The 576716-nt window shown below is 39.7% G+C and overlaps 2 protein-coding genes and 1 long non-coding RNA gene across 15 annotated transcripts in view; all 3 read right to left on the bottom strand.

The window, feature by feature from the left end:
- The window catches only part of LOC307192705, a 796377-nt gene extending 670258 nt beyond the window's left edge, over nucleotides 1–126119 (bottom strand). Inside the window, exons 1-3 of the long non-coding RNA XR_013830162.1 lie at nucleotides 125876–126119; nucleotides 96601–96690; nucleotides 7734–7815 (exon numbers count right to left, since the gene is read on the bottom strand). This is a non-coding gene — a long non-coding RNA (uncharacterized lncRNA). The remainder of the gene's footprint in view (nucleotides 1–7733; nucleotides 7816–96600; nucleotides 96691–125875) is intronic.
- Nucleotides 126120–179292: 53173 nt separating this feature from the next.
- Nucleotides 179293–525562, bottom strand: MITF (melanocyte inducing transcription factor). Of its 13 annotated transcripts, XM_079934786.1 has the most exons (14): nucleotides 525355–525562; nucleotides 467011–467225; nucleotides 456813–457165; nucleotides 451624–451744; nucleotides 279218–279302; nucleotides 267133–267382; nucleotides 210754–210981; nucleotides 209629–209712; nucleotides 207420–207515; nucleotides 199888–200005; nucleotides 197109–197165; nucleotides 191525–191600; nucleotides 187828–187975; nucleotides 179293–182863 (listed from the first exon to the last, which is right to left on the bottom strand). In XM_079934786.1, exons 4-14 carry the CDS (start codon nucleotides 451694–451696, stop codon nucleotides 182462–182464), a joined length of 1617 nt encoding a protein of 538 aa, XP_079790912.1. In that variant the 5' UTR covers nucleotides 451697–451744; nucleotides 456813–457165; nucleotides 467011–467225; nucleotides 525355–525562; the 3' UTR covers nucleotides 179293–182461. The 13 variants fall into 13 exon arrangements, with proteins under 13 accessions (XP_079790912.1, XP_079790913.1, XP_079790914.1 ...); XM_079934787.1 differs by lacking the exons at nucleotides 279218–279302; nucleotides 451624–451744 and having other exon boundaries at nucleotides 197109–197183; XM_079934788.1 differs by lacking the exons at nucleotides 279218–279302; nucleotides 451624–451744; nucleotides 467011–467225 and having other exon boundaries at nucleotides 197109–197183.
- On the bottom strand, nucleotides 431480–432300 carry LOC307193430 (WASH complex subunit 3-like). Its single transcript, XM_079935356.1, has one exon. The coding sequence runs from the start codon at nucleotides 432165–432167 to the stop codon at nucleotides 431664–431666; it is 504 nt and encodes a 167-aa protein (XP_079791482.1). The 5' UTR covers nucleotides 432168–432300; the 3' UTR covers nucleotides 431480–431663.
- Nucleotides 525563–576716: the final 51154 nt, after the last annotated feature.

Below are 576716 nucleotides of genomic sequence, written 5' to 3'. Positions count from 1 at the left end.
TGCTATGGTCCGATAACTGGGGGGAGAAAAGACAGAATGGACACTCACAGCTACAGCTGAGCACCTGTATGAAAGCTTCAGGTGAACACTCCAGCACACGGAAGGGATGTTCTGAGCCTTTTTATTATGATGCCTGAGGTTAGATGTGACCATGGATGAAATTTTAATACGGCCCTTCCTTGTGTGGGAAAATCCAATTAAGGCTTTCTTTGGAATGGAGGTAAATTCACGTTTTCTGTTGAAAGGGGCTCCACACAAGAGAGGACCCTGGAAGTGTATGTTTCATTAGCTTCAAGATAAAAATTGCTTCTGTCTGGGACCCAATAGAATAAGTGTTTCTGCAATCTACGATGGAGGTCTAGACATCAACAGGGCAAGCAACTTCACACCTAATGGGAAAGGGCCTCAGCAGGGGATGTGCATACGCTAGCATTCTCTTTGGGTATAGACAGTCCTTTCTTACAGGAAAAGGGCAAAGCAAACCACCCATCATGCTTCAGCTCAGTACACAATGCATTAGTCTCACCTGACAACTTGAGAAGTAAAATACAGTGTGCCAAGAGGCACCCGGGGCTCCATTTCAGGATTCTTCCCAAGGATTCCCCATAAAGGTGACATAAACACACATAGTTATTCCAGCAAGGGCTTGCAGCTAAACTATTCAGTGACAGCCAAGACTCCAAATTTCAGTTCTGACTTACCCTACTGCTTTCACTTCTTCTTTTACATCTTCAATTTATGGTTGTCAAAAATCTAATTAGTTATTAATCCTTAGGAATTATGTGCTCCAAGCATGATAAGAAACCAAAAAGGACTAAAGAGAGGGAGAAGGAAGACTTAACTGTGAAAAACTCATTCACAATGAATGTCTAGGTAGATGGGGGCTTAGCCTCAATTACCCTAAAAATGAAAAAGTCAGACCCTTCTTTAGCGAAGTGACAGTATCCCAGCATTTCCTAAGGCTGTCGGGCACCACAGTAGTTTCAAGCAGATACTTTGTGGAATAAGCATTCTAAGATCAAGGGGTATATTACTCCTTCTTGGAGACTCATAGGGCAGATTGAAGGCTCTGAGAAGTCCTGCAGTTAAAACACCTATATATATGTGTTGAACTCAGCATTTCCCAAACATATATTAGCCAAAGAATCATGTCTATTAATAAGGGCAAATAGATTTGAGCCACTGGTTGAAGCCTTTATTTAACACTTTTAAAAGCATCATGGATGGTGCACTTCATGGGGTATTATAATTCTTTTAGATAGCTGCACAAGACAGTTCTTCAGAGAAAATCAAATGACCCACCCCATCTTTGTAACCACACTGCTTCAAACAGGAATCTGCACCAACATGGAATATCCATCTGCTTTACAGAACTGAGATTTGGGATTCTTTTCAACATGACATCCAAAAGAAGATTTTGATTCTGCCACGGGGAAGCAGTGACACACTCTCTCTTATCTTTCTCTTTGTTTCATGGTATGCGATGTGCTCTCTCCTTCTCTGTCTAACCATCCCTCTAAATAGATATCCATGCTCTTATTATTTATTTTTCTTTACCTGCTCTCAGTTTGATAACTGGGAAAACACTCCTTTATTTATTGATGTCGTTCATAAGAACAGGATAGAATCACAATATCGGGGGCCCTGATTCACATTAGGCCATGTATGTGATGACTAGCTTATTTCAAGAAGGGTCTACCTTTTTGTCACAATTCTGGCACCCCAGGGGACATTGGGTATCTGCTGGATTTTAGAGAAAGCTGCTCCCAAAATAATAAAGAAACTGTAACTTCCAGATTAACTAATTAGTTAACTCGGAGACTCAGCTGCATACTCCATGATTCCTCTGTTTGAGAAAGAAGTGTCTTGACCTCTGAGAAACTCCCTGCTCCTGCAGTATTGGATTTTTCTTTAACTCCATGCCAGGGTAAGTCATTTCACACAAGCCATTGACAATAGCGAAGTGGGTGCAACATTTATTCTGGGAATATTTTGTTCGTCATAGTTACTGAAAACTTTTTAAAAGGACCAGACAAATAAGTCCATAATGTACATTCATAGTCATTTCTTTGGGCAAGTCACTTAAAGTTCCTATGCCTCAGTTTCCTCACCTAGAACAGGGAGATCAAACTTAGACCTCAGAGTGAAGATATAGTGAAAAAGTGCATTACCTGTCTTTAGGAGAGTGGCTGACACAGCAAGTATTCAACAAAGAATAGTTAACGTAAATCTAAAGGTCTGAGGAGGATGCAAACGCCTACTTTTCCCTAAATTGTTAAGTAAGAGGGACTTTTTATGTTCAAATTTCACTTTGGATTAACCCTCCTGTTGGAGTCTTTTTCTTTTGCATCGTTAATATATAGTGACCAAAAATCTAATTAGTTATTAATCCTTTGAAATCATGAGCCATAAGCATGGTAAGGAGGCAAAAAAGGCTACAGAGAAGGAGAAAGACGAATCGTTAACTAGTAAACGTTCATTCATAATGAACTTGTATGTAGGTGGGAGCGAAGCCACAGTTGCCCTAAATTAGCGAGAAATTTACATCCCTAAGAACGATTCTGCCATCTCCATTACTTGGAACTATTAGATTCATGTTTGGGTAAAATTGAGCTAAACTGGGCTCAAGTCACATTTGGGGGGCCTCCCTATAAATTAGCCCGTGAAATCCCTGTGATTGAGGTGAAATTTCCAAAAGCTTAGTCTTCTCTGGGAAAATGAACAGACCAACGGTTCCTGGGCGTTAGCTCCACCCCACTTCAATCTGTTAGTTTTACGTCCAACGTCAAAGGCGAGCTCTCCTCATTCCAACTGTACCCTGAACGCTCTCCCCCATTAAATACAGTTTAAAGGCCAGCTGCAGTGTGGAGCCTTTTCTCGGAGCCTACAGTTTCAAACAAACGACTGGGCAGAAGCCAGGATCTATATGGGCTCACGAAGACTGTAAAACATTTGGTGCGGAGTGGAAAAAGACGCCTGAGAGCTCTGCCAGGCGTTTTCAGCTTTCTTGCACCTGTGCCAAGTGTTTTGCAGCTCCCCTACCCCTTTCTTTGGAAGGGGGGCTGGTGGAATGGGGCGGGGTTGGGGAGATAAGCAAGCTTTCGGAGGGCATATGCCATGGGAATTGAAAAACTTGTTACCACCATTGGATACTTGTTTCCTGCCCAGTCCCTTCTCTGAAGGCAAAATGAGGACCTCCAGCCAATCTTAGTACTGGAATTCTGAGCATTTGAGCCTACTTGACATTTATTTCATCCTATCATATATCACCATGGACTCTGAAGACCACCTCCTCCCCAGCCCCCTCCCTGAAATCTCTCTCTTGAGCTCTCAGTTGAATCACCTCTGCCCATCACCGACACCAAATTGCCAATTATTTCAAGGAAATAATTTACACGTTGAGACAGTTTGTAATATGCAAAAATGTGTGTGGAAGAAAGTATATGTTTCTTAAAGGAAGAACACCCAAAATGTTTTCGGATGAAAGTGTGAAAATGTCTAAACATAGATGACATGATACAGATCATGAGAAAGTCAATTTGAAATTATCCTGAAACGTTGTGATAATGTTTTCAAAAGAAGGAGAATTCAGGGGAAGGGAGGTGCTTCTCGGACCCTGCACAGTAGTGTTAAAGATAAAAAGTTCCACAATGGTGTATTGATTCCCATGCATTTTTTCAGTTCATTCAACAACCCTATGAATTATTTTCCCCATTTACAGTTAAGGAAACAGAGGGTTAAGAAGATTAAGTCACCCGTCACACTCCTAGGAAGCAGGGCTTGGACTTGATCCCTGGTCTCTTTACCTCTGAGCTCTCACTGTTAGGCAGGCCACATTCCTCTGAAATAGAAGCCCTTTCAGCTTATCGAGTTGTTGATGCAAAGAAAATCACACATAGAGATTCATTCCTTTGGCTTAAACTTGGATCTCTGTTAAGATGTAAGTGTTCTCTCAAGACAAAATATACAGCTTCATCAGCCACTTGAACTTATCAGGAGTGAGAAAATTAGATCCTTTTCTCTGGGCGTGTTTTACTAGGTAGAGAGGGGCAGAAACATCACTGGGCTGCTGTAGATGGGAAAGGAGCAAGAAGAGAGCAGCCGCTGGTAGGGAGACGGTGAAGAGAAGTCTCTGAAAAATGGAATGGGAACTAAAACTTGTCACTTCCTTACTCCTCCAGTGATCTCCCACTGTTCTCTGATTAATTCCAAGCTCCCCACCACGATCCGTGCACAAAGCTTCCAGCCTTAGCGGAAAAACAGTCAGTTCCCCAACTTAAGGTGCTCTTTTCTACCTCAGGCCATTTGCGTGGGCTGACTAGCTTCAATTAGCCCTCCAGGTCACAGATTTTTACTCTTTCCCTCTGAAACCTAGATTTAAATTAGGAGGCCTTCGTTTCATCATCCCTTAGCACTTTTCTTTTCCTTCATGCTACGTAATTAAATCTGTAACTCCGCAGTAAGAACAGAAGGAGTATATCTTTTATAAACCCCTGTGCACCCCATAACTAGTATATTCCCTGGTACATGGTTGGCACGGATTTACTATTTTGTGGAAGAATGAATGGATACAGGGTAGCACAATCTACCTTGGTACTCCCTGACTGTTCTAGAAGGAAAAGCACCACTGAAAGTTCAGCCAAGGACTTGAACATGTGCTGGATTGGACACTGACACGATTAAAGGAGATTCTTGACTACGTAGGTATATAAAAGAGACCCTGGCTTTGTAAAAAGGTTTCAGGTCTTAGATATCTATTTTCTAAGGTCTAGGTGTTATATATAAATATATATTACACCCATACACGTATATGCTAGTATGTATATATACTGTATGTATATTACATGTAATATACAGGTATATTAGTAACTATCAACATGATTACTATTTTGTCATTATTATAATTTTGTTATTATTGTTATTATTAGAGTAGCTCCCACTGGCCCGACAACTTGCTATGTGGTAGATACTGGCCTAAACAATTTATATGTATTATTTAGTTCAAGCTTCATTAAAAAAACCCATAAAAAGGTATTAATACCTGCATTTTACATATGAAGAATTAGGGCTTAGAACAGTTAAGACATCTGATCAAGATTCTTTTAGAGCTAAGATTAAAAGTTAAGTTTATTCAAAGCCATTTATCCTCAAGGACAATTGACTTCCAGTTCATAATTCCATCACTCAAAAACTCAAAGAAAAAAAATCAGAACTCCCTCCCTTTTATCCATTTTTCTCTTTTTTCACACACACACAAACACACATCCCCCAAGCTTAAGTGAACAACAAAAAAACCCATCGCATGATAAGAGAAAAAAGAAACAGAGCAGGAAAACGAAGGCCACAGGACAGTTAAAACTACATGAACAACCTGCTACCACATCCATCCACCTGCTCAACAAGGACATCTTCCTTTTTTTTTTTTTTTTGACATCTTCCTTTTGAGTTGAACTTTTCCCCAAAGACTTCTGGACATAGCAAGCCTGACATAATCCAAGATCTCCCATAGAAGTTTACTGGCTCCATTCAGCTATAACAGGAAGTATCCTAACATGCAGTAGGCACTTAAGTAAACTCTAAGTTTTCTTCCAACCCCTAGACACAGTCATTCTCATCAACAAGTAAAGACCTGTTTAGAAGCAAAGCTCGGGGCTTGTCAACAAAGATCCTAGTGATACTGGCCTTCAGCAAGTAAGACTCTCAGTAAAATGAGATATTGGACACCATTAGGGGTATATTCGATATGTTGCTTTGTGGGGGGTCAATGGAGACACGGTGGCAGCTAAGAGAAGATGACTGGACAAGATGCTGGCCTGCTCTTGCCCTGCAGCCACTGTAACTCTTAGGTATTTTGGTCCTATATATGATGTCACTGACACCCATCTAACATTCATTCAACACACACCAAAAATACATTTATTGGGCTTCCCTGGTGGCGCAGTGGTTGAGAGTCCATCTGCCGATGCAGGGGACACGGGTTCGTGCCCCGGTCCGGAAGGATCCCACATGCCGCAGAGCGACTGGGCCCGTGAGCCATGGCCGCTGAGCCTGCGTGTCCGGAGCCTGTGCTCCGCAACGGGAGAGGCCACAGCGGTGAGAGGCCCGCGTACCCCCAAAAAACAAAACAAAACAAAACAAAAACAAACATTTATTGAGCACTATGCTCTAGGCAATGTTTAAGTGGCTACAAATTTCACTTCTAAAAAGTGGAGGAGCAGGCGCTTCAGAAGGGAGGAGGAGAAAGAACAAGGAAAAAAGGCAGAGAGCGCCCGCAAGCCAGAGCACCACGGCAGGCCTTCCAGCCTCGACATTCTAAGTTTCACACTCACTTAACCTCTTGTGGCTCAATTTCTCCATCTTTAAAACGGGGACAGCTACCCTGCCTCAGGCTTCATGAGATAGTTGTGCTGTATGATGTCAGAGAAAAAAAACATAAGACGAAACTGCTCTATCCATTATAAAGGTCCTATGATTGCTCCATGAGCCACAAAAAAATTCTTTTTCCTCGTGAAGCATCTCATCATTTCTCATAACCCACACGGGAAGATCCTCAGTGCCTCCCCAGCGGTATTTGCCGAGCTGCAAACGCCCCACACATGCTGGCTTCCCACTACCACACCCCAGCTGCAAAACATTCGTCCCTTCTCAGTTTAACGTATTTTCTTGCAGCAACTTGTCCACTAACAGGCAGAGGTGCATTAGTGGGAGATTTATGCTAATATCTCAGCAGTGAAAATCATGAGCCTCACTATATTCTCATTCAGTCTGAGACAAGTAGCCAGGGTATGTCCTTTAACAGGATTTCCAGGAAGGATACTGCATCTTAAGAAACGCTGATTTGTAGGCATTTATATATTCCAGGAAGAGGGCTGTCTTAAGTGTATCAGAGCCTCGAGCAGAGAATTATTTTAATGCCCCTGCCTCCCCTCCACACGTCTCCAGCATAAGAGAGGAGCAGAAAATATCCACTGGCTACAGAAATGCTGGCATTGGAGAAGAGGCTGGAACCGTTTTGAAGAGCCCTCGTAAGACAATAAGACAAGCGGCCTGGAGAATGGGGTGCTATCCATCCCCAGCAACTGCTCCTAGGATGGCCCTGCCAGCATGTGTAACGGCCAACTGGTTCATCTTGCTAACTATAACGCTCAGCATATGGGGCGGGAGTGTTTATAGATATATACATACACCATACATTTTTCACAGCAAGTACATATAGAGACCATCCAACTGTATATTTTGCAGACATACAAACACGCACATATATTGTCCATATGTTCAAACAATTTTTAAGCTATATCATGAACAAATAAAGATCTCTTTACACAAAAAGTTGCAAAAGGTACCACAGTGAACACTTTGGAGCATGTATTTTGAAGATGAAAAAAGTGGACTTGAACTCCAGTCTGACCTTTGCCAGGTATGTAACCTGACCTCTTCTATAAAATGGGAATAATACTGGGATCTTCCCCATAGGATAACCGTAAGAACTACTCGAGCTGATGCATGTAAAACACTTAGCGCATCACCCAGCATAAGGTAAATTCTCAACAAAGGTCAGCAGTATTACTTCTAGATACCAAGCCAGGTTGTGCTCACCAAACTTCTTTCAGAATCAAGAGAAGTCAAAACAAATGTCAAGATATTATACAGTGCCCATCTAGGGCCTTCAACAACTTGACGTCTCTTGTCTGTTTCTCACTATATCCCAGGCACGCGTCTGTCATTGTACTTACCCCATGGCAGCTCTCTCCCCTCACTAGCCTATGGCCATCTTGAAATCAGGAACCGTGTGTTTTTCATCTTTGTTTTCTCAGCCTGTGGAACAGAAACCAGTTCATGGTAGGTGCTCAATAAATACTGATTGAACAAACTACTATTCACAGGTGACACATCCTATGCAGAAAGATCTGCAACTGGGAAGTGTCAGATTCAGCCCATCAGGGAGATGTACAAATGTAAATTACCACAGTAAAAGCTGATCTCTTAAACAAAGAAGTCCAGATAAAGCAAAGGAGTGCTAAAAAAAAAAAACACTATTTTCTTCAGATATTTTCTTTCACTGAGAATATATGAATGTACATATTTTCTCTCATCTTTTCGGATAACGCCAAAGGACAAGTGGATGTTTGATCAAGACCTGCATCATTTTTCTTGCATATACCACCTCCTTAATGCACAGCCTAAAATTTCAGCCTTAGATCTTAAAGCGAAGATCACAGAGACTCTTTTTAAACACCTATGTGAAGAACTCTTCCAGACATTGTATCTTGTATCTTAGTAAATTTGGTGAATTCAAATTCTTATCTAACCTGTGAATCCCGAACACATGGAGATACTGTGTGTATGGTAAATTTAAGTCTTGGAGCATGGACAGAAATATCTCTGGATGAAATGTGCTCCTGAATGGCAAACAATAAAAAATTAAGTGTAATGACTATGTGGAAAGGTGTTTTGGTGGCCCAGTGGAAAGAGCAACCATGAATGGTCAGGATACCCCACCTTTCCACTAGCTTTCTCTTAGGGAGTCACAGAGCCCAACTTTTTACCATCATCAAAAGAGTTTTATTCTAAGAGTTCCTTGTTACAATGCAATACTCCTGAGAAGCTGACCAAATGAAGTTATTCTAAGCCATTATCACCTCATCAGGAATTTATTATCCAGTCATTTGGCAGAGTTTCTGGAGGAGATTGCAGAGGGAACGGGAAGGATAAATCCAAATCCTTGGATGATATCTATGAAGTCTCAATACAGATCAACATCATTATTTTCTTTTTTTTAGCACAGATTTCTGGACTGGGCTCAGCTCATACATATCCACTTCCCTAAGATGGACACTATGAATTGTCTACCCAGATCTATTCTTTCTCTCACCAAAAAAACCCCTCTAATTTTAGTCATGTACCTCCTGTCTCTCGTATAGCTCATGTAATTCATGGGACACAGGTGAAGCTTCACGGGTAGAGCCTGATGAGAATAAACGAACCTGACTGGTCCGAGGATGGCCAGGTGACCTAAACTGACCCAGTCTGATTGAAAGGAAGGACTTAAATATTAGGCTAAGGGGAGAGGTGCCCTTTGTCATTTTCATTTGGCATAAATAAGGAACTAAAGTGTCTTGGTTGCTACTGATGGCCAACTGATGGCCATGATTAAATCAATGCCATATCTACATTCATATCATTGGCAGAGAAGAGATGAAAAGAACTAAGCTCCCTAATAGTGTTAACCCACTATGACAATTAAAAAGCAAACCTGTTCAACTCTAGACCTTCTGTTAAGTATGATAAATTTTCTTATACTTAAGCCAATTAAATACCCGCTTTTGTGATATAAAAGAAGAACTACTGCATTAACTGTCCATATTGATTTTAAGATGTAGTTCAATTTGAAAACATTAAAATGTATATGGGAGTGTGAGGGGCAGTACCTATTAAAATTTTGGAGACAAGCTATAAGACAAAAATATGTTGGAATTGGCTTGATTCATGATTCTGAAATTAGAATGTCCACTTAGGATTTATGGTCTATAATTAGAAGTGGTTTCAGGCCAGTGGCTACCCTTTCATAGACAGCAGCCTAAAAAATCTTAGACCTTGTTGATATGAATTGAGTAGATAATTGAAAGGACAGAAGATTAACCTTTTCTAGATTTTTCATTTGTAGGCATACGAACACAATAAAACTAGATCCTTCAAGAAAAATACACTACTGAGAAGAGTTGAAAAGAAAATTCTTTTTAGATATCATGAATACCTCTAACTCACATAATTGTTCTTCTTATAATTAATGGTTATTTACCTAAATCTAGACTTAATAAATACCTTGGCCACTTCCAGGATCCTCTATCTCCACTATTATAGCTTGTTCAGTGCCTCTCCTCTACATGCCTTCATGTTTATTCTATTTTGGCTCAACTCTGAGCCTGAGTTTCAGACACGACCACTTCATAAAGCAACTGACACCTTTCTTTCTCTACACAGCTACTTAAGCTCTTTAAAACAGACTTAAAAAGAGATCAAAACACGATTACATGTACCATTTAGAGTTTTTCCAAAAGGTGAAACAGTAGTTTCCTAGCATAAACAATTTCTATTCTCACCATGCGCCAAACCATCTTATTAAACACTTGGGTGTAGGGGTCCTGGGTTTAAGCCTGAGAACAAATACAAACCAATACAATCATCCAAAGAATAGGAAAATCAGTCAAAAAAAGAGCACCTTATTCAGCACCTAGTTAAGGTGTAAGAAATTAAACTGGACAGGATGCCTCTTCAAAAAGACACCCAAATAACTAAAGAGAAGGTATAATTTAGAAGTCCCTACACTGAGTCACTTTCCTGGGCAGTTTGTTTTTGTTTTGTACTTTTTGTCTTTTTTTTTTTAATCAGCCATTCTGATTGCCAGCCATTCTGCATTCCCCAGATACAGAAATGTGAAACTTAACAACATGTTATGATACAGCTGGATCATTCCCCTATAAATTTCAATGTATAAAATTATTTTGATACTGAAAAGAAAATACCACTTCCAGGAGAAAATTTTACGAGTATTGGTGGGGGGTGGGTGGGAAACGCACCTTTTATTATCCTCAGAGAACAAAATTAAACAGCGAGACAGTTTTTAACCTGGCTAATGTGATTAACAAGATAGTAAAAACAAAGTAGGCAAAATTTTAAGAAGTATCAAGTTTTGTCATCTTGATGGATGGTCACTGCAAGTAATCATTTCAGAGAAAAGTATTTTTTAAAGTTTTTGCAAGAATAATCCAGTGTGAGCATATACAAATGTTAGTATTTATTAAAAGCACGTATAACAGTAGTGGTGGAGGGAGGAGTGTCAAGGATAATATAACGCCTGAACAGGTGACTTACAAGTTATGACACATACTTGCTTTTTTAGTTAAAGTGAATTTTGCTTTTTACTGCTGTGAAAAATTGGGGCAAATTTTACACCATTTCTCAAAATATTCAAAAGCCATTTTTAAAAATGGATTTTGAAAAACCACAGCAAAGAGTAGGCATTCAATAAATGTTTCTAAGAATTAAACTGAATTGATCAATGCAGTACTACACAGGCCAGGTAACAAAGAGAACAGAGGCTATTTGAAAGGTAATTCATGCTGAAAAATAAACAGTTGAAGAAACAGTAACTTGTATTACAATCTATTAAATGCATTAATACAATAGGGTAATAATATGTCTATCAGTATGAATTTAGGCCTCTTATATTTATCTGAGAAGAAAAATGCAGTAGGCTGTTGGTGGTTAAGTTTGCAAGCAATAATTCATATGTATTCCTAACCCCTGCAAAGAACTGGATCATCTTATGGGGACGGTTTCAACATCCTAGGTAGGAAAGGACCAATACGAGATTAATTTATAAAGATGCTATGAGACACACTTAACTAAGGTAGAACATTCGTAGAGAATAAAATTTCTAAAAAAGAAAAAATTTAGTTGTAAATCTCAGATGCGAACTGAAATGATGTTTATTAAACAAATAACTATTTTGGAAAATATATCTCCCTAATATTGTTCCCATTTGAAATTGAGAACTCAGATTTTGTGCCCAGCTAAAGTCCTGAATTTCCCAGCCTCACATTTAGCTGTAATGGGCCATGAGAAATCATTCGTTCAATGAGCTTTTGGGGAAAATATGGTTATCTTTAAAAGGAGCAGGTCTTACAGGTACTGCCTTTGCCCTGAACCCTCCACTGTGTTCAAGCCACTCTTTTTTGAGTTTTCTTACCTGCAGCCAAAAGCCATCCCAAACCCAAACAGGGTTCTGACATCTTAAAAGTAATTTATTATTATGAAATAGGATGTCTCTTCAAATTACATGAAAATAAACCAGCACATATAAGCAAACTAATGCAATAAACTTTTTACCCCTTTAAATAACACGAAAAAACTGGCAGTAGCAGTATCTTAATGACACAGAATTTCCAAGGACTTAAAAATGAAGCTTTGTTTTCTCTTTCTCACAGATGCAGGTGGGACCATAAACTCTTTCTAGTCTGATGCAGAGAACTCCCCTAGCCAAAACAAGACTATCACCTAAAAAAAAAAAAAAAAAAAAAGACTACACATGAAGCAAACTAACAACTTGGGGAGGTGGGGTATATGTCTGGGTTCCAATAACTAACCAGCCTGTAGGGAATTTAAAAATATTTTACCTGGCCTGTGGTTACTTATTGGATAAAGGCAAAATATGTTTAAAAATGAAACAACTGAACAAAGCTTAATAGAAAGTTTTCTGTAATGGGAAGCGTATGTCTAATGGATTAGATCAGCTGTCTAGATTAAATTATTGTCATTTAGATAGTAACTCCTTGTCAGATGACATTCCAGCAACAAAATAACTAAGTCACTGATTTCTTTTCAAATCACTTATGAGCACAACTAAATCACTTCCAACACAGCCTTAAAATACAGAAACCTGCAACTTGAGGCTTCTTCAACTTAATTCTGTATCTCTCTTTGTCTTATCTGCCAGGTGTCTTCCTGAATCCATGGTGGGCATTAGAGGATTTGTTCATTTTGAATATCCATTCATTATTATTCTGATTTTCTGGGATAATGATTACGTACTTTGAAAAAAGTAGAGAAAGTTTAAAGGACAACGGAACAAATTTCTAAACACACCACATGAGGTTACAGTAGAAGAATATAAACATACCTCATGTTTTGGGTTTTTTTTTAATGAAGATCATTCATATTTGAGTAAAAACCTGGGAGTAAAACTCTTCCAAACGACTGTGCCTTTTAACCTACACCAATGTCCGGTTTCTTGGTACTTTTTCAAAATTATTTCAGCCAAAAATAATACTCAGATTTTCCACAGGGCACATTTTGAAAATGTATTTTTATTTATAGCATTATACATAAAACCTATAAATGCTCTGAACAGTATGGGTTTGATATGTCTGAAGGTTTTTTTTTTTTAACGTATATTCACAATATCTTCCAGGAGAAATATATGGCAATGAAGTTAAACTTCAGCTAACCTTCTAGACATAACTCTTAGGTACTCCCAGATTTACTAGTGATCAATTCTGCACACTTGTGAAAAACCTAGGATAGTCTTTGACACTTTGATATACAAATTCCACTTTTAAAATTACGATGTTCATAGAGCTGCCTGTAAGAATAGACTTCTTCATTTCTGAGAAGTAGAGAAGAGAGAAAAGGTAACAAGGGAATTTTTTTTTAACATGTGTTTTCTGGACAGCAGGCAAGCAAGCAGTTATTTCTGGAACTCTTTCACTGCATTAAAATATCACAGAGCCAAATTCTGCCCTCAAATGATTTTTCTTAAACTTACTTGAGTCCATATGTTTCTAAAAGCTGAATTTGCTTCATTGCATTTCAAGGTCTAACCTTGCTGTTATTACACAGACAGAATCTCCATGAAATTGAATTTTTGTTTGTGTAAGAACAGTGTATTTGAATATTTCCCGAAGCAAGATGTGGGCAAAGACTGTGAAGAATTAGGGTTAGTAGAAAATAAACTGCAGATCATCAAAACATCTCTGAACTGGCTAATTTTTCTTACAAGATTTCTCCTTTTACTTGGAAAATGCCAGGAAGACGTCTGAGAACACAGAAAGGAATATCTAGAGAATTTTTATTTATAAGTATCTCTAAAAAACATTAACAATGTCCCTTACAATTTTCTCTAAAAATGTTTTTATCTCCATTTAGCTAGTGAATAAAATACAAATTTCTATGTAAAGCATCGTCAATGCAAAACAAGAAAAAGGAAAATCTAGACTGCAAGGGATTCTGCTTAAAACTGTTATTTTTCAGAGTATGGCTGCCAATTTAATACCAAATGGCCGTTAATTGTGTGGTATAAAGTAAAATATTATGTGCTTTTCTGTATAATTAATGAATCTTAAATTCAAGAATTTAAAAGAGGCAAAACATTATTCCACCAGATTCCATACATTCAGGAACCTCTACATAATATCACAAATCTTCTTTTAAAGTTTCTGAACATTTGTCATTTTCCTATAAAGCTATATTCATCTATCATACCAAAAGTACCTGTTTCATTTTTCAGATAATAAGGGGGAGAAAAAACCTCTCCTACATCTGCACAAAATATGTCTATCCTCATTAGATCCATTTTTTCAATTAAATTCAAGTTTCTCTGTCCAAAAGGCATAAATCTGGGTATTGATTTAACTATAAACTCATGAAACTCCCGGTAGTCTTCTAAAACCATTTTACTTGGATGAGCATATAAGCTTTTAAAATATCAAGTTATTCCAGTATTTAATACACATAACTGCTTCCAGAGGGGCTAAAGGCAATAAGGCACAGCTGCCCATTCCATCTGAAGAAAAACTAGACTGCTAGCCAGTGTCTCACTACTTTCTGTTTTTTTTTTTTTAAGCGTTTGCTTCTATTTTATTCAGCATGAGTTTGATACCTTCTGAACATGAACCATATCACCAGCAGCCAAAATCAATAACCTATCTAATCAAGGCCCTATGAACTAACAACAGACCCTCAGTGCTCTGCTCCTATAAAATGTAGTTCATTCTAAGTCTTTCCTTCCAAACCAGTCTAACGTTAAATTTATTATCCTCTTCTGACAAGGTTAGAGCATTGTCTACCTAGACTTCTAGAAAGACCCTTTTGGGGAGCAAATCAATTACCTCTTGAAAAGAAAAAAAAGAAAGAAAGAAAAGACCTCTCTAAACTCTCCTTGAAATCTTTTTATGTTGCTTCAATTTTCTTTTGAGAGCAAGGAATCTTCGCCATGAAGCTTTCATGCTGCAAGCAGCTACTTCTTTTCAAATAAAAATCATGTGTAAATATTTCACAGACATGTCTCTACTGTGAATTGCACAATATGAAAAGGAGATGTTAAAGAAATATTTCCCTAAATCAAACCAAATAAGAATACAAACATTTTCCTAAATCCACGAAGTTTTGAAGTCTAAGCCACAAATTCTCCTTGTATAAAACATCATATGTTTTTTTTTTTGATATCCTGTAAGCTGTGGCTGAATAGCCTTCACTCAATGACTTCATAGTGTATCCGATACTCATGTTTATTTTAAGCTTCTTCAAATGATATTTTCCATCTTAAAAAGTGAGAAGGATTTTTGCCTTGAAAGATTATTCATAGGTAGCAACATAAGCAAAACCAAAAGTTTATCCAAATTTTCTTTTCTCCCCCAGATCTGTGACATTAAACACATGTGTGCAAAAACCCTTTTCGTGATAGCAATTTTCCTTTTATATTTTAGTTATTTAATGAATCTTTCTCCCCAGCTAGATGCTGAGCTCTTTCTGGACGGGGCCTTGATAATCTCCACCTTGTTGTTTTAAAGTTTCCATTACTAGACCAATTCCCTTGGGACCAAGTACACACTCATTCAAGACAGCAGCTAGAGGAAGGAAGGTGATCTGTGGCTGGGAAATATTGAAGTTCACTAGTCTGTATGATGATTGAACCTGTGCCCTTGAACTTTTTAAGCCTGCTATCGAATGCTCTAACCAAGATACCCAAAGATGGAATAGGGAAGCATGAGGACAATACTCTTTGCCCTCAGTTCAGAATATATGAGTCTTTCATGGAACATAGCTTTGAGCACAGAAACAAAGCTTTATTTTTTACTACTTAAATCTGCTTCTGTAAAGGTGGTACTGTTCCCCAGGAGGGCAAAAGCCATTGTCTTTTTCACATTCATATGGAGTTCAAAATCAATAGCTTTAGCCATACTCATTACAAGCCATGCAAGTGATCCTTTGAATTCAGTGATAAGATGACATTAGCACCACCTACAATGACCACAGGCTTCTTCCAGTATGAAGTCTATCACTGCAGCCATCTCCAGCATGGCCCATTACCATGAAAGATTTAGCAGCTAGAGTGTCATAATGCAGTCAGTGCTGATGTTCATCTGGTTTTGTGATGCCCATTTGTTCCTCTGATGCTCTTTATGCTGGCAAGAAAGCTGATACATTTCGTTGACCAAATATCCAAGAGATATAGATCTCCTAGTAGGAGAAAATCCAGAGTTTCCCAAGAGGAAGTTGAAGGGAGTACACTGGCCATATTTTTCTCAGGTCAATCTCTCGGTCACCAGGTTCTTATAGGAATCTTCAAAAGACAGTGTATTGCTCACCATGTCCAAACACTGTGAAAATACAGACTCAAATGCATTTTGGAAAATCCTGTATTAAGGCATGGTCTTTATTTTCAGGTATAACATGTCACAAGGTTATCTATTAGATGATGCTAAAATTCTGCTCAAGTGTTATTTAAATGCAGAAATCAACAACTATATATTCCATACCTATTACTCTGTAGCAAATAACAAGCCATTTATGTTTCCACCAATATTCTTATTTACTATTGTTACCTAAGTACAGTTTTATATGCAAGTATATAGAACTGCACTCTCCAATACCATAGCCAATAGCCGCATGTAACTACAGAGCACTTGAAATGTGGCGGTTCCAACTTGAGATATGCTGTAAGTATAAAATACACACCAGATTTCAAAGACTAAATACAAAAACAAAGAATTTTTTTTACATGTAAATTTGATAATATTTTGGATATACTGGGTTAAATAAAATACATTATTAAAAATAATTTTATCTGCCCTTTTTTCACCTTTATAATGTAACTACTAGAAAATTTTACACTACATATATAGTTCACATTTGAGGCTCACCCTGTATTTCTGTTGGACAGGGTTTATATAGAAGATAAGGCTAGGTCAGAGATCAACTAAAGCAAGTAATATCCATAAAATACAATAATTTCTAGCCTTACTTATTTCCAATATTCTCTTTCCCTGGAGGAAAAGGAAGAGAAAATCTGTTAAGACATTTATTGTACAACCTTTAGATCTCAATGATCCAGAATTTACTAAATTTTTGCTCTAGGTGAATATTCAGTGTTGAAGATTCAAAAAGAAAATTGCCACTTCTTAAATTGCCACAGCTGATTTTGACAAGTTTGGAATGGAAGGAAACTTCCTTAACATGATAAAGGACATGTATGAAAAACTTACAATGGATATCATACCTGACTGTGAACGAATGAAGGAAATGCCCTAAGACTGGGAACAAGGTTCAAATGCCTTCTCATCACTTCTTTTACTAGACGTTCTAGCCAGTGCAATCAGTCAAGAAAAAGAAATTAAAGCCCTCCAGATTAGAAAGAAGAAGTAAAATGTCTGTATTTGCAGATGATATGCCCTGCATACAGAAAATCTGAAGGAATCCACACACAAAAACAATATTTTTAGAGCTAACAAACAGATACAGCAAGGTCACAAGATATAAGATCAATATACAAAACTTAATTATATTTCCATATACAATGAACAATCCAAAAATAAAATTAAGAATAACTTTCACAATAAATTTTATTCTTTTTGCAGCATGAAAAAGAATAAAATGCTTAGGAATAAATTTAACAAAAATAAGTTCCACAGTTATACACTAAAAATTACAAAATACTGCTGAGAGAAATCAAAGAAAATCTAAATAAATGGAAGGACATTCCATGTTCATGGACTAGGATACTCAACACTGTTAAGATGGAAATTATCCACCAAGTGATCTATAGATTCAATGCAATCACTCTCAAATTATCATCAGATTTCCAAAATCGACAAGCTGATACTAAAATCTATATGGAAATGGGAAAGATCTAGAATAGCCAAAGCATTTTGAAATAGAAAAACAAAGTTGGAGGGCTTTCACTTCACAATTTGGAAGTTTACTATAACTTGATAACTACAGTTATCAAGACAGTATGGAATTGGCATAAGGATGGACATATAGATCAAAGTAACACAGCTGAATCCAGAAATGAATCTTTATATTTATGGATAATGGATACTCATCAAACATACCAAGGAAGTGCACTAGAGAAATAATAGCCTTTTAAACAAATGGTGCTAGTACAATAAACTATCCACCTACAAAAAGGGGGGGGGGCAGAGAACGCAGACCTTTTATTTCATGACATATACAAAAATTAACTTGAAATGTCCAAATGTATCAGAAACTTTAAGAGCTAAAACAATACAATTTTTAGAAGAAAAGAGAGTATCTTCAAGACCTTGAATTAGGCAAAAATTCTTAGATACGACATCAGAAGCATAATCTGTAAAACAAAAAAAATGATACACTGGACTTCACCAAAATTCAAAATTTTTGCATTTCATGAGATTTCATTAAGAAAATGAAAAGACAAGCAACAGACTGGGATAAAGTATTTGCAAAATACATATCTGACCAAGGACTTATATCTGGAACATATTTATACAAAGAACTCTTGAACTCAAAAATAAGACAATTCTATCAAAAGTGGGCAAAAGATTTAAATAGGCATTTCACCAAAGAAGATATAGAGATGGCTAATAAGCACATGAAAAAATGCTCAACATTATTAGTCATTAGAAAAACACAAATAGAAACCATAATGAGATACAATTCTAGATACTCACTAGAATGGCCATAATAAAAATAGACAATAGGGCTTCCCTGGTGGCACAGTGGTTGAGAGTCCTCCTGCTGATGCAGGGGACACGGGTTCGTGCCCCCGTCCGGGAAGATCCCACGTGCCGTAGAGCGGCTGGGCCCGTGAGCCATGGCTGCTGAGCCTGCGCATACGGAGCCTGTGCTCCACAGCAGGAGAAGCCACAACAGTGAGAGGCCCGCGTACCGCAAAAATAAAATAGACAATAATAAACACTGGCAAAAGTGTGGAGAAGCTGGAACCTTCATACACTGCTGACATAAATGTAAAATGGTACAGTCACTTTGGAAAACAGTTTAGAACTTCCTCAATATGGCAACATAGAGTTACCCGATAACCCAGCAATTCCACTCCTAAGTATATACCCAAGAGAAATGACAACAACATATATCCACACAAAAGCTTATACATGAAAGTTCTCAGCAGCATTATTCCTAATAGGCAAAACTTGGAAATAACCTAAATGTTCATCAACTGGTGAATAAATAAGCAAAATGTGGTTTATCCTTACAATGGAAAACGATTCAGCAATAGAAAGGAATGAACCATGGAAACAAGTCACAACACTGACAAACCTCAAAAACATTACGCTCAATCAAAGAAATCTGCTACAAAAGGCCACATATTATAGAATATGATTAAATTATATGATGTCATTTATGTGAAATGCCCAGAAAAGACAAAAGTATAAAAACAGAAAGTAGATTAGTGGTCCCTAGGGATGGGAGGGGGAGCAGAGAGGAGGAATTAACAGTAAATGCACATGAGTGACCATACAGGGATACTAACACATGTTCTAAACCTGGTTTAGAACAGTGATGGTTGCACAATTTTACTAAAAATTTTTGGAATAGTACCCTGGAAAAAGGTGAACTATCTGATATGCTTCAAATCTGACTCTACCACTTACCAGCTGTGTGACTTGAGTGAGCGATTTCACCTCTCTGAGACTTACACTTTTCGTCTATAAAACAGAATTAATAATGGTGTCTCCCTGTGAGATCATGGTGACCATTAGAGGCAAGGCATGCAAAGCACTGAGCAAAGTTAGGCACAGAATAAGTGCTCACCGATTGGTAGCTAGAATTATTAGCTACCTCTCCAAATTACTTCCAGGCTCTTCCAAAATGAGCTCGGCTTCACACTCCTTTGGTTAAGGAACTGTCCCTACGCATTCCTAATTTGGCATATCGCACTATTATCATTGTCTTCACCAAAGGTCGCTAACCCCCCTGCCCCCCAAAAGTACCTATTCTTCTAGCTCCACTAATCCCTGTAGAGCATTCCATTCCACTAGGGATGCTTCTCTCTTAAACTCCTCTCTCTTTATATATATATATGTATCTCCTCTGTCTATATTACTACGTACATATCACTCACGTGATTCAGAAGCACACAATCACATGACTGCCACCTACCATTTCTTGAGTGTATAATTTCACTCCTGTGCTACCATACTCCCCCGCTGCCTGAGGCCATGGAGATGATCAAATCATGGGACTCTTGCCTGGCAAGTTGAGATGTAATGTCAATCCTTCTTTACCACCATTCCAGATAGCCAGAGTGGAATGCTGTCTGATATTATTTCCTATCCTTGCATCTCGATTAAATCTTTACGAGAATACATTTGCACCAAGAAATGCTCAATGATTGCAGAATAAATAAATACATTTAACAAAAGATAAAAGTCCTACAAAATACATTCCAAAAATTTAACTAGGTTATTGTTCTATCTTCTTTGGCTGCTAGACAGAGACCCAAGCCTCTTTCTTCCTACCCTGCTCTCTAAAATGTTCAACACCCAAGAAATGAACTCAGTAGGAACAGGCAAGCACAGGAGTTTAGGTGTGTCAAATACCTAACTTATAAAGAAATGCCAAGCACTCTGTTCTCAAACTCCCTCAATATACTGCAAATATTCAGCAGCACTTTTATGAATGAAGCAATGCATGACTGCCATCACAATTAGTCTCCCTTATTAACAACTTAGCAACTCTTGATTTCCAAAAATAGAAACATACATTGTAGAAAATTTTCCCCTTATTTTACCTCCTATAGTTCTTTGAAACAAAAAAAATCAGACATTTTCCAGGAATTTAGACATCACAATTTCAACCAAAAGACCTGTCTTTATCAAAGGAAATAACAGCTCTTGCTAAGATTTTTATTCTTCAGACGATTTCTAAATTGCCCCCTTCCTTTTTTAAAAATACATTAGAACAGATAACAACCTACATCATTCCATTTTTTGTCACTTTTGATGGGATCTTCTCTTTTCTGCTTCATTTGTTTCTGCTTCATCTTGTCTCTATCAAAATATCACTTATTGAAATTTTTGGTGAAACTTCCTGGTTGCATTAGTTGGAGGTTGGGAGCAGCCTCCTGGCCTTGCATCAACACTGACCATGAATGTGACCTGAGGTGAGAGCCTCTCAAAAACACGTGGAGATCAAAATACCTAACCCACTTACCTCAAAGGCATGTGGAGCAAATAAGTGAGACCACAAGTGTGAAAACACTTCAGTGATTTGGGATAAAATTCAAAATCATCATTAAGCTCCTTACATTTCTTCCTTGGCTCTGAATGGGTGGACCCACCAAAGACAAATCCCCAGCTGTCCCCTGAAATTCAAAGGAACTGCTGAGTTCGTAGATCTCATCTTTTCTTTTATTCATTAAGTAGGGGAAAAAAACATTCTATAAAAAAAAAGTAGGGGAACGGCATTCATAAACTTGGATCTTTCTGTTTGGAAGGAGGCATAGATTTGGGGCAAAGTGTTTATTTTGAATCTTGGATCCAATACTTAAAGCTGTGAGCAAATCACTGGAACTCTGGTCAGTGCCCTCATCTGCAAAATGGGAGTGAGTATCAAAGGTCATAAAACCCTTGAGTGATACTCAGATGTAAATGCTTATTAAATATTTAGCAACTATTTCAAAAAGATGCATGTTCAATATTTAAGGAGCTCTAACACCTATCAGCTTTATTGTTTGTTCCACTGTGTAGTTCTCAATAAGCTTTCCCCTGCGCTCTATCCTGAGCAAGAAGTGAATTTTCAAAACAGATTAGTTTTGCAGGAACACAGATTTACAAATACACCAAAATTGAAATGTGATTTCTTTTTTCTTTTTACTTTTTATTGGAGTATAGTTGATTTACAATGTTGTGTTAGTTTCAGGTGTACAGCAAAGTGAATCAGTTATACATATATCAATACATATATGCACTCTTTTTTTTTAGATTCTTTTCCCATATAGGCCATTACAGAGTATTGAGTTGAGCTCCCCGTGCTACACAGCAGGTTCTTATTAGTTATCTATTTTATATATAGTAGTGTGGATATGTCAGTCCCAATCTCCCAATTTATCCCTCCCCCCCAACCCAAAATGCAATTTCTTTTTTTTTTTTTTTTTTTTTTTTTTTTGCGGTACGCGGGCCTCTCACTGTTGTGGCCTCTCCCGTTGCGGAGCACAGGCTCCGGACGCGCAGGCTCAGCAGCCATGTCTCATGGGCCCAGCCGCTCCACGGTATGTGGGATCTTCCCGGACCGGGGCACGAACCCGTGTCCCCTGCATCGGCAGGCGGACTCTCAACCACTGCGCCACCAGGGAAGCCCAAAATGCGATTTTTTGAATAACTTGTCTGTTATCATAACAGAGTATGGGATAAAGGAGTAAAAAGAAAGCTTCATTACTGCCCAGACCAATTTGACTCTTACAAAGCTAATTAAACATGTCTTGAGTATATAAAATATATCATTCCCAGATAAAAGCATACTGTTAAGTTCTTCATCTTATTAAGAGCTTGCATTAATGCTTCTTCAACATAAATTTTATATCAAGACAGGTACTATTTGAGAAGCCTCACAATAGGAATGACCTAAATTAGGGTGACAGAGGCACAAGATGGATCACCAGGGCCTGTCTCAACAAGAAGAGGAATGAGGATTCCGTCTTCCGTTATTGTCCGATTCTAATGTGCTAACATTATCTTCTGGAAAAAGCTTCCTTCCTCAAGCCGTTGGCCCCTCTGGAGCTCCGCATCAAGCTAAGGGATTTCACAACCCAGAGGACTAGACCCCAAACCCCAGAGTCATAAAGTCAATGATGAAAGGCCCTTAGAGGTCCTTGAAACTTTATACTTTGCAAATGAGGAAAAAGAGGCCCTGATAGGTGACATGTCTGAGATTATAGATACCGATACGTAGTATAGCATTTCTTGAGAGAAAAGAAAGCTAATACAAGACAGTCACCAGAACGTGTTTGAGCACTAAAATTATATAAAAATAAAGTTTTAAAAATTAATCAATGAATTCCATCAACTGATCCGATGGGTCCATGCCGCCTACTTTCTATTACCTCCTTGACTATTCTAAAGCACCATTCTGGCTCAGGTGTGAGCCCTAGTCTTTGGATACAGTCTCTTCAATTGTTCCTTCCAGCCTATATTTAAAAACTCCTTTTTCAGTGTGAACTTTCCCCCTTTGGGGTGCTCCCTCTCCAAGAACCTAAACTGAAGCCAAAGTTAAGAACAGCAGCGTGACTTACCATCAGGTGCGAAAAGGCAAGCGGGCTTCCCTGGTGGCGCAGTGGCTAAGGGTCCGCCTGCCGATGCAGGGAACACAGGTTCGTGCCCCGGTCCGGGAGGATCCCACATGGCACGGAGCGGCTGGGCCCGTGAGCCATGGCCGCTGGGCCTGCGCATCCGGAGCCTGTGCTCCGCAACGGGAGGGGCCACAACAGTGAGAGGCCCGCGTACCGCAAAAACAAACAAACAAACAAAAAGATAACCGGCAACCAAGAACTTTACCAGATGAAGGTTCTTAAAACAAGCTCTGCTCGCATTACTCCCCTGTGAAGTACTCCTTCGCTGCTAACTAAATCAAGGTCCAACTTCTTCATGGACGCGGATGTTCAAGGCCATTTACTCAGATACCATGGCTCATTTCCTATTATTTCCCTATGCTCTAGTTCAGGTATTCTCAACTTGACTATGTATGGAAATCATTTGAGAAGCTTTAAAACGCTGTAAGTGACCAGACCCTCCCTCAGACCAATTCAACTATAGTCTCTTGTTGGTGGGAGGGGTGCATGAGAGGACACATAATACAGTGACTGAGAGCACAGCCTCTGACAAGCTGAGCTAAAAACTAGGCAACGCTACTTAACTGTTATATGATCACCGGCAAGTTACCCGGCCTTCCTGTGCCTCAGTTTACTCTCTACTAAATGAGGAAAATAATAGACCACTTCTGTAGGGATACTGTAAGAAATAAATAAGCAAACATATGCAGAGCTCATAGAATTATGCCTAGCACAAAGAAAGCCCTAAGTAGTGATGCTATTTTTTATTATACTTGAACATGTAGGACAGTGATTTGTCTATAGGAATTACTGAATGTTTCTGATTTAAATTTAATTGAATGTTGCCATAAATAGCCCCTAAAACTGTGATGGAAAAAAATCAGTTTCAAGGACTGTTTTGCTATCACAAAAGCTTCACCATTTAATACTGAGAACATCTTGAAAAAAATCGCAGGATGGATAAACCCTCAAGATGTTATGCTGAATGAAATCAGACAGATACTAAAGTAAAAATACTACATGATTCCACTTACACCTAGAGCAGTTAAATTCATAAAGACAGAAAGGAGAAACTTGGGACTGGGGGGAAGGGTACAATGGGGGATTGTGGTTTATGGATACAGAGTTTCAGTTGGGGAGGATGAAAAAACTTTTAAGATGGATGATGGTGGTTGCACAACAATATGAAGTACTTAATGCTACCAAACTTAAAATTGTCAAAATAGTAAATTTTATGTTATGGTATTTTACTACAGTAAAAAATGTCAAAAGAGTAAAAAAAAAAAAAAGTCACAGGAATATAGAATGGACATTGTTTTCCCTGATTATAATATTACCTTCAATCTATTAAAAATCCTTTTATATTCTTTCTTCTCTTTCATGTTCCCCAGATGAAGGCTATATTTCAATAACTTTTTTTTAATGTATGACTTCACTTTTAATAGGTACAATCAGAAACTGACCCAACCACAGAAATCTTCCTCAGTGATCTCCGTGCAGTGAATTGGAGCCATAGTGAATGCCCTGTGACCTGCACGGCTTCCTCAAACAGAAAATCCTGCGTATTGATGGGTAAATTTTCACTGACATGGTAAAGTTTCTGTAGAGTTGACATCTGATTGATGCTGTGACAGCTATTTGGTTGCTGTCAGTGCAACCATATTAGAAACTGCTCTTGACTTTGTGAAGTCATTTTTTAAAAGTTGGGGGGTGAGGATTAAAAAATACTTCATTGACATCCGAAGGGCACTTATATACTGACGGAATAATGGTCCTCACTGAGGGATCATTGCCTTGAAAGAAATAATATGTGTGTATATGTATACATATGTACATACATATATTTGTATATAGACATACACACACACACACCCCTTAGGGACAAATGCAAATCTAGGGAATATGCAACTCCTTCAGATTCATTAAAGGGCCAATGAGACGATGATACTGCATACATTTATGCTCTGTGTGAGACACTTCTACTGAAATTCAATTGTGACTGTGAATGCTTCAGACCAGATACAATTTCAACATTTTCTGCTACTGGAGTGGGAAGACCAAATAGTTATTTCAAATTCACATTTCCCTTTTCCAATTGATCGTGGCACTCCCCTTGGAACATCCCTATGCTACAACAGCTCTAACTTTCCATTTCATTTTCACTGAAAAAATCTAAACATGAAGCAATACCTTCTACTCTACCAGTCACTGAGGTTCCCCTAAGGGTATTTTTGTGTTGAAGCAAGCCACTGAGTAACAGACGGATAGCTTTTTGTCTTCTGAAGCTCATTGACTAAGAAAACAATACACATAAAGGCAGCCTATTCCAACAATATCCCGAGGGGAAAGTAGTCCATTGCCACCCACTTTTAGTGATGGGGATAGAGAGGGTTAGACAGTAAAACACCTTGGGGGTCTACAGAAGATAACATGCCAATACTCTATGCTTTGATGAAAAAAGTAAAAAAAAACAAAATTGATGAAAACTGTGCCTCTTTAGGAGATACAGGAGAAGGTATTCACTGTCAGTTCTGATTAGAAGAGAGTGGAAAAAAGATCCATCAGTAATAGATATGTCACTGAATTTGTACATTGCTTTACTAAATGAAAATCCAAAAACCAAAGGGGCATCAAATGACACTTTGTTATTCAGAGAACATAAGCTATCCACACCTCCAGGGACTGCCAGTGCTCAAAACCATACACTTGAAATGGTGACTTTAAATCCTTTTGTCTGAAGGCATTTCAGACAAATTGTCTGAAGACATTTTTTTCTTAAGGGTACTTCCAACCAAGTGTTCAATTTCAATACAGAAATATAAAATAGGAAGGATAAACATATTTCTGCATCAGGTGCCATAACCATATCTTATTTTATAAATATTTGCACTTTTACCTGCTTAAAAGCAGTATAATTAGGAAAAAGGCTCAAGCAGCATGGAATTATGTTTCTATTTACAATTTTATAAACACAGCTATACTTTCCTTTCAGTGCTGTGACCTGCAGCTGTAAAACATCCTTAACACTATTTGTTAATAATCTGATTTGACTTAAAAATGCTTCCTTCCTTCTCTATATCTGTTTCTTGAAAAAAAATTATTTGTATCTATTTTAGAGAAACCGAAAAATAGTTCACTCGTGTCCTCCAAGACAAAGTTTCTGGGCTTTGAGTTTAAAATGATAATAATATCAGGAGGTATATGAACCAATGAGTATGTGAAGAAAAAAAAGAAATCAGTTACTTGATTATATGATGGGAGTATAAGCAATTTTGTCTTAGATTTCTCTTATTTTAATATCATATTTTAAAGTAAAGTAATGCTTTAAAAAGAACAATCACAATATTCTAAATTTACTTGGTGTTTCATTATTGACCAAGTGTTTTGATATTTTTTTATTTTCCGAAGACACCATCAAGACAGGCAGAGTAAAGACTATTGGTCCCATTTTATGGATGAGGACAATGAAGTTCTTAGAAACTGAGACAAAGGAAGGAGTTAACACATCCATATAACATCTCAACTCACAGGACAAATACCCATAAACGGTTTCAGTGGGAATCCTGATTGGACCGTAACTCAGATGAATGCGGTTCTTCACCCTGACAGCAGCAATTATCTCCAGCATCCAGCTTCTTTCCATACTCCCAGAACCAGCCTCACAGGACAGCACTCAGAGGTACCAGCACCTCAAACAGTCCCACCCTTCCTCAGGCCCCTTCAGTCCCAAGACATCCCTCCTCCAAGCTTCTGAATTTGAGAATCTCAGCTTCCCTTTGTTCCTCCAGCCTTAGGGGTGACAGCTGCTCCCTGTACTTAGCTCTGCATCATCAAAGTCTTCCCATGTTGCTCTAGGAGTCCTCTCATACCTGCTTAACCAGTTTCCTTTCTGAAAGTCTCTCTGTTGCAATACAGAAAGTGGTTCTGTTTTCCTGACTGGACCCTGACTAATACAGACATGTTAACCACAAATAAAAAGTACTGATTTGTACATTTCTGTCACTCCGATAACACAGAAGGTCTTATTTTCAAGTCTAGCCTGACTCAAGAAAGTAAGTGTTCATTCACATCATTCTGTGATTTTGGGCTCTTGGAGATTTGCTATGTGTAGCCTTCAGGGGGACAGCAGATGCACACCCGGTTTCCTTCGATTAAAGTTCCAGGGCTAAATGGGCAGAGAGCTTCTCCTCTCGTGGACATTTTAGTAAAGGAGGCCTCCCCATCACTGAAACGAAAACACCAACACTACATGTAGCTTACTTTCCCTCGCATCCTTTATAATTACCTCCAAAATCACACGTGTGATTGCACCCAGGGGTACAATGCAAATAGTCATATTTTGCTACGACAGTGAAAAGAATCTTGCTAATCCAATATACTTTTAAGCATAAGGCATTTGGGGTCAAGTTCAGAAACAAAGCCAAATATGGTTCAACTTTACTAAGTTTCAGCTTAGTTCATATTTTGTAGTGTTTTACTAACATCCTATCTCTAAGGATTTTAAGAGGTACGTGACACTTGGACAAGAACTAGTTCTAGCAAAAATAATATTCCGATGAGTTAAGTGTAAATGAATCAGAATCATACGAACTATATTTCCCTTGAAACACACAGGGACTTAAAAGTTAATGGGAAAAGTGCTGGCAACCCACATTTAGAGTTTTTACTGAAATCAGGATGTTTGAATAAACATTAGACATTCAAATAACTCAAACTGAAATGGGGTTCACCAATCCGTAATTATAACAGTGCTTTAAATGATGAGGAAACATGTCACATTCACATTTCAAACTTAAAGCTTTACTTGGCAGACACGCTTCTGGTTCAGCAAACCTCTGCAGTCATGTTACGGCAACCACTTGAGATATTAAGACAGACAGTGAAGTTTTAAACTCAATTTGGCAAGCACCATGAGAAAATAACTAGCAAGTGAAAATTTTTTTCAAAAAGAGCGTCTGGAGTGTAATAACGAGGTTTTGAAAGGACGTTCGAGCTGGACACGTAATTTAGAAAGAATATGCCTTCTTAAATGGGCTAATAATGAGCTAATCCCGTAAGAAACTAGAGAGTGGTACGTGTTTTGGTTCCTCCTTTCTGTTCTGGGGATTTTAATTGGAAGCTGCAAATCAAATTGGCTTGTAAGGAGGAAACGGACAGACGTGTGATGGAATTTTAATTTCTCTGTTGCCTAATGCTTGAATTAAGCTAGCAGTTGGCTCAGTGGACTTTCTGTGACCCGGTGGTCAGCTTGTGACCGTATAATGTGAATTCCCAATGGATTGAATATCACCCCTGGGGTTCTTCAGAGCCCTGCTTGAAAGCAGTCAGAAGCAAAACTAACTATATCAAAGATGCCAAACCTTAGTATGCATCAGACAGACTTTAGCTTGTATCAGAATCACCTGGAAGGCCTGCTAAAACACAGAAATATTGGAACCCATCCTAAGAGTTTCTGATTCAGTAGGTCTAGGTGGAGTCCTACAATTTACATTTTTAACAAGCTCCCAGGTGAAGCTGAGGCTGTTGGTCTGGGCCATGCTCAGAAAGCCTCCAAATCATACATGACGGCTTAGGACTGTTCTAAGCCACCACTCACCGTGGCAGTGAGTTTACAAGTGCTCACTCAAGCACTTTCCATTACCATCCTAGAAAAGGGTTTCAGGCCTCTCCCTCTACTTTATCCCTTAGAGAGACCAGAGCTGCTTAAGGAATTTGCTGGGATATAAATAGAGGAACATTTTACAACAAAATCATAAATGTTTTCAAATGAGACAGGCACACCTACAAAAAAAGATTTTAAAAATAAACTGAGAGTAATTCTTTCCATCCCACTTGACCTTCTATTGGAGGCAAATTTTTCAGACATTCACATTCGTCTGATAGTTCAGGGTCCCAAACTGATTACTCTCTGAAATTATTGTGACTGCACCTGTTCTTTGTGAGAGACAAACTGATGCACAGTTTAGCCAATCCTCATTATTCCTCACCTTGCCAACAACAGATGGTTTGTCGTCCTCTGGCTCCTGGTTATGTCTCAGAATTGCAAATGAATTGACCTCAAAAATCTAATGGAACATCTCACTTTCTGCAGAAATCACTTCTATAAGCTCTTGGGCAAGAGTTTCCACCCTTTGCTTGGATGTCTCCAAGAATAAGAAACCAACCACCATTCATGGAAAAACACCCTTTCCTTTTTAGGATGGAAGAGCATGATGGAGACCCAATACCAGACTTCTGCCTCAATGTGAAACATATAACTTTTACTCCTGGCAAAGGCCTCTTTCTCATCCCTTGCATCAAATGGGTCTCGAGGGCCTTTTGTTGGTCTAACTGCTTTAATAGCCACTACCTTTGCACACATCTCCAATGTTGTCCCCATCTCCATGCTGATTTGCTTAATTCATCTGCAGGAAAACTGACATTTTTGGTGTACACTTCTATGAATTTTAACACAAGCAGAGATTTACGTAACTACCACCACAGTCAAGATACAGAACAGAATCAAAACCACAAAGAACTCCCTCGTGTTATTGCTTTGTAATCACATCACTTCCTTACCCCTAACTTCTAATCTCTTCTCCATCACTATAGCTTTGTCTGGTCAAGCATATTATAAATGAAATCACAGAGTATGTGAATTGAGACTGACTTTTTTCACTTGGCATAATGCTACTGAGATTCATGCAAACTGTCATGTGTATCAATAGTTTGTACTTTTCATGGCTGAGGAGTATTCCAGTGTATGGATTTAACACAGTTTGTTTATCCATCACCTGCAGAAGAACATTTAGATTTTTCCAGTTTTGGGTGATCATGAATAGATCTGCTATAAAAGCTCACGTATAGCTTTTTGTGTGAAACTTTTTCCCTATTATGAATTATCTTTTGGTGTCATGTCTAAGAATTCTTTTGGTGTCATGTCTAAGAACCCTTTGCCTAACCCCAGTTAGGGGTGTCATGTCTAAGAACTCTTTGCCTAACCCCAGTTCAAAAAGTTTTCTGCTAAAAGTTTCATAATTTTACATTTAAATCTATGATCCATTTTGAGTTAACATTTGTATAAGACATGAAGTTCAGGTCAAGGTTTACGTTTTTGCATATGAATGTTTCATTGTTCCAATACCCTTTGTTAAAAAGACTATCCTTTCCCCAAAGAATGGCTTTTACACCTTTAAAAAAAAAATCAACTGGCATACTTGCAGGGATTTATTTCTGGCTCTATCTTATTTATCTATATGTGATCCATTAGACAATAACATACATGATTACTGCAACTCTACAGAAAGTTCTAATTGGGTAGAGTGATTCTTCCAGCTTTATTCTTTTTTCAAAATTGTTTCTGTCTATTCTAGATCCTTTGCCTTTCCATAAAAATTATAGAATCACTATATAAAAATTATAGAATCCCTGGTGGCACAGTGGTTGAGAGTCCGCCTGCTGATGCATGGGACACGGGTTCGTGCCCTGGTCTGGGAGGATCCCACATGCCGCGGAGCGGCTAGGCCCGTGAGCCATGGCCGCTGAGCCTGCGCGTCCGGAGCCTGTGCTCCGCAACGGGAGAGGCCACAACAGTGAGAGGCCCGTGTTCAGCAAAAAAAAAAAGAATGTTATCTGTTGTTTTTTGACATACTGTTGTATGAATGCCAATTAGATTCCAGATGGTTAACGGTGTTGTTCAGTCCTTCTACAACCTTGCTGATTTTCTGTCTCCTAGTTTTATCAATTACTAAGAAAAGAGTGTTGAAGTCTCCAACCGTAACTGTGGATTTTTCTGTATCACTTTTCATTTCTGTCAGTTTTTACTTCAGAAAAACTGAAGCTTTGTTGAAGCTTTGTTGTTAGGTGTATTCAGCATGTGAAAGCACACAAAAGGGGGTAATTGCACGCTGTTCTCAGTGATCAGGACTCACGGCCACAGGAATACTGTATAAGAAGGGAGAAGAAGGGAGAAAAGGAAGAGGTAATGGGACAAAGGTGGGAAACAGATTACAAATATATGCCAGTAAGAGGTAGTTGGTGGGCAATGGGGAGTAACTGAAGAGAAAGCAGAAAATAACATAATCAGATTGTTCTTTTCTTAGTATAGCTTGGAAAACGCTATGGATAAAGTACGTAATTCCTTAGAGGGAAATGTGAATGCCGATTAAATAAATAAAAGTTAAATTCTAACTAATAGACTTGGGAATCCAAAGATAGTAGGATTAGAAGGGGTGTGATTTATTAATTTAGGTCAGAAAGTTCTTCAGAAAAAAATGGACCCTGTATACACACAACAGTTCTGCAGCCTACTATAGTTTTTTCAGTTATGGGTACAAAGGGGAAAGAGAATTATTTCATATATAGCAGTTTGTCCTATTCATTATAAATTTAACATTAAAAGTTTAATGTAAAGGCCAATTTGCCAATTCGCTGCCTGTCCCTGGGAATGGCCTTATTAATAAATACTGCATATTGTTTAATGAGAAAAATGATGGGCAAGGTAAAAATGTAAAACACTTTAATGGGATGCCTTTACAAAAGGTCATTGCCCTTTCTAAATATTTTTTGATGATTTCTTCTACCCAGGAAAGCTGTTTTTAAATGCACACACTTAACAGCATACAATTACTCCAGCAGCTTAAGAATATCTAAGTGTACTTGGAAAGAAATCCAAAGTTGTCTCCAAAACTGCTTAGCAAGAGGCATAATTACAGTCCACTACTTATACACTTACAAAGCTCTGTGAATAAGGACACTAAAAAATTACTTCTCATGAAAAAACAAAAAAAATATATATATAAGGCAATGTCCTGGCAGGACAGCAGAAAACACTTACCACATCAAAGGAATGTTGAAATGGATTTGGGAAAAATTATTTACAAAGATGTGGGTAAGGGTCAGGGAAGTTAACAAGTAATGGTGAAGCCAGCAACAGCAGAGAGCTCCCTGTGACCTAAAGGATTAAGGGGAATGAGTGATTTCCAAACATTTCCCCCAAGAGTACCTATAGGTGAAGGAGAGGACTCCTTTTACCACCATCTGTACCACCCAGCCAGGTGTTAACTTACTTTCCCAGCCCTTACCCCCTGCCATTGGCCAAACCCAACACAGTGTGATTTGATTCACAAAGGTCAGGCTCCCAGGGCCCAGAACTGGGTAAAAAAACAGTACAGAGTGGATTGGAGACGGGGTGGGGGAGAAAGTATGGGAACTGAAAGCATTAATAACCACATGAAATAAAATATTTCTGTTGGGCATCTTAAAATTAAAATAAATCTACCTCCACCACCAATTTTATAGACATAGACACACACACACACACACACACACACACACTCACACACATTGTACATTCATTTACTGGTTCTACTCATTGAGAAGATACTTCTGGGTCTCACATGTATAATTTCTTGCACTAGAATTCAAGCCTTTGACACTCCTAGTTCCAGTTGAAAGATGGATGTTGCATATTAGAATTCCAAGCCGAGATGTTTCATCACATGGAGAAATTATGTCACTTTCTAGCACAGTACAACAACTATACTTGCACTTTGCCTGTCATCTTAACAGATTGGGCTTGGAGTTGGGGCAGTAAACGGTCAAGCAACAAGTCTAAATATCTGAAGTTCCTTAAGTGCATCAGATCATGAAACTCTGAAAGGAGCTAAATGTCTCAGTGATTTAAAGTGCTTGAGGCTTTAAGTGGTTCATTCAGAAGGCACACGGAGATAATTCTGAGTCCTTGTGTGTTTTTTTATCATCACTTGATCACAATCCCTCTAATGAGATGAAGGGCTTTTGCTCAGTGAAATAGGGACTCAAGCATGCTTAAAGCAATTGAATTATCTTTCTTTTGTACAGGTGCTTCACAGATTTGCTACCTATTATATCCCTCAGGCTTTGACTAGGGCAGGAACCCACTGGTCTTTTTCACTGCTGAAGCTCTAGGACCTCACATAGGGCTTGGTATATAGTCAAAGTCCAGGGGATATTTTTGAATAAATTAACAAATGAACTAAACAGGCAAAATGGTACTAGGAAGAACACTGAACTCTGATCCAGGACTTATTCTAAGTCCTAGCTTTAACTTTTTAGCTGTGTGGTGTCATCAGGGAGATCATTTAACTTCTCTAAGTCTCAATCACATCAGCCATAAAATAGGGATAAAACCCATTCTACATGGAGTTGCCAAAACACCATGGGAACTACTGTTTGAAACTGTTTGGAAATTGCAAGACATTCTAAAATATACACTATTTTTACTACTGAACTTGGTTACCAACCCAAAACACTATGAGGATTTCATTCTAATACAGATTTTAAGGTGCCAACAAAAATATTCTTTTTCTTCTGGGAAGAACATTGGGAGAAAACAACACAAAACAAAAACTTTTCATGATGATCTACAACCCACATGCTTTTATGTTTGAACTTCACTGCAAAACCAAATTCTTGTACCTATTAAAATTAATGGTGCCCATGTCTTTGACTCTTTGACTTCTGGTACTCTGTATCCTATAGAAACGAATATGTATAAGGACAGCTATGTTTATAATGACAAAAAAAACAACTGGAAACAACCTGAATATCTATCAGCAAGCTATACGTAAAGTATGGTTTACCTACACTATAGAACTATACTGTCCAATACAGCAGTCATTAGCCACATGTGGCTATTAAGTCCTTGAACTGTGGCCAGTTCAAGTCAATGTGTGCTGTAAGTGCGAAGTAGACACTGGATATCCAAGAATTAGTATGCAAAATAAGCACGTAACATGTCTCAATAATAATTTATTATATTAATGCAATGCTGAAATGATACCTTAGATGTAATGCATTAACTAAAATATAATATTATTAAATTTTCCTTTATCTTTTTTACCTTTTTAAAGCGTGGCCACTAAGTAAGTTTTAATCACCTTTGTGGCTTGCGTTGTATTCCTACTGGACGGTGTGCCATAGATCAGGAATTGGCAAATTCTTTCTATAAAGAGCCAGGGAGTAAATACTTTAGGTTTTGTTGGCCATAAAGTTTCTGTTGCAACTACTCAGCTCAGTGGAGACACTATATAAACAAATGAGCAAAACTGGGTCACAATCAGACCTTATTTATGGACACTGAAATTTAAATTTCAAATAATTTTTACATATCAGGAAATACTCTTCTTGATTGTTTCCGACCAAACTTAAAATGTAAAAAACATTCTTAGCTCACAGGTGGCAGGACAAATTTAGCCCACAAGCCATAGTTTGCCAACCACTGCTTTAGACTATTAAGCAGTATTGAAAAGAATGGACTAGATCTGTCTGTACAATATGTACTTTCTCTAAAACAGCCTACTGCAGAACAATACATAGAACGAGACTTCATACATGTAACACAGAAAAAATATTTGTTTATATATTTACATAATTTTAAATGACCAGAGGGCTATGGAAGGATGAATATATACCAATCTGTTTATCTAACCTGTTACCATTGGACATAAGATTGGAGGGAAAGAGGAAGACATTTGTCTATGTCAAGTTTCCCTAATCAATGTAATTGATTATGACTCAATTAAAATCCTGATAAAATAAAATGTATTAATACCTAAATTTCAAAAAAAAACCCCACAAAAGGTCCACCCTATAGCCACAAGGACTTTATCACTGAAATGTTGATATCCATGCTTGTTTCCTCTGAACAAGTTTTCTGTTTAGCCTAACTATAAAAACTGGGAGAAAAACTTAGATCAGAACCAAAACGAATGGCAGAAAATATTTTTAAATCAAAATACAATTTCCATTCTTTGCATTGCCTTCCCATTTGTGCATGTAGTTTGCCTCAAATTCTACCCTTTATATTAGTAATACAACTAAATTTTAATTTAAATTAGTAACTACAACTAAGTAAAATACTTAGACGTTATCTGGGCTCTTGATAAAGCTACAATGTCCTCATAAGCTCTTATTTGTTCAGAGCATAAACAAAGTTGGTTTAGCACACACCTTTGTGTTCAGTTTGTACTAGTGATCTATTGCTGCATAGCAAATTACTGCCCGAATCTTAGGGGCCTAAAGCAAAAATAAAATGTGCTCCCTCACAGTTTTTGTACATCAAGAATTCAGAAGAAGCTAAGGGGCTGGTTCTGGCTTAGTCCCTCAAGAGGCTGTCAGGGAAGCTGTCAGCCAGGGCTGCAGTCATCGGAAGGCCTGACTGGGGCTGGAAGATTCATTTCCAAGATGATTCACTCAGATGACTATTGGCAGAAGCCCTTGACCCATGGACCCCTCCATAAGGCTACTTAATATCATCCTAGCATGGTGGCTGGCTTCCCCTAGAAGGAGTGATACAAAAGAGGAAAGTGGAAGCTGCAATGCCTTTTCTGGCCTAGCCTTGAAGTCACACAGACACAGTTTCCTAAGGACATACAGGTCAGTTCTACTTAAATGTAGGAGGAAACTACACAGAGCATGAATACCAAGCAGCAAGAGTCACTGGGCACCAATTTACAAACTGGCTAACACACAGATGTTCAAAAACATTTCTAAAGATAGCCAGGAGCATGGCTTAAATCTAGCTGTTGACCATTTACAAATGGAAATCTGATTTTAAAATATTTTAATTTTGTTGGTAGGAAAAAAAATCATTGTTATATTAAAAGCGTACTTAACTATAACTTGTCAAATACAGGACAACCAACAAATCAGTGCTTTTAAAACACTTAGAGAACACAGGGTATTTTATACAAGCAAATTACCTATCTACATAAGCCACATGCGCAAGTGAATAAATACAAGAAGGCATCAGTGGAGAAAAATTATGTTGTAAAAATTGCCTGCTTTATCTCATTATTTTCTTGACAAAGTGGCATAGCATTAAAAAGTACCAAAAATCATTTGGTAAAAAATCAGGTTATTATCCAATATATAGAATATATTTTTGGAGAAAAAATATTTATGCAAAGAAAAAAGACTGGAAGGATATACGGTGACATTAACAGTAGTCTCTGAGTGTTTGGATTGGACATGACTTTTTTCCTTTTGCTTGTATGTTTTTATTTAGGACGTCCACAGAGAACACGCATCAATTACTTTTATAATGAGAAAAGACTCATGTAAAAATGTTCATAGTCTATTTTTCTGGCTGGCATTAAGGTACTTCTGTTCCTTAAACTGCCTTCTGAAGAACTGTATTCGAGACCCATAAATTATTCTTACAGACCAAGAAAGGATAAGTCTAACATTTACTCCTGAGGCTACTGGAAGCTAATTGCCAACAGGTGAAATAAGAAGCAAATTTACATGACCTTACTTTTAAGCTCAATAAGGTCAAAAGTAAAGGTTTTGTATCTTTCTGGTCCATAAAATATGGATTACTATTTTCAAAATACATCAACAGTGGTAATAGCTATTCCCATTAGTCAGTCCTATAATCTTATGAAATACTGACATGATAAAACAATGCAACTGAGAAAAAACCAATAGAGCACACATTTTATTGACAAATAAATGCAGAGGCTTAAATTGACTCTCACCAGCTTTATACCTGATTGACACATTATCAGAAAAATAAAGATTTAAACTAGCCAAGATCAATGACTTCAAAATGATTCTTTAATGCTCCATCAGATAAAAATACAAATTCAATCCAATCATAATTCATATTTGAGTTCACGCCACTTTAACAGTTACATTTTATGGCAAAGTGTACTTTAATTTTATATTCAAAACTTTTCCCAGCTTTTCTTAGAGAATTCACTTTTTAATTTATGATACTTCCTTGCTCAAGTCAAGCTTCATTCACTTTTAGATACTTTGGAAAGATAAATAACTGACATACTCTGCCATTCATGAGTAATGTACTGCCTGTAACTTAAGAAAATAAAATAGGCGGCCAAAGATATATATTTGTTTTAGAAATAAATATGTATCATATGCATAAGTAATAAAATAAAAATAAATTAGAAATATGTCATAAAAGTGCTTTCCTATTTTACTGAATTTAATTTATATACTGTGGTATATTGTTAGGTCATAAACATCTTAAGAATGAAATACCTTAGTCGTGGCTTATGCTGAATATATAACTACATTGACTGTAAAGCGTGGAAGTTAAGCCATATGTTTACATATTATTACAGACTGCTATTTCCAGTATATATCCATTAAAAAATATTTTTTCTTTCTTTTTTTTTTGGTGAAATACTATGTGTAATCACAACGCTAATCAACAAAAAACTTGAAAAGCAAGGATTCCTCCACGTAGCACTTTAACTTTTCTCCACTTCCTAGCTCATGATATAATGAGTACTCTTTATAAAAAACAATGACAATAATCATTTATTAGTGTTTTCTATGTGTCAGGAACACTACACATACATTATTATTTCATTTAATCTCGTAACCTCCTGTCAAGGTGAAAACTATTATCTCCACTTTATAGATGAGGAAACTCACACTGGTCTGTACCCAAAGCCTGGATTCTGAACACACTTCCTTAAATATAGACCCTTAAGCATACTCCTCTCCATCTTAAGACCTGTGAGCTAAGGAGGCAAGTTATCTACCCCGATACATCCAATATTCAGTGGTGGGACAAACACAGAATAACTGCTAAAGATGGTCCCTATTCATAAAGGTGGGACATGGGAGACTCACTGTCATCACTGTTCCACTGCAGTTCTAAAATTAAAACATCTGGGCTTCCCTGGTGATGCAGTGGTTAAGAATCCACCTGCCAATGCAGGGGACACAGGTTCGAGCCCTAGTCTGGGAAGATCCCACATGCTGCGGAGCAACTAAGCCCACGCACCACAACTACTGAGCCTGTGCTCCAGACCCCGTGAGCCACAACTACTGAAGCCCACACACATACAGCCTGTGCTCCGCAACAAGAGAAGCCACCGCAATAAGAAGCCCGCACACCACAACGAAGACTAGCCCCCGCTTGCCGCAACTAGAGAAAGCCCATGCGCAGCAACAAAGACCCAACTCAGCCAAAAATAAATAAAAATAAAATAAATAAATTTATTTTTTAAAAATCCTTTGATTGGACCTTAGTCCTGGGAATTTTTTTACCATATCCCTTAGTTCCAGCCTCTGGGTCCGATTTCTTTTTCCATAAAATGGAGCCCACGTTAGCAGGAAGGAAGCCTGCTTCCTTCCCATAGAGTCTTTTTCACTTTTATTATCTCTATCCCTTTGTACTTGTCTCTATCCCTTTTTCACTTTGCACTGTGTCTATCCCTTTCACTACAGACTGATAAAACGCTTTTAAAATTTTTGTGTATTTTTACGAATCAATTTATAATCCACCCTGTTAGACAAAAGTTGTCATACTCACAAATCTCTCAAGATGAACCATTCTCTACATTGGGTTTCCTGTAAGGCTGGTATGAGATAACACCTTTAAGAAACTTAAAATCCCTACTGTCTTAATAAAAGGTTTTTATAGTCACACTCTTGGTTTTTACATTTATAAATTTTTTTTTACATTATCCTGAATTTGATTTCCACCTGGAAAACAGCTCCTAGTCTGACAATTGTAGAGAGTCTGGAATAAGAAACAGTTTTACGTTTAAACTTAGCAAAGCCTTGCTCCTTTATGTTTCCCCTAAGTTTCACTTGAAAACTAAACAAGTTCATTAGGTACTTTTCCCATTTATCACATTACTACAGGTGAAGTGTTGATAAACTTTCCACCATGACGTAACAAGAGCTCTTGACTTTCAGCTTCCAGTATCATTTTCTTTACTTTTCTTAAGACTTCACTAATAGCCTCTTTGAGGGTCCTAAGATTTTAGTTACCCATATACCACTCTCAAGATTCTCCTCGAGACCCATCATGTCTCCACGAAGAGTGTCTTCATGGCCCTTCCAACTCTATTACTGAGTCCCAAAGCCACTTGCACACATTTGAGATTTTTCTTATGTTTCTCTTCACTTCAGTACAAAATATATTCCTATTACTATGATTAAACGCTTATTTACCCCAAAACTTACTGACATAAAACAATCAGTTATTGTGCTCATGGAATTGTGACAGGACACTGCAAAGATGGCCTGCCGCTGCTCCATGGTTTCCTAGACATCAGAAGGAAGACTCCAAGGCTGGAGGGAATAGTCACTGAAGGCTCAGAAGTCTTAACTGTTGTTTAAGAGTTAATCTTGAGGTTTCCCTGGTGGCGCAGTGGTTGAGAGTCCGCCTGCCAATGCAAGGGACACAGGTTCGTGCCCTGGTCCGGGAAGATCCCACATGCCGCGGAGCGGCTGGCCCCGTGAGCCATGGCCACTAGGCCTGTGCGTCCGGAGCCTGTGCTCCGCAACGGGAGAGGCCACAACAGTAAGAGGCCCATGTACCGCAAAAAAAAAAAAAGAGTTAATCTTGGGCTATTACCAAGGACACCAGCACATGGCTCTTCCACATGTCTTGTACTTCCTCACAACATGTTTCATGGATTCTCGAGAAAGAGCAAGGCCAGGCAGAAGCCACATGCCCTTTAATGAATGAGTCCTTTTATGGAAGTAGACTCAATGCCATGTCTGCCATTATCTATTGGTTGAATTACAGAAGTCCACGCAGGTTAAAGGTGAGAGAAGAAAGACATCACCCATGATGGAATGGTGTCTGTCTCATACTGTAAAAATAGCACGTGGGATGGAAAATACGGAGACGTGGCCACTATGGAAAGTCCAATCTGTTACAGCAAGCTTGGAGATCTGTTTGATTAGGAACAATTTTATGTCTATAGACTGTAATCTATAAAAATCTATAAAATTTTTTTTTTTTTTTTTTTCTGTACGTAAACCTCTCACTGTTGTGGCCTCTCCCATTGTGGAGCACAGGCTCCAGACGCGCAGGCTCAGCAGCCATGGCTCACGGGCCCAGCCGCTCCGCGGCATGTGGGATCTTCCCAGACCGGGTCATGAACCCGTGTCCCCCGCATCAGCAGGCGGACCCTCAACCACTGCGCCACCAGGGAAGCCCTATAAAATTATTGAATGAGATGCACTGGCTGGATTAAAGACCTGAGTCTGACCACTAGCTGGGTCATCCGGAACAAGATTGTATTCCTTTGTAGGTCTCAGTATCATTACTTATTAAAAAATAGTATTATTATTTATAAAAGAGATTTTTAAAAATAATTGATCTCTAAGGTTCTTTCCACATCGGGCTTCCCTGGTGGCTCAGTGGTTAAAAATCCACCTACCAATGCAGGGGACATGGTCCGGGAAGATCCCACATACCATGGAACACCTAAACCCGTGCTCCACAACTACTGAGCCTGTGCTCTAGAGCCCACGAGCCACAACTACTGAGCCTGCGTGCCAAAACTACTGAAGCCCACACACCTAGAGCCTGTGCTCCGCAACAAGAGAAGCCACTGTAATGGGAAGACCACGCACCGCAACAAAGAGTAGCCCCCGCTCGCAGCAATTAGAGAAAGCCCACACGCAGCAACAAAGACCCAATGCAGCCAAAAAATAAATAAGTTCTTACCATGTCAAATATTCTATAACTCATCTATTTTAAAAGATGCACAAATGTTTTCCATCAGTTGCTATCTGTGTGATTTTTGTTACTTAACTTTGTTTAAACATCAGTATCCTCATCTGTGAAATAATTATAATACAGTTTCCCTCTTAAGGTCGTTATGGGAATGAAATTATATAATACATATAGAAAAGCTTAGAGTAAAACGTAAAATATAGTAAGTACTCAATATATATTGCCTATTATTTAATAGAGTATGAAGTCACCATACTAGTTTGGGAAACAAATAAGTTACAAAAGAGGCGACTTCTATTAAAATATTAACTGAGATATGTATAAATCCAATCTCAAATGTGAATAGAAATTATTTATTTTTCTCATTTTTAATAGAAAATTTTTATTGATATCAAGTCTGGTGTTAAAGATTTACACACATTTTATGCTTACATAAACAGTGTAAGGCAGTTTTTAGAATTTAAAAATTACTACCTTTACCTACCCTGTGAAATATTACTTTCCACACTGCTATATATTCTCCATATTTTTAATACATTTCACTTTCTTGCACTACCAGATATATTAGGCAAGAGTGTTTAAGAGATACTGAGGGTTATTAATAGACATCATTAGTAATAAACCACAATGTTAATTTCATGCCCCAAATGCCTCTTATCTTGCTCCTGATTGAAAAGAATTCCTTGTCTGGCCCTCTCAGCCTTATGTCACCCCAGAGCGTAGCCAAGGATTGGTTCCCTTTCTTAAAGTGTTAGACAATCCAAAGGAGAGTAGGAAAGGGCAACCTTTCAAATGAGGGTTTCTAAAACACGAGAAAAGATTACTAAAAGGAGAGGGACAAAGAAAAATCTCCTAATCATATGATATCCTTATTCCAATCCTTGTCTTTTTCATTACCAAGCTACTTTTTTCCCTTTATAAAAAAATTAAAGTAAGATTAGTATATAATGTTATATAAGTTTCAAGTCTACAACACTGTAATTCAACATCTGTATACACTACAAAGTGATCACCACCAAAGGTATAGTTACCAACCATCACCATACATTTGACCCCCTTCACCACTGTGGAAAACAGTATGGAGATTCACCAAGCTACTTTTTAAAAATATGAAACGGTTGAATGGGCATCATCAGAAAATCTACAAACAACAAATGCTGGAGAGGGTGTGGAGAAAAGGGAACCCTCTTGCACTGTTGGTGGGAATGTAAATTGATACAGCCACTATGGAGAACAGTATGGAGGTTCCTTAAAAAACTAAAAATAGAATTACCATTATGACCTAGCAATCCCACTCCTGGGCATATACCCAGAGAAAACCATAATTCAAAAAGACACATGCACCCCAGTGTTCACTGTAGCACTATTTACAATAGCCAGGTCATGGAAGTAACCTAAATGCCTATCGACAGACGAATGGATAAAGAAGATGTGGTACATATATACAATGGAATATTACTCAGCCATAAAAAGAACAAAACTGAGTCATTTGGTGAGACGTGGATGCACCTAGAGACTGTCATACAGAGTTAAGTAAGTCAGAAAGAGAAACACAAATATCGTATATTAAAGCACGTATGTGGAACCTAGAAAAATGGTACAGATGAACCAGTTTGCAGGGCAGAAGTTGAGACACAGATGTAGAGAACAAACGTATGGACACCAAGTGGGGGAAACCGTGGTGGGGTGGGGATGGTGGTGTACTGAATTGGGCGATTGGGATTGACATGTATACACTGATGTGTATAAAATTGATGACTAATAAGAACCTGCTGTATAAAAAAACAAACAAACAAAAAAACCCCAACTAATCCTAAACTTTCTTTGGGTTATTTGTATGGAAATATGTTAATATAAATGTTTCAGATATTACATGAAATTTCTAAAAATCTTAAAAATATATATATATATATGAAATGGTTTAAAAAATTAAATTGGTTTCTTACCACAGTACTTTTCAGAGCTAACATTTGAGAATCTCCAAGCAGGGTTCATGAAGAATACCCAAGTATATTTAACATTGAAATTCATTTTTATTTTTCTTTCTGGACTAGTATTCATTGGAATACTAGCATTCATTCACGGAGTGTTGGAGTGGACTTAACAATAATTCACACAGTGGTGTCAGCTGATCAGATGGAGAAATGGTAGTTTTGATTTGGAAAGAGAGTAAGGGGCATGGAGGCACTTCTGTGGTAGACAGTCCCAGGTAGGGCGGTAACCGGAAGTACTCCCAACATCAGTATCCGCAGGAAGACAATAACGCCTGGAAACGGGGAACAGGAAGAGCAAAGGTCCCCCAAATAAGTTTATCTCACTTTACACTATTTTCTTTAATCCTACAAACTTCTCCAGGCCATTCAATTTATTCAACAAGTGAATTCTAAAACTGCCTGATCCAAAATGATCCTTGTACTCAAGAGTACGAACTATCACCAAAAAATGTGGGGCACAGACTAATTCAAGGTCAAGTAGGTTTTTATCCCAACTTGTCTATGCTAAACTATCATAGGTGCTTCCATTCCTTTTTGTTAATAATAATTTTTTTAAAAGATGTTGAAACCCTCTATCTCACCTGTGGTATGTTGGGAAGTGGAGCCACTATCAACCACCCAGATCTGCCTTTGGTTCAGGTGGAGGAAATGACAACATATGGCCTTCCTAGCTACCATCCTGCACTAGGGGTTCATGAAGTTCTGACTGTTTACGATGCCGAGCCTAATAAACCCACCGTGGGCTCTTCTCTGGATTCTGTCCCAAGTCTCCCTTAGAAGGAGGAACGTAATGAGAGGAGTCTGAAAGTTAAAAATAATAAGAGTGACAATAAAGCTTTGGCTATAAACAATTTATTCTTCCTTTCTGAATAAAAATAAATGACATATTATTTGTGAAATTTTGGATTAGATACTAAATTCTCAGAGACATAGAAGCTCACTCCCTTCAGGGTGGATAGTCTTGGTCATTATTTAAAACAATCACTGACATAAGGATAACAGACACTGTCTATCTTTGACATTTTAAACTGTTCCACTTAATTTTACTTGATTAAAATTGTCACTTTTTTAAGCCTTGCTCAGCTTTCCGCAATTGATCTTGCCATACATATCTGTGAGTGCAAAGAACAGAGAGAAATTTTTCAATCCAAAAAAATTATATGAAACTTCCTTTTCCTAGATAATTTTTATAGTAAAATGTACTTAATGAGATGTCTACTATACTTACTTTTAGGCAAATTTCATAGAGAACCGGACCCTCAAATTTGGTAGGTACGGTATTTTAATAGTCTAATCATGAAAGAACGCTTATGTGTCAGATAAAAAGGTTCTCAACTTACGTTAGAAGGCTTAGGACGTTTTAATATATGTATGGGATTCTGCAAACACCTACTGAATGAACTTTTCAAAAAAATATATGTTTCTTCCCCAAACGGTGTAAATCTGTGATTAGTCACACCTCTAACTTAGCAGGTCTATTCATTAGCTCATTCACCACATATTTACAGAATATCCATTCTGAGCCAACTACTTGGATATTGATTGGAATTGAAGAGAAATACATTCATTAACTTCATTCATTCATTCAACACATCTTACGAGCTAGGCTCCATGCTACATGCTAGAGATACAAGGGTGAATGAGACAAGATACAGTCTGGGGAGATCGACAATCAAATAATCACAGTCATGAATCCAAGAAATGAGAAAAAGTTCAAGCAACTGAAACCGGGACAGTTAGTGACTTGACCACGGCATTAAGTTAGTTGGTAAACCAGCTCCCCAGTCATATCTCCTGATCCTGTTTGGAGGTAACAATACTGATAATGGCTCCCACTGAGTGCCAGGTGCTGTGATGTGTGCCCATTTCATTCCCACAGATAATGATTCCATTTCACTCTGACCATGTCTCAAAACTATTTTAGAAAGGAAATCTTCAGAGGTCCTCCAAAGCCTCCAGGTTTTAACCTTTCTGTTCCTACCCTCCCCCCCCCCCCCCGCCCCACAAACCTGGTGGCACCTTAGAGGTTTCCAACCCCTGGCTCAGATCCCTAACCAGGTGACATGTGAGTAGTTAATGTCCTATGGAACTATCACCAGAATGCTGGTTTCCAAGTCTGGCTGAACACCAAAATCACCTGAGAGTGCTTAAAAACTGAAGTTTCCCAGAAAACCATGATCTAGGATAGCTGTTACCAAAATATGGTCCCCAGTCCAGCATCATCATCATCATCTAAGAACTTAACAGAAATGCATAATCTTATAATTCAAAAAGATACACCCCTATGTTCATAGCAGCACTATTCACAATAGCCAAGACATGGAAATAACCTGAATGTCCATCAACAGATGAATGGATAAAGAAGATGTGGTACATATACACAATGGAATACTACTCAGCCATAAAAAGAATGAAATAATGCCATTTGCAGCAACATGGCTGGACCTAGAGATGATCATACTAAGTGAAGTAAGTCAGAAAGAAAAAACAAACACCATATGACATCACTTTTAGGTGGAATCTAAAATAAGACACAAATGAACCTACCTATAAAACAGAAACAGAATCACGGACATAGAGAACAGAGGTTGCCAAGGGGGAGGGGGATGAGGAAGAGATAGAGTGTGAGGTTGGGGACTGCAGATGTAAGCTTTTACATATAGAATGGATAAACAACAAGGTCCTACTGTATAGCACAGAGAACTATATTCAATATCCTACGATAAACCATAATGGAAATGAATATTAAAAAAAGAATGTATATGTGTGTGTGTGTGTGTATATATATATATATATGTATAACTGAATCACTTTGCTGTACAGCAGGAATGAACACAACATTGTAAATCAACTTCACCTCAATTAAAAAAAAGAAACACAGAATCTTGGGCCCCACCCCAGATGCACTGAATCAGAAAATCAGTGGGTACAGCCTAGTGATATGTGCTCTAACGAGCACTCTGGACAATTCTGAGGCAATAACCAGTTGATCTTGAATTTACGGGGTAGGTGCTAGGAATTATTTTTTAGCACCCCAGCTAATTTTGAAGACGAATGAGTTTGGGAACAAAAAGGAGAGTATTCCTCACAGCTCAAAACACCATTTGGAATGCCCCAGAAAGGTGAGATAAACAATGTACCCAACAAAATAATGGATAAAACCTTGAGGAAGAAGAAGAGTAGAGAGATTTGCCAGAGAATTCACAAATTGACGGGTACTGCTAGCAACTGCAGTACATTCAAAAGTTACACTATAGGGACTTTCCTGGTGGAATGGTGGTTAAGAATCCGCCTGCCAATGCAGGGGACAGGGGTTCGAGCCCTGGTCTGGGAAGATCCCACATGCCACGGAGCAACTAAGCCTGTGTGCCACAACTACTGAGCCTGCGCTCTAGACCCGCAAGCCACAACTACTGAAGCCCACGCGCCTAGAGCCCGTGCTCTGCAACAAGAGAAGCCACTGCAATGAGAAGCCCGTGCACCATAACAAAGAGTAGCCCCTGCTCGCCACAACTAGAGAAAGCCCACGCACAGCAACAAAGACCCAACACAGCCCCCCCTCAAATAATAAATAAATAAATAATTTTTTAAAGTTACACTATAGGATTTTTTTTAAAAACACATTTATTTTGCAAAATGATCCTATTTTGAGACCTATACACTTAACCTTTTAAAGTTATCTATTCTAAAGCCATGATTTTTAAAAGAAAACAATTTAAAGAATACATGCCTGAAATCAAAAAAAGTGTTCTGTTAAATAAATGTTCTGATAAAAAGCCAGAGCTTTTTATCTTGGATAAAATATATGGCGTTTTTTTTCTATTTACATTTAATGTTAGTTTAAAGTATTACTGTGTTTTAAGTGTTCATAACATGATTATCTCTGTTAATTAAGCATATCTCTCTCCTTTACGTTCTTTAATAATTGAAAATTAATAGGAAAGAGGTAATATCTAGAAAGACCATCACATTCTTGATTGCAGACTGCATATAGTACAGGTGAAAATAAAACCTTTAAAGGCTAAGACTTTTTACCCCTTGTTGACTGCAAAAGAGATGTCCCACAGAAGCATGCTAATAAGGTACACTTTGGAACCGAACAGATACTTGCTAAATCCCAGGTCTGTGGAGTCCCTGGTTAATAACATGGTCCCTCTGTGTCTTGCATGAGTTTCATGCATGTGTCTGGACTGTGTCAAGTGCTTTAAATGTATAATCCGCCCCCCCCAAAAAAAAAACCCAGTGTGAGTGTTGGATCATTAGAATACCCACCTCAGATAAGAGAACTGAACGTTAAAGAGGGGAAGCCACTCGGCTGACTCAGCTGAGCCCAGGAGCCCTGCGTGCAGCCCATGTCCCCTCCCTGTCACTACCCTGCTTCCTCAGGCCTAACATGGCACCGGGAACATGACCCGTATCAGGAATGCTCAGGAAATGCAGGGCTGTTTTGTTTGTTTGCTGTGCGTATGGCTTTTGTCTGCCCTGGCTTAAGACTTAAAGAGCCCCAAGGTATGGAAAAGATGAACGTATTTCAAATTTTAAAACCATACTCAACTATAAACTATGCCTAAGAAAGTGCAACAAAGTTCTTATTTTTCTCATGATGATTACTCTGATGCTTTGTTAAAAGATCAAATGTAAAAATTCTTTAAAATAAACATTTATTGCTTTGGCTTCCCTTGGTACACTAAAAACATACATATGGCACAATCCAGGGCTGTCCTATTTCAACCTGATTCACTGAAGAAGGGGGTAGATTTTTCCAGACATTTTCCCAACTCAGGGCTTATCCGAAGTATGGCTGGTAAGGGGAGAAGGAAGGCTGCCTTCTAGTCTATCTTTGCTTTAGCACATCCCTGACTCAGCATCCACACATCACTAGAATGTGATGTAAGAGGGAGCCAAGCGCTAGAACCTTCTCTCCTGGGATGTGAATATTCTAAAACCAATCCCGGTTTAGCTAGCTTAGTCAAAAAGATCTTGGAGTCTCACCCCCAGGACATTTGCTTAAGCATGGAAGCAGAGCCACTTTCAGTTTGAGCGTGCACGTGTGTGTGTGTGTGTGTGTGTGTGTGTGTGTGTGTGTGTGTACTCCAGCTGGCACTCGTGCAAGATACAACTCCAAATTGTGAGCATAAAGCAGGCAACTACTGTCATCATGATATGCCAAGAAGAAATCAGGCTTTGACAATAAATCGAATACAAAAACCTGTATCCAGCTCTTGGGCTTGGTTTTCTTGGGAAAATGCAGATTCCTCACTCCAGCTTAGCATTCACTGATGTGGAGTCTCTCAGTGCTTTGCCTGACCAGCTCGCCTCCTAAAACGCAAATTCCTAAATGCCATACACATCCCTGTGCTCCATTGTGAACTCCTCACCTTGTTCTGAAGCTGCCACGGGAGATGTCTTTTGTGACAAGTGTGGGGAAAATGTAGCGAAGAGTTAAAAGTGAATCTCTTACCTCTTTGAACTGTTTTCTTCGTACTTCATGTACACAGATATACTTTTGATGTGTTAACTAGAAAATCTGACTAGAAAAGAACAAAGCAGCTGTCACTGGGAGGAAGACACTGACAAAAAAAAACCACACAGCCCTTTATTGAAGAACTGTCAAGCCCATCCTACAGCACTGGGGTTGTCTGCAGTATTTATCAAAGACCTAGATCTGATGCAGGAAATTAAAAAAAATAATAATAATAAGTCTGTCCACTGGACATTTATTAAAGGAATCTGAAATTATATTACATTAAAAATAACGAAAATGGACATTTTAACAATTCAGACACAAGATTGTTTTTATTAAATATATTTATATATATATATATTTGTGTATCCATGTGCATGCTTTTCTAACCACAAATACACATGTGTATATAGAGAATACAGGTATACATGTCGATAACATGTCTACATAAAAATTAAAAGCAGGTATATTTTTTTTCACTATGAAGGAACTCTTTTAATGCATTTAAATGCTTTATCTCAAAGTTACTTTCATTTGAATATTATATATAAAATCGAATCTTTTCATTATTTCTGAAATTAACTTAAACAAGGTCCTTCCAGGCAAATAGATTTCTTCATTTCATGTTGCTCTACTGACTTACAATATTTTACTGAGTATCATTCCCAACTTTAAATAATATACATGCTTGGCTTGACTCCAGGTCTTTACATACTGATTATAAATTTGGGCTCAGTTCTAACTACTGTATTGCATGGAATTTAATTACCTTTTTCTAAGCAAAAATGCTGTATTTAATGAGTGGAGTTTTTTTGTTGTTTTTTTTTTTTACAAAATCCCAGTAGCATGAACATGAGGAAAAAAGAAATCCATTAAAGAGCGTACAGGAAATAAAATGCTCGACACAGCTAGAAACTGTCCAGGTATTCAAATGAATGTGTTTCCTTGTATTATCAGGTCACAGTGACAGATTATAAGATAGAACTTCAGGCCTGAGCCTTCAAATCTTAGCTTTATCACTCAAGAGTTGTATGACACTGGGCAGGTTATCTAACTTCCCCATCTATATAAAAGAGAAGTATCTACCTCACCAGGGTTCTTTAGACTAAAAAGACAGGGGGATGTTCTCAAGATTAAATAAGCTGGGGAAATGCAGCATGGAACAATTCATTCTACAACGAACAATGGAGAATAGAGCGCAGAACAGAATGCAGAGCTTCTCAGAGCCTTTCATAGGCTCATGTATCTTTTCAATCACAAATATAATTCAATATTTAGACATCCATAGAATTATTTGACCTGGAACCCTTTTATGATGAGTATTTCTGGAGATAAGTGTTTCCCAGAACACAGTCTGAAAGGGGGGAAGAGGTTGTAAACAGCATCTTAGGTCAAAAGAAACCCTTTTATGGTACACTTGGACTCGTGTGTATAAAGATCATGTCATAAGAACTGGGAAACTCTGGTAACTCAGGTCACTGTTGCTTCAGTTGCAAAGTGACTTCCATGGCCTGAATTGACAAGTTTACTCTTCCTGTATCCATTGAGCAGAAACTCTCTGCAGGACAAATTATTAAGTAAATACATTGTTTGGAACATTTTTAAAGTAAGATTTGAGATTCCCCGGGGTGGGAGTAGGGATGCAAAATAGGTGAAAAGGATAAAGAGATACAAATCTCCAGTTATAAAATAAATAAGACACAGGAATGTAACATACAGCATAAAAAATATGGTCAGTAATGGTGTAATAACTCTGTATGCAGACAGACGGTCATTAGACTCATTGTAATGATCATTTAATAATGTACGTAAACATCAAATCACTATGTAGTACACCTAAAAGTAACATAATATTGTATGCCAACTATATCCCAATTGAAAAAAGAATTTGAGATGCTATTTCAAGTGGCTTATATGCATTTTTGTATCTAAACATTTATCAAGTTGGACTATGGACCAAGTAAGTAACTCAATTTAGGACAAGCACTGGGTAGGATTTTGATGGCCAGTGAGATGAGTTTTACAGTCTTTTCCCCAAAAATGAAACAAAAAGGAAGATTGGGGTGGTGGGCGTGAGCTTAAGTCCATAATTTCTTGTTTACTTTCAATTCTCAAAAGCCAAAATATTGCATTGAACAAGGACTTTATCAATCTGTCTAATTTAACTTTTCCATCATTTGAAGAAAGAATCGATGATTAATTTCTCTCCTTTTTGAAAATTCTGTCCTCTGAAAATGCCAACATTTTCAAAGGATCTGATAAATAATACCAAGTTCACTGGCATTTCAAACAGACAAGACACTTATCTATTTTAAACCATTATGAATGTCATATTTCCATTCAAACTTGAGATCACATTTTCAGCTACCAACCAACTATGGAAAAATCTTTCAGACAACAATAACCTCTTAATTGAAGATTTCTCTTAAAATCATTTTTATAGAATAATGTGGGAGTTCTCCTCCTGAAAAACAAAATTACTTTTAATGAAGCAGTTCAAAACCAGGGCAGGGAAAGAGCAAAGAGTTTCCTTGAGGTTCTGGTGACAGTTTACATAAAAAGATGTTTTATTTTCTCTTTGCAGGGTGTACACCATCATTTTGTCTTATTATTCCTGACATTCAGTTCATCATATTAGCATCTTTGTGGGAAACAAGAAAGCAATTAAGGTTTTTGCTCTTTATTCTTTGGGAGACAGAGATTTGCTTTCCCTCAAAACTCTTAATGATGAGGCAGACCTGGTCAAACACCAAATGCACGGATTTTAAAATGCAATAAAGATAGAGCTTTAATAATTTTCAATTACAGTTATTCTGCAATAATGTTAGCAAATCTCATCTAAAAAGTAAATTATTCATTGAATAGGAAATGGGAAAGCCTTGGGATTGTGTGACTTTCCCATTTAAAGTTTCACTAAGATTCTCCTTGATAAGGTCCTTTTAAAAGATTACATATTTTATACTTTGTTTCTATCCTTTTTCTTCATTCATGATGCTGTTTCTACTTTTTAATATACTTTTCTAACAAAACACGGTAGTTATAGAGCGGCCATTCGGAGAGATCTATTCAGAATAAGTATTCATTCACTTGCTGCCAGAAATACTGATAATATGATATTTTTTATTTAGTTTTAAGAATACATTTTTCATTTTAAGCAAATGAGACTTAGAACCAAATAAAAAAACTGTCAATGGCTTTCATTTGAAAATTGGTAGGAAAAATTCTTTCATATTGCCTTTGCATTAGCGAATCTTCCCTTTCACGTAAATAAATAGGTCATTTATTGGAAAGTACATAGTATACAGCAAAACTACAGAATCCCAGAAAATATTTTAAATCAAAATATGATAAAATGAAAAAAGGCAACACAGACATTTTTCTTTAAAAAAAGAGAATCAATGCCTTTCTCATTAAACTTCAAAACACATCATTAACTTAGTCACTTGCTATATTCCCTTTGCAATAATTTCCAATATTTGTGCTCAGATAAATGTTAGATTCTTTATAATCTACCTCCTCACTCTCCTTTCTTTTGCCAGGAATTTAGTTACACTTGTTAATCTTCCTGTCTTAAAGTTGAAGGGGGTGTCACAAATTTAACTTGGTGATTAGCTTTGTACAAAACTCTTGCAATGAAACTCGTGACTGCAAGACTTTGTGTGCAGAATTCTAGAACATATTCCAAACTTTCACAAGATTTATGGGAAGTGTTCTTGAGTTCAATACCACATAAGTCTGAACTTTTCATCCAGTGAACATCACCAATTTATCTCACAAACCCAAGCCAACATGTTTGAGATGGCAAGCTGTAGGAAATTTGAAGGCATACATCAAATTCAGTGGTTTCTGCCGAATATTATTTTAAGTTCATGGATCTTTTGTTTGTTTATTTCAAATCTTGTTTAAGGAAAGAATTTGTTTATCCACTTTAATGGGAAACTAGATTAGGGCAAGAACTCCAGTGTCTGTAGACCCTGTTCCAACTGGAATAAGAAATCCCTTCTAACCGCCTCCATCTACTAACTTCACTCACTCCATTTTATACAATGCTACGGGTTTATTACAATGGCAAATACTTTAATGACAAAACAAAAGAAATGGAATCCACATTTTTCCTTAATGAGCATCTCTCAGCACCACCTCTCTGTACAAGACATGGTGCTTAAATCTTCACAACCTTAATTTAACTTACATACTTAATATATCTTTAAGTATGAATCAATACATAAATATTAGAGGAACAATCTTTTTCATGAAATTATTCATAAAGAATGTTTGTAGTATTAACTTTTATTTTAGAAACCTTTTTGTAAAGCTCTTTAATAACGAAAATTAGGTAGACCTAATATGGCAATTACAGTGGATGGGTCTTAGGGGTCTAAGAGACACAGGTTCAAATTCTGGCTTGACCAATTACCAGCAAGCTTTAACTTCGCATCTCTAGACTTCTGTTTCCTTTTTTTTTTTTTTGGAAATGGAGATAGCAGTCGTAGCAACCTCATGGATTACTGAAATGATTAAGGAGTATAAAGTTCTCAGACCAGTACCTGGCATACAGCAAGCACTTAATGAACAGGAGCTACTGACTAGCGAATTATTGAAATGAATAATCAGAAGTAATAAGGCATCTTTTGCAATCTTGTCAAAGTTGACCTGGGTCAACAGAAATTATGCTCTTATGTGAAATTTAGTCTCCTTCAAATCCACCATTGTATATTTGATCCCATAACTCTCCGTATGATTTGCATGGCTCTATTCTTTATTGCTCTCCCTCTCCCTATCTCTAGGAAAATATGGACACAAGTTTCATTGATATGACAAGATCATTGTTGGTGACTATAAAAATGCTCAGCAAAAAAACATGAAAGTGCTACCTGCCAACGCTAAAAGGAAGAACGTCCTAAAGTAAGCTACATCTTAAACCAAATTTGAGTATTTATATAAAATCTCCACTTGAATAATTAGTATCTTTACATAGAGTGATACCTTGAACCCTACATTGTGCTTGAATCAGTGTGGAATATTTTTTATCACAGAGATTCATTGTTCATCGTCTCTACTTGACTTTGTCAAAGATATTTTCTTAAAAATCTTTTCCCAATGTCTTGATTTATAAAATATTCTACTTTTCTCTGACTTCATTTTTTGGTTCAGAGATATGAATGAGAAAAAACTAAAGAGAGGCACCCATGAGCCCTGAAATATATTTGTGGGCATTTGGTGAAACTAAATGACTTCTACCCACTTTAGCTTTAATGAGTCTCTTGACAAATACTGTAAATACAGAAGTTACTAAAATGCCTTTGATTCATGTTCTTTGATGCCCATTTGCATAAAGAACTTATGTTTGACTACTTCCCTTTGAATTTTTATTTATATTCTGCTGTATTTACAAAAAAGTTTAGTTGGAGAAAAGAAAATTACCCAATATTTTCTACCTGAGGCCAAAAGGAACATGCAGCTAAGAATAAAGGATCTAGACATCCTATCAATTCCTCTTGAGAGTCCAATAAGGTGAGAAACACCGGGTAACCTACTCTTTGTAATGCTCAACAACATGTAAGGTAAGATTTGGTTTTAAACATTCTCATCAGGAACACACACAAGTAGACCAGCACACACCGGAGATTTAGATCCATGGGGTTCACAGGCTACTCAAGGTTCAATCCCTCTTCCCACAATCTCCTATGGTGGGTGTAAAACTGAGATGAACGAATTGGCGCTTCCAATTTGATCCATTTGTCAATTCCAACCTCATCAGGGAGCCCTGTTGTCTCAGCCAGGTTGCTATAACAAAACACCATAGACTGAGTTACTAAAACAACAGACACTTATTTCTCACAGTTCTGGAGGCTGGAAGTTCAAGACCAAGGTGCTGGCAGATTCAGCTCCTGGTGAAGATCCTCCTCCTAGTTTCACACCTTGGGCTCACAAGGCAAAGAGAGAGAAAGCTCTGATCTCCCTTCCTCTTCTAAGGACACTAATCCCATCATGGGAGCTCTACCCTCATGACTTCATCTAAACACTATTACCTCCCAAAGACCCCACATCCAAATACCACCATATAGAGGTTAGAGCTTCAACATATGAATGGGGGAGGGCCACAAACATTCAGTCCATAACACCTCTTTCAATGTATCAGTGTACCGTACCTCATTTCCAAAACTCATAGCAGGAGACACACTCGTATATATCATTTTTCATTTATGAGTGTGCTAGACCAAATCCCTTACAGCCAGCTCTTCCTTCATTAGTTGAATCAGTGGTCAAGTAAAATATAAATAATGATGTCTTGAGATAAACATTTAGCCAGACTTGATTACCTACATTTTCAAAAGCCACCTAATTTTGTCTCTGTATATGTATTGATTTTATGTGATTGTAAATTTGGTTTGTGTGCAGTTACATGAATGTAACCTGGCCTATTATTTACTCTGGCTTTTAAGAACTATGTACATGATCAAAATATCAACGGCCTAATAACATGGGAAAATTGATTTAGCGAAAACAAGAAAACAAGAGAGTATGTCATAGCATTATCACAGCTAATTAATGCCTTCATGCCTTTTAAATTTCCATTTTATCATTAATTATGGTGTGGTAAAACCTAATTAAAATAACTCTACCATATGCTGTCATATGTGTCCATTTTGTTCTGAAAGGAGATGTATACGTCCTTTCATATGCATTATTCTCAGCCATCTGTGAAAACTAATCCTGTGGCAAACACCAACCAGCAATTCTTCAATTTGATGCTATAAAATGTTAAAATACTTGGAATCCTACATCCAGCCATGTTCAGTTGCCATTATTTCTTGTTCACAGAAGGCACTCAATACTCCAGAATGTGTGTGTGTGAGTTTGAGCCAGTCTATCATGAAAAGGGAGTTTTAGTGACTTCCTTAGGACTCTCAAAGATTAAAAAGAAATCAAGCCCACTATATCAGCAGCTGCCTTTGTATTCAACAGCTGTCTTTTGAAAGACTACATCACTGGAATTTTTTAAACCAGTGTAAGTATCAGACTGTCAACTGGCAAATTGATTCATTTACACTAATTGTGCTTATGAAAATATTTGGATTTATTTCTCCCATTTTATTTCGCAAATAGAAAATATTTACCATGATTTCCCTTTGCCCCTCCCAAACCAAAAAAAGTTTTTTGAATCTTAAATTTTTACCATGCTTTCTTAACAAAGCACAGAAAATTTTTAGATATAGCCAAGAGCACTTGAACTTTGCTCATTCACATTCTGTTGTGGAACATGGCTGCTCCACACTGTTTTTTTACCCTCTACCATATTAGCCTTTTCCCCCATATCAATATCCTTTCAAGTAACTCACATCATTTCCCACATCTTGGTTCACCAATGCTTCTTCTGTTCCAGTGTTTCCTTCCTGAGCTTCGGTCTTGCTCTTCCTAAAGCCCATCTTTTGGTAACTATTAGGCAAGTTTCTATGAAAACATGCTTCATACTGTCACTTTTACTCTTGCGCATTAGATTACCTGGGTGCATAAATGTAGGTTGATAGTTATTTCCTTCAGGGCTTTGCAGATATTTTAGTGTTTTTTAAAACCTGTTACTCCTGTTAATAATTCTACTCTTAGTGAATGTACTGCTCCTTTGTAGGTAATCTATCTTTTCTCTCTACTTGTTTTCAAGGTTTTCACTTTATCTTTGGTATTTTACAATTTATTTATGATGTTTCTAGATGTCGATTTATTTTTATTTACCTTGCTTAATATTCAATGTAACTCTTCAATCTGAAGATTCATGCCTTTCATTTATACTTAAAACTGTTAACCAAATATAATATAGTTTATCTCCCAATCACTATATTATTTCCTTCCAGAAAATGCAGTAAATTTCTTGGACCCTTTCATTTTATTTTCCATGTCTTGTAATGTCATTTCCTTATTTTACAATTTTTTATCCTTCAGGACAGAAATTGGTGTAATGTCTTTCAATCTCTCTCTCTCTATCTCTCTTTCTGTCTCTCTCTCTCTCCCCGCACCCCCCCACTGCCTCCCATATATCTACCATATATCTAATCTGCTCTTTGACTTCTTGAGGTATATTTTAGGACCACATTTTTCATTTGTGTAACTCCTGATTTTGAAATCAAAATTGCCTCTTCTTTTATTCATACTGTCCCTCCTCATTCATGAAGTCTTTAAACAATTTAAACTTACTTGTATAAAACCCTCTTAGAACCTCAAGTTCATTTCAGTGTCAATCCTCCTGTTTGTATAATCAGCTTATTCTCTCTAATAATGGATCACTTCTTTGTGTGATGTGTCATTTTTTTTACTGCAAACACATCTCCAGCTGAGATTATTTTTCCATGGGAGTTCTATGCACTGAGTTATAAAAACAACTTCATGGTATAGTTTGGGGTTTTTTTTAGATGGTGGGGGTCTGATAAGTAGTCTAAGCTGTGTCTTAAGTTCCCACATCAATGATAAGAATCCAGCCTCTCGTCATTAAAGATTACACACAAATCTGCTATCCTGCTAACTACTCTGCATATAGTTCCCTCTATTTATAAATCCCCGGAACCTGGATATTTCCCCCATCATTCTTTTTAACTTAGCTATAAAATGTTTTGTCATGAATTTTATCTAGCGTATCCATGTGTTCTCATGTGGAGTCAGAAAACGCCTTCATTAACTCTGTTCCTTGTATCACAAGAGCAAGAAGTCCCCACACCACATTGTTATGTAAAGATCTAAGATTAAGGGCTTCCCTGGTGGCGCAGTGGTTGAGAATCTGCCTGCTAATGCAGGGGACATGGGTTCGAGCCCTGGTCTGGGAAGATCCCACATGCCGTGGAGTCAACGAGGCCCGTGAGTCACAACTACTGAGTCTGTGCGTCTGGAGCCTGCGCTCCGCAACAAGAGAGGCCGCGATAGTGAGAGGCCCGCGTAATGCAAAAAAAAAAAATGATCTAAGATTAATATAGCACAGTACTTGGTGAAAATCATTATTTATCAATGAGGTTAAACCAAGGGACATGACTTTGGTCAAATGAGGAGCAGAGGCCCCCAGGAAAGCCAGGCACATTGTAAGCAAATGGCTTCAGAAGGGTCTTAAATTTGATCAAAGAAAGGTTTCTTCCTGGCTACTAATTTCTTCTGTCCTGGGAGAGGTGTCCTGCCACACCCAAGAGCTTTTCTCCCAACTTTACGGGTAGGTGCCATCTCTACAGGTATCCCCCCAGTTCACAATAATTTCCGTTCTCTGGGAACTGAAAAAGGAGAAATTATTCACCACCTCTTCCCTTCTCCACAAGAACAGGTCCCAAACGGTCCTATTTTTACTGACCCAAGCTGAGCCAATCAGATACTCTCTTCTGGGAATTTAGAATTAAAACTGAGAATAGCTAAGCTAGTCTTTACATGCAGCTGAACCTACAGTACCTAAGCCTGGGAGGTGTAAAGTAGCTGGATTCCACACTATGAAGAGAGAAGAAGATAGCAGTTCTGCAAAAGAAATAGGAATGAAAAACAGAGAATTCAGACATTTTTCCAGTTTCTGATTTTAGTTTTCTCCCGGGGACCAGGTGTATTTCTACACCTGATTTCCAGGATACACCCTTTATCCTTATAATAAATTATGCATCTTCACTTAAATTCCACCAAATTGGCTGCTATGTCTTGAAACGAGAAGAGCCTTAAGACATTAGTCCTGGGGACACAATCAGAGACTGTGGCAAATAGTAAGGGAAATACACCAAGCTCTAGGACAGCCAACACGTGTCCAGAATTGACAATGTGCCAAACCCTAGCTAGTGCTGGCAAATCAGATATGGAAAAGACAGTTCCAGCCCTTGAGTATCTTACAGAGTAGAAGAGTAGAGAGAAAGACACATGAACAGGTAATGGCACTACAGATGCTTCTCCACCTCCAAGTTTTCTGGATGGTCCACCACTTCCACACCACCAACCAGACAAGGTTGGGTGCCTCTCCAATGGCACCCTGTGGCCATCTCTATCACTGTTGTGTCAGACACAGTTATCAGTATCACTCACTGGTATATCTCCTTCATAAACGTGAGTTCCTTGAAAAGAGAAACAGTACTTTTCTTCACAGTACCTCTAATAACTTGCAAGGTTCCTATCAGACAGTGGTTGTTCAAAAAATAACTGCTGAATGAATGACGACATGAAAAAATATGGGGACCTATACTGAAATAGGGCAGAGGAAAGAACAAGTTATTACTTCTATTTAGAAAGGGCTTGGAGGACCTCTCAGGTGACAGTAAAATGTGCAATACAGAAGCACTGGATTTACAGCCAGAGATCCCTGAATTCAAAGGCTGGAGCCAGCATTTATTAGCTGTGAGACATTTTCTTCCTCTGTAATATAAGGATGTTCTTGATAAATGCCCCACAGGGTTATTGTGAACGTTAAGTGTGGGAAAGAACCCAAGAGGACACACATACACTCATACTAGTTAGAGCCTGGATTCCAGGGAAAGAGAACAGGAATGGAAACTGCAGGGCATGAGAGATCAAGCTCTTCTCCTATATGTTATCCCTGTACCATAAGTGGGCTGGTGGGATTGGGGGTGCAAATTTAAGCACCTCTGTATCTGCTATTTGCCCACTTTAGCATACAGAATTCAAGGACTTGTTGAAACTGGAAAGAAGAGGCTCCATGCAGCTGGGACCTTAGGGCAATGACTGTCTGAGAGAAGAGGAGAGCCCTGAGGATGGTGAGAAATCCAATCTAGAAGAATCACTAAAGGGTCAATCAATCAACAGTACAAATTACTTTGGTGACAAGTGGACATGCACTGATGAATGTTCAGGAAATGGACCTCTTCTGGGTTTCAGTAGCATGAGTATCAATAAGGGACTCTCTGACAAGTTTCTGGTTGATAAAAGGGTGGCTCCAGGTGATTAAGGTTTGAGCTGCCACAGGAGTATGAGAACAAGATCTTACCCTAGAGAAACAGAGAGGCTAGAAAACTCTAAATTATGTGTTCATCACTGGGGGCAATATTGCCCCAAGGGAGCAAGAATTCATTCTTGGGGGTTTGAAATCTTAGATAGTATGTGGTCCTCCAAAGGGCCATCAAATATACACATATATACAGGATATCTGTGGTACTGAAATATTATAGCAGGGGAGGAGTAACAATTAGGAAAACATGTATATAAAAGACTCCTTAGGTAGGTGAGGATTGAAAAAAAACAGTTGAGGAACCTTATGCCTGCAATTCCAGAGGCTGCCACCAGGGGGATTAACAGAGTGAGGGACTAGCATGCTTTTTTAATTCTTTATGTCTATCTATCTATCTATCTACATATGTATACATATATAGATACTTGTTTTTTAATGAGAAAGAGCTCAGTTAAAACAGTCTAACACAACCACCATGGGTAAACATTAAAATGTAAAAAACGAGAGGTAAACACATTTAAATCTAAAATGATACTTCTGTTTTTAGACTAGTGTTAATTACTGTATAAATTCAATTTAAGGATAAATAAAATTGTTTCTAATATATTTTAAAAGACTTTATATGGCATAGAGTGAAATTATGATTGAATGAAACTGATGATCCAGGAAGATGAACCAGGTTTATCCTTCCCATCTTACCAACACATTGTAGGATGCCTCCAACTTAAGAGGCATAAATTCAAATATTTCCTAAGTAAAACTCTCCACATCTCTGGATTACCCCTTCATTGCAGTGTATGAGACAGAGTCACCTCTCAGAGGCCAGTACACAGAATATTTCTTCCCAGCCACCATAGCCTGTTAATTCCTAGGACAAATCTCTTCCTTTCATAATCTCTTAATTTACAGACTATCAAAAGAAATTTGAGTTATTATCTCAAATTTGAGTTATTACCACAAAGTGATAATTTTTTTTTAATTTTTAAGAAGAAAAAAGAAATTTGAGAAGAATTAAAACATCAATTTACACACACACACACACACACACACACACACAAATAACTCAAATGGAAAAGACCAAAGAAAATCTGAAAGCAGATCTGAGAATAAGTGGGTTGGGTAAGGAACAGCTCCCCAGTGACTACTAAAGTCAACCCAAACACCTTTCACTGGAATTTGAGGTCATTCCATTTGTAAACCCAGCTTTCCTTCCCAGGGATATTGTCAACCAAATCCCTGCATGAAATCTGCATTTCACCCAAAATGAAACTATTCCCAATTTATGACACATATGCTACTTTTCCTACCATCTATTTTCTCAAACTTTCCCTCCCTTTAATATATTCTCACCTCAGTCCACACCCCATAGCCTCATTTTTACATAGCCAACCCCACAGCTCAAGGCCTAGTTCAAATGCTACACTCTCTCCATAAAGATTCTCTTGGGCTCTGCCACCAGATGAGCTTTCTCTCTCTTTCCCTTGAATCTAATTAACATTTAATCTGGGTCCTTATTTTAACACCTGAATCTCCATTTTATGCTGGTTTTCAGGTACATATGCTGTGTCTCCCTGACCCCAGTCACAATGGAGTTTAAGCTTCTTGGTGGCAGATATGTGCCTTATTCAATGTCATGATTCCACACAGCCCTCAAGAGAATGCACTGCACACAACAGGAGCCAACACTTACAGAAACTGCTCTATCTGTGGCTCAGGCTATATAAGTGAGTTGTGGATGTCACTCAGATTCGAAGTAGTATTTGCAATTCAATGTGAGCTCTTAGGAAAATAGCTCTTATTAGGCAGGGATTTTTGTGAATCATTAACAGGCAGCAGCAGTACTAGGGATTAATTTTAAGAATATTTCTGTTATAAAATTCAAAGGCTACCTTTAACCAAAACATGTATATCCCAGACAAGCGCACCTGTTGATCATCACAATGACCACAGCTGAATTTTAAAACTCCTCCCTTAGTTAGAAAGATATGTAAAGCCTTGCTACTCAAGCGTGATTCAGAGACCATCAGCGTGGTTCAACCCAGGAGCTTGTTAGAAATGCAGAATCTCAGGGTACCCTCCAGACGCACTGAATCAGATCTGCATTTTAACAAACATACACAATGGAAGTTTAGAAGCTCTAGTTTAAACATTTAAATGTTTAAATGGACATTTATTAAATTTTAAATATCCATTTGTTGCCATTTATTTGGACATATATTTATGTCCAGCTATATGATGTCCATCTATTTATTAAAGGGGCACATCATAAAAGCTTGTGCAGTATATTTAGTAGGATTTAAAGTTGGGAAGGTAACTGCATGTAACATAAACATAAAATTAAAAAGGAATTAAAATACCATATCAAATCAATGTTTCTCACATTTTGCCTTCAGCCTTCCTAAAAACAGCACAGGAAAACTGTTCAGGAGTGGGGAACACCAACTATCTAGCTGTTCCTGAAATTTCTCTTCGCATGAAAAAAAGAATAAAAACACTAAATATCAACACGACAGGGTTGGAAGTTAAGCGGCGGCATCACAAGTGGGGCTCATGAAATCCAAATGGTGTGATTCAAGTCTTCAACTGAAAAAGGAGCTTGTCTCTAACCTCTGAGGAAAGACCCAGAAGACCCCTGAGAAGAGGAGAAATATGGTCTCCCCACCAGGCTGACACCCTTAATTATGGCTTTTGAGCTTTTGATGTTCTGACACGTAAATAGCTAAAAATTTGCTTTTTCATTTTGTGCACTTGCAAGTTGGAAATGTCATCAAGTTTCATCAAGATTGAAATGGGGTCCAATTTGCTAAAAATGCCTCATGCATAAGGAAGTTCTGTGCTCTCTTCCACATGGGAGTCAGCCTGCACAATGCATTATGCACCTCGAGCTGGAAAGATCTTCATATGCCAGTCAAATACTGAAACAGAGGGAGCAGTCACACTTCGGAGTCTTTGCCCTTTCAGGGGGAGGGGTGCCCCTAGCCCTCAAACATTCAATCCCCAAATAAAACAGTTCTGTATACTCACTATACAAGTACTGTGTATAAACTACACCAACAGCTTCTCCCAACTCACAACTGCTGAAACACAGACCATTATTCTGCCACAGTGCACCCCCAAACAAAGACAAGCAGCCAGGGGCAGAAAGAACTGCTGTTTTATGTCCCTTTTGCTTTCAACGAAGTATAAAACCAACAACTTCTTCTTTAACAGTGGGAAAGCAAAGTGAATTAGTCCAGGGAAAGACCACCTCCTTAGAATTTCACCTTATTTTTTTCACTGGAATTCCATTTCCCGTGATTCTGTCGAGAACCTCTGTCTGAGATTCTATGCCTAGTAACAAACTTTGATAAGTGCTTGAGTTACTCCCTGGGTAGATGTGTTTTTATTTCCTTCTCCAATATTGATTCTTTTTCCTTCTGCTCTTCCCCCAAATCTACACATAATTACTATTTTAAATACTCATCTCGTGGTTTAGGATAGAAGAACCTACAGCAAAAAGAGTTTCTGCTGCCCAGTTATTCACACTGAATGCAACAGGATCGTAAAGTTGTCAGGTTATTTCCTAATGGGACCCGCATCTGAAAAACAGGAGCCTGGAAAGCAGTGAGCCTCAAACTTTCCAACCCACCCACAGTCAAAGATGTGCACCCAAGGGGCTGGCATGCAGCTTGCTGTACTACCACAAATGCAAAATTTCTGTGAAACTCTTGTTGCATCCAGAAACTCCAACCGTTCTTCGTTTTGTTTCTCAGGCTGTTTATTTTAAAGATTTTCTAAAAATTATTAAGCTCCCTGCCACAAAGTATAATTGGCACTTGTTAAAGGTTCCCCATGCTTTCAAATACATCATGACCAACTCTTCTTACCATGGGATTGCTCATACTCTACTCTCCATACTGAATATTAAGGGTCTGGGTGACCATAATAGTTTTAAATGTTCCATTGTACCCAGCGCTTTTATGTTAATCAGCATCATCAAAATGTTGATAGCCAACATTAATTGAATACGTACTGTACGTCAAGCACTACGTAAACTCTTTACACACATACTCTCACGTAACAGTTAAAATATTCCTATAAGCAGGAACTGTTAGCCTCAATGTACAGATGTGGAAACTGAGGCTTAGCAAAGTTAAATAACTAATATTTAGTATCACAGCCAAGAAAAACAGGATTTTGATGATTCCTATGATATACTGCCTATTCGTCTTTGTTTTTCACACAACCTGGAAAGACTTTATCAGACTCTAAAATTCAAAAGAGGAAGCCAAGACTCCCAGTTTCACATCACGCAGTCAATAAACAGCAGAACTATCAATTCAAGATCCTCTGACTCTAATAAGACTATTGGGTTTTCTGTCCTATCACAGATGCTTAGATCATTTCCAATTTCACATTCCTAGAAATCATGATAGAAAAAAAGCTTAAATGAATCAGTAGAACATGATGAAACTTGGAGTCTTTATTTTCATGCAAATAGTCTCAGAATGAAGGTCAAGACATAAAGATTCAATGACCTTAATTGTTAAAGAATTAGAAATTCCATTAGTAACTATCACAATTTAATAATGCTCATTTTTTTGTAAGAATGGCTGATAGTTACAGGAAATTATAGCAACCTCTTAATTTCTACGACTTATTTTTTCAAGTGCATTTTCCTAGTTAAAGATTAGGTGCCTTTTTCAGCTGCCAGTAGCAAAGGGGTTGAGGAAAATATTTTGCCATTAAGAAGTTTCCTATCTTCTGACTGTTTAAAACAGGAGTGCACAGTGGTAAGCTCCCTGTCCCTAGGGGAATTCAAGTAGAAACTAGACAACAACTTGTCAAGGATGGAACAGAAGAGATTCACAATCTTTTAGAGTGACAGACTTTTTGAGAATGCCATAAAAGCTATGGATATTTTCCCCATAAAAACATACAGATGTGCAAAATTTTGCATACACTGGGGTAAGAAGCTTTGCTCTGCCATGTCTATATGGCAGGAGGTCATTTGGTTGGGGATGAATTTCATGCTTGTAGTTACAGACAACAATATGTAAACTGGGAAGTTTTTCCCAGTTTTGTCTCATCTCCCTCCCTCAACCTGGTTACCAAACACCTATGGAAAAAAGGAGTCGCAACCTGGCATATTTTGTTTGGCCTACATGATGATTTATTTACCTTATTTTTTTTTAATTTGTTAAATCAAGAGCTCTAACAGAAAAATTCAGATTTCTGGATTCTGATAGAATAAAATCAGAGTTTCAAGGTACCCATGGTCATTTCAGCAAGATATCAATTTGCTGAAGCTGAATGAAGAACACAGACCATGCCTTTGGATGAGGCCATGCCAGTATGCCACAGTCCACACCATTCACTATTGCCAACCTCAGCCTGATTTACTCTTGTATGTTTCCTATTTCACTATGCATTCCAGCTTGTGATCCCTGAAAGAGGACAATAGTTGTTGATCCAAAGTTTTCCAAGTTGGCTGCCAAATCAGCTGGTGTGCTTCTGTTTAGCCATAGTCTCTCTCAGTAGAGATATACACAGTACTTAAGGGAGGGGAAAGGGTGAGCTTACGGCCAAATCAAACATAAGAGCAGAGAAACCTATGATGAAAGCCTACGAAACAACCAAATACACCTATTAATTTTCAGTCTATATGCCCATTTTCTCCTGATGACTGCAAAGAGAGACCCAGTTAGCATGCTTTTAGACACCAGAGACAAGATGCAGTCCTTTCAATCAGGAGCGAACTTAGAGTTGTTCATACAGGAAGAGAGAAGGATTCACCCTCTTTTGCCCAATTCATCTTGTAGAACAGAGCCCCCATCTCATGGGTCAAAAAGGGAAGAAGGATCTGGGAAAGAGGAAGGGACCTGAAAAGGAGATGCTTCTCCAGGGGCCTTTCCACTAAAATACAAACTGGGAGTCCCAGAAAAACTCCAGGGGCACCCAGAGAAATGATTGCAGGTGGCCCTCAAATATCATAGAAATTGCACGTCAGTATGTTAGACATTGACAATTTTAACACAGGCTTGGATGCCAGATCCAATTGTTCTTACATCAACCAGTGAGCAAACATTTGCAGCCATTTCATGATGGTTCGGTTACATGTCATCTGGATAGCAGTGCATGGCGACTGATTGGAGAGTTATATTCGGAGCAGAAAAAGACGAAATGCCAATTCTAGTAACAAAACTTGTAGATCTTATCAACTTAATTCAAGTAAGACAAAGATGGAATCACTGAGCATTTCACTTCAATTGAATGCTCACTGGTCTTAAGCTGTATGTTAACTCTGAAGGCAAAGACCTAATTACAGAACATGTAGGAAATACTGAATATACATCAGAGAGAGAAACCAATGAGTGTAATTAGGAAATTGATCATTTATTTCTAACACTCCAGTATTGGAACCCTGCCAGAACTTCGTAACTTGTATCATAAACTTTCATAACTTGTAAGCAGTGGTCAACTTTTCCATTTTTTCCATTTTGCCTGCGTTTGCAGGAAGGCATTAGGTACGAAATCAGAGAATTATAATTTTAGTTTTGTTATTAATTGACTTTTCAGTTTAATTCAAGCCACATAACTGTTTCTGGTCTGTTTTCTCATCTGTCTAAAGAGGTATTCTATCACTGGGATACTGGCAGGAGAATATGAAATAGTGGATATCAAAATGCTTGGAAAAGGTAAAATACTACTCAGATACAAGGCATTAGTAATGTATGAGTGTGTTAGGTACCTAATGCTTAAAAACCTAACTCATAACCAAAATGTTACATTTTTTCACAAAGACATTTAAAAAATCAAATGACATATTTATTTTATCTCACTCTAAAATCTTCTTTTAAGATTCTTTTAAGTTCTCTTTTCATTAAAGAACGCCCCTAATATTCTCCCAGGTAAAACGATCAAGATGCAATTTAGAAAACAAGTGATTATAAACACTTAATATTCATTTACTTCTTCCATCCTGTCATTTGTTACTGTAACATTTATAGCTTTAAATATTAGGCCCGTCTTACTTAGAACAACATTGGGTAGCGCTGCTCATTTATCTATTTAAGAAAGGCAATTTGGAGGAGGGGTAGCTACAGTGACGGCAATTTGTCATTAACAGCAGTTCTAATTAAATAACCTCAACTACACATGACTGCACCATCTTGTGCATTTTCCCTAAGACTAAGTATCTTCTAAACTGTAATGATCCACCAGATCAAAAATTCAGCTGCTTATGAAAGTGAGAAAATAGTGATTTACATGTTACACTTTAAAAGCTTCATCAAAGCTGTAACAATTTTGTTGGATAAACAATGTGATTCTTGAGATTAATAAGAATTTCTAGATATGAACAATATGTACCCTGAGAAGAATATGATCTAACAAGGAACTGATAAATTATGTTGGGTAAATAATCTGCATACTAAAATATGTGTAATGGAGACAGGAAATTAAATATTGAAATGTGTAAATAATACACAGTTTGGTGCGTTGGGGTTTTTTTCCTGCTTAATTGGGTTAAATCCCAGCCTCACAATATTAGATGTCCCAGTTCAGGTCCTGGTCATCCATGCAAGAAAGAGAACAGAGTAAACTGACATGTGCCCCAAATCCAGATTCATACTGGGCAGGAAATGGGAAGTTGTTTGATGAGCTCCATTTGGAGTAGATACCTGGGAAAGAATGGCAGGAAATAGCCATGGAATTCTTTTTCTAGAACTTTCAAAAACAACATTTGGGGGCTTCCCTGGTGGCGCAGTGGTTGAGAGTCCGCCTGTCGATGCAGGGGACACAGGTTCATGCCCCGGTCCGGGAGGATCCCACATGCTGCAGAGCGGCTGGGCCCATGAGCCATGGCCGCTGAGCCTGCACGTCTGGAGCCTGTGCTCCACAACGGGAGAGGCCACAACAATGAGAGGCCCACGTACCTCAAAAAAAAAACAAAAAAAAACATTTGGGGCTTTTTTCCTCTCAAGTGAATGAGTGCCTTTGAAAATTGGAATCAACTGCACTGGTCCAAAAGACTATGATGATATGGAACTCAATGGAAATACTGCCAGGGCTAAATTAATCAGAATGTTTATACAGGACCTGGATTCTGTAGCCAAGTGTTGGCTAAAAATTTCTTCCAAAGGCCATCTCACCACCCATTCCTGGTAGCCCCTTCAGGAAGACCTCACCAGAGCTAAACGAGTAGGCGGCAAACCCATCAGACATTATTTTCTTCTTCAGGAAAGTTATTTCTGGGAGGAGAAAAGCTGAAAAGTCTTCCCAGGTCTGCACCGGGAACTGTGCAAGTACAGGTACAAGGCATGGTGGAGGGCAGCAAAAACTTTCCAAAAGATTGGGCTGTGAAAGAGTGATCAGTGTTAGCCAGGCAAGGAACAGGTAAGTGCATTCCAAGCAGAGGAAACAGCAGGAACTTGGAGGGACAAAGCATACATGCCGAAACATAAATAAGAGGTACAAAATGTTCAAAAATAAGACTAAAAGAGGAACTGAGGCTAAATTAACCATGTTTGTATTTGTCATGCTAAGAATTTTAGAAAAAGAAGAAGCAGCTAAGAATTTTAGGAAATGAAGAACAAGCTTGAAGAAAATACAAGTAATACTGGCAAAATATATAATTAACAAATGATTGGTATCCTGAATATATAAAGAACACTTACAAATCAATAAAAAGACAATCCAGTAGAAATAGGGACAGGCAATTTCCAGAACACACAGCCTAAATGACTAAAAAAAGACACTTTAAAAGATGTTTTGTTTTAGCAGTAATCAGGAAACTGGAAATTAAACATAACAAGGTAGCATTTTAAATCCATCAGACACAAAAATCTGACAATACCAAGTGTAATGAAAATATGGAGCAATCAGAACTCTCACACACAGTTAAAGTGTATAGTGGTATAACATTCTAGAGAAAAATTTAGCAATAGTCAATAAAAGTTTAAGATATCAATACCATTTGATCCAACAATTCCCCTCCTTGTACTACAGCTTAGAAATAAGTCTCATATGCATATATAAATATATGTGTGTAAGATTCTTTTTAGTAGTAGTGTTCATATTTGAAAAAATGTAAATCACTTAAACATCAATCAACAGGAAATAACCCAGAAAAGTGTGGCAGACTCATAATAAAATATTAAACTGCAATGAAAATGAACCAGAGCCACACATATCAAGGGTGAATCTCGTAAATATAATACTGAGCAGAGAAAAGAAAAAGCAAGTTGCAGAAAGATATACACCTTATGATGCCAGTCATATAAACTTTTAAAACACACAACATAATAATGTATACTGCTGGCAGCCATGTATATATGCAGTACAATATAAAGTTAGACGTGGGACGTGGGAATGATCATTGCCACACTTCAGAGAAGGGTGTTTTACGAGGTAGGGGCAAAGACCCTGAGAGTTTCTGCGTATACTGGTAATACTGTATTTCTAAAGCAGGGATATGAGAGCTCATTATAATAATTTTTGTACACATATGTGGAATCTAAAATATGATATAAATGAACTCCTACAAAACAAAAAACAGACTCACAGACATAGAGAACAGACTTGTGGTTGCCAAGGGGGAGGGGGAAGGCGGGGAGAGGTGGAGTAGGAGGTTGGGATCAGCAGATGCAAACTATTACAGAATGGATAAACAACAAGGTTCTACTGTAGAGCACGGGGAACTATATTCATTATCCTGTGATAACCCATAATGAAAAAGAATATATATGCGTGTGTGTATATATACATACATATACACATATACAAACACATGTATAATTGAATCACCTTCCTGTACACCAGAAACTCAAACACATGTATAACTGAATCACCTTCCTGTACACCAGAAACTAACACAACATTGTAAATCAACTATACTTCAGTAAAACAAGTTTTAAAAATAATAATAATATTCTTTACCCATTTTCATACATTCAAAACACTTCTAAGTCAAATGCTAAAACAGAGAGCTCACAGAGATAGCAATAAGGAGAATGAATCAAGGTGAGGGAGAAAAGGGGGGAGGGGGACAGGAAGTGGTAAGATAAGTTTTAATTGGCAGAGATTCCTGCTACTACAGCAATGACACACAAACCCTGCACTTTTCCAAGGAGGATTCATCAAGAGGCTAACTTTACCAAGACTTGAGTCTCCAAGTTAACTCTGTAAGAATCCTATATCCAAAAACATCCACAAATGGGTAGATTTGGCAAAAGGGACACACACTTAAAGGGGGAAAACAAAACAGACAACTCCACTCTAGTTCAAAAGTAATACCAAGTTCCCTACGGGGGGGGGGGGGGGAAGCTAATTTAACCTTTCATCCCCTTGCTCCATATTTATTATGTGGTGATAATAATACAGGGGATGTTGTGAGGATTAATAAATTCATTTCTCAAGCTTTGTAGATAAAAATGTGCTCCATAAGTACTTTACTTTAAGAACTATGAAACGGTTTGTTTATGCCAGTGTCCTATTCAGCCATTCCTTAAACCTTATCTCCCAGTTCCGGGTTTTGAGACGAATACGGGGTCTTTTAAATGATTGCTAGTAACCTTTGAGGATTATGCATTTTAAGCACTGGTTCACAATGAATATGTGACCAGATATGTCACACAGGAGAAAGTCAAAAATATAATCCCCATGAGGTTAATGACACAAATTGTATTTAGAGTTTCAATTTGCTGCAATAATTCCGAACACTTTCGAATAAGTGACTTTGGCCTTAGCACCCAATGTCTGCCAATACAAAGACATCCTCATTTGGTGTCTATTAGAAATAAGTTAGGGTTTTGCCTGGAAGGCAGCAAATCAAGTAGTAAAATTCAATGGAAATATATATACTATGCTCTTCACAAAGATAATTAAAGAAGTTTCTTTGAGTAGTTTTCCTAGAAGCAGGCAATGGTTTATACCAGTTCATCCATACTTTCCTGCCTAGCCTCCTTTTGGAAAAAGAGCACAAACTTGGAATAAAGCTGGCCCGCTTTCAATAAAATCAAACTTTATTTTGAACCAACAATTCTGGCCATTTTATGATAACTTCAAATGTATTCATTCATCCCACAATTACATACCAGAGGTATACTTTTTATACTTTTCTTTTAGCATCCACATTAATACCAGTGGTTAGGGTAGCAACAAAATATTCTAAGCACTTACTACATATTTTCTCATTTAATCCTCACAACAACCCCTAGGAACTATCACTGTCCACATTTTATAACTGAGTAAACTTAGGCCAAGAGAAATTGAGAGATTACCAAGGATTATTCCTAGTAATTGGCAGAACTGAGTGTTGAACCTACTTCTTAACCATGATGCTATAATCACACTAACAGATATAAAATGTACACTGTGATAAATTCTACAAAGAAAAGGTATGTGGTCTTAAGATAGACTATAAATGAGATTTAACCCAACCAGGCCATAAGAGACACTTGAGCTGAAATCTGAAAGATGACTAAGAGTTTATTCGAGAGAGACAAGCATTCCAAGGAACAAGAAGGAGGACTGAAGGCAGACAGGATGAAATGAGACCCCTGGGGTAGGCATGAGCCATTGAGGAGAGATTAGAGAGAGCAGAGATGCCAGACAACGCAGAGTGTTTGTACCGCATGAAGGAGCTTTGTCTTTCTGTTGAGATCAATAGATGCAATAGCACTGGCGGTGTTTAATGAGGATGAGATCGAACAGGAGGCTCGCATGAGCATATTCACCTTTTGAGACGATCTAAACTCTAGAACAGATTGAAAGGAGTCAAGAAAAGGTGTCTGAGGCTATTAGGTTGGTTCAGGCAAGAGATGATGCTGGTGACCTCACCAAGGAGCTGGTGGTGGGGATGGAGAGGCGCAGGCACGACTGGAGCTACTTAGGAGACGAAAAGCAACAGAGATTGGATAAAGGGAAGGGAGGGGGAGATCAACGACCCGCAACTCATAGGTTTCATTCACGCACAGCTTGAATCTTGTATAACGTGCACCAACTGCAGGCTGATGGTTACGTGATTTTCCAAGTCAAAAGCAGTGCCTCGGGAAAGTGAGCTCCCGGAGTCAGGTTTGTGGGTTTGTGGTTTCCCCATATATCACAACAGAAACTGTAGAAAACTTACTACAGAAGGTTAGGGGTTGCAAAACGTCCCCAAAAGGCACCTAAGGGCTTTGATTGAAGACTTCAATCATTCATTTAAAAATCAAATAGCTTTGGTTTTAGAAAACAGATTTTTTTCATGAATGGGGTAATCTCGTTTTGCTTCAGGCATCATTTCAAACATTCTCTGCAGAAGTATTTCTGAGTCTCAGTTTGCATCTCTAAAGAACCAATGAGATCTGTGCCCACTCCACCCCACCACATGCGCTGCGTGGAATTTCACAAACCCAACTCCTTTCTTCCACTGCTGCCCAGGGCTCTTCTCTGGGCCCTATACCCAAAATCTTCACCCCTACACCTAGTGGGCAGGACATTCCTGAATGTCACACAGAGAGGAGCCCAGCGCGCAGCCACCGTGTAAATAAGAAATGAACTTAGAGGTAGTTTCTTACATTCGGAAGACGGTTATAGCACAAGTCTAACACAGGGCAGATTATCTTGTCTCCAAGCAACTAAGCCAGTTCCTTTCTTCAGGCACAAAGATCTACAGTCTAAGCCAATGGCAATTAAGGGAGCACAATCCTCTAGAGTCTTATGGCCACTCCAGAGCATTTCTCTAGCTTCTATTTAGTTTTTGTTAGCCTCAATTTCCTGATCTGCACAATGGGTATAACAGTAGTCACCCAATGAGAACTGAAGGAAGTAACCCATCAAGGCCACAGTGTCCAAACAGAGTTATGTTCTGTATATGTTCATTATTATGGTTATGCCCCATCCACTGATACTCAGAGAAGAAGGTGAAAATACCGATGTTAGAGAAAAGACAGCCCTTAGCTATAGGAGCTTCACATTCTAGTGTAAGAGACAGGGAACAAAGGAAGGTTTGTAATGAGGAGGGTCAGTGAAGACACCTCTCCAGGCCCCTGACCCTCTCTCCCCTTGCTCCTCCCCGTGTTTTCACTGTGCCAGTCCCAGGAGAGTTTCTGGGGAGGCCTGGCACGAATCTGCAGAAGAAAATTTAAGAACACTGAGCTGGTAGAAAACAAACTAGACAATGCATCCAGAGACCCTCGCCTAAGAACTTGGTGAAGCAAATCACTAAACTTGGCTGTCTCGGGCCTCCACTCCACAAATGACAGGGTCACAATCTCACCTATACACAAAGGCACGTTTGCATTTAGGAGAGGATAAGGTGAGATGCTAAGTGAACAGGCCACTGAAAAGTAAAAGCTATTAACCCAGTGTATATTAAGCACCTACTGCCCGCTCAGCAATGTGATAAATGCAGAGCAGAATGAGTTCACGCAAGGTCCCAGCTTGGGGGCAAGAAGAATCGTTCTTCTTTGGGTGGGACAAGGAATACCACTTTTAAAGCTTAACAGTACAAGGCAGAATAAAATAAAATGATAAACTACATAGTGGAGATGACCGTCTGACAGGATTGTAGAGCAATGAGAGAATAAGGACAATGCCTTCTGTCCTTTATAAAGGACTGAGTTGGGTCAAGAAAGATGATGCAGTGGAAATTAGGGGCTGTTCCAGGATACAAACAATCTGAGTGATGACCGAAAGGTAGAAATGAGCAAGGCATATTTGTAGAAAATTGAAGTGTCTATTATGAATATTAAAAATTTATACATAGCTTTAAAGAAATTTAATCTTTGAAAACCTCATCTAATCACTCTTTTGTTTCATTGCTTAAATTTCAGAGCAGGTGTGACTCTGCATATGGGCAAACTGAGACCAAGAGAAGTTCATTTCCAAACCAAAGCCAAGCAGCACGGCGGGGACAAAGGTCAAAAGCCCAGATCTTCACTTCCTTATTTCTAGCCTCATCTTGGATATTATGGTCTGAGGCTCCATGAGTAAAAAGTGAAAAACTCCCCTCTTTTACTTCTTCCATGGACTAAAAGAAAGCAGTCAGGGGTTCAGAATGTAGGCAACTAGACTTCAGCTGAAGATTTAATCTCTCCTATGTTCCTGAGTGAATATTATACTCCTGATAACACTGCATGTACATGGTCACAGCTACCTTAAAGGTGACATCTTCCAAAGTTCAGAAGAACACAGTTTAGAGCGTCACAGGCTGCTCCAGCATCTATTAAGTACTCATCCTGAGTTTTTTGTTTCTGGTGACATCACCAAATATTTGCATATTGCCCCAATTGATGGTGTTGCCAAACCTTTCCACTAAATGACAGTCTCATGAAGGCCATGTTGCTTATTAGACGGTACTTACGTATCAGCATCCTTCAATATTGAAAGGGCTTACTTTCCAGATGCTTTCTCAACAAATTTGAAAGGTAGTTGCTCAGGTGACTAAGTGGGATTTTGTAAAGTCAGTGAATGACAGGAAGCCAATCCTTATCCATGAAGTTCCACTCCAAATTAGCAATACGCCACAAGAGTAGACAAGAATTGTTCTGGCTTTAGCTGGCAGATGTGCCCAGGTGGTACCTAATCTCTGGCCAGACCTGGCAAACCAAATGAATCCCGCCCCCCTAAAATCACTGCGGGCTTGTTTTCATTGAAAGCTCTATGGCTGAGCAGAGAGATCGGGGAAATACAAATGCATTTGTGTGAAAGGCAGCGGTGACCTATGCCTGAGGGCCTCACACACACAATCAGTTAGCATCCTCGTCTCCCAAGTGCCTTGAAATGGTTGGAAATTATGCAGGCTAAGCCATGTTGCACCCTCATCAAAAACAGACTTGCACATTTTTCCCCCTGAGGTCACATGTTAGGTCACCCAACCCAAGGAACAATGCGCAAAGCCATCCAAAGTGTCGATTCACCCCATTTGTATGTGGTCCATGATGGACGGATGAGGAAAGACTAAATGAGACCCTGTTCTCAGACGCTAACATAAGTTACAGTTCCACTTACACATCAAGCCTAAGTATAATATTAACATATACATGGATCCTGCATTTTTAGAAGAAGGGGGAAAAAAGGATTTCTAATAATATGCTACTGCATACAAAATTTATCTAAGTAAATAATTATTTTTAAACCTAAGATTTAGGCAGCTTTACTATTCCACATTATGCTAATGTTTGACAATTACTAAGTGTGGGTATCAGCCGGTGGGGTTTTTTTAAGTTTAATTTAAAGCAATTTGACACGGAAAGGTTATTACTTTAGTTGCCAATAAAAGCTGTACTTTTAACATAAGTGTACAGTAGGCCCTAGGGTATGTGACTATTATCTTTTCTGCAATTATGTGGTGTTCTACATAAATGTTTAAAAAAAACTTAGAAATATCAAAAGTACTAACTTAGATACAATATGAAAGTTGAATAGAAAGAGAACAGAAAATCCGATTATTTTAGACACAACATGGGTTGAGGTTTCCTCCTAGAGGTTATATTGGGATTAGCACCAGCTGGCTTTGAATAAATTAATTCGAACTACATCTTAAAAACACACACTTAGCAACCAGAATATCGATTTTATGAACATTCTGTCTTGAGATGCAGTTGTTCAACTGCACAAGCTAAATGCCATTAACAGTAAGAGCAAGTCTCTGAACCAATTAACCTATTTTCTGCAGTTGCTGCGCCACCAAAATAAAAAGAACATTTCTCAGATGGTATTTGTCATCCTAAGCTCTCATATGTCCCCGAGAAAAGAAAATAATTTATTGCCAGTAATCGGGTAATCTAAACTTTTTCTCTTCCCTCGATCTTTTAGCAAGATAGGACTTGAACAAAACAACATAATAATATTTTGTTCTTAAAAAGACCCAAGGCAACCTAACACTAGCTCACCTCCTTTCACCTTTTTGCATTTATCTCTGAGGTGTTCAGATTTAACTAATGGGGGAAAGTCAAGGAAAAGAGGCTAGAAAAGAATTTCATCAATAGCTCCTGTCAATTTTTCATTATTATGGGATACTCCCTTCCTATAATAGGAAACCACTCAAGAAAAATAAGGCCAGCAAAGACAGGGACATTCACCAAGCCATCTGCTTAATAGGAATATTTAATCCATCAAACGAGACCCAAGGGGGACCCCAAGAGAGAGATGAGGCTGGAGAAAGCCGAGTTGCACACTCGGGCTATGAAGATTGACCCATGGGAGCAGAAGTTGTATGTGAACGAATATTTTTTAAATCCTGTGTATACTGTGGCTATTACTATTATTATTAACATTACATTTCTTGAGAACATCCCTCTTTATAAGCCCTGACATAAATACTTTAAAAAAACATTGCCTTATCCCTTAAAATAACCCAGAGGGGTAGGTGCTATACTTACAAGCATTTTCCCTAGGACCATGCCAAGGTTCCGTGCCAAGGCCGTTCTGGGAGTCCCACCCACACGTGTCTGCCTACAAAATGCCTGGCCTTAGGACAATAATTCAGTTAGCATCAAAGGCTTTCTACACTTGAATCCTAACTTCATAATTTCCAAGCCAAATAACCTCACTGAAACTATTTCTCTGTATGACTCAGTTTCCCGATTGGGGAAGTCGGGTATAACAACTGTACCTATGTCATAAATATGCAAGGATTATATGTGCTGATGCATACAAAGCACTTAGAACCCACCTCATAGTGGAAATTCGTTAATAAATGCTACTTTAGTATATTACTATTGCCTTTCAGCACATACCTATCAGCCTTCTTTAGTAAATGTCTTCTATTCTTCTCTGGGCACTTTGAGTGACAACCCACCGCCCCCCCAAGACAAATGAGTCTTCCAGGAACAAGGGTGGATGGAATACTTGATACTGATAGGATATGTTTCCGAAGAATCCTCAATATAGTAAGCAGTTTGTTTTTTCAAGCATCCTCTTTTATTGCCCCAATTCAACCCAGGGGAGAAATCTTTTAATTTAGCAACTTCGATTTTAACTCTTTCTCAGTGACCCCAAGGATCTGTTCGTCATCTTACTGAGACAGGAACTTGGATCACATCAGAGATTTGTGAGTGAAAATAAGTCACTTGCTAATGAAGGTGTCTAGTTACCTGCCCAACATCCATCTCCCAGTTCACCGTTATCAACAGTAACTTCATCTGAGACCCAAAGGGATCACTTCTATTTCCTTATCATCTCTACTTCATTGTAAAGGAAGAATCATTTGCCACGGAGATGTTTGCAGATTTGTGACTACAAGGGACAATTATAATACCTTAAATGGTTTGACACCCTTTCCATGAATATCCCTTTTGATATTCACAACAAAACTATTACAGAGATATTATTGCACACAGCTACAAAAAAGAAGAAACCAAGGCTCAGTAACTGAACCACAACAGCCCATCGGTACCAAGTACAGCTGCTATCTTACCCTCTCTACAAAGTCTCCCAAATTAAACAGAAACGAGCCTGGTCAATGTATACATGAGACTTTCTCTCATTTTAATCTGAACTACAAGCCTTACTTTGCAACCCTAGTTACTGTCTCACTTCCATTATGGATGCACCGTGGTGAACATCTGTTGTATTTGCCTTCCTCAGCCTTCTTGTAAATATCATCCCAGTTTTCCTTTGAAACTACCTTTTCCATTCTCAGTTCATGAGACTTAGTAGGACTAACCTATTTCCAGCTACAAGATTGGGTATGGGCACCAGGTTTGGTCAATCAGAGCACATAGATCCTGGCTGAAGAGCCTGGTTCAAGGACTGGCATGCAAACCAAGCCTGACTATTATTCTATGTCCACTGGAAGCATCAGCAAAGAGAGGTTGTCTTTACCCTAGAGTTGCTTCAATTCTACACTCTAAGTCTACAACATGTGGAGATCTTCAGTGAAGAGAACTTACCTGCAAATAAAGCCAACACAGAGGAAAGCAGACCCAAAATAGGAAGAAAGCAAATTTTTCTATCAACATTTAAGTCCCTGGATTCGGCCATGCCTGAAGCAATGCTATCCCCTAGACTTTTTAGTTAGGTGAGCCAATAAAACCCCATGTTAATTTACATCCAAATGGGATGGGTTTCTTGGCCTTCTCCCTAATACTATTCATGCATCCACACATGCCTGCATCTATGAGCAGGCTGCGGTCCTTCTGAGTTGTGACCTGCCTCAGTGCGTGTCTGATACAGACGTGAGGGTTTGGAGAAGTGACGTGCCCTTGGTTCTCTTTCCATCATTCCTGGTACACTTCTCTGAGTCCTCAGGCAGTGTGGATGATAAATAACAAAGATGATGCATTGTCCAGCCCACTCCATTTCTTAAATAGGAAAAAATCATCTTTCTCTTCTCTCCTGTGCTTGACTAAGTAGGGAAACAACTCAGGTGTCATCTCTGCTAATGAGATGTCAGTAGGCTCCATGTAGAAGGGAGCCTAGTCCACAAGACTATTGAGGCAATAAAGTTGCTTCATTTCAAATTTGGGGTCTATTTTATGCCTATGTATACATACAGAGAAAAAAGTTTGAGGTTGGGACCCCTAGGATAGAAGGAATATGATTCCAAATCTCATGGCACTGGCTGCTTCTCCTATAACTTCATTTGCATATAATGGGAAAATTTCTAAGATGATTTTCCATCAGATTAAATAAACTAATGAGTTGGGAAGTGGTCACCCTGGAAGACAACTTATGGTCCAAAGCTAGGAAGTCAAGGTCAGAGGCTGGGAAGCTGGGCTTGGCCAACTCGGTGGGTACTAGCCTTTCACCAGTGGCCACTGGAACATTTCTGAGAAACAGGACATGGCAGAGATTCAAGCAAGAGGAGAACTTCAGTGTAACAAACCCTAAGAGTGCTCTAGGAGAAAAGCAAAGGCCAATTCAAGATGGCCTGAAACTTAGAGATGGAATCTTTCAGGCTCACAGAAAGCAGCTCTGTGTTGTATCAACTTCTCAGTCAGATAGCCATGGGCTTGAATCTGGCCTGAGCCACGAGCTCTGCAACCTTGGAAAAGTTACTTTACCTTTTCTAAGCCTCTTTTTTTCCCCCTCAACGAAATGGGAGGCCTCGTGGGACTGTCACGAGCATTAAATGAATGAGCAAGCCCCCTGCCATGTATGAAACACTGAGGATACTGCTTTGCATATGGGAAGTGCTCAATAAACTTGAACTCTGCTATCAGAACTAATCACAGTCACCACAAGGGATTGGAAATATATGGAAAGACTTCTTAAAGAAGGACATTTGAAAGAATTCAAGAACATTATAGCACAGGACTTGCGGACCCGAATTCACCGAATTGTAAGAAGCTATTTCCAGAAAGGACAAAAAGTCTCGCCAGAACTGGCACAACTTCAACCCAAACCTACTATGGGCTGGAAGTCTGGGCTTCTTGCTCTAACATCCAACCCAGACAGGGATGAATGTGGCAAAAGAAACTAGGGCAGGGTGCCCAGTAAGCTTTACCAGTCAAGCCAATAGGTAGCGAGACCCCATCTATTGTTTGGATAAGATTCTGGGCAGGACAAGCTTAGTTCCCTGTCTTTGTATTTATTTTCTTTCACTTTAGTTTCTGAGTAAGAGATCCTTTTGAAAACACTCAAATTTGCTTTGGGTGAAATAAGGAAAAAAGAATTTTTCAAACTTGAGACATAAGATAAGGGGAGTGGGGCACCCACAGAGGACAGCCATGAGACCACAAAGTAGAGGTGTCACGTGTAACTGTAGCATCTGGAGATATGAGAAGAGAGGGAAGGAGAGCCATGGTCCCTGAGCCAGTTTCCCAAAGGGATTTTCTTTGTCAGTACCAGAGTTTGCTTCCTTCCATGTTTTTCTTAACAGACTGAACTTTTGTTGAAATGACCAGCCATATCACATAAGAATTTCTTGGAAAGTTTCTGGAAATAATACAGCTGCCACAAAGAAACCTCTTACTTGAAAAGGGATGCTTTTAAGAACCCTAGAGTCAGTTCTTAGGCATTCATAAGCAAATCAGAGCTCTTAATATTGTTTTCTTCCTTAAGTCTAAACAGAAAGCCTGGAGCCATAGACTGTCTTTGTGGTTTTACAAGGTGATTGGATTATGACTTTTTAAAGGACTATCCCAGTCTAATATACGAGAACTTGTACAACTGCTGTGCCTCTCATATTAGTCCTTCCCTTATTTGGAAGAACTAGACCATAAAATTGATAGTAACTGCACTATGACTTTGGAAGTTGTTGATATGACATAACTCTTTGGGCTTAAATTGGGTCCATTAAAAATGGTTATGATGTGATGCTTGTTAAAATATTAACAATTATCACTTCACTCTTTAAAATTAAGAAGAAATATGGAATTTACTTAGAAAATTTAGGAGAGGCTAGAATTGGGTAAAGGGCAGATTGATCTCTTTCAGGAAGAGGTCCCCAAGAGTGAACCGAATGTAAACTCTGTAGTAGAAAATTCAATCAAGTTAGGAAACTAATCTAAATCAAGTTAGCACCACTGACCATCCTAAAATGGAAGGAATGTAACAGAAGAAGGATGCCTTGAAATTTACGAATGCTCAAGCCTCATTGGACTGTCTCCTCTACATTTGTCTCATATCCTGAGTGGCAATAAAATATTTTGGTGGGCTTCCCTGGTCGCACAGTGGTTAAGAATCTGCCTGCCAATGCAGGGGACACAGGTTTGAGCCCTGGTCCAGGAAGGGGAAGATCCCACATGCTGCAGAGCAACTAAGCTCGTGTGCCTGTGCTACTGAGCACTACTACTGATCCTGTGCTCTAGAGCCTGTGAGCCACAACTACAGAGCCCACATGCCACAACTACTGAAGCCCGTGTGCCTAGAGCCTGTGCTCTGCAACAAGAGAAGCCACTGCAATGAGAAGCCCACACACCACAATGAAGAATAGCCCCCGCTCACTGCAACTAGAGAGAGCCCATGCACAGCAATGAAGACCCAATGCAGCCAAAAATAAAAATAAGTAAATTTAAAAAAATAAAATAAAATAAAATATCTTGGTTATCAATCAAGTCATTAAGAAAGTGATGGGAAATCACGCTCTCTGACTTCAGACTATACTACAAAGCTACAGTCATCAAGACAGTATGGTACTGGCACAAGAATAGATATATACATCCATGGAAGAGGATAGAAAGCCCAGAGATAAACCCACACACCTATGGTCACCTTATCTTTGATGAAGGAGGCAAGAATATACAATGGAGAAAAGACAGCCTCTTCAATAAGTAGTGCTGGGAAAACTGGACAGCTACATGTAAAAGAATGAACTTAGAACACTCCCTAACACCATACACAAAAATAAACTCAAAATGGATTTAAGACCTAAATGTAAGGCCAGACACTATCAAACTCTTAGAGGAAAACAGGCAGAACACTCTATGACATTAATCACAGCAAGATCCTTTTTGACCCACCTCCTAGAGACATGGAAATAAGAACAAAAAAACAAATGGGACCTAATGAAACTTAAAAGCTTTTGCACAGCAGAGGAAACCATAAACAAGACAAAAAGACAACCCTCAGAATGGGAGAAAATATTTGCAAATGAAGCAACTGACAAAGGATTAATCTCCAAAATTTACAAGCAGCTCATGCAGATCAATATCAAAAAAACAAACAACCCAATCCAAAAATGGGCAGAAGACCTAAATAGATGTATCTCCAAAGAATATATACAGATTGCCAACAAACACATGAAAGAATGCTCAACATCATTAATCGTTAGAGAAATGCAAATCAAAACTACAATGAGGTATCATCTCACACCAGTCAGAATGGCCATCATCAAAAAATCTACAAACAATAAATGCTGGTGAGGGTGTGGAGAAAAGGGAAGCCTCTTGTACTGTTGGTGGGAATGTAAATTGATACAGCCACTATGGAGAACAGTATGGAGGTTCCTTAGAAAACTAAAAATAGAGCTACCATATGACCCAGCAATCCCACTACTGGGCATATACCCTGAGAAAACGGTAATTCAAAAACAGTCATATACCACAGCGTTCATTGCAGCTCTGTTTACAATAGCCAGGACATGGAAGCAACCTAAGTATCCATCAACAAATGAATGGATAAAGAGGATGTGGCACATATATACAATGGAATATTACTCAGCCATAAAAGGAAATGAAATTGAGTTATTTGTAGTGAGGTTGATGGACCTAGAGTCTGTCATACAGAGTGAAGTAAGTCAGAAAGAGACAAACAAATACCGTACGCTAACACATATATATGGAATCTAAAAACAAAATGGTCATGAAGAACCTAGGGGCAGGACGGGAATAAAGACGCAGACCTACTAGAGAATGCACTTGAGGACACGGGGAGGGGGAAGGGTAAGCTGGGACGAAGTGAGAGAGTGGCACAGACATATATACACTACCAATGTAAAATAGATAGCTAGTGGGAAGCAGCCACCTAGCACAGGGAGATCAGCTCGATGCTTTGTGACCACCTAGAGGGGTGGGATAGGGAGGGAGGGAGACGCAAGAGGGAAGAGATATAGGGATATATGTATATGTATAGCTGATTCACTTTGTTATAAAGCAGAAACTAACACACCATTGTAAAGCAATTATACTCCAATAAAGATGTTAAAAAAAGAAAGAAAGTGATGGGAAAATAGGAACCCAAGAAATAATTCTACATGGCTCTTTAAGAAGTCAGCCCTTACCAACAAGAAGGTCATTAAGCAGATAAACTATTAGGTGTTCCTTGCTATCAAAACATTTTTGGGGACTTCCCAGCAGTCGAGTGGTTAGGACTCCACCTTTCAGTGCAGGGGGCATGGGTTCGATCCCTGGTCGGGGAACGAGGATCCCACATGCCCTGGGGTGTGGCCAAAAAAAAAATTTAATAAATAAAATTGCACACCTCTATAAATAAATAAATACATTAAAAGAAAACATTTTTGAATTAGGAAGTTCGGTGAAAGTGTGGTCGTTCATTCTGAATATAAGTAATTTCAGACCAGCACATAGTTGAACACAGTACCCACTCCACAGTTTGATTTGAGAGGCCTGTGAAGCCTTCCACCTCCAAAATATGATCCCTTGATCTCTTTTTTTTTTTAGATATGGTAACTAACCCCCTTCCTTACCCCCTCACTGACCCCTCCACAAACATCACCCACCCATTTTTGAGGTAAGACATCTTATTTTCAAGAATGTACTATTACAATGCACACATTTTGTCCAGGAGGATTAATTTCTAACCCACTGCTACAGATTCCTTAGTTTATTAGTTGAATTTGTTGCTAACTCTACTATGGTTCAATTTCTATCTGTAAATTAGGGAATAATAATGGTATTTACCTATTAGAATTGCTTGCAAATTAAATAATTCATGCAATGTGTCTGGAACTCAGTAAGTGCTCAACAGATGTTGGCTCATTTTGTAATTGTCGGTATTGTTTGTAAGTGATTAAGCTGAAAGTCTCATGGTTATGACTACAGAACTGAAAAATATAGAAGTAACAGGGAAGGAAAGTTCTGTCATGCAGAGAGCAGCCCAGTTAAACCACACAGCACAGGGGACCACAGGATCAGAGGAAGTGGGGACAGGCATGAAGGCAGGGGTTCTTATACCCTTTTCTGTTCCTCTACTTCTGAACAAATCTTCTCCAATCCCAGTATATCCTCTGAGAAAGTGAGAAGGAAAATAATCTCTTCAAATTTCATTAAATGGTTCAGAGGCCACTTTTTTTTCGCTTCTAAGGAGAACAAGGCTGCATGATTTAAATGCTCCTAATGAAAGATTTTCTCAGCTCTGTTAATTAGTGTCAATTGCAATGGTGGTTTCTGTTTCAAATTCATTCTTGTTCACCACTTTACCCTTACATGATGCTACAAAAGGCTGCAGCAGGCAAGAGGTAACCCCTACTGGATAATCTTCAGGCAAAATGGTTGGGATGAATTCCTGAGGGCCCCAGTGAGGTTTGTTTATTAATTTCATAGTGAAGAACAAGACAAAAAAGTGAGAGCAAGTATGTAATGAACAACCTGACGCAGCTGTCAAGGTGGAAAGGTGTGATGGGGAATAGAAATGTGTTGAAAGTGCACGTACTGGGATATCTCATAGCAAATACCAAGGTCTGTGGTTCGGATTCCAGTTATGCCTGGATGATTGAAAAGGCTACCAGTAGGAAAGATACCTAGGTAAGCATCATTCATCTCCACTCATTCATTCATTCATTCAACCCATATTATAGAGCTCCTACTTAGGATGCAGTTCACAATTTTACTGGAAAGACAGACATCCAAATGAATCATACAAAAGAATAGATGGATGGATGGATGGATGGATGGATGGATGGATGGATGGATGGATAATAGGTAGGTAGATAGTTAATGGTACTGGGTGATAAATACAAGAAGGTTAACTAAAGATGAGATGACAGTTCACTGTAAAGGGACTGATTTATTCTTCAGGAAAGGGAGGTTATGTTCTAAAATGACATGTATAATTCAGACCTGAGGGATATGTAGCAGTGAGCCAGGGAAAGGTTTAGGGGGAAAAGGCAGTAAGAAAAGTATGAGTCTCCACTGCGCTGAAGCAGACCTCGTCCTTCATCCCCTCAACACCAAGAAGCAGTTAAGGAAACCCAGCATTGGAAGGCGGGCAGCTTATAATCGAAGATCCTGTCTTTGGAGGTTGGGCATGGTGAGATTTTTTGACTATAAGGTGGGATGAGGTGGGACAGGACAACGTCAGCCCTCGTCTCAGCGGCGAGGAGTCATGGCTGTAGGAGATGTAAAATCTGTGGATGAGAACGACCTTCTAGGGTTTTCGTTTTAGCTTAAACAAGAAGATAAATGACCCGCAACACTTGCTGTAAAGACAGGGAGCTGACATGTTAACTTTAAGCTTCAGAGTAATGATATCCCTTCAAAAGTATTTATATTACACTCACATGTGGCTTTGGAATGAAAACCAAATGGCAAGCAATAAAACTCTTCTAAGACAACCCATTCTGGCAAGTAACTGGAATCCTGAGCTCTTTAGTAAAAGCGAATGCTGCTTCTTCCAGTTAAGTCGTGTGCCCCTGATTGGTTCCACAGACCAACAAAGGCCTTCAGAGTCCTAGACTTCCCAATGGCCAAGGGGATGGCAATGAAAATTATTCCAGCTTCCTTAACTGGACGCTCACTCAGCCAGCTGCTTTACAAATCAACAGTTAGTAACTAAACATACAGACCCTAGGGCCGCAATGTCTGGAGTTGAATTTTAGCTCCAACATTTGACAGCCAATGTGATCTCGGGCAAGTGACCTAACCTTTTTAGCCTCCGTTTCTACATCTGAGAAATGGAGACAGCAACAGCACCTACCTCACAGCGATGTGAGGAAGATTAAATGATATACATCAAAATCAATACATGGGAGACGCTGGAGCACAGTTTGCCATTAGGAGGGTGATTACTAATCCTCCCCACAGCCCAGACAGAGACCTATTTAACAAATTAGGTTCAGAGAAAATAAGAAAGACGCCACAAAACATACAGCTAAGTAAGGGGCAGGGCTGAGAGTCAAACATAGGTTTGCATTGGTCCACGTCTTTCCCACTGACTATACTATGTTCCCTATAAGCAACAGCAATGAGTACATATGAAGGCAAGAAAAGGACCAGAAACCAAGGTGGTACAAGCACCATTTTCTGAAGAAGACAGGTTGAGAATTTACTAGCAATGATTCCCCGGCCAAAGCACCCTTCCCACCTATTTGTAGCCCAAGTCCTGTTTATCCTCAAACAGAGGGAATATAGCAAAGGAAGGATGCCTTGAAACTTACAAATGCTCAAGCCTCATTGGACTGTTTCCTCTACATTTGTCTCATATCCTGAGTGGCAATAAAGTATTCTTAAGAAAATGATGGAAAAGTAAGAACACAAGAAGTCCTGCATGGTTTTATAGGAAGTCTGCCCTTAACAACAAGAAGGTCATTAAGCAGATAAACTATTAGATGTTCCTTGCTATCGAAACATTTTTAAATTAGGAAGTATAGTGAAAGCGTGGTCATTCCTTCTGAATATAAGTAATTTCAGACCAGCACATAGTTGAAAGCGATACCCACTCCATGGTTTGATGTGAGAGGCCTGTGAAGCCATTCCACCTCCAAAATATGACCTCTGGCCCTGTTTATCCTGTTACCAGTTTAAAGGTCATTTTTGCAGAGATGTTCCCTACCCACTGCCCTGTGCCTCTGGCCTAGCTTAGCTCCTTCTGGTGAATGCTCTCTTTTTTTTTTTTTTTTTTTTTCTGGTGAATGCTCTTAAAGACACTGGAGCGTTCCTTACAAATAGTCATCACAACTACATTGAAATATTTGTGATGTAGTTATTTGTTTCGACTCCATTTCTTCCAGGAGAATGTAAGTTTCATGAAACAGGATGAGTCACCTTATCTAGCCTTAGATCCAATGCATGACACATAATAGGAACTCAATAAGTACCTGACGCATGAGTGGACTTTTGGTCCAAGAAAAACATTGCCAGATACTGGGGCACAACATACTTGCAATAACATAATGAACTTGTTAGCAGTGGAAGCAAAAATCACCATAAAGTCAAAAGCTAAATCACTAATTTTTTCCAATATCAAAATAAGGTCACATGAATTATTTACTAAACATGACTTTGCTATTAGGTGAAGAAGGAATCAGAAGGTTTGTGTGTATTTCAGTGAGCAATATTTATTTTGATACTGTTTTATAAATACCAAACTAGTCAACCAATAGATTGAGGCTGTCTGCCCAGAGAGTTAAGTTACCTCAGTTATCTGGAAAGAGTACAAGGGTCCCCATGTTTCGATTTTGGAGTCTTGAATTCTAATTTAATTCTCAGTGCATCTATAACAATCGGTTATAGATTGAGCATTTTTCAATTAAATCTTAAGCAGGTGCTCATAACATTAACAGATAGAAGCAGCACTGTTCTCATTTAAGCCAGGATGAGTCTCCTAAGATACACCTGTCTTGTCCACTAGATGCTCTGCAAACAATACAACTATGCAGCCTTTAAGCATGGCTCTTAGGAACCCTCCAGGGTTCCAAGGAACCCAGTTTGAAAACACAGCCAACACTAGCAGAGATTTGACTGATACCTTCAATGCCAGTTACCTGCTCCTGTGCTGAGATTACAGTCAAACGAGGCTCTTACAGCATTACACACAGCAAAGCAACTCTGAGGTGGACTCATCTCTGAGTCAATCCATAAAGCTATGTGAGTGTCACACTGATCATTGTAGCTATAATCCCTACCTTAAATACATTCTTCTCCTCAGTATTTGAATATACCCAGAGAAAATGATTTGTGATATACTGCATTTAACCTTAATAAATAAAGTAAAATCTATTTTCAATTTTAGATGTGGCATGGTTTCTATATTTTTCACCTAAGAACTAATTTCGGGAAAAAAGACCCATGAATATACATTTGCACTTTGTAGAAAAGTACAAGATTTATCCAGCTCAAATAAGAAAAGCTCCTGGCCTCATGGAAAACAGGCTGGTAAATTCCTTTAAGTGACTTCATTCATTCACTCATTGTAATAATATTTCTTTTTTTATTGAAGTCTAATTGACTTAAAATATTAGTTTCAGGTGTACAACATATTGATTCAATATTTTTATACATTATGAAACGATCACCATGATAAGTCTAGTTACCATCCATCACCATACAAAGTTATTACAATATTATTGACTATATTCCCTATGCTGTACATTACATCCCAGTGACTTATTTTATAACTGGAAGTTTGTACTTCTTGATCCCCTTCACCTGTTCCACCCATCCCCCACCCTAAAAATATTTCTTGAGCCTGCACTATGCCACTGTAGCCTTAGAAAGTCTACACAGCTCATTTGTTCCATCAATCATGGCAGCATATATTCATTGTGTGACTGCCACATGCCAAGAGCCTGCCTTCGTGGAACTCAGAGTCTTGCCAGTGAGAAAGATTCCTTTCAGTAAACAAATCAACTAGAAAATTATAAGTAGTGATGAGACTATGAATAAATGAAACAGAGTCCTGAGATCGACCATGACAGTCTACATATAAAATATAGCTAAAACATTTCTGGAGCCCTACCGATCTAGCAATTGAAACCTGTTGAAAGTGTAAGAAACAACTTTTGGGCTTCCCTGGTGGCGCAGTGGTTGACAGTGCGCCTGCCGATGCAGGGGACGCGGGTTCGTGCCCTGGTCTGGGAGGATCCCACGTGCCGCGGAGCGGCTGGGCCCGTGAGCCACGGCCGCTGAGCCTGCGCGTCCGGAGCCTGTGCTCCACAACGGGAGAGGCCACAGCAGTGAGAAGCCCGTGTACCGCAAAAAAAAAAAAAAAAAAAAAAAAAGAAACAACTTTTATAGGCAATGCCAACAACCTATATTCAAACAGCCCCTAGAGCTCACAGCCCCTCTTTGAGCTCTAGGTGACTCTTAGATTTCAGTGCTTAGTAGGAAGCACAAGAACTTCATTTCTAAAGTCAGCTATTTTTTTTAAACTGCTGTTCAGGATAATTTTTGCACTATCATTGTATCAGTTTTCTCATGTCTATCCATCTATTCAAGTAAGTTATCACATAGATAACAAGTTCTAGAACAGAGACAGTGAAAAGGAAAAGAAAAATTCCTTTGGCAGAAAAAAACAATGGAGTCAAGGAATTGGAAAATTGTGTGATTTAATTTAGAGTGAGGACACAGGATTTAGAAAGCTCCAACTAGTAATGGTGTTATAGATAAAACTGTTCTTGGGGAGATAAAAGTGCCATTTAGATAGGGAAAGAGAAGCAGACGAAGCATTTCAGATGGGGAGAAGAGTTTACATAAACAAAAGTTGCATAATCTATCTTTCTATCTATGTGTTTGTCTAGCCACCCATTATGGTTCCAGTCGCCATGCTAAGTAAGTGCTTTCCATACCTCATCTCATTTAGTCCTTAAAACATAATAGGTAATAAAAAATTCATTATTACTCTCATTTGTTTTAGATTGTGTTTCTTATACATAGAGCCTGAAGTACGAATTCAGGTGCATGTGACTTACTGGGACAAGCAGGACCCAGACAGGGTGAGGAAAGTGAGGCATCTTAAAACACAATTTTAGGAGGCAGTCCTTCTCAGGGTTGTGCAACTTGCATGACCTGGCCAGTGAACATCTCCGTAAACTCTGCCCTCTAGATGCTTCACTCTCCTCACCCTAGTCCGAACCCTTGGGCGAGCGCTTTAGAACAAACTTGTAATGAATGGGGTTAGGCAGGAGAGTGAAGGTGAGAGAGCAGGTGAAGAATGTGGTCCTAGGAGAAGTCTAGCCATGGGCTGACCCACAGCAGGAGTGGCCTGGTGCCTAAGTGGCCCCAAAGAATGGTGCACGGGAGCTGGCCTTCTGTACCCGCTGTATCAACAGGTCACTGACGGCCCCTGGGGAGGGCAAAGGTATAAGATGTTAGCTGCAGCAGCTGGGGGCTGGGTGCAGTGGTAGTTAATGAGAACCTGCACGGGTTAAATTGCATCCAGTACATCATTTTGAATAAGCAGAATCTAATACTTACAGAGGCAGCAAATCTTTAATTGCTGGTCTTCAGGGAAGCCCTGATGTATAGCATTTGCCAACTGTCCTGGTGTAAATCCTCCCACCAAGGCTGATTTCAAGCTACCAACACGATCTGTGAATGCGGAGTTGGCAAGACGTGTGGCCAGTCTCCAGCAACAATGCATGGGGCTCAGGCAGTTTAGCGGTCAGAGGAGAACCAAAATTTGATCTCAGGTTGCCTGACACATCAAGGCATATCCACAGTGCCAGAGAGCATGAGGCAGCAAACTCTGCCTGTCAAGAGCCAGGTAGGAAATATATTCTGCTTTGTGGTCTCTGTCACAATGAGTCAATTCTGCTGTTGTCGTGTGAAAGCAGCCACAGGCGATACGTAAATGAAGGATATGGCTTTGTTCCAATAAAATTTTATTTACAAAAACAGGCAGTGGGTCGTGTTGGGTCCATGGGTTGTACTTTGCCAACATCAGCTGTAGATGTTATTTAGTATTTTTATAATAAATCACATCTGCTATTTACTTACTGAGCAGGTCCAACACTAAAGTGATGGAAGAGAGGCACCTAGAACACAAAATTTGCCTCACCCTAGGTCTGGTCCTGTTATTGAGCCACCTGAACCAGATTTACAGGTGTATTGATCAGGGCTCATTTGTTCAAATCTGAATCACTTTAGCAGAAGAGGATATAACACAGGGAATTAAGAGCTTGCAAAATTACTGGAAGGGCTAAGGAAGCAGGTGAGGCAAGGCAAGCAGCCTACCAGGGAAGCTTCTACATCTGCCTCCCTCAAGAATGTGGGCAATCAGGAGGCTGCCCATGGAACTGCTGAGTTCAAAGACACAGTCACACAAGCATGGTCCAGGATCAAGGCCACCGCCACTGCCATTCAACCCCCAGGAACTTAGTGAACGGTACTAGGACACTGCTGCAAACAAAACCAATGTCTACAGGCTCATGCCTGCCAGCAACAACAGCTGAAGTCACAGGAAAGTGCCCCTGCCTCGCGTCCATCTTCCCAATACCAGCTGCATGCACCTCTGGGGACCTAATTTTCTTCCAGAACCCTAGCTGCAAGAGAGTCAGAGAACTGTGTATTTTAGCTACTCAACTGGTGACACTAGAAGAGAGATGAAACCAATGCTGAGTGACACTTGACTGCATTCACCATAGTAGGCCTCCTGGCAAAGGCTTTATTTTCTGAGAACTTAAGGGTACCTGTCCAACAAGCAAAAGACTTCCCTGGGACAAAGCCGGTTCCAATCAGAAGTTCCTGCTGGTAAAGGAAACACCATTCGTGCCAATACACACACACACACACACACACACACACACACACACACACACACACACACACACACACACACACCCCTAGAGTGTATGATGGCACACACACACACACACACACACACACACACACACACCCCTAGAGTGTATGATGGCACACACACACACACACACACACACACACACACACACACACCCCTAGAGTGTACGATGGCACACACACACACACACACACACACACACACACACACACACACCCCTAGAGTGTATGATGGCACTGGTGGTAGGGATCAGAAATGTCTAGCTGAGGGATAGAGGGTAAGAGTACAAGATACTAGAGAAGATTTGCTTCAGGCATAAGGAACTGGGTCAAGGAATGCCAGGCATGGTAGTCGTCAAAAGTAGTGAAATTAGGAGCCCTATAGGATAGGAGAAGGCTGGCAGTTGCTAAGGGGTGAATGCAAAGGGAAAGCTGAGGAAATGCCCTACACAGGTCATTTGCCTTAAGGGAACCATCTCTTTATGACTGCCATACGGGGTGCAGTTAAGTAATACTAAGCATGTTATAAATACACCAAGCTCTACCAACTGCGATTCGTCATCATTTCCATGAAAAAAGAAAATGTATAAGTCAATACGGTGGAGCTATTTCCTTTAAAAATGTTTTGTGTTACAATATATGACATATACAAACGTACGTTCCATAGGTGTGATTATAGATTAAAATAATGAAATACTCTTGTATCTGCCATGTAACTTAAGAATTTTACAGCTGAAGCTACCTGTGTATTTTCCCTGATATTTCTGACTCATTCTCTTTCATTATCCCAAAGTTTATAATTTTTATTCCCTTGCTTTAAAAAATATAGCTGATCACATATACTTGCAGTCTGAAATTATTTCAAGTTTGCACACCTCAAGTTATTTCTAACTGATAGAAATTAATACTATTGCTAACGAACGTTTGTCAAAACCTATTTATCAGAATTAGAAAACGAACAGAAGTCTTGTGTGTTTCCAAAAAGGATGGAAAAAAGAAAGGCAGATATCTTCCATGAATGCTTAATTCACCTTGTAATTTGAGCAAGTTTTCATTTAAAAAAAATAGTTTAATCATAAAATGCTTTTAGACATGCCAGCCGGCTAAAACAGTGCCTAATTTCAACTGTTTTTCACAATGGTGAGCAAGTCGCAGAGTTAATGAAATTAAGCTTCCTTCATTTCCCTCAAACTCCCCCCACAAAGAAGAGCTGTAACGTACAAAATGCTGCCTTAAGTGCGTGGCCCTGCTGGTTTCCAGGACTGGAGCCATCACTGATTTGTCACACGGTCCTCTTAACAACATATTTGTATTTTGCAAAATGTATAATTTTTTGTAGCCCCTGAACAAATATATTTACATAACTGTGTCTAACGAGAAATTACATTTAACTTCTCAGAAATGACAATAACTAAAACCTGAACTGCCAATTCCACTTCATTAGTGTGGTAGAAATGCATTCCAAATGTTAATAAAAATTCCAACATGCTGATAAATTAGAGCTTCTAAGGAGCATGTGACACCTTGGTTAATATATTCAACCTCAATTATATTTCTCTTCAGCACCCTGTTATCTGGAACCTTTGCTGGCAATCAGAGGTGCTGTTTTTCAGCGGCCAATTTTCTAGATAATGTAGCTTATCAACACTGTGGGTAAACTTGCCAATGGAATCAGGCTGCACTGAACCACACACACGCTAATTGCATCCCTTTTTTATGCATATTTACAGACTGTCACTTCAAAGAAATCAGTGGCCCATTGAGGCACCCAGTTAGCTGGAAGAATTGCCTCTTGCAAATGAAAATTAGCAAACAAGCTAGTGATAAATATGAAATGAACAAAGTATAAAAATACTGTTTTGTTCCGAAACTTCCTTGTCATCCCAATTTATACTCGCAAATGGAAGGAGTTTGGAACCTAGGATGTGCCTTTTGTTTCAAACGAAGACAGAAAGAATTCTTCCTTAAACCCACTAACTAGGTAAAAGCCTATTAGCTTTTCCCTCTTCTCCCACGCCATCCCCACCCCAAATTTCTATTCTCATAAACAGGTTATTAAATCCCGTATTAGATTTGGTTTGGAGTTTGAATAGACAAATGACATGTTAACACTTCAGAAACAATTAACCCTGGGAACTTAATTAAGTTCTTCTGACTTTAAGGAAGCACATTGCCAAATGTTTCTCAACTCTCTCAATTTGTTCAGGAATAGCAATGCTTTCCTTCTCTCAAGTCTTCCTAGGTTCAACAGCAGAAAGCTTTCGCTGGCTATATATGGATAAAGGTTATGGTGTCAGGAGCCTGCTGTAATCTGACTAACTCAGAGCGAGTATAAAAAAAGACAGGTACCAAAAAATAACAATAATTTAAAAAAAAATTTCCAAAAGCCCCAAACACTGGCCATATATAAAAGAGAAAACGATCTTATAATTATGTCCTGGGAACTGCACACACACAAAAATACTGAGACCTGGGCTGTGTGTTTGTCTGAAATCCTTTCCCTTGCTTTTTACAATAACATTTTGAAATCTTTCACCACGAGGACAATGTTTTGAAGGCAATATTAGGTTTTGGAAAACATGTCATTTTAATATAAGCAGGTCATTTTAATATAAGTTAAAATAAACCACATACCAATTAAACTATAAATACTTTTAAAGGTCTTGTGCCAGAGTGAGCAATTTAGAGTCGCAAAACTCAACAAATAAATGGCACTTAAAGTCTTAGCTTACAGCTCAGGTTCAATGATACTTTATTTGGTTTGGAGAACCGAGCATCACGCCTGCTGTATTTCACAGTTTCAACAGACTCCTAAATTCCTCATCACTAACATTAGATATACAATGTCATTTGAGAGTTTTTTTTCTTTTTAAGAGCACAAGCAATAACATAAATATTGATACAAACACCGGGGGAAACATTGCTATTTTAAGAAACACACTACACCTACATGCCTACTGCTCCTTTCTTACATGAGAAAACAGGGTCCTTTAGTAAATTAGTGCTCATCTGTGTGCACTAATTTAGACAATTATTTTATATCACTTTCCAAGCTGACATACCATGGTGTGTTTATATGTCTGTCTCCCTGCCCAGACTGGGAACTCCTTGAAGACATGAATCTAGTTTTGTGCAAAGATGAATAAAACAGAGACCCCACCATTGAGGAGTTCAAGGTGTATGGGGGGCAGGGAAAGACACTTACTTATGCAGCTATCCGCTACAAGGGAGAGGAACAAAGTGCTACGAGATCCTAAGATAAGACCTGTTGGTTCTGCCCAGGGGTCTGGGAAAAAAAAATCACACAATCGATGACATTAGAATCAGATCTTAAGAGATAAGTAACACTTCAATCTGGGAGGGAAGGGCATTTCAGGCGCATTGAACCACACAGGCAAAACAGAAGGCTGAAAGGTAAATGGACGAGTCACGGGAGAGATTTTTGGCGATGCTAAATCTTAGGCTGGGGGAGGGGGAGGTGGGCAGGAGCATCCACAGTATACACAGAGAGAAAGACCTGAATTCTGTCTATGGCTACGTCACCTTTACCTTTCCTATCTTTTGCTGGGGGAAGACAAAACGTGGGGAAGGCTATGTGAGCACTTGCGAAAGAGAAAAATTCTCATGAAGACTGACCAAAAGACACCCTGACTTTTAAAAATGTATAACAATTTTCATTTTTAAAGTTCACCTGCAGTGCTATCAAATTATAAATACATATTCACCCAGCACCTCTACAGGGTCTGTCTATAATACAGTAACACTGATTTCACAAGACACAAGAAGATCTTATCCTATTCCTCTATATGGACACACTGAAGAATGTGTCTCAATCACTCTTGATTCAAATATTAATAAATTTCCCTGTCTCTTAAAGGGGCTCATTGAAATTTGGCTCAATCTTTCGTCTTCAGAACGTCTGGAGGAAAAGACAGCAATCCCGGCTAATCTGGCAGAGCCTTTAAGGGTTTATCCAAAAACCTACTTTATTGAAGATGGTTTTGAACTTTAACATTCCGAAAACCTGCTTTTGTGAATGGGCAAAAAAACCTAACAAAAGGAATTACGTAATATCAAAGCTAGTTGGTTGGTTTCAGAGAAAATTTTTCAATTGATTAATACATCATTCGCTATTAGCTATTTTATAATATAGACACTGCTCCTAGAACATAAAAGGCAAAATAATAATGGTAATAGTAATACTAAAATAGCAGCAGCTTACAATTTTAGCCCACTCACTATCCGTCAGGAACTAAGCCAGTGACTTTACTTACAGTATGCCATCTAATCTCTAGAACATTCCCTTGAAGGAAGTATCTTCAGCCCTGTGTTTTATAAAAGAAGATACTGAGGCCATTTCTGTTGGACAAGGCTGCGAACTAGTTAACGGCAGAGCCAGGATTCCAATCGGGGACACAGCCTTCCAAGCCTGGGATGGTAACCACTGTAAGATGCTGCCTCTTTCTAAATAATGTGAGATTGTTTCTCTTTTTCAACTTGAGCTTGGCTAAATTGTTTGGGGGGGGCAAAAAAAAAGCTTGAGCAGGGAGAAGAAGAACAAAGAGGGAACAAAAAGAGGGAGAAGAGAGAAGAAGGAGAAACAGAGGGCAGGGAGGAAAAGAGGGCCGAAAAAAAGAGAGAGAGAGAGAGGGAGGGAGGGAGGGAGGGGATGGAAGAAATGGAAGAAAAGCCAGTGAAAGCAAGAATCTCATTTTTCAGGATGCTCCCATAACACTCGCTACTCCCCATTCTCCACACTTTTTTTTTTAATTGAAGTACAACTGATATAAAATATGGTGTTACTTTCAGGTGTACAGCAAAGTGATCTGGTTACATACACTATTTTTTCAGGTTATTTCCCATTATAGGCTATTACAAGATACTGAATATTGTTCACCGTGTTGTACAGTAAATCCTTGCCCATTCTCCACACTTCCTTACTACTTTTTTCCCTGGTCCATCTCTCTGGTAGAATATAAGGTCCATGAGGGCAGGAACTGTATCTGTCTTGGCCGGTATCCCCTACGACTAGCACAAAACCAGCAAAGAGTGGGCACTCACTAAATGAAGAAATAAAATAAATTTTATTTCCTTCCCTTCATGGTTTGAATACTTCACTTGTCAACTAGCTGTTTTCTTGTTCTCTATAGCCTCAAAAAGAAATGTATCAATGCCTAAGACTACAAGGATAGAACAATTCCATTCTATTGTACCCATACATTTGCGATCGCAAATTATTTAGGTCTAAAGAGTGCCCTTTTGTTGTTACCATTAGTGTGCTCCTCCTAAGTAGGACCACTGGGCTCCTGTACTCTAATGCTCTCCTAATTTTTTATTCATCTTTGACTGAACACTGGAAGAATGTAAATCAAAGAGTAGAGTTCCTCTGCCTTCTAACTTTTGAAAAATTCCCTATAAGGCAGTTGGAGGATAATTCCATAACCAGAAATTTCACTGCTCTCAACATTCCACAGAGGTCAAAGATCGTTTTAACCATTTTTGTAACCAAAAAAATGAATACTTAACCCAATGAAGAATGGTTTTCAACTGGAGTGTTACCCCACTTTATACTATCAATCAAAACAAAATCATAGGTTTCAATATATAAACATTTGTTCTACATTCAAATTTGTAGAAATACATATTTGCTTCATAAATGAAAATAACCCAGCAGTTAAAACGTGTGTCAAGGATGTGCCCTTATCTTGCTGAGTTTCTTATTGTTTATTTTGCTTACGCTTCATCAGACACCTGTTTTGTACTGAAATCTTCATTAAAAGGTTTTCCTTTTTTTTTTTTTCCCCCTCCTTTTCTCTCTTTTCCCAAGCCCCTTGCTTTTTGGATTAAAGCTACAATTTTTAATCTGTCTTCCCAGACTCCCCTTTCACTGGTCAGAAGGAGACTTTTCCTTTGTGTTAGAATTATTCACAGGACCCATGGAATGAAGGCTGAGCACAAAATAAACTCAGCTCACAGAAGAAAAAAAAAAAAGTGTTGCTTGAAGAGGATGGCTTTGGAACATTCGCCAAGCTCAGGACGAAATAAACAAAACTAGAACTAACTTGGGAGCAAGAATATTCTCAGAACAAGCAGCCAAGCTGGGAGCCAGAGCAAAACAGAGCGTCCTGAACATCTGTTTTGTTTTCATTTCAGGAACGAAGAACACCTTAGTCCTCACTGATTGTTTTGCTCTGAGCAGTCCCTTTGGACTTTTGCTAAACCCAGAGAAAACCTGGGACAACTTGGACAAAATGTGAAAATGCAAAGCGTTTACTTAATATTTAAAAGAAAGAACAGAGAGAAAGAGAGAGAGAGAAAAGAGAGAGGTACCTTTGAAAGTTTTAAAAACTCAGGTAAAATACAATTTATTCTGACTATTTTTGACACAAATCACCCTGTAATTGCCATTTCTGCAGGTGTCTCAATTACGAGAGTACGGTGTGGTTGTTTAAATGCCTATACATTTGTCTGAAGAAGAGAAAAAGCCACAACATTGTCTATTAAATGTCAAAAAGCCTTTTCTTTAACTATAGAGGGCTTGGACAGAACTCAGGAAATACTTCAACTGGAAAAGAAATGTTAAAAGCTACCCTTCAAGCTATTGGAAAACCTATTATCAAATGTTAAAACCTTAAAAAAAAATCCATGAGTATCCCGAGCTGGATTACAGATCTTTGTTTAGCAAAGGTTCATCATCAATGATAACCAAAGACAAAGTAACAATGGATGCAATCTACCTGCTCATTAGGAATCACGATGCTTAAATTAAGAAACTCAAGAACAGGTATCTGATGACGTGTGTTCTCTGGATGCAGGAACCACAGTTACTTACAGAAAATGCCGACGGTGTTTCTCTTTATCACATCTCTAAGTCATCATGTCAGCACTTTGGACGCTGCTAGCTGTCACTGTGTGTGAGAACCTAAGGAGAAGGGGGGAAGAAATGGACATAACTTTCCCTCAGAAAAAAACCATGTGGAAGAATATACATCATGTACATGCATAGGCAGACAACCTTTCACTTCTTTTTCTCCGTTCATAGGACATAATGAGAATTAATTAGCACATTCCTAAATCATGTGCCCCAATTTCCTCTCTAATGTGTGTATCTATGCATAAGTGAAGATTTTGTAAAGAAAGGAGACAGAAATCAGAAAGCTGAGGTCAGAGACAGAAGCACAGATGTACATATAAATGGATGTTCTGGGATTGTGTCTCTTTGTGATGCAGAATTACAAATGATTTTAATTCAACCCCTTCAACATGAGCTATCCTTTTTTTCTGTTCTAAACACAGTACCTACAAGCCCCCCAAATTCATCTCTTACAGACTTGGAAGATTTGAAAATTTCTCCAAAATGCCACATGTCAGTCAAAAAAGAAAATGATTGGCTTTTAAAATTATAATTTAAAGCACAGTGATGAGAGGGTATGTTTTCATTAAAATTTAACCCCTTTTTAAGCTCTTGTGTCTGGGGCTTTGGGGAACACACTGAAAACCTGGGGGCTTTGCCTGCATATCCTTCTGAGGAAAAAAAGCTACAAAACAAAAAGCACAGAATTACAATGAACTGTAGCCTGTGTTAAAATAAGGCCATGTCCTTCAGTATGTACCTCAGTACAGGATTTACTGCTCATTGTTTGAAATATACAGAAAAATCAAAGGTCTGTCACTTCCATTTACAAATGTTTAGAAATTAAATCTAACAGGTAAGGATTAATCCATACGTGTTCCTGAACCTTATTTTTTTTAATGGTATCATTTTCATATCCTCTGAGGGGAATCAATTTCTGTAAAGTGTAACCTTTTTGTAGTAGGAATAATCATTTTTGCATCATGGTAATATTCAATTCAAACAAATTATTTTAAAAGAGTATTCGACAAAGTAACCCCTAAACATAACAATATCATACAAAAACAATTGAGGGTTCAAAACATTTTATTGTCCTGTTTCTTTAGTCCAGCATTAAAAAGCATTACCTCAGCAATTACACAAATCTATACATGTGATAAAATCTCACAGAACTGTACAAAACAATAGTGCACATCGAAAAACCAACAAAATCACATAAGGTCTACAGTCTAGTTAAGAGTATTTTGTGAAAGTCAGTTTCTCACTTTTGATATGTACTATGGTTATGTAAAAGGTTACCATTAGGGGAAGCTGGGTCAAGGGTATGTGCTACCTCTCTGCTGTTTTTTACCACTTCTTATGTATCTACAATTATTTCAAAAGAAAAAAAATTACCTCCACACAAGTTTTATAAGTCTGAATTCCCAGACATCATGTTAGAGTTTCACAATGCAAGGAATCAAATAGATTCTCACTAAAATTTAGATCTACAACGTTCAAAGAAATTTCAGAAAGGTTGAAAAATACATCCTTCATACACCACTATGTATAAAATAGATAACTAATGAGAACTTACTGTACAGCACAGGGAACTCTACTCAGTGTTCTGTGGTGACCTAAATGAGAAGGAAAACTAAAAAAGAGGGGATATATATATACACATATAATTGATTCACTTTGCTGTACAGCAGAAACTAACACAACATTGTAAAGCAACTATACTCCAATAAGAATTAAACAAAGAATATATCTTTCAATTGACTCAGATTTGAGGAATGCTGGGTTAACTCTCATCATCTTCCAAGTCCTAATGAAGAGCAGGTCTCTAACTTTCTCTGACCACCTTATACCTTGTTTGCTCCAATCTCTGTCCCTATCCACCACCCCAGGCAGAAACAATGTCTCCCTCTATTCCAGAGCAGTTAGGTTTAGGGGTTAAGAGCCTATAGTCAGATTGCTTCTCTGATACTACCTGCTCCACCGTAGTCAAATTGCTTAACCTATCAAAGCCTCTGTTGGCTAATCTGTAAAAAGGGGATAATACAGTATCTACTGCATAGGGTTGTTGTGAGGTTTACACGAAGCAATGGATGAAAAGAGCCTGACGTGTAGAAAGCACTACATCAAGGTCAGCGGTGACCTAGGGTAGTGCTTCGTCCATGCTTCTACTGTAGTGAGTGAGTGAAGGATAACAGGAAACCAGAGCCACACTGAGCTTCCTTTAAATGCTGGCCCCTCCTCTTGTTAACTACAGGATCTGCCCTCTCTCCAAGCCACAGCTCCCTTGTCTGAAAAACAGAATAATGATGCAGCGCCAGGCGCACAGTAAGCGTCCAGCACCAGGCGTTTTTGTTAGCGTTGCATCTACTACGTTATAAATATTTCTTTGGACTCTCTGTTTTGCTGCACTATGAGATCCTCATAGGCAAAGGTCAGCTACTATTCCAGCTTTCTGTCTCCTGCCCAGTGTCGCCACAAAGGAGATGCTCCGTAAATGTTTGTTAAATTGCAATTTTTAAAAAGCTCAGGATGGAAAAATGAAACTTTAAAACTAACCACTTGAAACACATCACAAAGAACCCCAGGAGTGAAAAGACATTTACAGGACCACTCTGGTTGCCGAAGACTTTTTCTTTTTATGGTAATGGCACCTCTTTTAAGTTTTCAGAAACCGAATTTGTAAAAGTAAGCCTCAAGGAGAGCTGTAAGTTCTGGGTTCCAAAGCAGAGGAGGCATTGGCCAACAATCCTTGCTTTAAACCCTCAGGTCCCAGAGTAGTTAAGTAGGTGCAAGTTACACCTACAGAGGACACCACAAATCAATGGGAATGCCTTCCCTGTCTTTATTAACATACTCCCATGTGCTGTCTTAAGTAATACTCTTGAAAATTTAAGAAACGCCCACAATAATGGCCTGGGATGCTACAGTTTCCTGTAACAACGTTTATTCCTGTGCTCTCACCTCTTCATCACAAAGCAGTCTTGCCATCATCCTGAAGTCATTTAAAGGACTGGAAAATCAGCTTCAGGAAATAGTCGGTTTTCTGTCCTAAGTCCTTATGGACTGTGACTTGAGAAACCCTCCTGCAGATAAATCTAACACCCTAATAATTCAATATTTTTCTCCAAAACAAAACCATTAGCATTTTATTAGAAGAAATATTTCACCCCTCTCTCTCTCTCTATTTAAACACGCCACAGATGTAGCACTCTGTGTGGGTTGTTAGAAAGTCAAAGAATATAATTTCTTGATTAATTGCCATACACAGGATCCGAGTTATGCACAATTCTGGTAGTTAACCCCACCACCTCCCGTAAGCAGTCTTGCTAAACCTTCCAAATAAGCACATTTCTGATAAATCACTTGCAGCTATTTAAATGGATCAGGCTTTATTCCTTGGGATAGATAGATCATGTCATTCTCAAAGTGCAAGAACTACAGGAGAGAAATTCCACAGTAAACCTCTGCTGTGGTACCTTCGTTTCCCTTGCAGGCTTCAGGGAGTCTCAGTTAATATTTCTTAGCTTACTTTTAACTATCTTGTGGTCTCAGAAATGGTTGGTGATTCAGAAATTACATCAGGAGTCTAAAGATAGACTTCAATAAATGCAGCAGTTCTCGATCAGGAAAAGAAAATGCCTGTTGGTTTAAAGACTATTGGGAATCAAAGAGCTATTCTTAGTTGGGCCAGTTACAGTCGATCCCTCCAAAAGCAAGTTACCTTCTCTCCTCAACCATCCATCTACTTAACTGGGTTGCATGAATATAAATCACAGGGATCCCTAGATATTGGTAGAGTGCTCAATTCTGAGCTATGGGTAACTTTTTATGTACTTTTTTTCCCCACCACAGGCGGAAAAAGAAGTTTTGGGGCACAGTTTGCATATTGGTTACTTCACCAATGGAATGACTGATTTACCCAAGACAACAGGGCTGACAGCAGTAAAAGCAGAGGGAAAAGGTCGGGTCCCAGGTGTATCTGGGGGATGCTCCTTTATGCCACCCGACCTCAAGGAGTTACTATGCCACATTTTTTTTTTTTTTTTTTTGCAGTACGCGGGCCTCTCACTGATGGGGCCCCTCCCATCGCGGAGCGCAGACGCAGGGGCCATGGCTGACGGGCACAGCCGCTCCGAGGCATGTGGGATCCTCCCGGACTGGGGCACGAACCCGTGTCCCCTGCATCAGCAGGCGGACTCTCAACCACTGCGCCACCAGGGAAGCCCTATGCCACATTTTTATCACACAACCTCTGGCATGAAAATTCTTTGCAGGGGATCCTACATCCCTCAATTATGCTCTTCTTTTTCCAGTACAAGCATAACGATAAAAAGCATCTCAGTTCAAACAGGATTGGTCAACCAATACCTAAACAGCAAGCAACTGGCCCCTCTCGCCTTCACGGCCAATAAAGACCCTCAGACATCTCCTCCACTTCTCTGAAAATTTATCTTCTTTAACACTGGAGGTATGTTTCCCTAAATCTGAATTTATTTGGGATTCATCCAGACAACCCTCCCTTCTTTAGTTCAAAAAGTGTGCGGGGATACCCAGAATTCTGGAATGGATGAGAGTCAATTAATTGTGACATTCTAGTAAAGAAAAAACACCCACTGGTACCGTCTTCTTGAATCTCACATCCTTGTAAATCAGGGTCAATATATGTTCATTTAAAATAAAGAAAATGATTCGTTTTTAATATTCTTTTTAGTTTATATTACCTAAATGTCCCATAGTAAGCATACTCCACTTCTGCAAATAAAAATGTTCTTTGAAATGCATTTGACAGGGCTTCCCTGGTGGCGCAGTGGTTGAGAGTCCGCCTGCCTATGCAGGGGACACGGGTTCGTGCCCCGGTCGGGGAAGATCCCACATGCCGCAGAGCGGCTGGGCCCGTGAGCCATGGCCGCTGAGCCTGTGCGTCCGGAGCCTGTGCTCCACAACGGGAGAGGCCACAGCAGTGAGAGGCCCGCGTACAGAAAAAAAAAAAAAAAAAAAATGCATTTTACAAAATTTTATATACATATCAATACCATGTCGAAAATACCATAAGGAAGTCTCCCTGAAGCTCGTGCCAAGTTTTGTTTGCTTTGTTGTTGTGGTTGTTTAGTCTTGTTTTTGCTTTTTAAGTTTCCCTGACCATTCCAGTTTACCTCATTATTAGACTACAAGCCATTCAATAATTGACTACTAAAAAGTGTTTTACCGAATCCATAAAATGAGAATGAAGGGGAAAAAAAGAAAAAAAACATGAACAAAAATGTCCTCTAAGTTTTCCTACACATATCCTATAATTTTCCAGTTGGCTTAACCACTCAACATATTTAAATAACCAACCAACATATTTATTTAACATTCGGCAGATGGACATGATAGAAACATCATGATTTTCAGATGTACTTTTATAACTGCAAGGTTTTCTTCATGCCAGGATCACAACAGGTTCTTAAGGTAAAGCTGCCCCTACCTGCTGTTTCTTTGATGTTAGAACAACTCTCAACCTCAACATGTCCTCTCAGATTAATTTAAAGCAGTGGAAATCAAATCATTCTCTTCAATCTATTTTTTACCCACAGCATAAAAGAGACTATTTTACATGTTAATAGTAATCTGATGTGGTTGTATAAATCTGATATAAATATGATACTCTGTTTGGAAATGATGCTAATTTAGTTTAAAATGGAGATTACATTTCAACTTGTAAAAGAGCAGGATGGAATATTAGCATTCATGGCTGTTATATAATTTCCCTTTACACTACACAAGTGTTACTCAAAATCTTTTCTGAGCCTCTTTGTCCAAAGATTTCCCATTCTTCCTATAAGAAAAAGGACTTCTCTATTTAACTATAAGTTAAACAGGTGGTACAGACCCTTGAAAAAAGATTAACAACAACATTATAAATGCATTTTTGAAGAAACATTTAAAGTTACAGTGTAATAAACTGAACAGAATGTCATAAGAATGTCAAACTGGGCACAGTAAAAATAAATGTTATTCCCAAGGAAAATAAAAAGTCTGCATATTTATGTAACATTCAGCAGATGGACGTGATATTAATATAGGGTTTTCAGTTGTACTTTTATAGCTACTAGATTTTCTTGCCTAACTTGGCAACCCGAGGCACCATTTGAGTTTTGGATTTGGACAACACTGCAACAGATGTCCAGACCAATAAAATAAATTCCTTAAGGGCTCTGCTTAATTTGTGTAATTGATCAATTTTGGTTACATAGGCCTCAGCTCACCAGCATGTAACTGCCTTCCACAAAAGCTTTGCAGTGGGGATTTCATTCCATATGTTACTAGGGTTTATGGCCCCTCTCTTTGACAATGCTGCAGATAGAACAGGGCCTGGGGTGACACCTGTTGGCAACCAGTGGTGAAAAACAACCACTGATAGCAGCGGATGGTTCTGGGGCAGTTTCTCTCAAACTCAGCACCACTGACATTTTGGCCCAATTCTTCGTCTGGAGGCTGTCCTGTGCATTGCAGGATATTTAGCAGCAACCCTGGCCTCTCTCACTAGATGAACCTAAAATGTCTCTAGACAGCGCCAAATGGCCCTGGGGTGACAACACCACCCCAGGTGAGAACTGTTGCAGTAATGTGGATGCTTCTAGAATGGCTTAAGATTTCTCACAGTTTTTTTTTTTTGTTGTTGTTGTTGTTTTCTGTGGTACGTGGGTCTCTCACTGCTGCGGCCTCTCCCGTTGAGGAGCAGCACAGGCTCCGGACGTGCAGACCCAGCGGCCATGGCTCACAGGCCCAGCCGCTCCGCGGCATGTGGGATCTTCCCGGACCGGGGCACGAACCCGCGTCCCCTGCATCGGCAGGCGGACTGTCAACCACTGCGCCACCAGGGAAGCCCTCACACAGTTTTTTAAAACAAAACACAAGACACTCTTCCCTTGCCTTGAAGTCTTTCGATCTAATCATAGTTTTAGAGTTGTCTGTTGTTGGCCTGATAGAAGGTAACTGTAATATCGCTTCATCACTGCACTTAGGCGGGTGGTAATTAAGACATGGATTTTGAAACCCAACGTGAAATGTTCATCACTCACCTATTAAACCTGCCAGAGTTGCTATGTTAATTATCTCCCCATATCCCTGATTTAGCATAAGATGGCCTGCAGCCTGTGACAGAAATCAAAGGAAAGACCAGTGACCTCTTTTGTGACTGCACAAATAACTACATGATAATAAATTAGTTTTCAATTTTCAGAAGACTTTACATGGTTAAAAAAAAAATGGAGCAAGTATGATACACAAACTTGATAGATGGCTGATCAGCACCAACTTTGAGGCTTCATTTTAAATTTGCTTCCAATCAATGCAAATAGGAAACTGAAGCAAACTGCACGATTATTTACCTGGCTGGGTACATTACTGAATATAATAATAATAATGAGAAGATGATGTCAGTTTATATTTTATATTGGGTATTACAGCAATAAAAGCGGGCTCATCTGACGTTTTCAGAGGTGGAGAAAAACTTGACACATACACACGGTACACACAGCACACATCCAGACACTCACACAAAAGGTTTCTGCAGTCAGAATGACCTGAAGGATTCATACTAATATCAGAAAAACAGTATGCAAAGTGGAATGACTTACTTAACGGTAAAGAAGTACCATGACTTCCTGGCATGTTTTGTGCCTTTCTTACATCTGCTCCTGCCTCTAACAGCTTTCTTCCTCTGGCTGACAAAACACAAATAAGAACGTACAGAAGCAGAGCCCCACTCTGATGTACGATAATACTTGGCTAATTAGAAGAATCCTCCCGGTCATTATGTTAGGCAGTAGGAAGTAAGAAACTACATGAAAGCATGACACTTGCTAAGCCCTAGGACGATGTCACAGCTGAACTGGCCTCACTTTCTTCTGTTTCTTTTAGATTTGGTTGGATTGCAAGTTCATTCCTTTAAAATCAGGGTTTTGACTTTCAGAGGGAATGATTCCTTGAACACTGCACCATCTTCTGGCCAAACGCTGAACTACAAGTTCTTATTTAAAGTGTGAAGTCCCAATTTCCTAAGAATGTCTGCTGGATGAGAACCCGATATACTTTACTATTCCTATTTTCAGCACAATAGATCGAAGAGAAACAGGAAACATTCTCCTTCTAATTAAATGAAAAGAACTCTGTTTTAAGACAGTTTTGTGCTTCACAGTCTTAAACAACTTTTGATCCCACAAATGCTCATGGGTACTCACTGGCATTTAGAATACGCTGATTGGGGCCCAAAGAGGTATGCAACATGGTTCTGGGCCTCTGAGAGCTCTGAAAGCTCATTTTACAGTTCTTTATTGTATAGTCATACAATTGTAAACTATATACAATATGACTATTGTATAGTCATACAATAAAGAACTGTAAAATGGGTGAATTCTGAAGAACCCGAACAAGAAGGGCAGTAGGAATTTGAGGGGAAACCTGAAGACTGACCTCGGTGGAAAAGATTTACTATAGACAGTGGTCCTTGAATCATGATGAAGAATGATGATGTAGCCACTAATGATGCTCAAAATATGCCAGGCACTGAGCTAACTTCTTACAAACACTACCTTAATTAATCCTCAAAACAACGTCATCTTGCTAACGAGCGTCCCACCCATGGGGTACAAGAGGTTAAGACTCAAACTCAGGTCAGCCCCGTTCCACAGCCCACCCTCTTAACCACCTTGCTGTGCCATCTCCCATGACAAGGATGAGAGGCCCAGAAAGGATGACACAGGGGTTTCTGGAGGAATGAGATGAGCTCAGCAAAAGGGCAGAGGGAGGGATGTGCAGCTGCAGCTCTAGAATTTCCCTCTAGAAGGGACTTAGGATGGAAATCTTTCTGGAGGGAAGGGACAGCTCTGAGACGTACCTGTTTGAAGCTGTGTTCACGGAGGAGGCATACAGATACCGCCCAGAGAAAGTAAGAGGAGCTGGTGGGAATCATGGGAAGGACTGACCTCCAGGACACCCACAGCTGCTGTCAATGAGAGCACGGGCTGCATACTCAAAGAAGAACTAGAAAACCAGCGGGAGTAAATAGCTACGTAGTTCAGAAGGCAACCAGAGGAAACCGGATTCGAAAAGCAGGTTGGAAAAAGACAACCATGTTCAGAAAGTTAACCAGAATATCAGGGTTCCAAAGGAAAGAAGAGTAAGTAGCAGATTCATTCACTCATGTAAGCATTCATGCATTCACCAAAATGATTGGGTTCAAGGGCAAAGGATTTGGGGAGGTGGGAAGAGCAGGTGAGGATTTTGCCAGTTAGGGGAGGCTTGTGCATATGCAAAGCAGAAGAAAGAAAGTCTAGAGAGAGTGACGGGAGATGCTGTAGAAATAAGACACAGCGGAGGTAGTAAAGGTGGGAGGAATGTGGTAATGGGCAGAGGTTGAGGGCGCCAGTCTCCAGAAAGGTTCCTTTCAAAGATACGTAGGTAATTCAGCCATAACCTAAACAAGGACTGCAAACTCAGTTTTGAGGCAGGCAGTAAATGCACACAGTGGGCCAGCCAGCTGCAATGAACAGGGAGTGGTGGATGGAGGAAACCTGGAGACATTGTGCCCCGTCTAAAAAGGACAGCTGAGCCGCAGTTCAGGCTGCTGCCATGCTGAAACCAGAACTCAGAATTGCCAGATGCTCTGATATTTCAAGACAAGCTAAAAAGATGGATTTCTATATGCAGTTTCTCAATGTATATGTTGTTAGAAATTTTAAAGAATTTTAAAACACTATGCGGGCCAAACAAAACACATCTGCAGTGCAGGTGGGACCTGCGGGTTGCCAGTTCAGAACCCCTGGCTTGGAAGAAAGATGTGGCTTACCGAAGGTTACGTAAAGGAAAGAGGGAACGCCACATCCTCAAGTCCTGTCCTCTGCAGCGACTTGACATCCATCCTTCTTTCTGACCCACCTCCATCGTCATCATCAGTGGAAGCTCTCATGACTTCTGAGATAATCGCCCACCTCCACTCGCTCCTTGTTCCTCTTATGCTACACCTGTCACTGGACTCATCTTTCTAAAATATAGTTCTTTTGTGCCACCCACTTCAGCCTCAGCCCAGAAACTTGAAATGACTTTCCTCACTGCTTATTAAAATCAGAACTTCAGCTCACCTGCATCCATTATTCTTCATGATAAAGGATCATTACGCCTTCACAATAGCCTAACATTTCTTTCCAACTGAAATGCCCTTCCAAATCTGTACATATCCTAAGCTTTCGCCAGTGAGAACTACCCAATTTCCCAAACGCAGCCTAAGTTTCCATATACGTAGATCAGAGTTTTTCAGTGTCAGAACTATTGACATTTGGGGCTGGAAAATTCTTTTCTGGGGGGGAGTGGGGTCCTGTGCATCGTGGAACATGTAGTAGCATCCGCGGCTTCTATGGACTGGATATTAGTAGCTCCTCCCTTGAGTTATGACTACCCAAGAGGACAAGATGGAAACAACTGAGCCCTCATAATATTCTCTCAGGAAAACCTTCAAATTAAGTGGAATTCTCTAAATCTTCACCAACAGGTAGCAGAAAAGTTTGCTCAGAAACAGCCAGAGGGGCAGAGGAAGGTTGGCCACTGATTAAAAGTTACTGTGTATGAATTACAGACTCAGCAAGTCTCTTGACTTTTTCATCTCTTATCAAAGAAAAGAGGGGCTTCCCTGGTGGCTCAGTGGTTAAGAATCCGCCTGCCAATGCAGGGGACACGGGTTCGAGCCCTGGTCCAGGAAGATCCCACATGCCATGGAGCAACTAAGCCCATGCACCACAACTACTGAGCCTGTGCTCTAGAATCTGCGAGCCACAACTACTGAAGCCCCTGTGCCTAGAGCCCGTGCTCCGCAATGAGAAGCCACCACAATGAGAAGCCTGTGCACAACAAAGAGTAGTTCCCACTGGCCGCAACTAGAGAAAAGCCCGTGTGCAGCAACGAAGACCCCAAAACAGCCAATAAATAAATAATAAATTCTTAAAAAAAAAAAAAGAAAAGAACACTTCCCCTGGGAGGTTTTGCCTCCCTGATTCCCATGCTAGGCCACATTCCCTTGCCCTGGGCTCTCACAGCACCGACGTCCTAATAATCCCTTGTTTAATGTTGGTTTCTCCTCTGGGCTGTACAATCCATGAGGGCACAGACGGTGTGTCACCGTCACAGCTGTATCCCCAGCTCCTAGGACAGTGCCTGGCATGGAGAGGGCACTTACTTCTCTGGTAATGAGTCATAAACCTTACAATAATAGAGTGATTTCCCCTTCATCTAATTCTTAGCAAATCCCAATTCTCTTATTCCTTTCAGATGCAGCTCAAGATAAATGATCTCCATGAAGACATCCTTGACTAATACCAACTGACAATGATCTCTCTTTTCCTATAAATCCATACAGCATTTCACAGGGCTTGTTACTCGTGGTTTTCCACATAGATCTTTCTCACCAATGAAATTCAAGATCTTCAAGAGAGTCTACATCTTCCAGTTTTTTATTATCACCTTTAACAATAAGTATACAGGTGACAGATCTAAATACCTGCAGGTGCAATGAATAAATGATTATGTTTTTCACTAAAACAGCTAAAAAGCCCACCATCACCAAACTGAACCTTAGAAACCAAATTTTGAATTTATGATCGTGTCTAAAATGCTTACCTAATGTCTTCTTCCTGTATCTTAAAATAAAATTTCTATTGATTCAAGTTCAATTATTATTTATTCATACCATAAACATGTCACTTTACAAATAATACATACAAAAACCTTCTTGCCAGCACACATTTTTCTCATCCCCAAGTCTGTGGTCTGGTGGAATGAGTTCTTTGTTAGAAAAAAATAGAGAGCTGTGACTTTAAGCTGGTCAATTAACCTTCCTTGTTTCCTCAATCCATAAAATGGGTACATTAATATCTGCCTACTGGCAAGGGTAGTAATAATTCCTGTAGGCTTAGGGTTTGGAGTCCTACAGACCAGATTCAAATCTGTATTCTATCTCATGATAGCTGTGTGCTATCATTAGTCAATTTAATCTCTCGGTCTTGGTTTAAATGTAAAACGAGATTAAAAATAAAACCTACCTATTGTGAGATATATATGATGATGTATACAGTTGCTAGTAAGTAGCAAGTGCTCAGTGAATGCAGGCCCTCTATTACTAGAGAGAAAAGAATGAGACAATGACATTAGAAAAGAACTTTGGACAAGAATAGTTTCTAGGGATGACCTCATTTGGTGATTATTGGAAAGTTCAATGATAAAATCAGTTACCTAATATTCCAAGAATTTTTTAAAAAAATGCTTAATTCTCAGTCGTATGGTCACAAAAGTCAGCCCTGGGTTTTTATGGACTGAGACTCAACCTGGGCCCAGGACAGGCATTATAGTTTAAAATGTATAAAATCTGTCATTTTCCCCATTGTTCTTAGAATTTTAAGAGACTGTTGCTTTAAATCTGGTGATTCTGTCCAGCGTCTTTTCTGAGTTAGTTGGATTTTCACTGCACCAAAACTGAGGCAAACTAGAACTTCAGATGCAAAGTAAAGTCGAGCAGAAATGCAGCTTCATGCTATGGAGTTCAACGTCCATTCAGCTCCATGCTGGTGAGACCCTGTTACATCCCGTCAAACGGGTTGGGGGAACTGGGCTCCTGCACTCATCTCTCTTGCTATCCCTGTGCAGTGCCAGCCTCGACTACCTCCGTTTAGGTCTGTACATCTGCCTTTCTTCATCCACTCTCTTGAGGCTGCATGAAATTCAACTAAATTCAGAGGTTAGATGGCATTTTTCTCAAAAGGAAAACAAATAAGGAGATATCTTGACCAATTCAGATCCAAAATCTTTTCTATATGGATATTTCATTCACTCAACCAATACTTTTCAAGTGAAATAGCACATAAATGTCTGAGATTTCCCTTTCACTCTGGCTCTGAGGACCTGGATTTTGTTTGCCCTTGAACAAGATTTTACTCTCAAATTTCCCATCAATAAAGCAGAGATAATGACAGTATTTGCCCACTGCATGGGGGAATTGTAAAATTTAATTAATTAAAATCTTAGATGAAGTGTCCTAGCAACACCAACATTCTGCATTACTTCCTGACCTGGATGTGAATGAGTGTTAATTTCAAAAGACAAATTCTCCAATTTATAGCATGATTGTAGAGTGGAGTTTTACATACACACACACACACACACACACACGCACACACACACACACACGCTCATCCATATACATATGTATATGCATATGTATAGCTTGGCATTTATACGAATGTGTGATTTCAGCGGCAAATCAGCCAAAGGAAAAATTAGCTACAGTTTTTTCCAAGGGAAATAATTTTCTGTTCATGTTCTGTTATTTTCAAAAGACTCTAATGCTGTTATTTCAAAACTAAATGTCCTCAAACAAGGCAAAGACAATTCTTCGTTGAATTATGCTTGCAGATGCCAAAGTTTCAGTGTTGTGTTAAAGTCCTACAAGAATAATCCAAAATTTTTAAAATGTATATGGAAACATTCTTTTAAAGTGAATTAAAAATATTCCACCCCTTTAGGATCAAATAACCTTAAAAAGAAGATAAATAAACATTCCACAAGAGAGAGGGAAGGAAGGAGGGAAGAGAGAAAAGAAGGGCATGAAGAAATGACTGTTATCGCTTCCCCTCCCCAAGAGAAAGTTACAAATCATCCATGAAGTTTATTCTGCACTTTGCTTGACTAAAGTTGGGCAGGGTCATTTTGTGACAACAGAAGGGAAAGGAAGAGCTCTGATGTAATTGAGTAGGAGTATTAAGAAGCTATGTCTTTTTCTCTTGGCACTCATCTCTGGCTATCACATCCGTAAATTCCTGCCTGCCTTTTTTTGGGACACAAACAGATTAGCTATTTCTTAACAGATAAATGTTTTCTCTGGATGCAGCTACTTTCATAGCTGATTAGTTGACTAAAAGCCATAGTATTTTTAAACTAGCTCGTTTATATAGATAAGGCTTTTTTTTTTTTTTTTCAAGATAGCACCAGTTAACTTTGGCATCAAAATATGGCCTCCTGTCATAGGAAAAGTACATGTAACTGATAAGGATTGAACGCGGCCTAATACTCACAGTGGGAAGAATATACTGCTTAGGGCTGTTTATATTCTAGCATGAATGAGAATCTTTTGTTAATTTCAATAACACTCTATCTTAACACCTAAAGAAGTGTTAGATGTGAGATATAAACATTTTTATTGATATGCTATGAATTTTAATATTATTTAACTTTATTTTATTAAATTTTTTTCTACGTAGGCAGTATATATCCATTAACATTTTTAATGAAGAGAGAGAGAGACCATATGTAAAACATCAAACAAGTCTTAAAACAAAGGAAAAGAAGGAAGAGTTCTCTCTAAACATCCAGAAACGAAACAAAACTAGAAAATCTGAAAGGCATCATACTTGTTGATGAACAGATACAGCTTTTAAGAAGCTACCAAATCCTTCTTCGCATTGTGGAAACCCAGTTTTTATTCACCTTCCTCAGTAATTGAAGGCAGGGATTTTTGTTTGTTTTGTTTACTACTAGACCCTCACAGTCTAGAACAGTGCCTGACATATAGTAGGTGCTCGAAAAAATCTCTACTAAATAAAGGAACAAAGGAAGACAGCTTGTCAAGGCAGGATATAAAACCTGAGATTGGTAAAAAGCAATAGGGATTCCAAGAAGCCTTTCATCTGTCACTTTGAGGTTTGCTAAGAAGAAGAAGAATGATCAAAACTAACCAGCAAATGAGGCTATGGATCAGTCTATATAGAACCTGAGATAAGAAAACAGAAAGGACCAAAGGATAATTGGAATATTATGCTCCTCTTTCACAAGAGTAAGACTACCTCACTTTCAGCAAAAAAAGAAGTGGAATTGAAGTAGCGAGAAGAAATAAGATGAAAAAATTGCCACAGAGTAAGGGGCTCAATAAATATCTCTGAATAAATGACAGGCCGTCCACCCACATGGGCATTGGCTCAGCACTGGGATGTGAACCATAATGGTCCTCAGAAAGCTCACGTTCCAAAGAGGGGGGAATAAACAGGCAGATTCCAATCCTGATAGAAAAGAAAATAAAAATAGGTAAGAAAGGTGACAAAATTAAAAGGAAAACTGACCCTCCTTTTTCCAACCTAGGACACATTTGGAACTTGGGCAAAATCACATGTGCCTTAGAAAAGACACAATGCATCACAAGAGGTAAGTTCCACGAAAATCCTCTGAAAAGCTTGTTAATAAATTTGAGAACTTTCCCATGAGGAGAGAATAACAAAGAGCTAAAAGTCTTCTGGAATGATGAAAGCTCAAGGGAGTATGATTGGAGGTTCAAAAATTTACAAAATAAATGAGATGAATAAGCACTTGTACAAAAAAGCTCAAGAACTGTGGAATGAGAGACAGCTCACACAGCATTAGATTGGTACATTTACGATAAAGTTTAAAAAATACCATAACCAAACATAGTACAGATTGAAAACATAAGTAGACTGGGACATGTATAGAAAAAGTCACGATCAAAGACAACTCTCGTAGCCTGAGGTAAAATCTAGACTGTGGCCACGGTTTTTTGTTTTTGTTTTTTGTTTATTGAACTCTTTATTAGGGAAACTTCAAACACGTACAAATTTAAATACGTGTGTATTCATCCATCACGCAGTTTCAGTAACTATCAATCCATGGTCAATGTCATTTCATTTTTACCCCTTGTTTCATTTATTTCCACTTCCCCACCCTAACCCCTGGATCATTATGAAACAAATCTCAAACACTGCATCACGCATCTGTAAAGAGTTCAGTGAATATTTTTAAATATAAGGACAGTTTAAAAAACACAACTATCATACCAACAGCCTGCCCCAAAAGTTAACACTAATCCCTCCACATTATCAAATATCCAGGCAAATTTCAAAATTCTCTGATATGCAGTAGCTTTTTTTTTTTTTTTTTTTTTGCTGTACGCCGGCCTCTCACTGCTGTGGCCTCTCCCGCTGTGGAGCACAGGCTCCGGACGCGCAGCCCCAGCGGCCATGGCTCACGGGCCCAGCCGCTCCACGGCGTGTGGGATCTTCCCAGACCGGGGCACGAATCCGGGTCCCCTGCATCAGCAGGCAGACTCTCAACCACTGCGCCACTAGGGAAGCCCTACAATAGCATTTTTAAAACTTAGGAATTTATTGTCACATCTGAAAATAGAGTATAGCACAGGGAACTATGCTCAATAGTTTATAACAACCTATAAGGGAAAAGAATCTGAAAAAGAATATATACATATGTATAACTGAATCACTGTGCTATGATATTGTAAGTCAACTATACTTCAATTAAAAATTTTAATTTAATTAAAAAAAAGAAAATGGCAATATTTCAACCAAGTCTAGATTTCTGACTTCTCTCTTAACAAAAATATCTGGCAACTCTGGGTACATATTCCTGAACAGCAACATTGAGCAGAAATGACAGAGCCACTTCCCCTTTTATGCAGGTCTTACACGCTCCAGCTCATCACACTCCTCACCACTCCCTATAGTCCTGCCCCCCTGCACACGCCACACATCTACATCACCTGTCTGGCTCTTGGACACAACTGAGTCTACAATCCTAAATCTAAGCTAACAGAAATGCTGGATGACTGGAACCCCTCCTAGAGCTTTCGGGTAAATGATGTCCTAAGTGGTAACCAGAGTCATGCTTTAGCTTTACAGGCTTGAAAAAGTCACAGACAGAACAGAAAGGAACAACCCAGAAAACAAATGCTCACATTTTAGGGTCAAACCACGGGCAGAACAAGAGAAGATGCAAAGTCAACAGACAAGGAAGCCAAGAGGGGGAATGGTGGAGTTATGAGGCACAGATTGATTTGATTAGTTCAAGAATTATTTGGAGAACCAAATTATGTGCTGGGCTTTCCTCTCTGCAAGGCATTCCAAGATCCAGAGATGGGTTATGTTGCTTTTAAAGGAGTTACGCCAAGTCCAACACTACATAAAGCCTTCCCTCCTTCCCCATTCATTTGTCAGTTCTGAAATGTGAGAATGCAAGCCCAGGAGGTTAAATTAAAAGTGTAGTCACTGGGGCGACGTATTAATGCTCTTAAAATTGAAACGAAAATTAAAATCTAAAATAAGATCTCTTACACTCACCTATATCTATATGTTGACTCCTTTTCAGAGAGGCTGGAATGCTCAGGACTCAATGTAAGAAAATAAAATGGTGTGTGTTTGACAACCAGATGCTATTCAAAATTAAAAGAGCTTAATTTTAAAACTGGTGCAAGAAAAGACATATAATTTGCTCGCTATGCACACAGTAAATTAAAAACTAAAAAGAGACAATGAGTGTGAAATATTAAATATTTACTTCTCAGGGTATTTTTGTGCACTCTGATATTAATGGGTAATAATAATTACTGTGCCTTATCCAAGACACACCTAGACTGGGAAATTAAATTCCCAGCAAATGGGAGATATATCAGTCAATGCACATGCTTAATTCCCATTATATTAATACAACCAGAGGAAATGCACCCATGGAAAACAAGAGATCCCCAGAAACTTAATATAATGGGAAATCTGGAAGGGTCTTTTCCCTTGGAAGTAGGGGAATTAATTCCATTTAAATTTCTCAAAATAAATATGTATCCAGGACAGAAAAGCTGAGTACGTAAATGATTTCATAGAAAACAACTCACAAATGACACTTGTCAGTCTCCTTTGTATATTAAAAACTTGAAGATGGAAGTAATGGTAATCATAAATAGTAGATTTTAAATGGTTTTACATGGCAATATAAAAGCTGGTAACCCTAAAAACCTTGAACATGGCTTGGGACCCTAGGAGGAAGCTCAGTCAAGGAAATCATTCATCCATCTGAGACCCCACGTCTTTAATAGGAGATGCCTTGCCCTTCTGTTCTCTTCTATTTGTTAATTCTAATTCCCCATTAAAGAGTCTATTTGACCACAGGGATACGAAGCCCAGTAGATATCAGAGCCATGCCTCCATGTCACACATGGAAAAGGGGATCAGCCCCGGAGCAGTGGTTAAGGTAATTCACAAGTCAAGAGGCTGGAGCTCTAGTGCAAAGCTCTGCTCTTTAACCACCTGGATGACCTTGATCTTGACCTCAGTATTTATATCCGTAAAGAAGGATGGTAATAATCCCTATCCACCTACTTCACAAAACTGAAAGTCCAAAAGAATGATATGTATGTGTGAAGGTAACTGCAAAGGTAATTGCAAAGCACTCTACAACTGCAAGGACCATAAGTAATTTAGGGCTGAATGTCCTGCTTTTCAGAGCTTTGATGCATTTATTATGAATTTTTTGTCTTTTGGCCTTTTTTTGAGTATTAGAGTCATACACATCAGTATAAACAAATTAAAACGAGAGAAGCAGACAGAAGAGGAGATATTATTCATGTTCTCACCACCCCAAAATAACACCCATGAACACTGTACGTATATCAATCTCAGCCAGGGCTGTCTCCCCACCCCAGGGGACATTTGGCCATTTCTGGAGACATTTTTGGTTATTCACCGTTCAGAAAGAGGTAGATGAGGGGTGCTACTGGAATCTAGTGAGTACAGGCCCTGGATGCCACTAAACATCCTACAGTGTACAGTACAGCCCTCTACAATAAAGAATTATTCAACCCCAAATGTCAATGGTGCCAAGAATGAGAAACCCTGATCTAATATATATGCATGTATGTGTGTGTAGCATCACATGTGGCATTAATGCCAGAAGGCCATTCTACACTGTCTTTCACCAAATTAAGCTAGGTGGAAGGGCAATTCCAGAATCTCACATTTAACCAATGTTTGCTGCTACAATAACAACATACAGGCAATAAAAGAAATTTAACACAGAAATTATAAAATATTTCTCCACATACGTTAAATGGAGGCAGTGTTTATGATAATATAACACCATTTACTCTCCCAGCTTCTTCAATAACTGCAGGAAGCTGCTGAAGTGATGAGTGAAGAGAGATAGGATGGCTTCTGCTCAAGCAGATTTAGGGGTGAAAAAATATTCTCGTGGGTAATTTTTTTTTTTTGGTTTTCTTATGAATAAGTAGTTAGAGTTAAGAAAATAAATAAGTTTTCTATTTTAAATTCTCTTTACTAAAAGTAAATATTACTTTTGACACAGCTAAGAAATCAAGCACTAAAACTCGACCAAAACAAATTGAATAATTAAGTTAATAGAAATGGAAAGATCTCAAATAGGAAAGACGTTCCACAACTTCTTCTTAAAGAACACTGTAGAAAAAGATACCAGTTAAATGAGCTCATCATCATAATCAAAATCAGAACTACCATCTTATTTTTCTCTTAGTAACATACAGTATACATCTTGTTATATTTCATATATATGTATATATATACACATATACATGTATATACATATGTATATATACATATATATACACAGCACAAAAATACTTCATTGTTTGTGTGTACATAATTTACTTAGTCAATACCTCACTGCAAATATTTTATTTCCAATCTTTCATTAAAGTAAACAATGCTACTCTGAACATCTTCATTGTTAAGTCCTAGGTACATCTTGAATTATGTTGTTAAATTGGTAGAAGAGGAATTGGAAGTCAAAGTGTAGTTCATATAGTCGTTGCCCTCCAAGAGATTTTTACTGGAAGGCAAAATTCAAGTTCACCTTTACACTTGCTCTTTTACCTTCTCTAACAACCTGATTCTACTCCTGAAAGTCATGCCCACTGCCATTTCTGGTGAGCAGGATTGTTTTCAATGACAGCAATTACTTTATGCACAGGAGATATGCCACAGACTGTCCAAAACATCCTATATTAAAGAGACTGCCAGGTTTTGATTCAACCAACTGAGTACTGATCACTGAATTACCATTCACGTAAAAGTTCACAGAGACAGACCCATAGCAAATCTGATTCAGCCACGAGAGGAGCCCTAATTAGCAGTTTGTCATTCCTTCAAACTAACCTCCTAACCTCATCCAACTGTCTATGTGTCAATTCAATTTACATAAGTAATTAATTTGTTAAATGTTGTCCCAAAGCACCACGTTCAGGTCTCCTCTTTCTGATGGGTTCTCAGCAAACACTCATGGAGATGGACATTATTTGAAGTTTCCGACCTTTCTTTTGTTGTCCCTATTGTCAAGAATTTGGTCTTTATTTTTCTTCTGAGAACTGCTCGGCTGAACTAGAAGATATCGGAAGTGGTTTCGCCAACCTGATCCAAGACACATGAGGGTCCCAACGGGGGAAAATTCAGAAATAACTACACTGTGTTTCTTAAAAGTCATTACAGCAGACTATGTTTGTGCCTGGGAATATATGCCATTTATACAAAATATTTCTAATCAAGTGAAAAGGGTTCCGCAAATGTGAAAAGCGCCCCATAGTTCAATAATCTGGACCATGATATCACAGTGCTGCAGTTCTTCTCTCTGGCCACTAGGGTGTCATTTTTCTGCTCCAAAAGGCAATTGGCTAGATGGGGCCTCTAGCCTATAATACCCCCCTCCAAGTGTGAATTTATTCTTTCCCGCCTTGCTAGCAATTTTTACTTTTCCAGCTTGTCACGTAGAATCTTGCAAGTCTCCCTGGAAGGTGACTCATATTTAAATATGAACGGGGCAGCTGGCTTCTGTTATCTTAAAGGGTTACATTATGTCATTGCACATTTTCAGCTGGGGTAAAAACAAACTGTGCTCTTTCCACATATCATTCCAGTAATATATATTTGTATAAGATCACAGGGACTTATAAGCTGTCTGAAATTTTTCCAGCTCTAAAAATTAAGACCAAGGTACTCGGTTTCTTAAGAATTCAGCAACAACAACTAAAAACCTCCGTTTATTACTCGTCGCGCTGTTTAGGATTATTTCTTAAAAGAAAATGATGATGATGATGACGATGACAACTATGATATCGACAAGAACAATGGTAATAAAGGTTAACTTGTGTTGATATTCACCACACACCTGGTGCTGTGCCAACAGCCTTCCCTGTAGTCTTCACTACACTCCAAAGAAAGAGATACTCTGAGTGTTCCCAACTTTCAGATAACGACTCTAAGGGCTTAATGGGAAAAGGTCAAAGAATTAGAAAATGGAAGAGGCAGGCTGTGAAAGTAGCCAATTTTAACTCCAAAGCTTGTATTCTTAACCATTAAGACATGCATTCATCCTCATGTCTTAGTAAATAATCTTCTAAGGTTCTGGTAAGCAAATCTTAAATTTTCCTCAGGATGTACATCCTCCAGGAAACCTTTCCCGGCCACCCAAGGCTAGACGGGATGTCCTGAACTCTCCTACCACATGCACAGGCCTCTATGAGACCAGGCAGCACACTGTGTTTACCAACCTGTCACTCCTGCCCCCACAATGGAGTGAAAAGTCCTTGGGGACACCAACTTCATCTCTTCTAAGGGCACCCAGTACTGGTAGGCACTTGGTAGGTGTTTGGTCGAAGAATGAGCATATCAGCAAATGAATTCTACCTCCTTTATCATAGAGCAGCCAAGTGGAATTTCAGCCCTACATTCCTCTAATATTTTCCAATCATCCTCCATGAAATTTATCTCACTGGAAAGTTATCCCCAAACCTGCTTCCTTCCAAAGAATGGCAGGCACTGGAGCTGGACTACCTGGGTTAGAGTACGAGGCCATCACTCCCTTGATGTAGAGCTAAGGTTTAACCCTCTTGGGTCTGTATCCTTAGCAGTGAAATGGGTTCTAAAACAGCACCTAATCTACACTACAGAGCCGGGAGGTGGTTTAAACATCAAAACACAGGTACTGTGATTAGAATACTGACCGACACAGAGCAAAAACTTAGTATACGCTAAGTACAGTAGTAACAGCAATAGTATTACTAGCTGTAGTTGTAGGTATAGGAGCACTAGTATTAGCAGGAAAAGTACTCCCTGAAAAAACTGAGCATGAGGAATCAAGGAGGAAAGATGAGGACACAGCCTCACTTTTTAAAAGTTTATATGCTATGTGGTGCTTTCCCTGTAAAGGACATAGCTATCTCATCAAAAACGTATCTTCTGGGCTTCCCTGGTGGTGCAGTGGTTGAGAGTCCGCCTGCCGATGCAGGGGACGCACGTTCGTGCCCTGGTCCGAGAAGATCCCACATGCCGCGGAGCTGGGCTCGTGAGGCATGGCCGCTGAGCCTGCGCATCCGGAGCCTGTGCTCCGCAGCGGGACAGGCCACAGCAGTGAGAGTCCCGTGTACCGCAAAACAAAAACAAAAACAAAACAAAACAAAAGTATCTTCTTTAAACATTCCCCCAAACCAGTTACAAAATAATAATTCTTATGTGCCAACGACTATGTTAAACATGTATGTGCGTTACGTAATTTAATCTCCATAACAACGTTTCAAGGTAAGTCCTGTTAACCTCAGTTACAGATGAGGAAGTAAAGATTCAGAGAAGTAACAGTCATCTGCCCAGAACCACACAGCTGGTAAGTTATCACACCAGGAATATGAGTTTGAATTTCTTTATTTACGTGACGGCCTGTCCCTTCCACTAGACTGAAAGCACTATGGGGCAACAGACCACAACTTCTGTTCATTGTTATAGTCACAGCCCATTGCATAATAGCAATAGGGCATTTTGGGATGTGTGGGGGGAAAAAAAAATGAATGAATAAATGGATGAATAAATCCAGAGCCTAAACTCTTAACCAAAGTGTGCCTCTTAGTTATCTGAGATGAATGACATTTTTGTACAACACATTACTAGCAAAATTAGAGGCTGGCCCAGAAATTTTATAATAATGATAATAATAATAATGCTTATTGAGTACCTACTATATTCATTGTTCCTTTGCTAAAGGCCTTGTAAAGGTCTTGCTAATCCTTACAGCAATCCACAAGGTAGATATTATTATCTCTATTTTACCGATATTTGATTACCCAGTTATGCAGGAATTTAAAGCAGGTCTTTTCCTGAAGCCCAAGGCTTTCCACTTTGGGATCTCAACTCTGAAACAGGAACAAAGACAGGTGTGTGCTCTGTTTACTCTCAAAGAGACACACGAGATTCAAGCCAGCCAAACCCCAGTAGTTAAAAGAAGCTTCATAACTCCATTGACTGTGCCCGAGAAGAATCGTCCATGATGCCAGATCACTCTAGGTGGCCTGTGTGTGCAGAACTTTATTTTGTCCCCTACTAGTATATTTCACAGGGTTGAAGGCACACTCAGAGTTGTGGACCTTCTGCTGTCTGCGTCCTTCAGGGAACAGGTATACAGATTTGTACTTTGACTTCTGACCACTAGCAGTGACTTTATTCCAGCACCTGATGCTCAGTTTTAAGTTCCTGTAGCCTCATGCCTCTGCCAAATGTTACACCAAGCAATGGATTTGCTTATACATATCAATAAATTCCTGCAAAACCTTTCCACTTCTCTGCTACTGACCAAACCTGAAGTGCCTTCTCACTTCTGCTACACGCTCCAAATAATACCATCTGATGAATAAAGACAAGAATCAATGAATCCATTCATTCACTTTCTTAACAACTACTCACTGAGTGCCTACTGTGCATCATGCATGGTCATTTTTGTAAAAAGCCAAAGGAGGCACCAAATAAAATCAATGGCAATGACTGCTATTGCTGTTGACTCTCTTCATCCTTCTTTTGCATATTGACAGAATAATGGTCCCCCAAAGATGTCTACATCCAAATCCTCAGAACCTGTGAATATATTACCTAGCCTGAGAAAAGGGACTTTGCAGATGTTAATCACCTTGAGGTGGGGTATGAGCTTGAATCATCCGGAGGAGCCCAACCTAGTCACATGAGTCAACAGAGCCCTTTCCTGCTAAGGCGACAGGCAGAGGAAGATGTGACTATGGAAGAAAAGGCAGAGGGATGCAACATGGCTGGCTTTGACGATGGAAGAAGGGACCATGAGTCAAGGAATGCCAGCGAGAGGCCTCTAGAAGCTGGAAAAGCCAAGGAAACAAATGACCAGCTACAGCCTGCCAACACCTTCATTTTAGCTCAGTGAGACCTAGAATGGTAACATAATAAATTTATATTGTTTGTATGTGATACTTCGTTACAAAAAGCAATAGGAAACTGATACACACAGCAACCGAAAAAGAAACAGCTCTCCTAGGCTTCCAAATAGCAGGGAAACCTGCTGTACAGCACAGGGAGCTCAGCTCAGTGCTCTGTGATGACCTAGATGGGTGGGACGTGGTGGGGGGGGAGGTCCAATAGGGAGGGGATATATGTATACCTATAGATGATCCACTTCATTGTACAGCAGAAACTGACACAACATTGTAAAGTGATTATACTCCAATAAAAAAAATTTTTTTAAGTATATCAAGGGTAAATATCAACTTTTGTGCCTAAAAGCTGTAAAGTACAAGAACGTAATGAATAATAAAATAAATATTAGCACTGGATATACTTGATACCAGCTGCAAAAATTCCTATTGCACGTATCACATTGCAAATCTTCCAAAATCAATACGCAACATTAGTGGATTAAAATGTGCTCTCTCACCAACTGGGTTAGATGGTCATTCCTTATACCCAGTCAGCAGAACTCCAAACTGCTCACCAAAAAGATATGCAGCAATCACTTGATTTTCATTTTTTCACTTCAAATATTTTCATTGGTTACATTCACCTGTAAATCTGTTCTTTCCAAAAAAAAAAAAAAAAAGTGTTTTCCACTCAGATCATTTCATCCACCAGAAGAGGAAAGGAAAAAAGGATTGGAGCTGTGCCAAAGAACAAAAAAGTTAATTTTCTTGCCAGTGGAGGATCTTGTTAAAATGAAACATCTTTCCCATGAAATGGATGCTAACACAACACAACATAATACTAATAAAGCCTTTTCATAATATTTTTCCTAAAGATTACTTGCATTTTAAAAATTGCCTTTTCTATCGCCCCCAAGTGATGCTTAAAAAGATACATCACTTCTGAACAAGTGTTACTTTTTCCTTGCATTTCTGGTTAACTTACATATGCTTTTGTGAAGTTATCTTTCATCAAAAAAACTTACCAAAAGAAAAGATCCTTTAGAGCTAAAAGGAATAATTTGTAGGATTTAAAGAAGGGCTAATGAAGCCCCACATTTTTCCAAGATAACACACATGCATGGCAGACCCATACTTGTGCTTAACAACTGGGGATAAAAAGGACTTGTGTTTAACATTTCACAAACAATATATTCATTTTATGTGTATTTAATACCTGCAATTTTAAACGCAGGCTTCTAAATATTCACTAGTCACTTCATAATGAAAATTGAATGCATCATGCTTTTGGATCTTGGGGGTGGAGGGATGTATAAATTTTTAAGGAAATATGTATCTGCTCTTTCCTCCCTCAAGAAAAAGGAGGGTGGATAAAGAAAGCATTGATGGTGTCAGGGTGTGGAACCGCTGGTGAGCAGGTGTGTGCTGTTGAAGAGGCCTCTGGTGAATTGAAAGCTTTTAAAAGAGATTGATTCTCTTGCCTAACTAGTTATTTCAAACATGCTTTTAAAGGTATTAATTACTTTACGGAAAAGAGTCTCCATTTGCTTCTAAATTGTTTCTTTGGGTGATTCTTTGCTGGCAAAAATGTCTGGGGTAGAAGTTAACAATCTGTCACCATAATTTGCAGTATAACATTTAAATGTTATACTTAAAATTACAGAAAATATTTGTGTCATTCAAATTATATGTAAAATATATTTATAATATATTCAAAATATATTTAAAATTTTATAAAATATTTAAAATTATTTGTTTTATATGAAAAATTATAGATTTATATGTAAAACAGTTACATGTATTATTCTATACATACATAAATATATGTAAATGCTAGATGAACATCTCTTAAAAGAACTTCGGTTTTTGTTTTATTCATACATAGATGCATATTCTACATAAGTCTATGAAAACTTCTACTACTTAGTTTATCTTGCAAGATTCTGTAAATTAAAATAAGACATTAACTGGCATTTTCGCTACCTTCAGTACCTGTCCCCAGTGCTACAAAGTTGTTTATTCAAGGATTTTTCAGTTTAATCTGCTGAAGGTATTTAAGTCTGCATCAAAACAGCATCTTTGGCCCCAAATATTTTAAAATGCATCGAATCTAGTACCACAAGGGTAGACACCACTGTAATTAAGTCCTCAGGAGGTTAAGCATGATTCCATACCTCCTTGTGACTTAACTCTTAGGTTTTAGCAGCCTGGGGCATCCAGGTTCGCATGAAAAATATTTTTGCAGCCCCTCAGGTACATTATATTCTCCAAGTGCAAAAGGAAACTTTCCAGTGACAAGAGGCCATTTTGCCAATTTGCTGCCCAGAACACAGACTAATGAGTCACAGACAGCAGAGAAAAGAAATTTAACACTCCTGGCATTAATGAGTCGGGTAGGGATTAGTCATTTTAAACGATCCTTAGTAATGCCATAAAGCAACAAAATAACACTTTGAAAAAAAAAACCCGCAGGCTCCTTGATGTTTGAGCAACTTTAACCCAGCACCTACCAAAATTTGTAGAAATATATTCCCTATGCCATGATTTCTATACCTTTTTCCACGTAAACATTTTGAAACCAAAAAAGAATACTAAAGAAAGTAACCCTATCAATTGTGTTCACTCCTCTTAGATTTTTAATAATACTAACAGAAATTCACCATCACCTATCCAGAGTCTGAAAAGCTTCACTGCTAATGTGAAATATATAGATAAGTGAAACACGGAAGGAAAAAAATCGACATCAAAAATGCATATTTCATTGGCCCAAAATACATTTCAAGACACTGAATGAATATCTAATTGTTAAAACCAACACAAAAGACTGAAGCTTTCCTCTCAATGTTCCCAACAGGATAATGCAGTGTAACAGTTTATAAACACAAGCCAGGAATTAAAATTTAAAACTACCCCAGGTCAGAAATGAGACCACTTTATAATTAGAGAAAAAACTACTGGTCCCCAGTGGAGATTAAGAAGGAGATGGTTTCTGAAAATGTACATAAGAGCGACAAAAATAAACAACTTCCACAGTCTGGTGGCACAATTCTGTTCCCTTGTGATGGAAACACAAAAAGGAGTCTCTAACAAGCTCCAAAAATATGTGGATGTGTATTTTAAGGAAAATTTAGCTTTCCAGACAACTATGTTTTTCTGCTGGAAATAATTAACTAACATAAAAATGATACACGGGTGTGTGTTAAAAGGACATTTAAGTGAAACAGGTTGAAGGGCTTCATAAATTTACCAAAGATTAAACTAAAGCTGGATGTGTAAGAGGCAGTGATAAAACAATCTGGGGCGGCTCCTTCTTGAAGCAAAGATGGTTTGGGCTTTAGCAGGAGCCAGGCTTGCATAGCTAATCAGTGGCATGACCAGCCCAGACTCCAAAGTAGGAGTCCCGGTCAGCCCCTTGCAATCCATATACGCTCAAAACTCGTTACGTTGGATATGCCTTGTTCTTGACCTAAATGCAATAGAAATTCTTCCTTGGGGTGCATGATATACATGAAAAAGTACAACTTCTTTTTAAAACACCATTAGAATATTTCATTGTGTGTGGACATACACTCTCGTTACTCCTAAATGCTATTCTATTGAGTACAGTTTATATTCACTGGCAAAGCGAAATCTCCAGGGAAGCCAGAGAGGGGAATGCAATTTCTGGTAATAACAGCTCACAACAGTGAATACTATCCACTTATCCCCACAATTTCCAGCTATTTTGGACTCCTTTCTGAATTAACCTTTCATATCAAAAGGAGCAATTCTGCACACAAGAGACTCCGGTACAATTTCATGCATAATTTATTCACTCAGTTCAACATTAAACGCACAGTCCTTGACTTTGTCAAGGTGGATTCTGTTGGCAGACTTCACAAGCAGCAAAACAGGAGAAATGAGATCTACAGCTCAACCTCTTCACCTATGCTGTCTGGTGAGAGATGGGGGGTGGGGACACGGGAAAGAGAAAAAGAAGGCAGGACTGTAACAGGCTGCGTTGTCATCTGGAGAATCACCGGCAAGCACACAGTATTTTCACATCAGTCAGCTCTCAAAGGTTTTGTTTTTTTTTTTAAGTCCAGAAAAATTGAAACAAGTTTGAATTCTATTTCACCCACAGAAGTCTAGGGCAATTTGTTAACCTTCCCGACAATTCTACCATTCAAGGGAAACAATACTTTTGTCCTGAGTTGCTTAGTAGGCCTGTTGGAAGAAATGACTCAAAGCTGTTATTCAAACAAACCCACACATTAGCTTGAGGTCATATTAGGAGGGCTCGTTTTAGAAATTTAAATAACACAGACTTTCCAATGAGATCCCAAATCCCAGATGTGCACGCCCAAACTGGCCTTCGTTTTCTCTCTTCAACTACCCATTTGAACCCTCAAATGAGGGACGCGTGCAACCAGTTGTAAAAACCGAACCCTGATCCTCCATGAAACTGTTCCTTGGCCTTTTTAGTGTCAGCTGACGCTGAGGAGACAGAACATTCATTTGCTTTCCTTGAAAAGGCCCCTTCATTCAGAGCCATCCAACTACCGTCCGGATTAAAACCCACCGACTGCTCTAGTTCCCAGTCTCACGGATGACAAACTATTTTGTTCATCCTGTAACAGAGGGTTTTTCCCTGTCCCATGATTACTGTATTAGGACTTAACACATACCGGCAACTTTGCTATCATTATTGAATTTACTCCAACGAACGTCACCGCGAGATGGTGTTATTAACATCCACGAGTTGCAGAAACAGAAACTGAGGCTGAGATTCCGATCACTATGCGAACCACTTCCCCTGCAGGCCTCCCTTTGCCTCGAAAGGCAAACTGTGAAGCTAAAGCAATGACTGAATTTTAACACTGAAACAAACTAAGCGATTTCCCCAAATACGCTAGACGAAGTGAACTGCTCCCTAACTTCAGCACTTGCCCTTTAAAATGTGACGTCCCAGCAGCCAAGGCCCACTTTCCAAACCTGTGGATAATACGAGGCCTAGGAGTATACGAGACGCCCTTAGAAACTCCACAGAACGCTGGAAATTTTCACGCAGGACACTTGGCAAAAGTCTTTAAATTTCAACGTTCTTAGCCAGCTTCCCCCACAGGCTACTTTGAAGAAGCGCAAAGCACATAAATTGGAACCTTACCAAAACTGAGCCTTACTTTTCTAATTTCCCTTTAAGTTTATTGCGAGACCATGAAAATTAAATACCTCTGGTACCGTCAAAGTAGCTCGCTGAGAGTTTAGCCGTGTTTCTCGGTTACCATTCAGCAGCCTTTTTATTGTCTCGAGATAGTTTCTGTATTGGAACCAAATCACTGAAATCTGTAAAAAATTCTGAGGTGCGGCAGGTTTTCTGTTTATGACCTTTTCCACCCCTGAGATGTTCGTGGATTCGCGTCCCGCCGAGAAGCTTAGAGGCGCCATTTTGCCATGGATTCCACTGACCCGCCTCCCCAAGCCACCCGTGCAATTTGAGATGATTGGCAGGTGGGTGGGAATAGGCGGAGCCACGCCCAACGCTTTCCGCCCAACGCTTTCCACCCAACGTGAGAACGCAGCGGCTGGAGTCCCCGGTATTCCCGCCGCTCATCACCCTTGCTGCGCATGCCCAAGGGAATGTAATTTCCCTGTAATCTCAGATCCCTGGAACAGGACCTCATGCTTCCACGACAGCCAAGCCTCAAAGCTTCTAGAATTCGATTTATTAGCAGCCACACAGAGCTTTATCTCCTGATAGACACTCAGAAGAATGTCCGCTCCTTTGCTTCCCAGCCTCGTGACCTGAGGCACGTGTCTTAACCCTTCTTCACCTCAGTTTCCACATTAGGAAACCAGTGGAATAAAAGCTACTTTAGAGAACTGCTGTAGGAACTTAACCTGAAAATGATTTTAAGTTGCTTAACCCACTGCTTGGTACAAAAGTGTTCAGTGTTCATGGGTGAGATTTATTTGCTCTCCATGCATGATAACAATTTTTAATTTTAACCTTCACAACACATCTGGGAGGTAGTTGTTGTAATATCTGTCATACGCCTGTGGAATCAAAAGCCAGGAGTTAAGTTACATGTGTCAGTCAGTGTTGCTCAGCGGGTAAGTGGGGAGCTGGAATGTGACCATGTAGCTCTTTGACTTCAAGGCCCCAAAAGCTGAAATCACCATACTATGGTGCCACACTAATAAATATTGCTAAAAGGAGCTTTGCAAGAACTGACAAAGTACCAAGGAGGGACTTATAAATGGTCATAAATTTAACTTGCAACTAAATAAATGTAATTTACTACTCTTTATTCTTGCATCATTTTTTGAAGCACCCCATAAAAGGGATGTCCAAAATCAGGCTCCTGGAAGGAGGCTGGTGCTTCACCAAGATCCCCTTTCTCAGCTGGTGCATGTGGCCACCAGCTGCTGGGAGGTCCACTGCAAAGGGCTATTTTGTGGCCTCTGCAAAAGAATCACCTTTGGCAGATGGAAGTCACTTCCCCCGAGACAGAGACTTACAGGAGGTGTTTTAGTCAGGATTCTCTGGAAAAGTAGAACAAATAGGCTGTGTGGTGTATGGAAGAAATTTATTACAAGGCATTGGCTCACACTGTTATAGAGTTAGCAAGTCCAGATCTGGAGTGTGAGCTGGAAGCCTGGAGACCCAGGAGAGCTGATGGTGCACATGAAGTCAAAGGCAGTCTGGTGGAGAATTCCTTCTCGCTTGGGAGTCCTTCAACTGATTGGACAAGGCCCACCCACAGTATGGAGGGCAATCTGCTTTACTCAAAATTCAGGGATTTAAATGTTAATCTCATCCAAAAACATTCTTGACCCATAAAATTAACCACTGCAGGAGGTTACCCCCAGGCCCTCCACTTTCAGATGGCCAGTGAGTGATATAGGATTCAAAGAGCCCAGGTAGGACATCTTTATGGACCAGACTGAGGCTAGATTTTACATGAGATCATATTCTTGCTTGGACTTCCCCCTTCCCTATTCAGCTTCCATCTCTCTCTCACAGGTTTGTCATAAGAAGATGTCCTTCAATAATCACATACAGGGGCTTCCCTGGTGGCACAGTGGTTGAGAGTCCGCCTGCCGATGCAGGGGACACGGGTTCGTGCCCTGGTCCGGGAAGATCCCACATGCCGCGGAGCGGCTAGGCCCGTGAGCCACGGCCGCTGAGCCTGCGCGTCAGGAGCCTGTGCTCCGCAATGGGAGAGGCCACAACAGTGAGAGGCCCGCGTACCGCAAAAAAAAAAAAAAAAAAAAAAAAAAAATCACATACAACATAACCAAATCCCTGTCTCAGGCTTTGCTTCTGGGGAAACCATGCCAAGACAATCCCTATTAGCCCCTGATTAGCTCCTGAATCACTCCACACTTTTTCAGTTTTACTCAACTCCTCTGCTTGCGTTTGTCTCACTCCACGTGTTCTCCTATTATGAATTGCATTATTCTGACTCCACCTTCACCTGTCTGTTTGACAAATTGCCCCTACTCACTCAACCCCTTCACAAAATCTTCATCTCACTGTGGGGCCCCATGAATCCAAACTGAAAACCAGGGCTTAAGGAAATTTCATTTACTTATAAATTTCCATCACAGGTTTTTGGCATGTATTGCAACTGCAGTCATAATGAATGACAGTTACCTGGACCTTTGTTCTACAGCTGTATTTGAGGTCCAGGATGCCAGAATGCCTTTTGGTATAAACTACCTTATGCTAAGACCCTAAGAAGTTTTTAAACTCCCCTTGATTGAGGTTAACAAGAAATTACCACAGATAAGAAACTTACCATATACCCATGATATATTGCCACTCAATAGCAAATTGGATTAGTATTTTAAACTGGCTAACTCATATCCTCTGACCTTTTTTCTCAACTGTAATAACCCTCAATACAGAGTGCCAGGTTATATAATCAAGCATCTTAATATGATAGTCAAATCCCTCCACACTTTGAGCTCCACAACTTTATTAACTTTACCTGACAAACCATCCTTCCACATCAAGATGGTGTCTTAATCTGTTTGGGCTGCTATAACAAAAATAATATAGATTGGGTGGCTTAAACATCGTTTATTTCTTGTAGTTCTGGAGCTGGGAATTCTGAGATCAAGTCACCAGCTGATTCAGTGTCTGGTGAGGACCAGTTTCTGGTTCCCAGGCAGCCATCTCCTCACTGTGTCTTCACATGGTGGAAGGGCTAGAGAGCTCTCTGGGGCACTAATAAGGGCACTAATACCATTCACAAGAGCTCCACCCACATGACCTAATCATCTCCCAAAGACCCCACTTTCAAATACTATCACATTGGGGCTTAGTTTTCAACATATAGAAGCATCATCATCCACCTGACCTAGCTAAAAAGCAGGGTGAAAACTTCAACTTCATCCTCTCCTTCAGCCTCCATGGAGTCACCAAGTCCCTTGAGTGAAGTGCTCTCACATCCTTCCAATCCGTCCCCTCTTGCTCATTCACATCAGAGTCTCCCTTATTCATCCTCTTTCATTTTGACAGTTACAAGCATCTCCTAGCTGGTCTCCCTGCCTCCTGCCTCTCACCTCTGATCATTGTATCCCTGGAGATCATGTTCTCTGAGGTCATTTACAAGACTGAATCCCTCCTATGTATCAGAAGGCTTTTCATGAGTGATCCCAGCATACCTCTCTAGCCTCTCCCTGTTCCCAGAGTCCTCAGCCCCCATACTCTGACCTTCCCATCGTTCCCACACATCCTGCCACCTTCAGGCCCTCCAAGAATCACTCCAGGTCCTTGGTGATTTTACACCAGCTGCTCAATGTGCCCAGAAGGTAACTTGCCTCTTGGCCCACAGTCACCCTCAACAAACTTCTACTCACATCATTCAACTCCCAGTCACATTCTGTCTTCATTTGGGTTCTAAAAGCAGAGCCTGAATTGAGCACTTGTATGCAGGTGATTTACTTGGAAATTATTCACAGAAAGCAGGAGAGCAGAGAGGGAAGACTGAGGAAGCAAAGGAAGCAAGGTTAATTAAGCTGCAGTATCAAGGTGGTTGCTATTGGCAATCTCAGGACTATTGAAAACCACAATGAATCCTTCTTAGAATTGTTCCTTTATTAAAGGTGGGGAGACTGGGGCTTTGATCTACTGGTTTTCCTTTCCCCAACAGTGGGAGGTGGCCACTGGGAACGTTAACTACCTGGGCACTTCTGCACTCTACTTCCAGGTCCTGATGCTTCAGAAAAAAAAAAAAAAAAAAAACCTCAGGCAGCAAAGCTGGCCGGCACAGCTCACACCCTCAATGTGTGGGAACTCTCCACTGCCTGAGCAACGGAATCAGAGGTGGACAGAGGGGATAAAAGGCCCCCAGAGCATCTGCTACATCTTTTTTGCAAAGCTTTCCCCCGCTCCTCCAACGACAGGAATTCTTCAAAAGCCCTCTGTGTTTAGTCCTCACTGCAACACTTCTGGAGTTTATTGTGACTGGTTACTGCTCACTATCTTGCCCCCGTTAGGCTGTGAGCTCCCAGAGGGTATGTTCTCCTAGTAGAGAAGTTGCTCCATTCTAGAATTCCTCAAACATTTGTTAAATGAATCAATAACTAAAGCTTCTCCTAAGCCATTCCATGATCCTAAATGTCTAATTCTACATATTTTGAACACAGATAAAAAGATAAGCTACCACCTCATTAATAGGAAGTTTAAGATCTACAGCCCTGCTGTCAAACTATGACCAAATACTTTAGATTCAATTCAAAATGCTACAGTAAAGTTGTTTTCTTCCGGGCTTTTGTCATTTTAAAAGTAATAAGTAAAAGAGACAGAGAGCAAAATCCTCCAGGCTGAAGAAATTTAAAAATTTTATATAGATACTTTTTAAGTCACTAGTCAATACATCTTTATTATATTTTTAAATGTTGTTGCTATAAACTTAATCAATACCAAGTTGCCTTTAAAATAATTTAAGCAAGTAGCTATATTTTTTTCTATTCCAGGCTCATTCAAATGAACTCGAATGACTTTTTTTTCTGTACCCTTCTCCTCCTGTTTGCTTGATGCGCCCTGACATAAATTCAATACAAATATGGGTGGTTGTTCAGAGGGGCAGCCTAGAAATGTTAATAGGCTGATCACAATAACAGTCTCATCCTAATTCTGGGCAGCTCTCATCCCTAAAAGAATCATGCTCTCAAATTCCTATAAATTTAAAATAGAATTCCAGTGCCTTTGATTGAGCGTGCCAGTTTGCATTATTTTTCCATTTTATAAAACACATGGCTGGGGAAAATGTGCATTGCACCCAAAAATGTTCAATACACAACTCATAAATAATCCTTAAAAGTTGAATTATGATGTTGCTGTTGGCTTTTGGTAAAGTTAAACTTACCATTCAATACCTACTTGCTTAGCACATCCCATGCACTGGCATTGGGCTGGTAGATGTATTTATTATTAGGGACACAGAGCCATCCTGCCATGTCAAGCTCCAAAAGTCCACGGTGTTTTAATAGCTCATCATCAAACTCTCTTGGAACGTCAAGTAGGTTCCACTTAGCAAAGCTAACTGATATCCCACTAACAATGTGGGATACATTACATAACTCATTAATAGGAGGTTTAAGATCTACAGCCCTGCTGTCAAACTATTACATAACTAATACACCTAAAATAATTTTTTTCCCTTCAAAAATGTTTACCATCTGTTAAACCTGATAGCCACTACAATTTTAACCAAACTCTACACTTCGACTTACATTTCAGTTCTCACCTAGTCTTTTTTTTTTCCCGGAAGTATTTTACCCACTTCTGCATACGTATATACATATATATGTATATAGAATATACATATACAAAATATATATGTATGTATAAAATATGCATAACATAAAATTTATAATTTTAGCAATTTTAAGTGCACACTTCAGTGGTATTACGTACATTCACAATGTTGAGCAGTCATCACCTCTATTTCCAGAATTTTTCCATCACCCCAAACAGAAACTCTGTACCCATTAAACAAAAACTATGCATTCCTGTCTCCCCTGGCCCCCGGTAACCTCTGTTCTATATACTTTCTGTGTCTATGGGTTTGCCTATTCCAGGTACCTCAGATAAATGGAATCACACAGTATTTGTCCTTTTGTATCTAGCTTATTTCACTTAGCGTAATGTTTTCAAGGTTTATCTACATTATAGTATGTGACAGAATTGCTTTTGGGGGCTGAATAATATTGCATTTATGCATATGCTATATTTTGTTTATCCATTCATGTGTTGACAGATACTTGGGATGTATCCACCTTTTGGCTATTGGAACTAACACTGCTATGAGCACTGGTGTGTAGGTACCTTTTTGAGTTCCTGCTTTCAAGTCCTTTAGGTATACACCTAGGAGTGTAATTACTGGATCACATGGTACTTCTAGGCTAACCTTTTTGGAACTGCCAAATGTTTTCCATAGCAGCTGCACTATTTTACACTCTTACCATGAATGTTCTTGTTGCTGAGTTGTAGGAGTTCTTTATATAGTCAATATATTAATCCTTTATTAGATATATGATTTGCATATATATTTTGTGGATTGTCTTTTCACTCTCTTGATAATGTCCTTTGATGTTGAAAAGTTTTTAATCATGAAGGCCAACATATCTGTTTTCTTTTGTTGTAAGTGCTTCTGGGGTCACATCCAAGAAGTCATTGCCAAACACAAAGTCATGAAGACTTTCCCCTCTGTTTTCTTCTAAGAGTTTTATAGTTTTGGCTTTTAAATTTAGGTCTTTGATCCATTTTAAGTTAATTCTCGTATATGGTTTAAGGTAAGAGTCCAACACTTCATTCTTTTGCATTTGGATATCATTTTCCCAGCACCATATGAGAAAAGACCATCCTTCGTCACTGAATGACTTTGTATCCTTGTCGAAAATCAATTAACCATATATGTGAGGGGGTCTCTTAAATGTAGTTTCAGTGAGTCAGTTGTGAATAATAACCACTGGAGAGCAATAATTCAATTAATTTCACACTCTGTAAAGAGCAACGATCTTCAACACTGCACAAAATGTGAGATTTTTAGTATAGCATTTTCCAACATTGCTTAGATTCCTTATTTTGAAAAAGTCAGAGACGATATACAAATACAATTATTATGTAGCTCCAGGTCTAAATATTTCATGCCACACACGAGCAAGAAAGGAGCATTTCCTCGCACTTTCACTTCAACGTAAGGACAGGTTTCACTGGATTCACCTGGTGCAGTGATCTCCCTCTCACAATGACTCAGGAATGAAGGTCTCAGTAGGAAGGTCTTTTAACCATACTGGATAATTTCACTAATGAACAAACCTGTTCTAGAATCTGTGGCTAGAAGTTACAAATGGCATTATCTTTCAAAAAGATGGGTCCTCACTTCTGCATTCATTGATAGCTGACTCTATAGCCCAGATGAATCCAATCCATCACTAATTAGCCAAGGGATTCTGTAAACATGCGCAGGTTCAGATTAAGTCATGCAATTCCCTGGACCCAGAATTAAAATTAGAAAAGAAATGAAAGCATTTCAGCTATCTCAAATTTCATATTGAATATGGTGTTTTCCTTTGATCACCGTATCTGGCAACAAATATATGAACGAACAAAAACCATAAAAAGAAAAATTGTTATGAAAAGCAAAGAAAATAATCGAAGTAGTTCATGGCCAGGATTTCCTTAAGTGAAGAGACTATGAAGCCTGTGGCTCAAACAGGTACATGAAAAGATGCTCAACATTACCAATCATCAGGGAAATACAAATCAAAACCACAATAAGATACCACCACACATCTATTAAAATGGCTATTACCAAAGAGACAAGAGATCTGCATTGGTAAGGATTAAAGAAAAGGGAATCCTTGTGCAGGGTTGGTGAGAATATAAATTGGTAGCACCACTATGGAAATCATGTGGAGGTTCCCCCAAAACCAACAATAGAGCTACCAAAGGATCCAGCAATCCCACTTCTGGGTATACATTATAAGGAAATGAAATTACTAAATCAAAAAGATAGCTGCACTCTCATGTTTATTGCAGCACTATTCACAATAGCCCGACGTGGAAAGAAACTAAGTGTCCATCAGCAGATGAGGGGATAAAGAAAATGAGATATATATATATAAAAGAAGGAAATCCTGCCATTTGTGACAACAGGTATACACCTTGGGGGCATAATGCTATGTGAAATGAAAAAGCTGAACTCATGGAAACAGAAAGTAGAATGGTGGTTGCCAAGGCCTGGAGGTAGGGGAAATGGACAAATGTTGGTCAAAGGAAACAAACTTCCAATGATAAGAGGAATAAGTTCTGGGAATCTAATGTAGCACATGATGAATATAGTCAATAATACTGTATTATATACTTGAAAGTCGCTAATAGAGTAGATTTAAATGTTCTTACCACATACAAAAAATAATGTGAGGTGATGGAGACAATAACTAACCTCATGGTGGTAATCATTTTGCAATGTATTCCTGTATCAAATCATCAGGCTATACACCTTAAACTTACACAATGTAATATGTCAATGATATCTCAGTTATGCTGGGGTTGTGGGGGGAGAGAGAGAGAGAGAGAGAGAGAGAAAACAGCTCTTTAATAGTGCTTTGTGATTTGCTAGTGATTTGCTGGGGGAAGAGATACCAGGATGCCAAGTGTGGGTGGTAGGCGTAGAAAGCATGAAAAAAAGACTTTATTGTTTCTTTATAACATTTTTTTGCAATACTCTTATATGACCAACATCAACACATTAAAAAATTTTTAACTTTAATGCACTGACTGAAAACGTTTTTATTAAACATTTAAAACGTTTTATTAATAAAATGTTTAAAACATCATAAATGTAATAAAACATTTTTATTAAATGTGCATTGCAAAACAAAAGAAAAAATGAATAGAGTTTGTGCCATTATCCTTAGCTGACGTTTCTGAAACATATCTAAGAAGTTGGTAATACTGAGAAATATCATCGAGGGTTTTGGCATTAGACAAACACATGTTTGCTAGTCTATGGAGCCTACATAAAATACCCAATTATTAGTTTCCTTGTTTGTAAAATGATGTTATTAATAACCACTTCATAGTAGTATTGTAAGAGGTAAATGAGGTAATAATGTAGAATCAGTAGAATGTGTAGCATGTGGTTAGAACTGAACAAATGTCGTTGCATTCTGAAAATATTAGTTATCTATCCTTAGGGAAATGGTGAGGCTATATATATATCTTCTCTGGTTATTCTGTAGAAAGTGTAGCAAATAATCACCCATCAGAACTAGCTGCTTTATACAGTCTCTGAAGGTGGCCGGCAGTATCCTTCCACCTTAAAAGAAATTGATAAAGACGGAAGCTAAAGTTAGAGGCTGGTTCCCAGTCCCTCAATCACTTAAGCTCCAAAAAGGAAAATCTTTTTTTTTTTTTTTTTTTTTTGCGGTACGCGGGCCTCTCACTGTTGTGGCCTCTCCCGTTGCGGAGCACAGGCTCCGGACGCGCAGGCTCAGCGGCCATGGCTCACAGGCCCAGCCGCTCCGCGGCATGTGGGATCTTCCCGGACCGGGGCACGAACCCGTGTCCCCTTCATGGGCAGGCGGACTCCCAACCACTGTGCCACCAGGGAAGCCCCCAAAAGGAAAATCTTATTAGGACCATAAATAAATAATGTATTAAATGTAAAAAGAAAAGTTTGTAAAACACTTGACTCAGTATCTAAAACTAAGCACTCATAAGTAGTAATTTTTTTGTCTTATTCACATCTGTTCAAATTCATTGGCAAAAATATCAAATAAAACTATATTGTCATCCCATATCCCCTCTTACTGGCACTCACACAAGATAAATATTCTGTAGAGTATGAACCAAAATTAAGCTCATTTTAAAAGATTACTAAAATTGGGCTTCCCTGGTGGCGCAGTGGTTGAGAGTCCGCCTGCCCATGCAAGGGATGCGGGTTCGTGCCCCGGTCCGGGAGGATCCCACATGCCGCGGAGCGGCTGGGCCCGTGAGCCATGGCCGCTGAGCCTGCGCATCCGGAGCCTGTGCTCCGCAACCCAAGAGGTCACAGCAGAGAGAGGCCCGCGTACCGCAAAAAAAAAAAGAAAAAAAAGGAAACTCTGTCGTGTGGATGATATTTGGACCTACATTTCTTTCCTTGGAAAAATATTAGATAGCCTTATTTTGGATATGCCTAAAGAAGGACAATGATACTATCTAGAGAGGTTTCATTTCCAAGTATGGAGAAATGATTTGGTCACAGTTTTTGCTGTCTTTAGTACAAACAACACCACACTGACCAAAGGAATGACTTCTACCAAAACATTCCATTAAATCTTTCATCTTGCCTGCTCAAATTTAGGGTTGTTCCTTTCCCAACTAATGAATAACCAGACAATTTCTGGGCATGGGTGTGACACAACTCTGTGGCACACACAGGAATTTGTCACCCACCCACATATCTTTGGCCAGAACAGGAATCTGCCAGCCACAAATTCTGCCAGTTAATCCCTCCCTCTGGCTGCAACCGTGGGAAAAACAGTCTTGGGAACACATCTCCTGCTCAAAATAAAGAGCTCAGAGTAAACACTACCTATACAAAAAGCACAAGACACATCATACCCACAAAGAGAGAGAGAGACAACTTCAGGTGAGAGATGTCAAAAAAAATTTTTTTAATTAAAAAATAAAAAAGCTTAACTCCCATGAAGGAAAGCATTAAATGGGTTTTAACTGAAAATGCAAAGCCATTTACATTTGCTTTGATATTGCCTAACTGTCTGCTGCAAAGGCCTTGAAATACCACCTATTTCAATATTACCTCCAAGTGAAAATGGTTTTAAGATGTCCTCTGTATTCTTTGCTGGGGACTGGAAAGAAATCACTGCATTACCTTGCATTTGCTCGGATAGTCATTAGCCTCAGACAGCACCATCATTTAAGAAATTTATCATCAGTGCTGTCCTTCGCACAATGTATTAGTGCAATACATTATAAAAGCACCTCACTCTGATGATGTATGGCTCCAAAGATGGCAACATCTGGAGACGAATGGGTCTAAGAATAGATTTGGTCTAAGAGAATAAATGTATAGATCCACCTTGGTAGTGTCAGTCTGAAATAAACCAGTATTTGTTGTTCCCAACCAACCCCTCAAACACTCATAACAATCTTTATAACTTCCCTGATTTTAAAAAAACAATTATTCATGACATTAAATTGATTTTTCATGACAAAGAAGGAAGGCTTCTAAAATTAGTGGGTTGGTACATTGAGGGATAACCTAGCCCAAGCTTGATGATAAATTTCATTCATGGCTTTCAGGAAAACTCGAATTTAGCCACCTCTCACTCACTTAAATTTTTCAGTAGATTCTCCAAAGGAGAGAGGGGAGATTAACGTCTGATGTCCTCAAGGGTATGAGAACAAAAATTGAGTTACAATTAATTTGTCTATACCAAATTCTAGCTTTCTACGTGGCTGATGATACATTTTTTTCAAAGCTCAATTCTCCCGTTTCCATTCCTCAAAGTCCAGAATGCTGTCCCCTCCATTACTCTGCCTAAATAGGACGCAAATATTTTAGCTAACTGCTGAAATAAATCATTATGAACATTCAAACTCAAAGAAAACGATGGCAAATGAAAATACCTAAATGGCTCAATCCACGCCTGCTAGAGTAACCTGCAAGGCCACAGACTTCTTTGTTAAAACGTGTTCGAAGTGCCCACTTTAAAAACTTCCCAGCACAGTTTGGAAACTGGTCCTGTTTGCCCATTTGAAGCACTGTGCCTCCAGGAATCAGTGTTAAAGCGATGCCCCAATCCAACTTGCTACTGAATCCCATCATTCAGTGATGCTTCCTTAACTGGAGTTCATCCATACTCCCTATGCTAAGAGAAAAAGAAAAGACTGAGAGGATACAGTTCCATGCATGTGGGCTCCCTGGTGGTGCAGTGATTAAGAATCCTCCTGCCAATGCAGGGGACACGGGTTCGATCCCTGCCCCGGGAAGATCCCACATGCCGCGGAGAAACTAAGCCCGTGCGCCACAACTACTGAGCATGCGCTCTAGAGCCCGAAACAAGAGAAGCCACGACAATGAGAAGCCTGTGCACCGCAACGAAGAGCAGCCCTCCGCTCGCCGCAACTAGAGAAAGCCCGCACGCAAAGACGAAGACCCAATGCAGCCGAAAATACACAGACAAATTAATTAATTTTTTAAAAAGTTCCATGTATGCACCATCTCACCATTATGTTCAATTAGTGTATTTCCTCCAACTATGTTAACATGCCAACCAGTTCAGAATCTTAGTGTGATTAACTTGGAAGAGTCCAGCTCCTTTGACTCCACGCCCAGCAACATGAATCTCGAAAGAGGGTCTCTCCACGTCTCTCAGCCTGCTGTAAGACTGTCTTATTAACTGGCCTTAACAAGCAAACTATTTTCCTCCTACAGGAAGGTGTCGGGGGGAGAAAAAACCTTAGTGTAGACCACTTGCCTGTGGTGATCAGGGACTTGATATGTTTTCAATGCTCCTGCACTCTGTCATCTTTTGTCTCTGCCAAGGCAATACCCTATGTTATTTCTGACAGATTTACTAAATCACCAGGAAATCTTGATTTTGGTGGGAAAGAAAAAGGCAAAAAGAAATACAGACAATTCAGAGAGACTAGAGAGAGAGTGGCAGAAGGGAAGAAGAAATGGATAAAAGCAATAAATTGCTCTGCCTCAAATTGGTTTATATTTAATGAGCTAACACCTATCTTAAATCAGAAGTCCTATTCTTAGAAGTTAAAAGAGAATCTATTCAATGCCTCGAGAGCAGCACTGAATATCATCTTCCAGTGACATTATTTCCTTTCGTGAAAGAGAGAACCTTGGCAAAATAAAATAGTTAATTAAGGAACATATCACTGTGTCACTGAATACTTTTCCAAAACTATTTCCTCCTTTTTCACTTTGATGAATTACTAAACTTTCACTGTTTGTCGTTTCCATTATACTAGTTTGTTCTCCTCTCTGTTTCCTGTTTTCTAAGTTCTTTTTGAGAACAGGATTTCTGATTCAAGACGGCTGTTAGCTTATTAAATACAAAAACAACTGAAGGCTCAGTATTAACATAAAACTCCATATTTATTCCAAGATCCCTTTCCTCCAGACCCTTTGAAGCAAGTATGCCTCAAAACCTTACGATGCCCACCAACCCTCAAAAACTATGGAGTTCAGCTGATTTTATTTTAAAATAACACGTCTCCTGCACCTAAGTGTAGATATTAGTCCATGATGTCCTCTGTGGGAAGCTCAAGGCCTGTTCCAGCCCCTCCTTCATCCCCTTCACCAAGAATGGGACAAGTTCATGACCACAAAAGACTTCAGGCCATCTTTCTCAAACCTCTGCCCACAACTGATCAAGCAAACCTGAGTCGTCAGATGTTCTTGAATTTATTGCCTCTGTTGCTCCTTTTCCTCTATATCTTTCTTTCTTTGCCATCAACGTTAAGATCCAAGATTTGCATGACATAGGGCAAAGCAGATGATTTGATTTAGGCTCTCATCTCTGGAAAACAAAACAGCCTGCCACTGGGACCAGTCTAAATGGCAAAGTTCTACACTGAGGTTTGGAGTCAAAGTCCCAGCCAACAAAAGAGCATTCTGATGCTTTCCTTTACCTCTTCCCCACATATATCTCTTGGGGACCTTGTGGAGAACAAGAGATTAGGACAAAGTAAAATTCAGCTGGGAGTGTAATGGCTGAGTGGTCCTCTGGCATCTGAGGCTTTACTGCTTTCTAGCTCTGTGCCTTTGGGCTAACATCCTATTTTCTCCTTTTTCCATTTCATTTGGTGGTATATGATAACTTGTGGATGAATATTTGCTAATTTTACTATTATTCTTGGGATGCTGGCCTAATATTTTCTAGCTTCTATTCTAATCAGAAAGGATAAGTCTGCCTCATTTTTAATTTGAGGCAAATAGAGGTGGCTTTGAAAAACAAAGAGGATAAATCATTAAAACAATACAGCAAACTATTGTGCTTTGACCATGGTATATCAGTGAAAGTTGGACAATCATGCATTGTTTCCCTTAATCAGATACTTGTTTAATATTAAGCACCTAGTACATGTCTAAACTTTGCCAGTCACTGTCGGAATACGAAAGAGGTATGGGACCTGATTCGTTGAGTCAAAGAGCTGCAAATCTGGTGGAGGAAACAAGACAGACATAGAATAATGGAATTTGGACCTGTCAGTGATTGAAGCACATTTGAAACAAGGGACAGACTAGTGTGGGTGACAACAATTGGGAAGAGGATAGAAAAAAGGAGTTCGAACCAAGCCTGAATGGGAAGGTCAGACTGAGACAGGCAGAAGGAAAAAGTGTGGCATCCTAGAAGGAGGCCTCAATGTGAGTGGAGAGACAGAGACAGAACTGAGAATGGTGACAGCTGGAAATGGGGAGGAGACCTTGCTTCAAAAGACTGGAAATTATTTGGTAGTTTCCACTGAAATTAATAACATTTAAGGAGCCAGTTTCAGGAGAGAGATTACGAAATGAGTTGAGATTTTGCAAGTCTGATGTCATAGAGGATGTTTTAGATCCTAGTTGAATGCCACATTAAAAAGAGTTTGGATTCCTCCCCCCATTTTCTTAATCCAAGGCAATCATATGAAGATATCAGCCCAGCTTTTTCTTCACAAGAAATGTATCCATGCAATCTTTCCTCCATCTCCAGAATAAAAAATAAAGACTATTTTAAAATGACAGAAGCTATTCCATTTGAAAATGATGGTAGCTACCATTATGCTTAAAGATGAGAAAGTTAAACCAAGCTGAACTTTAAAACTCTTATAAGTCCTTTAACTGTGCACGAGATCACTCAGCATCCATGAATTCTTTAACGATATTATTGAGAAACACCCTGGGAAGACAAAGTGAAATGGTGAGATGCTGAAGTCCAAAGGGTACTTACTTCATCTGGTCAATTAGAATTCCCTTTGGAATTTATGCTGCAAGCCAGAGTACTACATAGATTTTGCAGTAAGAAATGAAATTAGTCTCATAAATGTTCCCAACTGAAAGACCAAAAATACAAAACAAAAAATGAAGACTATTGGAAATAACCAGTCGTCTATCTTCTGAGCTGGCTGTCTCACCACAGAGTTCCTTACTGAAATCGAATTATGTACATTTGGGGGCCAGTGGGGGACATCATGCTGTCATTTGAATCCTCTGAGTTTCTGTAGAGAATCGGTTTTGCAGAAAGCTTCGTATATTCCAGCCTCAACTCAAGGACAACAGATGACTGGAGGAACAGAATCTTTAAGGTTGGCAGAAACAAATGGCCCTTCTTGTTAATGTGTTGCTTTCCAGCAAGCACCACTTCTCAGTGGGCGACCTGAGACTCTGTCACCTACCATGATGGCTAAACATGTTTAGATCTCAAAGTCTTTCTTCTTGAGAGGGACTTCTTCCTTAAAAATGTTGATGAAGATTTCACAGGTTTCTTTAAAAATAATGATTAAAAAAGAAATACCTCCCAGGCTTTAACTATGCAGAGCAATAAGCCTCAGCTACAAGCAAGTTTTTGTTTTTGTTTTGTTTTGTTTTTTTGCAGCACGCGGGCCTCTCCCATTGCAGAGCACAGGCTCCGGACGCGCAGGCTCAGCGGCCATGGCTCACGGGCCCAGCCGCTCCGTGGCATGTGAGATCTTCCCGGACCGGGGCACGAACCCGTGTCCCCTGTATCGGCAGGCGGACTCTCAACCACTGCACCACCAGGGAAGCCCCAAGCAAGTTTTTTAGGTCAAGATTTCTGCTTCCAAAAAAAACAGATTCGTAGAAATACATTTAAAAATCATATTTATTGAAGCAGGCTACAGGCCAATTACTCCAGTGGCTTGAAAACAATTCCAAAATAATGAAATATACAATAATGCTGATTTGTCCCCTGTTAATATCACCACAATCTGAGAAATCCTTTGAGACACTGCACCAAAAGTGATTTGCATCTTTAATGACAATTAATTACAGAAAATCAAAGGGAGGTTTTGAAAAGTAAAGAAAATATAATCAGGAATAGTATATATTCATTTGGCATTATTTAAATAAGCTATGTTTTTCTTAACAGCTCTTTTTTTTCTGGTTCTTTTAGTATTTTGCCACCTCTTTATTTTGTCACAGATGTTTTATTTTTTAAGTGGATAAATTTCATAGTTTTCATAGACTAACAATTTTAAATATAAGATAAACAAAAAGGCTACCTACTAAATGGGAGGAGATATTTGCAAATGCTATATCTGATAAGGAGTTAATATCCAAAATATACAAGAACTCATACAATATCAAAAAAAAAAACCCACCCGGTTAGAAAATGGGCAGTGGATCTGAATAGACATTTTCCAAGGAAGATATACAGATGGCCAACAGGCACATGAAAAGACGCTCAACATCACTAATCATCAGGGAAATGCAAATCAAACTCACAATGAGGTACCACCTCACACCTGTTAGGACTGGTATCACTAAAAAGACAGCAATTAACAAGAGTTGGTAAGAATATGAAGAAAAGAGAAACCTTGTGCACTGTTGGTGAGATTGTTAATTAGTGCAGCCACTACAGAAAACAGTATAGAGAGTCCTTAAAAAACTCAAAATAGAACTACCATATGATCCAGCAATCCCACTTCTGGGTATTTATCTGAAGAAAACAAAAACACTAATTCGAAATATGTATCTCTATGTTCATTGCAGCGTTATTTACAATAGCCAAATTATGGAAGCAACCCAAGTGCCTGTCAATAGATGAATAGATTTTAAAATGTGATATATATATGTATACATTATATACACTACATATATTATATATATATAACGGAATATTACTCAAACACACACACACACAAGAAATCTTGTCGTTTGTAACAACATGGATGAACCTGGAGGGTATTACGCTAAGTGAACTACGTCAGACATAGGAAGACAAATACTGTATGATTTCACTTATATGTGGAATCTAAAAAACAAAAGAAATGAACAAACATAACAAAAGAGAAATATATTTATAGATACAGCAAATAAACAGGTGCGTACCAGAGGGAAAGAGGGTGGAAAGAGGAAAGAAATAGGTGAAGGAGATTAATAAGAGGTACAAACTTCCAGTTACAAAATCAATTACAGGTATGAAATGTACAGTGTAGGGAACAGAGTCAATAACTATATAATATTGTTTATGGTGACATATAGCAACTGGTGACATATAGCAACATAGAGCACCACAACTGTCGTTGTGGTGATCATTTCAAAGTGTGTAGAAATTCCAAACCACTATGTTGTGAAACAGCAACTAACATAGTGTTGTAAGTCAATTATACTTCAAAAAACAAACAAACAAACTTATAGAAAAAGAGATCAGATATGTGGTTACCAGAGCTGGGGGCTGAGTTGAGGGGAGAATAGGAAGAAGGCGGTCAAAAAGTACAGACTTCCAATTACAAGATCAATAAGTACTAGGGATGTAATGTACAACATGATAAATATAATTAACACTTCTGTATATTATATTTGAAAATTGTTAAGAGAGTTAATCCCGAGAGTTCTCACCACAAGAAAAAAAAATATTTTCTATTCCTTTTGTTTTGTACCTATATGAGATGATGATGTTCACTAAACTCACTGTGATAGTCATTTCAGGATGTAAGTCAAATCATTAGGCTATATACCTTAAACTTATACAGTGCAGTATGTCAACTATATCTCAATAAAACTGAAAGAAAAAAGGTAAACAACTATAAAAAGAGCAAAAGATTCACAAGGCTGAAAGACAGAGGATATGCTAGCTTCTTTCTTGAAAAGTAAACATATCAAACAGAAGTAAATGAAAATTTAATACAAAAAATGCACATTTCGAACTGAAAACAAAAACTCACTATACTAACTATAAAAGCAGGAAATGTGTTTAGGTAGCCTCTTACTGAGTAAAGATTCCTCACATCCTTCCTTCCCTTCCCATCACTCCCCCCCCCCCCGCCCCACACCACACACACACACACACAGGCAATTCTTTCCATGAACCGAAGATGCGGTGAAGAGAAAGGTCACTAGTCATTTCCCATGAAAAACAAAATTCCCACTTTTAGCTCCCTCCTCGAAGCTAAGGCATCAGAATCTCCAGAATGCCCATGCTAAAATACAGATATTACCGCTGGGAGGGTAGAACACTTCACTCACCATTAACAACTCTTTCATAACTTGGTTCTGCTATTGTCTCCCTCTGTGGAACTGAGAAATTTCCATAAATGTTCTAAATCTGAATCCCTTCATTGGTAAACAATGGATATTTACACAACAATGCATGTTCCATATAGTCACTGGGGAGGTGATATGAAATGATGTCTGTAAAGGGTTTACTTTGCATCATGCCTCCTGAATTGTACAAGGGGCCCAGTAAACAGAAGCTGCTACTTCTCTGATGATTATGATTATTCCCATTAGCCAATGGGAAGGAGGGAGTCCCAAGCTGGCTCAGTCAGAGACATCGTTAGAAGGTGGAGAGAAATGCAAAGATGAAAGCAGTGGAAGAAGGGCAGTTTGAGGGCTCTCGGTTCCCCCACTACAGTGGGGGAAGGAAAAAGTCTAAGATAAACACCTCTTCCTGGTCAAGTTTGCCTGTAGACAGGCCTGACTGTTGACTCATTTGCCATCCCCACAGACGCCACAGTCTCCAGACCGGTGGGCAGGTGTCCTAGTCTGTTTGGGGTGCTAACAGAAATACAAGAGGCTGGGTGGCCTATAGCAACGAAAATTTATTTTTCACAGTCCTGGAGGCTGGGAAGTCCAAGATCAAGGTGCTGGAAGATTCAGTGACTGATGAAAACCCACTTCCTGGTTCACAGACCTCCTTCTAGCTGTATCTTCAAATGGTGGAAAGGGCAAGGGCGCTCTTCTGGGGTCTCTTTTGTAAGTGCACCAATCCCATTCACGAGGGCTCTACCCTCATGATCCAAGCACCTCCCAAAGGCCCTACCTCCTCATACCACCATCTTGAGAATTAGGTTTAAACATAGGGATTTGTGGGGCACATAAACATCAGTCTAGAGCAGTGGAGCTATAGTAAAAGGAGACCAGTACAAATACAGAGCATCTGGACAATTTCAACTCCTTGGGCCATTTCCTGTGACATGTTAAAGTTGTACTCTTTCACCCAGGGTGCCGTTGAATCACCCTATTCCTGTTGAATTTTGTTTGCCTTTTTAATCTTTTAGCTCTTGATGGGAAAAAGAGTTGAGGGGACAGGAAGAAAGAGAAGGATAAAAAAGAATGAAGACAACTTTTAGACCCAAATGTTTTGTGCTTAGTGTTCACTTTTTCAAGATTCACCCAGGGATTCATCCCAGACTCACAGCTGGTGTTCAGCCCGGTACCTTGTGCTCCGCAGAAACGCCAGCCTTTGGCTGTGATGGACAGAGTGCACTTTTGACTCTACCGTTACATAAAGTCTTTGGATACTCTTTGCTTATAATCGAGGGGCCAAGTAAGAACTTCCTGACTTCCAGTTCCTGGACTTGAGGCAGCATTTCTTCACTGAGAGTGTTCCAAACTTTAATAATCATTATACAAGCTGTCAATCAGGGTAAGAAAGGCTACATCAAACAAAGCCAAACAGGTCCCTTACGGCAAGACTGCTTAGAGCCTTTAAAGTGCTCACAGAGAACAGAAATTCCCCAGAGAGGTACTTCCTTGAACGTTCAACACTTTTTGCACAGAGCATTTCACGGAATTAGCAGTCTCCTAAACATTTGGGGAAATGCTTGCAGAAGTCCCAAGATGGTTTTACATCCTGATTTGCGCTTTTTGTCTTAAATTACTTAGATTTGGTAACGCAACTTCATATTATCTACTTACAGGAGGAATTTAGAAACCCTATAATCATTCTTATATGATTAAGAATGCTGGTATGATGTTTAGGATGCAGGGCTCCAGATCTAAAGCCACAAGTCCTTGAGAGATACAGAGAGATGGACAACTCATACAAAATCATGCATTTCTGTGAAAGTCTTTTTCACAAACTCCACTGTAGACCCTTGAAGATTAAGGCCAGAAGTTACACTGGGACTTGGAAGAAAGTTAGGGTGATTGGTTCTGTCCCTAAACATATTCTCCCGAAGTGGTACCTTTCCAGACTCTGTGGAGAAGGTGATCACAGGTGGGTACCACTTCTGTGTGTTCTTTCCCACCACTATCCCACAGAGCAGAACTGATGCATCTAGATTTGGCTGGAAGGTGTGGGCTCAGGGAAAAGTTGTGGCTTTGCCTAGGTTGCTGGCTAACATATCAAAGAATAGAATAAATTTATGTCCTGAGGAATCAGGGAGCATGGTTCCCAGATGCAAGCAATTTCTCCAAAGTCTCCTCATGGTGGACAAGGGTTGATTTTGCCCACAATCCTCTCCTTCTTCAGTTATAAGAACGTGTTTTCTTTTCCTTTTAGATACCTCTGTATCTTGGGGGACAAGACACTCTAACACTATTGGAAAGCAGGTTACTTTAGCCAATATAGATTTCCTCTGTCCTGTGGATAAAATCTGGGGTCCCAGCCAACACGGGGACCTAAGAGTGGGAAGCTCTCCCTCCCCTCTGGAAAGAGTAGATGCCATGGGCCATAAGCCTGGGGAAAAGACCATCATTGCCATCAGAGCAGAGATGGCCTTCTTGCAACTGAAGCCAACACAGAGGAAAACAGACTTGGAAGATGAAAAAGTAATGATTCCTGATGACAATGTTAGGCCCCTTGGATGCAGCTATATCGCTGAAATATGGCCCCCTAAAGTTTCAGATTACAGAAGCAATAATGTCTCTTCTGCTTAAGCTAGTTTGAGTTGAGTTTCTAAAGCTTCAATAAGAAAGTGACTGAGTAATCCACTCCTATTCTTAAAAATTCATGCAGAATTTGCATTCTCCTTCATAATACATCATGTTTATTTTATTTTTTTTATAAATTTATTTATTTAATTTTGGCTGCATCGGGTCTTCGTTGCTGCACGTGGGCTTTCTCTAGTTGCAGCGAGCGGGGGCTACTCTTCATTGAGGTGTGCGGGCTTCTCATCGTGGTGGCTTCTCTTGTTGCAGAGCACGGGCTCTAGGCGTGCGGGCTCAGTAGTTGTGGCTCGCAGGCTCTAGAGCGCAGGCTCAGTAGTTGTGGCGCACGGGCTTAGTTGCTCCGCAGCATGTGGGATCTTCCCGGACCAGGGCTCGAACCCGTGTCCCCTGCATTGCCAGGCGGACTCTCAACCACTGCACCACCAGGGAAGGCCCATCATGTTTATTTTAAAAGAAAAATATGTTAAATTATTTACCTTTGAGTAAAGTTGACTTTCCCAGAAGATGCGCCATGTTTATACAGTGTCTTCTTACCCCCTGGCCCACTGCTGAGGACCCCAGTTTTGGGTTGCCTGGTTGCGGAACAAGAACGCAGTAGTGCCTCCTTAGTTCTTTCAGTCTTAACTATCCTGAAGGCAAAGAAAGGAAAAGTCAAAGAAGATGAAGTATTACATCCTAGGGAGGCTTAAGCATTGACTCCCAGCCTCCTTTGCCTGAAACTCCACTGACTGCAATATGGCAGAAGTTTACTGAGCCCTTACTGTGTGCCACATGCTTTATATGTATTATCTTAGTTCTCATAACATTTGAGGTGGTTACAATTATTATCTCTAGTTTATAAATGAAAAAGTACTGAGATTCACTCAGGTTTAAAAACACTGTACAAGATTACAAACCTAAGAATGGAGCCAGAATCAAAACCTGGACAAATCTTCATCACCATCATCATCATCATCATATTATGTTCCAGGCACTGTTCAAGGGTTTGACAAAAATAACTCATCATTTAGATACTATTATCCTTTAATTAAAAATGGAGAGATGAAAGTTAACTGATTTGCTTAAAAAGTCACAGTGAATATGTTCCAAAACCAGATGGTCTTGCTCCAGAGTCTGCAGATTTGCCCAATGTACTATCTTCGTTACTTGGCCTGGATGAAAAGGAACAACAGTGCTTCCTTCCAAGGTAGGAGGCTCCAAGACCCTCATGCCATCTCACCCATGTAAGAAGCCAGAACTTCTAAGAAACCAAAACGATCATAACTTCCCATTGAAAACTAAAGGTGAGAAGCAGAAAACTTGCTACGCAAAACCCCAGCTGTCCCTATATCACACTCAAAGTTGTACCTTCTAAACTGTGGCCCGATACAGGCCTCTGAATTGACGGAGGCATAGCAAGCTCCTCTTGTGGGTAGAGTGGAAAGGGGGAAGGAGGTGTACTTGTTCCCAATTGCTTCTGTAACAAATTATCACTAACTTAGTGGCTTAAAACTACTCACATTTATTATCTCATAGTTCTGGAAGTCAGACATCTAAAATGGGTCAGTATGGCTGTGCTCCTTCTGGAGACTCTAGGCCAGAATCTATCTCCTTGCCTTTTCCAGCTTCTAGAGGCTGCCCGCATTCCTCGGCTTGCAGTCCCTTCCTCCATTTTCAAAGCCAGCGGTGTAGAATCTTCGAGTCACCTTGATTCACCTGCCTCTCACTTTCACTTGTAAAGACCCTTGTAATTACATTGGACCCACCTGGAGAATCCAGGCTAACATCTCAAGGTTCTTCATCACATTTGCTATGTAAGGGATCATATCCACAGGTTCCGGGGATTAGGACCTGGTTACCACAGTAGGCAGAGGAGGTTTCAGCATCCCCAGAGGCCAACAGACACTGCTTCTAGAAAATAATTTCAACTTCATGATGTCGGTGTTCAATCTAATCTCTCTACTCCAACTCTGCATTTGGGGTGGAACCAGCAGGCCCTGTGCTCAGTCTGGGAGGGAACTAAGACAAAGGGGTGGAGACAGTTCGCACAATGATCCCTGTCTCTTCTAGGCCAAAAGTCACATTGCCTTTTAACCCAGAGCATTGCCACTTACGGTTGCCAGGATGCAATCAGCTGCGGGAATTAAGTTCATCTGCTACATCCAGAATAAGTTTCCACAGGTCTCCCTTTAATAACTGTGTTTTTAAAGCACTATATGAATAGTGATTATTTCCTTGCTTAGGTCGGAGATCACTGTGCTTTCCACGCTTCATAATAGTAAGTGATTTATTTATTTGCTTGCTTTCTTGGATTCCCTCCCAGGTCATGTTGAAATGGGCATTATCAGATTTTCCCAGTCTTTGTTTTCTTTGCTATTAGAGAAATGGAACAGAAATACCCAGTTTTCTTTTCAGACACTTCTTAACCAATTGACTTCACTCCTATAATAAAAAAAAAAAATTAAATCTATGTTCATTTCAGTCTTGCATACAATTCTGAGATCTTTTCCCTCCCTTGAATTTTGGATTAAATGAAAGCATTCATGGGCCAATTTAGGCTTTTGTTAAGATTACAGACAAATTATATACATTCTGAATGACTAACAGGAAAAAAAAACAAAAACCAAAAAACTCTCCCTACCAATACATTGGGCTGGGGAGAAGAAAAACCCTACATTTAAGAATGCCATTGGGGCTTCCCTGGTGGCGCAGTGGTTGAGAGTCCACCTGCCGATGCAGGGGACACGGGTTCGTGCCCTGCTCCGGGAAGATCCCACATGCCGTGGAGCAGCTGGGCCTGTGAGCCATGGCCGCTAGGCCTGCGCATCCGGAGCCTGTGCTCCGCAGCAGGAGAGGCCACAACAGTGAGAGGCCCGCGTACCGCAAAAAAAAAAAAAAAAAAAAGAATGCCATTGGTTAGGGACTTCCTTGGTGGCGCAGTGGTTAAGAATCTGCCTGCCACTGCAGGGGACACTGGTTCGAGCCCTGCTTGGGGAAGATCCTACATGCCGCGGAACAACTAAGCCCGTGTGCCATAGCTACTGAGCCTGCGCGCTAGAGCCTGCGAGCCACAACTACTGAAGCCTGAGTGCCTAGACCCTGTGCTCCGCGACGAGAAGCCACCGCAAGTGAGAAGCCCACGCACCACAAAGAAAAGTAGCCCCCGCTCACTGCAACTAGAGAAAGCCCACGAGCAGCAACGAAGACCCAACGCAGACAAATAAATACATAAATAAATTAATTAATTAAATAAATTTTAAAAAAAAGAATGCCATTGGTTAGACCCTAACTGAAGGCACTTTTAAAACTTTGGTCAAATGCTTAGGTATTCAAAGGAAATCTGGAATGGAGTTTGCACGGAGAGCAAGGGAGAAGTGGGTTGCTCTTCCCATAAGAGAATGGGAGACTTGTTGGTTTTATTTTTTACCTTCTCAGAAAGCAGCTGTAGACAAGACATAAACAAATGAAAATAATGGTCTTTAAAGAAACTTTACAAAAACAGGTAATGGGCCCAAGTTAGCCTATGGGTCATAGTTTGCTAACCTCTGATCTAGTTCTTAAAGCCAATAAATTCACCCCCACTCCTGACATGTTTTTTTTCTTTTTCACTTGAGCTAACTCAAGTTGGGGTACTAAGTTAAACTGTATTTCGGTAAAGTTGGTTTCCTTTGTATTGCAATTAGAAACATTAATGTGAGGTGTCTTCGTCACACCTTCAAGGGATCTGAAACACAAAAATGGTTAAGAACCTCTGAGCAACACTTCAAAGTATAAAAACCAGTGCTCTGTATATACACCTCTCAGGAACCAGTTATTCCTGAGAGATTATATATGATGAAATTATAAATAGGTTATTAAAAGTTGGGAAGGTTTAACAGAAGCCATAAGACATGAGAATGACATCAATGAGGAAAGCATCCATCCTCTCCTTGGCGCTATGGTGAGGACATCAATAGAATCGGATGGGCCCAGAGCTGACCCCAAGTGGCACTTTTCATGATAAGGTACGATTTTATTCTAGTTGAGAGTCAGCGTGGGAGCAGGAACTCACATGGACCTTGTGAAGCACCGATGGGCTTGAATCCCACGCCCATCTCTAGGTAGCTCTGGGTCCTTGGACTACTTACTTGATCTCTGTGAGTGTCAGTTTCCATCTCTGTCAAACTGTATAGGGCTCGTAAGGATAACAAAAGAGAAAATGCAGTGGAGGAAGGGCAGGCACTCATTTGACGTCCTCTTGCTCCTCCTTTTGCTGTGTTTATTGGTTTCCTTTGGGTGACTATTTAAAGCGAGAGCCTGAAGCATTCCACGAAGGGGTAAGAGCACAGCTGCTCATTTCGCACTTCAGGTTTTTATTAAGCAAACAGATAAGACATTCTGTAATTGGCACATGTTCTTCTTTTTGCCTAATGACACTAATCTGTTTTTATCTTAGTCATTTAACTGAGTTTCATGATTAGCACAGGCAAGGTTTTAGGGATTTAAATCATTTGTTTGATGTTTTCGCTTTTAGGCATGTTTGATTATTTATTAAAATCGATAAAATCAGCGGTGTCAACTAGTTATTAAAAGTATAATTCTTTTATTGGCTAATACCAGGAGGGCTGAAGCAAATGAAAAACTAAAGCATTACATGAATTCTTTATTATAAAGCCAAGCTTCTATAGGGGTGGCCTACATACTTTGCATTAACTGCAGCCTGTTTAGAACAAGTCTGTTCTATCTTTAGTCCATAAGGAAAGGACCAAGTGGGTAAGCATATGTGCAACTCGTGTTCTAATTTATGCTTTAAAATAAATACAAGTTTGAAAGAAGCAATGTGTTCTGGTCTTCAGAAAAGAAATATGAAATACTTGCCAAGGGAGAGTGGTGAATAGTATCCAAAGATGGCTCCCATCAATTCCTTCTCCCCGCATGCAGGCCATGTCACTCCAACCATCAAGAGGTGGATTCCATTTCCCCTCCCCTGAATCTGTACCTACCCTGTGATCTGCTTTGACCACTGGAATATGGTGGAAGTGACTCTTGCCAAGCTTTGTTCAAGGTCTTCAAGAGACCTTTAAGAGCCTCCACCTTTGATGTAGGAAGCCAGATGCCAAGCTCTAAAGATGCTGAGGCCAGAATACTAAATGATGAGACACCACATGGAGAGAGAAAGGACACATGCAGAAGCACAGAGAGGCAATGCCAGACGAGGAAGCAACATCTTCTTGTACCTTTTGGCCCAGTCCACCCCATATGGAAGAGAAGAATTGCTCAGATGAGCTCTACCAGAATTCCTGATGCAAATATTGCAAAACGTAATTAATCATAATTGTTTTAAGCCACTAAGTTCTGAGTTACTCAGTTACCCAAAAATAGATAACTTAAATGAAGGCAGCAGGGATAAGGGAATGAATACAACTTTTGATGTAAGTGCTCAAAATAAAATATCTGGTTGAATGAGTGAGTTTCTGCTTACCTAGGATTATCTCAACCCTTGAAAGCTATTTCAAAAGGAAGAGCTCCTCTTCTGAAACATTGCTGGGAAGGGAGAGAAATGCCCAAAGTGTCACACAGTTGAGGAAAAGATGTCGGCCCAGGAGTTTGTTATCTGAAATCAGAATGACTGGCAAGAATGGTTGGTGGTATTAATAACGTGCTTGTCCATATAAAGAGTTAATTTATTAGTCATAGGCACCACTTAGATGGGTTTCTGTTTCTTTGTACGTGAACAGGAAGCAGATAAGTTACCCTAAGCATACGTCATACTTTAACCTCCGTTATGTGAATAATGCATCTCTTCATCTCCAGAAAAAAGAAAAAGGTGCTCCTAACCTTGTAAGAAATTAAGTACCTAAGAAAAGAAAGAGAAAGGTAGTAAATATATAAAATATATGCAAATTAAAGCAATGTAATACTGTTATCACCTGTCAAACTGGCAAATTAAAAAAAAGTAATTCCCGATGAAGGCAAAATAAAGGCATTTTTATTCTAAAACACTAAAAGAATTTGTCACCAGCAGATACTCACTAAAGAATATATTAAAGAGGGTTCTTTAAATAGAAGAAAGATTATCCCAGATGAAACAACAAGATGGAGAAAAGAGTGAAAAGCAACAAAAACAGTAAATATGTGGATATGTCAAAATGGATATTAAATGTACAAAATAACACTAATGTTTCATTTGCTTTTGCAGCATATAAAATTAAAGCACACGATGTTACATTACTCAGGAGTGGATAAATAGCAGTAAAGTAGCTAACATTAAAGTCCTCAGATTATCCATAAAGAGGTTAAAAATACTAATATTTGACTTCGATAAGTAAAGGATGGATGTAACAACCATATAAATAATGAAAGAATATGAGTAAAACCTTCAAACTCCTAGAGAAAAATATGAGACATTCAAGAACTCTTTAGTTCAATTCATCCAAAGTAATACCAAAAAATAAAGGAAAAAGAAGAAAAAACAGGTTGGACAATAGAAAACATTCTGTAATATATCAGTAACTATATTAAATATAAATGTACTAAATGTTCCACTTAAATGACAAAGATCACTCAACTGGATTAAAAAACAAAATTGATTCCAAGCTGTTTACAAGGTATAAATATAATGGCTTGAAAGCAAAAGATTTTAAGGGAAAGAAAACGTTAGGCCATACAAACTAACAGAAAGGAAGCTATGAAATAACACAAAATAGATTTTAAGTAAAAAACCCTACTAGAGCTGAGGGGGGACAATTTAAATAATAAATATTTAACTCACCTGGAAAATATAACAATTCTAAATCACTATGTAACTGATGGGGCTTGGGGCAAGTTGCCTCAAAATATACCAAGGTGGCATATTGATTATTTTGAAATAAAGTTACTTAAGAAACAGCTGGTATAAGAAGAACCCTCTGACCCTCCTTTGTTCCCCTGAAAGCAGGAAACCAAGCTTCCATGGGAAGGTATCTTCCCTATTCTGGGAGGATGGAGGGCATCCTCATTGTCCTAGATGGGGAATTCAAGGCCAAGAAAGCTGTATAAACAGACTTTGTTAATTCTTCATTATTTTGCTATCTCAATCAAAAACCCCTTTGTTTTCACAAATCCTCACAAAACTTTGATTCTTGGTCTAAAAAGGTATACAGCCAGCCTGCTTCGGTCTTAGGTCCTATACCTATCAGGCCTCTGTACCTACAAAATTAAATTTGCTTTTCTCCTGTTAATCTATCTTACACAAACTTGATTATTATATCAGCTGAAAGAACCTAGAAGGGTAGAGGAACATTTCTGCTCTCCTACATACCCAACAACTGAACTTCAAAATATATGAAGCTAAAACTGACAGAATTATGAGAAGAAATAAACAAACCCATAATCATCACAGGAAATTTTAACGTGTCTTTCTCTGTTAACTCACAGATCAAGTAAACAAAATCAGTAAGCATGTAGAAGGTTTGAACAGCACAATTAGCAAACTCAGTTTAAAGCAAGTACAAAGAATACTGCCCAAAACTAGAGAAGACATTCTTCAAAGACACACATAAATGTAACCACAATCAATCATGTACTGGTCCTTGAGACAAGTCCCAGCAAATTTCAAAGGGTTGAAACTACACAGAGTATGTTCTCTCACTACTTGCAATTAAAATAGAAATCAAAAACACAAAAAGTTAAGTAGAAAATCTCATATATTTGGAATTTAAGAAATATATTCAGTGGCCTCTATTTGCAGCTGGGATGGAATTGCTTGTTGAGAATAATCCTCTTCAAAAAACATCCCTAAAACCTGGGTAAAGAAATAATGATGAGTAAATGTAATTCTACCACCATAGGTGAGAAAATTATAAATGACTTGCTAGCTGGCTTTTCTTTGTTTATATTTATTTTCCCAGTTTCATAAATTCAGCAAGAATAACTTTTTCTAAATTCAATAAGAATTACCTTTTCACTTAGCAACCATAGAGAGTAATTACAAATAGAGTGTCACTACAGTTTTTCCATTATTTACATTCTCAATCAGTAGTTACAATAGAACAATTATTCTCATATGAGGGCCTTAGACGCTGTTTGATGTTATTAAAAGCGTACATATCCTTTGACCCAGCAGTTTCACTTACAGAAATTTATCTCCCAAAGCATATTCACACATCTGTCTAAACACAGATATACAAGAATATATATTGTGTATAGATGTATATTCTGAAGTATTTGTTGATGGAACACTAGAAATAATGTCCACTAACAGGGGATGGTCAAATAAATGGTGATGCATGGATATAAAAAAACATCTTTCAGGAATTAACAAAGAACGAGACAGGTCTATATATGCTGATGGACTGTATGCCTTGGATTAAAACTCTTTGGTTCAAGCAGCAGAAGTCAATTCTGGAGTACTCGAGCAAAAATGAAATGAACTGGAACATTAGGAGGTGGTCCACAGAATGGCCAGGAGGCTGGAGAACAGAAGAGGAACTGGCAACCCCAGACTACTCAGCACATCAGGTATCACTCCATCATCCTCTCTGGATGTTGGCAGTACCCTTCAAATAGTTTAATCCTTCAGTCACTCTGGTTGAGATTCACTCTAAAGAGAGAGAGAGAGCATGAGAGCATGGGTTGCATACCTCACCCTTGGCTACCAGAGGACAAAGGACTTCATTTACATTCCCACAAGGAGTGTGCCAAATGAGAAAGAGGTGATTCCACAAAATAAGGTCAGGGAGTTATTTGTAAGGGAGAAAGAATACTGTACAGTAAAAAAAAAAAAGTGTCCTCTACATAATATTATAGGAATACAACAAAACATAAAAGTGTATGTATAGTAAGTCACCATTTGTATTTTTAAAAATGAGAGAATATATATTACATGTATATGTATAGAAGGTATTCTTAAAAACAAGCAAATGAACAAAACTAAAAACTTACTAGAAACAGCATAACACCTTTATCTTTCATTAGGCCTTCAGTTCCCTGAGAATAAGAACTGTGTCTGTCCCAGGCTGTATTTTCAACAACAAACATACGGGAGGCTCACAATAAAAAGTTGCAGAGTGAATAAAAGAATGTAGTTCTAAGGAAGAGAAGAGGAGACATAGGGGGAGAAAGAGAGAGAGACTGACTCTTCATACATTAATTTTTAAAAATCAAGTACCTGTAATCCTTTTACAATTAGAAAAGAGGGTAAAGAGAATTAGTAATTACTATATATATATATAATCTTTTTATTTGAAAATTCCTTATTCTAGGAAGTTTGGGAATTATTGTAATAAATGATCGGCCTCACCCCCTCTCCCCTGCACCATGTCATTGTGTGTGTGCCCAGAGAGACAGTCAAGCAGAAAAGGCTGCATTGTCCAGTGGAACAAACCAGCTTCAGCAGGGGAAGCTCCCTCGCGGCATGGCACACACTGCAACTCAGCTACTCCTGGGCCTCAGGAAAGAATGACTGTGGAAAGATAAATAGTCAAGGGTTATTTGGTCATCACACTGGAGCTCCAGCTCTTTAGAAGTCTGCACTGATAGCAAAAACATTGCTGAGTGTCTAAATAATTTGAATGATATTAGGAGGGAGACCCTGAAAAGAGGAAAACAATGGCTTGATGACAGCAAGCTGACAATGGAACAGAATTTTGTGGGCTGAGATGATTGTAGAGGCAAACAATGGTGATATTGTCCTTCTGGTGTTATTGTTGTGTGATGCTGTAATTTATGGATGAAGTGGGATTTCAAACAAAATAAACAGACTTGAATTTGTTAACTAATACAGTAAGCATAGAACATTCTGTTATGTGAGAAGAGAAATGGGAATGTTTTCTATACCCCTGCTATCTGCTAAACAGAAATATGTTTATATTTGGCATAAACTCTTGCTTTCCATTGTTTTTGCTAGCTTTTTGAGAATATCCTTTTTCATTTACTCCTGAAAACAGATATAAAGAGTGGGTGAAAGAGGAGTATGGTCAATATGTATCATTATACAATTATTTTTATCGTTCTAGAAGTTAAAAAAAGAGAGTATATTTCACCAGCCACAGAAAGCTCTTCTGTGAAAGTGTCAACTAATTTACTCTTTTCTTTGAAAATGTGATGCTTCTCTAATCGCAGATACTAAGGTGATGTGATGGCAATAACAACAATAACTATTTCTCTATCACAAATAGTTTATGATGTTCTGTTAAACAATTTAGTTCCGGTTACACATATAAAAGAGGAACCACTTCTCTCTAAACTATAAAAAGCAGGTTTATATCTCAGTAAGCATTGTCAGTGATACATTACTACTATTTGTGAAATTCTTGGATTAACCTTAGTAAACTGGACAGAGGGCAAATTATGCATCTTACACCTCAATGCTGGGAATAGTGCCTGACATGTAGTAAGGGGTAGATATTTGTTGAATGAGTAAATATTTGATTTTCCATGAGTAGGGTATTGCTCTAAGCTGGGGATACATCCCTCAAAGACAAAACTGAGCCTGAGACAAAATTCACAAAGATTATTTATTTATAAACTTGCAAGGGAACCTATCGGCTGTCACTTTCATTTCAGCAGGGATTCAAGGGTGTTAGAAAGGAGAGGAAGTTTTATAGCGCGAGAAAGGAAAGGCTAGGAGCCTCTGATGGGCAATGGTTCTACTAAGATGGGATTTTGGAAGCCAGGATGACTTTCTATATGTACATTTGGCAGCCCTGGGTTGGCCACCATGGGGCAAGCAAGCAAACTGGGGGTGCTCTTGAAATGGATGCTAGCAGCGGAGGATATTCCATGACAGTAATTTTCTGGAAACTGTGGTATTCAAAGGGGTGCACCGTTTACAGTAAAAATGATCACGATGGTCCTTTATGAGAAGCTGCCTGGGTCTTCTCTCTCTCATACACATAAAGAAACAAATTCTGTCTCTAAATTGGCAAAAACAAAAAACTCCTAAAAGATATAAAAATAAATAAGATGTCAAGTTCAAAATGGAAAATGCCACTACCGCCCCCAAATTCTAAACGCAATAAAAGTAAGAGTAATATCACTTCAACTGTTCCTGATAATTCATCTGATGTAAGCAAACTTGCATTTTTACTCAAGCCTTATTCAATCATAGATATGGTCTCAGGACAAAGATAAACAAATTTAATGTTTCACTGAAATCTGGATTATATCAGTGAAACATTTTCCTGCAGACTGTAGAGCCTGGTTTCTGTAGGTGTTACCATGTTTACCGTGTAAAATAACCAAACATTATTTAGAAGTTAACTGCAAGGATTCACAACCTCTCAAATGGCTATGTCTTTATTAATTTATGAAACTGCCATCGGTGGGGACAGTACTAGTGACCATGTGAAATTTTAAGAAATTAAATAGACCTCTGGCTTGGTGCCCCCCCAAATGTCAGTCCCTGCACATTAAACCAGGCAAAAGATAAAAAGGATTCCATTATATCTATAATACAATCTTCTTATGGCTTTAGTACAAGTTTCTTCTCTGCTAACAGAAGTCCCTGCAGAAGGTTTAAACAATCCCAACAATTTCATTATGTGAGCATAGCTAAATCCAATAAAGTAAAAGGGCCTACAGAGCCTTCCCATATGCTCAATTCCAGACCCTTTCCTTCTCAGGGAGTCAGAGAACTCGGCTGGCTGGAAACTGATTCTATTCTGACTGCCCAGAGCACAAATCTTGCTTTGTTGACATCAATGCGAGCTCTCCTGAGGACACACAAAGAAGAGAGGAAGCTATTAGAATTTCTCGTGACCCTGCTCGGAGCCAAATCCAGCTTTGCTTAAATGAATGAAAATGCTTGTTACGTGGCCCAAGAAGCTACTTTGTCCATTTGAAAATTAATTAGACTGTAGCTAGATGAACAACCGTAAGATGCTTTCACAATGTTCGTAGATGGATGACCTTGGCTGAGTTCCCAATTTTAACAAGTTTACCCTAAAGCAAAAACACGGCCTTCTGGCTGAGCTAGTGCCTAGTTATAATGCTTTCCTGAGTGGTAGCACAATCCCACCAGGAAAGGAAGTTAAGAAGAAAGCAGTTAAAACTTTTACATGCAATTGGAATAGAAGATGTTCTTGAAGGAAATTTTTTGTCTCCAGGGGCCAATTTAGTTGCCCATGTCACAGCTGGACTGGGAGAAAATGTCAAAATCTTGTATATGTCATGATCCATTCTTGATTAAGACTCCTCAAGGGCACAGATTCTGTTGTTCCTTGTAGTGCTTTAAGTATAGAGGGACCACGGGGTTGGTAGAGTGACTGAAAGAATAAAACACAGACCCACATATTAATCTGTTTTTCAAGTGTCAAGCTGATGGTGTTCCTGGATGGCTACGGATCACCTTTGGGTGTAAGATCCTGAGCCACTACACTCACAAAAAGACTAATAGTTACTTTAAAAAGTAACCTGCACATGCTACATAGAAGCAGGTCCTTAATAAATATTAGGTATGACAATATAACTGATACTTAACTATCTGTAACATGGAGTTTAGGGCAGAGGTAATAGGAGTTGGACAGACTGTGTGGAAATAAAATTCCCCAATGTTCACAGCAGCACTATTTACAATAGCCAAGACATGGAAGCAACCCATCTGCCCATCAACAAGATTGGATTAAGAAGATATGACATATACACACACACACACACACACACACACACACACACACACACACTGGAATATTACTCAGCCATAAAAAGAATGAAATACTGTCATTTGCAGCAACATGGATAGACCTAGAGAAAACTATGCTCAGTGAAATAAGTCAGACAGAAAAAGGCAAATACTATATGATATCACTTACATGTGGAATCTAAAAAATAATACAAATGAATGTATACACAAAACAGTAACAGACTCAAAGACACAGAAAACAAACTTGTGTTTACCAAAGGGGAGGGGGTAAAATGGAGGGACAAACTACAGGTATGGGACTAACAGATACAAACTACTATATATAAAATAGACAAGCAACAAGGACAGAATGCATAGCACAGGGAATTATACCCATTATCTTGCAATAACCTATAATGGAATATCATCTGCAAAAATACTGAATTGATATGCTATACATGTGAAACTAACACAACACTGTAAATCAACTATACTTCAATTTTTAAAAAATTCCAGAGACTACCAAAAGTAGAGAAATTTTGAAAAGGTTTCCCAAACCTCCATTTCTTTCTTGATAAAAAGTCTCAAAAGCTGACCCTGCTCCCATGATAGCCGACTGAGGCAAGGATAGACATCTGACTCCATTGCAGCCAGTTCATTGGTTGATGCTGACCAATTACATTCTTCCTCTGTCCTCACTTCAATCTCTTCTGCGTCTGCTTCCTCTTCCTGTGGCAAACAGTGGAGCATTCAAAGTCAGTAGAAGGAAAGAAATCATAAAGATCAGAGCAGAAATAAATGAAATAGAAACGAAGAAAACAATAGCAAAGATCAATACAACTAAAAGCTGGTTCTTTGAGAAGATAAACAAAATTGATAAACGCTTAGCCAGGCTCTTCAAAGAAAAAAGGGAGAGGACGCAAATCAATAAAACTAGAAATGAAAAAGCAGAAATCACAACTGATGCTGCAGAAATACAGAGGATTATAAGAGATTACTAGAAACAACTATATGCCAATAAAATGGACAACCACGAAGAAATGGACAAATTCTTGGAAAGGTACAATTTTCCAAGATTGAACCAGGAAGAATTAGAAAATATAAACAGACCTATCACAAGTAATGAAGTTAAAACCATAATTAAAAATCTTCCAACAAACAAAAGTCCAGGACCAGACGGCTTCACAGGCAAATTCTATCACACATTTAGAGAAGAGCTAACACCGATCTTTCTCAAACTCTTCCAAAAAATTGCAGAGGGAGAAACACTCCCAAATTCATTCTACAAAATTAGGTATCACCCTGATACCAAAACCAGAAAAAGATACCACAAAAAAAGAAAATTATACACCAATATCACTGATGAACATAGATGCAAAAATCCTCAATAAAATACTAGCAAACAGAATCCAACAGCACATTAAAAGAATCATACACCGTGATCAAGTGGGATTTATGCCAGGGATGCAAGGATTCTTCAGTATACACAAATCAATCAATGTGATACACCACATTAACAAATTAAGGAATAAAAACCATATGATCATCTCAATAGATGCAGAGAAAGCTTTTGACAAAATTCAACACCCATTTATGATAAAAACTCTCCAGAAAGTGGGTATAGAGGGAACCTACCTCAACATAATAAAGGCCATATATGACAAACCCACAGCAAGCCTCATACTTAATGGTGAAAAACTAAAATCATTTCCACTAAGATCAGGAAAAAGACAAGGATGTCCACTCTCACCACTCCTATTCAACATAGGTTTGGAAGTCCTAGCCATACCAATCAGAGAAGAAAAAGAAATAAAAGGAATACAAATTGGAAAAGAAGTAAAACTGTCACTGTTTGCTGATGACATGATACTATACGTAGAAAATCCTAAAGATGCCACCAGAAAACTACTAGAACTAATCAATGAATTTGGTAAGGTTGCAGGATACAAAATTAATGTACAGAACTTTCTGGCATTTCTATACACCAACAATGAAAAATCAGAAAGAGAAATTAAGGAAACACTCCTATTTACCATTGCAACAAAAAGAATACAATACCTAGGAATAAACCTGCCTAAGGAGGCAAAAGACTTGTACTCAGAAAACTATAAAACACTGATGAAAGAAATCAAAGATGACATAAACAGGTGGAGAAATATACCATGTTCTTGGATTGGAAGAATCAATATTGTGAAAATGACTATACTACCCAAAGCAATCTACAGATTCAACACAATCCCTATCAAACTACCAATGGCATTCTTCACAGACATAGAACAAAAAATTTTACAGTTTGTATGGAAACACAAAAGACCCTGAACAGCCAAAGCAATCTTGAGAAAGAAAAATGGGGCTGGAGGAATCAGGCTCCCCGACTTCAAACTATACCACAAAGCTACAGTAATCAAGACAGTATGGTACTGGCACAAAAACAGAAATATAGATCAATGGTACAGGATAGAATGCCCAGAGATAAACCTACACACATATGGGCACCTAATTTATGACAAAGGAGGCAAGAACATACAATGGAGAAAAGACAGCCTCTTCAATAAGTGGTGCTGGGAAAACTGGACAGCTACATGTAAAAGAATGAAATTAGAATACTACCTAACACCATGCACAAAAATAAACTCCAAATGGATTAAAGACTTAAATGTAAGCCCAGACACTATAGAATCTTAGAGGAAAAGATAGGAAAAACACTCTTTGACATAAATCACAGCAAGATCTTTTTTGAACCACCACTTAGGGTAATGGAAATAAAAGCAAAAATAAACAAATGGGACTTAATTAAACTTAAAAGCTTTTGCACAGCAAAGGAAACCATAAACAAGACAAAAAGACAATTCTCCCTCAGAATGGGAGAAAATATGTGCAAATGAAACAACAGACAAAGGATTAATCTCCAAAATATACATACAGCTCATAGAGCTCAATACCAAAAAAACAAACAATCCAGTTTAAAAATGGGCAGAAGACCTAAATAGACATTTCACCAAGGAAGACATACAGATGGCCAAGAGGCACATGAAAAGATGCTCAACATCACTAATTATTAGAGAAATGCAAATCAAAACTACAATGAGGTATCACCTCAGGTCGGTCAGAATGGCCATTATCAAAAAAGCTAGAAACAATAAATGCTGGAAAGAGTGTGGTGAAAAGGGAAGCCTCCTGCACTGTTGGTGGGAATGTAAATTGACACAACCACTATGAAGAACAGTATGGAGGTTCCTTAAAAAACTAAAAATAGAACTACCATATGACCCAGCAATCCCACTACTGGGCATATACCCTGAGGAAACCATAATTCAAAAAGAGACATGTACCCCAGTGTTCACTGCAGCACTGTTTACAGTAGCCAGGACATGGAACCAATCTAAATGTCCATCGACAGATGAAAGGATAAAGAAGATGTGGCACATGTATACAATGGAATATTACTCAGCCATAAAAAGAAACAAAATTGAGTTATTTGTAGTGAGGTGGATAGATGTAGAGTCTGTTGTACAGAGTGAACTAAGTCAGAAAGAGAAAAACAAATACTGTATGCTAATGCATATATAGGGAATCTAAAAAAAAAAAAAAAAAAACCAAATGGTACTGATGAACTTAGTTGCAGGTCAGGAATAAAGATGTAGACATAGAGAATGGACTTGAGGACACGGGGTGGGAGGGGGAAGCTGGGCGAAGTGAGAGTAGCATTGACATATATATACTACCGAATGAAAAATAGTTGGCTGGTGGGAAGCAGCCGCATAGCACAAGGAGATCAGCTTGGTGCTTTGCGATGACCTAGAGGAGTGGGATAGGGAGGATGGGAGGGAGACGCAAGAGGGAGGGGATATGGGGACATGTGCATGCATAGGGCTGTTTCACTTTGTTTTGCAACAGAAACTAACACGGTATTGTGAAGCAATTATACTCCAATAACTATCTATTAAAAAAAGACTCTTTCCTGAAGCAAGTTATTATCTAATCAATGTTTGTGTATAAAATAAAGATACTGATTTATCCTTTAAAAAAAAAAAAAAGGGTGACTAAACAGAGACAGGAGTTAGCCTGGGTGGAGGAGAAGAACTGTTTAGGTGTTGAGAGAAAGAGACAAGAGATCATGCTGCCAGCTTTAATTTCTTAAGATGTAGGAAAATTATAAAAACCTAAGAAGAAAAACAATGAAACAGGCCACCAGAACACTTAAGGAATCTTTCCTCTTGCCCACTCCCACCAAGAATTTATATAGTTTAAGTGTAGAGACATCTGCATATAAATGCACTTTTTGGGTTTTCCTAATGTAGCTAATTGTTTTAGGACAACTCTTCCTGCCTCCCCTAACTCCAGATCTCTTCTATGTCTTATATGACCTAATAGTTATCCATCATCATCCCTCCATACACTCCTCCCAAAAGAAAGTTATGTAGGTCTGGGCTCTGGAAAATCTAATACAGTCAGACATCTTTTGGTGGTGCAGTTCCATGGATGTCAGGGAATGGGTGACTCTGGTAAAGAGGGACATTAAATAACTCCTCTCAGTGCTGCATATGGAGGGAAAGGACTTGTGTTATCTCTACAAACCTGGTCAACAGGTTATCCATTGAATAGAGTTAGAGACATCACATTGTTTCCTCCCATGGAGTCACTTGGCTTCTCCAAGATGAAATATTTCCCAAGTTACATGACAGCACTGGCCACTTTTAGGTTATCTGGAACTCACAGGAGGTCACCCCTGCTAGCAAGGAGAGTAACTTGGTTTCCTTAAGGCTGGCTACTCTGGATTTGCCAAGATATCCTCTATCATTTCAATAAACTCCTCTGATAGGCTCACGTGTGTCAGATTCCATCCCCATGCTTTTTGCCAATAGTTTGAGTGTTTTTACCCTCCACCCAAACAACCAGAACTTTCACAGAATATCCAGCAAGTATCTAGAACTGTAGATGGCTTCAAGACCCTATGTTCTGTCTTTACTCTTCCATTTAGAGGAGAAATGACAGAAGGGATCATTTTCAGAAGGTGGATTGACCAACAAAGAACTCTGAGGAGACAACACAGAGCCCCCCAGGATGGCTAAAATGGGTCCTGTAATAAGCATGGGAGATTAAACAGAAAGCCTGATCTGACAAATATGCAAACAGACCCATCACAGGCAAATTTAAATGTTGAATATAAAAACACAAATCAATAGTAGTAATAATAGCAATTTGTATTTTCCCACGATGCTTTATAGTTTTCAAAGCACTTGCAAATACCTTATCATAGTTGAATCTCACAACAGGCAGTTTGCTATTACCACACCCAGACTGCAGATGAACAAACCGATCCTCCAAGAGTTTAAGGGACTTTGCTAGAAGAACAAAGCATAACTGTGGGTAAGAGCACACACTATAGAGGCAAAGAGACTTGAGTTGGAATTTTGATTCCCACTTTTTATTGGGTACATGGGAACTTGGACAAGTTGTTTAATCTCTGCATACCTCGATTTATTTATCTGTAAAATTGGAGCAATTTATAAATACAACAACTAAGCACTGTTCTAAAAGCTACAGATACATCAAATATTCTTCCAAAACTCCTGCAAGATAGAACCCCCATTTTACCGATAAGAAAACTGAGGCAAGTAAAGATTAAATCACTGGCCAGTGGGACTTCCCTGGAGGCACAGTGGTTAAGAATCCACCTGCCAATTCAGGGGACACAGGTTCCATCTCTGGTCCAGGAAGATCCCACATGCCGCAGAACAACTAAGCGCACGAGCCACAACTACTGAGCCCGCGCACCACAGCTACTGAAGCCCTCATGCCTAGAGCCCGTGCTCTGCAACAAGAGAAACCACTGCGATGAGAAGCCCGCGCACTGCAACGAAGAGTAGCCCCCGCTCGCTGCAACTAGAGAAAGCCTGTGCACAGTAACGAAGACCCAATGCAGCCAAAAATATAAATAAACAAATAAATAAATAAATTCATTCGTTCATTAAAAAAAAAAAGATTACACAACCAGCAAGCTGCAGAGGTGGGAATCACGCCCAGGCATGGCATCTCCTACCCATGCACCACCCTATCTATCCTCTGAACCTCTCTCATTAGCTGAGTGAAGAGTTAATGGCCTCACAAGACTATGCTGTGTCTGGTGTAGCAAGAGTTCAAAACGTGGCAGCCATTCATTCCTTTTCTTAAAAGAGCTTCTCTTGTTTATTGGCTGTCTTTCACCATAGAATGGAGGATCTCCAAGGGCAGAGGTGTCCATTTTGTCCATCGTGGTGGCCCCAGAACATAGAACAGTGCCTGGCACAAGATAGCGGCTCAGAAATTACTTGTTGAGTGAATGAACGAATAAACAATTGAAGGAATAAGGATCCCATTCAGAGGTCTTTGGGGGAGTTGAAGGAGGAAGGGGTCAGAGCCGAGCATGGGTTATTCCCTCTGAGCCTATTTTCAAAAGTGGGTGCATTCTCAACAACTTTAAAGAAATACTGTTAATATGAAAGTTAAGACTGATGAAAAGGCATCTCTGGAAGCAGAGAACAGTACACAGTTGAAACTTCAGAGGTCATACCTTGAGACAGATAGACAGGTAGGAGAGGGCTGTTTGGGGTACGTGTGCCCTTGGCACCTGCCGGTGGTACAAACTCTGCATCCCTCTGCCTGCCCCCTCCTCCAGGCTTATACACACCCCCAGCCCAGCCACTATTCTCCAGAGTTCCAGTGGACCAGTTTGGGAGCTGAATGGAACCTAAGCCTCCTGACTCCTATCTCAGTTTTTATCACCCCTCGTGACCTCAAACGCCCCCGAAGGATTCCACAAATGGATGAGGATCCAAATGAAAGAACTAGATTGAACTTAGGCAGGAAAGTGAAAGTGTCCTTTAAATGCCAATAGGCACTGCCTTTGGCATAACAAAGGAGTTAAAACATAATTAAGATCTGAAGACTGATTACGGGAATGTGTATGATTATTTTTATTATTTTTCCTCTTTCTATCTTTGTGATAGGATGTGATCAACCTCGGCCATGCCCCGTTGCTTAGTAGCAGACAGTCAGAGTTTTAATTATATACTAAAATAAGCTAAAGAACAGAAGACTGCTTTATGTCTAATACGTATATATCAAGAAAGGCATATGACAGCATCTAAATTGCTTTAGTGCCTGATAAAGAGTGCCTCTGGTAGGGTTGTCATCAAAAGATCACGAATGGAGTAGGAAAGGATTATTAATAAAGCTGCTACTCTATTTATATGTCCTCCATTGTTTGTGATTCCTTGTTAGAAGCTAGAAATGAATTTTTATCTACCACTAATTTCATCATGGTTTTTTTTTTCAGAGTCAGAGGGAAAAAAAAAAAAACTTTTGTCAATTGCACTGCCAACCCTAGTCCTCCAAATAGAATTCTTTTCACTCCTCCAGATCTGCAATTCCCAAAATATTATATCTCACAATAAAAAATTAAAGAATTAGTCCATTCATTCTTTCAACATTCAACAAAGTCATGTACCAGCAGCAAACCCCAGAGGCATTCTCTGCCCTCATAGAGATTTAAGGTAAGGGAAAGATGATAAATAAGTAAAACAATGAAAAAATAATCACAGACTATAACAAGGGTTATAAAAGAAATAAAGTACATTACTTAGGATTATGTTTAGCTGCAAGTGACAGAAGATTCAAAATCATTTGGCTTTAACCAAGGCTGTGATTCAGCCCAGTAGGTACTGAGGTAGTTACAACATTTTTTTAAATTGGCATCTATTCTGACTGATCAGTGCCTGATTCTCTTTGGTTGGTTCAGATTCATATGCTGGACAAGTTGTATATATGTTGAATATTGATTATGGTTTAAAAAGTTTATTTCTCTCTGTCACATTAAGGAATGTTCTTCATAACGGTTAAGGCAGCTTCATGAATTCACCAAGGACCTAGATTTGTTTTGTTTTGTTTTTAAACTTTTTTTTTTTTTTAGTAATTTGAGAAATGGCAATTTTTAAAATTAATTAATTAATTAATTGATGGCTGCATTGGGTCTTCGTTGCTACCTGTGGGCTTTCTCTAGTTGTGGCGAGCAGGGACTACTCTTCATTGTGGTGAGCGGGCTTCTCATTGCAATGGCTTCTCATTGCAGAGCACGGGCTCTAGGCGTGCGGACTTCAGTAGTTGTGGCACGCGGGCTCAGCAGTTGTGGTTCGCAGTCTCTAGAGCGCAGGCTCAGTAGTTATGGCAGACGGTCTTAGTTGCTCCACAACATGTGGGATCTTCCCAGGCCACGGATTGAACTCGTGTCCCCTGCATTGGCATGTGGATTCTTAACCACTGCACCACCAGGAAAGTCCAAGGACCTAGATTTGTTGTTCACCATGGCTTCCAACTCATGATCCAAGATGACTGCTTGGGTTCCAGCCATAACATCTACATGAAGAACCAAGGTAAAAAGAGAGCCATACCTCTGCCACTTGAGGATAATTTAATGTTTATCCTAATAACCAGAATATAGTCCATGGCTGCAAGGGGAGCTAGAACAGGTAGCCTTCATTCTAGGTGGTCAAATGCCCACCTGGAAATTAGGCAGTAATTCTATTACTAAAAAACCAGGGAGAGCAGATAAAGATAGATAGTAGACATTGCCACAACGGGTGATGTGACACAGAGTAACTGATACAGAGGGGGCTGCTTTAAACAGGGTAGTCAAAGAGGGTACTCAGGAGGTAACAGCTGAGGTAAAGCCGAAAGCATGCAAGTGACTTGCCATGTACACAGGAGGAAAAGGCCTTCAGGCAACAAGAATGTCTTATTTCAAAACAGATTGACTTCTGTTCAGAGAATGATTTTGACTTCATTTTATAAGTAATATTCTGCAACTATAAAGTTCTCCTGAGCTGTCTGATAATCCGTTTTCGTCCCTAATTCTTAGTTGTCCAAATCTCAAAGCATGTTACGTTATGGGAATTCTGAGCTTATTGCAACAGACAACCACTGTCACCTGTAATTGTGAACCTGGTAGGAAGATAGCTGAGAACATATTTAGTAGCAAAATACTACTTGATATATTATTTAGGGGGGTGTCTACCAGGGTGGGGATGAGGTAGCCAAGCCGAATAAGTGTGCAGCTAGTATGTCTTAGAAACCACCACGAGTGATGTAAATAACATGTTAGATTCAGACAAAACCACTTGCAAATTAGGGTATTAAATCACAACTCACATTACAATAATGTGATTTGGTTTGGTGTTCACTGGAATAGAACTGATAGTATGGAACTAATGTGATGTTTTGTGCGAGTGTCACCTTCGTTATGCATTTGTTACATGATTTCCATGCGTGCCAGAATGTAATTCATTGGAATAAACAGAAGAGCCTCGTGGCATGAAAGCCTAAAGCTATAAAGGGGAATATGCCTTCCCATCCTGTAATTAAGGTAACATCACACCCAGTGCATTTTCTTAATGAATATCTTACACTGACATCAAACAGAAAAAAGGAATCGGTAATACTATTTATTTCTGTAGATTTCATGTGAACAAAGATCATTATAAAGCCAGTGAAGTTTGCCTAAATATATCTTTCAATGGCATCATGCCCTACTACACAATACAGAGATGGTGTGTGTGTATACGTGTGTTTTAAGCCTTCTTCTTGAGTCTGCTGACCAAACCACAGAAGAGGGGAATTGCCGTGGAGACCATTATCACACGTTTGGAAGAAGAAGCTCTAAATTGACCAGATTCCCTACACGTCTTAATGTGTCTAGCTATGAACATAAGACCTAGTCTACAGCACCAAGAAGTCATGTCTGTTCCAAAGCTGTTAGAATGTGAGCCTCATTTTCAAGTGCAAAACGATGTCCTTTTTACCTCTGTAACTTCAACACCTAACACGATGTTTGACATATAGCAGCTGCTCAGTAAGGTTTAAATGAATGAATGGTAACTCTCATTCACAACCATTTCCACTTACTCAACAGCTCGCTTAAGTCCTTACGAACGTGTCTGACAGAAACCCAGTATATAATAACATTCCAAGACCCCAGAAATTAGAATCGATTATCGAGAAACCAATACCATATGGTATTCTATTGTATACATCCCCCTGCCTCTGCAAACCTATCTCAATATGAAACGTTACATGTACGCAGCGACCGTGGATTGCAGTACACACATTTAGGTGTGCAAAAAAAAACAACTTGTTTTATTTTTCTAAAATTAGACTTCATTTCTAATTGGAGTCTACCACCTCTTATTAAGGAGGTGGAAGACTAATCTTTGAAACTGGAGGTTCTCTTGCTTCGTCCATGGGATTTGGCTTCAATTTCAGGGTAGTCTGTAGAAAAGAGGCATTAGGGGAAGCAAGGCTTCAGGTCCCCAATGTCACCGTCTCTGGTCCTTGGCGATGGGCCCATCTGGGCTACTGATGAGTCTTCCTTCATTCTTCTCTGCAAGGTCCTTCCACGACTGGGTGTTTCCACCTCTAATTCCAGGTCTTTCTAGTGAGTGATCATACTGCCTAAGGCTCCATCCTACCTAAATACACCAGGAGTCATTTTTTCCGCTAGATATTGCTGCCTCTCCAGGAACTTATCTGGGGAGACCTTCCTGTCCTCTCTGCTCTCAGATCCCACAAAACTACCTGAGATTTTTGCCACCTCCCCAGGCTGTGGCCTAAGTAACAGTGTGGAGGGCCTATTTCTCTGGTGCCCGTCAACACCTCTGCTCTCATTACCCTCCCTCCGACCTTCTCTTCACCCCTAACTCTGAATCTTTTCAGAGTCTGTTAAGGAAACTTTTGTATCCAAGTATTTGTCCTATGCTGTGAGTCTTTTCTATTTCACTATGAAGAGCCTCCACTGTTTTCCACTTTCTGAAGTAACATCCCTTTTCTGGGTTTATGAGCATAGAATAAACTAACTTCATAAAGTTGTAGAGAGACCAAGGGAGCAAAGAAAGGAGGTGAGAGGCAGGGTGGGGGAGTGGGCAGTGACAGGGAATGCTGTCTGGGCTGTGGAAGGGGCAAGTGAAGGTTAACAGAGGGATGCTCTAGGGTACAAATTCTAGGGGTCAGGATTAGTCAAAGGTACACAGCCATTGAGGAAGACCAGGGACCAGTAGCCAGAAGAACTTGGGTAACAAGGGCTTAACGATGAAACTGAGCCAAATTTATAAGAAGAAAGTTTTTTTTAAAAAAGGAAAAAGACCTCAAGGATTTGACATTTCTCCCATCTAGAAGGGAGTCCATGTCCCCTCCTCTGCAATCAGAGAGGGCTGGTGATTGCTCTGATCAGTACAGCAGTGGAAGTAATGCTTTAGGACTTGTGAGGCCAGGTCATAAAAAGCCATGCAGGTGCCATCCGGGTTTTTTGAAACAGTCACTCTTGGCTTCCTCCCTCTCAGAAACCAGCCACCATGGTGAGAGAAACCCAAGCCACATGGAAAGGCCACGTGTGGGCACGGTGGTCAACAGCTGGGCCAAGTCTTTGAGTCATCCCAGCCTAGGTGCCAGACTTGTGAGCGAAGGAGCCTCCCGACGCGTCCAGCCCTCGGCTGCTCAGTCATGGCCAGCTGTCGGCGTCCTCCCAGCTGCGGCCCCAGACACCACAGAGCAGAGATAACACAAGCCATCCCAGCTAGGCCCTGTCCAAATTCCTGGTCCACAGAATCCATAAGCATAATAAGATGCCTTTTGTTTTCTGCCATGATTTCAGGCTGGTTTGTTACGCAGCAAGAGGTAAGTAGAAGAGCTGGGAAACAGAAACAAGACAAAACAGAAACAAGACAAGAAACAAGGCAGTGAGCTGCAGCTGCCCATCGCTAGACTGGAAGGCTGGTCCAAGAAAAAAAAAAAAAAACAGCCTCTAGGGCACAGAAAGAGCTGACATTTGAATGTTAGTCTATGACAAGGTTCTCTGACATGTATTCATTCATTTAGCCTTGCAACTGTCTGAGGTAAGGAATACTAGTTATTGACACTTTACAAAAGAAGAAAGAGAGGTAGAGAGATGTTAGGGTTCTTGCCTGAGGTTATACAATTGTAAGTGGAGGGCACTGAATTCAAACCCATTCTGCCTCTGGCATCCACGTTCTGCACGACATCGTAGAGCTTGGTGTGGCCCAGAACTTGTGTGGATCCTGCAGACCGATCTGTACACCTATCTGAGAAGATCCTATCAGCATTTTTAATAAAAGAGAAGCAACGATTGGTCTTTTCTCTCAAGGAAGTCTACTTAAAAGATAACACACAAAAAAGAAGTTTGATGTCTTTTACTACTTCAAACACCATCCATGGCCAAATGCAGTTTGGGCTTTATAGACACTAAGATATGTTGGCTAATAACAGAGTTACCTTATATGGAGAAAAGACAGCTATTGTTTGAAACAAAACACTGTGGTATAAACACAACTGGAGAGAAAACTATTTGCCCAAGAAGTTATCACATATGCCATATCTTTAAAAAATGATGAGAAAAATGCCATTTTAGGCTTCTTTCCCCACAGTGCATCATAGCACAGACAATAGCATTTGCACTAGTTTCATTGTGTCTTGTATCATTTTTCAATCTTTGGCATTGTGTATATATATAAAACAGTCTCTATTCAGCAGTTCCTCATCTCAAACTAGGTATGATTAAAGAAAAAGTTTAGCTGACAACAGAGGGAAATAAATACTCAAGGCTGTTATCTAGTCTTTTATAATAATCCCAATAAAGAGATAAAATCTGGGGTTTCCCTGGTGGTGCTGTGGTTGAGAGTCCGCCTGCCGATGCAGGGGACACGGGTTCGTGCCCCGGTCTGGGAAGATCTCACATGCCGCAGAGCAGCTGGGCCTGTGAGCCATGGCCGCTGAGGCTGCGTGTCCGGAGCCTGTTGCTCTGCAACAGGAGAGGCCACAACAGTGAGAGGCCCGTGTACCGCAAAAAAAAAGAATAAATAAATAAATAAATTGAAAAAGAGATAAAATCTGCGAAATAGTTTTCACTAACCAAAGTAAGATACACCTCTCACGTTTTGGTTTGCTTTTTTTTTTTTTTCCTTCCTATTATTACAAAAGAACAGCTACATCTCATAAGCCTTGTTTAGGAAACATACAAAAATACTGAGATAGCTTTTAAATTCTAATTCAACTATTCTCATCCAAGCTATAAAGAGGAATTTAATCTGCTTTTGCTTAAGCAGAAAAAATGCATTGATTTAGATTATTTGAGTAGCAGGCCAGTAAGAAACAGTGAAAATCCTCAAATAACATCATTGAAGAAAAGGATAAAGAGGAGGAACAGGAAAAAGAGGAGAAGGAAGACGAGGAGAAAACATTTCTTCCCATAGGTTTGCAAGCATAGTTAAGTTGTAACAGAAGACTTCAGACTACAGACTTTAAATGAATTTCTTTCTTTTTCACATACGGTCTGGAGAGGAGAGGTGCAGGGCTGGCGGGCAGCTGTGCCACAGTCAACGTCGGGCATCTGTCTCTGGGTTCCAAGTGGCTGCTTCAGCTCTGTTTTCCAGCCCGTAGAAAGTAAGAAATACAGGGCTGCTCACATCCTATTATCCAGAATTTAATGACATGATCTCACCTAGCTGCAAGGGAGGCTGGAAAAGAAGGAAGTGAGCAATGTGCCGAGCTAAAATTCAGAGCATTCTATTATTAACAGGAAGAAGAGAAAATAGGGACAATTATCCATCTATGCCATAGTCCAGAAGTTGGAAAATTATGGCCCAAATATGATCTGTCCCCTGCTTCTGAACAGCCTGTGAGTTGACTTTTACAAATGAACATTTACAATCGATTTAATCAACATTTACAATCAGGTTAGTGTTAGGAAACACTAACTTCAAACCCCAGCTAAGCCAAATGTTATTCCCCTCAAAAATAATTCCCTTCTTTTCATGAGTAGATCTGAGTTACAAACATGGTGCTCAATTATTATTATTATACTTTGAATTTCACCAATGAAAAATTTGTGGAAGTTTGTTTTCTCTCTTGTTATACAAGTACTGATATAATTTCCTTGATTTTGCCTCTTGACCTGCAAAGTCCACAGTATGAAATACCAGGCCCTTTACAGAGAAGTTTGTTGACCCCAGTCTGAGCTGAACTAAATTAGTGAAATTCCTGCAAAGCAAAGAAAGAAGAATGGCTTACAAGTGGCATAGCAAAACAGAACCCCATGACCCCAAGGAGTCTGGCCTGTGTTTCTAATCATAGCAAAACCTCTTTAACTAGGTCACAAACCCAGCAACTTCTATGAGCCAAAGTCCAGTGAAAAAAACAGGAAACTAGGGGAGAAAAAAGTTTCTGTACAGCCCACATCAAAGCACTAAAGTTCATGCACTGCACGTGAGGAGAACACCCAGATCTTCACACAGGCCAGATTTTCCTCTTACAAGACGCAATTCTGTTAACTGTTAATGACTTAACTGGATTAGCAGTTTGCCCAAACCCACAGCAGAGCCGTAGCTGTAAATCTGAAGGGGTTGAGGAGGAAAGGAGATGGGGTAAGAGCACTGCTCTCTAAGTTCTCTTAAGATAAGGACCTCAACCTCCATTCCATCTCTGAAGCCCCCAAGGACACCACTGCACCACAGCTCAATGAAGTGATGGTCCTGTACCATCAAGCACAGATAAAATTATATTCTTTATATTCTGTTTCAAGAGGCAGAGAATAATACACTTGAGAAAGTCTATCATCAAAAACAGGGAAGAGAAACTTTTGGCCATTTAGAGAGATAAATTATTCATAATTGAATTCATCTCCCAAGAACTCATGTAAATAAGATGTGATAACATGTGCTTGTAAACAGATATTTCCACAGTCCTAGCAAACAGATTCTTTTAACCTACAACTTTTTTTCCAATGTTATCTATGTTTTTTTGTTTGTTTTAAACAAGACTGTATTTTTATTGACAATATTGTGGCAAAACTTGCCAGTCTTGGTCTACTGGTCACAGATATGATTATTTTTTACACAAGTGGCAGGAAACTAGCTCAATTTGATTTAAGAAGGGAAAGGGGAGGAGAGGAGGGAGAGGGGCAAGGACAGGGGAAGAGGGATAAGCAGTAGAAGAGGAAGAAAAAATGGGGTATGAAGGAAATAAGATGGTGTGTTAAGAAAACAGAAGTGGAGCTTCCTTTCTGTTAGGTGGTCAGTGCCCTCTTCTCTGAGGAGGTAAATTTTAATCTGAAATGTAAATAGGGAGCCAACTGTTGGAAGAGCAAAAGTTAGACATTCACCAGCAGAAAGGACATCTAACAAGGACCATGGGAGGACCACCTTCCAGCTTGCAAGGCTGCCCCTTTCCCCTCCAGAAGGACTGAGTCCACCTGGCTCAAGGTGGAAATATGATTGGGCGTGGCCTGTCTATGCCCCGCCCCTGCCAACAGTGATTGGTCCAGGAGTAAGCCTACCAGCCAATTCAGGCCAAGGATACTCTGCAAGGACAGAAACACGTTTTCCAGGCTGGTTGATAAACAGTAAGGGTGGTTTGGGGCCATCGGCCATTTTGCCACCTCACAGAGAGAGTCTGGCTAAGAATGAAGCCCACAAAGAGGAGAGCAGAGCAAAGAAAGAGAGGCACAGATTCAGGAAGTGTCCTTTGAACACTCCAACTCTCAATCCTGGAGTTTTTCTATGTGAATCAGTAAATCCCCCCTTTCAGTTTAAGCCGAATGGAGTTTCGCCTCTGTCCTGTAACTGAAAACATCCTGACTACTCAGTGGGCTTTGGAAATGACAGAAGAGTCCATGTGTATTTAGAGGAACGTGTGCTTAGTGAATTCTCTAAACATCTTACTGAGAAGCTTGGGTCTTAGGATCTCCATCTGGGAGAGGATTATGTTGGGGTGCAGGGGTAAGAGTTGGAAAATAATTTATGAAAACCTAGCCATGAATGATAAGGAGGAAGGGGATACAGATGTAGGGATTTAATACCTTCTTGCCCTCCCTTTCCATCATCCTGTGGTTAAGGTAGAGGAAAGAAAAATCCTAAACGGATGCATCTGGGAGTAGCAAGAGATTGGAAAAGGTAGAACTTGCCCAGTCTTCTCCAAAGGTACAGAGATGAGTATCTGTTGTTCTGCTTTCCTGAAGTCCTCACCTCCCTGTTTTCAGAGCAGCATCACCCTTTGGAGTCTGGGTGAATCTCACCTCCCTTTCTCTTGGTCCACATAGCTTAGGTGCTGATCACTGAATCTACCGGAGTGGACCACGTGACCCAGACCTGGCCAATTGGCATGTTCCATCTTTGGGCCATGGTGGTCATGCTCAAGTTGGCCTGATCAGAACTAATACAGGGACTTGGTATTAGCAAGAGAGAAGAGGTGCTGGCTTTCAACTGGACCTTGAAACTGCCAGAGGAGTTCTCATGGAGAAGACTCACATGCAGAGAGGAGGGCAGAGTCAAGAAAACTACAGAGAGGCAGAGAGAACACCTCGTTGAAGCCCTTGAATTCAGGCACACAGGAAGTTACATTCACCATTTAGACTGTATGGTAATATGAGCCAATAAATTCCTCTTTCCCATTGTAGAGAAGTTCCTCTGTTCACCATTTATTTCCAAGCAAAGAGTGGGAACTGAACAATATGAATGAAAGAAATCTCTGATCTCATTTGTAAGGAGTGCAAAAGATGTGTTAATGTGTTTTCCCTCCGACTTTGCAATACTGGGTACTTCCATTCTAGAGCAGTCTTAATAAGTACTATAATATACTTCAGGTACATGATGATTAGCATAGCTTTTCTGGGTTGGTCTACAACCAATTAGTAACTGAACTTTTGAGATTTAAACTGCTCCTTCAGTTAGGATTTGCCTGCATTAAAAAAAGAAATCATTGACAAGACTCTCTAAATTCTGAACCTCATGCAATTCTTCCTAACTTCCTTCCACCAAAACACCAACGAGCAGGACCTAAAGTTATAAACCAATTGTATTGTGCCCAAGACCTCCACCCGACTTCCCAAATATCAGGTGTCCAGAGGCTTTTTCTTTTTTACCACTTACAGAAAAGGTACACTGAATATGAGCATAATCAGAATTTATATGTTCACTAAAAATCGAAACACAAATTACTTTTTGAATTCAGGAATAATGATCTTTTAGTGGCAACAGTTTCCTTAACCAGAGTTTTATATTTTCATTGGAAATGAAAAGCTAAGCTAAAATGCTTATTCATGAATAATGTTTTAATGACTTCATTTTCTTCCTACAGAACAATAAACAAATGTAAGCACACTTACCTTAGGAAAACAGAAGGAATTATCTTTATCAACTATATAATTTCTGAAAAATCTCCAGAATTTTCCAAACTATGTTCTGTGGAACCATTAACAGGTATTTTATACACACACACACACACACACACGCACGCACACACGTACGCACGCACTCCTGTGGTCAAAAAGACTGGGAAACATTACATACTATTCCCAGTCCCGAAAACTCTCAATGCACACTCGCATATTTTAGAATGTGAAAAGTCTTGCAGTAGATACCTGTTTAAGTTGGATTAACCCAGTATTTCCCAAAGTTAACTCTCTGAAAATTAACTACAGCATTTTGCTTCCTACCCCAACTTCCAAAACCCCCATTCCCCAAAGCAACTTTTGGAACAGCTTGTGGAACTAGTTCCACAAAGCAAAGTTTGGGAAACAGTAGTTTAGTGGCTTCTATCTACACAGATTTTGCTGTCTGAATAATATGTAAGGAACTTTGAGTGACAATTGCACCCATTTGGATATAACTTCAGCTGACTCCATAATTAGAAATCTAAAATGCAAATTTTTCAAAAGCAAACTGCCTTTACCATTCAGACATGTTGCTGAGATTTATTTGGATTTGGGTACAGTCGTATTACTTTCCAGTATATCTGGTATAGGTAATAGGCTCCAAGGACCTATAAATATTGAACACAAATAAGATTAGCCATGCCTAAATTTTATATACAAACAAGTCTGACAATTTTAATATGGCAAATGTACTCTGTATTTGGAGGGGGTGGGGTGGGTAACGTTCCTCTTGGGAAAACTGGGAATGGAACGGAAACTTCTTCATTTATATTCTGCATAAGCTGTATATTACAGATTCATGTTAGTATGGGTGAGGACATGAAACCATTGCTATTGAGCTTCAGATGTGGCAGCAAAGAATTAAGAGATCATCACCATCTCTCTCTAAATATAATGAAAATCTAACTTTACAACACTCCTCTTAAATGAGCTTTCCTCGTGCTACTTGGCTATGCATTAAATCTTGGCATACACAAAAAAATAAAAACAGGGTAGTTCTAAAGGTTCATTTATACTGGCTGGATTATGAAGATTAACTCCTCAGATGGTGTTCTAAAGAAGTCATCAAATGTAAGTCTAACTGAAAATAAAAACCTGAAAAACATTTAAATATTGATAGAAAAGTGAACGGATAGGATATAGTCAAGACACCACTCTTTAGATACATAACATCAATGTATATCATAAAGGATTACAAAATTTAACTCTCTAAGGAATATAATAGAGATTTCAGCTACAGCAAGACAAATTTTCTGGAAATAATATAATAGTTCTCATGGCAGAGGCATACATGCAGAGTATAAAGGTTTAAAACAATTTAACTTTTAGGTCATTTGTGCTGAAGATGTTTTTACAATGTAAATTGGATTTATTACTAATTCTTTAAAAGATTTTAATCCTGGATCCTAGAGACAATGATGCCCTCTTCTCCAAAGTAGCCTGTGGCTTCTGTCACCTTGCCAATTCACACAGACGTTAGTCATATACTAAAATGCAGTGTTTCTCAACACGTGCACGCTTCTGTTGATACATATGATGGTTTTAGGTGGCCCAGGGAACATTCTTCTTTTTTAATAATGAAAGTGTTTATGATGATAATATACAAATAGCTACACTTACTGAGGATTTATTATGTGCTGTCAAGCAAAAATCCTAGTGTATTAATTTGAATAGTCTTCACAGGACCACTCTGTGGTAGCTGCTCTTATTATTTCCAATGAACAGAAAGAAAATGGAGACACAGAGAAGCTAAGTAAATTGCTCAAAATCACACAGCTGGAAACGGGCAGAGATGAGATTCAAAATCAGTAACTTTAGCTGAAAGTCCATGCTTTGCCATTCAGGGATATGTATGTTTGTTTTTTAAGTGGGTTTGCTTAATAAAAAATTTAAGAAAGGTAAGTCTGTGGATATGAAATACAATCATCTAAGCTGTAGGCCAATGTCTGATGTTCAGGTAACAGTTTGGTGGGGCGGGGAGCTAGAGATTAAAGATCCTTATAGACTGTGAAGTGAATGTTTATTAACAGGTCAGAAACCTGGGTTAAAGTCCTGGTACAGACCCCCTGAGGTGAAAAGCCCCAACTTTCAACTTACCCGCTTTCAGTGTGGCCCAGAAAATTCTCTTGTTCAGATACGAAATCTTCCTACTTGTACACGTTTTTAAGACATCACACAATCACATGTCTATGGGAAATATAAATGATTCAACTAACTCTGAAAAAGAAAAGGCTCAATTATTGTATATTACAATTTAAGGGGGAAAAAAATCATGCTTAAGAAAAAGCTGACAATCAGAACAGAAATGTTACGGGAAGTTTCTCGCTCATTTTCTCCAGAGGTTAAACCAGATGATTTTTTTTTTTTTAAGGGCAGAAGTTTAAGGTCTAGCTAGGGAATAAAGACATGTTTTGTCTGACACTTCCCAATTCAAATCCAACATTTATCAAATGATTCTTAAGTACTGTATTTAAAAAAAATTTTAAAAAAAACAGCCAGAAGCTGGCAACCTGGGTATATTAAGCTTTCATTATCACAAATTTGTATTTTAAAAACCCAGTACCTTTTTCGTAAATATGCAAGAGTTTCTCTGACAATTTCTCTCTTTGTAAAGCCACCTCTCACTGAAACATTTAAAATAAAATTCCTATATCTAAAATGAATTCTTGGCATTTGGGACTTTTAAAACTCCCTAAATTCAGAGGGGGGGGAAAAGCTGCATAATTATAGTTCATCTCAGTGCAAGTCATAAAGTAATCAAAAATCTTTAAAACCAAAAAGTAGTATCTTAGAGTGGCATTTAAAACAAAAAAAGTACTTACTGGCATTTAAATTTTTTTCATGCAATTTGTTATTCATTAAGTCAGAAGAAAATGTGTGCTCCTATTTTTTGATAAAGCAAAAAATATTCAAAATTGGCATTAACTAAACACAATTGGCCACCACTATGTGAAAAACCAAATGCTTTAATGAGGCTATCAAGAACAACAGTTCAGTTATTTCATTGGATACATTAATATCGATCCATAATATACAGTGCTATGGACCATACAGAAATTATTGCTGCATCCAACAGCAGGTGACTAGTATTAACATTACAGTACCAAGCGTCCGCAAGAGACAGTCATTTGTCATTTTTTTTCAAGAAATAGGGATGTTTTTATATACTGTTATCAACATCAACGTTTCCCCAGTGCATTTAAAAAAAATATTAGTAAGTGCATTCCTTTGTGCTTTATTTTATATCTTTTAACTTCCTATGTATTTTATTTGTTCTTATTGCTTTAGTATTTTAAAACAACCAGAAAGAACTTTGTCATCCTATGTATGACCAGGTTGGTTGTATGGTTTTTGGCAAAGTCAGAAGGTTTGGTATTTCCATTGCCATACCCAGAGGCAGATGGACAAGTTTGGCATTTTGGTCACTCCATATGGAGGCCCAACCCCAAGTCACAATTCTGCACCCAGGAATGGGGGGAGTGGTGTGGACCATTCTCCTTGTCACAAACAGTGAGCTCAAACCACCGCCTCTTGGCTTAGCTAGTCTCTAAGACGCATCCACACTCTAGTTGGCAAAAAAGAAATAAATAAAACCACCCCAGAGATTGCAGCATTCTCCTGAGCTTGCTCACCTTCCCCCTCCCAGAAATTGTGTTAAGAAGGGGATGGAGAAGCAGGCAATGGTGAGCTCAGGAGCTGCGAGCGTCAGGGCAGTGGTACGAGAAGCCATGCTTTCTTTCCACAAAGCCTTCTATAAGGTGGCTTAACCCTGGCCAAATTCCCTGGGCCATGGGTGAGTCAAACTTGCTCTATTTTTAAGAACTCTCTAAATCAGCTAAGGAAAACTAGCATCATATCATCGCGATCTTCGACTTTTGCGCCCAGCTCCCCTCCCCCTATATAAATATGAAGAGAAAAAGAGACACTGCTATGATTGTATCAATGAACACTATGGTACAATTAGCTGTTCATGCAGATTTGCATCACTATTCTAGGAAAAGAGCTGTACAATTAAGGGGGTTGAAAGAATGGGAACTAATTTTCCCTACCCCCTTAAGTCATAAAGCTGTAAAACTGATAGCATCATCAATGTTTCCAAGGATTCTCATGGCCCACCGTGCATGGTAACTATGCGGTTGATTATTTTCACGTAAGCCATCCATTCATACATCTGACAGTCCTTCTGTCTGAACCCTCCAATATCCATCACCAATTCACAGTTGACATTTAAACTGTTTTTCTTTAAAAACACACACACACACACACACACACACACACAAATACCTCCTGAATAAGGTTTCCTGATGAAAGAAGTTGGCACTCTGTCACTAAAATATATTTCATATTAAAAATATATGAAGGAAAATTGGAAGCTCTTATATTGTCTACATAGGCACCATGCTACACGTTCCTCTTTATTATAGATACCATCTTGAGACTTTCTCCTACATTACAGTTCAGTCAGTGCTAGAGACTACTCTGCTATATTTAAGGCACTTCATTCTGAATGGATATGCTTTATACCACTTGCTATTCAACTGTAGGCTGCTACTGAGAAACTCCATTCAACAGCCTGCCTCTTAACACCATTTGTCATCTGTATAGAACATCTAGGCCTGATAGAATATATGTAACACTACTGTTATTGCATAGGACTATACAAGTAGATAATGCACTGAAACTAACTTTACAACATTGCTGTTTGTTAAAACATTGTTATCAAGTAACAGTAATTGGCCAATACAGTATTTCTCTCTTTAAAAACCATTCAGCAGGTCTGCTGAAATAAACCCCAATTTAAACGACCATAACGGGCATATTAACGCTATGGTATCATTCTCCAAGGATATTGCTAGTTTTATGTCACTAAAAATAAATATGTAAGTTGTTTCTCTCTAGAAAGCCGGTTTTAGCCTATTTATACTACAGCTTAAATGTGTGGAAAATAGTTCTGAGTGAGACTGTAATATACAAAATATTCACAAAGCTCTCTTTAAACGCAAGACCTTGCATAAAAGTTTTCTTTCATGTGTGTACAAAGAATGCCGAAAACCACCAGTGAGTTGTAAAAATATTGAAAACTTGCCATTTTAAGATGCGTATTCTTACAAATTAATACAAACATATTGAAAAGAACAATGATAATAAAGAATCTGTACAAATCAAATGAACAGTAAAACATAATTTAAAAATAAAAATAGTAAAGCCAATTAGAAATGTGCCCAGTTTGGTTTTCTTATCAAAAGCGAAATTGAAGAGGAAAAAAAAAAAGGAGGAAAACTTTCAGTGCTCCTCAACATTTTACTTTGAGAGGACGTTAATTTCCATTTCAAAATAAAATATATCTTATGAAAAACTGAATCACACTCACTGATGAGGAAAACTGTAACAGAGCACAGAATGAATGAGAACAAGATGAGACCCCATGTTTCAGAGCCTTGGTCTATATCTCCCTTCAATTTCAGTTGCACCTAAGGTATCAGTTACATTTTCTAACCAGACAATACACGTGAAAATGGTTGCATTTTTTTTCTTTTATGGAATATAGTATTTCTTTAAATAGTTTGCAGTATAAAGACTAAATGATGCTAAAAGGGTACTGTATCTTTAAGGCAGTACCAATGAATCAATACATTTACAAAATGGAAAAGTGTTAGTATGGATTTCTTTTTCTTCTTCTCTTCCCCACCCTCCTCCTCTCTCTCTTTCTCTTTCTTTTCCTTGCTTTACATTCTTTCAATTAAACTTTACATTTCATTTCCAAGGAAGTCACAGGCATGCAAATAGCAAACCAAGTTTCCCCTGAATAAAAATGGACAGCAATTTCTCTGATGCAAAAATCCTCTTGCTCTGAAAGCCAAAATCTGGGGTGAATTCAGTTCACAGATACTGTACACTACCATACAGTACTTTGGAGGCATTTGTAGTTGTAAAATAGAATATACAAGTCTGTTTCACAAAATTCTAAAAATAAAATATATCCTTGGCTATTGATAAAGCATGAAAAAAAAATTTTCATATTAAAGGAAAATGATCAAGAAAACCCCTTCAGGTAAATTATTAAATCTGCTAATCAAGAAAGGAAGCAGTCTGTGGGAATGCAGAGCAGGGGGAATTTGCTAGCAAGCGTGCTCGGTTTCTTCCATGCTCATACTGCTCCTTCGGCTGCTGGTTTTGGATGCCCCAGGGGACACCGAGGAAAGAAGTGGATCAGTTATGCCAACAGGAGAAAGAGTATCGTCCATGAGGATGTCTTCCAGTTTGGATCCCATTTTCGTGGGAACGCTATAGGCTTGGCTGCTCTCGGTCCCAGCTCCAAAGTTGTTGTTGAAGGTGATGGTGCCGTCTGTGAGATCCAGGGTGGTTGTACAGGTTAGGTCTGCGTGTTGTTGGAGGAGGTCTTGGCTGCAGTTCTCAAGAGCGGGTTCCTGCTTGATGATCCGACTCACCAAATCTGGAGAGCAGAGACCCGTGGATGGAATAAGGGAAAGTCCATGAGCTCGAGCCTGCATTTCAAGTTCCTAAAAGTAAAATAAAAATCAGAAACTTAAAGAGGTGGTGCACAGAGGATTTTAAGACAGTGAAACTACTGTACGATACATGATACTATAATGACGGTTACATGTTGTTATGCATTCGTCCAAACCCAAATGGTGTGCAACGCCAACAGTGAACCCTAATGCCAAGTAGGGACTTTGGGTTATAATGATGTCTCACTATAGGTTCATCTAGTGTTGAAATGCCCCACTCTGGTGGGGATATTAATATTGGGGGAGGCTATATACTTGTGGGAGCAGGAGGTATATGGGAACTCTCCACACCTTCGGCTCAATTTTGCTCTGAACCTAAAATTGCTTTAAAAAGTATTTTTAAAAAATCAGGGACTTCCCTGGTGGCGCAGTGGTTAGGAATCCGCCTGCCAATGCAGGGGACACAGGTTCGATCCCTGGTCCGGGAAGATACCACATGCCGCGGGGCAACTAAGCCTGTGTGCCACAGCTACTGAGTCTGCGCTCTAGAGCCCGTGAGCCACAACCACTGAGCCCGTGTGCTGCAACTACTGAAGCTCGTGCACCTACAGCCCATGCTCTGCAACAAGAGAAGCCACCGCAAGGAGCAGCCCGCACACCGCAACTAGAGAAAGCCCACACGCAGCAACAATGACCCAACACAGCCAAACATAAATAATAAATTAATTAATTTAAAAAAATCATACTTTTGCAAAAAAATAAATTGTTAAAATAAAAATGTTTTGCTCTTTCAAATTAATAAACACCATTTTCCTTAAAGTACATAGAGTATCACTGGTAATACAGTAAATGATTTTTAGGTTGTATATGGATTTTATTATGTATGAAATACAGAGACAGTTTCTCATAGATGTTAATGTTAACAGGGAGGAGAAGTTAAAAAATGTAAAAATAAAATGTCAAAATGTGAGCTGATTGAAGGAAAATAATCAGTAAACAGTACAGGTCTACGCTCCCTACACTGTGCAGAGATATCTACGGGTACTATAATGAACTCCCAGTATTAGATTGTGTTACATTGTTTCCATCACATCATATCAACACAAAGCCGGGTCTCAGGTAGTTGTTGTGATTAAAAAAAAAAAAAAATGAAAAAAAGAAAAAAACAACTCCTGCATGAAAATCAGTGTGGAATGGGAAACGAGGGCGGCAGCGTCCAATCTGACTCCAAGGTTGGAGAAGCTGTGCAGTGCCTCACAGGCACACATATCTCACTAGTAAGTAATGTGGTTACTTAAAAATAAAATTAAAATGTGATTTTTCTTTCAATTTATACGTTTTATATTTTCAAATGGCTACTAAGTTGTTAGCACCTAACAAGGAAATGGTAGGTATTTTTTTGGTCTAAGGTGCAGTGAAAAAGTAACTAAGAGATTAAGGGCACTGGGAACTAATAAAGATTGAGTAGTAACGGCCAAAGTTATGAAAATTCCATACACGTAACTGAAGTTTGGGATGCATCATTTAACCCATCTCACCAAGGCAAAGGGAGTTTTTTTGCTTTTTTAAATTCCACAAGAAAGTCCTCAATCTGTTCCTACACTTTCTTCACATCCTTCCTATTATGGACTGAATTGTGTCCCCTCCCCAAAATCCTATGTTGAAATCCTAACCTCCAGGACCTCAGAATGTGACTGTACATGGAGATAGTGTCTTTCAAGAGGTGATTAGGTTACAATGAGATCCTTAGGGTAGGTCCTCATCTAATATCGGTGAGGGGAGATGACGACACAGAGATACACATAGGAAAAGCCACAAGAATAGGAAAACACAGGGAAAAGGTGGCCTAGGAGAGAAGCCACAGAAAAACCAACCCAGCCCACACCTTGATCTTGGATTTCTAGTCTCCAGAACTAGAAGAAAATAAATCTCTGTTGTGTAAGCTGTCTAGTCTGTGGTATTTGTAATGGCAGTCCTAGGTGCCTAATTCACTTCCTGAGTGTCAGAGACTTGCCCCAGTGCCTCATTTCAAATACCTTCCAAACAAGCTCTTTTCCTTTTCCCTTTCTGAGAATGCCTAGACCACTCCCCTACAATGAACCGTAAAGACCCCAACTGATCCTGAAGAGCAATTTGCTTCTACAAGCCAATGCCATCTTCCTATGTTTGTGATACAATAAAAATAACAGAATATACATTTGAAGCAAGTCACCTTGCGTCATGAGAGGGGGAAATGTACTCTCCAACAGGACACAACCTTTCAACCTTTGCCCATGTTCCTGAAAAGTTGTGTTCAGCCTGTATTAAAGGATGTTTGATTAGCAAGGTCTTCCTCGAGATGCAGTACAAGAGATGGGAGCCTGAGATGTCACACCAGTATATGCACGTTCCTTCACACAGTCTCCAGACACACAAGTCTCCTTGGGCATCATTTCAAAGCGCTGGGCTGCTTAATAAAATTGCAGTCCCAGTGATAGTAAGGCTTCATGCTCTTCATTCTGTGAATATTTTTGCATGTATCACTTAGGGTGAAAATGAAAGGAACCCCTTAGGTCCAAGCTGAACACATGCACAACGGTAAGTCTACGCCACATAATAAGAACAGCGCTCTCACATGTGGAGTGTGTCTTAAAAAAAAAAGAGTTGGATTGAGAGAGGCATCCATCTTGCTCTAATCTTTTGTTGTTTAATTTAAAATGTTTACCAGCTGAACAAAGTGTTACTTAGATTGCTAAATAATGTGATAGATCTCACCTAGAGAACTCAGGCTCATTGCGCAGCACAGCTTTCCTAATTAATAATGCTTTCCATGATACACAGAAGTTCTAAAGGCTGCTTCACCGACATTGGAAGAAACCAAAGACATCGTCACCATGCAACTTCCAATTCACATTTTTCACGGTATTTGTATTTCACACGAATATATACGTTTGAAACCTTAAAACAAAACCTAGCCTGTCTTTCAACAGTTATTATATTTTATTATTTGTATAAAGAAATGACGCATGAGTACAAGTTGCTTTTATAAATAGGTATATATACTAAGTACAAGAGAGTAAAGACCCGCGTCTGATTACTGAAGACATGGAACATAAAACAAGCAGCAAAAGCCAAAAAAAGAGAAAGCAGGGAAGGGGGATTTTCAAATGACACATAACCTCTATTTCACTACCAAGATTCCAAAAGGCACCCCCAGAGGAGAACCACCTTCTGCCTCTCTGACCCAGGGCTGAAGATCGCTGCCATGACATGAGAGATGTGACATCTAGAAATGTCAACAGTGTTGTGGGGTATTAAGCTTGGAAATCAGAAGTAAACGACTCTGTTAAATAAGTTCATCATCGGGGAATAACCACCACCAGGCAGTCTCTGAAGTGCCGTATACTCTACACTGCCGCTCCACAACCATTGCTCTATGGCGAAACTGGGTATAAGTGGGTCCATCTACTTAAGAAGAAGATACAACGTCATCGACCCTTACGGGTTGGTTGTGTTCAAAGTCAGCAAGTAAATTAAAATAACCCTAGCCAACTCCTTTAGTCATTAGCAAGGAGTCAGTTTTTCTTTCTCTTCTTCAAGACAGTTCCAGAGGAAGTTGCATCTTTATATTCAGCATGAAAAGCCAAGTGATGACGAAGCACCAGGAGCTGATATTACAGGGATCCCCCAGCTCATGGTTACGTTGGTATGTACACTCCTTAAATTGAGTGACAGGTGAATTACATGTATAATTAAAATAGTATTTCTCCCACTAAGAGTATGTAAGCTAAAGATACATATGGTATAACTTCATTATCTGTAACTATTTCTAAAATTTATACCCTGATGATAAGATCTTCTGGGTGTCCCAGGTTCCCTATAAACATGAGCTCTGACCATGGACTGCACCCCACTCAATACTAAGGTATCTTTGTATTTAACATCTACTCTCAATTCTCAAGATTTGCAGTACTTATGGCTATGGACTGAAGTCTATGCCCCCCAAAGTTCATATGCTGAAACCTAATTCCCAATGTGATGGTATTTAGAGGTAGGGCTTTGGGAGGTGATTAGGTCACAAGCGGGGGGCCTTCATGAATAGCATGAGTGTCCTTATGAAAAGAGACCCCAGAGAGGTCTCTCACCCCTTTTGCCCTGTGAACTTGCAGCAAGAAGACAGCTATCTATGAACTAAGAAGCAGGCTCTCATCACACAACAAATCTGCCGGTACCTTGATAGATTTCCCAGCCTCCAGAACTGTGGAAAATAAATGTTTGTTGTGTAAGCCACCCAGTCTACGGTGTTTTTGTCACAGGAGCATGAATGGCCAAAGACGTGCTACAGAGTTGCTATGAACACTGAATTAGTGAATGCCGAACCATTGTTCCGGGAGGGAACAGAGGATTAGGGTCCTGCAAGCATCTGCGCACAACATTTCACCAACCAATCAACATGCAACTTTGTTTTATGTATGTTCCTGTTTGAAGTCACCTTGTTTACTACATATCATTGATTCATTCATATTAAACTCAAGGCCAACAGGACCATAACTCATGCCTGAATGAAACTTCTCTCCATAAGGCACATCACAGCCTTTCTGTGCTTAGGAAGATGTGAAAGCATTTCAGGGCCATGCTCAGAGGCCACTTTAAACAGCAAATCACCCAAAACACCCACAAAAATGTGAAAAACGTGGCACTAAATAGACAGCAAAAAAGGACACTTGTTTACAGTATGAGCTGAAACAAGAAGACAGAGCATCGCCTTGCCCAACCTTAACTAGAAGCAAATGCACCAGCCAAGTCACATTTGCCATGCTGCACATGTCTGCAAATGAGCGTGAAGTGCCACAAGTGTCGATCTGGGGGTTTCAAATAAATTGTTACGAGGAAACAAAATCACAAAGCGGAATCCACAAATAATGAGTACAGACTGTACTAGGATCACATAAATCAACTCCCTCATGGCTCATTATACTTCTCCCATCTTCAAGTCACTAACATGTAGTCACCTTCACCCTGCACACGCCTGGTACCTGTATTCTGAGTAACAAGTGCCGGTTGGCGTGCTCCAGCTTCTTCTGTCTGTTTTCAAGCTCTTTAGCACGTTGCTGTTCCCGTTGCAACTTCCGGATATAGTCCACAGACGCTTTTAAAATGGTTCCCTTGTTCCAGCGCATGTCTCTGGGATGAAAATGGAAGGAAACAGACTGTTTTAGGATTGAAGGCTCCATGAAAATTCAATATTTAGAGCATTCAGTTTCTAAAGACGAGGTAACAATTAGAAGTTGAGAATCGCTATCATTCATCGGGTGCCGGCAACTCGCTGGACACCGTCCACCCGTGACTTCTACGTTATCTTCTTTCACCCGGACAGGCGCCTAGAGTCAGAGGGACGTTGTGCACATGTTGAATCAGAGACGATTCAACTTGTCTTCGGTCCCAGAGCTACATGAAGGTGGAGTCAGGACTTAAATTTAGGTCTGCTGATGACAAAGTCAATACTCTTAAACACTATATTCAATAGTTACAGCTTTCTAGGACTATAAAAGTTAACCCACTCAGACAGAATAAGCTATGATTAAAAAAAAATTCTGTGAGATCTCACTACTTGATTGTATGTGGCATAAAAATGGCATCCTTGGGTTTTATCATGAATATTCCCATCAATATCAACCTCTCTCCGATCTCCACCTCCTCATCTACAAAACAACAATACCGGGCTTCCCTGGTGGCGCAGTGGTTGAGAGTCCACCTGCCGATGCAGGGGACATGGGTTTGTGCCCCGGTCCAGGAAGATCCCACATGCTGCGGAGCAGCTGGGCCCGTGAGCCATGGCCGCTGGGCCTGCGCGTCCAGAGCCTGTACTCCGCAACAGGAGAGGCCACAGCAGTGAGAGGCCCATGTACCGCAAAAGAAAACAAAACAAAACAAAACAAAAACAAAACAATGATACCATGCTTGTATGAGCAGCCTCATAGGTATGTTGTTAGAATCAAAGGAGGCACTTTATATGAATATGCTGGGAAAAGTTTAGAATGCAGTTCAAACAGTAGAGCAGGCACTGTGTTAAGGACTCAACGTGGTAATTACCATAGCTATCTTTAAACAGCATTTACTGCATGACAGGTACTTTTCAAAGTGCTTTGCAGCTCACTTAATCATAACAACCTTAATCGGTAGGCACTAATATTATCCCCATGTTACAGACTGGAAAACAAAGGCACAGAGAGGTTAAGTAATTTGCCCAAAGTCACACAGCCTGGAAGTGGTACAGCCGGGAAGCCTGGAGACTCTGGTGCCAGACCCCATGCCCTAAACTACTCTTCCTCTTATGTGACTGAGTGCTCAAAACAACTAGACTAGGTAGGAATATTCTGGTCCTCCTTCCCCCTTTTTCTTTTAACAGATGAGAAAAAAGAAATATGAGAATTCTTCCCCAAGTCAGACATCCAGTAGGGGACTGTTTTGGAATTCAAACCCAGGTAGCCTGAGTTTGGTGCCTTTCAGTTTTTAAACACTATAGCGCTACTGTATTCCTATATGAGGACATTAAGAATGCCATTAAAATGTAGCTAAAAGTGAGTTGAAAAGTTTAGAGCACCCCAGAAAACAATTAAGAATAGAATTATAACTAACAGTAATATTTTTATAGTGCTTTAAATTAACCTGAGCTCTCTTATAGAAAATATTCATGATGATAATGACAATGATGAAAACAAAAACAATTTAATGTATGGAAAACCTCCTACCCCATGATCTTTAGCTGCTAAAAGGAGATTGGAAGTATCAGCTGGGACATGTGAATGGAAGGCCATTAAAACAAGCCACCAAGTAATTGATCCTCATATGGGTTAGATGAAGAACAAAACAGAAGCTCTCCCATGGGATGCTGAATTACAGCCCCCAGAGAATTCCCAGGGGTTGATCCCTGGGGTCTGGGCACCAAAGATGGCAACCCAGGGAGGTGTCCTGAGATACTCGGAGTGAGCACAAAGCCAACCCGCTTAATGTTCAGGGCTAAGAAGAAAACAACAAAAACTTCAGCCGCCAGAGAGAAATAAAATTATAATGAAAGATGCCTTCACTAGGCCAGTAAAGTGAGAGACCACTACTGAAACAGGCAAGCAGCCACTCCATTTTTAAGAAGAGACTATTCCAACCAGTTTTCTTGGGTTTTACTTCCTTGTGAGACCCAATTAATCAATTATGCTTTGGGGTTTTCAAACTTTTTTTTTTTTTTTTGCAACGAGAGCGACCCTTTTTTTACACAGAAGTGTAAACAGATCCCTAATATAAAGTCAAAAAAAGCAGATCGACTCTAGGGCAGGAGAGGGTATGGGGCTGAGACCATGATCAGCTAGACTATGTCTCTATAGCAGTCCCAAAGTCTGTTCCAGAAACCTGGTATAGGAAAACCCCCATACAGACTGCAGTCCATTTCATCTTGAAACAATGCCTACAATTAAAGATTGTTATCAGTTCAGATTATAAACACACAAGTATTCTAATACAACAGAGAAAGAAGATATGCAAATAGAGGCTTTCACTGCAGCCCCATAATTTCATAATATGTTGCTAAAGAGATCCACGTGCTACAGTTTAAAAGAATATGCTAAAAAGTGAAAGCTGATAAAGAATAGGAAAATGGGAATTCAATTTCAACTATCATGCAAGACTGACTATAGGAAATGAAGGTCACAGCCCCTTCGTAGCATGCATTTGTGCTGCAGAACTGAGATTTTGAATGTTTTGAGTTTCAAAACAGCTTTCCTTGAAACCTGGGAAAGCAAAATGTTGACGATGGAGACTGCGCTTGAACATTCATCAAAACCACCTTAGAATGGGCAATGGTTTTATTTTATTTTGTCACAAATTCCCTGACAATAATGTGAATAGCAAATTTAATAAGCCTTGCATGAATAATGCTTGATTTCATCTTTACATTTTATTAGGTAGCTAAAAGGTCATATTCAAAGGCTAATTTCATAGACTGCCTGTGGGAGCCATTAAAATGTATACATCTTCGAGCCCCTCACTACAAATGGGCCAATTTCTAATGGATAAAAATTGTGTATTTGTTGTCCTATTTGCTGACATTGCTAGTAGGAAAATTATCTTTACAACCGTTATCTCTGAAAGAGCGGCATGAGAGACTGAAAGCTGAAATCCAAATTAGCTGACCTGTGCTTATAAGAGGATTAAAACTTACTCTTTTTCCTAGATTGGTAATACAAAGGGCATGTAATTTTTGGGGAAAAAATTGACCTTTTGTCTGCTGAATACTGTTAAACTTGAAATCTCCAATATCAGCTCTCCATGCCTACAGATATTGTACGAGTTTGTTGGCAAACAAATAGCTAACAAATCTTGCTTTATCAGCTACTGAAATCTCTGTCCTGCATGAACTGATAAAAAGAATTTTTTTAGTAGTTCGGTGTTTAGTTGCCAAGGATTCTCAGATTTCAGGAAGTCACTTCCTCACATCCAAAGCTGAACAGCTCGTGTCCAATAATACTTTTGAACAATCCAGTTCATTTCTCTCGAGATTTCAGATTTCAATTTCAGTTCATTTCTCTCGAAATTTCAGATTTCAAAAGAAAGGCGTAAGAAGTATTCACAAATGGAACAAAGGGAGAGGGGGTACTTCTTTAGTTTTTATAACTGTGTGCTTTTTGCAACATATGAAAAAACATTAAGGTACGAAAAAATATACAATGCAATTGTACTCACGGATCATTTGACTTGGGAATCAAAGTACCTAGTTCCTTAATGCGGTCATTTATGTTAAATCTTCTTCTTCGTTCAACTTCAAGAAAAAAGCACAGGAAAGGGCTATTAGTAATGGTGACATGTACGCATTTAGCATATCTCATTAAAGGCATGCGCATGTTAATTCTGCTGAGTCAGGACAACAGAAACGAATCTGTATTTCCTGGTTATTCTCCTAGTTTTGGTACTGAGGATAAAGCCCTTTAAAAAATGAGCTAGCTTTGTATCGAGCTTTATCATTTACGAAGCCCTGAGATTGTAAATTCTCATTTGACTCTAGTAACTCCTGGAATTGGAGTTACCATCCTCAGTTACAAATGACAAAACTACCTTGGTGATATAGGGGACCTGACAAGGACACCCAGCAATAAGTGGAGAACAGCCTGTACTCAGCCCTGATCCTCCAGACCAGGGGCAGCAAGCTTTCTGCAAAGGGCCTGATAGTGAGTACTCTGTGGGCCAAAGAGCAAAATTAAGCATGTTATTAGGTACTTACACAGCAAGAGAGAAAACAGATTTCCACAAATTTTGTGCTAAGAGAATTCAAAATGTAGTAATACTAACTAGATACAATTTTTGTATCTAGTTTACTAGCAAGAAACATTGGATGCTGAAATTTGGATTTTATATAATTCTCACATATCACAAAATATTATTCGCATTTTGATATTTTAAAGCCATTTAAAAATGTAAAAAACATTCTTAGGCTACAGGTCATACAAAAACCCCTCCTCTAGCCCAGTACTGCCCAAGAGAAATATAATGCAAGTTTCATAGGTAATTTTTAGTGTTCTAGTAGTCACATTAAATAAGGAAAAAGAGAGAGGTGTAATTTAATAGTTTTATTAAACTCAGTCTATCCAAAATATTATAATTTCTACATGTAAACTATATAAAAATTTATAAACTAGATATTTAATATTCTTTTCTTTGTACTAACTTTTCAAAATCCAGTGTCTATTTTACACTGACAGCATGCCACGATTTGGACTAGTCACATTTCAAGTGCTCAATAGGCAGACGTGTCCGGGGGCGACAGTACTGACTACGATAATCCTAGAAGTCAAGCATCTTTAACTGCACCATGCATCCTAACAGCATTCTTCTTTTATAAATCCAGCTGTATGTTCAACTAAATTATCATCTTCTCACAGGAGGGTGAAACAGTAGGCATATGAGTTAATAAATGTTTTTAATTTACCTAGCCTGACAAATAAATTCCAAATAACTTAAAGTCTAATAAATTGGATTAAAGATATTAATATTTTACTTTACACATATTAAAACCTGACATATATTTATATTTGACTCACTAATATTGTGCACACTTAGGTAAATAATATTATTCACTACTTTCTCAATATATATTGCATTTTTTCTTAGCTGAATGATTATTTCTATGATTGAATCAGTTATGTATAATACTGTCTTATTATCAGACTTTTATAAAATAGAAACAGTAAGTGATGCTAAATGGCTCTGAAGAAGAAATTTTTGGACCTCTGATCTTCTAGCTTAACTTCCCTCAAACTCTGAAGTATGCCATGTTTTCTTACTTTTTCCAAGCATATAATAATCATAAAAAAAACAAACAACACTGAAACACATGAAATGAAATAAAAATCCCCGATGATCCAGATACCACCACTGCAAAATCTGTTATATATCCTTTGTGATTATTTTTATGTTCTAAGAATAAACACACACGTGGCCTAGATGTGCGCCTAGGACACAGTTCTTAGGACTCTACTCGGTCTACATTAGGACTCTACTCGGTCTACATTCACTTCTGGGTGACCCCATTTAGTCTCATGCTTTTAAATACCACATATACACTGATGACTCCCATACTTGTATTTGCAGCCCAGTCATCTCCCTGGAACTCCAGACTCGTAAGTCTGACTACTAGATGTCTCCATATGGAGGTCCAACAGGCAGCCCCAGCATTCCAAACTTGAGCTCCTCTCCTGGTCTTTCCCACTCAAATAGCTCCACCGGGCTTCCCTGGTGGCGCAGTGGTTGAGAGTCCGCCTGCCGATGCAGGGGACACGGGTTCGTGCCCTGGTCCGGGAAGATCCCACATGCCGCGGAGCTGCTGGGCCCGTGAGCCACGGCCGCTGAGCCTGCGCGTCCGGAGCCTGTGCTCCGCAACGGGAGAGGCCACAACAGTAAGAGGCCTGCGTACCGCAAAAAAAAAAAAAAAAAAAGCTCCACCCACGGGCTTCCTCAGCTCACTTACTGTAACTCCATCCTTCCAGTTGCTTAGGCCAGAACCTTGGCATCAATTCTGTACCTCTATTTCTTTTATCAATACATCCCACACTTGATCCATCAACAAAATCTGCTCACTCTACCTTTGAAATATTGCCAGAACCTGTCCACTTCAAACCTTCACTGCTACCTGAATAGAAGTCACCACCATCTCTTGCCTGGATTATTGCAATCCTCCTGAGTGGTATCTCTGCTTCACCCATGCCCATCACTACCTACCCCCGTTAGTCTAACTACAACACAGAAGCTGTTAAAACATAAGTCAGAGCCTGTCAATCTCTTGCTGAAAACCCTCCTATCGCTTCCCCTCTCACCGAGACAAAAACCCAGTCCTCAAGGCGTCCTCCAAGGATCTGGGGGCTCCCACCTCTCTGACCTCATTTCTACTCATCTCCCACTGTGACCACACTTTCTACGGTGACTCCCCTGTGCTCTCCCCACCCTCAGCCTTATGGGCCTTGCTCTTCCTCAACCAAGCCAGACACACTCCCCACTTTAGGACCTTCTACTGCTGTTCCACCTGCCTGGAACACTCTTCCCGCAGATACGTGAATGGCTCTGCCCTCACCTCCCTCAGGTGAGATGACTCAAATTTACCCATGAGCCTTCCCTGACTACCTATTTAGGAGTGAACCACCACTTCCCATCCTGACCTCCTTGTCTGCACTATGTCTCCTCAAAGAACTTTCTGCCACCTAACATCTACATACTTCTTTCTTCCATTCATTTATAGAGCTCTATACCAACTAATATCTGCATACTTTTGTTTGTTTATTTATTTGTATGTTTATTCATTGAGGCATTCCGAGTACCTATATGAGCCTAGCACACAGTAGGCCCCCAACAACTTTGTATTGAATAAAGAATGACATTGTTAAAACAGAATTACACTAAAAACCATTCTGCATCTATCTTTTCTCACTCAGCAGCATATTGTTGACACCTTTCATCGTCAACATTTGTATGTACTGCATTTTATTTTTAATTCAGTGCCTACCCTCCCCAATTATGAAAGTGATATGAGCTTGCAAAAATTTGCAAAACATGCAAATATGTATACAGAAAAAAGTAAAAGCAAACTCTTTACACCACCCAACATTTTTTGCCTGAGGAAACTGTCAATGATAAGGCTGACTCCTAGATCTTCTTACACACACACACACACACACACACACACACACCCATACAGTGTTTTCTTTTTTACATAACTGGACTCTATACATATTATTCTGCAGTTTGCTCTCTTCACTCAGTAATACATTGTAAACAAGTAAAACAGATCAACCCCATTCTTCTTAAGAGGCACTGAGTGTCCCTCATAAGGATGTACCATGATTTATGTACAAATCCTCTACTGATGAATATTTAGACTATTTCCAATTACTCCCTCTTTTTCAAAGGTATAATGACTATTTTTGCCAATGCTCGCGTGTACTTTTTACTCCTATCACAGTACTTATCCGAAGCTGTAAAACGACCCGCGTGTATCTGACCGCTCCTCTATTCTGTCTGCCCCTGACTCTAATGTAAGCTCCTCAAGGTGGGAGACCTGTCTATCTGGTTCACTTCTGTAGAAAAGTGCCTTGTACATAATGGGGCTCAAAAAGTAGCTATGAGTGAATAAATGACTGTATTCTTTTGCCCATTTTGGCAAGGACTCTTACAAGGTAAATTCCTAGAAGAGGAAAAGCTATGCCAATGGGCAAGTGAAACTTGAGTATTAATTTCCAACAGTTCAATGAGATCTTAAGGTTGTTTTATAGCCCTCAGAGTTGATCATATTTACACTTTACGGACAACCCTGAACTTGAGAGTTTAGGTGACTAAGTAAAGGCGGATTATGTTTTTCACAACATCCAACTTAGTTTCCACATTTCAGTTAGGAGAAATTATCATTATCTCATTTCTAAGGTATTTTAAAAGAAGAAATATCTTACAGTAAAATTACTTTGAAGCCAGAGGAGACCTTAGAAATATTAGTTGAAATCTCTTGGTTAAAAGATGAGGAAAGCTTCTTCTAAGTGAAACAGGAACTGGGAAGGGCAGGATCTATTAAAAGAAGAAATGCACACACAACCTCCTTCCCCCAAGGACCTAGTGATTCCATTTCTTAGCATTTAATCTGGAGAAACAAACTCCCCTGTACACAGAGAGGCATGTCTGCAAATGTTCACTGTGGCACTGTTTATAATAGGGAGAAACTAGAAACAACATGAACACTTAGCAGTACGAGGATTATGAAATATCACAAGTTACACTGGGGAATACTACGCAACAGCTTTTTAAAAGTAGATAGATCTAGATGAATAACAGCAGAAGGTCTTCAGGACATACTGGTGACTAAAGAAGCAGGCAGTAACAGATACAGACAATGCGATACTGTTTGTGTTAAATCATACACAAAACCATTCTATTATAACCTCTGCATGCAAGTGTAAGGGTGTATGTTCTTAAATACTTGGAAAGAGGTTGGAAAGACAAACAGCAAATTGAAAAAAAACCCAACAATGATTATTTTTAGGAATCAGTGAACTCTGGCCTTATTCTATCATTTTTATAAGGACAAAGTATTTATACATAACTTATATCCTTAAAGATCAGTTTAAGAAAAAGAGGATGGGGGCAAGAGATGAGAAATTCATACACACACAAACTATTTTCTACTTCCAAGCCCAATCCCTTTTTTATTTTCAGCCTCTTTCACTTGTTTATGAAACAAAAAATCTTAACTTTTCATAGGAAAAAGCTTAAACATGTGACCAAGAGTAAATTAAGCACGTAAAAAAAAAAAATTTTAAATGTTAGAAAACCTCTTTTTTAAGTCACAGGTAAAGTCAGAAATTTAGGAGGCTTCCTCATGTCACCCAATGTCTCCCCTCCAGATGTTTAATTTTTTTCTTTTAAAGCTCACTGGAGAAGGTGATCCCATAATCCCCTTTTTTTAATAAGTTCCAGTGTGAGCAACTTATATTTGGGTAGGTGGGGATCAAGACTCCCTCTTACCAAAAAAAAAAAAACCCCCAAAAAACAAAACAACAAACTCCTCAAGATACTGGAAACGTGTGTGCGTGCGTGCGTGTGTGTGTGTGTGATTCAACTTGATCTGAGATTAAAATACAGGGAAAATTATATACTTTGGTCTCTCCAGAAAACAATTTTCTTCCATAAAAGGTACCTTTAACAGGTGAAACCAATTTTCCTCCAAAATGTCTGGAAATTTTTTGATATAACGGGAAACATGGACTCCAATATAATGAACATAAAACCAACTTACTCAAGTTGTGATTGTCCTTTTTTTGTCTCTCTTTGGCCAATGCTCTTGCTTCAGACTCTGTGGGAAAAATATGCGCTGTGCATGTGAATGAAGTCATTAGAAATTAGAATTGTTCAAGGCACACCACAGTGTAAACTACAAAACACCTATTTTCTAAAGCAATGGACACTTATATGACTTGAATAAAAATAGGGTTTTAAAATTTTTGACTTTTAAAAGGCTTGCATTTTTTTCCAAAAGCAACATATATCAAATAAATGCAAAAACTCAGCTTCTAAAGAATGGCAAAAGACCAGTAACAAAGATGTCTGACAGGCTGTAAACATACAGGTACAAATAAGAAAAAAATAAATAACTAGAAACTATGGGAATTTGCTGTTCATAGTGTATTATCAGGAGTCAAATTTTCTTTTCAGGCAATAGATCTTTTCAGTCTTTCTTTGATCTGTTACGAAGGTATGAAAACTAAGCCGAGAAGCTTCCAAATTGGATCTCTAACTGATTAATGGAAATGAACTCATTATTTAAGAACTTGGAGCCAGGTTTTGTCAGAACCTGCTAGAATGAAATGATTCAATGACTCTTAGGGGCAACTACTTACTAGTCTGAGTTTATAAAAACAAAAATAGGCATAGGGTACAGAGGCATTTAGTAGCAACTCCATTTGGAAAAGTCTATTTGCATAGCAACTCTGGTGAGATCTCTGTGATAAGGGATTACTTTCCGCCTTACAGAGAGCAAAATAAAACAAGGAAAAAAATGTTATTTCACTAATCCCGGGATTCAGGAACCTCTGTTATTTCCTTTTCAGAAGTGATATCCAAAACGTCACACTATCATTTCAGAACTTTATTTCAAAACAGAAATCTTTTCAGCATTACTTATAGCATATATTTATTATATGGCTATTATTATATGTATTTATATAGATAGATAGATAAATAATTCAGAAGCTGAATTATTTCAGTTAGGAAGATCAATCCAAATCATTTCCTTTTTTTTTACCTCTCACATAGAAGCATGACAGGCAGCTTTTATTCACACACCCTCTACTTCAGTATCTTAACTTTTTTATTGTTTTCTTTTTGCCCACCCCACCCTGTGGTTCTCTGCCTGTCACCCTCAATCCACCAACTGTGGACCAACTCTGGTCAAGGCAACCAGTGAACGCCTTTGCCATCTAGTGGCGGCAACCACATCCTTCCCACTGAGGCTGGCCTCTTGGCCTTGGGGAGGAGGGTTCTCTTCCAAGTTTGGGCACTCCCCTGCAGCCTTAGGGTATTCTTTAGTTTTTTCCTCTCTTAGTAGCTGCTTGCCTGTACTTGACTGATAATTATTTTAAAGCTTCCCTGTTCCAATCCCTGTGTGGTTTCTGCTTCCTGACTGGACCCTAATTCAGGTGGGAAAACTGGACTTCATAAAGATAATGTTTTTTCCTCTTAGGTCAGATTTGCTGACTCCCAAGTCTATTCTGTTTTGTCTACATTAGGCTACCTCCCAAACTATCAGTGGTCTGAACCTCATTTCCTGTCCCTTTTCTCCTTTTCTTGCCATTTTACCCTTGTCCAGTCTGTACTGGTCATTTTCTAAGATACCAGTGACTCTAGAAGTATATTGTCTGTTATATCTGCCTTTTAAAAAAAAATTTAATAAATGTATATCCCTTTCACCCATTTCCTCCTCCTACCCCCAGCTTCTGTTGTTTTCTTTTCTTTTTGAAGAAACAATCATATACATAATTCAAAACTCCACTTTGCACTCAGGAACTTTACACATGTCACTCTAACCATATTTTACCATTATTTAATACAGATTTCATTTAGCTATCTTTTCTAAGACTTCATTGTACTTTTCCTTCCTGTACAGTATCTACTTGTTTGTTGGCTTTTGATGGTTTTTATGTATTAATTAATCATCTTTTTTTAAACCAAATCAATGATTTTTTTAAAAAAATTCTTTCTCCTGCCATGATTTTCTGAAGTTTTTTTTTTTTTCAAGACACCCTTGAACAGAAGAGGAATTTTCTGCACCAAATCTATATTCCATAGTCTCAGTCTATTCACCCAATCCTGTAGGATGCAAGGATCAAATAACAAAAAGGGGGATGAGGTGAAGGCCACAAAACCCAGCATGTTGGAATACCAGTTCTAATACAGTTTCATCATGTTTTAATCGCCAAAGGCCTTCCCTAAAGTGTTAAACAAAAATGGAGAAATAGGTAATTTCACACTTGCCTCAAGAACAAATGATACCCATTGCTCCATGTGATGATTTATTTTTTCACTCCGTGTAATAACTCTTTTGCACATGATACAGCAAAAATAACAGGAGGCATCTGAAGATGTAAGAAATATATTCTTACCCTATCCCAACTGTGGGCTTGAATGTGTGTCAAAGGAAAATTCAGACCAGGGTTCTCAAACTCAAAGGTTTCTAGGGGCCGAGCAACTAAGGAAAACACCAGATGGGGAGAGACATCTCGTAACTGAAAATGTTGCCTGCTGCCCTCACCCCAAAGGGGACAGCAGCCATAGACACAATAATGGGTGTCATGGAGTTACAGCAGCCTGATTCCCAGTATCTCAAGAAATACTGGAAACAAAGATTTTCAAAGATACATCCTCTATCTTAAAATATGGCTCAATGTTTTAACCACTGCATAGACCTAAAAAAGTATGTCTGCGAGTTGGAAATACTTCTGGAGGTCACTATTTGGATAACTTTGCTTACCAGAAAATTAACAGAAAATCTCTAGTAAGAGATTTTGCTGGGTATTTACCTGAGAGCTCCCTTTTTATGTTGGGAAGGTTGGCTGGGCAGGAGTTGCTGATGGTGAGGCCCGGTGGTGGTAGGCCTTGATTCCCATAAAGGTCAATCAAGTTTCCAGAGACAGGTAACTAGAGAGAGAAAAAGAGTAACGGAAATGAATTGTTGAAGGATTCCTAAGTTATTCAGCTAAAACCCATATCCTATTCCAGACTTTATTTAAAAGAAATGATGTGATGTAAAAAGATATTTTTTAACATAGGAAAAGATGAGATGTTTACCTTTTCATTCATTCACAGATATATGGTCTCCTTAGGGGGTTCCCCTTAGTGACAGGAAAGGAGGCAGAATCTCACGCCCATAAAATCACTCTGCTACCCAGCTTATAGGTTTATTTTGAGCATGAAGACAAAGGATAACGTGCGAACTCATTATTTAGCACATGTAGTAGCTTATAGAAGACACCCAGTAAATATTGTCTATTATTATAGGTAGGGTTATATGTGGCATGGCTTTGTTACCAAATCACGTTTTTCATCAAAGTCAACTTTTTTCCTTCCTTCTCTTCCTCTCTCCCTTATTTCTTTCTCTCTCTTTATAAGGGAAAGCAATTAACAGTGTTTTCTTATTTGAAAAGAAATGGTTTCCTTACTGCTAAAAAGCTATTTTCCTTGAAACTGAAATCTTTCACAAAGCCACAAGAGGGAGCCCACTGGCTTTCATAAAAGAACAAAACTTTACATTTGAAAAAAAAAAAAAAAGAATGAAAGAAATATTTAGCTTTCCTAAACTATCTTATGAGTGTTTGTCTCTTGTTCTGAATTGAATATTTTCAAGTAATGAACCTGTTTTTTTCCCAACAATGAGTTCCCTTTGCAACATATGCATTTTCCTGTAACTAGTTCCCTGTCATGAGTTTGATGCACCCGTTTTTGTAGATGAAAGAGATCCAAGACATTTCCTCTTGCCACTCCCTGAAATAAAGTTCTAAATATTAATTGTTGGGAAATAGGTGGCTTCACTATTTCCACGGCAGACACTTCCCATTTCCAGCTTAACTTAAATAATTTCTGTAACTATCATTACCAGGTGAGATTTTATGTCATTCAGCCCTTCCCTTACTTGATTATACACTCCGAATCTGAGAAAAGTAAATTTAGATAACATTTAAGTATGATTAAACTGTTTAGTAATCAAGAGGTACCTGGTAAAGGCTGTACCACAATACAACACATTTCACTCTTTCAAATAACCACTAACATACAGATGAAATTACACCATGAAATATAGAATCAAATGTGTTTCCCCTCATGGGTAGCCATCAGCCATTGTATTCCTATCATGGCTTCTAAATAAATACTCTATGAACTAAACTCCTAGCTAGAGAGATGGGGGTGGGCTGTGCACAGAATAAGGTATTTTCCAACACGTTAATATGACATTTGCTCTGATATAATTGGGGTTGGGGGCGGGTAGCACAGACAGATCAGCAGGGCACATCTCTCTTCTCCACTCAGTCTTTTGCTCCTTTGTGAAGACAGCATCTAAATCCTGTACATAAAATGGATTACACATATCTTACTATACATATGCATATGAACAATGCATTGTGATAATGTAAAATGCCCTTGAACCACATTTCAAGGGCCTCTAGCTAAGGAACTGATAAAAAAAAAAGTGACTTTGATTATTAGCTGTCATTTCACTTAGTGGTTTTATACGAAATAGGTCACCTTCTCAGGGTCAGCCTTGCCCTGTGTGTGTTCAGTTTTATTCTTGTCCAACTTAATACAGCAAAGTGAAAGGTGCTCATATGTCTCAATACAGCACTGTACAGTCAGAGAGTCAAAACTTACAAAGCTGGTATGACATCTGGTAACCCTTCTAGATTCCAAAGCTTTATCCTCCCATCCTGGAATTTTAGATTTGGGAAGAAGTACCAGGTATTAATAAACCAAGAATGTGACTTCAGATTCAATGCCACAAGCTAAAAACAATTGTTTCCATAGCTCGAGAAATATAGATCATATGTATTATGCTTCATATGCAAATTGTATGCAAAGCATGTAATTGTATTATGATAATTTGTTAGAGATAAACAATAGGCAAGTGATAAATGCAACTAGCTTTTTAAAAAAAAACCCTCTAAGTCATCACTGGATCTATATTGAACAGATATCTTCTATTATAAGCTTCTCCAGGACAAGAATATATTTTCTAACCACAATGTAAAGGAAGATGTTATATGTACATATATTTAATAAATGCAGACTCACAGAAAAAGAGGGTGAAAAACTCAAAAACTAGGAAGAAGACAGAGACAAAGACACAAGGGGCAGGATGGAAACAGGAAGAGAGAGACACAAACCCAAGAGGGGGAGAGAGATGGATGGAAAAGTGGGGTGGAAGTGGGGGAAACCCAGAAGGGAATGGATTGGGAAGGGGTTAAAAACTGCAGAGAAGATTGCCTGGACTGACAGCAGTGCTGACCAAAAAGAGAGATGAATTAAAATCTCTATAACAAGATGCCTTATCGGGCACTCCACCGAGGTCAAACCTCATTACTTCCAGTTGAAAAAGCAGCTGATAACCCTCTGGAGAGTTCTCTAAAAGACTTCCTGCTTCGGCTGCTTTTCCAATACTTGCTGGTTAGGAGTGGGCAGCGGAGAGTCTGCTGGAATATTTTGCTGGGGAAAATTTAATTTTGTGGGCGCCTACTCTGAGCCAGGCACAGAAGTAGAAAGGCACTTTGTGTAGCTTATCTTGCTGACTCTACAAAAAGGAAAGTCTCGCTGTGTCTGAGTGGAGATTTTTGATAGGAGGTTCACATTGCATGTTAATTGTAGTATTTGGGGGGGCAGGATCAACCTGCTGATGATAACCAATTAGAAACTGCACTTTTCAATTAATCTCCAACTAAACCTGAGCAAATAAAAACCCAGGTGCTCACTAACCAAGTGTGGATACTCAAATTTAGAAATTCACAGTACAGTCATTTACCGCCTGGGCTTAGGAGTCAGAGACCCGGGTTAGAACCTGCCTGTCATTGACCTGCTATATGATATTAACCTCTCTGAGGTGAGACGTCCCTGTTTGAAAAGTGGCAATCATATCACCCATCTCACAGGGTTTTGTAAAATGTAAACGAGATAAAAGTAGGTGAAACAGGGCTTCCCTGGTGGTGCAGCGGTTGAGAGTCCGCCTGCCGATGCAGGGGACACGGGTTCATGCCCCGGTCCGGGAAGATCCCACATGCCGCGGAGCAGCTGGGCTCGTGAGCCATGGCCACTGAGCCTGCGCGTCCGGAGCCTGTGCTCCGCAACGGGAGAGGCCACAACAGTGAGAGATCCGCGTACCACAAAAAAAAAAAGTAGGTGAAACAGAGTACCTGCTTCTTAAGTGACTGACAAACTGCTATGTGTAGGAATATAGTTTTCCGGAAAGTACCGTATACCCAGTCTACAGTTTTTGGACAGTCAAGCTAATTTTCACTTTGATCAACAAAACTGTCTGCCATATTAATTGCCAAGCATCCCGTTGACCACTGCACCAATTTATTGGACCGCAATGCAGATCTAAGCACAGAAATAAGGGGATCTGCAGAGCTAAAGTGACCACTCACTACCCTAAATCTTCTTCATTGGGGATGATTTTGCCCCTTTCCCCAGGGGACATTCGTCAACGTCTAGAGACACTTTTGGTTGTCATAGTGGGATGGCAAGGTGCGAATGACATCCAGTGGGTAGAAGCCAGGGATTCTGCTAAACATCCTACAATGGACAGGACAGTCTCCATAACGAAGAATTATCCATCTCAAATGTCAATAGTACCAAGGTTTGAAAGACTCTGCTCTAAATGATGGCTTATGCTCTTTGTATTAATGACTGTTACTTGTTGAAGCTACTCAGAGGAAGACTGATTAAAATAATATGGCTTTCTAATTAGAAATGAGTCTCCTAGCCATGCAAATTTAAGAAATGATTCTGTGGTTCCCCGTCTGAATTAGAAAAATCCCCTCATAAACACGGTTAACATCGAAATTAGGTCAAAATAACACCTTTGGAGCTAAGGAAGAGGAAGAGGCATCTTCTGTTAACATGGATATATTGTGTCTTTGCTGAGTTTTTATCTAGCACATTAACTTGATGGACAAGATTTCACTTCCAGTGCACAAGCTACACAATGGACAGATGAAAGCCGCAACCTAATTAGGACAAATAAAGAGAAGGTAGACACACGTGGGTATGTGCCCTAAACTTGGTCTGAATCAAGTTCTTCAGTGCTCAGCTCTACCAAAATGAATATTTTTCCAAGTAAATGATAATTGTAAAATGTTATTATTTTTTCTCTCTGGATGGTCCCCTTCTCTGAATATCAATTGAGCACTGTTAGCACAAGTAAACTGGGACTTTTATTCTTTGTTTGTGATGGTACAAGAGGGCCCTTGTGCTCTCAGAATAGTTATTTCTAGACTCCAATTCCCTTAGGATAGTTTCCTCTCTAAGTGTTCCTTCCACTTTATTTTTTAAAGTAGTTTACTTGAAATAGACCATTTCAAAGAATCAAATAAAAGGAAAAATGCCCAATGTAAAGGACATTCAGTTTAAACTTCCCTGTGGGGAAAAAAAAATTAAAACATTAGTAAGTTGTAGTGGCTTTGTTATTTAATTTTGACAATTAAAACCCAAATTTATCATGAATAAGAGCTAGTAACTAACATTCAGTGAGAGCATGTCAGGCAAGACTGTCCTAAATATTTTTTTGTAGATTAACTCTTATAATTTTCACATGGTTTCTATTGTTTTCGATGCTACTGCTGTCCCCATTTTCCAGACAAGGAAAGTGAGGCAGGGAAGACAAATAACTCACTCCAGAGTATGTATTGAACTCAGATGTCTGGCTCAGAGTCTGTGTTCCAAACCTCTATGTTACAGTCTTTCTGCCCGTAGTAAAATGCTAAAATAGTTTGTTGTGGGAAAGCTCTGATGCGGGGCAACACAGAAGAGAAATGGATGCTGGGACAAAGTCAGTGACTCCTGAGCGTGGCTGCAGGTTACTCCTCTCCTGACTGGGAATTAATTAAATTCTACCTGGGGGTTCTTTCCTATCTGGGAACTCCCCTGAGATGGCCTCTCTGCTTCTGAATTATCCTTCTCCATTCAAGGTCTGAAGTGGTCTCCTTTTCTAAACTTGTAAGCCCAATGAGACCAGGAAGGAGACCTGAGCCATTTGCATCCACAGCACCTTACCCAGCACTGCTCACATATGAGGTCTTTAATAAATGCTAAATCAATCTTAAAAGGAGTTCAGGAGCAACCGGATAATGAAAGACTAGGATGTCTACTCTAATGCAGACTGACCGAGGAGACGTGGGTTATCAGCCTAAAGGTCACATCTCCAGAAGGGTTGTCACAAGGACGAGTTCTCCATGAGGCAAACTGGGACCCACATCTGGAATTCACAGAGAGACTCACTATGAGAAATATTTCCATTATCGAGTATGATATTATTCTAACGTAGAGCTTCACACATTACAGGTGCTGAGTGAATAACACCCAGAAAAAATGCTATCAAAATTATTTGAAGCTATAATAAATTACATTTAATAATTTAGATATTGTTGAGTACAAGCTATGTTTCCAACGCTAAATGCTGTACATACTTTATGAGATGACCATGTGAGGTAGAAACAGTGATCAGTCCCATTTTACAGATGGGGAAATGGAGGACTTTAAGAAGCAAAGTAATGTGCCAGGTCAGACAGTAAATGGCAGGCTCAGGATTTGAATCCAGGTCTGATCATAAATCTTCAACTCCCAACCATTGTGCTTTACTGCTTCACTTGTAAGTGAGTGCACATTTTTCACTGGAGGCTTTTAAGAAGCCAAATGCCTGATATTTTGGTGGGGAATACAAAGGATACGCAAGAGGAGGTGAACGCATTGAGTACTAGGTTGGATCAGGTGACACCCAAGGTCCTCACCTTTGGGGAAAAATTTAAAAAGGAATAATTTTTAAAAATCATGCCAATTCTACAGTCCTCCTGAGTGTGCTCAGGTATCCACTTGATGCCACTGGAAAAACGACCACCCTCATCAGCAAAGTTCTTTTGAGACAAGCGCAGTCTGCCTCACGGGATGCGCGAAAGTTGGAAGCAAGAGGGTTCCACAGAAGCCAACCAAGGGCTCAAAGAAGTTGGGAAGAGTTTGGCACGGAAACATTTGTCAGAAAGAATATTTAGCTCTTTCAAAATGAGGGGGTGAGTTTAAATGGACAGTAAATTGACAAAACTAAGGATCCCAGAAGAAGATTAGAGGTTTCGAAGGGAGTCATCCTTAACCCTCAAGACTTCAAGTAAGTGACTTAAAGGACTGGATCAAGATAGATAAGAAAACTTAACTATAAAAAATTGGTTTTCTAGGGATTTTAGTATAAAGAAGTAAGAGCTACCACATTCCCTTCCCAAGGAAATTTACTATTGGAATTTAGTCTTTAAAACTTTTTTGTGTATATGTGGGGTAAAAAACATATGACCTAAAATTTCCCATCTTAACTATTTTTATTGGGTTGGCCAAAATGTTCGTGTGGGTTTTCCGGGAAAACCTGAACAAACTTTTTGGCCAATCCAATACGTGTACAGTTCAATTGTGTTAAGTATGTTCACATTGTTGGGCAACACATCTCCAGAACTTTTTCATCTTGCAAATCTGAATCTCTATACCCATTAATAACAACTCCCTTTTACCCCCTTACCATCATGGAAGTTAGTCTTTTAAAAACTAATTACTAAAGAATATGATAGTCTCATGGCATTGCTCGTATAGAAAACAGAAAAGGATGGGACTAGGCCTTCAAAGATGTACTGAGGAGTCCTGGCCCTGACACATCCGAGATGTGTAATCTAGCGCAACACAAGCTAACTTTTCCTAACCCTAAAACGGAGGGCAATGACCCAAGGAATTCCTGCAAGGACCAAATAAGACAAAAATGGAAGGAGTGAAAGAAAATGAACTCTGCAAGCAAGGCTCCAAACTGCAGAGAGGAATAAGTAACAGAGAAGAGCAAATATGACCCCTGATTAATTAACTAAAATTGGAATAAATTTGCTGTTGAAGAAGGGTAACTTGAATGTCACTCTATCACCTGTGACTAATAAGGGATCTCCTTTAAAAAGTGCATTAACTTTTCAGGCCAACTAGAAAACCACTGTAAGTAACACAGTTCAGAGTATTTCCCTTGGCAGCAGTGTCCTAAGTTGGGCATCAGATGTCAAAGGCAACTGGAAGATCTAACGTGCTACTGAAAGTGGACTTGGAGTCCAGGGAATGCAGAGCTTCATCATGGGGTTACTGATAAACTCATGAGAAATTCTTAATTTCTGATGTCTAAGTCATTTATTTGTGATCCTGAGATACTTCTCTGCCTCATCATCAATACATTTCTCAATGAATCACTTGCAAAGATAAACTGAAAATTCAGGAGAAGGAAGAAAACACTGGAAATAATGTCACAAGATTTTCTTTTAGAAAAAAAGATCACCGATACCGTATTTGCCATTTGCAAGGCGGGATCCATCAGGCCCAGGATTTCTTCATTATAACTTGATTCTAGGCTAATGATGTCATCGATTACATCATCCATCTGAAGGAAAAAGGCAATGGAGAACAGACAGATATAAGCAAAAACTGTGCAAAGCAACCCAAAAAGAAATCCATGGTCTTTCCTGACCCAAAGCAATAACATTCTTTAGTTAGATTCTAAGAGGTAACTGTCCTCTTCCTCCTCAAATAAGAATATTATTGAAGACCATTAACACTAATGGGTGATGAGGATGACATATGCAACCAGCACTTAGTGAGTGATTACTAGGTGCCAGACACTGGGCGCAGGACTTTTTATGGGCTAGGTGATTTATCCTGACAATAACCCTATCAGGGTAGGTGCTATTATTATAGCAATTTTCCAGGTGAGATATATGAGAAGCAACTTGCCCGAAGTCACACTTCAGAGAAGGGTTAGAGCCACAGTTTGAACCATGCTCTGAACTTTTATGCAAAATTGCCTGCCTTAAACAAGAAAGATGAACCAGGAAATTTCATCTTGAATGACAGCTGCCTTTTCCTTTTCTCCTCTAAAGACTATGCCCTGTACCTTTCCCACACCCTCCTTGGAATAAAAAACCACAGATGGCAATTCAGCCCTTTGCTCCCACAGGGGTGTGTGGGGCACTGTGGCTCCCAGGCCACTGGGTATCCCTGCACTCATCTTACAAGGACTTGTAAAATAAGTTTCTCCTCGTACAGCTGCCAGCGTGCTTGGCACTCCCAGAGGAGTACACCAGGACGAGGTTATCATTACCGTCGTGGAGCTGACATTCCCTCTAGATCAATTTTATTCCTGTAGTACCAAAACATTAGTTATGATAATAAACAACAGTGATTACATGTGCATTGCAGCAGTTGCAAAGACAAGTCTGTGAAAACATTTCTTCGCAAACACCTTATATATTTGAGCTACTTGGTGTGCGTGTGCACACACGCTTGGGTCTTAATCGTGCTTCACGAGTACACAATGAAATCTCAGAACTCAGACGGATGCTCCTTTGTGTCTTTTTGCCATTTTCTAATTAAAGAAGACAGGCTCCAACATCATGGGGCTTGTCGGAATCCTGGTTCTCCCACTTTCTGGATTGGGGTAACACCCTTCATCTTTAAGAGCCTCAGTGTCCCAATCTGTAAAATGGGGGTAATAATACTCATGGCCTTATTGGATTCTTGTGAGATTTCAGGACAAACCATATAAAGTGCTCACAGTGCCAAGAATATAGTAAACATTCAAAAAATGAGTGGCATTAAGTGACCCCTGAGAATAATTGGAGGTCAGTTTTGAATAACTGTCACCACACTGTTTCCTTTCCAGGTACACCAGTTGTATCTGTTTCGTTTGCTTGTTTTTAAGAGATGATTTTCTAAATGAGTTGGTAAACTGGAAAATGGGCCAGAAGGCTTATGAGCAACCTTTCTTCGTAAATTTTTTATTTTATTTTTAGGGAAATGAACTTAGTGGGCTTGGTATGAGAGAATTTTTTCTCTTATGAAAAGAGTCATACATGTTGATAAAAGGCAGTAGAGAAAAGCAAAAAAAAATAAGAATTTTTTGTTTATTATTCTTCTTTCTCATATATGTATATACACATTAAAAATACATAAATATATTAATAAATGGGTATAGCATGATTTATATAGCCATTAAGTAGGATGTCACAGAAGAACTTTTCATTATTTGGGAAAATATCCATGATTTATCATTAAATGAATAAAATCTCAAAATATATTTTCCATGAGATTCCATTTTATAAAACAATATATAGATCTCACACACACACACATCTTGGTTTTACAAATATCCTGTCAAAGTCGCTAACCTATAAATTTGTACAACGTATTTTGATGATGGTATCTAAATGAAGTACAGCAGTTTACATTCTATTTTATTAAAATTTATGTATTTTAAGCACTGTTTAATGACTTACAGCAACTCAGGGAAAAATGCATTTCAAGTATCATTTCCCTAGTAATTTTTTAATCATGAGACATTATGAAGAAAATAGTTCTGTTCATAGCTTCCTCAATTAAAAAAAAAAAATCAATGGGGGAAAAAAAAACGCTTAAGTCATCAGGAAAGTGTGATTAGCCACAAATATAGATCCTCATTACAGAGCGTTACATCTTTGGGCTGCTGAGTCATTCAGTACCTGCATGCACGACGCTCGTAAATGCGTGTTCATACTTGGGCATTCGCTCTCCGCCCTGTTTTGTTCTTCAAACTTATAAAATCCCTGCAAAAACACAAGCAAAATCAGCCTATGATCTGGATTTGCAAACGACTTTTCAATGACATATTCACACGAGGCTGATGGCGCGGCAACAAGATGAACTAAGCTTTCTGATAAAGTGTAATCTGACCGAGAAACAAAATAATGAAGGAAGAACTTCTTCCAGCAAATCAGCTTGACAGATGACAAACATGGACAGAGAAGAATAAGATGGTTGGTTTGGGCAAAAGGGAAAAGACTTAGTCCCTCTAGAAATTAAAATCAACCAAACTTCAGAAGAGTCACCTCTGAATCACATGAACATTTCAGAGGACAAACTCCACTAAAATGAAGCTCATCATCTCATATTTGGAAATAACATATTAAATCACAACCCTCCTGTTAGGTATGCTTCAAATTTTGATGCAATAATTAGCTTGAGGTACATTTGAGTCTTGTCTCCAACCCAGCCTTTACAAAAAGCAGATTTCACCAGCAGTGGCAATTTTATTAGGAAACCGAATTCACCCAGCAAGGAAATCTTTGCTTTTCTGTTAGATTTTCATGTGCTATATTCTTCCAATCCAGCCATGCACACTCTGTGCTTTTTTTTTTCCTTTCCAACTCAGGGAGCAATAAAAATAACATCCCAGACGTTCACAGCAAGCGGAAATTCTAAACCGCCTGTCCAACACCTTTTCTATTTTTACTCTCCCTTTTCCACCTTTCCTTCTCTCCTTGCATTTTCACTGCTCTGTAAACGGAAAGGAATGGAAGAGAACACTCAGCTAACGAAGCAGAAACGGGGTGGAAGAAAAAGTGTCCTCGCGTCTGGGTTCTGCTCTGAGGGGGCCAGGTCCCCTGCCAGGAGCCATAACCCAATAACCCAGGGATGGTGACAGGGAGAAGAGGCTGGAGGGTGACAGCTAGAATGGGGAATCGGGGACAACGGCCAGCGAAGGTGGCCACGCGGACAGACTGGAGTCCACGGTCAAGTGCGGGAGGGAGATCCAACAGACAGTCATTCAGTGTAAGAAAAAGGAGAGGGGAGGAGACATGAATTACCTCTTTTTCACAGTTGGAGTTAAGTGTAAGCATAGCCATGGGGCTGTTGGGTGCGCTGCTCCCGGGCACTGGTGGCATGACATGATCGCCAGGCTGGTTTGGACATGGCAAGCTCAGGACTTGGTTGGCATGTTTATTTGCTAAAGTGGTAGAAAGGTACTGCTTTACCTGCTGCCTTTGGGCTTGCTGTATGTGGTACTTGGTGGGGTTTTCGAGGTGGGTCTGCACCTGAACATAGCCACGGAGGGAAGAGAAGAGAGCGCTGTTATTGGTGAGTTTCAGACAGCTCTTCTTTCAGGCACAAGCATGAGACGGGCCAGTCCACCAAGAGAATAGATTATTAAGCCCCTGTTAGGTACCAGGCACCGTGCTGATGGATTTTGATACTACTGAAGTTTAAAGGCTAACCCTTAGGATTTGGGGTAGTACTCTGCCCTATTTCCCTGCTAACTGGCGGTCCATCATCTCTTTAAAACCTTGTGCCCTTCTTTTCATGTCTGATGACTAAAAATTTGCCACTATCTGTAGGGCAAAAATTTCCCCAACACACCTGAAAGAGTTTGTTAAGATCAAAACAACAATCTAGAAGAAGGCGCATAACTTGATTCATTTCAGTTTTCTTTGGCAAACAGAACCGCTTTCTGTTTTAAAAAAACACAAAAAACCCTCCTTAAGGAACAACTATAAAACGGTTGTAGAACGGAAACAGAAACATTCGGATGATTAAATCAACTGGTTGTGGATCAGTTCCTCCCACTTGCATTTGGACATGACTGTTCAACATTTTAATTAAGATCTTAAACTCAACATAAAAAGCAATTCCCCATTAAGCAGTTTCTTTCAAACACATAGCACTTCTATGTATGTGTTTTTGAAGGCATGAATATTAAGCCACCAACATTATTTTTCCCTTCTTTCTTATAGACATTAATAGAGAATAAGAACTTTTTAAAAAAAATCAATGATACTCAATTTAGTCACTTTTTCCTTGATAAACACAATTTAATCTTAGAGCCATGAACAGGAGCTCATGGAGAGAGCACAGCCATGCACCAGGGGAAAAAAAATCCTACTAATATTTACTTCATTCGAAACTACATCGAATTACTGATTATGGTATCAAACAATAAACAGCATTAAACGGGAAGACATGTACTTATTGAAAACTGTGTCTACTACAATAACATGAAAAGGTGAAACGCTCAATTTATTGATTACATTTCAGAGACTAAATATAAGAATAAAGCTCACCTGATAGTGATTATATTCTAGCATTTCCAGCATAACCACGTTTTAGGTGGCCCCAATCCAACAAATAACGGTAGACTATTCGCTCCCTCTACTTTCTGCAACTCCGATTCGTAGACTGGCATAGAGAAAGTACTATAAACAAGGTATCCCGAGACACCACCGGAAACTTTATCACAGCAGCCCTGCTTATAATAACCTAAGCTAATTAGTTATGCATGTAAAAAAAAAAGTTCACACAAAGGGCTTTTTTTTTGGAAGCCCTACGAGTTTGCTCTTAAATATTGATATCAACCCCCCCGCACCCCACCCAGCTTGACGTCATACTTTTTTTCATAAATATAAAAGAACCTTTTTAAGGGATGAGCTATCAAAGTCAAACTCACTGTCAGATCAAGGCCAATTCACTATTCATCTTTAGTTCCAGTAGTATTAATAGACAATGGTATTTCTCTTTCAGCAATAGGTTAAGAGCTAGATGCCCCCTTTGGAGAACATTGCCTAAAAGCTACACATGAGACTCTTCTAATGGCCGAATAACTCAGCCCTTCCAAATGCAGAAAGAGTGTCTTTTAGTATGGGGGAGTCTCTGATGAACTTTCAAGTTCAACAGCCTCATCTTGCATCCTGGTCTCAATGTGCATCTTATTCTTAACTGGACAGATATATAAATCTCCTACTGACCTTGCATCAGGAAGAGGGGGAGCTATTCTAAATAGAAAAGGAAAAATACAGAGGCAGTTTTGGATATATATTTATGTGGAAAATAAGAAATACACATCTCCCCAATTTAATCCTCAAATAAGGAAGCATAAAATTTTTCACTAAAAAATCTTTTAATATAATTCTTGGAGCTAGAGAAGAATAAGAGTTACCATATACACAGCTGAGGTATTTATAGATTTCCTGATTCATTCCATTATTTACTGTTATTATGTGCTAAACACTGTGCAAGGCACAGAATACACATTGTGAGCAAGTAGATATAATTGCCAGGTTTATGACCCTGAGAGTCTGGGGGGAAGCAAAGGAAGATAAAAGGCAAACAAATATATATCTAAAAATTATGGTAACAGTTGATATGCACTGCTGAATTGGTGAGATACTTCAAGCACAAGAATTTGAAATTCAATAATTCCATCCAAATGCCCAGGATAATGAAGTCCTTTAGTTGACAACCTCAAATTGTTTCAATTGACTGATCTAACATGCACACAGAGGTTCACAGAGACATTTTAAGTTTCATAAAGGGTCCAGACACGATAATGATGAGGACAATAGACATTTCTAAAATAAACATAAAATGAGGGCAATGGGTGTAATGTGCTTATTTCACTATTACACTTTAAACACAAGGGGCTGCACATTTAAAAATAAACGTTAATTCACTGGCAGATCCTTATTTTTAATGAATCAGAATTTTAAGCTTCAGTAAGGAAAAAAGCAACTTGTTCTCTATTTGGCGTCAGTGAGGTCTTTACTACAACCAGGTTGGGGTAGTCAGAGTGGGATGTATTTTTGCCCTTTTACTGTCAGTGTCTTTTTAAGTAAGTTGAGAACAGATTGGCTGTAAACACTATGGAGAAGTCAGAACATCCCCAGATGTCTCCACTCCAAACACCTAAAACAGGTAACATAAGTGAGGTCATGATCTGTGGTGTGTAATAGGGAGTGGTGAGGCCTGTGGCAAACTAGAGGGTGGATATTTCATCTAAAAGGAAGAGCTAACATAATCTGCAACTGATTGTGGCCATATGGGAAAACTATTCCAGTCTAGCTAGATCTTCCAATTTTTCAATTTAGTTGGCAATCTGAACTTGTTTTTTAAATGAAATCTCCCAGATTACAAAAATGACACCAAATTGTTTGATTTTTCATATTGTAGAAGACAAATCAAACAAATCTGTTGGCTGGACTCAGCCCACAAGCCAGTAGAATGTGGTCTCTGCTCTATAATGCCCACAGGAGAATCTTCCTATCTACATTCCCTGGGGTGGGGGGTGGCCTAGGTTTTAAGAAGTTAGTTCCTCTTCTGAGAACTTAGCATCAAATCCAAGCACTCCTGGTGCTTCTCTGACAGGGATATCATGCCTGACAGCACAGTCAACAGAAGAATTAAGAAGTTGAAACCTGGGTTCAAATTCAGACTTTGCAGCTTACTACTTTTATGACCTTCTGCAAGTCATTAACCTTTCCAGGCCTTCATCACGTCATGTGCTCAATGGGAATGACAATAGAACCTGCCTCTTAGAGGTGTTTTCAGTATTAAATGAAATCACACCTCTACCAGGCTTAGCAACCTATCTCAAACAGCAATTCTCAAACTTTCTTTTTTGTCCTAGGACCCTTTTAAACTGTTTTAATTTCTTGTGTTTATGCAGGTTATATCTATCCATATTTCTCATCTTAGGAATTAAAAGTAAGAGATTTTTAAAACATAAGATTATCCACTAGCACACAGTCCACTGGCCCTTAGAACAATGACATTTTAACACATCATGTAGCCTCTGTAAAACTCTTCTGTATATAGATATCCCTCAGAATCCATGGGGATGGGTTTCAGGACCTCTTCAGATAGCAAAATCCACAGATGCTCAAGTCCCTAATGTAAAATGGCATAGTACTGTACGCGAGAGATGAGCATGAAAAAAGGAAAATAACCTCTCGGTATTATTATGAAAGTAGTTTTGACCTGACAGAACTACAGGAGTCTTGGAGACCCCCAGGGCTCTCTGAGACACTTTGAGAAGCACTGATCTGGAACAGTTAGTACTGTTGCAGTATCTCCACCCCATCCTAGCCATGCCACCCCCACTGTGTGGTGGTGGTGTGTGACACAACCTCTGTGTGTGTTGCTTCCCTCATATCCAGAAGATGCTGGAAGGAAACACTAACTGCCCTAACTTCTCATAACATTATTATGAGGCTCTATACTACAGTCCTCGGAATATTTTCAAAGCCACATAAATATAAGGTTCTGTGTTCAGCCATCCTAAACCATAGCTTTTTAGTGAGTGATTTCCCTTGCATTAATTTTTAAATAGCCAAACAAGCATGCAACTGAAAACATATGTGGTGTTAAACATCTGCATGATTTCCTAATAATTTTTTCATGTTTTTGACCTTGAAACCAACTATACCACAGAATTCGGATACCAAAAGTTGGGTATTGCTGAGCACTAGAAGCACAGACCACAAAATAAAGCTGGAATACTTCTTACTCTATCGAAATACAGTATTTTATTGACGTAACTTATATTTCACATAAATAAAGTATGTTAGCTATCTGGATCAAGGGCAAAAATCCACTGGCTTTGAAACTTTTCTTCCTTTATTGCTACTACTATCTCCTTGCCCTTTTTCCTTTCTTCATTCAGATCCTGAATTGATAGCAAAAGAACTGGAATAAATCACATTCTAATTGTCACAGTTTAGCTTCGCCACTTCCCAGGTGACACTGACAGGTTATTTTCCAGCAGTTTCATTCTAAAGAGATCCTGGAGCACATCAGTGTAAGATGGTGCCTGCAGATACTATCAAATTGGCTGACAAAAGAATTCACTGCAGGAAAAAAGATCCCCATCTGATGTTCACTGTCCTTCTATTCCCTCTACTATTTGTAAACCAGAATAAAAATAAAATTGAGCGAAGATTCCCATAATCCTTTTAGTTTATAATTGATTTTACTTTTTTAACAAGTCAACAAAGTATTTAGATTTCTCATTTTGTGTTTAGAGAGAGAATGTGTTCTTTTGCTCAGTAAGTTGAAGAAATAGTAAAAGGATTATAATTCAATCAATTGCTATCCACTACCACTCCCAAAACACTATTCTTTTCAAACGGTTTTTTAAAGGACTATGTACAGAGATGGTCAATGATGCAATCACCATCCCTGAGAAAATGGTGAAACAAAGGAAGCTAGCTTTCTGAAATAATTTGAGCAAAGTCTTGCCCAGGGTCACATCTGAGAGGTGCCAAGATTCTTTTCAGTCCCACAATTATAACACTACCACGAAAGAAAACACCAGTCCAGAACACATGTTCTCACTCAGTCGTGTTTGCTGTACAACCTGTACAAAGGTCTCCCTAACAAAAAAGAAGGACAACAAGAATACGAATCCTGACCTAAGACAGAAGAATCAAAATCATATGCAGACAAATAATAAATGCTGGAAGAGGGTGTGGAGAAAAGGAACCCTCCTATACTTTTGGTGGGAATGTAAATTGGTGTAGACACTATGGAGAACAGTATGGAGGTTTCTCAAAAAACTAACAATAGAGTTGCCGTATGACCCAGCAATCCCACCCCTGGGCATATATCCATAAAAGACGAAAACTCTAATTTGAAAAGATACATGTACCTCTATGTTCACAGCAGCACTATTTACAACTGTCAAGACATGGAAGCAACTTCAATGTCCATCAACAGATGAATGGATAAAGAAGATGTTGTATATATACACAATGGACTATTACTCAGGCATTAAAAAGAATAAAATAATGCCATAGGTAGCAACATGGATGGACCTAGAGTTGATCATACTAAGTAAAGTAAGTCAGGCAGAGAAAGACAAACACCATATGATATCACTTGTATGCGGAATCTAAAAACATGATACAAATGAGCATATTTACAAAAAAGAAAACAGACTCTCAGACATAGAAAACAAACTTATGGTTTTCCAAAGGGAAAAGCAGGGGCGGGAGGGGAAAAATTAGGAGTTTGGGATTAACAGATACACACTGCTATATATGAAACAGGTAAACAACAAGGTCCTACTGTACAGCACAGGGAACTATAGTCAATATTTTGTAATAACCTATAATGGAAAAGAATCTGAAAAAGAACAGATATATACATATGTATAATAATCACTTTGCTGTACAACTGAAACTAATACAGCATTGTAAATCAACTATACTTCAATTTTAAAAAGTCATATGCAAATAAAAGCAAAAACAATGAGTACTTAAATAAAAGAAATTCAGAAGTGACCAAGGTTGATATGCCCAGGTCCTTTTCTCTATCACAGGGATCTGCCCACCTGCCCAATCAGGCCTGTTCCCTGTTTTTGTATGGCCTAGAAACTAAGAATAGATTTTATATTTTTCAATGGTTGAAAACCATCAAAAGCAGAATGATATCTCATGATACATGAGAATTCTATGAAATCCAAATTTCAGTGTCCATAAATAAAGCTTCCTGGCACACAGCCCCGTCCATTCGTTTACATGTTGTCCACGCTGCGCCCACACTAGAGCAGCAGAGCCCACGTGGCCCCCAGAGCCTAAAATATCTACTGTTTACAGAAAATGTCAACCAGTGCTCTGTAAGAAAGTTTTACCAATCTAGAATTCAGCTTTCCTATTATGTTGAAGCTTTAGCAAGGTTTGAAGAATGAGGTGTTTTTTCTAAAGAGAAATAGTATATAGTATTGCTTTTCCATATAACTGGACATAAGAACACAGGATATGCTTATTACCTCCTACTTATGATATGTCATAAGTACCAAGATTTTTTAAAACACAGAAAACAATTAGCATTCATTCACTCAAAATTGTCTACCATGTACCTGATGCTGTGCACTTTATATGTTCACTCCTAGCTTAGGTCAATTCAAAATAAAACTATGAAATCACTTGGCTAGCCTACAAAGTATTCTTGAAAGCCTCTCCTCACAATTTTTAAAGATCATATGACGACAACTGATTGAATACAGAAGGAACTATGGACTCTGGATTTTCATAGTTTTAACCTCTTATTTTGAGTTGTTACCGTCAGAGAGTATACCCAGTCGTCCTCTTACCAAATACAAAAAGAACTAAAAACAGGATTGGGTGCGAGCCTTAATGTCTATATAAATCATCTGGGATCTTGTTAAGTGCCGTGTGAATCTGTAGGTCTGGGGTGCGGCCTAAGCTCCTGCATTTCCAATAAGCTCCCAGGGGATGCCCACCCTGCTGGTCCACAAACCACACCACACCTTGAGTGCAAGGCTTTAAGACATTTCCACCTGGACTTCTGCCCCGATCAAAAGACTTTTATCTTCACATTCATTCACCAAATACTGTCTGAGTACCAACCAGATGCCAGGCAACTGTCTTCATCTTACACAGGCTGTTTGGGGCAAGGCTCACCCAGAAGACGACATTTAAGCACAGACCTGAAGTTGGGGAAGAGAATGAGCCAGGCAGATGGTTGGCAAGAGACACCCAGCAAAGTACAAAAGTCCTCAGGTGTGAGGAAGCCTCCCAGGCTCAGGGAACTGCTAGGAGGCTCTTCACGCACATTCTTTCCTTGGCTGCTTCTTGACCGCACTCGCCCGGTTTTCTTCCTGCCTCTTTCAACATTTCTTCTCAGTGGCCTTTGCTAGTTTTCTCCTCTTCTCTCCCTCGTAAATGTCAGAACGCCTCAAGGCTCAGAGCTTGATTTCCTCTCTCTGCACGCACAGCCCTGGTGACCTAAGCCAGGCTCCTGGATTTAAACACTCTGTTTAGATGTCCTGAACTCCACACTCAGCTCCACCTGCTTACTCCATTGGGAGGACTGCAGACATCTCAAACTTAAAGTGTCCACCTTCCTCTTCCCCCTATGGTCTTCTCCATCATAGCAGATGGTACCCCCATTCTTCCATTAGCTTGAAACATATGAAATCACCAAAAAAATGACCTTCATCTCATTCAACCTTGTTGCTCATTTCCAAAACCTTGGTCATCTTTGATTCATTTCTTTCCTTCACACCCCACATCTACTCCATCAAGAAGTACTGGCTTCCTTTTCAGAATATATCCCGAATTTAACTAATTTTCACCATCTCTACTGTTACCACTTGATCCGGGCCACCATGATTTCTCACTTGGATGACTGAAAGCCTCTTGACTCTTCCACCTACTTCTGTATGTGCTCTTTTGCACCCTGTGTTCAATACACTGTGTGATTCTTGTAAAATATGTCAGATTATGTCACTCATCTGCAAAAAGAACCCCTCTGTAATGGCTCCCTATTTATGTCTGAGAGAAAACAAACTACTTACAATGGCCTACAGGTCCCTAAACCAGAACTACCTATGGGGCTTGTTAGAAATTCATATTCTTGGGCCCCATCTCAGAGCTAACGAATCAGAATCTCTGGGTGAGGATCAGAAATCTATGTTTTAACAAGTTCTCCAGGTAGATTCTTATGCACAGCAAACTTTGAAGACTCCAGCCTACTGTGCCCCCTTCCCCCTCCACCCTGGGGTCATGACCTCTCTGATCTTATCTCCCACAACCATCCTAAGAACTTAGAGACCCCAACTCCCACCCTGCCCGTGCTCTCCATCCCCATACATACCCTGCTCTACTTTGTCCAGAACATGGCCTGGCACAGAGTAGGGGCTCAGCAAATATTTGGATAATCAATGACTGAATGAAGGCAGTGTGGCTGAAATGCATGAATGAGTGGGGAGACTAGAAACTAAGGACAAAGGGTCAGATTGTGTAGGGCCTTGTACAGGTTGGAGGCCAGGATCCTGAAGCCTCTAGAAGTGTCCTGAGGAGATGGAGAAGTGGTAGACCCTCACTCTTCCTAACTAATTCAGAAATCTCTGGAGGTAATATCTCCAAGCCAGGCCGTTGATTCACAGTGCACCTCCCTAATCTGAGTTATAAAGCTTCCTTTTCTATGAGCGCAGACCCAAAGGTTGCCAACTCTTATAGCTCTCATCCACGATGCTTAGTGCCAGGACCCTGGAGATCTGTCTCCATCTCTAAACTGTAGACCCCTTGATAAGTCACAGTTAAAGCAGAATTCCTCAAGCTGGTGGCCCATGGGCACAGTCCACAGGTATGGCTTATTGCCTACAGAGTATTTAATTAAAAACTATAGAGTTATCATACTAAAATTTGGATTTCTGGTTTCTCTAGATAAAACAGAAGATCTAGCAACAATGAACCACCTTCTAGCGGGCCAGCAAGGGGCAGGGTTGAGAAGCAGCTTCCCTCTTTTGAAGGAACACTTGTTCTTCATTTTGCTACATTCCTACCACTCCTTATTCTGACACTGATAACTGGCCTGATTTACTCATTAATCTGCCTGACTCCTGAAGGCATTTAAATTGGCAAACCCTGCTTTACCTTTCCCACTCCACATTCCAGGAGGTAGTTCCAAATCTGACGGAATGATGGTGGCATAAGTGGGATCAGAATAAGCCTCACTAAATAAACAATCTCATATGATGTGAGTGAGAAAAAAAATAAATTGATATAAACTTTTAAAAGGTACATACATGTTCATCCAATAATTCACACTTTCAAGAACTTTTTCTAAGGAAATCATCAGATCTAAGGGCAAAGATTTAAGAACACAGAGGTACATCAGAGCATTGCCTAAAACAGAAGTGGACAAATTACTACCCTAGTGCCCACTGCCTATTTTTGTAAATAAAGTTTTATTGGGACACAGCCACACCCATTCATTTACATATAGTATACGACTGCTTTCAAGCTATTACAATACTAGAGCAGAGTTGAGTAATAGACCTTATAATCTCCAAAGCCTAAAATATTTACTATCTGGCTCTTTACAGAAAGTGTGCCAACCATTAATCTCTAATAACAAAATATTGGAAACAAATATCTAATAGAAAGCAATGCATTCAATTAATTATGAAGGAGCCATATAAGTTCACGGTTCCTCTATCTCAGCATGACTGACCCTATGGCCAGGTACATCTTTGTTGTGGGGTTGCATGTGTATTATAGGATATTTAGCAGCATCCTTGGTCTCTGCCCAGTAGATGCCAGTAGCACCTCCCCGCCAATGCCAGTTCTGACAACCAAAAATGTCTCCAACATTACAAATGTCCTTGGGGTGGGGAGGGGAATTGCCCCCATATAGATGGATACAATACAGTGAATGAAGTCCATATTTTATAAAACTATTAAATGAGGGGGAAAGTTCATCATGTAAGTAGGAACACAAAGCAGGTTAGAATCACTACATACACTGTGACCCTAAACTGATTTAAAAATGTTGTTTATACATATGCATACACACACACACAAAAACCAGTTACAAATCATTCATCAAAAATCTTCTCCATGACTGTCTCAGGATGATTAAATTATAGGTGGCTGCTACCTTATTGGTTCTTTTTAATATTTTCTATAATGTATATGGCACTAATTTTGTAATTTTTTTAAAAAAATCTATAAATTCCACAAAAATTAAAGTCTGTGGATCTGGACAAACAAAAATATATACAGGCAGAATTCCTCTACTGAACAATTTTGAAAACCACAAATAAACCCATGAAGTTGTTATATAATGATGAAATCTGCCTCATTTCAATTTTTTCTTTAAATATTTGATCAGATTAAGAAGACCTCTTTATTTATTAAATTTTTGGTCTAACATTCAAGCCCAGACAGTTTGAATCTGTACAATGTTTGACACATTTTTATGGTTTTATAAAGGGCTGCAATTACGTGGTTCCATGGTGCCCTTAAAATAATAGCTCATTGTAAGGACCGTCGAGTTCTCCCCCCTCCTGATGGGAGCTGCGAGTGCAGCGTTCCACGTGCTATAACTTTTTTATGTGCCCCAGTTTAGCACTGCCTCAGAATTGCAGATGCCTTTTTGTTTCAGCATCCCCCCAAAATGCCCCTATTGTTTGCAGTTTATCGGGTATTAGAGATCATTATGACACAGGCAGCAAAATCCCTTTTCATAAGGACAGACACTCTTAAGAAACTAGCAGTGGTCAAGTTTGTCAGAGATGAAAACATTGCCCTGGGCCTAAGTAAAAGGTCAGTCAGAAATGAGAGCTGAATGCTGCTGGTTTGAAGGTCAAATCCACATGAGCCGAGAACTGGCAAAAGCAGCCACCTCATAATAACACACACTTTAGGGCCTAGATCATGAGACTGAGGGGTCCTCCTGGTTCTTGAGGAAATGCATTGTCTTGGGCAATTCCTAAAACTTGTTGTATAGATTATGTGATCATGAAATTCCAGTCTGGAATTAACAACTCCAACAATAACACTAACAGCTCACAAGCACTTTCTGACTGAGAGTTTTACATGCAGGTACATCGTAACTTCCCCACTGAACAACCCAGCCATTCATTTAACCAGCATTTATGGAAGCACTGAGGATACAGCAGCCACTAAAGCAGAGTTCTTGAGCCCGCAAAAGCCATACTGAAGTTGGGGAAGCAGAGACAAACACGATGGCAACAAATCAACAAAGAAAGAACTTCATATGGTGACACAAGTGCAATGCAGAAAAGATAAGAAAGAAAGCCACTGGGAGAAAAGAAGGCTACTCTGAAGTAGGGACATTCCAGCTGAAACCCAAATGATGAGAAGAAGCCATGTGTGTTGAGAATCAGAGGAGCTTAAATCCTGAGCCGGAAGCAGGTTGGCATCTTTGAAAAACAAGAATGACATCAATAACCCAGCCAGCAGGGCTGGAGCAGTGACCAGGTCAGTGCATAAACTGAGAGATATGGTCAGGACCGGATATCATGGAGCTTTGTAGGCCACAGAAAGGAATGTGATTTTTCTTCTCTGCTGCTTATAAGAAGCCTTTGGGAGGTTTCAAGCACAGAAGTGACAAGACCTGATGAACATTTGTAAAATATCACTCTGGGATTGATGTTGATGGGAAAGAACGGTGGACACAGGAGAAACAATTAGGAGGCTCCCGTAGCTACATATCTGAGAGCTGCTGATGCCTTGGACTCAAATATTAAGATGCAGTTGGATATGAGATATATGCTGCTAGCTCTTGTCTCTGGCTCCTTCTTAGCTTCCATCAAAACTAATTTAAGAATAGCACATATGTTAAAGGACTTTCTTACACAATGCTCTGAAATGTCTCACACCAACACCAAGAACTAACTATAAATGATGCACAGTGTTGTAAAATATCCCATGTATACCTGCTTGGAACACATAAGCTAAGTGTATGGCCAACTGTCAGAGTGCAATGGAGAGAGGCAGCCTTGTCTTGTTAGTATCTGGCTAGAATTTCAGAGAGATCTGACCTCAAATCCTAAGCGAGTTGCTTAAATGCTTTGAACCTCAGTTTTTTATCTGTAAAATGGGATCATGGATACTACTTACCTAGTAGTTGCTCATCTTGTTGATTAGTTTAAGTGACAAAATGCACGAAAAGTACTTAGTATGTAGTAAATGCTCAATAAATTAATAATGTTCTCTATTATTGTTAGTCCTGGATTTTTTTGTTTTCACATCCAAGTAGGTCATTGTTACACCATTTAGCTCATCCATCTCAAAAAAAAAAAAAAAAAAAGATCACCTTGAAGGAGTGGAGAGGGCAAAAAGGAGGGGGGCAGTTCAGCCTCTTTCGGTATCCTTTTATCTTTTTCTCTTTGGCTGACTCAAATATCACAGATGGATGCCAAAGATAAGAGTAAATGGGGAGAAACAAGAATCATAGAGCATGGGACACTTGTTAGCTGGAGTATCATACAGAAGACTTTGTGAAATCTTTTTTCTCTCCCACTTCCAAAGGAGCTAGCTCAGCTACTTCTTCTTAATCTGGGCCTTAGGGAAAGTGGAAACTCCTGAAAATTGTATGCAAACTTTTGACTCTGCATTTTTCTAGGAAGAGGTCTAACATATTGAAACATTTAAAGATGAAATTACATGTAGAATTTGCAGGTAAGAGAGAGGTATATACAGGAAACAAGATGAGCCATGAGTTGATAACTGTTGAAGTTTGGTGATGAGTATATGAGGGGCTCATTATATTATTCTCTCTGATTTTATTTAAGTTTGAAACAACCTATCCACATTCATACAGTGCATAGACATTTACATTCTAGATACTTCATTTATATTCATTTTCTATCTTCTTTTTCTATAAAAAGAAAAGTCCTATGGTAGCATATTTACTAAGTAAGCACTTGGTCAATCTAATAACCTACCACAAGCATAAATGTCTGCTTTTTTGTTCACTGTTCTCGGTCTTTGCCTGAAGCTTTCCTCTAAAGGAGCTGACTTTATGTTGCATGAACTGATCGCTGTATTCAATATGCTCCAGGTCATTCCTCTGTACTGTCAGCCTGAGCGCCTCTCAGAGAAACGTTTTGTTAACAAAGTAAGTTGGATCTGCCCATGTAGTGTTCACACTGATAGAATCAGGAGTGTGTAGTTTAGCTTCAAATGAAATGTTTATTTATTTATTTTTAAAATAAATTTATTTATTTATTTGTTTTTATTTTTGGCTGTGTTGGGTCTTCATTGCTGTGCTCAGGCTTTCTCTAGTTGTGGCGAGCAAGGGCTGGGCTACTCGTCGTTGCGGTGCGCGGTCTTCTCATTGTTGTGGTTTCTCTTGTTTGGGAGCACGGGCTCTAGGCACGTGGGCTTCAGTAGTTGTGGCACATGGTCTCAGTAGTTGTGGCTCGTGGGCTCTAGAGCATAGGCTTAGTAGTTGTGGCGTATGGGTTTAGTTGCTCCGCAGCATGTGGGATCTTCCTGGGACAGGGATTGAACCCGTGTCCCCAGCGTCGGCAGGCAGATTCTTAACCACTGCACCACCAGGGAAGCCCTGAAATATTTATTAACTTGTGCAGAGGGTACAAAACTGAATTCATATGGACCTTTTTGGATCAAAATCAGGACAACCTCTTTCAGACAAAGTGGCTAATGATTTACATTTATGTCACAGAAAAAAGTACAGTCATCTGAAATTGAGCTGATGAAGACATTTAGGAGGAGTTTTGCTTTTGGTTTTCCTCACTAAAAAGAAACTGTTCATTTGCAAAAAAAAACCAGATTTATCACACTCTACAAAGCAAATTCTCAGAGGGATTTAAAATTTGCTGCAAATCTATAAAAAATGTAAAAAAGGTAGGGCACACCTATACAATATCAATATATGTAACTGAGATAGTCCCATGTGGATTTCTTTGTGTGACAAAAATAATGGATAAAATGTGTGAGGAGGAAAGGGACAAAATACTTCTTTTGAGAACACAAATGGGAACTCTGAAAGACATAAGAATATGGGAACATACTGGGGTTTCTCATAAAGAAGAAAAATAATTAAAAAGTGAAAATGAAGTAATTACTGAGAACTCATATACCAGGTAGTTTTCCTAAAAGTTTTCAATGGATTTGCTCATTTAATCTTCACTACCACCCTATGAAGTAAGGGCTGTTATTATTCCCATTTTAGGGATGAGAAATCTGAGGCTGGCTCCCAACCACTACACTAAATACTACCATGTTATGAGTTATCTGTAGAATTTATATTTCAGCATAGTATTGCTGATTGTGAAACTGTAGAGACCCTTTGTAATATGTTTTTCTCCTGAGTACTTGTTTTCACACTTTCATTATAAATAGTCTCTCCTTAATATATGATGATCGCCTGGGTGGACACTAGGCATTAATCCAAAGCATGACCCGATTCCTAAGCAAACAGAAGGAGCCCTCAGGCCAGCAGTGGGCCAATGAAGACAGAACTTTACAAAAGAGAAGTCAATGTGAACATCTGTTATGGGAAAGCTGCCTCAGGACTTTGAGTAGTTTAAGGATTGATGCTTCTTCTTACTTTCTTCCTTTTTTGGGGGGAGGCAGGGGATGTGTTGGGGGAGTGGGTGGAATCGGCAGGCAAACAGAATCTTCCTGACTCAAAAGGAATTTTTGTTAACCAAAAGCATCTATATCATGGGATTTTTAAAGGAAAGGTTAAACCATTGTACAGTATAGTAACGTCTTTTATAAGAAAGAAAATGAGCCACTGTTATCACTGAAATGCCAGTCGCCATATACCTAATGGTAAACCAATTAAAAAAAAAAGGGAAGAGGAGTGTCCAGATTACTCTTTTGTTAAGTGGCCCAATGGTTTGGAAAAAAACAAAAACAAAAGGCAGTGGTTAATCAGTCCCTAAAAGTCTTTATCTTATGTGTAGTAGATAGAAAGAGGGACCTCAGTGTGAAAGAAACCCCTCACTCCTCTCCTCAAGGAGCTTACAAATGGAGAGTTAGGATGGGGACAGAGGAAAGGGAAACTCACACAACTTTACACGTAAGATGGTCCTACACTCTAAAACAGTGATTCTCAACCACAGGCAATTTTACTCTTTGAGGAACATGTGGGAATGTCTGGAGACATTTTTAGTTGTCACCACTGGGGGTACAGTCGGGTGGCTGCTACTGGCATCTAGTGGGTAGAGACCAGGGAGGATGCCAAACATCCTACAGTGCACAGAAGAGGCACGCTCTACAAAGAATGACCCGGCCCCAATCTCGATAGTGGAGAAGCCCTACACTAAGAGATGCTGTGTCAATTCAACACCCCAAACCTCTCTGGGGGAGATTTCAGAAAAAAAGGCAACAAAACCAGTCAAGCCAAAGGAATGGCGTAGATTCCTCATCAACTCCTGATGCGCTTCCACATGTACCTGAGTTTCATAGTCAATAGTTATTTCATGCCTGGTCTTAACATGCAAAGGACACCTTTTAGTTCAATGGAAGGAGGAGGAAATGTCATCGTCACTGTGAAGAGCTTAATTCAAACTCAAAGATCTCGTATCATCTTGAGTTCTGGACAGTGATGTGGGTGGGAAACGTAAATTGAGAATTATCAGTTCTACACGATAATGATCAACTGTGCCTTAAAACTACACAGAACCAAACCAAACAATTCTAATGATTCAAAAAGCACACTGGGAACTTGCTTTGGCATCTCTGAGCGCACTGGCAACTGTGAGTGCATTGGCAATATCACTTAGAAGTCTTTTCTATCTGATAAATACTAAAGGAACATTACTGTACTTGCAAACAAAGCCAGAGTACGTCAGTTCTTAGTTTGACATTTCACATAAATCCTCCTTACTCTCACAAACTACAATAACAAAACAACAAAGTTTTCATCAATTCATTTCCTATATCTTAAAAAAGGAATTATTTTTTCAGTATATTTGAACAACTTTCAAAGCCATTAATTTATAATTTTGTATGTGACACACAGATTTTTATTTTCTAACTGCTTTAAGCAGAAGTAGAAGTGAAGCAAATGCTGATGTCTGTTAAAGCTGAATGATGGGGCTCGAGGAGGGTCACTATGCTATTCTTCCTACTTCTAAGTATCTTGCAAATTTCCCACCATAAAAGTCATAAAAAAATGTTTAAACAGTTCTTAGACATACAAACACACACACACACACACACACACACACACACACACACGAATGTTGCCTTGGGCGTTTATATAAAATAATTTAATCCTGATCATTTCATTGGCAAATTCTTTTTGGTCTTAAAGATATTAGCTCTGGCTTTATTTTGCTGTCTGCCTCCCCATCCTCTACATTTAGGGGGAAAAAAATATGTAAACACTCAAAGGAAAAACAAACAAAAAGCTAAATTGAAAGAAATTGCACTAATTAAACAATATCATCTCAAAAAGTTTTTGTCTCAAATGATGCCTGGAGTGTGGCTCTAAATGACCATAAATGGGCTCTTAGTTTTAGCAAAATGATAAGTGAATTTCAACTGCTAAACTGAAGCTTCCTTATATTCTGTGTTTTATCTAATTAGTACTCTAAAAAATTATTGCATTGCAATAACTGAATTTGAGTGTTCTCTCCCTTTAGTATTGCAATATGCAATGATGCAGTTATAACTTTACCACTGAATATGTTTACAAAATTATCCTTTGATATAAAATGAGAGAGAGAGAGAAAAAAAAAAGAAACGATTTCTTTTTCCTTAAGGAAAAGCTTGTCACGAAAAGCCAGATAATGCAGTATTTTTGGTTGGTTTTCCTTTAGATACGACAAGATTATTTACTTAACAACAAGCCATGTAATTATCCATATTCAAAATGGTCATCAGAGGGTAGGAGACTGAGTTTTAACACAAGTTTTACCCTCTCTGTTTAAAGAAAATAAAATTACAGAAGAAAATTAACTTCTATTGAGCATCTCTTCTGTATAAGGCATAGGCTCGGGCCTTTACAGATGTGAACCTTACTTGATGCTCACAGCAATAGTGAAGTGCTATCACTAGTCTGGTTTGCAGATGAGGAAACCGAAAAGAGAGGTTAAATAACTAGTCCAATGTCACTTCCCTGCTCTCACACCATCAGAGATCTAAACGCAAGTTTGCTGGGTTCCAAACGAACCAAAATACACAGGATTCATCGAGGCTTCACTTCTCAGGAGTCACCAATGTTGTGCTACAAGTGATATGGCAAACGTGCTTATTTAAAGAACTCCAAAATTGTCACCTCAAGAAGGAATGTATCAGAGAAAAACCACTGACGGACTTTTATTGAACTTATTATTGCCCTCAAGACTAGGGAGGAAACAAAAATTTTATGACCTTTATTATTAAAAGATGTAAAGTATACGGTTGGAGAAAATTTAGAAAATAAAAATGAGAAAAGGGAAGGGAAAAAAGCCACAGAAATAATTCTATACAGAGAGAGAAATCCTGACAGCATTATAGTATTTATCTTTCTACTGATCAAAGTAGAATTTTAACGTGGACACAGGCAAGGTTAGCAGGACTGGAACAAAAGTTATCTTGTTGAAAAAGACCAGGCCTCTATCTTCCCTAAAGGGGGATTTATACACATCTCTAAAACACAAAACATACTCGCCAACTGACCCACCAAGATCTTGCAAATCACATCCAATTTAATCTCTGAGAGTAGAGCTCTGATTTGGATTATTAATTTAAATTATATTTTACTTGCCCTACTCTTTAACTATATGCTGTAAGGTCCCAATTCTAGGAAATACTTGGAGCTACAAATAGCCCTGCTCCAGGTATCAAGGGAGTAGACATGGAATCATCAATAAGAAGAATACAAGGAATATGATAGAAGGAAAGACTTAATGTGGAAAAATCCTATGCTTCCTCCTAACCCTTCCAATTTCACCACACTAATGTGTTTTACATCATGCCATACATGCAACCACCCTCACCTAAGAGCAGAATTACACCCCAGACCCTGTTGAAGGGCTAATCAACAGTGGCAAAAAAAAAAAAAAAAAGAGGGCAGGAACTGTATCAAGTCAAATATCCCCAGATTTCAAAGTCAAAAATGATGAACAATACCTAACAATTTTCCAGACCTGAGTCCCCAGATCATGCACACTAACCTAAATGCCAACAACTTAAAAATGTACAAATGAGTTTTTTGGTCATTATTTCCCGAAACAGTCTATTGTGGTTTTTCAAAAGCACCTATTCACATTTCTTTCCAGACTATAAAACCACCTTCTTGATGCGAGCTCCTTGACAGCAGAACAGATGGCCTTCTTGTTCTTGTCCCCTAGTTCTTAGTACAGTGTCTGACTTAGTGCACTGTACTACGTTTCTATTTCTAATAAACAATACGTTGCATGAACCACAATCCTACAGGAGAGAGCAAGTCTTCTAAAGATGGCAATAGTAGGTTGACAGATTTACCACGGGAGCTGGCTAATAAACCATGGTATGTTCGTTTTATGATAATATCATTTAATTCTAAAAGAGTATACTTGTAAATACTGTAATTGATTCAGAACATCCACGAAGTAAGGAGAATTTCATTCCAAATTGTGTGATCTTGATAAACCGGAAATGTGTCACTTTAAATGTTAATAGTCATGTGACAGCCATAAGCTTATTATGATGTCTATCAAATTACCTAGTCTAGATACAGGATACTTACTATTTGGTCATAGATCGGTTTTCCTAATATTAAATTAAAAAGCAGTGCTATTTAGTAAATTTTTGCTTGACAAATATAGCTTGCCTACATAAAATGTTTTTAAAGGTTTAAACAGCCCCAAATTTAACTCACTCAATTATGAACCTATAAAATTTCACATCAAAAGGAGTCAGGAGTGTGTCTATGTTGAAATTAGAGAAAGGTGTAAGTTACATGTATTGATTTTTTTAACTAGAGAATGGAGAGTTAATAAGATTTCTCTCTGGGCTCTTCACACCTAAATCCAACATCTAGATGCCAAAGCTGCAGTTATGAACATATCCACCACATCATTTTTCATAATAATGAAAATGTATAAGCAATCTCCAACGTTAGAAGAATGACTAAGTACATTCATTTGTATTAAAAATGATACATATGGGACATATATAGCAATATAAAAACACATGATATTGAAAATAAAATGCAGATATGCAAGTATAAAAGCTATAATTGCACTGACAGAAAAACATGAACTTTTTTAAAACTAAGAAAATTGTATTTTAAAATACTTTTATATCAGAACAACGGAATATGATATTTTCATCTTCTCTACCTTTCAAACTTTCTGGTATGATTATAACAATTTGCCAAGTTCTTTTTGCTGCAGAGCCAGCCTTCTACTAGAGAAGTAGAGAATCATAGGTATTTCTTTTCCTGCCTCTCTTGCAGCTCAGGAGAGAACAAGTGACTTAGGATCCACCAATCGGATGTACTTGCATGGTACTGATGTGCTAGAGATAAGTAGTGGGCACCACTGAGGGTGGTCATGGTGCGGGAATACTGGGTTTCTGGTGCAGTAGGGGCAATAGAGCAGGCTTCAGTGGTTGTTCTACAGACCAGTTCTATGCTGTGGTTTGAGGTGTTTCAGCTTCATGGCTCCAAGCCTAGTTCTCTTAACTACCTAATAACTCTGCAGGTATCCCAACATCCTGTCAACAAATCTCTTTAAAATTAACCAATGTTGCTAGCTGTTAAAAATTCTGATACAGGGCTAAGGTTTGGCTACTTTTATAAATATATATGTAGATGTGTGTATATATATATATAGATAGATAGATATAGATTATAGAAATAGGTACATACCTAAATATATATGAATATGTGCATTCATGTATGCAGATATACTTATGTACATATATATAAAGGGGGTGTTCATTTATTAATTTTTAAGTATTAGGAACTTTTCACACAAACAAGAACCATATGGTATGATCCATTTTTATTATGCCTGATGGTGATGTACACTTCTTGCATTTAAACAAATACAAGCTCTGGTTTAGAAAAGAATTCTATGGTATGGAAAAACCACAAATGAATGGATTCTCGGATAATTTCTTCCCAGTGGAAACAAGTGAAATGAGCTGCTAGCATTTCTCTCTGGCTACACCTTACAATTAAATGTAGTCTGTGGAAGCGGGTAGTAAGTATCTCTATTCAACTTTGTAGAAAAGAGCAACTGATGATGTTTAAAATCCATGTTTGGATCTGTGTATTGCACAGTGATTGATCAATGGAATACAAGTGCTGTTTGTTATATAAAAAAAGGACACTTACTTTACGATGTTTCCATTCCATTAGAACCTACTAAATCAGGCTCTACATCTCCTCCTATGCTCAGTACACATTGTTCATAGCAGGTATCCAATAAATATGCAAATACTGAATGGACAGTGAACTATCCTGAACTGCTCATCATTTTTACAGGTTCAGGTCCCCTAGAGGAAGACAAGCTCAGTGTTCCTCTTCTTACTCTCTTAGTTAAAAACAACCAGGCAACTATTACAGTCCACCCCTGCAAAAAGTCTCAGCCTTTAGCAGTCACCCTTGTTCACATATTTACTCATCTGACACTGCGCAGTGATGGCACTGACCCAACACCCCATGGGGTAGGTAAGTGTCCACTACTGCCACCTCACAAGTGGATGAAGCATCCCTAAGTTGGAGGAAGTAACCATTTCTGCACAGACAGACAATAAATACAGAACAGGGTCAAGTTCATCTGCTAGAGGGTGTTCACTGCATGGTCCAGTTTAAATATCTTTTGAAATGCAAACTTGTTCTTTGAAACCAAAATTGTTCCATTCTGATAGCAAGTGTTGATGAGTATGAACTGTGTGTAAGTTTCTCTAATAAAGGAGCAGGAGAAGGGGTACCACAACAGAAACAAATGAGGAAGCCCACAAAACCAACTTCTCCCAAGAATAAGCATTTTGTTAATTCACATTTCAAAAAGAGGGAGAATTCCCCTTCTTATTTAAAATGCCAAAATCCATCGTGTCACAGTCAATAAAAAGTGCAATATCAAATCTATAATGCATTCACGAAAGCCAGTTACATCTTTCTGTCATCCTGGATATGAAAAGGCTCAGTAGGTACTAGCACCAAAACAATCCAAGGGCATGCATTTTATCATGCTATTAGCACGTTTGTTATGATGATATAAAATCACTGGCTTAGTTTACATGCTGGTGACACCTGTGGAACTGCCTGGCTCTACCGTCCTGTCCAATAAGCTGTGCTATTATTTATATCCAAGAAGAGTCGACTGCATTATCATAAATGAGATGCAGTTCATCACCACGCCTGGTGCTCAAGTATCTCAGGGGCTGAAAACTGAGTCACCTTCATGCAGACTCAACTATGTCACTGCTCCATTACCTCAGCTTCTTCTTTGGAACCTCAGAAAAACCTTACATTACAAACGTAGGGCAAATGAGAGCTCTCAAGGAAGAAGATCTCCTAAAGAAAAATAATGGCATAAAACATGAAATGCAACACACAACATGCTTCCTTCATATATTTGGACAGGAATGTCACACAAATACCAGTAACACTACTATGTTGCTCATTAAACAATGATGAAACAAGCTCATTTAAAAATCTTAAAACAAAGGAAACTACAAACAAAACAAAAAGACAACCCTCAGAATGGGAGAAAATATTTGCAAACGAATCAACGGACAAAGGATTAATCTCCAAAATATATAAACAGCTCATGCAGCTCAATATTAAAAAAACAAACAACTCAATCCAAAAATGGGCAGAAGATCTAAATAGACACCTCTCCAAAGAAGACATACAGATGGCCAAGAGGCACATGAAAAGATGCTCAACATCACTAATTATTAGAGAAATGCAAATCAAAACTACAGTGAGGTATCACCTCACACCAGTTAGAATGGGCATCATCAGAAAATCTACAAACAACAAATGTTAGAGAGGGTGTGGAGAAAAGGGAACCCTCTTGCACTGTTGATGGGAATGTAAATTGTTACAGCCACTATGAAGAACAGTATGGAGGGTCCTTAAAAAACTAAAAATAGAATTACCATATGACCCAGCAATCCCACTATTGGGCATATACCCGGAGAAAACCATAATTCAAAAAGACACATGCACCCTAACATTCACTGCTGTGCTATTTACAATAGCCAGGTCATGGAAGCAACCTAAATGCCCATCAACGGACGAATGGATAAAGAAGATGTGGTACACATATGCAATGGAATATTACTCAGCCATAACAAGGAACGAAATTGGGTCATTTGTAGAGATGTGGATGAATCTACAGACTGTCATACAGAGTGAAGTAAGTCAGGAAGAGAAAAGTCAGGAGAAAGAGAAAAACAAATATCGTATATTAACACATATATGTGGAACCTAGAAAATGGTACAGATGAACCAGTTTGCAGGGCAGAAATAGAGACACAGATGTAGAGAACAAATGTATGGACACCAAGGGGAGAAAGCTGCGGGGGGTGTGGATGGTGGTGTGATGAATTGGGTGACTGGGATTGACATGTATGCACTGACGTGTATAAAATGGATGACTAATAAGAATCTGCTGTATAAAAAAAAAATAAAATTCAAAAAAAAATCTTAAAACAATAGAGACAAACGTAAATCTAGAACACAATGCCCCATCTCATTCCTCTTTCTGAGTTCTGCTCTTTAATCAATTTTAGAGTTGACATGTACTTTTTATATTTCTAGGCTAATTCAAATAGAATTAAATAAAAATATAATCACATATATAAAATATATGCATTTATTTATTTAATTTAACATCTTTATTGGAGTATAATTGCTTTACAGTGGTGTGTTAGTTTCTGCTTTATAACAAAGTGAATCAGTTATACATATACATATGTTCCCATATCTCTTCCCTCTTGCGTCTCCTTCCCTCCCACCCTCCCTATCCCACCCCTCTAGGTGGTCACAAAGCACCGAGCTGATCTCCCTGTGCCATGCGGCTGCTTCCCACTAGCTAGCAATTTTACATTTGGTGGTGTATAATATATGCATTTAGAACAAATATTTGGTTGTGTGATGCATATGTTTTCGTAGTTTGCTTTTTAAAAAATATGTATTATTATATTATAGACAACTAGATCTATCTCCCTTTTTAAAAGCACACACCTAGTGTTCCATTCTATTAATATATTTTTCAATAATTCCCAGATTGAAGGGCATTTAGGTGGCTCCCAATTTTTACTATAGTAAGTAATACAGAATTGGATATTGTTGCATTCATGAACACATTGCACTGTTATATGATCTTTGCGGGGGCTGGAATCTTTAAGGTGGAAGATGGTTGGGCAAAGAGAGTGCCTGTTTTACATGTTGGTAGAGGCTGCTCAAACTCTCTGCCAAAAGGCTGTTCCACTTACAGTCCCACCAAAAGAGGGTCCGAGTGGCCTCTTACCCACACCCTCCCCAATGCTGACTCCAACAGGTTTGAGAAGCTTTCTATCAATTTTTACAAGCAGCTTAAAGAATGAGTGTCACCTTTTCTTTAGGAAACTTTAAGATGCTTGACTTCAAAGAAATCACAGGTAAAGCTCCTGCCTTAAAGATAATTACAGTGTAAGCGGAAATTGCAACAAGGAAGACAGCTAAAAAACACCCAAGACCGTACCCAAGGAAGCTAAGTAAGCAAAGTGATGATACGCTTCTATGATAAAGCATTTTGGTAGTCTCTTAGGTTGCGATTGACTCATTACTTTATTTTACCTTAAAGTGATCGCTCCTTTTTTGTTTTCAATTTTTAAAATTTGGCAAGAATGATATACTAATAACCATCTTCCAGCACCCAGAGTGAAAAAAATGTAAATATCGCCATGTTGGCTTTAGATTAAATACTGGAGATAATAATAAGTCCCTTAGGTTCCCTCGTCCAGTCTTAGTCCCCTTTCTCCCTCCCCAGAGGCAACTATTACACAGAATTTGTTGTGTATCCATCCAGTCCATGTTTTATGCATTTACAACATAGCACCTATAAAGCATCTGAGTTATTTTGGATGATTTTATTTAAAGAAACACAAACGTTGACCATATGTATATCTGAACCAACTTGCTTTTATCACTTGATATTACATTGCTCAGATCTATCCACAATAACATATACACATCTAATTCATATATCTTCCTGATGCTATGATGTAACCCATTCCATTACTGATAGACATTTAGTTTGATTGTGATTTGTTGCAATCAGAAGCAATGCCACAGTGAACATTCCTGTGTCTCCTTTGTAGTTTCTTTAGGACATAAACCTTGAAATGGAATTGCTAGATGGTAGGTTCTGCATATTGAAAACTTTATTAAATGTTGCCAAATTGTTCCCAAGGTATTTGAACAATCTATGGTCCCACTAACAACATATAAGGGTTTTGATTTCTCTGTTCTGTCCAAATATGATATGGTATTATCAGGCTTTCTAATTTTTGCCAATCTGGTTGTACATAAAATAGTATATGTCATCGTTTGAATTTGCAACTAATTATAAATTGGGTTGAGTTTTTGTAAATTGTCTATCTTTCTTTGCCCTTCCTCTCAACCCACTTTTTTCTTATTGATTTTTAGAACTTCTTTATATATTGTGGCTACTAATCCTATGCCTGTCATTTATGTTATTGATACTATTTTCCTATTTACTTCTTGTCTTTTAGTTTTGTTTCCATTTAACTACTTCTACCTTCCTTGAAAATGGTTCAAGAATAAAAGCCATAGGAAGAGATCTTTCATTTTCATTTGTCCCATTTGCATTTGTGCTTCATTAATTTTCCAAAGTGAAACGAAAAAGTTAAAAAAAATAAAGTATAAACTGTTTATAAAATTATTTCAGAGAAAATTATTGTTAATACTATTATTAGGGAACTAACCCATAAACATTATAGTTAAATTGTCAATCTATAACATTGGCTTCTGAAGACTGGAAAATCTTTTTTTTTTTTTTTTTTTTTTCCCAGTATGAGGGCCTCTCACTGCTGTGGCCTCTCCCGTTGCGGAGCACAGGCTCCGGACGCGCAGGCTCAGTGGCCATGGCTCACGGGCCCAGCCGCTCCGCAGCATGTGGGATCCTCCCAGACCGGGGCACGAACCCGCGTCCCCTGCATCGGCAGGCGGACTCCCAACCACTGCACCACCAGGGAAGCCCAACTTTTTTTAAAATGAAAACTTTTGTATACAAATAGATTCACTATAGTGATATTTAAATATCACTAACAATGATATTCATATTTAATACAGAAGATTAAAACCTTATATGATAACTAAGAATCACCTCTGTGGCCTTTCATGTTAAAAGTCAAATAATCACAGCATTAATGTCTCAACTTTTATAATATCATCTCCTGAAAGTGTGGTTTAAACTTAACAGAATTTTAGCAGCATGTAAAGAAAATCACCTTTTCCTATAATCATAATCACCAAAGATATACTTTAAGGACTTATATTAAATAAATTTTATCACATAAATAATCTCAACTTAAAAGCAAAACTGATAGTACAAAGGAACTAACTCTAATACAAATCTTCAGAAACTGTGTTTGCTCCTATAGGAAGAAAAGCTCTTAGATTGTTCCTAAGGAGAAAAATAAATCCTGGGTGGAATTACCAAATAAAAGAACATAAACAAAACACTAAAGCTTTTAATGCATTTTGCCAAATTTTCATCCAGAAAAACTGCACCAATTTGCATTATTATCAGCAGTGTATAAGGGTCCATTTCTCCACACACTGCAAGAGATTAAATAGCAATGTAGTAGGGGCTTCCCTGATGGCGCAGTGGTTGAGAGTCCGCCTGCCGATGCAGGGGACACGGGTTCGTGCCCCGGTCCGGGAAGATCCCACATGCCGCGGAGCAGCTGGGCCCGTGAGCCATGGCCGCTGAGCCTGCGTGTCCGGAGCCTGCGCTCCGCAACAGGAGAGGCCACAACAGTGAGAGGCCCGCGTACCGCAAAAAAAAAAAAAAAAAAAAAAATAGCAATGTAGTAAGTAAACAAACCACAACTACACAAATATCAATGTGGTAAAAAAAAAAAGTCTTACCATTATTTTATTTGGTATTATTTAATATTGCTATTTTAATATGATTTTTAACAATAATGATTTTGTTATGTTTCTTAAGGTGCAACTATTTTTTACTTGTCAAATTAAAAAAAATTCAACTACCTAGTAATGATTTTTAATGGGAAGAAGGTGATGAAGGGAAATACTGGTCAATTTTAAACTCAAGCCAAATAAATATTTACTATTTTTAAGCCTCTCCTGAGACAATTCTGAGAAACTCTTTTTGAGCCCAGAAGAAATATCTTGTTTCTTCTTTCTTTCAGACACTGTTTATTCTCAAGTTTTGGGGAGTTTGCTCTCATACATTTAAAGAGTATGTGGAGAGATGAGTGGTCTTGAGGAAAACTCAGTATTAGAAAGAACAGCCAATGGCCTAAGCTAAGGTAAAGCAGATGATCTACCCAACTAGATAGTGCTCAAAACTGACAGGGACAGAAGGCTGGGTGTCCTGTCTGAAATCAAAAGTAATTTCAGCTATAAGTTTTGTCACTGTAATCCAGGCCTTTAGACTGGGATTGGAGGAGAATACTACATCTACTTGTAGACTAATTTCATCTGTATAATCTCAGGGCTGTCCATGATGTCTCTCCCCAGTAGAATACAACCTTCATGAAAGAAAGACCTTCGTGGTTTTTTATTTGTTTTTCTGTGTGTTTCGCTGCTGTTTTCTCAGCACCTCTAACAGTGCCTGGCACATAAATACTTAACAGATTTGTGTTGAATTACTCAACGAATAAATGACCCATTTATTCATTCAAGCAGATTGACCCACAGGGCCCCATCTCATCTCATGAGCTTTTCTCATCCAATGCTTCCAAAGAGATCGTATACAGGAAAGTTTGGGACATAGAAAGTAAAAATTCCAGAGATAAACAGCCTATTTAAGTTATATGTCAAGTTTTAAATCCCTTTCATTCTTTAAGTATCAATACTACGGGTATTACAGCATAATGGTTAGCAACATAAGATTATCTGGGGACACAGGGAGAAGATCAAATACAAACTCCATCACTCCTATTTGTGTGGCATTCAATAAAGTGTTTAACTTCTTTCCAAGCAAAACAGTCATTAACAGCACGTCCCTCACACTGACAACATAAGTACCAAATGTGACAATTTATGTAAAGTACTTAGCACAGTGACCAGTATATGTTAAGTAGCCAACAAATAAAAGCTGCTGGTTTATTGTGTACTTGTGAGCAAAGAAGTAGAAAAGGCAGTGTGTTGAAAGCATCTATTCTAAATCACACCCAACAGTCTAACGGTTGCCAGTCTTCATTCTAGACCCTCTCCACTTAGGCATCTTATAAAATAAGCAAAAAGAAACTCAATCACAGTCCTCCTGGACAGATTCTGCAATCCACTTCGGAAGCTACCAGGGTTTAATCAGTCTTGTGACAAGCACTCTGAAGTCACTTCCTAAATGTTAAATAATTATATCATTAAAGACCATGAAAAATCAGACTTGGAAAAAATTGAAGATTAAACAAATGGACTTATACATAACTCACCCCTCTGCTATTTGGGAGAATTCTGAAATGCTTCAGTTAAAGAATCTTAAGAGAAAGACACCTAGCAGAATGCCAGATCATAGCATTCACTAACCAGAGTAATAAAGCAAAGTTTCAATTTTACCTCTCTAAAAACTGTCACCATATACACAACAATTAACCATTAAATTTTACTTTAAAAGATAACAACAGAAGAATAAACTAGAGGGCAGATACCACCTGACTTCAAGACTTACAAGCAGGCTTCCCTGGTGGAGCATGGTTAAGAATCCGCCTGCCAATGCAGGGGACAGGGGTTCGAGCCCTGGTCCAGGAAGATCCCACATGCCGCGGAGCAACTAAGCCCGTGCGCCACAACTACTGAACCTGCGCTCTAGAGCCCGTGAATCACAACTACTGAACCTGCGCTCTAAAGCCCGCGAACCACAGCTACTGAGCCCGTGGTCCACAACAAGAGAAGCCACCACAATGAGAAGCCCTCACACTACAAGGAAGAGTAGCCCCCGCTCGCCGCAACTAGAGAAAGCCCGTGCACAGCAACGAAACTCCAACACAGCCAAAAATAAATAAATAAATTTATTTTTTAAAAAAGACTTACTACCTACAGTAAGCAAGAAATTTTGATATTGGCGTCAAGACAGACAGATCACTGGAACTGAACAGAGAGTACAGAAGTAGACCGACATATACATGAACAACTGATTTCTGACAAAGATACAAAGGCAATGCAATGGAGTAAGGATAGTCTTTTCAACAAATGATACTGGAACAACTGGACATCCATATGTAAGAAAATGAACTTCAACCCATAACTTCCAATATATACAAAAATTTTTCAAAATGGATCATAAAACTTAAAGCTGTAAAACTTCTAGAATAAAAATTAGGAGGAAATCTTTATGATTTGGGGTTAGACAAAGAGTTCTTAGAAATGACACCAAATGACAGTAAAGGAATAAATTGGGCTGTATCAAAATTCAAAACTTTTGCTCTTCAACAGACACTATTAATAGGATGAAAAGACGAAACACACACTGGGTGAAAACCTGTGCGAAGCATATATCTGATAAAGGACCTCTAGATCCAGAAGAAATAAAGAACTCTCAAAATAAATAAGACAAACAACCCAGTTTTAAAATGAGCAAATGATTTGCACAGACACTTCACCAAAAGAAGGTATACAGATAACAAATAAGTACAGGAGAAGATGTTCTACATTGTCAGTCATAAAGGGAAATGCAAATTAAAACCACAATGAGCTAGCATTACATGTCTATCACTATACACACCTACCAGAAAATTAAAAAGACTGACCATACCAAGTATTAGAGAGAATGCAAAAAAAAAAAAATGGAGCTCTCATACATTGCTGGTGAGAATAGAAAGTGGTGAAACCACTTTGGAAAAAAAAATTGGAAGTTTCTTAAATATATGCCTATTGTATGATTCAGCTGGTCCACTCTCAGGTATTCATGTAAGAGAAAAGAAAGGATGCATTGATACAATGACTTGTATGCAAAAGTTTATAGGAGCTTTATTTTTAATATTCCAAGACTGGAAACAACCCCAAAAGTCCATTGAAGGGTAACTGGATAAACAAATTGTGGTAAATCCATGCAAAGGAATACTACATAGCAATATAAAGGAACAAGCTATTCATACATGCCACGACACTGCTGAATCTCAAATTCATTATGGTTGAAAGAAGCCAGAGCCCCTGCTCCCAAAAAAGAGTACATACTGTATAAATCCTTATTTATTAAACTCTAGAAAATGCAAACTAATCTATAATGACAGAAATCACATCAGTGGCTGCCTGGTGATGAGGGGAGAAGGGCTGAGCTGGGTGAGAAGGAGGGATGATAAAGAGGCACAAGGAAACTTTTGAGGGTAAAGGACATGTGCATTGTCTTGACGGAGGTAGTCATTTTGCAGGTGTATAATATATCAACATTTATCAAAATATATACCTTCACAATATGTGCAGTGTATCATATGTCAATTATGCCTCAATAATATGAATATGCTGTGCCAACATTCATATATATATGAATAATATTCTCACTTATCTTTACCACCCTGTAGGTAGGTATTATTTACTCCTGTTTTACAGAGCAGTGGAGAAATGTAGACTGAGATTTCTTTTTCTCTCTCAATTAACTCTGCATCATACCAACTACTTAATATGTACTCGGAACTGTCCTAAGAGCCAGGATCATGCAAAGATCTGGAGGTCATTTCCTTACTTACAGCCTATTAGGGTGAAAATAACTAATGGTAGTAGAAAGGATAAAGTGGTAATAAGTGCTGTAAGTGGAATACAAGCAAAATTCCATGAAGGAGGTGGGTGGAGAGTGGAGGAAGGGGAGGGGGAGGGGGAGGGGAGGGGAGGAAAAGTCAAAGAATGTTTTACAGAGAAGGCAGTGTTTGAGCTGGGCCTTACTGGTTGGAAAAGCAGTTGGCCAAGGACAGATGGAGGCAGAGGGCAGACCAGCAGAAGATATTATGAGCACACTGTCAGCACTTCTGCTGCTATTTCTCATGCTGGTCAATGCCTGGTGTGGGCAAATACACAAAATCTAAAATTGGTTAAGTATCTCAGCCTTTCTCTTGGTCTTCAGTATGGTTAAATGGTGGGGATGTCAAATGGCAATGAAGTGTCAAATTTTAAACTATCAGTTATGTATTGTCTCCTTTGTTCACTACAGGATTTCCAGTGCACAGTAACCCTGTTTGGCACATAGTCAGAACTAAGTCAGTATTTGTGAAATGAATAAAAATTCTAGAGGACAAAAGTGATGAACAATTATGAGCAATACTGCTTCAAATCAATCATGGCAAGTTGTCTGTAGAGTTTTTATTCAAAACTTGTGGTAATATTAACAGTAAAAATACCAGCCATTAACGTTTACTTAGCACTTACTTCTTTGCTTGCATAGGCATTATCTCATATCTCCAACAACCTTATCTTATTATTATTATTGCTTTATGGCGTTTATTAACCAGCGTGATAAAGCAAAGTTTCAGTTTTACCTCTCTAAAGACTGCCATCATATATTTCCCATTTTGCCAACGGGAAAACAGGAGCTCTCAGAAGTTAAAATTTTGCTGCCAAGAAAACACATATAGGACATGGCAGAGGCAGAATCCCATGCGATCTGATTCCAGGGCCATTTGCTCACACACTCCTGAAACACCTCCTACACCAAGGCAGAGGTAGAAGCTATGACGTCTAGAAGGGAGTTGAGTTTCTGAATTCCAACTCCAGTCAATTCTGGAAAGGACCACTGTGTCTCAACTAGTGGCAATTCAACAACACCCCTCCACTGACCATTGATCCAAAAAAAAAAAAAAAGAAAGAAGCTCCCAGAGACAAGCCTGCTTCTTGACGTGGTTATCAAAATGAGCTGTCTTCAGAGAAGAGGACCTTACCTGCCTCATCATCCGAGAGTTGGTCATGGTCAGAAGCAGGTCTCAGGTCATAGAAGAGAGTAAGTACAATCAATAGGACAATAGACAAATCATCCTCATTACCCTGAATTCATTGATCCAGTGTTCTAAACCGGACTTTGCTTATCATCAGAAACTATGAGGGAGTTTTTTAAAAAATAAAGATAGAAGGGGCACTTCCAAAGTATAGGTCTGTGTCTAGCTATGTTTGTTTTTAAAAGCTCACCAGGGTATCCCAATGATGAGCTAGTTTGCAAATCACTACATTCAATTGCAAACTAGACCCACTTCCTAGGGAAAAAACTGTTCTTATCATACACATCGAATTTTCATCTCTATGGCTTCATAATAATTGAAACTAAAACCCATGAAATGTGGTCAACTTAAAAGGGAAATCTAATTCCTAAACTCTTGGAAGACTAAGAGACCACAGCTTATAATCTCTACAAACAAAACTGGAAATGATGAAACTTCATAGAAAATACCATAACTGCATTATTTCAATTATTCTATATTTTTGTAAAACAAACAAAAAGTAATTTTAAAAACAAATCCCTTTGGATTGGGGTGGGTTTTTTTGGTGTTTTTTTTAACCTTGAAATATAAAGTACATATTAAAATGTTACAGATGCAATTCCAGCTGAATATGAACTGCCAATAACCAACTCAAAAGGCAAGATCTTTAAAGACAAAGACTTGAATGTGTTGCCATCTCAGTGTTCCAGAGGTTATAAGTGTAACAAAGACTGCACAGTAATTAGAAGTAGTATTTTTGTCAGAAGATCAAACCAGTGTGTCCTATGTTAAAAAAAGAAAAAAAAAAAAGCCTCAGGCTGGTTTTCAAAGGGGTCTATTTTATACCAGAATAACCTATGAGCTCTCTGTTTCACCCTTCATTTGGAGGAAAATATAAATCATCCTCACAAGCCCGCTGGACAGCTAGTTCACTCAAACATAAAAATCAAGGGATGAAGAGTGAGTCATGGATTAAACTGCAATTCCTTTCAATAAACATTTATTGAGCCGACAGTATATCCCAGTACTATTTTGTTTGCTGAGGCCCCAGCAATAAGCCAAGATCCATGTCCTCATGAAGTTAAAACTGAACTTTAAGAATAAATATATTAAGTATGGAAGGCTCATAAGTTTCTATAAATGGAAAGACTGAGGATGCACAAGAAATACCCTATCACTGGAGAAACAAAAGAAAAAATTAGAAAAAGGAACAACCACAAAACACGAAAGTATTTCTTCCTATTAGATATTATGACTCTGCTGTAAAAGGTTTCAATTTCACCGATGGCCACCTATCCACTTTTATTTTCACAAGCATGGGGGACAAAATCTACGAGTCTGGCCCCCTCTTCACTGCCAGCTGGATGGGGGCCACATCTCAATTTCCAATGCAAAGCAAACAGTTCTAAACCAAATGGCATTTCTACCACTTCCCCCAACCTTGCCAGACTGGCCAGGGCTCCATTTCCTTCTACTACCCCCATGCAGGCACAGAGGGGCCAACTCCAAGTCTGTAGCACGTGCATTTGCACGATAGACTCATGCTGGGATAAACAGGTCAGTTAACTGCCTACACCACGAGCTCTTAATGACATAGGATAGGAAGCTATACTCAAAACACAGTATATCTCGGAAACTCGAAGTACAGCCTAAGTTTTTCTGCAACTGTCTGAACGAGACAGGTGGGGACATGTTAAATGCCTGTTTTCACAATTTACCATCGTAATAATCAGTTTCTTCATCTGCTCACAACCTATAAAGAAGTATGGAGCAACTCATAAAATAGGACCAACTGTCCTATCTCAAAACATGGTGATTAGACCATGAGCCACTGGGAGAAAAATAATTGAGCAATAGCTAACCTCCATGGGCTCATGCACTATTCATTCTAAGTGTATGCCGACAAAGGCATTCGTAAAGAAATTTGAACTATGGGAGAGGGATGGAGGATGAATAGAAGAGTAGTTTCAATGGCATAATGGCTAAAAACTTGGGTTTGTAAACAGAAACCCATGTGCTCAAACCCATGAAATTTATCTAAACCTTGACAAAATGGAAATTGTAAAAACTGTTATAAAAACATAATTTAAAAAAAGAGCCAGAACACTTGCATTATTAATAGCAGACTATTCATATTTAGGGAAAAAATGCTCTAATTGAAGCTAAATATTACTAATTTTAACACAGAAGCAAAATATTACTGGATTTTAAAGCAAGATATACTGGATTTTAAAAAATCACTTTGATTCTCATAGCAGCATTATTTACAATTGCCAAGACACGGAAGCAACCTAAGTGTCCATCAACACATGCATTGATAAAGAGGATGTGGTTATACACACACACACACACACACACACACACACACACACACTCACACAATGGAGTACTACTTAGCCATAAAAAAGAACAAAAGTTTGCCATCTGCAGCAACATGGATGGACTTGGAGGGCACTATGCTAAGTGAAACAAGTCAGACAAAGAAAGACAAATACTGTATGATACCACTTATATCTGGAATTGAAAAAATACAACACACTAGTCAATATAACAAAAAAGAAGCAGACTCACAGATATAAAAAACAAACTAATGGTTACGGGGGTGGGCAGTAGAGGGGTAGGAAGTAGGAGGTACAAACTACTGGGTGTAAGATAGGCTCAAGGATGTATGGTACAACACAGGGAATATAGCCAATATTTTTTAATAACTGTAAATAGCGTTTAAACTTTAAAAATCATATAAAAAAGAACAAAACAAAGATTAATTGACGATAAATTTTTTTTAGATCCCTTTGGTTCATATCACTGCTAACTTAGTTAAAGAGCAATTCGTTTTATCTAGCTTATCTGGGAGTATGCTGCTTGAAATTACAATCAAAACCCAAGTTATAGACATAAAGTTACACTGTAGCAACTTCATCCATCAACACATGAATCGACTCACACAGGTCATTCCATCCTCACAAATTTTTTTTTTCCTTTTTCTTCTTCTTTTGAATTGAAACAACTTTTCTGGGGAGATGTGCAAAAGGGGACTTCCAGTGCTTAACATATGTTAAACCCACTTTTCCTATGTAGGTATTACCTTCCCAGGCAAATTCTTCTAATTTTAATAGTAACAAATACAGGACTTGCACAAAGTAATATCGCCAAAGTAGACACTGTATAATCACTTTTTATCAATCTGTCCATCTACTGCATTTTTCCCTTAGGGAGCATTGCCCCTTATCCTTTATTTGCCTTAATTATGTTACTTTTGTTCTTAAACAAATTATCTAGTCAAATATTCCCCAAATATTCACAACATAACTTCCTCTTATATTCATATAAGCTGCTTCTTCCTTAATGAAGAAAGAGCTGGTTGCATGCCTCCATCCACTCTTTATCCTCTTCTATCAGCTTTTGTCAACTTGAGCCCAAAAAGAAGGTCACTGGTCAGTGTCACCTCATGAGTCAATCAGTATAAGCACAGAGAACAAAGTTGTGGGAGGTGTTTGGATAAACAGCACCAGGAAGGATGAAAAGAAATTCAAGTAATGGTACCACACATATTATGCAAAACTGATTAAGGAGGAACTCTTGGAAAAAGAGAGCGAGAGAGACAGAAAGCGTTTAGAAACAGGAGAAGATAGGGAAGAACAAGACAGGGAGGTATTACATTTTTAAATTTTGGGGAGAAAGGTTATTTATCATTGAGGCAAATATAAACCAGGTGCAACAGGGCTGGGTGAGGTGAGCCTTAATTGGGAGCAGAGGAAGGGGCCACCCACCCACTGCGATCGGAAGGGTAGCAGAGAAAGCCCCCATCACTGCCAGCCATTATTTTCTCTGAAAATCCATCATTTCCGCCCCACCCCCACCCCGCCCCATGCCAGCAGAAGTCAAGTCCTCTTAACATACGTTTAGACTTCTTGGGGGAAATCATGTAAGTTACTCACTCTCAGCAAGGCTTTCTTGATTCATCAGATCTAAAAACAGGAGTACAGAAGTGGGCAAGTCTCTGAAAACACGTGTCTGCTTTACTGTCATGTCCCCAGGTAGACCCCAAGGAGAGATACCACCCAGAGGTAACTCAAGTCTAAATAAAGCAAGTGGCCCTTAAAGTCATTTCTGTCCAAAGTCACCTGCATTTTTTTCTTTTTGCCTGCAATTGGCTGATCCAGAAATTCAGGTGTCCTGAATTTACAAAGTCAACAAGGACATTATTCTCCTCAGGTGAATTTTCTCCAAGTGATTTCAGGAGAAACTTTCATGCTGTCAGGCCAAAGTAGCAGAGATTGTATGGGAGCTGGTGTTTCCCTGAAGAGCTTTGGTGCACACACTCTTAGAGGATGGACTGACACCCCCTTGAGATGAGAATTCTCCGCGAGATCACCCGCCCATGATGGTTCAGAAAGGAATAACAGGCTCACGCTCTCTCGACAAACAGCAGACAACACTTCCTAAAACTTAAGTCTGGTGACCCTGGCCAATACCTTTCCATGGCTTCCCACTGCTCCTGGGATAAAGACACGAATCCTAAAGATGGTCTGCACGGACCTGGGGGCTCTGGCTCCTGCCTACCTTTTAGCCTTGGACTCTACAATTCTCACTCTCACTCTCTGCCCACAACCACCTAGACTTATTTTCTTATTTCCTGGAGCTGCCAAACCCTCTGGCACTGCAGGGCCCTGGCCACATGCTTTTCTTTACACCCTGAAATGTCACCTCCCCACAGACTTCACAGAGTTAACACCTACGCTTCCTTCAGCTCCAGGATCACTTTCAGAGAATTCTTCCCTACAAAAACTCTTCCCCTGCCTTTTGCTGTACATTCCCACAGAACCTTCTTTTTTTCCTTCATAGCACACACTTGAGTTTTAAATTGTCCATTCACCTTTTGGGGGTGGTGCTGTGAAAACTGTGTGACTAAGCGTCCATCTCCCCCACTTTACAGTAAGCCTCCCCAAGTTGCCCTAAAGAGTCACAATGTCTCCTGGCCAACCAGGCTAGATCTAGCTGCCTAAATGTATTAATAGCAAAGAAGGAGTGGGTGTGTCGAGACAGGGGTCAGCCAACCATGGAAGCAAAGGGCAAGGGGTCTGGAGAGGAGAATCCTGGGGAGGAGAACAAGGTCTATGTCTGGTTTTAATCAACACTGGATCCCTCATACACAGATGCTCAATAACTATTTGTTCAATAAATGAATGAGTATGTACTCATTTCCCTTTCCTCTCTGTTCATTCATTCTACAGATCGGCAGCTCCAACTTTCCTCCTTCCTTCCCCTCAATCTACTCTTTCAAAGGTCACAGTGACCTCCCAATGGAACAATCTAATGGACACATTTCAATCCTTCACTTCTTGGACACACATGTCATGCCTACAATTGATCAGCTGTTCTTCCACCTCCAAACTTTTCTATCACATTATGTTCTCCAAGTTTTGTTCCTAGCTTTTGCATCTCTTCATAGGTTCTCAATACTTTGTCCTTCTCTAGTGGTGTGTTCCAGAGTTCTTCTCGAGGCCCACATCTTCTCTCACAACACCCTCTCTGGTGACCTCATACTCTCTCTGGATTAAAATACTATACTACTGAGGCCCAGATGTGTGGCTCAAGTTCAGACTTGGCTCTAGGAGCAGATGGATTCCCGTATCTTGATCACAAAACCTTTGCCCATCTCTCCAGTCTCACCCTCAGCATGGCCAGCCTTCTCTTTGTTCTTTGTTGCCTCTCCGCTGCCACAGGGCCTTTGCACAGGTAGTTCTCTCTGCCAAATTGAAATCTATACACTCTTCAGACTACGGGCCAGGTGAATATAGGAAAGCCTTCTCTGACTATATCAAATCCTCCCAGCTCCCATAGCACTCTGCCCTTATCTTATCTGATACCTGTCAACACCGCAGCTATACATCATTTCTGGGATGATCTGATTAGCACTTGCCTCCTCTGTTAGCAGTGAGATTGACAAGGGCCCATAAAAATCCTCACACCAAGAACAATGCCTGGACATTGCTGGCACTCAATAAAATATATGTTTTTTATATTAACTCCCGCTTAATATCTTTATAAGAATTAATACAGAATAATGGTGAATAGCACAAGCTATAAATCAAGTAGATTTGACTTTGCTAGTTTGTTCGTTCGTTTATTCATTCAATAAGAGTTTTGTTTTTTTTTTTTATGAGTGCTTACTACATATTGGATACAATGTAGAAGGCTCACCATCAGAGGTGAACAAAAGAGATACAATCCCCACTCTGGAAGATTTGAAGCCTAGGTCTACCACTTACTAACCATGTACAGAGACTAGTAGTCAGCAAACTTCTTCTAGAAAGACCCAGAGAGTTAAGTATTTTCAGCTTAGTGGGCCATGAATTCTGTTGCACTACTCGACCCTCCATCATAGTGTAAAAGCAGCCACGGACCATGTGAAAATGAGTGACCATGGCCGTATTCTAATAAAATTTTACAAAATAGGCAGTGGGCAGAACATTGGCCTGTGGACATTGCTTGCCAACGCCAGGTGTAGACTGATTTCTTAATCTCTATGTTCAATTTTCTTCTACGTAAAATGGATAGAGTATTATGCTTTATTCCTTCTCCTTTTTATCTAGTAAGCTTCCATTCACTTTACCCTTTAATTTTTTTTAACTAATGCTTTCTTATGTCTCCTAAGACTTCTAGAGTCAATTCTTTCCAAATTGATTCCCCCAATTAGTTTGACACCCTCCCTGCCTCCAATCATATTCCTCCAAAACTGATAGATCTCCCACCTCCACCAGCTCCCAGAGATATCCACCTGACCATTCCTGTCCTCCTCTAAAATGAAAATAAATGAACAAACACATGGAAACAACGACACACGTCACCAGCAGCTACCCAACACCCGCTACATTGGATCCAAGCTCCTCAGGGTCACGTACAGGCCGTTTATCACCTGGCTGCTGCTCACACGACCAGCGTCACCTCCCAACACTCCCTTGGTCTCACCTTCTACTATCTTGCGTTTCACTGCTTCACACCAGAATCTAGAACGTGCACTGTGGGCTCCTTCCTCTCCTCACGCCACGCTCCCTTCTCCTAGTCCTTCCGGAATGACCCTACTTGTTCTTCACGGTTCCACTCAACAGGAACCACTCCAGGGATACTTTCCTCACCTACTGAGGCAGAACTACAGTCCCTCTATGTGCCCACAGCACCACCCCGCAAGGCAGCCCGACTGCCTTCATCGCTGGAGAAGGAAACACTGCAGCGCTCGAAGGCTTTAAGGGCACTAGCTAATATTTGTGCAGTGCTTTCCTACTTGTCCTTCAAGACTCCACGCAAAGGCAACCACCTCAGTGGCTGTGCTGTGTACTTCACATACATTAATTCATTAGATTATCACAACTCTGAAGTGGATTCAGGTGTTTCTGCTCTAACTCCATTTATACTGTCCTGAGAAAATGTCCCGTTCTGCAGAATCACACACTATGTATAACAAGGCATACAGGAAAAGAGAAGGTTAGGGGCAACCCCTCTAGACCTCTGGATCTTTGTAACCAGAGCGTGAATAACAACTATCGGTATATTCTAATTCAACACCAGCTTGTTAAATTTCTACTGGCATTTGCAGCCAGCCTCACAGTTTTCAACCCTTAGTCTCCTGCTTCCACCCTTCAAAAGGTAGATCTTGTATGGTAAGTGCTTCTAATGTAGATCATTTCTTTAAAAGTTAAAATCTGATCCTGGATATAGCCTTCATTGTGAGTGCATTGTGTTAATTCAGAGAGAAACGTCTCTACAGCTCTTCCTCTGCACTCAAATCTTCTGCAGAAGCGGAGCACCATGGAAAGGCAAGCAGTTCTTGAAGCCTAGATGCCATTAAACCTGCAGGAGGGGTGGATGCTTTGTAGATATTTGGCTTATTGTAAAGTCTTCATCTATGGCTAAGGATTTCTCTTTAAATATCATAAATCTTGCCCTTCATTGCCTCAAACGTTTATATGCTGTGGAAAAGGAACAAAAGAGGGGCTTCCCTGGTGGCGCAGTGGTTGAGAGTCTGCCTGCCGATGCAGAGGACACGGGTTTGTGCCCCGGTCCGGGAAGATCCCATGTGCCGCGGAGCGGCTGGGCCCGTGAGCCATGGCCGCTGAGCCTGTGCGTCCGGAGCCTGTGCTCCGCAACGGGAGAGGCCCCAACAGTGAGAGGCCCGTTTACCACAAAACAAAACAAAACAAAACAAAAGGGAACAAAAGGAATTCCACGTTACAGCATGAGTTCTTTATTTGCCATTAAGATTGAAAGTGTTCACATTAAAGAAACACACTACACCAGAACAAGATGTACTGATACTATATCCATTTTATAGATGAGGAAACTAAGGTTTAGACTAGAGACTAAATTACCTGCCCAAGATTACCTAATGACAGAGCTGGGATTCAAAGGCAAGCCGTGTAATTCCAGATTTGTGCGTTGAAGGAAAGAGAGAAGGAAAGAAGGAAGGAAGGAAGGAAGGAAAGAAAGGAAGGAAGGGAGGAAGGAAACAAAGGAAGGAGGGAAGGAGGAAGGGAGGGAGGAAAGCAGGAAGCAAAGCAGGGAAGGAGACAGGGAGGGAGATTAACATCTACAAAGGTGTACTCCAAGGTGGGAAAAAAGGAAAAATTGAAGAAAAAGGAAAGCCTTTGAGAGAAAACACGTTGGTTCTCTCTCTCTCGCATTAAAATGAGTATTAGTATGTAAACTAAAGGAAAATTAACAAAAAATATATAGAAGTGAGTCATGTGCTCCTGCCTTCACACTCACTCATCAATCATAAACACCCTTAGCCTCAACCCCTTTTCTTCTTAATAAGGAAAAGAACTAAAAGCTATAGAACATTCTATGACCACAAATTATGTCAGAAATAAATTTTCCTCTTAGAGATTTAGTAAACCTGAGAATTAAATATTTAATATGGATTTTAAGATGTCTGTATAAAAAACTCATGGCAGTTTGGTCAACTTCCTCATCATCTATTCCTAATAAGTCTGTGCTCAGTCTCTGCTTAAAAGGTCTTCAGTAAAGTCTCAGAGATGCAATAAGTGATAGCCAGTATTATTATTATCATCAAAACACACAAAGACAAAATAATAAAACAACTAAATAACAATAAAAAAGGTTTTCCAAACTACCTTTTGCCACCCTCAAGGAGAAACTTAAACTACCGTGGAACTCTAAGCAATATATATGCTGGATGCTCCTTATCATGACAACTGTTCTGTGTATCTAATATTGAAAACAATCCTAACATTTCTATCAAGGGCTTCTAAAGTCCTTTGTCCTCTTTATCTTATCATGAATGAAATTTTAGTAATCTGTAGGTGGTCACCTCTCAAGGAAAAAGTAGAGACGGTTTACTAAATGTCAGTTAGGCGGGAACTCTGAGACCAGCTAGTCAGATGGGGAAACGGGGGCCCAGAAAGGCAACTTCTCCAAGGTCATACTACGGGTCCATGCCTGGGCATGGATACGATGCATGGATGCTTGATTTCAGGGCTGTAGTATCAACTGTTAAGTAGTGAACGTTGAAGGGATGTTGAAGTAGTGATAGGTTGAAGGGAATGGCCTTTTGTCTTATCTCAAGATAGTACATATCATGGAAGTAAGATAAATGGTTTAATAGAAAAAATAAGGTCAGCAAGTAGTTACCAGTGAGTACAGAATACTCAAGGTGACACGTTTCTGAAATGTAAAAACTAAAAAAAGATCAAAATTTCATATAATTTACAAGCAATAGGAGCTGGGCAGTAGGATCTTACACTAGAAAAAAAAAAAAGGGCAGATCACGTAAAGAAGTCAGGTAATCCCAGAGCATATGAGTCAAAGTACTTGCAGACTATATAAAAATAATTATATAGGGGCTTCCCTGGTGGCACAGTGGTTGAGAGTCCGCCTGCCGATGCAGGGGACACGGGTTCGTGCCCCGGTCCGGGAGGATCCCACATGCCGCAGAGCGGCTGGGCCTGTGAGCCATGGCCGCTGAGCCTGCGCATCCGGAGCCTGTGCTCTGCAACGGGAGAGGCCGCAGCACTGAAAGGCCCGCGTACCGCAAAAATAATAATAATAATAAAAAAATAATTATGCCATTTGGTTAGCGATGAAAACTTTCTGAACATAGATAATGATTCCCCATCACTTGACTGGCTCTACAAAGTGGGCCCTGGGGCTCGGCGATGAGAGGCTGTGATTAAATGCACTTTGAATCTCTAATTGCCTAAAAATAATAATGCTTACAAAAGTGAACAGCTAATAAAATTGTATATGGTCACTTGTTTTTAACCAGAGTTCCAGATCCAAAATTGTTGGCTTCCCAACCTCTAAGGTAAGGTTTAATTTCAGAATCAGAGTATTCTGACAGCCTCTGACACCTATTAATGTTTCTTGAAAATTAGCCCCAATTTTTACCATTTTCCTCAGAGTTTTCTATAGGTAGGGATTTAATTGTTGCCTAATTTGGCTGTACATCATCAAAACAAATTCTAAGAATTGTAAGTAATGGGTATAATTTGGGGAGAAGTTAAAAACCGTGGCCAAGCATCACACTCTCCAGCTCCAAAAAAAAAAAGTCACTGTTAAGGGAAACTGCATAGCCAGGTGATTTTTAAGAATAAAAATTCCTTGCTGCTGAAATGTAACTTAATAGTTATTGGTTAAATGAATCTTTACATTTTCCATACACATCTAGAGAAATTAATTCTGGATTGTATGTAGAATCAAATTCCCTCACCTTTTGCCAAAACATTAACGTTTTGATCATTTCTCAAGAACCCATCGTGTGGTTCAATCATCATGGACTTGGTGTGTGACTCTGGTTGAAATGCTGATGGCAGTGATCAACATTGGTAAGTATTGTGCTAGACACAGTGCTAAGTGCTTTGCAAGCATCATGTCACTTATTTCTCATAGTAACCCTTTGAGCTAGGGACTTTCATTATCCTTGTCATGCAGACAAGGGCACTGAGGTTCAGAAAGGATTTGGGCACTGCGCATCTTACTCTAGAGCTTATGCCCTTAAACATGTATGCTGCAACCAGAGGGCAGGTGTGACACATAATCAGACACCTAGGGGCAAGAGTTTTTTGAATGAATTTTAATTGAAAAGTGGAAACCCTAACAAAAAAGCAAAGTAGGTCTAGGAAACAAGGTTCATGATCAGTGCAGAAGTTCACAAGAGGCATCTTTTGAGTTATTTCTGATTTTCCTCTCTTACTAGGAGGGAGGTAAGAAGATAATCCATGTCTTCTGGTGGAAGAAAAGGGCACTTCATGGCTCCTATGTGAGCCATGCCTCTTCTAAGGCTGTACTTGGGTCCGCATGCTGGGTGTGCAAATTAAGGACTCCAGCATCAAAAAGAGTTGGTCTTGCCGTAGAGCTTCCAAAAATGAACATTTGTTTTATTCCAACCCGGGGGCAAGCTGGCCTCATGCACTGGATATACTGCCTTCTAGCAGAAAACTAATAATGAAAAAGAAAAAGAAAGAAAAACACTTTCTGTTGATGTCAATGCTCCAGTGTAAAAGGCCAAGCCAAGACTATGGCCACTTCATTTAAGACCTTTGATGTCAGAGACTGACCATCAAGGGTCTGCTGCTTGCAAAATGATAGATGTTAGGGTCCCTGGGACTCTGAAAAGGGCATTCTGTATTACCATTAACTAAATCCAATTTGAAAAAGAGGAAAATAGATTCTAGAAGTAGAACTGAAATAACACTTGATAGTTTAAGAAAAAGTTTCCTAAAAAGAAGTAGCTCTTAACCTTCTTTATAAGTCAAATATTTCCAGGCCCTGTTTGATTAGGATTTGTGCTTTTAGTTTTTGTTGATTAAGAAAATGTGTAAAGATAAGGAATAAAATGAAATATATGGCCTTGGTATTAATTTGTACTTTGTTCATTGCAACAGCATCAACATTTATTTGAAAAAGAGATATATATGTAAGCAAGGTGGATATTTAATTTATAAAAGTTTGCGGACAAATGGATTCATTGATCCCTCAGAGTTCCTACAAAGGCACAGTGGTTTCTGTGACTTAAAGTGGGAACTACTGTGTAAGTTTAGTTTCTTATTATTGTTTTATCCCCAACTCATCTCCCCAAGATTTGGCAGGATTAATCTATTTTTATCAACTTTGCATAAGCATCTGCATATAACGGGATGTACCAAAAGACTCTAAAGAGCTATCGGATATTTTGCAACTTCCACTGATCAATTTTACCTGAAAGCAACATTTCCTTTGCTTGCCTTCCTCATCGCCTCTCTCCTCAAACAAAGTGCCTACCAATTGTACCACTGTTGGAGATTTCCATAACTCTTTATATGTTTACTTTAGGTCTAAGAGGTTGACCTTATTTGCACTAGCATTTCCCAATTTTACTTATGTTTCTTACAAATTAACTTCCAGGTTTCTACAACACTGATTCTCAAACATGAGCCTGCATTAGAATCTTCCAGAGGGCTGGCTAGAACAAATTAATGGGCTCCAACCCCAGGGTTTCTGGCTCAGTAGGTTTGAGGTGAACCCAGGGAATTTGCATTTGTAAAGAGCTCCCAGGTAATGCAGGGGCTGCAGGCCCCAGACCACATTTTGAGAACCACTGAGCTACAGAAAACTTTCCCAGAAACACCTTTTGGAGTTAAGTTATACACACCGAAGCTTCAGGTCAAGCTGAATGAGGATTTTACATCACGTCAGTGGTCCTAAGTGTCAGTATAAATGAGCACAATGTCTCATACTCTTAACGTTGTATTATGAATTCTATCAATGTTATGCCAATTAATGAGTTGAAAAAATTCTTTAGGTATATGATTGTAATATAAATTTGGAAAGCTACTGGGAAAATTGAAATCAAGTTTACAACGGTGTGCATATTTATTAACTTATATTATTTTTAAGATGATAATAAAATAAGTAATAAACATCGAGAAAATATGTAACTCCAAACTCAGGAAATCATAAAATCTAACAATAGAAAGATTTTTCTTTCTGGAACTTATGGCATGGTTAATATTTTTACTCCCTTGCTTTTCTCGCTTGTTGTAACTGAACAAAAATGCAACTCTATAGGCTCTTAGTGTTTATATGAAGAACACATTAAATCTTTCAAACATAGTTTACTGATTCTAGTATAATCAACTCATTGTTTGCATTAAGAATGACAAGGTATCTAATAAAATATAAATGTCATTTTAGGTGTACTATTTCTGGTTTAATAAATGGTCAAAAACTAGTATAAAACAGAAAACTTGGGTGCCTGGTAAATTATCAGCTGTGCTGAAAATTCCTAAAAATGTACTGCAAGTTAACTGAGGGAAGAAATTGCCTTAGCAACATTAGCACAAATAAAAATTATATATAAAACTCCTTTAAAAAAGTAGGTTTCAATGTCCAACATGTTCGTTCAGCTACTACTGAATACACATTTAAAGAAGAACTAGGATTAACTGATCTCCTTTTCCTTCAATGTCTTTTCTGCACCACGAACATTGATGAGATGCTTATATGTTCCTGAGGCTTTAGTCATCTTTAACACGCTGCACAGGTGCTATTTAAGTGTGATATGTGTAGGTCTGAGAAGCAACTGGATTGAGAGTATGAGTAAGATGTGTGACTAACGAGTTAAGAGCTGTCACTGCTCAGGCCTGAATGGAAGTCTGTTGGCAGAGGTGGGTCCAAATGCCACATTACCAAGGGTGACTCTGCTGTGCTCTCCTGGGAAAGGGTGTTTTGACAGGAAATATTAACCATACATAAGATATGTCAACTAACCTGGGCTCCAAAGGGTTGTGACAAAGAAAATAATGACTAAAAACTTTTGGGTCTTCTTTGGTGGGGAGGAAGGCAGTAGGAAAGCAGTCGTGTTGGGTAGGTGTAATGGCAGCAAATGAAGATGGGAATTTGGATTTGATAACAATAATTACTATATTTATTTATATTTTTCATTATTAACATAATTACTATATTTACTTATATTTTTCATGATTAATATTCATATTTTTCATTATTAACAACAACAAAGCAGAATCCTTTACTGAGCACTTTCCATCAACCCAGCATTGTGCTAAATGCTTTTGATCTGTGCTAATATAGAGGCCACAGGCTACATGTGCTACTGAGCCCTGGAAATGTGGCCAGTGTGACTGAGGAAATGATCTTCTTACTTCATTTAAACTTGAATTTAAAGACTTATACTCAACTTAGTTATTGGAAATCTTTTAAATGTGTTTGAAACAATCTGATAGGTAGATATGAATCTACCTTTTCAACTGTAAATCTCATAATATCTAAACTCAGATTGAGTAATTCAACGAAAATTTAGAATCTAAATGGAGATGTTCCTATAGGTGTAAAATACATGCCTGAGTCTGAAGACTTAGTATGAAAGACTTAATATGGAAAAAACAGAGAATGCAAAAACTTGGTAATTCTTGCATTGATTACATATTGAAATGACATTTTGGATATACTGAATTAAATAAAGTACATTGTTAAAACTGATTTCGCCTGTTTCTTTTTACTGTTTTTAATGTGACTGACTAGAAAATTTAAATTTAGATATGTGGCTCACATTCTATTTCTATTGGATAGTGCTGCTTTACACGAATTATCTCATTTAACCCTCACAAAAATTCTCCAGGCCAGACACTATTACCTCCATTTCACAGATGAGGACACTGAGAACCAGAAAGAACAGGAAATGTGCCTAAGGTCACCCAGTTAAGTATTGGAGACTATCTGCTTCATACGCTCCAATTCTGAGTCATCTAATCTAATCCCAGGTTTTTCAACAAGGATGCTGATTATGGTTGCATCTCAAAGCATAATGAAGCACATCAGTTGGCATTAAGGGGAATTTGGCATCCAAAGAATAATTTAGTGCAGTGTTTGGATACCAAGGCTACAAGGCTGAAGTCATAAGGTTCTGTACTTCTCATAAATTCAATCTTTTAAGATTAACCTGGCTGTCATTAATATCACCAAACACTTAATGCAGGAGGACCAAAGGCCATCACGACAGCCTGTCTTACCAGACGAAGGATTCAAATTAAATTCCATCAAGTCACACCGAGTCAATACACTTTGACAAGCACCTCACATCCAAAACCTCCAAGAGCTTGGAATTTTTTTTTTTCTAATTTGCTCCCCCTTTTTCTTCACCAAGAGACAAAAGAAAGCCCAAGAAAATGCTGAATGGGGTAAAAGAAAATGCAACAAAGTTAATAGGGGACTATAGATGCCCTTCAGAATTTGTAAAAACGCAAAAACAAGAGGGCGCGTTTCCATCACTGCACAATATTGCTTTTGTTTAAGAGCCAAGTCTCAGTCTTGAAACGTGTTGGTAATAAATCAGCAGGAATTATTTTAAATCAACCGGTTTTATGAAATAAGCCAAGAGTTGAAAGAGGCAGGACTAATTACCAACATTCCTTGATGAATTACTTAGCGGCGTGTGCTAAGTCAATGTGCGTCTACGTCTTGATCCCCAATTTTATCCCGTACTTATTTCCCAGGAGGTAAAAAGAACATGTGGCTAATTAAGGCACCGATTTCCACAGCCAGAAGTACTCAAGGTAAGATTCCTTTTGAAAAAAAGAAAAGGTTCTTTGCCTGGTACTTATTAATCTAATTTTTACTACTTCACTAGAAAAACAGAGCTAATCTTGTCACCTTTAGGCAGTCTGAACTACCATGCAGTGTTCTGAAAAAATGTTACATATTTGTAATTTAGCCAATAAGAATTTCTTAAGCCTTTCCTAACCAGCAGGAATGTCTCTGGTTTGTCACTTCTAATTAAGTCTCAACAAAATTTCTAGCTCCTAAATTTTAATTATACGAAACTCAGGGCCAACAGGGGAGATTACAACAAAGCTATGCCTGGTGGTAAGGTAGTAGAAATCTGAATTTTGCTTTTCACATTGGGCCTCTTAACAACTTTTAAAAGTTATTCACATAAGAACCTACTGTATAAAAAAAATAATAAAATTCAAAAAAAAAGTTATTCATAACCTGGTGATTCAAATCCTTTTATTCATTTTTAATTTTCAGGACCCTTACACCTTGCTATCTTTCCTTTAAGGAAGACCATTAGACTTACATAATGTGCACACATCTAGTAAACTCACCTGATGGAAGAGTTCGGCTGCTCAAAAGAGTTACAGGTGAAAAAAACTTTGCTAAGACTCCTAATAAAATGCATTAAGAGATGCCCATTTAATTATATGAAAAATGTATGCATATGCTCTCCTGGTTAAAAAAATAAAATAAAGCCTTTGACCACCACCATCTCGAATCTCCAAACCCATTCCAGAGGTAATGAGTAAGAACAGTTTGGTATAGATTCATCTAGGTCCTTTTCTAGAATATTGTCTAGTTTTTAAAACAGTGATTACAACAGTTCTTTTTCTAGGACCATTATCTACTTTAATAACCTCCTATTTTATCTGCTCCAATTTTGATTCATCTCATTTTTGCAAAGCTATAAATTAATAGGCAAAAACATCTAACTTTATAAACGAGGTCTGAAAGACTACTGTATTGTTGGGAGCTAAATTTTCCTTAAAGTTTAGACTGATGCTCAAAGAAGTCAATAACAAGAGACATATTCAGGGCAGGAGCCAATATACTAGTACTGATTGCAGCTCTAACCTTGTGCAAAGCCACTGTACTACTTTACATATTTTTAAACACAGATCCCACCCACTTATTTTAGTAGGGCAATGTTAAAATTAGATTTTGCTTACACATGTCCACAATCTCTATTGTTCAAGAGCATACCTACAGAAGGTGGTCTTTCAAATCTAAGTTCTTCTTTTAATTGTTGGGATTATGTAGGTAACATTGTGAAGAAGATTCATGACCTTTTCATACAGTAATATAAGATTTATGACAGCTGACATTATTAACTTAGAAGCAAAGAGAAAAAGAACCAGAACTAAAGTCCCAGCTTTAACTGCTAAAATACAGCAAAAGTTATAATACATACTGCAGTGGGGCAGGGGAAGAAAAACTCTAATACAACCATAATCTCAGGAGAAAATTCATATTAAAAAATATGTGCTAAGTCTACCAAAATGAGTATTTTAAAAATCATTTACAACAATACGAATGTATTACTGAAATGTACAGAACTATAAAGCATATGAATTGTAATAGCCTAGGTCAATAGGCTTTCTAGAACATAAGTCATCTTGAGTTATGATTTTTGGATGTTGTTACAGGAACTTTCACTGTAGTGCTTTTTGACCGATAATGATGACTATAACTAAACCATAATTACCATAGTGGTCAATGTGGCTAGGCGGGCTTTTTATACAGCAAGAACGCATCCAGGTTTTCCATCTGGCATATCGTGGAGACTCAGGGATATACTTTAATTATTCAGTATGGATGGCCCCTTACTAATTTCAAATGCTTAAGATCAAGTATCCTTCCATTAAGCCTGTGAGACTCCTCTGTAGTTTCTCTTCAACCTCCCACTTTGCTCTACCATAGTCTGTTACTGGTGATTTTTTAAGAAACGTTTAGAGGCTATCCTTGAGCTATGTAGAGGAAGCAGGGTATGTGGTTATAAGTAAATAAAGTAGGCTGAGGGGTCTAACTGTGTGACTTCAGTGACTTGTCTCTCTCTATGCATCAGTTTCCTCCTGTGGAAGATCAGGCTTATCATACTTATCTCACAGGGCTTCTAGAGGGATACATAAGACAAAAGATATGAAGGGTTCAGCTTACAACCTAACACAGCCAGTAATTAATGTCTGTGCAGTCATCACCTGTCCTCCTCAAAGTTGCTTTAGGTAGTACCACAGTTATACCAGTAATTCCTATAAAAATTTTAAGCTATGGTCTGAAGATCTGTAATAAACATTTGCTACAGGTCCCAGGTTACCATGTCGGCTGAGAAACTAAACACTGCTACTTCTCCCTCCTAAAGTTTCTCAGGTCATTCACTGTAGGAGAGGAACTACCACCAATGGTTACGAAACTGGGGCCACGGAGTCCAACTGAGTGAGTTCAAATCCTGACTGTACCACTTGCTTCATCAACTTCTAATGAGCTACTTGACCCCTTCGCCTCAGTTCCCACATCTGTGAAATGGGGACATTAGTAATAACTGCCCAGTGGTGGACATGCCAACCATGACTACTATTCTAACAGTTTTCCAGGAGGTACAGACTAGCTGGAAGGCAGGTGGCACATCTGTAAGAGCCTAAGTATTCTCTAAACACAACACAAAGAGAGGAGTTAAGAAAGATTCAGCATAGAAACAGGAATGTTTCTCAAGTCTTTTTTTTTTCCATCATCACCTCCCCTAAGCAGTCTCTTTAGACCTTTTTTTTTTCCCCCTAACTACCTCTCCCCTCATCCCCAACCACAGGAAATTGTAACAGGTACATATACTATATATCTGCTTTTGTACTATGGCCCTTTAGAGGATCACAAACCATTATAACATCTTAGATTTTTTTTGGCCTTCAAGAGCCAATTTTTGTACCCCTGGGGGACAATAACCCCTGTTAAGAATGCATGTGCTATAGGTCACATGCATTCTTCAATGTGATGTTCTTTTCATCACACTGGAAAGAAATTACCATTCAAAGCCAGATAAAAACAGAGGCTCACTCCAATTTTCAGTCCTCACTCCTAGGCCCCAGACCTTAGTACTCTCCTTAACATGCTACCCTGACCTCCAGTTATAGGATTATGAGAACTGTGTAAATGAGAAGAGACTGCGCCTATCAGTATGGCTTCTTTTAACAACAGAAAAGGAGGAGATGAGCAGCTGCTCTTCATGTAAACCCATCAAGGTGACTTCAGTGATGGCAAAGTAGCTCTTTGAGAAGATAATAAAGATCCTCGTCCCTAAAGAGAATGTGACCCTCCTAAACCTGCATGGCTCAGGTGTCCACTGGGCACGGCAGACCCAATCCACTACCTGAGGAGATCACACCACCTCGATTCTATGGTACCCCTTGGCCACATAAAAATGGCCATGTGCTCATAGTGGGAGAAATCATTTCCAGTTTGTGTGCCAATATTAACAAGTGAACATGGAATTACAGCTGATGTTTCAATGTTTCCAGGAAAATGGAATTAATTCATAGGCTTAGCTATGTCAAGGTTGACTATTTTGTTTTAGATAGTTGCTCCCCACAGGGCTGCTCTCTCAAGTGGACCAGGCCTAAAAATCTAAGCAAAGATGACTTTCTTCAGCCAGCATTTCATTACTTGTCCCTAGTTACTAAAAGCAGTGCAGAAAGAAAAAGACGTCTGAAATTAATCAATGCACATTTACTGAGATGCGTGCCCTACTTAGCCTGGGTTAAGTTAGAGTTAGATTTCACCAATGTAAGCCAACTCTACGGAGTACTTTCTTGTGACAGCCCTGAGATGACTAACCCCTTACCCATGGAGGTATGCATTCCCATTTGCACGGGAAGCAAATGGGCTACCGGTTGCTGTCCAGGCAAACTGGCACACACTTGTAGCACCAGAATGATCTAAGTGTTTCCAATACACAGGGTAAGAAGTTCCCATTCTGCCTAAGGAGCAGGGAGTTTAAAGCAATATTTTCAGAAGTACAGACAACCCAGAAAGAGAAGAAACTATTTCTTTCATGGCATTTGAAAAGGTGAACAAAGAAAGATAGGGTTTACGTCCACCTGATCTAAACTGCCTAATACGTTTCTTCAGACCTAGCTCCCACAAAAGGGAACTGTAAGTTGGAAAGCAGCAGACGTCAGGAAGGCTGCACCCTAAACTGTTAACAACAGCTTCCCTCCTAGGAGCTCGAGAAAGGGAAGAGGCAGAGGAAGGGAGGAAGAGTGTCCTGCTGGATTCTCCCTCCACACTGCTTAAATCGGTCCCAAGTTAACAAGTATTGTCTATAATTTTTATTTTATTTTTTTAACTGGAGTATAGATGATTTACAATGTGTTAGTTTCAGGTGTACAGCAAAGTGAATCAGTTATACATATATCCACTCTTTTTTAGATTATTTTCCCGTATAGGTCATTACAGAGTATTGAGTGGAGTTCCAATAAAAATAAGTTTTAAAGGGAAAGAAAATTACCTTATATGTGACACTGAACACATCAAAGTAATACGACCGAGAGATTCAAAGACCCTATAGGGAAACAAGGTCTCTAGGAAGATGAAAAGATGTTTGTGGAACATGGAAATTGAATCCCTTTGTCCCCAAGAGAAGATGTTCCCTTGTAAACACTGTGTTTGATTCAAAAACAAAAGGACACCGAAGTTTATAAACAATTCTGAAATCAAAGCTCACTGAATGTTTGTGTAAGTCACACTGACTGGTAACAAAAATATATGATGGCCCATGGACTATGGGATTAGAAGAATACTCAGATGTCCTTTCTTATGGGGTCAGCACCTGAAGCAAGGTTCCTTAACTAAGGGGACCAAGGCAAGCCGATCTGAGACATGCTGCATCTGTTCTTGCTTCTTTTGGCCAATGTGATGTTATCAAGGTTCTGTATTCCTGCCTAAACCAGGAAGAAAATCAAATGCATAATGGGGTGTGGGAGCCATCCCGTCTTCTAATTTGTTACTTACCAACTCACCTGTAGCTTCACGCACCTTCTTCCTATTTCTGTATTATACCTAAAGCATAACCTACACCTTGACAATTCAACATCAGGTAGATTTCATAAATTACAGAGAAAGGCCAGCAATTCAATCACCCACCCTTTCCCTCATCAGTGAAATCTCATGGAATGTTGGTTGTCGGACATGGTGACAAGAAAACAGGACATCCAACCATCCTGACTTGTTAGAATCACCATCTAAATGGGATGCCACACCATGAGACAACCACCAAATAAATGCCAACGTAAATTTAGTTTACAATATAGAGGGCCCTGGCAAAATGTGTTTCGGTATCTGATGAACAGCAAGCATCCTTTCTCACTCTGCACTAATCTGCCTAATTCCTTGGATTACCTGAGATGATTTGGAAAAAAGGAAAAATTTAAAAATAAATTCCTTCAAACTACTTAAAAGAAAATATCCTAAAATTACCAAAAATACATAATTTTTTCTTTTAAATTCATTTAACCTTTCTCCTCAGGAGAAAGAAAAATTCAATATACAATTTACTCCAGAGAAAACACCTTGCCTTTAAATTTTTAAATTCCAAGGCGAAGAAAGGAAGGAAGGCATGTAGAGAGGGAAATCCTTTGCAATTTCCTATATATTTCTAAACAAAGAAATGTTTTCAAACTATACACTAAGGTTTTCAAGGTATACACTGTCAGAGTCCATGCAGGGGGAGGAATTCTGCTGAACCTGCCAGTCCAAGATTAGAGCAACCAGGTGTTTCTATAATCAATCAGAGCTGGAGAGGTGAGACCGTGAAAATGCATGCTTGATGGCTGTGCGGACAAAAATGCAGTGGTTACTATGTGGTGCTTCTTCAGCCACGAGACCTCACATGTGTCCACAAGGCCTTTCCCTGGTTCCTCTGCTTTTGTCTGAAAGAAGCTATAGATCAAATTGCAAACCTCAGGCTTGCAAGTCAAAAACCCACCTGTGGAAGAAACCGCTTCCATTAATGGTTCTTAATGACATACTTTGTTCATTTGCAGTTTAACATACAGAGTCTGTTCACTACTGTGGAAAATGCATCATGCACTCCAGGAACTGGTTCATTAATGACAAAGAAGCATCCTTAAATTACAATACCCAATTGAATAGGGCTGTTATTAAGAAACCTAAAGGATATCTCCAATATGTAAATACATAGCAATACGATTAATCATTCCATGTCGCCTAACATAAAAATCAATAGTATGAATAAAGCCATAAATCAATTAAATCAATGTAGAAACCAGAGGCTAATCCTGCAAAGCTTCATGAATTTATAGGCTGAACGACGACCATGTGAGGAATAAGTAATGCGAATTTCCAATCCCTATGAATTCCAAAGATTAGTCCTAAATTTACTAGAAGCTGTCAACAATTTAAAACATGTTTTATAAAGCTTCATATTTTAAGCATAACTCTACAAAAGAAAAGGGATTAACCAGAAAACACTAATTTAGCTTTTCAAAATCAGTCATTCAACCCACTGGCAGCAAAATGTTGGTAACATGAGTTTGTGTGTGTGATTTTCTATCAAGTTCTTGCAAACCAGTGGGAGAAGGAGAGATTTGCCCAGGACTCTCCAGCACACGCTAGCATGTCTGACTGTACACAGCTACCTCCACTGAGAAGCAGGTATGTTCTATTTCAGCAATTTAAATCTTTAAAAATTAAATGATGAATTTACTCAGACTATACTATTAGAAAGGATATTTATTCAAAATAATCTGTATCATCATGTATAAATTAGTACACTCAGTGTTACTCCTTGAAAATGTATATTCATAGAAAAATGGGCCAAGATAAAGCAAATTAGCTGTTTTTCTATTAACCATTTACTTCATAATAATATGCTTACGATTTAAAAACTATAAAAGAGAAAAGAAAAAAACATTTCTCTCACTTACCTTTCCGTAATAAATAATTCATAATATTTTGATACATAAAACTTTTGAAAATATGCAAAATATTTTCATAAAGTACTAAGTATTTCAAGTATTTGAAGTAATCATTTATGATACTCTCCTTTAAACTGTAATTTGAAGCTCTTAGAATGCCATCTTACACGAAATCATATATTTTTATTTGATCTTCCACCTACCTAAGGATACTAAAATCTGTCTAAATAGCTACCAAACCTATCCGCATTGCTATGCCTACACTTCTTTCTTTTCATTTATATGACACACTTCACTACTTTATATAAATGAAGTATAAAAAAGCACAAGTTAAATAGAGATTAAACTAATTCAGTATGAAATATAAATTTACCACTTGTTCATTTTTATTTAGATTAGGTCTCCCAGTTCTAACAATTGATTCATGCTTTAACTTAGGACATATTTCTGGCATAACTAAATTGAGGGTTGCAGCTAAGGCCAGTGTTACCAGGACATAGTAACATATAAGGAAACACGGGTATATTATTCAAACCAATTAGTATAGATTTAAATTTTAATCATTTCACGATTACATATTCTAAGTAATAAAAACTTTTTAAAACGATGATGTCCCTTTTAAAAATGATATGGAAATGATTTTTCAACATATTTGGGTAATTTCTCTTCCACTGGATATAACTGCCTTAATAGGAATATAGATTTCAGCTAATATATTTTAATATAATATCAAGAATTACCTTTGAATTAGACATAAACCACTACTAACACAAGTCCGTGTCATCTCTTCCAAAATTTGTCCTTCAGGTTAAAAAAACAGACTATTATAGTAAGTAAAACACACATATTTCTCCACATTTTATTTTATTATTACTTAATTCATACAAGTTTAAATAATCTAAGGTATAGGCAAAACAATTATGATTCTTGTGAACACCAGACAACTTAAATAAATCTTAGATCTGTAAAAACCTAGTGACTGTCAATTTTCACCCAAGCAGAACAGAAAGATTTAATGTAAAATCTATTTCCAAGAGAAAACCTTGCCTTTACTTGGGCGGGGAGGGGGGAGAGGGTATGCATAAAATACCTATTAATTGTGGCAATACCCAGAACTTCAATCACATTAGAGTAAAATTTTATGCTAAACCATTTGGATCTTTTTCACCCTAACAGAATTTTAACTGGTTTCTCTATGCAAGAGTTTCAGTACTTCATCACTACGTTTTAAGAGTCTCTGCAAATAAGAAAACAACTGACTTAAAATTTGTTTTTAAAGAATCCCTTTCCTACTTCCTGGTAAGAATCACAGATTGCTTCCCAATGAAAACACAGCATCCTCTCTATTTGCTTTCACAGTAAACTTTAAATAGTGGGAGATGTCCTTTTTCTGAGCACAGAAATGAATACAATGCCCAACAATCAATCACCGGCGGGTGAAGTTCACATTGTTTAATAAACAGTAATACTTGGGACACTTCCGAATGAAATACTTAGGTGATGGGGTTAAAAATATTAAAAAATAAGGAAGTCCTGTTACTTTTCTTTTAACTTTATTTGCATCAGTCACATTTAAGAGTTGGAATGTTTATCTTTTTTTTCTGTTTTTATTATTTTATTTTTCAATACTCGTTTTAAAACAAACATTTGACGTTAACATAAACATCTAAATAATGTGCTATATCTTTCTAAATTTAAATAATAAAAAATATGTACTGCCAATTTGACTTAAGACACATTTTTCTTCATTAGTAAGATTGCTCAATTTGCTTTTTTCCTCAAATTTTAATTTTTTAAATAGCACTCTGTTGAAATGATAATGAAAAATTCAATCTAACCTAATTTCTTTTTTTTTTTTTAACATCCTGGAATGTATCTTTAAACAAGGAGTAACTCCCAATGTGATGTGGAGGACCCATGTGTGAGATGGAATTCTATTCTTAGACTCCTTACAATTTCCCGTGGTAATTAGGAAGCTATATGTCCCCAGTAGAATGATGCTAACAAGCTCCTGCAGTTTCTACTCTAGCAAGAAATCAAAGGGACCCAAAACAGACAACTCACTTCAGTTAAAGGATTATGCAGTCTGGTTATTAAAGCGTAGAAAGTGTTTCTACTGTTTTATATCTGAAGAGACTTTCTAAAAGAATCAGATTCTACAGCCAAGATTATTTACTCAAGAAAGAAGAAAACTAAAGAATGGCCATGGAACGTATTTAGGGAAAAAATATATAAAAGCTATTAGAAGAAGCTCATTTCAGATAACTTGTACATTTTGAAACTTTCCCCAAGAAAGATGGGAAGATAACATAACAAACCTCTATTGCTCCTTGTAATTTCTCATGAAACATCAACACTCTTCCCCCATTTAGTGAGGGTTACTATTAAATTTACAGTTAGTTGGCATCCTTCTTTGGAAATGCAAAGCCACGTAGAAATCAATGGAGTTGACATTTATGAATATGATTCACATGGGTCAATATAACCAAATACACGATAAGATAAATAAAACACCTAGAAAATGGAAAATGTTGAAGAAGAAGAAGGCTTGGCCCAACCAACAAGAGTGACACTCACGTACCTTAAGGACTTCCATTGGCACCTGGGTGGCAGAGGGGAGGGTGGTGGGCACACTGACGTTTATGGCTGGTGTCTGACTCACGGGCACTCTCTGTTGCATGAACTGGGCCGCCTGCAGCTTCTGCTGCTGCTCCCTGCGTTCCTGTTCCTGCATCTGCTCACGCATGAGTTGCTGGCGTAGCAAGATGCGTGATGTCATACTGGAGGAGCTTATTGGAGGCTTGGAGGCCCCAGGATGCTCCTCGGAACTGCTGTGGGAAAACCAAAAAACACAAATTTAGTTCCCTAATGAAACACCTCATTTGCATTTTGGGGTATCCTAAATTGCACCACACTATGAAATGAGCCTGGGCAAATATAATCAGATCGCAGAGCAGTATTGCACCTAATTGAAAATCAAGAGCTGACAGGATTTAAGTCATTAGTAGTTGAATTAAAAGAAGTCAGCTTGATTGCATCCAGGCATTTTTATCATACACTTACTTTTCTGACATTTTATACTGCATACTACTCATCACCACCAAATATAGTGCCACCATATGAAGCGCCAAGAAGAGAGGCGTCTTAATGGCACCCAGATTTCCACATTTAAAAATAAATGGTTTGATTTCCTTTTTTATAGCCAGATCTAACCAAATAACGACTCCTACGTGCTATCTAAATTCCTTGAAGGTATCTGAAATGTTTACTAACACAGAATAGTTTAAAGAAAAGGTGAACTTTGTCATGGGGAAATTTTTCTATGATACAGGGAAGTAAAAATTATTAACGAAAGAAGCATTTGGACCAGAATGTTAACACTGAACTCGACCCCAGTCAGGAAAGAGGGCAGAAGACAAGCTAGTTTGACAACCCAATTCTTCTTTCCCTGGTTTTCTTTATACTGTCTTTTCTTCTGATTCACCTTGGCAAGCCCTATCCTACACACACTTTGTGAGTTCCCCATGAGGCCTACCTCTAATGGCAATGGTACTTATACTACCCAAAACTATTTAAAAAGCTTAAACCCTTGTTGTAAGTCAAAAAGAAAGGACGTCCTGATTTTCCTAAATATGGTTTTCTATTGCTTATCTTGCCAGCTCTATGACATCAGCAAATAATTAAACCTCTCTGCCTTAGTTACCATATCCAAAAAAGAGGAATAACAATAATTTTTTTAATTACCCATTTATTGAAATGGGAGATGTTTTTTAAATGTCTTTTGCATCATTTATACGCTAAAGCCCTACCTCTTAGGGATTTTGTGAGGATTAAATAAAATAATGAATGAAACAAGGCACACAAATCCCTTAATGAGTGCTATGTAGTACTGCCTTAATAAATGTTTGCTGTTGCAATTATTATTATCTAGAAATTTTAATTGTTTCCAGTAATATCATTTTCTTTTTTAAAAAAATCCCTATTTAGGGCAAAGAATATAAAATCTTAATTAGCACTGGAAACAGAAAAAGAGTAACATTTGCCAAAATATTCACTCCAAAATTACTCTCCAAAAGAAGTATTTGCACCTTTAAGCTTCCTTCCTTGAGTATAAATCCCAATATTGTCCTTATCTTCTAACAAAGGCAAAATAAAGCCATTAAATCACAGACCAGCCTTATAAACTCCTTAAAGATAGGAACCTTCAAACTCTACAGGTAAAAAAACATGCTAAAGGATGAAGAAATGTTTGCATTTCACCCTCACATAGTTCCAGAAAATTACATAATAAAACTTATACTAGCAGTTAACTCATTACTCAGCACAGAAAACTGGTTCAACAAACTATGGTAAGTTAATATAATATAATACTATATATACCCACTAAAAATGGTGTAGAGATATATTTATGGTTGTGAATAAAAACTACACAATATAATAAACTTAGAAAACCCAGCTGCAGTAAAGTATTCAAGATAGGATTCAACTTAAAAAAATGTTCACTACAAGAATAAGTGCAAAGATAATGCTACCCTGAGCCATTGCCGGTATACATTATCACAAACCTTTAAGAAAACAACAGTATTGGGCTTCTCTGGTGGTGCAGTGGTTAAGAATCTGCCTGCCAATGCAGGGGACACAGGTTCAAGCCCTGGTCCGGGGAAGATCCCACATGCCACAGAGCAACTAAGCTGGTGAGCCACAACTACTGAGCCTGCACTCTAGAGCCCGCGAGCCACAACTACTGAGCCCACGTGCCACAACTACTGAAGCCCGCACGCCTAGAGCCCGTGCTCCACAGCAACAGAAGCCACCACAATGAGAAGCCCGCTCAGCACAACCATGAGTAGCCCCCGCTCGCCACAACTAGAGAAAGCCCGCGTGCAGCAACAAAGACCCAAGGCAGCCAAAAGTAAATTAATTAATCAAAAAAAAGAAAATAACAGTATTATCAATTTGATGCAGAAATTTCATTGATGGATAATTTTCTTAAGAAAAAAATTCAAAATGTAGAAAACCTGACATTAACAAAGCTGTTGACAAATTGCACAATATTGTGAACCACCTAAATCTGTCCCTTAACATGAACAGTAAATTATGAGGGGAGATGTGGGTCAAAGAATACAAACTTTTAGTTATAAGATGAGTAAGTTCTGGGGATCTAGTGCACAGCACGGTGACTGTAATTAATAATACTGTATTGTACACTTGAAATTTACTAAAAGAGCAGATCTTAAGTGTCCTCACCACAAAAAAGAAAATAAATAGTAACCATGTGAGGTGATGTGTTTCACAAAGCATACATGTAAAAAATCATCACATTATACACCTTAAATAATTTTGTTAGTTATACCTCGGTAAAGTTGAGGAAACAAATAAAACCATTCAAAAGCTTTAAGAATAAAATAGGTTTAAAAAACAGTAAATTATGATACATAGATTTGATAATATACCTTTTTTTAATCGCACAACTACAAAGTGAGAAATGCATGTCCTAAGAGTAAATTAAAAAGTAGGATCAAAAGTGGATTTACATTCTAATTTAAAATAAGGAGAGAGTGTGTATGTCCACAAATACACACATGACTAGCAAGATGATCATAGTTGCCACCGTGGGAGTGGAATTATAGGTAAATTTCTTTCTCTTTACTTTTTCCCCTGCAAACCATAATAAAGCCATAGTATTTTTTCAATGGCAGAATATATGCCACTAATTGAAGAACATGAGGAACATGAACTAATTTACAAGCATGAAGAAATAACTTGAGTGATCAAAGCCACCATTTGGCTAGAAGACACTGGATCCATCACAGACAGTATTTTGACAATAGGATGGGAAAGTACTGCCTTATATCCAGCACACTTGTTCTCTTGGAAGTCTTCAGAATCCCAGAAGACTTAATCCCTCTTTCCTTTATAGTTTCCTACAGATGTACAAGACTGAACAATGTAAATACTCTGTATTATTTTTATAGCATACATTCATCCACACCATAAAAATACCTAGCCATTCCTCAAAAATACTCCATCCTTAAGTTTCTGCTAAAAGGCCATCAAAAGAAAATGCATTTTCCCACTTTTGAGTATGTGTTCAGAGCTCAAATGTACTTTCCTAAACCCAGAAAAGAAGGCTATTTTAAAATAAATAAATAAATAGATGGTCTTACTATTCAAAGCCTGTCAGGTTAAAACATTCCCAGAGAGACTGATCCTTTTGATAAAATCAGGAGCAAACCTTTGTGCCATAGCAAATGCAGCTGTGGAAAAATCGCACTAATTAGCTGCTCAAGACGAGCCATTGGCCGTGATACAGGGGGGAAAATCCTTTCAATTAACAGTAAAGCATTCTTGCGACGTCTTAAGTTAAAGTTACTAGTTATCAACCACACTAAGGCTGCAGACTTTAAAGTCAACTACAGTATCATTTAAAGCATTTACTGAAATAGCCTAACAGGAAAAAAAATACATATTTATATGGTAGACCCCTATAAATAAATTAAAATTCCACAAAAGAAAAGCTAGCAGGGCTCAGCTAATTGACATTTTAATAAATCTTCTCAGAAAAAGGAAAAAGTAGTCACTTCACTACACACACTCCCTGCGGGATATTTCCATGTTAAAGATGACTCTCAGAGTCTCAGCCTTAATCTCGATCTTTTAAACATTGCTTTCTCTTAGAAATAATTGAATGGGCAATTATCACCTTGCTGACAAAAATGAAGATACCTACACTTCAAAATGTTACCAGGTCAAATGAGCATAATGATTTAAACTCAAAGTCGAGGTTTATGTGACAATATTACAGGTGGCCAAAAGCTTATTTTTAAAATGAGGACCTGATGCTTAAACTACTAATAATAAGCAAGAAGAGTTGTCCCAATGCATTTAATTTTAAAAGCTAACTGAACTCATCCAGGGCCCAATCTGCATTAGATAATCCTAATTCCATCAGTCTGATTCCTTTTAATCAGATTATGTAAAGGTCATTTATTCAACAAATAGTTATTGAGTGTTTCCTCTGTACCAGGTGCTGGGAACACCTGGTTTCTAATCTCATAGAGTTTAAAGCCAGGGTCACATAATTTTTCTACGATGCCTTAAAATTAAGTCAATTATGTAGATTATCTGGCTCTTATCTAGTTCCACATGGGAAGGTGTACCTCTCACCACGAGAAATCACCCTTTGAAAGCCAAATGAAGAGGAGACAAATGCCTTTACTGGCACTTACCGAATCACTGAAGCCAGACATGCAACCTCCCTGACAAGTGGGAATTGCTCAATGGTGACTCAAGGAGGACGGCCATCAACTGGACGCAAGTTCTAGCTCAGTCACTGCTGAGCAATCTGATCTTTAACGAGCCACTCAATCTCTCTGAGCCTCTCCAAAACCCACCCCCTAAATGTACAGCAGTGATTGAGTGAGCTAAGTTAAAGTGCTCAACACAGCGGCTAGAATATGGACACTTACATAAATAGCCATAAATGTGACTCAAGTTCCTACCTCGATGGCTGAATTTACATTTTTAACCTTCAAAGTCAGCCTCTTCTCTGTGATGACAGAGGTATGTGGACATGTGCTCTGAATTATCTGGTATGTTCCTAAATTCAGAGTTAATTCCACTGCCTTGATCAACCACTTAAATGTATCAGAAATTCCATGAAATCCAATACCTTGCCATCCAAACAACACCTGCCTGACCACCCCTCACCTTTAACAGTGATGCCAAAACCCCCTCACCAGACTTTAGGAATCAGTCTTTGGTCTCCATATCATCGTCATCCAAGACATGAATCTGGTTGTCAGTTGAAACTTACCTTTCAGGAGGAAGGAGCTGATACACTTTCCCCTACATTTCCTCTCTTCAATTCCTCAGGCAGAGTACAGCCCTGACACTTACTAACCTGTGGCCATGGCCAAGTCAGTCAATCTCTTTGAGCTTCGGTTTTCCCTTATTTATAGACTGTTTAATATATCTGCCTCTGAGCATTGTTAGGAGGATTAAAATTTGTAATAGATGTAAAAAGCTTAGCACGATAACCAGAACATAGGTCACATAAACTGGAACAGAGCTCAAAAATTAGTAGTAAAATAATATGAAACCATGAACATGCTACTTCTTTTTTGATGCAAGGAGGTGAATTTCCATAAGCCTATATGCAAGTTTGGACCATAGCAGATCTGCCTTTTAAGGTTTAGGCGATCCCTATTTAATTCAGAGAATCTGACAAAGTTTTGCTGGAGTGGAGGGAAGATAATTTACCCTGCAGTTCTCTCACCAGATATAAAGTAAAAATCCTAACATTTTTCTCCAGGAAAAACTAATCTTCTTTATAATCATTCAGGTGATAGAGCTCAAAGCCTAGCATTTGCCTGTACTGGATACAATGTAATTATGTCCAGGAAAGCACAATGGCTAATCACATACACAGTGGAGATGCAGGAAGGCATGATAATTAACCTCATGCACAGGTAAGAAAGCTATACGGAGAACACGTTAAGCTACCAGGGTTTCCAAATGCAAAAGGCTGGCTGCCACAATATCTGCTGTCTAAAGTCAAAATGCCCAGGCTCTATACCTAGAAATTCTGACTTCAGGTTAGCTAAGGCCTAGGAGTCAATGTGTCTACAAAAACTCTGCTCCTGATTTGGATGCCATGCTTAGAAACTAGAACACCTAAGATTACCCATTTGTTTAGTAGAAGAGCTGGGACATGAACCCACATCTTTGATTCTTAGACCAGAACACTTTCTTCCATGTCTGAGGAAATGCACATTCCATTCCCCACCTCCAGTAACCTTCACAAGAGCTCTGAAGAGTCCTTCTGACACTGAACCCAACATGTTGAACGGAATGAAATGGGAAGGACTACTTACTCCTGCCAAACAGGCTATAAAATCAAACAGACAAAAACATTTGTGCAGATACTGCCAATGGATCGTCATGGTTACAACACAACTACTCTATCATAAGGAAAAAATCCACAGGTTGAATCTACAAAAATGTTGTTCTGTCAGCAAAAAGAAATTTTTAAGAGTCTTTAGAAAGTAAGTCCAAGCACATAAATCACCGAAATAAGAGTCAGTAAATGGACATATCTTTTTAAATGGCAGTCTGGGTATCTAACATTTTAGAATGATCAGCACTTCCATTATCTTAACCTTTCCATTCCTTCCAAAGTCATCGCTTTGTAAGCGTAAAGATGGCTTCTTCATTGTGAATGGTGGAAGCAAGTACCAACAAGAAAATACATTGTTACTTGTCTGCATGATATATATATGAAATATATGGTATGTCTGATATATGGTATATATGATATATATGATAAATATATATCTCACTTAAAATAGCTGAGAGTATAACTCATGTAAACATGAAAGTACCAGATTTCACAGTTTGGCTTCAAAAATTGAGATCTTGTGCACTTCAGGCATCACCAACCTTGGTTTTAGTGGTCAAGAAAAAAACATGAAAACATGCCAAACATCCAGCTTTTTCTGGTAACATTACCAGCTCAGACAATAAATACTACAGGTTTCTGGCATGGAGGAAATAAAAAGACTTGCAGAGTGTACCTTGTCTTCCTCCTCTTCTTTCCTTCAACAAATATTTGAATGCTTTGGCAAAGCATGTCCAAGGGCCGCGTTCTGCTAGACGTGAGGGTAGCATGGTGTCCAGAGTGGACAGAACACCTGTCCTCTGGAGCTCTTTACTCTCCAGGGTACAAAAGGAGGAAAGTATTATAAAAAGCAAGAACCAGCAATCATATGCAAGTTAAAAATCTAAAACTGTTACTTTTCAACACCTGTACCCCAATTAGTTTGAAAACATCGGAGTCTCTCCGTATCTACTCAGGATTAGTATTCTTTAAGCTGGACCTTTGACAGATGCCAGTAAGAGTAATTTCAATAATTGATTACATCAAAATCAAAGAGGAACATAATGAGATTCCCAATATATCAATATTCTTCAAAAGAGGGTACAAAAAAATGATACCCTGGAGTGCAGGAAGAAAAGATTAAAATTTATATAAAATTTATCCATCATTTCTATTTTTGTACATGTTGTATATTATAATATAGTATTAGTATAGTGGCACATGTATAAAATTTATAAGTAAAATAAAACACATTGAGAGAGTCTGCTTGAAAAAAAACCTTACTTTAACTAGGAGGGACGGCCAAAAATGTTTGAGACCTCTGTAATATTAGACCAATGCTCTTCTAGGCAACGTTCCTCATCAGATGTTTTTTAAGTTGATTATTTTCACCCCTCCCAAAGAGAGTTTCTCACTTCTATACACTCCAACCAAGGAGAATCTCTTACTAAAAGGTATTTTCCAACAAGGATATGAAGGTGCCATTTCCTCATTTTAAGGCCATGACTGTCCTCCATTTCCCACAGATGCCACCACGGGTTTCCATGCTCCCCTAACTTTCAATTCCCCTTGAAGAAATTATATCCGTCAGCCTACTATCAAAAAGCTATAAAGCGGATGAAGCTGAGGGTCCCACACTCACACGTCTTGTCTCTCCTATCAAGCTGCCTTTCACTAGACCATGTTGTAGAATTCTTGTTTACACTGTCCGACTATGGAATCTCATTCATATCTAGACGCCATGCTTTAAAAGGCTCTGAAAAATTCGCCTATAAGGTGTAAGTAATTGATATGGCATGACAAGATATCCCACTTAAGAGTATTTTAAAAGAAAGAACTTTTTATCCAAAACTATGACAATCTAATGACAGAATTCAGACATGAGTGTGAAAGTAATTGGAAGGATCTTTTTAAAGACAGAAAAGCCTTCTATCTCTACTCAAATAACTGCCCCAGTCAGAGGGCATGCTCTGTCCACTTGTCTAGACAACGTCACAACAGGTCAGAGAAGATTCAAAAGCCTTAATTGCTTAACAATTACTGCATGTCTAGAACATATCAACCAAGATGCAAAGTCTGCAATACTGTGTGGAAATCAAGACAAAAGTACCAATTGTGATCTCAGGAGCAGTGAATGTGTGCACCTGTCATGGTTTAAAAGCCAGCCTTACAAAGAGTGGTAATGATTTATGGTGGTCACATGGTACTTGTGCCTGCCCAGCATCCTGTCCCACTTCTTTGGCAAAGGACCCTGATTTCACCTTGAAAAATCAGTCTCCTCACTTTTCATTCCCGAGGTAGGTTATGGCGGTGCCGCCAACTCCAGACATAGAAACACAACGTAAGTTGGACCAATCAGCATACCCATCGAATGTGCTTGTGCTCTAAAATGGTCCAATAACAGTCAGCCCTATGCTGAGTAGAAATAGAAATATTGACTAGAAATACTGGGGTAAAAGACCTCTATGTATACTAATGTTTGGAAAGATGCTAGGATATAAATCTGGAACTTCCTGGACCTATGTGAAAAGAAAGCCAAACTAAATGAAACAGTGATGTGAGTTGAAAGAGGGAAAAGAAGCCTGAGAAGGCAGAATGAAGAAGGAGCCAGTGTTTAGATGACACAGAGCATCTGGATCAAACCATCCCTGAAGTCTTGATAACCCTGGACATAGGATATGGATTTACAAGGGACTCTCAATCTCCTTTTCTGTTTAAGCCAGTTGGATGTGCTCTGTTATACCATAGCTCATTTCTGTGGCATTTTAGAAAATAACAGTTATTCCAAAAAACAAAAAAAAATCAATGTTTCAGCCTAAGAGCTACAACTCAAACAATCTAGTATCCATTCTATTTTCTCCTCGTTTAGGCTGGTACACTGCCACTCACAACATTTCCCAGCTTTCCAGGAGCTAGGTTGGCTTCACGCCTAAGTTTTGCCAATGAGACTTAAGCAGAAAGGTCATGTGGTACGTCCAAAAATTCTCCCTAAAGAGATACCCATCTTTGCCATCATGTCTCCTTGAATTTAGCTGTAATGGCTGCAGGACTAGCAGCCACTCTGAACCATGAGGATGAGAACCAGACTTAAGGACAGAGCTGGAATGTTCCTGGCCCTTCATGACCAGATAGAGCCAGCACTATGAGGGCAGAGATTTCTGTTTTATTCACATATAAATTCCCCAGCACTTAAAAAATACTTAGCATATAGCAGGATGAAATAAATATCTATCCAAAGAGTAAATCTGGTGTCTCTATTCTAATACCCCACCTCCTAAAATCAGATAACACTAAAACCTTAGTGTTGGAAGACCTTTAGTCAAACCATTTGCTTGAGTCATCCAGTGGCAGAGAACACATTTTTTCCAAAAAGCTCAGTTCTAGAGACCTACTGTATTACCTTAATTCTAAGACAAACTTTCCTTCCATGTTTTAAGAGTTCTCAAGTCAGAATAGATCATACAATCATTGTATATATTCAGTAGAGTTTTCATCTCCCCTGAACAGTCACCTTATAATCAACATTGAATTGGATATAAGGAAATCCATTTGATAGACAAATACTGTGGCACTGGACTAATCATAGCCACTCAAAAGCTCAAAGGAGTTATAGTTTGGATAATCCAGAAATCTGAGCATCGGAGAAACACACTTAATTAAAAGGCAGAGGAAGAAACATCAATTCATTCAGTATCTGAAATGAGAATCCACAGAATGGAACAGAGAAAGGCACGAGACATGGGCCCAGAATACCTCTGTTGAGATCCCAGCTGTCGTTTCTCAGCTACATGACATGGGCAGGACCTTTCACCTGCCCAAACCTTAATTTTGTCATCTACAAAATGGAGGTAGGAAAAAGTACCTTTGTCACAGAGCAAGTATGAGAACTGAATGTATTAATGCAAGTAAGATTCTTAGCGTAGTGGCCAGCACACCCTGCAGACAATAAGTAATAGGCAATGGATTCTTCTGTGCTGTACTTCAATTCCTGGATTGGTACCCTCTGAGGCTCCTAGTAACTTGAAACTAGTGAAAACTGACAAGTTATTTTCTAGGAAGCCAAATCTCTTACAATGTTGCCTTCTGCTATGGTGTTTCTTTGCTTTCCTAGAGGAAAACACAAAAGAAACAATTAATTCACAGTGTGTGCCCTCCAAAAGAGCAGGCACAAAGAAGTTAATGGGCAACAGCTCAGTGAACAAGTTTTGTCAAAGATGTGTGCTAAGAATTTCATTCTGCGAGTTCATAAAGGAAGCATGTTCCTGTAGCCAGTATTTTAGTTAACCGGAAAAAAAAAAATTCAAAATCAATTAAGCAAAAGTAGTTGAAATTAAGAATTAATTTGGGTGTAAATTCAAGGATGACACCACTACTGTCCTTAAGCTGAATGGCATGTTTGATCCAATCATGATATCCATTAATTTGCTTAAAAATATTTCAAAAATTAGTACGTTTTAGGGGACGTTGTTGTGGGGTATGAATCACAAAGAATAGCCATCATCTCCCTAACTAGTATCTGATTTACAAAGCAGAAAATTATAACATTTCTAACAGCACAACATTTTAAATACACAATTATGTATACTCTGTTCATAAAATGTTCTATCATTTTAGAGAAATGAGTAAACTGTTTTAATGACATACAATGAAAAACATCTATAAAAGCAAACAATACAGCAAAATTAGCAAATGAAAAATAATTTTAAAAGCTACTGTAAAACCTTTTAAAGATTTACCTACTGAACATTAGGAACTTTTACCACAATTACATTTATGGGAATTTTATTTTTTTCAGAATCAAATTCTCAAAATAGTTCTGCTACATTTAGTATTTTTCCATTATTCTTGCCGTCTTTAAACACACCTTCACAAGCTGCTGAACATAATGCTTTTCTGACTTAATCAGAACCTCTCTCATGACCCAGGAACGTTCAGTAAATAATTATTAAGCTCCAGAGGTGGCTTTTGCTTAAGTTGATTTGCTTGAATGCTTATTCACTTAGGGACACAGCTTTTAGTATTGTTTTCAAATCTTATCGCCTAACATTTAAAGTAAATGTTGAAGGAAATGGGGGAGTGGGAGGGGAGAGCTATGATCCATTTAGCATTTCTCCATTTTAGTATTTCTTTGAAAGTGCCAATTTCAAGCTTGTTCTACATTTCTATGCCAGACAGATGATTCTGATTTTGGATGTTTTGTTTTCCTCTCAAAGAGAAAAAAAAAATCAATATGCAGAAATGCAAATGAGATGTTTATTAATGCAACTGTTACTACTCCACAGTTGGGGGGGATGGGGGGGCAGGGGGGGAGAAAGCAAAAAATCCAAAGTGTTTGCAATGGGGCAATTTTGACCAATGTCACTAAGCACGCTCGTTTTCCTGAAGAAAACCCTTTTTTATTCATCACAAAGCTGGGCTGCAGTCTACCTAGTAATCATAAATCAAGCTCTGTTCTCACTCAGATTTTTCAAGCAGTCATTTTCTGGCATGATTAATTTAAGACCAACATTCCATTTCAAAAGAGAAGGCAGAGCTAATGGGCTAGCATTTCAATCCTGCCTCCCCCCACAAATTAGTCGTTATCCTTGTCATAGCCACCTACTAGAGGTTACAGCTGAAGCCGATTAAAGCCACAGTCACAGAGTAACAGTTCCAGTATTTTTAACTCCGAATAGTACCTCCCCTTTCTCTGTCCTCCCCTTAAAAAACAAAAACAAAAAACAAAACCAGAAAACAAAACTCCTGTCAAGTGGTCCCAGGATTATTTCCAGAATAAAACTTCACTTACAGATATAAGCTTTCAAAGGAACAGGGCATGAACATCTGAACTCTAAGCGCCTCCATCTTTTTTCCTTTAAGGTGTTCTGCAAGCCCTTGGTGAAGAGTGAAAGTCAAAGTTAGTTCTGGCACTGGCTGTGTCACTAGGGGTGGCTCCTGATAAGGCCCTGGAAACTCCAATCCAAGCACAGCTCGTGCTACAACCGTGCCTGGTGTCTGTCTGAAACAGCAGACCTGTTTAATCCAGTACCTACTGTACCTGCAGGACAAAAATGCTGCCTCACCCTGCAACGGGGGCTTCGCCAGGACACAGGCACCACCAGAAATCCAACCCAGCAGCCAGGTGACACCTTGGGATGCTTACTTAGCCCTCCCAAGCACAGACAGGTACCGGTGGAGGCTTGCAGTGGCTGCGCATTACAGAGAATGGGAAACCTGAGGTAATTTCACATACCGGTGAATTTCTAACACTTAAAAGACCCACAGAATCCAGGAGGGTTGTGGGACAGCTTCTGCCCCTTCTCAACTGGGGAGACCTCTAGCATCAGCTCATCACACACCTCTAGCTGCTTTGCATCCACGCACAGGCATTTCTGGAACTGGAGCTTGATTACCGAACGTGCTCTCCTGCTGACAAGCTAGAGATCTGGACAACATTCCTTACCCTCAGATCCCAAGAATATACGGAGGGCTACCCTTGCCCAGTCCTGGTGGAAGTCAAACACAAGCTGCTTCAACTGTGGGCACTATCTTTTAGGACATCTTTAGGCCATACATCTGTGTATTCTTAGATTGTCATCTAATTAAATTCTGAACGTGCCGAAATAATAATACATGCTCTCTCAAAACATGCTTTAAAATTGTGACATGACCTCAATATTATCAAATACTGATGCAGCTCCTACAGACTCAGCACACCAAAGATGTCCTGCCCACTTATGAAAATATGTCTGTTTCTCCCTACACACAATTCAGAGGTCAGAACAAAGACATCTGACATGGACTAGCTGTGTATCCTGGGCAAGTTACTTCACCTCTCTGTGCCTAAGAGTTTGTCTCCGAAGTACATAGTTGGAAAACAATGCAGTCTCTATAAGCCATAATCCAACTTGAATTTTATAATGTAATGAAATTATCTTTCTTTAATTTCCCTTTAATAATAGCAAATATCCAGCCAGGAGTCTCCGACAAGCTATTTCTGGCTCTTTTTATTCTTTGTTCATTTTTTCTTTTGTAGAATAAATATTTATGGAACACCTACTACGTCCCAGGCACTGTGCAAACTCTTGGAGTTTACAGTCTAGTGGGACACATATTAAATAATCACCCAAATATATAATGAAATGTGGTAAATGCTACAAGGAGCTGGGAAAGCTTAAAGTGTAAGGGTCAGAAAAGGTTTCCCTTAGGCAGGGGCCTCTGGGCATAGAAGTGAGTGGGGGTATCAGTCATGAGTTACGGGTGTGGAGCGGGGCATGGGAGAAGAGTCTTCTGAGCAGTGGTAATGACATGTGCAAGAATCCTGAAGTGGGGAGTTAGAAGGAAGATTCTTTGTGGCTGGAGGACAGAGAGTAAGGGAAATCCTGGCGTCCGTGAGACTAAAGCAGTGGCTAGGACCAGACCATCAGGATCTGGGAGATCACAGAAGAGTCACTGATTTTGTTCCAAGATGAACAGGAAACCACTGAGAGGTTGGTTGTAAGCAGGGAAGTGATGGGCTCAGATCAGAGTTTTTAGAAAGGTCCCTCTGGCGGCTGCTATATCGAGAACCACCTAGAGAAGGAACAAGATTGGCTACTGCAATAGTCCTAGTAGGAGGTGATGATACTTTATGGGGGAGGGGGAGGGACAAGAGTGGAGAGAAGTGGATTAAAGTGGGTAGATTACTGGTAAAGCTAAAGACCAATAAATAGAAGGAATGGGGGTGGGGTGGGGAATCCAGGTCCCTGATGCAAATGATTGCATTCATTAACAATAGTTATTGAGGAGTTTCTACACACTTGGCATTGTGCTGGGTACTAGGGTTAACAGATGACTAAGATGCCACACTATTCCCCTTACTAACCTACTCCACACCTCACTTCTCCTGCCTCTAACACAGTTTGGCATAAAAATCAAGAACACAGGTTCTGGACTTCCCTGGCAGCGCAGTGGTTAAGAATCTGCCTGCCAATGCAGGGGACACGGGTTCAAGCCCTGGTCCAGGAAGATCCCACATGTCGCAGAGCAACTAAGCCCATGCGCCACAACTACTGAGCCTGTGCTCTAGAACCTGCGAGCCACAACTACCGAAGCCCACGTGCCTAGAGCCCATGCTCCACTACAAGAGAAGCCAATTGCAATGAGAAGCCTGTGCACTGGAACGGAGAGTAGCCCCCGCTCACCACAACTACAGAAAGCCTGCACACAGCAACGAAGACCCAACACAGCCATAAATAAATAAATTAATTAATTAATTAATTAAAAAAAAAAGAAGAACACAGGTTCTGGTGTCAACTTAACCAGGTTCAAATCCCACCACTTACTCATTCTGTGACCTTGTGCAAATTTACTAAACTTTCCATGTCCCAGTTTCTTCACTTGAGAAAGGGGAAATGATAAATGGCTATCCTGTAGGTTATTGTTAAAACGGAAGGAAACAATATATGTAACGTGTATGGCACAGTCTGACACACAGTAAGCTCTCAATTAAAAAACAGCTCTTACAATTATGATTGTAGTTGGAACTGTCTATTCTCGATGCACACTGACCAATCTACAGAACCAATGGAAATGCAACAGAGTGAAAAAAAACATAAAGAAACTGGAAGATCAAAGAAAACAGAGAGGGAAGGAAATTACCATATCAGGACCTTAAAGGGATGATTTTTTTCAAAGACCAAGCTGGACTCTCTCCCACCTTGGACACTATTTGAAGCTGCATTAAGTTACAATGCACCCGGGTAAGTTTTACAACTGAAACCCTGATTTATTACATGCTTACACACAGGGAAAATCTGTACCCTCTGTGGGCTCTCAAACGTTGATCACGAAACCAATGGAATCAATTCCAGCCATTCCAGCAGGGACAGAATGTGGTGGCAAATGCTCCCCTGGCGTGTCCCGCCAATGACATCGCCTGACATTTTGTCCTGGACAATCTACCACCCCAAGGAGGCTAACCGCTGACCATTTACATAAGTGTTCAAGTAAAATTACCTTTAAGGGGCACGTGTTCAACTTATTCATGGTACTTCAGAAATATCTATATTATGCTAATGTTCTTGGGGGATCTCCCTGAACACAGCAATGAAATACCCACTGGCAAATGGAATAAAGGTTGACTTACACATCTGACACCATCTACAAAATTCATAAAACATTACATACATTTCCACGATACTGCCCCTCAAGCAGTCATGCAATTATTCAACAAATGTCTTCTGAGGGGCAGCAACCATGTCTGTTTGGTTTACTATTGTATCCCTAGAACCTAGTAGAATAAATAGTCCATGGTTCAGAAATAAAGACGCAGACGTAGAGAATGGACTTGAGGACATAGGGAGTGGGAAGCGTAAGCTGGGACGAAGTGAGAGAGTAGCATGGATATATATACACTACCAAATGTAAAATAGCTAGCTAGTGGGAAGCAGCCGCATGGCACAGGGAGATCAGCTCGATGCTTTGTGACCACCTAGAGGGGTGGGATAGGGAGGGTGGGAGGGAGACGCAAGAGGGAGGAGATATGGGGATATACGTGTATGTATAGCTGATTCACTTTGTTATAAAGCAGAAACTAACACACCATTGTAAAGCAATTATACTCCAATAAAGATGTTTAAAAAAAAAAAGCCCATGGTTGATGTTCATACGTTTAAAATGGATTAATCTATAATGTGTAAGCAACTCTCTTGTTCACATTTGTACTATTCAGATATGTATCCTAAGTGCATATACATATATAAATCCACATGTATAAACACACACATATATACATAAATGCATATATACACTGAAACCCTAAATTTAAACACAAACTAAGAATTGGTAGCAGAGGAAAAAGAAAGATACTATTTTTTAACACGAAACGCTGAATGCAGAATAAAAATATTACCTGTACTCCAATACAATTCAAATCTTAATTACTACTCCTTGCCCCAAATTCCAGCAAATCAACTAGAGTCATCAGAATTCTTACTGACCTTTTTCAAAGACAACCTTAACTAAAATGGAACTTAAAACTATCAAACATCCAAGTGACAGCCAACTTTTCCTTTTTCTTTTTTTCTTTTTTTTTTTTGGCTACATTTGGGCCTCAATCTTTTTTGAAGGAAAAATTCAATCACTATGTTGAACATGTTAGAGAAGAGATAAGAGGTTTTACTTGTTATCCAGTCCAAAACTCAGCTGAAGAAAAGTAGAACCACTCTTTTATCACAGTCAGAATTCTTCTTGTTTTATTTGGGTATCAAATGTTTTATTGCCCCCAAAGCACATCATTTTCTTCTATCTTTCCTTCTGATAGTTATTGCTCTTTTCAGTAAACTACTTCTACTCACCACCCTCAAAATAGTTAACATTTGAGGACTTAATACATGCCAAGGACTATACTGACCCATGAACTACGCCCCTACATACAATTTAGGAAGCACCTACCCTTCATGTTTTATTGTGATCCCAGCCAATGGTTCCCAAACGTGTATCCCTATCAGAAGCACCTGGGGACATTTCTCCCCACTCCATCTCCTTAAAATCAACTCAGGAGCATTTAAAAATACAAATGTCAAGAATCTTTCCCCAAACAAATGATTGAGACTCTCCAAAGGCATCGTTTTGGATTCTATATTTTTAAAAAAATTCTCATAAAGGACTAATGTGAAGTAAGGCCTGGGAACCACTATTATACAACATAATATACATAATTATATATAATACATTCTATGTAAATTATCTCTCCAAGAGTGACAGAAAAACACCCAAGAATGTAAGTTCCCTTTATTTGTTGAATAAAGAAGTCTTTACTTGAATAGTTCGATATATTAAAGTGTTCACTCGGAGTTTCAATGAATATGCTTTGAATGTTGAGTGAAAGCCTTGATTCACGAGTATCATGAAAGTGATTACAAAACTCACAAACTACTCTCCAGAGTAACAAACACTCTTTTCCCCACATGCCATCGTGTTCACGCTCTGGAAAAAGATGCCACCGAAAGGCCCTTTTACTCAAACATTTATTGATGCACGCAGCATTTGCGAGACATCTCTCAAGTGCTGTGGGGAAGATAAACAGGAAGATGCAAGAGGCTCTGCTTCTCTGGGGTGAGCCCCAGAGAAACCCCAAACTCACGTACACAGGCCCATGGTAAGAGGGAGGAGGAAGGACAGAATGGCTGCTCCAGGGGCTCCTTCCCAGGGGGGCTCCTTCCCACCTTTCAGATGAGGTCTCACAGGTTTTCTGTTTCTTCCCTAGGGAGGGCTTCCCCTGCCCCCTATCCTACCTAAAGCAGGAACACCCACTTCTGCTATTTACTCTCCCAGTAAATGTTTTTTTTCTTTCTTTCATAGCACTTACTCCAACTTCTAATCATTTTGTTTGTCTTTCATCCTTGAGGGCAGGGTTCTTCCTTTGTATTTATTTCATTCTCGGTGCCTGGAATAAAGTAAGTGCTCAATAAATTTTTACTAGATGGATGGATGGGTGGGTGGGTGGATGGATGGATGGATGGATAAATGGATGGAAGAATGGATGGATGAGTGACAAAATGAAAAAGATCAGGTAATGAAGGAGCTATGAAATATAATTTGATGATGGCATTTAATTAATTAGGAAGTCAATAGGTATAAGTGGGACTCACAATTGTATACTTTTCATTTGGAAGCTTTTAGTTGCTGAACACAACTCACTTTTATGGATAAAGTATTAGGATACAAAGTTACAAGGAACTGGCAACCCAGCAGTTCTAATTTGAACCCCTCACAGCATGACTGAGGGAAATTTTTAATGACTACTTACCTGCAGAAATAAGTGTTCAGTACCACTCAGTAACGTTTATCTCTTTCATCCTGTTTCTTCTTTTTTTTTTTTTTTCTACTACCAGGAACAGATCTCCCTGTAACAATGATGGTACAGCACCTTCTGAAAGACGGCTCATTGTACCTGGCTCACAAAGCAGCCCTTTAAGGTTGAAAAGGAAAATGCAGACAAGACCAAGATGACCCCAGGTAAACTTAATCTAGGCTCATGTCAACATTATGAAAGAAATGTTAGATGCTTATACAAATATCCAGAAGAAAAAAATAATGCTTTTTTAAAAACTGTTCAGAAAACTCTGTCCTGAGAATACAGATATAATCTACAAAGAGACATCTCAAATGCTGTCAAAGTAAATCTTTAAGCAATTAATGAAGGGAGAAATAGATGAAATAATAGCTTGGTCTTTCATAAATAATCAATGCGAGAGATTAGTTCCTTCCCTTGAGCTCTCTGATATTATCTGTTAGAGTTCACTTCAAAACAAATACTTGCTCTGCATTAAAGGCGATTCAGGAGCTGTCTCTTTGTTCTCTATAAATGGCAGCGGGGTATTTTCAATAAGCAGACCACAATCTACAAAATAAGCCAAGTTTGTGAGACAACACAAACTTGAGGAGGGAAACACTGATTTGAGATTATGCCACTTTGATGGCATTTCCTCAAAGGAGAAATTTAGTAAAAATGCAATTACTTTCCTTATCTAGGTAAATAAATAGGAAAAGATAATGCTGTTGTCATGGGGGGGGGCACAAAGTTACTCACACTACGACTTTATAAGAAGTGAAATCTTCGCCTTCAGGACTTTTCACTTATTTAAAAAGAAAAATGTGGACTTGTCTTTTACTGTAGTAACTCCTTTTTAAAAGTAATTAAAGCCTGAAGAGCAAATAAGCACATAGGGTGTGTCTGCCATCCTCCTAACAGTGTTGAGGACATAAGCAGGAGAGTTCAACCCCATCGTCATCAACAAAGACATCAGTTTCGTTCTTCTTCCAAGCAAGAGTCAAGATATTAAAGTATTTTAAAGCAACACAATATTCAGCTATCAGAAGTGGCCTCCACAGACCACCTTAGCTGAGGTCCTGGCTACAAAGCAGGTAAATCCATCCCTCCCCAGCTTCCCTCTCCGAGACACCAAGGCATCAGCAGCTCAAAGAACCACCTAATCCTTTATTGTCCAAGGGGGAACTGGAAAAGGGATGAAAATAAAGAAGGGTACTCTGTCAGTTAGACTTTCTATTCCATTCACGTAAATCCCATATTTGTATTCCAAAAACTGAGCTGAAGGTACAGACAGACTGCTTCTCATGGAAAATCACAGTGCTATGGTGGAAGGTGCTACGACAGTGTGTCAGGTGTGAAAGCTCTCATTTGTACAACATGTGGTAAGAATCCAGGGCAGTGACTTTGGCCTGTGAGCAGCAAATCTCTGAGAGGTCCACTATTTCATAAATAAGTAAACAACTGATAAGTCTCTCTTAACAGACGTAAACTTAGCACCGTTTTTCAACTGGAGACAGCATAGTGTGGCGGTGTACTGTAGACACACACATACCCCATGCACTATGTAAGCTCAGGAAAGGTCTAGAGATACTTGTGAATAACATATTCATTCATAGTGAAGGACTAAAAGCTAAGATGTTGATGGCGATCTGAAACTTCTTCTGATAATGGACAACTTCCAATGCTTTTTTAATGACTGTCTTAGCTACAGACAAAACTGCTAGCCCAGGGAACCTTCAGCTCTGGCTCGATGTGTCAGTTATGTTTTTAATTTGTATTTTTACTATATAAACATACTCAGAAGTCAAGCAGGAAATAGTGTATTTAAATAAGCAAAAGTATAACAAATCAAACCTCTCTGTGTTCAGAAGATCACCATAGGTTAAATTTATGTCCATAATCAAGTTTCCCAAACTTCTAAAGCATCTCTATACTCACTCTTATATTAATGACATCCTGTTTCAGTTATGCTGAGCAAATAGGATTTGAAATGAGAAAAATAATATTTGCACAGAAATCCTTCCTGTCTGTTGATTAAATCTAATCAATCGTCATAAGCTTGATACACATTAGCATTCTGAATCTAATTTACACGCTAGGGAGTCCTATAATCAAAGCGTATATTTATGTTGATAGTAAAATGTTAAAGTAACCAATATTTTAAATTAATAGCCTCTGTAATTTCAAGTAATACTGCTATGCAGTAACATAAAAATGAAATCTTTGCTTGAAAAAATTAAGCTATATGTTCTTAAAAAATAAAAAATAGTGCCTAACCAAAACTACCTAATTCTCACTTTGACATTTACCAAGTATTTATTACTCGCCAGCTATTACAGATGAGGCTGGTGATGGAGCTGCAGAGAATCACCACCACTCCCATTCAAGCTTATTAAGCTCCTCGTATCAAACAATGCTGGCTCATTTTTAAAAGATATGGACAAAATCATGAGTAAAAGATAGAAAAATAGAAAGATTTTTATTAAAACTCATTCATTCAACAAATATTTATTGAGCACCTACTACTTTCCAGGCACTACTCAACATGCTTGAGGTACATCAATAATATATCATAGCCCTTAAACTCTGAAGACAGAAATGTTTTGGAGTAACTCTGAATGCTCAAATCATTTATTAATTTAAACAGACAATTTGGACGCTGCATGAATTTGCCATCTTTACGTGCCATCCACAGTGATATTCCCATTAATGCGGACATCTGCTTTCTAATACTGGATTAAGGATCGACGTGTTTTCATTTCCTAGTGTGCCAGGCAGGGAATTTGAAAATCTGAAAATCTGAAAAAATGAGATTGTGTCTCTGCCTCTTTAAAAAAAAAAAAGAGGGAGGAAGAGAAAAGACAGAGAATTCATCATATCATCACACTGATAACTGTACCTTTATTTTATCTCTTTTTATTTAAATAAAGAAACTGGGACAAGGAGTGAGGTAACTTGCCTAGAGTCAAGATGTTGATGAGCTGCAGATCTGGGGTTTGAAACTCCAGGGCCCACACACCTCTCGCTAGGGTTCTCGGTGCCAAGTTTCTGTGAGCCACTCAACAATCACAGAAGCAAACTAATTCTAAAATTAGAACCTTGCATTGGAGCCACCTCTTTAGTGGTCTGTTCCCCACACCCCACACTAGAGTCTGAATTCCATGAAGGCATAAACCATGTCTGTTTAGTTCACCTCTTCATTCTTTAACCAGGCACAATTCCAGACCCAGAGAAAGAACCCAGTAACTATTTGTCAATGGGTTAAATGATTAATGAATTGACCATGGTGCTTTTTCTGGTCACTTCTGACTGTAATCTACCTTTACAAAAAAACAAAAACAGGAATGAAGCAGGCTTCCCTGAATATTTATACCAAGCATGAGTTAAATTAATGGCCACTAGAAATGTAAAAAACACACAATGTTTGTTCTCAAATAACTTAATCTAGTTGAAAAAAAGGGGAGAAAATGTGAAATATCAGCACAATTTCTACTTTTTAATGGGAGAAGTAAGGAAGTACTCAGAAGAGAAAGAATTACTCAAAAAGGCTTTCGATGGGAAACAAGGCCTTTGGAGATTGGGGTAGCATGACAAACTTCCTTTGGCAAAGATGGTAAATCGTGAGCAAAGTTTCTCAAAGTGTGGGATACAGGATGGTCTCAAATGGAGACACACAGACTCCACATTCAATGACCATGGAATTACACAGTGAGAAAGGTCCATTCCAATGTCTTTCATCCCAGGAAAAGTGTCTTTTTGATGCTAATGTGTCTTCAATCTCGAAACACTTGCCTTTTGTAACAAAAACAGCTCAGATCTCATACTCAGGCCCTTCTAGACCACACACCTAGTCAGGATCTAAGTTTTCTTCCAATTTCATTATATTTATTTTACACATACATCCATCTGTCGTTGCCATTTACTATAGCATTTCCTTTAAATATATATTTTTAATTTATTTAAGCCTCCATATGGAATATGGGGGCAAAGGTCATGAAGTTAGTATGAGCATGGCTCAAATTTGGGAACCCTGATTGAGAGAAATGAAGAATGTGTCAGAATCCTTCAGTGGACACAAGATTAAACACAGCCCAGAAATAGTGGCTACTCTATTGCAGTGAGAAGCGAACAGCTACAAAGAATTCCAGTCTGATAAAGAAAATCATCTAGGGCTCTGAAATCATAGTACGTGGGCCTAGTCCTAATCACTTCCTAACTGTGGAAAGTGAACATGACTGACAGATATGATTCCATACAGGAAAACTAGGGGCCAGGCCAGTAGGACCGAGAATATCACAATGGAAGTGATGCCACGATTGTTGATAGTGCCTGTAAACAAGACCTCCGTCCAGAAAAAAAAAAAAGGCAAGGCTGTTAGAACAAAATGTTAGGCATGCTGTATTTCAATATATAATGACCTCTCCTCTCACACTGTGAAGGTCACTTCTGCCTGTGTTATCTCCTGGGGCACAAATATAGCTTATAGTCCAGTTTTGTTTTGGTTTGCCTTTTTTCTAATTTCATAATAAAGTACCAGAGGAGATTCCCAGTAGAGTTTTTGGGTTTTTTTTTTTTCCCCTAGCTGTATAATATTTTTATACACTAGATGGAGCCAACTTTATAATGCTTTGGGATTCACATACAGGTTTGTGCTGGACATGAAAAAAACCCATACAAAAAGTTATGGGAGAGCCATGTACCACCTAAATATATTTTAATTTAAATTTTGAAGATCAAAGTTTTAATTTTGAAGATCAAAAGGTCCCATCATTTTACCACTCTGCATATGTTCCATAACTCCTAAGCCCAAATTAATATCAAACTATCAATAATGCTGTAAAAACGTTTGAAATATGATCATCTTATAGTTCACTGGCACTTTTAACTTTGGTTTAACATGGGTTTATTATAGTGTTTTAAACTGACAATTTCAAAAAATATTTCTTTTCCTTTGCTTTGGGAGAAATGGAAGCAATTTATAAATGCAGTAAGCATGATTCTCTCATCAGACCCATGAAGTAAAGACTACCTCTAGGGTAGGTGGGATCAGAGCAAAGAGAGTGGCAGGTATAGAGAGAATACAGAAAACAGTCACCAGCATGGAGTGAAACGGCCAAGGCACTTGCAAGAGGAAATGGCTGATCTCCAGAACCAGGGAAGGTCCACTGCCCAAAGACAAGAATACACCTCTAACCTGGAGCCAGGATGGGGCAGCAGGGAAGTAAGACGAAGGTTACACTGATGATTCTCTCCTGTCAGTCATGGTAACTCAATGCCTTTTCATTGACTCCTAATCCTTTAAAATCGTGGTTCTCAAACGGCACAGTCTTGTCCTCAGAGGACATGTGACAATGTCTGGAGCCATTTCTGGTTGTTACAGACGGGGAGGCAGGTGCTACTGGCATCTACAGGCAGAGACCAGGGTGCTGTTAAATACCTTACAAGGCCTAGCACGCCCCTCACAATAAAGACTACCCAGCCCCAAATGTTTAATAGTGCTGCGTGTGAGAAACTCTATTTTAAAGTAAGCAGCTCTCCCATACAGGAGACAGAGTAGTTCTAACTCACTGTAAGTGTTAAATAAATAAGCAAAAACTTCAGTGTGTCTATCAGACAGCTTTTAAAGTCGGTGGGACACAGTACACTGGCATACTTGAGTTACATATGCCACAGTATTTTGTCAACGTGAAAAAATTATGTTGAGTGATTAAAGCCACAGCACAGAGGGTAAGGATTAAGGAGGAATAGATCCATAAATTGAAGATTATGGACACAACAGTGAAAATGAATAAACTACAGCTATATGCCTCTACATGTTTCAAATCAAAAACAATGTTAAAAAGGCAAGTCACACAGAATACTGCCATATGGCTCCACTGTTTATATTCAAAGTCTAGTTTAGACATGCAGTCATAGATAGCAACACTGAACAGTAATGAAAAGCAAGGGAGTGATTAGCATAAAATTCAGGGTGGTGGTGAACTCAGTTGGGGGTAGGATACAGAGGAGGATGTAATCAAAGGTGAGGCTTCTAGAGTACTTTATATCTCAGGATGAATACTGGGGACACGGTTATTCATCTTATTGTTCTTTACTGATAGGTTTTCGGTGCTCTTCTATGTGTATATTTCACATTTTTCATGAAGGATTAAAAAGGAGTGTAAGGAAAGTGAAGATATAGAGATAACAAGCATAGCCCACTCATTAAGGATAATTTTGACCTATCTGGCTAAGGTACCATCAGGTCAGAGGTATCTCTCACTCTGCTTTGCCCTTAACCCTCCACTGTCTGGTCACTTATCATATGTTACCTGTCAACACCACACTGCATCTCCTCTGCCCTCACAGTTATTCTGCCATGATAAAGCTCTGGCCTGGACTGCTAAGTTGCTCTGGCCTGGACTGCTAAATTGCCCTCCCCACTCCCTGCAGTACATCCTAAACCTACTACTAGATAACTCTTCCTAAAGCATGGCTTTGCTGCTTTCATGCTACTGCTTTATTTTTTTTTTTCCGTTTTTATTGGAGTATAGTTGATTTACAATGCTGTGTTAGTTTCTGCTGTACAGCAACATGAATCATTTATACATATATCCACTTTTTTAGATTCTTTTCCCCTATAGGTCATTACAGAGTATTAAGAGTTCCCTGTGCTATACAGCAGGTCCGTATTAGTTATCTATTTTATATATAGTAGTGTGTATATGTCAATCCCAAATCTCCCAATTTATCCTTCCCCCACTTTTCGCCCTGGTAACCATAAGTTTGTCTTCTACATCTGTGACTCTATTTCTGTTTTGTAAATAAGTTCATTTGTACCTTTTTTTAGATTCCACATATAAGTGATATCATAGGATATCTGTCTTTGTCTGACTTACTTCACTTAGTATGATGATCTCTAGGTTCATCCATGTTGCTGCAAGAAGCAGTGTTTCATTTTCCATGCTACTATTTTACTAAAATTAATGGTTTATCAACACAGAATGAATGAATTTCAAATGTCTTATTTAGACTGGCAATCAAGGCCAACTTATCTTTCTAGTCTCAACGATTATAACTAGTACAAACATTACAAACAACATACAGTAGTCCCCCACCTCTTATCCATGGAAGATACTTTCCAAGACCCCTAATGGATGAGTAGTACTGAACTCTCTATATATTATGCTTTTTCCTATGCATACATATCTAGGATAAAGTTCAATTTATAAATTACGCACAGTAAGAGAATATCTGAATCACCCGCATCACTATTCTTGCACTCTGGGGCCATCAGTAAGTAAAATAAGGGCTACTTGAACACGACAGTCAATCTGATAACCTAGATGGCTACTAAGTTACTAACAGACTGGATATGCTGGACAAAGGGATGATTCACGTCTGGGGCAGGACGGCACAGGACAGCGCGAGATTTCATCGCACTACGCAGAATGGTGTGCAACTGAAAACTTCTGAATTGTTTATTTCTGGAATTTTCCATTTAATATTTTTGGATGGTGGTGGACTATGGATAACTGAATCTGTGGATAACAGGGAACTACTGCACTCATTCTCTAACCCCAGCTGTATACTCTTGATTAAATTGTTCCTCTTGGGTGGAATACCTGTCATGCACTCACCATCCCTTTCTACCAAGATCCTACACATTTTCCAGTAAAATGAAACAGAGGTTCGTTACTAAATGTTGGCGAGGAATAGTGCCACTGGAACACTCAGATGCTGCTGCTGTGGGTGTAAATTGGTACAAAGACTTTGGAAACGGTTTGTAGTACTCACCAAAGCTGGACACGTGCATACTTTATAACCCAATAATTCCACTCCTTGGCACATAGCACACAGAAATGTACATGCATGTTCACCAAAAAGCATATAGCAATAATGTTCATAACAGCACCGCTCATAACAGTGCAAAACTGTAGGCAAACCAAATGCCCATCAACAGTAGAAGAGATAGTGATACAGTCATACAACAGAATATTCCATGGGAATAAACTATTGCCACATACGACAACAGGGATGAATCTCACATACATAATGTTGGGCAAAGGAATCCAGACATGGCAGTACAGGCTGTACTGTTCCATTTGTATAAAGTTAAATAACACCCAGACAGCATTAATCTATGTTAGAAGTCAGGATGGTGATTATACCTGGGGAAGGGTTGACTAGCAGAAGGTGCAAGGAGGCTAGTAATGGTCTGTCTCATAGACTGGATTACTCCATGAAAATTCATCAGGCAGTACACATAAGATGTGTATACTTTTCTATAGGAATGTTACACTTTGATTAAAAGTTTACTAAAAAATATTTTAATAATCGACCCATTCTTCAAAATTATATTAATACCTTGACAAACCTTCCTCACTTTAACAAAAATCATCCATGATCCCAGCTAGATGCCTTTTTTCCTCTGTCTAGATTTCCATGATACAAATGTAATGTTCCCTTTTATTTTTTTGTGCATGTTTACCAAAGTTGACTGTTACGCCACTGAGCATACAGACCAGTACTTTCTTTTCTGATTTCCTATAAAGCACTGACTTCTAGTAGCTAATCAAAAGATACTTATGGGGGCTTCCCTGGTGGCGCAGTGGTTGGGAGTCCGCCTGCTGATGCAGGGGACGCGGGTTCGTGCCCCGGTCCGGGAGGATCCCGCATGCCGCGGAGCGGCTGGGCCCGTGAGCCATGGCCGCTGAGCCTGCGCGTCTGGAGCCTGTGCTCCGCAACGGGAGAGGCCACAGCGGTGAGAGGCCCACGTACCGCAAAAAAAAAAAAAAAAAAAGATACTTATGGGATTTTAATGACATGCATTGCCCCTTTCAAAACAAGTCCACATTTCTCTCTCAGTGTGTTGGGTACACGCTGTCATTCTTTTTTAAAAATACTGTTCTTAATTTATATAACATTAAAATTCACCTTTTTGCTGTACAGTTCTAGAGGTTTTGAAATGCATAAATTCATGTAACCACCACCACAATCAAGATACAGAACAGTTCCATCATTTCAAACACTCCTTAGGCTGCCCCTGGGGAGTCAAAACATCACCCAAACCCATCCCCCAGAAATCACCTATTTTTCTATTCCTATAGTTTTGTCTTTTCCAGAACGTCATATAAATGGGATCATTTAATACAGAGACTTTTGAGTCTGGCTCCTTTCTCTTAGCAAGTATATTTGAGATCAATCCATGTTGCAGCAGGTATCGGTACCTATTTGCAAATTAATATTCCATTGTATAGACGAACCATGGCTTATTTATCCTTTCACCAGTGGAAGGACATTTGGGCTGTCTCCAGTTTTTGATGATGGTGATTAAAGCTGCTATACTTTTTAAAGACTTTTTTTTAAAAAAAAATAGTATTTGCAAACGACTTACTAAAGGTCATACATTTACCAGTGATGAAAAGAAACGGTATACACTCGTAAAAAACTCTGGGAAAATAGGAGTCAACAATTTTTCCCCTTATGTCAATGAACCCAGCTCACAATATATTTTCTGTAAAGAGATTTCAAACTCCCTTTTCTATATTTAGTGCACAGTAATGAGCCAGAGTTCATAACTATCCAACTAAAGCACTTTTCTAGAGGCTGCTTCTTGCCAATGTGACCCTATGGCCGCACTACTATAAATAACATGTATGCCTTGATCTGTGTACAGCTATTCATCAGTGCTACGTAAATAAGTGATTATGCGCTGCAGGCCTCTGCCTTTCATCTGACTTACTGGACTTACCTGCGATGCACAGAGGGGACAGTAAGTGACAGGCCTGGCACTCAGGGGCTCCAAGACATGCAAGGAAAAGGGCTACTTCAACGATTATGCAGAAGGGTGGCTACAGCTGCACTTTTTTTCTGTTGATTTAAACACAAAAAGCATATGTCCAAATCCTCGGGGGCAGAGTGACCATATCACAAAATTTCCATTAGCTGGCATTTCAAGGTATCCATCTATGAAGCCTGAGCCACTACACGGCCAGGGTCGAGGCCACAGGGAAAGGAAATGTCCAAGAACAACTTCTCAGGGACGTCTCTGAGCTGCACCTGCCACCTTGGCTAGAGAAAACACGTTGGTTTTAAGCTTTGAAAACTCAAAGTGGCATGATAAATCTTTTTGTAGTATCTCCATGATAGTAACTAGAAAAATCATGAGACTCTCATCCTCCAGCCTCTTTCAAAAGTTCTTACTAATAATAATAGCAGCTAATTATGGGAGGTATGCTACGCACTCCTGTGCTAAGCATTTTACATACCATACCTTGATTTATTCCTCAATAACAACCCACTAACTTAAACACTATGATGATGTCCCTTTTACCAAGGAGAAGAGTGAGGCTCTGAGAGACTGCATCACTTGCTGAAGAGTTTGCAGAGAAGGAATTCAATCCAAGGCACAGTCTGATTCTAGAGCCTGTGTTCTTAACCCACAGGCTATAGCCATGGCTCTACTTATAGAGATATTTATTTATTCATTATTTACTCAAAAATATTATAGTATTATAGCCATCTAAGGAAGTAAATTGGAATGAGATATGCTCCCCACCCCCTCTAGGTGCTCATTACTTGGAGGAGGGCAGAGAATCCTATAAATAATAATACCTTAACCTTTTTGGTCACATACTTTTCTGAGACTCATATGAAAACTACGGACTGCCTCCAGAAAAAATTCACACCGGCACAGACACACAAACCTGAATGCTTATAGCCACAGCCTAGGAATCCCTGGAATACTTAACTAGCTGACTATTAGCTGCAAAGGGTTTTGATTAAGAGAGGAGCAAAGTATTGTGAGAACTCAAAGGGGAAAGCTCAGGGTACGGAAGTGTTGAAGACGGAGATGCATTAGGCAAAGAAGGAAGGAAGGGGGCCTTCGATGAAGAGGTGCATGTTTCAGAACGCTGGTGGGAGGACAAAGGTCTAAAGAGGAAAGGGGAGGGAAGCAGGGAATTAGGTAGCAGATCATTAAAATATTCCAGACAAGAGTTTCCTATTTCTAGGAAGGATGTGATGAAAATGAGGTATGAGTCCAGGCTCTGGGGTCAGAAAGAACTGGGTTCACATCTTGTACTACATATATGTGCAATGGAATACTACTTACCCATAAAAAGATATGAAATCTTGCCATCTTCAACCACATGGATGGATATTATGGATATTATGCTAAGTAAAATAAGTCAAACAGAGAAAGACAAATACCATATGATTTCACTCATACGTGCAATTTTTTTAACGTGAACAAACCAAATCAAACAAAAACAAACATATAGATACAGAGACCAGAGCAGTGTTTACCAGAGGGGAAGGGGGCGGGGGAAGGCAAAATGGGTAAAGGGGGACAACAGTATGGTGACAGATGGAAACTAAACTTGGTGGTGAGCACACTGCAGCGTATACAGAAACCGAAATACAATATTGTACATATGAAACTTACATGTTATAAACCAATAAAAAACATATAAACACAGGCAGACCTCAGAGATATTGTGGGTTTGGTTCCAGACCATCACATGAATTTTTTGGTTTCCCACTGCGTATCAAACTTATGTTTACACTATACTACAGTCTATTAAATGCGCAATAGTACTATGTCTAAAAAAGAATACATCTTAATTTTAAAATTTTTTATTGCTAAAAAATGTTAGCCATCATCTGAAGCTTCAGTAAGTTGTAATCCTTTTGCAATAGTAACATCAAAGATCACTGATCACAGACCACCATAACAAATATAATGAAAAAGTTCAAATATTAAAAGAAATACCAAATGTAACATATAGATACAAAGTGAGCAAATGCTATTGGAAAAATGGTGCTGATAGACTTGCTCGAGGCAGGTTTGCCACAAACCTTCAATTTGTAAAAAAGGCTATATCTGCAAAATGCGATAAATCGAAGCGCAATAAAACAAGATGTGCCTATTAAGTCCCCGGCAATGAGAAAGAACGAAAGAGGGAGGGAGGGAAGGAGGAAGAGAGAGACAGGAAGGAAGGAAGGAAGGAAGGAAGGAAGGAAGGAAGGGAGGGAGGGAGGAAGGAAGGAAAGAACTGAGTTCAAATCCAAGTTCTTCCCCCCCTCATTAGCTATACAGCCAGGGGAAAATTAAACCCCTCTAAGCCTGTTTCCTTGTCTGTAAAATGGGGACAAGAGCCCCAACTTCATGGATTGTTGTAAGACAATCCATGGAATAATGCATGATACCCACTTGACACACTGAATACGTGTGAGCATTGAATACAGTGTAGCCATTATTATTAACAACTTCATCATTATCACCATCATTTTCACCCTGGCCTGATGCTAACATGGCTTCCCCAAAAGAACTCCTCTAAAACCGCACCAGAAAAGAACTCCCTGATCCATGTTTGGGCCAACCTGCTATATTCTTAGACCCATGAGGCACTGTAGAAGGATCCTTGACCAAATAAAGTCCCAGTGCAAAAAGCCACCATTAAAATACTCTCCTTGTAAACTCCTTGTACACTCACACGCAATTATTTATTCTCGTTAATCACATAAATATGTTAGAAGCACACTCTAGAGTAGGGGGAAAACAAATTAGGACAATCGTTGGGATATGGGGGGAGGGTATTTTTTTAATATCATCAGTGTCTGCTCTTCTATTATGTGAGCACAGAGATTATCAAGAGCTAGACAGACATTACACGCTATTGTCAATACTATCATGTCCATAACAAGAATCTAAAGACATAAATTCTTGCAAAGCCTTTCTGTACCCAGTTCATCTATGTCACCATTCACGGCATTACTACGTAGAAAAGGAAAATGGTACAAAATATTATACCCAGTTCTTCTTAATCACTGTGTTTTCAGTAATATTTTATTTTAGATTCTTCACGCAGTCTAGGAGCTAACATAAAAGTAACACACTGGAACCCATCCATGAATGCTCGAGGAAATGTGCACAGAGTATTTTGTTTTGATTCCTCAGCCATGGTAATAGACAGAATATTCATGAAACCCTTGTACTTAAAAATGTTCCATGGCCAGCCAATATTTGCCAGAATGATACTGCCATATAGTCAGCAATGGAAAAATAAAGTCATGAGAAAACACAACCATTCTCATCTTTCCCAGAAAGATGGCCAGGATATCTGCTTTCCTGTGCCACAGAGGCTGACACCAGCTACGAAAATCACAACGTTCCCCTCACTTGAAAGCACATACGCACGGGAAAGGAAAACAAAGGTGTTCCAATGATCTTCCCCGAACCCAACAGACTGTTAGAAATTCACCAGGCTTCTTTCACCTTTAAATTTGTTCTCCTGCAAAGGCACAGTTAGTAAATGAGTTCATGCCATCGAAAACGCAAAAAAGTAGTAGAAAACCCAACTGTCCTAGAATAATAAAGTAGAAGAAATTGTTCGTGAGTCGGGGACAGAAGGGAGGAATCGAGGCTGACAAGAGGATAACGTTGCTAGCGCATCATTAAACTCGAATGTGAGGGCGAGAGCTGATTGGCTGTGAAGCATATGGAATGGAATCACAGCACTTAGGATTTACCCATGTCTTACCAGAACGAAACAAAGATTTATGTTAGGAAATATTCCCACGTGGCTTTCAGAAAACCTGATCAATTCTCAAGAAACTGGACCAAAGCAGTCTTTGAGGCGTACATAAACTAGAGACATATAAGTTACAAATCAGACCTTTCTCTCCATCTGAAATGTGTCATATGTGAGAGAAACTTCTATCAACATTAAGGATCATCAATTACTAATGCCACAAGCACAGTCCATTTAGTGGAATTTAATTCTTTTCATACCTCTGTTTCTACACCAGCTAGTTATCCTTCTCTACAAGCAGCACACTCCAGGAGTTAAGAACACAACCCCTGGACTCAAACTTCCTGCATCTGCCATTAACTCTAATTTCTCCATCTGTAAATGAGGAACATAACTAAATGAGTTAAGGCAAGTAAGACACTCATGTTTCTGCCTGGTCTTGACACCGTTTTAATCTTTCTCATCTTCTCTAGTCCTAGTATATCTTTCTTGGGCAGAAAACAGGCAGAATGGATATCTCTGCAGAGTGATTCCAACATTGCTTTATGAAAGAAATGCAAACGTATGCCTGCTTTGATTTCATTCACTCTTTAACAAATATTCATTAAGTTTCTACTATGAGCCCACAGGTACCCTGCTAGAAGTCGGGACATACCAATGAACAACAACAGATACAGCAACCAAGACACAGTCCAGGCCCCTTTCCTCCATCACATATTCCTCAGTGGTGCTCTGTAGACGCAGCTTGCTGAGCATAAAGAATGTGGAGTCGCCATTAAGGAAAAATTCCGTGCTTCAGAGCCGGCCATGTTTACTGTCTTTAATCTGTGAACTAGTGACATACACCTAGCTAAGACCCTGCTTTTGAGATCCTTATATGCTTCTACAACACCTTATATGTCCATCTGTTAATTGCATACATATTTATTCAACACTTACCAAGAGCCAAAGGCCAGACTTGACCCTGGGTAGAGACTAGTGAGAAAGGCATGGTCCTTCTCCAATGTAGAATCTTGCATTTTAATGAGATTTTTTTTTTAATTGAAGTGTAGCTGATTTACAATACTGGTGTTAGTTTCAGGTGTACAGGATAGCAATTCATCTTTTTTTGAAGATTATAATCCATTATAGGCTATTATAAGATATTGGGTATAATTCCTGTGCTATACAGTAAATCCTTGTTGCTTATCTATTTTATGTATAGTACTTTGTGTCTGCGAATTCCATATAGAATCTTGCATTTTAGAGATGAGTGCACAGACGTGGTCCAGAGGGCAAACACAACTGACCCTAATTCATACCATTAGGAAGGGCAGCACTGAATTAAAAACCATGCCTAATGCCAAATGCAAGTACGTCCCCTCCTCAGGGATTTTACTCTTCCTGCTGTCCCCTTGGCCTATAACGCTCTTCCCCAGACAGTTGCATGGCTTACTCTTCAGTCAGTTAATTCACATCTCCATTTAAAAGGAACCTCAGAAGCGAGGTCTAACCTCTGAGCCGCAAATGAAATAGGAACTCCTCCTGGCTTTATTCCTCTTCATAGAACTTTCCACTCCTACCAGGACGTTAACTCCAATAGGGCACGTATCTTTGCCCATTTTATTCACTGCTCTATCCCCAGCACCGGGACAGCACTTGGCACAGAGTAGGTGCTCAATAAATATGTGTTGGGTGAATAAGCACAGTGTTCTTTTGACCTACCCTTAGGCACACCCATGTCACTCCTGCTGAGGAAGCTTACAACCCTGAGACTGCAGAGAAGAGGGACAATGACAAAAATTCAATTCATGAAACGTGAATGCTATGGAAAGAGCTGAGTGGCTGGGAAGCATGCGGAAGGTGACTGCGGCAGTAGGAAAATATGCCCAAGTGTGATTTATGCTAAACAGCATATGAGTTAGAGTGGTGTACCAGTGTGGCATTAAGTAACAACAGTCACATATCGAGAAATGGAGGGACACAGGGAACATGACATTCAGCCTCAATGTCATGCAGACACAGGTGGTGGGAGGGTGTGGTGAACTAGATACAAACCCATCCAAGGGCGAATGTTGGCCCATATTTGTTGAGCCTTCAGATTTTTAAAAAGAATAAGTAAATCCTGAAGAGAATATAGAAATTAATGATGCCACATTTTGATCAATTCAGAGTTGTTTTCAACACTACTCAGGCTACACTAACATCTAACAGCACCATTCAGAACAGAAGGTCCCAGACCAGCAGCAACTATTGTCTCTGACCCTGTCCCCAGGAGTCACAGCAGTGCCACATGCAGGGCACTGAACAATGTCTTCGTGGGGGTCTTTGCAACTGGCATATAAACTCTAAGAAGGTTCATGTTTTCCTAATCTTCCCTCCTAGAACTGAATGAACAAATATTCCGACTTAACTTTTCAGTTCTTCTTTTTTTAATTTTATACTGGAGTACAGTTGATTAACAATGCTGTGTTAGTTTCAGGTGTACAGCAAAGTGATTCAGTTGTACATATACCTGTACCTATTCTTTTTGAAATTCTTTTCCCATTGAGGTTATTACAGGATATTAAGCAGAGTTCCCTGTGCTGCACAGTGGGTCCTTGTTGGTTATCTATTTTAAATATAGCCATGTGTACATGTCAATCCCAGACTCCCAATCTATCCCTCCCCACCGCGACCCTTCTCCCCCGGTAACCGTAAGTTCATTCTCTAAGTCTGTGAGCAGTGTTTCTGTTTTGCAATCTAAAAATAATGATACAAATGAACTTATTTACAAAACAGAAACTTTTCAGTTCTTAATGAGAGATCATGGGATGCCAACCAATCTTAGGTACAAGACAATGTTTTCTCAGAGTCTCTATGAAGAATTACCAAAACAAAACAAAACAAAACCCCAGCAAAAAACTGCAGAGCTCTGGATAGTACTAGAATCAAGCAGACTCTAAAATAGGTCAGAGAAAGAGCTGTAATTGTTTTAAATTCTTACCAGGCAAAAAATAAAAATAAAATGATCTAAAAATCACACTCTTATTTTTCTTTTATGTATACCTTGTTTGTTCCCCCAAACAAACTTAAAGCAGCTTACGTAAAAGCACACAACACCCCAAGACGAAACAACAGAAAACTAACATGCACAGGTGAAGAAAACAGGATGAAAGACAATTCAAGAGAAAAAAGAATTAAATGACCCTAGGGATAAGATTCGTTCACAAAAGGCAAATAAGAGTCTGCACGTTTTTCTAAAGGTGAGTCACAAACTGCTTTCTAAGCCACGGGGCACAGAGTCCAAGGTCTACAAGGGCCAAGCGGTTAAAGTAAGGAGGTAAAACAAAGGGAAGAGTGCATGCTTTGTTTTAAGGAAAATGGCATTACTTTATTGGATCCCACGGTTGCCATGGAGACATGTGATCCCAGCATTGCCAGATCTGATTTTTCAATAGATGCTGGAAATTCAAACACACTTGTGCGAAATCTTCTCATTTTCCACTGTTGGCAAACTAGTTTTCTTTTGGTTTAAAAAAAAAAAAAAGTATGGGTTGAAGAAAACATGCCTGTGGCCATAAAGAGGAAGAAGACATGATCAGTTACATGACTAACTATATCCATAAAATAAAAACCCGAAGTTGAGTAGAAGTACAGTCATTTGTGGTATCAAAACCAGAGAGACACTTCTCCCAAGGATCTTCATAAAGAAGACACTGGAATATCCACAAGATAGGCACCCCATACAATCAGGATTCATGGGGCTCTATCTCATGATGACCTTCCAAGGAGACCGAGAGCATAATACTAAGTGTAATGTAATAAAACTAACTGCTGGGGTTGGGGGGAAATGGGGTGGGGGGTAGGGGCAAATTGTCAGGTTTAGAGATATCTGCTGGTCTGGATTAGTTCAGGTACAGACTTTACAGATTTCCCTTGACTATTTTTTAACCAGTGAGCACTTTTGATAAATATAAAATCCTCACGCCTTTCTTTAATGTTATTTGACAAATCAGAGTAAAAGCTACCTTGGAAAATGGTTTTTCAAATGACATTGCCTTCTGTTTCTCTGTTGTTTTTTTTCCGGAACGCGGGGCCTCTCATTGTTGCAGCCTCTCCCGTTGCGGAGCACAGGCTCCGGACGCGCAGGCTCAGCGGCCATGGCTCACGGGCCCAGCCTCTCCGCGGCATGTGGGATCTTCCCGGCCCGGGGCAAGAACCCGTGTCCCCTGCATAGGCAGGCGGACTCTCAACCACTGCGCCACCAGGGAAGCCCCGACATTGCCTTCTTTCCTCATTGCTTTACTAGAGTATTCGGAATAACAGATAAACCTTTATCCTTCAGACTGTAATCCATAAATACTGGTTTTTCTCAGCAGCATTTGAGAAGTACTGAGTAGAACCAGATGCAAGGTTAGATCCCCTGACGAGGATCTGGAGTGAGGTATTCTATGGGACCATTAAGTTCAAAGCCATTTGCTTTACTGGACAGTCCATCTAGCAGTAGGATTGAACTTTGTGGATGTTGAAGAACCTGCCATTCACCAGCCAAGGAAGGATACAAGGGTAGGACCAAATGTCTCCACAAAAAAAAAAATTCTGTATCTGTTGCAGGTCACCAACAAAAGGCCAAGCAAGCTCTAGTCCACACGGTGACACACAGTGATGATCCCTGGAATCCCTGGGGTGCTGAAAGGGTGGCTGGGTTCCAAACTGGGCTCTTGACATACCTAGAACTAGTGCAACTTTATTTCATCTGTCTCATGTAGAGTTAGTTCTAATGCTTGTTTTGAACATGCAAATCTGTTTAAAAACATGATTGACACATCAGGGGACAATTTGAGCATAACGCACAGGAACTTGAGTTTCCTTATGTATGACTTGGTCCACAAGAAACACTAGGTGAACACAGAAAACCACACCCACCTGAGTCAGGCAGTAGAGAAATACACAAAACTTAGACACCGCAAACACCTGCCCGCTACCCTCAGTTTACCATACGTGCTGCACACCACAACCACCCACAGCTTTGCTACAACTTTCCACCCAGTTTAAGACCAGCTTCCTTCCACCACCTCACCATGGTTTACAAGCTGCCACCCTCCCCTCAGCCACCTCCCCAAGCAAACACTAGGTCATTTCAAGGCAAAGCGCCAAGTTTATGTGGTACTTGTATACTGCCTAACCATTTAGCAAGTGTAAAACTCTACTGCTTTTCTAAGGTTCCTAGCTTTCCTTTTTTTATGTTCTTGATGAAGTTTTTGAGTATTGTGCCCCAGCTCCGCTTTTCCTGTAGACTCTGTGCTATCTATTGCATGATTTTCCATCATCTAGTGATTGTTTTAGAAATGCGTACGTTGTATTAGGGAAGAACGGCCAATACTGGGATACTAAATAAAATGTTATTTGAAAGAAAATGATTTCACTAGAATGTAAGTTCTCCTCAAAGCTACCATGCTGCTCCCCCAACTCCAGGGGATACCATTCACGTCATATAAGATGTGTATCATTTTCATTATAAATTAACTAACTCGGCATTTAACAAATTGTTATGCGAAGCCTCATATGTGTCATGAAAGGACTACACTTCAAAGGATGCATGTGTTCACTTTGCAAAAGTAAAGGAAAACAAAAAAATACATAAAAAAATAAAAATCATTCATCATCTTAATACACAAGCATTTTAATGTTCTTCCTTTCAGTTTTTTCTCTTTGCACATATAACACCACTATCCCTGCCATGTGCACTATTTTGCCTGGTCTATTTATCTTATCTTGGCTTTAAATTGGTCTGCCACTTCTAAATCAAATATGCTTACATTTCTTTAAGAAAAAAAAAAAAAACTGTTGTCAAATTGACCCAGTCATTTAACATTAACTGAGCACGTACTATCTGTTGAGCACCATGCTCTGTGACATGCAAATTAGAATATTCAATAGACTGGGCTTAACCACCTAGAGAATTTCTTAAAGTTTCCAAATTTGGCATAGTTACAACATTTCTTGCCCTTAAGATTAATTACTATTTTCATTCTAGTTCTAAGATTGGTTAAAAATATAAATTACATAAATAGCACATTTGGAAAAGAAAATGGACTTGTATTATCAGCCGCCTGCAAAGTACAGCTTCAAGAATTGCATTCTGCCCTTTTATCTGTCACCTTTCCAAATACTGTACCACTAAAATTAACGACACAAAACAAAGCTGCATCTGAATATTTCTAAGTAGTAAATACACACATTAAAGTGTCATGGTGCTTCCTTCGACAGTACATGTACTAAAATTGGAATAATACAGAGAAGATTAGCATGGCCCCTGCACAAGGATGACACGCAAATTCATGAAGCGTTCCATATTTTGAAGGATATATGTATAGCTGATTTACTTTTTTATAAAGCAGAAACTAACACACCATTGTAAAGCAATTATACTCCAATAAAGATGTTAAAAAAAAAAAGTATTATGAAGTCTGCCTACCAATTTTCCCTCTTTATTTGTCCAGCAAGGTTATTTTAAGATTTTATTTTGTTTGTGTGTGACTATTGATTTAAGAGTTTAGTAAATTATGTGGAAGATACAGATACACATAAATATATATAGGTGTGTGTTTATGTGTATGTGTGTGTGTGTGTGTCTCTGTGTATATCAAAGACTGGGCTCAAATATATATATTCTTGAATTTTCTTTTCTACAAAATGTGAAATATACATGTAATTCTATATATTTAAGTTAAATTGGCTAACAAGAAACCAGGTGTAGAAAGCTGTTTGGGGTTGTATCTTCTCTTGCCAGTTGATGAGATGCTGGGAAACACTAAGAAATGAGGGCAATAAGGACAAAATCAAAAGAGGTGAGATAATCTAGACACATAATAGTGTGCTCTAAAATCACTGATAAATGATTTACTCTTTTCTTTAAAAATTGTTTTAAATAAAATAAATTTCAAAAAAATTTTAACTAAGCTACTTGGCTAAGTCATTATTCAGGTTCCAAACCAGGGGACGGAGGGAACACTGGCAAAGGCCACAGGGTTACATCTTCATATGCCACTCAGGTGCCAGCCTCCACCATATTTTATGCTTCTCCCTCTCTCATTGAAAAAGACCACTGTCTTATTATGATAACAATTTCCAGGTGGAAGCTAAGCCTTCAGTCAAGATTCCTGTCCCTTTCAAAGTACCTGTGTGTGTGTGCCGTGGTAGATTAAGGTGTTCCAGCTCACCCTGGGCAATAGCTTTTCTCAAACCTCACAGCAATTCATCTTGGGTACCCATAGAGGCAGTCCTGGAACGGCTGAGTTTGAGAAGGGGTGAAAGTGCACCCCATAACTTTTCCACCAAAGCACATCTCAGCAGAGGAGCCACATCCTTGCAAGGAGCCCTGGAAGCAAGGCCTAGGAGCATGGTCTGAATTCACCGTCAGCAAGGGAGAGGTCTCCTGGCAGCCTCACGTTTCATCTCACATTCTACTCTCTAACATACCCTTGCTTTTATCAGCAGGAAACAGTTCCTAAATCACCGACCAGTTGAATTATTGAGACTTTTGCACCCCTGCCCCAAATAGTCAAGAACTATTGATGCTCTAAAAAACACACGAGTCACTTTAACCTCCAGCTTCATGCAGCCTTTGGCACAGGGCTTCAGACTTCCACTAAGAACATAAGTGTTTTGACTTTTCAAAGCCCTGATGCATGTATTTTCTTTTTTAAAAACATCAACAGCAATTCCCTTACTCCTTTTTATCTATCAGTCTTTCTTGAGGAAGGACTACATTTAGAGCAGATCAATTTTCTCCCTCATGGGTACTGCACATGAATGAACGGAAATCTTGAGGCAAGTTCCCTTCTGAGCCCAGAGAGATGCCACTGCCGCTCGGAAAAGCTACCAGCCACCGACATGCCCCGTCCTCACATCACAGTGACTCCTTCAGCTTCAGAGGAAGGGAGAAGGGCAATATATCCACAAGCACGCCTGGCAGAGATGCAATTACGCCCCTCCTGCCCCTCCAGCCCCTCCAGCCCAGGCCCCTTGGCACCCTCTTCCATTTAGAGAGCTACTCAGACCCCATCATTCACCAGAGTGTCCTAAAAAGATACAAAAAAGATAAAGTCCTCAACTGTGCTAGACACCGGAAGAAAAAAAAGCAGCCACAAAATGAAAACTGCCTTTTAGAAGTAGTTATGGGTAAACATTAAAAAAAATATATCACATGATTTTGCTCCCCATACTGTAGCTAATGAAAAGGGGCATTTAGTATCCAGTGGGAAAAGCAGTGTTTTATAATTTCATCAGCAATTACTACAAAGCTCATCTGTAAGAGCTTGGCGAATCCTCACTTTTTCTGACCTCGAGAACCAACATTCTCTGAAGTCAGAAACCAGGGACTTATTCTAATGTTGAATGTTCTCCTGAGTCCCTTTAAAAGAAAAAAAAAGAAAAATGAACTTCACATTGACTGATGCATGACATTGTTTTAATCAAAAAAAAAAAAAGTGCAAGTTGAAACCATTATAACATGTCATAAAACATCAGTAATAGCCACTCAGCAAGAACTAAACCATTTTTAAGGTCATAAACAAGCACGTACAGCGCACTACACTAATTTATTAGAAACATCCTCTTTAAAAGAAAGGGTCACAGAGGGCTCTGGCTCAATCACACTGCTCTCCACACGCCAGCCGTAGAACTTATATATGACCTTTGCAATTCCCCTTGAAAATCCCTTCAGCACTCAGACATTTCACTTTAAAAATTAGGGGGAGGTGAGGTAAAGCCATAAAAATCAGTAGCAGGCACACCAGAATATGCTGGAATAAGATAAACGTCTTTCTCATAGAAGAAATGCATGCACTATTAATGAAAAGAATCCAATGCAAAAGGCAACTAGTCACATCTCCTTGACCACTTATATTTTAAACCCAGAAAAGCAAAATCAGACTTACCCTTGGAAGCCATCCTATAGGCTGACTCAGAAACGTAGCCTGTCGACAAGCCAAAAACAGCTACAAACCAGGGCTCCAAAAACTCAGTGGGTTTAATCCTCTCATCCACCTACTAACCCCTGCTAGTACGTATGCATCTGGCTTTTGTTAAAGCACTTCTGCAAATGTACAGAGGATGAGTAATCGTTCAGACTTCGTAAAACATGCCAAACCCATCACTAATAACAGTAGTTTCATTTACTCATCACATTTTTGGGTGCCTTGATTTTATTTTTTTAAGAGAAATGAGTGTTTTTGCTGATGCAAATTCCCTGCCACTAGACCATGCACACATTATCCAAAAGGCAATAGGCTGCCTGGTGTGTGTATAACTTTTTCTGGGTCCTTGTCAGCAGTCAGAAATGTTGAACTAATATGTAAAGGCATAGCCTTCTTGATAAACTGTCTTTTAACATTAATAACACCACTATTTTCCTGAATAAACCCTCCAGCCAATTCTACTCTTTCTTTCATTGAAAAAGGCAATCATTTTATTATAATAATTAGAAATACGAATAAGAAAAATAAGAGATACTCAAGCATAAATTCACCTCTCACTGTCTCCCCATCCAATCCCTTCTCTTAGAGATATTCACTGTTGACAATTTTCAATGTATCATTCCCGAAATTTCTATGTACATAGTATGCATGTATGTATACACACACACACAAACATGCTTCAGAAAAACTCTTGGGGACTGAGGAGTCTCAGACATCAGAATTTTCTAGATTTTGTAACAATAATGAAGTATATACAGAGTGTAATAACCCTAGTGAGATCAGGGCAACAGCTCATAATCAACCATATTAATTGAATATTCATGTTTTTTGGAGGAAATATTAAGCGGGATAATAAAGACTATAAATAGCCTCGTGTCATTTCAGGGCAGGTAATTCTGCCAAGTGAGACTTTTTTTTTAAAAAGTCATTCAACATTTAGAAACTTTTGAATTTTGGAATTGTGGATAAGGGATTTTAGCCCTATCGTTTTTCTCCCAGTTACTTATCAAGTTTTGAAAACTTTTTTTTATTAAAAAGGTTCATGATAAGAAATTTTTAAAATACATATGAATAAAATTAAAGTCACCTGTAAAATCCCACCACACAGAGAATCGAGCTTTTATTCACTCGTGTTGAGTGCCTCCTGAGAGTACAGATTCAATAATCCGTGACACTAAAAATTTAAAGCAAACATAAATTCTATTTTCTTTCTTTTTTTTTTTATTGGAGTATAGTTGATTTACAGTGTTGTGTGAGTTTCAGGCATACAGCAAAGTGAATCAGTTATACATATACATATATCCACTCTTCTTTTTTTTTAGATTCTTTTCCCATTACAGAGGCCATTACAGAGTATTGAGTGGAGCTCCCTGTGCTCTGCAGCAGGTTCTTATTAGTTATCTAGTTTATGTATAGTAGTGTGGATATTTCAGTCCCAATCTCCCAATTTATCCCTCCCCACATCCCCTGGTAACCATAAGTTTGTTTTCTACATTCGTGCCTCTATTGCTGTTTTGTAAATAAGTTCATTTGTACCCTTTATTTCTTAGACTCCACATATAAGCAATATGATGTGATATTTGTCTTTCTGTGTCTGACTTACTTCATTCAGTATGACAATCTCTAGGTCCATCCACGTTGCTGCAAATGGTATTATTTTGTTCTTTTTTATGGCTGAGTAATATTCCATTGTATATATGTATCACACCTTCTTTATCCATTCCTCTGTTGATGGGCATTTAGGTTGCTTCCATGACCTGGCTATTGTAAATAGTGATGCAATGAACACTGGGGTGCATGTATCTTTTTGAATTATGGTTTTCTCTGGGTATATGCCTAGGAGTGGGATTGCTGGGTCATATGGTAGTTCCATTTTTAGTTTTTTAAGGAACCTCCATACTGTTCTCCATAGTGGTTGTACCAATTTACATTCCCACCAACAGTGTAGGAGGGTTCCCTTTTCCAAATCCTATTTTCAAACAAGGTAGAAAGTTATACCTGTTTTTAACTAATAATATCCACCTGGCAAAACTGTTCCCGAAAAAGATATGAACTCTTTCATTTACTCATTCATTGATTCAAACATTCATTGAGCTTCTATTATATGCCACACAACATGCTAAATACCAGGTATTTGGGTGGCCTGGATGTAGCATATAAAACTACCAGATATCAGATTAAATCTGAGTTTCAAATAAATCAGAAATATTTCAGTATAGTAAGTCCCACATTTGAGACATACATTTTTATGGATATAGTTTTTAAGTATTTGAGATATACTTATGCTTTTTAAATGTCCCACATTTGGGACACACTTATATTAAAATACTACTTGTTTTGATCTGAAATTCAAATTTCACTGGGTGTCCTATATTTCATTGCACAAAACAGGCAGAGTCCTTGCTGTCATGAACCCTCAGTCTAGTGCTAGGGAGCGGAGGACGGTAGGTGGACAGGTAATAAATAGGCAACCAACTACGTACACAGTGTAAATAGAAAAAAGAGCTATGAAGGTGATAAACTGAGCAATTAAGATGGAAATAAAGAAGAATATTATTTAAATACAGAGTTCTTAAGGAAAGGCTTGTCTAGGAAGCTAACTCTGAGGGAAAGAGCATGCTGAAGGAAATAAAAACCTCATAATAGTAGAGCAGCTTGCACAAGACCTAGCCCATAGTATATGCTCAATAAATGTTCATTTCATTCCTTGGCAAGGCCGGGACTTCATCTCTTGGCTCACCCTAGTCTGGCCCTGTGCCTTGGGATGGAGAAAGCTAATAAGAAGGGGTATAGTATATGTGGACACCAACGGCTTCCTCCTTCAGAAAGTCTGGCAGCCACCATCTGTCTACAACCTCATGAGAGATATTGAGCGAGAACTTCCCAGCACAGCCCTCTGGAATGCCTGACCCACAGAAACCATGATATTTTCAATCATTATGTTTTAGTATTATTTTTTAAGCAAAAATAGTAACCAAGTGTTGGCAAGAATGGGGACCACCCAGAACTCTCAGACACTGCTGGTGGAAATGTAAATTGAGGCAGCTGCTTTGGGAGACTGTTGGTGGTACCTAGGAAAGCCAGACATACATACATCCCGAGCACCAGCCCAGCTTCCATTCCCACTGGCACTGCTGCACTTCTGGTTCTCGCCATTTCCCACAACACAGCCCCTTCCTCCCTTCTCTGCTGGATTTGCAACACCTCCAGTACCAATTACACACACAGCCCCCAGACTGATCTTCCTAAAGCTCACCTTTCACGCTGCCATTTGGCTGCTCCAAAAGTCTTTCATATATAAACTTAATAAACAGTTGCTGATTGATTACTTGTAAGATTCAAATCTAGAGAGTTTGACTAACTTGGCACTGAGGAGGAAAAGACAGAAAGCAAATAACCCAGGCATTCAGAGACTTACAAGGCAGCTCCTTGAAATGCCCTCCAAAAAAATTAAACCATTGCCAGAAATCCTGATTGTTGTGAAATACATATGTGGAAATACATCTCAAGGACCTACTGCTATCCATTCAAATGGAATGTCTCCAAAAAAAAAAAAAATTGAGTACTGTTATGATGGAGACAACCAAGATCAGATTTGCATAGTGAAGAATAAATTTCAAACCTGAAAGGTCTTCCGCTGCATGGAAAGGGAAGAGTAACAGTGTATAGAAAACAAAGAGGAAGAAAAAGAGAAAAAGGAAGGGAAGGGAAGGGAGGACAACCCTTAACCTTCTCTAGAATTTTCTGTTAATGCCCTACTCTCTGATAATTGTCTGGGACCATATCATTAGTGGTGGTAATGGGAGGGAAAACCATAATAATTGTAACTACTCTGTCATTTACTCTGTGACTGCCACGTGCAGACACTATGCTGAGCCATAAGATGCTTATATTATCATCAGCGTTAATGCAACCAATATTTATGCCAGGCACTGTGCTATCTGCTTTACAAGCATCATCTTATTTCACCTTCACAGCAATCTTGCAAGATTAGATATTATTATTATTCCCATTTTACAGATGAGGAAACTGAGGGATGGAGAGGCCAGCTAACTTGCCTTAGGTTTTATCCATGAACACTTTGAGGGTCTAGGATAAAGTAAGATTCAATAAATGGTGAAAAACAATAAGAAAAAGATTAAAATGCCTCATGGGAATACTTGAAACATGGAAAGAAAAATAAAATACTGAAAATATTGGAAGTCAATTTATGGCAACATAAGAACTGACATTCATGAAACCACAACCGATGGGATGAAATACACACAGAACAACACGAGGAATCTCAGCTAAAGTGGCAGAATTTAAGCTCCATTTTGTGCACTTTGAAAGGGAGAATCAGAGCCCATATTCATTCATTTATTCATTTATTTATTCATCAAATATCTACTGAACACCTACTATGTGTCAGACACTGTTTGAAGTGCTGGGGATACAGCAGTGAACAAAGAGACAAAAATCTCTACTTCTATGGAACATTAGGGTGAGAAAGGGAATATGGACAATAAACTTAGTAAATAACTAAGCCATCTAAGGTGTTAAAGGCAGCAAGTGCTAGGGTAAAAATAAAGCACCAAGGACCAAGATAGGGGCAGGAAGGGAATGCTATTTTAAATACAGTAGTCAGGGCAAGCCCAGAGGGTGACAATGGAGCAAAGGCTTAAAGGAGGTGAGGAGAGGAGCTCTGTGGATGGTTGTAGGTCAAGCATCCCAGACGGGGCCATGCCTGGCATGCCGGAGCAAAAGCGAGGAGGCAGGTCTAGCTGCCACAGGGAAGCCCAAGGGAGAAAACAGGAGATACAACCAGATTAAACAACAGAAGCCAAACTGCAAAAGGCTCTTTGCTCACTGGATACCCATGATTCTTCAGCTTTGAGGGTCATGAATTACTCAAAGAAGCTGATGAAAGCTAGGAGCCTTCACCCCAAAAAGTGCGCACACCAAAAATGCTGTCCTAATTTCAGAGGGTTGACATCTCCCTGCTAGACTCCCAGGATCTCAACAACATCCTAGAGGAGATCATAGTCCCTCCAGCTGAACCGAAGAAACACCCTGGATCTAACTTTGTATTTAATGACATCCCAAAGGGAGACAGCAGTTCAGGACAGTGGACACCAAGATTCCTCCAGTCTCTGAGGCTTTGCTTGTTCCAACGTCCTCACCAATCAGGGAGGTCATGCTCAAACACCAACAGCCCCGAGGGAAGCCAACTACATGCGTCACCTGGGGACTCTTTGCTAGTCACAGGGTTCAGACACAAAACTACATCACTAGTGACCTTAACATCCAAAGAGTAGAGGAATGCATGCAGTCATAGCCCAAGGGGAACTGGATGCATGTGGACCCCATCTACCACCTTGCAGTTCATACGTGTGTGTGTGTGCGCGCGTATGTAGGTACACATATATTTATATATTTTAATTCTCTTCATACAAGCTAGAAGAGAGCAGAGATTGTTTTTTGTTTTGTTTCGTTTTGTTACTGCTGAATTCCCAGTGCTTAGACCAGTATCTGGCCCACAGTTAGATGCTCATTAAATAAATAATGGTTGAATGAATGAATAAATCCAAAGAATTACTTCTTTGCAAATCACTCTAGGAAATCAATGGATCAAGATGTCACAACTGAATAGACAGAATAGTTATGTTGGAAAGGTTCAAGGATATGGTTAACTAGGGATTAGAAAAGCTTGATGCAACATGAGCACAGTATTCCATGTCATAAAACATGCTTAGGGAAGATTAGAAATTATACCAGCTTTCTGCCTCAGTCACGCAAGTTTCTCACCAATGCTTCTCAAACCATTTGTAATTTGTGGTTTGCATCAGTTTGTCTGTTTTTTTTTTTTTAATTTCAAATCCAACACAGACCAATACTTTTTTTTTTGGTGGTATGCAGGCCTCTCACTGTTGTGGCCTCTCCCGTTGCGGAGCACAGGCTCCGGACGCACAGGCTCAGCAGCCATGGCTCACGGGCCCAGCCACTCCGTGCCATGTGGGATCTTCCCGGACCGGGGCACGAACCCGTGTCCCCTGCATCGGCAGGCGGACTCTCAACCACTGCGCCACCAGGGAAGCCCCAGATCAATACTTTTGTAAACATAATAAAAATGAATTCTAAGACAAATGAAATGAAAAACAAAACAGACACACAAATATGCAAGCCCAAATTTGTATTAGATTCAAGAGACCTAAAAATCACTCTGTCCAATTGTTATAAAGGTTTCTGAACACTCAATATCTGTTCATACCTCACTGCTGACCGACACATAGTTCATGAAACAGTCTAGTCCATGAATCATACTTGGAGTAGCATGACTCAGATCACACGCACACACGCACACACACACACACACACACACACACACACATACACACATATATAGGAGATTCCAGCATTCACTTCAGATGCTAATGCTTTTGCTTTCCAGCTGATAATGAGAAAAATAACGTTCTGCTTCTATTACATTTCTGTCACATACTTATTTCAACTATCTAGGAATAAAATTATCAACTCCATGATGCTCATTAATATCAAACTCCAAGAATATGTTAAAATATTGACTACACCTCACTTCAAATTATCCCAAGATTTAAACATAGAAATTAGGAACAGATTGTTCATTTTATAACAGATCCTACATTTAGTAGAATAATTATAATGAGATATATTTTAAGTATCTAAATATGATGGTGATTTTATATTACTCCATTTAAAAAATGTAGTCTTTATATATTTACCTCCTATATCTATATATCTGCAGCTTTTCAGAAATATATTTATTGTGCAAACTAGTATAAAGAGGTTTTTAAAATGCTACTAAAATGATATACGCTTGGGCCACAAGTATTTTCCTTTACCTATTCTAAGTTTGTTAACATTACCTACTTGAAAATTATCCTATATAACCTAAATAAAATTGGATTAAATATAATTTATAGACAAAACCAACATATGACTCTTCTAAGAAGTAAACAGATTATCCTTTTCTTTTTTCTTTAAATTATCCTTTATCCCAAAATACAACCTCTGAAACTATATAAACATAATCCTGAAATTTCTAGCCATTCACAAAGCTTCCTTAGGTCGGAATGAGTTAATGATTTTCCTCACAGTCCAACTAAACGTGCATTCCACAGGAAAGCCTGCTTGAGGCTGAACACAGAGTCAATACTCACTAATTCACTTCTTAGCTGGCACCCAGGCAAGTAATCCTAACTTTGGGCCAACTGTAAATAAAGGCAAAGATATTCCTGATGGTACTTATAACATGAATTTTCTAGAGGTAGAATTCAAGACTGTTGCCTTCAAGCCCCACAGAGCTTCTATCACATCATCTGGCAGAAGGAGTAAATAATATTGAATTACAGAAGGAAACTGTTGATTCCTCATTTCTTACAGGTCACTGAGGCTCAGATATACAAACCCCTTATTGCAAGGATTTTGCATCTTTGGGCAAAGCAAAGTAAAACAGCTGATTAAGGCAAAATAAGAAAAAACAATAAGCAAATGGTATTATAACGGTGCACCTATACAGCAAAAACTGAGAAGTTAACTCAAGAATGAAGTCTGGTAAAAAAAAAACAAAACTCTTCTTCAATACCTGCACCTATACCTGGATTATAATAGGCAGGTAATAAGTGCAGTATTGGAGGAAGTAAGATAAAGAAGATTCAAACAAAGCAAGTGCAAGCTCTGAAAAACATAAAAACACTGTGCACAACAACAGAATGCAGACGGTGAATTATGCTGATGCTTTGTTACAATTTAGAAAAGCTTAACTTGAAACATAATAGCAACTTCCATTCTTTGAGAACTTACTATGTATCAAGCACTGTGCAGAGCATCCATCATTCCATGCGATTTTTTCCAAAACCCTGCAAGACTGGAATTAGTACGCCCACTACAAATAAGGAGACAGGCTCAAGGATGGAAATAACTTGACTGAGATTAAAGTCAAACACATTAGATTAATGTGTTTGTCTAATTCCAAGCTTGTGCCCTTAACCTCACATCTCACTGTCTTCCAATGTCCAAACATTAAGAAATAATAATGACGATGACAAATGTTCATAGCTGCACCATTTGTAAATGCCCCAAACTAGAAAACTCCCTAAATACCCATCAACAGGAGAATGGACAAATAAATCTCAAAAAATTTATGCAATGAAATACCATATAATCATGAAAGTGAATCAGCTACAACTATCCACAGCAACACAGATGAATTCCTCAAACATAATCATGATGAATAAGTGCCAGGCACAGGTAAGTACCTATGTGTGGCTGTATGACTGAATCCATTTCTATAAAGCCCAAAACAGGCAACATTAATCTATGCTGTTAGGAGTCAGGATGGTGGCTACCATTCGGAGGGGTAATGACTAAAGGACACAGGAAGGGAGCATCTGGGGTACAGATGTCATTTGATTAATTGATCTGAGCGCTGGATAACAGGAGTCCAATTTATAAAAAACTCATCATCCTATACACTTAACAATAAGCACACTTTTCTCTACATAGATTACACTTCAATAAAATATTTTTAATCAAAAGAAGATGCACCTACTTAAGGCATTTTCTCTTTTATCCTTTTAATGTATTTAGACTCAAATATTCTTTAATAAAGCATATACTATATCTTCCCAAGCTTTACAAATCTTAAGTACAAATGTAAGAAAATAAATCATTAGAAGAATGGAATAATGCCATTTGTAGCAAAATGGATGAAGCTAGAGATTACCATCTTAAGTGAAGTAAGTCAAAGACAAATATCACATGATATCACTTATATGTAGAGTCTTAAAAAATGATACAAATGAACTTATTTACAAAAAAGAAATAGACTCACAGACATAGAAAACAAATTGATGGTTACCAAAGGAGATAGCGGGGGAAGAGGGGAGGGTAAGTTAGGAGTTTGGGATTAACATATACACACTACTATATATAAAACAGATAAACAACAAGGACCTACTGTATAGCACAGGGAACTATACTCAATATATTATTAACCTGTAATGGAAAAGAATATGAAAAAGAATATATATATATGTATACGTATAACTGAATCACTTTGCTGTACACTTGAAACTCACACAACATTGTAAATTAACTATACTTAAATAAAAAAATAATTATAAAAAATAAAAATCATTAGAGATTTTTAAATAGACTGGAGTTGGGGGAAAACAACTGACTAGGAGTCCAAAAACTCTGTCTGGGTGTATTATTCTGTTCTCTCAATGCATACTCTTGAGAGGAAGGCATTTATCCTCACCTGTGGTCAGTATCCTCATCCAAAAACTGAAGGAATCAGACCCAATAATCCTCAAGGCACCTCACAGTCTTTTTTTCTGAGCCCTACACTTGCTCGTATCACACTGCTGCAGCATTCACACAGAAAAGGGGAACAAAAGAGCAACTGCTTGCAACTCTATCACATGATACAAGGGTAGAAGGAAACAAACTTGACATGTACATTTAATCAACCTTTGATTATCAATGTAAGATATTACAGCTCTGCAGACAATCCCCAGAAACTGAATTATATCACTCACCACTGGATCTCACAGCAGCCTTGTTCACACACAAAGGTCCCACACAAAGCAGTATGGTCAAGTTGTCAGACAAAATCTTTTATGGATTTTTTACTCTAGGGTCATCAGCACCACCAACCTCCACGTTTACCACAGATAATTGCATATTTCCAGTTTTCCCTAAGATCTGGTCATTCAATCAGAAAAACGCAGAGAAATATACAATAGCTTATGTTGCAATACATTCTGATTTCATGCTCCTTTGTACAAATCCATTAGACCCTCTTACCTTCTTGCCATGCAAGAACAGAAACCTAACGCTGCTGGTGGGACCCTGTATTAGTCAGGGCCCAATCAGGAGAGAGAAGCCACACAGTAATTTGAATGGAGGAAGTTTAATATAAGGAATTATTAACTGTAACAGGGAATTAGCTTATAAGAAGTAAACAAAACTCTAAAGAATATAGGAATGGCAGATATAAGGAGCAGTCACTACCCTTAGGGCTCAGAGTCTTCCTCCCCAGGGCTGAGATCCAGGTCCTTTGAGCTCTCTGCACGGCAGGAAACTCACTGCGGTGCTGCACCTGTGGAACTTACTGGACTCCATCCTCTAGGATGCCAGGGAAGGCTATTCACAGAGAGGTGGCCCACCAGAGGCACTCCGCTCCAAATGTCCTCAAGTAAGAACGCCAGAGGAAGCTGGTGTCTACTACATGCAGCTCTGGCCACCAGTCACTACGGGAACCAGGCACTGGAGAAACACCCATCCATTCAGGGCCACGGGCACTGCAGGAAACAAACACTGACAAAACTGATTTAGAGGGAGGAAAATTCACTTTCCAAGAGGCAGACAAGTCTGACAACAGCAGGAATAAAAGAACTACTTCCAAGTCAGGTGCAGGGTTCTTGTTTCCTGGGATACATCTCAACTGTCCTCTTTTTACTTGTATGCTGAGTTGATCCCAAATCACTTTTTAGATGGTCCTTAGCATGGCACAGCTTTGCTAATACCAGTCTCCTGACAAATGATGACAGACTTTGAATATAAAGTCACTCACTGAGCCATAAATAGCGTTGCTCATATTTTGACCTTTGCTTAGCCATTCACACGAATGTGGTAACTGTTCTGTAACAGGATAATTTCAGGCCTGTGTGTGTGTCATTAGTGGTCTTTTGCCCAAGCTCTGGTCGTTCTGCTAACCAAAATGCAGGCTGGAGAGCATCTTTGGAACCAGAAAAGAAATTATATTCAACTACTTATATGCTAGGAGAGCAGGATTAATGATCAGGTAGTGTCATAAAGGATTCCAACAGCAGGAAAGATCCAAAATAAACAAGCGAACACTGGTCAATAAGTCACTTTGGTACAGATCACAAAACGCAGGCGTTCTAGAGAACATCAGATCTGGGGAAAAGACCTTGATGCTAAAAGAAATAAAATAATCATAATCCATATTTCCAGAAAAGAGGAAAAAAGCATAAAAGACTAAGGTTCAAAACCCAACTATATGGTGCATATAAGCAACTAACCTTAAGTAGAAGGACACAGAAAAACTGACTGAAAAGGTAGAATGCAAATAAACATTCCATGGGAATTCCCTGGCAGTCAGTGGTTAGGACTCTGCGCTTCCACTGCAGGAGGCACGAGTTTGATCTCTGGTTGTGGAACTAAGATCCCGGAAGCCATGCAGTGTGGCCAAAAATAAATAAATAAATAAAAATACCACTCTCTCACTTTGTCCCAGCAGCATTGACATATATACACTACCAAATGTAAAATAGACAGCTAATGGGAAGCAGCCGCGTAGCACAGGGAGATCAGCGGGGTGCTTTGTGACCACCTAGAGGGGTGGGATAGGGAGGGTGGGAGGGAGACGCAAGAGGGAGGGGATATGGGGATATATGTGTACATATAGCTGATTCACTTTGTTATACAGCAGAAACTAACACACCATTGTAAAGCAATTATATACCAATAAAGATGTTAAAAAAATAAATAAATAAAATAAAATAAAATGTTATTAAAAAAAAGAAAGAAAAGAAATATTCCTTGTGAACACCAACCTAATTTAGGACTCAATAAGCCTGAGTTGAATAATGAATGAATTTCAGTTGGGGCCAAAAGAGACTTTGGAAAAGAAATAAAATAGAAAAATAAGGAAATCACAGGGAAAAGCAAACACTGTTCTGTATTTGTGTGTGGGCGGGTGGGAGGGTGAATTTGAAATCTGGGAAATAACTTAGTCACCGTTTCACAGCACAGTCCAAGGAAGGAAGAATAGAGGGTGAGACGCACAGAACCCCCTCTGTTGCTCTCTATCTCACACTCAGCTGCTTTGTCTTCCTGGGACTTAACCTTCCAGTTTCTTATTTCCATTCGATTTGGTTAGGTTTGGTCTTTTTTTTTTTTTCCATAGGAAGCTAAGCTCTTTGAAGGCAGAAATGTCTCTCTTTTTTTTAACTTTATTTCCCCAGTATCTAGGACAGTGCTAGGAACAGAACAAATACTCAAGAAATATTTGTTGGGTGAACTAACAAAATCTAAGAAAGGAACTTTTATTTGATTATATATTGAGTATCACGTGTTACATAGCAAGCACATTCTAAACCACGGGCCGGTAAAAATTTTACGCTTGGTGGGCCCCACATGGTCTCTGTTGCATGTTTTTTTGTTTTTATTTTTACCTTAAGTGTTTGAAAACAACTATTAATTGTAAAAACCATTCTTAGTTCTATGGCTAATACACACATACATACATATATACATACACACATACACACACAATCAACTTAATCTGGCTTGTATTCTGCTTTCATGGACAGATTTTTTTTTCTTTCCTATTCTAAACAGAGTATTCAGGAGCTAATATTAGCTTTGCTGCTATCTACCTATGTGTTCTTTTAATTTCTTCAGTCTTATTTGATCCTATTGAAGGAAAACAATAAATTCAAGGGCCTGAAACAATAAAACACAAGGTAAGCAAGTTCAGAACTGCAAGACAGAAGCCACCTTGAATCCAAGCGTACAGTTTCTGCCATCTCTCCTTGCTTCCCATACGTGCTACTCACTAGATTTTAAGTTTCAGCAACCTCATTAGTTTTTCAGGCTTTATGACTCAAAGCTTAGGGGGTGGGGGGAGAGGGCAGCGACCCACAAAACAAAGACTTCAATGTCTCCAGAAGTTGAGAAAATTCCAGCATTGTCAGGACAGATGCTATTAATAACCCGTTTAATGTGTACGCTCCTGAATGCATTTTCTACGGCGAATATCTGACCTACGCTTCTGAATTCCTGGCTTCCGCAATGGTGAAGGCGGCAAGCAGCTAAAAGTCTGACGACTAAAGGGGGAAAAACAATGAACTCCGCGCTATTACTATTTTATAACATCCGCCACCATGTGACAGAATTAAAAGGTTCCTGTTTTTGACTCACCTTCGACAAGAAAGTACCTCATTGCTATAAGCTTTGAGCTTAAGTTACTGGAAAAATGTAGGGTCGGAAAATATCCTACAACAAACGCTTTAAGAGAAAAAAAAAAAAGTTATGGAAAACCCCACTTTACTTTTTTCCAGAAAAACCCACACACACAGGAATAGATGCCAAGCACTCACATTGAATGTGTGTATACATGGCCTATAACTGCAAATATATTCTATGCTTACGCTTTTCTCTATTGCACAAGAGTAGGGCTCTTCGGGAAGGAAGGTATCTTGACCTGCCTGCTGTCCAAAGGACAGCGTGCTGGGCAGCCCGGCATTGCCGCAGAACCTCTGCAGTGATGGATGACAATGGACTCTGCAAGCCCTGCACATTACCTCCATTCCATTCATGGATCCCAACCAAATTAATTTTCTCCTGTGCCAATTCTATCACATCCCCTGGGTTTACAAAGAAGTTTTACCAGGCCATCAGAACCCAAAAGGGAATGAACGTTTTCGTCCTGGCAGAAACTTAAAATAGAGCTTAAAAATAAAACAATGGGAATGAATTTTTAGCTCTGCAAAGCTCTTAGTTTCTAGAAATTTCTTGTACAACTGAAAAAATCCCACTCTTGCTTTTACTGCTCCATTTAAATGGCAAGTTATGAAGAAACTCATTTAGAAAGTTCAAGCTTTTCATTCCAGATCTGAACTGACATGTATTAAAGTAAACAGTCACGTCAAAGTATAAGTAGGACCAAGTTTCATGTAGATCCCTGGTAAAGATTCTACCCCAAACAGCACTGCCCAACAAAAATATAAAGCGAGCCACATACGTAAATTTAAATTGTCTAGTAACCATATTAAAAAAAAAATGAAGCAGGTGAAATCAATTTTATCTTATTTTACCCAGTGTGCCCAAGAGTATTTCAACATTAATCAAAATTAAAAATTATTATGAGGGCTTCCCTGGTGGCGCAGTGGTTGAGAGTCCGCCTGCCGATGCAGGGGACATGGGTTCGTGCCCCGGTCCGGGAAGATCCCACATGCCGCGCAGCGGCTGGGTCCGTGAGCCATGGCCGCTGAGCCTGCGCGTCCGGAGCCTGTGCTCCGCAACGGGAGAGGCCACAACAGTGAGAGGCCCGCATACCGGAACAAAAAAAATTATTATGAGATATTTTACATTATTTTTTTCATACAAAAACTGGTGTGCATTTTATAACTGGAGAACATCTCAACTTGGACAAGTCACACTTCAAGTGTTTAATAGCCACATGTGGCCAGGGCTACCATATTGAACAACACAGCTTAAAGGCTTCTCTTATGCTTCATTAACTTCACTCTTCCAACCCAGAAAGTTCTAGTTGGAATGACAAAGCTGTCATCGGGAAAAGAAGATATTCTGAGAAGTGTTTCAACTTCTTGGACAACTTCACACTCAGGCTCACTCTCTGAGACATCCACACTTGGGGCCATCTGTTACAACGGATCAGTGCCCACCTGAAAGAAGTTACCAGCTTCTAGAACCAGACATGCAACCGCAGCAAGAAGATTCTCCGAGCTTAAGCAGTTCCAACTGCTGAACTTCTGAACTTCATTTTTCCCAGGTGCTGCATCTGGACATTTAGCAGGGCTTAAATTAGTACCATTTTTGAGATACTGTCTTTGAAAGAGGGGAAAAAAACAAGGCTGAACCTTTTTTTAGGATGGGCCTTTGAGGAAGAAGGTTAAAGGAAACACTAGCTAACACTGGAAGAGACACTGCGCCCTTCACATGCCATTTTTTAAAAAACAAATCGTGACTCTAAAAGTCCCTTCAGTGTGAACCTTTTATTCCCATCAGAGCCTCAACTGAACAACTGTAGTTGCTTTTCTTAAAACATTATAGTCTTCTGATGTACATATCTTTTTCTTCTTGAGGGTGAATCCTACTGAAGTTTTAACCTATTAATCAGACAGGATTAGAAACAATGTAGTTGATGAATGCTGATTTTCATTTGACACACTCACTCTTCTCTGATTTTTTTCCAAACTATGTGCTCCTTGTAAGAAAATTTAAAATCAATTTAAAAGACTATGAACCTATTTTAATGCCCACAGACTCTAACATTACTTCTGACTTTAAAATATACCTTTGACTCCAAATGCTCTTAATGTTTTATGAAAATAGTCATAAAATTCCCAAATGTTTTATTAAAATCCAGTAGTTTCCATTAAAAAACTTAATATCTACTGAGAGTATGGAAGTCAAAAGCTCAAACTGTACTTCATTCACGTATTCATTCAACAAATATTTATTTAGTGCCTACATTATACCAGACGCTACACACATACTACAGAGGTGCTGGGGAAAGGAAAAGAGACATGGTCTCTCCTTAGCAGAGCTTAAAATCTAAGCTGTAAGATGAATAAGTAAGTAATAACTGTAAGAATATGAGCATTAATACTGGGGAATTGTAGAAAACAGACAGATAAGGAGAAAGAGAGAGAGAGAAGGAAAGAGGGAGGGAAGAAATGAGAGAGATAGATGATAGATACATACATACAGACAAATAAATACATACATACACACATACATATATAGGCAGGGCTGTTAAAGCTCAGATTTGATGGATGATAAGAAAGTCAGCCAAAAAAACTGAGGGAAGCAGGGAGGGAGTTATAGATGAAGGGAGAAATCAAGTGGAAACACCTGGAATGAAAACCAGCGAATGAACAGGAAACCTGAGAGGAAACAAAAAAAGAAAAAAGCAAGCAAAGTATGGCTGGATGGCAAAAAGAAAGAGTAGGTGATGTTTGGGAGGAACAACGGGGGGGACTTCATAGGTCTCCTTAAGTTGTACAGACTACGTCCTAGCAGTGAGAAGCCACCTCGGAGTTTGAAGATTTGAACGGCTCAGAAGAGAGGAAATTAGATGGAGAGCATAGACTGGCCCAGGAGAAAGTACCTGCACTCTGATTCCCAAAATTCAAACTGAGGTAGACGACCCACCAAGTTTTATCCTAATGATAAATGCTGCAAATATATATACAGATGGAGAGGTATTCCTGGTCCCGAAGCATAACTTTATATTCTGCAATTGTCCTGGAGTAAGACAATAACGAATTTTATAATCACATTCCCGGAAACATCCCCCAAAGTCTTGATATAACATGAACCAAGGCACTGAAGCAAAGAGTTTTACTTCCAACTTGAACACTTGTTATTATATTTGTTTTTAAGATATATAGCAAATATACAAAGAATATAACAAGTCCCCATGTAAGCACCTTTCAGATCTTAAGATGTTTTTCCAAATTTCTAATTCAATTTTTGTCAGAAATAAAATATCAGGGATTCAATTTAAGACTTTTTGTACCCCTGCCTGTTCTCCCTCCCATTCATTTCTCTCCTCACAAAGAAACTGCTTTCCTGAAATTGCTGTTTCTTTCCAAGCCAACTTTTTCATGCACGCACACACACACACACACACACACACACACACACACACAGTCATTACGAATACATGGCAATGTTCTACACATATTTTAAAACTTAACCTAAGTGACACCTATCCTACCCATCATACTGCAATTTGTATGTTTAATTCAATAGTTTTTTAAAACATGCACATCAGGATTATGTGAAGGGGTAAGACAGGTTTTTAAAATTATGGAACATTTCAGGGGTACCAAAAAGAACGAGGACAAATATAATAAACACATCCATCACACAGCCTAAGAAACAAAACATTAAAGATATAATCAGGTTGATTTTCAAAGGCATTTTGCACAGTCTTCAGGAGTTTTGCATCCCTAAAGTCTATATGAGTAGTTTCAGAACAAGCATCAACTCTTGGCTACCATGCCTGGAAGTCATTAGTGAATTTTTCTGTAACTTCTCTGACAGTTCTTCAAGCAGAGGAATGGAAAATGTCTATGTTCTCCTTGATCCTATCACACTTCGGGGACAATTAACTGTCACAAGAAATGTGGTACCTTGACTTTCTAACCCAACAGCACTTTCTTCCCATGTAACATCCTCACTTAATGCCGCAAATACAGCCAAATACCACCACCACCATCACTATCATTACCTTCATCGTCGTCATCATCATCAGCATCATAGAACGAGCCTTAACATGTGTCAGGAGCTACACTAAGCATTTTACTTGCACTATAAAAACTAATGCTCACAAAACCCTATGACTTAGATATTACTATGTCCATTCTGCAGATAAGGCAACTAAGTCAGAGAGACGTTAACAAACTGCCAAAGATCAAAAGATAGTAAATGCTGGACGCTAAATTTGAAGTCCACGTGTCTAAATCTCAACCTCTGATCTTAACCATTACATAAAAATTACATTAGAAAAAAATTCCACTTTCAATCATGCAGAGTAACTGGTACCACATTATCTCTCCCACTGTAATTAACTAGAAAATTAGACAAACTATATGAAACAACTGTTTTCACTCATTAAACAATAGGCATTTCAGGACGGTGATCCCTGAAGGAAGAGAAACAAATGAGATGAGCAATACAGCCACCTAAGAGTTCTGCCTAGAAGTACTTTCCAGATTGTGAGGCAGAGAGGGGCAACCTAGGCAGAGCAGAGCAATCTCAGTGAGCTGAGAAGAAAAGGTTGAAATCTGGGGAGAATGAGGTAGTTAGAATATGTAAGACAGAGTACAAGAAAGGAAGGAGTTGTGCAAAAAAATAGAAATCTGAAATCTTCCTATGGGTCTCCCTGCGCCTTTAGCTCAATAGCAATACACAAATGCAGAGGGTGAAACTCTGCAAGGCTGGGCAAAGAATAACTACCAGAGAAGAATGACTACCAGGAAGAAAACCTCTACTGGGAAGCTGTAAGCAGAACAGCTTTCAGAGCTCACAGAGCACAGGGAGACAAAGTCCAAGCTGCCTGAGACTTCATTAAACACCTGCAGCATTCAGTGGAGACCCCAGAAAGGCCATACCTACTGTTCAGAAAGGTATGACCTTTGTGGAGAGTAGGGATAAACCAGGCCTACGATAAGACTACACAAGATCCACTCTCACAAAATATAAAAACAACCTCAACAGAATCAAGCTGATCCCCAAGTAAACTAACTGCCTGCCAGGAGAAAACTCAACCTTTCTTAAAGGAAGGCGACAAAATCCAGAGACGCAACAGCATAATATTCATAATGATTATCATTTAATAAAATATTACTAGATATGTGGGCAGGAAAGACTTATTAACTCAGCAGGCCTGGGTTGCTCAAACCCTGCACATTCCAAAGGTAGGCCTGTCTTCGGGACTGACCTTCATTGGCTTCTAGGCGATAACCTCAGAGCCCTTGGGATATTCCGCTTGACAAGAGTGTTTTTGTACGTCTGAGCTCTTGAGCCACGCTGTCTTATGGTGAACATCTCTTTCTGTATGCCTAAGGCCTTGGGCCATGCTGTACCAGTTTACCAGGAAACGTTACCCTAGAAAAGTTTTCCTAACTTTTGTTACCTTTTTAAACTCTTTTCCTCACTTTTGAGATTTAGGGTGAATACCTGTTTTTGCTGGGGGGGAAAGGGCTGGGGGGAGTGGGTGCAGTCAGAGCGGCTAAGGTCAGTCACAGGGGCATGACACGACCTCCAAAGAATCTCCAGAGCAGCAAGGCTCAGATAAACATCCTCGGTCGGCAACACTTTCCATGTGTTACTACACATTGCTGCTGGAAAATTAAGTGAACCCCAATGTGACTCCACTGGAAAGAGACACCCGAAAGTGTTGCACTTGTTTCTACATGAACCAATAAATTAACAGCTGGCACATCTCTGGATATAAAGATACCAAAATTTCAGACTACAGAGAAAAATGGCCGTAAAATTGACAGGTTAAAAATACAGAATGGGGAAAGACTTACTGAATGAATCGATGAATCAATATTTCAGTTATACTTTATAAAACGTACCACAAGCCTGGGTCATCAGACACTATGAATGCATCATTTTGGGAAGATGATCAAAAGCCTGTGGAGAAGTGATTCTTTGACAGGGAAATCAAGAAGTTGCCCTTTCACACAACTACCTGATGAATGGTATGTAGCTCTGCTCCTGGTTTCTAGGAGCCAATCATACACCATTTAACCCACCGACAGAAGGTTAAATGAAACAATACTCAATCGTAATATTTATAAGCATATAATATCTTCCAGGGACACTTAAATTAAATACTTAATAGCCCTCCATTAAGTTTCTGTAGTTAATGTGTCCCTAAAAAAGAATGGATCAGCAACCCTCTTCCAGTGCCCTATTACAGAATTTTATCTGTGATCCTTAAGTATTTTCACTTTTTGTTCATAACACCAACCAACAAAAAACAAAAGCACCCTCTGAAAATTACTGATTTTCCACTGCACTTAACTCTGTAAACTTTAATCAACTTATCAGTAAGTCTTTTTTTTAAATAATTTTATTTATTTTTGGCTGCGCTGAGTCTTCGTTGCTGCGCACGGGCTCTCTCTAGTTGTGGTGAGCAGGGGCTACTCCTCGTTGCGCTGCGCGGGCTTCTCATTGTGGTGGCTTCTCTTGTTGCGGAGCACGGGCTCTAGGTGCGTGGGCTTCAGAAGTTGTGGCATGTGGGCTCAGTAGTTGCAGCACATGGGCCCTAGAGTACACAGGCTTCAGTAGTTGTGGCACGCAGGCTCTAGGGCGTACAGGCTTCAGTAGCTGTGGCGTGTGGGCTCAGTAGTTGTGGCTCGCGGGCTCTAGAGAGCAGTCTCCGTAGTTGTGGCACATGGGTTTGGTTGCTCTATGGCACGTGGGATCTTCCCGGGATCAGGGATTGAACCTGTGTTCCCTGCATTGGCAGGCGTATTCTTAACCACTGCGCCACCAAGGTAGTCCGGTCAGTAAGTTTTTACAAAGAACAGTTTTTCATGCTCCATTCATACTTCACTGGACATAATAAACTTCATACCTTTTAAAGAAATCTTAACTATCTGGCTGCTACATAACTCCATAAAAGCAGCTAATGATTCAAGAAACCCGTGGTCCAATGTCAGATCTACGAGCAGCATTTGATAATCTTCCTTTTCTGTTAAAGCAATAGAAAACAATTTGGAACACAAGGAAAAATGGCCTAGGTCTTTCCAGTGGTAAAATCTATTTTAAAAATCCTCATGCTTGTGCCTCTGATATAAACTGAATTTGTAAGTGGCTCCAAGAAAGGGAATGATATTCATGCCCCAATACATTAGGAAATATAAGAGCACTTCCAGGAGGGAAAAATTATTCCACTCGGTGTAAATAAATGCATAAATGATAGAAATGACTGTGTACACATTCTACCTACTGACCAATCAAATTTTCCTTTTATTTTACTTTATCTTTCTTAATTACCCAACTGTGTCAATGAAAAGTTACCTTGTAGAGTAACACAGAAGGATGAGAAAATCCTGTCTGAGCCAGGCTTCCAAATGCTAAGCGTGTTCACTGCTGGGCCAATTTCCCTCAGTCCTAAACTCTGGACACCCTTACGATTCCTACCATAAACGTTTCCCATTGTCTGCCCAGCCCACTGAGTGGGAGACCACAAAGTGATTTTAGGATGTGCCAACTGAGGACAAGAAGGAAACCAATGAGCTAAATCGCTTGCACTCATGACCCAATCCTTACTCTTCACTGAAGCCAAAGAAAAACAGTAACTTTATCATTAACTCATAACACACAGAATTCTGTTGATCTTACCCATATTTGCAGCAGAACTTCATGAAAAAAAGTGAACTGTATCTAAAAATATATATCAGAAAAACCCTATGAGACAATTTAGGCAACAAATAACTAGAAGTTCTAAGAATGAAATAATAACCAGTGAAAGAAAAATCAAGCTGTGAAAATTAAAAACTGACAGAAGGAAAGAAATAGTCTATTTAGAGTTAAATCAATACTTAAAAACTTGGTCCTTCAGGCATATTTTATAACTGTGCTTCTCTTCTCTACTATCTCTGTCTCTGAGAGCAAACATCTCAAAACTTGCCTTCTCCAAATACGTTAACAAGGCGAGCCCCTCACTGACATACCCTTTTACCTTTTCAAAGCATTTCTACAACTGTTATCTAATTTTTCATTACACCATCCCTATGAGATTGCACCATTCCCATTTTAGACCAGCCTGCTAGTGTCAAGCACCTTGGATAAGGTCACTGAGCTATTTTGGGACAGAGCTAAGACTCTAACTCACTATCCTCATTCTTTCCACAATATCGCACTATTTTGCTTATTCTCCTTACCCCATTTCTATTTTTATCATTGCCCCATTTGTTTCTCCAAAGTTTCTACTAACCTAATGTTCTACTCAAAGCATATGGGGTTGCAAAGGACAGAAACCCACTGAGGGGAGTACAACGAAGGAGAAATGATAAGGACACAGCAGGCCACCTCACAGTTGCCTGAGGACAGGAATTATACAGCTGGGACCCTGGGGACTGGAACTGGGATGAGGTCAAAGACAAAGCTCTCCTTGTCGTCTCTCTCATGGGTCATCTTGCTGCATTCTCATGACATCAGTGCTTCGCCTCACACACCTACCCTAGGTAGTCTCTCTTTACACAGTCGGCCTCAGTCCAGACGTGGTCCAAGGTTATCATCAAACTCTCCTACCCCTTCCTCATTCTTCCATGCTTCACAGACTGTAATAAAGTTTGTATCTTTACTCCAACTCTCTCAAGAGTGCGTTAGCTGTCTTTTGGCCAGATGACAGTCTGACAGACTGTGGTTGGATGTCCACCACTGGTTTGATTAGCTATGGGAAAGGGAGAGAACAATACAGCAGGCCAGGAAATCATCCTGGTAACAGGGTAATTCATAGACTGGGGCATTAAAATAATACATTATAACAGAGCAAAATGCTAGTACTGCCATTAACCAAATCCCTCATTTTAAAGATAAGAATTCTGAGGTCTGCATGGTAAAGTGACTTACCTAAGCTGACACAGATGCACCATGGCAGTCATACCTACAGTCCACATATCCGATTCTTTGAAGCCACATATTTTATTCTGAAACCTATCATTGAAACTGGTCAATCCATAGTTAATGATAGAGCTCCTCTCTCACATCAAGCTAAACATCCTGGTATGTCAATAGCAAATCTACCATTAACCACAATGTGTAAATACTCATGAAATATTACTACCTTTAAAGCAGTACACCTCAACCATAGATGCCCATTAAAATCACCTGAGGAGCTTCTTAAAGCTCCTCAATGGCCAGTACCCATGTCCCGCCCTAAACCAACTGTATTGGAATCCCTGAGGGCAGCCTCCTGACACTGGTACTGTAGTTTCTTAAAAGCTCCCCAGGTCATTCTAATGTGCAGTCAGAGTTCAGAATCACTGCTTTAGAATCTTAAAATTAATGTGCGGATATATCTATAGAAATTCTTTAACACCTCTAATTCAAATTCAAAATCAGGAAAATTCTCAAATAATTTAACATCTTTTAGATCACAAGTTTTAAATTTTGGACGGCAACAATTAGCACTGCCATATACTGCTCATCTATGTGCTTTACAATTATGAAGCAGATCATAAGCTCCATGAAGGTAAGGACCTCATGCTGTTCTCTGTCATATCCCAGTGTCTAGTACAGTGCTTTGTACATTGTAGATGCTTAACAAATGTTTGTTAATCAAACAAATGAATGAATATTCTTATTTATCTCTCATAATGGCTCTTGAAGGTAGGCATTATTATTTCCTTGTCACTAATGAGGATTTTTAAGCTAAGAAAAACTCTAATAAACTTAGAGTAATGCATGTGCTCCACTTATCATATAGAGAATGTTGACATTACAGAGAATTAATCAAAACTGATCTTTTGATCAAAGATCAAAACTGGTATTTTATACAGATGGCCAACAGGCACATGAAAAGATGCTCAACATCACTAATTATCAGAGAAATGCAAATCCAAACTACAATGAGGTATCACCTCACAATGGTCAGGATGGCCATTATTAAAAACCTACAAATTATAAATGCTGGAGAGGCTAAAGAGAAAAGGGGACCCTCCTACCCTGTTCGTGGGAATGTAAATTGGTGCAGTCACTATGGAATACAATATGGAGGTTCCTTAAAAAAACTAGAGTTGCCATATGATCCAGCAATCCCACTCCTCAACATATACCTGGACAAAACTATAATTCAAAAAGATACACGCACCCCAATGTGTAGCATTACCCACAATAGCCAAGACACGGAAGCAACCTAAATGTCCACCAAAAGAAGAATGGATAAAGAAGATGTGGTATATGTATGCAACGGAATATTACCCAGCCATAAAAAAGAATGAAACAATGCGTGAATGGACCTAGAGATGATCATACTAAGTGAAGTCAGACAGAGAAAGACAGATATCACATGATATCACTTAGATGTGAAATCTAAAATATGATACAAATGAACTTATTTATAAAGCAGAAACAGACTCACAGATATAGAAACCAAATTTATGGTTACCAAGGGGAAAGGGGGTGGGGGAGGATAAATCAGGAGTTTGGGATTAGCAGATACAAACTACTACATATAAAATAAACAACAGGGATTTCTCTGGTGGCGCAGTGGTTTAGAATTCGCCTGCCAATGCAGGGGACAAGGGTTCCGGCCCTGGTCCGGGAAGATCCCACATGCTGTGGAGCAACTAAGCCCGTGCGCCACAACTACTGAGCCTGCGCTCTAGAGCCCGCGAGCCACAACTACTGAAGCCTGTGCGCCTAGAGCCCGTGCTCCGCAACAAGAGAAGCCACCACAACGAGAAGCCTGTGCAGCAACGAAGACCCAACGCAGCCAAAAATACATAAATAAATAAATTTATAAAAAATAAACAACAAGGTTCTACCGTATAGTACAGGGAACTATATTCAATATCCTGTAATAGCATAATGGAAAAGAATATGAAAAAGAATCACTTTGCTATACACCAGAAACTAACACAACATTGTAAATCAATTATACTTCAATAAAGATTTTTTTAAAAAAACTGGTGTGTTAAAAAAAGTTGTTTTGAATATTAGTTCTATTATTTAATTCTAAAATCTGAGCATATTGCCACCAAATAAATCTTTGGACTGTTCAAATTCACACTGGACAGTAATCTAGGAACCCCACTTACGGCAAACACACTTTAAACTTAAGCCACATATCTAACTCAGTGTGTAGAGTTTTAAGAATTGAACGGAAAAAGTTAACCACGTTTAACCCAAAATATGACTCAAAGCTTAGTAAAGCAATGAGTTGGCAAGCAATATTCAAAGCCACCTGAATTATTTCTGAACACTGGCCTTGGTCAGTCTCAGTCTCAAATCCTTCAAGAAGCTATCAAAATCTGTACTAAGCTTTTGAAAAACAACATCCAATTCTCCTAGCTAGCCAATGCCAGGCTCAGGACCAAAGGTAGATGAGCCTGCTTAAAATACTAAGCTTTACAAATAAAAGAAAAACAAAAAGGAAGAGACAGTAGAAGAAAATGAAAATTCTCAACAACATCTTTCCTCACCTCCAGTCAAGCCAAAAAAAAAAAAAAAAAGACTGCTAATGCAAACTGGATCTCTATGTATAAACTGGGTTAGAATTTCATAATTCACCGAGATTAAAGAGCTAAAAGCAAAAGAAGTGAAGAGAAACCCATGAAAGAACCTGTGCTTCTTCTTATCTAATTGAAACAATATTTTTGGAAGAACACTTAAGAATTTCAGAATGCCATAAAACTGGTATTTAATATCTAAAGAGTAAACAGAATGTCTCTTATGTTAATATAAATGTTGGTGTTCTTAGTACAGTATCTGAGCTAAGATTGCAAGACAGCCCCAGAAACAGGCCTGGTTCAACTGGTGCTAAAAAGTACGCCCACATGTCAGCAAGAAGGCAGAATGAATGAGACATAATCCAGACTACAGGGAAAAAGCAAACTGCTACTAACATCTACTATTTCATCATCAGGCAAATACATAAATACTAATGTCGGCCTGACGTTATGGCACGTGCAAAAGCAAGTCTTCTACCCACAACACTATGTTCTACAAAGAGAGATATACTTAGTTCCCTAGTGTTTATCCACACTCACGTGACCCTGTGGGTTTTTATTTTTAATTCAAAAGTTCTATTACATCACATTTTAATATGAGCAACAGCCTTGTGAAAGAACCATGTGATAAACTAGTTGGGTCCAATGTCTAAGATGCACCCTGATCACAGATGAAGCATCTGGGCATCCTTACCTTAACCCCTTCAATGCACCAGGGTATTATTTAGAAAATTATTGTTTTAGCACCCTAAGTGAGACCTTAGTCATGCTGTCCTACAGGTTACTTGAGGAGAGATCAGGGTAAGAAAGCAATCACACAGCAATACTGGTTGGGATCATACTATAGTTCAACTCTTGCATAAGAATGTAAGGAGCTGTAGTCTCCCCCCCCGACACAGCTCATTCTTTGTGCTGTATTTCCACCACACACTACAGGGTATGCTGATGATGCCAAATAGTTAAGATGTTTTCTGAGTCTCTGACTTCTCAGGAACCATCTCCAGTCACTTCTCAGAAATCAGTGCACCTAGTTCTATCTGTTGTGTGGTTTCTGCTCAGTGCTGCTGTTTTTAATTTACGCAACAGGCTGAGTGTATACAAGAGAACTGCGTATCATCACAGGTGGGCACAAAAGAATTCCGAACACCCTTCATTCCCCACAGACCCTGTTTCCAAGTCCTTTTGAGTTTTGCTCTTAAATACCTCTCAGATCCAGTCATTTGCTCTAACTCCACCATAAGTTACCATCCTAGTTAAAGTCACCGTTGTCTCTTGGTTGGACTAACACAAAAACTATCTCACCACTCTCCCCAGATTTCCTCTTGCCCCCAGTCCTGTCTTACCCCACTCACCCCTGCTCAATCTCTTCTTCACACTGCAGCCCACACAATCTTTCAAAAACCAAACGTGCTCATGTGACCCTTCCACCTACTTGACACCCTCCCCCTTTAAATTCTATAATACCTTGCCATTTCTCTTGGGGTAAAGATCTAAATCCTTCCAGGGCAGTCAAGGCTCTGCGTGGTGTGGCTTCCTAGCCTCAGCCCGCACATGCTCTACACTGAGGGCTATGCTTGTGTCACTCCCGTCTTACTGTTTCTGGAACACATCATACTCCCTTCCCACCCTAAAACTTTTTGCATATGTTTTTTCCTTCTGAAATATTCTACCAAAAGTCAGCATAAAATTTACCTCCTTGGGAAGGCCTTCCCTAACCCCATGGCCAGGTCAAATTCCCTTATTCTATGGACTTTTATAATTTTTTTTTTTTTTTAATTGCGGTAGGCGGGCCTCTCGCTGTTGTGGCCTCTCCCGTTGCGGAGCACAGGCTCCGGACGCGCAGGCTCAGCGGCCATGGCTCACGGGCCCAGCCGCTCCACGGCATGTGGGATCTTCCTGGACCGGGGCACTAACCCGTGTCCCCTGCATCGGCAGGCGGACTTTCAACCACTGCGCCACCAGGGAAGCCCTATCTTATTATTTTTTATATATTTATTTGTTTGTTTGTTTATGTTTGGCTGTGTTGGGTCTTCATTGCTGCACACGGGCTTTCTCTAGTTGCGGCGAGCGGGGGCTACTCTTCGTTGCGGTACACGGGCTTCTCATTGCGGGGGCTTCTCTTGTTGCGGAGCATGGGCTCTAGGCGCGAGGGCTTCAGTAGTTGTGGCACACGGGCTCAGTAGTTGTGGCTCATAGGCTCTAGAGCACAGGATCCGTAGTTGTGGCGCACGGGCTTATTTGCTCCACGGCATGTGCGATCTTCCCAGACCAGGGCTCGAACCCGTGTCCCCTGCATTCGCAGGTGGATTCTTAACCACTGCACCACCAGGGAAGTCTGATTATCTGATTATTGGATTAACTTCCATCTCCTCCATTGACTACAAGCTCCATGAGGACAGAGACCCTGCCTGTGTTAATTAAAGTGACCCATTAGTCCCAATTTTCATGGAATAATCCCAGTTTACACTTGTTATCATAGAATAATTACTGAGCGTACCACCTTTGCCTTCCAAAAGGTACCGAGTTACACTAAAACCTATATGGTTCTCCTGGTTTTGATTCATCATTGAATCCTGGTAACTACTGCTAGAGCAGCTATATAAAGTAATCAATAAATACTGACTGAACTATTGATGAGTATAAAATCTAATATAATCTCGATATGTATTCATATCAAGAAATAAAAAAGATCTACCAAGTAGCTTTCCAACATACCAAACTGCTAAACAGGGAGAACCATCAAATATATAGCCAAGTCTTAATAGTCTTTGGCACTGAGAATAACTTTGCTTAGTTACTAAATACACAATACTTTAGATCAACTCTAGAGAAGCACCATTGTGTCCATATTATTCCAAAATGGGTCACTGGAAGATCAACTGCTTTGATAAGGTCAGTACCTCAAAGGCTGTATAAAGAACACTTTGACCCAAATAAAGGTATCGAAGTGGTTTATCCACCACACAGGTGCAGCAAAAAATGTTCTGCCTTAATTATTGCACTTAGTAAATGAAGGTGTTACCTGTATATATGTCATTGTAGGCAATCAAGACTCATCACATTCAACCATAGGTGAGGAACAAATTAAATTACATTTCCATTTATTAATTGGTTTTAATCAATATAAAAGGCTTTTGTAGGGACTTCCCTGGTGGCGCAGTGGTTAAGAATCTGCCTGCCAATGCAGGGGACACGGGTTCGATCCCTGGTCCAGGAAGATCCCACAGGCCATGGAGCAATTAAGCCAGTGTGCCACAACTACTGAGCCTGCGCTCTAGAGCCCACGAGTCACAACTACTGAAGCCCACGCACCTAGAGCCCGTGCTCCGCAACAAGAGAAGCCACTGCAATGAGGCGCCCGCGCACTGCAACCAAGAGTAGCCCCCACTCACCGCAACTACAGAAAGCACCCGTGCAGCAACGAAGATGCAGCCAAAAATCAATTAATTAATAAAAACCACCAGTTATAAAATATATATATATACATGGCATTTGTTGCATAACTGCTTTTGACAAGGCAAATGTAAAATTGAGCACAGTTCATGTATCTGCTTTGGGCACTAGCCAACATTTTATCATTCAATCCATCAAAGCAGTAATAGTTTAGGTGAACTATCTCCTAACTATAGCTCTGAATTCCCCATTAGACAGAGAGAAGTAAGAAATCCACTGACTGCCAAAGGCCATAAAATAACATCCAAGCATTCCTCAGGTCTGAGGTGTGCTAGGTCATCCCTAATATAGCTCCAGAACGCTACAACGGCACACAGGAATTTTAAATAAAAGAGAAATCGGGCAATAAGACCACCAACCAACACGCTCGGGGAAATCATATAAAGTTAAGAGAGAATCTGGCCCAGCTAGAAATACTTTCTTGGAGAGCTTCCCCAAGAAAAGGCAGGCCACTTCAACTGTTTTCCTTTATGATGAAAATTCTGAACAATTTAGGCATCCAAGATAAGGATCTTCAACAGAGAACTAGACAGGGATGAATGTGTAAAAACCTCTTCAAAAGGAAGCAGTGCATCAGAATTTCCTTGCATTACTCATTTTACTGGCTTGTATTTTTTCCTGTCTTAATTACACATGGAACCAATCTAACAATAACTGCGGTTTTAATTACAAGTCCATAGGCTCACAGAGTTTTAAGTAAAAAAGTTCCATCTTTAAACTCTCAGAGATTTTTTTTTTCTAACATCTTTATTGGAGTATAATTGCTTTACAATTGTCTGTTAGTTTCCGCTTTATAACAAAGTAAATCAGCTATACATATACATATATTCCTCTTGGGTCTCCCACCCTTCCTATCCCACCCCTCTAGGTGGTCACAAAGCACCGAGCTGATCATGCTGTGCTATGCAGCTTCTTCCCACTAGCTAGCTATTTTATTTGGTAGTGTGTATATGTCCATGCAACTCTCTCACTCCGTCCCAGCTTACCCTTCCCCCTCCCCATGTCCTCAGGTCCATTCTCTATGTCTGCATCTTTATTCCTGTCCTGCCCCTAGGTTCTTCAGAACTTTTTTTTTTTTTTTAGATTCCATATATATGTGTTAGCATACAGTATTTGTTTTTCTCTTTCTGACTTACTTCACTCTGTATGACAGCCTCTAGGTCCATCCACCTCACTACAAATAACTCAGTTTCGTTTCTTTTTATGGCTGAGTAATATTCCATTGTATATATGTGCCACATCTTCTTTATCCATTCATCTGTCGATGGACACTTAGGTTGCTTCCATGTCCTGGCTATTGTAAATAGAGCTGCAGTGAACACTGTGGTACATGACTTTTTTTGAATTATGGTTTTCTCAGGGTATATGCCCGGTAGTGGGATTCAGAGATTTGTTCTTTATACAAAGCTTCAGAGAGAACAGCCTGAATTCTTAGCATATGGGTTCAAGGGGCTACCTATAAAGGTCCATAAATCTTATTGTTACATGCATAAATTGAAAATGAGCTAAATATATTTTTCCAGAAAAGAATCCTTAGCTTCAAATTATAAATTGGCCCTTGACCCTCAATGTTAAGAACATTTTATTATGAAATGAATTCCTCATTTCTAAAAACACTCTCAGTTAAGACAATAGTAAAATCCCTCAGTTAAAAAAAAAATAAGTTTATTACTTCAAACAGATACCCTGAACCCCAAATTTGCTTTTGTAAGGTAGTTTTTCACATAACTAGTTCACATTAAATGGACTAAATTATAATAACTCTATATCCATTCGTCTAAAAATGCATTTATCCATTCACCAACTATTTGAGTGTCTATTATATATCATGAATGTTTTCAGTATTGAGGTATAGTGAACAAAATGGACATTCTTCTTGCCCTTATAGCATGTATTGTCTAGTGGAAAAGATGACAATAAACAAGCAAATAAGCAAATGATGAAAATACGTGCTCACGGATGTTCTTAATCACTATGAAAGAAACCAACAGGTAGCTGTGATTTAGTATAACATCAGGTAGTCAGGGAAGGCCTCACTCTTTTTCCCTCCCCCCCAGAAAAAGAGAACAAATCTTTAAATAATCAGAGCTAGTGGGGACTGTAGAGAGCTTTTGTTCTTAGCTGAAGTGCCTTTAAAATATCAAGTTATCTTCAAAATCTTAGGTAAAATAGTGAATATTTGTTAAAATATTACTTTAAAATTCTAGTTTCTATCTAACAAGAACAAAATATCTCAAATCGGGAAAAAATGGAGAGGATGTTAAGACACATGTGGCAATAGAGGAATTATTTTTCTAATTTGAACTGGTTAGCTAAGACTGCAAAAGGAAATTATCAGGTGAGAAAAAGGTACAAGACAAAATTATGTCATTTTATAGACTCAGTTTCTTGTTAGCTTAAATACAACAAGCGTGAAAGTCAGAGAGTGATTCCTGTAACATCTGTCTCTATAAGACATCCAGAAATTGGCAAGCTTTATTTAAAAACTAGATTTAGAATCACTAGCAGTACACGTGTACTACAGCTGTAAGACCTCCACATATACCCCACCGTGGTTTCACTCTTCTAATGAGTAGAACAAAATTGTTTCACAGCTTTTCAAATTCAAGGGACAAGATTTGCATGGTGAAGTCTTAGGACTACATCGTGCTGGGCTTACCACAAGACAACCAACACCCGTGGTTCTCCTTGGACTCAGAACTCCCTCCCTCAGGATGGTCTCTGCCCCTCGGGGCCCCTCTGACAGCCTTCAGAGGCTCTAGAAAAGCAGAAGAAAACGAATTCGCAAGGAAACACATTAGTGCCAAATGAAAAATCCTGCTCTCGTATACTACAAACACAAACCACATTTTGAAACTATCAACTCTTTCTCTTCTTTTTTTTTTTTTTTAATTTATTTTTGGCCGTGCTGGGTCTTCGTTGCTGTGCGCAGGCTTTCTGTAGTTGCAGTGAGCGGAGCTTCTCATTGCGGTGGCTTCTCTTGCTGCGGAGCACGGGCTCTAGGCGTGCAGGCTTCAGTAGTTGTGGCTCACGGGCCCTAGAGTGCAGGCTCAGTAGTTGTGGCATACGGGCTTGGCTGCTCCGCGGCATGTGGGATCTTCCCGGAGCAGGGCTCGAACCTGTGTCTCCTGCATTGGCAGGCGGATTCTTAACCACTGCGCCACCAGGGAAGCCCTGAAACTATCAACTCTTAAGTGCGCTTGTGTACGTAAACTTTCCAAAATTTCAGTTAAAAAATAAACACAAAAATACCAAGTGCTAATGTGTATTTTTTAAAGAGATTTAAACATAAAAAACGTTTTCAATGTTGGACATGGAAGAATCATACAGAAAAAAGGTAAGTGGTAAACAATGGGGAAAGGGTTGACGGGAGCCAGAATAAAAAGGGGGGGCCTCAACCCCGAAAGTGTGCAGAGGGTTCAGAGAGATTAATTGTTGATGTGAGGGGCAGGGGAGACAAACCAAACTGGCAAAAATTGATCAAGGAACAAAATCTAATACTATCTGTCATGACAAATGGTTACATATATTTTTAGAACTTCAGAAAGATCGTAGAGTTGGCTGTCTCATAGTAAAGAATTAAGCCTCTCAGTGCATGTGCTTTTAAACTGTTTAAACGGCTCGGACTACACAAGAGGGACCGATGAAACCGATCCGTGGTGCTGACTCAGTCCTTCCTTCTGGATAGCACAGGGTATATCTGCCTCACAAACTCGTTCTTCTATTTCAATTAGAACACAAACAAACAAACCAAAAACAAAATTAGCCTAGCTCATCCATGATGAATATACATTTTTAAGAAAGGGACTTCCCAGCATCAAGGAAACTGTTTGCCTCTTCCTCACTATGGGGAAATTTGTGGTTACTTAAAAAAAAAAAAAAAAAAGAGCTATTAGGTCAATGAAATTCATAATAACAATAATATGAGTAGTAATTCTTGCTTTTTCATGGGATAAAATTGCAAACTGTTAAGAATCAAGGCCTTTGATATACCTTTTTGGGGGGGGGGTGTGTGTGTATACGTGCACACTTGCTTTCTGTCATTAAAGGAATTTCTATCAGAATAGAGACTTTTTAAAAAAGCAGAATTGCTGTATTCCAATCCTTTTTTATAAGTCAAGCACTTTTTTTTTGAGGAAAATTAGGTATTTTGTGATACTTCCCACAAAACCCAGCAAACTCTTTCATACTAAAATAATTATTAAGAGTAAACCACAAGGCTCAGTCAATAGCCAAGGAAGATTCTTTCTTTTCCAAGCATTAACCTCATTTCAGGACTCATCTGAAACACAGACCAATATAGCCCCTGTTTCTAAAAAGATTTTTACTGGTAATGAGAATGATAAAACTGCAATTTCTTTCTGAAGGCTATATAAGGATTTATGCAAAGTCCAACAGAAGACAGATTTCCTTGAGTATACAGTACCAGGACCTAACACATTTCCCAGCAAGAGGATACCATGCATACATACATTTGAGCAGTCAACAAATAAACGAACAAAGATTAATGTGAGAATTCAAATGAGACAACTTCATAAACTGGATTTTCTTATAGTGAATCTTTTTTTTTTTTCCACTTCTTATGCTACATTTCAGAAATGTTCTCTTCCATTTCTGAGAGTTGTCTGGCTACAGGAATAGAAGTTTCATGAGAATACAGACCATTAGCACAGAGTCGGTGCTCACTAAGTGTGTGGAGAATTTACTGATCAACACATGAATTAAAACATGAAGAGCAAATCAATACATGAATGAATCAATGATGAAAGAAAAAATCACCTCAGTTTCTCTGGACTTGGTTTGTCACCCTCTCCATGAAGCCATATTTGAGTCCCAAGCCACAAGACTATCTTAAAGGGACTTGTCAAAACTTACTTTATTTCACTCCTTGGATTCTCATGAAGAAATGGAGTGGTTTCAAGGGGAAAATATAAACATATGATTGAGAAAAGTTGGTTCAAATACTACTCCTCTTCCTAGAAGGTCCAAGACTCTTGGCCAGGGTTTCCTAACCTTGGCACTACTGACCTTTTGGTCTGGATAATTCTTCGTCGTACAGGCTGTCCTGTGCATTGCAGAATGTTCTGCAGCATCCTCGGCCTCTACTCACTAGATGTCAGTATCACCGTGTACCCCAGATGTGACAACTAAAGCCATCTCTCTAGATGTTGCCAAATGTCTCTTGGGGGGTCAAAATCATCCCCAGGTGAGAACCATTGCTATAGGCAAATTTCTTGATTATTTAAGCCTCATCTTCTCATTTAAAAATGTATGTAGGGCTTCCCTGGTGGCGCAGTGGTTGAGAGTCCGCCTGCTGATGCAGGGGACACGGGTTCGTGCTGCGGTCTGGGAAGATCCCACATGCCGCGAAGCGGCTGGGCCCGTGAGCCATGGCCACTGAGCCTGCGCGTCCAGAGCCTGTGCTCCGCAACGGGAGAGGCCACAGCAGTGAGAGGCCCGTGTACCGCAAAAAAAAAGGAAAAAAAAAAAGTATGTAATACCACTTTTCATAAGTAATGGTTGTAATAAGTAAATTTAAAATAACTGTAATTACAAAAAATTCTGACAACAAGTCTATAAACATTATTTGAGTGCCCATTATGTGCCAGGCACTGAATAGAGGAGTCATTTAACTTGATTCCTTCCAATCCTTACAACACCCTTATGGATTGTGGGCACTCACCCCCATTTTCACAATAATCACACAAATGAGAGTTGTCACAGCCAAGATTCAAACTGAAGCCATCTGATTTCAAGAGCCCGAGCTCTCACCCACCATACTGTACATAATCAGTCTCCAAACACAGCTTGTCGTTCAGTAGGTCGTCAACAAATATTTGTCTCCTTCCAACATTTTTCCTAATTTTCTTTCCCTGGAAGAATCAGAGTTCAGTGTGTTTCCCTACTGCATGAAATCTGGAAATGATATCTTAAAATCCCCATGTCAATTATATCATAGTTGCCTCTTCCATCAAAGAGGAAATGCTTTACATCCATAATATCTACTGGCATCAACGTTCTCTGTATTCAACTGTAAGTTCCTAAAGATCAGAGATCAGTTTCCACACATAATAGAAGTGCTCATGACATGTTTATGGGTGATAGTGTTCATCTTATACTAGAGAGTAACAAAAATATATTGATGTTGATTTGACATGTTCAGGGTTTACAATGAAAAGCTATATAGAGAATATTAGAAAGGGTTATGACAGCTAAACTTCAACTGAAATTGAGCAATTTTATTTTTTTAAATACTAAATTATATCTAATGAACAGGAAGATAGAGTCTATAATTGTTCAAGCTTCTTAATGCTGGGCCCTTAGCCATGATGTTTCCACTTGAAACAACAGAATAAAAATGGGGTTGGCTAATGTCAACAGAGCTTTTTCTACAGGATTTAAAAGATCTTACAAGATTAGTCTATAAATGAATTTATTAATCATCATGGAAATAGCATATGACGGCCGAAAAAGTATTTAAAGTTTAAAACAAAAAAAAAGGAAAAGGAAAGAAAGGAAAGCAAAGGAAAAGAAACCAAACCATAGAGGGACACAAATTTTTATTACCAAATTTCTTTTTTAACTTTTTTTGTATAATGATAGGTTTCTATAATTTACACATGAGAATATTTACTTGAGGCTTAGTTTGGTAGAATAAGTCCTAATTTGTAGGCCATAACTTCTATTTTCTGGTCCAGTTACTTTCTCGAAGCATGTTGTTTCCCAACCATAAAGTAGTATTTCAAATACTATTCAAGATTCCCTCAGTCTTAGCAAAGGCTCATTTCAAAATCTAATAAAAATGACAAGAACAATATCCATTTTTTAAAATGAAAGAGGCAGTGGTGGAGGTGGGGGGAAGGATCGAGTCCCACCATTTAAAAAGTCAGACATAAAGACCCTTCACACACTCTAAAATGACTATAATTTTAAAAAACTGAAAATAATACGTGTTGGCAAGAATATGGAGAAACTGGGAACTAGAACCTTAGTACATTGCTAGTGGGAATGTAAAATGGTATAGCTGCTATGGAAAACAGTCTAAAAGTTCTTCAAAAGGTTTAACATCGAGTTACAATATGACCCAGCAATTCCACTTGTAGGTAACTACCTGAGAAAAATGAAAATATATTACAACACAAAAACTTACACACAAATGTTCAGAGCAGCGTTACTCGTAACAGCCACAAAGTGGAAGCAACTCAAATGTCCATCGACTGAGGAATGAATAAACAAAATGTGGAATAGCACGACAATGGAATATTACTGGGCCATAGAAAGGAATGAAGTACTGACACACGCTACAACAAAGATGAACCTTGACAACTTCATGCTAAGTGAAAGAAGCCAAACCCAAAAAAGGTCATATGTTGCATAATGCCATTTATATGAAATGTCCAGTAAGGAAATCCATAAAGACAGAAAGTAGATTAACGGTTGCCAGGGGACAGGAGAAAGGAGAGTTGCAACTAACTACTGAAAGGTACAGGGCTTCTTTTGGAGATAATGGAAGTGTTCTGGAATTAGATAATAGTGATGACTGAACAAGAAAGTCAAACTAAAAACCACTGAAGTATATACTTCAAAATGGTGAATTTGATGTTCTGTGAGTTACATCTTAATTTAACATAACGCTAGAAGAAAAGGTTAGAGACTAAAAAAGAAAAACACTCAACTTAGAGATGTGCGGTTAGTTCTTCACCCCCTGCAACCACCCAGCACCTGACAGTGGTCTCAAAGAGCTTTCTGCCCTGAAAAATCCACCACCCCCCTTCATTATGGTGACATGAACAGCTGAAATGAGATGCTGATGTTGAATCTTTAAACATTATAAATGGTAAGGGGAGCAGGGGAAGGAGATTTAAATCCATTTCAGAGTAGAGGACCACAAGAAAATAAAAGAACTTTTGACAGAAGAACTACTAAGACAGGGAAAGAAACGGACAAAGGGGAGGAAGAGTTTGTCCTAGGAAGAGAAAACAATGTGGAAGCTACATTGCCATTGTCTGTTTGCTCATTTTTGGTGTATCAGCTTGTGTAAATAAATGGACATGGCATCCTAGGAGGGAAAAAAAGAGAATACTACAAATCAGACTCAAAAAAAAAAAAAAATACCGAAGGTGTCAAATGTGTACACCAGAAAAATAAGAGCTACAGCAGAGGAAATAAATGCACAATTTTCTATCAAGTCACTTCTCAGTTATTTCCTCTTTCCAATCCTCCACAACTATTTCCTGCTAAGCTTCTTCCTTCCTCCCTGCATTTCTTCATTTGCACAGTTTCTCCTCCTGCGCAAACACACCATTCTTCCTCTGCGGCATGCCAGACCATGAGCTAATATGCCTGTTTCTGCATTCCCCAGCGATGAGCCTCACACCCCACTACCTCGTCTATTTCCTCAACTGTTACCCAGTTATTTTCTATTCCCATCTCAGTCATGCATCCAGTCATTCCCTCCCTCCCATAACAAACGAGTGTGGAGGGGAACTAAATGAAGGCCCAGTGGTGATCCGAATCTGACAGTACCTCTACTCTTTCAGAACCTATAGTCTGGGGGGTGGGGGGGCATGGAATTCATTAAGTGAGCACAAAAAAATTTAACATGACAAGTGACTTAAAGAATTAAGCACAAGGACCTATGAGGGTATTTAATAAGGGGATAGGGAGGGAAGTGAAGAAGTAGAAGGGAAAGGAAAAAGTCATCAGGCCTATTTCATGGAGTAAAAAAACAGCATATGCAAAGGCCCTGTGCAAAGAAGTAGCATAACATACTGGAAGAAATGAACAAAGTCCATGGTGGCCAAAGCACAGAAAGATTTACGGGAAAGCAATGTGAGAAAATGGGGGCGGGAGGTAGGGGGGTAGGCAAAGGACAGATCATGATCTAGGGTCTTTATCCCAACATTGAGAGAAGGGTTAAAGGGCTATTACAATAATCCAGAGAGAGATAACAGTAGCTGGGCTATGGAAATGGCAGCAGAAATTTTGCGATGTAGACACATCATCAAATAATAATAAAAATGATAATACCAAAAACCATAATGACAACAGCAACCATCATTTGCTAAAAGCTTATGACGTGCCAAGACCTAAGCTATGCACTACAAATATACTATCATTTTTCTTCACAACTGTGAATGGTAAATATTAGGATTCCTATTTTACAATCGAGGAAACTGAGACTCAGAGTCAGTTAAGTGACCTGGCCGAGATCCCATGCAGCTGATACGTGATACAACAGGAACTGAATAAAGTCTGCCTCGCTTCCACTAATACAACACAGTGTTCTTAGCATAAAAATAATAAAAGTATCAACTATTATGGAGCCAGGAACTGGGCTAGTATGTTGAAAATTAGTTGGGCTTTTAATCTTCCCAACAACTGGGTCATATGGGCAGCAGTATCCCCACTTTACAGATGGGGAAACTGAGGCAGAGCCAGGTCAACTAGAGGCATAAACTGGGCCCATTAACAGTTCCCGACTCAGTAAGTCATAGAACTGGGATTCGAATGCAATGAAGACAATAAAGTTCTGGAAGGTCTTTCCTTTTCAATCAAGATACAGATCGATTAAAAACTAAAACTATGAGTCAACACTTTACCTATAATCTGTTTAACGCCTTCTGGAAAATCTAAAATGCATGTTGCTTCTGAAATTCACTTTTGTATTTTTATTGTAATCTCTAACCCACAGCATTGGGAGTCGCAGATTTGCATCACTACATATGTCACCACACCACTGTTGCTCAGAAAGATAAAGATAACCCTGGTTATAGATGAAAAAATACTAAGTATTTCCACGAAGATGGGCAGAAGAAATGACTTTGACAATCAAGTCATCTATGGGGAATTATATTATTTTTCACAATATATATAATTAAAGTAACAGCATTTCAAAATCAAGACTGAAAATAAATGTCACTTACAGCCAGAGAGGATGATGTTAGATCATGAGAATTCATGGAAACAGAAAAGGATGAAAGAGGCTCCCTGAATTCCTAATTTCTCAACTATCATGACCTGTACCCCTTCAAATACATAAATCTGCAACAGGATTTTTTTTTCCTCCCACTGAGTCCAACAAAATAGAAAATCCTTCCTGTTTGGCCAAAAGAATTCTTTTTTTTTTTCCTATAACCTATTCACTCCCCAAAATTATGTAATGAATGATCCTTAGTATAATAGCAGATGCTATAACAAATATTCCTTTATATGATTTGTAGATATCACCACCCAGACAACAAATACCTCTGTGAATATGAGGGACTTCCCTGGTGGTCCAGTGGTAAAGAATCCACCTTCCAATGCAGGGGACGTGGGTTCGATCCCTGGTTGGGGAACTAAGATCCCACATGCCGCGAGGCAACTAAGCCCGCATGCCACAACTACTGAGCTCGGGCCCCTCAATGAGAGAGCCAATGTGCTGCAAACTACCGAGCCCACACACTCTGGAGCCCGCGCATCACAACTAGAGAGAGAAAACCCGCGCGCCACAACTAGAGAGAAGCTCACGCACTCCAACGAAGAGCCCACGAGCCGCCAACAAAAGATCCCGCATGCCTCAGCGAAGATTCTGTGTTCCGCAACTAAGAGCCGACATAGCCAAAAACTTAAATAAATAAAGGGGGAAAACATCGATGTGTTATGTTATACATTAAAAAAAAACCAAGTAAAGCCCTCTTACCATTAGTAAGAGGAAAAGCAGTAAAAATTAATGTCAAAAAAAAAAAAGAATGTGAGAACATAGGTTAAAAAAAAAACAGGCACAAAGATTGGCATTTTATGTTTCCCTGTGTCACCCTAACCTTCAGCTACTACGACAGATCTAACCCAGTTTTCATTCACATGTGGCACTAAATTGCTTTGATGAAAGCCAAATAATAAGGGGTATACCCTTTAGACCAAAATACAATGCAAATTGCTGAATATTGCAAGTAAAAATAATTTCTAAACTTAGAGTACAAGACTTTCTTTTTGCTAATGCATTTACCATATATTAGACTCAGAAAACCTACAATAAAAATCTCCTCCTAAGTGGATATTGTTTCTGCAACCTTTATCATCTAAATGTGGTCTTGGTGCTTCTGCTTTCATAGTGTAATCCCCAGGCATCAATTGCTTGTGGCATTTGCCCAAGTATTTTGAAATGTTTAGTTTTTGTCTAGGCAACAGATGTGAACTAAGTAACAAGTCAATCTGTCCCAGGATTTGTTTCACAACCACTCCAAAGAGATGTTGCTTGTCAGCTTCACAAACTACAGTGCATCCAAACGGCATTAAACGTTTTACTACCTGGAAAACTATTTCAAAAGATTCTTTACAGGCACTGAAAGAAAAAATCCTGTCAGATCATATCCCCTTTTTCCATCAAAAAGAATTACTGCCATACTCCTTGAAGGAATACCAACTAAACCCAGCCTTCAAAAATAACAACAGAAAATTAAAATTGTGTTTCAAAACAAAGGATTTTATGTGATTTATGATGTAAGGGACCCCTGTTCTATATAATTTGGTATGGTATGCACATGAGCAAAACTAAAGAGAAATCACTTCTCCAAAGAAGACGTACAGATGGCCAACAGCACATGAAAATATGCTCAACGTCGTTAATTATTAGAGACATGCAAATCAAAACTACAATGAGGTACCACCTCACACCAGTCAGAACAGCCATCATTAAAAAATCTACAAATAAATGCTGGGGAGGGTATGGAGAAAAGGGAACCCTCCTACTTTGTTGGTGGGAATGTAAATTGATACAGCCACTATAGAAAACAGTACGGAAGTTCCTTAAAAAACTAAAAATAGAGCTACCATTTGATCCAGCAATCCCACTCCTGGGCATATATCCACAAAAAACCATAATTCGAAAAGACACACGCACCCCAATGTTCACTGCAGCACTATTTACAATAAGCAAGACTTGGAAGCAACCTAAATGTCCACTGACAGATGAATGGATAAAGAAGATGTGGTACATATACAGTGCAATATTACTCAGCCATAAGAAAGAATGAAATAATGCCATTTGCAGCAACATGGATGGACCCAGAGATTGTCATACTAAGTGAAGTAAGTCAGACAGAGAAAGACAAATATCATCTGATATCACTTCTATGTGGAATCTAAAAATTGATACAAATGAACTAATTTACAAAACAGAAGTAGACTCACAGAGTTAGAAAACAAACTATGGTTACCAGGGGGAAAGGTGGTGGGGAGGATAAATTAGGAGGTTGCGATTAACAGATACACACTACTTTATATAAAATAGATAATCAACAACCTACCGTACAGCACAGGGAACTATACCCAATACTCTGTAATAACATATATGGGAAAAGAATCTGAAAAAGAATAGATATATGAATATGTATAACTAAATCACTTTGCTGTATCCCTGAAACTGACACAACACTGTAAATCAACTATACCCCAATATGAAATTTAAAATTTTTTAATAAATATAAAAAGCATACTTGATATTAAGAGAAATCACAGATAACCTAAAAATGTGTATCACATCCTTATAATTTTATGTGTATCTGAAATATGTAAGATTGATTTAACATACTTGCTATGTACATACATTTGAATTTTATGAACAGATTGATTTTTTAAACAAGAAAGGAAAATTCATTATTTTTTTTAAAACCAAAGGTGATCTTTTTATAATATGAAGGTGATTACAGAGTATTTTTTTTTAATTGAAGTGTTCTATATCAGGCTTTCTTAAGAAGAGGCAAAAGAAGAAATACAAATGATTCCATTTACATGAAGTTCAAGAATAGGTAAAACTAAGTCAGAGAGACAGAGGTCAGACTGATGGTTTTTCTTCTGGGGGGTGGTTATTGGCTGAGAAGGACACGGGAGTACCTTCCACAGTTCTGGAATCGTTCTAATTCTTGATCTGGGTAATAGCCACAAGGGTGTGTGTGGGTGTGGGCAGTTATAGGTGTGTGTATAAATAAATCACGACGCAAAGCAGTCTGGATGACATTACAACTTCTTAAAATGCACATAAATTTTAATGTTTGTCTATTACCTTGACCAAAAAAAGCTAGCACAACTAAAATGCCAACCAAGGACGAGAGAATCAAATCTCAGTCATCTTAGCTCATTACTAAGGCAAAAGAAGGGAGACGCACATGGCTTATTCTCCAGTGCACAGAAACATCAGTAATCCTCATAATCACCTATCTGAAAAAGGCACTAAGTCAAACTAACACAGGCCATCTGACTTTTTGTAAAAAAAAAAAACAAGCACACGAAAAACAATACTTCACACTAAGGGGCCACATTTCTGATTAAGGGCCTGATGCCCAGCCTTGTTCAGGTATAGTGACAGACACCCTGTTAATTAAATAAATCATCCATAAATAGTCACTTGTAAAATGGGAAGCTACTTAGAGCACTACACAATGCATCTCTTTGCAGAGAAAAATTATAGAATATGTGGGAAATAGGGAGCTCCCCCATGATCCTCCCAATTGGGGCTATTTTGCCCAAGGTGAGAAGTTAGGGAGACTCTGTAGAAGATGGACAAGGGGGGGCAGCTTGTGGTTGGCTCCATGGGTGCCACTGCCTCCTACACACTTAAAATATCTGGAAGGCCATGGGCAGGACCTTGTGCACCACAAGAAGTACCTAAATCCTACTGGAATAAAATGATGTAAGACTCAAATGGCATTCCCGTCTCGTTCCCATGCTTCCCTAATTTGAGTAGGTGTCACCCCAACCGCAGCCAAGAAATACTCAAACTATCTGATTAAGATAGCGTGGCTCATATATGCAGTGGAATATTACTAAGCCATAAAAAGAAACGAAATTGAGTTATTTGTAGTGAGGTGGATGGACCTACAGTCTGTCATACAGAGTGAAGTAAGTCAAAAGAGAAAAACAAATACCGTATGCTAACATATATATATGCAATCTTCAAAGAAAAAAAAAACGCTTCTGAAGAACCTAGGGGCAGGACAGGAATAAAGATGCAGATGTAGAGAACGGACTTGAGGACACAGGGCGGGGGAAGGGTAAGCTGGGACGAAGTGAGAGAGTGGCATGGACATATATACACAACAAATGTAAAATAGATAGTTAGTGGGAAGCAGCTGCATAGCACAGGGAGATCAGCTCGGTGCTTTGTGACCACCTAGAGGGGTGGGATAGGGAGGGTGGGAGGGAGACGCAAGAGGGAGGGGATGTGGGGTTATATGTATATGTATAGCTGATTCACTTTATTATACAGCAGAAACTAACACACCATAGTATAGCAATTATACCGCAATAAAGATGTTAAAAAAAAAAATAGCGTGGCTTACAAGCGAGGGCCCTATGTCAACGCACCACAGTACGACACCAAAATGGCATAAGCTAAAGAAGAGTCCAAGGCTGTCTTGTATACATGAGCCAACTGAGGTTCATTCCAAATTACTTGGAACCCAAGATAGAAATTAATTTCCCCTTTTTTTTTGTCCACGCCACACAGCATACGGGATCTTCCCTGACTGGGAATCGAACCCATGGCCCCTGCATTGAGAGCGCAGAGACTTAACCACTGGACCCCCACCCCCACCCCGGGAAGTCCTGAAAGTAATTTCTAACAATACTATGTAACACGAGACTCATGTTGTCAAGTACAGATGAACCTATAAGGAAAATAAAGCTCTGCCACATACTTTATATACACTCTACATTACAGCAGTGGTTCTCGCCCTGTTGCCACTTGGGGAACATTTAGCAGTGCCTGGAGGCATTTTTCACAACTTGAGAGGGGTTTGGCATGCTACTGGAATCTGAGGGGTCGAGGCCAGAGATGCTGTTAAATAGCCTATGGTGCACAGGAAGGCACCCCCAACAAAGAACTACGTGGCCCCAAATGACAAGAGTGCTGAGGGTGAGAAACTCAGCACTGTAACACAGGTAACCAAAATGCAAAGATTCTGAGAGGTAAATTAGCAAATTAGAAAAGCTGAAGACTTAAACTCATAAAACCAGATGAAGCTGTATAGAAAATAAATAGATGCACAACGAAAAATAAAAAGCCCTTTAAGCTTCCTCTTCAAATAGCACACAGCGTAAAGGCTTTTCAAAAAAATATGCAGTTAAAATAAGCAAAACTATTTGTTTTAGTGGGGGCGTGGGGAGGAATCTGTAAACAGAATCAATCAACAGGGGATTATGTGAAGAAATGATAAAATCATACTATGAAATATCTCCTCATTAAAAATAACGATTTTTAGCTTAATGTATTGATTTGGAGAGATGGCCAGAAAATAGTGTCAGGGGAATAAAGAAAGTAACAGTATACAACATGAGTCCATTTTTGTAAAAATTCGAACAAATAAATTTCTCTGTCTATAGATCTTGTTTGTGTGAGCAAGGGAGTGATTGTTGATCCAAAACAAATTATTAATATTGATTTCTTTAATAGGGCAAGACTCGGGATGGCGAGGAGGAAAATTAACAAGTTTTTCTTTATGTTATTATTCCTTTGGAATTAAAAAAATTTTTATAAAGAAAATTGAACTTAGGAAGGGAGGGAGGGCGAGAAGGATCAAAGAAAGGAAGGAGGAGGAGAAGAGAGGGGCAAGATAAAAGAGAGAATGTCACTGTAACAGCTGACAGCAAAACTTGAGTCTGTTGTTCCTGGTTTTACCAGTGAGTGCTGCTGTTGACCAATTTAATGGATAAAAGCAGCGAAACCAAATTTGGGAAAGCAACTCCAAGTGTCTGTCACTTTGTTCACTTTCAGGTCCCTTCAGCTAGCAAAGCACAGTTCAGTTCAAATGGCTTGTTTTGTTTGATTTCTCTGATCCGCTGCTCATCTTGAAAAATTCTGCACCAGATAGTGATGGGATCAACTACAGTCATATCTCATTTCAGACACCAACTTCGCTAGATGACAGCCTCAACTTCTGGCAAGTGAAGATAAGGACTCAGAGCATCAGGCTTCCCTTTAAGGAGTAACTCTCAGGGCACAGCAACTTAATTACCCAAGTCTCATTACCAGAAACTTCTCCAAATACCTCTACTCGACCAGTACTGGAAACTAAGCCCTCCTCTACTGTTGGTCACTATTATTCAATGCATGAAAATGCATTTTCCAAGTTCTACTACACAAATGAAATAGACCCATCATGAAACATACAGGCATTTCTAATAATGCCTCATACATACACACTCACACATGAATGTCATGCACTGTGTAGCTTTGAAAATGTTTTGAAACTGCTGCTTCTCCAGTATGTTGCCGCTACTTACAATGGACAGCACTAGCCCTACCTGGAAAGAGTAAATAATTAGATTTAAAAGATACAAGATAAAACATTGGGCCAGTCTGAACTTTCAAATAGCCAAGATTTTTACATTTTGCACAAGTAACTATTTTTAACTTCATATGAAGAGGCAGGCCCTGGGGTCTCTGGATTTCTTTCTATAGACAGGCATTTACTTACTGATGGCACATAAAAAAACTCAGAAAAAAATGGTTTGTTTTTGCTTGCAAAAATGATTTATCACTGTACTGTTAATCCAGCATTAGTAAAATGAACTAAGGAACATATATTTTTCTTTTCTAAGTTATGACATTCAACAAACCACCACACTGTTAAGAAGAAAAACAACTTAGGGAACTGTTCAGGGGTCAAGGAGCTTCTTTCCACCCCAGAGCTGAATCACAGTATCCAGGGTGGATTTCACAATACTCCCAGGGTCTGTAAACACTGGCACCAATCATAGCATTTGCCCTAATTAGCAAACTGGCTTCAGACCCATCAAAAACTTTCACATTTGAAATTTAACACATCTATATTTAGAACATGACTTGTAGGACATTTGCTGCAAGTGAAACAGCAAAAGAAAAAAAGAAAAAAAAGCACTGAGTCTATATTGTTCCTACAGATCAGAACTCTCAGACCTAAAAGACAATAGGCTACTTAGAGATGATAGACCCTAATTAGTTAGTATAGGACCAGCAGAGCACCCACAGGGCAATATCAGTACTAATAAGGCATTAGGAATTAAGGCGTTTAATATTTGAAACCTACAAATAGACCAGGAAGTTAGTATATGTACAGTTGACCTTTGAACAACATGGGTTTGAACTGTATGGGTTCAGTTATACGCAGATTTTTTTTCAACAGTAAATACTACTGTACTACACCATCTGTGGTTGGATGAATCCACGGATGCAGAGAGGCAGTTATATGTGGATATTCCATGGATTGAGAAGCGTGGGTTCCCCTAATCCCTGTAGTGTTCAAGGATCAACTGTACATGAGGGCCTTGGACCTGATATAAGAAAATAGGGGATGAGAGAAATGTAGTCTGTTTCATGCCCTGTCTAAAAAGAGGTTGGCTACTCCTCAGTTCCAGTCATTTGCTGACTGGACAAGGCCCAGTTTTCCAAGAGAAGCTAGAAGTAGAGATTTTTATGTGAAATTTCCTATTTTTTAAAAATGTTGACCACTAATTCATATTTTGTCAAAAAAAGATTATGAATCCATCTGAATATGTCTGTGGTCCATATTCAGCCTGTAGGCTCATGGTTTACAACTTGAAGTAAGATGTTCAAATAACTCAATTAAGTAGTTAAATTAGTACCAGGAGACAAATACAATTTTTTTTCAATTCTCGTTAAAAAAACATATGATAAAATTTACCATCTTTTAGGTGTTCAGTTCAGTGGTGTTAATTACATTCACATTGCTATGCAATCTCCAAAGCTTTTTCATCTTGCAAAACTGAAACCCAATACCCACTAAAAAATTCCCCTTCCCCCCTCCCCAGCCCCTGGCAACCACCCTTCTACTTTCTGTTTCTATGAATTTGACTACTCTAGGGACCTCATATAAGTGGAACCATATGATATTTGCCTTTTTCTGACTGGCTCACTTCACATACCACAATGTCCATTAAGGTTGTAGCATGCAACAGACTTCCTTCAGTTTTAAGGCTAAATAATATTCCATTCTATGTTTATCCATTCATCCATTAATAGATATTCGTGAGTTGCTTCCACCTCTTGGCTGTTGTGAATAAAGGGTGTGAAAATACCTCTTCGAGACCTTGCTTTCAGTTATTTTGGATACGTACCCAGAAGTGGAACTGCTGAATCATATGGTAGTTCTATTTTTAATTTTTTGAGGAACCACCATATTGTTTTCCACAGCACTTGCACCATATTACAATCCCTTCTAACAGTGCACAAGGTTTCCAATTTCTTCATATCCTTGCCAACACTCATTACTTTCTGAGTTTTTTTTTTTTTTGGCCGGGTTGGCTGGTTGGTTGGTTGTTGTTGTTTAATAATAGCCATCCTAATAGGTGAGAGGTGATATCTCATTGTGGCTTTCATTTGCATTTCTCTTATGATTCGTGATGCTGAACATCTGTTCCCATCCTTGTTGGTCATTTGTATGTCATCTTCGGAGAAATGTCTATTCAAGTCCTTTGCCCATTTTTTACAAATATTTATTAATTAATTTATTTATTTGGCTACACCGGGTCTTAGTTGCAGCATGTGGGATCTTCATTGCTGTGTGCGGGATCTTCGTTGCGGCACACAGGATCTTTAGTCGCGGCATGCAGGATCTAGTTCTTTGATCAGGGATCGAACCCAGGCCCCCTGCATTGGGAGGGCAGAGTCTTAACCACTGGACCACCAGGGAAGCCCCTGCCCATTTTTTAACTGGGTTGATTTTTTGTTGTTGAGGCGTTCTTTATGTATTCTGGATTAACCCCTATCAGATATATGATTTGCTAATATTTTCTATTATTCCACAGCTTACCTTTTCACTCTATTGATTAAGTCCTTTGATCCACAGAAGTTTTTAGGTTTGATATAGTCCCACTAGTCTATCATTCCTTTTCTTACCTGTGCTTTTGGTGTCATATTCAAGAAATCATTGCCAAGTCCAATGTCATGAAGCTTTTCCACCATGTTCCTTTAGGAGTTTTATAGTTTTGGATCTTATATTTTGATCTTAATCCATTTTGAGTTAATTTTTGTATATGGTGTAAGATAAGGGCCCAATTCATTCTTTTGTATATGGATATCTCCCAACACCATTGGTTAAAGAGACTGTCCTTTCCCCATTTTGTGGTTTTGGCACCCCTGTCAAAGATCATCTGACCATATATGTGAGGATTTACTTCTGAGCTCTCTATTCTATTCCACTGGTCTATTTCTGTGTCTTAATGTCAGTACCATACTGTTTAAATTACTGTAGCTTTGTAATACGCTTTGAAATCAGGAAGTGTGAGTCCTCCAACTCTGTCCTTTTTCAAAACTGTTCTGGCTATCAGGGAAAATGCACATTTTTCATGAAAGACTCTTAGGTCAGGTTTTTCCAAGATCCATGCTAGTAAATGCTCTTTTCCAATCCTCTACCAGTACTAGAATATAGAAGCACTAACTTCAGAAGGATTTAAAGACATGATGCAACTTCCCAGGAATTCCAAACTTAACATTAGATGGAGCAGATACATCTGAATATCCTGGATTTGATAGTGGAGGGAATAGTGATTAAGAGGACAAGACTCAAAGGGATCTGTGTTTTGGTTCCACAATTTCCTCTTTATGTGACCTTGTGTGTATTATTTAATCTCAGTTTCCCCATCTATAAAATGGAAGTAATGATAGCACCTCCCAGGGCTGTTGTGATGAAAAAACAGAACAATGCAGATAAAGCACTTAGCACAGTGCTTTCCTGTCACACAGTCAGCACTCAATCCATTTCTGACTACTACATCAATCTTGGAATTTATGCCTCTCAACATTAATGATTTTCTTTTTATCAGTGGCATAATTTTTACGGAATAAAATGTAACGCCAGGCATCTAGGACACCAATGTGGAAACAGATATCCTTTACTTAGTAAAACAGGAGTTCAATGCCAGAAGCAAGGAGCAGTCATGCTGAGATTAATACAAAGAAGAAAGTAATAAAGCTAGGGTAATTTATATTTCCTTAATGAAACCTCAGATTCACTCATCCAAAATGCATCTGGTATAGAAAACCACTGGCCAAACAGAAACTGAATTTAATGCAATTTAATAAACAAATTCAAAACTAAAACACCAACACTTTCCAACAAGCTAAAAGGAAGAAAATCCGTCAGTTTGGTCTGGTGTAGCCTGTGCTACTAAGAAAGAGAGGAGCTTGAAACTAAATCCTTTAGAAGTTAAATCTTGATCTAGGTCTTTTATTCATTAACTGGCCAGTTTTACATGTAACTGCTCACATGAGTGTATAAGAGAAAACAGTCAGGTAAATTGTGCCATGAGTCTCAAAAGTTTAAATCTGTATCCATTCTCACTTACTCTGGAAACCATCTGATTTTCCATACCTCCTTGGCAAAGCTCACGCCACCTTAGAATCTAGGAGTAGAATACGGCGCCATTGTCTACACCAATCAGCCTAAACCCATTCCCTCATCAGAGGCACTGGCTCATGAACGGGAACATGATTTAAGTCTGGCTAATAAGAAAGGTTTGATCTTCTTCCTTGCTGTTCTGAAAGAGCCTCCAGAAATATATCTAATCTCTCCATCTCTCTCACTCTCTCTCTCTGGATGTGGAAGGGACAAGTAGCCTCAGGAATATCTGGTAGACATCTGGACATGAGGTAGAACCAAAAACAGACTAAAGGTGACATGTCACCGTAAAGGCACAGTGGACGGTATCAGAAACAAGACCCATGATACTAACACCAGGCCTCTCAGTCAAAACAATCCTGAAGTTCAAACCAACCCTGAAAGGACCTGCATTCTTCATATCAAGGAACCAGTAAATCTCCTTTCTTGCTCAAGCTGGATTTTATGTCATTTACACCTGAAAGGATTTTTACCTGATATACCGATCAAACTCTAATGCTAAAGCAAAACTTTTAAAATAGTGTACACTTCCAATCATGTATGCCCAGATGTATGCATTTGGGTCTCTGGCCTCAGATATTTGTACCTCAAAAGAGTAAGACAACACAAACAATTCTATGGCTCCCACAGTCTTACAGGGAACTCAACATCAATGTTACTCAAGTGTCGTGAGCAATCATCTCCGTGCCGCCTAGAAGAGCCTGAACATTTGACTCCAGGGAGCAGTAAACATTTTCCAGATATATCTCCTTCCCTCCCCTGAGTAAGCTAACACTACTTAATCTGTGCTGCTAGGACATACATTCATTTTTCCATGTTAACCAAAATGAAGGAACCCTGCATATTTGATATGACATTACAAAGACCTTGGACTTCAATAGCTTCTTTCTTCTAAAGAGCTCAAAGAGCTTCACAGTCATTTACTGTCAACATTCCCATAAAGTAGACAGAAGCAGGTATTCATGCCCCGGGGTCAGCAAGATGGAGCCCTGATGAAGGTCACCAGACACTGGGCAGTTATAGAATGAGGCCAGACTCTCAGGGAATCTGCTCTGTTTTGAAAATAAATCATGTCTCAAACCTGCGTTTGGGGGGAAGCAAAGTCAGAATAAAATGATTCTCTTGTTCATCATTTCCCCAAGTGCACATAGGCAGATATTCTCCTGTCACTCCTCCTCCCCTCCAAAGACAGGAGAATTCTGTAGTCAAGTAAATCTGAGAAAAACAGGACAAAGATAAACAAGTGTGTTTGCTGGACATTTCAGAACCTTTAATACGTTGATGCACACCATGATGCTTGAGAAGGTTAAAAAGTAAGCATAAATAAGAACTAAGACTGGGGCCTGGCACATATATGCATGCTCAGTAGATGTCACGAAAGAGGCACTAGTAGGTAGGAGTCCAGTATCTGAGGCCATACCGCCTTGGTTAGGATCCCAGCTCTGCCACACAATAGCAAGATAACCTTTCTTCATCTGTGAAATTGGGATCAAAATAATACCTACCTTATAGCATTGGTATATATAAAGTGCTTAAGGTGCACATAGGAAGCACTCAATAAGTGTTAGGTGCTATGGGTGCTTTGGTGGTTGACGCCCTCCAATTGGATGTTAGAAGGTAGTTTACCAAATTTACTGGATTACACAACTTTTTTTTTACATAAAGCATCCTACGGCATTATTACCTGGCTGACCTCTGAACTCTAGCTCTTAAACTGTATTTAATATCCCTCTTGCTCCTCTAAGAAGATAAAAATCACCCTGGATGTGTCCACCTATCTCTTTCTCTCTTACCCAACCCTCCCAACCCTTACCCCCCCCAAAAAAAAATTCCTTTTATCCCAGCATTCAGTAAATGGACATGGTCTCAGGTTGAATGTCCATGCTCAAGCTCAGTTTCCCAAGGTTGAACTTTCTCACTCACTCAAAACCTCAACTCATGAAAAATAAGGAAGGAGAGTCTTCAGGTTCCTAGATTACTAAGTACGAATTACTTAGTAAAAACTATGATGTGATTCAAGGCGAGGAAAAAAAAAAAAAGCCGGTAACAATGTGTACTTCAGTCAGAGAGAATGTAATGTGGTTGTTAAATGCACACATGTGGGCACGCAAGAGATCAGAGTTCAAGTTCCACTTCTACTTCTTAGTAGTCTCCTGTCTTTGAGATGATTATCTGTAAAATGGAGATTAAAGATGGTGCCTAGCTGATGGGACTATTGCCAATTTAAATACGATAATGCATGGAAGGCACTTACAGTGCCTGGCACAGTGGAAGCATCAATAAATGATCAGCCAGCTACTGCTATTAAATTGTTGCTGCTGCCGCTGCTGTTATTTCAGGACACAAGTGTCCCAGCACATTACTGCCACTCAGCCAGCCAGCCTCAGCCCTCATGAAGAACGCTCAAGCCCCTCTCAGAATAACCCGAATTATACTCAGTGCCACGTCTGTCAGCCCAGCTCTGCAGCCAGGGGTTCTCTGCCAGTGCAAAGCTTTCATGGAAGAGACACAGTGGGAAGATAAGAGATTTGTACCACTCGGGGAAAAAAAAAAAAAAAAAATCCAACCACAGCACGTAGGCAAAAGTAACAGACTCTCACTTGTATTAACCAATCCAAATGAACAAAAAACGGTTAGCTGCTGGAGCCCACAATCCAGGCCAACCTTTCCAGATTGGAATATAGGACGCTTGAGATTGACCTGAGGGTCTCCAAGAGAAAACATACCTTGGATCTGACACTTCAGAAGAAATCACCACCACATGTTCTTAACTTTATAATACTTAAGTTATGATTTTCCTAGGCTAAAAAAATCCTTTTATAAAGAAGAATCTGTCTCTAAAATCATTGTCTGGACTAATATACCTTTGGAAGCATCCATCCAAGTCACCTGGAAAATTCCTAATCTCTTGAAATCCAACTAGTTACTTACCATGGATTAAAGTGGAGACAATCTTGCAAGTTCAGCTACTCAACAAAGGAATTTCTCTAATATGGGGGAGGAAGGGAGGCAATTCACCTGTCAGGAATACTTTTGTTTTAAAACTTCCTATTTCTAAAAATCCATTAAAACCTCTAGTTTTATGACTGTTTCCTATACTTAGAGACCTCAAAGTCCTCGACACTATACACTGAGGGAGTCTTCACTGCCTATTCTGAGATCCCAGAAAATCCTCGAAATGATTGCTCAAACAATTCTGATTCCCTTCACCCGCCCCAAAAAGTAGCCTCTAGAAACTTTTTAAATATCTGCCCTAAATTCTGGAATTTATAAAAAGGAAGGATCATAAGTTGCTGAAAAGCACTGATGACAATACCCACTTTTGCAAAGAAAGCCATGGTTCATCCTGAGAAAAGAACAAACAGCATGTTGTTCCTTCCTGGAGATTTGCTATGAAGAATAGTGGGTATTTAAACACACACAACACACACACACACACACACACACACACACACACACTCTTCCCCAATGGCTCCTTTTATATAGACCACAAAGGAAAAGATGTAATTGTGATATTGCTAAAATTAACAAAAGGCTTTCATGAACAATAAAAAATATATGCCATTAGAATAACTCTTGAAACAGTTTTAATATATTTGAGGGAAGGGGAGGAGGAGAAAAGACAGACAAGAGGAAAGTAAACCAAAAAGGAGAAAATTAAATTGAATCTTTATTCTCCTGTTGATACATATCAGACCATCGTTCTCAAAGGATGGTGTGGCAAAGAATCACAAAGGAGATGAGCAAAATGCAGTTTCCTGGAAACCTCGAAATCAGTAGGGCTGGAGTCCCAGGACCCAGAAATTCATATCTAATGTGCTCCCAGATGATTCTGACACAGGTGACCCTCGGACTACACTTTGCGAAACACTGCTTTTAGACACATGGGGAGACAAAACATGTTCTGGATTATTCAAAATATCCTTTATAGAACCTTACAAATAAGTATAATAAATTATCCCATAGCGTAGGGAAATCCTCAATTTTTATTGTGCTGAAAGCAACATAAGCTGACACGCCATTTTAACAAAGGCTCTATGTGGATGTGTGTGCGTGTATATATGCGCACATGTGTGTGTCTGTATACACATATATGTATGTGTTTCTGTATACATATTTGACTAAGTATACTACAGTCAAATAAAGCACCTTATCTTTCTTTTTTCTACCTGCCCAAAATAAACGAATAGTCAAGAATAACCAGAATTCTTAAAAAGATGACTCTAGGGGCTTCCCTGGTGGCGCAGTGGTTGGGAGCCCGTCTGCCGATGCGGGTGGCACGGGTTCGTGCCCCGGTCCGGGAGGATCCCGCGTGCTGTGGGGCGGCTGTGCCCATGGGCCGTGGCCGCTGGGCCTGCACGTCCCGAGCCTGTGCTCTGCGGTAGGAGAGGCCACAGCAGTGGGAGGCCCACATACCACAAAAAAAAAAAAACCAAAAAACTTAAAAAGATGACTCTATCATACTGTCTGCAATTTAATACTGTACAGATGGGCAAGAGAGACAAGACGCATCCAAGCAAAATATAATTTCTGGCAGGTGAACTCACCCATAATCCGTCAGAGGATACCCAGTCTCTGCTTCCAAACCAGCATTGTTCACACACCTGCAAAAGAACCTATCTATTCACCTGCATGAATTTAATTGGACTATCACTCTGATGGAGAAAGAGAATTCTAGTTGCTACCTGGGCAAGAAGGAACAAAGCAAAAAGGTGTTTTTCGAGAGAATTGGTCTCCTCACTCTTATCATATAGCACACTATACTGAAAGCAGTATACATTAGATGCGAGTAAACTTCCTTATCACTACTAGGAAATTCTCTGGCAATGCTTAAGGCTCTATTCTTACCTGTGTCAAGGAAATTAGTTAATTTCTATGTTCTCTTAAGGATCTGTAAAACACACAACTTGAACATAATCCCATTTACCATTTGTAATTTCAATTAATTCAGATGAACATTCCTAGATTTATTGAAGTGGATAGCAATAAAACCTATGGAAAGCCTGGTGGTTACTTTGAAAAAGGTTAAGAATCCTGAGAGAAATAAATATAGGTGGAGAATATTTAATCAGGGAATGATATAGAAAAAATGAAAAGGCCCATGATAAAACAGGCTTTGAATGGTGAACCGTCATATGCAAACATTCCTCTAAAAACACAGGGCACATCCAATGTAATGTTGCTTGGGTTTGAAAATCAAACAGAACTGGATTTGAATCTCAGCTTGCCACTTTATCAGCTATGTGACTATGGGCATGTCATACAACCATACGTGATCTCAGTGTCCGCACCTGTTAAATGGAAGATAAACAGCAACTATATAATAGAACTGTTGTGAAGATAAAATTAGATAATGCATGCAGAGTTCTTAGCACATAATAAGCATTCAATAAATGTTAGCTTATTATTATTCTGTTATAAGTGTCAGGCATGTAGGTGTGACAGTAATTTGACCTTGGCATCTACTGACTGACAGGGATGATTAAAAAAATAATTTAAGAGCTTATGATGCTACAGGTCAAGGGTCCAAACAAGTAATTCAAAGTAGCTCACGTATTATTAAAAAACCAGCTCCAGGGGCTTCCCTGGTGGCACAGTGGTTAAGAATCCACCTGCCAATGCAGGGGACACAGGTTTGTGCCCTGGTCTGGGAAGATCCCACACGCCGCGGGGCAACTAAGCCCATGCGCCACAACTACTGAGCCTGCGCTCTAGAGCCCGCGAGCCACAGCTACTGAAGCCCACGTGCCTAGAGCCCGTGCTCCGCAACAGGAGAAGCCCCCGCAATGAGAAGCCCGCCCACCACAATGAAGAGTAGCCCCGGCTCGCCGCAACTAGAGAAAGCCCACGTGCAGCAACGAAGACCTAATGCAGCCAAAAATAAATAAATAAATAAATAACCAGCTCCACAAACACCTCTCTAAATTATTATAGCAGGCTGAGGTCCTTACAGGGCAAGTCCTCTGTGTAGGGCCACTTGGGCTGAGCGGTACACAATGCCAGGACCTGCCATTCCTAAACCACGATCTGAAAATAACCCTTATATGGGTTGAATTGTGTGCCCCCCGAATTTTTATGTTGAAGTCTCAACCCCCAATACCTCAGAATGGGACCTTATTTGGAAATAGGATCATTACAGATACAATTAGTTAAGGTGAAGACATACTGGAGTAGAACAGGCCCCTAATCCAATATGACTGGTGTCCTTATAAAAAGGGGAAATTTGAACAGAGAGAAGCCGTGTGAAGACTGGAGTTATGTCGCCACAGGCTAAGGAACCACCAGAAGACAGGAGGAAGGCCTGGAATAGATCCCTCCCTAGATCTTTCAGAGGAAGCACAGCCCTACTGACACCTTGGTTCCAGACTTACAGCCTCTAGAACTGTAAGACAATACATTTCTGTTGTTCAAGCCACTCCATTTGTGGTACTTTGTTTTGGCAGCCCTCACAAACTAATAAACCCCGTGAAGTCGGGCAATGCGGCAGACCTATCTGAAGTCCACCAACTGCCTTCCAGAAATGTTGATTCCCAAATCTCCAGCATAACGAACAGTGCTACTGTCTGTTCCAAATGAACTTAAATGCCCATCAATTGGACAGGCAATCTATTCTGTATGTTTCAGAAACAGAGCTCAGTAAAAAGGGAGCAAGTACATTCCGGAGACGACCCATCAAACACTCAGCAACATATACCATCCCTTCTGTGTTGCTGCCGCTGGAATTCAGGAGGATAAACAACAGAATGCGCAGCCTAATGTGTGCCAAGACCAGTTGCTGTGGCCAAGAGGTATACTGCTTGCTTGGGAGCAGAGGACTGTTCAGACACAAAGCTTCCACCTTTTCTGATTTGTCTAAGCCGTGCTTCTAAAACTTTTCTGGGTGTCAAAATCGAATGAGAATTCGATTAGAGCCAATGGCCCTCAACTGGAAAAACATACTTTACCCCAACATGTGCACACATGTTCAAGGGTCTAAACGGGGCCAGCGTGGTGGGCGTGTGACATGCAGTGCATTGGGCCTGGGCTTGGTTTCATGCTCTGCTGTCAGCATCTTGAAATTCTTACTTTTTAAATAAGGGGCCCCACATTTTCATTTTGTACTGGGCCCTGAAAATTATGTAGCTGGTTCTAGGAATACTCAGGAATACAAAAGTGCCATAATAATGGACAGCTGCACCTATGTGGGGCCAGTAGAGACTTGGGATTCTTATTCGACAGAGTTTATTTGAGGGCTTCCTTCTTGAAAGGATACATGATTAGGGATCCAGCATTAATTAATAACCCGGTCACATATTTGAAAAACACACACTCACCAAAACCAGAATCAATCTGTCTCATCACTTAATAGTAGTATTATTTTTAAAGGACTAGAAAGCAAATAACTACAAATGAGTTATGTTTCCAAAGGACATCATTGTACTGAAAATTAAATTCTCTCCAGAATCACAGACAGCATAAAAAAACTTAGCATCAGACACTTCTCAAAAACTTCAGAGTAACATGGGCTGGTAAGAATTTGCCCTGCCTTCCCAACTTATCTTGATCAACAATGTCACCAATATCTGGACACCTAGACTTCAGTTGTAGGTAGTCTCCAAAGATCGTAGTCAATGAAACAAACAGGCCTCCCAGTACTCATGCCCTTGCGTAGTTTTCTCCCACAATGAATCTGGGCTGGCCTGTGACTTGCATTAACCAACAGAAGGTGGCAAGAGTGATGCTTTGGCAATTCTGGACCCAGTTTCAAGGAGACTGTTAGCTTCCTTCCACCTACTTCCTCCTGGAACATTCACTCTGGAGATCTCTGAGCCACCATATAAGAAACCAAGTTAGCCTGCTAGAGAGACCACAGGGAGATGCCATCAGAGCCCTGAAACTACATGGAGGAAGACAAAATCCCAGTTGTATCAGGGCCCACGACAGATCTCCAGAGTTCTCCAGCCCTGGCCATCATCTACCTACAACTCTACCTTTATGAGGGACCCCAAGCAAGACCAGCAGAAGAACTGCCCAGGTGAGCCCAGTCAACCCTGAGAACAGAGAGAATTAATAAAACAGTTATTTTTTTTTAACTTTTTATTTTATATTGGGGTATAGCCAATGAACAATGTTGTGCTAATTTCAGGTACACAGCAAAGCAACTCAGCCATAAATATACATGTAAAAACAGTTATGGTTTTAAGCTACTAAGTTTGGGGTGATTTTGTTACACAGCAGTGGATAACTGAAATAAACCCTAAACATTCCTGAAATAAGCTCTAAACATTCCACTGAGAAAAGACAGCCTAGAAACTGGCAATAATGAAGTGAACCAAGCCCACAGATGAGTGCTAATTAGCGTGCATCTTTTTTTTTTTTAAGTTGTACTACGTAACGTTTAAAAATTGGCAGATCTCACATAAAAATCTAGATTGCTGGCTTCTGAGAAACCAGAACACGGACCACACTGGATCTACATTCCCACATGGTCATAACCAGCAGCAACAGAATAGCACTTACCCCCTCTTAAAAGGGCTCACTGTCCTGTCCAGGGCAACACAGCTTCACCGGGCCCACCTCCCCTCAATCACAGTGCCTGGTCTGTGTCAGATCATCTTTTAACCTGAGGTTTAACAGAGTGATAGACACACAACTGGTGCTCAATACCTATTTACTGAGCAATTGCACCAAGCATCAAATGCTCTTATCACTTCCACATGATTGCCAAATCCTGTATTGACTACCTTGACTATCCTTTCCCATCCAATCCTATCACCATGGTCTTCATGTCCTCTCTTAGATCATTGCAAGAAGCTCCAAAGGGTCTCCTAGCCTCCAGGTGGTACCTCCAATCCATTCCAGTCCATCCCCACTAGGATCACCCATGTAAAACACAGATTCGGGCATACTGTGGACTCCTCTCAAAACTCTTCAGTGGATTTCTGGCTATGATATTGTACTAGATGGTACCATTGGGGAAAACGGGGCAAGTACTTGGGATCTCTGGGTATTATTTCTTAAAACCATGTGTTTTAGGAATCTACCATTATCTCAAATACAAAGTTTAATTTTTAAAATCTATGAAAGTTTTAAATGTACATATTCGTTGACCCATAATTATATCCACTTCTATCAAAATTGAATTTGTACGAATTTTTTAAGTGTCTTCAGTTGCTCCCCGTCACCTGTGAAACAAAGTCCACACTCAGCCAGACTTTCAAGGCTCTCCTCATTTGGTCCTCTATTAAAAACAATAAATCTCTGAAATCCTCAAACATACCCTGGCATGTGCTCAGCCTGGGGCCATCCTCCATCACCCTAAACCCTCACGGGTTTACAGCATTCTCCAACATGGGGTTCAAACCCTCTCTTCCCAAAAGCCTTCTTAAAGTCTCCCAGCAGAAATTAATCTCTCCTTATCCTACACCCCCTTGGATTTTACTTGCATCTTCAGTGTGCCCCAGCCACCCTTGTTGCAGAGGTATTTTCCTGTATGTATGTGATAGGGACCATAAAACTATCGCCTGCTCTCATCCCAATTTCATAGAATCAACCAGTTCAGAGAGGTTAAATTATATTCCCAAGATCGCACAGCATAGTGGTAGGCTTGAGACGCCTCTTTCCAAAATCTCTGCTCCTCTGCTCTACCTCAGGGGCTGAAAAATTATTTATCTTCAGAACCACTCTTAGCTAAAACAGTCACTGAGAGAATTCTGCATATATTAAGTGGGGAGACTCTCTTGAATTAAACTGGAATAGAGGACAAATATTTGCATCTTACGATACCCTGAATAACATTACCTTCAAAAACAGTGAACAAATATTTCCTCTCTCCAGTTTTAAACACAGAATAATTATATCCTTCACAGATACAAAAGTCATAGTAAAGGGGATGACATTTTCCATCCCTGCTTTTACGTGCATATCAGTAAGTGAACACCAAATCGAATTCTCCTCATTTGCTCTAATCCCAAAGGGATCCACTGAGAGAAAGCTTATGGATACGGAAGATTTGGAATGAATTTGAAAAAAAAGTCTTCTGCAGGTTGAGAATTTTAATCAGACGGGGGAAACGCTGGGTTTAATATATTTTAAAGACAATTCAGAGTTATATGTGTTTGAAGGTAACAAACAAAAATACAGTTGAAGTTTAAACACACCTCATAATTTACATGTTAATAGGAAATGATAGCTTGGGGCTGACTACAGAGTTAAGAGAAAACATATCCACTGAAAGCTCTCATCCATGTGATTAAACACCTCTATGCCCTCAAACATTTCATACCCCTTCATCCCTTACCAGAAACCTGGCTGAGGCAAACCAGGCGACTACTTGCATACACAAGTTCCACTTCCTTTGCTTCCCACTAACAGAACCATAATTTGCTCAGGACAGCAACGTGCCCAGTGAAGAGCTGCCATCTGACACAGTTCTAGCCAATGAGATGCAAGGAGACACCTACAGGGAGTTTCTAGAAAGACTTTGTGTTTTCCTGCTACAGGTCTTACCCTCTAATTTTTCCCCTCCTCTTAAAGCAGATGTAATGCCTGGAGGAGCAGCAGCCGCCTTGCAGCCACAAGGTAAAAAGCATCAGAAATAAGCCAAGACAAATCACTGCAAGGACGGTTCTGACATCACGGAACCACTAAGAGAATGCCAGTGGTCACGTAGCCCTGTGCTTCTTGTATGGGAGACAAATGGATCCCCATCTATTTAGGCAACTGTTAGTTGGCTATTGAGTTTCATGCGTGAAAATGTAAACCTGACTGAAACACAAACTCTACCCCCAGAATCGTGCCTGCCCTAAAGCTCTCTCAGGTGACAGCTGTTCCACCTCACACCACCATGTACAAAGAAGAACTAATATCCACCATCTCCAACCTGTTTCCCTCCCAAGCGCTCCATCTCTGTGAACAGCACTATTGTTCTACCACCTGCCCACGTGAGAAATCTAAAAGCCATCCTTCCCGCCTCACTATCTCTCCACTTTAAGTCCAACCAATCACCCAGGGCTGTGCTTCCTCATCCCCAGTATTTCTCAGTCCCATCCATCTCTACAACCACTGTGCAGTCCAGGAGGGCATCATCTCCTACCTGCACTGCTCCTCATTGGTCTTCTTTGCCACCACCTTCTGCAATCCATTTTCCGTGCCCCTGCCACAGTGATCTTTCAGAAACACAAACAGGATCCTCTGGCTCCTATTTAAAACTTTTCCATCCTTCTTATTGGCCTTTGAATAAAGCCCACCCTCCTAATCATGGCTGAAAAGGTCCTCCATTGACACTGAGCTCAAATTAACCTTCTCTCCAAGCTCCAGCCTTCAAACCAACCCACATCTCAGCAGATATCTGCACATGCCTGGAGGAAGTTCTCCCACATATTTTTGATTGAATAGCTTTACTCATCCTTCCAGAACATATAATCTAGGAATTCCATCAGCACTTCCATATTTTGAATTGTGAGTTTCTACAACCTAGGTACGACCATTTGCAGTTCTCTACACACCCAGTGGCTCAGTGCAAGTTCCCACCTTCCATTAAAACACAGGGGATTCCCGGGTCAATCACAAGACAAAACCCTGCTTTTCTCAAACGCCATTTATAGCTCTGGATTACAATCGCTGTTGTTGCTTCCCTAACCTGTTTGGGTTTTTTCTCTTTTTAAAAAAGGGAAGTTGAACTTAAAGATATATTGCAAAACAACATAAAGGTTTAAATAGGGATACTGTAGACCCAGTGACCCAGATGACTGAAGTGGAAAATGTTACTAACACTGGAATCAGTGCTTATCCATTTCCGGTGATGTGTGCTTATGATGCATGGTTGTTAGTCCTAAATGAGATTTAACAGCAGAAATTCAAACAATGTCAAAACTTCATGAACACAATGCCAGTTAAGATATGAAATAGACACAGACTTGATTTAAACATGTTCATGTGACGGCTTTTTATTTTTTTATTTTGGAAAGTTTAGCTCCTGACGTTTCCTATGAGTCATTTTCCATGCATATAAAACTGTCCACCTAACATTGACCCTGACTAACTTTGATCTTTTGTAACACAGAAAATTGTAAATGCATGATTATAAGGCTTTTACTGAGTATTTTCAATTTGCTGAAATAGCTCCATTTATATAAATATATCAACTGTAACAACGGACCTCAACATCAATTTCCACACATTAATCATGTTGATTTCCAAAGAGGGTTTGTGGAATCCATCTTAGAATATACATTCTATATAAGACAGAGACATATTATCAGTAAAATTTTTTAAATGGAAACAATCCTAGTGATGGTAATAACAATGACAACAAGTCTTTGCTGTAGCTATGACTTACTGAGTATTTTCCATGGTCCAGGCCCTATGCTAAGCACTACACATATGCATTATCTCACTGAACTCTCACAGAACCTGGCACGACAACTAGAATCATCCCCATATTACAAAAAGAAGAAACTGAGGCTAAAAGAAGTTAGCAATTTCTTCATGGTCATACATCCCGTACATGATGGAAACTGATTTATGATCGCAGACCATCCCTCTGCAGAACCCAGGCTTCTTAATCACAAGTGCAAACATCCACACAGCATTTCTCATGTACCAGGATCTGACAAACACTCAGTTAATCTTCACAACAACCCTACATAGCAGGTATTATTACTATTCTTATTTTACATATGAGGAAACTCCAACATGGAAAAGTCAAGTTACTAGATCAAAATGGTCCAGAGGATAAGCAGCAGATCCAGGATGTACCCCCAGGCCAGCACCTCCAGAGTATGTACCTTTAAACTACCGCCCTATCCACTGTACTATCCCCCAAGTAATAACGTCTCTAGGGCATTTATCATGTGCTGGGCATTGTGAAACTTTCCATACATTACCTCATGAAATCCTCCAATAACTCTGAGGTAGGTGGTATTTTTATCTCCACTTTACAGATGAAGGGTCTGTGGCTCAGAGAAGTTAAGTCAGTTGCCCAGGGTCACACAGCCAAGTGCCACATTGGAAAATATAAAGAGCAACAGTTGGGTTTCGCTCCCTACCTCCCCAATTCTTTTCCTGAGGCATGAGTGGCTGGGAAACAATATGCATCAGACTTTCCACCTCTGTAAAACCACTCAGTTCGTGTAATTTAGGGTGTGACTATTCATAGATACCTTTCAGCTAATCTACTGGGAGCCAGTGCAACCACAATGCACACTTCAGAACAATGTATGCTTTCTCTATAAGAAACACACCAACCCATCTGTGCAATATGAACACTTAGGACAATTTAGTTTTAAAAAGAAAGTCCACTGTTGTTGCTTTTCTTTTTCATACACAGTATGGAACTTTACTCTTTCTTCTAGAGAAAGTACCTCTCAGTTTTCTACTCCTATCCACTTAAAAGTCCCATTATTTAAACCCAAACAAATCTCTCCAAAAAGGCATTATGAATCTTGTTAAGAAAAAGCAATTGTTTCTTTATTCATTTTTAATAAAAAGAAAGGAGTACGATCTAAAAAAGAATTAAAGCTCATTTCTGGAAACAGTATTAAGAAATAAAAAATGCAACTACAGCAAAATAAATTGATAAATCAAAGCCTAACATGTCAGGCCCACACCAACTAAAGAATGCTGATTGGTGTGTGTCACTGGGTTTTGGTTTTTGCAGAGACAACTTTAATAGAATTCCACAAGGCCACAGAGTCACATGGAGACAAAAATCACATCTTCAGTATCCACAATAATATACAAAGTCAGTAACAGTTGTTACCCTTGGCCAGGATAGGCACAGACATTTAATATAAATAGACAATAGAAAATGCAGAGTCTGCCTTTTAATCATTCTTTCATTGACAGACTCATTTAATCAACAAATATTTATACAGTGTCTATCCATAGGCTAATCTCTGGGAACACAATGGTGAAAGAAAGAGCCACACTCTCTGACCTCATGGAGCTGGGAGACAGACAGTGAAGACATAGATGCATATAGGATAATTATGTAAGTAATTGAGTATGTAAGTAACTAGTATGAAGGAAAAGATCAGGAAACCATAAAAGAATAGCACAGCAAGCTAATTCAGATGAGGGGGCAAGGAGCAACCTTTAAATTGAGACTGAAAGATGGAGTAGATAGTAGACAAAAGAGTGCTCAGAAAGCGTCCAAGATGGCAGAAAGAATGTGTGCAAAGGCCTGAGGTAGAAAAGAATTAAAAGGAGGCAATGCCATGGGAGTCAAGAACTCCTGGCTCTACTTCCAGCTCAACCACTAACCTGGGAATGTCCTTCACCTTTCTAGGCCTCAGTTTCCCCTCCAGCTCCAACAGCGTTCACTGGCACAGTCAATGGCCTCCTACGTGTTGCCACAAGGACAGCTTAGGTGCTAAAGGGCTGGCCTCATTCTTCTCAGAGTCGTGGGAGCGGGAACCATAGTAACTCCCACTAGCAGCAGTGCCTCCAGCACCCCACTCCCCACAACATGCCAGGAGACTCAGTGGAAGGGCCAGTCTAGCCAAGGGACAGCCCTGCTACCTCCTGGGAAGCTGTGTCCAGAATCATCAACCTGGAAACTTACGACATCTCTAGGCTGCCCAAGACAAGGTCAGTTAATAGAACATGAAGAATACATTATGTCAGTGGGTAAAATGACTGGAGCTCCAACTGACACCTGACAAAAGAGTTCACATGGAAGGCCTGAGATAAGGCAAAGGTAGGGCAATACTTCTCCACAAGTGAGACAGAGGAACTGACCAGCCGTGCACCTCCCAGGGGCACCAGTCTGTGTGGGGCACTGAAACATCAAAAGAAGCAGAAGAAATATTCTGATGGAAGGGAGAGGATTGAGATGCCCAAAGGACATTCTCAAGTAATAAAAGATGGTCCCTACACTGCCTCCTAAAGAGGGTTAATTGCAGGACCTTGATGTACTAAACAGTGTGATGCAAGTTTGGGGCAGAGCCCAATTGCTCGGGGCTGTAGAAGAGAGGCTGCCACGCTCCTGACACCTCACACCTTGCATAGCACTAGGTCTAAATGGATGGTGCAAACATACTTAAAGAATACTGGTGTGAAAGTTCACCTGATTAATCTGCCTAGGACTCCCATGGGCCTCAGGCTGGCCATGACTTCCTGCTCTATTTCCTGCCATGAACACTGCCTTGTGTGGTACTTTCTTAACCAGACCTGTCTCCTCCTACTCAACTCCTTGAGGGCAGAAGCTGTTTCTTGTTTACCACTCTACCCCAGTTGATAGCTCACTGTAGCAGTGAGCTATCGATAAATTAGCTCTATGTTATATAATCAAAAACTAGTATTAAGGCTATAAGACAAAAGCTTTATAATCTGTGTTGATCTAGACCAATAAATCTGCGAGCAACCTTTAACATCAATACATAAAATTACTTCATAGTTCGCAAGGTTTTCAGTGTGAGATGTTTATGGAAAATTACAAAAAATTAAAGTGCAGTATGAGACTTCATACACCTGAGGTCCTGCTCTGAATACACACAGAAATGAAATCAGCCCCAAATATGAAATACTCAAACACATTGAGACTTGGTGGGGGGGAAATCAGTGAATGCGGAGAGGCCGTATCAAACCCTGGAAGGTCATTTAAAATTATCTACTCCACTAGCTTTGCTTTATAAGGTGGAAAAAAATTGAAGCTCAGAATGCTGAACTAATATGCCTCTACCTGGTGACAAAACCATGACTTAAATGATCTCCAAGTTTTAGATCATTGTTTTCCCCACCACACTGGGCTGCCACCTGAATTAATCACATCATGTTACTCCTGTAATTGGAAATCCGCAAAGGCTCTCCATTTTTCAAGAGTAAACGGCAAAGTGTGTACAAACCCCTACAGGGTTTTCCTCCACTTGGATCCCATTTCTTTTCATGCCTTTTCTACCACTTATCCCTTTGCTCAGCCTGTCCCAGCCGCTGTGGCAATTGTGCTGTTCTTGAATCAGGCACACTCCTGCCCAGGGCCTATGTCCTAATCCTTCCCTCTGTCTGCTGAGCCCTTCCCCCCAATACTGGCATGATCCACTCTCTCATCTCCTTCAGATTTTTCCTCCAATGTCATTTTCTCAGTGAGGCCTTCCTTGTCCACTCAATTTTAAGTTACATGTCACCCCAAACCCATCCATGTTTTATTTTCTCTATAGCACGCATTGCCATTTAACATACTGTATATTTTACTTATTTATATATTTATTTCTACAACTCTCTCCTTCCCCCCCATGTAAGCTCCATGAATACAAGGATTTTCAACCATCTGGCTCACTGCTCTGTTCTTCGAACCCAGATGAATGCCTGGCCCACAGTAAAACCTCGTAAATATAAGTTAAATAACTGGTTATATGGATTGATGGATGGAGTTCAAAAGTGGCTCAAATCCAGAGAATTTAAGAGCTGTGAAATGTCTGACAGAGTCTGGCAGCCCCTGGGAAACAGCCTGTGGCCTGGGTGTCATCTACCATCACTATGTGCCCACTCCAGAACTGGCACTCACTGACACTCTGGGTGAAAGACAGTAAACTAAGGAATGAAGTGACATGAAGACTTGTCAAAGCAATCCTGTTTGAGGCTTCATGACTCTCGGTTAGAGAGGCAACTAGCAAGCCAATATTTTTTATCAGCAACAAGATGCCTCTTACATGTCCAGATGCAGAATCACTTCTGAATTGCTTCCCTGTGCCCTTCAGCTTAAGTAGAAGGGGAGGGTTTGCTCAGATTGGACATCCCAAAAAAGAGACAAGATTTCAAAAACTTTTCAAAAACTGGCATGAACCCACATTTGCTATGAAGCCTGAATGGCTGGCACAGCTGAACCTCCATGCATCATTCTAAACATAAAACACCAAGCTTCAATTATATCTTAATGACAGATACATAAAGGAAGATACTAAGAATAGCCAAAGACAAGGCAGTAGGAACCAAGGGCAGATATTAAAACTATGTAATATTTGGCCCAGTCATCAAGGAAAAAAAAACAACAACAACATTCAGACAGATCCAAACTAACATAAGCAGTTTATGGTCTTTCAGGTCTAAGAACCCAATGAAGGTTTGCAGCCAGGTTATATCTCACCCCACCAGCACCTGAAATAGCAAAAACATCCACAAAGAGCTACCTGTCTGAACTTGAAAGACACAAGCTAGTCCTAATTTACAAACACGAAATACCAGGGACCTCTAAATGCCTTGCTAATTTCTAGTCTAATTTAGACCTTGACAGCCCAACAAATAGACAAATTGAAAACTAGAGTTTTCCATTCCCACTATCAGTGGTCCCTCCCATGCAATGGACATGCTACTCAATCCAGTGCTCCTCATGACACACCTCATTATCCGTTGACCAATGTGAACTCCCTGTTACATTTTAATTCATTTCCTGGAGAATTTGGGGTGATCTCTACAAGTTCCAAATGCTGGAGCCAAACGCTGTTGAAAAATATTCTAGCATTTACTGCAATGGCAACTTACTTTCCAGTACTCCACATTTCCATAGCTAAATCTGAGATGGGGATAGCTCTTCTCTTAAACCTACAACGGCTGAAGCAGATGTTTGTGTATTATATGCCATCTGTAGGAACCTCCCCACTTGCTAATAGCACCCAGCTGGAGAATCATTTGGGACCATTCAAAACTATTAAGGCTATAAACTCTGACTTGGGTCAAGTCTAATAAACAAGTGTCATCCCAAAAGGAAATGAGTTAAGCTAGCCTTCAAAGTCATTTAAGCAAATATTCCCATGGTCTGAGTACCTCACAAAAAGCCTCTCATTAAATTCTTCTGCTGTTGATTTTGCCCAATTTAAATCAGAGATCACTGGAAATGTTCATTTCAGGAAAAACCCACATTTCAATGGAGTGGCTTTCAGTGGGTTTGAAGTGACTAAGGAAGAGTCTCTGAAGGTTGCCCAGGTCTCTCGGGCTGCCTCACACATAGCAACAGCAGGTGCATGAAAAAATATTTAGGAAGCCAGCATGGAATGAGCCCAGCTCCTCCTATATAAAGTCAAGTTCCTGATCTGGAAATTCCGGACCATGAACAGGCACACAGGAGAGAAGAGGTCACAGCCAGTGATGGTGCTATGTATATTTTTGTCAGGTCTAAATAACACATTCATTTCAAAATGTGGCCACCTTCAGGCTAAGACTACACCTAGAACACTTCATTTCCCCAATGAAATCATTCTCATCTTTGAAAAATTCTCTCCAATACGACCCTTCAAGAAGCCCTTCTTAACAGTTTTTTTTTTTTTTTTTTGCAGTACGCGGGCCTCTCACTGTTGTGGCCTCTCCCGTTGCGGAGCACGGGCTCCGGACGCGCAGGCTCAGTGGCCATGGCTCACGGGCCCAGCCGCTCCGCGGCATGCGGGATCTTCCCGCACCGGGGCACGAACCCGTGTCCCCTGCATCGGCAGGCGGACTCTCAACCACTGCGCCACCAGGGAAACCCAAGAAGCCCTTCTTAATACAGTGTAATCCATTCCTACTCCATCTGTTCTTCAGACTTAATCACTTCCTACATTCAGCCATCTGGGACCTGGCTTTACTTGCCTTAGACCCTGACTTATTTATTTTGTCTTGTGTCATAATGGTTTCTTGCTTTACTGTTCCACTTAACACTAAGGATGTGGGGGACCAGAACTATCCTTTCAATTCCTCTCTACCTCTATGCAGTTGCTTCACACCCAAGAGATACTCTAAATAAATACTGGTTGAATGGAAAGAATCTCAGTCTTGGATTTAATTCTCTCAACGTCTACAACTAGTCTAACAGCTTAAGAACCAAACCTACTTAAAAATTAACTTAAGTTTTAAGTACAGTGAAATCACTCTAAGTAATTAACCTAACCACTGGATGTGTTTATTTTCCTAGTTTGGAAAAACAGGCCAGCCACTGGGTATGACCATCCCTAAATAGGCAACTCTAAGAATAATGAGGTAATTTCCTTCAAAGATGATGAGATTTTAAGGATTCTCTGGAATGCACACCTCCCCATTAATGTGTCATTATTAATACCCAGTTCACTTTGGGTAGAAATGAGACTAGAGCACTTCAGAATTTTCAAGCAACTCCTCATTACATAGTACTCAAGTGTCAACATAATCTCAGTGTGACGGTCCCACTGCTCACAATGAATTAGGAGACATATTTACTAGAGATACTAGGAAATGTCCCATCAAATTTGTGTAACTATGTCTATGCTCATGTTCCAAGGATTTCATTCACTGTGTTTGCATAAGCATCCACATACCTCTCAGTGATAAAAAAAAAAAAAAAAAAAAAAGAATCAGAGGGTAAAGGGGTATTACCCCAAAACTAGGATTGCCAGATCTAACAAATAAAAATATAGAATGCCCAGTTAAATGTAAATGCAGATGATCAAAGAATAATTTTTTTAGTATAAGCACCCCATGAAATATTTGAGACATGTATTTTCTAGTATAACTAAAAAATTATTCTTTGTGTGCAATTCAAACTTACCTGGACATCCAGTATTTTATCTGGCAACCCTACTCCAAACCCAGAAATTGTATTTAAAAAAAAAAAAAAAAAAGAAAGCACAGAGCAATGAATGCATTTTGTGAAGGTTTAATTTTCAGAAAGAATACAATAAGTCATCTATAGCATTATAGAACACTTCAGAAAGCTCGATATAATGACTGCAAGAAAAACAGAAAGTGAAGTCCACTGAGTACTAAACTAACTATGTGCTGGGTACTATTCCAAACCCTTATCTCATTTAATTCTTACTCCATCCTCATGAGGTAGGAACTATTATTATTATTATTACTATTATTATTATTATCAAAGATACAAGGTGAACAAGTTGCGCAATGTCACAGACTAGTAGAGTAGGGAGTCAAACCCAGGCAGGTTTAACAAAAGGGCTTAACATGCTTAATGGCTACCACATTTTACAAGTGAAGAAATTGAGAATCTTAGCATTTTTGCCCAGACAGACAGCTGCTCATCAGTGCAGCTGGGATTCAAACCTAGGAGAGTCTGAATCCAGAGTCTTGGTCCCAACAATACACCACCTCTCCAAGTCATGCAAAATGGGGAAGGTCCCTTTCCCACCTAAACCAGCTGCGATTACCATGGTCATAAGTCAGAATGCTTCATCTTCAAAGAACAGTGCTTGAACCTAGAATGGCCTCCTCGGAATTCTTATCAGATCCATCCAGCTGAATTTTGACTCCTTGTAATCTAAAGGTTATCCTGAGTTAGATGGGGAATGTGGAGAAGAGTTCTATTTGGGGGAAGAATTTGTTGTTGCTGTCATTTCTGTACCAAAACATCTCTTTCAAACAAGCCACTTATCTGATGCCTACCAGTCTTGCTGCCTGGAGACAAATTCTTCTTCCTGCACATGAATCCCAAACACTGGCTATAACCTGGAACACAGACAGGAAGGCCAATTTGAACCAGCCACCAAAGCCACCTTCAAGATCCAATTATGTGTGAAAAGATCACAAGAGCTAAGATTTTTCTGCTTGGATCTGGAACTAAACAACCAGCATTACTGCATGTAAAACATCAGAGTTCAGAAAATATCAGAAGCTATCCAGAACTTTACCTGGAGCAGACTTGCCTATGGGAACCCCCATGTGCGTTATTTTAGGTGTTTGTCTACCTCTGGAATGAAGACAGATGCCTTTAATCAGAGAGTGAGAGAGAGTGAGAGAGAGTGAGAGAGAGAGAGAGAGAGAAAGAATGAGAGGGATTATGTGTTTAAGCATGTGCAATACAGGGCATATACAATATAATGCTTACCTAACTTTCCCCTGAAAATTTCCTATAGGGAGCAGAGAGCATGTTGCTCAGAACATGAGTTAGCTGCAAGAAAAGGAGGGGGTTGTCTGTGGATACAATGGACACGAAGAATTTTTCTCATGTAACTTATAACTATGTAGTAATCTATAACTGTCTGAATACTTGACTGTGTCTCCCATGAGAATACAGGTTTCTTGAGAGCAGGGGCCGTATCTGTTGTATTCACCATTGTGCTTCCCAGGTGTATGGTACAAAACAGGCACCCAGTGATAGGATGAATGAATGAATGAGCAAACACTACTGCCACCAGTAAGCAGTGTGCACACAATCTTACTTTTGGCCTCACTGCCCTTAAAATCTGTAACCAAGACTTGTACCCTCTTGCAATCCCAACCTCCCTTCAGGGCTGAATAGTGCATGTGTATCATCATTTCTCACAAAGACTATTAAGCTGGCACCCTCCTAACTGGCCTCTGTGACACTAGACCTTGGCCATCTTCCAACCTGTTCTTATTTGGCAGCCAGAGTACTATTCCTCTGCTTAAATCCAGCCACGCTCCCTGGTGCTCCAGCCACATTCAAAAGCTTACACTGTCCCAAAGGCACCATACTTGTGCTGTACTTCCAAGGCTCCTGTCTACCCCGAAGGCTCTCCTCTCATTTGCTTGGCAATCATCTTTCGATAATGAACTCAAACAGTATTTTTCTATGAGACTTTACTCTTCCCTTCTCCCCTCAGAGGAACCAACCCCTCCATCTTTTGTCCCTAAAGGTATAACTACAGACCTAGCATCACATTCATGTCACTGTGAGTTACAAGAAGGCAGAGCCCATGTATTATGGACTGGCCATTTTATCACTAGCACAGTGTCTGGCATGTAGTAGGTGTGGAATAATCCCTTCCTTGATGGACAAGTGGGTTTTGGAAAATAAAAGTGGAAAACTTTGGTAAGCTAATCATTTCTGGATCTCTTACTGTGCTAGAGGAATATTGTCTATATTTATCTGCTAAGTCTACCAGAAAAATTAATGAAAGGAGGGACGATGGTGTGACCTGTTGTTGTTGCTATTGTGAACACCCGCTGAGCAACAGACTTCATAGAATATTGCCTACTTGTAATTGGGATTGAGGTATCAAAAACAAAAGGACCCAAAATCAAGGAACCATGGTAAGGGACCTCAGAAAGAAGATACTTCTGAGATAGCAAATAAGTTTTGCCTCTATTGTCTGTGGTGAGACGTGGAAGCCTGGAGCAATGAACTCAGAAGGGCCCAAGGCTCCTCCCGGGTTTACACAACAAAGGGAGATGACTGTAGACAATATCCACAGTGGTGTAGCCGGGGGAAGAAGCAGTAGATACTACCACACAGTCACCTTGATCTAGTCCTTCCCCTTCACTGGACATAAGAGGAGACAGAGACCTCAGAAATGTCTAGCTGAGGGTCACATGATTAGTGAGTGGCAGAGCTGGCCAATACGTGCATTCATTCAACATTTACTTAGTGAGTATTAGGTCCTGCATGGTGCCATCTGCTGAGATAAAATGATGAACAAAAATATTCATGGTCATCAACCTAGTGAAATTCAGTTTCCTCGATGCCTAACCCATAGCCCCTCCTACTACCTCAATAACGTCTCCAACTCCCACCTCCCCACTATAAAACTCCCATTTTATTATATGTAGTGACATTGCCCAGAAAAATATAAAAACTCTTTTTAAAAAAATACCTAATTCCAGGCTTCCCTTGTGGCGCAGTGGTTGCGAGTCCACCTGCCAATGCAGGGGACACGGGTTCGTGCCCCGGTCCGGGAAGATCCCACATGCCGCGAAGCGGCTGGGCCCATGAGCCATGGCCACTGAGCCTGCGCGTCCAGAGCCTGTGCTCCGCAACGGCAGAGGCCACAACAGTGAGAGGCCCACATACCGCAAAAAAAAAAAACCTAATTCCAAACAATTCAACCAATTCATAACTATTCTTTCTCCCCCCCATTCTATTTATCCAAACTTTTAAAAACTCACATTTAAGCAATAACTCCACAGTGATATTTGAAATTTTTTTCAGATAGCTATATCATTCCCAAATCTTATCATCAAAGAATTTATCACAATGTTAGAAGGAAGTGTTAGCTAAGCTTATAGAGACCCTATAGTTCACATTTTCCAGAGGTTGAACAATCATCTTTATACTGAGGAACTCAAACGAGTGCTTAATAGTTCTTACAGCAAGGAAATTCTACTTTTAAACCTAATCCGAATCTTACCACTAAAAGTTAAACTAAATCCACTGTATCATCAAAGACAACAGAAAAGAATCAGTCACCATCTTACATCAAATAGTGGAGTACATATGCTTTCGGTCTGCAATTCTTCAGTTTCATCTTTTTCTCTTTAAAAATGAGAAAAAGGTTTTCTGTGGTGGCGCAGGGGTTGGGAGTCCGCCTGCCGATGCAGGGGACACAGGTTCGAGCCCTGGTCAGGGAAGATCCCACATGCCGCGGAGCAACTAAGCCCGTGCGCCACAGCTGCTGAGCCTGCGCTCTAGAGCCCGTGCTCCACAACAGGAGAGGCCACCGCAATGAGCACCACAGCGAAGAGAGGCCCCTGCTCGCCTCAACTAGAGAAAAGCCCGGGTGCAGCAACAAAGACCCAGTGCAGCCAAAAATAAAATAAATAATTTTTTTAAATGAGAAAAAATAATTTGTGGGAAAAGTTAGCAGGAAAAGGGACTGCTCTGAAATCTTAAATAATTTAGCCAAAAAAAAATTTTTTTTCAAAGAAAGTAACTGACCCAAAAAGATATATTTATGTACCTATAATTTTCACTAAGGAGTTTCCACTTTGACTCTGGAGTAAACACATGATTTTTCAAATTCATGGTCTGCAAAATCCCGAGGCACCAAGGAACACTTATTTCCATAGAGTAAAAAGACACATTCTGGCCTTATTCTGAAGAGGACACCAGAAAACAAAACTAATACTGTGAACAAACAAATCTTAGCTAAAACTCATTGAAATAATCCAAATGGTTTCCATTCCAGGGAAAATAGTAAGTCAGCAGTTTGCATACGGCTGCCTTTTCCAAATACACAAAATAAGCAAAAACACCACCAGAGGAAAGTGCAAATGCTGAACCCTTTCTATTTCTGTTTCCATGGACTGCAATTCAATCAATACCGCCGCCTGCAGTGCTCTGCCGCCATTTATGCACACTTCCAGGTGGCCTCCAATGTCCCACCCAGAGAGTCCAGAGGACTCCCAGACAAGGTTCAGGGAGCCATCGATCAAGCCACACAGAGAATGACAAGAAAGTCTGGACCCGAGACTCCAACTGCTAGCACAAGCACTGGAAATCCAGAAAAATTAATCTTTGAAGGTGTCGAGCAACCAGAACTCTCAGCAAGAACATTCAGATTCTAAACAAGAAAACAATGGGGACAGAGGGGCATTCCTTAAAGAACAAAAGGCTCTGGAGAAAAACGTAAATGAATCACAACCCTTCACCTACTACCATTAACAGCCTGGAGCTGGCAAAGGGCTGCTGAGTAAAAATATTCTACATAAGGAAGCTTAAGGGAAGTATTCAAAACCGTTCACCCAGGATAGAAGACAACTCCATGTGCAAAATCCTAAGTGGGGAAAGTATATCTGAGGTTATTAAACAGCATTAATAACTCTTAATGATTAGGGTAGCATCGTAAAAACCAAATTATTTTTGAAGAATAACATGAACAGAAAAGTGCTGTTTTAACTTCAAGACAGAGAACTTACTTCCAAACCCCCATCCTCCTACAGAACTAGAAAGGACAATAATTAGTCAAGAAAACAGCAAAATGAGGAAGTGGTATTCTCTTACAATTTCTGTTAATCCCCACCAGCTGTAATTTAAGAAATTCAGTGACATCAGCATTTATACTGGATCCAGCAAGAATGACAGAACTACGAATGCAGAATCATATGAGAGGGGGGGAAAAGCAACTTGGGGGCAACTGGAAAATACATCTGAAGACGTGGAAAATTAATTCACTTTGCAGTGAATCACTTCAACAGCTTCCAACACCAACACTGCCAAAAAAAAAAAAAAAAAAAACAGAAAAAGTGGAAAAGGAAGGATAAGCACCCCAAACCTAATCAAATGATCCAGTGGAACATCTGAAAAAAAGAATGTCACTGAAATAAGTGAAGTAAACATTTCTGAAAACAGACAGAAAGCAATCTAACCATTTGTAAATGACAAGAACCAAAGATTCAATATTATACAAAGATTGTCACTCTTCAAAAAAACATATGCTATACGAGAACCTGTAAAAACTGAGTTACTTTGGTTATTACTTGCATTACCTTCTTGAAGACAGAGTCAATTCCATGGTCTCCTTTTCCCCAGAGAGAGAAAACAGCTCATGAAAAACCCATTGCAGTAATTTCAAGGTGTCCCACCTGAGTTCACAGATGGACCTGGAACAGGTCTGAACTCCCAATATAAAGGCCAACCATTACCTTTTACTCACGTCAGAGTCCGAGGGAGAAGAAAACCACACCAAACCTGACTGACCAAGCAACCTACAGAGGAGTTGAAAAGACTCACCATGGCTGCCTCAGCCCTTTGGCTGAACATTGAGTCCACTGAACCGTCTCAGAAAGGAGATGATTACAAAGGTGCGATTGTAGCTGCTCTGCCACACGCGTACATGCACCTTCTCTCAACACTAGGAAGACTAAATGAGAGATGGAGCGATAATTAATAGGATTCTTGGCAGCAGGAGCCAGCTTCTTGAACAAACCAGTAATTGCTGCCTACTTAAAATGACAGAGAATCCAGCCAGCAAAGAGGGAGGTGCTAACAATGGGAATCATAAAAGGTAAAAAAGACTTACATCAACAGGTTACTTGGCTCCCATTCAAAACTACCTCCTTATCTACACATTCAGTTAATAATGAGAGCAAATAAATTGAAAATCACATACAGGAGGACTAGAGATCAATAATCCTTCCAGAAGTATTACCACAGATTTCCCTTCCACACACTCTCCAACACCCAAAATGTCATACATTGATCATGAAGATAACTATCAACTTGTACATGACGTCATACTAGAAAAGAACATTTTTCCCATAAGTGATATATTTGACTTGGACATCCTTTGAAAATAACCAGGCTGTTAAGAAACTTTTAACAGCAGCCACAGACACAGTTTACATTCTCTAGTCTGAAATTAAAACAATTTCCTGGTTGTAACCTCTCTAGGAAAGAAAAGGTATTTAGCTCAGAAGTTTTTTACCGGTATGACTGAAGATTTCTGGCAAGGTAGAGGACAGTTAGCACCCAGTATCTCCAGTTTAGACCTCCCAACCCCAAGAAATAATAGTACTGATTACCAAACACTCAACTAGACAATATTCCCTCAGAGAAGACCAGTATCTACTGAACACTCCGTAGCAAGAAATAGAGCAATGAACCTCTAACATCTTTAGATGCCCAGAGACATGGAGAGATGAGGATTCCATCTTCTGCCATGGGGAGATGTCTAGAGAGATAAACCAGGCCAGCAGGCACATAGTTTCATAACGACTAATGCTGACCAAAACTCTTCATAAAATCAACTCCACAAGTAAAGACCCACTTCGTTCATTCCCTCAGGAGATCCCTGGCTCTCTGATGGTATTGCAGAGGATGACCTGATGCTCTACAAAAAACAGATCATTGAAAGACTAAGGGCTTCCTGACAAGATGCAGCCCAGGAGTCCCTATTGATAATATCTCATGGAAATCTCCAACTTTTCTCGTGGCAGTTAAAGATGCATGTGAGGTAGTACATCAGGAGCAGAAGCACTGAAAACTCAAATGGTTTACATTTTTCTTAGTATGCATGAGAATTAAGTGGTTGTTTTTTTTCAGTGTTGGTCTTTCTCCTTTCCCACTAATAAAAAGTAAGAATGCCTTTACATTCATTCGGTGAATGTCTAACCTATCACTGCTGGAACCCACTGAGTATATATACGGCTCATCGTTAAAGCCACCATCTAGTATTTTTATAACTTCTCCCTCTCTATTAGATCATTATATCCTATTATTGAAAATATTTAACTCAATATTTTGCGATGACTAATGTTCTTAACGCCCAAATGTCAAGGCAGAAGTTATGTTCATTACACAACATTATGATGTTTCAAGACCTTTGGCATTCAAAGATAAACAGTCCAGAATGTAATAGACTGGCTACGACTTCATAAAGACATACAGGAAAAGCAATTAACAACTCAGGTTAGAGGGGAAAAATAGAGAGATGAATGGAAAACATCAAGATGTTAGGAGCTACATGTTCAATGGTAGCCCACAAGGATGGGTATGTAGACAAGACTTGATGTCACCAACTAGGGCCATTCAAAGATCTATAATGAGGAATGAAGAAAATCTATAACTTAATACCACACGCTTGTGAATGATTAAGCATCCACCGTCCCACCTTTTGCTACCTCTCTTGAAGTCTTCACAGCCTATCTCCTTTAAATCATCAGAAACAGCTTTGAAAACAAAGGACTATTCAGCCAAGCACTCTGTGGGCACCTTTAATAGATCTATTTATCTTGGATTAAGATGTTCAACCGTACCCAGAGTCTCCCTTTACTTCATCAGACACCTAGTCCTCTTTCTATTCCAAAATCAACATGAGCTGTTGCCCCTGATCTCTTCCTATCCTGCCTCCCCACTCCATGCCCCAATATATACAGTAACCACTTCAGTAGGGCAGATAAGAGGGTAAGCTTTGAAGTTAGACAGTCCTCCAGTTTAAGTCTTGGTTCCACCCTTATTTGAATGACCTTCGGCAAGTGACTTATGATCGCGCAGCCTCAGTTTCTTTTAAAATGGGATCCTACCTACCTCGCAGAATTAAATATACAAAGCATTTGAAATGTACCTAGTACGCGTCTTAATATGTTTGTAATTCAACTAGATCTGGTTATTCATTCCTGCTGTTTTAGCTTCTTGACTTTTCTAACAGGAAAAATCTGAAAAAAAAAATTACATAGGTACCCTCCTTATCCCAGGACTAAGACAGATGGACAGACAGACACACACACACACACACATACACAAACACACGCACGCATATATACATATACATACAAAGAAGCCATTCTTTTTTTTTTTAACTTTTTATTTTATATTGGAGTATAGCTGATTAACAACATTGTGATAGTTTCAGGTGCACAGCAAAGCGACTCAGACATACATATACATGTATCCATTCTCCCCCAGACTTCCCTCCCATCCAGGCTGCCACATAACATTAAGCAGAGTTCCCCATGCCATACAGTAGGTCCTTGTTGGTTATCCTTTTTAAATATAATAGTGTGTACATGTCAATCCCAAACTCCATAACTATCCCTTCCGTCTACCCTTCCCCACTGGTAACCATAAATTTGTTCTCTAAGTCTGTGAGTCTGTTTCTGTTTTGTAAATACGTTCATTTGTATCATTTCTTTTTAGATTCCACATATAAGAGATATCATACAATATTTCTCCTTTCTCTGTCTGACTTACATCATTCAGTATGACAATCTCTAGGGTACATCCATGTTGCTTCAAATGAAGAAGCCATTCTTTTTATAATACACAAGGATACGTTATGAAAATGCAAAAGGTACAGATGCAAGGCAGAAAAAGACGCAACTTTCAATACTTTAACTCCAATGTTCTGTAATTTTCATCACTTTAACCCCAGTGGGTTTCGGTTTCCAAACTGCAGAAGAAATTAAAGCACTAACACAAGACACAGCCCGTAGTAAGGACTCTGAAATGCTAGGTGTTGCTGTTATTACTGTTGCTGTTTGTGTTTCTTTGTTGTTATTAAATTGTAGGATGTATCTGCTATGTCACTCGAAACTACTGGACCTACTGAAAACAATTCTTTTCTTCCTTCCTTCCTAAAAGAATTCCAAGCACTCTAAACAAGTACTCAGTTAATGTTTACAATAATGACTAGGCTTATAATTATAATATGCTAATTTTCAATACACTGAGAAGTCAAAAACATCACCTTTATCTTCTAGGCCATGAGTAAGTTGAGCCTGGTTACTTCAGAAACTCCCTGCACCAGAATTCCTAAGCCATTTTACTGCTTTCTGCTGGATTCTTCAGCATTGATCCCCACAATTTCTCTGTGCTCTTTTCCCAGGTCCCCATTCTCACTCTCCACCTTCTAAAGAACAGTAGAAATTATGCCAAAATAAAGAGTAACATATCTGAACAGCCCCATTCAACTTTAAAGATCTGGAAATGATGGGCCTTTTTTTTTTTTGATGGGTCATTTTTATTGGCAAATAAACTCGTAAAAATAGAAGATTGGGTATCTGGAAAAGCTTGATTATTGTGGCTTCATGTATAGTCCACAACAATGTTGCCGCAGACAATGCTTAAAAATGTTTTCCCGGGCTTCCCTGGTGGCGCAGTGGTTGGGAGTCCGCCTGCCGATGCAGGGGACACGGGTTCATGCCGCGGGGCGGCTGGGCCCGTGAGCCATGGCCACTGAGCCTGCGCGTCCGGAGCCTGTGCTCCGCAACGGGAGAGGAAATGTTTTCCCCAGTGAGCATGTTTTTTAGCTCAGACAAATAACTGCCAGAGAAAGACAGGCACAAGAAAACAATTTTGAAGACAGTCAACCCTCATTATTCGTGGATTCCCTATTTTCAAATTTACCTATCACCAAAATTTATTTGTAACCCCAAAATTAATATATGCAGCATTTTTACAGTCATTTGTGGACAGAGAAGTGAGAAATCTGAGCCACCCACAATATGCATTCCCAACTGAGGTCAAACAAGGCGATGCTCTGTCTCCTTGTTTCAGTTTTCACATGGCAAACAAGTGTCCTTTGGGGGGGGGGGGTCCATTTTGTGCTATGCGTTTTGCATTTTTGTATTTTTTTGTTGGTGACTTTACTGATGACCTCCAAGCCTACCTAGTGCAGATGTGCAGTCTAGTGTTGCTGAGCATGAGACGGCTGTGAGGTGCCTTACGGAGAAAAGCGCAAGTGCCAGATAAGCTCCCTCAGACATGACTTACAGTGCTGTTGGCCATGAGTTCAATGTTAATGAGTCAATAAAGTGTCTTTAAACAGAAACACACATAAAACAAGGTTATGTATCAATCGGGTGACAAATACGCTGTGACCACAGGCTCGCAGGAACCTAACCCTGTTCCAAATTAAATGTTCATCGTGACTGCATAGAACAGAACTACTACCACAAACAACAGAAATTGACTGTATGCTTATTTCATCTCCTAGCACCAATAGTAGTAACAACAATTAGTGCCCCTACTAACTTACTGTACTGAGCATTTTATATTTACCAGGCGTACGCACATGATCTTCCATCATCTTCACGGCTATTCCGAGAAGAAAATACTATTACCCTCATATTTCAGGTGAGAAAACTGAGGTTCAAAAAACCTGTACAAGGGTCCACAGTTAGTAAGAAAAAAGGTCAAGATATTTTCATACACATTTTCCTGACACAGTTTAACAGAATTCCCCAAAGTTATTGATCCCTTCTGGCACACCAGAAACACTTCATTCATTTTGGCCTCTCTTTATTCAAGAAACATATATAGACACTATACTGGATCCTAGAGATGCCCAGGGAACTAACAACTTCCCTGTTCTCGTAGGGCCTCTTTCAAGTGAGGAACGACAGACAATCAAATAAATATTACCTATCAAACTATGTATTGGGCTGGCCAAAAAGTTCATTCGGGCCTTTCCGTAAGATGTTATGGAACGTTTTGGCCAACCCAATATAAGTAAAAGATGCTTGATTTCTTAAAATATACATTATTTTTTAAATAAGTCTTCAAACAAGGTAAGAGCTAAAGGCTGTATTCAGTGAATATCAGTTTAAAATATATTCTCCCTTATACTATACATGATCTCTTACATTATATACGATCTCACTTATACGTGGAATCTAAAAAAAAAAAAGGAGCTCATAGATTCATAGATACTGAAAACAGAATGGTGATTGCCAGAGGCAGGGATTGGGGGTGGGCAAAAGACTGAAGGCACTCAAATGATACAAAATTCCAGTTATAAGATAAATAAGTCATGAGAATGTAATCAGCATGGTGACTATAGTTAATAACAGTGTATTGCAGTAAGCAACAAGGATATACTGCATAGCACAGGGAATTATAACCATTTTCTTGCAGTAACTTTTAATGGAGTATAATCTGTAGAAATACTGAATCTCAATACTATACACCTGAAATTAATATAATATTGTAAATCACCTATACTTCAATTTTTTTAAATAATTTTTTAAATAAAAATCAGAAGAAAACAAAAAATCCTGTTTTGCATATTTGAAAGGTGCCAAGAGAATAAATCTTTAAAAAGTTCTCATCACAAGAAGAAAAAATTTTGTAACTATGTATGGTGATAGATATTAACTAGATTTATTGTAGTGATCATCTCCCAACATACATGACAATATATACAGTATACAAATACAGTATACAAATATTGAATCACTATATTGTGTACCTGAAACTAATATAATGTTATAAGTCAATTACACCTCCATAAAAATAATAATTTTTATATTGATTACATTTTGACTTGGAATTATTTTGGATGTATTGGATTAAATAACATACTACTCTTATTTAATAAATAAATAAATAAATCACTTAATGTATTTCTTTCACTGATGTGACAACCAAGTGGGCTCTTTTCTTCCCCCAGAAAGAGCTCCTCTAGCCCTTGATGACCTGATCTGGGTTCCGTGCCAGCCCTTGGGCAGCCACCCATCTGCCAAAAGCAATGGCAGTTTACGGTTGACCCTTTTCGTTCACCATTATCTCCTGACTCCACAGTAGACTCAATAAATATTTACTGAATATTTTACCTCATAGGCAAGGAAAATTTACCGAAAGATCTTCCAAATAGTTCCCAAACCATGACTCTGAAAAAATAAGAGGGAGAGTTAGGGGCTTCCCTGGTGGCGCAGTGATTGAGAGTCCGCCTGCCGATGCAGGGGACACGGGTTCGTGCCCCGGTCCGGGAAGATCCCACATGCCGCGGAGCGGCTGGGCCCGTGAGCCATGGCCGCTGAGCCTGCGCATCCGGAGCCTGTGCTCCACAACGGGAGAGGCCACAACAGTGAGAGACCCGCGTACCGCAAAAAAAAAAGAGGGAGAGTTAGATCTCTTCACGTCCACCTCTTGAGACATCCAAGAAATAAATCTACTCTGAAAACTCCCCAAACTGCCTTGTCCATTTCCTCTTCCCTGAGCTATGGGTATCTTCAGTCTAACTCCAGCCTGCACAGCTGATTGATCCTCTTCTCTCACAAAAACACGGAGCTCACAAACCCATCCCACTGGGTGGTGTGAAGCCTGAGAAGGATGGTCAGTCAGAAGACTTCATTCTGTCCTGTGCTCCTGAGTTCCCCAAGCACACTGGATCTCACCCTAAAGCATCTAACTCTATGCGTCTTTCACCTCTGTGTGTGTGTGGGGGGGGGGGCGGTTACGCGGGTGTGGAGGAGGCAGGGGTGTTTCAATTACATGGAAAGAGGGAAACTGTCATTTTCCCTGTTTTGTTATAAAACTCAGGAAAGGAACTGTTTAGCCAAGAACCAAATTTCAATTAGTCAGGACAATACCAGAGAAAAGCTGAAGATACTCTGAAAAACACCCTTTTGAGAATCCTGTATGTGCTTGTATGAATATATGTATGGTTTCTGGTAGAAAATGTCTCCCATTAATTGGTAATCAAACTAGTTCCCACCCCTCTGCACACAACAGCTGAGAGGTGGCGGAAGTGGTCCAGAAGAATGCTGGGTGACAGCCAAGTCCAACTCCAGGTTTGAAAACTCACTGCATAAATCCCAAACGTGTGAGAACTGACTATATGGTTGGTTGTGACAACTGACTATATGTACTTAACAGTGACAAAACAATGGTAGAGTCAGCAGCACCTACACAGATGAACCACTTCTTTCATTCTTATGTAAACCCCTGAATTCTAATGGCAATGACACCAGGAGTAGCCCTTGGGTACAGTAGCAGGCAGAGGGCAGCAGTAATGCAGGTACAGCAGCAGGTGGAGCGGTAATTGGGGCAGCAGCATCTACTGCGCCCTTACTACAGGTAGTACTCTCACTACCTTACTGAATCTTCCCAGCCAGCCAATGAGGGAGGGACCCTCGTTACCCAGGTAATGCGTCTTAAGCTGTAACTGATGAAGACATCCACTTATGTGTGCAAGACAATGGGAATTTTCCTTCTAAGAAAGATGGTGGCTCTTCAAACTAACCCCCTTTCTGCTTTCTAGGGATCAGTTTAGCCACAGGTTTGGGGGAGAAATTTTGTGAGGCTCAAGCAAAGCATGTCATCTGATTGCGGTGATCGTTTCACAATGTATATGTATACCAAAGCATCAAGTTATACACCTGAAATATACACAGCTCTTATCTGTCAATCATACCTCAATAAAGCTGGAAAAAAGAAAAGAAAAGCAAGCTATCATGTTGGTGTGGGTACCTAGCCTCGCTACGCAGTGCTACTAGGAGGGATAAATCCTAGAAGAGTGAAAGATTTTGCGATTCAAGAATACAGGGGGGCTTCCCTGGTGGCGCAGTGGTTGAGAGTCCGCCTGCTCATGCAGGGGACACGGGTTTGTGCCCCGGTCCGGGAGGATCCCACATGCCGCGGAGCGGCTGGGCCCATGAGCCATGGCCGCTGGGCCTGCACGTCCGGAGCCTGTGCTCCGCAACGGGAGAGGCCACAACGGTGAGAGGCCTGCGTATCGCAAAAAAAAAAAAAAAAAAAGAATACAGGGTATTATGGCTTATACTGGATAGAGATAACTGTATAATGAGGCTGTCTTGTGAAATGTGAAAAGATAAAGCAGGAACTCACTACAGGCCAAGTTTAAATGTGACAGGAATGACAGATACACGTGTGGACACAGCCGTGGAGCCCGGCTTCTACCCTGCATGGTGTTGTGAAACCCCAATTCGTGCATCTTATTATTTATTCCTCTACCTAGCTATAGTCTATCATTACGATGAAAGGAAACATGTTGATAAAGACAAAGACTGTTCTGGCAACAAAAGTAATGCCCTACCTGTAAATAGCATGTGCTGTCTTTAAATACCTCCCTGTTAGGCATCCCAAAGTTCACCACTATCTGATCTGCATCCACTCCCAAAGGTCCTGATGTTGATCATCCAACCGAGGGATGATCTGGCCCTACTTCCCTTCTCTTCTGTGGACCCTCTTATTTCCTGCTGATTGCCTTTGAGTCGTTTTCTCTTAATGACAGCGTCTGAAACTAAAAAGTCATTTCAAGTCAAAAAACCTTGTTGGTGCTGTGGGCAAAGATGGAACCAGAATGAGGGCCCGGTTACGAGCACAAGAACCAAGGCTTCGGCCTGAGGATTTTACTCAAGTATTTCCTTTAATCCGCACAATTAACTACAACTTAGATCATACTATTATCCACTCACCCCACTTAGTCCTCTGTTGAAATAGAGGCTACAAGAATCACTTGCCCAAAGAGAGAAAAGCTAGTAAGTGGTCAAATTGAAATTTAAGTTAAAAATCCTTCTTCTCTCTGAAGGTTAAACCCAAAACTCTAGACTTCTTCGACTGGTTAGAGCTCTTAACCCGTTTACAATAAGAGCAGATTCTTTGCCAAAAAGCATCAGGGCTTTTTGTCTGGAGAAGGTCAGCATGCAGCAAAAGGAAAAAAATAAAAATAAAAATGCTTGGGTTTTAGTGGATTAAAAATAAGAGTAGGCTGAATCCCCTGGTAAGTAAGGAGTCCAGAACTGCCCTATAGGTCCTACTTGTCTGATACAACATTGACCCTGCCCTTCCCTCTCCGCCTGAAATGAGGATGGCCTGGTGAGATTCAGGATGAGGGAGACGATCTGTTATGTCAGGACACCCTAACATGTGACAAAACAGAGGCTGCCTGGTCGCAGTCACCCCGCCCCTCTGTTTTGGAAGCTCCCACACTCTACAAACTGTCTGGAATTCATTAAGAAGGGAAAACAGGCTGACAGTCGTATTTCAAATTTTATTCAGCAGAAATTTTGTGAAAAACAATTTGGTCATGTGGGCACACTCATAACCACCATTACCCTGTTTCTCCACCAAATCATTCAGTCAAGTGACTGCCGTGTGCTTCAAGTTTCACACTTTGTGAGTCTCCATTAAACTACAACCCTCCAAGATCTGGGCCAGGGCTCCTTATGGTAGTACAGCTAGCTTAACTCCAAGTCTCTTATTTAGAGATCACATCTGGACAACCAAGCATCCTACCTGGTTTCATTAACCTAAATCTGATAGCTAACTTTCTAGAGGGGATTTTCCTTTTTTTTTTTTTTTTTTAATCAGTGAGTGATTATTATCAATGATCATCTCTAGCCTGACCATAACAAGCAACATGGCGTTTTTTACGAAATGCACTCCAATCCAGGATATTTTTCATTCCAAAACAGGAACGATTTAATGTGGAGACAAAGGATTTATGGTAAAAGCATTAGGGAAGTAGTTTGCAAACTTGAGTGTGCATCAGCATCTCCTGGAGGACTTGCTAAAAGACACAGACTGCTGGGACTCCCCACCAACAGTTTCCAATTCAGGAGGCATTGGAGTAGGGTCCGAGAACGTGCATTTCAAACAAGTTTTTAAGTGACACTGAAGCTGCTGGTCTGCGGGCCACATTTTGAAAACCATTGCTCTAAGGTGGTGGTGGTAGTGACGGATGTACTGTTGCTGTTGGAAAGTGGGGCAGTGATTTAATCCATGAACTTGGAATAGGAAGCACTGCATAGAGGTGGGATTCTGAGAACGGATCAGCTCGGGCAGCCCCCACTCAGGTGGCAGGAAATCCAAATTAACCGTCTTTACTCAGAAAAAGAATTTATTGATAAAATAACAGAAAATTCCAAGGATAAACCTAACCAAAGATAGGCACAACTTGATCCAGAAGCCAAAATCCTACTACTAGGGCCATGGCAATGAAGGTTAGCTATCCATGGGAAGGGTGTTCTCTTTTCTAGGACAGTGGTGTTGACACCCAGCTAGGGTCTCTATTCCCCAGTTCCCACCCCTGCATCCAGATCTCGGTATGAACCTGGTCCTTGCCAAAAGAATATGAGCAAGAGTGATGCCTGTCACTTTGGGACCCTAGTTGTGCCTTCTCCTCTTCCTTTCCACCACCAGACACAAAAGATGCCAGGGTTCTAGGCAATGGCAGAACCAGAAGATAGACGGAGACTGGGTTCTTGATTTGTCATACGGAGGAAAGCTGTCTGCCAACCAGCAACTACTACCTATGTGACTATCGCCTGCCACTTCCTTATAGCAACTAACATTAACCCAATACAAGGGCTTTGTTTTTCTCTGCCTCCGAGATAAGGCTTTATTCTCGAGCACAACACCTTCCCAAGTTCAAGATCAACAGAAATAAAGGGAGACTCTCTTTCTGTTAGCACCCAAGCAAATCCCTGGGATGCGTGACATCAGTCAACGTGTAACTCCCTGAAAGCAATCCCTGTGATACAGAAGAGTGCCTAAGTCTGTGTCGAATTCTCCACCCCAAAGCTATGACACTCAAGCACGTGGGCTAAGCATGTGGGAAGGGGTTGTTATAAGAATTTGGAAAAGTGACTACAGGCAGGCAAAATACATTTCCTCTACTGTCCACTAGGGGAAATGCATAAGCAAAGGGAAGCTGGCTGCCAGTGAGATCTGATCAGAAAGATGTCAGGTATATGAACCCAAGAGTAAGCAAGAGGGATACCCTAAGCCAGCAGTGACCTGTGCATCGCTGACCCCAGAAACAAATCCCAATTAACTGTACTTGCCACTCAGCCCCCTACCATTAAAGCATGCATCTTAGTGACTATGCTACTATGACCAAGCGAGCACCATCAAATCCTCTCTCTCATTCATTTCTGAATCAACAAGGATTTAAAACATCCACACACAATCAGTATCATTAGAACTGCATTCCAAGACCCCATCGTTTAGCATTTATACATCTAGCCTTTATCTAGATAACACATGATTAGTGTTTATCTACCTAAAGACCAGTGGATTAATGACCATGCCAAGGTGATGCAAGATGTGGTTCCAAAAAGTCTACCCACCGATTGTCAATACACCACAAGCCAGTGGCCAACCTCTCCAAGTTACTCTCCAAGTACACTTCTTTGCAGCAAACGGGCCAACTTTTATTTGGAATGTCACCAGGAATAGTGCCAATTGCTTATATTTTTAGAGACTGTTTTACATAAGCTACTGTAAACTCTACCTTGAAAAATAAATAGAATTTTCAAGAATGCATAGTTGATGTCATCCTTTTCCCTTGAAAGTAAATGACCCTAACTGGCCAATACTATTTTAATGTTTATTCATAGTCATTCTCTGCCCCAAGTATTATAAATTTGTTGCAAAGTGTTCTATTGGCTGAGGTGCCAATATTCTAAATTTAGGTGGTGTGATTATGCAGGCTTAGTAATACCACAGAGCAAAGCTGACCCTGAAATAATACCTTTTCATCATTGGTGAAAAACTTCAAATGCAAAAAAATAGAACAAAAATATACCCAGTCCTTTTGATGGAGAAGGGATTGTTACAGTATTGGTGTGTCTGTGAATACTATCTCCAGCTGTTTGGGACAGACTCACTCAAGAGGAACAAGGTGGCCACATCTCACTGAGGTGCCCAGGTAGACTATATGGGGACTGTACTAGATTCCAAATTAAACAGGAAAATCATCTTTAGGATTTCTGTGTGCTCTTCCCTAAACCAAGTTTCAAATCACCAGTTATAAAAATAAAATGTATGTTTTGAAAAACATGGTTTTTAGAACCAGTTAATATTTAGGAACATATCACAATAAAGGTACCGAAGTAAATATAGCATTCCTGTCTGTCTATTTTATCCTAATCTCACATACAACCTTAACCACCGGGCTTAATAAATCTTCTCTGCCTCAAATCTTCTTCCCATGGAAGCAAGTTAAGCTTCCCAGAAGGAAAACCTATCCTACAAACAACAGCTACACATGCTCCCACCAGTGGCGACAACACCTTTCCCATCTGCCCTTGACCATGTGGGAAAATAGGGGAATGTGTGTGAATGAGTCAGCAAGTTACCCCACTCTGGGGAGGGGGCGGGGAGGGCCCAGGCCACAGATGCCTTCCTGAAATTGCTCAATAACCCACAATTTTCTTATAGAAAGACATGATTCTACCACTGCCTTCCCTAAACCTACAACTCACTATGGTTGGATTTAAAATATTTGTTCCCACACGACCCAGGATTTTTTCCTTTTGAAAGTTACCACTCCGTGGGCACTTCAATTAAAGAACACAGCTACTGAAATTCGAATGCTTTGAAGATTTCTTTCATAAAGGGTCGAATTAAAAACACACCATTGCCTGTGGATGTCAATGTTAATGAAAGGTCGAAGTGGTGTGTGGGAGAAGAGGCTTCTTTTCCTTTCTGCACCAACGCTGACATTGTCACATCAGTGTAGACAGGAAGCGTGTGATCTGGGGGCTGAAACACAGGACTGGGAGTCAGGAGTTCTACATGGGTCATTTGTTTGTGGTGTGCGTCTTTGGTGAAATCAATCTCAGGTTTTACTGTTTAATCCTAGATGACTTGGACCTCTCCCTTGTGCCAAAAAGTAATTCAAAATGCAGCCAAAAATCATTCCTAAACTAAACATAAGGGAAGTATGCTCAGACCTGAATGACCTCAGTGCAACAACAGTGAGATGAGCAAGAGGACAATTCGAGTAAGATGATCCTGGAGGAAAGAAAGGATAACAAAAATAACAAGGCCCATCTCCATGTTTAGTCCAGGGGTAGATTTATGAAGACAAGTATACATCTCTGACTCACTTGACATTAGGAAAACACTTAAGACCAAGTTATAAACACTTATGGGGAAGATTAATGTCTGCATTTCTTCTTCTACGATTCATATATTACCTTACAATTACCTTAAACCAGTCCTATGTGTCTTCCTGAGCAACTATAAAGGTCAAGCCTACTGTTAACTCTTTACACACATTACCTTTCATCTTCACAGCACCCTTCCAAGGTAGCTATTGCTCCATTTTACAGAGGAGGGAACCCAGGTTCAGAGAGGTTGGCGAACTTGTCCAAAGTCACACAGCTAATGAGTGACAGCACCAAGATCTGCACATTTAACTCAGACATTCAGTGCCTCAAAATCACCTCCTCCATGAGGTCATTCTTAAAGACCCACCCAATAAAGCCCCTTCTTTCCCAGTCACACTCTATCAATAACATTCTATTTAGTTTTCATAGCACCAAAACTTATCTTGTTCATCTATTTAGTTCATTATTAGCTATGCCCCCACCTCCAAGACAGGAGCACCATACTAGCAGGAACCTAGTCTGTCTGGTTCTACTTTTGATTCCCTACAGCTGGCGAAAAGCTGTCACACGATAGGCACTTAATAAATAAGTGTTGTAAGGAGGGAAAGGAGGAAGGGAAGGAAGAGAAGAAAAACAAACAAATCCAGGTCCTTCTGACCCCAAAGTGATACTGCCTTTGCTGAAAGTGAGTGAGGGATGTTTTAGAAATGACTTAGGGAAGACAACAGGAGCTCACGACTTTGAGGTACCATTTATATCTTTGTGTGCCTTTCTCTCACCGGTATCACCACTCTCCAAAGCACTGCATCCCTCTCAGCCTGCCCTGGTTCAACTTCTGTGTAAACACTCCAAAGGTGTACGTCTTTATTCTTCATGATGTGCAAGAAAGGTCACGGAAGAAAAGACGCAGCAAAGAAAGAAGGAGGCCATGTTTAAGACCCAACCTAGGGCTTCCCTGGTGGCGCAGTGGTTGGGAGTCCGCCTGCCGATGCAGGGAACATGGGTTCGTGCCCCGGTCCGGGAAGATCCCACATGCCGCGCAGCGGCTGGGCCCGTGAGCCATGGCCGCTGAGCCTGCGCGTCCGGAGCCTGTGCTCCGCAACGGGAGAGGCCACAACAGTGAGAGGCCCGCGTACCACCAAAAAAAAAAAAAAAGACCCAACCTAGAGAAACGAGGAGCGTGGTCCTCCTCCCCAAGTCCTCAGGAACAGAAAGAGGTGTGCGAGTTTCAACAGAGATCCCAGACCTGCCTGCAGGTCCTCTCACCCTCAGCCCTCAGCTGCCTCAGGAAAGATGCAGACTTCATGGCTCGCTTTAATTCCTTGCCCTCAAGTACACAGTGTTCACCAGACTCATAAAATCCTCCTTATAAACTTCACATTTGTCTTTACAATTTCAAAAGCCTGTGGTGACTACATTAACTATCTTTGACCCATCTTCTGGACTATTTTCTTCAAATAATGCATATTTGGAGATGAGTCAAACATATTTTTATAATTTAGTTTGATGAGATGGACCTAACAGCAAAGTACGTTTCATACGTAAAACACACACACAAAATAAATGAAACTCTTGCTTACTGTCCTTGAAAAATGACAAAAAAACATTTAGCCAGAGTTTTTTCCCCCCCTATTATTTATCCTAATACTGCCAGTTCTGAAACAAAGCAGTTGGAAGCAGAAATTTAGTAACTTTGATTTGTCCCAAGATACATTTTTTTACACTGAGGTCCTATTCCTGACAGTAAGCACATGTGACCTGTTCTAAAAAAAGGATATTTTCCACTTCTTGCACAACTGGAGCAGATATAAACATCAGCCTGTGCAAACTGCCCTGCAGAACTCAAAAGGGAATTAAAAACACACACACATACATACACTTAAATAATTCTATAAATAGCAGTACTCAGGAAAAGGAAATCTCCAATAACACACAAAACCAACACTTAGAATTCCACTTTAATCAAGTTTTCCATCTAATCATATCACACAAGCAATTTGCATAATAAGATCTGAACACCTGCCAGGTTAAGGCACCCCAATCTTGTCTATTTTGCTTCAGATACGTAATTCTGTACATGCTTTATTGTTGTTATAAGGAGGGGGAAAATTGCAATCATGGTAAAGTAGAAGAGAAGGAACTGATATTACCTACTAACATGTGCTAGGCACCCTGCAAAGCACTTTTACATGTGTTTTCTCACTTTTAAAACTTCACCAACCCTAAGAGGACGGTTCTACTGATCCCACTTTACAGGTAAAGAAATCGAGACTCCAACAGGCTAAGCATCTTGTCTTGAACGCAGACACGGGTGTTAAGTGGCAAAGCCATGGGCACAGCACTTAAGCACAGCTACTTCTGAACCTGTCCACATGCATCCAGTCTCCGCCACCCCAGGTGCCCAAAGACCACAAGGAAGAGCTGGGATTCTGGTTAGAAATATAAAAGGCAATCAGAAATCCTAAAAGTCTGTTTTAAGCTTATGCCTTCCAAGGCGTCTAACATTTTATTTAATGTTATAAAGAAATATATTTGAGTATTGCTCGACCTTCAAGGCCAAATCGAATATGCTTATTCAGTGACAAAATTGAGCCTCAATTTCCCTTCCTCTATTAAATTCCCATTGCTGATGCCCACGCCCCACGGTGATCACACTCCATCCTGTTTGGCTGGCTGGATCTACATGTTCTCTTTCCCTCACCCCACTGAGGCAAGTTTTGGAGAAGGTGCAGCATGATTCCCCATGGGCAGGCCCCGCGCCTTGCACGTGGCAGCACAGACCAGCGCATGAGAGCACGGGCCCAGAGCCAGATCCAGGCCCATCTACTTACTACGCCTTAGTTTTCTTCTCTGTAAAATGAGAATAATAAAAATACATACACCAAAGGTTGAAGTGAGAATTAACTGCGTTAATTCAAGTAAAATATTCAGAATCATTCCTGGCATGTAGTAAGCACTGCATAAGTTTTACCTGTTTTCAAAATTATAATTAACACTATTTTTCTCATTTATTATTATCATTTTATGTGGGTTTTGCAAGATAAAGTTAACACACATAAAAACACTTAGAACAGAGGCTGGCACACAGTGTGGCCTCAGTTAACGTTAGTTGGGTTTATTGGTATTCATTTGCATGTACGCAACACATATATGTTGCATATGAATTTGTATGTATGTGCTGACACCACAACTGTTTTTTTTTTAAACCAGCAGAAAGAAACTGTCAAGGACTCGATCAAAATTATAAAATGTGAAAGATTTATCTGCAGCACCTCATTAGGAGGAAAGCAAAAAGGGTTTTACCAAACGTGGGGTAATTTTATGGCATAAAAACACTGGCCTTAGAGAAGAAAGCCAGAGTCAACCAAACGCGAACCCTTTCTGGAAGGTCAGGACTCTCTGCTAAGTACTAAAGAAATAACAACAAGAACAACATCTGCTAACATTTACGGAGCACTTACCATGTGCCCAGCACCATGCTAATACTTTTCCATAGCCAATATCACAGTTAATGTCCTTAAGACTCCTACTAGGAGGCAGGCCCCCCCACTTGCCAGATGAAGAAACTGAGGTTAAAGGTCACCCAGCCTCCCCAAGGTCACCCAGCTTGTTAGGGACAGACAGAAATGCCAGAACAATGCTCTTAATCTCCAAGCAAAGTAGCTCCCTGCAGATTGGACAGATAAAAAAATCAAGAAAACTTTCAGAAATCAATAAAAGATGGACAGTTGTCTTGCCAAGAATGGATTATCATTTCATAAACGAAAGGGTATGTTTAGTAGGAAGACAGGAGGGAAAAATCTCAGAATAAGTCCAAGAAATGACAGTAGCCTTGCATAGAAATACGTGTGTGTGAGCGTGCATGTGACACAACAGCTTTTTTCTTTATCATTTCGACACAAACCTGTGACTGCTTCACACACACCTCTTTGAATCAGCATTTGAGAAACACTGCTGTATCTCGTCCTGCCATTATAAACCTAATACTTTCATTCCCATTTCTTATTTGTGGGAAGTTAAATAACCATTATCTAAACCGTTATTAAAACTTTGAGTAGAGGAGAAACTGGAATTAGATTAAGCCAATTCTGAAGTCTGCCCAGGAAAAGGGCATTAGCAGCTACAAAATCACAGAATTTAGCACCGCGTAAATGAAACAAAAGAACCATGAACCTGAAAGATGCTACCATAGTTTTTAATGCTTTTTTTTCAGGACCCAAAGCCCGACAGAGTCCCTTCCCTGCTAGGAGCCCATTCAACAGTTCCACATCTGACCCTGACCCGACTGTGCCAACGTGTGAACTCTGGGTTCACCCCCTCATATTCGGCACTCTTCCTCTGCCACCCACCATTCAGGGCTCATTCCCAGGAGAACACACAAATGTTTCAAAAACCTTTGGGGAGGAACCAAACTGCAAACAGTTCTTCATGAGAACCTTTTCTCATAGTGTGTGTCTTCCACCGTACGACACAGCTTTGCCCGTCCCTGTGAACAACACGGGGTTCCCATCATGTAAATCCATCAGCTTCACACTCCTAAAGGCCAGGAGGTCTGGGTTAGGAATGAAACTGTCTCTCCTCATCAAACACCTGCACATCTGAGCTTAGCCCAAATGAAGAATATAAAACTCCTCTTTGGACAGACCCTGGTGGATACCTATTTTAAAAGAAACCAGAACCAAACCCCCCATCCTGAGTGGGATGCAAAGGGACAAAGCAACACATATTCAAACGACAAAACACTATTGGGCCAGGCATTGTCCTAGGCCAGTCAACCTGCAACAGGGGTGAGTCTGTCCCCCGTGGACATTGGTGGTGTCTGCAGACAAATTTGGTTGTCACAGCTGAGGGAGGGGAGCTACTGGCCTCTAGCAGGTGGAGGCCTGGGATGCTGTTAAATATCCTGCAATGCCCAGGATAGCCCCACATCAAAGAGCTATCCGGTCCAAAGTGTCAACAGCACTGAGGTTGAGAAACTCTGTTCTAGGCTCTGGGGACACCACAGTAAACAAGGAAGAGACAGAAGTCCCTGCCCCCTTGGACCCTGCAGTCTAGTGTGGAGAAACATATCATAAATGTAACACATTAGAAAAGTATAAACTATGTTATAATGTAAGTACTATGGAAAAAAACAGAGCAGGGCGAGGAAGACTGAGAGTTTGGAGGGAGAGCCACTGCATAGAGCGTGGTCAAGTAGGCTCGGTGGGAATGACATTTAAAGGAAGATGTGAAGTTGGTTGGGGAAGGAACGAATGCTATTGCTCTCTGGACAAAGACAGAAAGAGGGGTCAGCAAGTACAACATACAAAGGCCCAGAGGTGGAAGGGTCTGGAGTATTCCGGGAATGGTGAGGACACTGGCTGGAGCAGAGGGAGCCAGGAGAGTGGCAGCAGGAGATACAGTGAGAGCAGACAGGAAGCTTTCCCATACAATCTGCCTGGTACCATTTTAAGGGTCTCGAGTTTTACTGATATTAGGAGCTACTGGAGTGTTTTGAGGGTTCTGAGGAGAGAATGACATGATGTAACACATTTTAACACGGGGTTTCTCAACCTCAGCAGTGACAATTTGGGGTCAGATAATTCTTCATTGTGGGGCTGTCCTGTGTACTCGAGAATGTTTAGCAGCATCTCTGGCCTCTACTTAGTAGAGGCCAGTAGCAACCCCCATCCATTGTGGCAACCAAAAATGTCTCCAGACATTGCCAAATGACACCTGGGGGGCAAATCACTCCTAGGTTGAACACCAGTTTTAACAGGAACATTTTGGCTCCTGTGTGAAAAAACCACTGAAAGCGGGTAAGGACGAAGGCAGGAGACCAGGTAAGGGACAGTCACCCAGGTGAGGGCGGGTGGCAGTTTGAACCAAAGTGGAGGCAGAGGAGTTGGTGACAAGTGGGCAGATTCTAGACATATTTTCAACTCCAAGAGACAATCCAGAAAATAAAACTGAGAGACAAAATAGTTGCAGCAGTCTTCACCTTCCAATTTCAACTTTTTCTAAGCAAAATTAAAAAAAGGGAGGTGCCCCGGCAAAGACTTAACGACAAAAAGCCACGAGGAGGCCCTGAACGTGCAGCCCTTGTAGAGTCATACAACAGATGTTGATGACAGTACATTAGACAACTGTGGAAAACAGTACTATACGGAAATTTTGCCAACCCCATATATTTATTCACAGATTTTATTTCACTGGTTTATTTCAAAGAGCATGTGTCTGCTCCACAGACAAGTTTTACAGCGTTTTTAATTTAGCCTTCCTCTGCACACCAGTTCTGTCCCGCACCTGTTTCCAGCTTCAACGTGTGAAGCCAGAGCTTCCCACATCCCCGAATTTTTCTTTACACGTGCAAGCTAGCTCCTGAGGACGTTCAACCCTTTTTCTTCTTCTTTTTTTTTTTTTTTGCCGACTCTGAAAAAGAACAGGCCCCAAATCCTCCAACGTGAGTTTCATGACATTCACTTGGGTTTTTCCAGATGGTATTTTCCTCGCTCTCTCAAACTCATTTATATTATTTATCAGCTACCATCAAAAAGGTTCCAAACAGTCCGGTTATTTCTTTCAGGACCACACACACACACACACACACACACACACACACACACACACACACACACCCTCATTCTGGCCATGTAAGCATTTGCTTATAGAAGCAAAAGCAGAGACTGCTCGGTAAAACACTGGTCCCTTCAGCCGAATGCAGATAAAGCCCCAATGAGCATAACCAACAATACCCTTTACACACTATTACTCCACACCCCCAACCCCCAATGCACACAATCTAGGCTCACACACAAAACAGCCATTATGAAGAGAAACCATCAACTAAAGGCTGGTTTTAGGCAACTAACTGCACAGGAGGTTTCCTTCCAATCTCTGTTAAGCATCTGCCAAGAGGCTGCTTCAGCCACCCAGTCAGTGGGTGCGCTGTTCCCACATTTTCTTCCCCGAAGTGGATTCAGACTCTCACACAGCCCCGAAAGAAGCAAACCTGGCTACACTTTCCACTAGATCAAGTACCAGAGCCATGTGCCCCAGCAGCTAAGATCACACCACCTCACTCCTGATTCAGCTGTCTCTCTTGATTCACCCTGATTTCTGGACCCTCCTCCCCTCGGCCAGCCAGGGCCCTTCACCCAGGCCCTACCCACCGAGAGGGGCGGGAAGGAAGGTCTGAGAAGGGTGCAGAAGCACTGCAGAACCTTCCAGTTTCAGCCTCATCTTACCTCACACTGAGAGAGGTGGAACTAAACCCTCTCTACTCACGGCCTCAAATGACCATCTCCCTCTTAGTAAACATTGGAAATGTCCTGAGTAGCCACAGGGCAGAGAAAAAGGAAGACACCCAACCCGTTCCGATGGACGAGTGGGAACGGAGCCAGCATAGGAAGTGGGCACTAGGGGTGGGCGCCAGAACAGCAGATGTCTTCATTCCTCTCCCAAAAAGTTTTTTAAATCCCCAGAGAATTAAACACTTGTCGCTGCCCAACAGGGGACACTCCCCAAACCCTCCATCTGAAAGCTTCTTCCCCTCCAGGGAAGGCCTGCATTTGAACGGAACCCTATAGCCCGAGGAGTTCAAGCTGGACGAGGAGACACGCCCCCCCGCTCCCGCCACCCCCCTCCGGCTGCTCGCCACCCCCCGCCCCTCCCGCGCTGGGGTGCAGCGGCCGGGAAGGTGAGGGGCGGGCCTTGGGAAACCTCACCTGGAGGCCGCCTGGGGCGGGTTTTCCCAGAGGGGTGGTCGGACTCCTAAGAGGCAACAACACAGGAACTAATTGCTTCCCTCTAACATCGCGCTCGATCCACCCCAAGCTCTCCCTCTCCAAGTGTTCAGCCCACTGGGATATTCAGGAAAAGGATTCACTCGAAACTCTTTTTCCTCCTTCCCATCCGGACAGCGTCCGGGCCCGGCGCTCCTCCTCCCCCACCTCCGCGCCGCGGCACTCCCCAGCCCCCAACAGCTCTCAGCAGCTGGTATCCCCAACCGAGGGTCCCCTCGTCCGCGCGGCCCGTCCCGGGCTGCCCGCCGCGCCCCCAAAGTGCGCCTGGGCGGAGAACCCCGTTAGCGCACCGGCCCAGCGGTCACGGCCCCCAACTGCGGGGGATCAGTTCGCCCTCTGCCCCGGGGCAAGGGCACGGGGTCCTTGTCCCAGAGCCCCGGCGAGCGGCTTTCCTCGCCCCAGGGTGGGAGGCGCGGGGTTCCCTAGCCGCCGGCCGCGCCTCCCTCCAGCTGTCACCACTCACCTGCTCTTCAGAGGTTGACTCTTGAGTTCGTAATAGGTTTTGGGCTCTTCGTGAAACTCCTCCCCGACTTCGAAATCCGGCACGATCCCCGATTCCGACTGCATGGCTCCCGCTTCCCGTCCTCCCACTGCTCCAAAGTGAGAAGCGAGCCTGGGGCCGGAGGGGAGGTGGCGGGGCCTGGGTCCCCCGAGCGGTGCGCCCCCGCGCAGTGCAGAGCTCAGCCCGCTGGCCCGCGGCGGCCGCCAACCCAGGCGCCCGGAGTTTACACTCGCACCCAGGCGGGAGGGGCGGCTGCCCGGCGCCGCCTGGGATCTGTAGTCCCTGCCGGGCGGGGTACTCCCGGCTTGCCAGGAAAGCCGCTGCCCCTAAAACTACAATTCCCAGAAGGCCAAGCGAGGGCAGAGGCAACGTGGTAGACACCGCTAGTGCAACTCCTGTTTGGATTCATTGTCAATGTCAGCAGCTCCTGTCCCTCCTCTCTCGCCACTTGCTTCAACGGTACAGACGTGGCTATTTAATATTAATAAGAACGGACTCAGCCCTGCTCTCCTACCATCACTCCTCCTCCCAGCTCACACATTCGCGAGGGCACGCCAAGTCCTTATTTTTTTAAAAAAAGGGTTTTGACACTGAAAAGTTTCAGCCTTCAAGCCTCCCTTAAAATAAGACTTTCTGTCAGGCTACATGCTTCCCAGCGCTGCTGCGACAAATCCACTTGTCCTCGGTTTGGAACTGAGTGGAGGAACTTTCCTTCACTTTGTAAGTAAAACAGTACTGTAGCAAGTGTTCTTGTGCGTTCCTTTTCCGTAACTAACTCAATCTGGGCTTTTACAATACTGTTCAGCCATCTGGATGACTCTCCCCTTTATCCAATTAGCCACTTCTAATCTAAAGCGGTACTTGAAAGGTGCGGTTAATTTTAAAACGCACGAAGTTACAAAACAGCGTCGTCACTGTCTGCTTTTAATTTCTCAGTTGGCTGGGAGTTCAAATGAGATTGTCCTGACATTTCAGACGTGCAGTTGTGGGGATCGTGAAATGTACAAGCGTCAACCCCCCACCCCCACCCCACCTTCCCGGCACTCATTTAGGTAACAGATTAACAGGCTCTGTTATGGCTCGTTTGAACTTCCAGTCTTTCCCTCTGATTAGTTTCAGTAGAGTGTTTTCCTCCTTTTAAAAGTGTTTTGAGGCATCAGGGAGGAAGTAGAGAGTTAGAGGGTGGCTTTTAAAGTTCTAAGACCCACAGTTGAAATCCCGAGTCCTTCTCTAAAGTGCTGTGTAATCGTCAGCTTGTCACTTGATTCCTAGAAGCCTTAATTTCTTCATCTGTAAAGGAGGAGATTGGCAAACTTGTTTTTTGAAGCTGTTGCAAGGTCAAATGCAAGAGAGTGATTTGTAATCTATAAAAATGCTGCTCAATGGTCAGTTTTATTTATTAGATCTTGAAGATATACCTTTCAGACTAACACTTCATCTGTGAGTTTGTCCTTTCAAAAGTAATAAATTAAATGATCACCCTGGGAGAAAACTCTAAGGAGGCTAGACTAATAATGGGCACCTCCCAGGAGTTGGCTGTTTGCTAGTTTGCCTCACATGAGGCATTTTTAAGTTCACATTAGGTCCATACCATTAAAATATGACAGAACATGAACCTTCCTAAGAAAAATAGGCTTTTTGTGCTCATGAATATGGGATCCCAGATTCCATGATAGAGACTGCTGGAAATTAGATGTTAAAAGTTTAAAAAAAAAAAAAGTGTTATTCTCTGCCAGAAGGGAGAGGAAATGTAAAACATGCAGGAAACATTGAGTCTAGACTCCTAGTCTCATCTTGTTTCTCAACTGTAGGTGGTTGGAATGTGGTAGAAGGGGTTGATTATCATAATAAGTTTGGGGTATTACAGGCATTTAAGGGGTATGGGCCAGAGATGCTATACATCTTGCACAATGACAAACTGTCTTGTCCAAATATCATTGGTACCCGCGTTGAGAAACACTGGAGTCTTCTTAATCTTCTAGTTCACCAGAAGCCTTTTAATGTGAGGAAAGCTATGGACCCTCTCCCCAGAAAATGTAGATGAAAACAAGATTCTTGTGCATAATTTTGGTCTGTTGACCTTTAAAGGCTATCAAGGACTTCAGTTAGAACTGTAGTTTATAACCTCTTTAGAACTATAATGAAACAGTCCATTTTGTCATTATATCCAATAGTGACTGCTAGACCTAAGGGACCAAACCCAAAGGGGAAAAAACTGTCAGAAAAGCTAACACACCTGAACTTAGCTCCAACTAAGTAAGCTTGCCCATAGGTACACAGAGAAAGCTGTTATTTTTTCCCCTACACCTTTTCTTCTGATCTCATCCTACTCTTGGTTCGTCCTACTCTTCCATTACCTATAGTAGGGTTACTGATGGCAGTGCCATCGCTACCCAGTGGGAATGGATATGTGACTAGTCCTGAGCCACCAGTGGGTCCATTTTCCTAGCATGGTGATTCCTTTAGGGATGGACACAGTACCCTAACATGACTAGAAGTCCTCCTTGGGACTTTTCTTCTAGGGCAACTGGGGAAGACTGTCTGATTCTTGGAAGCACAGTGCTGGATGGAAGGAACGCTAGAGCTTATTACTTATGGCCCCAAAGGGAAGCTGATCAAAAACGAGAGAGAATGAGACAAGATCAACAATCAAAGAGAAGCGGAAACAAGCAAAACTGAGAAATAGAAAACAACAATAACATTGTTTCAGCTCCCTGTTCCAACCATACCTGAAACCAGATATCCTTGGACTTTTCAGATATATGAACCAAAAATTTTTTTTCTTTTTAGTGGAACTGTTTTGGTTTACGCTTCTGTCACTTGCAACCAAAAGAGCTTTGAGTAATTACCTTAAAAACCTTTTACTCCATTTAATGGACAGTTTTCTGTGGACTTCCATACCATTAATTCATGTAACAAAAAGTTGGGGATGGCCCCCTGGCAGATGACCCCTGTAATCCCTCTTCATTAGTGAATTAAACCCTAGGAGTAGATGCCTCTTCTTTTAAAAAGGTGATGAAGATTAATAGCTCCATACATTTCAACCAAGGACCATGCCTGTTAAAAGCACCAAGGCAATGGCTAGAGACTGTAATTATTGTCATTAATAATATGACCTATATTTATGTAATACTTTACTTTTTATACACATTTGTCACATGGACCTCTTACTGGAGCACTTAAAAATCCAGCAAGGGGAAAGAAATCATAAAGATCAGAGCAGAAATAAATGAAATAGAAACAAAGAAAACTATAGCAAAGATCAATACAACTAAAAGCTGGTTCTTTGAGAAGATAAACAAAGTTGATAAACCTTTAGCCAGACTCATCAAGAAAAAGAGAGAGAGGACTCAAATCAATAAAATTAGAAGTGAAACAGGAGAAGTTGCAACGGACACCACAGAAATACAAAGCATCATAAGAGACTACTACAAGCAACTCTATGCCAATAAAATGGACAACCTGGAAGAAATGGACAAATTCTTAGAAAGGTATAACCTTCCAAGACTGATCCAGGAAGAAACAGAAATATGAAAAGACCGATCACAAGCACTGAAATTGAAACTGTGATTAAAAATCTTCCAACAAACAAAAGTCCAGGACCAGATGGCTTCACAGATGAATTCCATCAAACATTCAGAGAAGAACTAACACCCATCCTTCTCGAACTCTTCCAAAAAATTGCAGAGGAAGGAACACTCCCAAACTCATTCTACAAGGCCACAATCACCCTCCTACCAAAACCAGACAAAGATACTACAGAAAAAGAAAATTACAGACCAATATCACTGATGAATATAGAGCAAAAATCTTCAACAAAATACTAGCAAACAGAATCCAACAACACATTAAAAGGATACCATGATCAAGTGGGATTTATCCCAGGTTTGCAATGATTCTTCAATATATGCAACTCAATCAATGGGATACACCATATTAACAAACTGAAGAATAAAAACCATATGATCATCTCAATAGATGCAGAAAAACTTTTGACAAAATACAATACCCATTTATGATAAAAACTCTCCAGAAAGTGGGCATAGAGGGAATCTACCTCAACATAATAAAGGCCATATACAACAAACCCACAGCAAATATTCTCAATGGTGAAAAACTGAAAGCATTTCCTCTAAGATCAGGAACAAGACAAGGATGTCCACTCTTGCCACTATTATTCAACATAGTTTTGGAAATCCTAGCCACAGCAATCAGAGAAGAAAAAGAAATAAACAGAACACAAATTGGGAAAGAAGAAGTAAAACTAACAATGTTTGCAGATGACATGGTACTATACATACAGAATCCTAAAGATGACACCAGAAAACTACTAGAGCTAATCAATGAATTTGGTAAAGCTGCAGGATACAAAATTAATGCATAGAAATCTCTTGCATTTCTATACACTAACAATGAAAGATCAGAAAGAGAAATTAAGGAAACCATCCCATTCACCATCGCAACAAAAAGAATAAAATACCTAGAAGTAAACCTACCTAAGGAGGTAAAAGAACTGTACTCAGAACACTATAAGACACTGATGAAAGAAATCAAAGATGACACAAACAGATGGAGAAATATACCATGTTCTTGGATTGACAGAATCAATATTGTGAAAATGACTATACTACCCAAAGCGATCTACAGATTCAATGAAATCCCTATCAAATTACCAGTAGCATTTTTACAGAACTAGAACAAAAAAATCTTAAAATCTGTATGGAGACACAAAAGACTTTGAAGAGCCAAAGCAGTCTTGAGGGAAAAAAATGGAGCTGGAGGAATCAGACTCCTGTACTTCAGATTCTACTACAAAGCTACAGTAATCAAGACAATATGGTACTGGCACAAAAACAGAAATATAGATCAATGGAACAGGATCGAAAGCCCAGAGATAAACCCTCGCACCTATGGTCAACTAATCTATAACAAAGGAAGCAAGGATATACAATGGAGAAAAGACAGTCTCTTCAATAAGTGGTGCTGGGAAAACTGAACAGCTACATGTAAAAGAATGAAATTAGAACACTCCCTAACACCATATACAAAAATAAACTCAAAATGTATTAAAGATCTAAATGTAAGACAGGACACTATAAAACTCTTAGAGGAAGACATAGGAAGAACACTCTTTGACATAAATCACAGCAAGATCTTTTTTGATCCACTTCCTAGAGTAACGGAAATAAAAACAAAAATAAACAAATGGGACCTAATGAAACTTAAAATCTTTTGCACACCACAGGAAACTACAAACAAGACGAAAAGACAACCCTCAGAATGGGAGAAAATATTTGCAAACAAATCAACGGACAAAGGATTAATCTCCAAAATATGTAAACAGCTCATGTAGCTCAATTAAAAAAACAAACAACCCAATCCAAAAATGGGCAGAAGACCTAAATAGACATTTCTCCAAAGAAGACATACCAGATGGCCAAGAAGCATGTGAAAAGCTGCTCAACATCACTAATTATTAGAGAAATGCAAATTAAAACTACAATGAGGTATCACCTCACACCGGTTAGAATGGCCATCATCAAAAAGTCTACAAACAATAAATGCTGGAGAGGGTATGGAGAAAAGGGAACCCTCTTGCACTGTTGGTAGGAATGTAAATTGATACAGCCACTATGCAGAACAGTATGGAGGTTCCTTAAAAAACTAAAAATAGAATTACCATATGACCCAGCAATCCCACTACTGGGCATATACCCAGAGAAAACCATAATTCAAAACGATACATGCACCCCAATGTTCATTGCAGCACTATTTACAATAGCCAGGTCATGGAAGCAACCTAAATGCCCATCAATAGACAAATGGATAAAGAAGAAGTGGTACATATATACAATGGAATATTACTCAGCCATAGAAAGGAACGAAACTGGGTCATTTTTAGAGACATGGATGGATCTAGAGACTGTCATACAGAGGAAGTAAATCAGAAAGAGAAAAACAAATGTCGTACATTAACGCATAGATGTGGAATCTAGAAAAATGGTACAGATGAACCAGTTTGCAAGGCAGAAATAGAGACACAGATGTAGAGAACAAATATATGGACACCAAGGGGGGAAAGTGGTGGGAGTTGGTGGTGGTGGGATGAATTGGGAGATTGGGATTGACATATATACACTAATATGTATAAAACAGATAACTATTAAAAACCTGCTGTATAATAAATTAATTTAATTAAATTTTTTAAAAATCCAGCAAAGATAAATAGGCAAGGGTCCCCATTTTAATATGCATTGAACATGCACTGCTTATGAACATGGCATTGTGTTAGGTACCCAGACTACAAGAATGTGTTTGACTTCCTTCCTGCCCTCAAGTGGCTTGAAGTCCAGGAGTTGAGTCAAGGTTTGCAACACAATGAGAAACCATACCCAAGGCAGCAAATGCTGGGCAGTGATAACCGGTGTGTGATTTATACTTTTATATTCATTTATCTTAACAACTATTTATGGAGCACCTATTCTGTGCCAGCCACATTATGTGCTAGATACAGGGGAAATAGCAATGATGAGCCACCTGTATTCCCTGTACTCAGGACGTGGTCCCTGCCTTTTTAGGAATAGGAATGAAAATGATTTCATGGATAAATAAAGTGATAGACAGGTAAATACTACAAGTGTCTGAAAAAGGAGCAACCACTGAGGGCAAGAAAGAGATGAGTTCTTGGAGGAGAAAAGAAAGGAAGAAAGAAAGAAAGTGGAAGGAAGGAAGGGGGGCAGGAAGGGAGGGAGGGAGGAAGGAAGAGAGAGAAAGAAAAAGAAAGAAGGAAAGAAAGAAAGGAAGGAAGAAAGGAAGGAAAGAAGAAATCTAAGGTATAAAATATGAAAACTACCACCAATTCACAGAAAAAAAATGAGAGAGAAATATGTTAATAATACCACAAGGATTCAGTAAGACAAACCCAGATATTGAGAAATTCTACAAGACATTGAGAAATCTTCAAAAAACAAATAGCATGAAATAAAGGGGAAGGAGGAACTGGTACAGGCTTTTAAAGATTTAAAAGACAGATATGTGAATTACATCTTGATTTTAAAAATGATCTGGAAAAAAAAAGACATATCACTGAAATACATTTTGCAGACTTTATCTGAGTTCTGATTTGAGAAAATAATGAAAATATTTATTATTAATAATAAATTTTATTATTATTTAATTTTTATTTTATTTATTTATTTTATTTATTTATTTAATTTTAATTTTATTTATTTAATATTTATTTTATTATTATTTAATATTTATTATTAATAAATAATCCAATGCAAAATTTGTGAAGCTTGGATATGAAGCTGATTGCAATGGAGCAATTGAAGAGTCACCAGGGTTAAGAGCTGGGCAATGGGTCTGGGGAGAGTTTTACCTTGTTAAGAACTGTTAAAGAAAAGATTATTCTGACACTTATTGAAGAACAGTAAGCCCAACTTTATTCAGGGGGACTATCGCCATAGGTGTAGGAACTATTGCAATGGGTGGGGTTTTGCAGTAGAGGAAAGATATTGGGCTCAACTTCAAATACAACAAGGAAAGGTGGGGGTTTATATCCAAGAAACAGAATCTGTATTGGGGTGCGGAATGTGGTCAGTGGGTAGAAGATTACTAAAAGTGTAGTGTAATTCTTGGCTTAAACTGACCTAACAGGATTCTTGCTGAAGGCAGGCTCGGGTAATCAGATATTTCCTGGGGGATGGCGGGGATGAAAAAGGTGATCAGATATTGAGGGTGGGAGGTGCTGGTTAAACTGACTTGACAGGATTCTTGCTAAAACTGGTCAATGCAAGTGGAAGTCCAAAAGTCAAGGCCTGGCTGGGAAGAGGATTCAGAGGAGACTGACTAAAATTTCGTCAAGGAGAGATTCAAAGCAAAGAAGTGGCTTTTATAGGGAATACAGCCAACATTTTGTAACAACTTTAAATGGAATATAATCTATAAAATATCGAATCACTACGTTGTACTTTTAAAATTAATACTGTATAAATCTACTTCAATTTTTAAAATTAGAAAAAAATTTTAAAAATTTTTTAAGAAGAAGTGTCTTTTATAGCTCATGAGGCCCAAAGCCAGGCTGTGGCAGCAGGTGACTGTCACCCCACAGTTATCAAGGCAATGGAGGAAGAGTGGTTTGACCCTCGTCTGGACTTTGACTCTAAACCCAATGCAGAGCTATCAGTGAAAGTCATGCTTTCATTCTTGTTCCAAGTTATCTTCGGCCACAGGAACTGAAGTAAGAAGGAGAACACCAAACATTCCATAAGATAATATAGCAGAAAGAGGAGATATACACTCCAAAGTGGGCATTTCTGCTTCTCTGAATTCCTATAAACAGCTACCAAAGTGAGGTTACTGGCTTGTATGTAAAATATTTAAAACATATTTTTCTTATAGAAAAGTAATAATTTTTTTCATTAGAAAATACAGATAAGTAACAGGGAAAGAATTTTAAACACCCATAATACCACTATCCAGAGATATTTGTACCTAGGTATATATATATATATGATATATAAATATATATATCATATATATAATTTCAATAAATATTCAGAAGGAGATCATACTAAATATACCACTTCATCACCTACTTTTCCCTTTCATGTAGTATTATAAGTGGCTTTCCTTGTCTATAACATCATGTTAATGTTTTTAAAATATACTTTCCATTCAGTAAATTTACTAGAACTTATTTTTCTAATTTCTGTATTGCTGGACCTTTAGATTGTTTTCCATTTTTCACTATTACAGGTAATTTCGCTCCTAACCTAGTAACTAAATCTTTGCTCCCATCCACAATAATCGCCTAGAAATTGAATTGCTAGGCCAAAAAGCAGGCATGCTTTTGAAATTTTTTCAAGAGGGCTCTTTCTAGAATACAAATCTCATCTTGTCCTTTCCCTAGTTTAAAATTTTAGGATCCCCATTGCTCCAGAATAAAGACCAGGCCCTTTAACGTTGGATACCCAGCTCTCCGTGTCCTGGATCTTCCTACCCCTCTGGACCTCCTCTGAGATCACTCCTTGACTTCCATATTAAGTAGCTCCAGTGACCCCAAACTGCTGAAGCTCCTGGAATATGCCAGTCCATTTCTCTCTGTCTGGAGCACCTTTCTCTCCTCTTTTGCCTACACACTTCTTTAGCCTTTAAGACTGAGCTCAGACGTTATCTCCAGGAAGCCTTGCTCTACCCTGCCAACCTTCATCAAGTTCCCTGTTGGTTTAAGGGCCCCATCCCTAAGTTTCCTAGATACACTATCTCCAGTACCCTGTATTGTAATTTTCTGCTTAACCTTCTGTACACAGCTCCCACCACCCCACAACCCTACTCCCATCACCACCACACACACACAGCCAACGCACCCCTCTCCCTGCCCAGACTGTGAGCTCCCAGAGGGCTGCAACCATGCCCACAACGGATGTTTAAGAACTGTCTATTGAATAAATGAATGGGTTAGCCATCAAGTAAAAGAAAGTATGTTTTTTTAGCAAACTCACATTGTTTCTTTTTGTAATGAGAGCAAGGATATTGCAAGTGAAAATGAATTTTTAGAAGGTTTTCCACAGTGTCCATTTGTACATGGGCAAATACTGATGGAACAAAAGAACTAATTTCTTCTCCATCACTAATGCTCTATCCTAGTCTGAACTGATTTATCAGAGCAGAATTTAGCCTGTATCCCAGTAGCATTCCTGATAAGGAAGCTGCGATCTCTTCATTAGAGCAACAAGTGGACACATTCAGACTTGCTAGTGGGAGATCTGGAAAAATATCATGCTGGAAAATAACCGAATGAATCATTTAGCACTTATTAAAGGAACTAAAACCAAAATAAGCCAAGATACATGCACATTTCCTGTTGTGAAGGTGGCTGGGGTAAACCTCAAGGGATTTGACGTTCCCAACCATGTTAGCACAAAATAGTGTCAGAAAGTTTTAAAAGACAAGGACTCATTTGTCAGGTTGCAGATGAAAATATATTCATCTTTATTTCCCCCTAGAACCCAGTGAGGAGTAAAGACTCAATGCACTGCTGTTGAATTGGTTTGCCAAGGTAGTATGCTAAAATATCAAGCCCCAGGGATCGAAGTCAAGTAGCTGGAAAAATAGAAAACTTCTGGCCTAGGAGCAAAAAGGAGGGGCGGTCCCCAAGGACTTGTTTCTTAGTGATGAACTAGAGTGGACCACAAAGGAATTAATACTTGTAAAACACATAGACCAGTGAATGGCATATGACACACTCCACACAAGACTTTTGTGAAATAAGTAAAATAAATAAATCTTTATTTCTTTATTCATTTAAAAAATATCTGTGTAGTACTTACTCTGTGCCACTCACATACTGAGAAAGACTAGTTGACTGATTCACTAAAGGTTTCCAGAGTTTGTTCAATTTAAGCAAAAATAGGTTTAAAGGTATAGTAATAGTCTGACCTCCTTTTCTGCATCAGAAGGGCCTACTGGCTGGCTCTATTCTCTAGCTCCACCACTAACCAGCTGTGTGACCTTAAGTAAGATACCTAAATCACCCAAATCTCAATTTCCTTTTATGTAAAAATGGGGTGATAGAACCAAATTGGTGTTAGTGAGAATTAAATAAGGAAATCAGTATAATGCACTTTGCTTTATATTGTCTGGAACTCGTAAGAACTCTTGGCTAATTTTATATTATTATTACTGTGGATTGTTGCTATTCTTGTTTCTGTTCCTCTTTTGACCACACCTTAAATTAGCCTTTAGGTATCCACTGATCTATGTTTGAGGCACAAAAGAGAACAGAGCACTTTGTTTCCAATGTCAATTCTCTCTTTTTTTTTTAAAGATCTTTTCTTGCAATTATGTAATAAATTACAGTTTGGAAAAGTACACAAAACATAAATGTATTCTTTTTTCTTTTTTTTTTTCTTTTTTTTTTTTTTTGCGGTACGCGGGCCTCTCACTGTTGTGGCCTCTCCCGTTGCGGAGCACAGGCTCCGGACGTGCAGGCTCAGCGGCCATGGCTCACGGGCCCAGCCGCTCCGCGGCATGTGGGATCTTCCCGGACCGGGGCACGAACCCGTGTCCCCTACATCGACAGGCGGACTCTCAACCACTGCACCACCAGGGAAGCCCATAAATGTATTCTTTTATAAATAATAATCTTTGTCCACTTACAACTTCTTCCCTCAAAGACGTAACCACTTTTACAGTAATCATTTCTTCTTTTCTTCTTCTATAGTTTTAACACCTAAATATGCCACCCTAAGCAATATAGTTTATTCTTGCCTATTTGGGAGGTTTAGATAAATGAAATTATGCTAACCAGCTTCCAAGATGGCCCCCAGTGAGCCTGGTCTCCTGGTGATCTCTCCCTACATTGAATCAGGACTGGTTTGTGTGACCAAACTCTAAGGCTATCAAAAAAGTTTACTGCAACTTCTGCGTACTTTCAGATTGTTCAATCTGAGGGGACCATGAGGAAACTAGAAGAGGCCCATGTGGACAGGAACTGAGGTCTCCCACCAACAGCCAGCACCAACTAGCCAGCCTTATGATTGAACCGCCTTAGAAATGGATCCCCCAGCCCAAGCCAAGCCTTCAGGTGACTGTAGCCCCAAAGGGCATTTGGCTACAACTTCATGAGCACCCCTGAGCCAGAAACACTCCAATCCACTCCCAAATCTCTGACCCACAAAAACCATGAGCAATGATAAATAATTTCTGTTGTATTAAACCAAAAAGCTTTGGAGTAATTTGTTATGCAGCAATAGATAAATAATCAGAAATTACACAACGTGAATTCCCTTGTATCTTGATTCTTCTACTCAAAATCCTTTTAAAGATACATCTGTATGATACTGTGTTTCTATTACTGTATGGATACGTTTTGCTTTGACTTCTATAAACATTTTTGCCTGGGTCGGGGGTCAGGGGGAGGTTGGGGGGAGGATTCTTAACCTGCAGGGCTTGAGAAGGGATACCTTTTGATTTGGAGGCAGTTTTCTGCCTTTATGGGAGGGGAGGATAAATAGCATTTGACACCTTTGAGACCAAGTTTACCATTAGTATTTTAGTAATCCAGATATCTTGAATAACCAAAAAACAAGAAGTTTTTGGAATGATCCTTATCTCTTTTCACTGTAAACATAGTCATTCTGAGTGACAGCCTTACTTGTCCTTCATATCACCAGAGAAGTAGACAGTAGACTTCTCTGCCTCTCTAATAGACTAGAGGAAAGGATGTGGTGGAGACATACACCCTCCTGGGATATATTTCCCTCTGACTGACAATTAAAGCAAACACACTTTCAACCTGCTACAGACTCAGAAAATCAAGTTTTCTTAATAAAATCAAGTTTTCTAAAATATTAATTAAATATTTAAGCTGTTTGATCAAGCAGGAATCTTGAGTACCTTCAATCCACAGCCACCTGGGATGGCTCAGCCCTTTGTACTCTGCTACCATTTCAGTAGGACACACAAATAACTAAGAAATGGGGACTGCAAATCAGTTACCTGGGGAAAAAGTAAGAATACGAATTCCATTTCTAGGAATCTATACTACAGAAATACTCTCACAAAGATGTGAAGATGTATATACAAGAATTTTTTTGCAATGTTTTTCATTATTCTGGAAAACTGGGTCTATGGCACAGAGGCTATAGTTAAATTATTATGCATTCTTACAGCTGAACTCTATGCAAGTGAGACAGTGAGAATGAGCTCTATGGGCAGACATAGAAAGATGTACAAAATAAATTTTACATGAAAAAAAGCACATTGCAAACAATATATGTCAATTCTATTTTCATTTAAGAAACAAACTTTGCATTGTCTGTGTGTGTGTGTCTGTGTGTGTGTGTGTGTGTGTGTGTGTGTGTGTGATGGTGTATATAAATTAAACCATTAACGGCTATTATTGGGGCCAAAGGAGGAATTATAAAGAAATTTCACTCTCAAAATCACACATTTTGTAATGTCTTATTTTGTAACAACATACATACATGGCTTTTGAAAGTAAAGGGGAAAATGGTTATTTTAAAATTTGCCATTTGGGTCAGTAACAAGAATGGCAATGATTACGATGAGAAAAAGTGATAAATTATAGATTTAACCCTTAGGACTCGCTTTAGTGCTTGACATAGGACCTTCTTGTATCCACACTTCCCAATTATTTCTACAATTAATCAAAGAGCTGTGAAAACCAGACAGCATAAAAAAGCTGAGCCGTAAATGACTAAAGTATGTATTTCCTTTATCATACTCCCTTTTTAAAATTTTCACGAGCAATATATATTCATTTTAGAAGACTTGGAAAAGACTACAATAAACAAAAAGAAAAAATTATCTGTAATTGAACCACCAGAGAGAAATACACTTAGTATTTTCCTGGACAGCTGTCCAAATTTATTACTAATGTTACTACACACACACAAACACACACACACACACGCACACACACTATGCTCTTCTTTTGTAACCAATTTTTCTTTACATAGTATATTTTGAACAGTCTTTTATATTAAAAATATACTCATCATAATTATTAAGCCTACACAGTATTCCATTACATCAAGAGTATATAAAGTGGTTTTCATAACAACTCCTGGATTTAGAGGTAAATTTTTACTGAGTTTGCAAATACCCAAAACATTTAAGAGAAATTGTATGGACAGTGCATGCACATTTTTCTAGAGAGGGAGGCCACATTTCTTCTCAGATTCTCCAAGGATTAACTAATAATTAAAGAAGGGAAAAAAAAGAGTTGAGTCACCCTATGATATAGCTGTACAAGAGATGTTATGACTATCTAATCAATGCCTTCTTGATCGTTTTGTTTGTATCCAGTTTTCACTGTTATAAACAGTGCCGTAAGTAAATTTAGGAGTTTTCAATTCCGATGCTCAGGAAAACATGAAAGGTATGGAGTACTGCGATATTATTGAGACTCTTTGTGTTGAAAAACAGGTGAATGTGCTGCAGTTCAAACATCTATGCAGAAGACATTTTCTTAGAGTCATCAAAGTAGAGATTAGAAACTCCCAGACACTGGAACCCGACAAGCTCAATTACGCAAAGTCTGTCACTGGCTGCCGAACCTAAGACAGTGATCAGCAGAATAAAAGCAGAAAATTCAGAATAGGAAATGAGAGAGAAGAAGACAGGAACAGCTCAGCCATAAAAGAAAAAAGAATGAAATAATGCCATTTGTAGCAACATGGAGGGACCTAGGGATTATCATACTAAGTGAAGTAAGTCAGAAAAAGAAAGACAAATGTATGATATTGCTTATATATGGAATCTTAAAAAAGAACACATATGAATTCATTTACAAAACAGAAATAGATTCACAGAGAGAGAAAACAAACTTATGGTTACCAAAGTGGAAAGGGAGGGGGGATAAACTAGGAGTTTGGGATTAACATATACATACTAATATATAAAAGAGATAACCAACAAGGACCTACTATATTCCACAGGGAAATATACTCAATATCATATCTTGTAATAAGGTATAAGGGAAAAGAATCTGAATCACTTTTCTGTATACCTGAAACTAATACAACACTGTAAACCAACTATACTTCAAAAAACAAAAAAAAAAAGGAAGAAAAGAAAAGAAAATGGGAAAAAAAGATAGGAACAGGATGGGGAAAAAGAAGGACATTAGTGTAGTGAACATCAGTTTTTTGATTGAGTCAGCCTTCCTTCCTTTTTTCCTTCTTCTCTTAAGAGCACCTCCCTTCCCCTTTGGGGAACTGCCCCACCTCCATCACATGTGGTATTGGTACATCTGTCAATCAACAGTACCCAACTCCCTCTGGTCAAAGGAGTGAACTGCTGACCCAAGCTACACCAAAAAGCTTCTCTCATCCAGAAAGCTGAATCTCCTACAGAAACCCCAGGAGGGAAGACCACTGGAGCTGAGTCATCTGATAGCAGTACCCTACAAAATCAACCCATGGGTTCCTGCTACAGAGATCTCCCAAGGACCCCTGGTTCCTGCCCTTCCCCAGACATGATTGTTCAACTCTTCCTTCTGGTCTCCAAGTCCCACAATATTATTCCAGTTAGTTCCTTCTTTTTGCTTTACTTGGTGAGAGTCAGTGTCTATTGCTGGCAACAACAAAAACACAAGTCCTAATACAGTTAGAACTAGACTCATAGGTAGAATGAGAACATACGGCCCACCCCTTGATTTTTGTTGTTGTTTAAAACACACACACACACACACACACACACACACACCAGGTCCAATAATGCCAAGATATCTGGCTAAGGTCTCACAACTGCTGGTGACAGAGGCAGGACCAGGCACAGATCTGTGCTCAATAGAATATAAAAATCTTAAGAACAGAAACAGGATCTTGTTTCATGGTGAGAACCCCATCCTTAAAACAGTGGTGTGCACAACCTAGGTATTCAACAAATGATTGCTGTTACCGTTGTGTAGTCATTTTTTTTGTTTCCTGGCTTAAAAATAAGGAAACGTGTCCAGGATACACTGTTAAATAAAAAAGGCACTTCACAAAATGCTATGTATTGTGTGATCTTACTTTCATAAACTTAAAATGTACTTTAATATTTATAATTGCATTGTGTAAAAAAAATGATCTGGAATTAGGTTCCCCATCCTAACTGTTAAGAGTGGTCATCTCTGGCAGAAGAAAAGAAGTAAGCAATTTTTTTATGTTTCAGTGTAATGTGAATTTTTTTGCAGTTTAAATATATCACTTTTGTGATAAGAAAATAATTGTTTAAATTAAGGAAAGGGAATGAAGGGAAAGAAAGAGAGAAAAAAGGATGAAAAAGATATAAAGGAGGGAAGTAAAAAGGAGGAAGCAGAAGGGGATGAGAAGGCAGAAGGACAGTGACACTCCCTGTGGCACTCTTCCATGGATTCCTTGGTGATCCTCAGGACAGTTCACCAGTATTCCATTTTCCTTCTTCCAGGCACATGGTAAGACTGAACTTCCCATACCCTTGAAGTTAGACTTGGCCATGTGTCTTGGTTTGGCCAAAAAAATGTGAATGAAAGCAAGTCATGTCACATCCCGGCAGAAGCCTTTAATGGTCAGTGATCTGTCACATTTTCTTCCCTTATCTACAGTAATCACTGATGGTAGAGACTCCTTATGGCCTGGGTCCCCGAGTGAGGATGACAAGAAACACAGCCTCCCGCCAGCTCCGACCCATGATGGACATGGAGCATAAGTGAGAAATAAAGTTTTATTTAAGTCACTGAGATTTAGGGATATGTATTTTTATAACCTCAGCATATCATGGGGTATATCTATCCCAGAGCTAGATACCACTGTCTCAAAAGATCTCTGTTATGGACTGAATGTTTGTGTCCCTCCCCTACCTCAAATTCATATGTTGATGCCCTAATCCTATCAGATGTATATTTGAGATGGGGCATTTGGGAAGTAATTAGGTTTATATGAGGTTATGAGGGTGGGGACATTATGATGGGATTAGTGCCCTTCTGAGAAGAGACACCAGAGAGCCCTCTCTCCACCTCTCTCCACTATATGAGGATGCAGCGAGAAGGCGGCCATCTGCAAGTCAGGAAGAGAGTCCTGGTCGAAACCCAACCAGGCTGGCACCCTGATCCTGGACTACCCAAGTCTCCAGAATTGTGAGAAATAAATTTCTGTTGTATAAACCACCTAGTCTATGGTATTTTGTTATGGCATCCCAAGCTGACTATTACAATCTCCTACAGAAAGTCAATGCTGTGTCAGTGTTAACCATAGAGCCCGGGACTATTTCTCTAGCATTGTTTATGTGATTCTCTCTCTCACCCCATGCATCACCACCATGACCACCCCATTCTGCTGAGCTTATACAATTCTATTAGAAGTTATCTGAGTATTTCATGATGCTACAGCTATATTTATCGCTCTCTTTTGTACGCCACCAGCCCCTTTTTTCTCTAAGAAGCTTTCTTGGACTATTCCATCCACCCACATACAAGTCTAACCTAGATCTCTTTCCTAAAAGTTCTCGTCCCACCCAGGGCTTTTCATTTTGCACATTTTTTGTTTGTTTGGTTAGTTGTTTGGTTTTCGAGGATTTTTTTTAGTTAAAAAAATTTTTTTTTTAACTTTTGGGATAATTTTACATTTACAGAAAAGTTGCAAAGATAGTACCGAGGGTTTCCACATCACATTCACACAGCTTTCCCTTATGTTAACATAGCCATGGTATATTTGTCAAAACTAAGAAATTAATACTATTAATTAAACTATAGTCTTCATTCAGATTTTCCCAGTTTTCCTACTAGTGTTCTTTTTCTGTTCCAGCACCTAATCCAGGATACCACATTGAATTTATTCATCAAATATCCTTAATCTCCTAAAGTCTGTGACAGTTTCTCAGCCTTTTTTTTTTAAGACCTTATAACTTTTGAGGCGTACTGGACAGGTTTCTTGTAGAATGTCTCTCAATTTGGGTTTGTCTGCTGTCTTCTCAGAGCTAGTCTGGGATTATGGATGTGGAGAAGAATACCACAAGGTGAGGTAAGCTTCTCGTCATATCATATCAGGAGTATATAATATCAACATGACTTATCATTAGTGATGTCAACCTTGATTGTTTGGTTAAGCTGATGTCTACCATATTTCTCCACTGTATAGTTACTATTTTTCCCTTTCCATATGTTTTTCTTTGGAAGAGGCACCAAGTCCAGCACACACTCTAGAGGAGGAGAATCAAGGTCCACCACCATCTCGGGTGCTCTCTCTCTCTCTCTCTCTCTCTCTCTCTCTGTCTCTCAGCTCTTGGGGGAGTCAGCTGCCACGTCAAGTAAGCAACAAAATGGAGAGGATCATATGGCAAGGAAATGAAACCTCCTGCCAACAGCTACACGAGTGAGTTTGGAAGTGCATTCTCCAGCCCCAGCTGACATCTTGACTGCACACTCATGAGAGATCCTGAGTCACAAATATCCAGCTAAATCAGTCTCAGATTCCTGAACCTAGAAACTATGTGAGCTATTAAATGTTGGTCATTTGGGGGTGATTTGTTGTACAATAAGAGATAATGAATTCACCAGGCAATACTTTCACCTCTTTTTCTTTGGCTTTTCTCTATATATCTTCTTTGTTCTTTGTTCTTTGTTCTTCCTCTCTTTTCACGTAATTCCTCAACTTCATGCCCTTGGCTGAAATAGCCACTTATATCTTCCTAGGTAATATCTTCTTGGTTCAGGGCATCAGCCGCCCTGAAAAGCAGTCTGTCAGTTGTAAATTCTAGGGATAGAGAAACCCACTGGCCCTAAATGGGTCATGTGACTGACCACTCTGGTCCAATTAATGTGGATGAAGTCAAGTTGTAGAAACACAGCTACCTGGGGTCCAATCCTCTGCATGTATGGAGAGGGGCAATTGTCAGAGGAAGAGGGTTAAAATGGGCCTGGCAGACACACCACCAGTATCCAACTCTAAATGCCTCACACACTCAAAGGAGTGAAAGACGTAAGTGTTCTGCTGGACCCCATATTCAGGAACTGATGGTGAGATGGAAATGTGGAGAGTTGGGGAACCTCCTCAGGATCTTCCAAAACAGGCTACACCTACATTCATATGGCTGGACTGATTCCACCTAGAAATGGCAGGAAGGATAATATTTTTTTAAACAAGGGGTAACCTTAGAGACAATGTGTGAAATGTAGCATGTTATGTTATAAACCATGGAGTTCATGGCTATGTAATCCCAGTCTCCATGAATATCCAGGGATATTTTCAGCCCAAAACTCAGTGAGTCTTTGATTTGTTTGTCAGTAAGGTGATAACTCTTACAAGGATTGGTTTAATAATAAATACACCGTGGGTGAACTCAAGGCAAAGCGTGAACAAAGGAACAAGTGTCAGAATGAGTTAATACTATGCTTGGACGGAGTTTCCTTAGGGTTTCCAGATGTTGAAGACGTCTAGCTCACTTTACTAGTTTGTGTCTAGCAATAGCAGAATGTTAATGGCCAGTACTGTTGATATCTACCTCTCTGCCATGAGGCAATGGAAGTGGCAAAAGCTGTGTCACAAAGTAACAGTCTACAAGTAGATATAATTTCTGACACTGCATAGATGAACTAAAATTAGCTTTTACAATGTAGAAACTGCCTGGGATTTTCAATCGCTTTGATATTTTAATCTAGATGTGATTAATACACACACACACACACACACACACACACATCGAAGTAACTGGGAAAGTAATTACATATGCAAAATTCAGAAACCATCATCAACACAGGTTGTGTGCATTTATTTCAATGCTATTTAAAATATCCTTGAGATTTAAGGATGCAAAGTGAATCCCTTTCGAGTGCAAAGTTATCTTGTTCAGTTCACAGCTAGCCTCCTGCTTAATCATTCCCTCCAGATTCGGTAGAAAGGGCTGATCACGTCAATAATCAAGATTTGCTCAAACAAACCCCCCGCCCCCCAAAATCTTCTCAGTCATCAGGTTGTCGCTGGAAAACATGAGACATGAGCTGCAGAGTTCTATGAGTTTAAAAATATCTCTTTTACTTTTTTTAAGCCCGTTCTCTTGAATTTGACTATGGAATTTCAGTGCTCTTCTTCTCATAGCTCTTATCTTTAGAGAGAGAATCACACCTCAAACAGAGGCAATAATACACATCTACCACAAGGATAAAGCTTTACAGAGAGGGAACACCTAGGAGACACCAGAGATGACATTGCGCAGCTTATACGGTTGGGCCCTTGTTGGTCCTGTGCCTTTTTGCTCTCAGCTCCAATCCTTAGGGAATGACATTCCTCAGACTCGCTCTGTTGACTGCCTCTGGCTTTCAGGCAGTTTGGCCAATGGCAGGCATTGATGCAAGACTGAAGGACAAGAAGAGGGCAGAAGCTGCTTACTTCTTCTTTACTCTCTGCTTCAAAGGGTACCTCTGAGATGGTTGTATCTGCTTTGTAGCTTCCTTTCTGCAGGCTAGCCCGTCTCTTCCCGACCCCAGTTCCTGCCCGGCAGCTTCCAGCATATGGGCCCAAACACTGGGCTTTGCTAACATATCAAATAACTTATTTGGAAACTTCCTCTCTCCAGTCCTAGGGCTGGGACTAGCTTCCCACTATTTCTAATCTCATGTCCCCTGTATCACTTTTCAGCTTTTTCATCACCTGTGTAATCAACCTTTTATATTAATTCCTCCGTTTGAGACACCTAGAGTAATTGCAGTTTTCTTGTCTGGACCCTAAATGACACACAAAACCAACACACACGCATTCAAAAGTCAAAAGTAACAAAACTGTATGATTAGATGAGTAAATTGAATAGTCCAAAAAGTGTTCACAGAAGGCAGAAATCAGAGAAGCCTAGAGATTAAGTTTTTCTATGGTTCATCACAGTTCCCAGTGTGACCTTTCTTCTACATCCTGACCTTACAGCTTTAGTGTCTACAAAGAGTAGCTTTTCCTCTTAGTATCATCCAGCCGAAGTTCTGAGGACTTATCAAGTTATGTCATCCTTGACATAGGATGCTGGTTTCCCTTACGGTCCAGTCAGCCCTGGCCCCAAAGGACTGAACACAACAATAATGCTAGCTGATATGCACTGAACATTAATTCTGCGTAAGGAAACTTTTATCAGTTATCTCATTTATTTTACAACACAACTTCATAAGGTAGGTGCTATTATTATTTCCCTTTTTAAGATGGGAACTTTCAGGCTTAGAAATTAAACATGCTGTCTCTGAACATGGTTGCCTACTGCTGCATCTTCTGTGAGGATTGCGTCTTCACTGGCCCTGTTCCTCCTAGAAGGCCCAAGGAGGAAAGGTTCTAGTAGATACTGAGAACAGTGGAGGATCCAGAGGAGGGAGCGTGGCTGTGGATAATCTTGCAAATCAGGTCCAGGAGGAACATTTAAACATTCATTAGATACTCTGTTAAGGGAATGATATTAATATAAAGCATAACCTTTGTAGTTAGTGGCAACTGATTCAGTTTGGATTTTTTTAAAGAAAGGCCTTGGCCTGCTTCTAGAGGGATCTGAACACCTTCTCTTACTTAAAATGAACAGTATCGATATTGTGTTCAGAGTCTCTACATGAGCACAATTTTTTGAAGCCCACTGATAATTCCTATCATTAAAAAAAAAAGGCAGAGTTAACAAATTTAGAAATTGAATAATCACACCCTCCCAAAGTAAACTCATTACCATCTACCTCCACCTCCATATAAAAGGTATAGAAAAACAATTTGAGTTATTTTTACTGGATGCCTAACCACAGCCCAATGCATTCCAGTGATCTTTCCTGCATATCACGTTGAAAAGAGTAAATATGCAATTTTCACACAGAGTGATGGATAATATCATCTTCCTGTACAGATATCTGCTAAGGTTTTTTAAAAAATTTAATTACACCTGTTCAAAGTTAGGACCTCTGGGCTTTTCACTGAGTCAGCAAAAAGCAAAATTGAGCCCACAATCCACAATCCCCTAGACACAGATGCACACACACACACACACACACACACACACACACACATCCATTTACACAGGTGTATGCATTGATTTGACTCCCTTGTTGGAAGGGAGAAAGTGTAAACCTGTACATCTACCCAAGGATGAGGATCTGATCTGCAGAATGAAGGATGAAATGAAGAATTTAAAAATACGCCCATGGGCTTCCCTGGTGGCACAGTGGTTGAGAGTCTGCCTGCCGATGCAGGGGACACGGGTTCGTGCCCCGGTCCGGGAAGATCCCACATGCCACGGAGCGGCCAGGCCTGTAAGCCATGACCACTGAGACTGTGCGTCCGGAGCCTGTGCTCCGCAACGGGAGAGGCCCGCGTACCGCAAAAAATAATAATAATAATAAATAAGTAGATAAAAATAAAAATACGCCTAATGAGAACAGCAACCTCTTATCAACCTTGGCTGTGCAGAGCTACAGATCGTCCAATGAAGTAGATTAAGGAGGAAGTCACGTGGCCACCACTGACATTAAGCCTCTAGAGACCTGCCAGCTCCAGGGAGCAGAGCATTCTTGCAGAAGGATGGAATTCCAGGTTGGAAAATAGGGAAACACACTTTAATACTTTGTGTATATAAAAAAAGAAAGGAAAAAAGTACCTTTTCTCACCCCTGTAAACAGGAAGTCTAATTAAAGTGTCAGGCGTCAATTTGAGCATCTTTGGTTTAGAATTTGAATGCAATAATGTGCCATTTTATACCATGAGGAGGAATTCTGAGAAAGGTAGAAGGTGCATCTGAATCTGGTTTACTTTCAAAATTCAAATTAATTTCCTTAATTTCCAAATTTTATGGTGTTGTGAACAGAACACTATTGGAAAATCTAGGCTTACCTCTAACTCTGCAGCCTTGGGCACATTATTTGATTTCAATTTATAAAATGGGCATATTAACCCTTGCCTTATAGACAGGGAAAGTGCTCAGTCGTTATGTTCTGGTATACACCAGTGTGGCTATACCAAATGTTAAAATATTTAGATATTTTTTCAGTGACTGGTACAGAACTACATCCCTTGACTCATGCTTGATAACTGTCCCCAAACTGCTGTCCTAGACACCCAGATTTATTTCTCAGAATAAATGGACTGGACCTAGACCTGGACTGGACCTAGACCTCTTCAGCAGCTAAGGAGTTGAAGCCTGACCCTGCAGAGAATCCCTGAGGACCTGCTCCACTGCCAAGGCCAGTGTGGGCCTTGATTGGTCAGTGGTGCTCATAACAATACTGGTTATCAAGTATTTTGAACACGACCTTCACAGGGTGGCGTGGAAATGGAATGGCATCATGCATCAGGATATGCATTAGAAATCATTCAACTCTCTGCACGTGTTACTGTGCTAGAGAAAAGCTACTTGTTGCACAAGCTCACACTCATGAGTATCTGCTACATTAGAAGAATAACTTGGACTTTTAACTTCCAACCCAGTGACATCTACAGATAAGGAATTATTCATTTCGTAAAGTCATATAAGACACAATCATAACCTTCAAGAAGGTTATGATTAGTCTAGTCCCGAGACTAATTTGAAGACAGGACATAGGAGCCGATCTGAAAGAGCTCCCAATGGCCAAAGTTAAAACAACTGAGCAACAAGATAAGTAACAACAGCACTGGATTATAACCCAAAGAGTAACATAAATATTTATGTGTCCATAATGATATGAAAAAAATGAGAAATAAATAATTAGGGAGAAGAAATACATCTTCCTTACAGAAGAATCCTAAGTAATATATATTAATATCCCCTTCTCAACTAATACCGCTCCCCTAGATTGTCCACTTTGGAGACTATTTTACTCTAGGATGATGGTTATTTGGGTGCTGTTGAGTATTCAATCTCTCCCTCTTTTACTTAATCACTCACACTTTCTGAGTAGTATTTTTACCTCTCCTGTGGAGGGATTCTCCATTATTTGTAATTGTGGGGCTGGTAGAAAAGGATGGCTATTCCCAGAAGCTACCTCTCACTGCTGTTTCCTAAAACAGAAACAGAAGAGATCAAACGTTGCCCTCCCCACCACATATACACGACCTATCTCACACTTTGAATCTCACACGCATGATGTAAAGATGGTGGAAACCATTGGAGGTTGAAAATCTGGTGGTGTCTTGACCAGACCTAAGCTACAGCTCCTGCTGCCAAGCCTCTGAAATTTCCTTGCTTTCTGTTTTCCAAGCCTGTTTTTCTAGCCTGCTTTTAATTCTGTAAGCCCTTGATCTCCTTCCAATTGATTCATTCCCTTTTTACTTAAGATAGCTGCTGTCTATGTCTGTTGCCTGCAAGCAAGAAGCTGACAAACAAAGTTCTTTTATTTGTGTTTATGCATCCAGCTAGCACAGTTGTTCTAAACTTCAGTGTGTCTCAGAATCACTAGGAGTGCTCATTAAAAATGCTCCACTCCCAGAGAGCTCATCTGGTAGGTCTGAAGCAGTGCCCAGATCTGATTTGAGTAAGCATTGAAAGCACAATGTTTTTACTTGCTGGTCTCTGCTGCAGTGTTTTGAGCACTGTATATGGGATTCACTGACCTACCCTCTTGCCTAATACAGAGGCTGGCTGGCACAGAGTAGGATCACAGGAAAGTACTTTTAGACACAACATTCATCCTTAGTCCCACCAGCACTCCCAGGTGAATGCAAAACCACCTTCACTTTTAACTGCTCCCTCATCTTAATGGTAGACAGTATAATCTCAGAATTTAAAGCCTACTGTGTAATTTTTAGGTTATGATAGCCACATAAAATAAGGTAAAATGAAACAGGTGAAATTAAATTTAATGATCTATTTGTTTAATCCAATATATCTAAATTATTACCATGTCAAGATGTAATCAATAGAAAACCTTTATTAACGAGATACTTTACTTTCTCTTCTCTACGAAAGTGTGTGTTTTCCACTTTCAGCATATCTCAACACAGATCTCAACTCAGGTCTCAATAGCCATGTGACAAATGGCTGCCAGTTGGACAGCACAGCCCTATATACAGTATACCTCTCTTAGGTATACGTAGAACACATTAGTTCATTAAAAGCTCTGAGAAATTCTATCTTAAGATTCTATCCTAAGAAGACCTACTTAACTTTCCTTATCTCATTATTTCTCAAACCCATCTGACCATGGAGCACACTCACACACACACACACTGATTCTGGAACACCTATGTAAATCCTACAGAATTAGTCCTTCCGAAAACATTTGTTATAAAAAATAATATATGCGTATGTATAACTGAATCACTTTGCTGTATACCTGAAACACAACATTGTAAATCAACTAGTGCAATATAAAATAATTTTTTTAAAAACTTAAAAACACACTTTCTTTTGACCATTCCAAAAGGAAATCACTACTTAGATATAAACCTATGCAGTAGAATCTAGATAACATGGTGAGGGTGTGCATATGAGGAAATGTATGTATGAGGGTGTACGTGTGGTGTCTAAGAGTATTTGTGAGTTTATATGGGTGAGAGTGTGCATGTTGTATTGTGAGAGTGTGTATGCTTGCTGGAAATTGTCAAAAGAATTTTTTAAGAGTAAAACTGAAATGCGTTATTTTTTCTGTCATGATAGTTTCTAAGGTAAAATGTTATTTAATCTCTTTATTTCCTCATGAAAATTACATTCTTTAGATGAATATTTTAAATTTTTAGTATATTTTTTCTTAACTCTTAAAGATGAACCAAAGAACAACTGCTTGGGGGAAGGAGGAATTGTAGCATGACTTTCTTTCTGCTTTTTGTAGTTGGAGTAAAATTAATATAGTTAAGGTTAGCTGGAGAAATTTCAGGAGTTACACATTTGACAAAAATAATAGTTAAGAAGCATATACTGAAATTCCTTATATTTCATGGTTAGAATGATACAGTATCTTTAAGAACTGGGTTTCAGTCAAATGTTCCTTCTTATTTTTAATATTTAAACAAAAAAAACCCAAAGCGCTACCACTTCTCAGACAAATCCTGAATCATCTTCCCAAATGCAGAACGTTATAAACTCAACTGTTTTTTTATTACATAGAGTTAGGAATATACTCCCCCCCAACCCCCGCCAAATATGATGAAGCAACTCCCAGGGGAAGGAAGGACTTTGAGTATCCCGTGTGGAGTACGTCCTTAGCTCAGTACATACGATGGGAATGAAGGTCCCTGAGATATTCATTAGTGCTAATGGGAGGGTTGTGGCCAAGGCACGTAAAAAGTGTGCAGCTTTGGAAGTGTCAGATTATTCGGAGAGGACAACTAGCATCTGAGTGATCAACACCCTTAGCATTTGTCGTTTGGGGACCTCTTCTTTTTCACAGAGTGTCTTCCTGTCGTTTTCAGTTGGTCTTCACATCACTTTTTTGAAAGCAGAATACTTTTCCAGAGATGGATAAAATGGTAGATTATTTTACTATAATTACCAGACTGGCCAAAAGAACTGAAAGTTCTTGAGTCTTTTCCTTATTCCTTTCAGATTCAGAAGGTAGGTTTGGAAACAATATGTGGTGTCATTAAGGAACCAATAGCAGAATCATTTGGACTTTGCTTTAGAAAGTCGATGACAAAGATGACTCTCTGCCAAGTACCTTGATTGATCTCTAGAGTCTAGATTTGGTGGAGACCGCTGCTGGCAACACAAGGTTGGACCAGATGACACATATGATGGGACACAAAAGTACACATTAAGCCAAGTGTTCATGTTCCGATACTGCCTCATGACTCATGATGTGACCTTGAATAACTTCTCTAACACAGCTGCCCTAATGGGTAACATGGTAACAAATTCATCCTTCACAGAGTATTGAAGCTCTGTGAATTAGTATATATAAGCCAAACCTAGAATTGTCCTGGTGCTGTTTATTACTCAGATATTCAGATTTGGAAGCAGGGAAAGACACTCCATCCCACCACATATTTAATAACACGACAGAGAATCTTAAGCACTTTGTAAGTACCTCCAACCACGATGACTGTTTAGAGTCTTATGTGTTTTGACAGTTGTGTCAATGACCTTAGCCTTTAATGGGAATCAACTACAACAGATATGTCTAAATGACCAATGGTTGGCCCTCGATGGAACAAAGGATGCTTTTCAATAACCTAAGTGATTTGGCCTGTGTAGTTCTGTACACATGATGACACAAATGAATTCAAAATAGGAAGATTCTTACATCGTGAGTTTGAGGAAAAAAGCAGCTAGAGACTGAAACTGTATTATCTAACATTGGAAATAAGTCTGTTTCTTTGATGGCATAGCAGATGAAGCAACTAACTTTAGGGGCTCTTTTGTGCAAACATCTTTCTTTGAAGTAAAGGGAACTGCTCATTTTTTGTTTGTTGGGTGGATGTGTGTGTGTCTGTGTGTGTGTGTATCTGTGTGTGTGTCTGTGTTTGCAGTGTACACTGATTGAGTTTGCTTATGCTACAACTCTGTTATAAAAACCTGGAGGTCAAGAACTGTGTTTTTAATACCCACGACATAGGAATAAGTATTTAGAGGGTGCTTTTTCTTTTTTTCAAACACAGACTTTTTTTATACAGCAGGTTCTTATTAGTTATCCATTTTATACATATTAGTGTATATATGTGCTTATTAACTGTTTTGTTGTTAGTGCGGTAACTAATTGTAGCTTTTAATGTAATTACTGATTAGAACAGCTTTGAGCCATTGAACAGAAATATGTTGGATCAGTGCTCTGGAGTCCTGGACAAATACTTAGAAGGGTTCCTATCACGGTCTTCCTAGATCTTGATTCTGAGTTCTTCCTCTCATCTCACTGCCCAAATTCAGGCTAACGAAGTTCCTATCCCTCTCTCCCCATCCAGCCCTGGCCAGTGGCCATGATGAGTCTGTTGGGAGGCAGACACCAGCAACCTCGTCTGTCTGCTACTGCCTAAAGTCTGGTCTGGTCCACACTGCAATTCCTCACTCTTCCTTTGTGACTCCATGGTCACACCTGTGATTTCAGGTATCTAGTTCCACAGGCCATTGTGAAACCTACTCAGCTCTCTTCATTTGCCAAGGTGGGGTGTGCTGACCATGGGAATGTGAACCACAGACCTCCAAGAGCAGGGAGGACTATTCACTAAGCCTCAGCTGCTAGGTCTGACGTGCATCACTGTGCTTGGGCTGAGGCCACGCTTCCACTGGCCAGGGACTGACTGTTGACGGATACTGAGGTAGGCCCATTCCTGGAGGGCACAGAGCTCCTCTGATGGGTGACTTCAGCTTGAGAACTCTTGATGGCCTTGCCAAAGTTTCCTTAGAACTGCACTTAGAACTTTTCTCCCTTTTTCATTGGGAACAGATTTGCAATGAGGTAGGGGAGAGGGTCACCCAGCCTCTCCATTTTCTCTCACAGCCATTTCCCCTAATCAGTTTTGTACAGTTAATCCTGTGTTAGCATTTGTTTCTGCAAGGACCCAAACTAACATATTGAAGCTGGACTTTTATACTAGGAATGGCAAATCGTATACAGGGATATCAATCCTATGAGGAATTCTGAAACTGGAACAGCCCTTCAGAGTTGTCCCGCTGCCCCAGTGGTATGGCTCTTAGAGCCCTGTGTTGAGAAGGATTCTGAAGTAACAGGGTTTAGGCAAATGTGCTGCCACTCCTCCTTTCTGTGCCCATGACAGACATTGCTAATTGATCATACCTATGTATGGAATAGAGCAGTGCTGAGTTAGCAATCAGCCATCAGCACAAGCGCTTATGGATGCCAGGCACTTGTCATTATGTTTCAGACCTGCCTGCAGAACCTAAGTGTGAAAGTGTTGTATCATGATGGTTTGATTTTAGGAAGTTCAGTCTTTTATCAGGATTCCTTTGTCAAGGTTTTCTAGCAACTCCCAGGGAATGCTTGCATGTTCTATGAGTCTGTGCTGGTTGATGCATGCCATCTCCATCAGTCATCCAGCTCTGCATCTTTGCACTCCCCACTTGTCACTATCACGATGGAGCAGGCCATTTTCTACCACTTCTAACTTTTTTATTAAATAACTTAAAAAAACTTTTTTATTATTATAAATGCTTTATTTATTTATTTAACATAGAGGAAGCTTGGTGGTGAATATGTAGCCATTTGATGTTTTTATGACTAAGAGTTAAAGCTCAGGCTCTCTTTCTTATAGAATGTAAATGTGCACCAACACGTGTATATGTAATTGTTATCAAAATTACACTTAGTCACTAAAAGAAGATTCGTTATCTGAACTTTCTTCTGTATTTTTTTCACCTTCACCAACACGCACTGGACTATCTGGCCTCTGAAGAAAACCTGGGTCTAGTCCTTCCGATATCATTTTGTTTCTTATTGCTGTCACTGGAACACCCACTTGAACCATTTTGAGGTATCTGGCATATCTTGGATCCTTGACTACAGTTAAGATATTTTCTGGTGTTACTTCACTTTCCTGTGTCCAGAGTCTTGTAAACTGCTGTGATTGCTCTGAAGTGGTTTCACAATGTGTTTCATTTGTGATCCTAGTTACACTTATAAGAGATACTTCAAATGTGACATCATCTAGCCCTGGGATAGACATCAACTTTGCATCTAAAATATTGAGAGTTGTTTCAATTTTCTGGATACGAAGAGAAAGGTCTGCCAGTTTCTCCTCACAAACTGTAGAGAAGTGGTTGAGGAACCATACAATATGCACCACAAATTGGTTTAGAAATGCCACCATTCACCATTCTTCTTTTTTTTTTTTTTGTGGTACGCAGGCCTCTCACTATTGCGGCCTCTCCCATTGCGGAGCACAGGCTCCGGACACGCAGGCTCAGCCGCCATGGCTCACGGGCCCAGCTGCTCCACGGCATGTGGGATCTTCCCGGACCTGGGCACGAACCCATGTCCCCTGCATCGGCAGGCAGACTCTCAACCACTGCGCCACAGGGAAGCCCCGCCACCATTCTTTTTATGCCTGACCCCATGAGAGGAAGCCCATCCTCATCCATCTCCTCAGCAGGCGGGGGACCCCATAAATTTTGTATTTAGTGAACACATGCACATAACCTTAAAAGTCTAACATAAGCAGTCCTTAAAGGTTTATAATTTTAAAAGTTATTCCTTGCACTGACCTTCATTTCTGTCCCCCAGAAGCAATGCCTCCTTAACTCTTCTAGCTACCTCCCCCAGTATTGACTTCCTTATTTCTAAAATTTTGCATATACTAAGGTATCCACTGACTTCTCTACATGCTGCATAAGGACTTAGACCATCACCATGTCCCACCATTTTCCTTTTTCTCCATAACACTCCAACATAGTCATATGTTTTACTAAATCAATACTCCATGTTTACATTTTTATGATTTTGCAAATACTATTCAATTCACTAGAATTATGCTTCCTTTTGTGTCCAAACATATATTTCTGCTGGAGTTAATACTTTATTAATAATGAGTATTAATTTTCTTGGTTCCTAGAGCCCTCCCTCCAGGAGCCCTCTGTCCTCCTCGTCCTGCCTGGGCTGATTTCTCTCTTAGCTTGCTGAAAGACAGCATTCCTAGGGCTGGCCCTTGGCCAATCTTCAGGATAACATGCCATATTTTCCTACACCTCATATCTCCCTCTTTCTTGGTTTACCCCTTTGTTTTGGTCTACTATCAATACTCAGTTTGCTGCTATTCCTCCTTGCATCATTTTACTCCAGTCTTTTCCAAAGAAAGATTGAGAAAGATACTGATGTATTGAGTACTTGTGCACATGAAACATTCTTTATGCCATCCTTGCACTTATTTTGATAGTTATATATTTCTAGGATAAAATCTAGAGTCTAGGAGTAAATCTAAATCTAGGACAAAAATATTTAAAAGGTGCTTTTTAAGATTTCAATACTGCTGTTGTGTTGAGAAAACTAATGTCATTTTGCTTCCAGTTCTGTTAGAGTTGATCTACTGTTTTTCCTCCCTGGAAGATTTTACGATCATGTTTTTTTCCTTTGAGTTATGAAACGTTACCACAATACGCCTTGGTATGGTCTCAGCTTGGGTCCAGAGACTGAGATTAATGTGCAGGAAGCTTACTGGGGACTGCTCTTGAAAACAGCGCTGTGAGGGAGAGGGCTGGCAGGACTGGGCAGAGGCAGAAGCTGAGCTGCCACAGAGACTCCAGCCAGTTCTATGAAGAGACTTCAAAGCTATCCCACCTTAGGCAGGTAGGCTGAGCCTTTATGCACCCTTCTCCTGTTGAGTAGTCAGGGATTTGAGCCATTCCCAAGAAGGGACTGATCGTGGATGAGGCAACGTCCTTGAGACAGTGTTAAACACCCAAGAGGGAATCACCTGAGAATTGTCAACTATCAACAAAGCTGGGTCATGTGGAAATGAGTGCTTCAGTCCTGTAGGGAAATCTGGGTGGCACACAACATTATCCACGATAATATGGGTCTTATTGTAATAATTGTGTTGAGCTCTTGCTGGACTTATTCAGTCTGAACACCTAAGTCCTTCAATTTGGGGAAAATTTTCTTGTGTTTATTATTTGATAGTTTCCTCTCTTCCTTTTTCTTGTTATCTTCTTTTTTTTCCTATGAGTCATATTTTGCTTCTGTAAAACTGAACTTCTAATCCTCGTCTTTCTTTTTCTATTGACTGTCTATGAGTCAATAGAAAAAGAAAGTCATATTTTTTTTTTCTATGAGTCATATTTTGCTTCTGTAAAACTGAACTTCTAATCCTCGTCTTTCTTTTTCTATTGACTGTCTCTGATCTTTTCATCCCAAGATGTTTCTTCAATTTTATTTTCCAATATGCTTGTTGCGGTCATCTAATAGCATGATGAATCCGAGAGATATGAATAGGGCACCAATAGCATCTACTATATGGATTAATAACTTACTTATCACTTTGGTGGCATTTTGTGGAATTTTGGGAGGGGGAATACATAAACCCAGGTGGTCTATCTGACATTTTGAACCAGGAAGCATCAGTTACACACTGTCTTTACTCAGTCTGCTACTGTTCCTCTTCGAATCACCTCACTTCAAGCGTAATCAAAGAGAATCTACTCAACTCAATGGGAGGCTGAGATCAGGCTATAATGTTCAGCAAGACTTTACCAAAGACCTCAGACCAATTGAAGTTCATTACCACACAGGAAAATTTTAAATTAGCTGTTAAATATGTCTTCTCTCAGAGTCCATAGGTCCAATTCATTTCAAGAGGCATCAGTTGCGTGTGTAATTAATCCAAACTTTGCCCCATGTTTCAGGGAACAGCTCACATCTCCTCTTTGGGACACCTTGAGTACACCTCTTCTGCCTGTGTCTGTAAAAACCAAACAGATGAAGGAGGTCTCCTTTTACCCCTGAAGTCTTAGGCTTTCCAATGAAGTCCTTATTTTGGGGTCAGGACTGGCCTCTTTCCAGGATGACTTGTGGTGGGAATTACCATTCTCTCCATAGCTCTAAGGCTTTCAACAGGGCCATGTTTTTCCCAAGAGTGATCTCAGGGCTTCCAAAGAAGTGCTGTCAGACATCAAAAGTTTAGGGAAAGCACAGATGACCAATTAAAAAACCATGGATGTCAGAGGTCAGAGTAGATGTTTAGCCTCAGCTAGTAAGATGACCCCCTTATGTGGCTTGAATCCCATTTCAGAGAATTCAAGAAAGGGGCCCCAAACTCTGCAGCTTTTTTTTCTTCTCCTCCTGACATGAGGGAGAGGCTTCAGAAATCCTTGGCCAATTTAAGGCTTGACCAATTTAAAGCTGACAATTGCCTGCCAGTCTGTACTGTTCAAAAGATGAGTGATAATGAGGAGTTTCCTAATTACTAGGGTTTCAGGCTTCTCTCATTATAAATCTCCTCGTGGGGTGTAGCTAATTGGTACTGTCAAGGAGAGAAATTTAGAAAGACTTAGATAATAAGCAGATATTGAATTCACTTAGGATGACTATTTTCTACTATTTCTGTTCATAGCCCTCTTATATAATAAATCTCCCATCTCTCTGCTCACTTGTTGCAAGAAACGGGGTTCTGTCCCTCCTCTTTCTACCTCAGTGGTGCATTGGTAAGAAGAGAAGTTTGTGGAATATTACTCCTACTCGTCACTGGAGGGTTTAAAAAATCTAAACCTGAAATCATTAGATAGCATCTCACTAGATTAGTTTTTAAGGCTCAAGTACCATGTCTTGTGAAAGGAACTTGGACTTCTAAAAATGGAAGACAAAGTTCCAAATCTCATCTTGCTACTTTATAACACATGGAACAGAAATGGCTTACGCCACTACTCAGAGACTCGGCTTCCTCGTCTGTAAGACAAAGAGAAGAACATCCACTTCACAGAAGTTTCAGTAAGGTAAATTAGATAAAAACGTAAGCATAGTGGCTGCCCATAGAAGATAGTTGGTAACTTTTTAAATTAAATAAGTAGGACTCTTATTAGATAGATTTTTTAAAAATACAATTTTCAGGCAGTTCTTCTTACCTATGCCTGATTGCCACTTCAAACCCAAACAAGTAAACTTGAAAACAACAAGATATTTAAAGAGAATGTTTCATTCAAATTCTCATCACTATCATAAGAAATTAATGTGACGCTCTCTGAAATGCACCCCTTAGATTTACATATGTCAGCAAACATGTAAGTCCAAGTGTGTGTGTGCATGTGTGTGTGTGAGACACACACACACACGTACATACACATAATATTACTGATTAATAGCCCAACCATCCTTCAATAGGATATAATACTGTGAAGAAGTAGTGTGCAGGAATAATAATACTATGCACACAATAAAACTAATTAGATAATTCTGTATTTCAGATGTCATATATGATCTCAAATATAATATTGTTAAGTGAAAAATAGCAAGTGTGTATGGGTTTCTAGTTTTGATATAAAAAAGAAAAGGGTAGATGGGCACAAATACTCGTAAATGCTATCTCTGGAAGGATGTACCCAAAATTAGCATCTCTGAACTCCAGTGGAGAGGCAAATGGTGGACTTTGGGTCACGAGCCAGAGGGAAACTTTCTTCTGTAAAGTTTGAATTTTAACAGATGCGTGCATATTTTATTGCAAAGAGAGAGAAAGAGATGAAGAGTGCTGAGATAATTTGTAATCACCTGCAACAGGAACTCTAATCCTAGCAATTTAGGAGAATCACCTATAGAGCTTACCTCACCCTAATCACCTATAGAGCTCTGGGGCCGTATCCCAGAGCTTCTGAGAGAGAATTGAGGTGTGTCGCAGCAAATGAGGAATTCACATTTAAATGTAATATCCTTTCTTTCTGACAAGCAGACAGGTTTGAAAATCACTGGCCGAGGGCAAAAATCTCTCTGTGCTTTTCAAACTAAGCAATTCAAACTGTCTTCAGGTATCAAGGCAGTGTCTGGGGCCTATGGCTGGAACTGGTAGGGGTGGCAGTGGCTGGGGGAGAATGGAAGTGAGGCCAAGGGCAGTGGTTAGTAGACAAGGATGGAGACACACACACACAAAAGCCCTGCTTTCAACTACTACATATTCTGGAAGATTACCAGAAATTTATTTTGAGAAAGGGATTCTGCTGCTAAAAATATTCCAAAATTATTGTTCCATCTGAAGGAAATTATTCTTATGGCATCACTTCCAAGCAATGGGTCATCCCCAAGTGGAAAAAGAGCCGATTTGTTTTCCTCCTATTCTTATTCTCCAAAATACATGTATGCAAAAATATATGTGCACTTGTATTCACATACACAACATACAATATGTGCACATGTAGATCTCTTGCCATAGGAACAAAGACTTCTTCATGTGTATATCCTCCACCACAAAGGGCAGTAAGCTTTTTCCATAAAGGACAAAGGAGTAAATAATTTAAGCTTTGCAGATCATATAGTCTCTGTGTAATCGACTCAGCTCTGTCGTTGACATGTGAAAACAGCCATAGACAATAGATAAATGAATGGGTATGGCTGTGTGCCAATAAAACTTTATTTATGGACACTGAAATCTGAACTTAATATAATTGTTTTAAAGACAATTTTTCAGAGCAAAATTGAGAGGAGGGTACAGAGACTTCCCACATACCCCCTTTTCCCACACATGCAGATCTTCCTCCCCCATTATCAACATCCCCCACCAGAAAGGTCCATTTTTCACCAAGGGTGAACCTGCATCAACACATCATAATCACCCAAACTCCGTAGTTTGCCTTAGGGTTCACTCTTTTTTTTTTTAGGGTTCAGTCTTGGACAAATGCATTACACGTATAATGATTATCCATCATTACAATCTTAAACAAAGGATCTTCCCTAAAAATCCTCTGTGCCCTGGCTGTTCATCTCAGCCACCACCCCTCCACACACACACTCCACCCCGGCAAGCATCTTTTTATTGTCTCCATAATTTTGCGTTTTCCAGAATGTCACAGAGTTGGAATCATACAGTATGTAGCATTTTCACATTGGCTTCTTTCACTTAGTAGCATGCTTTGAAGTTTCCTCCATGTCTTTACATGGCTGATAAGCTCATTTTCCTTTTTAGTGCTGAATGATATTCCATTGTCTGGATGTACACAGTTATTATTTTTCCATTCACCTACTGAAAGACATCTTGGTTGCTTCCAAGTTTTGGCAATTATGAATAAACAGCTGTAAACAGCTGTGTGCAGCTTTTCAAGTAGAAATAAGTTTTCATCTCCTTTGGGTAAATACCAAGGAGCATGACTGCTGGATCATATGGTAAGGGTATGTGTACTTTTACAAGAAACTACCAAACTGTCTTCCAAAGTAGCAACTTCATATAATTTTCACGTATCATGAAATCATGGTCACCTTTTAATTTGTTTTCTACCATTTAAAATATAAAAACCATTCCTAACTTGTGTAACATACAAAAACAAGTGGTGGGCTGGATTTGGCCATCCTATAGTAATTGGTTGACTGTTCCTTTGTCATCCAATTTTTTTTTTTTTTTTTTTCTGTACACAGGCCTCTCACTGTTGTGGCCTCTCCCGTTGCGGAGCACAGGCTCCGGACATGCAGGCTCAGCGGCCATGGCTCATGGGCCCAGCCGCTCCGCGGCATGTGGGATCTTCCCGGACCAGGGCACGAACCCGTGTCCCCTGCATCGGCAGGCGGACTCTCAACCACTGCGCCACCAGGGAAGCCCTGTCATCCAATTTAAATGACATTTTTTCCCCTTCTTTGGCATTCGACAAACTTATTCATCTCTCTTAGCATCAGAGTTCTCATCTTTAAAATGGAGTGGTTAGTGGGCCGAATATAACAGAACTACTTGAGAATTATGTTGAAACATCTATGTCTGGTACCCTTCCATCTCCATACACTAATGCATTCACATTTTCTTGGTGTTTTATTTGTCAGGATTCTTTCAAATGCAAATAATAAAAATCCAATTCACACTGGCTTCAACAGTAAAGGATATTTTTTTAGCTTATACATAACGAAAAGCTCAGATACAGTTGCATCCAGAGGTTTAGGCAATGTCACTGGGGACAGATCCCTCTCCATTCCTCCATGCTGTTTTCTACCTTGTTGACCATACTGTCAGACAACTTCTCTTCCAAGGATGGTATCTGGCAGCTCCAGGCTTACATCATCCCAAGTTTATGGTCAGTCGAAAAGGAGCATATCTCTTTTTCAGGTGCTCAAGCAAAACATCAGAATTAGCTTAGATTGAACCAGATTGGCTTGGCTTAGGGTAAATATCCATCTTTGAATATATCACATGGTTTCATGAATGTGATATTCTGCTGATTGGGTCTTTGTCACACATCTACTCCTGCAGCAGAGGGTAAAGGGGAGGTGAAAGCCATGCCATTCAAAGATATGAACTAAGGGACTTCCCCAGTGGTCCAGTGGTTAAGAATCCATCCTGCAATGCCGGGGATGCCAGTTCGATCCCTGGTCGGGGAACTAAGATCCCACATGATGCAGGGCAACTAAGTCCACGCGCCACAACAAGAGAGAAGCCTGCGCATCTCAATGAAAGATCCCACGTGCTGCAACTAAGGCCTGATGCAGCCGAAAATAAATAAATAAATAAATTTTAAAAAAGAAACCAAAAAAATTACATTATTAAAAAAAACAAAAAGATATGAACTAAGAGTGGGAGAAAGATGCTCCTCCAAAACAAAATCCCCACGCTGTTATCTGATTAAAAAAAGAACAGAGTTGGGCAGCAAAACTCACAAATGTAAACTTCAGAGTTCTTACTCACAGAATCTGATATCATTGAGAGTCTGGCCTAATTTCTTGCCAACTCCATGGCAATGGAATGAGAGATATTTGCATAACTGATGATTTTGTTTTTGCAGTTGTTGATTTTATTGGATGTTTTACAATGTTTCAAAGAACTGTGCCTTTTCAGTCTTTATGTTGTTTGTCTCTCCAGAGACAAATGACTTCAGAGAATTAGATCACTAAGGTTTAATCTCTCCCAAGAGGCCTAATGTGGATAGCATTCTCCTTTCTTGTACCATTTCGTTATTCTCAACAAATTCCTTCCTTCCAATGATTCTACTAGACGCCGAAAACCCAACCACAGAAAGTTTAAGCTTTCTTATCAACCACCAGGCATTCAGTGGGCGTACCTCAGAATTCTGTCTTATCCACTGCTTTTAGTAGACACAGATCATTTTTAAAGACACAGATCATTCAAGACAGCCTAATCTTTTTCTTCAGAGATTTCACTAGTGACAGTCCAGGAGCAGTGTCTGAGTTTTAATAAAAACATAAAAATATGCTCCATAAACTATAACTATTCATTGTAGTAGGGTTGACTTGCCCTTTTATGGCCATTAAAATGTACCCTACCTTTGTTCTTTTCCTGTCATTCCAATTGGTCTGGTTCTTCTCTGATCCTCTCATTCCTGCTTTCTATCTCTCTGTGAATCATTTTCTTTCTTCTAGTCCCTACTTGTCTTCTCCAGGCTAAGAGCTCTTCTCTTTCTATACCTACTCCTTTATTTATTTCATTTGTTCTCACATTTCAATGATCACTTTATCCTGAGTAGTACCAGCTACTGTTTGTTGAGTGTCTTCTGTATATTTGCTGCTCTCAATGGCTCTGAGAGGTAGCTGGCATTACTTACATCTCACAGTAAGGATCAGTGACCTACTAAAGGTCACACAGATAGTAACTGGAAGAGCTGGAGTTCAAGACTGGTCTATCTGACTTCAGAGTCCACTCCCTTTCCACTACACTTCACTATATTAATTGTCTTGTTCTATTATTCAGCCCAGATCTCTTGAGCACCTGCTGTGAACACAAAAGACCCAGTCCCTGTCTTCAAAGAGCTCACAGTCTAGCAAGGGAGATAAGCAGTCAATTTAATTACAATATAACTGCTATGACAGAAGCATGCATACTTTGCAAAATTACATCTACATCCCAGACCTCTTGCCTGAGTTCCATGCCCATATCACCAAGGACCTGTTGAACATTTTCATTTGGATATTGTTTTCATTATGTATTGCTGCCTAACAAAAACCCAAAGCATACTGGCTTAAAATAACAATGATTTATTATTTCTCATCAATTTTCAGATTGACTGAGCTCAGCTGAGTAGTTCTTCTGCTGCAGTTACTTCCCTGCCTACACTCAGCTAGTAGTTTGGCTGAGGCTGGAACATGCAAGATGTACTCTCAATAGCCCTGTATCTCTCTGCCCAAGTCCTCTCCACATTCTGTGGTTTAGCCTGAGCTTCCTTATATCATGGTGGCTGGTTCCAAGAGGACAAGACTCAATGCACAGACACTCATGAAGCCTCTTCCTGCACTATGTTAATGTCTCATCAGCCAAATAAGTCACATGGCTAAACACAGAGTCAATGTGGGAGGGAACTATACAACAGCATGACTACTAGAGCCATAGATCACTAGGGACCACCAAAGAGACGGTCCACCATAGGGGTCCATTTTTCACCTCCATATCTTAAACTGAAATCACCATGTGCCTTCAAAACAAACTCACATTGCAATTTTTACTTCTGGTATCACCATTCTCAAAATTTAGGAGTTATTGTTGACTCCAAAATCTATCCTAACTACATCTAATTCTTTTCCACTTTTTTCTGTAAAATATCTCACATTCTTTCCTTTCTTTGTCACATACACCACCACTACTTATTTTGTTCAGGACAGTCTACTAACTTAGGGGATTCCAGCTGTGCGCTGGTACTCACGACCATGCTATGAAAAAGTTATAAGGTATGAGGATAGGGTGATCATCATTTGAAGATCTTGGGATGAACGCCTAGGGCAGCTGGTCTCTGGACTGGTCACTCCCGACCAGGAGCTGTATTGTCTAATTGCCACAGTGAGCAATACATTCATCTTTTTTCATATGTGCCATAAAATGAAAATTTTGGAAAACACTGTTGTAATTGAATCTTCTGCTTTCTATCCATTGTTCTTACCATCACCAGGCTAATCTTTTTTACTATCACAAAGCTAATGGTTTCCCACTTAGGAAACCACTTCATATTTTACTCTTCTCTCAATATCATAAGTTGCCCATTGCACACAGTCCAAAAATTCCCGCCATCTGACTTAAATCTGCTTTTCAGTTTTCTGTCCAGTCCTCTCCAAAAAATACATTTCTGCCTAACTGATCTGCTTAGCATCTCCCAAGAATGTCTTATTATTTTCTGCCTCCTTGTCTCAGGGCAAGTCCACCCTCTTAGAAAACTTCCAGACCCCAATTATTCTTCAAATCCATGTCAAGTTCCTCATCCTCCATGAAGGCTACCAGATTATCCTGGCCCACAGCTATGTCTCTGTTGCCTCTCACCTCCAAGAAGACACTGTTTATAATTCTACCCTGTCCAGTAGAGTAGATGCTAGCCTCATGTGCCTATTTAAATTTATATAAAACTAAAATTCAGTTTCTCATTCACACCGGCCTCATTTCTAGTGCTCAGTAACCACAGTGACTAGTGGCCACTATATTGGACAGCACAGACATAGAGCACTTCCATCACTGCAGAAAATTCCTTTGGAAAGCTAAGTCTATGCCAGTTATTTGGCATTTAATCACTATTTTTGACTTTGGGTTGGCTTTTCCATAGCCAATTTCCAACTCCCTTACTGCTTTGTTGCCTATTACAGACCCTGAAAAACTCAGATACTTCTATTTCCAGACTCCCTTGCAAGTAAGCTTGTCCAGATCTGGCCAATGCAATATAAGAGTATGCTTGTTGGGAGGGCTAAAGTTCTTTTGTATGATCAAAGAGAGAAGTCTTCAAGGAGATCTCTCATTGGATACAGCATTCATTGCCTTTGGACACAGCCATGTGCAGATTCTAAACGTGCAGCAGATGTCTCATGATCCTAAGGAAAATACCAGGACTATCTCAGAAATTCCTATCCCTGAAATGGTTAAATCACTCAATCAATCCTAAGAATACTAACCCCCCAAAATCTTGGTATGTAGTCAATTACATTATTTTACTGTTTAAGCTTCTAGTAGTTATAATACTAGTCACGAGTCTTAATTCTTAGGCACTAGCTGCACCCTTAGTAAACGTGCCTATATTTAGGCCCTGCCTCTTCAATGACACTGAAAATACATTAAGACAAGAACATCTTTATAACGTCTCTCTGACTCATCCACAGCACAAAGTAGGTAGTAAACTCAGGGGAACTGAATGATTTCTTCCTTCTCCTGGGCTGGACCATGGGCTTACAAGTTTCTCTTCTGAAACTCTCTAATCTTAGCCCATGTGAAAAAGTGTGTCATTTTAACAATAACAACTCTTCAATTTATATTTGTACCTGAAAGTTACACTAGAAAGGTGAGAAAGGAGGAAATATAGTTCTTCATTTTTACCTCTAAGATACACCCAAGACACATCAATTTAAAAAAATTAATCTGATAGCATGATGTCAGCAACAATTTAAAAGGAAGCTTTTGAATCTCATTGAAAGCTTTGCCAGGTAATTTAGTCACGCATAGCTTCAAGAATCATTTGCAGTGTATGGTGTATGTAGTGTGATGTGTGTGTGTGTGTGTGTGTGTGAGTTTTGTATGTGTTCACCTCAGTGGCTTATTATCAAAGACATGTGAACTAAAATAGGATATTATTGAGTCCACTTTATCTGTTTCTTTAAGCCTTTTGTTTTCTAACCCATGTTAAAGTTCTAGGTCGTGACCCAACAGGAATTCTCATTTCAATCATTCATTTAACATCCATCACTGAGTACCCAACAGACACCAATGATCCAAAAATGCAAAAGACACAAACTCTGGCTCATTAACATTTTTATAGTGCTTCCACTTAGAAATTTACCTCCTTTGATGGATTCTTCAACCCCAGGAGGAGGGATCCTTCATGCCCTCAGGTATGGAGCTAGCTCTATGGCCAGCTCTAAGGCTGGAAGTGACTGGACAACAAGGCTGCCAGAGTGAGTCCCAGCACTGAGACTGAGCTTCATTTTCCAAGCCCTGGTTTTTCCTCCCTTCCATGCTGGGAGTCATTATGGGAAAAGGTTTTAGGACACTGGCTTTGGTATCAGAGTCAAATTCCTACATCCGCCTTTTGCTAAGCGTGATGATGCATTACACGACTGCTCTAGGCCTCCATTTCTTTCTCTACAACATGGAGATCATAATAGTACCTATAATAGTACCTATCCCACAGAGTTAGTGGGATTATATAGGTATACTCTTTTTGATTAGCATGTATTAAGTGCTCAGTAAATGCTAGATTGTATAGCAAACCATTTAAAATCATCAGTTAATGTGAACCAAATGTGTGGTGCAATGAGCAAAAATGTCTGGAGGTGATTGTGTGTATTCACTCCAGATTAAGTGGACAACAGGCTAGCTGGGATCACATCAGAGGTGTGCCTGTCTTCTACAAGGAGGGGCTGCACTCAAGCTCAGCTTCCCATGGAACCAGGGGCTCCCTTTCCCTTCTGGGAAAGGTTGCAACATCGCATAGGCTCCAAGGTCTCCAGGTGCTGAGTACCTGGTATTGCCAGAAAACTCCTTCTGAAGAGCTGATCCCCAAATTGAGGCCACCTAGTACCAAGAAACCTGTGACTTCCAACCCACTCCTCCCACACCACCACAGGAGAGAATGCAGTGGAATACCCTGATCTGGTGTGGACTTCTGTGGAATAATGGGAGAATGGGGACTCAGGCCTTCTCTTCTCTTGCTGATACTGACCTGTGTAAGTTTCTCCCTTCTCCAAGAAAGGCTATTCCTTAAACCACAGAGTTTGTCTTGAACTCGAGTGCATGACAGGTGGAGGCTCAGAGGGGACCCAGCTTGTCTAATAAGTAGGTACAAGATAGATGCTAACTGACTGGATGGTAGCTAGTCTCTAAAGTCTCGTATACCTGCAGGAAAAGAACCAAATAAGCTTTGAGAGAAAGAACATCCAGAGAAGCTGAGCATACCCTAAATGAAACATAATTTGAGTCCTAAATTCCCCTTTTCTCATTCCGTGCATATATTCCCTTTCATGCACAATATTCGTATTTGTGATTTTGTACTCTTTTGCTTAAAGGGGTACCCCCAGTTGTACAAGTTTCAGGCCCCCCAGACCTTGGCTGTGATGGATCAGCAATGGTGTTTCGCAGCAAGAGGAAAGAGAGTAGCTGCACACATGTCACAAATGTAGCACCCTGTTACACCCAACCTCTTTGCTTCACATATGAAGAAACTGAGAATCAGAGAGGTGACATGATCTTTTTTGGCCCCACGACCGGGGATGAAAATGGGAACTTTACTCTCCCATCCTCATGCTTGTACTAGCAACAGTAATGAAGTAACACATCCAGCCTTTCTTCCCTCCTCCCCAAGAAACAGGTAACATCTCTGAAGCACTTTTGGGGAATGGGTAAGTGTGAGGGTTCTGGAACCAGACAGAGCTCAAAGTTCAAGTTCATCACTTGCCAGCAAAGTAGGTAATCTCTCTGCACCTTAGTTTCTTCAGCTGTAAGAATGGAGGTGGTAATAATAATACATTCAGCCACTACAAGGATTCAATGAATTAACTCATGAAAGCATTGAGAAAGTTGGCCAGCACACAGAAAGCACTCAACAAATGTTGGGAGAAGGAACGGAGCAGCATGATTCTTTTTTTAACATCTTTATTGGAGTATAATTGCTTTACAATGGTGTGTTAGTTTCTGCCCTATAACAGAGAAAATCAGCTATATGTATACACATGTCCCCATATCCCCTCCCTCTTGCGTCTCCCCCCCACCCTCCCTATCCCACCTCTCTAGGTGGTCACAGCACCGAACAGCATGATTCTTGACTCTCTTTTTTCTTCTGGTTCTGGATCAACATGCACTTGGGATGAAATGAGTGTTTTACGCTCTGTTCCTACTACCAGATAGTAGGGATGTAAGAGCTGACCCCAGGACTTCCTTCAAGAATCAGGTTCAGAAGTTCATCTTTCTTTCTCTGTTCCAGGAAGAGGGTAAAGTAGTAATTCCATGAATACAAATTCTTGCTTGGGACATGCATAAACGTCTACATTTGGGCAGAATACTTATGAGGTCCAGAAGTGGCTGCAGATCAGGCTACTTTCTTCAACTGACTTTTACCACCACCACCAACAAATATGTACTTAGATCTACTTCTTTCTCATGTGAGTCCATCTTTTCCTTGCTTATGAACTGGGGAGGCGGGTAGGAAGGTAGTGCTATTCATTGGTCTCCTTCAAACACCAATGAAGTCAACTCTGTAATTTAGGACAAACCAACTCCAAATGTAGCGCTCTCTTGATGGTTGAAGTCAGAGACTTTCTGTTTCCCTGCCACGTTGCAGGGCAGAGGAATCATTGCTGTGGCCAGAGGTCCAGGGTACAGCCTCCCTGGTGCCCCCCTAGAGCCATTCCCTTCTGAGGTCTTGCCAGCCCCAGACTCCCTACCCAGGGCATGGCCAGCCAGTGGGCACGGGTCCTCGTGGTACTGGTGGGACACAGAGACCTCTGGCCCTTTCCTAATGTTGAAAATACTATTCCTTCTCTCTTTTCACTTTTTTAATACTCCTAGCACCTAGCATCATCATTTAGTCATAACCTAACTGTTTTTCCCTGCTGTGTCTGGCTGCTTTTACCCCCCATGGGATTTTATCACACACCTTTTGCTTCTGTCCCAATCGAACCTTCTTCTTCTTTCCCAGAGCATGAATTCGGCAGTTAGACAGTCTAAGTTAAAATCTGAGATCTATCCCTTACTGACAGTGTGACATAGGCAAGTTACTTAACCTCTCTGTGCCTCAGTATCCTGATCTATAAAGATAACAATAGTACCCACCTAATAGGGTGCTTGTAAGGATAGTAAGTTAATATATATGAAGTGCTGGGGACACCCTGGTATGTAACCAGTTGCTGATTACCATCACTCAGCCTTCACCAAAACCCCAAGAGGCTGGGTTTCCCTGGTGGCGCAGTGGTTGAGAGTCTGCCTGCTGATGCAGGGGACACGGGTTCGTGCCCCGGTCCGGGAGGATCCCACGTGCCGCGGAGTGGCTGGGCCCGTGAGCCATGGCCACTGAGCCTGCACGTCCGGAGCCTGTGCTCCGCAACCCGAGAGGCCACAGCGGTGAGAGGCCCGCGTACCGCAAAAAAAAAAAAAAAAAAAAAAACCCAAGAGGTAAAATTAAAATACTAATTTTATAGACTGGGGTGAGGCTACACTGCTACTCTGGGAATTGTGTAGACATTGATTTCATTTATATTAGGTACCATATTCCCATAGGGGTTTTTAAAAAAGGACTGACTTAGGCAATATCCAAGTTTATTTTTAAAGCTGGAGCAAATTATTCTCTAAGTATAATTAAGTCCTTTTGAGAGTCCAGTAGGAAATGATTATTCACTACTAAATGGTAATCTCTGTAATTCAAGATAATTGAAAAAAATCTCCCTCTGACTGATCCTCAGGGAGAGACAGCTTTTTCAAGCAGTTGGGAGATATTCTAGAAATCTCAGGTAATGTTATTCCTGTAATTCATTATTTATTTACACATAGGCAGTTGCTAACTCAACTGGCAGGAGATGGGTCATTACTTCATTAATGTCTCATTATTAATCTCATTATTCCCAATACCTCTATATTGGTGAGAGGTCCCCAGATCTTCTGGGACAGCTCTAATTTTAAAGATCCTATTGTGTTCCGCCTCAAATTATCAAAATCTCTCTCAGGGAAGTGCCATTATTAGAGCATCTCAAGTCATCTCCCAGATCGACAGTGGCATACACAAGCAGAATCGTCTTTTCATAGTGTGTGTGCATGTATTTCAACTTGGAAAAAATATCGCCCGCAAGCCCCATAGATTTTTTTCCCCCATAGATTATTGAGGCAGTAAATTTCAGAGTACAACCATGAAAAATGTCCCAGTGTTAGCAGAGTCTGGATTATGGAAGCTGAGGGTCTAGGGTGAGACCCTCCCTTTGCCACATAGCTGTGGGACCATAGGCAAATTGCTTAATTCAAGTTTTCTACTTGGAAAATAAATGTCTGTAGGCCCCTGTCACTTGCCCTTCTTCTACTTTAAAGCTAAATGTGCAGGTTCATCTATAAACTGGCAACAGAGAACAAAATGCTGTCTTTTCATCTTGGGCTGAGTCAGGAGTTCTTATTTAAGATAGAGCTGATATTTATCTGGTATGCACTGGTAAATAACAGCTGTCTTCCTTTCTGGTCAGGCCAGCAGCTATTCTGTCTGCTCAAGCTCACCCTGCACTGAATTTTATATATTTTGGCAACATCCCTTTCCCCCTCCTCCCCTCCCTAATTAAGAGAGTTAAGGTGTGTGTGAGTTCTGGGGTCAGAAAGACCTGGGTCTGAATCCTGACTCTGCCTCCCACCAGCTCTGTGATCTCAGACAAGTTACTTAAGCTCTACTGCCTCAGCTTCTTTAAAACGGGAACAACAGTAGGCACTACTGGATATTAAATGAGCACCAAGCTCAGGGTCTGGCATAATGTACACACCCAATACATGTTTGCTATTATCATTAAAGTAAAAAAAAACCCTGAAAGTCTTCAGCTATAAAATGGTAATTAAAAACCTGTCCAATAGGAGGATTAAAGGAAAATCTGACAATTGTGGAGAAAACCTACAATTATAAAAAGGAAAATTATACCAAAAAGAAGATGAAGAAATGTAACCAAAATTTAAAGTTTGCCTCATCAGTAGATAATATTTAGTTCAGCATATCAAGGTAATTAGAGAATATCAGTTTAACTAAATACATTGTAATAGATCTATATGGGGAGGGTGAGTGAGGGGAAGGAAAATTTTAAGAGTAAAGTTCACATGTACTATAAGAGGCAGTCATTAAATACCAAGTTGATTAATCAAGAAAAAGCAGCAGGGCTTCCCTGGTGGCGCAGTGGTTAAGAATCCGCCTGCCAATGCAGGTGACACAGGTTCAAGCCCTGGTTCGGGAAGATCCCACGTGCCACGGAGCAACTAAGCCTGTGCACCACAACTACTGAGCCTGCGCTCTAGAGCCTGCGAGCCACAGCTACTGAGCCCACGTGCCACAACCACTGAGCCCGTGTGCCACAACTACTGAAGCCCACGTGCCTAGAGCCTGTGCTCCACAACAAGAGAAGCCACTGCAATGAGAAGCCTGCGCACCACAACGAAGAGTAGCCCCCACTCACTGCAGCTAGAGAAAGCCTGTGCGCAGCAGCAACAAAGACCCAACACAGCCAAAAATAAATTAATTAAATAAATAAATTTTTTAAAAAAAGAAAAAGCAGCAAGAGCAAATCATTTAGAAATGTGGATGGAAACATGGGAAGAAACAGCAGGAAGTGTTGCACATGGCTGGGGAGCTGGACACAGGCCAGGAAACTACTATTTTTTTCACCATAAGCCTTATAGCACTATATTAGTTAGGGTTGTACTAGGCTGCAAGTAACACCAACAGCAACAAAATGTATGCAAGTAACAATTGCTTAAATATAAGAAAGTCTATTTCTCGCTCAGAAGAAATTCCATAGGGTACAGTCAGTTCTGGTGTGGGAGCTCCATTCCATGAATAAAACTCAGGAGGACAAAACTCCTCCCAGCTCACAACCCCTAGGAAGTAGCCTTTGCAATCCAAAGCCACCTTCCTCCCAACAAGGTGGGGAAGGGACAAAGAAGAAAGCAAGTCAGGCTGGGACTAGCAGTCTTTCCAGGAAGTCTCCTTGAAGCCACACAACACTCCTGCTTGCATCCTATTGGCCAGAACCTATCCCATGCCCACATCTGGCTGCAAAGGGAGATTAAAGTACAGTGTTTATTTGGGACAGACACATGCCTGGCTACAGATTTCTTGCTGTGGAAGAACAGGAGATTGGATATGGAATACAACTAGTTGTTCCCATAAGCACTTATTGATTACTTTAAATTTCTGAAACTTTAATCAAAATAAAATCTAAAAGCAAACCAAATACAACACCTTGTGTTATGTGGTAGTTAAGAGTTCAAGCTCTAGGATCAGAGGGCTGGGGATTAAATCCTGTATCGTGCACTTAGCACTACATTTCCTTATCTGAGTTAACAATTAAAGGAGGCGATCCTAAAAAGTACTTATAATAGTTGCTGGCATATGATAAATATTCATTTAGTGTTTGTTTGTTGATGTCATAAACATTCTACAATTATGAAAATAAACAAGTACCTAAGCCTTGGATATCTGAGGAAAACCAATAAATGGAAGAGCCAAGATAAACAAATAAAACAACAGAATCTCCAAGAAACATTTAGAGAATCATAATACTGAATGCATAAAAAATACTGAATGCATAAAAAATAAATAAATGCATAAAAAGGGGCAACAAGACAGTATAAGATACAACAAATACAACTAAGGTACAGCCTCAGATTCTCCAAGCTTCCCCAGTTTCACAGACGCACAGCGGCATTCTGGGCCTCAGCCCACCTAACATTGCAACGACTGCCAGGCAATTACATCATGTGAGGCCAACCAGTTACACCCCATAGTTTCTGGCTTCTCTCACCATTTCTGGAAATGGTGTGCATTTTGGCTTCCCCCAGAAGGGATGGATGATATAACTAGCATTGGAGGTGAATTAATTCCAGTGGGGCAAACTTTGACCAGTGAGTGATAAGAGATAGGAGGAAGGTGGACCACAAATATGTGAACAATAAGTATGCAATAAATGAGTTCATGAATTTTCTCTTCTTCTGAGTATGAAAAAGTTAGCAAATGTGTTTTAAATTTTATATATTAAAAATGGAAACTTACATGTACTATTAATCAAAGCCCCAAAATTAATCAGTAGGAAAAAAAACTGAAAAGGTCGAGTTAACAAAAATTGGGACTTTGTTGGGTAATAACAAGCTAGCAAGGAGAAAATAGCTATGCTGTGAAGAACTAACAGCATAAATACAATATGGAAGTTTAATGGTAAATGCCAGGGAAAAAACCCCAAATATGATTTTGGCGATTCTTTCTAGGTAGTAAGACCAGGAGAGACATAACTTTTCATAATATTATTCTATACTGTTTAATAAAAACTTATAATATTCAGATATTATGTTTATATAGCTTCAGATATAGATAATTACTATTTTAATTATTAAAGACTACATAAGACTCTTACATTGGTTGACATGGCAGGGAGAGGTTTTGTCTTAGTTCTGTTACATTTTATATACCTTTGGTTGTTTGAATATTGATTTTGATCGTGTATGACATTTATGAATAAAGTTATTCTGGGAGGGAAATTGATACGACAATATAGACAATGCCCAGCATGGAGTGAGCAAATAGGTAAGGATTAAATGACATGATATATATAAAGCATTTAGTACAGTGCTTGGCGCCACTCAGTAAACAAGGTTATTACTATTATCTTGATATTGCTGATCTCTGAGTTTCTAGCTTTCAATTAACTGAATTGCATCCCACATGAAACTTCCATAAACAAATCTAAAGATCCCTTCCTTCTATCAACTCAGGGTCCAAAGATTTTCCAAAGACTTTATGGCAAATCCTGGTTCCCACCTTCACTTGTTATGAGATTCTGAGCCTCAGCATCCCCATCTGAGAAATGGGGACAACAAGATGAAGTTCAGAGACTGTAAATGCAACAATGCAACTAGTACATGGCACAGAGTAAAGTCTCAATATGTGAAAGCTACTGTTGTTGCTGTTGTTACGAAGAGCCAAATCCAGCTAACATCTTGAATACATAAGAAATACCTTGACAAGCACTCAGGTCAAAGACAGATTCCTTGAGATCCTCGTCTGTAATTGGGAAGCACAAGGCCTTCATCGTCCAAATTCCCCAAGGCTGCCATCATCACTAGGATCTGCTGCCTCCCTGTGGAGTTTCATAGACACAGTCAATAGACCGGAGAAGCTTCAGGGCCAGGGTTTCATCACCAAGCCAATCAGAAAATATCCCTGTGGTCCTAACTGTTTTGTTCGTGGATTATTAATATTCAAGTCTTTATACAATTGTCAGCTTCTCAATGAGTCCTACGCAGACTCCTCTGTTTAAAACAGCAACTCACACCCCCTGCTCCTAATCTTTCACGAGGTTCTAGTGTTTCCCTTTTTCGTTGCCTTTATCACCTTCCAATATATTACCTAATTTATTTATTCTTATGCATGTTATTTATTTTCTGTACTTTCCTTTTACTGCACAAGAGCAGAGGTGTTGGGGGCTTGTTTGTTTGGTTGGTCTAATTTGATTCCAAGTGCCTAAAAGAGTGCCTGATGCACAGAGAGAACTCAGTAAGTATTTCTTGATTGAATGAATGAATGAATACTTTCTCCTGGCCCATGACATGAAATGCTTGGGAACCTTGAAGCTATTAAGGGTTTTGATTGCAATGAATATATGTGCATGGAGAGCCACAGTCCCTGGTGCCAGATGTAGCTTTTATTCTAATACAATTCATACTCTATAATGATCAGCAATAGCAATGCAGTGACACATATGCAACTCCAGTTTGTACTCTCCCAAGTAGACTCTGCTCTGTGTGTGTGTGTGTGTGTGTGTGTGTGTGTCCCACATAGGAAGAATTAATTTCTTCTCTGGTAATTGGTAACTAGAAGGTAAAAAGAGGGAATTTCATAAATCTTCAAGACTTTTGTCTTATACTTTTATCCAATGAGAAAAACATTTGAAATTGGGTTTTAAAAAGCACAATCCGAAAGGGGAGGGGCAGATCTGAGTGAGATGTGTGTCCCCTTCTAGTCTAACATAAGCCCAGTCCAGGATGTGTGTAGCGCAAGGCTTCAAAGGCAGGGCTGGGTTGAAATCTCACCTTTGAGACCTCAGACAATTTACTTTCACTCTCCTGAACTTCAGCCTCCTCATCCATCAAATGGGCACCACCATTTAACCACCGAGAACTACGTGAGATAACGAATTTACAAGTCAACCACTGGTAAAACCCAAACCCGAAAACACAGCTCTCTGAGTCACTTTCCCTTATTAAAAAAAAAAAAAAAAAACCTGGCTAAATCTATCTTCCCATCTACACTGTGAAATCCAGGGGTCCCTTGATTGTTTTCAAGTTGGAGGAGGTTACTCTTCTGCTACTAGCTTCTTACTCTGGGGTTCCCTGTGTCCTCTGAACTGTGACTGCTCCTTGGCCGCTGCTTTCCTTTCTCTGCCCTGTGTTGAAGGAAATGTGGACTATTTCTTTAACCATTCCCAGCAAGAGTTAATTAGCACAAGGCAATTGTGTGGCCCATGCCCAGTAGCACAGGTGACTTACGTCCCAGCAAAATACAGCTGTCTAGTAAACTTAGCTGCTCTTAAAGCTTTATTAAACATCCCCCATGGAAATCTGTCACTGAATGTGTTTTGTTGGGGATACCACATGACCCCACCACACTTCCAGGCCTCATCCACTTTTTCTTTCTCACAGTCGCCTATAACCTCTTCCTGAATGTTTGCGTTTTTAGCTTTTCGTGACTCCACCTTAAACTGAGACTATAGCTGCATATCCAAAATTCTTTAAAGGGTTCTGCTCTACAAGAGGCCATCTACTGGAGGGCCTTTAACTTCTCAAATAGCAAAGCAACCACAGAACCTGTGACATACATCCGTTCTTTAACATGATTACAAAAACCTCAGGTGTGCCTCACCATCCTCTCTGCTCTCAGTATGAGGAAGAAGGGAGACACACTTATCCCCATACTGAAATAACTTAGGCTAGCGCCATTAGAAGAAAACTTTTTTATAGTTATATCTTTTTGCCTCTGCACCTTACCTAGCACATAGTAAACCCTCAGTAAACGGAGCCCTTATGATGATGCTTTCCTTGGGGTGAGATATTTGCAGTTCTGAGAGCAGAAGGCAGAAAGCAAAGCCTAAGACAGAGAAATCAGATGCCGTCTTAGTTGGGTTTTCCCAAAGCAGGACCTGAGACAAGGACTTGGATGCTGGCGGTTTATGTGGGAGCCAGGAAGCAGGGAGCGGCAGGGAGAGGCAGGGAGAAGGAGTGAGACGGGAAAGGGAGAAAAGCTGATAACGGGCGTGGAATAAGTGGGTGAGCACTCGAGGCCAAGGGAGAACCTTGGAGGAACCAGGACAGAGAGAGCAGGGGCCATTTGTCCACTGACTGCTAACCTTCACTGATTGGAGTTTGCCTCTGGGGCATATTAACCCACCCTTCACACTGCACTTACAGGTTTGTCTTGCTGAAGTGGAGTCATTGCCATCGTATTAGAGAAAGTCTTAAGGCACACGGAGAGCAGGGCCATTCCCACACTTAAATTGGGAGCTCTTGTTCTACCCCAGCCACAGGTGAACACAGAGGTGGCCACAGGGAGGTGAAGCAGGCTGAGAACAGCATCCGTGCTGGGGTAAAGGCAAAAGCACTGGATCTCAGTCCTGACGTGGACAGTAAATATTGTTTAACTAAGAACTTAAGTCTTCTGTGCCTTTAACCATTTCTTTCCTACATTTCTTTCCTATTATAGGAAAGGGGAAAGAACGACTTTCATTGTGAGCACATACTGGGTGTAGATGAATCCCCTGGGAATTTCCGAGGGGGATCTGGAACTTTGCAAGTATCAAGACAAGAGATATTTTTCTCTATTGACAGACAAGAAAACTAAGACCAGGAGAACTAAAGGTATATATATGCCCAAGGTCACTCGGCTACTAATGAAAAAAATTAAGCTTTCAGGCCAGGCCTTTAAAATTCCCAAACCCTTGCTCTTCCTATCACCCAAGATGAAATGGGGAAACCCATCACAATCCAATCACAACCCAATCATACAGGGCAGCGCTTCTTGTAGAACATTGCAACACTGGGCAAGCAAAAGTCCTCTCAAAATGATGAAGACTTGTTGCTGTGCTCAGTAAAGTGTGTGCCCTTCTTTCTTTCCTTCCTTCCTTCCTTATTAACTACCCTGCTCACAGCCTCAGTTCATCTTTGCTACTTGTGACACCTGCAGCCAGGAAGCAGGTGGTGTTTAAGTCCACGCTGCCCTGAAGCCCTTCACGCTGTGGAGACCCAGGGAGTGCCCGGCAGGAGGTGCGTAAGTCATTTACACACACACACACACACACACACACACACACACACACACACACACACACACACACACACACACACACACACACACACACGCCATCTGCCTAACAATTTCCAACCCAACGAAGTGAGTTGGGCTACAAGCAGGGCTGGCAATTCTCTCCTGTGTCTGAGACTCGATAGGCCACAAGAAACCTTCTGCTGGACCAGATCCTGAACTAGAAGAATTCATATTATTTGGATGTTTCTCTGTTTTTCTGTTAACTTTCCTTTTCAAGGGATATTTTTATGAGTCATTTGCTGGCTTGTCTTCTCCCAAGTCATCTGATTTCCATTTAGATGCTGCTCCAGCTTCAAGATGCATTTTCTTTTATAGTCGTTTCATGTATTTGAAAGAGCTTTGGATGTCTGACCTGAATTTGAATCCCAGCTTCCTCCCTCCCTAATTGTCCAATCTCCTACAATACTAACACTTTTCTAGCCTTCTTCTGCTACTTGAAAATGCAAATAACAAATAGTCGATCTTTCAAAATTTTGTGAGGATTAAAGATAATATATATACGGAACCAGATAGTGGTGGTGGTTGCACAACATTGTGAATATACTAAATGCCACTGAATTGTAGGCTTTAAAATGGTTGATTTTTATGTCAATTCCACCTCAATAGAAATTTTAATTTTTAAAAAAGATAATGGGGCTTCCCTGGAGGCGCAGTGGTTGAGAGTCCGCCTGCCGATGCAGGGAACACAGGTTTGTGCCCCGGTCCGGGAAGATCCCACATGCCGCGGAGCGGCTGAGCCCGTGGGCCATGGCCGCTGGGCCTGCGCGTCCGGAGCCTGTGCTCCGCAATGGGAGAGGCCACAGCAGTGAGAGGCCCGTGTACCGCAAAAAGAAAAAAGAAAAAAAAAAAGATAATGTATGTGAAAAGTTCTAATGCATAGCGGGTGCTTAGCAGAAGAAGTTCATGGCCCTTTCTCTGCCATTAGAAAAGGGTCAAGGGCCTTTTCTGATAGTTTTCACTGGGGCCTGATCGTCACAGAGCCAGGGTAGCCTTCCCAGGCCGGCCAGTGCACAGTGCCAGAAGCTGATATTCTCATTGCAGAGCAAGTGAATAGCGCCCCCTGTTGCTGTGTGGCAATCCGGCCCACCGTTCGTCAATTTGCATGGTTTGCATCAGAATTCCCTGAGTCAGGGACTTCCCTGGTGGAGCAGCGGTTGGGAATCTGTCTGCCAATGCAGGTTCTATCCCTGGCCCAGGAGGATCCCACATGCCGCGGAGCAGCTGGGGCCGTGCGCCACAACTACTGAGCCTGCACTCTAGAGCCCGAGAGCCACAACTACGCAGCCCGCGCACCACAACTACAGAAGCCCGTGTGCTCTAGGGCCTGCGTGCCACAACTGCTGAGCCCGCATGCTGCAACTACTGACGCCCGAGCTCCTGGAGCCTGTGACCCGCAACAGGACAGGCCACTACAGTGAGAAGCCCACACACCACAGCGAACTGTAGCCTCCGCTCGCAGCAACTGGAGAAAGCCCAAGCGCAGCAATGAAGATCCAATGCAGACAAATAATAATAATAATAAAAAATAAATAAATAGAATAAAGTAAAATAAAATAAAATAGAATTCCCTGAGTCAACTCATGAAAATGACAAATATACAGGTTCCCCTCCCGGAAAACCTAATTCAATAATTCTGGGGTGGGGCTCCTGATTTTCATTTTCGAACTCCCTCCCTGGATGAATATTATATGTGTGAGAATTAACAGTTTAGACTCTTTCATCACCCTGTGATCTCTGAACCATAGTTCAGTGAGCACAGTCAAACCTGTCGGCTAGTACTTTAACTAGGATACTAATAAAAATGCCTTGTAATTGTACTTCATACTCACTCAGTCCTCACAGGCCTTCTCTCCAGTTGGCTGGGCAGGACTTGCTGATCCCATTTTGCAGATGTGGAAACTGAGATGAAGCGTTTCATCCACAGTCACACAGCTCTCCAGGGATGGACCCAGGGCTGGATCCCTGACCTCCTGACATTCATCCACTGAGACTTTCCTTCCTCTGAAGATAATACTCTTCTCATTATCTTCCAATGCACGTTTTCTTCTTTGTTTCTTCTTGTTGGGAATTTTTCCCCACATTCCTTCTATCTCTCCTCCTTTCTTTTTTCTTTCTCTCTTTAAAGTGTTGGCTTCCTCCTCAAATATCACCATTATTCCTCTTCATTTATAATACTTTTTTTCTGTAACAGAGCATTCAGAGGGGATGGTTATATGAGTGACCATACAACTTTACAATGAATGCATATGCAATCACTAAAAAGAGAGGGAGGGGAAAGGGCTGCTTAATACATTGAACAGGAAAAAAGCAGGTCACAAAGGAGTGTGTGTGTGTGTGTGTGTGTGTGTGTGTGTGTGAACAAAGTTATGGAAGTACATTTATATATCCACGGGAAAGATACAAAACAAACTTATCTGTGATGTGCCTTCTGGGTAGGGTGAACAACCATCCCAGTGTGCTGGTTCCTGGAAAATCAGACTTTTGTTTCAAAACTGGGAAAGTCTCAGGCCAAGAGGGATGAATTGGTCACCTTACCTCTGGGCCATGATAGGATTGGAGGTGGGGTGGGAGAGGGGAAGATGGACACAGAACTGTGGCCCTTCTACTGTTTTCATTAAACAACGTCTACTGTTTTCATTAAACAACGTCTACAGACTTCAGAGTTCATTAGTTGCTGTGCACAGACTACAGACTTCAGAGTTCCATTAGTTGCTGTGCACATAGCTTTGAATCCAGCTGCCTGGGTCCAGCTTAGATGCTGGGTGATCTTACCCAAGGCAACTCCCAACTCAGGGCATCAGTTGCCCCATTTGCTAAAATGGGATTAGTAATGACAACCATTTCCATAGAATTCAGAAAACTGAATAAATTAATATGCTTAGAATATTATTTAATGCATAGGAAGTACTCAAAAAGTGCTAGGTATACCACATATCTTTGCTATTTGAACATTTTATAAATGCCATTTATTAACTGCATCATTTAAATCACAAAGTTGTTGTGTGTTTTTTAACTTCAGGAAAATAAGACTTAAAAAAAGGAAAAACCCTCTGATTATCCTGGCACCATTTTATGGTCTATGCTGCAACTATAGCTATGTGTGTGATTCTCTGTGTATCATCTTCTAAATATTTTCCACAGCTGTTCTTTTTTACTCTGTTATTAAATAAATCTGTTTGACTTCAATCTATTTCAGTTCTCAAAATATAAAGCAGAGACTCTCCTTTGTCAAACGCAGGAATGGGTCCAGTCCTACTTATTTGCTTATCTAAAGAGTGTTTGTTTCCTTCTTTATCCAATAGAATGGGATGGCCAAAACAAGCAAATTTCATTTTATTTAACTGCCAGCTGTGGCACTTTCTTTGTCTGAAAAACTGTTTCTCACCCAGAGGTGCTTTGACCAAGACTCAACAATGGAAGACAATTCACTCATTCATGCCTCAGTGTCCTGTTTATCTTTCCATTGTCCGGAAAAGACCTGTTTGCTTAACTAGAGGTCCTTGGGTTAAGCCTGTTAGTAAAAAAAAAATGCCTGCTTGGAGATCACAAATACTTAACAATTGTGTGTCTGGGGTTTCCTTAAAGATTCCTGCTTCCAAATCTCTCAAGATTTTTGGTAGGACGGAGGGATTTAAACTTAGGAAAGTACAACTACTTATTCAAGCTGACAAACATTTTTTCCTCATGACGGGACTGCAAACAGAACTTGATTTCAAGAGTTTGCTGCTCCTTCCAACGTTGCCTTGAAGGCAGAACCTGTTACATACTTGTACTCTTAAAAAAGCAAGTTCTTTTTTTTAGCCAATACAAATGCCACCTGTGCAAATTGCCCAACTTCTTTCTTATCTTTTCATTACTTGTTTTTAATGACCATTAAGCGGAAGGCAACAGAGCTGAATGGTTGAGAATTCAGGCTTTGGAGACATGCTGCCTGAACTCGTATACTGGCCTGGCAACACCAGGCAAGTTCTTTCACCTGCCTCATTTGTAAAGATAGTAATACTTTAATCATACAGGGTCTTTGGAGGAACAAATGACATAATAAACACAAGCGACTTAAAACTGGGTTTGGCACTTAGTGAATAAATAAGTGCTGATTTCCGCTGTACACATGGATGCATTTATACCAGATGGAGTAGGGATTTTGAAACTATCTGAAGCAGAGGTAGGCTACTGGGTAGCCAACAGGTGTTTATGTCTGCTCTGCTCCTCCTCTGGTAACAACTTCATTCTTTGTGAGAATTGCTTCTGGTGGGCCTGCCCACTCCAGCATCCTGGGCCTGGCAGAGTTCACTGGCCCACACTTGGCCAATCAAGTCCTTCCTCTGGATTTAACAAATAGACACTATGATCATGATAATGATGATGACAGCAATGATTAAAATAGCAAACCTTATAAAAAGCACTTACTGTGTGTCAGGCTCAGCTCTAAGCGCTTTATATATATTAACCATCATGACAACCCAAGGAGGTAGACACTACTGAGATAGGCTGGGACCTGGGACCCTTTACCAGGGTGCTTGCACCTGGACAAATGTCTCCTCCAGCAACAGAATACAAAGAAACTATAAGGGACTAAAAATAACTGCACACATGCAACAGTTGGGGCAGTTATGAACAGTAAGATACAAAAAGGCCACAAACCAGCTGCCACTTCTGAGGTGCTGGGAGCAAAAGCAGGGTACCATGCACATCCCTGCACACAGCACCACCAAGGGAGTGGGCAGACCACCTAAGCCACGCCTCCTATCCAACCCATGGACCCGCCCCTATTGTTACCCCTTTTTAGGACCCAGTCGGCTCCTCTCTGGGAGGGAGCAAGGGCACTTGTTGCTTGTTTTCGCTCCCTCATGCTGCAGCAGGAGCCCCAGTAAAGCCTTGCCTGGAATTCTTATCTGGACTCTTATCAATTTCTATTGATTAAAGAGCCCAAGGGTCTAGGTCGGTAACACTATGATTATTCCTATTCTACAGATGAGGAAACAGAAGTTCAAAGAGCTTAAGTAGCTTGTGCAAGATCACACAGCTGATAGAAGTAGGGGTGCTAGGAGGTCTTTTTCTTACTGCTACCCAGTACTATCTGGCCAGTTGAAGAGATTCTCTCTTTCGCCTGGGGTCCCTCAGTTGGTGACGGAAGACTGGATCTCTGTCAGGCTGCGTGCTACCCTCTTTTTCTGCCACATAGTGGAAGACAACCTGTAATAGGAGAGAATCAGGCCAATATTCCAAGGAGAGCAAAGATGAAAGCGGGAGGGAGGGGAGCAAGCAGAGAGACAGAGAGAATGAGGATGCACCCTGACAGCACTGTCTGAGTCCTCTACCTTTGGGCTTCCCAGTTTTGTCAGGTAATGAATTCACTCCCGCACAAAGTTCCCTTTTTAAAACCAATTTGATTTGCCACAGTCCCTTGCAAAAAAAAACAATCCTGACTAATTCAGGTAACAAACATGGGTTTGGTTTATGTTTTCTACTGTGGTAAAATACACATAACATAAAATTTTCCATTAGCAACATTCAGTACACTCGCAGTATTGTGCAACCATCACACTATTTCATACCAGAACATTTTCACCACCCCAAAAGGAAACTCTGTATCCATTAAACAACAAACCCCCATTCCTCCCTCACCCCAGCCGCTGGCAACCACTAATCTACCTTATGTCTCTATGGATTTGCCTACTCCGGGTATTTCATATAAATAGAATCCCATAATAAAAAGACTATGAAATCATTGGCTTCATGCAAAGAAAGGCTTCGGGGTACTCACAGCACACACATACATGCATGAGGCAGAGTTTAATGTTTGAGCATCTTCCTCTACAAAGCTGTCACCCAAGCTTGGCAGGTGATATAAAAGAGGAATAATATTCACCTTCAGACTTCGAAAAGCACGTGATATAATACAGGCTGTAATTAAATTGCCACATTTGGGTCACAATTTGTGTATATATAGACCATTGTATATACAGACCATTGTATATATAGACCATTTCGTATGGTACAACCTAATACATAAGCAATGATAAAAGTTCACTTGTGATTTGAAGTCTCAGGTGGTGTGTTATTTTCATGGAATTTTATTGCTTAATACATGTATTTAATGAACACTTATTAATTAGTTAATAAAGAAATGCCCTCAAAATGTGCCAAGTATCGTGTAAGATGCTAAGAATACAGGTCCTGATGAGCTTACTGAGCCTAGGACAAACCTGGAGCAGCACCCCAGCCCCAGGAATATTCATTTAGTGAGAAGAAGGGAAATATGCTAAAATGTTGAGCATCTCTTTCTAGGTTATTGGATTATGGGTCACTTTCATTACTCTCTTTTTTTTTTACTGTCATATTTTCTAAGTTTTTCTATAATGAACTTGCATTGCTTTGATAGTTAGAAAAACAAACTTATAAATAAATCTATTCTTAGGCAAGCTATAGAGAGAGCAAAAATCCAAATGATTTGTGGTGTAGATAAATGGACATTTTTATCATTAAGATGCTCTTTCATAAATAAGGGTGAACGTTTTAAGTTTTTGTTTTGTTTTGTTCAGCCTAAATCTAACTGCTACCTTTTTTAACAGTTAAAACTCTTTGTAAGTGTCCCCAAGCTATGGCAGTGATATGTCTCAATTTCAAACATTTGTTTTATCGTCCCCATATATTCACATTTTGCCCTGTTCTAATTGTGATTCTTACGAGATTATTGCTTTGAGGAATATGATTACTCCAATTAAAACCCTTGGAAAAAGTTAGACTGCGTAGTTCAAGTTTCAAGTTAAAATAAACAACATTAATAAAAAAAATTTGCTCTGGGAAATGTGTGCTTTATGTAGTTTCGCAGATTTCTGTTCCTTGAGGGGGAAAGCAATTAAGAAGTTAAAGAAGTACATTTTGGGTAGTATATTTCAGCATAAATGCATTCAAACATATGTGCTTTCTTCATACATCCAGTTACTATTTATTGAGGGGTTCCTGTGTGCCAGGCACAGTACATTGGTTAATTTGTGCAACCCTCATAACAATGCAACAAACCAGGATTTAGTTCCCGACATTTCAGAGGAGAAACTGAAGTCTTCAGCAAGCTGTTAATTCCCTAAGATCATACAGCTGGTATGAAGAAGTGAGGTTTAAAATCAACTCTTTTGGGTTTCCAAGCCCATGCTTTTTCGTCTATATTGTACTTTCTTTCATGGAGTAATGAATAAAAAATATATTTAAAACCAGATCAGGATTTCTTGATTGACACTATTGACATTTTGAACCAGACAATTCTTTGTTGAAGGAGCTGTCCTGTGTATTGTAGGATGTTTTGCAGCTTCTCTGGCCTCCCTCTACTAGATGCCGGTATCATCCCGCAGTTATAATAACCAAAAATGTTTCCAGATATTGTTAAAGTCCCCTGGGGTGCAAAATAATTCCTGGCTAAGAATCGTGTTCTAAATCATATTCACATTATTCAGAGGGAAAATGATCACTTTTCAGAAAGATAGAATGTAAAGGAATTCCCAGAGTCTGCTTGAAGGAGTCCATGATTATGTCAACATGAAACAAATAGAAGCAGATACTGGAGATCTGACAATAACTGGTCTGGTGCAGACAGCTCAGGGAGGTAACTGACACTCCAGAGCAGCCACCTGCCAACTTCCCCCTTCATTCACCACCTGTCTCTGGGATAATAGCACTAAACAGTAAGGGTTATGTCATATTTATGCAAGGAAAGAAGGCTTTTTATTATAACACAAAGGAGAGCATAGTCCTTCAGAAACATTAAATCAAGTGAGATAAAAACCCAGAAAAGCAGTCAGGCAATTAACAACTGTTTTAGAAATGCCAACTCCATGATGGTCATTGTTCTAGACCCCAGGGATTCCTCAGGAAAAAAAAAATAGACAACAGACTCCTTCATGGAGTGTGCAGTCTAGTAAGGAAGACAGACATTAGGCAAAACATGTCACTCATAATTAATTAAATAATCACATAGATGCATGGGCTGCAAAGGATGAATCCTTGCTCTTTTTTGATGCCAGGCCAAAAAAGTACATGGTCACCATTTATGCTAGGTATCAAGCTGTTATAGGAGCTCCAGATCCATGTCTTTACATTCTGCCTTCTGCTTATGCACAAACTACATTTCCCAGATGCCTCTATCAGGTGCCTTCCTGTTGGATTCTGTTAAAAAGAAGCATGGAGGGAGCTCTGAAGGCAGGAAGAAGTGAAAAGGAAGTAGGCGGAACTGGAGAAGGGACTCCCTTCTCCTTATTTGCTTAGTGTTTCTGTCAAAGTTGCCCCACCAGTGGCCCTTCAGCCCAGAGCAGCAGCTGGTTCCAGCCTCCAGTTCCTTCTGGCATCCCCAGGACAACTTCATGCCCTCCAGAGAAGCCAACAGTAGATGGGATGTGTCCTTCCTCAGAGCTCTCCAGGGCTCCTCCTCCAAGCTCCTCAATTCTGATAACCCCAAACTTTTCCCTTTTGTTTCACCAGCTCTAGGGGAAAATTCACTGGATTAGCTCAGTGCATACTTTTCCCCCTCCTCTTTAACCCCTCCAACCTCTATGTACCAATACCCTCTACTAAATCTCCTCTGCTAAAATACCTCGTGTGTTTTCTGTTTTCCTGACGAGTCAAGCTGCATCCACAAAACAGAAGCATAGCTGTTCTTCCTGTGAACCAAGGCAAGGAGAAGACAATGGCTTCGAGTCTTCTCTATTCAGCAGGGCAACTTCGTAAAACAGAATCAGTGGGAAATGGCACTGGCACCGAGCAGTGAATGGGACAAAGTCCCTGCCCCCATGGAGCTTGTGATCTAGCAGAAAGAGCTAGACAGCAGATAAGTTACAAATGAGTCACATGATTTGGCAGGAATATTAGTTTCCTGGGGCTGCTGTAAAGAAGTTCCACAAGCCAGGTGGTTTACAGCAATAGAAATCTGTTCTCTCACAGTTCTGGAAGCCAGAATTCCAAAATCAAGGCTCTGGGAGGGCCATGCTCCCTGCGAAGGCTCTAGGAGAGGCTACTTCCTTGTCTCTTCCAGCTTCTGGTGGTGCCAGGCATCCCTTGGCTTGTGGTCGTATAACTCCTATCTCTGCCTCCATCTCCACATCACATTTTCTCCTCTGTGTCTTTTATAAGGACACTTGTCATTGGATTTACGGTCCACCTGCATAAGCCAGGATGATCTCATCTCAAGATCCTTACCTTAATTACAACTGCAAAAACTCTTTTTCCAAGGTTAGTCACATTCATAAGTTCCAGAGCCACCATTCAACCCACTACATGGGTAAAGGAAGTAGAGGGGGATGGGGCCAGAGAAAGGGAGGGAGTTTTAGATAACATCAGGATAAGACCTCAGTGAGCACAAGGAACGGCCGTGGAAAGCTGAGGGAAGAGCTTTCCAGACAAAGGAAAGAACAGGTGGGAAGTGTGGGGTCCTCCACCTCTCCCTTCCTTTCTTTCCCAGTGTACCCTAAACACATAATTTGTTTCTGCTTCATGACCTTTTAATGTTCCGCATGTTTGGAACTCTTTCCCCAGGATCTGCCCCCATGTAGCAGAAACCTATTGTACCATGCTCCGCTTCCCATCCCCTCGGCCCCCGGTGCCTTCAGCCTCCGCTGCAGTAGACACTTCTGTGAGCTCAGATTCACCTTGTGTTCACAGCGTCGTGCCCCAAGCTCCCAGTCTCTCCTTCCTCTTTGTGCTTCAGCACACCTCTGACTGTATAGGAGCTTCTTAGCCAGCATCCAAGCAGAGACCAGAAGTGTGAGGAGTTAATGCCCCCGGAGTCTGGAGCCGGCTGATAAGTGCTCCATATCCTCTAAGTGGACGTTCTGGCAGGTATTTTATATTCCTCTGTCTCCTCCCACAGGAATGTAAGCACTGGGAGGGCAGGGACTTTCTGACTCCACATATCCAATTACCATCTATTGAGTGATTTCTGTGTGCACTGGTGATTTCAACGAGTCTTCATAACTTAGGGTTTAAAATCCCCATTTTGGGCTTCCCTGGTGGCACAGTGGTTGAGAGTCCGCCTGCCGATGCAGGGGACACGGTTTCGTGCCCCGGTCCGGGAAGATCCCACATGCCGCGGAGCGGCTGGGCCCGTGAGCCATGGCCGCTGAGCCTGCGCGTCCAGAGCCTGTGCTCCGCAACGGGAGAGGCCACAGCAGTGAGAGGCCCGCGTACCGCAAAAAAAAAAAAAAAAAAAAAAAATCCCCATTTTATGATAAATCATCTCAATACTATTTAACCTTTGCTATCCTGAAATATACAAAAAGTGCTATCTACTATACTTTATTCTGGAAAATAAATTCGAATTTCAATGTAAGTTACAGTAATTACACCTCCTCCTAATCTTTATCAAAATAACCTAGAGAAAAATGGAATAAGACTAATGTTATTTCTGTCAAATTAATTTATTTTTAAAATAAAATCCAAAGATTAATTTAAAAAATCCCCTATAAAGCTGAAGAATTGGAGTCTTAGGCAGTTTGTTAATTCCCTGATTGTACTCCAAGATCTTCTCCAAACAGTGAAATTTTTTTTTCTGGCTGCGCCGTGTGGCATGTGGGATCTTACTTCCCCCACCAGGGATCGAACCTGTGTCCCCTGCACTGGCAGCATGAAGTCTTAAACCCCTGGACCTCCAGAGATGTCTTAAAAAGTGAAATTTAAAATCAAGTTTTCTAGGGCTTCCCTGGTGGCGCAGTGGTTGAGAGTCCGCCTGCCGATGCAGGGGACATGGGTTTGTGCCCCGGTTCGGGAAGATCCCCCGTGCCGCGGAGCGGCTGGGCCCGTGAGCCATGGCTGCTGAGCCTGCCCGTCTGGAGCCTGTGCTCCGTGACAGGAGAGGCCACAGCAGTGAGAGGCGTACCGCTAAAAAAAAAAAAAAAAAAAGTTTTCCTGATTTCCAAATCAATACCTTTTTCACGATATTACACTTGCTTTCCCTGAGTAATGAAACAGAACTTTGGACAACAATGGCCATCAGGTAAAACCTGATTAGTTCAGTGGGGGCTGAATTCCCTTTATTAAACTGTGTTTTTCCTAGATTAAATAGGGATGGGAACTAATGTTTATTAAGCATCTACCTCAGGATTATTTGATTTCCTCATTAATCACATAATGGAAGATGTACTCTATAAACCCTTAGAGTAATCTGGAAGCCCTCGATTTGACATAGAAGCACTTCCTTCTGCTAGAAAGCTGGGATTGCTGGTAAAAAAAAAAAAAAAACCTCATCAAAGGTCACAGCTCAGTTGCTTTCAGTCAAATCAGGCCCAGTTATGATAATGGCAGTAACATCGTCAGACCAATTACAGGAGGTACCATGTGGCCAGATGAGAAAAATGCTGCCAGTCATTAGGCAACTCAAAAAAGTCCACTAATACAAATTACATTTACTCTGGCTTTTATTTTTAATAATAATGTTAATTCCCGTTCTGATCTCCTCATCCAAAGTAATATTTACAGGCACCTGGCATTCTGTCCATGATATTTACCTACTGTAATCTATCCCCACAGCAACCTCGAAGTTGTGTACCATAAATCCTCATTTAACAGCAGGATCACATAAAGTCTTAACTATTTGGAGGATAGGAAAATTTATAGGCTACTCTGAAAATCTGATGAAAGCTTAGGGACACTTTGGGAACAAAAATGTATATAATCAGATGACACGCACTCACACACACACACATACAACATATATACTTTCAAGGGTGTACATGGAACCCCATAGGTCCAAATATAAAGTTACACAAGAACTTGAAGTTAAGAAATTCTGAGTAGGAGACTCAGGCTCAGAGAGCCCCCAGCAGCAGTAATTTGCATGAAGTCACTGAAACATGAAAGCGCTAGGCATGTGGAGACACATATCTGTTTAAACCCAGAGACTGCTTCAAAGCCAACACCATGTAATTTCCCAAGAAGTGTTACTCAATTCAAACCCAAGCACATTTAGATTAAGCTAGCAAGCATAAGGAAGAGCATCACAAATATTAGTAACTTCATTAACCTCGGGCAAAGGGCACTTGCCTTCTAACTCAGGGAAGATCTGAAAATGGAAGCCCATTTGGCTGGGCGCATCCCACAGCAGGACAGTCCACTTGGCCATCAGGCACGTCCTGGTTTTGCCTCACCACTGCTGGTCTGCGGACCCTACCCAGGAGCAGCCAGCTTCCTTTGCTGTTGATCAACTCAATTCCCGTGGCCCGAACATCCGCAAAGTGCTGGGCTGCTGTGGACTGTGTCTGAAGGAGATGCAAAATAGGACATGCTAAAGATAACAGTTACCAATGGGCTTTTGATTAAGCTGAGCAAAGGCAAGTCTTTTATGTTAGACTTGTCAGTTTTTATCATCTCCACATGAAACGAAGAGGGAGCGCTCTGATGGGCACTTGACTGAGAAAGTTAAACTAATTTAGCCCTAATCTGGGAAACTGCAGAGAGCCTGGGGCTCTGGGCTCTTTCATTTGCTGATTTAGCCCCGTGAAGATGATGAAATGACAATGATCTTTCCTTAAATGAGAAATTTAAAAAAACAAAAAAACACTGAGATTGGCATTTCTTCACTTTTATAGGGAAATCACTCACTCAGTTCTTTTGGTACCTTGACATTTTATTTATATTACCTTACTATTCAAACATAACTCTAATTTGGATCCCAGGTTTTACTTGAATTTGAATAGCAAGAATTTTGAGCCCTGAATTACAGTTTTGAGTCGTCCAAAGTTGCATTTTAGAAAATTACCAGCAGATGGCAGTATGTGACAACGTTTTGCTATTTTCTCCCCTCTACCCTCCCAAACCTCCAAGTACAAAAAGTTGCTTTCAAATGCCATGGCAAATAGATGCAAAAATGTAGGCAATGCCTTACAAATGCACACTGCAGCTGAAACTGGTTTTTCAACCCTTTGCAAAAGTAAAAAAAATAATTATTTGAATCTTTTTCTCTAAATATCCCAAATAATGGGTTCACTACCATTAACTGTGAGATTAATTTATGGTAATATAAATGAATTTGCATCAATAAGAATGATTTTTTTTTAAAAATACTGCTTTAATGGAGATGTTCCATCTTTTTTGGCCTCATGAATTTCTAATAACAATATCATTAGATTTTGCTATTATTCCAATTCAATTTATTATTAATGTGTGCCAAGCACTAAATTACAATCAAGCCGCTAGATATCTCCCTTTCCTGTAAGCACCAAGAAATAATAAACAAAATAATAATAATCAAACGTTAGGAGAAAGGAATTTGGAATTTAGAGTCGGCCAGTTCTGGTTAGAACCCCAGTTTTACTTAACCTGAAAATAGCATTTTAGTATTACAACTTTTTTTTCACAGTATTCTCCCTTTCTGTCTGTCTGTTTGAAACTGTATCTCAGGAACTGTGCTTTACAATGAAAATGACACTATTTTATTCAACAACTAGGCCAGAAATTGAGGATACAGTGGTAAGTAAGCCAAGTCCTTCCTATACAAGCTTGAATTCTGGTGAGCAGAGATAAAGAGTAAACATGTATACAGGGACTTCCCTGGTGGTCCAGTGGTAAAGAATCCGCCTTCCAATGCAGGGGACGTGGGTTCAATCCCTAGTCGGGGAACTAAGATCCCACATGCCGTGGGGCAACTAAGCCCACGCGCCACAGCTACTGAGCTCATGCACCTCAGCTAGAGAGCCTGCATGCTGCAAACTACAGAGCCCTTGCACTCTGGAGTCCAGGCCACAACTAGAAAAGAGAAAACCTGCACGCCACAACTAGAGAGAAGCCCACATGCCGCAACGAGCACCTCAATGAAAGATCCCACGTGCTGCAATAAAGATCTCACGTGCCACGACAAAGACCTGATGCAGCCAAATAAATAAATAAATATTTTTTAAGAAAGATGTATACTAATAATGTATACTAATAATGTATGAGTTTTAGAAGTGATAATTGGTACCAAGAAAATTAAGCAGGGTAAGGAAATGCATAGTGGAAATGGAGGTGGTCTGGCAGGACCTTTAAGAGTTGTCAACTTTTAAATGTAAGGTAGATAGCTAGTGGGAAGCAGCCGCATGGCACAGGGATATTGGCTTGGTGCTTTGTGACAGCCTGGAGGGGTGGGATAGGGAGGGTGGGAGGGAGGGAGACGCAAGAGGGAAGACATATGGGAACATATGTATATGTATAACTGATTCACTTTGTTATAAAGCAGAAACTAACACACCATTGTAAAGCAATTATACCCCAATAAAGATGTTAAAAAAAAAAAAGTTGTCAACTTTTAAGGTGAGTCCTGAATAATGAAAGTGGTGAAACAATCTGGGGGAAGAATATTCTAGGCTGAGGAACAGCAAATGCAAGGGCACTGAGGCAGGAAGGAACTGAGTATAATTAAGCAACTGTAAGGAAGCCCATGTGACTCAGCAAACTGAGTGGGAGAGAGTGACAGGAAATGGAGCTAGAGAGCGAGGCTGAGGTCAGATCATGAAGCACCTGGAGACCTAGGGTCAAGGAATCTGAATCTAATTCTAAGTGTATGGGTTGTCACTGAAGGTTTAAAGCAGGGGGGTGATAGGATCTGAGTTACCTTTTTATAAGATTTCTCCAGGAACTATCATTATTCTTATTTTATAGTTAAAGAGATTGAGGTGTAGAATGATTAAGCAATTTGCTAAAGATCACCTAGCTAGGAAGGAACGGCTTAACATGGCCAAGAGCTTCACTCATACATGCAACAAGCACTTACTAAAAGCCAGTTTTGAGATCTGTATTGATAGTTATGAAGAATACTAAGAGATGCTACCCTTGCCTTTTAGTTTGAAATCTAACTGAAGAAATGAGAGAGATTTAGAAAGAGGGCACAATTTGAATAAAAAATATTATATATCAGTTGATAGAAATAACAAAGAAATAACTGGATTAACCAGGATGCAACCATCAATTAATCAGATTTGGACTCTACCAAAGAAAACAAAGGCACACCTAGAAATTTAGAAGTGTACTCTGGTGGACTCACCACAAGATAATCCCCAGAAATGCATGCTTTGTATAATTCCCTCTCCTTGAGCAAGTCCAGGACCTGTGACTTGCTTCTAATCAAGAGAGTATGGTAAATGTGATGGGGTGTCACACCTGTGATTACATTTCTTTATAAAAGAGTCTATCTTAGCAAAAAGGGTAGAGCCTCTCCCTTGAGCTGGCCTTGAAGAAGCAAGCTGCCATGATTTCTACAGCTGCAAGGAAATGAACTCAACATTGTGAATAAGCTTGGAAGAGAATTCTTCCCCAATTGAGCCTCCGATGAGACCTCAGCCCCAGCCAACCCCTCGACTGCACTAAGGCAAAGAACCCAGTTAAGCCATGCCCAGAGTTGTGACGCACAAATGATGAGATAATAAAGTAGGTTATTTTAAGCCATTAAATTTGTGGTAATTTGTTAGACAGCATAGAAAACTAATATATGCACCAATGTTCAGGAAACATCCTAGGGTTCTTGTAGCTTTATCCCAGCCTTGTCTGCATTTCTTGATGCTTGACTATAACCCAACAATCCTCAAGATAGGAAGACCCAGATGTCACCCGACAAATATAAAACTCACTGGTATTCGAGGGAGGAGAGCAATACCGTTGGAAAAGATTATCCAAAAACAAATATGGAAACAAATGAACTAAAAGGTTTTCTGCTTAAGCCTGAGCTCACCAGGACTTCAGATAACATGAGCTCTCTATTTTCAAAGCATTATGCAATGGAGATTGTTATTCAAAGTACAGAAGAGCATTTCCCAAATCGTGTTGGGCAGAGAAATGTCCCCAAAGATCTGAGTAAAGAAGGCAAAAATGCTTCATGTTATAGTCTTTGTCGAAGATTCCCAATGCATATAAGCATGTTAAAGGCCTGACAAAATTTACCTCATAACATGGGTTTAATCAAGAATTTCCCAAATCAAATGTGGAATATCCACCTCCTCCCTCTTCAGTATTTCCTCTTAATATTCAACAGAACTAGTGTTACTTGGAACATATCTTGGGAAATGCTGGTAATAGGCATGGGTATGGCCTGCCTGACTGCACATAGAAGAAGTTTAAGTAACAGGAGCAAGAGAAAGCGTTCAGTAATATTTAGTTTGAAGCAAACATCCCCATGAAGTAGGAGATGACATAAAATGTGCTGAGATTATTCTTTGTACCTTCCTTAAAGGGTCAAATAGTTGAGCATTAGGCTATGCATGCTATGATGATAAGTTGGTTTGTAGCAAGGTAGATTCAGCTCCACAAAGAACTAATTTTGTGATTACTTATCACTACATAGAGCTTACCACGTGCCAGATGCTACTCAAAGTATACTACAAACATTTATTTTCCTATCTTACAGATCAAAAAACAGCAGCAACACACTAGCTGAGGTATGTGTGTCAATTTCCCATGCTTATGTATCTGGAAGGTGGCAAAACTGGGATTTGAACCTGTGTAGTGCAGATATAGAATCCAGCCCTGAAGCTCCTTTGTGAAACTGCCTCTGCCATGCTGCTGTCTCCTAAGAAGCTGTTAAGATGATGCTGGATTTGCAGAAAGTGCCAACTTCCAGGTACCAAGAAAGAATAAAGTGAAAAAAAATTAGAATGAAACACTGTATATTTTATTTTTAAAAGATACATATATATAAAATATATATCTGAGACACTGACTCTTTTTCTTTTGATTTACTTACATTTTCCAAATTTGTCTTTAATGAGGATATACTGATTTTAAAAACATTCTAATTTTTGTACCAGAGAAAAAAATTTTAGTTTATGTACAGTGAACACTGCAGTAAACACCCAGTCTAGTCATCATTCAGAACTAATGTCATCCCCATCGTCATATTTGTTACAGATTCTTTGATAGAATTAACATCTATTACAGCTCCATTATATTGGGTTGGCCAAAAGGTTCGTTCAGTTTTTTCTGTAAGATGGCTCTAGTAGCACTTAGTTGTCTTTAACATCATTCAAAACAAACTTGCTAGATTGTATGAGACAGCTGTCATACCAGTGTGCATTTTAGAAAAGGCTTACAAAAATTGGTGCATTTTTGTGTAGCCATTTTAATATTGAAGATGGAAGAGAAAAAGCAACATTTCCAGCATATTGTGTCTTATTATTTCAAGAAAGGTAAAAATGCACCTGAAAGGCAAAAAAAGATTTGTGCAGTGTATGGAGAAGGTGCTGTGACTGATTACACATGTCAAAAGTGGTTTGCAAAGTTTCGTGCTAGAGATTTCTTGCCGGACGATGCTCCACGGTCGGGTAGACCAGTGGAAGTTGATAGCGATCAAATGGAGACATTAATTGAGAACAATCAACATTATACCTCGCGAGAGATAGCGGACATACTCAAAATATCCAAATCAAGTGTTGAAAATCATTTGTACCGGCTTGGTTATGTGAATCGCTTTGATGTTTGGGTTCCACATAAGTTAAGCAAAAAAAATCTTCGTATTTCGGCAGGTGATTCTCTACTTAAACGTAAAAACGTTCCATTTTTAAAACAAATTGTGACGATGAAACGTGGATACTGTACAATAATGTGGAACGGAAGAGATCGTGGGGCAAGTGAAATGAACCACCGCCAACCACACCGAATTCTGGTCTTCATCCAAAGAAGGTGATGTTGTGTATATGATGAGATTGGAAGGGAGTCCTCTATTACGAGCTCCTTCCGGAAAACCAAACGATTAATTCCAACAAGTACTACTCCCAAGGAGACCAACTGAAAGCAGTACTCCACGAAAAGCGTCCAGAATTAGTCAACAAAAAACGCATAATCTTCCATCAGGGTAACCCAAGACTGCATGTTTCTCTGATGAACAGGCAAAAGTTGTTACAGATTGTCTGGGAAGTTCTGATTCATCCACCTTATTCACCAGACATTGCACCGTCAGTTTTCCATTAATTTAGGTCCTTACAAAATTCTCTTAATGGAAAAAGATTTCAGTTCCCTGGAAGACTGTAAAGGACACCTGGAACCGTTCTTTGCTCAAAAAGATAAAAAGTTTTGGGAAGATGGAATTATGAAGTTGCCTGAAAAATGGCAGAAGGTAGTAGAACAAAAGGGTGAATACATTGTTCAATAAAGTTCCTGGTGAAAATGAAAAATGTGTCTTTTACTTTTACTTAAAAACTGAAGGCACTTTTTGGCCAACCCAATACAAATAATACATTAATTACAGAAAAAAAGAAAATATAGGAAATCAAGAACAAAAATTAAAAGGAAAATATCTATTTTAATCAAACTTCTCATAGGTAACCATTGTTTTTATTTTGGCACGTTACTTTCCCAATCTTTTTCTATGCATATATCCACGTATTAAAAAAGCAAAAGGTAAATACTGTTATGTCAATTATTTAAAAAGTCTTATTATATTTTGAAATCTTTCCTCTTTGATACTAAAGGACAAATACAAGTTTCTGAAGTAACAAATAAAAATAACAAGTTGCTTTTAACTCTTAGACCTGCACTGTCCACGGTAGTCACTAGCCATATGTAGCTCTTGAGCACTTGAAATGTGGATAGTGTGAACTGAGTTGTGCTGTGTCAAATACACTCTGTATTTCAAAGACTCAGTACAAAAACAAAATGTAAAATATCTCATTAATAGTTTTTCATGTCGATTACATGATGAAATAATATTTTTTATATATTGGGTTAAATAGTACACTATTAAAATTATTAATTTCACCCTATTTCTCTGGGTTAAATAACATATTATCATATATTAATATATTACTAATATTATTTTCACCCTCTTCCTTCTTACTTTGTTCAGAGTAGCTGCTAGAACACTTGCAATGCCGTATGTGGCCCACATTCTATTTCTGTTGGATGGCCCTCTGCTTTCTACACCCATGTGCTCTCTCATGCACATGCATGGCACCCTCAGTTCTGGGTCTTCCTCTCAGTTCCTGTTCAGCAGTAAAAAAAAATAATGCAGAAAGAATAACCCCATTTCCTGATTTGGAATCTGCCTATGCTACTTCGGCAGATCTTGACCTTGAGGTGTAGCAGATGTGTGAGAAAACTCTAAATCTGGAACCTTCCAAAAGGTCTAGCAAACTTACAGAAAGCCTTCTGGCATCCTGGCTCCTAACCATGGACCACACTGCACCACAATGAACCCTTCCAGCTCAGCATCTAAGCCCAACCAAATAATACTAGGGTGAGACATGGAATATCAGCTTATATTTGGGTAGCATTTGGGGTCTTACTGCCTCTTTCTGGCTAATCCCCCAGCCCAGGAAGGCAAGTGAAGGCTGTGCCAATGTGCAGGGAAGCCTGGAGCTCATTAACCCACCCTAGCGCATTATCAGGATTTATACTTTCCTGCAATTCACACCATTTCCTCTCCACACCCAACAAACTTCCTACAGTGCCAATGGCAGGTGACAGCCAACCTCACCTCCTTCCTGCAATGTGTCCTCATTTCCCAGGAGCCAGAGGCAAAGAGCCTTGATGTTTGCTGGGAAACTAGCTCCAGGGAGCAGACAGAGGGCCCCAGAGTGTGCTAAATCTTGATTAACATCCCTACAGCAGCCAAGTCGCTCACTGTCTCCCTCAGACATAATACAAATAAGCACTTCATGCACTGAGAGCCCTCACAAAGGCGCACCAGTGGTTTCCAGGCGGCAGTTGGAGCGGATTTCTGTTACCTCTGAATGAATAAGGAAAGAAAAAAAAAAAAAGAACATGATGAATTTTCCCTAAGTCAAAATTTAATCCTTTGAAAGCCTTGTCCTTTATCCCTTTATTTTTAATACTAAGATGTCCTTGCTTTTATGAAATAACGATCATAATAAATAGCATGGATTTGTATGTTTAATGTTTTGATAGCCTCATGTTAGCCCCCCAAATATGGGAAGTGTCATAACTGGTCCAAAGACAAGTGTCTGGGAATCACTGGTCCAGGCTGACATTGAGGGGCAGCTTCCATCCCTAATATGCATAAAATCTGTTTTCTATAATAAAGACAAGTCCTTAGATTTCCATAACAACATTATCAAATTATTGCAAATAGAGATTGCCCTTTCCCTCCGCCCATCTTACACCCACAGGGTGGCTAGAACAGTGCTAGGTTCATAAAGGTCCTCAGTAAATGCATATGAACTTGTGTAATGCAGTAAGAATAATTGCTGATGCTTTAAAACTCTATTTGATGCCCTGATTTTCCTCTGATTCTATATAATATTTTTACAGAGATCCCAGAAAAGGAAGATTTAGTGTACAGAAGTAATAACAATTCCTTTTATAGATAACTTTTGAATATCAGTTGCCTTTACTAAGATCCTATGTGTGTGTAAATAACCAAAAACAGATATGAAATATATAAATAACAAAAGCCCTTGAGCAGTTTTCAGTCCGTGTTTTTAAGTCTTCACTGATGCTGAAGAGGAGCCACCCAAATCTTCATTAAGGGCCTAACCAGGAAACATTCTAGGCTCCTGGAATGGAGCTGACAAGAGCTCAGCCTTGCGAAGTTGTAAGTCTCTAAGGACGAAGCAAATATTAACCAGGGGATAAAAGTAGTGAGATGGACTAGATCTGAATTCAGAAACTCCTGGACAAAGTTATCTAGTAAAAACAAGGGTGGGGGGATGGGGTTGTTCAAGTAAATATCTAATTAGTTCCCAGGGGCTTCCCTGGTGGCGCAGTGGTTGAGAGTCCGCCTGCCGATGCAGGGGACACGGGTTCGTGCCCCGGTTCGGGAGGGTCCCGCATGCCGCGGGGCGGCTGGGCCCGTGAGCCGTGGCCGCTGGGCCTGCGCGTCCGGAGCCTGTGCTCCGCAGCGGGAGGGGCCACATCAGTGAGAGGCCCGCGTACCGCAAAAAAAAAAAAAAAAAGGCATAATTAGTTCCCAGGTGAGTATAGAGGGGATAAAAAGAAATTTTGAGGTGGGGGAGCAGGGTCTCTAAAAAAGGGGGGACTAGAGATTAGCGAGGTCTTCATTTGTATCTTATGGCTCTCTTGATTGGAAACTTGCTGGGGGAACACGGAGTTATTTTGAGATTTGTTTTGAAACCCTGAGTGAACGAAGAGGCTGCCCAGATGTGGGTGCATACATCTGTACAAACATTTGGAAGAAAAGGAGACTAGGCCAGACCAGTTGTGGGTAGCGTCCCTCATAGTAAATGGCAATGATGGTCACTTCTTTGCACCCCAGGGAAAGAGACACATGACTTTAAGCCAACTTGAGTCACCAGCTCATTTCCAAGAAAGCATCACTGAGGAGACTTCATTTGGCAAAACACATTTTAAAAAGACGCCAACATATTGGATAACATAAGGATTGTTTTGTCTTGTTTAGGTTAATTCAATTTTCCTGCATTCACACTCAGTAACAATGATGTTTGGGAAATAACAGAATGATACAGGCATAAGGCAACTTCTTGGACCTACTTAGTAACATTCATGAGAAACTTTGATGTCTCCTGGTTTCTATCAGACAGCTGCTGGAGTTTTTTTAATTACTTTTTTTATTCTCATCATAGTGATGGTCTAATGAAAAGAGGAGGAAGAAATAATGGATTCTGCTGTCTTGATCAATGGGTCCCCTGAAAGCCTGCCGTGAAGGTGTTAGGAGTCTAAGCGCTTTAGGGGAGGAGGTCTGTTGTACCTATTTATTTTAAATTGGAGTAAAGTTGACATTATATTACAAAACATCATGTCATTTTCCATGTTCATGGAGCAATTAACCTGGTAAATAAGCCAGAAAAAGTGAAAATGTAAACTGCTGGAGGCTGGCTGGGAAGGAGGGGGTTGGACTTTTGTGAGCTAGGGTGCAACAGTGGACTGAGTTTGGTTCCCTGGCTCTACATACTGCCAGCGGTATGATATTGGACAAAGACTCTCTCTGGGCCTCAGTTTGCTCATCTACAACATGGGTATGAAAACCCCATCTCCCTCCCGGGTTACTGTGAGGAGTAAATTTAATAGGTACATGGTGTTCCTAATGGCGCCTAATAATAGTAAGCACTCCATAAATTATTTTTATAGCATCATTATTATTATCATCATCATGCAGTTCACTGGCTTTTATCCTGTGTTACCAGGACCTCAGAGACTTCAGAGGGAATGATCACCCCACCCTCCCTGCATACCTCTCTGGTGGGGAAGGGTCACTGCTGTCTTTAATCTTCCCTTTCAAACCATGCAGCTGTGCTTATATCTGTTTTAGATACCAAAGTTCTGTAGAAGAGCTCATTTAAAAAAAGGTATTTTCTGTTACCAAAATTTTTAAAGTTTGAAAAAGCACTGATCTAGCATAACTCTCTCAATTACAAGTGAAGAAATTGCATGAAGGAGTTAGGTCTTTGAGCTCCTCTTAGCCCTGACTTTGCACCTCTCTTTTCTTTTTAACTTTTTGTAATGAAGAATTGTGAATAAATACAAAAGTTGGCAGAATAATGAATGTCCATGTTCCCATCACCTAGCTTCTACAGTATTTTATTTTGTTATAACTTTAAAGTAAATCCCACACAGCATATCACATCATTTCATAAATACTACAGCATCTACCTCTAAAAGATTATGGACTTTTAAATACACAACCAAGGGACTTCCCTGGTGGCATAGTGGATATAACTCCATGCTCTCAATGCAGGGGGCCTGGGTTCGATCCCTGTCAGAGAACTAGATCCCACATGCATGCCGCAACTCAGATTTTGCATGCCACAACTAAGGAGCCTGTGTGCCGCAACTAAGGAGCACACCTGCCACAACTAAGACCCAGTGCCAAATAAGTATATAAATATTAAAAAATAAAAAGTAAATACACAACCAAAACGGCATTACCTCAATAATAAAATGAACAATATTTCCTTAATATCATCAAATATCTAGTCAATGTTTAAACTTCCAGTGGTTCCATTATAGTAATTTTTTTAAAAATTTGAATCAGGATCTAAAGGTAATCTACATATTAAGTTTGGTTAATAAGTCTAAGTTTTTAAAAATCTGTGGTTTCCCCCATCTCTTTTTCCCCCTCACAATTTATTTATTAAAGAACCATCTCTTTTGACTTGGAGTGCAATGATAATAATTTTTAATGTTTGTTATGATTATAGAACATTTTCATATATTTTAATAATTATAGTGGTGGTTTGCAAATTTCATGCTGCGCCTCAGGGTTAAAAATAGCAGCAACCTAATTTAGCTTTTATTGAACGTTGATTATACGCCAGGCATTTACTTGGATTCATGTAAATCAGTATGAGGAAAATGCTGTTATTATCCTAATTTCACAGATGAGGAAACTAAGGAATAGAATGGTTAAATCACTTGCCCAACAGGTAAGGGAGGGATCCAAGCACAGTGACTTTAGAACTTGGGTCCCTAGCACAAAGAGAGACCACCTTTTATATTTCCAGGTGCTCTGGGGGCATAGAAAGACTTCTGGGTGTTTTGGTTTTGTTGCTAGCTTTTGTTTCTGACTTTTCACTGAGGGATCCCTTTCTCCCTCAGTCTGACCCTGAGCAGAATTTATAACCCAGGACTCAGACAGTGAGCACTGGAAACAGAGATCAAAAGTGGGTATGTCATACAGACGGCTAACAGGCACGTGAAAATATGCCTAAAATCGCTAATTATTAGAGAAATGAAAATCGAAACTACAATGAGGTACCACCTCACACCAGTCAGAATGGCCATTAAAAAGTCTACAAAATAACAAATAATAAATGCTGGAGAGGGTGTGGGAATGTAAGCTGGTACAGCCACCGTGGAAAAGTATGGAGGTTCCTCAAAAAACTAAAAGCAGAGCTACCATATGATCCAGGAATCCCACTCCTGGGCATATATCCAGATGAAAACTATAACTGAAAAAGATACATGCACCCTATGTTCATAGCAGTGCTATTCACAATAGCCAAGACATAGAAACAACCTAAATGTCCATCGACAGAAGAATGGATAAAGATGTGGTACATATACACAATGGAATACTACTCAGCCATAAAAAAGAATGAAATAATGCCATTTTCAGCAACATGGATGGAACTACAGATTATCATATTAAGTGAAGTAAGTCAGACAGAGAAAGACAAATACCATATAAAACCACTTACATTGTGGAATCTAAAATACGACACAAATGAACCTATCTACAAAACAGAAACAGACTCACAGACATAGAGAACAGACTTGTGGTTGCCAAGGGGGAGGGTAGGTGGGGGAGGGATGGATTGGGAGTTTGGGATTAGCAGATGCAAACTATTATATATAGAATAGATAAACAACAAGTTCCTACTGGAAACTATGTTCAGTATCTTGTGATGGACCATGGTAGAGAGGAATATGAAAAAGAATGTATATGTATAGGTGGGTCACTTTTCTATGCAGCAGAAATTAACACAACACTGTAAATTAACTATACTTCAATTAAAAAAAAAAAGTGGGTATGTTACCCAAGCTGGCCCATATGATGAATCCTAAGAATTTTATGGAAATGTTGGGAAAGTCTTTCTTTTCCTCGGCATTTGAAATTACTGTCTTTATTTTGCAATCTCACGTAGGCTGAGAAAGAAAGAAACACACAGAGGACGTTTAAGCCAAGACATGGAGAGAAATTAGATCCTGGTCACTTTGTTTAAGCCCTGAGCAAGCCATGCCTGCAAAAAGGCTGGCCTTGGTCTTTCGAGTTGCATGATTCAGCAACTTCCCTCTTGGCTTAAAACAGTTTGGTTGAAGGAATATAAATAAAATAAAATAAAATGTACTCGACAGAGAACACTGCACAATTAAAAACAGAAAAGTCGTCATCCCTCCTTTCATGTGGCCAGTCTTTCAGTTGCTGGCTAGTAGAATTACGTAAAATTTTGACCTTAACAGGATATGGTTAAATGCAAAGACTAAAAGATCTCTAGGAGAATAGCTCATCACACCAAAAACACAGTCAAAGGACATGTGCCAAATCACAAGTCCATTATTACCTTTATCTTGTTGCTACATTGAGATATGACTTTAATATCTTCTCCCCATGAACTGAATTTTTTTTCACTGTGTGGCTAATCATTCTGAACTTCATGAAGTCAATATAACACAATTTGCCTCTAGCAGTAGGTCTTAATGCAATCTGTCCTGTGTGAACTCAACCACAATTCAGAGTTGTTTGTTTGCTAAGTGTTGCTTGTATGTATCCTGACCAAGGCACATTTTCATTTTGGCTGTTTTTTTAAAAAATACACTTGCTAGGCCACATTGTGATTTTCATGGACCCTAGACAATTTTGCTTCATGAGCTGCTTCCTCCATAAAAAATATTAAAAATTCTTTGTTATCACTACATTGGTATTAAGACGAATACAGTCCACACTGGATAACATTCATTTTTAAACCTGATTTTAAAATAAACGATAACATTTTTGTGGACCCCTAAAAATGTATCGTAGGGCATAGGCACTGAACCTAACCAAGTCTGCCCTGAGTAATTATCAAGTACTAATCAAGGTATTTTAGAATTAGCACAGGTGGAAAGCCCAGGGTCTAAACTTGAAACCAGCCCCCTCTATGTCTTTTCCACTATCACTATTCGGCAAAAAATTTCTCTTTTCTTGCTGTAAATGATCAGGAGCTTTAAAGCCAGATGGGACTGGGTTCCAAATACCAGCTCCCATACTTTCCAACTGTGTCAGTCAAACTTGTCTGGGCCTCACTGAATCAAGCGTAAAAATCGAGATCACAAAGTTTGAGAGCTTAGCGGAAAGAATGCATATAAGAGCGCTTATCACAGCGTCCGGCCCATAGAAGTGCTTCACGATAACGTTAGTAATGTAATATCCCTTGTGATCATTCCATGCAGAGGCAGCATGGCATGGAGGCTAAGAGTGTGGGCTTAGGAATCAGGTCTCTGGGGCTTGAATTTGGTCTCTGCTCCTAACTAGCAGAGTGACTTTAGGCAAATAACTTAACCTCTCTCAGCCTGTTATCTCCTCTTTAAAGAAGCCACAATAATATCTGTCTAGATGATTCTCCTAAAGAAATAAGGTACATACAGTGCTTGGTACTTAGTAAGTGGAAAGTAACATTGTTATTTATCTTACCATTTTTTGTACTATTTAAAAACCATTCTGTTTCCCTTATTTATTTGAGCTTTTTAAAAATAACTTTTAAAAAAGATACTTGAAAACTTAAAGTTCCAGAATAGTACAAAAATGTCCTGAATTTCCTTTTCTTGGATTCCCTAATTGTTAATATTTTACATCTACTCCATCACCCATGTTCTTTATACATATTCCCACTACCATTAGTCATGATAATGATAGACATGATATTCCATTATCCCTGAACAGTCTAGTGTGTCTCCAAAAATAACGACATTCTCTTGCAAAATCAGCATCTAAAGCTCCCAACCAGCACAGCTCAGATCCAATGCACAGACCCCTTTCAAATCTGCCAGCTTCACAATAATGTCTCTTTTCCTTCTGGTCCAGAAATATGTTTTGCATTTAATTATCATTTAGTTGTCACTCAGACTTCTCCAATTTGGAAGTCTTTTCCTGTATTCTACGTCAGTTATACTTAGAAGTGTAAAGGGATTGCAGGCTTTTCATTCTGTAGAATGACTTCCAATCTGGGCCCACCCAACGTTTTCTTATGATCAAACCTTGTTCATGCATTCTTGTCAGGAGTATCCCAGGAGTGATGCTCTTTTCTGTGCATCACAAAAGAGAGTGCGTCATGTTGACTCGTCCCCTCACTGATGATGTTAACCTTGATTACCTGATCAAGTTGGTGTCTAAGGTTTTTACACCTTAAATTCACTTGTTTCTCTTTGTTAATTGATTAGTATTTTGTGGGGATGTTTTCAAAAACTATACCCAAATCTTATTTCTTACCAAATCTCCACTCCCATCATTAGCATCCATTAATGACTCCCACCTGAACCTACCACCTCTATTCCCCCATCATTATTTATTTATTTATTTATTTATTTATGTCAGTATTGTGTCATAGAGTCCCAGTCTACTCAATGGATTTGTAATTTGGTAGCATCTTTATTTTTATGCTCAAAATTTCCCCTATTTGGTAAGTGGGAGCTCCTTCAAGCTGGCTCTTGTATTTTCTTACATTCTGGCACAATAAGATATTTCAGATTCATCTTGAACGTTTCCTGTCCCAAAACCTTGGAATCGGCCATTTCTCCAAGAAGCCCTGGTTCATTTTAGAAAGGATGATATTTAAAAACCAAGATCTGAGCACTCAGTGTGCTCATTGCTACTGGGGTGTCATTGCTTTTTGGCTCTCAAGAGACAGAGATAGAAAATATATGTATATATACACATACACATATGTATATATACACACACATTTATAAATGTTTATATCCCTCTGTGTATGTATATTATAAAACCGTAAGTTTATACTGCTATCTTCTAATTCTAATCCAACACCACTGGGTTCTTTCTAGCCTTCCTTCTTCCGCATTTGTAAATATCTTCTCTGGCAGTGAGAAATTTGGCTACCATTATCCTCAGTATACTTATTTGCTCAGCCACCATGCTGATTCCAAGCCAGAGAGGGAAGGAAAAGGAAAGCAAGAGGAAGGAAAAGAAAAATAGGAAGAGGAAGAATTCTCCTTCTTATTTAAAAATAAATACTGAGGGGCCTCCCTGGTGGCTCAGTGGTTAAGAATCTGCCTTCCAATGCATGGGACACAGGTTTGAGCCCCGGTCCGGGAAGATTCCCACATGCCGCGGAGCAACTAAACCCATGCACCACAACTACTGAGCCTGTGCTCTAGAGCCCGCAAGCCACAACTACTTAAGCCTGCGTACCTAGAGCCTGTGCTCTGCAACAAGAGAAGCCACCGCAATGAGAAGCCCGCACACCACAAAGAAGAGTAGCCCCCGCTCGCCGCAACTAGAGAAAGCCCGCGCACAGCAACAAAGACCCAACGCAGCCAAAAATAAAAATAAATAAATAAATGAATTTATAAAAAAAAAAATACTGAGTTCTGGCTTCTTAAATTCAAACTTAAGTCCTAAAGTTCTACATGAAACCTGAGGGTAATTCTATCCTACCCAGTTTAAAATTCTGCTTTGGAAATTTCTAAGTAAGAGAGGCATTCTTCACAAATATAAGTAATTATCTTAAGCAAGGAAGTGAAAGAATAAGCTGATTCACATCAGCCAACATAGGAAAGACATTTTCATCAGTGTATGTATAATCGGTTTCATATTTCCCAGTAAATACTTTGAGAAAATCTGTTTAATTTCAACAGAAATAAACCTGATATACCTAAGAGTACACTAAAGGTTCACTGAAATTTTTTTTTAACAAAGAGAGCTTCTTGTATTTCAGAGAGAAGTCTGAATATCCTTAATTGGTGTTGTTTTTAACCTTCTCTTATATACCTTCACTGTAGATATTACAAAAATTGTTTGGAATATTACACAGCAATGATAGTAATCACCAAGAAATGGATTTGTCCTGAAATGATTATCTCAAGGCCCTTGCTTGAAGTGCTCACTGGCCCCAAGGTACAGATTGGGCACTGTACATCTTTAGGGAAGCATCATTCACAAAAACTCTTATTAAGTCTCTAATGTAAATGGTCCCCTTAACCCCAGAAGAAGTACAGAGTGCAGAAGTACAGAGCTGCACACAGTGGTCCAGATGTTGATCATTATTCTTCCCTCTCAATGCCTTTGATGTTTGTTGAGCATGTATTACGTGTGTGTGTGTGCGCGCGCGTGCGCGCTCTTCTCTCCTTGCCTTTCCATGAAGCCTCCCTAGACACCTCTGGTTCATGTTAATAGTCAGTCCTCCATATCTGCACGTTCCGCACCATCAGATTCAACCAACCAAGGACAAAAGTATTTTTCCAGAAAGTTCCAAAAAGCAAAACTTGAATTTGCCACAAGTCAACAACTATTTACATAGCATTTACATTGTATTTATAACTATGTACATAGCATTTATGTTGTATTAGATATTATAAGTAAACTAGAGATGATTTAAAGTATATAGGAGGATGTGTGTTGGTTATGTGCAAATATAATACTATGTCATTTTATATAAAGGACTTGAGCATCCTCAGATTTTGGTTTCCATTGGGGTTCTGGAACCAGTCCTCCACAGGTACAGAGGAAGGCCTGTATTTTGTTCTCACACCTCATGTCCTACAGCACTAATGCCCAACTTAGCATACATTACCTTATATTTTTTATTGAACTTTAAACCTATGTGGTAGTGGTTCTCGATCAGGCCAAGGCTGTAATTCAGGTATGTTGGGTCCAAGTCTGAAGACTTTGTAAGACAGGCCTAACAGAAACCTACTGATGTGAGTAACTGAGAAATTTTCTCCTAGAAAACTTGTCCTAAGTGGAAAAGGAACAAGAACATGGTTCTCAAGGGTAAGCTTGGGTCTTGCCTTGAAATGAACTATCTTAGTCTTAAGCCAGTCACTTTGGCTTTCCATGAAATGAAGAAGCTGAATCTCATCATTTGAAGATATTTTCAAAATCTAACATTCTTTAAAAATAGTTTCTATAAAAATAATGTATATTATTTAAAAATTCAGAAAACAGAAAAATTTAACAAATTTATATTCATGTAAACCTACTACCCATAGAGAATCACTGTTAACATTATGGCATATAGCCATCCAGACTATTTTATTAATTTTATTCTTTGATTTTAAATGTACATACATCTATTTTGGGTGTTAGGGCATAAATGGAGTAATCACAAATGGGGCCACATTATGTGCACTCTTTCATATATATGTATATGCATACATATGTACAAAATTATATATATATAAATCATATACATACATGTTATATATATGTATAGTACATATATCATTTTTAGGTCTTTTGCATCTTTTAAAAATTAATATATCTTGGAGATCTTGTATAACAGTACATACACTGTTTCATAGCATACTCTCCACCTTAAAGTATTTCATGTTTATCATTCCATATTAATATATATTTCCAAATAATAATTTTTAATTGCATCATAGTATTTCATTGTGTAGGTGGACCTTAATTTATTCAATCAATCCCAATCAATGGACATTAAAATTTTCAATGTTATAATTATCAATGAATGGACATTGTTATGCATAATATATAAAAGCATCATTATATATGTATAATATGTAAATTAACTTTAATGTATAATACATTAACAATATATAATGTAATAACATCTCAATCTTTGTAACCAAAAAACTTTAGCAACTTAAAAGATTATGCGATACATATATGTATTGATTACTTCTGCTCTTATCTTACATTTTCTTTTGTATTAGGTCCTAGAAGTAGAATTGCTGTAGCAACGGCAATTCCATTTTTCTAGTGGACTTTCAATAAACGTTTTCTGAGGATGACAGGCTTTCACAGTAATAGACTTCCCAAGGAACAATACTATTGCATTGTGAAGGTGACCTGTGGTTTGTTAACTAAGGAAGTCGTGTGGGAAAAAAAAGAAAAGCATTTTGGGAAAAACAGAAGAGTTTTGAGTTGTGTCCAATCTCATGTTTTTGATAATCTCTAGAAGATACATTTCTAAAAGAAAAAGAACAAAGAAAAATTAAAAATAAAGGATAGCTAGTGATTTAATTTAAATCTATACATTTTAAAGAACCAGTACTCTCCCATGTGGGTTTACCTGTAAATATAGTTAGTAATAAAACATCAAGATTCAACTGTGTTTATGTTCCAAGAACATGTACCATTAGAACGTAAAACTCCAAACAAATCAACTGTAAAAAGACATTGGTAATATAAAGAGAAAAATTTGAAGAAAAAAATAAACTGACTAGAAATTAGATGATATTAGGAAATCATTATTACATGTTTTTAGGTGTGAATAATGATATTGTGCTTATATGGGGGGAAGAAGACACTTATTGAAATGATATGACATCAGGATTTACTTTAATATAATCCAGAGAATTGGGAGGGAGACTTGGCAGAAGAAGGAATTAATAAACAAAAAGGCCTATATGTCCTTAATTGTTGAATGGGATAATGGTATATAGGCACTCATTATACTTTTCTCACAACTATTCTGCATGTTTGCAATTTTTCTTATTAAAATTTTGAAAAAATAATGTAAACCCCATAGAGGGAGGGATCCCACCTGCTCTGTTCACTCCCACGTCTAGCACAATGAATAAATGTTTATAATTGGTATGTAAGTACTAGAAATGTTACTCTATTTTTTATTGTGTTTTTATCTTAGTTACATGGTACATAGAAGTTTTAGGTATTCAAACCTGGCAATTACAGCACAATAGTGAGATCCCCATTGGTGGAAGTATTCAAACACAGATAAAACCTCTTAGTTGGGTGTATTTTTATGGGAATCATGGATTAGGTAAAGAGTATGAGTAGCTTGATGTTAAGTTCACTGCCGATTTCGGAAGTCTATGATAAAATGTTTCTCTATCCAGATTTAGATTTACATTTTAGCATTTTTTTAGAACTGAATGGAAGAAAAAAAATCTATGTTTTTCTCAAGCTGGAAGTCACCTCTCTTTGGCACTGGATTTCTTGCTGGAGTTTCATGTCTGTTCTGCTCTTTGAGTGTAAGCACCAGAGACTCACACGTTACTCCAAATAATTGGGTTAACTTGAAAATAAGGAAATAAAGGTAAGCATCAAAAGAGGTAAGAGTTCCAAAGGTGGAATAGGATTTCCTAGAGGGCGAGGTTAGGGTCAAGAGCAGTAGGCTGGACTATCAGCGCTTGGAACTCATGGATTCCCTGCCATTATGCTGAACCCCCCTCTTTTTCCATCACTCCATATCTTCTGCTAACTCATATCTTTGCTTCCCTCACAACCCCATATTTTTTATGGCCTTTCTCTGGACATCTCTGTAGCTGCTACTCCTAAAAGTAACTACCAGCTAGCCCTCTCCACACATCTTAGTACTTTACATCATTTGAACACTGAGAGGGGTCTGGGGCGTGGCTAAAATAAAAAGAATGGGGGCTTCCCTGGTGGCGTAGTGGTTGAGAGTCCACCTGACGATGCAGGGAACATGGGTTCGTGCCCCGGTCTGGGAAGATCCACATGCCGCGGAGCGGCTGGGCCCGTGAGCCATGGCCACTGAGCCTGCGCGTCCGGAGCCTGTGCTCCGCAACGGGAGAGGCCGCGGCAGTGAGAGGCCCGTGTACCGCAAAAAAAAAAAAAAAAAAAAAAAAAAAAAAATGAAATATCTGAGTAACCATCATAACTGTCTGGATAATGCTTTCAACACAGGGCACCTCACAGGCTACTCTTAGGTGAACTGTTCATTCCCAGTCTGTGGTTAAGATTATCTGGTTATACTATGGTTCTGAACTCGTGTGTAAGGAATAGTTGGGGTGGGGATCTCCTAGAAGGGAGAGATGGTAGGGCAGACATCCTATCCCCAAGTCCAATACAGATTGGCAATGAGAAAGGGGCCAAAAGAAAGGTGGAGGCCTAAGGAGGGAGAAAACCCATGGATCAGTGACCTAGATAAGGCTGTCAGACAGCAGCCATGGTTAACCAGAGGTCCTAGTGCTGTTCTCTGGACACTGAAGAGAGAGGTAAATTGTACTTATAATCTCATCTCGGATATGAATCTCAGATCTATCTCATACTAGCTGTACAACCTTGAGGCAAGTTCTGTGTCTCTGAACTGCAATCTTGTAGACTGTGAAAAGGGCATAAAAATGCTTTCTTTGCTGGGCAGGCAAAAAGGTTAAATGAGGTAATGAGTGCAAAGCATCTACATAATAGGCACCTAATAAATGATCTTGTTCTTATGCCAGTCCTTTGAATGTTCTCTGTGAATTTCAGCATTCTGAAGCTGAATTAGAATCTGAAACTCAGCAATATTCAGGGAAAGTTGTTGAGAGGCAGGATTCTTGCAGTTTACTGTATAAGGTAAAAGGGCTGAACTGAACTTCGCTAGAGGCTCTCCTCCTTAAAAACGTCACACGTTAGCCCTCCAGAGATGAGCTGTCATCAGCAGATAAAAGGAGTCTGCAGGAGGCCAGGCCCAAAAGCCTCTAGATCTACTTGGATTTCCAGTTTTCTACAATCCCTTCAGCTCTGAGCATCCTTCTGCCCTTTTTATTGCTCCATACCCCCCACACATACACACACCCTTTTCCCAACATGCAAGAAGAAAAAACAAAGGGTATTTTTTAAATAGGGGAGAAATAATGTCATGTGGGTCTTGAGGATGAGATATCCTTATTAAGATGGAGCCTGACCAGCACTCTGTATCCTTTAGGGTTGCTTTTTGGAGGCCTTTATCTAGATTCCTTCTGAAAATGAGCATTTCCTCAGGAAATGTTAGTAAACTATGGGGATTTAGAGCTAATTAGATCTGGGCTTAAACATCACCCCTATTGTGTGTGGACCTTGGGCAACTTGCTCCATCTCTCTGAGCCTCAGTTTCCTCATCTGAAAAATAGAAAAATAGCGCTACCCAGACCCACCCACAGGATACTTCAATGCTTAAAGGAGAGCGTGTCTGAACAGTTTCCAGCACCATGCCTGGCAAGAGTGAGCCCTCAGTACACAGTAGCTTTTATTATTCGCTAAGCTTTTTATCCCTATTTTTTTTTTTTTTTTGGCTGAGTTGGGTCTTGGCTGCTGTGCGTGGGCTTTCTCTAGCTGCAGCGAGCGGGGGCTACTCTTCGTTACAGCGCGCAGGCTTCTCATTGCGGTGGCTTCTCTTGTTGCGGAACACGGGCTCTAGGTGCGCAGACTTCAGTAGTTGTGCCTCGTGGGCTCTAGAGCGCAGGCTCACTAGTTGTGGCCCACAGGCTTAGTTGCTCCGTGTCATGTGGGATCTTCCCGGACCAGGGCTGGAACCCATGTCCCCTGCATTGGCAGGCGGATTCTTAACCACTGCGCCACCAGGGAAGTCTCCCCCCCACCCCCACCCCCGCACTGTTTTTATAGTGGCCGTAAAAAAAACCCTCAGGCGCACTTTTAGAGTGACCTCAGAATCGTCAGGTGATATTGTTATTAAAATATGAGGCTTTAGAATCAGATAGTCCTGGGTTTACATGCTGGCTCTGACACTTACTAGTCATGTGACATGCGCAAAGTCATTTAAGCTCTGTGAGCTGTAGTTTCTTTAACCATATTGTAGGGATGATCACACGTACCTCAAAGGGTTATCTGAGGTAAATGGTACCCGATATAGCACCTGGAACACATTAAAGGCTCGTTAAATAGTAACTCAGGTGATGATGACAACATTGATGAAGAGGAAAATGTCAAAAATGATGCTGCTCATGTTGCATAAAAAACAATGGAATTTCATTTCTGGTTCTTTCTATCATGTTCTAGAGATTGCAAGCTCTTGAAGGCAGAAACAATATCAGATTTACTTTCATTTTGTTCTTTGTACTTAGCAACTAGCATATAATAGGTGCTCTATAAGTATTTATTGAATGAATCAGTGAGCTGATAAATAAATGAATGCTTTGGTGATGCAAAAAGAAATTATTTCACATATCAACAACTCTGGCTTTGGAGTCAGACAAATACGAGTTTGTATCTTGACTTAATCATTTAAGATGTGAATTTAGCTAAGTTACTTATTTCTCTCTGTCTCACATTCCCTACCTGTACAACAGGAATAACAGAATCTACTGCATAGGGATGTGAGAGTTAAATGAGAAAATGTATGAAGAGCTTAGCACTGTCCCTGAAACATAGTCTGCGCTCAAAGAAAGTTAGCCACTATGTGCTGCATGGACAGAGGGCCATTTGACCCGAACTACCCACAAAGGAGGCTCATTTGAAGTCATGCCATGTTTTCCTAATGTGCCAAAATAGTCTCCCAAGTTGGAGGGACACAAATGTTTAGAAAGCCTCATCATCTTCTAATACCCATCAAGATAGCAAAAATAAATGTGGAGGCCAATTACCTTCCATGAAGTTGTTATAACCCCTGCTCAGTAACTTGGTCTCAATGCACCATTACAATTAAACATGCAAATGGCAGGCCTTTTGTTTCTTATCATTTCTGCCAAGGATAAGCATTTTCAATCTGGTGCATTTGCACCCATTTAGATAATGATGACGATGCCAACAGATCCCTTTCCATTCCACTCTGCCTTTCATTCAAAGAGTCAGGCCCAGAGGTGCTTTTAGAGACCACATTTATAGATTAATTCTAACATGATGAAGCTGCAGGAATCCCTGGGGTAGCAAGAAGCACATATTAACTTTTGCCAATGTCACTGCACAAACATCAGATTATGAAACCGAATGGCAAATAACTCACCCCGTTGAAAATGTAAGGAAAATTTATGAGGCCGGAAAGAAAGACATAGCCACAACCAGTGGCACTGTAATTGAGCTACAGGTTTCAAATAACAAGGAATCCACAAACTAATGTCACTTCCCCAGCACTCTAAATGTCATGGAGGGATTGTTTGAGGGAATGACTCAACAGGAAGGGAAACAAATTCACCTCATTTCTCCCCACCCATACTCCCTGTCATTCCAAAATTCCACAATGAACAAGAGAGTGGATGAACTAAGCTCTGGGCTTGCACTGCATGCTACTTAGGTTCACATCCTTCCAGCCACTGATACTTTGAGCATCCCCCACTCTTAAGATGGAAACAAAACAGTCTGGTTGACTTCATTCTTCAAGGACCCTTGTGCCCACTTGTATATCTCTCAAAAGCCCCCACTGTCCTTGGATTTGTTTTTTTGTTTGTTTGTGTCATGCAGTAGAGAAAAGATGGACCTTAGTTTACTAAAGAGATTGAATTATAGCAGTAACCCTACTGTGACATCACAAATGGGAATATGATGGACCAGCTACTCAGATAAAAGTGCACAAATATCCACACTCAGATTCAATCACAATTTAACATTCATTTTAGACGAAATTCACTGAACCCCTGCAGTTTCTCTGCAGATCCCTGGTCAAAAAACACCTATACCAATTGATTTCTAAGATTGTGTCTCTTTTGTTTATTCATTGATTCATTTATTCGTTCATTCAAGATTTGGGCTTCCCTGGTGGTGCAGTGGTTAAGAATCCACCTGCCAATTCAGGGGACACGGGTTTGAGCCCTGGTCTGGGAAGATCCCGCATACCGCAGAGCAACTAAGCCTGTGCACCACAACTACTGAAGCCCGCATACCTAGAGCCCGTGCAATAAGACAAGCCACCGCAATGAGAAGCCTGTGTACCGCAACAAAGAGTAGCCCCTGCTCGCTGCAACTAGAGCAAGCCCGTGAACAGGAACAAAGACCCTACTCAGCCATAAATTAATTAATTAATTAATTAATTAATTAATTTAGAAAAAAGATTTATAGAGCCACCATGTTCCAAGCACCATGCTAGGTCCTGGAGTTACAAAGGAAAATAAAGTATTGCCTCTGCTTTTGATGCCTTCACAGCCTGAGAGAGGGTGGTAATGTATGATAACTGACTCAATCAAAGTATAAAAATATACTGAGGGAACGTAAGAGGAAGGTGTGACTAAGCATAGTCAGGAAATCAAAGAAGGCACTGCCGAGGAAGTGATATTGGATAGCAGTGTTCAAGATGTAACCCATCGGAGGGTCGGAAACAATGACAGGCATTCCTGGCAGAGACCACAGCAGAGTCAAAGGCTTGGAGTTGTGAAAAAGCCTGGCATGACTAAGTAATGCTAAGAGTTGGGTTGACTAGAACATACAGTATGTAAAGGAGAGAAATGTTGGGAGAAGCTGCCAAGAACATACAGATGTTATAAGTCATGCTTACGTGAAATTTAAACTTCACCCTCTGGGCAACAGGGAGCCCCTGAGGGATTTTAAGGATGTATGAGCAAAAAAAAAAAATCATATTTATGTCACACAAAGATGATTCTACGATCGGTATAGGAAAAACAAGCCCAAGCCTTTCTGATGTCAATGAAACTATTATCATCCTCCATTTTCCACTGCTAGTGACACAAAATAAAAGCAGGCATTTAAACCAGTTTTCAGACTACTCAAAAAGCCCAGTGGAAAAGGAAGTATATTTGCAGAGTAATGTCTGGTACCCAGTGGGGATGGACATGCAATATTAACAGATGATGACGGCAGCAACACAAATTCAAACCAAGAAAAAACAGCTGCTACCTTGAACTAGTCATGAATAATATTTAAACACTAGCCGATAGCACTTTGTGGATACCGGGCCACCACTGAAAAGTGTCCAAAGTAATTTGTTATAAACACGTGGAATTTCAGCTTACGATGGTGGTGGTGGGAGGCAGAGGGGAGATGTTGCCTAAAGCAAAAAATGGTTACAGCACAAATTACCCTAGGAATTTCCTTAAATTGCCCATAAAGTACAGTTAAGACACATGCAGTATAGATCTGGAATATTATTTATAAATGCGATCTGTACACAATAAGGTTTCTAAAAGGGCACATATTAAAATGTAATTTTGCAGGAATTTTGCTATACCAATGGATATTTGAATCTGCGTAAGTTAAATGCATGCATAAAGTGAATGCTGCTGTAACACTTAAACAGTGAAACTGGCAAAGAAATGTAATTTTAAAATATAAATTAGAAAAGCTTCAAGGTTGTCCCCACAGTAATATAACGGTCCTGCATGCTGATATGCTGTCCTGAGTGGAAAACAGCACAGCCGGAAATTGGAAATACACAGGGAACTTACATTGCTCATAATTCCTTTAGACTGTAATTAGGTTAATAGTTATTATGGAGATCAGAGATTATTGTGGGCTTTTATTTCCCATCAAAATATTTTGGGATTCCATCAAAATTTGGGTAAATCCATTGAGTGGTGCATTGTATTGGAACAACATGTGTCAATTATCCTGAAGACAGTAGCTGAAAACTATTGATAAACTGGGGCTTGGTCTACAGACTTCCACACAGGGCAGGTAGAGTGGGAAATTCTGCAGTTGATACTGGAATCCCAGATAACAGTAGGTCAACACACGCGTTTCCATGTGAAAACTCATGTATGCCGCCCAGATGTCACCCTCTGGAGCCAGCCCCTTCCCTTGGCCCTCCAGCTGCGCGGTGACAGGTGGCTGCTGTCCACCCAATGCCTGGTGGGGGTTGGCGGATCTCCTCCCCGCTGCCAGAACCGTCCGTGGGAGATGTCATTTCAATTTCAGGGTAGAATATCTTTTTCGGAAACTCAGGAGGCTGACCTCAAGGGCTAGTTTTGTATAAATCTGATTTCAGCAGTGACGAGAAGCCAACTTTGAAAGACTGTAATGAAAAGTGTTTTTACCTCTTACTATAATTCCTACTGTTGCTAAGGGCGAAGTGTCAAGCTGCTGAGACCTGTCATAGCCAGGAAGACTGATGCACCCTTAAAACCACATCACTATCTTCCTCCCCTCTCTCTCCTCCTCTCCCCCTCAACTCTTCCCTCTACATTCTTTCTTCTTTGTTCTACATACACACTCACACTGCATAGTGATTAAAAGCCTGAACTTTGGATTCAACACACCTGTATTCTAATCCCAGCTGCATCCTTAATAAGTTGTTTACATTTCACTTTGCTCAGTTGTAAATTGGGACTAATATAACAGTTCCTTCTTCCTAGCGTTGTTTTGGGGAGAGAATAACAAAACACACATACCATACTCAGCACAGTGCCGGTCACACGGGAATTGCTCAACAAATCCTATTAATATTTATTCCTATTATTATTTTTATTGTAATTATACACTTCCTTGTAGCGTGTCAACATTTAATTATAACATACACTGTAAACATTTTCTCATATCAATAATGTTCTTCTAAAGTATGAGATTGAATGGTGGCATGGAAAGCCATTGTACGGATAACGTAATTAACAATATAATTTATGTCTTCTTAATCTTATTTTTCTTAGTAAGCAAGAAGAAATGTTATTAAGGCTCCTAAATGCTTAGCCATATGCACCTAACATATGGATTTGTTTTCCCTTCATTTCAATTAGAGAAAAAAGCAGAAATTATTTTTTGCTAGATTACTTTCCTCTATAGATCAGTATAGATTCAGAATAAAGTATATATTTCTTATACTTCTCATGGAGTTTCAATATCCTAATTATCACATGAAACTTTTAATAAATCATTTCATCTCTGAAGTGGTCCTGCCACAGGCTCTTAGCTTTGTAGTTAAAAGTGGGTACAACTTTGCCATTTCCTTTTTTTAAAAAATAAATTTATTTATTTTTGGCTGCGTTGGGTCTTCGAGGCTGTGCGTGGGCTTTCTGTAGTTGTGGTGAGCGGGGGCTACTCTTCGTTGCAGTGCGTGGCCTTCTCACTGCGATGGCTTCTCTTCTTGCGGAGCATGGCTCTAGGAGTGTGGGCTTCAGTAGTTGTGGCACACCTGCTTAGTTGTTCCGCGGTATGTGGGATCTTTGTGGACCAGGGCTTGAACCCATATTCTCTGCACTGGCAGGTGTATTCTTAACCACTTCACCACCAGGGGAGTCCCAGCTCTGCCATTTCAAAGAGAGCTTCAGTGGATGACTTGAAAAGACAATAATCATCTGAGCCCTGTGAAACTGTTTAAACTGCTTAGTAATGATGATCGAGCTGATAATAAGAGAAAAAAAAACAGCTAATATGATTGAGGATTCATTATATGCCAAGCCCTGTTTCAAGCATTTTACATGTATGAATTTATTTATCTTTCCCAAGAACACTTTGAGGTACATACGATATGTCTTCACAGTTAACAGATGACGAAACAGATACTATTTCCTCATTTGTAAAAGACAGATGCTACCGTCCACTGGTGAACATCACAGGGCTGAGTGAAAACGAAATGCAGTAACACTTCAGGATATTATTCACATCTCATGATGTGAATAAGTCAATAATTACAACCTTCATTTTGTGCACAAAAAAGACTTTTTTTTTTAATAGATCTTTGTTGGAGTATAATTGCTTCACAATATACTGTTGTGTTAGTTTCTGCTGCACAACAGGGCGAATCAGCCCTATGCATACACATGTCCCCATATCCCCTCCCTCTTGAGCCTCCCTCCCATCCTCCCCATCCCACTCCTCTAGGTCACCGCAAAGCACCAAGCTGATCTCCCTGTGCTATGCTGCTGCTTCCCACCAGCCAACTATTTTACATTCGGTAGTGTATGTATGTTGATGCTACTCTCACTTTGCCCCAGCTTTGCCCTCCCACCCCATGTCATCAAGTCCATTTTCTATGTCTACCTCTTTATTCCTGCCTTGCAACTACGTTCATCAGTACCATTTTTTCTTTCAGATTCCATAAATATGCGTTAGCATACGGTATTTGTTTTTCTTTTTCTTACTTCACTCTGTACGACAGACTCTAGGTCCATCCACCTCACTACAAATAACTCAATTTCATTTCTTTTTATGACTGAGTAATATTCCATTGTATATATGTGCCACATCTTCTGTATCCATTCATCCGTCGATGGACATTTAGGTTGGTTCCATGTCCTGGCTATTGTAAATAGTGCTGCAATGAAAATTGTAATGCATGTCTATTTTTGAATTATGGTTTTCTCAGAGTATGTGCCCAGTAGTGGGATTGCTGGGTCATACGGTAGTTCTATTTTTAGTTTTTTAAGGAACCTCCATACTGTTCCCCATAGTAGTTGTATCAATTTACATTCCCATCAACAGTGTAGGAGGGTTCCCTTTACACCACACCCTTTCCAGCATTGATCGTTTCTAGCTTTTGTGATAATGGCCATTCTGACTGGCATGAGGTGATACCTCATTGTAGTTCTGATTTGCATTTCTCTAAAAATTAGTGATGTTGAGCATATTTTCATGTGCATTTTTGCCATCTGTATGTCTTCCTTGGTGAAATGCCTATTTAGGTTTTCTGCTCATTTTTAAACTGGATTGGTTTTTTTTTGATATTGAGCTCCATGAGCTGTTTGCATATTTTGGAGATTAATCCTTTGTCAGTTGTTTCATTTGCAAATATCTTCTCCCGTTCTGAGGGTTGTCATTTTTTTTTCTTTTTTTTTAAGGAGATATTGGGGGTAGGAGTTTATTTTTGCTGTGTTGGGTCTTCATTTCTGTGCGAGGGCTTTCTCTAGTTGTGGCAAGCGGGAGCCACTCTTCATCGCAGTGCGCGGGTCTCTATCGCAGCCTTCTCTTGTTCCGGAGCACAGGCTCCAGACACGCAGGCTCAGTAGTTGTGGCTCACGGGCCTAGTTGCTCCACAGCATGTGGGATCCTCCAAGACCAGGTCTCAAACCCATGTCTCCTGCATTAGCAGGCAGATTCTCAACCACTGCGCCACCACGGAAGCCCCTGACGGTTGTCTTTTTGTCTTATGGTTTCTTTGCTGTGTAAAAGCTTTTAAGTTTAATTAGGTCCCATTTGTTTATTTTTGTTTTTATTTGTTACTCTAGGGGGTGGGTCAAAAAATATCTTGCTGGGGCTTCCCTGGTGGCGCAGTGGTTGAGAGTCTGCCTGCTAATGCAGGGGACGCAGATTCGTGCCCCGGTCCAGGAGGACCCTGCCTGCCGCGGAGCGGCTGGGCCCGTGGGCCATGGCTGCTGAGCCTGCGCATCCGGAGCCTGTGCTCCGCAACGGGAGAGGCCACAGTGGTGAGAGGCCTGCATACCGCAAAAAAAAAAATCTTCCTGTGGTTTACGTCAAAGAGTGTTTTTCCTATGTTTTCCTCTAAAAGTTTTATAGTGTCTGGTCTTACATTTAGATCTTTAATCCATTTGGAGTTTATTTTTGTGTATGGTGTTAGGTACTGTTCTAATTTCATTCTTTTACATGTAGCTGTCCAGTTTTCCCAGTACCACTTATTGAAGAGGCTGTCTTTTCTCGATTGTATGTTCTTGCCTCCTTTGTTGTAAATTAGGTGCCCATATGTGCATGCGTTTAACTCTGGGCATTCTATCCTGCACCATTGATCTATATTTCTGTTTTTGTGCCACTACCATACTGTCTTGGTTACTGTAGCTTTGTGGTATAGTTTGAAGTCAGGGAACCTGATTCCTCCAGCTCCATCTTTCTTTCTCAAGATTGCTTTGGCTATTCAGGATCTTTTATGTTTCCATACGAATTATAAAATTTTTTGTTCTAATTCTGTGAAGAATGCCATTGGTAGTTTGATAGGGATTGCACTGAATCTGTAGACTGCTTTGGGTAATATAGTCATTTTTACAATATTGATTCTTCCAATCCAAGAACATGGTATATTTCTTCATCTGTTTATGTCATCTTTGATTTCTTTCATCAGTGTTTTATAGTTCTGTTAGTACAAGTCTTTCACCTCCTTAGGTAGGTTTATTCTTAGGTATTTTATTCTTTTTGTTGCAATGGTAAATGGGAGTGTTTCCTTAATTTCTCTTTCTGATTTTTTGTTGTTGGTATATAGGAATGCCAGAGATTTCTGTGCATTAATTTTGTATCCTGCAACCTTACCAAATTCATTGACTAGTTCTAGTAGTTTTCTGGTAGCATCTTTAGGATTTTCTATGTATAGTATAATGTCATCAGCAAATAGTGACAGTTTTACTTCTTTTCCAATTTGTACTCCTTTTCTTTTTCTTCTCTGATTGCTGTGTCTAGGACTTCCAAAACTATGTTGAATAATAGGTGAGAGTTGACATGCTTGTCTTGTTCCTGATCTTAGTGGAAATGCTTTCAGTTTTTCACCAGAGTATGATGCTTGCTGTAGGTTTGTCATATATGGCCTTTGTTATGTTGAGGTAGGTTCCCTCTATGCCCACTTTCTGGAGAGTTTTTATCATAAATGGGTGTTGAGTTTTGTCAAAAGCTTTTTCTGCATCTATTGAGATGATCATATGGTTTTTATTCCTTAATTTGTTAATGTGGTGTATCACACAGATTGATTTGCGTATACTGAATAATCCTTGCACCCCTGGGATAAATCCAACTTGATCATGGTATATGATCCTTTTAATGTGCTGTTGGCCTCTGTTTGCTAGTATTTTGTTCAGGATTTTTGCATCTATGTTCATCAGTGATATTGGTCTATAATTTTCTTTTTTGTGATATCTTTTTCTGGTTTTGGCATCAGGGTAATGGAGGCTTCACAGAATGAATTTGGGAGTGTTTCTCCCTCTGCAATTTTTTGGAAGAGTTTGAGAAGGATCGGTGTTAGCTTTTCTCTAAATGTTTGATAGAATTTGCCTGTGAAGCCATCTGGTCCTGGGCTTTTGTTTGTTGGAAGATTTTTAATTACGGTTTCAATTTCCTAACTTGTGATAGGTCTGTTTATATTTTCTAATTCTTCCTGGTTCAGATTGGAAAATTGTACCTTTCCAAGAATTTGTCCATTTCTTTGTGGTTGTCCATTTTATTGGCATATAGTTGTTTGTAGTAGTCTCTTATAATCCTTTGTATTTCTGCAGTGTCGGTTGTGATTTCTCCTTTTTCATTTCTAATTTTATTGATTTGAGTCCTCTCCCTTTTTTTCTTGATGAGTCTAGCTAAGGGTTTATCAACTTTGTTTATCTTCTCAAAGAACCAGCTTTTAGTTTTACTGACCTTTGCCACTGTTTTCTTCATTTCTACTTCATTTATTTCTGCTCTGATCTTTATGAATTCTTTCCTTCTACTGACTTTGGGTTTTCTTTGTTCTTCTTTCTCTAGTTGTTTTAAGTATAGGGTTAGATTGTTTATTTGAGATTTTTCTTGTTTCTTGAGGTGAGACTGAATCGCTAAAAACTTCCCTCTTAGAACTGTTTTTGCTGCATCGCATAGGTTTTAGGTCGTCTTGTTTTCATTGTCATTTGTTTCTATGTACTTTTTTATTTCTTCTTTGATTTCTTCAGTGATCTCTTGGTTATTTAGTAGCGCACTGTTTAGCCACCATGTATTTGTGTTTTTTACAGTTTTTTTCCTGCAATTGATTTCCAGCCTCACAGTGCTGTGTTCAGAAAAGATGCTTGATATGATTTCAACTTTCTTAAATTTTCCGAGGCTTGATTTGTGACCCAAGATGTGATCTATCCTGGAGAATGTTCCATGAGCACTTGAGAAGAAAGTGTATTCTGCCACTTTTGGGGGGAATGTTCTATAAATATCAATTAGATCTATCTGGTCTATTGTGTCATTTAAAGCTTGTATTTCCCTATTTATTTTCTGTTTGGATGATCTGTCCATTGGTGTAAGTGGGCTGTTAAAGTCCCCTACTATTATTATGTTACTGTTGATTTCTCCTTTCATGGTTGTTAGCATTTGCCTTATGTATTGAGGTGTTCCCACGTTGGGTGCATAAACATTTATAATTGTTATATCTTCTTCCTGGATTGATTCTTTTATCATTATGTAGTGTCCCTCCTTATACCTTTTAACAGTCTTTATTTTAAAGTCTATTTTATCTGATGTATTGCTACTCCAGCTTTCTTTTGATTTCCATTTGCATGGAATATCTTTTCCATCCCTTCACTTTCAGTCTGTTTGTGTCCCTAGGTCTGAAGTGGGTCTCTTGTAGACAGCATATTTATAGGTCTTGTTTTTGTATCCATTCAGTCTGTGTCTTTTGGTTGGGGCATTTAATCCACTTACATTCAAGGTTATTATCAATATGTATGTTCCTATTACTATTTTCTTCATTCTTTTGGGTTTGTTTTTGTGGATGTTTTTCTTCTCTTGTGTTTCCCCCTTAGAGAAGTTTCTTTAGCATTTGTTGTAAAACTGGTTTTGTGGTACTGAATTCTCTTAGCTTTTGCTTGTCTGAAAAGCTTTTGACTTCTGCATCAAATCTGAATGAGATCCTTGCTGGGTAGAGTAATCTTGGTTGTACGTTTTTCTCTTTCATCACTTTAAGTATATCCTTCCACTCTCTTCTGGCCTGCAGAGTTTCCACTGAAAAATCAGCTGATAACCTTACGGGGATTCCTTTGTATGTTATTTTTTGTTGTTCCCTTGCTGCTTTTAATATTTTTTGTTTGAATTCATTTTTTGTTAGTTTGATTAATATGTGTCTTGGCGTGATTTTCCTAGGGTTTATCCTGTATGGGTCTCTCTGTGCTTCCTGGACTTGGTGACTATTTCCTTTCCCATGTTAGGGAAGTTTTCCACTATAATCTCTTCAAATATTTTCTCAGACCCTTTCCTTTTCTCTTGTTCTTCGGAGACCCATACAGTTCGAATGTTGGTGCATTTAGTGTTGTCCCAGAGGTATCTGAGATTGTCTTCAATTCTTTTCATTCTTTATTCTGCTCCTCAGCAGTTATTTCCACCATTTTGCCTTCCAGCTCACTTGTCTTCTACCTCAGTTATCCTGTTATTGATTCCTTCTAGTTTTTCATTTCCGTTATTGTTGTTCATCTCTGTTTGTTCTTTAGTACTTCTAAATCTTTGTTAATCATTTCTTGTATTTTCTCAATCCATGCTTCCATTCTATTTCTGAGATTCTGGATCATCTTTGCTATCATTACTGTGAATTCTTTTTCAGGTAGATTGCCTATTTCCTCTTCATTTATTTGGTCTTGTAGGTTTTTACCTTGCTCCTTCATCTGTGACATATTCTTTTGCCGTCTCTTTTTTTTTATGAGTGGGATTGTGTTCCTGTTTTACCAGTTGTTTGGCCTGAGGCTTCCAACATTGTAGTTTGTAGGCTATTGGGTAGATCTGGGTCTTGGTGCTGAGATGAGGAACTCTGTGAGACCTCACCCCAATGAATATTCCCTGGGGTCTGAGGTTCTCTCCTGGTCCAGTGGTTCAGATTCAGACCTCCCACAGCAGGAGCTTCCGCCCAACCCCAGGCTCACGAATCAAGATCCCACAAGCTGTGTGGGGTTGCCAGAAACAAAAACAAAACAAAAAAAAGAGAACAATAAAAAGGTAAAAAATAAAATTAGACTAGGAAACTAACAGATATGTTAGAAAGAAGGTAAAAATAAACATGAAGATAAATCAACAACCAGAAGCTACATCAGTACCACAATACTGAAAAAGAGGAGGCGGGAAAAGGGAAAAAAAACAAAAATGACGGGGCAGAAAGGCCTTGGCTGTGGAGAGCAGGGCCTAAGCAATGGTGAGGCTTGGGAGGTAGGCGGGGCCAATGCTCAGGACCCACAGGGCTGGAAAAAGCCCTGGGGGCTGTGGAGGGTGGGGCTTAGGCTGAAGGAAGAGATGGGACCCAGGCATGCCCCCCACCCCTGGTCTCAGAGGGCCAGGGACTCACCTAGAAGCCCAGCAGGCTTCCTGGGCTTGAGTGGGTGGGTCAAATGCCCTCCTCTCCTCTCCTGCTCCTCCAGTCTGGGATCTGGGAGAGCCCCTCCCACCTTCCCCGGCCTCCATCCTATACCTGCAGGACCAATGTGGCTGGTGGGGGGGTAAAGGGGGGTCTTTGAGGGCAGGGGACCGGCCTGGGAGCTCAGCAGGCTCCCCATGCCCTAGTGGGCAGGGCAATCGCCCTCTGCTCCTCTGCAGGTCCTCCTGAAGGGCCCCTCCCACCTGCCTCTCCTGACTCCCCGGCCTCAGGAGCGCTGATCTTGTCTGGCCGCCACTTCTCCTCCCGCCTCGGCCCCCCTGCGTCTTAGTGGTTCACTCTGGATTCCTCCCATCTCCTTGGGGGTCAGAGTCCCCCACCAGCGACCAGCTGGTGCCCTAGTTGGGGGGAGATGCTAACTCCACATCTTCCCACACTGCCATCTTGACTCCTCCCCCAGACATGTTTTTTTTGACCTGGTAAAGACCAAGTTGTGGCTTACACTTAAGTGTCTCATGGCTCCCAAGTCCCAGGATGTTTTTGGCAGACACACACTCTCACGTTTCATAGGTTTCTCTCCTTCACAAATCAATAAATCCTTTACCAAGTGGAGGAACTCATGCCCTTATGTCAGCAAATAATTAAGAAATAGTGTGGGTTTTGTAGAAAGAATAAGTTACCTGAATAAAAATGATTTTCAGTGATAAAAATGATACATGAGCTTTATAAAATGTCTAACACAATGATGAAACATAAAGAAGAAAAAAAAAATCACATCTCTGTAGCCTAGAGGGGACTGTTGATAACATTCTGATGATTAGCCTGTCAATCGTACAGTTACCCACACCCAGCCACACACTGTACTGACACGGAATTCTTCAGTTCTGTAATATGGTTCTCATGCAATAATATTAATTTATTAATTTAATGTTGAGGCTAATTAATATTAATTAAATCAAATGTAAATCTATACCGGTTTTTTTTTTTATTTTTTTTTTTTGCGGTACGTGGGCCTCTCACTGTTGTGGCCTCTCCCGTTGCGGAGCACAGGCTCAGCGGCCATGGCTCACGGGCCCAGCCGCTCCGTGGCATGTGGGATCTTCCCGGACTGGGGCACAAACCCGTGTCCCCTGCATCGGCAGGCGGACTCTCAACCACTGGGCCACCAGGGAAGCCCCTTTACCTTTAATTAATTTATTTTTGCTGCATCGTGTCTTCGTTGCTGCACGCGGGCTTTCTTTAGTTGCAGCAAGCGGGGGCTACTCTTCATTGAGGTTTGTGGTCTTCTCATTGCAGTGGCTTCTCCTGCTGTAGAGCATGGGCTCTAGGCATGTGGGCTTCAGTACTGTGGCACGCAGGCTCAGTAGTTGTGGCGCAAGGACTTAGTTGCTCCACAGCATGTGGGATCTTCCCAGACCCAGGCTCTAACCTGTGTCCCCTGCATTGGCAGGTGGATTCCTAACCACTGTGCCACCAGGGAAGCCCCTATACCATTGTTTTTAATATCTGTATAGTTCAGTTAACCACAATTTATTTAACCAGCCTCCTAGTTGACGGACATTAAGCAATTTTCCTTTTTTAAAATATCATAAAAAATTTGGTAAACCACTTTGACATAATCCTTTGTATACACTCATCTGATTACCTCCTTAGTGTAAACTCCTAGAAGTGCAGTTGCACAAAGAGTATACACATTTTACATTTGAATTCATGATTTGGGTCTTAATATCTACATAACTGGTTTTCCCAAAGATAACTGGTCTTCCCAAAGATAATGTAGGAGAGCTTCCACTTCATCCTGGTTTTTGGTAAACAGCAGAGAGTTAACACAGCTGTAAAACATTTTAGTACAATTTTCCAAGGTAAACAAGGTCAGAGGGCATAAATGCCAACATCCCTGAGGAGTACACTCATTCCTCTCTGTGCCACTCCTCTCCGGCTCATGTCTCCTCTGAGAGAATAACAGTTTGCAGTTTGGATTAATTCAATAGCCTGACTCTGAAATACTGTTTCTAGCACGTGCACAGAGTCATACTGGGATCCCAGGACAATACAATTGACGGATATCATTGCACTCTAGGAAGAAACTACCCCTGCTGATTGATGACACTTAAAACCTAAAAAAAAAAAAAAAAAAAAAAATTCCAGTTTGCTGCTGTGAGGTGTCTTATGTATTAGCACTGTCATCTTTGTTTCTAGGAAGAACCAGTCAGTTATTCTCAGACTATTCACTGTGACATCTAGGATGGAAATAAAATCTCCATGGATCGCCTCAGAAATGTGGCTCTGCAAGTATACAGACAAGTATTATTTCCTTATTATAAGCAAAGGAAAAAAAGCACCACACCCCACGGCCTTATGGATGCCTTAAATTTTAGAATGAATCAAATATTACTTCAAAGTCTCTCTCGCTTTATTAACTCAGTATCACTGTATAAAAAGCGAAATTCTCATTGATTCTCCACTCTGGGGTGACACACAGCACAGATGTACTAAGGACACGTGGGTGAAGAACATTTTTTATTTGACACGCACTATCATTGCATTTAAATTACATTCACCCTTTGGTGTCCAGGCATGAGAAGAATATCAATGGCATTTGAAATGTTCCAAAAGCTGAAGAGCTGAAAAATTTTAATCTCCAAATTGTGTGTTTACTTAAGAGATTAATTCAGTGGTTTAGTATCATATAACAAGCCAGTAAATTTTGACAGTGGAAGAAAAATCAGTGACACTATTTTGAAATACAAATATAGCATTTTTATTGTTTACAAATTTTCACTCTGGCACAGTCCTTGGTGGTAAATATCCTTCTCCCTTGACACTCTCTTAGGGGAAGCACAATGGGCTTCTATAAAATTGCAAATGATGAGCACACAGAGAAAAGAATAAAGGGGAAGAAAATTCAAATTCTGGGAGGTTGGGAAGCAATAAGCAACCTGTCCCTTTCAATTTCACCAGAAAAATGCATTTTGTCTTCCAAATACAGGTTCACAGCACTTCTGAGTTCACAGGGTGCCCCAGCAAAGGCTTATAGGGAGGAATGAAAACATCCTTCCCTCTGCTTGCTCCCAGGTGGATATTTCAAGAGAAACTAATGACACTGCATTCGTAAAGCACTTTACAATTTTTAAAGTACGTTCACTTATCTCATTTGGCCCTTGTATAGGAGGGGGGCAGGTGGGTGGTTATTAATAGCTCAGTTTTATCAGAAAAGAAAAATTAAGCTCAGAAAACCTGCCCAAAGTATCATGAGAAATATAGCCTAGACAATGCTTGGCACATAGTAAGCCTCCCATTAATTAGAGCTGCTATTATTATTATTATCATTATTATTACTACCACCACAGATGGCCTTAACAAGACTTCAGCCGGTGGTGGACTCTCAAACGTTCCTGTTTCCCCAGCCAGCTTTTTAATGCATATTTCAGAAAGATGCTGAAAAATCAATAGGACCTTCTATTGTATTTATAAGTATATCCTATACCTGATACTCAAGTCTTATTATAAACAGAATACAATGGAATTATTTAACCCATGATAAACCATAGTCACCACCTAACTCATGCTATTTTGAAGAAAACACAGTGGAAAATTGTCTCAAATTAAATGACTTGGTCACAAGAGTTAATACTAAAATATTTTATTGTTTAAAATATCTTTATTTAAAAAACATATCATATTATCAGAGCATTTCCCACAGCTTTATTTTAAAGATTGGGTGTTTATTTATTTATTTATTTGGCCATGCCGAAGGCAAGTGGGATCTTAGTTCCGCGACCAGGGATCCAACTGGTGTCCCTTACATTGGAAGCACAGAGTCTTAACCACTGGACCTCCAGGGAGGTCCCTGGGTGTTTATTCTTGAAAAGTAACACAGTAATAGTTTTCATCTCATTCTAGGGCACATTTATTTCCAATTATTCTAGTATAATAAGTATAATATGTAGAAAATTTTAGGTAATGTTACGTAGAAAATGTGATAAATATTTTTCCATTTTTGCTTATATCCCAGACTTACTGTGAACTTCAAAGAAAATATTTATAAAAATACTTTGAAAAGCCAAAATTGCATCTTAAAAACTGATAATAAAAAGTAATAATACCTATAAGAAGTATTAATTATCTAGTAATAGGTAATGGTAATAATTATCTTTGTAATTACTTTTACAATAATAGGTAAGGGTTAAGTGCATATGTAAAGTACATGTTTTACATGAGTCATCACATCCTCTTTTTATAACAATTCTATGGAATAAGGACTGTTATTAACCTCTTCTTACAGATGGGAAAACCAAAGTTCAGAGAACTGTAATAACTTATCAAGCTAGCTAGTGGCAGAGCTAGGAGGCAGGCTTAACTCCCAAGTCCCTGCTCTTTTTTCCCTAAATTTATTATTAATTTTCACACATTCACCAAAGGTGAAAAAAACACAATGAACACTCATTTGCTAATCACAAAGATTTAACACTTTTCAACTTTATTGTCTTCATTTCCCTCCCATCCTCCCTTTCCTCTCTCTCTCTCTAGACTGTTTCAAGGTAAATTCTAGGCAGCATACGCTTCACTCACAAATACTCCAGTTGGCATCTTCTAAGAATAAGGACATCCTCCTACACAAACAAAATACCATAATCAAACCTAAGGTGATGATCAATAATTTCCTAGTATCATCTCATACTCAGTTTATATTAAAATCTCCTGAATTATCCCCCAAATGACTATATTTTTCAAACACAAATCAAGTTTCATACTTTGTCTTTGGTTGTTATGTCTTTTTATTCTAGGCCACTTTCTTCCAACAATGTTTTTAGTGACATTGACTTTTTGAAAGACTGAGTTGTTTTGCTGAAGATCCCCCATTATGCATTTGTGAGATTGTTTCCTTGTAGTTCCTGTAATCTTTTCTTCTATTCTCTAAATTTTCACTAAAGCACCCTTTGTTGGTAAATGTCACAAATTCTTAACTAAAAAGTACAGGTGTAAATAAATAGTGAAACAATCCCTATCTTTAATTCTATTGTGAATGAATAATGTTTGTCCTGATGGTAGAATAGTTATTAGGGGCTCAGTTTAAAGGAGAGATAGAAGAATGAAGACATTCCACACTTAGAACTCCTTTTGGTGTAAAAAGCTGATGTCTGACATTTTTAGATTTGGCTACGATTTCACCCACATGCACGAATTCTGGAAAGATTTAAGTGCTTGTCTTTTGGGGAACTTTGCCAAACACACTTAAAAATCCTATTGCTTCTGCCAATTATGGCAAGTCTGGCTATATAGAGAAATCGTGGAGTTCAGTCCTACTCAGAAAGACCCAGAAGAGTCTCTGAGCTGCTCTCCACTACTAACCTGCTATTTTTACAAAACTGAACTTCTATTTGGACTTTATTCCATTGGCAACATTTAATTAACTGCAATATCCTGGCCCTACTAAATCTGGACTCTCATGAAACAAGGAAAAAGGTAACACCAACTCGCTTTGTAGCATGTTGCAAAAGTGTAAGAATAAGTATGTGACGAAAAAGATGGCTGGTCTCAGTCTTTAGCTTATAGGAAGGTGAGAACACACGAGGTGGGAGGAATTGGACTCAGCCTTAGAGTCAGGACCTGGGACAAAGCTGGAGACAATGTGTGATACTCACCAGGAGGTGGGTCTTTGAGGGACAAGAGGCCTGAGAAGACAACATAAGCATGGTCTGCGCTAGAAGGACTGGGGCTGTTAGGACATAGGGGCAACTACCCATGCGAAGAAGAGAGAGAGACATCATACACACAAAATCTCCTCTTAAGATATGCCTTGAAGACCAAAATTCCAAAACACAGGAGGAAAAGGAACACTGAGACACCCAACCAAACAATTGCGAGAAGACTTCACTCCATTACAAGTGAAAATGATGAAGAAATCTGTAACCATAGCAACATGGGTGGACCTAAAGATTGTCATACTGAGTGAAGTAAGTCAGAGAGAAAAAGACAAATATGTATCACTTATATGTGGAATCTAAAAAAATGGTACAAATGAACCTACTTACAAAACAGAAATAGAGTCACAGACATAGAAAACAAACTTATGGTTACCGAAGTGGGAAGAGGGGTGGGGCGGGAGGGATAAACTGGGAGAATTGGGATTGACGTATACACATTACTATATATAAAATAGATAACTAGTAAGACCCTACCGTATAGCACAGGGAACTCTACTCAATACTCTGTAATGACCTATATGGGAACAGAATGTAAAAAAGAGTGGGTATGTATACGTATAATTGATTTACTTTGCTGTACAGCAGAAACTAACACAACATTGTAAAATCAACTATACTCCAATAAAAATTCATTTAAAAAAAGAAATCTGTAACCAATGTTAAAATAATTGTTGAGGATTTCCTAAGAAAATAACATCCAGAAAAAAGAACAAGAAAGTATGAAACAAAAACAGAGGAATGGGAAATGGAACAATAAAAGGATTTGAAAAGCTAGAAATCCTGCAGGTGAAAAATACAGCATTGAAATAAAAACGAGAACATAAATAAATTGACAGTACTGAAGATTTCACAGAAAATGCAGCACTGGGAGATCAAGAGACAAATACCAGTCCTGGATTGGTGGCATAACAATCTCAAGATTCCTAGGTTCTGCCTCTGTTCATTTTGGTTTGGTAGGTTTGGGATGAAGCTTGGAAGTTTGTATCATAAAAAGTTCCTCATTTTTCCTGTTGAACTGCCAATATTGGAAATAAAGGGAAACCACTAAAGAAGTTTAACCATAGGGATAACATGGTCAAATATGTATTTTATATAGTTTATTCTGCACCCTGAATGGAAAATGAATTTGTGGGAGTTAAAAGCAGAGGGGACAAACCAATTAGAACACTACTGAAATCACGCAGACAAGAGATACTGAAGATTTACCTTAAACTAAATATAGTATTAGGTTGAGACAAGCCAGCCTTGCATTCAATAAATCGTTCTCAAACTTTAACTCATATCAAAATCACCTGAAGGGCTTGTTAACACACAGATTTCTGGGTCCCACCCCTAGAGTTTCTGATTCTGTAGCTCTGGGATGGGACCCATGAATCTGCATTTCCAATAAATTCCCAGGTGGTACTGACGCTGATGACTGTGGGAATGACACTTCAGAATCAAGTATAGTGAATATCTGCTGTTTTTTCCTGCCTCTTTTTCCAGTTACAACCTCTGATTTTTGGCTCCAACGAACAGTTTATCCACCATTGGATACAGTCATGGAGGGACTGTCAATCAAGGTGTCTCACCCTTCTTTTACCTCAGCTAGGCTCATCAGCTATGCTGTTTTATTCTGGGATTTGATTCCAGACTGAAAGCAGCTGATTTTTTTCATCATCTTGGCCACTTCTCACAGAGAATGCCCATTAGTTTCTGCTCTGGTTCCTTCCCCAAGACCAATTCTTCAGCTTTCATTCAAAATCACCCTGTATCTTTCTATTTTTCTTACCTGTTTGTTTAACAAGTTATTAGTTTTGCTTAAGTTGGCCAGAGTTTTACTGTTGCTTGCAACCAAAGACCCCAACTGACACCTAGGGAGTCAGGGAGTGAGGGAAGCTTGGTAGGGTGACTGCATTAGTTTCCTGTGGCTGCTGTATCAAATTACTACAAACTTGGTGGCTTAAAATAACAGAAATTTATTCTCTCACAGTTCTGGAAGCCAGAAGTCCAAGATCAATACCACTGAGAAGAGAGCACAGTTTAAGCAAGGTCATGCTCCTTCTGGAGGCTCTAAGGGAGAGTCCATTCCTTGCCTCTTCCAGCTTCTGGTGGCTGCTGGCATTCCTTGACTTGTGGCCTCATCAGTCTAATCTCTATCACAATGGTAACATTGACTCTTCTGTGTTTGTTATCTCCCCTGCATCAATCTTGTAAGGACACTTGCTAGAGCCCACCTGGAAAATCCAGGATAATATTCTCACCTCTAGATCCTTAATTTAATCACTTTGGCAAATATCCTTTTTCTAAATAAGGTAAATTTACAGGTTCCAGGGATTAGAATCTAGATATTTTGGGTGGGAGCACCATTTTTCAGCCTACCACTGTGACCAAGGATTATCCTGGTTTTAGCACTGAAAGTCTTGCACTCCAGATCTCCTTCAGTCCCAAACAAACTTGGACTTGTTTGCTCCTGAGACTCTCCTTGTGCTAGCAATGAAGGTAGGGTGACCTAAGTCTCTGTTTACCTGGAATTTTGTGAGTTTTAGTGCTAAAAGTCCCACCTTCCAGGCAACCTCTCAGTTCCAGGCAAACAGGGTTGGTTGGGCACTCTCACTGAGATTCTCAGTTTCAGAGCACCAGCCCAGGAAGAGTTGTCCCCTTTAAACTCTTTCCTAGAGTAGAGACTACTACCAAATATTTGGAACACAGGCCTCAGGCAAACTGAGCCCAGAGAGATTATCAACAGAATAATGAATTGAGTAGATTGCTCTCTACTACCACTGGTAAAACTTGAAAGCAAGATTTATTTCTCAAGAAAGACAAAGGAGAAAGACTTTATAGGATGATTTTCAATAAATGGTAATCAGCTGATTTGAAATATTCCTAAAAAGAAGGCAAAAGAAATGGGTAAACTACTGCATGTACAATTCGAGGCAAGTTTACAGACTTGTTTCTCTAGATGTGGGCTCCTGCCTACCGGAGCCACAGTCAACCATGGGGACTTAATTAGAATGCTGGTTCTTGGGCCTCTGAATTTATGATTCAGACTCTTTGGGGCTGAGGTTCACAAATCTGAATTTTAAATCATCATCATAAGTATGTTTCATGTACACCTGTATGGACAGACAGGTGTCCCCCAATGATTTCCTGCGTTGGGGTGTCCACAGCTTTGTGTAATCTCCTCCTTTTGGGTGCTGGCAGGACCAGTGACTTGCTTCTAACCAGTAGAATAGGGTAAAGCTGATGGTATGTTGCTCCCATGATGATGTTACATTATATACCACATGTTAGAAGGAGGGGGAACTCTCCCTCATGAGAGGCTTTCTGGCAAGAATGATGGCAGTCTCTAGATACTGAGAGGGGTCCCTGACTGACAGCCCCTAAGAAAACCAATTATTTCAATCCTACGCATGCAAGAAGATGAATTCTGCTAACAACCTAAGGAAGCGTGGAGGAAACTCTTTCCCCAGCGAAGCCTCCAGATCAGAATGAAGCCCCAGCTCATGCTGAGATTTTAGACTGCTGAAACTCAGGATTCCTGACCCAGAAACTGTGATAATAAACATGTATTGTTTCAGGCTGCTAAATTGGTGGTAGTTTGTTACTCTGCAAAAGATAACCAGCTAATACAACACCTAAAACTTGAGAACAGTGGCACGGTGGTAGAGGCACAGGCTCTGGAAAAGACAGACCTGCTTTAAATCCTAGGTCTGCCACTTCTCAGCCTTGTGACCTTGGACAATAGCAAAACCTCTTTAGGCTTCAGTTTCCTCATTTGTCATTGTGAGGGTCCAGTGAGGTAAGACCCGCCTAGCCTGAGCACAGGGCCAGCCACCCAGTAAGAGTCTAGCACATTCAATTACCTTCTTTATAAAAACTAGTCCAAAGTCTAACCTAGTCTAACAATGTAGACCATCAAAAACAGTTCCTCAGAGTGAAATTGGGAGTCCCTTCAGCAGGTATTTTTAGGATTGTCAAAACAGGCAGAGCAATAAGATCATTTAAGGTGCAACCAGATACCAACTGTCTACCCAACTGAGTGATTAGCAGCCACCACTAGTATCACTTCTTAGATCAGATGCTAGGATGGGAACACAATGGATGATTGATTTGATTTGAAGTGGGGAGGATGGAAAGCATTCAAAAGGCAAGTGTGTGAATAGACTAAATATAGGCAGTTCTGTAATTCTTGGCTGTGGTTCTTCCCAAAGGTAAAACAACCAACTCCTGAATGTTTTGAGAATTCCAAGTACCTCAAGTATAGGTCATTGGGCACTGGATGGCCTAGAAGCACAAATTATGCATTGCAGGTTAGGTGTCTAGGGAGACAGATTCTGAAAAGATAGAGGTAGGAAGCTTATTAGGGAGTGCTCTCGGGATCAGCTGTGTTCAGGGGGTGAGTGCAACAGAATGGGCAAAGGAGAGATCAAGCTGCAACTGCAATTTAAATCAAAAATCAAAATGTAATTATAGCTAAGACCTCAGCTCTGGACTCAGATGGCCCTTTAAGTGTCCCAAGATGTGGTGGAGTGTCACAACTTTATCCTCTTGCATCCACCAGTCTTTGGACCCAGGCTGTCCCTGAAAAGGGGCTTGACCTTTGGCAAGGGAAATTCCTCCAACCAAGGGAAATTTCTGGTGTGGGATGACTATTGAGAGCTGTCAGACAGTAACCCCTAGAGGGAGAGTCAGCGCCACACAGCACACCAACTACTAAAATACACGATGCGTTTCAAACAATGTCTACTACATGGTTGTTGTTATAATTTATTTTTGTTATAGTTCATTTAATGCATGCTGAGCTGCCAAGAGCACACTTTGCACTTAAATGGCAACTGCTGTTATAGTCTAAGGGGAAAAACTTATTGGTTATCTAGTCATCCATTCATTTGTTTTATAAAAAACCCTGAAACCTGTTCATTTTTAAGAATATATAAAATACAAAATGAGGATACTTAAAAATTGAGATGAAAGTAAAAAAGCCAAGGACAGTGGCACAATGTGACAGGCCAATCTAAGTATCCTGCACTTTAAAATTTGTACTACTTAGCACCATTTAGAACTATATATTTATTTGCATGACGATTTATTTAATGCCTGACTCCTCTAGTCCAAAAGTTTCAGAGGACAGAATGCTTTTCTAAGAGGATCTCAAACCTCTAGCATAGTATTTGACATATTAATACTTGAATATTTGTTGAATGAATGCATGCATGAAAAAGGAAACAGAAATGAAGCTAAGAAAAGGGATGTCTTAATAAACTGACATACATGTTATGAGCAGAGTGAAAATTTGAGACCACATTTCCTGACTGCCAATAAAATAAGGGAGGGGTATGACTGATTACACAAATCGGGATCTGTAACATTAAAAGTAAATTGCTGGGCTTCCCTGGTGGTGCAGTGGTTGAGAGTCCGCCTGCCGATGCAGGGGACACGGGTTCATGCCCCGGTCAGGGAAGATCCCACATGCCGCGGAGCGGCTGGGCCCGTGAGCCATGGCCGCCGAGCCTGCGCGTCCGGAGCCTGTGCTCCGCAATGGGAGAGGCCACAACAGTGAGAGGTGTCTGCTCTTCTGGCTTGATCCAAACTACAACTTTAGAATGTCTGGAAGAACAATTGGTCATATTCTCTGGCAACTACCTACAGCCCTCTCAGCCAATGTGTCATACACACTCATATGCTGAAAAGATTTCATAGATGTGCTGTAAAATCGTGTGCCCAATGTCTAGAATGATATTGAGTGTGGTTACGGCAATTGAATGCTGAGCCCAGTGGGTCATAGGACGCCATGTAGAAGGAGGTACAATCTACTGCCAGACCAGAAGAAAGAGAGTGGCTTATGCTCCTCTCTTTCCAAGTTCATAGTCAGTGACTTCATGCTGGTCACTTAAAATCAGCCCTGGTGGGAGTATTTACACCGTGGCAATCAGCAAACCTACAAATAAGGCTTTTATTTTTCCTTCAAAGAGTCAATTTACCTGTACACCACTGCATGTCACTTAAAGTGAAGCCTGGGATGAATCAAGACGGAGCGATAAACGTGTTTCTTCAGTATATAAGGGAGCATACTTAGACCTGACGACAGTTCTACCCAAATTGCAATATAGCACAAAGAAATAAAGCAAGTAGCGTTCTAGACGCTGTAAGATGAGGTTTGCTGTAGTGGCGACAGTGGTGTAACCGTCCATAATTTGTGTAGTGCCATTTTCAGGCTTCTAATTCCCTTTAAGTAGGCTGCCAAAATTGCTCTGCCAGTGAAGTCTCACAGCTCCACTGGACTAAAGAAAGACACAGAGAGAAAACAGTTTAAAAATAGTGAGTAATTCACTAAATGGACATGCCCTCCATGACCAGTCGAAGGTGGGAGACACTAATCCGTGTCCTTCAGTTGGTTCCCCATCCCTCGAGTTCCTCACGAGTGAGAATCATCTTGTCCGGAGGTGTGATTCTGGCATATAAAATGATGTATTTCTCAAACAACATGGCTCCTCAGTGCAAGCCAACTGCTTCATCTGGTGTCGACCACAGAACCAGCCATCTGTTCCAGGGCTGGAAGAAAAACTGCCTGTTGGTCTTAATGATGGATAGAATAACACTGTACCTTATGGTTAACTTAAGGGATTTTTTTTCAAGGGGATTTTGACTTTACACAAATTTTTTTAACCCCTGCAGAAGATGTGATTCCATGTACTAGAAAGCATACAGAGAATACTGAATGGGATCTTAACTGCTGGTCTGGGTGAACTCAGACCTGAATGACTCAGGGGAAACCTAACTGCAGTCTGGGGTCCTTTTAGCATCCTCTTGTTAAAGTTGAGAAAACTCTAGAGGATGTATGGAATGGAAGACAATCCCATCACCACAGAGAAGAGCAGGCGGAATAATCCTCTTAGGCAATCAAAACTGAGGGACCTACTGTGCAGGGTGCCACCCTGATCATCACCAAAACACTGGCATTTCATTACGTAACTGTCAGAGTAAACATCAAAACACCGTCTCATAGAAAGCAAAGTCAATTTCCTTTAATTTAGCTCCCTGATTGCTTTGCATATGAAGATGCAATATGCAGACATAATCCTGACAGTAGTCTACATTTTCTATCATATACTCATTACACTGGTCTAAATGGAACTTCAAAGTATAGTTGTCAAACAGGCCCATCTACACAAGAGGATTCTGTATCAGTGAAGACAGAAAGTGCTGGCTACAGCCTTTTGGGTACATGGAATAGGAGATACCAAGATTGAGGAGAATTATTTATGTCATAATTTTTACCTTTCACATCTCTTCCTATCTTTTCCACTTGGTTGGCACTATTTAACAGAGAGTAAATGGACAAAATTATGTGCCCAAAATGGCTCTTCACTACCTATCAATTACAACATTGATTTTAATGACTCCTCAGAGTATACATGACTTGATATAAATTTTAGTTACAGAGCTCCCAGACTGATTAACACATTTAAGCCACCAGAGGCTTAATGAGAAAAATACCTAAAAACTTCAATTCAATTTAAAAGTCCATCTCCCCAGCCAATACACTGTCTTTTTGGTGTGGAGTTACCCTGCCTGGTTGTGGATTTGACTGGGTCTGTTGGAGAATATTCATTTAGTATAAAGGAATCTCCTGGGTTCACACAGGGACAGGATTTCCTGTCCCCTTAGAGGAGAAAAAGCAGGCTCAGACGGTGCCATCTGAAATATGACAGCTCTAAAGAAGCTATGAGAACACCACCACCTGTGTTCTAGGGAGGTCAGGAAACTGTTCTTTAAGAACCAGTGGTGAGTGGGCGGGGAGAGGAATAAAAACAAACTTGGCACAAACAATATTTAGCTAATTAATAGCATTTAGAAATAACAATAGGAATGGCTAACATTTACTGCAATGGCTTTCAAGCTTTTTGACTATGATTCACAGTGAGAAGTACATTTTACAAGGCAGCTCAGGATGTACAAACATTAATGTGAATACATATAAAACAAACTTACGTTTCATGAAACAATACCTGATACTTTCTATTCAATTCTGTTTTTAGTGCTGGTTATGACCCAATCAGTTGATTTCATGACCCACCAGTGAATCACGGCCTGCAGTCTGAATTACTGATTTATAGCATGCATATGATGAGCAGAGTCATAAAGACCAAGATTAAGGCACGGTGATAAAGTGTGCTCTGGAGTCAGACTCCCTCTATTTGAGTCCTGGCTCTTATGCATACAAGCAAGTTTCTTAACTTCAGTTTTTTCATCTGCAAAGTAAAATTACTACTATGTCAGGAAGTTGTTGTGGAGGTTTAATGATACAATACATGAAAAGCTCCTAGAACAGTAGCCAGCACAGAGTAAGCATTCCGTAAGTGTTAGCCCTTTTGTTGATTATCTATGGCCACAATAGTTCTACATAAATTATCCCCAAACTCTAAGGCTAATTAATTTAGTTCATGAGTCTGTGGGGTTCAGATGACTATTGGCTGATCAGCTCTGCTCCCTGGGTTTCACCTACCAACAGAATAGCTTAGTCATGTTCTTATGAAGAAAGAGAGAGAGAGCCAGAGCAAGTTCAGTCTCCCAAGCATCATGTCTGCTAACATCCATCGGCCAAAGAAATGAGAAGTCAGAGTGGGAGGTCACTAGAATTGCATGGTAAAGGGCATAGATATAAGGAGGGTTAATAAGTCAGGGCTACTTTTGCCATTAGCCAGAGTTATGATTGTAATACTGGAACCTCTCTCTCTCACTGTGCTATGTGCTTTGCATTAATCAGGTTAAATCTTGACAACAATCCACTGCTATGACAATAAAGGTTCTTGACCGCAAATGACAGAGTGCCCATATTAAATTTCAAGGAAAAGTCTATTTATCTGGTAAATAAACCAGTCAAAGTTATTTAATACGTCTGAGTTATGGTAAGGTTAGCTATGGGGACCCAAATGTGATCTTCGATGCTCTGTCTCCCTCCATTTCTCAGCTCTTTCCCCCTATGCATTGGATCCACTGTGGAGACAACTTTTCCATGAAACCTCTTGTAGCAATGCCAGGTTTAAATCACTCTTACAGCTTGTGATTTAGATGACCAGCCATCCTGGTGTGTCTAGGATTAAGAGGTTTCCTGGGATGTGGGATATTCACTGCTATAACTGAGTAAGCCCCGGGCAAATACAGATGAATTGGTCCTCCTACTTGCAACCCCAGAGGAAGAGAGGGCATTTTCCTAAATGGATTTGGCAGAAAAGTCCCTTGGTGGACTCCCATTGGCCTGCCGTGGATCATATGATATTCCTGAACTAATGCCAATGGTCAAGAAGATGAAGTCTCTGGCCAAGATTAGGTCATTTTCCAAACCTAAAATGTCGTGGAGTTAACTCTTTCTGAATCTTACGAAAAATCGGTGGACAAGATAGATACCCAAAGGAAAGGATCCAGGATATACAAACAGTGTAAGTCACTGGAGTACTGTTGTTACCATTTTATAGATGAAGAAATAAAATCTCCAAAAAATAGAGTCTCTGAGAGGTTTAGTGACTTTCCAAAGTCACATAACAAAGAGAGTAGCTGAGCCAGGATTTGAACCACGATATTTCTGGCTTTAAAGTCTGCACTCTTTCCACTGCCCAGGCTGTTTGCCTACAGCAATAATAATACAAGTTTTCTGAAAGCCTAATGCAGCACTTAAAAAACAAAACTATACTTATGAAAATAGTGAGAAGCTATAAATACCCTACTTTGCAATTCACTGGGGAAAAACACAGAAACAGAGGCCACTTGCAGGGAATTTCTCCTCGGGAATACTTTTTGCCAAAATATGAACAATTAAATTGTACAAAAAAATAAAAATTGTACAACTTAATTCTTTTTGCTGAAACATGAATAAATGGTTGGAAAATTTAAAGGGTTTTTAGGTTGTTTCCTATTTGTACAGAGGTATCAGGAAAATTTTCTCTCCCCGCCCACCGCCATACAGCACTGAGGGAGACTGAGAAAAATTACCATTGGATACACCTGAGCCACCTTCAAGTTCCCATTGGCTCCTGACACTAGAAACCATCTCCTGCCATCCCCTGCCCCCACTCTCCCCTACCTCAGTCCCCAGCAGAGCCGTTGGCCACATCCAGCCTCAGTCAATCCCCTCTGAGCACTGAGATACTACGGATCATCCCTATTTGGGGAGCGCACAGAAGGAAGGTTCTGTTGCTTAGACTACTTGGAACTAGGACTCTCCACCTCCATTCTTCACGGACATTTCTAGCCTCTCTGCCTGAAATGACTCTCTTGGCCCTTCTGAGAGACGAGCAGCAGCCAGAGCCGACAGCTGGTGGTTTGTGCACCAAAGAGGCTGGCCGCGCTGGAGAAGCACCACGTGGCTTATCCTAACCATGCAGCATTTTGCCAGAATGAAAAATCACCAGGGCTCTACAAAACACGAAGAAAAGAATAAATGCCCTTCATGTCCTCTGCGGATCCTAAAACCACCACTGCTCTGCCCAGCAAAGACTTGAAAGCAGCAGTTGGAGTTAGTGGTCAAAAGACAGAGGGGCCTCCTAAGCTGGATGAAAGGAGTGACAGGTTCCTTTCAGTCTCCACTGCCCTGTACAAAGCCCATCACCCCACTGGCAGCAAAGGAGAAGATAAACAGCTGTGGCTTGAGTGTCTGTCTACTTAAAAGAGCAGAGAATGGTGAGAGAGAGGAGAAATAATTGTCATGGTTATAATGTTAAAAATGATAAAGCAAAGCACGTAAACATTTCACTTCAATGTTTTACCCCTGTGCTTTTATTTAAAAAAAGCCTTTAGTTATTAAAGGCATTGAAAAAATTATAAAAAGTTGGTGAGTCCACAAAAATTCCCCTTAACATGAAAGTTCTATAAAGTGATACAGATCCAAGAGAAAGGAGAAAAACATCTATTGAACACCAGCTTGGTGCCAATCACATTATATTTAGTATGTAATTTAACCTTTAAAACAGCACCATAAAGTAAGTATCTCTAGCATAATTTTATAGATGAGAAACTCAGCTTATACAGGTTAAAAATCCTGCCTAAGAGCACACAGTCAGTAAATTGGGAACTAGAACTTGAACCCATGTCTGTTTGACCATGAAGCCCATGCTCTTGCCTCCAAGCAGACAGCCTCCCAGACAAAAAAACCATTGGGGAAATTATAACAGAAAATGCAACTCAAGAGTCAAGATGATTTGTTATTGCAATGGATGGTTTTCTTTCCTACAGCTTATTTATATTCCTGTTCCTCTGACTGCTAAACAGAACTACGGAGATAAACACAGCGGGCTCAGTTGAGAACATTCTAGAAGGATTTTTATTATGTTTGTTCACTCTTTTGCAATGAGTTTCTTCAAGACCTTTGCAAAAGTGAGATAACACATGCTGTGGTACAACCATGACTGGTGAGGTAAAAACTACATCATGACCTGAGTCACCAGGACAGACTCTCGGGAACAGGAACTTCCTTCCAACACAATCAGCTTGACCAGTCAGCATTGCAACTGTCAAATATGGGCTACTATTTTTTCTTTGCCAAATCAACGAGTGAGGATCCAAAATATTATTAACAGTGTAGAAATCACCCACCACATGTTATTGCACAAGTAGCGTGAAGACTACCACGGGGATTCCTTCTGTTTGTGACTCGAAGCTGGGAGACATGTCAAAACAGAGGGATAAAAGCTGTCAGAACTGAAGAGCTGATGTTAACCCATCCAGTTACACACCTGCTACAGAGGATAATGGGTCTCATTTCAGGCAAGTAAACATGTCATATTCTCATTAGAGGAAGTAGCAATGGATAATTTGTACCTATAAAGGTAACTGAATGTGTGCATACAATTTCCTTCAGAGCCTGTGCCATGAGTATGCAAAGTCTTAGAATAGAAAGCTATTGCGAATGTTAAAAGGGTCAGATAATTTGGGTCAGATAATTCCCTAATATTAATTCCACTGGGTCACCTTCATTGCTTAGCGGTAATAACATATAACATGCCCTTGAAAACTCACCTAAGACCAGGGATATCCCTTTTACAAAAAATAGAGAGTTTTAAGCATTTTGAGTTTGGACTCTATGGTGTCTGGGGACATGGTGAAAATTTTATAATTCTTGGTTTCCCTAGGACCTGGTATAATGCATGACCAAGGTAGGCTCATAATAAATGTTTCTTGAATGAATGAAACATTTGTGACTGTTCGGTTTGTTTTTCAAAGTTAGCTCAATAAGTGCTGCTTATTTCTGTTTAAATTATTACATCATATTTTGTGTAGTTGCCTGTAAGTGATTTGTAAAATACACCTCTTTCAATGATGTTTCTTATATGTAACTCATATATAAAAGACAACTGCTTTTTTAGTTCGATCTTGAAGGCAAAAACAAGCAAGTTAAGAATGGCACACATACACCATGCCTCCCTTCTGTACTCAGGCATGGCAGACTCTGCCAACACTGATTCCTGCCTGGTTTCAGATCCTTCACAAGTTGGTGAATCCAGGTAGCTACCACCAGTTGGCTGGATTTGGCATAAAAGCTGAACCTATTGATCCTCCTTAATTTAGAATTTCCTTTTGGGATAGATAAATTAGAGATTATCTAAGTGTACATAATAAAACCAATTGGTGAATTTAGATTTCCTACACAAAATGTAATTCTACCAGTGGCACTACAGTTCTATTCCAAGATGGATCTTTTAATTTTGCTGTTTCTTGTACGAACATAAGGTTAGAAGAACTGTGGACTCTGCTTTGACCAGTTTCCTACCTTAGCCTGCTTCCAAGTGGTGCTGGATTCTTAAGCGCCCTTATCCCAGCTCCCTGTGAGTGGGGCATTTCATGAGATATGATGAAGTCTACTGTACAATTTGTTTTTCTAATGGGATTTTAGCAGGCATCATGCAAGAAAAACCTTAAAATGGTCTTGGGCTACTGAACTTGCTCTCACTCTGCTATCACCATGAGATGACAAGAAGTAGTTTCTCAGAGATTAGTTTCAATGTGGAATCTGAAACTACATCAATGAACTTTTTTGTTTCATTAAACTAAGCATTCTGTTTCCTTCCAATCCAGTGGTCTAACTTGAACTTTGAATGGATCTTTTAACCATGTGTGATTTCATAATACCATGGATCAATCATGGAACATACTGGTTCACTGAGTTGCGTAGATCTCCCCAATATTGCACATTTCATTAAAATACCAAAAACCACACGTGTAAATATTACTACCAATCTCATTAGAAAAACTTATGGTATCAAGCTCACAGTGGTGCTTATAAATTTTTTCCAAAATTCTCATTTTCACTTGAAACCTTGAATTTTATCATTGGCAACAAACACTGTTGTTTTCCTTGGAGTGACAGTCTAACTATGTTCATTTTCAAAAAAATGTCTGCCAAATATCCAAGTCTGGATAATCATAGTTTGTCTGTCAGTAGTTTTTCAATCAGCGATCCTGTTCCATGAAGAAAGAAGCTAGTTCAGCTTGTAACTCACACAACTGCACGAGTGCTTTTCCTCAAGACAACCATAGTACTTCATCAAGGACACTCTTAGGTGAAACTGACATTTATTATTTTTATTTTTAAATTATTGCTATTTATTTCTCTGATTGCATGGTAGCAAAGAATGTAATGATTGCTAGAGGTCTGGGGCCACTGCCTTGATTCATGCTACGGCCCATTGCTTTTGCACTGGATATGCAAACGTCAAAACTATTGTTCCAGGACTAAACCATGTAATCCAAAAACTTACTTAAAGTTTGAATATTTTAGCAAATTTTTGTATTTGTTGCTGAGCATTCATCAAATAGATATTATGTAATGATGAGTCGACGCTGATAACACAAAAGTTAAGCCCAGCTTATCTTTAGATTCATCCATTTACAAGATTTAATGCAATTCTGAAGATGAGATATTAATGCAATCTTTACGTTTGCAGCTAAATTTGGTAATCAGTGAGTTAACTGTATCATTGGAAAATGGCACTGCTGCTATTCTTTTTACTGACTTTTCAGGCAGCTGGCATTCAGCAATGTCAACTGCAGAGGATTTATTCATTTACCAGCTGTTGTTTGTACTTCTCTGACCAATGAAATACTTACCCTATAAGATGCTTCAATAGCTGTTTCATTTCTAGTTTAAAAATCTGTAACAAACAACTTTTGACTTTTAAAGAACTCATCACATCTATGCTTAAAATTTTCAATTTCTTTTTCTTCAAACTTTTAATGATTGCTCTCAAAGTGATGTCTCAACTGGCAGCAAAATACTATTTGAAAATGTTCTGTTGTACAATCCACAATAAGGTAAACTGTTAACATCTATAAATATGGCTCCCCTCATCCTCATCCTTCTTCTTGTCCCACCATCCCATTTAATTAAAAGTTCCACAAAGGTGGAAAACTTCATATTTATCTGTGTATATCCCAGCATTTAGTAACCAGAGCAAACTGATACTCAGTAACAGATTTGTTGCATTGGATTCAAGATTTGGTGATAAAGGATTGCTTCTATACACTGATGTGAAAATTAAGCCTCAATTAAAGTGACAATATTTTGCTGCAGATTGTGTGAAATAACTTGAGTTCACCCAGTTTAATCTTTGGCCATAACACACAGTCTTTCTGTTTTGTTTTTAGTAAAAATAATTCCAGTTACCGATGAGAGAATCCTGGTTCAATGTCGCTTAAGACACAAGTGAGTTCACTGGGCCATGTAACTAACTCTAAGTCCAGTGGTGGGTTTGGCCTCAGGAACAGGTGGATCCAGAAAATTAAAAATGTTGCCAGACACTGCTTCTGTTCGGGTCTCATTTCTCTTCTTGTGGTATTTTGGCTTCATTCCCAGAAAGATTACTTCCACAATTAGGGAAAGAAAACGTCTCACAGACCAAATCTATATCCCTATGGCTCACAATTCAAAAGGGAGAGACCTACTTTCTCTCTTCCAGCAATCACTTGTCAAGCCACATGGAAGGACTTGTATTGGTGTTTTTCAGGGTTCACATGCCTACCTCTGGGTGAATCACTAAGTTAAGGAGGAAGTGGTTCTGTGACTGGCCGAGACTTGAATGTGTGCTCACCTCTAAAGGCAGAGGTAGAACAGACCACACTAGTGACTACCCTACTAGTTTTACATGGAGTGGAAAAGGATATTAAGGGAAAAAAATGTCTGCTGCATTTTAGTTCATACTATACTCTTCCTGATTATAAATCTAATACATATACTGGATAATACAGAAAAATAATAAGGAAAAAAACCTGTAATGCTATCACACAGAGAGATTGCAGAAGAAAATTTTTGTGTGTATCTTCCCAGTTTTTCTATCGGTCGAAAATGAAAAAAGAGACCTGCTTTTAAAGTTAAAATATATTAAACCATTTCCTCACATTCTAAAATATTCTTTTACAACTTAACTGCAATGACTGGTTCAAAGAGCAGTCTTGGGAGATGTTCTAATGCTCACAAACCTCCCTCTTTCTTAAAAGTAATTTCAATCTTCTTGGACGTGAAGTTACTATTTTCTCCGCAGTATTCCTTAGTGCTCAGATGAGGCTAGAGGGCAGAACGTGAGCCTCCTGTGGAACGCATTTACTTCCTATGCACAAAAATAAATCCACATTAAATACTGAATCTAGAGAAAGACTGGAGTCCTATCAGCATGCTCCTGCGCTTGCAGAAATTTGAAATACAGCCTGAGTCCTGTGTGATGCTGAGCAGGCTGTGAGGCCAGAACTGCAAGTGTCCATGAATGCTGGAAGTGATGACCATGTTGCTGACCCAACTTGCTATTTCTGTTCTTCTTTCTACTTGTTAATAATGGAAGAGTAAAAATCTACAGCAGACATCCTTGAATTTGCACGAGCCAGTCATGCAGCCTGGTGCTAAGACCTTCAGTGAAAATCATGATAACTGAGCTATGGAAATGGATGTGCTGTGTATGTTGTGTTGTTACATGGGATTCAGCTAGTGGTATGCTGATAAATGTTTAAAAACTAGTTCTTCAAATAAAACAACCATTATCTTCAGTGTTTGCCATTTCTATGGTGTAAATACTGCTACAATGGTCAGTCTTAAACTGCCAACCTGACATCACTGAATATGTTAGAAGGCTAAGAAGAAAACTGCACCATTGGTTTTCATGAGCTGGTATAAGCTGGCTTCAGCACAACACTGATCCAGTCATTCCTTCTACCAGATCTTTAGTGAGCTCTTATTCTGTGCCAGATATTGTGCTAGGCTCTGGGGCCTAGCAGAACACAGATGTTGTTTCTACTCTCTTGGATTTGTAATTTAGTCGGAAAGATGGATATGAATCAAATATTCACAGAAATGAAAGTTAAACTAAAGCAATGGAGAGCTATGAAAGCAGGTAATAGGAGGTTGTTACCTTGTCTTAAGGTCAATAAAGAGCTCTCTAAGTGTTATTTGCCTGTGGTCCAATGTAGACTACTGGTTTCAAGCCAGAGGAAAAGCAGCTTCTGATATCTGAGTACTGCCACTTTTCTCTTGGGGCAGTATTAAATCCCTGTGTTTGAAATACCTAGGATGGATTCTCATTTTCTGACAAGACTCTCAATGATATACTGAGGAACTGAATGCACTGAAATTTGTTAGTTTGGGGTTTTCCCTGTGCAGACAAAATCCTAAGAAAAGGATCTGAAGGCAAGTAGAGGAGTGGAGAAGTAAGACAAGAAGAGAAGGAAGTGAATAAAGAAGGGTGCCTTATCCACTCCACAATTCACAATAACCAAGACATGGAAACAATCTAAATGTCCACTGACGGATGAATGGCTAAAGAAGATGTGGCCTATATATACAATGGAATACCACATAAAAACAATGAAATAATGCCATTTGCAGCAACGTGAATGGATGGAGATTATCATACTAAGTGAAGTAAGTCAGACAAAGAAAAACAAATACCATGTGATATCACTTATATGTGGAATTTAAAATATGACACAACTGGACTTATCTATGAAACAGAAACAGACTCACAGACATAGAGAACAGACTTGTGGTTGCCGAGGGGGAGGATGGTGGGGGAGCAATGGATTGGGAGTTTGGGATTAGCAGATGCAAACTATTATGCATAGAGTGGATAAACAATAAGGTTCTACTGTACAGCACAGGGAACTATATTCCATATCCTGTGATTAAATCATGATGGAAAAGAATACGAAAAAGAATGCATATATATGTATAACTGGATCACTCTACTGTACAGCAGAAATGAACACAAACTGTAAATCAACTATACTTCAGTAAAATAAAATTTTTTAAAAAAAGAGGGTGAATTATCAAGCAAATTACCACTGCAAGCAGCTGGCACTTACTTCTGCCTGGGACTCTGGGAGACAGGGTTGAAAATGTACCTCAGATTTAATTCATGCAATGGGAGACGGCGTTGGGGTATGTATCCACCAACTCCCAAAAGCCATCTGTTAAAGGCTGCTTCTGAGGGGTGTAATTCCCAGAATTTCTGGCCTGCTGTGCATATGGAAAGTGTGAGCTCTTGCAGCCAAGAAAGACTACAGGCAAGGAGACTCAGGCATGGGCATTTGGAAGTCAGGCTGATGGGCCCAGAAATGGTCAGTGTCAAAGGGATACGTGCAGGGCACTGACGATGTCTGCTACAGGTAAGTAAAAGTTAAATGGTAAGTGTGCAGAGGCATGAACAATAAGTGAATACCGTTGTAGAAAATGTGTTTGAGGTTGTTTAGAGTTGGTTCAAAGACCATCACTAGAGATGCATAAGCAGCTCATCATTATATGCTGGGGTTCAGCAGCTAAATATGTTTGGATACCACTGTAATAATGTGTCCCAAGCCAACACGAGTTTACGTTGCTACCCTCAAACAGCCCTTGAGATTTCCAATCTGTGACCTTTGAAAATGTTCAGTTGGGTTGCACGATATGTGTTGGTTTAATATCATTCTTCAATTTCATCTCTGACACTTCCCTCTTTCCCACGAAAGCCCTATATGCCGTCGTCACCAAATTACCTTCACTTCCTCCGTTTCCTGCCTTTGAATTTTCACAAACCATTCTACCTGTCTGGTGAACCCCCTACTCATTCTTCCAAACCCAACTCAAGCAGCAGCTCCTCTGTAAAGCTTTCCCCGACCCTCAGGATCAGCTAGGCTTGGGTTTACTACTCTACGTTTTAGCACTGCAGCAGGTGGTTAAAAGCGAGAGAACTCTAAAACAGAAACTGTTCCCTTTTTATTCAGATAAAACCGACATAACATTAAACTACCCATTTTAAAGTGTACCATTCAGTGGCATTCAGTACATTTACAATGCTTTGCAATTGTAAATATCATCATCTCTATCTAGTTACAAAATATTTTCAACCCCCAAAAGGAACCCTGTATCAGTTAAGCAGTCACTCCCTTCAGCGGCTGCACTAAACTGCTTTCTATGCGTTTATCCTAGAAACTTCATAGAAGTAAAATTCTATCAATATTGTCACCGGCAAAGCTCATTAGCAATTTTCAGGGAATAAAAACAGACTCTGGGTAATAAGGTAAAGTCTAACCTTTTTCTTCTTTTCCTTCGTGCTCCGTCTAGTTTCATTTGCTCACAGGGTGCCCCGTGCAGAGGTCTTGCCCCGAGCCCTTCAGACCACAGTTCCTAGGGCAAAATGGCTGTGCCCAACACCTCAGCTCAGAGGGTTGTGTACAGACGAGCCATGTGCAGGAGCGCTGCGCACGACACTACAACTCAAGATGGCAGCGGGAGGCTGAGGGCAGAGTCGCCGCGCCCGCCATTCGGATCTGACGCACCGTGAGCAGCACAGCGGCACCTCCGCCAGACTCGCGAGAACTCCGCCAGACTCGCGAGAACTCCGTCCGACTCGCGAGATCCCCGCCCCTACTCTCACCCCACTTCCCGCCTAAAGCAGCCCCGCCCACAGCCCTTCCAGGACTAAGTGTGCTCCAGAGAGTGAGCTCACACCTCTCCATTCTTTGATGCAGGAATAAAGCTTTCCTTTGCTTCTGAACCGAAGGAACTTCATCTCGGTCTTGTTCTCTTGGCTCAAACGACACTGGGCAGGGGCAGGAGAACCCTTGTCAGGTCTTCATTCCTTTTATGGCTGAAGACTGTTCCATTGTATGGATATACTACATTTGTTTTTGCATTCATCAGTTGATGGATATGTGGGTGGTTCCCACCTTCTGGCTGTTGTGACTAGTGCTGCCATGAACCTTCATGTACAAGTATGTGTTTTTTTGGAATACCTATTTTCAGTACTTTTGGGGATACACCTAGGAGTGAGGTTGCTAGGCCATATGGTCATTCTGTGTTTAACTTTTTGAGAAAGTGTCAAATGTTTTCCACAGTGGTTGCATCATGTTACATTTTTACCAGCAATGTAAGCACATTCCAATTTCAGGAACTGCCCAGTTTTGAATCTACGCTCTGCTACTTACTAACTATGAGCCCTTGGGCAAGATACTCCCTGCGCCCAATTTCCATCATAAATAAAGGAGAATGGACTACTACCTACCTCATATGATTGTTTTGAGGATTAAATGTGTCACTAGGTGTAAAACACTTAAATAGTGCCTGGCCCAGGGGAAGGACTAAGTGTCAGTTATTTTATTTATTGCTGTTATTGCACTTAAACATTTCAACATAAAAATGCAAAGCCTGTCTAGTTTTTCAGATTTTTATCTCCATTTCTTGGTACAGTACCTGGCAAACAGAATATAGTCACTAAATGTTTGGAGAGTGAAATGGATGATAAAAGCTGAGGAACTTCTCAAAAATAGTGAATAAAAATATAAGCCATATTAAATATTAGGATATATAGCAACGAGTATTATGGTACTCATAATAATAGACACACAGCTGAATGTAATAAGTAGTCCATAATAAACCCTACTATCTATAAGTTCTTTTATTTATTTATTTTAAAATTTATTTTTGGCTGCGTTGGGTCTTCATTGCTGCACGCTGGCTTTCTCTATTTGTGGCAAGCGGGGGCTACTCTTCATTGCGGTGCACGGGCTTCTCATTGCCGTGACTTCTCTTGTTGCAGAGCACGGGCTCTAGGTGGGCAGGCTTCAGTAGTTGTGGCTCGAGGGCTCTAGAGCGCAGGCTCAGTAGCTGTGGCACAGGGGCTTAGTTGCTCCGTGGCATGTGGGATCTTCCCGGACCAGGGCTGGAACCCATGTTCCCTGCATTGGTAGGAGGATTCTTAACCACTGTGCCACCAGGGAAGCCCTATCTATAAGTTCTTAAAACATGATGGCCATATAATAAATAGAGAACAGATTATCCAAAAGGTGTTGTATAATCATCTATAGAAAAAGGGATGAAGAAGGTTATATTTGACACCTAATACCAAAGTAAATCCAAATGAATATAAATGTTTATATGAAAATTAAATTTAAAAATTATTTTTGTATTTTTGCCTGTAGAAATAAAAGCATGGAATAAATTAAAAATAGCGATAAATTTGACTATTATAACAGAAAAAGGCTCTGTAACTCAAAACGAATAAAATGAAAAGGTGAACAAACTGAGAAAAAATACTTGCCACAGATATTACAGTGTTTATATCCTGAATATATGAAGAACTGTTGCAGTTCAATAAGTAAAACAGCAAAACAGTAGTAATTAAGAAAGAGAAAAAAAATAGGTGTGCAATAATTTCCAAGAAGAAAAATCAATGGCCAAAACAAACAAACAAAAACCCATGAAAATGAAAAAGACTGAATTTTACTAGGAAATAAAGAGAAATTTTAAAATGAAGATGCCACTGTTACGTATCTAATTAATAGATTTCAGAAACTAGTAAGCCTTAATGAATCATGTGGGCACAGTGCAATGGGGACTTTCAAACGTTGCTGATGGCTGTGCAGATTGTTGCAAATTTTCTGGAAATTCTAGAATTTCTCTTAATGGAATCATATAGTATATTCTCTTTTATATCTGGCTTCTTTCATTTTTTAATGTTTAATGTTTTTGAGATTTATCCATGTTATGGTATACAACAGTACTCCTTTCTTTTTAACTGCCAAGTAAACTTCCATTGTATGAATGTGCCACAAATTGTATATTCATCGATTTGTTGATAGACATTTGGATTGTTTCCAGTTTGGGGCTATTAGAAACAAGGCTGTTATGAATATTCTTAAACATAGTATGGACATATGTTTTATTTCTTTTAGGTAAATACCTAAGAATGAAATTGCTAGATTGGACAATAAGTATATAATACACTTTATAAGAAACTACCAAACTATTTTCCAAAATATTTGACTAATTTACATTTTCACTACCAAGATATGAGAGCTGAAGTTGCTCTTTGCCTTCAGCAATACTTTGTATTGTCAGTCTTTTAATTTTTAGCCACTCTAGTGGTTATGGACTTGTTTTTTTAAAGCAAGAATATTTTATGGGCATTACTGTGTTCTTCATATTGCCTCACATATTTGCACATGATGTCTGGTTGTTCCATTCTTAATAGGCTAAGGGTGATGGGCAAGTTCGGGTGGCAAAAGCCTGATCTGTCCAAAGTTTCATCAGTTGGTTCATCTCCTAATGGTCTTTGAATGAATCAGTTATTTCATCAGGGAATACAAAATGGTAATTAAAAAAAAATTCTGTCATTCTTTCCACGTTTTTTTTTGTTTTTTTGTTTTTTTTTCTGTACGCGGGCCTCTCACTGTTGTGGCCTCTCCTGTTGTGGAGCACAGGGTCCGGACGCGCAGGCTCAGCGGCCACGGCTCACGGGCCCAGGCGCTCCGCGGCATGTGGGATCTTCCCGGACCGGGGCACAAACCCACGTCCCCTGCATCAGCAAGCAGACTCTCAACAACTGCGCCACCAGGGAAGCCCCTTTCCACGTTTTTAACTAGAATTCTTTTATAGGCAACAACCTTCACATGTTGATCATGGCTATTGGTTTACCCTGAAATACAGTTTATACAGGAAACAGGAAAAATCTGTAAATCATTCTCTTAAACAGCCAATAAGTTAAAAACTCAATAATTTTTTGAAGAGTTTTTATCGCCTTGGAAAAAATGCTCACAAGCTTTGTTAAGTGAACAAAACGAGAACAAAACTATAGTTAGCAAGAGCATTGTTTGTCTCTGTTTTGTGGGATTATGGATAGTTTTTACTGAAACTACATTTTGCTATATTTTCCAAGTTTCTACAATGAGGATGCAATACTTACAAAATTTGTGCCGAAAAAAAGTCCTAAATTTGCTGACCTAATCAATGGATAGCTGGATTAATTCTTTTTTAGATTTCTCATTTCCACAGTTATTCAGAGATATCTACTGTACACATTGTAAAGGAGGATAGAAGACATTAGACAGAGAGAAGGTGGAGTTTCAATTGAGCCAGCTTTTGAGTCTCTCAGGTCTAATACACTTTCTTTCTTTAGACCCTAACATCTTTTATGAAGAAGTGAAACAGAATGGCCTAGACTAGGAATAAAACTACTGGCAAGAAGAAAATATTGGGGGTTGCTACCAAAAATTCCTAAAATAAAAACTTGACAAAAAGTCCAGCAGGTAAAAGGCCTTATGCTCCTCTTTCTACTTGCTGATAAATAATGATATTTAGAGATATCATATTAACTCTGATCTCTCTAATGTTTTCACAACTTGTGCTGATGTTCAGGTGCTTGTGACATGTCAAAATCCTATCGCTTCACATACTGAATCAATCAACGTGCTCCAAATAGTGCCATTTACCAATGTGTGCCTTGTAAGTGTTCGAACCTTTTCACCAAGATGAACATCATTTTATAAAAAAAAAACTCAGCTAGGAATTTTGACGTAAGAACAATGCTGATTAGAAAATATGGCCTCCGTTGATTCAGGCATCCAGGTTTGCCCTGGAGCCACAGCTTATTTACAGGAAGCTGAATTCTTGCATTTTCATCTTCAGCATCGGATTGCCAGAATCTCAGCCTGGCATACGAACTCACACTCCCCCCCCCCCCCCCACCCCCGACAGGCTATCTGTTCTTCTTTAGTGCAGTTTTCGTTTCCCTTTAGAGACATTCTCTTTGGCCCCTTCAGCACTATTAGACTGAAAAATGCCTCAAAGCCTAAAATGATGTTTATTGAGATTGATAGTCTATGGGAATCAGGCTTTCCTGTTGGTTTGACTGAGTCAAGTACCTCCTCTTCTGTGACTGTCACCACGCACAATTACATGGTCAGAGATGTTTCATGCTGTTCACCAGTGTGGTGATCCCAGAAGTGAGGACCATGAAAGGACTTCTTGAATTAGATAGACAAAGATATCAATATTTCTGAATAGCTACTATATCCTCGACTTTACTTACTATTTGGCCATTTGTTTTCTCCCAGCATCTCTCTCTCTCTCTCTTCTACCACTGAAAGCATCTAGTTTTCCACTGAGGAATCAATGCTCCATATTTGTAGCCATGACGTTTAGGTAGGATTGACTTTACCTTTCTGGGCATGGGCTCCCATCACTTTCAAATAAATGTATTTCTTTCTTCCGACTACAGTGATTGATTTGGGAACGGGCATGTAAATAAAACACACCAATTCTAGGTACTGAAGAAAGAAGCTGTCTCCCTCTTCCACAGAAATCACCAGAAGAGAAAACTTACCTTTAAGTAGAGAGTGTGGTACAAGGCTGTGTGGCCTGGAACTTCTGCAGCCATTGTTTCATGATGAGGTGAGTCATTCTGGGGACAAAGCCAACACAAAGGAGGGCTGAGACACAGAGCTACATCCCTCATGATCCCATGAACTCTGGACCAAACAGTAGCTGGAGCCAAAACTCCTCCAGACTTTTTAAGCTAAGTGAGTGATTAAATATGCCTGTTTTTCTTAAGCTAAGTTGGATTGAGTTTCCTGTTGTTTGTGACCCAAGATTCCTAGCCAGTATATTGTCTATAATTTACCATATTTCCGTCACCATATGTTTGCGAGGTAAGTATTATGGTACTCATTTTACAGCTGAAGATAGCAACTCTCAGAGAGAGAATCCCAGTGATGGTACAGCTAGGAGGTGAACTTAAGTCGTCTAAAGCCCATATTATTAACCTCTATGCCAACATTTCTCAAAGTGTGGTCTGAGAACTTCAGAAGGGGATGCCCAAGACTCTTTCTAGAGATTTATAAAGTCAAAACTACTTTTATTATAATACTAAGATACTATTTGTCTTTTCTACAACGATTATCTTATGAGAACACAGTGGAGTTTTCCAGGGGCTTCATGACTTGTGATGATGTCATTTCCCTGGTGGCAAATAGAATATGTGCTTCTGTGTTCTAGTGTTTTCTAGAATTTTCTACTGCAGGCTCTTTGGGTTTCTCAATATTAGAGTATAAAGAGGTCTTGAGATTAAAAAGTTTGAGAATCAGTGCTCCAAGCTCCAAGTAGGATTCAAAATGCTCAAAGCATTTACAGTGATACATTTTATCTAGCACAAATCATTTTTATCACTATTTTACATAAATCAGATATCACCTTATTACCATCTGATGAAAAATGGAATGAGTGTTCCATTAGATTTTAGTGAAAATTTATAATTTTTCTTTGTATTTAATTATACATTTTTTCTTGGGAAATTCTAGATTTTGTGAATTTTAGAGAATTGAGGGCCCCTTCTGAGCTTCTTCTCAGGCTCTAAATTTAAACTGCCTTCATGACTGAAATAAAAATTTCCCCAAATCAATGTTTTCAAACAGAGGTGTATCAAAGTGGGTGCATTAAGCCTGGGTATAGGCAATAAAGGGGTGGATTTTCTGTAGAGGATTTTAAAACAATAGTAAAAAAATAAAAAGTAAAAAAATAAAAGTAAAACAATAGTAAAATCAATGAAAAGTCTGTCTACTTTTTATTAGAAATACGCTCTGACAATCCTAAACCATGTCAGTAATAAAATACTCCTCTGATCACTACTTCAAAATAAAAGATACTTGGACCTCAATTGATATCCTAGAGTTTGGTATCAGAACTCCTGAATTACATCCCAGCGTGATCCCCCTGACTTGGATATGAAATCACTTCCTTCAGTTCTTCCCTTATAAACTCAAAATAATGATTTAAAAATACTCAATACTTGTATAGCATCTCTACCTCAACTCAGGACCTTCTCTGTTCCTCAGGGTCCACCCTCCTCTGATGGCCTCAAGACACCCTTTATATGCTTACTTCCTGTAACCAAAAATCCAATGGGATCTCCAGATCACAAGATGCTCAGAATTGAAATCAATGTCAAGTTTACAGGTGCAAACTGCAGAGAATCTTCTAGCGTATTGCCTTTACCCGCTCTCCCATCTCAGCTCACACTCTCTCCCCCCTCCCTCAATTCACTGTGAGCACCTTGGCCTTCTTTTGGTTTTTCTGTTCACTCTGCTCTCCCACCTCAGGACTTTACATATGCTGTTCCTTTGGTTTAGATTGTTCTTCCCCTGACCCACCATCTGGCTGGCTTCTTCTCAGCCTCCGGGTTTCAGCTTACATATCCCTTCCTCAGAGGCCCACCCTGTCCAACCCTTCAGAAGGCTGACTCCCCTGTTATTCTTTCATCATCTCCTTTACTCCTCCTTCATAGCACTTACCGACGTTTGTACATGTACTTCGTTTTTGTCTCTCTCCCCCACTAAACTGTGAACTCCTAAGGGTGGTCACCATGTCCATTTTATTCTTCATTCTCCCAACTACATAAGTGCAGCCCCTGGCACGTGGTAGATGCTTAATACATATATGGGAATGAATCAGTAAATGAGTGAATGAATTCTCCTTTCTCCAAAGAGGACAAAACTCCACCCAAAACCTAATGAGGAAGAGGCATGTTATTGTTTTCAAAAATAAGACTGCTCTTGGGTCTCTAAAAACATTAGAGAAATTAGCAATTTAGCCCAATTCCACCAAAGAATAATTGACTGAAAAGAAATCAATCTTATATTGGCTCCTTTGGCAAGGTAGACGTAAGAGTCCATGCTATGGATTCTATTTCTAAGGAGTTCACAACCAGGAAAAACTAAGGGTGAAGAGATAAAAATATTGGTTACAACCTGGTAGCTGGAAATGGTCTAAATCTTGATCTGGATAGTGATTACACGGGAGTAGACATATATAAATAATCAACAAGCTGTACACATATTGCTGTGAGCATTTTTTATATCAATTAAAAAATATATTCTTTAGCTAACTTGACAAAAGAAGATTTGAACAAAATGGTTGACCAGACTAAATGGATGCTATAGCTTCTAATAGTATCAAGTAGCAAATTGCTTTATCAAACTTGAACTAAAACCCATGTCATCAGTAACATTCCTGGTAGGAAGGTATCAGTACATGCATCCCATAATTTAGATGCACACCCTTTGGGAAAAAATATATGAATACCTTTTTAGGAACGTTACAGAGTCAAATCAATACACAGTAACCAAAAAGGACTCTGCTCTGAGATAATTTAGTGTTCATTCTTGAAATCATTTTCTTTGTCAAAGAGCATAAGTGGATGCCGTAACTTTGAGCTTGTATCATTTCCAAAAGAAACAATGCAATTCACTGGCATACTCAGTTGCTTCCAAAAGATGCTCCCCTTTGATAGGCAGGTGGCTAATAAATTGATCTTTTTACATGGAAATTATGTTGCATTTAATTTTTCTCAGGGCCAAAACTATAAATAGAAAACAGGTCATTGTATCATGACAATAAATTATTATTATTTATGCACAATGAAGATGAGAGAGTGACTTGCCTTCATAAATTACCTTTTCTCCATGATTCATTGAATTCTTTCCGATCCATGAATAATGAGCCCCCTAATTTCCTACAAAGAATTGGAGAAATGAAGACAAAGCGAGGGTGGGAGGAACCTGGAGAAAAGTTATTGAATTAAGAATTCACATTTTTACATAGCAAGCATATGAAGAATGTTCCATGGCGGTCTACATGAAATTGATGCTGCATAATCTGAAAGATAGCAGCCTGATGCCTCTTTATTCCCCTTGACGAGTGCAAAGGCTGCTATTTTAACAATGGCACTGAATACTTTTTTGAGATGGCTTGTTCCATGAAAAAAGCCTCCTTTAAGAAGTGCTTACATTAATAACATGTGCGATCCAGGTATCTTTCATACAAAACCAGAAAAAAGCCTGTTTTGCCTATACAAGCACTATTTGTTTGCTCCTGGCTTTAAAATAAGCATTTAGAAATGGTGTTTTCATTAAAATCATGATACGCTCAAACAAAATTGGATTCTACTCTGTGAAATGCAACATTCAACAATATAAAAAGAGAGTCTGTGATTAAGACTAGTCAACAGGGCTTCCCTGGTGGCGCAGTGGTTGAGAGTCCGCCTGCCGATGCAGGGGACACGGGTTCGTGCCCCGGTCCGGGAAGATCCCACATGCCGCAGAGCGGCTGGGCCCGTGAGCCATGGCTGCTAGCCTGCGCGTCCAGAGCCTGTGCTCCACAATGGGAGAGGCCACGACAGTGAGAGGCCCGCGTACCGCAAAAAAAAAAAAAAAAAAAATAGTCAACAAGTTTATCATTTGATTTTATGGGGAGAAGAAAGAAATGTTGACCATTTTTCTTAAAATATGTACTAATAAATTTAATAAATTTATTAAAATGTGAGGTGCTAGAGTCATCCTTTGTCTCCTCTAGGGAACCAGAAATATGGAAGATAAGCATTTATAGAAGAGAAATGAGTAACACTACTATAAAGTAATCTCATTTATGATGTCAATAAATTCTCATAGTGTCATGATCATTTCTAATTTATAGAAGAGCTGCAGTGTAATAAAATACAAAACAAAAATGAAGTCTCTTTCACTTTAAAAGTACTACTGGATCCATAATAGACAAAATTTTATTTTTTTTCTCCAACAAAAGGAAAACAATAAATGCAGTGAAGCCGAGATGAGACCCTTGTTTAATTAGAAAAGATGATTTTTTTGCTCTCATACAGTAAGATTTCCTTATTTCAGACTCTACTGACTTGTCATTCATCATCATTTGGGTAAATGCTCAGTTAAAGTTTTCCCTTGTGGCTTCAGATTTAGAGCAGCATCTGATTAGCAGACCCTGATTCACACTCTCACAACTTCCCATTAAAATACATGTAAAGATTTGGAGCGGGCTTCCCTGGTGGCGCAGTGGTTGAGAGTCCGCCTGCCAATGCAGGGGACACGGGTTCGTGCCCCAGTCCGGGAAGATCCCACATGCCGTGGAGTAGCTGGGCCCGTGAGCCATGGCCGCTGAGCCTGCGCGTTCGGAGCCTGTGCTCCGCAGCGGGAGAGGCCACAACAGTGAGAGGTCTGCGTACCGAAAAAAAAAAAAAAGATTTGGAGCGAGGTGAAAATCAGAGCAATAACCCAAAGTAGGTCTGATGATCAATCTAGACCAATATATTGTATACATTTCCACTTAATATAATGACTGTTACTAGGAAGTAGATCTTTATCTGTCTGACACCTCCGAAATACCAGATTAGACTTACTAGTAAACTACGTGCCTCCTACCCTACAGGTGTGCTTTTTCTTTTTTTTAAGCAGTCATATTGGTGTTGTTTTCTTTCCTTTCATCCTTGATCCCTTCCTTCTCAAGTAAGATCTCTCTCTTTTACATCTACTAAGAGACCACAGCTCCCAGAAATCAAATGGACAGGAAGTTGAGAAAAATGACAATAGAAGTCATAGGAAATGTCCCTGCTACTAGCTGGGAATTGCCATTTTTTATTTATTCATCAAACACTAGGTAGTGGTAACAGGATAAGATTATATCAGGCCAACAGAGATGTGCTTGATGAATCCATGCAAAGACATTGAGAATGGAGATGAGGGTTGTAAACATGAGTTAATTTTCCAAGGTTATATCTTAGTCCTTTTTGGAGGCAGCTTTCCCCAAAATAAAGAGCCTCTTTTAAGACTCTCATAAGTTAATAATATATACAACCAAGAGGACAAAGTATGGATTCATTGGCAATCCTCTATAAACAAACAAGAGATCAGTGGACTCTGTCATTCCTCTAAATGAATAAGTGGGAAAAAAAGACCCAGTAGGAATCTATGAAAAAGAAATGGCAGAGGGCTTCCCTGGTGGCGCAGTGGTTGAGAGTCCGCCTGCCGATGCAGGGGACACGGGTTCGTGCCCCGGTCCGGGAAGATCCCACATGCCGCAGAGCGGCTGGGCCCGTGAGCCATGGCTGCTAGCCTGCGCGTCCAGAGCCTGTGCTCCACAATGGGAGAGGCCACGACAGTGAGAGGCCCGCGTACCGCAAAAAAAAAAAAAAAAAAAATAGTCAACAAGTTTATCATTTGATTTTATGGGGAGAAGAAAGAAATGTTGACCATTTTTCTTAAAATATGTACTAATAAATTTAATAAATTTATTAAAATGTGAGGTGCTAGAGTCATCCTTTGTCTCCTCTAGGGAACCAGAAATATGGAAGATAAGCATTTATAGAAGAGAAATGAGTAACACTACTATAAAGTAATCTCATTTATGATGTCAATAAATTCTCATAGTGTCATGATCATTTCTAATTTATAGAAGAGCTGCAGTGTAATAAAATACAAAACAAAAATGAAGTCTCTTTCACTTTAAAAGTACTACTGGATCCATAATAGACAAAATTTTATTTTTTTTCTCCAACAAAAGGAAAACAATAAATGCAGTGAAGCCGAGATGAGACCCTTGTTTAATTAGAAAAGATGATTTTTTTGCTCTCATACAGTAAGATTTCCTTATTTCAGACTCTACTGACTTGTCATTCATCATCATTTGGGTAAATGCTCAGTTAAAGTTTTCCCTTGTGGCTTCAGATTTAGAGCAGCATCTGATTAGCAGACCCTGATTCACACTCTCACAACTTCCCATTAAAATACATGTAAAGATTTGGAGCGGGCTTCCCTGGTGGCGCAGTGGTTGAGAGTCCGCCTGCCAATGCAGGGGACACGGGTTCGTGCCCCAGTCCGGGAAGATCCCACATGCCGTGGAGTAGCTGGGCCCGTGAGCCATGGCCGCTGAGCCTGCGCGTTCGGAGCCTGTGCTCCGCAGCGGGAGAGGCCACAACAGTGAGAGGTCTGCGTACCGAAAAAAAAAAAAAAGATTTGGAGCGAGGTGAAAATCAGAGCAATAACCCAAAGTAGGTCTGATGATCAATCTAGACCAATATATTGTATACATTTCCACTTAATATAATGACTGTTACTAGGAAGTAGATCTTTATCTGTCTGACACCTCCGAAATACCAGATTAGACTTACTAGTAAACTACGTGCCTCCTACCCTACAGGTGTGCTTTTTCTTTTTTTTAAGCAGTCATATTGGTGTTGTTTTCTTTCCTTTCATCCTTGATCCCTTCCTTCTCAAGTAAGATCTCTCTCTTTTACATCTACTAAGAGACCACAGCTCCCAGAAATCAAATGGACAGGAAGTTGAGAAAAATGACAATAGAAGTCATAGGAAATGTCCCTGCTACTAGCTGGGAATTGCCATTTTTTATTTATTCATCAAACACTAGGTAGTGGTAACAGGATAAGATTATATCAGGCCAACAGAGATGTGCTTGATGAATCCATGCAAAGACATTGAGAATGGAGATGAGGGTTGTAAACATGAGTTAATTTTCCAAGGTTATATCTTAGTCCTTTTTGGAGGCAGCTTTCCCCAAAATAAAGAGCCTCTTTTAAGACTCTCATAAGTTAATAATATATACAACCAAGAGGACAAAGTATGGATTCATTGGCAATCCTCTATAAACAAACAAGAGATCAGTGGACTCTGTCATTCCTCTAAATGAATAAGTGGGAAAAAAAGACCCAGTAGGAATCTATGAAAAAGAAATGGCAGAGGGCTTCCCTGGTGGCGCAGTGGTTGAGAGTCCGCCTGCCAATGCAGGGGACACGGGTTCGTGCCCCGGTCTGGGAAGATCCCACATGCCATGGAGCGACTGGGCCCGTGAGCCATGGCTGCTGAGCCTGCGCGTCCGGAGCCTGTGCTCTGCAACGGGAGAGGCCACAACAGTGAGAGGCCCGCGTAACACACACACACACACACAAAAAAAAAGAAAAGAAATGGCAGAAAAGGGAAAGTAATCATTACCCTGAAGAGTCAGAAGAACTAGCCTCTGAAAATGATTTACCACAAAAACAGGAGGAAAATATAAGAAAACTCCCTGTTGCCCCTGCACAAATGTCTACTGTCCCCAAAGCACAAAAGAGTGACAGAACATTTATGGAAGCTTTCTTAGGAAAGATTGTGGAGAGAATATATATATTTTAAATCACACACCATTCAGGAAAAAAACAAAACAAAACAGGATGAATCCCCATTCACTAGGCATTTCTAATCTCAGCAGATTCCCATTTTGATTGCACAGCTGCGGGGAGGTCTTCTGCCTTCACCTTTCCTCTAAATAGTGCTTTGTTCTGTTACCACTCATCTCTACTCATCCCCCAGCACACTCCAGATCCAATTTCTTTCTTCCCTTGGTTATGCAGAATAGCTTCCCTTTCCCTTGTGAAAACTGGACTCAAACTCTAAACCTAGATCCCAAAGACCTGCAATTGGTTTCGTCAAAACTTCTTCCAATGTTGGGTCTCTCTCTACAAAGATTATGTACCACAAGCTAAGGAGATAAAAAATGTCTTTGAATGTTAAGCTCTTTTTATAATCACATTCTACCGCCTTACACTTTCTTTGTTAAGAAGCTTGAACCTGTCAACCTATGATTAACACCTATCCATTATGCTTCCCTTAGGTCCCAAAGAAAGAAGAGTGAGTCTCTACCTCAATAATTAGAGTCCCCACTGATATAACAGTTAATGTTCTTTTGGTTGCATTTAAATTAATGTGTTTCTGGGTAGTTTAGGCAAAGACTGATTTATCCAAGAAAATTAAAACAAGACTTCGTAAGGACCTTGGCAGTAGAGGCTCTGGTTCTTTCCTCTGGAATGGTGCCATAAAATGATAGCAGACTCAACCCTCTGAGTCTCTGCTCATGGGTCAAAAATCTCAGAAGAACTAAGCTGATTGGCTAAAGTCGGTTCACAGGCCCCTCCACAGACCAATCACAGTGGAGCAGGAGGAGGGTGGTTGTCTGTTACTGGAACAATGTGCTGGATGAGAGCAGTACTGCAGAGCTACTGGCACATCTTTCCCTCCTGGCTTTTCTGCAATTGTCTCCCGTTTGTTTCTCCACATCATCAGTGTCTCCCTTTCACTTGGTTCCTTCTTTATGTCTTCAAACAAGCACAGATATCTCCCAGCTTGAAAGAAAAATTTAACTTTATAACCTTCACTTCTCACCTAATTTTTTTTCCTTCCTTTCATAGAATTTTCTAGTAAACCATCTCTTCAGGTTCCCAGGCAACTGACTTACTCTGTAAAGAGACCTTGCAAATACTATTCCTCTTTACCTTCTTTGCTATCTCAAACTCTACCTTTACCGGAATGCCTTGCCCAACACCTGCTCCCTCCCTACCTTCCTGAACCAAAACTTCTAAAACACATTTGGTTTTAGCAAATATTATTGCATACAGTAAATGCTGTTATTTGGATTTTATTGATCCTGTAGTTTGCCTTTAGTTTGCTTATTTGCTTTTGTTTTATAGTTACCTAAGAGCAATAAGGAGTTTATAACATGCTTTTATGTTTGTACATATTTAAAGAGCATTATGGTAAAAATAATTCAAGGCAACCCTGCAAGTCTGAGAGAACACTTTTCTCTAAAAGAGGTCTTAAGTTGCAGGAAGTTTATGTCAATTTATCACTTAATCACATATTTCTTGGAAGCATATTTAACCTCTTTAGTGATGTGCCCCACAAAAGTACTATAAATTCTTCAAAGGTAGTGACAATGAGGTTAGTTTTTTCTGTGTGTATCTACCTCCAAATATCTACTAGTTTCTCAAAACTGTCTTTTATTGGGAGAACATGGAAGCTTTGATTTCAAAGAGTTGTTATAAAATTCTCTTATAGATAAGAACTATCTTTTATGGAGTGCTGACTTTTATTAAGTGCTAGGAATTCTGCTAGAGTATCTAAATCCTCAAAGATAGAATATCTCATTCCTCAATGCAGATTTACAGACTGTAATCTAATTAATACACTCATTTTACAGATGAGAAAACTGGGGCTCAGAAAGTTTAAATAAATTGCCTAAGATCATATACCTAGTAAATACTAGAGCTGGGATTGCATAAGAAAAATGATTGTTTTGAGAACTAAGAACAGTATAATTTTCACGATAATTTAAAGCTCTTTTTATTTTGTAAGATATTTATATTTAATTCAGTCCTTAGTCTGTAAAAATATTGATAGTTTCTTTTTCTCACTGAATACTTTTAAAATGGTATCGTTTGTCAGTATTTATATAGTCAGTCCCCTTAATACGTTTGTAATATCACTATAAGCATTAAGAAATTTATACTCATTTAGTGTAACAGCTTTGTTTAATTTCACTTTGTGCTTGATAAGAGGATATTTTAATGTTTCAGGCTATGTTTTGTAATACAGGAAATGCCATACTAACACATCATTAACAGCACATTTCTGCCCACTGACTTTCCATCCAGAACAAGGAAATATGTGTTGTGGTGATTACTCTACAGAGAGAATCAATGTCACTAATGTTTCAACCAGTGAGTAGCTTTATAAAACACACTATAAACAAAAGCTTAGCATAAATGGAACAGGCATGTTTCAGCTCCATTTTGGCCTGATAATTGTTGCATTTATCAATTTTCAGGCAATTATACATTATAAGAAACCATTTCCAGGACTTTAACTCTTAATGACTTTGTTTCACATTCCTGCCGTCCTGGATTAGCTAATCGGAAGAAGAGGGGGCTGTGTGGTTAGTGTGCATTAACGCAGAGCTTGGTCATGAGCGGGTTTCCACCCCCTACGGCTATGTTCAGCATGTGGTCCGAACCACTCTGCCCCATCAGATATGCCACTCTTGCTAATTTTTAAAGAAAATGCCTAAGAGTTAAAGGGGTCCCGATTTTAAAGAACAAACATTTAAAGAGCAGGGAATGACTTTCCATGTTGTGAGGGAAAAAAATCCAATTTTAAAAACTGAAGTATAGTTGATGTACAATATTATATGAGTTTCAGAAAATCCAAAATTTTTAACATGGTCTAAAAGTTCCTACTTGCTCTAGACTAGCCTGGGCAGCACCATTTGCCTCTCTTTGACCACTTGGGGAAAGAATGCGGTTTCCTCTGCCTGGGGCTCTCTACCATTCTCCTGCCGGCCACCCATTATCCCTCCTCATTCCTCAAATCTCACCTGATGTGTTACTTCCTCAGAGAAGCCAACTAACTCAGTACCTCCATCATAGAGTCTCATTGCAAAATGAAATCATATTTGGTAGCGCTTATGACTAGAATTAGATATTTTATTTATTTGGAGAGCAGGCACTTGTCTGTCTGGCAGACAAAACAAGAGATGTTCTCTCAAGTCTACCTGGAAAGAGGGGAGAGAAGGAGAGGGGGAGAGAGAGACAGACAGAGAGATACAGGGAGAGAAAGAAAAAGGGAGGGGAGAGAAGAACTATATAGTCGTGCTGGGAGAAGCAAAGACTGATGATGTAGCCCCAGAGAGAGAGAGAGAGAGAGAGAGAGAGAGAGCAAGCATAGGTGCCAGAGTCCATAAAAACCACCCAGTTTTTTGTTTAGTCCAACCACATTTTCTGCTTATGGCAGAGGCTGTTAGTGCTCACCAGTATCTACGTTCTCCTCTTATTCCTGGTCACACAGTCAGGCTACTTTTCCCAGACTCCCCTGCACTTGAGTCTTACCATGGGACTAAGTCTCAGCCAATGGAATATGGACAAAAGGGATGTACACCACTTCCAGACATGGTTTCCCAATTCTCCCCTGGGCCTTTCCAGTCTCTCTCTTTCTTTGCTCATTGACTGGCCCACTAACAGGATCCAGCAGAGGATTCAGGACCCAGTAGAGCCATTAACTAGAAGGAGCCCACATTCATTTTTTTTTTTTTTTTAGGAATTTATTTATTTCTTTATTTTTTGATGTGGACATTTTTTTTTTAAAGTCTTTATTGAATTTGTTCAATATTGTTTCTGTTTTATGTTTTGGTTTTTCAGCCCTGAGGCATGTGGGATCTTAGCTCCCTGATCAGGGATCAAACCCACACCCTCTGCATTGGAAGGCGAAGTCTTAACCACTGGACCGCCAGGGAAATCCCGGAGCCCACATTCTTGAATCACTTTGTGGAAGGCCATCAGCGAAGCCGCATTTGGCTTGTTTCTTGGTAAGAAACAAACCTTTACTCTGTTAGGCCATTGAGGGTTTCGTGTTCACCTTAGCAGCTAACTTTAACATCCATGAAACGTGTCACTATTTTCATATAAAATACCTTTCTTTGGCTTATATTAATTTGAAGCATATTTCAATTATTTACTACCAAAATAGGCTTGACCAAGATAGCGACTAAAAATGGGTTAAAGCTTTGTGATTTACAGCACTGATTTAGAAGAAACTTACAATTAAACAAATGAAAAATATATGTACAGTTGGTCCACCATATCATGGGTTCTGCGTCTGCAGATTCAATCAAACTTGGATCAAAAATATTTGGAAAAAGTTTCCAGAAAGTTTCAAAAAGTAAAGCTTAAATTTGTCTCACACCAGCAACTATTTACATAGCATTTACATTGTATTAGGTATTATAGGTAATCTAGAGATGATTTAAAGTATATGGGAGGATATGGGATTTCCCCGGTCACGCAGTGGTTAAGACTCCGTGCTCCCAATGCAGGGGGCCTGGGTTCGATCCCTGGTCTGGGAACTAGATCTCACATGCATGCCGCAACGAACAGTTCACATGCCACAACTAAGGAGCCCGACCTGCTGCAACTAAGACCCGGAGCAACCAAAGAGACTCAGCACAACCAAATAAAATAAATAAATAATTTTTAAAAAGTATATGGGAGGTTATGGGTAGGTTATATGCAAATATTATGCCATTTTGTATAAGGGACTTTTGCATCCATGGATTTTGGTATCCGTGCGAGTACTAGAACCAATCTATATCTATATCTAGAGAAGAGAGAAATACTGGGTTGGCCAAAAAGTTCCTTCAGGTTTTCCCATAACATCTTATGGAAAAACCCGAACGAACTTTTTGGCCAGCACAATATATACCTGTTGAGCATTATTATGGGAAGGGCAAGATTTAAAACCAGGGATACTCACTCATCAAGAGTCAAATGTAAAATCTATTAACACTGTTACCAAAAGAAGTAAAAAAAAGGCAACCTAGGGCTTCCCTGGTGGCTGAGTGGTGGAGAGTCTGCCTGCCGATGCAGGGGATACGGGTTTGTGCCCCGGTCCGGGAAGATCCCACATGCCGCGGAGCGACGAGGCCCGTGAGCCATGGCCGCTGAGCCTGCGCATCCGGAGCCTGCGCTCCGCAACGGGAGAGGCCACAACAGTGAGAGGCCCGCGTACCGCAAAAAAAAAAAAAAAAAAGGGGGGGGGGCAAACTAGATGACCAATAAAATGGTCTGCGAATATTTATTGAGATTTTAGTTCAAATACACAGCCAGGTTGAGAACCACTGATCGAAACATTGGCACCAAACATCGAAACCACACCAAAACATTGGCAGAATTTACTTCTGTGGGGCAGGGGACGGTGCCTGGTGAGGAGGAATGTTTAACCAACTTCTATCACTATATAGTTCTGCACTGATGTCACAAAAAGCATGTTTTTTACGTTAATTTTTTTGCTTAGGTAATATATGCACATGGTACAAATCTCAAAAGATATAACAGGGTTTGTAATGAGAAATGAGACTCTCCTGTCTGTAGGGGACCCACTTGCTGACCTGGACCTCCGAGGAAACCACTGTTAGCAGCATTCTGTGTATCTTTTCAGACTTAAGCTGTTATGTACGTATATGCATACATATATAACAATATTATTTTCGTATGTTACATATATTTATATATTTATTTTATTGTTGCTAGATTTTTTGATGATGGCCATATTTTATATGTTTATTTCCGCATATACAGAAAAGATGGTTAATTTTGGAAAAAAGGAAAGAAAACAGGAAAGAAAATTATTTATGTGTTGAATTGTAAATCATTCTAATTACTCTAGCCTGAGTAGTATAGGATTTATAGATCACAGTGGCTCTCTTAGCCTGAATTCATTCAATTTTGATATATTCCCAACTTAACTTCAACTTTCAAGATACCGATTACAGAGACCTTTTCTGTTCTTGACGCCGCTGCCTCTCCCTTACCTCCTCCCAAGCATCGTCTGCGCCCCCAAACCACGCCATTACTCTGTGCGTGTGCGCGTGCGCGTGTGTCCGCGTGCGCACGTGCAGAAGTAGTTTATGTGGGAAGTGACCCCAGGGAGCGGGAGTGAGAGCCCAGGAGTGACACGGAGAAGTTGGAACAGTGTAAAGCCGCTGCTGCTGGTGACCATTGCAGGGTCTGCTGGGACCTTCAGAAGAGCTTTCTGAAATGCCTTCCATAACCGTCTGTTGTGGGGGACAAAGGAGGATGTATTTCTCCCGAGGCATCCGTTGCTCATTGTGTACCATTCACTTTTGGATTTGCTTCTTAATGGTCCCGAGGCAAAACTGTCTGGTTGCACAGATGTTAATTATTCGAGACTACTCTTAATTAGTTGTGTGAGTTATTCATTCTGGAACCGTGACAGAAAGCCTCAGCCGCTTTGGTCTCTGAAGACACAATCCCAGGAGCTTTCCAGGAGCTTGGTTTGCTGCCCCTCCCCCGTGTCTCTCTTCCTTCTTGAGCCAGAACATTTAGGTTTAGACAAACTCACAGAGGCCACCCCCCATGGGGACCTTTACAATTAAATGTTAAGGATGTACATGGTTTTTAAAAGCCCCTCCTTGCACATATGAGCTAAAAGCTTCAGTGTCACTGCCCAGTGAAATTATTCAGCTTGTAATCAAGTGGCATTGTGGAGGACCTGGTGGGCTCTGTGAGCTGACCATTCATTTTCCTTTGACTTGTAATTTCCCTTGCTCTGGTGATTTGTGCATTGCGCTGCACAGTGTATTAAGCACGTTAGCTGCCTTCAAGACCATCTAAATAATTAAAGCTCTATTGAGGAGAGCGTGGTACAGATTAGTTCATTACAGCCTCCTACAAGCGCAAAACTGGGAGGCAGGATCTGTTCCTCATAGAATACTCATGGACAGAAGGCATCACCTCGATGGTCATTTTGAAAGAGTTTACTGGAAGACATTACTGGTCTGTCCATCTGGGACCTCACTTTTTTTTTTTTTTTAACAGAACAATTGGTAGCAAAAAAGCTCCCTTCACAATGAAGACCAGCTCCAGGCAGGAGGAAAAGAAGCGCTTCAGGCAATAAAATATATGCAAGAGGAAAATGACTTCCACTAGATTTATACCGGGAGGGGAAATAGACCAATGCTCATTTTAAAGAAATTCAGACCCAGCATTCTTTTTATGAGTCTCTACACAAGAGTTTGGTTGGCAGGGAGAAGAGGAAAGTATGACGTGTTATAATCACAATTTAAACTCGGCTTTGCAAAATAAAGTGGATTGTTAAAAACAATGAAGTAGTTCTATATATACCACCATGGAAAGATACCCAGAATATGATAAAAGAACAAACAAGAAACAGAGTAATAGCCATAATATAATCCCATCTGTGTAAAATCAAATTATTAAAAACTTTATATAGCATGTACGTATGTTTATGAATGTATCAAGTAATACCTGCAGGGTAACACAACCAATTATTTTGGTGTCTCCTCTGGGAGAAGCAATTGCTGTTAGGAAAGGGGAGGGTTAGCTTTTATTTGTTACATTACAGCACAAATTTCAAAATAAATTGGAGAAGAATACATTTTTAAAAATTAGCTGAAGAATTTTATTATTGCAAAAATTCAGTCGTGACAGAGTCCTAAAACATTTTACAGCAAAGGAATTATAGAGAAAATTGATTTTGATTTCATAATTTTCAAAGAATCTTAAAAAGATGAAGCTCTTTAGTAGCAAGAATATTAAACTGCAGATTTGAAGAAAAGTTTATTTTTTCTGAAATCTAGTTTATTTTCCCCACCTCTCTCAGAAATATTCCTCTTACATCAAAAGCAGGGCAGTGGTTTAGAAGGAAGCGTGCATGGGGTTTGGAGTCAAAGAGAACTATCCTCAAATCCTGCCTCCCTTACTTATTAACTGTGTGACTCAGAGCGGCATAGTCTTACTAAGCTTCTGTTTTCTCACCTGTAAAATGGAGGAAATAGCAAAACTGGATCATTGTAAAACTTAAGATAATGTTTATAACAGGCTTAACCTATTGGCTGGTATAAAATAAGCATGCAATAAATGTTAGCTCTTTGTAGGTTTTGTAGAATATATTACCCTTCAACATAGCCCATATAGCAGTACCTTCCTCGGGAGGTTTATATAGCCCCGCCCTGTTCAATTCAAGAGTGGACAAACGACTTGCTGGTGAAGAAGAACTATCTATCTAACAGGTAGAACTATCACTTCCAAGAAGATGCATTAAGAGTCAGTTCATGATTTACAGTGTTGTCTTTTGTCTCTCCCATGGCACCAGCCATGTTTCAGAGAGGGGCTGTGCCAAAAGCCTGAATCTGGGAGTGGAAGCCAACATGCTGCCAATCCACAACAGCCATGATGTCTAGCATGAGTGAGAAATCGACTTCAATGGTGTAAGTCACTGAGATTGCAGATTGCTTGTTACCGCAACTCAACCTAGCCTACCTGACTGATACATACAACTTCCCTTTTGGCTGAAAATTCTTGGGCAGGTTTTTTTGTTATTAGCAGTTAGATTTCTCAGTTGTAAATATTAGATCTCTCTCTACTTAGTTTAAGCAGAGATGTAGTTCAGTGAAGGATGTTAGGCATCTCACTGCATCTCTGGATGGCCCAGTAATAAAGCTGGGTCTACTCAGCCAGGAACAACGACCAGACTAGTTTGCATGTCCTCTTCAGTGGAGACAACACGGCTGATGGCCCCAGAAAGGGGCTTTGTAATTTGCACTGCCTGTGTTTGACCCTGATCTGAATCCTTTGACTGGACCCTCTATCATTCCTGCTTCTAGTAGCTGGAAGTATCTACCACCATCACACCAGAATAGAGGCTATCAGGTATCGGCATCCAGTTGGCACAGCCTACATCACGTGCCTGTGTTTAGATACAAGGGAGGCTGAGAAAGTGTATGTCTGGCTTCTACTTTGGGGAGATGCAAACTCATAAAGTAGAACATTCCTCAAACACAGGAAAAGTGTTCAAACATGAGGAGTGGCAAAAAGCAATTGACAGATATCCACAGCAAGGCTCTATTCAGAAAAGTACAGCTTGCTGTGATATAGACCTGCGGCCACTTAATGGCCACCTGTGGCTACTTAAATTTAGTTTAAATTAAGTGTAATTAAAAATTCAGTTCCTCCATCTCACGAACACATTTCACGGGGTCCATTGCCACGTGTGGTAGGCGGCTAACGCACTGGACATTGTAGTTACTCAACACTTCCATTATTGCGAAAAGTGCTTTCGGACAGCACTGATACAGAGAAGTGAGCCTGGTGTTCTGAATTAATCAGCGCCAGAAAGAGATGGCTGTGTGGTGTGGTGGAGGACAGTGCTGTGGAGTGTCCACAGGCTCCGTTTTCCAGTGACAGCACCACACCTTTGTGACATTAGGCAGATCTTTTAGTCTTTTCAGGACTTGATTTTCACATCTGTCAAACAAGGGCATGGTAATTGTCACGGAGTAAGTCTCCTCAGGCAGCCCCCCACCCCCCCCACAAGACTCCAGTAATTGGCCTCCTGCTGCCACTTGTATTGAGTAGATTCCTGGATCACAGAGCATGTAGTGATGAGGAAAGGGGCGAGGGGTGGATTTCCACTCTACAGATGAACCCTTGAGGATTGTAACCTTAGCTCCTTTTCTCTTTTGGTGGGTACCTTCTTGTCCCATATCCCCTGCAGATCTGGATTCACTACGATTTTGGCTAAGTGTAGGGAATTTCCAGGCTAGCGCTTCAGTGTGGACAAAGATATCAACCACAATCCCACGTGGTACAGGGAACAGTTTCAGGGCTCAGTGTTGAGCTTCTGTTTCACTCTTATTGAAAAACTTGTGCCTCCAGCCTCCAGCTCTACTCTTCCTTGCTGATTCACCCGACCTTCTGCCCAAGGCTAAGGTTCTCTCTTCTTTACTCTCCTTTCCAAGCCCTGGGCATTCAAGGCCCTTTTCTCTTTGAGTATCACTTAGCCACAGGACTCCATGTACAAACAAGAGCCAGTTCTTCTAGTTCCAACTCACCCTGAATCCATTCACTTCTCTCTGTCTTCACTGCCACCTCCTAGACCAAGCCACCACCGTCTCTCATTGGGTAAACTGCTGGGTTCCCTCACTGATTAAATAAAATCTTTAACAGGTGTTAATTTTATATCTGTATGAGAGTCATGATGTTCCTTTTCTTGGAAAGTTATTTTTTAACACTGCATTGTGGCCACTTAGTTGTTTCCACACCCCATAGCAGTTCATTCTTCACCCAGCAGCCAAAGTGGTCCTTATCAAATGGGTAAACAGAGCATAGGCCTCTCCCTGGCTTTAAGATTCTCTCAAAGTTTCTTGTTTCCCTTAAAATAAAAGCTAAAGTAACCAGGTGGTCTGGAGACCATGCAGATCCTGACTATCTTCTCTTCTACTGTTATCCCCCTCTATCAGACCATAGGACAAAAATCTTTGCATCCATGGAAAGCTATACATTATCCAGACTCTAGGTGACACCCCTCCAGGCTCTCTGATTTTGATTCTATGGAAGTTATTTCACAACTCTGTAATTTGGCAATGCAAAAATAATCTTTGTCTCTAGACATGCACATCTGTTCTATTTGGAAATTCAATTGACTCCCCTCTCACCTGTGAGAGAAGCGAGTTTTGCCTCTCTGTATACGTTTATTTCAATATTTCTTTATTCCATAAAAATTCGTGCTATCGTGACGTCTTCTTTGAACCATTACCTTTGCCACATTCCATCATGTATTAATAAATTAAATAAAATCCTTACCAAGTGTTTATTTTATATCTGAACAATTTTACACTTTTTTGAAAACTATCTTTTAACGTTCCATTCCAACCCCTTGGTTCTCCTTTTTTCTCAAATATTCTAGCTTATTCCCACCTTGGAATCTCTGTACTTGTTGTTTTCTTGTTCCAAAATTCCCTGCTCTAAGATCTTCCCATGGCTGACTTCTCTTTACTCAGGGTTCAACTCAGATATCACCTCCTCAGAGGGATCTTCCTTTTCCAGCCTCATCCCAAATCTCTATTCCTCTTTTTTGTTGTCCTCTCATACTTACTAATTATCTAAAGTTTTCTCCTTCATGTATCTGGTCAATTATTTTTTGTCTGGTTCCTTCTCCTCTCTACCCCCCACAAGGTAAGCTCTGTGAAAGTTGGAACTCTCTATGTCCTATTCAGCACTTATCACCTGCCAGTGCCTGCCAGACAGTAGATACTCAATAAACATATGTTAGTTTGAATGAATAGATGGATGAAAATGATTGAACACCTTAACTTCGCCTGGAATTACTTAACCTTTCCAAACTGCAGTTTCATCAATTATCAGATAAATAAATGATACAATAAATATAGTTTGCTTCAAAATAATAGAAGGGAAAAAGTAGATGAAGATATAGAGAAAACAAAATTGGGCATGAGCTGGTCATTGTTGAAGCTGGGTGATGGGTGCACAAGCGTTCAGGATATAGTCTACTTTGAAATATGATTGAAATTCTCCATAGTACGAAGTTTTAAGTAAAAACAATGTATGCTGATTTCCTTTGCCTATTTTTAGAACAGGTGATTTTAAATCGTGTTGTTGGAGAGGATCCTGGTCATAATAATGCTAAACCAGATGACCAGACTTACAAATTAGCGTTCAAGGACCCCAAGGCAGCTTCTCCCAAACAAAAATGGTGGATGTACTTCTTGAAGCATGATACATGATTAGATGAAATGATCTTGGAATCTGAGCTAAAGTCGGGAACCAACAATCAAATATCAGAACTTGAGGAGTCAGACGAAGCTGCAATTCCTAATGTATTTATCGAGTCCTACTATGTTCTAAGCACTTAACTAAGTGCTAGAGGTACTGTCAAAAACAGGACAAACGTGGTTCCTAGCATCAAGGAGCTTACGGTCCATCAGAAGAGATGCACGAAGATCAGATTGTTACAGTACAGGGAAGGAAGTAGGAAGTCAGAGCGCCCCAGACAGGGCTCTTAGCTTTGGCCCAGAGGAGAGAAAACTAAAGTTTGAGTATCCCTCAAAGAAACTACAGCTAACATGTATTGATAGTAAGCTCTTACTCTGTGCCAGGTACTGCACTAAACACGTTCCATGTTTGAACTCATTAATCCTCACAACAACCCTTTAGCTACAGAAACAGAGAAGTTAAATCCCTTGACCAAGGTCACAAACACAATAAGAAGTAGACTTAGAGGCTGAATCTAAGTAACTTGGTTCTAGAGTACACACTTGTCACCAGGATGCAATATAGCCTCCCAGATGAAGTTAATTGGGCTAAGGAAGGAGAGATAAAGAGGGTTCTAATCAGAGGGAACAGCACTGGTAAAGCTCTGGAGAGGGGAGAACACATGGCACATTGGAGGAACCCAAAGTTCAACACATTTCGAGTTAGAGTGGGAGAGAGAACGTGATAAGAGGCTGTGGAGCGAATCTGGGCAGAGATGACAAAGGATAGAGTCTAGGAAGAGCAAGTACTCAGCGAGAGGGGAGCCAAGTTAAGGCTGAAGGGGTGGGGACTGACCTTCTGCCAGGAGAATTCTGTCTCGTGTATGTTTCTGAACCTTCCACCCACCCAAGGTGAGGCAACCACTTTCCACTCACCCCACGTAATCTCTGAAGTTTCCTTTTGTCTGAAGTTCCTACCTTGTATCCTTCAACCTGTTTGCCACTTCTCAGCTCAGCCTCTTCTGTGGATGCTTCACGAGAAAGGCACGTTGCTTGGTAGTTAAAAGCACTGAGATCAAATGAAATCTGGATTTGAATCCTGGGTGTGCCACTTACTACCTAGGTGAGCATGGACAAGCATTTTAGCCTCTCAACTTCAGCCTTCTCATCTAAAGGAAGATAATTCTAATAGCTTTAACTCTAAGGAATTTTATGAAGATCCAAGTAAGATAATGTATGTGAAGAATTCAGCCAGTGAGTAGCATATAGTAAATGCTCAATAAATCAGGACTGTTGACTCAGGTTTGTCCTGGCTTGATTCTTGAATGCTTCACTCCTGCTTCATCCTCTTGCTGGCCACTGTACAAGGAAATTACACTAGAAATCATGGAAAGTCAGTCTGTTGAACTCGAAATGCCAAAAGGTCCTGTTAAGATGAATAACTTATATTCTCCCTTCCTGGAGAGATGCTGATAGAAGGTAAGTGGGACATATCTCTCTGTCTTTTCATGGAGCCTCCCTTGGACCATGGGCTTCACACTGTATTCCTTGGGAATTCTTCAGAGGCCTTCTATTCCTAGGTTCCTAATAACTATGAAAGTATTACTATGGGGGGTCAGCAGGTAAGACAGAAAGGAGTTCATTTGAATCTTTAGTAGAAAATATTTGTGAAGGTAAAAGGACATTGACAAATGAGTTAGGGAGAAGTTTGATGAAAGACAGAGGAGTTGAGCATTTGGAAAACAGCTTGAAGGGGTGGGGGGAACTGACATCAATTTTCATTTCAAAGTGAAGGATGGAATTAAATATGCTGTAAAGCCATCTTATGCTCCCGAGCTAGCATATTGACTAGGGATGGTTGTGTTCCTAGAAAGGGAAGCATATGGTCACATTCCCACTCTGAAAAACCTGACGGCCAAGACAAACAAATGTGAACACTATGTCTGCAAGTAATATATAAGGGCTGTTATTTTTCATTCTTTCCATGCTTATGATTCGCAAATAGAATATGAATGCTCTGATCCTGTATTTTTGCTCACAAGCGCCCCAGCCCATGCGAACCTTTTTTCTTATCTGAGTCTTTATTTCTCATTCATGCTCTTCCCTCTTGGAAAATTCTTCACAGAAAAGACCATGGGAAGCATATCTGATTTTCATTCATAGATAAACTATGACCAAATCCACGTATGAATGAGCTGGATTTAATGGCGGTATTTCTGTTCCCATAGAATGAGTGGGATAAATAAAATATGTTGCATACATGTTTGTTTTCACCTTTTTGTACACTGAATATAAGTGTTTATGATGGGGAAGGGGAGAGGGTGGCAGATTGCAGGGAGAAGAGAACATAAGAAATGCCATTGAACCTGAGGGACTTACCCTCTGCAATAAGAGGAATAAGCAACACACACCAGACGCTGTCATGCTGAAAAGGAAAGTCATCTCCATCTCGGTAGCTTCATTTCTCTCCGAACCAGCATGGCCTTGAACCACACTTCTTGGAAAAACCTGGGGGTTTTTCCAAGGGCTAGAACACTGGAAGGGCTAGAACACTGGAAGAGTTTTATGTTACATTCTTTTATTTTAGAGGCCATGGATATCTCCAACAAATGAGCAGTTATGATTATCATAGTATAGTTGTATGAAGGGACATTAAGCAATAATTAAAAAGAATATTCACAAAGTTTTAGGGGCCTGGGAGAGTGCTCTAGATATAATGTTAAATAGACAAAAAAAAAAAAAAAAATCCGGAAAGTAAATGGCATAAACAGAATCACAGCAACAATGAAAATTATAGAAGATCAGTGCCCACATTTTACCAGTGGTTGACTCCTGCTGGCAGAAATACATCTGAACCATTTTCTCTATTTCCCTATGTTTATTCCTTTTCCATACTATTCTGTATAGTACATATTCTTTCTATACACTGTTCATTTCCTAAAATGAGCATGTTCCATTTTCTAGTCAGAGACGTGGGCTTTGAACAGTTTTCCCTAGCCATGGGTGATGGATTTCTATGTCTGGAGTCTACAGTTCCTTGTGACAAATGGCAGGAATCTGAAAAACAGCCAGCTGGGTTGGAGATATAGCCTGTGGTCACTCGGCAGAGCAAAGCACTCTCAACTAAATAGCTACTGAATCCCTGGCTTTTGGTGTTATTAGGGTCATGCACCACTCAGAGGAACCAGCCATCCATAAACGACTTTCAAACTATTGAAATTGAATAGATTTCCCTGAGCTAGAAATAGGCCATTGACACTGTAGGTGGTTAGGCTGTAACACAGGAGTTTCAAAGAACTTACTTGTGATACAAAGTCTTCCTCTACTAAAGACTAGACAGTGGCAGAATTAAGTGCCAATAGGCTTTTATTGAATGTGTGCCTTGTGCCCAGCCCTGTGCTAAACATCGGGGATATAGGATGAATAAGATCCAGTTCTGCTCACCAAGGAACTCATAGTCTAGTACTTGATGCAGACATAGAACTAAAGTGTGGTGCCATGAGATGAGAGTGGTGATGGGAACAGGCGCAGGGGATTGTGGCTGCTCGGAAGGGAAGCTCTAAGTTAATCAAGAGCTGGGGGAGAGTACGAGGGCTCTTCCTAGAGGCGACAAAGGTCCTTGAACTGGGTAGCAACAAGGGATTGGTCTGGCAGCAGTGTTGAGGAGAGAGAAAACACGCCACACAGAGGGAACAGCATAAGCAAAGCCAGGAGGCAGGAAACAGCATGGAGCATGACCCTACAAGCCATGCTGCTTTGCTGAGGTGGGAACTGACAGCCAGAGCCTGGGGAGCAGTGAGAATAGAGAGGAACAGAGGATCAAGCAGGACCGTGAGGTCTTCTTCTGTGAGGGGAATAGATTAGACCAAGGGATGGCAAGCTAGGGCCTGTTGGCCAAATCGGCCCATCATTGGGTTTTGTACAAACCATGAGGTAAAAATGTATGGGCTTCCTTGGTGGCGCAGTGGTTGGGGGTCCGCCTGCCGACGCAGGGGACACGGGTTCGTGCCCCGGTCCGGGAAGATCGCACGTGCCGCACAGCGGCTGGGCCCGTGAGCCATGGCCGCTGAACCTACGCGTCCGGAGCCTGTGCTCCGCGACGGGAGAGGCCACAGCAATGAGAGGCCCGCGTACCGCAAAAAAACAAACAAAATGTTTTTAACTGTCTTAAATAACTATCTTTCAAATATTTATATAACTGCCTACATAATAACCTCAATTTTGCCCTGGCCCACAAAGCCTAAATTATGTATTTAATCTGGCCTTTAGGAAAACGTTTCTTGGATGAGAATATACCCTGAAAGTGACAGGAAGCCACAGAGGAACACATGGGCTTGGGAATGAGCTTGGGAAGCAGGACAGGAGTCAGGGAGGTAGCTGGAAGCTGCTGAGGTGAGAGATGGGACGTCTTTATTAAGGCAATGATACAGAGAAAGAAGAGAGAAATGTATTTCCAAGAAGGGTCTTGAGTTCACTTTTGCATGTGTTACCCTGGGGACACAGGCATGGAGAAGTCCCCCAGCTGTTGCATAAAGAAAGCTGAAGTGCTCTGAAGAGAGGTCAGGGCTGAGCTCCGGTCTTAAGAGGCATCAGTAAATAGGTGGGGACGGGAAATATGCAACTGGATGAGATCATCTGGATTAAGTATGTCGGTGAAGTGAGAGGGCCAGAGGGCCATGGGCGGAATCTTGGGGACCACAATATTCAAAGTGCTGAAGAAGGATGGGAAAACCATAAGGGAGAAGAGAATGAGTGGGCATAGAGGTGGAAGGAGAATCAGGCATATGTTTTCATGGAAGCCAAAGAGGTAAATAATTTCAAGAAGGAAAGGAAGATCAAAAAATATTTCCAAAGCAGCAAAGACTTCCAAAGCATTACGGACTGAACAAATGTCCTTTGGATTTGGCAATTAGGAGCTTTGGTAAAGTTACAGAGTTTTCCACAGAGGGAAGATTGGATTTTCTTAGAGGAAAGGTTGGATGAACCTTTCCTCCATAATTTCTGTCTAGATTCCTGAAGTTACTTGTTGACCTTGAGGTTTATAGTGTCATGGGGTATTCATTGCCATCTGTAAGAAATGTTCAAAGAGCACCACAAAGCGTATTAAAACAACATGGATCAAGGACTTGAATCATTATATTTGGATTAGTGTTAAAATTCTTGTCTCGGTAGATGTAATAGCTCACACAAAGAAATATGAATTGCCAAAGGCATAATTTAAAATAAAAATACTACTTTAAAGTAAAAGGAGCAGATGGTATAAACAAGAAGGCTAACAATGAACCTATCTATGTGCTACCAGCAGTGAATTCCTGGAGAAGAAAAAGGATTCAACCAAAATTAAGAATGCAATCATGAATAAGGTTGGAAAAATTATTAAGAAAGCAAGGTACTGATAAAGAAAGAGGTTGGAATATTAGAAAGTAAGTGAATTTATGAACAGTCTTTCTTTTGTTTGCCCAGAATCCCCACCAGGCATAAATCCCAAACCTTCCCACTGGGGAGCTATGCTTCTTTCAGTCCTTGTGGTTCAGGAGAAAGAAATGCCCTTCACAGCTATATAGGTGGAGACCTGCTGGACTCACAGTGCCCTCATCTCCTGCTCCACAAATGATTGGTTCAAGATGGGCTCCGGATCCAGCCTGAGCCAATGAGAATCAGGGTTGGGTGTTTCCCTAACACTGGCTGGAAAGAGCCATCCTCTTTCTCCTGGGATTGCGAAACCAATAGGCTGCATGCGTGGAGCCTCTGGTCCCTGAATTTGCCACTCCATAGCTACCTGAGAATGAAGCTTTCAGAGAGGAAATGGAACCAAGAGAGGTCGAGAAGAATTGTCCTAATGACATCATTTAGGTCATGAGATCCTGTCTTGCAAGAAAGACCTGGAACTTTCAAATACAACGGCCAAAGCAATTAGCCTTTTCCCCTTAATCTGGTTTGATTTCAGTTTCTGCTATTTGAAATCAAAATAGTCCAGATTAATAGACCAATCTAGGGATATTTAGGAATGGAAGGAACTCACTCTAAGGTAGCCCCAGATCATAAATGTTAGATGTGCTCCAAAATATGGTCATTAATTTAGTCAAGGGTGATTTGGTTTACAGCAGGGAAAACAGTCAACTTGCTCAAATGAAAGGTGTTTATTATATCAAGTCTAGGGTCGCTCACAAAATCCAAGGGCAGGAATTAAGGTCAGGCATCACAATAGAGAATAAATGACCTCTAGAAAGTCACCAGGAGCCAAGAGAGCTACTCCCTCCACTTCTCTCTTTCAGGGTTCACAAAATATCCCTATTGCTCCACAAACATCTGTTCCATTCTCATTTACCTGGCCCCTAAGAAACCATCTTAATGTGATTTCATTTATTGATATATATAGATCAGTTCAACATCTGCAGGTAACCGACAGTCTTTTCAAGGACCACCTCTAAGTACCTGGGATGGGGGCAGGGAGAGTGGAGGGCCAGGGGGTTAGGGCAGTGAAAAATAGAGAACGAATTTGACTAGTCTAACCGGGTATAGATGTCCACCTTTAATCCAATCAGCTGGAGCCAGAGGGCAGTGTTACTGGCTCTATTGCCCAGAGGGTCAAAGCAGTTATTATCACCTAAACCTACAGAATTGGAAAATGAAAAAGACACGAGGAAGCACAGCGGCAAAGTGGGAAGAGCCCACATTTGTAACTCTGGGCAGACCTGGCTGAGTAGTTTTCAGTGGTTCACTTTACTTCTAGGTGCCCTGATGCCTCTGCTCTGCCGTACTTAAGCTCTCCTTGCAATCAGCACCAACTAATGAGATCATGTGTCTGAAAATGCTCTGTGGAAAAAAAAGTCAGTTATTCTTATGAATATAGGTATGTCAAAACAAAAGTTCTGAATGAGTGCACAGAGTAGAAAGAATATAACTTTGGAATCAGACATATGGACTTTAAATCCCAACAGCTAAACCACTTCTAGTGGTGTGACCTTAGGCATGCTCTCTGAATATCTTTTCCTCAACACAAAATAAGGATAATAATATCTAGCTTATAAGGCCAGTGTAAAGATTAAATAAAGTATCCCCAGATATGAATTACCTAGTCTAGTACCTATGGCACTCAGTAAATTTTTTTTTCTTTTTGGCGGTACACGGGCCTCTCACTGTTGTGGCCTCACCTGTTGCGAAGCACAGGCTCTGGATGCGCAGGCTCAGTGGCCATGGCTCACGGGCCCAGCCGCTCCACGGCACTTGGGATCTTCCCAGACCGGGGCACGAACCCGTGTCCCCTGCATCGGCAGGCGGACTCTCAACTACTGCGCCACCAGGGAAGCCCAGTAAATTTTAACTGTCATCATTATTAGTTATTAAGGCAGATTATTATTTTTATTATCTCCAAGATATGTCCACCCTTAATCTGAAAAATCTTCCACGATAATGTGTCACATGACCATGTCTGTTGGACAAAGCCCTATGACAAAAGGTTTTCTTTAAACACTGGTTCTTAACCAATAGAAATACCTGGAGATCTTTTTAGAAATACCAATGCCTGGGTCCCACTGTACACCAACTGAATCAGAATCTCTGAGCCTGGGACCCTGGCATCTGTATTTTTAAAAGCTCCACAGGAGAAGATAAAAAAACTCATTAAATGTTTGTAAAATGAATGAATAAGTGTGTAAATGAATGAACAAACAAATGAATAAGTGATAACCCTACAATGAATACATTGTATTTGTAATAAATTGGGGGCAAACATGTTAAATTCTGTACTCTGATTTTTGTTTTAAAAGTAGATTTCTGTTTCGAAACTAGAATTACAAATAAAGCAATTGCACAGAAGAGTTATGTTGGATGTATTAAAATATAGCACTTGTTTTCTGGTAGTGTTTATGTTTTCTTCAGTGAGGTCATTGTTAGAAAGCCAGATGTTTTTGATGAAAAGTGCATTACCACAGTAACAAATGGAATGGTATAAAACTGCTCTGTGAGAACACAGGTATTTGCTTCCAGGTTGGAAATGCCTCTGCTTATCTGTTGCCGTCTTTGCTTTGCATTTGCTTCGTATTTGCTTCTTGGTTTCTCATGCCTTCATAGGGATGGAGTAGTTGACAGACTGGAGCGCCCCAACCAACTATATTCCTTGAGTGTTCCCTGATCAGGTTCTTGAGCTATTGAGTTTCATTTACAATTGGCATGAAGACCACTTCTTTTTCAAGCACTTAATGTACCAAGTGCCACAAGTCAAAATAAAGATACTTGTAAGGAAAGAATTAAAAAAGGAAAGAGCTGGGGCTTCCCTGGTGGCACAGTGGTTGAGAATCTGCCTGCTAATGCAGGGGACACGGGTTCGAGCCCTGGTCTGGGAGGATCCCACATGCCGTGGAGCAACTGGGCCCGTGAGCCACAACTACTGAGCCTGCGCATCTGGAGCCTGTGCTCCGCAACAAGAGAGGCCGCGATAGTGAGAGGCCCGCGCACCACGATGAAGAGTGGCCCCCGCTTGCCACAACTAGAGAAAGCCCTTGCACAGAAACGAAGACCCAACACAGCCAAAAATAAATAAATAAATAAATTTAAAAAAAAAAAAAAAAGGAAAGAGCTTTATATAGACTCAATGGCCCAGTTTAACCCATAAAAGGTCAGGAGAGAAAAAAGTCCTCAGATAATTACTGTGAGGTACAGCTGATATGCCCTAGCAGTGTAGCTCAAAACTACAGGCTGGGAGAGACTGAATATTTTATGGCTTAGCTGCATATGAGTTTCAGAAATGGAGACCCTAAGGAAATAAGCAATGAATTAAAAGGGTTTTCAGATAAAATACAACATAGCTATTAGAAGAAGAAAAAGAAAACTGGTTTCATTTTTATTGAAGGTAAGTTAGTCTTCCAGACAAATCTAAAAAATAAGAAAAAAATAATGTAGTCTATTAAACTGAATTCATAAATCACTCTTTAAAATTATTGCATGTATTAGTGAAAAAGAGAGGTCCTGAAAAAACATGCAAGGATGTTAGAAAACATTGGGGGTAAAAGGAGTTAGACATACAACATATCGAGGGTCACAGAGTCAAATGTCTACAGGGCCTTTGAATCAAGGGGCTTGGGTGTAAGATAACAGGGTAGGCTGTGGACTTAGGCAAACAGGAGTGTGCATTCCATATTTTTAAAAGTATCCACCACCTACTTTTAGTCACGTTGCCATGTAGAATATAAGGCCACAGCCTGTAATGTTTCTTTTTTCTTTTTTTTTATTGAAGTAGAGTTGATTTACAATGTTGTGCCAGTCTCTGCTGTACAGCAAAGTGACTCAGTTATACCCATATCTACATTCTTTTACACGTATATACATTCTTTCTCATCTTTTAAAAAGAAGTTGGAAATCCAGGCGTTTTTCATGTAAAAGACTCCCAATTTTTAAATGTTGAAAACAAATTCAAATATTTTAAGTGCACTAAATTAACCAAATCAAACATGTCAGTAGGTTGGATCTGGCCCATGGACTACCATTTTGAGAATTCTGGGGTATGGATCAAATAGACATAGGCGCTGGACCCTTACAGAACTGAGTTTTAATCCCATCCACCACAAACCAGCTGTGAGACCATGGGGAAAAGAATGACTTAAACCTTTTGAAATATTAGTTGCCTTATCTGTAAAATGAGAATGATAACATCTTTCTTCTTTGCTTGTTGTGAGAATTATACAGGAGCACAGCACCAAGGAACATGGATTACAAGACAGAGAAGGAGGAGGGTGTGTCACCCCATATGTGTTATCACATGCCCCCAATCCATGGTAAAAGCTTATGAATCCAAGGAAAGGAATGCTCTTCTAAAAGTTCAAAACATGAAGAGCCATAAACATGAGAGTATATGAAGTACAAACGGGAAATTTTGAGTCATGATTCCTGGGTAATGACAAAAATAACTCCAAAACTTTGCCACATTAGAATGTAAAAACAACAAAATTCACCTCTCCGCCAAAACAAAACAAAACTGGGAGTTAGCTATCTCTTAAAGTGCTGTTTCTCAACCTTTTTTTTCATAATTGCCCCCCTAAATGAGGCTTTTTAGACACTTTTTTCCTAATCACCACCCCATAAAAATTTAATACCACAGATACACTGCATATCTGTTTATGTCCTGTATTACATCTATGCTTTATATACAAAAAGAGCAAGTTTCTTAATGGATTGGAGGAGTTAATATTGTTAAAATATCCGTACTATCCAAAGCCATGTATAGATGGCATTTTCCCATTGGCAATTTTTTTCACAGAAATAGCAAAAACAAACCTAAAATTTGTATGGAATCACAAAAGACCCCAAATAGCCAAAGCATACTGAGAAAGAAGAACAAAGCTGGAGTTATTACACTTCCTGATTTCAAACCTGCAATACCTATAGCTGCAAAGCTACAGTAATGAAAACTGTATGGTACTGACATAAAAACAGACACATAGACCAATGGAACAGAATCAAGAGGTCAGAAATAAATCCATGCATTTTCGGTCAACTAATATTTGACAAGGGAGCCAAGAATACTCAGTAGAGGAAAGACAATCTCTTTAATAAATGATGTTGGATATCCACATGCAAAAGAATGAAACTGGTCCCCTATGTTACACCACTCACAAAAAGTACCTTGAAATGAGTTAAAGAAGTTACTGTAAGAGCTGAAATTGTAAAACTCCTAGAAGAGAATGTAGGGGAAAATCTCCTTGACATTGGGCTTGGCAATGATTGTTTGGATATGACACCAAAGGCACAAGCAACAAGAGCAAAAATAAATAAGTGGGACTACATCACACTAAGAAGCTCCTTTCTGCACAGCAAAAGAAACAATCAACAAAATGAAAAGGCAACCTGTAGAATGGGAGAAAATAGTTCTAGATCTTATATCTGATAAGGGGTTAGTATCCAAAATATACAACTCATATAACTCAGTAGGAAAAAATGAATAATCCAATTTAAAAATGGGCAAAGGACCTGAATAGACATTTTTCCAACGAAGACATGCAACCTGCCAACAGGCACATAAAAAGGTGCCCAACATCACTAACCATCATGGAAATGCAAATCCAAACCACAATGAGATACCACCTCACACTTTTACAATGACCATTATCAAAAAGACAAGTGGTAAGAGATGTTGGCCAGGATGTGGAGAAAGGGGAATACTTGCACACTGTTGGTGGGAATACGAATCAGTACAACCACTATGGAAAACAGTATGGAGGTGCCTTAAAAAATTAAAAATGGAACTACCATACAACCCAGCAATCCCACATCTCAGTATATATCTGAAGGAAAGGAAATAACTACCTTGAAGAGATATCTGCACCCCCTACATTCATTGCAGCATTATTTACTTATAATAGCCAAGACATGGGAACAACTTAATTGTCCACTGATGGATGAATAAAGAAAATGTGATATATATGTGGGAAATGGAATATTATTCAGCCACGAAAAAGAATGAAGTCCTGCCATTTTCAACAACATGGATGGACCTGGAGGACATTATGCTAAGAGAAATAAGTCAGTCAGAAAAAGACAAATACTGCATAATTTCACTTATAAGTGGAATATTAAAAATACCAAACTGATAGAAACAGAGTAGATTGGTGATCACCAGGGCAGTAGGATTGGGGAAAACGATAAAAATGTTCAGTTATAATATGAATAAGTTCTGAGGACCTAATGCACAGCATAGTAGTTATAGTTAACAATATTATATTGCATACTTGAAAGTTGCTGAGAAAATGGATCTTAAAAGTTCTCAGCACACACAGAAAAATGGTAACTGTGTGAGGTGATGGGTGTGCTAACTAGCCTTATTGTAGTAATCATTTTACAATATATACTTATATAAATAATCATGTTGTACACCTAAAACTAATACAATGTTATATGTCAATTATATCTGGATAAAGCTAGAAAAACAAAACAGAACAGCAAAAACATAGGAGTTGTTTCCCCCACCCCAAAACCAGTTTTCACCTCTTTGGGTATGATATTAATCTTAATGAAAATGCATATTTTAAAAAGACCCACAATACAGATTGAGCTCCAAACTTTTTCCTCACTTTGGAATTAGAGATAATGGATACAAATCTTATTGTTCAATGCCTGAGACAGTGTATATGCACAATAAATTATGGGTATTACGACCAATGTCAATAGCGTACATGGAGATTTAACAGGATGATTCTTCGGAGTACTGAGTGTCATGAGATGTTCAGAGACACACCTACTTTCTGTGTTTCATTGCTGTGCTCCCAGATCTTTATGAAGGCGATCTTACAACAGATCAGAAAAAATAATCATCTTTGCTTAAATTTATCTTTGGTCAGTAACACACTCTTGCTTTGCAGCCAAAAGTCAATCTTTATCTTCTTAGCTTAATAAAATCTATGCCCCAAAGCCCTGAAGTGTATGAGAGGGTTCCTCTACTTGGCTTCATACTTTTGTAGTGGTTTTGATGGTACATTCCTTCCAGGCCTGTTCCATTGTGATGGACTATTAGCCAGACTCCAGAGGGAAAGGAGATCCACTGTATTGTATCGTGTTAGCGGTCTTGCTATTGCCTCATGTTTGGCAGGCTTCTCAGTAACAAAAGTATAAAGTGAACAATGAGGACATTAGGAAATCATGCCCCAGGAGGAAACCTCTACAGATGATGTCAGAACAATTAGATACTAAAAGTTGCAGACTCCACAATTATTAACAAGCTCAGGAAAACTAATTAAGAAGGGTGAGTAGATGCCACCTGGCTTGCTCAGAGGTATAACTTGCCAATGAAGATCCTTTACCCAGAGATTTGAGGAGTAACCTAGGAGTTTCCAACTGGGCTAACTGGGACTGATGACATTACACATGGAAAAGAAACACAAAAATTATTATTCTGGGGAGACTTCTATTATAGCTCTCTTCTTGTACTTTAATTACTTATCTCTCTTTTTTCAACCAGCCTTAAGACTCCAAAGTGGCAAGACTGTCCTTTACTGCTTAGTTCACTGCCAGGAATATTACTCTTAGTAAAAGCTTGTTATCATGATTATTATTTAACAAAGAATGAATCTTTACCATCACGGATAAGGGAATAACTATTAATATTTCCTCCAAAGAATGTATGCTTTTAAGTCAGATGGATGAGTTTGATTTTTGGTTCTGTTTCACTTACAGCCATGTGACATAGGGCTGATTGCTATATATGCATATGGACCTCCATTTCCTCATCTGTAAAATAGGAATAATTATAGTCCCTGGCACTATAGAGTTGCTGGGAAGATTAAATAGGTAATTTACATGAGTTTTATAATGTAATGTGTTAAGCTGGCACATAGAAGGCACTCAATACATGACAACTATTATTACTATTGTTATGATTATGATGATAATTGCTAAGAAGTTTCATCTTATGAAAAGATAAGTTTTGAAAGTCAGGAAGTAAGCAAAAAAGTCATATATATTAATATTTCCCTTGAAGATCCATTAATTGTCCTTAAATCAATAGAGCTCACACTCCAGGAAGATCAAAAGCCAAGAATTAACTTTCTGTTTCTTTGCATTTTTGCTGTGACTTCTCTCTTCCCGAAGTAGCAGAGGCCAGAGCCTACTTTGAAGGGTAGAAGGGAGAAGGAGTAAACTAAAGGATGGTTTTCTTTGGGCCACATCACTGAATTTGAATAAGTTGAGCACATGTGTGGTATGATTCCACTGTTTCGTAGCTCTTTTTTTTTAAATAAATTTATTTATTTTTGGCTACGTTGGGTCTTTGTTGCTGCGCGCGGGCTTTCTGTAGTTGCGGTGAACAGGGGCTACTCTTCGCTGCGGTGTGTGGGCTTCTCATTGCAGTGGTTTCTCTTGTTGCAGAGCACGGGCTCTAGGTGCACGGGCTTCAGTAATTGTGGCACGTAGCCTCAGTAGTTGTGACTCGCAGGCTGTAGAGCGCAGGCTCAGTAGTTGTGGCGCATGGACTTAGTTGTTCTGCCGTTTGTGGGATCTTCCTGGACCAGGGCTCGAACCTGTGTCCCCTGCCTTGATAGGCAGATTCTTAACCACTGTGCCACCACGGAAGCCCTGTTTCATAGCTCTTGCTTCTTTGAATGCTGACTTTGAAGCCAGTTGTGGTCACCACACGTAGAGCAGTGACGGCTCATAGAGGAAGCTAGTATCTCACAGAGAAGGCTGATGAATCAACGTAGGTAGGAAGCTACGTGGCCATTTATAGGTTACTTGAGTCACTTTGTTACCCTTCCCAAGAACTTCAAAGGACAGATTTTCCAGTTTTGTGAAGTAATCATGGTTGACTGTCCTTGTCTTAAGCTCAGCTGTGAAATCTCTCCCAGCCTTGGCCATTTCCCTCTCAAGAATGTCAAGGTGAGCAGACCTAATCATCTCCACCATCCAAATAACATACCTAAAATGTCCCCTGGCACCTGTTGTTAGCTATGACCACCATTGTAAAACACGATGGATTGTCTCAACTACAGGGAACTGGCTATTCTAGTCCATTAACCCCTCGGAATTCTAGGTATTGAAGGAAGGTGTGGTGAGAAAGAAGACGAAAGGCAGTGAGACCGGCAGGGACTTGGGTTCCTTGGAGAACCAGAGCCATGCACAATGGTGGCTCATAGGCCACATCCAACCCACAGACATATTTTGTTTGGTTCACGCAGTGTCAAAAAATTTTTTTAATTGGCTGCCAGCATTTAAAAATCAGGAGATATCTGTTAAATTTTGTAGTTTCTGGCCTCCCTTGAAAAATCGGAAGTGTTGGCAGTACTGGGTCTGCATGCTCACATGGTTCCCAACTATCTTCAGCTGAATGGCAATGGCTCCACTGGATCAGGTACACTTCTCCAGTTTCCTCCATCCCTAGCCCTCCCTTTTCTTCTCTTTGTTACACTCATGGTATGTACACTAGTGTTACATTTCCATAGTATGACTTTTCTTAAAGAGAAAAATAATATGTTCCTTGTACCTATGTTTCTACCCAAACCAGAGAATAGAAATGACTATGTGATTTAAGACTTTTTAATACTGTATATCTCTCTCCACTCACATAATGTTCAGCTGATACACACCCATGGGGCACTACTAGCTTTTAAAATAAAAAAATAGTTTTAAAAATAGTTTTTATACTAGTTGGTAAAAAGCCACTGTCCCCATCCCCTCTGTGTCCTCCGCTGCCCACAACCACTGCAGCCGCTCCCCTGGGACCCAGTGATTGAGGGTTGATACCAGCCCAGCAGACGTGCTGGATGCCCACAAACACCATTCGTCTGCTAGGTTGAGAGGGGCACGTTTATGCAATCTATTACCTGCTGTGTTTCGCGACTTTCTGACCAAGCAGCGCTAATTTTTGTAGAGATCGATTTGATAAAATTTTAAAAGTACTTTTTGTAGAAAAATTTATCTATCTTTGGCTGCCTTGGGTCTTTGTTGCTGCTTGCAGGCTTCCTCTAGTTGCGGCGAGCGGGGGCTACTCTTCGTTGCAGTGCACGGGCTTCTTATTGCGGTGGCTTCTCTTGTTGCGGAGCACGGGCTCTAGGTGCGCGGGCTTCAATAGTTGTGGCTCGCGGGCTCTAGAGCGCAGGCTCAGTAGTTGTGTCGCACGGGCTTAGTTGCTCCACGGCATGTGGGATCTTCCCGGCCCAGGGCTCGAACCCGTGTCCCCTGCATTGGCGGGCGGATTCCCAACCATTGCACCACCAGGGAAGTCCCTAAAAATACTTTTTATCTAAAAAACAAAACAAAATTTATTTCTGCCTAAGACTTCTCACCCCTGGCAATACTCCACACTGATAATGAAACCCACGGTGCCCCAGCCGGTCCCAGGCCCCCGAGCCTCCTGGTACACATGCTGAGGAAAGTCATTGGTACACATGCTGGGGAAAGTATGAACGCCTCCTCAAAAGATGGCGTCCTTAGGAAATATTGCAGAGATGTTTCTGGCTTCAGGGAGAAAAAAGACTATGAGTATTAACTTAAAGACTCACAATTTAAACATATGTTTCTATTTTGCTTCCTATTCTTCCACTATTTTCTTTTCCCAAAGTGTCATTCAGGATGTCATCCCCCAGGGTCCCCGTGCCTAGGAGGATCTCCATGACTCTGCTGTCCAACCTTGAACTCTACACATCTTCACCAGACTTAACTCCTTCTTACCTTTCAAGTCTCAAACTCAATCTTGTCTCCTCTAGGATCATTTCTATCAAGCTGATGAGCTCACCCCCTACTCAGCACTATGTTGCTTTGTTTGTTTGATGCATCCACTTCATATATACCATTTATCTTCAGCTCATAGCACAGTTCATGGCACACAGTGGAAAGTCAAAAAGTATTCATTGAATGATGGTGGATTGAATGAAAGAAGGTTTCAGATTCCATAATCTGCATGAGCTATCACACAACAAGACCATGAAGCAGTGGCAGTCACTGGTCCCCTCCGACTCCTGTTACTACCAGCACCGTTGCTTGACTCTGAACTCTTCCCACATGGGACCTTCTTCAGAGGATTGCCTTTGGGAACTGCAGCCCTTGCCCTGGATAGAAAGTTAAAGTGCCTGGCAGTTTCCTCCCTTCATCCAGAGAAGCCAAGGGCCGACTGGTGTTGGAATACTGCGTTGGTCAAAAAGTTCATTCGGGTTTTTCTGTAACACCTTATGGAAAAACCTGAACGAACTTTTTGGCCAACCCAATATAAAACCCAGCTCTTTTTCCTGCAGGTGGCATAAGGTCTGAGGGGTAGTTTCTGCCCTGAGCCTGGGACTGGACCTGAGATCTCTCCCTTACCTGGCCTTGTTCCCTTCCTGTCCCCCATCCTTACCCCACTCCCTCATCAGTGGGAGAACCCAATTCTTGGCCCAGGGTCTGCTTTTGGGAGAATACATTCTAAGAAGAATTGGCAGGTGAGCACTTATGGAGCACTGCCTATAGACAGAGCATCATTATCAGGTAACACCAAAAAGTAGGTTGGCTTATGCTTGATTCCCTTTGGCCCCCATCTTTAGGGACAGGGCAGTTCTAAAAATATTGGACCCTTAATGATGCCATTTGAGCTAGCCCTTACTTATTTTGGCATTTTTAGAGTCAAAACTTACCACAACTGTGTAGCCCAATTTAAAAAAAAAAAAAAGCGTTCAAAAAAATCAATAGCCTTTCCTCTGAATTCCTAGAGAATGTGCCAACTGTGGATTTCCTTGGATGACTCTTCCGGCGGAACTTTCACTAGCTATAATTACATGGTTTTCCCAGGTACCAAAATAGAGGAGTTATTTTGAAAGCTCAGTAATGGAGTCATTATGTCAGAGGTCTTAATTGAGGAAATCATTGATTTCCCCATTAATATTTTAACCTGCATGAAAGATAAGAAAGTAAAAGCTAATCTTGTTTTAAAAATACTCTACTAAAAATGGTCTGTCAAATACGTATACATTTGATTCCATTAACGCTAGTGATGAAAAATCGTAGATCAGTGTTTCTCAACCTCGGCATTATTGGCATTTGGGGCCAGATAATTTTCTGTTGTGAGGACTGTCCTGTGCATTGTAGGCTATTTAGCAGCATCCTTGGCCTCTACCCATTAGATGTGGGAAGCACACCCTCCAACACGGCCCCACCAGTTGTGATAACCAAAAATATCTCTAGGCATTGTTGAATGTTCCCTGGGGGCAAAATTGTATCGGGGTGAGAACCATTGATCATAGATGGTATATTCCAGGGAAATTAAAAGTCAAAGATTTGAGGTTCAGGGGTGGTAGAGTGGGTGTCAGAAAACCCTTATTTCTGGCCCCTTCAGTGTAATTGTAAAGGATAAAATATGTCATCTGGATTCTGGAGATTATAAATAGAACACCAAAGTGAATAGTTCAGATCTACTTCCTGACCAGTACAGAGCACTTTTACACAGTGTTCTTCTTTAGTAAGAGATTCACATAGTAAAGAAGACTGTTTTAAAATGTGTGTCATGATTTGTCCTGAATGATTAAAAGACTATCTGGGAACTTTGTAGATCGAATCTAACTACTGATTAGACAGATTTCTCCCTAACACTTTTGGGCCAGCTTCTCTTGACTGCCTGAAGAAAAAGCAGGTCACAAACATCTGTTTTGAGTCCTGGGAAACTTGAAAAGATTAAAATCAAAAATAAGAAGGAAATAAACAAAGGTTCTTTTACCATCTGTTTCCTAATGGTCTTTCACTTCAAATCATTGCAGTTGTAGAGAAGGGCAGAAATTTTAAGTCTTTTGAATCCCTAAAGTAAACCAGTAAAGAGGGCTTTGCGGATAACTTTAAAGGCAGTGAGGATTACGCTAAATCTTTTTTTGTTTTAAATCCAATTCAAAGCATGTATTTCCAGTCTCTTGGGGATGTATATATTTGAGTAAAGTACATTGTGTGCCAAACAGTCTATGCTACCTCAGGCCTCCATCAACTTAGATAGAATCTGTTAATGAAAACTATAGGATCCAACAGTGCATCCTTGGATATCTTGGATTCTTATTAAAAATTTTAGAAAACCATCTGAAGGACACATGAACTTTTCTTATTTTATTTTGATCTATTTAATGGTATAACGAAATAAACTAAGTTATCCTCTTTGGACTCATTCATCAAAAATTAGTTAAAGAGGAGGAATGAGGCCTTTGCTCTTCATTACAGGTATCAAAGATCTCCAATTTCGGGCTTCCCTGGTGGCACAGTGGTTGGGAATCCACCTGCCAATGCAGGGGACACAGGTTCAAGCCCTGGTCCAGGAAGATCCCACATGCCGCAGTGCAACTAAGTCCGTGCGCCACAGCTACTAAGCCCGTGCTCTACAGCCCGCGAGCCACAACTACTGAAGCCCGCGCGACTAGAGCCTGTGCTCCACAATAAGAGAAGCCACCTCAATGAGAAGCCCGTGCACCACACCGAATAGTAGCCCCCACTTGCCGCAACTACAGAAAGCCCGCGTGCAGCAACAAAGACTCAGTGCAGCCAAAAAGATAAACAAATAAAATTTAAAAATCTCCAATTTCTAACAAGGCTGTCTTTTGACCACCACCTAACACTTCGCTCTGTCTTTTCTTCATCGTAGGTGGATGTGAGCGTTCATTCTCCTACTTTGATGAGCTCTATTCTTTTCTCAAATGGAGGTGATGCCTAGGTTTCCCTCTCTGAAATGGAGAGGATAGTGTTTTTATATATATTATGCCTCAGGTCCTTTTGAAGTCAATTGACTTATTCCCCCATCAATACCCAAAGCCATAGGTCTGGCACATCTTATTATAAGGCCACAGCAAAATTCTTTCATGTGTTTCTGTTGTTGACCATTTTATATATTAATACTTGAATACTCTCCAGTGTTCAGCTCTTTGTGTTTTGGGGTTTGCTTCTCAGGTTCTGTTATGCATTGTTGATTGGTTAAATATCTACTCTACTTTGTTCCTACCAAGTAGAACTAATGTTTGGCTTGTTTTTAATATAAACCATTATCAACTCCATCTAGAGACTGGCAAAGTCAACAACTAAGTGAGCTGCCTGGTGGTCCTAATTGTAAAGTGGCTGGATAAGGTTTCATGGGTTTTAAATCCCAAGTTCTAGTCATTGTTTTATAGTCTAGTAGGAGAGACAGACATTAAGCAAAGAATTATACAGGGCTTCCCTGGTGGCGCAGTGGTTAAGAATCCGCCTGCCAATGCAGGGGACATGGGTTTGAGCCCTGGTCTGGGAAGATCCCACATGCCACAGAGCAACTAAGCCCGTGCACCACAACTACTGAGCCTGTGCTCTAGGGCCCGCGAGCCACAACTACTGAAGCCTGCGTGCCTAGAGCCCGTGCTCCACAGCAGGAGAAGCCACCGCAATGAGAAGCCAGCGTACCGCAATGAAGATTAGCCCCTGCTCGCTGCAACTAGAGAAAGCCCGCGCACAGCAGCAAAGACCCAATGCAGCCAAATAAATAAATAAAATGTATTAAAAAAAAGAATTACACAAATAAATGTAAAATTACCAATCTGCTTAGAGCAGGGGTTCTCAGTCTCAGTACTATTGGCATTTTGGGCTGGGTCATTCCTTGTCCAGGGGCTGACCTGTGCACTGTAGGATGTGTAGTAGTGTCCCTGGCTTCCACACACTAAGGGACCTCCATGCCCCTCCTCTTCAGTTGTGACCACCACAAATGTCTCCAGACATCGCCAAATGTCCTCTGGGGGGCACAGTCACCCCTGAATGAGAACCAAGAGGCTGCCAAGAGGAGAGAGATTCATGGTATTATCCCTAGGATAAAATTGGTGATGTGACACAGCCTGGATCACCCGGGAGAGATTTACCCGAGGCTATGGTGTCTGGGTTAAGATCTCAGGGATTAGTAGGAGCTAACAATCAAAGAAAGAGGGCAGAACATTTAATTCATCATTCATTCTTTCATTCATTCAAGAAGTATTCAGTCTTAAAAAAGTAAAACAAAGTTGGAGGAACTACTTGATTTTAACATTTACTATAAAGCTATAGTAATCAAGATAGTGTGGTATTGACTAAGTGACATATACATAGATCAATAGAACCAAATGGAGAGTTTAGAAATATTAAAAAATGACCCACGTAGCTTTTACAAAGGACTAAGGCAATTCAATTGACAAATGTTTGCCTTCTCAATAAGTGGTATGGGAACGATTAGATATCCATATGCTAAAAAAATGAATCTTACCCAAACCTCATACTTAATACAATAATTAACTCAAAATGTATCATGGATCTAAATGTTAAGTAGAAAAGCATAAAACACTTAAAATACAATATGGAGTCACATAGACATAGAGAACAGACTTATGGTTACCAAGGGGGAGGGGGGAGGGGAGGGAAGGACTGGGAGTTTGAGATCAGCAGAGATAAACTAGTATACATAGGATGGATAAACAACAAGGTCCTACTGTATAGCACAGGGAACTATATTCAATATCCTGTGATAAACCATAATGGAAAAGAAGATGTAAAAAAAAGAACGCCTATATGTGTATAACTGATTCACTTTGCTGTACAGCAGAGATGGGCACAACATTGCAAATCAGCTATACTTCGATTTAAAAAAAAATTTAAAAAAATAAAGAAAACATGGAGTCCAATCTTCATGACCTGGAGTCGGGCAAAGAGATTTTAAACATTACACCAAAAGCATGATTTTTTTAAAAAAGAAGTACTTAGTGAATGCCAGCTATGTGCCAGTTCTATTCTAGGTGCTGGTGATACAGCAACAAGTAAGTCAAATAACTCCTATGCTTATGGAGATTCCCTTATAGTAAAGAAGACAGTTAATAAACAGGTGAACAAATAATATAGAGTGTAGAAGACTACTTTATCTAGAGTGGGCAAGGAAATACTCTCTGAGGAGGTGACCTTTTTACTGGTGCCTGAATAATGAGAAGGAGCCAGACGAGCAAAACCCTGGGGGGAAATTAATTCCAGGCAAGGATAGAAGCATGCACAGAGTTACTATAGGGGAGGGTTTGAGAATACCCAGTACCAAATTTCCTTTACATCCATTTTGAATTCTGAGGGTAAGATTAAGAAACTGGAAGCCAGAGCTGTTCAATGGCTAAGAAGTTGCTTTAATGATACCCATTTCTGGTGTCCATTTAGATTCAAATAGACTTGTGCCCATATCACCATTGGCATAGTAGAAATCAAAGATATATTGTTAGTGGAACTGATACTACTGTATTCAGGACAATTCATCCAAGATCCCATTGTTTGAGTGGTCTGCAAGCAGCTTTCATTGATTATATCTATTCTGTGGCTAAGAGAAAGAACTCTTAAAATGTCATTGGCTATAAATCTGGCCCCCTAGCCTGAAGGTGAAATTTACAAGAGAGATAAACAGCGGGCAATTTCTGTTAATAGAGTCTAAAGATTGCTTTATAATGAGGAAGGCAATTGACAAGATGATTTAAAAATAAGTAAAGTGGGGGCTTCCCTGGTGGCGCAGTGGTTGAGAGTCCGCCTGCTGATGCAGTGGACACGGTTCGTGCCCCAGTCTGGGAAGATCCCACATGCCTCATAGCAACTAGGCCTGTGAGCCATGGCGGCTGAGCCTGCGCGTCCGGAACTTGTGTTCCGCAGCGAGAGAGGCCACAACAGTGAAAGGCCCGCGTACAGCAAAGTAAATTGGCAAATGCATACAGAGGCTATGTTTTCTAATAAAAAGGTTGCTTTGATGACATGTAATATTTAGCAGAGCACTTTCTCTGTGTTTATTTTTCCCCAAATTGCAGCAGCTTCCAAATGCTAGTTCCCTACCCCAATCTGGATAATTTCCCTAGGATTCAAATGTCAAGGATGCTGTTGAATTTTAGAGTTAGTGGTATCCCAACCACCCTAGTTTACAAAGAAAGGATCTGAGGCTCAGGAAAGTTGAATGACTTGCCCAAGATCATAAAATAATTTGTAGCATTGCCAAGACAAGAACACCCTTCTCTGAGAATTCCAGTCAATGTTTCTTGCTTTTCATGAGCTCACGCCTCCATTTTGCACAGATTGCTCATTCAAGGAAGCATCTTGAGAACTTAAATCCATACTGCCCTTCAGCACTGCTCATCACATTAAAGCAGTGCTATTTATCTGGGTAGACTTTGCCCCCCAAGAGACATTTGGCGACGTCTGGAGACATTTTGGTTATCCCAACCTGTGGTGATTGCTCTACTGGGCATCTAGGGGGTAGAGGCCAGGGATGCTGCTAAACATCCTACAATGTGCAGGAAAATTCCCACAGCACAGAATCATCCAACCAGAACATCAGTAGTGCCACATCTGACAAGCTCTGTCCTGGGCTTTGGTGTTGTCTTCCTAACTAGATTTCCACATCAGTGAGAGCTGGGACTTTCCTGACTTACTCTTATCCAGGCTACTGGTGTTCAGTGCATTCTCAATACTTAATTGTTGAATTTAATTTAATTGTAAGCGACAATGAGAGATGAAAATTCCTTCAAAAAGTGGCAATGAGAAGCAGAAGAACTGCAGGCCAATGATTACTTCCGACAGTAAGTTGGAGACATTTTAAAATAATGGTTCTTGATAATTTTGGGAGTGCAGATAACCCTTGATAATCTCACGAGAGTTTTGGATGCTTTCTTCCTAAAAATACCACTCATAACACATTTTCCATACAATAGGGCCAATGATATACTAGAGAGGTCAAGGGTTCTGGATCTAGAAAAACATGTAGAATATTTTCTACTCTTCATTGCTGTCTGGATAGTATAGTAAACTACTGGTTCAATACTGGTTGCCTTTTTTTCCAAGAAAATTGGTTCCAACTTTAAATATTTTAAAATACAATGATTCAAATATTGGAAATAGCCTACAGAGCCATGAAATGAGATGAACAAGTAAAATGTAGAATATCATACAGTGTTCTAAAAAATGAACTGGGTCCATATCCATCAACTTGGATCACCTTTTTTTTAAAAAAAGCTTCTTATTAAATGAAACACACAGGCTATGGTACCTTTCACATGGTGTGATATCATGTACATAAATTTAAAAACACAGGTAACACAGATAAAATAGTACTACATAATGTTCATAGAAACATATATCTGAATGGAAATTTGGAAGGATTCATACAAAATTCAGAATGGTAGTTGCTTCTGGGGAGTTAGAGACAGAATAAGACTGGGAAGAAGAGGCAAGGGGAACATCAACTTTTCTGGAAAGGCTTATTTCTTCTGATTAAAAACAGAGGACAGGGACTTCCCTGGTTGCACAGTGGTTAAGAATCCGCCTGCCAATGCAGGGGACACAGGTTCAATCCCTTGTCTGGGAAGATCCCACATGCCACGGAGCACCTAAGCCCGTGCGCCACAACTACTGAAGCCTGTGTGCCTATAGCCCGTGCTCCGCAACAAGAGAAGCCACCGCAATGAGAAGCCCGCGCACCGCAATGAAGAGTAGCCCCTGCTCGCCGCAACTAGAGAAAGCCTGGAAGACCCAACACAGCCTAAAATAAATAAAATAAAATAAATTAATTTTTAAAAAAAAGGACAGTGGGCAAAAAAATGGTAGTGTCCAATCCTGATGGGTAGCTGCAGGGATGTTTGTTATATTATATTCTGAACTATTCTGTATTTTTAAAAATTTTCTAAAAGAGGAAAAACCCTCTCAGGTGTATAATGGAGGTTTGCAGTTACTGAAACACTTGGAAAAATTACCCCAGTTCTTCAAATTATACTGGGCTCCTTACAGGTTTACTGTGCATTATGTTTGCTTTGGCAAAACAAGCAAACTCCCCTGAAATGCTTTGCATGCATGGCTTCGTTTATACAGTCACTGATTCACAAGTGTATTTTTCTTTTCCTGCCCACCTAGTTCTTATTCATGGTAGAGAAGTCAACATGGATCCTCTTACATATTTTAGTTTTTCACTACATTTGGACAGGTTTAGTAAAGAGATGAAAGGAGAGAACACGTAGGAAAGCAGAGAGGCAGAAAGTTTTCTTAGTACATGACTGGAAGTAGATTTATACTGGTCTCATAAATGTTAGAACCAATTAGATTATGTGATCATGTGACTGAAAAACCATTTATTGCTAATTATATGCTCCAAAGGCAGGGAATATCATCATCATAATTTTTTTTAACAATGTACATTTGAAATCACGTAATTAGGAACATCATTTAAATCTTAGCAAGAAAATAGAAGCAGATGTTTGTAATGGAAGGGACCTAGGCTAGAAGCAGCCAAGATTCTACTGCCTGTTCCACTGTTAATAGCCACGTGTTCTTGGGCAAGTCAGCTTCACTCTCTGAGCCTCAGTTTCCTGATCTGCAAAATGAGGGGGTTGGAATGGATCAACAGTCACAAACTGGAGGCCCTTGAGTCACATCAGGCCTGCAGATATGTCTTTGTTTGGCAAAGTGTTTAAAATGGTTTCAAGCTAGTAGTCAACATTTAGTAATTGAGAAATTTTAATAAAAATCCAGAATTCTGGCTTCTCTTGGAAAGCAAATCTGGCAACATGATTTCTCAACAATGGATTTTTACTGAGTAGTGAGGGTGTTTGTCAACAGGGTATACACTTTCCAATTTGCCACAGTCTCCACTATTCCCTATTGTCATACACTTGACCCACTGTACTCATTTATGTTCTTGCCTGGCCCCTCAAAGCTTTGGATTTGTAACCTATGGACCAAAAGTTCTCTAAATTCCTTCATATCTTATCATTTCTGGATGCTAAGGAAAAAAAGGGGGTTGCAGCAAGACAACAGGATCAGCAAACTGACACAGACATAAGGAAAACTTAAATAATGCCACCACCAAACTGAAAGAGCCCTTCTATTCATTTCTGGAGTGGGGAGGAAAACCATGCTGAGCTAATGGAAATTTTATTTCCCTGTTTTATTTATTTTTGAAGGAAATCATGAATCTTTGATGACATAATTCTAGCAGTATGAAAAGGAAGCCTAATTATTAAAGAGTGGACAGTTTATACAAAATTAGCATGTTCAGAATAACGTTTTTAAAATTCCTTTTTAGAAATAATGGAACAACATCAAATTGTATAGCCTAGACTTTTAATCTTGCTTCCAAGTACACTCCGGTACCTCCACATACGAATACAGATGCTTATGTTAAAATATCCAAGTTTTAACCACCAGCAACTTAGAAACACCATACAGACCAAAACACATGCCAGTTTGCAAGCTCTCCAGTGAAAAAGAGCTATTTCCAAAGTCATTACCAAATGATCTACTCTAACAAGATTGGGATTTTTGTGATTAGGTAACATGGCTGCAAAATTGCTAAAGAACACTTGTTTTATTTCCCAAGGACTGTCCTTGCCCTCTGGCAGGAAACATGATATTCTGTGAACAATCTGATTTAAGCTTCCCCTGGACCCCAGTGCTCACACTGTTCACTAAGGAGCTGGACTGCAGGGCTGGCCTCTCTCCAAGGTATTTCAGCCAGTGAAATGCCTAAAAAACATTATTTAAAAGCATTTTCACATATAAAAGGGCTTAGTGATATACCCTCAAAAGACAGTTATGCATGCATCATTGTGAGGTTCTTATTCGAGCATATCACTTCTATAAGCTGGAAGCGAGGGCAGGTAGAGTTAGCCTAATGACACAAGTTCATATTCACAACTAATAATCAGCAACAGCTTCATACTAGGTTGAACCCTATGAAATTGCTGATACTTGACCTTTAACCACAGCAAGGCAATTTCCTATGATTTAACCTACTATTATCCTGTGTTTAAATATAACCATTTAAGTTTTCTTATTTTTTAGTCTCAGGGCATCATAATTAGCACATTTAAAACAAAGTGCTTATGTTGATTTACATCATGTGAGGTCTTCAAAGATTGGACAGAGTGACTTCATATGTTTGTGCTACATTTGACTGTAAAAACACAGCAGCCTTAGGTTAGTGAAAGGAGAGGCTTTCATTTCATCTCAGTGTACGTGAAAAGGCCCTGAGGTTAAATGGAAAGATGAGGCATCAATTACAGTAAGCACTCCCCACAGAGGCGTGAAGTACAGATCATCCTTTTGTTATTTATGTGTGTGTTAAGTTCCTTCAGGGGCAGAGTGTGTCCAGGACTTACACAGAAATGCATGACACACGGTACCTTTCAAAAAGGGGCAAAGTAACTTGGAATGTATCAAGAGATGGCTGTTATTCTCATCAATGGGGATCTTGGTTGTCTAGTGAGTGCACGGCAATTGTCCTTAAACAACAGACTTCTGTACAAGTGTGGTTGTTGATGTGGATAATAGTTTTGAGATTTAATTTTTTAAGTCCCTATGGAGAATCCAGAAAAGAGTGCCATTTACCAAAGTCATTACATTAATAATAAAATTATCACAAAAGGCTGGATCTCCCATCGTGGTAGGCAAGACCTCCACTCTCAGTGTCAGAAAGACCTGGGATCAAACCTTAGCTCCTGACTCCTGGGATCT

Source organism: Stenella coeruleoalba (genome assembly GCF_951394435.1).
Source record: "Stenella coeruleoalba genome assembly, chromosome: 10".
NCBI lineage: Eukaryota > Metazoa > Chordata > Mammalia > Artiodactyla > Delphinidae > Stenella > Stenella coeruleoalba.
Note: the sequence above shows the minus strand (reverse complement) of the source record. Positions and strands in the feature narration are given on the sequence as shown.

Coding starts and splice junctions, on each gene's coding strand:
- LOC307193430 (XM_079935356.1), bottom strand. CDS start 432,167: ATGGTGGCATTTCTAAACCAATTTGTGGTGCATATTGTATGGTTCCTC.
- MITF (XM_079934786.1), bottom strand. CDS start 451,696: ATGAAGGCCTTGTGCTTCCCAATTACAGACGAGGATCTCAAGGAATCT. Junction 267,383..279,217: donor TCCTTTGAAAGCTTATATCT/GTAAGTGAAGTT, acceptor GTTTTCCCACAG/CAGTTCCGAGGAGCATCCTG. Junction 187,976..191,524: donor ATTCCCAAGTCAAATGATCC/GTGAGTACAATT, acceptor TTTTCATCCCAG/AGACATGCGCTGGAACAAGG.